The 497,807-nt window shown below is 37.6% G+C and overlaps 3 protein-coding genes, 1 long non-coding RNA gene and 4 pseudogenes across 22 annotated transcripts; 3 read left to right on the top strand and 5 right to left on the bottom strand.

The window, feature by feature from the left end:
• The first annotated feature begins 14,647 nt into the window (after positions 1–14,647).
• LOC123862324 (importin subunit alpha-1-like) lies at positions 14,648–16,751 on the top strand (annotated as a pseudogene).
• Positions 16,752–19,036: 2,285 nt separating this feature from the next.
• Positions 19,037–19,120, top strand: LOC123862803 (U4 spliceosomal RNA; annotated as a pseudogene).
• A 40,871-nt stretch (positions 19,121–59,991) lies between these two features.
• On the bottom strand, positions 59,992–200,397 carry RFX7 (regulatory factor X7). 7 transcript variants are annotated; one of them, XM_064570421.1, is made up of 10 exons: positions 199,945–200,397; positions 141,811–141,844; positions 133,013–133,091; positions 115,125–115,207; positions 113,587–113,709; positions 73,854–73,970; positions 72,477–72,561; positions 71,319–71,526; positions 68,022–68,317; positions 59,992–66,156 (listed from the first exon to the last, which is right to left on the bottom strand). In XM_064570421.1, exons 1-10 carry the CDS (start codon positions 200,063–200,065, stop codon positions 62,881–62,883), a joined length of 4,422 nt encoding a protein of 1,473 aa, XP_064426491.1. In that variant the 5' UTR covers positions 200,066–200,397; the 3' UTR covers positions 59,992–62,880. The 7 variants fall into 7 exon arrangements, with proteins under 7 accessions (XP_064426491.1, XP_045755979.1, XP_045755982.1 ...); XM_045900023.3 differs by lacking the exon at positions 133,013–133,091 and having other exon boundaries at positions 199,945–200,104; positions 200,256–200,389; XM_045900026.3 differs by lacking the exon at positions 133,013–133,091 and having other exon boundaries at positions 199,945–200,107; positions 200,256–200,386.
• On the bottom strand, positions 183,963–191,155 carry LOC135361574 (small ribosomal subunit protein uS2-like; annotated as a pseudogene).
• On the top strand, positions 200,390–429,319 carry TEX9 (testis expressed 9). 9 transcript variants are annotated; one of them, XM_064570436.1, is made up of 15 exons: positions 200,390–201,077; positions 223,952–223,986; positions 225,175–225,426; positions 227,175–227,348; positions 261,771–261,944; positions 354,013–354,076; positions 355,848–355,927; positions 361,405–361,450; positions 362,423–362,505; positions 363,987–364,165; positions 367,022–367,104; positions 367,727–367,900; positions 380,426–380,560; positions 403,671–403,805; positions 404,092–404,203. In XM_064570436.1, the coding sequence occupies exons 5-15, from the start codon at positions 261,919–261,921 to the stop codon at positions 404,167–404,169; spliced, it is 1,083 nt and encodes a 360-aa protein (XP_064426506.1). In that variant the 5' UTR covers positions 200,390–201,077; positions 223,952–223,986; positions 225,175–225,426; positions 227,175–227,348; positions 261,771–261,918; the 3' UTR covers positions 404,170–404,203. The 9 variants fall into 9 exon arrangements, with proteins under 9 accessions (XP_064426506.1, XP_064426505.1, XP_045755975.1 ...); XM_064570435.1 differs by having other exon boundaries at positions 225,175–226,394; XM_045900019.3 differs by lacking the exon at positions 225,175–225,426.
• Positions 271,534–271,784, bottom strand: LOC123861177 (small ribosomal subunit protein eS21-like; annotated as a pseudogene).
• Positions 404,503–466,137, bottom strand: MNS1 (meiosis specific nuclear structural 1). Of its 5 annotated transcripts, XM_064570432.1 has the most exons (12): positions 466,016–466,137; positions 447,098–447,298; positions 445,277–445,832; positions 444,252–444,473; positions 431,901–432,028; positions 422,429–422,531; positions 419,769–419,998; positions 418,756–418,972; positions 418,546–418,653; positions 412,522–412,779; positions 406,290–406,415; positions 404,521–405,049 (listed from the first exon to the last, which is right to left on the bottom strand). In XM_064570432.1, exons 3-12 carry the CDS (start codon positions 445,277–445,279, stop codon positions 404,957–404,959), a joined length of 1,488 nt encoding a protein of 495 aa, XP_064426502.1. In that variant the 5' UTR covers positions 445,280–445,832; positions 447,098–447,298; positions 466,016–466,137; the 3' UTR covers positions 404,521–404,956. The 5 variants fall into 5 exon arrangements, with proteins under 5 accessions (XP_064426503.1, XP_045755972.1, XP_045755971.1 ...); XM_045900016.3 differs by lacking the exons at positions 447,098–447,298; positions 466,016–466,137 and having other exon boundaries at positions 404,518–405,049; positions 445,277–445,430; XM_045900015.3 differs by lacking the exons at positions 445,277–445,832; positions 447,098–447,298; positions 466,016–466,137 and adding an exon at positions 444,879–445,261 and having other exon boundaries at positions 404,519–405,049.
• A 4,327-nt stretch (positions 466,138–470,464) lies between these two features.
• On the bottom strand, positions 470,465–482,755 carry LOC123862322 (uncharacterized). The gene is made up of 7 exons (XR_010405015.1): positions 482,300–482,755; positions 481,252–481,387; positions 476,397–476,504; positions 476,205–476,313; positions 471,739–473,779; positions 471,043–471,145; positions 470,465–470,701 (listed from the first exon to the last, which is right to left on the bottom strand). It is a non-coding gene; the product is annotated as an uncharacterized LOC123862322 (long non-coding RNA).
• Positions 482,756–497,807: the final 15,052 nt, after the last annotated feature.

Raw genomic sequence — 497,807 nt, 5'->3', positions numbered from 1 at the left:
TAGCTAACGCGGCTCCCAGGGAGAGCGGTGCAGCCCCGGGCATCGAGTCGAGCAAGCCGAGCAAGCCGTGGAGGCCCGGGAACGTCAGCCCTTCCCCTGGGAAGCAAAGCTTCGGTTTTCCCCAGCAACAAGTCCCACTCAGATCCGCTCCAGAGCTCGGCCTCTTACTAGACGCCTGGGATCAGGAGCGCTTAATCCCAGCTTCACCACGAGCTAAAGATCAGAGCCCTTTCTTGTCGGTTAGGGCTGCCGATTCCAATAGAAGCTGGACCTTGGGACCTCGTGGGGGAAAGCCCAGCCTGAGTGAGGCAGCAAATGGGGAGGCCTGAAGGGATCTCATCATTCTTGGACTCGGGATCTGAAATTCTCTCCTTGTGATTTTTAAACACTGTGCCAATTCATAAGCGATTTCCTCTCGTATGGTCTGTCTTTAAAGCCTATCCATAAAGTCCGGCCTCCAGGCTTAACCCTCCAAACCTGCTTAGCTAAACCTTGACCTGCAGCACCACAAAACGTAGCGAAGAAAAGGGGGAAAATGCAACGAACTAGGACCTCCTGTGCTGTGGAATAATCGTGCTTATTTTATAGTCATGTCTGCTGGATTTTGTAGCTCCCTAATCACAGGAAGACTTTGGTGTTGAATAACTGATCTAACAAGGGTAACATGAAAGATACTTTAGTGTTGGTTATTTCTAAGGCATACCAAAAAAAAAAAAAAAAAAGTCTCGTTTGAAAATTCTCCTTTAATCCTTCCTCACTCTTAATATCTGCTGGTGCCGCTCCTCTAACACTAAATTTTTGAGATTTTTAAGGTTCATTTTTTTCCTCCTTCCCCTCTAAACCCCCCTGGACCTCATCCATTGCCACTGGCATGGGTTCGGCTCAATCCTCGTAGAGATTCAGACTAAGAGCTCAATAGTGCAATATATGTTACTATTTAATTTTCTGTAACTGAACTTAGCTTCTTGTCTGCTCAAGTGGTAGAAAACTTAGTCCTAATCAGTTCACTGTTCTTCCTTAACCCTCGTTTTGCTGTTGATTCTACACTCTAGCAGGCGGTGGTAGTGCTAGGCCATCTCAGGGATGGAGGGCATGGCACATACCTCATCTCTCCAAGCTGGCATTAGTAGAAACATTTTCCTTCCCACTGGTCTCTAACGGTAGATATCTGTACCCATTAGAATTAAGCTTGGCTGTTAGTAATAGTAACCCAAACTAACAGAATTTAGGGATAGATGTTATTTTGTTCTCTTATATAAGAGTCCAGAGGTAGGTAGGCCAGGGTAAATAAGGCTACTTGGCTCCACAAAGGCATCAGAAATTCAGGCACTGTAAAGCAGGGTGCTTTGCCATTTATAGGTGTGATCCCTATGCTCTTAGTCCAGCGAGTGCCTCAGGCTCCAACCATTACATCCCTGCTCCAGGCAACAAGACAGGTGAAGGAATCAAGAAGGGAGTTCAGGTCTCATGCTTGTCTCTTAAGAAAGGCTTACAGAGTCTTCTACTTAAAGTCATAGAACAGAACTGAGTCACATAGCTTTATCTAAATATGGGGACGGCTGGCAAATACAGACTTTTCTGGGCAGCCTTGTTGGCGTTCTGTTACTAGGGAGGAAAGGAACGGATGGGGTGGGGGGAGACTAGCCATGCCTGTCCTAGCATCTTTGCCCTCTGGCATCCAGGGAGAAATCTGCACTCCCAATCTGTTTCTGGTCTTCAGGCCACAGAATTTTAGGCTCAAAGATGAAAACCGGTTCAGGGCCTCTGACGTCTCATCTGCTGCTGGCCCTCTGCATCATTCTGCGGCTGCTGAGACTAGGTGCCTATCTCCAGCCTGCTCTGGGTACTCAAGCTTTGCATCACTTCTCCAGTATTCCTGCCATTCCACTCTGGTGGGAATGCAGTGGGGATGACGGGCATGTCTTTAAAGCCTTCGATGTAAAACTGTACCCAGGATATAGGTCATCTCTGCTCTTGGATTCTACACATCTCGGTATTTGTCATTCTCCAATCTTGAGGGAAACACCCACGCCCTAGAAAGGTGTTCTTCTTGGAGATAGTCACTGTGTCCTGTATTATCCAATAAAACTTCGTTGTGAAGGAAATCTTCTGTATCCGCACTACCAATATGGTAGCCAGTAGCTTACTTGGTTATTGAGCACTTAAAATGTGGCTAATACAACTGAGGAATAATTTTATAGTTAACTTAAATTTAAATACTTACTTGTGGTTAGTGACTGCTGTTATTACACAGCACAGAAAATGTATCCAAAATGTGTCCAAACAGGTCCCAAATTGTAGAAATTTTTTAAAATTAAATTTTGAGTACATACAAAAAGTTAAAAAATGTATACGGTAAAAAAAAATGTATACAGTATGAAGAATAAAAATGAACACTAATGTACTCATCACCCACTGTAAGAAAAGGAACATTACCAACAACTTTTTGTATCTTTTGTGTCCTTTCCTGCCCCCACCAAGAGATAACCACCATTCTGAATTCTATGTTTACTGTTCTTGTGTTTTTTAAAGCAGCTGGGTATGTATTCCTAAATAATACATTGTTCATTTTTGTGTCTTTGATCTTTATATAAGTGGAATCATAAAGTGACTTGCATTTTCCTTCTACACTATTTGTGAGATTAATTCATGCTGAATGTTGTAGTAAATTTATTTTCACTGCTGTGTTATATGCCATTGAATGACTCTATCACATTAATTACTCTTCTGTTGTCTGACATTGGGGGAACAGGGTTTTTTGTTTTCTTTTTAATTTGTTAAAAAAAACTCTTATTATATGATTTAGCTGTTTCAAATGTTTGTAGCACATTGTTTAGATAAATGACAATTGTGTCCCTGAAATTTAATGATGGTTCAAAATTTCTGTATCACTTGGGGGCATAGAGCTCAGTCGGTACTGTGACTCTTGATCTTGGAGTCATGAGTTCAAGCCCCACACTGGGCATAGAGATTACTTAAAAAAAAAATTGGTATCAGTTGAGATAAATGAAGCATCAGATTACTAAGCTTCTCCCAAATGTTTATTACGCTCAAGGACAAAATGATCAATTTGTGTTTCTGGTGTTAAAAGACTGACCCCATTATGCTTTCTTTTTTTAATGAAATAAATTCTAAACGTTTTCTCTCACTGAAACCCGAATACAGCATAGTGCTTCTTGTTTTAACTTTCTCTTTCATGCCATTTAAAGAAGTTTGAACTTTACACTTCAGCAGTGAGAGGCAGTGCTTCCCTTTTTTACTGACAATTTTTTCTTTTGTTTCATTTTGTTTTGCTTTTACACATAATGCTGCTATAGAGTCTTGTTTATAGTCTTTTATGAAACATCTTGTTATGCAAGAACATAATGAAGTAATGATGGGGACATGTCAAAAGGACACAGAAGCCAGCTAAAGGAGGCTCCTATTGCCAAAAATGGACTAATTTGAGCAAAATAAATTATGATAGCAACAGGTTATAATCCAATGAATAAATCTGATACTGTAAACTCATACTGATGTAAATTACACTAAATGAGTAAATTCAGAGTTTGGCAAGTGACATTTTTACAGAGTTTGATGTATCTTTCCACAAAATACTTATTAATTACATAGGGGGAAAGGCTGAACAATAGCACCATAATCAAGTATTCAAAGTGACAATCTGTAATGCGGGCAGATCAAAATCTTGAATCTGCTAGGATGTGTTGACCTCAGTGCTATACCTGCCAAACTAGAATCTAATCATGATAAAGCATCAGACAAATCCAAATTAAGGGACATACTATAAAATAACTGGCCTGTAATTTTCAAAAGTGCAAAGACATAGAAGTCAAAGAAGTCTGAGGAACTATTGCAGAGATTAAAGAGACTAATTGTATTAGGGCTCTCCAGAAAAAAAGAACCAATAGGGTGTGTATGTGTGTATATATATACTTATGAGATATATGAAAGAAATTTACCATAAGGCATTGGCTCATGCAGTTGTGAAGGTTTGCAAGTCCAAAACGTGCAGTGTGGCCCAGCAGCAGAAGCTGATGGATAAAGTCCAAAGGCTGTCTGCTGGAGAATCCCTGCTTGCTTAGGGGAGAATAGTCTTTTTATTCTATTCAGGCCTTCAATTGACTGGGTGAAGCCCACTCACACTATTAAGGGCAACCTGCTTTACGCAAAGTTCACCAATTTAAATGTAAATCTTTTCCAAAAACACCCTCCAAGTTGACACATAAAAGTAACCATCACAGACGTGCAAAAAAAGGCACCTCATGATTCTGAACTCTATTGCTATAAAAGACGTTACTGAGTCATTTGCTGAAATGTGAATGTTTCTGAGGATGAGGTGGTTGTAATGCATGTTAATTACTGGGTTCTGATGACTACATTGTGGTTATGTAGATGAGAATGACCTTGTTTGTAAGATGTACACACTAAAGTATTAGGAGGTTGATGGGCAGCAAGTCAACAAAATACTCTTCAAAGGATCAAGAAAAACATTTCTTTATACCTTCAACTTTTCTGTAAGTTTGAGATTGTTTAAGATTTTAAAAAAGGAAATTATGCTGGTTAAAAATACATAAAGGAACTAGTGCTCTTTGGAGAAATGCTTGATTCTAGTACTGGGGCAAGAAAGGTACAAGATGAGCCTGGAGCAGCTTTTTGTGTCAGAAAGTAAGGAAGTGCTGAAAAAAAAAATCAAACCCACAATGATGGGGGTATGTCAGAGATCTCCCAATGGCCAAAGCTGGAACAATTTGAGCAACAAAATAAAGTAGTATTGAATTATATCCGAAGTATAAAATAAATATACACAAGTCCATATTGATATAATTAAGTGATTAAATAAATAAGGGAGAAGACACAGGTTTTGTGTAGAATTCCAAATAATTTATGCAGATTCTAAAGGAGGGAGAGCATAACCCCACTGCCACATGTGGGCTAAGCTTAGCATCTTTCTCCCAAACAGGACAATATGGAAAAGGGGAGGAAAGTTGAAAAACCTGACAAACACAAGCTCAGCCAGGTGATCAAGGTCAACATCAATAGTGATAAGTCATGTTGATAGCATGTACCCTTGATATGGTGTGATGAACATGGCACTTTACCTCAGTGAGACCAAAGACCTAGAAGCCCAGTCTAGTTGGGAGAAAAACATGACAATCCAAATGCCTGATCAGTATTCCTCAAAGCTGTCAAGGTCCATCAAAAACAAGGGAAGTCACAGCCATGAAGGGCATAAAGAGACAGGATAACCAAATGTAATAATATAATGTGGTATCGTGAGTAAGATTCTGGAACAGAAAAATGCCCTTTAGGTAAAAACTAAGAAAATCTGAATAAAGTGCAAAGTTTAGTTAATAACAATGGATCAATATTTATTTATTAATTGTAACAAACGTACCATAGTAACATAAGATGTTGATAACAGGGGAAACGAATGTAGGGTATATAAGAACTCTCTGTACTACCTTCACAAATTCTTTTTATAAACTTAAACTGTGTTTAAAAAATGACTTTATTTAAAAAATAAAGAAATGAGTAAGTAGATCTAAAAGTCTTCCAAAAGTTTTCCAATTTTTACCACTATGGTCTTGCACATATTTTGCTGTATTTATTTCAACATACTTTATATTTTTCCTTGTTATTATAAGGATAGTGTCTTTTTAAAACTATTACATATCCTAAACAGTTTATCACTGGGTATACAGAAATACAACTGCGTTTTCTATACTTATTTTGGTATTCAACAAATTTCCTGAAGTTCATCATGTCTAAAATACTTCATTTCTCTTTCATGTAGACATTTGTTAACATCTTTGAATTTTGTTTCTTCCATTCTAACCTCTTGCATTTCTTTTTCTTATCTGATGTCCTAATACTTGGATAGACATGGTGAAAACAGATATAATTGACATGACATGATACTTACTGTAGGGTTTTGGTTTTTGTTTTCCTTTTTTGGTTTTGTTTTGTTTTGTTTGCTATCTTTTCTTTGGTGAAGAAATTCACTTCTATTCCTAATTCAATAATAAGATTACTGGTCATAAATGGACACTGGATTTTATTTAACAATGTCTTCTGTACCTCTTGGGATAATCTTGTTTTCTTTAAGTTTTTTTGTGTGTTAAATTTTGGTAAGTTATGGTAATTATGGTAAATTTTAGGCATAATGATGTCGTCTTTTCAGATTTCAACTTAATCAAATGATTACTTTTCTTTTTTCCCCATTGTCTCATGAGTACCAGGAACTTGCATAGGGTCATGGCAATGGAGGAGGGTGTCTGGTTTCTTCCTCCTATATTGGAATATATAGCAGCCATTAGTTTACCTGCCATCCTCTGGTTTTTGTCCCATCTCTAAGGGCTCTTCTTGTTCACTGGCCCTCTCTTTTCCACCTCTTTTAGCATTGTGGAAACTTCCAAATGCTATTCCCCTACTGCTGTGGAGACAGAAATCTGAGGGGTCTGGATTCCAGCCCACTGTCAAATCACACCATCCAGTCATTTCTACTACAGCTACTGACTCTAGGCGATGTCAGCGGGAGAACTATCTGGGGTTTCCCATCTCATGGGGCTCCTGACAAGAAGTGGGGCACACCACATTTTCTCATAGAGCTCCTCCATTATTAGGGAATTCTAGATTTGCCTCCCACTGATAGCTCAGCAGCGAGGATATAAGCAGGCAGCAGGGTCCTTTCTCAGAGACATTCATCTATACGTTGTTGTCACCACTAACTCTCTTCAGAGTAGGAAAACCCGCGCTTCATCATCATTGCTTCTACCTAAATCGGTTCTAAGGGCATCCACTGTGGCTCTTGGTAGTCAAAATGTAGGCTTTTGAGGCTCAAAAAACTTTTTTTTCAACCTATTTTCTCTACTGGGAGATTCAAAGCTCTATTTTGAAACTTAGAAACTGAGCACTGACTCATCTCTTTTTTTCACTTCTGTAGTAACAGCCCTCCCCAAGGGCAGTAAATACAGAAGGCACTCACTGCTGCCTGGGTGTGGGGAGAGCAAGGGAGCCAGGATATTCCAGGGATAATACATAGTTATCAACAATGGAATTTCACAATAATACTGTGCCACAGTTTCCACACCCTTAGCTCTTTTGTAAGCTTCACACACGCATTTCTCACTAGCTGCATCTGCCTGAATGTCATGAAGAAACCTCAAATTTAATAGATCCCAAGCTCAACTCGTTGTTGTCCTATATTCTCATCTCTGGAAATGGCATTACTAAATCCAGTCACAAAGGCTGGAAATTTCTCAGTATCCCCAAATTCTTACCCCTCACTACTCACCCCCCACTCTGCCATCAAGTTGTTATACAGTAGAAATTCTTCTCCCCTCAACATCAGAGGGTTTTCCCCCCATCTTATTGGTATCTATGACTAATGTCAGTGTACCACCCACCATTCTCTGATTATTGGCCCAGACATGTAGGTAACCCTTTGTCTTTCTCGAGCTACCCTGTGTCTTAAGAGACAAAAGTTTGTGTGCAAGTAGTTCATTTTCAGACATGCTGTCAAGCAGTGATGTCCCAGAGTCACCTCCTGCTGGCTCCCAAGGACCAACTGTGCACATCTCTATCTAGCTGTAGATTCATGATGTCATGTTGGTAGCTTAAAATTAACCACAGGATGAGGGGACACCTCAGTCCATTAAGTGTCTGACTTTGGCTCAGGTCATGGTCCCAGGGTCCTGGGATCGAGGCCTGCATCAGGCTCCCTGCTCAGCCTGGAGTCTGTTTGTCCCTCTCCCCCATGCCCCTCCCTCTGCCCTTGCTTTCTCTTTCTCTCTCAAATAAATAAATAAATAAATAAAATCCTTAAAAATATAAAATTAACCACAGGATGAGTATTTACACCACAGAAACTGGTCAACAGTATAAATGAGGGTAATTTTTTTTTTTTTCCTGGAGAGGCCAGTTATTAAATGTTTACCAGCCTACTACTGATCATAGGGAACATGAGTGAGGGCCTGAGAAGACAATACAGGGAAGGGGATAAAACCAATGCAATGGCTTTTGAGTTGCTGAGTTTGATTAATATTGCTGAGTTGATTTGGGGCTCTCACTAAGGACCCCTGAAGAGTCAGGTAGAATGCACCTCAGAATTGTCCTCCCAAGAAAGGAGTATATATGCACTGGTTGCCATCCCCTAGCAGACAGGGTTTGCCTCATGGGCTGTTAACGCTCTTATTTCCAGATTTGCTTGTGCGTAGAATGGGTGAGTAAGTTCTTTCAGGCGGCAGTGAAATCTAAGTGCAGAAAGCACGTGATACGCTAAACAACTGAAGTGGATGCTGTCTGATGACGTCTCTACACAGCCGGTTGCTGCGGCAAGGACTGAAGCAAAGGTTAGGCAAGAGGATAGGAGGCACAGTGCAGGAGGAATCCAACACAAGGGTTAGTAGGATAAACTGCAGCTCCCACTGCAGTAACTGGTCTCCGGGCATTAATTAATATTCATCATCTTTCTCCTAAACCACCCAGTCTGGATTTCCCCCACCCTTGGCCAGCACTTCAGTAAGTCTGGGTTGTTGCCTGGTGGTGACTCAGATTTTTGTCCCCAAGGGATATGAGACATCAGATTGTATTAACCTTATTGGGATGTGGTTGCTATAATAGCCCATCATTGGACATGCAGGTACCAAGACTGGCCCCAGTGAACCCCCTGAGTTCCACATATACTCTTTCTTATCTTCCTTGTGTAGCCAAAACTAGCTCCTCACAATAATCAGTCAATCCCTCTGCCCCCTATCAATATGGTAGCTCTTTTATTTTATTATGGGTCCACTAGCATGAGAAGCTCAAAATGACTAAGTGATAATCATAATTTCAGTTATAGTTGGACCCTTAATGTATCTCCTAGAAGAAGCATTACCCTACCCCACTTCAGGAACTAGGGCTTCTAATCTTGTGAGAAGAGTCTAGCCTACTTCTACTCCTTGGGTCACAGATCTGGAGTCTAGCTATTAGAACTACAACACCGTATGTGAGCCATCTTACTGCCCATTGTCGTAATGTCCACAGGTCTCTGCTCTTTCAGACCCCTAACATTCTTATAAATATAGTTTGATGATAATATCTACTATTGTCATCCCTGTGCTACAGAAGATAGCCAGTGAGCTCAAAGTTGTCAGTAGCCCCCTCACCAGTATTGTTTTCTGGTTGCACAGGATTCAATTCTTCAATAGATAAGCCGTATCTACACTGTTAATACTGTGCACTTTGACCAAATGCAATTGTTTGTTTTTACCACCAAATATAAAAATAACACCCAATTTTAGTTATTAATCATGTTTGAGTGATAAAATGAAAAGGGGACTTAGAAAAAAATTTCAGTAACTACTACAATTATATGGTCTTTATACAATGACTTGAACTTTTACTTAAAATGAGTAGCATTTAGGATTTTAAATGATATTTGCCTGAATTATTAAAAAGATAGAAAGGTAATGATTTGAATTACAAAATGTTTCATATTAGTCCCTGGAAAATAAAAGACATTGTATTTGTCAGTTCTATTACCCTAACTGTTCTTAAATCTGAATTAGAGAATTTATCTATAAAAGTGATTTTGAGGGGTGGCTGGGTGGCTCAGTTGGTTAAGCGTCTGACTCTTGATTTCAGCTCATGACCCTTGATCTCAGGGTCATGACATAGACCTAGGCTCTGTGGTGGGTGTGGAGCCTGCTTAAGATTCTCTCTCCTCTCCCTCTGCCTCTCCCCCACTCTCTCTCTCTCTCTCTCTAAAAAAAAGACTGATTGTGAATTAAACATTTAAGAAATTGCTTTTATTTTATTTATAATATGTAGAGTAAAAGTATTACAAATGAGAATTTCTATGCTATTATTTGAAATTCTTCAAATGGGTGAATAAAAATAACATTACCTCCATAAAAGACCAAGAAGACAAGTTGGCAAGCAACTAGAAGCACAATATTTTATTTAAAAAGTGAAAATTATCCTATCAATAATGTAGTGTGTGTTTGTGTGTGTGTATGTGTACATATGTAATTTTGTCTTCTTTATTTAAATGCCACATTTCTGAGACAAAGAAGTCACTTCTAAGTTACACTGATGGCCTCAAATGTCTACACCATTGAATAAACTGTCTTCAAATTTTCTTACCAAATATAGATTAAAATCCCAGTTTTTTTTATTAAGGGATGGTAAGTGAAATGGCTTGAGGGTTTTGCAGAAAACCACTTATAAATTAAGTTAAAGGTCTTATCTACCTTCACAGACTTGTTTAGGTTTTGGTTGAAGAGACTCAAGTGCAGGTAAATAATTTGCAAGCAATTTGCTAAATAAATTTGTTGCATTTCAATTCTTCCTCCTTCTCTTGCCTCATGCTTGAGACCAAAAATAAAGTCACTTCTTCTAAGAAGATATTTTTGTTTGTTTTGTTTGTTTTTTTAATTTATTTTTATTCTTATGTTAATCTCCATACATTACATCATTAGTTTTAGATGAAGTGTTCCATGATTCATTGTTTGTGCATAACACCCAGTGCTCCATGCAGAATGTGCCCTCCTCAATACCCACCACCAGGCTAACCCATCCTCCCACCCCCCTCCCCTCTAGAACCCTGTTTGTTTTTCAGAGTCCATCGTCTCTCATGGTTCGTCTACCCCTCCGATTTCCCCCGCTTCATTAAGAAGATATTTTTGAGATTAAAACACTATAGCTGTCTAGAATACAGTGAAAGTACAAAAACAAAACAAAACAAAACAAAACTTGGATCTCTAATTGGAAATACTTATAAAATAACAGAATTTTAGAATAGGCAGGCATGTCCCTGATTGCATTTAACACCAGGTGTTAAATGATGGACACCGTTTTGAAGGACAAAAACTGTTTATTGCAGAATCAATACAAAAATAGTGACTATAAAAGTAATGGTCTTTTTTCCCCTATATGTTCCACATTGAGCTTTTTGGGTCAATCTTATGTATAGAAATATATCCCCTTTTTATGGGAAAAATTCATAGGAAATAATGAGAAATTTTAACAAATTAATATCACTAGAGGACTAGTTTAAGTGAATTATGGTATATTGATACTCTGTATTTCCATAAGTATAAATGTAAGCAAAACTATGGATTATAAGACAAAATGTTGAAGGTGAAAAAAAGCAAGTTGTGGAAAAACGTATACTGTTTACTGTCCAATTAGTTTTGCACACATCAAACATAACAGTGGTTACTTCTGGCATGGAGGGGAGGGTGCTGGGATTTGGCGATTTGGTCAACGGGGCTTTAGCCTTGTCTATATTAATTTTTTTAAAGAAGAAATTTTAATTTACTTCTTATATTATAAAGAATTAGTTAAAACATGATAAATTGAGATAGTGAATAGAAAATATTAACTATGCAGTGCCATGTTAATATAAGGTTTTAATAAGAAGTATAAAATATTTGGTATAAGGAGAAAAAGATAAAGCATTTAACCAAAATTACTCCTGATTTTTATTTGATGATAATATTGCAAGAAAATAGTTTTAGAATTACTAAAAAACAGAGGGCTTTTTAGGATAGCTTAAAATTCTTACTGAAATGAATAACCAAAATACTGCTTCATTATGGCCCTAGGACAGTGCCACTTAAAAAGAAGGAAGCAAGAGAGGACTATTTATTTATTTATTTAGACGGCAGGGCATGGGTGGGGGGCACTGGGGAGGAGAGGAAGAGAGAGAGTCCCCAGCAGGCTCCACACCCAGCCCTGAGTCCCCCCTGGGGCTCAATCTCACGGCCCTGAGATCGTAACATGAGCCGAAATCAAGAGTTGGAGGCCTAGGACTGAGGCACCCAGGCATCCCAAAAGAGGAGTATTTAAATGAAAACTATTGTAAAGTATATATCATTTGTTTTTCACTGGATCTTCCTTTGGAAAACTTCCATTACTCCCACTTCATATAATTCTGAAAGACTGCCAATCACAAGTTTCCACATTCCATACAGGGATGAGAATGTGGTCCAGGCTAGGTCAACCAAACTCTCTCCTGGGAATTTAAATTTTAGATATAGAATCTAATAAATGACAGACAACCTAATAAAATACTTAAATACTTCACAAAGTATTTAAAATACTTCAACAGGCACTTCACAATGAAGGATATCTAGGGATGCCTGGCTGGCTCAGTTGGTTAAGCAGCCAACTCTTGATTTTGGCTCAGGTCATGATCTCAGGATCCTGGGATTGAACCCACTTGAGGATTCTCTCTCCCTCTGCCCCTGCCCTGACTTGTGCTCTCTCTAAAATAAATAAATAAATCTTTTTAAAAAAAATCCATTAAAAAAAGGATATCTAAGTAAGTATTCAAAGAGCATATGAAAAGAAGGTGCACAATATCATTAGTAATCAAGGAAATGCACCCAATGAGACAACACTATTTACTCACCAGAAAGGGTAATAATTATTAAACACACAACCAAGTGTTGGCATGATGTGGAGCTATTGCAACTCTTCTCCTCTACTGGTGGGAATGTAAATTGGCTCAGCCTCTTTGGAAAGCTATTTGGCCAATATTTACTAAATCTGAATATATGCTTACTTTATCACCCAGCAGTTCCACTCTCAGAGAGTGAAAACATGTGTGAACCCGAAAACATGTGTAACCCAAAGACATGCAAAAACATTCATTTGTAGCTTTATTTACAATGTCTCCAAATTGGAAACAACCCAAATGTCCATAGGAGTATAGTATTCACTGGAGTACTGTATAATAATCAGAACAAGCTACTTACCATTATATGCAACAAGAAGGATACAGTATGCTCATAGGCATAATCTTGAGCAAAAGAAACTAGACAGTAAATGATTCCATTTAAATAAAGTCCAAAAATAGGCACAACAAATTTATGTGATAAAATCAGAATAGTGGAAAGCTTTGAGGGATAATGACTGGTGGGAGGGTATGAGGGAGATTTCTAGAACACTGATAATGTCCTGTATTTTGATCTGTGTGTTAGTTACATGTTCATTTGGTAAAGATTCATTGAGCTGTATACTTAGGATCTGTGTATTAATATATGTCATACTTCAATTTAAAAAGTATATAAAATAAAACCTCTAGCCGAGACACACACAGATGGAAGGCAGTTAGAGCCTAGTTGTCCCAAGTCTGGTTGTCCCTAGTTGTCCCTAGCTGTCCCAAGTTGTCCCTTCTAAAATTCTGTCAGTGAGTTCCCACCTCTGAGGTCTCCAGACCTCCGAAGTTGCTCTAGTTTCTCTCCTTCCAAAGAATAGGTTAAGTTCTTTTTTTTTTTTTTTTTAATTCTCTGGATCCTTATAATAAATTCCTTTCCCTCTTTTCCTTAACACACTAAGAGTTGGTTTCTTACTGAGCCCCAACTTGAATTGCCAGGAAAAATGTTGGTATTATTGTTGAGGTAAATAGTAATGTTAAAAAAAAAAGAGGCAAATTCCTTATAGGTAAATGGCCAAAAAAAAGTTCTTCTTATAAATGATAGAAGCCTAAGTGAGTGCACTGGAATGCTTGGCTACAAGCAAGAATTTTATATAACTGGCATCTGTACTATAAGGAAATGCCATCTAACTTAATCACAATAAAATCCAGACCTAACAACAGACTTAAAAGAATAATATCCACATGGGCAAGAGCAGCTAGAGCTGCGGGGTCTTTTGTCAATTACTACCCGTGAGCACACTGACCTAAATATGATTAACAGATCTTTAGTGCAGACAAGAAGGTCAGAATGTTTAAACAGGAATGTTTAAAATTGCTAATTAATAAGGCAATTCTGTTTGAAAGAGGGTGAATTCTCTTATAAGAAAGTCCCTTCTGTTCTGCTGGATACCTAGATAGGTTTGGATATGCAAAGTGAGCCTAGAGCAAAATTTGGGATTGAAAAGTTGAATTGTTCCACATGTAGAGGCAGAGGAAATTGGAATTCCTGACATACTCTTTGAATGTAGGGGGGTCGAGGAAAGAAAGAAAAGGATGACATGAACTGGGGAGAAATGGGCAGGGAAAAAAATACCTTAGTTTGCACACTTCTTTAAGAATAAGAGTGTTTAAGATTCCTTGAAATTGTTTGCAGTAATGTAAGCCCCATATCCATCCCCCCAAAATATTCAAACAAGGTTACTAATAATTTCATGTATGTGTGTGTATGTGTATTTCAAATAAAGGAGTTGTGTTTCACATAAAAGTTGGTATGATGTTTAACAGACAGCATATAGCTCAACATATGCTAGAGAGTAAGATGAGCCACAAACTGAATCATTGCTGGTGGTAGACATATGAACCTGAATAAATCTAGAATTTCTAGAAAGAAATTTAGAGGAGTGCTTTGTATTTCTACAGATCCTGGAATAATGGGTTCAAGACACTGTCAGCATAATCTCATGAGCAAGGGAACTCTAATTAACACATGGCTTACACAAGACTTTACTAAAGCTAAGAAATAACAAACACACAGTGTAACACTAAAATAGACTTTCTGGTTATGATTTGCTCACAAAGACTCCCAGTCCTCTCTGTTCAGTTGACTCCATCTTAGATAGACTGTTCAGGGGACTATACCTGGATATCTACTGTTCCAGTTAAGAGACTTTCTACTCCAAATAACAGAAAACCAACTCCAAAGCTTAAACAGTGAAGTTGGCTCACATAACCAGAAATCTAGACATATTCAGACTTCAGGAACAATATGATCAAGGCTGTTACCCTATTTTCTTGTAGTTGTCTCAGCTCCATCTGCCTCCAATTTTTAGGTTCTGTTCTGACTGACTTCTCTTAAATCACAAAACGGCTGCCAACAGGCTTCTTTGCTTGCATTCAATATAGATGAGTAAAAATGACTTTCCATCAGTATCACTCAAAGGAGGAAGTTTCCTAAAAGCTTCAATAATTCAAATTTCATTTGTCACACACCATCTTTGGGCTGATCCATGGTGGATGTTTGTTTTGAGGGCAGCTGACCTGCAGCCTGCATACCACGCACCGCCTCCTGTGGAAGCCTGAGTGGGCCATGCAGCTTTCTCCCTTTGTCTCATAACCATGTCCACCAATGAGAATGCTAATTCACTAGCTGCTCACTGTAACAGATTCAAGAACAAGGGGAAAGACAGTACAGAAATGAGGCAGCGTCGAACAGAAGTTAAGGTGGAGCTAAAGAAAGCTAAGAAGGATGACCAGATGCTGAAAAGGAAAAATGTAAGCTCATTTCCTGATGAGGCTACTTCTCCACTGCAGGAAACCGCAACAACCAGGACACTGGAAATTGGTCTGTTGATGACATTGTCAAAGGCATAAATAGCAACAATTTGGAAAGCCAGCTCCAGGCTACTCAATCTGCTAGGAAACTCCTTTCTAGGGAAAAACAGCCCCCCATAGACAACATAATCTGGGCTGGTTTGATTCCAAAATTTGTGTCCGTCTTGGGCAGAAGTGATTGTAGTCCCATTCAGTTTGAATCTGCTTGGGCCCTCACTAACATTGCTTCTGGGACATCAGAACAGACCAAGACTATGACAGATGGAAGTGCTATCCCAGCATTCATTTCTCTGTTGGTATCTTCCCATGCCCACATCAGTGAAGAAGCTGTATGGGCTCTAGGAAATAGTGCAGGTGATGGTTCAGTTTTTCGAGACTTGGTTATCAAGTATGGTACAGTTGACCTGCTGTTGGCTCTCCTTGCAGTTCCTGATATGTCATCTTTAGCATGTGGTTACTTCCGTAACTTTACTTGGACCCTTTCAAACCTTTGTTGCAACAAGAATCCTGCACCCCCATTAGATGCTGTTGAGCAGATTCTTCCAAACTTAGTTCATCTCTTGCATCATGATGATCCAGAAATATTAGTAGACACCTGCTGGGCCACTTCCTACCTTACTGATGGTCCAAATGAATGGATTGAAATGGTTGTGAAAACAGGAGTTGTGCCCCAACTTGTGAAGCTTTGACTGAATTGCCCATTGTGACTCTTGCACTAAGAGCCATGGGAAATATCATCACTGGGACAGATGAACAGACTCAGGTTGTAATAGATGCAGGAGCACTTGCTGTCTTTCCCAGCCTGCTAACAAACCCCAAAACTAATATTCAGAAGGAAGCTATGTGGACAATGTCAAACATCACAGCTTGTCACCAGGACCAGATACAGCAAGTTGTGAATCATGGATTAGTCCCATTCCTTGTTGGTGTTCGAAGGCGACTTTAAAGACACAAAAGGAAGCAGTATGGGCTGTGACCAACTATACATGTGGTGGGACAGTTGAACAGATTGTATGCCTCATTCATTGTAGCATAATAGAACCATTGACGAACCTCTTCACTTCAAAAGATACCAAAATTATTCTGGTTATTCTGGATGTCATTTCAAACATCTTTCAGGCTGCTGAGAAACTAGGTGAAACTGAGAAATTTAGTATAATGTTCGAAGAATGTGGAGGTTTGGGCAAAACTGAAGCTCTACAAAACCATGGAATGAGTCTGTATACAAAGCTTCATTAAACTTGGTTGAGAAGTATTTCTCTGTAGAGGAAGGGGAAGATAAGCATGTTGTGCCAGAAACTACCTCTGAAGGCTATACGTTCCAAGTCAGGCTGGTACTTCTGAGACCTCTAAGTTTTAGATTGTATAGCTGAGGCAGAAAGTTGTTTGTTGTGTTTGGTAGAAGTTTGTCTTATTGTTTCTCTACTAAGAACTCTTTTTTTTTAAATTAATTAATTAATTAATTTGACAGAGAGATAGAGAGCATAAGTAGGCAGAGTGTCAGGCAGAGGAGAGGGAGAAGCAGGCTCTCTGCTGAGCAGGGAGCCCGATGCGGGGCTCGATCCCAGGACCCTGGGATCATGACCTGACCGGAAGGCAGCTGCTTAACCAACTGAGCCACCCAGGCACCCCCTAAGAACTCTTTTTAAATGTGTTTTGTTATTGTAGCACTTTTTGTAATGAAACTACACTTGGCCAGTTCCAAACTGTACAACCTGTATGAAGCTTATCCTCTCAGTGGGTTTCTTATTTCTAGGTGGACTCTCCTATCTTGCAGTGTCCTGTAAATAAAGATTAAATTCCACCTTTTTCTTTAAAAAAATGTTTTTTTTTTCATTTGTTACCATTGGTACATTCCCATTTCTAAACCATTTGCTGGCCAGGGACAGGATTACCATGATTAGCTTATTTTAACCAGTCCTTACTTTGTGAGCCAAGGATGTAGTCAGTTTTCTCCAAGTCACAAAGGCCGTGTAGGATAAGGACCAGTACCAGGACAAAATTGGAAATCAATGAGAAAGGAAGCTTGGCAAATGGATCAGGGGTAGACACCAAGAATATCCACTGTCTATATTTTCTTATCTTCCTTAAATTCCTGCACTACCCTTTCCCTTGCTTTTTGTAATCCAATTGCACTGACCTTTCAGATCTTCAACATGCTTTGCCCCGTCTCATTCTAAGGTCTATTGCTCAGGCTATTCTCTCTGTCGCTCTCTCTCTCTCTCTCCTTCTCCCTCTCTTTTTTAAGATTGATATTTATTTATTTATTTATTTATTTATTTATTTATTTATTTATTTATTTATTTATTTATTTATTTGCACAGGGGGAGGGGGAGAGGGAGAGACTCCTAAGCAGACACTGCCCTGAGCACGAAGCCAATGCTGGGCTTGATCTCACAACCCTGAGATTATGACCTGAGCTGAAACCAAGAGTTGGAGGTTTAACTCACTGAGCCATCCACTCAGGTTATTCTCTTAGCCTAGAAGTCTCTTCTCTCACACCATTCTTGGTTAAATAAATCTCATCTGTCTGCATTCCACTTAAAAGTCACTCCTTTGGTAAAGCCTTCCCTCAGCCTCATACTAGCTTACGTGCTTCTTCTTCCAACTTTAACTTAGGCAAAAAGAAAATACAGTCAATTCTTGTCATTCATGGTAGTGACGTTCTGTATTCTCTAAAGTTGCCACAAACACTGAATTAGTGATTACTGAACCATTGCTCTTAGGGATAAGCCTTTAGATTCCAGGAGTTCTGATCACAACATTTTCATTAACCAACCAATATATTTTCTTGTTTTATGTGTGTTTCTGTTTAAAGACATTTTACTGGGACACCTGGGTGGCTCAGTCAGTTAGGCATTTGCCTTTGGCTCAGGTGATGATCTCAGGATCCTGGGATCGAGCCCTGCATTGGGCTTCCTGCTCAGTGGGGAGTCTGCTTCTCCCCCTCCTTCTGCCCCTCTCCCCTGCCCCCCTGCTTGTACTCTCTGCTCTCTCTCATACGCTCTCTCTCTCAAATAAATAAAATAAAAATAAAGACACTTTACTTAATGTGTATTGTTGATTCACTGACATAGAACTCACAGCCAACAGCACTATAACAGATGCCTAAAAACTACAAAAATATGTATTTTCTCCATAAAGCACATCACAGCCTTCTTGAACTTAGGGACACTACCCCAAACTTCAGCACTCCCCTTGTGGGCTATTTTAAACAGTGAAATCACCCACAAAAAGCACAAAAATGGGAAAAACATGGTACCACTGGCACAAAAACACACATATGGAACAGAATAGAGAGTCCAGAAATAAACCCACACTTTTATAGTCAATTAATCTATGACAAAGGAGGCAAGAATATCCAATGGGAAAAAGACAGTCTCTTCAACAAACGGTGTTGGGCAAACCAGACAGCTACATGCAAAAGAATGGAACTGGATGACTTTCTTACACCTTACACAAAAATAAACTCAAATGGATTAAAGACCTAACTGTGAGACCTGAAGCCATAAAATTCCTAGAAGAAAACATAGGCAGTAATTTCACTGATTGATAGAATGTGATATGATAGATCAAATGATAGAAACATTTTTCTAAATACGTCTCCTAAGGCAGAGGAAGCAAAAGCAAAATTAAACTATGGGAACTACACCAAAATAAAAAACTTTTGGACAGCGAAGGAAACCAACAAAACAAAAAGGCAACCTACTGAATGAGAGAAGATATTTGCAAATGATATCTCTGATAAGGAATTAATATCCGAAATATATAAAGAACTTACACAACTCAACACCAAGCTTTGCACAGTGGCAATATCGTAGCCAATGAGGTTTATCCAAGGCGCGATTATTGCTAATTGAAAACAACTCAACACCAAAATAAATAAATAAATAAATAAATAAATAAATAAATAAATAATCAATCCAATCAAAAACCAGGCAGAGGACCTGAATAGATATTTTTCCAAAGACGATATATGGATAGCCAACAAACACATGAAAAAATTCTCAACATCGCTTATCATCAGGGAAATGCAAATCAAAATCATAATGAGCTATCACCTTACACCTATCAGAATGGCTAAAATTTAAAAAAGTACGAGAAATAACAAATGTTGGTTATTTGTTATGGAGAAAAAGGAACCCTAGTGCACTGTTGGTGGGAATGTAAGCTGGAGTAGCCACTGTGGAAAATAGTATGAAGTTTCACAAAAAGTTAAAAATAAAATTACCATATGATCCAATAATTTCACTACTGGGTACTTACCTAAAGAAAACAAAAACACTAATTTGAAAAGATATATGCACCCCTGGGCGCCTGAGTGGCTCAGTTGTTAAGCGTCTGCCTTCTGCTCAGGTCATGATCCCAGGGTCCTGGGATCCAGTCCCACATCAGGCTCCCTGCTCGGCGAGGAGTCTGCTTCTCCCTCTGCCTCCCACTCCCCCTGCTTGTGTTCCCTCTTTCACTGTCTCTCTCTCTGTCAAATAAATAAAATTTTTAAAAATCTTAAAAAAAAAAGATGTATATATACAATGGAATACTACTCAATCATAAAAAAGAATGAGATACCACTGTTTGCAAAAACATGGATGGATCTGAGGGTCTAATGTTAAGTGAAATAAATGAATCAGAGAAGGACAAATACCATATGATTTCACTCACAGGTGGAATTTAAGAAACAAAACAAACTAACAAAAAAAGAGACAAAAAAATAGACTCTAAATACAGAAAACAAACTGGTGGTTGCCAGAGTGGGGTGGGGGGATGGGTGAAATAGATAAAGGGGATTAAGAGTATACTTATCTTGATGAGCACTGAGAAATGTATAGAATTGTTCAATCTATATTGTACACCTGAAATTAATGTAACACTATATGCTAATACTGTACGTTGAATTAAAAAACAACCAAAAAATGAAACAAACAAAAAACCCATGGTACTAAATAGATCTTGACAAGAACACTTATTTACAATTTGAGAGCTGAAATCAGAAGGCAGAGTGTGTCCCTTGTTTGACCTCAGCTGGGAACACCCATATCAGTCAACTCAATTTTTTTTTTTTTACCATTTTGCACATATACATGCGAATTATTGATTTAGGTATTACAAATAACTTTTAGCAAGTAGGCAAATTTGCAAATAAAGAATCTGTGAATAGTGATGATCAACTGTACATTGTTTGATAAACTTGGAAAGTCCAAGAAGGTAAAGAGGATGTCAGACATGATGGGATCTAAGAGTTCTGTCTTTCTTTCTCCATCCATCTCCTGCCTTTTCTTGGCTTCATTTCTGAAAAGGCTCCCTCTACCTGGTAGAGCAGCTGCTAGTAATTCCAAGTACATAATTCGCAGTTTACCCACAAACTGAAAAAAACAAACAAAACCCCTTAACTCCCACATGCTATGTATTTAATCTAAGGGATGATTCAATTGGTCCTTCTTGCACCTTTTCCCCCCGTTTGGCAGGAGACAATGTGTCAGCCTCACCTGATCCACACGGACAAGGCTCCTCACTGGAAAGGGGGCTCTGGGATCCCAAAAAGAAAATGGGCTCAGGTGGGTAAAATTAACAGGGGTTAATCATAGTTGACACATTTTTAGAATTCCCTGCAATGAAAAATGAACATTCTTTTAAAAGTATAATGTTTAAAAAGTATAATTTTAAAAATGGTAGATATTCACTTGGCACACCACTTGACATATGTTCCACATGAAGCAGGCACAGTTCCAAGCACTTACATCATTAACCCCTGAGGTAGGTCTTATTCTCATTCCATTTTATATATGAGGGAACTGAGGCACAGAGAGGTAGAGTGAAGCATTCCCAAGTCTACATGGCTAGTAGGCAGCGGAGCCAGGATTCAAACCTAGCTAGTCTTTCATCTACCACTCAATGTTATCTCTCTTATAAAAATCAGAAAAGAATACAGAGACAACTATGCATCTGGATCAAATATATCTTGATATTTTGTCACTTTTACTTAAGAGCACTCTCTCTAAAATATACAACTGGGGCACCTGGATGGCTCAGTTGGTAAGCATTGGACTCTTCATCTCAGGGTTGTGAGTTCAAGCCCCCTAGGGGCTCCCCGCTGGTGGAGCCCACTTAACAGGGGTGCCTGGGTGGCTCAGTCAGTTAAGCGTCTCCCTTCGGCTCAGATCTTGATCCCAGGGTCCTGGGATGGAGCCCCGCATCGGGGTCCCTGCTCAGCGGGAAGCCTGCTTCTCCCTCTCCCACTCCCCCTGCTTGTGTTCCCTCTCTCGCTGTCTCTCTCTCTGTCAAATAAATAAATAAAATCTTAACAAAAAAGAATATATCAATTATTGCTTCTAAATTACATATGAATATATCCTAGTTTACAAATTCTTTTGCAACTTGCTTTTTAACTTAACACTGTATTTTTTTTAAAGTATACAAGTTGATACATGAAACTCAGATTTATTCATTTTAGCTGTTGTTTATTATTTCGCTGTATGAATGAGAGTTTATCTGCTCCACTGCCAAGGGAGAGTTAGAATACTTCTGCCAATTTTTATTTATCTACTATTTTAATTTCTATAATTTCATAGTGCATCTTGTCATCTGGATGTAGTGCAAGTCCCCCTCAAAATATGTCTACTGTTTTTAGGCCTGTACTCTTCCATCAGAATTTTAGGGTTTTTTCTCAGATTACATGACAATCCTGGCTATGGGTTTGAGTTTGATTGGAGTTATATTGAATGTGTAGGTTAATTTGTGATGACTTGACATCTTAAGAGGGTTAAGTATTCCCAATTAGGGACATGGCAAAATTTTGCAGTTATTTAGGATTTCTTTAAACTTCAATAAAGATTTTAAATTGTATCAATAAAGATCTTGCACGTCTTTTTGTTGGATTTATTTAGAGCTATCTAATTTAGTTGGCTCTGTGAATGGCATCACTTTTCTTTAATAACATTTTCAAACTGTTTGTTGCTACTCTGTGGGGATGCAATGGATTTGTGTATTAAGCTTAAATCAACCTTGCTAGACTCTCATTAGTTACAATAGTGTCTTGGATTTTCTGTGTAGATAATCATATCTATGAATAATTACCTTTTGCTTTTCCCTTCCAATCTTTATACATATTTTTTTCTTGTCATCTTCTTACTACATTGGCTGGGTCTGTCAAGATAATTTTGAATAGGAGCAATGATGTTGAGCACCAGTCTTCTTAAGTCCTTTGAAATATTCTAATATTTCACCATAAAATATAGTGTTTGCTGTACCTTTTTATAGCTATGTTTTATAAAGGTAAGCAAGTTTCCTATTCTGAGTGCCTAACAAGGATTTTTTTTTACTTTCCTTAACTTACCACTTTTAAATTTAATAATTAGATTTATTTTTTTTTAAGATTTTATTTATTTATTTGACAGAGAGAGAGATAGCAAGAGCAGGAACACAAGCAGGGGGAGTGGGAGAGGGAGAAGCAGGCTTCCCGCTGAGCAGAGAGCCCGATGTGGGACTCGATCCCAGGACCCTGGGATCATGACCTGAGCCGAAGGCAGACGCTTAACGACTGAGCCACCCAGGTGCCCTAATAATTAGATTTTAAAAAATTTTATTAAATCGCCTTGAGATTTTTTTCTCTCACCCTTTGTTTATTGCCTACCAACCAGATCACAGACTATTCAGGCAGCTGATAACCATAGTAAACATATATCATTTGGAATCAGTTTGTAGAAAAACTCCTTTTCTCCTGCATCTTTAAGAGGATCATACTGTTTTTCTCCTTTAACCCACTGATTTGGTGAATGTCATTAATATGCTTTCCTTGCTGATGAATGGATAAAGAAGATGTGGTGTATATATATATTCCCAATTAGGGAATATATATATGCTCCACTGCCAAGGGAGAGTTAGAATAATTCTGCCAATTTTTATTTATCTACTATTTTAATTTCTATAATTTCTAGCTTACGTGCTTCTTCTTCCAACTTTAACTTAGGCAAAAAGAAAATACAGTCAATTCTTGTCATTCATGGTAGTGACGTTCTGTATTTCTAGCTTACGTGCTAGAAATTGTAATATATATATATATATATATATATATTTATTCCATTGTAAATATATATATTTACATTGGAATATTATGCAGCGGTCAAAAAGGAAATCTTGCCATTTGCAACGACATGGATAGAACTAGAGGGTATTATGCTAAGCGAAATAAGTCAATCAGAGAAAGACAAGTATTATATGATCTCACTGATATGAGGAATTTGAGAAACAAGACAGAGGATCATAGAGGAAGGGAGGGAAAAATGAAACAAGATGAAACCAGAGAGGGAGACAAACCATAAGAGACTCTTAATCTCAGGAAACAAACTGAGGGTTGCTGGAGTGGAGGGGGGTGTGAGGGATGGGGTGACTGGGTGACGGACCCTGGGGAGGGTATGTGTTATGGTGAGCACTTTGAATTGTGTAAGACTGATGAATCACAGATCTGTACCCTTGAAACAAATAATACATTATATGTTAATAAAGAAATATGCCTTCCTTGCATTTCTAAGACAAATTCTATTTGATCTAGAGTATATGTAGTCATCCTTAACTACTTTGTCTTTCATTATCCACATCCAATACATTAAATCCATTTGCAGACCCACCCAAATGGTGCTTCCTTCAAAATATATCCTTAATCTAACCACTTCTAATTATCTCTGCCATCGGAATTAAAGTCATCATCATTTGTTGCCTGGATTGAATCATTAATCCATTCCCTTTATCTCTGCCTCCACACTTGCCTCTCTGTAGTTGATTTTCAAATTGCAACTGTAATGATCCTTTTGAAATGTAAATCAGATTATGCCCCTCCTCTGCCCAGCACTTCAGAAGACTTCCCATCTTCTTTAGCATGAACACTACAGTCCTTTCAATGGCCCACATCTCCTGCTACTCTCCCTTGCTCCTATTTCCTCCAAATCAGTCCCATTGGCCTCCGTGCTGTTCTTTGAACATACCAGGTGCACCCCACCTCAGGGCCTTTGCACTAACTGATTCCTCTGTCTCTGCCAGGGAAATTCCCTCCCACAAATGTATACATATATCTCTATATCTACATATGTCCTAATATATACATACATACTAACATACTATGCAAATATGCTACACATCTATATTCATATATACTAACATATACATATATACTAATAGACCTCTACATTTGTACATGTCTACACATAGATGTCTACATATAGGTCTGCCTATTTTTTTTTTAAGATTTTTTTTATTTATTTGACAGAGAAAGAGAGAGCATAAGCAGGGGGGTGGGGGGCAGCAGGCAGAGGGAGAGAAAGAGGCAGGCTCCCCACTGAGCAGGGAGCCCAACGCAGGGCTCGATCTCAGAACCCAGGGATCATGACCTGAGCTGAAGGCAGATGCTTAATTGACTGAGCCACCCAGGTGCCCCTAGGTCTGCCTATATGCATATGTTTACATATATCCCCTCAGCTCTCAGATAACCCTCAGTTGCCCAGATAACACCTTCTGAGTGAGATGTTTCTGATACTATGGAAAACTGCAGTCATGCTTCTTTATTCCTATACTTCCTTCCTTACTTTTTCTCTATAGCAGTAATCGCCATCTGACATACTATGCATTTGCTTATGTGTTTATTTTGTTTCTCCCCCATTAGAATATTAGCTTCATGGTGGCAGAGATGTTTGCCTGTTTGGTTCCGTGTTATATCCCCAAGGGCTTATAACAGTGCCTGAACACACCAGTCACTCAGTAAATATTAAATGAATGGGCTATTGTTTTATTCATTGTTTGCCTCAAAATCTGCCTCCATCTCCCCCGCCATGGTTGGATTCACTTTATCTATATTTTACTTAGGATTTGGGGAGCTATGTTTCTTACAGTTCTTAATGCCTCTTCACCATATTTCCTTCAAAATAGAGTTTTAGTATTTTACTTACTTTTGTTAAATCATTAAATGTAAAGAAATGCATGACGTTATTTTAATTTGCATTATTTACTTACTAAAATTGTGAATATTTTCTTGGTGTACTCTATATTTCTTCCTGTAATGAGCTGTTAGTTAATATCCTTAAAATGAGTTAATACACGAAGAATGCTTTGATGATATTGGCATATAGTTAGTTCTGAATAAATGTTACTTGTTCTCCTTGTTATTACTGTTAAAATATTTTATTCTTATTACTATAATTATCCCTGGACCTAAAGGGGCTGGATTTAGCCCATGGATTTTTACCAAATTTCTTCTTTCTCTATTTATTTTTAATATACTTTATTTTTTTAAGAGCAGTTTTAAGTTCACAGTAAAATTGAGCAGAAGGTACAGAGATTTCCTATATACCCCCTGCCCCCACACATGCATAGCCTTCCCCATTATCAACATCCCTCACTAGAGTGGTACATTTGTTACAATTGGCAAACCTACACTGATGCATCATTATCAGGCAAAGTCCATAGTTTACATTAGAACCGTTCTTGGTGTTATACATTCGATGAGTTTGAACAAATTTACAATGATATATATCCACCACTATAGTATCATACAGAGTAGTTTTACTGCCCTAAAAATCCTCTGTGTTCTGCCTATTCATCCCTCCTTTCTCCCTAACCACTGGCAACTAGAGATTTTTTTATTGTCTCCACAGTTTTGCCTTTTCCAGAAGGTCTTATAGTTAGAATCATACAGGATGTAGCCTTTTCAAATCGGTTTCCTTTACTTAGTAATTAATACACATGTAAGTTTCCACCATGTATTTTCATGGCTTTATAGATCATTTCTTTTTAACACTGAATAATTATTCCATTGTCTGGATGTACCACAGTTTATCTATTCACCTGCTGAAGGACATCTTGGTTGCTTCCAAGTCTTGACATTTGTGAATATAGTGTACATCCATGTATACATTTTTGTGTGGACATAAGTTTTCATTTCCTTTGGGTAGGCACTGAGGAGCATGAGTGCTGGATCCAATGGTGAATATGTTTAGTTTTGTAAGAAACCACCAAACTATCTTCCAAAGTGGCTGTCCTAATTTGCACTTCCACCTGCAATGAATGAGAGTTCCTGTTCTCAGCATTTTCATCAGCATTAGCTTTTGTCAGTGTTCTGGATTTTGGTCATTCTCATTTGTGTCTCATTTTAATTTACATTTGCCTGATGACATATGATGTGGAGCATCTCTTCATGTCATGTGCTTATATGCCATTTATATATCTTCTTTGGTGAGGGTCTGTTAAGGTCTTTGCCCATATTTTAGTAATTTCTTATTGTTGAGTTTAGGAGTTATTTGTATATTTTGGATAAGTCCTTTATCACATGTGTCTTTTGTAAATATTTTCGTACTTAACGGCAATCTCTTCATCAACGTTTCAAATCCCATCCCTTCTCATCTTCAGTAGAATATTGTTTTGGCAAATCTCACCTCTCCCGCTTTAGATTTCCCTCTCTACTGGGTTTTTCCCTATCAGCATGCAAAATGCCATTAATATCTGCCAATTAAAAAAAAAACTCAACAACGAAACACTCTTGATCATACTTTGGTCTACTGAACTCTCACTTTCTCTCTACAGTAAATTTTTTTTTTGAGATTTTATTTATCTATTTGAGAGAGTGAATGAGCTAGAGAGAGAGCAGAAGGAAGGAGAGAGGCAGAGGGAGATGGAGAAGCAGACTCCCTTGCTGAACAGGGAGCCTAATGCAGGACTCAGTCCCAGGACCTTGGGATCATGACCTGAGCTGAAGGCAGATGCTTAACCGACAGCCACCCAGGCACCTCTACAGTAAATTTTTAAAAAAATTGTCTAAACTTGTCTCCTCTCACCTTCTTTTTTCCAAATCTCTTTTGTAGTAATGGATTTTTTTCAAATGGTATAGAGACTATGGAACAAAAATTAAAATAATAAAAATTTAATAGAAAGTTCAAAATATGTGGGGAAATAGTGAAGTAAGATTGACAAAATATTGATAATTGTTGAAGCTGCATAACAAGTCCCTGCAGGCTTATTATACTATTCTTTTTATTTTTATATATGTTTGAAAATTTTCCATAATAAAATATTAAAGAAGTATGCATTAAAGTTTTTCTCCCACGCTTGCCCCATCCACCTCATTTCCCCTGTCCTCTACCAATTGACCACTTTTTGGTTTCCTGTGTTTCTTCCAGTGCAGGTACAAGTGAAAAGTGAATGCATATTCGTTACCTTCTTTTGTTTCACACAAGGTTGCACGCCTCATACATGCTTCTGCAATTTGTGTAGACTTGTGTGTATGTGTACTTCTAGTATCTTCCTAAATCTGCCCCCTACCCTACCTACTACCAACCAGTTTTATTTTCTGGTCTGAGTGATACACTTACTTCACAATTAATGTGCTGGGTAGTGGAGATGAACATTTTGAGACTGGTCAAGTAATAAAAAGTACACTTTTGAAACACTCAGTGGCTCATAGTCCACACTTTCCAGCATATAAAAGATCAGGTCAGAAGTACAAGTCCCCATCTTGGAACCAGTGGTACCATCCTATTGAACTGATTGCTCTTGGTTAGCTATACTAAGAAGCCTGATCCTTAGTATACCTGCCCAGGGATTCCTTCCTTCCTTTTTTCCTCCTGGTTCTCAGAGTCTTCCTTTCCTGTACCCTCCTGGATTGTGTGAGATCTTTTTACTGGCTCAAGTCCCCTTATGGAAATGTGCCTCCTATGTTCCCAACCAGCTTGTCCAATGCTTCAGGGCAGGTTCCAGCCTGTCTGTGGCTCCCTCTTATGCTTTCCCACTGCTCAGCACTCTCGTACTCCTTCCAGACACAGTCCTGTTCTTATATTGCCCATGTGGTCTTTAAGAATTCTACTCCTCACTGCAGATTGATATTGTGGAAGAGACGTGAAGCCCCTGATACTCAGGAGCTGGCCTTATATTCAGCCAGGCCTTGGCATTCCCCTGTTGAACATAAATAATTTCACAGAACAACAATATCAGACAAAGCCACTCTGTGACCAGGATGGATCAAGACAGAAACAAGACCATGCTGTAATCATGTCTGTACACAAACAAAAACACGAACATTACCCAAATGACAAAAGTGACCAACCAGGGGCGCCTGGGTGGCTCAGATGGTTAAGCGTCTGCCTTCGGCTCAGGTCATGATCCCAGGGTCCTGGGATCGAGTCCCGCATCGGGCTCCCTGCTAGGCGGGGAGCCTGCTTCTCCCTCTGCCTCTGCCTCTCTCTCTCTCTCTGACTTTCATGAATAAATAAATAAATAAACATTTAAAAAAAAAAGTGACCAACCAAACATGTTTTGGCTAATAGGAGTGACTGCTGCTTCTTCATCAACTGTTGCTTTAGCTTTCTTCTAGTCTTACTCCTTCTAGATAAGATTCATTAAGATACCTAATTACAGGATAGGTCCTGCTTTTGGACAGCCTCCAGTCCAGAGCAAACTCCCAGTTCCTTAAACTGTCCCTAAAATCACCTAACAAGAGCCCAAATCCTATAGTAGGTCTTTTCAAACAACCATGATTACTGAGACACACAGCATGGTGTGCTGTCTCCCTCACCCATGCTGGGAGCAATAAACCCGATGGTTCTGCTTCAGGGGCATTCCTTCTAGTCTTTGGCTGGAGAGCATCAATGTCAGCAACCACGATTCAACATCAATGGTCTTCAAGATCCCTCCCAGGATCGAGCAAAAGTGGTAGGCATTTTGTGAAGACCTAAACTGCACTGTGTTCCCTACAGGTGATCTCTGGCTCCTGCCTCACCAGTAGGGGCCTACAGCAGGGCTCAGAGGTGAGCTCCAGTGAGGTGGTTTCCATGGTTGGCTATTGTGGATAACGATGCAGTGAACATGGGTGTGCATATATCTCTTTGAGATTGCGTTTTCCTTTGGATATATACCCAATATGATAAAGGTATTTTTGATTTTTTTGAGGAAACTCCATACTATTTTCCATAGTGGCTACACCAATTAACCTTCCCACCAACAGTGCACAAGGGTCCCCTTTTCTTCACAGCCTCACCAACACTTATTGTCTCTTATCTTTTTGGTAATAGCCATTTTAACAGGGGTTAGGTTATATTTCATTGTGGTTTTGATTTGCATTTCCCTAACATAATTGAGCATCTTTTCACGTCCTTGTTGACCATGTATATGTTTTCTTTGGGAAAATGTCTACTTAAGTCCCTTGCCCATTTTTAGAAATGAGATTATTTGGTTTTTTTTTCCTATTGACTTATATGAGTTCATTATATATTTTGGATATTAACACATTATCAGATAGATGGTTTGAAAATATTTTCTACAACTCTGTAGGTTGCCTTTTTATTTTGCTGATTTTTTTTTCTGTGTAGAAGCTTTTTAGTTTGATGTAGCCCCACTTATTTATTCTTGCTTTTGTTGTTTGTGCTTTTGGTGTCATATCCAAAAAGTCTTTGCCAAAAGCAACATTAAGGAGTTTGTTCTCTGTTTACTTCTAGGAACTTGACAGTTTCAGGTCTTATATAAATCTTAAATCCATTTTGAGTTATTTCTGTGAGTACTATAAAATAGGGGTCCAACTTCATTCTTCTGAATGTAGTTATCCAGTTTTCCCGGCACCATTTACTGAGGAGACTATCCTTTCCCCATTGAGTCCTCTTGGCTCCCTTGTCATCTATTAATTGATCAAACTATTTCCATTTTGAAAGACCAAAAAGGCAGTGCAGGCTGAAAATACAGAGGAAAAATATGAAAAACTGGCCCTGGGATGGCTTCTGAATGTGAAAAGGAACTTCCATCCTAATGTAGCATTCCATGGCTGACAATAGCAAAGTATGTACTTAGAGAAAATACAGTCATCTAAGCTCAAGTGAAAGAGACTGGTTTGGCTAACTAACTCATTATGGAGCTGTCCTCAGTGAATTTATGTTCCGGAGAAAGAGATAATTAAGTGGAGCATATAAATTCATAAATAATATATCCTCTTCTATTTTATAAACTGCATGTTCAGCCAAGCATTTCTAATCTAAATTCAACATTAAAAAGTGTTTGCACAGGGGTGCCTGGGTGACTTAGTTGGTTAAGCATCCCACTCTTGATTTCGGCTCAGATCGTGATCTCAGGGTTGTGAGGACGAGCCTGTATGGAGGTCCCCACTGAGTGTGGAGTCTGCTTAGGATTCTCTCCCCCTCCTTCCCCCTCTGCCCCATCCCCCTTCCCTCTTGAAACTCTCTTTAAAAAAAAGTGCACACTTGAGGTTGGAGAGTTAAACTTTGTTATTGCTCACATGTAGAACTTAAATATGAAGTGGGGGTGGGACTTACTTCTTTTCAAAAAAATTACAATACAGGGGCACCTGACTGGCTCAGTCAGTAGAGCACGCAACTCTTGATCTCTGGGGTCATGAGTTCAAGCCCTATGTTGGGCACAGAGCTTATTTTTAAAAAACTACAACTCAATGAAACTGCATATACAGTGTGTGTGGAAGGTGTGTGTGTGTGTTTACAGACCATTGATTTAAAGTTTTTATTCTTTCTTTCCTCCTTTTTTTTTGATTCATTTATCAGCTAGTTTATACAGGGCTAGTTTGCCAAAGAGCTGATTTCTATATGTTGCACAAACTATACTATTTGTACATTTAAAAAAACAATTTAAACTCCTAGATGATTCATTATTTTCTTTGTTAGTTCTTTCAATCATATACAATCTTCTAGAATGATAAAAAGATTGAGGTTCTACTCACAATTAGCTTCAGCTGTCAGGAATAATGAAACATCTTCCTTATTGCCACGAAGGGTGTGAACCAAACAGAGGACAACTATGCCGAGTTAGGCTGCCGATTTCCCTCACTTAGATGCTACGGTGCAACCCAGCTCTGAAGACGAAAACCGCATTCTGGGATGGAGAATGGCACAGATTTTCTGGCTTTTCTGAGGTCTTCCAGCAAGAGTTATTTTGCTTGAAGTTTTGCTTCCAAAACATGTAGACATCAATTCTCAAATATAAAATTCTAAGCACAGAAGTCATAAATTATAAGGGATTTTTGAGGCAATCATTCTTCATAACCATCTGTCTTTCTTTCCCTCTACTAGCATGGATAATTTGGAGTTAACTGTAGAGCTGATACTTAGGAAGTAAATCCCACATGATTTCAGGTTAAAGGTGAGGAAAAAAGGAGAAAGGGAAGTTCCTGTACTTTGATGAAACATTTTATTCCATCTGCAGAAGTAACTGTAATTCACACACATGACTCACATTGAAACGAGACTAACATAAAAAGTGCCTCACGTGCTGGCAAACAGCGTGAGATGTCAGGTGCTTTTCTCATTGAGCTGATGCAATCCTGGAATTTCCCGAATTGAAATGTAATCTAGAACCAGAGGAAGAGGCCTTGGCTGTTTGGACTTTAGCAGATTTTGTGGGGGTTGTTTTGTTTTGTTTTAAGCATTTGTCTGTTTTCTTACATGTGAAGTGATAATTGCTAACAATTACACTGTGTCAGACACTCATCTAAATGTTTTACTCTTTTCACCTTCACCACACTGTTATGAGATAGGCTTCCCATTTTACAGATGAAGGCAACTGAGATTCAAAAATCCTATATAATTGCTTTAGGTCACACAAAAGAAAATGTAGGACTCCTCTTTTCAAGACCTCTGTTTGAGCATCTTTGCCTTCAGTGCTCAGGTTGTGTTTAAGTCTTCCAGGAAGCCCCAGGAAAAACCATGCTCATCATGAGCTGTGACAAGCATGATGTTGCCACCTCAGTAAACCCAGTGCCATGGTTATCCAGTTTTAACCTCGAAATCGGAGCTTTCCTTTAAGTATATTAGAATTTTATTCTTCTAGTAAATTATTGTTTTGGGCTGCTTTTAGTACTTTAAGACTGTCTTTAGTGTTTTACCAGAAAAGGGTCACCATCTAAGACCCACCCACCTTTTTAGGATTTAAAGAGTAGGATTTACTTATTTATTATTTGGGGTTTTAAGAGTATCTTCAGAAAAAAGGAAATGATCAATTCTTAATAATCTTTTATAGCTCATTATTTTGTTCTGGGCTTAATACCAATATTTATATAAGTAAGAGGTCAGGAAAAAAAACAGACAAGGAATATGTTGGTTTGATTATTAACTTCAGGCTCCACAAAATTCAAAATCTGTATATCCCGCACTTCATATAAGAATGGAAGAAACTTATTTTCATATAGGAATGGAAGCAAACATGTAATAAGACCATATTAATGATGGATTCCATTTGGCCTTGGATATTTTGGTTCTACCTGGTAGCTACACCAATCTAAACTACATGTGCCTGCTAGCAATCTACTAGGAAGGCAAGGAGCACAGAACGAGTATAGATTGATTGCTCAAACTTATTACCTGGATCTTAGGTGTCCAGGACAGGCATCTCTAACACCCCCTAGCTAGGGATAGAATTAGATACTCAGAGTTAATTCTGGACTGAATCTCTTTTACTACCTCCTTTACTCCTGAAACAGAGTTTAGCTGTTGTTCTCACATGTTTCCAGAGTTACTAGAATGTTTCAAAGGTTAGAGTTAAGGTTCCTTGGCCTCATCTATAGTGCAAGGTCATTGTCCTTTAGGGCCTTTGGCAAGTACTACTTCAAAGTTCTTTTCTTATCTATCAAGACTTACCTCTGTTTAAAAAATGACATGTCAGGGTGCCTGGGTGGCTCAGTCGTTAAGCGTCTGCCTTCAGCTCAGGTCATGATCCCGGGGTCCTGGGATCGAGCCCCGCATCGGGCTCCCTGCTTGGCGGGAAGCCTGCTTCTCCCTCTCCCCCTACTTGTGTTCCCTCTCTTGCTGTCTCTCTCTCTGTCAAATAAATGAATAAAATCTTTAAAAAAAAAAAAAAAAGACATGTCATTTCTAACTAATGGAGGATAGACAGAACTCCTCTACTAGAACTCTTATATTAGGAGGTGCCTGGGTGGCTCAGTCGTTAAGCATCTGCCTTTGGCTCAGGTCATGATCCCAGGGTCCTGGGATCGAGTCCCACATGGGGATCCCTGCTCACCGGGGAGCCTGCTTCTCCCTCTCCCACTCCCCCTGCTTGTGTTCCCTCTCTCGCTATGTCTCTCTCTGTCAAATAAATAAATAAAATCTTTAAAAAAAAAAAAAGAACTCTTATATTAGAATACAAATTCTGATTAAATACAAATAATGATTTCTAATCACATATATACAAAGAACCCAGGACAACTAATGCTTCACTTATTGCTTATTTGAAGACAAATTCCAATCTCTGCCCATCCTGTGACATATTAAATGTTATCAGTAGACTTATAATTTTTTTTACAGATTTTATTTATTTATTTGACAGAGAGAGAGAGACAGAGCACAAGCAGGGGGAGCAGGCAGGCAGAGGGAGAGGGAGAAGCAGACTCCTTGCTGAGCAGGGAGCCTGATGCGGGGCTTGATCCCAGGACCCTGGGATCATGAACTGAGCCAAAGGCAGATGCTTAACCGACTGAGCCACCCAGGTGCCAGTAGACTTGCAATTTCAAGATAAAGTAGTATCTATAGATGGGGCTACTGATGGAGAGTGAGCCCATTTGCCCCAAAGAACCCTGGAAATGCTCAGGAATTAGAAGTTCCAAGTACCTCAGAAGGTAGAGGGTAAGGTGTGTGAGTGAGCATGTGTGCGTGTGTGTGTGTGTAAGGAACAAAAGCAGGGGGTTGCTTGAAAGTCTGTATAAGTAATAGTCAGATTCCCAGGTTATCATCCACACTCCATGTAGTCAGCCTCTCTCCCCCAATACTTACAGCAAAGGGGATGCTTTGGAGAAACTGGACCAGAGGCTGTGGACTTGAGGGTATCAGGAATATAGTAGAGTGAGTATGAGATGATATTTGAAGCAAGGTAAGTGATTTTCTGCATACTTAAAGGTAAAACCTCTTTCTCTTTCCTCTACTGGGTTTCAGAATAACAATAACCAGTTTTTATAAACACTGGCAGGAGATGGAAGCATAGACAGTCTTAGGAAAAAATGTCTATGTCTTTGGGGTTACACAAAGAAAAAGGCAGCTGGCCACTTGATTGTCCTAGAGTGAAGACTATCAACAAACAAGCACTATTCATTCATATTACTTGAAATAGATATGAAAAAAATATGTAAATATATATACATGAAATATGCGTGCATGAGTGTATCACAGTAAATAACATAAAATACGAAAGTGGATTTAACCAGAATTTTTGAAAAAACTGTATTGGAAGGTTAGATTAGGAGAGAGTGAGGGAGTATAATTCCTTTTCTACCATAATAATGGATAATTTAGATAATCTCTACAATTGATGAATAAATAGCAAAGTTTGCATATTATTTAGAAATATGAAAGTAAATTTTAGAAGAAGCATAAGAATAAGAATTAAGTAGTTATATCTAAGAAGCAGAACAAGATGAAGAGGGTAGAGGATTTTTGTTTTTGTTATATGCCTCTAATAATTATGCAGTATTTTAAAACTATGGACTAATATCATTTGAGGAATGAGATATAATGTGCAGTTAGTAGTAAATTACACTATTTCTTTTCAGTGGATAATTTTTAGAGTGGAACTTTAACTAAACACATTATAAGTAAAATAACCCTGTTTCTTTCCAGAAGTAAATAGATTGCCCTCTTTAAGGATACTTCTCATACAGGAGCTAACTCTTTAATGATATAAAGATAAAGAGATTTCCCAGTAAGGTAATTCTATGAAGACATTAGAACCCAGAGAAGGGAAATAGAAGACTATCTTTCAGTTGATGCATCTACTCTTTCTAAATTGCCTGGATATCTTTGCAGTAAGTGGTTATTATATACATACAAATTCAAATGCTTCATTACTGGAGAATGTTGTTGAGCTATAGTCTAAGGAGATAAATTTAAAACTGGAATATCACGCAAACAAAAATTTTGCAAGTCTTTGATAAATACATTATTTCCTCATTAACTGTACAGGGTGGAAAGATTCTTTAAAAAGTATTTTAAAAACACAATATCTCTTCATCAATATTAGGTTACGCCTCTGACAGAAATCAAGACCAGTCACAGATAATAAATGGAGAAGATCTAAAGGGTCAGGAGACATAGGTCAGGGCTTTATTATCTGGTTATTCAATAGAAAGGCTTAAAGATCCCTTTGAAGAAAAATGGATAGTCCTATTTAGAACCTTCTTCTCAAGGAGTAACTAAACATTATGACTGAAGTGGAGATCCAAAGAGACAGGCTGGTAAACAAAATAAGTCAAATATATTCCATTTCCTCATAAATTTACAAAAACAAATTTTAATTTAATCGATTCATGTCTTTCCCTATAAAAATGATCTCCCAGTTTAAGTAGGGATTCTCCTTACTATTAGATTATAAAGAGATCTTAAATAAATCAGAATAACCAGATGTGATGAGAAAACCTCTAAATCCAGAAATTTTGATAAAGTCTTTAAACCATGATTCTGTTTAACACCATCTTTCACCAGCTTTGCAAGATATGTTAGTAAAAAAAGGGGTTCATCAATTTTTTTTTAAAGTAGGCTCCACACCCAGCGTAGAGCCCAATACAGGGCTTGAACTCATGAACCCAAGAACAAGACCTGAGCTGAGATCAAGGGTCAGATGCTTAATCAACTGAGCCACCCAGGCACCCCTCATCAAATATTTTTTAAAGTCATGTTGTCATTCCTGAAGAAATAGAAAGGATCAAAACAAAGCAATACAATCAGCAATAATTTCAAAGTGTAACAATGTCTCAGCATGTCTGTAAGGTATACTGACATAGTATTTGGAGATTTTAATCTTGGATCTGTCTCTGAAAATCATTCTACACTTCTCCACCGGTTGGATAATGACATTCATTGTTCAATGAGGGCAGACACTACCTACAAAGAAATAATTCAGATAATTTAATTGAAGGGCTGCATGGATTTTTAAATTCTCACCTGGCAAAAGAGTCTGAAATTGCAGCATTTTGGATTTGTATGAACCAAGCCTTTGACATAGAAATGGCTTTGTTTTGAATTCAAAGAGGGCTTGCTTCCAAAGTTTGAACCGGATTGGAGGACCAGAGTTAGGCTTTATAAAAAATAACCATAGAGTAAAGAACAATACACTCTGTGACTCATGGGCAGTTCTTCAAGCCCCAGGCAGGAAAATCAAAGAAACTTCCTGGGCTGAGAGAGAGGAATCAGAGAAAGAGGGAAAGGAGAGCCAGAGAGCTAAAATGTCCAAAGGGGCTTGCTCCCAGCCCCTTTTGGGAGCAGTCAGACCTGCGGCGGGGGGACAGGGTGATGGAGCTGAGTTCAGTAATCAGAGCAGAAGGAGTCTATGCCTCAGTTCCCACTTGAGACCCTACAAAGGACACCCTTGCAAAGGGCCCATGCCACCATGGGTAGCCTCAGCAGAGTAGAAACGGTTCTATGATATGTTTGGTGGATGAAGAGAGCCTGAGTTGTCGATCCCCTGTGACTTGGACAAGATCCATGTTCCCAAGTAAAACGGAACCCAGGGGGCACAGACCAGGTGTGCTAAGTGCAGGTACACACAGGATAACGGGTGGAAGAAAGGAAAGGATGTGCTATATTTAAAATTTCTCACTTGGACTCCGAATAGTTAAAAAAGAAAAAAACCTGAATCTATTTTCAGAGAGATAAAGACATGAAGCATTAAGCAAAATCATAAAGCAAGTGGAGCTTAGGGGATACTTGGAAAGACTTGGATTTGGGAAGAGACAGGATTTTATTGCTGGGCTTGAAAGAGAGCCCATTGCTAGGGACATGGAAGCTGAGTAGACCTGGGGCGTGTTGGGGAGGCAGAGAGGAAACAAGGGGATGTCACATTGGTCTGGGAGAGTGTTAGCTAAGAGGTGCCCACAGCCTTTTCTCAGCCACAAGCCAAGGAAGATACTCCCTCTAGCAGGGAGAAGAGGACTTTGGGTTGAAGAATCAGCCCACACTTTTTGTTGTTCTCATAGAAAGACAACAGCTTGCCTTATTCCTGGGAAGTGAGGGCCACCGTATATAATCCTACTTGAGGTGGGGGTCATCCATACAGACTAGGACAAACAGGATGCCCAGGGCTGTGCAATGTACATCCTGTGCTCCTCTACTTTGGGGCCCTGTCCCAAGCCTACCTGAGGCTTGCCTCGCATTAGGGAGGTCTGTCTACGTCATTGCTCAAGCTCCCTGAGAGCTGGAGGTCAGTGAGAGAATAAAGGAAAGCCACTGATGAAGGAATGTGAGGATTTTACTTAAGACCAACATCACCAAGGTACACCTAGAGGGCCTGTAGAGAAAGATACAAGACAGACTCTACACAGAAGTCTTCTGGAACTGGGCACATCTAAATGAGTGTAAATGTCTTTGTGGGGACCGTGGATAATTCACTAAGAGAAGAAATGAATTTGGAATTGTGCATGCTACTTGGAAATTGTAAATGAATATTTGTTTTCTTTCCAAAAATGGTAGATGTTGCCTGAGGATTCTTCACTCATTAGAATGGCACTCACTACTTCAGGGAAAGGCCCTATTCAACTAAAACAAAGAAGTCCGTTGAAGGGCTGAAAGGTTGTGTGTGTGTGTGTGCGTGTGTGTGTGTGAGTGTAGAGTCCACATGTTTAAACTCAGAGCAGGCACAATTGCCTGAAAACCTGCATGTTTAATATGCTTGAAGTTTATGGTCGTAATGACTCAGATGGAAAGAAATGTAACTTTTTAAAATTGTCAATAAAAATAGAAAGAACCCCTCATTTCTACAAATGGTGGGAAACATTTCATTCTGTCCTTTTAAGGTAACTCAGACATCTCCGGATTAAAAGTTCATTTCTTTTGCAAAAATAACTGAAATGTGGCAGAGTATCTCACCCCTAAATATGCCACTTTGGCCTAAGGATTATTTTGAACTGAAGGTAATTAAAAAGCAGCTATAAAAAAGCCTCTGCCTTCCCTCCCAGTATTTGCCTGGAAGCAAGACATACATTTATAAATGTGTCCCTCCTCCTCTCACTACCAGGAAGGACAAAAGTTAATCTCTGGAGGCTTCAGACCCTATCAGCCTGGAGATGTCCCCAGAGGAATTTATATAACAAACTTTACTACCTAGCCTTTATCTACCATTAGTTTCCCCTGTATTTGCCCCCATGATTTGCCACCTCTGGAGAATAAATGTCCTTTTCCTGTCAATTCTCTGAAACTTTGTCGTTCCTTCGCTAAGATACTATACAAAATCAATTTCTAACCAAATCTTTGAGTTGCTGGGGAGGGGGTCTCCCATGAATTACGTGCATGATACACACGTCAGTAAACTGTTTTTCTCTTGTTAATCTGTCCCTTTTTATAGACGTCCTAGCCAAGAACTTAGAAGGGTAAAAGGAAAATTATTTTTCCTCCCCTGTATAACCAGTTCAGGGTTCAAACACAGTCGATTCAAAGTCAAGCTCCCTCTTTAGGCTCTTCTAAATCTTCCTGCCCTTTGTCCCCAGGGCTGTGCTCAGAGTGCAGGTGGCAGGTGACTCCCAGCCAGTGCTGTTCTGTGGGAACGAGTGTCTGGCCCACCTGCAGAGCTGTTGGCCTCTGCGCCTTGCTGGCCAAAGGTGTCATCTGCTCAGCTAAGGGGTCTTATTCTCTGCTGGGTGCACCACTGGCCACCACCTGCTTGGATCACCTGCTGTGTGGTCCTGCCAGCTCATGGTTGGAAGCCCGGGGTACCTCCTTGGCCTCCTTGCTCTTGGTGGATGCCATCCTCAACGGGAGTCCAGTCATTCGCCAGGAACACCCTCTCTGCAGCCCACATGGAGGCCTTGGCCTCTGCTTCTTGTCCAGGACACACCCAACCCCAGAAAACCCACAGAAAACCACAATCACAGCTTGTTTCTGTGTCTAAACACCCTACTCCACCATTTCTACTCTATTGCCACTCCTGTGTTGATGTGGAACATTCTTTAGGATGGCATCCTTCCAAATTTTCAGACAGAACCTAGCATATGAGCCCCCTGCTTGAGGAATCTCAAGCTTGAGGTTCTTTATCCCCACCTCGCCCCATGCACCCATACTCCCTCCCCAGCCTTTTCTCCAAGTTCCCCTTCCCAAGCCAGGAAGGATTTTTATTGCCTTTTTGTGTGACAGGAAATTGCCATGACCTCATGTCCTAAACCCTACGGTTTATATTAAAAACTCTAAACCTGGCCCTCCGTGCTTTGGATCTAGAGATTTAAAGAGAATGTTTTAGAATTTAAAAATAAAACAAAGCAGAACAAAACCTTGTTCTATCTCAAGTGGCTGGCCTTTGTAGTTGGTGTGCAGATCCGGCCTGTTTGCCCTCCAGTCATACCCTGCCCTGCCCTTATCCCTTCTCTGGTCTGGGAGCCCCAGGGCTACAGGCCCTCAGGGCGGCTGGTTCTGGCTCAGTTTAGCCCCTGGGCAACACTGGCAGGAGGTGGGGCTAGGGTAGGAAGGGAGAAGTCTGACTCTCTGCTGCTGCCGTGTCTCTAGCAGGACCTGCCTTACTCCACTGTGGACCTAGCTCCCTGCAGGAACAGTCTCCTCCTCTGTTACCAGTCTTGCTGATGTTCATGGCTGGGTGACTTCACCTCTCTTTGGTTTCTCACTTCCTCCATCTCCCGTGAATCCAATTACCTATTGGATTATACCTCCTCTGTTGTAAATCCTTAGAGGGGCTTCTGTTTTCCTGTTTAGACCTTGACTGTACACCCAGCTTTTGAGACTCTGAAATGGGTGTCAAGAGTTAAACAATGACTCTTTGCGTTGCTGCTGTAAAGTCCTGATCCTTCTTAAGGCAATGGAGGCTAAATTAGGGGGAGAGTCATGGTGAAAGTGGTACAAAAATAAAAAACACATGCACATATTTTTTAAAGATTTTACTTATTTTATTTGAGAGAGAGAGCGAGAGAGCGAGAGAGCAGCACAGGGAGAAGGAGAAGCACAGGCTTCCTGCTTAGCAGGGAGCCTGACATGAGGCTCTATCCCAGGACGCGGGGATCATGGCCTGAGCTGAAGGCAGACACTTAACTGATTGAGCCACCCTGGTGCCCCACATTCACACATTTTAAATTATCTCACCACCAAAGCATCCACAGTTATTGCATTTATTGTATTGCTACTTTGATAGACATTTTTGCTGTCCTCATATAATCATGGGGCAAAGTTCTCAGGTATTCCAATAGTCATATGATCTTTCTTGGGTCCTACACTATGACTCTTACCTCTCACAAGAGATTATACCCCTCACAACTCACTCGGCTTAATGAGGTAATGGCACATATACCCAGTTGTAACAAAATTGATTATATACACTAACCAAAAGGTGGGCGTATGAAAGTTTCAGAACACCAGTGTGTGATGACTGGTAATGACCAGTCCAACAAAGATACTAAAATCTGCAGATCCAAATGGGCAGACACAGAGATCACACAAATCAAATATCTGTGGGGCCAGACAGGAAACATAAATGAAAAAGTAGATCCTGTGTATTAAATAAGGGAGTAGTGGAAACTAGAGAGTAGTTATGTTATTGAACAGGGAAGTGGTCTCTACCCAGCTCCAGCTGATCATCCCATGTTAAAATGGGAACCTTTTGTCATGAAATTTTACAATATTTGAAGAGAAGCCAGAAATCTACATTGCATGTGAAAATCTCATGATCTGTAAAGTAATATTAAATAACTAAAAAAATTTTACATTGTGCAAATTTAAATAAACATGCCTTGCTCTAGATAGGACCTCAAGTCACCTAATTGGACATTATACTCTGGAGCAATATATATTATGCATTCAAATAATGCTGTCTCAACTCAAAAATATTTGTGGATATTTTAGAATTACCTCCATAACATGGCTTATTCTTTTGAATATTCTCATTCATGTGAAATATACATTCTTTAATGTAGGCCAAATTTTTGAAAATGGCCAAAATAATAATAATAATAATAATAACATGAATACCTTGTATAAACAGAGAAAAAGTAGGGCTAGTTTATTTTTTCTCACTTTTACTGCCCTCATACATGTTTACTTGTCACATCTTTGAGTTTTAGTAATATCTCTGGTATCTCAATGCTACCATCCCAGTTCAAGTAATGAACTCTAGTAAACCATTCCAATAACTTCCCATTTCTCTGGGCTCCCAGGCTTTCTTATATGCACCTTATTATAGAGCAGCTAACATGTACCTAGCACAACGCTAGGGACTCAAGGAAAAACTGGAAAAAATCTCCGCCCTCAAGAAATTCACATTCTAGAAATTCTAGTAGGTATGAGGGCTGTGTCTTAATCTCTTCCTCTCTGCATTTAAAATAATATAGCCCTGTATTTCAAGTTTTATCTTTGCCAAGAAAACTGTACTATTTGGTGTTCCATGAACACATTACCATGCTTTTCTGCCTCTGTGTTTATGGAGCACTCTCCACACTGGCCTGCTGAAATGCTACTTGAACTTCAAAACTCAAATTCTACCTCATCCAAAAATCTGCTAACTTTGAGTTATTTTTTCTTTTGAGTTTCTACAGAACTTCTTGTCTGTATTTTGACATTTACATTCTGCTTTGAAATACAGATTCTTGAGTTCTGTTCTCATCCCCACTAGATGACAGGGACACTTGAGCATCATCTGCATCTTATTTTTGATCATCTACAGCACGTACTTAGCATTAAGCTTTGCGCAGAGTAGGCACTGGAAATTTTTTTCTTGTATTGGTGAGAAGGTGAGTTCTCCATCTAGTGGTAAATCTGAAAAATTGCATGCAACTTTTTCTTTAGGTAACACAATTATGATTAAAATACCCCCCCCAAAAAAAACCTCATTGAAGATAAAGATTGCGGGCGCCTGGGTGGCTCAGATGGTTAAGCGTCTGCCTTCGGCTCAGGTCGTGATCCCGGGGTCCTGGGATCGAGTCCCGCATCGGGCTCTCTGCTCCTTGGGAGCCTGCTTCTCCCTCTGCCTCTCTCTCTCTGTCTCTCATGAATAAATAAATAAAAATCTTTAAAAAAAAAAAAGAAAATACAGATTGCTTAAGCTTTGATCTATATTGAGGAACACACTGTGTTACTTCTCAAGCAGACATAAAGCTCTCTTAAAGAATGTTTGATCGAAACATTCAAATCAAGGGGAGGCTGGGAGGCTCAGTTGGTTAAGCATCTGCCTTTGGCTCTGGTCCCGATCCCAGGGTCCTGGGATAGAGCCCCTCATTGGGCTCCCTGCTCGGAGGGGAGTTCTCCCTCTGCCCCTACCCCTGCTTGTGCTTTCTCTCTCTCTTTCTCAAGTAAAATCTTCAAAAATTTTCAAATCAAAACAAAAATAATTGTCCAACAAATTTTTCTAGATGATAAAAGGTGATACAAAGAATAATATAGATCCCTTTAAATGGGTAAATTTCCTTTATTAAGTCTAGATAAGTGTCACCATTGCTTTCTGACCCATTACATAAGAATCTGAATAAATTCAGATAATCTCAGACTCCTCTAGTGCAGCAAACTCTAGTGCAGTATTTGTGGGAATTTGTGAACTAAAGGATTCTCTACAAGTTCTGATTCTTAGTACAATTCTGTTAATCATTCAAGGACAGGTCCAGAAAAGTTAAGGTTACCACTCTGAAATGTAGGGTTTTGTATTGTTTTATAGATTTTATTTATTTATCTGTGATGGCGAGAGAGCACAAGCAGGGGGAGCTGCAGGCAGAGGGAGAAGCTGGCTTCCCGCTGAGCAGGGAGCCTGATGCGGAACTCGATCCCAGAACCCTGAGATCATGACCTGAGCCAAAGGCAGACGTTTAGCCAATTGAGCCACCCAGGTGCCTGAAATGTAGGTTGTTAACAGAAGTTTTTAGAGCAGGATTTCTAGTAGATCAGGACCTACCCAAAGATCGAGAGGTTTTACCTGACAGGCTTTACCCGCTTGCTGCTTTCATATGACACTTTCTCCTTATTCTCTTTTCCCCAAGTTTAACAGGATTTTAGGAGACAATAGCTCTCATCAGCAATGGTGTCCACATGGGGTGATTTGAGACCTGAGAAAATGTTTGGTAACTCATAAAACAGTTTGGAAACACTACTTTAGCATTTGGTATCTTTATTTTAAAATGGGCTTTCTAAAAACAAAGAAAAAAGAAAGTTAAGGTCATTTTGACATTAGGGCTAAAATAAAATTATGATATAATGCTTTCATGAGATTAATTTTTATATGTCATATATTTTATTTGTAGATATACATTCTAGTTCTGCCCTATTTAGCACTTATAATTACTAGGCAAAAATGTCTGAAATTTGACTACAATTTTTGTGGTATGGTGATAGATTAAAAAACGATTTTCAGCTCTTTTCATCAATAAGGTAAGAAGAGAAACTATTCAGTTCTCTGCTAGCTCCCCATCTCTTGAATCCAGTTTGCTATTTGACTTGCTTTGACCAAGGGAGGGGAGAGACACTGAAGATTGAGTTAATTACCAATGGCCAATGATTTAATCAATCATGCCTACAAAATGGAACCTTCATAAAATGCCTAAACTATGGGTTCAGGGGTGCCTGGGTGGCTCAGTCAGTTGTGGGTCTGCCTTTGAAACAGGTCATGATCTCAGGGTCCTGGGATGGAGCCCCATATTGGGCTCTCTGCTCAGTGAAGAGTCTGCTTCTCCCTCTCCCTCTGTACTCTCTCTCTCTCAAGTAAATAAATAAAATATTTTAAAAATAAATAAAATAAACTGTGAGTTAAGAGAGCCTCTAGGTTGGTGAACATGTCCATGTGCCAAGAGGGTATATACCCTAACTTCATGAGACAGAAGCTCCTGTGCTCAAGACTCTTCCAGATCTCATCCTAGGTACCTCTTCCTTTGCCTGTTACTGGTACTAAACCAGTAATAGTGTGTAAGTAAAGTATTTCTTTGGGTTTTGTGAACCATTACATAAAATGATCAAATCTGAGGAGGGGCCATAGGAACTCCCAATTTGCAGCCAACTTGGAAGGAGGTATGTATATCTTGGGGACCCACTGCTTGTGATTGACATCTGAAGGTGGGGGCAGCCTTGGGGGACTGAGCCCTTAGCCTGTGGGTCTATGCTAACTCTGGGTAAGTAGTGTCAGAAATGAATTAAACTGTGGGTCACCCAGTCGACGTCCATGGAGCACTGAAGAATTGCTTGGTGTGGAAAACCTTCACACTTGGTATCAGAAGTGGTATGACTCTAGAAACTATTTTCCTTTAGCCAGGAATCTTTCAACTCTTCATATGGGTAGCTGAACATCTTTCCATGCGGCTCTTGGAGCTCTAAGAGAGCAAAAATGAAAGCTGCACAGTCTTGTAGGACCTGACATAGTGTCCCTTCTGTTGCATTTTATTTGTTAAAACAAGTCACAAAGCCAGTCCAGATTCAAGGGGAGGGGAAATAGACTCCCATGTTTCCATGTAGGGAACAGAAAAACCATCTTTAATCTTTAATCAGCCACAGTCTATCTTATGGCCATAAATTATTTCTCTCACAGACAAAATATGTTAATCTCCTCTCCAAACCTCCCAAAGTCTCATCCAATATGGCAGCAGCTCAGTGTTCAGAATTTCACCACCTGGATTAGGTGTGGATGTAAATGAGGTGGCTTGAGTGTGGCTTTTTTCAATCTGGAAACTTGTGAACTAAAAATTCAGGTTATCTGCCCCTTTGCCCCTGAACCCCATACACAATGGTGAGAGAAGGATAACAGCAATTGACACCATTCCCAGAGGAAATTGAAGGCACATGGGAGAACAGGTCCTTAACAATTCCAAAATCCAGCCACATAACATTTTGCCAGTTCCCTTGATCCAGGGACTGTTAACTTGATTAGGGCCTGCTTCTGTTCCCAACTACTATTCTTGGCTGTTGGTTCTGTCCTCAGCTGTCTTTTTCCTTTTCCATTAGAACTGGTGCATGTTTATATCTGAGTAATTTTTCAGTCTGCGTCTTACACAGGAAAAGTTAGGGGCCCAGAAGCCTCTTTATTTGGAATCATCTTTGTTCCTTTAGTCTAAGTATGTATACTTCCTTTAAAAATGCTGTGGATTTTCTGTACATTAAATTATAATCTACTTCATTAGAAAAAGTCCCTTCTCCATTGGAGACAGGCCCTCTCTACTTTGGGCTGTGAGGTCTTAAAATAGGTCTTAAAACCACACCCTCAAGTTGGTCTTGACTAAGGTCACATTTTGCTGGTAGCATCCTCAGGTCATTTTTTGCTCTGAAAAACCTTGAGGGGCTGAAGAGGCTAAGAAAAAGAGAGAGTTTTTTTCCAACCCAGTGATCCTGTGGTTGCAAATATTTTCTCTAAATTCTGCTTGAAAACTGAACTTCTCCTTCTTTTGGTTCATGTCTCCTTCCATATTTTATCTTAGGCAGTGAAAAGAAGCAAGTTAGCCCATTTGGCATTCTACCTGGAAATATCCTTAGGCCAGATCCACAAGTTCATTAAGTACATTTCCCATCTTCCATATTACTGTAGTCATGCTCCACTCATTGTTTGATCAAAAAACACAAATCAGAGCACCTGGATGGCTCAGTTGGTTGAGTGACCGACTCTTGGTTTTGGCTCGGGTCATGATCTCAGTGTCCTGGGATCGAGCCCCGTGTCCGGCTCCACACTCAGCAAGGAGTCTGGAGTCTGCTTAAGGATTCTCTCCCTTGTTCACTATGTTGAACTTATACTGTGTACCTTGCTGTTTCCTGATACGGAAGTCTCTTCCTTGCCTCAGATTCTTTGTTTTGATTTTTCTCTACTTGGACCACTTTATCTCCTCTTCAAACCGCTGTTTCTTTTATGTTCTTCTAGTATCAGCTGAAATGTCACACCTCCCTCCACCTAGGTACTATCATATTACTTTGTTTCTTTTCTTGCCATGTGAAATGATCTTGAGTTTTCTAAAGTGTTCACTTTCTCCTCTCCCTACCAAAATATCAGATCTGGTGTGTGTGTATGTGGCGGGGGTGGGGGGGGGTCTTATCTACTTTGTTCACAACTGTATTCCTACCACTCCAAATAGGGTGAGCACATGGTAAGTACTTAATAAATTTTTCTGAGTGTATATAAACACATGGGTGGATGAATGAATGAAGCAAATATATCTTAGTGAAAAGGAATTTATAAGTAAATATTTTAGTTTTACAGAAAGTATATAAAAATTTTAAATAGCTGTTGACTACTAAAAACCAGGAGTGATCTAAAAAAGTCTTTTTTTGAGAACTGGACTTAATATCCATTATAGCTTGCTGAAATATTTAAAATAAGTGATATGTTTGGAATTTGCTTCAAAATAATCTGGAGAATATGGGGAAATGGGGTGGGGTACAGATGAAATTAGATTGATGGAGACTTGATATTTACTTAAGTTGGTTTAAGGGTACAAGAAATTTCATTATACTGTTCTCTTAGCTTATATATTTGTTTGAACTTGCCATGATAAAAGGTTTTAAAATTATACATAGATTATTAAGAGAGTCAAGACCATTAGAAAGATTGTAAAAATTTTCACAGCTATGAACTAATTTATTAATATTTCTACTTTTCCTACTTCTTTTAAAAGGAGATTTCTATCCTCATATGATAGAAGGGAGGCATTTTTAAACATCATCTAGAAATGTCATTGGCTACATGATTTGTTATTTAGATATTGCACATACCCTGTAAGAGACCTCATTTTAAGATATTCCTGGAACTTTGCATTCAGAACAGATTTCAGTAAAGCAAATAATCTCCCCATTGATTTTTTCATTCAGTTTTGAAGGAATGCTCTCTTACCTCCTGTTGATTTTCCTGTCTGCTAATTAGAGCTCAAGGCAGGAGATGGGAAGAGCAGAAGCTCATGTAAGCACTGGCATTTTGCCTTGATCTGCAGTTCAGAGCAGGTATCTGATACAACAAATTTTTCTGTTCTGTGCCTGCAATAAGAATAAGCAGGGAGAACAGGAATTTGCTCCAACAGATGCCATCCTCAAGCTGACAGTCACTTTTCCTGGGTCTGATATCAGTCCAGGGAGTTGCTCAGCTGTTGGCAGAATTCAATAAGTAAGAGACTTTAAATTATTATATACCTTCCATACAAGTCTTAATTTGGGGGAATATAAAAGAAATGTATTTTTGTCTCTGGTATCAAGGAGCCTAAAGACTTAAAGAGCTCAGGAACAAGTCCATTCTTAAAGCCTTATCTGATATTTCCCACCCAGAACTAGAAGGAAACCAATATAAAGTTGAGGACTGCCATATCCTGAGCATTCATTTAAGGAAAAAGGACCACGGGGCCAAAATCATCCAGCTACAGAGCCTACTCACAAATGAGCCATGGAATTGAAGATGTAGTTGTTTGGACAGAAGACCAGGTGGCTGGTTTCCAGACAGAGCAGGATGTTGCTCTTCTACTCCTAAAGACCCCCAGATTTATTACCAGGCAGATGCATTCAGGAAGACCATTCTGTAGGGCATCTCTGCCTCTGGATTAGAGAGAAGGAAACAAACGTGAATTTATTTTAATGGAAGTCTCTTTGCTAGGATTTGTCCTCACCCACAACTCACATACACCCTTCATACAATGCTGTCCGATTACAAAGGAGGAAAGGTCAAGACACAGAAATGGAGGGAAGAAAGCTGGGGTCAGAGGGGCATACTGGGTGATGGTGATTTTGGCACTAAGTAACAGTGGACTGTAAATGTGGCTTGCTTCATCTAGTGTCACCTTCCCAGGCAGCTGCACATTCTCAGGGAGGCCCTGAATTTGTAGCGGAAAAAGCACTGGTCCAGAGGCCAAGTGGTCAGAGTATTAATCTTGACTTACTAATTTCCAAACACTGCTTTCCCATCCGCACAAGCAGGGAAACTTCTAATTTCTCTGAAATACCAGGTTCTAAAGGTCCAGGAATCAATAAATAAGTGGCAAGATAAAAACTTGTAGACTACTGGAAAGGGGCAAATTTAGGAGGGGTATGCAGTTAGGGCCTCTGGAGAACCAGGGCTTCCTCCAGGGTGGGTAGCAGGTCTTTGAGAAGCAGGAGGAAAGAGTTCCTCACTTTTCAATTGCGTTCAAAGCCCCACACTGACCTTGGCTTTTTGGAATAAGTTAAATGAAGGTATCTACCATAGTACTCAATGAGTGTTAGTCTCCTGCTCCCTTCCTATAGGCAAAGCCCACCTTCCCTCTGTAGGACCACCTCACCAGACAAGAAAGAGAAACACTATTGATTTGCAAAGGCAAACATAGGTCTATGTCAAGACTTTTTTAAAAAGGGGCTTATTAAAAATTTTTTAAAAATGTATTTGCATAACATAATTTCACAAAGATTATAGTAGACTCCAGTCACCAAATTAAAAATAAAAAAATAAAAATATATTTTGTTATAATTCAGTTGGATTTGAGGATGTTACCACTTATAGACTCACACAATAAAATAGCTAAATCAAAGATTCATTTAATGCAGATATTTGGCCTCCTACCAGAAAGACCATAAGGCTATTGTCAAATCAGTTAAATTTCTGTTGCAAGCAGTAAGGGTGGCCATCTGCTATGGTTGGCAAAGAAAGGAACATATTTCAAAATGTAAACACATCTCAGTCTTCTTCCCTTACAGATCTCAAAGCAGGCATCTTGACTATAGACAATTTGGATCTAATATTTAGTATTCAATTAAAAGGATATCTGGGATGCCTGGGTGGTTCAGTTGGTTAAGCGTCTGCCTTCGGCTCAGGTCATGGTCCCAGAATCCTGGGATCAGGTCCTGCATCGGGCTCCCTGCTCAGCCAGAAGCCTGCTTCTCTCTCTACCCTTCCCCCCTGCTTGTGATCTCTCTCTCTCTCTCTCGGGTAAATAAATAAAATCTTCAAAAAAAAAAAAAAAAAGAAAAGTAAATAAAAGGATATCCAACGTCTTTAAGTAGGCAAGAGTTATTAGATAATAAATGTTCTACTTATTTGCTTTTATGAAGGATGACAATTTCTTAGCTTGATACTTTGTGCCTTCTTGAGAAACTCTATGCCAATTCAATTCAGCAAACAAAGATGGTACTGCTACAAGTCACTGGGCTTCATGCTTTGAGGCATACAATGAAAGGGGCCTTTAAGGAGCCGCCGATTTAGTAGGGGGATATGGATACACACCTTTGCCCATACAAGACAGAATACTACCATAGAGGCCTGCATCCAGTGCCATAGAAGTCTTCTTATTTTATAGGAAGGGGTGGCAAAGCCTTCCCCCTCAGATGGCAGTTTAGGTGGATTCTGAAGGAAAGTACGACTTTATACAGAGAAGAGACTGAGCAAGATTTAGAGGCTTAGGGATATGTACTTTACTCAGGAAACAGCAAGTGGTTCTGTTTGGCTAGATACATTTTGTTAGATGGAGCTCAAAAAGTTGTGTGGGAACAACAGTGAGCATCTATTATGTTTTTTGCCTGGCTTTGACTCCCTTCTTCTGGAAACAGCACCCTGATTTTCCTTTAGGGAAACTAGGCCTGCCTTCTTTTCAGCTCATGCAACTTGAAGGAGTTGATTATACAGTGCTGTGAATACCATCCAAGGAACTTGGACTTAAAGTTATATATTTTAAATCTCTTATTTAATAGAATGGAGAATCATAAAAATCTTTTTAAAGAAAAATGTTCATATACAGAAGTAAAAAAACAAAACAATGAGTCTCTATAAACTCATATCCAGCCTAAACAATTATCAAGATTTTATCATTCTTCTTCAATCCTCCTCTCTTTTACTGAAGTATTTCAAAGTAAATCCTGGACATACTGTGTTTTCACTTCTACATATTTTAGCATGCATCTCTTATCTTACAAACAAAATGCATAATCACACCTTATGATTCCTTGGGATCGATTAATACCCAGTCCACATTACAACTTTCCTGATTATCTTGGGGTGCCTGGGTGGCTCAGTTCGTTAAGAGTCAACTCTTGATCTCAGTTCAGGTCTTGATCTCAGGGTCGTGAGTTCAGGTCCTGCGTTGTGCTCCCTGATGATCTCAAAGTTGTCTTTTTAAGGTGGTCTGTTTGAATCATGTTCTAAACAAGGTCTACACATGGCCTGTGGTTTTTTAGAGCTCATAAGTCTATTTTAATCCATAGCAGCTCTCCTCACCCCACTTTCTTTGTCTTTATGCTCTTGACTTGTTGAGGAAACCATGTCAGTTTTCCCTTAGAATGTTCTTGATTCTGGATTGGTCTGGTTGCTTCCCTGTGGTGTTAACTTGCTTCTCTATCTCCTGTATTTCTTATAAATGGAAATTACCTGATGTTTGCTTGTCCCACATTTATTAATAGTAATCCTAAGATTGATCATTGCATTCAGGTGGTGACAGCCTGATCCTTCCACTATAAAAGTTCTTATCTAACTACCTATTGGTTTCATGCATTGATGATCTTTGCCTAAATCTTCTATTTCACTAGGGGTTGTAAAGTGGTGATTTTCTAATTTTATCACTCTTTCCACACTTACTACCTGGAATTTTTCACTATAGAAAATTTTTTTCTGGGTCATGTAGAGCTATTGGGTTATCCTAAATAGTTGATATAGGAAAGGCAAATTTCCTTATATTGTCAACTTTTAACATACTAGTTGAAAAAAATTAAACTGTAAAATATAACACAGATACGGAAAACCACATAAAATAAATTAATGCTTTAATAAATTATTGTAAGCAAACACCCTTGTAACCACCACCTGGATGAGGAAATAGAACTTCGGAAGCTACCTCAGAAACTGTTAGTGTCCACTTATTCTGATTCTTATGGTAATCATTTCCTTGCTTTTCTTTATGTTTTATCACTTAAGAGTGCATCCCTAAATACTATACTTTAGTTTCATCTGTTTTTTATTTAATATGAACTTTCATATGACTTTTTTTTTGGTGTAAAAAGGTGGTTTTATTAAAGCACGGGGACAGGACCCGTGGGCAGAAAGAGCTACTGCCTCATGACTTTTTAAAAAGGTCTCTTTAAATTTACAAGTTCTCCTTCCTTCTCCTTTTTTTTTTCCCCCGTAGAACTCATTTGTTAAGGAAACAACAGATTTGTAGAGTTTCCTGGACTCTGGATTTTACTGATTGTATCCCCATGATAACAGTGTTCATAATCAATGTACTTCCTATAAATTGGTAATTGGAAATACAAACTTGATTAGATTTCAATTTAATTTTTGGAGGCAAGACTACTTCATTGTGGGTTGTGTTCTTCTGTTCTGAGGCACAAAATGTCTGTTTGCCTTTCTTTTTATGATGTTAGTAGCCATTGATGCCTATTTTTAGATCATTTCAATTCATTAGGGATTGCAAAATGATGCTATTTCAATTTCATCACTCCTTCCTCATTTTGTTAGCTAGAATATTTCTGTATAGAGGAACTCCCCCTCATCTATTATTTGGTTATCCATTGGTACAGCTCACATAGGAAAGGCAGAATAAAAATAGTGATTGGTTGAATACTATCTTTAAAAATAGTGATTGGTTGAATACTATCTTTAAAAGGAGATCAATTAATTTTTTAGGATCATTAAAACTCATAGATTGAAACATTTAAAATAAAATATGTTACACTGCAATTATTATCGTTACTGAACAGTCATCTCATCTTTGGCCAGTGGCAGCTTCTTCAAGTTGGCTCCTCAGTCCATTTGACATGGCCTCAGTATTCTGGTATTTCCAATTCACAGCCAGGACTATATTGTTATTACTTAACATGTCAGGGACCAGAAAACAATTGAGTTAGACTATCACAGTTATTGTTTACATTGTCTTGCATTATACACACAACAGTCTCAGCAAAATCACCCATTCTACCACCACCAATATTATTTCAAAAGTTAAAAAGTTGTTTGCATATACCCCTCCATTTCCTACAATTGTATTTTAACAGCATTTTCAGACATATATTCAATACATAGTATATTCTTTCTAACCCTCATGTGGTCTTCGTTTTACAAGTAAATAGCTATTTAATGCTCACCATCAGTCCTTATGTCGATGTCTCTCTTGTCATTTGGATATCTGGTTTGTTCTCCAGTAGATTCTTCAGGAAATGTGCAAGGAAACAATATTGAATGCCCATACCTCCACAGTGTTTCCAACAGAGGATACTGTCACACTTAGATTTTTTGCAAACCTGAAAGGTGAGAAGTGGTAACAATATAGTTTTTAAAAATTTTTATTTATTAACTTGGTATAGGTTTATTCTGTATTTCTCTTTTTATGAGATGGCTGAGCTTTTTTTTTTTCATGCTTTAAGAAGCATTTTTTTTTTTTTCTGTGAGCTGTCTATTCATATCTTTTGCCCACTTTTCTATTTGGTTGTAGGTTTCCCTCTTCCCTCTTTTAGGAGCTCTTTCCTAATATTAGAGTTATTACCCCTTTTTATGTGATACGGGTTACAAATACCTCTTCCTACAATTTTTTTGTTTGACTTTACTTATGGAATTTTGGCATGTGATTCTATAATATGTTTAAAACCTTGTAGGGTTATTCCCTCAAACAGTGCTTTGTTGTTGTTGCTTTTTTTTCAGATTATTTTTGTGACTATAATTATGTTCTCATTTTAAATGTATATTCAATCGTCTAGTTCCAGAAAATAATCATTGTCATTTTTGTTGGGTTCCTGTTAAATTTAACAATTAACTTAGGGAGAATTGATATCTTTATGATATTAAGTCTTCCCATCTAAGAACATGGTCTCTCATCTCATTTTTTCTGGTCTACCTTGTGCCTTTCAGTAAAAGTGTTTTAAAAGTTTTCCTTATATAAATTTTGCATGTTTTTATTAAGTTCATGCCTGGATATTTAGCCTTTTTGGTTGCTACCGTAAAAAGGATCTTCTCTTGCTTTGTATCTTCTTAACTGGTTACATATATGAAGAGTATTCTGAATATCAAAGATTTTTAGAGTTAAATATTTCTATGGTGACACTCTTTTAAAATTACTAGAGAAGTGAAGGATGCCTGATGGACTCAGTCATTAAGCATCTGCCTTCGGCGCAGGTCATGATCCCAAGGTCCTGAGATAGAGCCCGGTGTTGGGCTCCCTGCTCGGTGGGGAGGCTTCTTCTCCCTCTCCCGCTCCCCCTGCTTGTGTTCTCTCTCTCACTGTCTCTCTGCCAAATAAATAAATAAAATCTTAAAATAATTTTTAAGAGAGAGAATTCAGTATTTTAAGTGAGAAATGATCCATGTACCAGTGCCGGATCAACAGGGAAAGGAAGACAAAGAGATATGTACCTCAAAGGTATAGGACTTGGAAACTAACTTGATGTTGAGGAGAGGTTGAAGGAAAGGGCACATGAGGTTTCAGTTGGGTGACTGCAATGATGATAACATTGTTAACAGATAATAAGAAGAGGGGATGGTTGGGAGAAGAGAGAATGAATTTCAAATTGGAAGCATGTAGATTTTGAGATTAAAAGTCAAATCTGAGAGAGGTCAAATCTGAAAATTTAGATTTAGAAGCCATCAGGTAGAGCTGTAGGAGTGTTTGAAATGACCAAGGAGAGAGAGAGTAGACTAAAAAGAGAAAAGCCAATCATAGAACATCAAAAGATTTCTATATTAAATAATAGGCAGTGAAAGCTGATCCCTGAAAGAAACCAAGAATGAAGAGTTTGGGGAGGAAGTGAATCAGAATATAAAGTTATAGAAACAAAAGAACGATGTCACTGGGTTTACCAATTACGGAATCACTAGTAATTTTCGAGACAGTCATTTCAGAACTCTTCTGAGGGTGAGGTAAGATTGTGAAAAATTAAGTGAAGAGATCATAGTGAACTAGGGGTGGACTTGTGTAGGATATTTAAATCGTGTGTATTTCAAATATGTGAAATCCAAATACAAGAGGTCTCATGATTTAGATGATCTGTGTAGATACCAGTCAAACAAATGTGCTCAGATGACAACAGGTTAGCCTAAATTTTATTAAGTTATGTCTTGTTTATGGTCATATACCTAAATACAAAGTTCAGCCCTTTTTCTGAATATACATTTTTACTTTAACTCCTGATGGATGTGGGTTTTTGGCTTCAAGTAAAACATAACACTTATGCGCTAAAAAGAAAAATAATTTTTCCCTCTCCTAGATATAGGTCTGCCCTTTTATGTAGGCATATATAACAATCATAAGAGCTGGGGCACCTGGGCGGCTCAGTTGGTTAAGCGACTGCCTTCGGCTCAGGTCATGATCCTGGAGTCCCGGGATCGAGTCCCGCATTGGGCTCCTTGCTCGGCAGGGATTCTGCTTCTCCCTCTGACCCTCCCCCCTCTCATGTGCTCTCTCTCATTCTCGCTCTCTCAAATAAATAAATAAAATCTTAAAAAAAAAAAAACAATCATAAGAGCTTATACATATGGTTTATAAAATATTGTCATATTCTACTGAACTTCATAAAAGATTCTGGGAAGTAACCAGTACAGTGATCATTATTCTTAATTAAGTACAAAAAGGGGAAAAGAATGACAGAACCAGGTCTAGATCTCAGATGTTTTTGACTCCTAGCCTATAGGCTAGGCATAGCTAAGAGGTAAGTGTAGGAAATGCTTATTCTAGGTATTTTAAGCAGAAAAAGATTTAATGCAGGGAATTATGTGCTTATACATAATCTTTAGCCTGTGCCTTAAGAAATCACTAACCGAGGGTGCCTGGGTGGCTCAGTTGGTTAAGGTCATGATCCTGGAGTCCCGGGATCGAGTCCCGCATCGGGCTCCCTGCTCGGCAGGGAGTCTGCTTCTCCCTCTGACCCTCCCCCCTCTCGTGTGCTCTCTGTCTCATTCTCTCTGTCTCAAATAAATAAATAAAATCTTAAAAAAAAAAAGAAAAAAGAAATCACTAACCGAGGGGCGCCTGGGTGGCTCAGATGGTTAAGCGTCTGCCTTCGGCTCAGGTCATGATCCCAGGGTCCTGGGATCGAGCCCCACGTCGGGCTCCTGACTCAGCAGGGAGTCTGCTTCTTCCTCTCCTTCTGCCTCTGCCTCTCCCACTGCTCATGCTCTCTCTCTCTCTCTGTATCTCTGTGTCTCAAATGAATAAATAAAATCTTTAAAAAAAAAAAAAAGAAATCACTAACCGAACATGGTAGTTGACCATCAAGGGAATGAGTTCATACCTGGAATCCCTCCAGAGACGAGGAAGGTAGACCAGGAAGCCGCTGCTGCTCCTGCTGCTACCATCACTGCCACCGCTTGACTGCATCTTGATGTTCAAAGAGCTGGTGACTTGGCAATGGAATGTGGACCCTTGGTATGTAAGAATCTCAAGAATGAATTCAAGAACACTGCTGCTGCAAAACTTTGTCACTGTGAGCTTATTTGCAAGGAAGTTACTGAAAGCAAGTAGGAAGATAGCTTCTGCTTCATTTTCATCTTCCAGATCTTTCAGGAATGCACCTGATAGATGGAATGTAATTCATATTCAGAACCTAAACTGTGAAGAAGTCAAGAAAATGTAATTTTTGGCTTCCCAGAATCTGCATATCAGGAAAAGGCTGGGACAGAAATTGAGCAAGCCAGTCCACAATATTTGCCATAGAAAACTTGTTTTCATTCAAGATATTGGCAAAAATAGGGACACCTGGGTGGCTCAGTCGTTAAGCGTCTGCCTTCGGCTCAGGTCATGATCCCGGGGTCCTGGGATCGAGTCCCGCATCGGGCTCCCTGCTCGGCGGGAAGCCTGCTTCTCCCTCTCCCACTCCCCCTGCTTGTGTTCCTGCTCTCGCTATGCCTCTCTCTGTCAAATAAATAAATAAAATATTAAAAAAAAAAAAAGATATTGGCAAAAATAATCAACAGTCCAGAACCATATGGGCCACTACTAAAAAATGCTCTCCAGATAGATATCATAACTCATATTCAAATAACTTGCCCAGGTTATAAATAGCAGAGCTGAGACTTAAAACCAGGTCTGAAACTAATGACCAGAATGTTGTAATGCCTTTTACTTTGATTCATTAATTCTCTTCAATTATTTAAGCAGTCTGTAATCTACCTAATTTTATCTTTTCTCTCTCTCTGTCTTTGGACAGATATGAAACAGTATTCAAGTGCTGTGCTAAAATCAGGGTATTCTTTATGAGCCTCTCATAACTTACCAATTCCAATGAAAAAGAGATGCAGTGTGCCATTCTGAGGGGAATCCAAGATGGTTTAATGATCCTCAAGCTAATCTAACATTTCCCACTGCTGCTGAAAACCTGTTATAATTTGGATTTGTGTTGTGACAGAACAGTCAAAGTAACTGACTTAAACCAGGAAGAAATTTCTCTCTTAGGGCTCCTGGGTGGCTTAGTCGGTTAAGCATCTACTTTTGGCTCAGGTCATGATCCCAGGGTCCTGGGACGGAGTCCTGCATGGGGCTCCCTGCTTAGCAGGGAGTCTGCTTCTCCCTCTGCCCCTCCCCCTGCTTGTGTTCTCGCTCTCTCAAATAAATAATATCTTTTTAAAAAAAAATTCTCTCAGGTAAAACACATTCAGAGGCAAGCAGTCAGGACTAGCCCGCAGTTCCCCTTACTGTCATCAGGGCCTCAGGCTCCTTCTGTATTGTTACTCCATCATCCCTATTGTGTGGCTTTACCTCAAAGACTACGGGAGCTAACTAGAGTTCTAGTCATCGCAGGTGCATTCCAGCCAGCAGGGAGGAAGGAGGGCAAGTACACTTCAAAGAAATTGCACACAAATCTTTTGATGACATCCTTTTTGGTTGAGCACTTTTAAGTGGCTCCATTTAACTACAAGGGAAGCTGGTAAATGTAGTCTTTCATGCAGATGGCTAGGTGAATGTTATTAGTGGCAAACAGCAGTCCTGCAAGCCTGTTCATTTGCGTCTTCTTTATATTGTAAAATCTCAAAATGTCTTCTTTAGCAACTGGCACAGAGACTGACATATTTTAGGCGCTTCATCATTTATTCAACAAACAGCCTAATTTTTATTTCCTGATGAAATGTTAAGTGGTTTAAAAATAAATGATTAGGTATACCTCTAAGAAAGGTACTTGCAAAGTTGTGTGTAAAACCCAATTTTGTATGTAAATCTTATTTTCTCCCTTGACTTCTAATACCTTAGGGCATGTATTTCCATGGTGGGAAGGGAAGAAAAGGAACTAAATAATTTAGGGGAAAGTTATAAAATACAGGTAAAATCCCAAAGCAACAAAAGTGAAAAGGAAGTGTAAGAGATAGAAAGATTGGAGGCTTAAGAGAAATAAAATCCCCACAAATTCAAACCTAATTCTAAATTTTACACCAGAAGAAAATTTTCAAAAAAGTCACCAAATGAAAGTTTGAACAAATATCTTAAGTATAGCATAATGGTTAAAACGAGGCTTTGGAATCAAGTTATAGACCTGGCTCTCCTGTTATCAGCTGTTATCCCTACCAGTTAATCCCCAAGCTAAAATTTTCTCACTTGAAAAATGGTATTCTTCCAGAATTATTCTGAGGTGAGGAAATGAGAATATGTGCAAAATACTTAATAGAAGGTCTATTGCAAGGAAATATTCTATATATAGTAGTAATAACATTCTCATTATACATTTTATTTGTAAAAATTTCCCTTCTCTCCAAAATTAAGTACTTCTTAGAAATAAAATCTATCTTAAAAATTGTAGTCTTGGGCGCCTGGGTGGCTCAGTTGGTTAAGCGACTGCCTTCGGCTCAGGTCATGATCCTGGAGTCCCAGGATCAAGTCCCGCACCGGGCTCCCTGCTCGGCAGGGAGTCTGCTTTTCCCTCTGACCCTCCCCCCTCTCGTGCTCTTTCTCTCTCTCAAATAAATAAATAAAATCTTAAAAAAAAAAATTGTAGTCTTTTTGTTTTTCCCTTTCTATCCTTGGATGCAGACTATAGCTCCAGGGCTGGTCATATACATATTTTTAAAAATCTCAGATTATGTAATATTGAAAAATGATCCCATCTAGTTATTTAAAAATTCATTTATAGCAATGGACATCATAATCAATCTCTGCTTCATATATTTAGCAAAATAAACATTTTGGTCTTCTATCATGGTAATAGGTGTTTAGGAAATTTGCCTTTATAATACTAATACCTGATTCTTTAACTCAGAGGGAAGACAGGATATCGGTTAAGAGTTTACACCAGTTAACAGCTATTTCTAAATGTAGTTCTTATTATGAACCTTCTTTTGTCCTGTTCTTAGCTCCTCAGAGTGTGAATTCTCACCTCTTTTCTTCTATATAGCATATTGTATTGGGACATATATATTTATGAAAAGTATATACATGTACTTTGAGAAATACGTGTAATTGGTTCCTCACAAGACTGTGAGCCCCTCAAGGGTGGGAACAAGATCTTGAGGCCTTACTATCTTTCTTAGGTTACGAACTCATTTTAGGGTCCTGGGACGGAGCCTAAAATGGGCCCTTCCTCTAGCTATAAAGGATGAATCAACAATCTAAACTGATTGGCTTTTAGGTGGACCTCTGACCTAGTTTTGTCCAAAGAGACTAAAGAGGGGCTGGAGGGTGAGGAGGGAGTGCTTAATGGGAGATTCTGGTAAGGATTTTCTCTTTTGATAAAAGGCAGGGAGCTGCCCTTACCACCTTGTTTGGGATGCATGAAGCTTGGAGCTGTGATAGGCATCCTGTGACCACGACACAACAGACACAGAAAAGCAAAGCTGAAGATGATGGAACAGAAACAGAGATTTCTTTATAACATTGAGCCGCTGAATGAAACCCTGACATTCCATCTTCAAAATTAAGCTAAATGTCCTTACGGTTTTAGCCAGTGTTAGGTTTTCTGTAATGTGCAGGCCAAAGCACCTCAGATGTTAAACAGTACCTTCCCCCCAGATTTTCTTATTGGTTCACTGTATCCACTGGTTTTTTGCCTGCTCTTGATTATTAAACAAAATTTTTGTCATTGAGAATCCTAACATGTCTATTTTAAAGTTAACATCCAGGTAGTTCATTACTTTTTATCTTAAGTGCTGATGGTCTTAGGATTAGTTTCGCTTTCTTCAAGTACTTTAGAATTTTGGTTTACAGGCTCATTTTGTGTGGGCGTCTTCCTGCTTCTTATCTCTCCCCTTCTCAATCGCTACTCCCTCGTTTCCTTCTGTAATTGCTTCCTCCACCTGTCCAGTCAGGGTTGCAGTTCTGTGGTGACAGCAGGGCTATCACAGTTCCACACAGATCTGTATACACAGGTGAGTAGACTGTTTGGCTCAGGTCCTGGTTACAATAGAAGTTATAGTCCCAGGCACTGGTTGTTGCTGCATCTTAAGTCTCAGGAGTGAGGAAACTCCCGTCTCAGGCCCTGGTGTCATTACTCTACAGGAGTTGAAATTTCTATCTGCTCATTTATGATTCCACACCTACAGCTCAGGTTCTTCTTCACCAAAATGCTTATGTTGCCTTGGGGCACAGCTGTGCTTTAGAATTTTCTCCACTTTTTCCTACTATTTTTCTATTCACAGCTTCAAAAATATACATATCCAGGTACGACACAGACTAGCACTTGAAAGCAAGCATTATGTGAATAAGCAAAAGCAAGTATTTTTTTTTGGACAAGATAAAGCTCTATGCCATGTCCCACTCATCAGTAATGCATCCTAAGAGAACAGCAGAGTTCTGACGAATAAAATGAGATCTGTGTATCCTTCTGGATTAATAGCAGAGAGCAGATTAACAGCACTATCCAGCCTTGTGCTGATTTTTATCCATTTCTATGAATTTCATGAGATCTAAGGAAGAATGGCATCAGGTCTGTTTGAAAATGGCACACTGCCTATATAAGATAGACACCACAAATCACCTTAAGACCCAGTCAGTTTAATATAAAATGTTTTTAATTGTTTTTGAAAACATTTAAAAAACAATTTTTGAGCACTTTCAATAAAAAAAGAGAACTGAAATGCTACTGCAATATTCAACTACTGTAGTTTCAGCAGGTACAACAGACAACAAAACACTGGGGAAATCTGACTTTTTGCACTAAATGAAAACATGAAACAGGGCTTGTTTTTTGTCATTTATGGTGTAGTAAAGCACATTATAGTACAAGACTATTATATGAACCTCAGATGCACTGCACACAAAAAAAAAAACTTTCCTTCTTTTCAGTTCAAAAGTCAGTGCTTATTGCAATTATATGCAAAATTATTTACTTCATGAAGTCTTATCATGATAAACAGTATGAAAAATGTTTTAAACATGAAAACAATGAAAATAATTTGAGAAAAGAACATATTCAACAATAACTAAGCAGAATTAGTAAACATAAAAAAGTAATAACTTGTGAATAACTATGCTTGCCTGGTTAACACTGAACCAGCTTTAATACAGCCAAGGGGGGAAAAAAAAGTGGTTACAGGAATACCTAGTACTGTACAAGATAAGTCAATAACACTCATGCACATTTTGTGATCATGTATTAACATGGTGAAGCAAACTAAACTTAATTCTTCCTGCTGTAATATTCTCATGTAAGAGAATAAGAAATAGAAATATCTCATTGAGATCAATGCACATTGCTACATAAGACAATTTTATCTGTCACTTTGATGACATTTTGTCTTTTCATAATGAAACACATTTAAAAAGTTTAATCTGTGGACTGTATTGGTTGCATTTATCCTAAGAGATGTGCCTACCACAGGTTCAACAAATTTAGTGCAATATATGAACCCCAGGAAGTTTGCTGGACGAATTCAACCAGATTTAAAGTGTTTGCTGCAATACTGTACAGAGGGTTAAAAATCCTCCAGTCTTTATATTTTCATAAAAAAGGATTTCCGTTATTTTTGTATTAGTAGGAAGCTAATAATGTAAACAAGGGATTAGAATGGCCTCAAAATCTCCTCTTCAGAGTATCTCGTATAGAAAGGCTCCCACCATTTGTCAAAAGAAATCGCACAGTTTCCTTTGGGTGTTGCATACTTTGGTGTGCAGTAGTGCTGTGTCTCAGGGTACAGTGAAGAAGTAACTAGCATCAAGAGAAAACATCCAACAGATCACGAAGTCAAGGTAACAGCAAACACACACAAATGCCAATGACTACGACATGCCAATATAGAAACCTCCGAGCCAAACCTAGCACCGTTTATTTGTCAAAATATGGTAATACCCTACCTTGCAAATTTATTGAACAATTAAACCTTATCAAATCAAACCCTTCATCACATTTGTTAAATATTCATTGATTGTAGTCTTCTGACTGGCTTACTAATTAGGGTAAAGGAAAGCTCAGCTAGCTAGGTTCAAGGTAGCACAGCAGTGGTTTAATGTTAGCTTTAAAAACTTAATGGCAATTTTTAAATCTATGTGAAAGTAATCCTAAATTCACTCAGATGGAGCTGTCAACTAGTGAGCAGATTTGTGTCAACAAGAAATTCATAAATAATTATTCATAAAACAAAATGGGAGCCATACAGAGAAACATTTTAAAACACATCCTGAGTGCTTCTTTTGCAACTGTGGTTATCACAATAAATAAATTAAGCATGTAATAAAATGCTCCTCTTCTTCAAGTACTATTGATATCCCCTTTGTTTTATCAGCGACATAAAGATTTGTGGCTTCAGACCTCAGGTGGTGAAATGTTTTTTGTTTGTTTTTTTATGTTATCTCCCTCCGGTTTATTTGTTTTTCAAAGGGATCCCATGATCAACTTGTATTACTATATTCAGGAGTGAAGGAGTCAGTCACTAAATTGAGGACTTAGGAATATTATAATTAAAAACTTCAAATTAAATCTTAAATAGTATTTTTATGTATGCATGTAGCCGTTGTGATGAAACTAAGGAAATGCTTTTATTTTCCTTCTAACTTCCCCTATCTCAACTACCAAATAATAAAACATAAAGTATTTTTCTAACACGCTTGTACTTATTCTATTAAATTGCAATATTTGGAGTTATTTTACTTGTGTGTGTGCGTGTGCACACATGTACATGCATGTCTCTGTGTGTGCTGGCTCCATATTAAAAATCAAATTTTAAAATAAGACTAATGCAAGGTCACAAATATAAATGGCTACTACTTTTTCCTTTAAAAAATTTTAGTGCAGCTTTTGCTTTCCTTAAATTAATATTTAATTTTCCATTATTTTCTCCTATTTAAGCCCTTCAAAATGCAGGTGCAAATGGTACTGAAGTCCCAGAAAGTCCTACAGAGATTTTTTTCATTCTACAGTAGCTCTATGCTTCAAGCCTAAATACCGATAATAACCTGAATATTATCCCTGTTTCAAGGAAGACCTTCTTGTCTACAGTTTACCTTAGCTATGATTTCATATCTAAAAGATAATGCCAACAACAACAAAAAATAACCTATACCTAAAATCAATGGTTTCCTCTACATTCTGTGCAGATCAACTGATGAATTAAAATGAACTTACACAAAATAAAGATCTAGAATGCTCTTGTAAAAGCTGGTTAGTCAATTGTTTACTAGCAAACAATGTGATTAAATGGGGGAACATTACAAAATTTAAAACCTAATACTTGCTCTTCTACAGCCTACTGTCTTCAGAAACTTGTTAAGAACTGAGGCAAGTCTAACCATTTCCTACTGAAGAAGAAACCACTTCTGCAGCAAACTCTTTTAAAATGTCACAATTAATATTAAGTGTTTCTGCTGCGGGAGGCACTTCCATTAAGACAAATACAATACATATGTCTTTAGATACAGTGTGCTACATATTATAAAACACTATTTAACCCAACATTTCAACAGTAGGATGGTCCTTGCTTTCTATCCACTCAAAACCTGATGAAGTCATAGAGCTCATGGATTCACTGCAAATTTGTTGAAATAATGGGTCATTTTTTAATTCTTCCAGTGTAGCTTCATCATCTTGTCCCTGCTGACGACCTGGATCAAACAGTAGGTTTGGGTCTAAAGTGTTCAAATCATTGATGCTGCCTGAGAGCTCAGAAGACAGCCTGATGTCACTCGAGAAATCAGACGCAGGATTAGTGAGGTCAGACGCTACCTGACCTACCAGCTGCTGGTTGGTTTGCAAGCTGTCTCCACTCAGCAGGTCTTTAACAGTGCTACTGAAATCTAATTGTTGCTCTCCGATTTCTGATTGTGCTTGATTATCTCCAGGAGAAAAGCTGATCTGATCGGTGCTATGACTTTTAGTGAGGTAAGGTGGTGTTTGGAATTCATAAACAGAAGTGCTGGAATCGATCATATTCTGTGGATTGGCACTAGGAAAAACAGTGGAAGTCTCCAAAATCTGAGTGAGATTCATCCGGGCTGTGTAATTGGAGGGCAGGTTGTTCACGCCCAAACCTCTCACTGAGTCATCATTGTCAGAATCAAGTTTACTCAACAAGACACTGGTTATTTTTTTACTGTTTGTTTGCTTCTGAAGAGCATTCGGGAAGGCTGTCTGCATCATGACCGTCAATGGAACTGACTGACTTCTTTGAGCTATGTTGTTGGCACACGCATCTGTGTGAACATTTGTGAAAACGTGAGCCTCTGGGGTTACTGGACTTCCAAAGGGGGTCACATTAGATCGGGGGATATTAGATACGGGGTACAGGGTGCTTCCACTAAGATTACGTTGGCGATGAACAGCAGGGCTCACACTCCGGCATCTGAAGTTGCTGCTGGCAGATGAATTAGTCCCTTTATTATCAAGAGGGGCAGGGACTGCAAAACCCTCCTGTTTGTTGGTGTTATTTACAGTGGCACCTTGATGCTGCACAGGAGAGACAGGAGTCAAGCGACCGAAATGAGTGTCATGATGTCTGGATTGAGACTGGTAAGACTGTCCAGGCACAGCAAAAGCATGAGGTTTCCTGAAACGGTCTTCCACTAGTTCCTGATAGCTTGGGAGAATGCCATGGCCAGAAACTGATGAATTACTAACCCCACTATACCCATTATTCATCCATTCAAGCTTGGTTTTGTCAGGGTGTGTGGCCATGGGTCTTTGCATCGGTTTCACAGGACTACTTGAGATAATGCTGGCATCATGATACGCCATACTGGAGCTTATTGGGGTAAATGCAAATGGATTCCTGCATTCAACAGGGCTGGGAGGGACACTACTGCTGCAGTTAGAATGTGGAGTACCAATGGGTGTGTGTCGGCTACTTCCTAAAGCACTATCCACAGGTGTGGTCTGGGCTAGCCTGGAGCAAGGGCTCTCCCGTGACAGACTCTGAGACCCAGCAATCATTTCTGATGTTGGAGTTGGGGTTGGGGTTGGGGTTGGGGTTGGGGTAGGAGTGGGTGTGGGTGTGTGGATCGGAGTGCCATTGCTGTGGATTGGATGATAGAAGTGGGTACCGGAGGCATGAGATGACATTGGAGCTCCTGGAGTTACTGACTGACTCTGAAGGGTCATTCCCAAACAGTTACTGTAAGAATGAGAATTGTTCATTGATATTTGCTGCTCCATAAGCACCAGCTCTTCCACAATACTATCTTGTGTAAGCTCATCGTCAAAAGGAAAGTAGCTTTCATTTGTTTGGGAAACAGAAGGCTCAAACTCTTTCAGTTCAGACTGTAGAGGTAACTGATCTGAAGACTGTGCTTGTATTTGATTCAAAGAAGATTCTTGTATCTGGCTATGCAGCTGCTGGGTATAAGTGTCCTGTGGCATTCCTTCTAATTCCCAAACAGATTTCTCTAAGTCATTGATATCAGAGTGCTCAGGAATTGTCATAACACTGATATCTTGCTGTTGTTCACAGCCGGCAGATATAAACTCAGAATCCTTACTGACCTGCTGCCATTCATTTGAATTAAAGCTGCCATCTGGTTTTGAATCACCGTCCAAAAGAAAGACATTCCCTTCAAGTTTTACTTTTATATCTGGAGATGATGATGGTGTTTGCTGTTCTGAAGCTGAATCACCGGCAATGAGAGCAGAAGAACTCAAGAGTCGATTTGCCACTATGTGCGAATTGACATTCATTGATACCTTGCTAGGAATCTGAGCACCGGCTGTTGAACTTTCTATTTTCCCTGAATGTGGAACCTTTTGGTCCTTCTCAACACTGCCTGGTTTCTGACCTTCTAGGATAACTGCAGAAAGCTGTTCCACAATTGGTTTCTTTATGGGAGGCACCTGGGACTCTTGCAATGCAGAAGACAGTCGCTTTCTTGGACTTTTAGTGCATAATTTAGGGTCTTTATTTATTGAGTCACCATTAGCTGGTGAGCTGGTGCTGGTGAAAGTTAAGTTCTGAGTGGCAACTGAGAGGGTGACAGTGCTTGGATTATTGCCTGTCGAAGCGCCTGGCAGAGTTTCAGTACAGCGGCTTTTACATTTGGTCCTCTGGTCACAGACCTTGGTTGCTTTTGCTTCAGTGACACCTTCATTTGAAGGTTTTTGCACTACTCCATCCGTATTACTTTTCTGCCCCAAAAGGGCACTAGGTGTTGTTTTGGGAGCTTTAGTCCCATCAGAATTCTCTTGGCACTGTACAGGATGCTCATCTGATGACGTTTCAGGTTCCATTTTGACTTCCACGGCAGATGCTCCCCCGGTGCTGCTGGTCCTGGATCCAGGAGACTGAAGTGAAACAACAGAACCATTCTTGATCTGTGGAATGGTCCTTGATTCTTCTGTTGTTCCTGTAGCACTGTTCACTGAGGCAGAATGTTTAAGAGGGGCACTACTGTTGCTGGGCGTGAGGGATATTGCTGTCATTTTCACCACATTTAGAGAACTCATGTGTGAAGTGGGTACAACAGCGGTTTTGATGGGGCTGCTAGTAAAGAGGACAGTAGTTGGGGAGCGAATGGTGAGTGCACTGGTGTTGGCTGGTTTGGGTAAGATCTGAGGGTAGCGGTGCCGGGCAGAACGATCCCCACCAGGACTGGCTGGAACGTTCTGAGGAGTCTTTGGTGCCTGTTTCACAGACTGCATGTGCTGAGTGACCACTTGTACGTTGAGGGGAAGAACTTTGCCGTCAGAAGAACTCATTGGACTGGGTGAAGTTACCAACTGCCTGGTCCTCTGGACCTGTTAAAAGGTAGAAAACAGAAAAGTCAGATTTAACGAGTCTAGGATATAAACAGTAATTCACGTATCTGTATAGTATTAAGGCATTTAATACATGTAATGCTAAAAAGAAAAAAAACAGTTCCTCTGTTAGACAAGAGTTTTATCTATCTATAAATATGTTAGACCAGGTTGTATACAATCAGACACATAAATATTATAAAAACTGTAACACAGTGCAATATAGTTATAAAATATAATATGTAAGAAAAACATTAAGATACTTTTCAAATTGGCAAGACTAAAAACTTCGCAATTGTGATGAATACTTGCCAAAATAATCATTTTTAAGGAGGTTATAGGAAGAGAAGATAAAATCTTGAAAAAACATGCAACTATAAAGGTATCTACCTCTGGGCCAAGAAAGTGACTCACTCATGGGGTGGGGGACTGTCATAACGTCATTGGACATTAATAATTAAACCACTGTGGATACGTTCTCAGATAAAACTACTGTCTCCCCAAGTTTGCTCTATAGTGAATAGCATATGAGCGTGGTTACCAGGTATGCCACGTATTGATGACATGATGATAATGATGATGATAAGAAAAACAAAGATAAAAGATCTCCTTAATGATATCATCAATAATAACATAAAATACCACTTTGTTTTAGCAAAATGCCCTCTCATTTTAAAAGCCCCTTCATCATAATTTCAGTTGTGTGAGATAGAAAAGGAGACTTATAACCTCGTTTGTTAATAAGGAAACAGATTCAGAACAGCTAAGGGACTTGTCCAAGGTCCTACGTAGAGCAAGCCACAGCAACAGGTCTATATTAAAGTGTTATCAAGGGGCGCCTGGGTGGCTCAGTCGTTAAGCGGCTGCCTTCGGCTCAGGTCTTGATCCCAGGGTCCTGGGATTGAGTCCCACATTGGGCTCCCTCCTCAGCGGGAAGCCTGCTTCTCCCTCTCCCACTCCCCCTGCTTGTGTTCCTGCTCTCACTCTCTCTCTCTCTCTGTCAAATAAATAAATAAAATCTTAAAAAAAAGCTGTTATCAATATGTGTTACAACTTTGCTCTGTCTGAATGTTAAAAAGAAGAAAAGTTTAAACCAAAAAAAATTCACACTTGATCATCTTGGCTTAGCTAGAGATGAAACAATTCTGAAAATGATTCATATCTTACATAAACCTCTGGTTATGTGTGCATACTCTGCATGTCTTAAATCTTTGTATTTTCACTTGTGTTCATTTTATAGCTTGCTTTGTAATCAGCATTGTATATTGTGACTAAAAAACAACTGACAGGGAGCCTGGATGGCTCAGTCAGTTAGGTGGCGGACTCTTGATTTTGGCTCAGGTCATGATCTCAGGGTCATGGGATCGAGCCTTGGGTCAGGCTTCATGCTGAGCGGGAAGTCTGCATGAGATTCTCTCTCTCTCCTCCTGCCCCTCCCCCTGCCATGCTTGTGCGCACGTGCGCACTTTCTCTCTCAAATAATTAAAACCTTTTTTTTTTTTAAAGATTTTATTTATTTATTTATTTGACAGAGAGAGAGACAGCGAAAGAGGGGACACAAGCAGGGGGAGTGGAAGAGGGAGAAACAGGCTTCCCACCAAGCAGGGAGCCCAATGCGAGGCTCGATCCCAGGACCCTGGGATCATGACCTGAGCCGAAGGCAGACGCCCAACGACTGAGCCACCCAGGCACCCCAAGTAAAATCTTTAAAAGACGACTGACTGAAGCTGAATCTATCTGTGCTCACAAAATCAATCTGTAACTGAATCTATACCTATACTTGCCTCCTTCTTGTGTGCCACTTTTAATTAAACAAATGCTCTCCCAGCATCCCAGTGAGGTCTAACACTATGTAATGCTATTACCGGAATGGGACTAGGGACAGCTGCCACAACGATACCAATAGGCTGAGGAGAAAGGATTGCAGGATTTCCATTAGAAAGATTAGTCACTCCATTGGTTGTAGCGCCTTCTGCTTTTTTGCCTGAGGATTCTCCTGGCAAAGGGGACTGTAGTTTCTGTTCTTGCTGCTTCTTCTGAATTTTCCGTTGCAATTGCTGTTTAGCATCAATAGGAGAAGGCAAAGTCTTCACTTGAGGCTGAAAAGAATTACTCTCAGCTGTAGGTATAAAAGCAGACGGCTGGGTAATTCCTTTAATTCCTGAAAATAAACAGAAAAGAAAGCTAAAATAAATACTCTGTTTTATAGAAGGCAGTCACAACTCAATTTCTTTGGCTATGTAGCCATCTACTGGACAAAGCAACCAAAACCAGCAAATTTTAATTCACAATCTCTTTATAAAGCGTTAAGTGTTAGACTTTCAGTTTAAAAACAGTTGTCAACATTGTTTGACACCTTAAAATATGGTTCAACTCAGGTGACCGTTTCAGTTAAGTCAGCAATAACAGATGAAGATTTTGAAAAGAGTAGTAGCTATGTCATAAATATGCAGAAGTTAAGATAAATAAATACCAAAGGAGCATGTTTCACATCTTATCAGATGTCAGAAATGTCCTTCCCCAATTCTCTAATTAGAAATGCATGTATTTTCATGATTTAAATATTCAGCTCACAAGGGGCATTCAATAAATATTTGCTGAAATCATTCATATTTAGAAAAAATGTGTATAGGGAAAACAAGTGTTTAATTCTACAAATTCACAAAAAGAGGTACTATTTTAACTGCTACTATACAATTATTCCAGTATGACACAGGAGTAATTAAGCAGAGCTGCTGCATAAAACTGAGGTTAAGGTATTTTGAAACAGTGTCACTGAGAAAACTTTTCAAAGCAGTAGTAAGAGCAACACTGAGAAAAAAGGAATGATAAACTAAGCAAAAAGATAAATTTTAAGTTAAGAACAACTGATGATATAGTACAATTAATTTTTTAAAAAGCTCATTTCACATTTAGGGTGCAGCATTACAATCATTAGAAAGTAAGCTGTGGCTGGTAAAAACAGTGTAGACGAAAGGGGAGGTCCCCACCATCCTTCTGGTACACCGTTTCCCTGGCCCAATTTCTGCTTTTCATCAACAAGTTGTGGAGGGGGGACAGGAGAGAAAGAAGTGACTTAAACTCTTTCCCACACACTTACTCAGTAGTCCCTCATCTTTTGACTCCCTTTTGATCACCTAAGTACCATTTTTTCTCTTCAAATCCAGCTCAAACTGTACTGCTCCCTCTTGGCCCCCAGCCTGGGCTCTGGCTTCTCAGCACCTGCACCCGAAAGCCTCTGCCAATGGCTCAAAGCTCAGCTGTCTCCCTCCTGCCAGGGTCTCTGGACAGGAATGATTTCCAAGCAGCTGACGTACAAAAGGACATTTGAAACACAACCTGTTCTTAATATGGAGACTATATTTATAAAAAACCAAATTCACCTTCAAAAGATGAAGATTAATCACCAAAGGTATTTAAAAAAATATAGCAGTGGTTGAGAACAAAATTTTAAGAATCTAAAAATGTTTTGAGTAATGATATAATTGCTAAACTACTGAATACTTTCACAAAGTGAAACATGTTTATATATGAAATTTTTAGTATTTTTGTTTAAAAAACACACCTTCCTTTACACTTATGCTTTAAAAATTCATTCATCCCATCATTCACCACTTCTTTCAGTCAGACCTTGTGAGCAATGAGGAAAATAAGATGGAGGTTTCTTTCCCATGGTACCTCCTAATTCCTCAGCTCGTTCAAGTACTAATCTAGGTGTCAGTAGGGGTAAGAGAGAACACAGAAAGCCGAAGGGCCCATATCTTTTTTTTTTTTTTTTTTTTCTGTTGTTGGCCCATATCTTTTAAAACCTCATTTTGCCAGAAGATAAGAAGACAGCATGATGTAATGCAGTTAACCTGGGCTTTTGAGACCAACAAACTGGAATTCAAATCCTGGTCCCACTGCGTATCTGGCCATGGACAAATTACTTAACCTCCCCAAGCCTGTTTTCTGATCTGTAAAATGGGAATTAATATCACCTGTCTCACAGGACTGCTGGGGGAAGAAATGAGGTAGCATATCAGGCTACCTAACTAGATAAGGCTACACAAGCGCTCTCCTGTTCATGTGTAAGTGTAAATGAGCAGCTTTAAGTCATACAGTTTACAATCTAGAAAAAGAAAATCATGACAAAATTCTGGTAAGAGATTATTTTGCTGAAGTGAGTCCTCAATTGACAGTAAGATGAAAGGATAGAACAAGAATACACCCCCCACCAAATACGTAAAGCTTCTGATAAATAAAAACTGAAAGAAAAATAACTGTTAAAATTATTAAGATTTAAAAAAAAGTGAAGTTATTTAAGAAACTACAATTCTGGCTGGGAGAAATCCATTACAGATTTAAATTATTTACATTTAATAATCAGAAGAATAATCTCTGGAAAACAAGTTTCACATTAATACATTTTCCATAGAAATTATAATTTCCTAGAGTAATAACACAACTTATTCATTCTTCCTTAGGTTATTAAAACGTATGACTGAAATGAGACATTTAAAAAACTGCAACAGAACGGGTACTTTACACAGCTACTAATTTAGGAGGGAGTTGTTTATTCCAATACTGTCAATTCCTAAAACTATCAAATGAAAAAAATCCCTATTTGAACAAAAATATTCATTTGAATGTATATTTAAAAAAAATCACTCTTGCTATTTTATAATAATGCCTCATATAGTTTGCTTTTTGTGACACGAAGTTACCTCTCACATTATCCAAAGATCATTTTGTTTATAAGTATTAGTTTCTAATAGGAAGCTAGCAAGTCATTTTAAAAATTTAATCTTATCTAATATTTGTTAATTTAGACACACATGCATATTTAAAAGTACACATACACATATTCTTTAAATTTTAAAGTAGCAATGGAAAAATTAAGATCAACTGGGAAATCATAAAAGTTTCATGTTTCAGCAGAGCAATATACTAGAGAAAAACTACAGCTTGCAGCTTTATAATGGAATGACTATAATTACTACTATTTTTGTTGGCTCAACAAACCCATCTAAACTTAGAGTTAAGTGAAGTGAGGGTAAACTCATACAAACACTAAAAAGACAGGAAAGTTCTCTGGAGAAACTCTTCTTTTGCCACCAACTCTAAAATGCAGTAACACCTCTGTCCCTTTGAGCTTTAGCTTGTTAGTGGTAATTCTGTACCTGGTGGTGCTGCTGCCATGACCGTTAGAGCTGCCATCGACTTGGTGCCTATGTAATGACTTTTTACAAGGAAGCGTGCTAACTCCAAGACCGTGTCGAATGGCTGGCTTAACACTTTCTGGGCCCATTCACACACAAGACGGCAAGCAGAAGAGAGAACTTCCTCCTCAATATTTTGAAGCTGCCCAGAAGGTTCCGTTCCTTCCAACTAAACAAAGGAAAAAGGAAAAGTTAACTTATAAAAGAAAGTTCAGAGAAATTAAACTGAAGCACACTGAAGGCGTGTATTCTTAATTAGAAGATGTAATCTAGGTCTGTCGGGTCAAAGTCGTATAAAACGCCCTACTGGCAGGCATAGAAGAGCCGTGCAAGGGGCACCTGGGTGGCTCAGTCGTTAAGCGTCTGCCTCCGGCTCAGGTCATGATCCCAGGGTCCTGGGATCGAGCCCCGCATCCGGCTCCCTGCTCCGCGGGAAGCCTGCTTCTCCCTCTCCCGCTCCCCCTGCTTGTGTTCCTGCTCTCGCTGTCTCTCTCTCTGTCAAAATAAATAAATAAAATCTTTAAAAAAAAAAAAAAAGAAGAAGAGCCGTGCAAATGCGAGGCCTATGCCTACACCACCGGCCAGGTTACAGCCACCAGGAGCACTGGGTCTGAAACACTGAAATGGTCGTTAAATATATATGAAGGCTAAGGGATCTTACGAATCTTTCTAAAACACTTTTCTGACATCAATAAAACAAACTATGCCACTAGCTGTATTTTCTCTTCTTTGTACTTGTATTAGATATATAAGTAAATCAAAAAGGGAAAAAAAAGACATCCATACTATATTACCCCACAACTTAATTTTTCCTGTTGACAATATACATATATAGTCAATATACATCATGGATATATTTAGAAACCAGTTTAGACCTATGTTCCTCTTAATTTCGTCAACGATGTTGATGTAAATGCTATCTAATTTCATCAATCATGCTGATGTAAGTCAGATACGCTAAAATTTTTCAGCCACTGTTAAATTTTTTGTCTCATTTATTTTGTAAAAGGCATAGTTCCTGGTCCCTGGTTTTATCCAAATGAGACTATGCAGTATGCATTTCAATGCTGATATTAAGGTATAATTCTACTTATTAAAAAGAAAAGGCAGAATTCTTACCCCATCTCCAGTTTTGTGAAAATCAAGATTGGGCAGTGTTGGCATATGAACAAAGGCTTTTTTCCTTAGTCCACTGTAGCAATATGTAATAAACAGTTAAGGTCTAAAGCATTCTAAATTAAATGAATTGCTTATATATAATCACCATTTGAGAAGTAACCATATTATGAAATAGGAATAAAATCAGCACGAGATAACATCTACTTTCTGAGTTCTTCAGTAAGAGAAACCTCAATATTATAAATTCAGGACACTTTCACTGTTTTGAAATTGGAACAGTCTCTGTAGAATGTTATTGTCTTAAACGAAACAAAATGATTCTCATCGCTATAAATTTTATGAATAAATGTTCCTAATAGGCTATGCCAACCACCAGTAACAAACAGGTCAGAAGGAAAAGGAATATCCAGATGGAAACCTGGCACAGCACAGGGAAACTTTAGCCCAGGGCACTGGGACAAAAACAACTCTAAAGAGTGTCACAAGGGCTTTAACCTTTTCAGTTCTTTTTCCACTGAAACACACAGGATTATCACCTGTAACATGCCAAAGACCCATCAAGACAGTTTTGCTTGTACTCAGAGAACAAGGATGGGTCATGCAACAAGTGAGCAGAGAGCACCTGGAGCTGTTTCAGAAAAGCAGTGTCCCCTTCCTTCCCCTTTCCTCTCATCTCCACAGAAGCGGGTTTCTGTGCCTTGGAAAAGGCCAAGGGCTACGTAAAGAGAAATAATATTTTTCTAATACAGAGACCCTCTATTTTACAGCCTTCTGCCAAGAGTCAGAAGGACTTTAATAAATTCTTCATTTTCATTTCCTTCTGTTTGCTACTAAGTATGTCTCCGTCACAACAGGGACCTTTCCTATGCTCTGGCTTTAATTTTAATACAGGCTTTAAATGGTTGGCTGAAAAAATACTTTAAAGAGAATATAATCATCCAGGACAAGTTCCACAGGAATTTTTCCTGAGTGGTGTATATTTTGCCAAAGAGATCCCGATGTTTCTAAATTACGGGAAGAAGATAGCTAACCTCTTTCTCCATTTTTACTGATATGATTTACAATAGCTGCACTGTGACCTATCTCAGTTAATTCTTATTGTTAAAGAAAAGGAGATTGGACCATTAAGAACACACATTACAGTGACAGAATATGGTGAAATCTATCGTAATCCTAAAACCACTATTTGTTATTTCTCTTGTAGTTTGATATATAGCCAGGAAAATAATGTTTGCAATTATTCTACTAAGAACTTTGAGTTGCTTATATTTGTTGACTTAAATTTACTTCTAAATATAGTTGCTAGTTGAACTACAACAGCAGATGTTCTAAGTGATTACTAAAGAGAGTACTAAAAACCATTCCGGTAAAGGATATTTAGATTTGCCTCTTGTGCCCAGACGACGTGCCTTCATGTTTGGAAAGACATTTTTCATGATCTTTCCAAAGTCAGCAGCACTTAATGGATGGTAACCAAGATTGTCACAATAGCTCCTGCAAAAGAAGGAGGGACCAATTTAGAGCAACAGAACTCAGAGTTACACAGGACAGTGCTATTTCAATACAATTTGACCACTTTAACAAAATTAAAAGCCACATCTTCAAGTCATTCACCACAAATTTCACTGATCATAACTCTTTGGAGACTAACTCAGGCTTAGTTAGCTTGTTTCATCCTCAAGGTATACAATACCATGCTTTCAATAGCATCCAAAAAAACTCACTGTAAGAGATACCCCAGTACAAAGTTTTCCAATTATAACCCAACCCTGCACTCTGAGATGAGTATATCCAGCTCAACCAGTAGGGCTCTACATTTCCACAGAAGTATCAAATTCAAACACTGAGATAATTTCCAACATACACATTACGTAAGTCAGACAGCAGAAACAAAACTATATAATTTAAAATAGAAACATGATATATTAGGCCTAAAAGGGACCTCAGGGATCATCTATACCAACACTCTCATTTTACTGATAAGGGAAAAAAATGAAGGCACAGAGAGAGATTCCAAAGGTCCAGTGTTCTTTCTTCACCCCCACCACTTCTATTATTGCCAGGAAAAAGTACTTTGTAAAACAGTAACTTCAAGTGGGAACAGGGAAACAAGCCAAGTCTTAACTACTACTGGAATCCAGTCATAGGTAAAGAGCCAATCCCTCCTGTACCAGTTCAGCAGCAGGCCAAGGCTACCAAGGCCTTTGAGAGGACCACTACCTGAGAAACACCAAAGAGGACATCAGAGGAATTCCATGGGAATCCAGTCATATTTCCCCACCTCACCTCTTATTTCAGCACTGACCAGAGCAGCTTCTTGATAATGTCATGCAGTGGAGAGCCAAAAAGAGATTTAAGAAGAAACAAAGGAAAACAACTGAAGACCTGTGAACAGGATATAATGGTAACTGGGACTTCAGTTCTTGTAGACTGCTGAATATACTAGCTCTTGCTAGTATGTAAAAACATTATATATACTTACATGTATATTTATATTGTATTATCTATGTAACATAAATATATATAAGTATACATTTGTATTATGCAATACATTCCTGAAGTGACCTGAATTTAAGAAGTCAAACTGGGTGAGACTTAGGAGGAGGTAGGGACCCTGGGGAGCCTTAACAGAGACACTAGGGTCAGGTTTTGGAGACAATGGTATTATTCTTGATTGTGCCCTTCCTATACCCACACCAAATTCCACGTATCTCTGGTGCAGGTGTGGGGAGAGAGGAGCTGCCCAGCAAACACATTCCCAGCAATGTTGAAGAGGGGGGAGAAAGGAAAGGAGCTAACATGCATTGAGAATTCCCCTGACAGGAAGTATTAGATTAAATATGTCATATTTAACTTGAGACTACATGTAATACTCTAGTGGTTCAGGTCAAGGTTGAAGGTACAAAGTGAAGAGGTAACTATTTTCCAGTGCTGACAATTTAAATGAATTGTATCAAATCATAACCATTTCAGTATCAAGTTAAATCAGTCATTTTTATGGTTTAAATCAGACCAGAAAGAAAATTAAATGACGTTCTTTTGCACCTCGGGGACTTGACCTGTTCCCCCTACCTGGAAAAATTACTTTTCTTATTCTTCAAGTCCCAGCTGAAACGTTATTTCAGAAGTAAGTGTCTCTAATAACTCCCCTATCTAAAGCAGTGCCCTCCTGTGACACTCTCACCATATTTATCAGTGTACTCTTTTTTCTTCTCATGACTTATAATAATTATGTAACAGCCAATTTCCTTGTTGTTTGCCTCCTCCATTAGGCTGTATGTACAACCAGGGCAGTGACCATAACTATCTCGTTCACCACTGTACTGTCAGCATTAAGAACAAGATTTAAGAGTCACATTAAATTTTAACATAATATTATGTCAGGCTTAAAACAAGAAACTTTAAAGAAACACATAAGGCAATAAGGAAAACACTGTCCACAGAGCTCCTATGATAGCAATGGCATATATATGGGCCTAAAGAACCGGACACCAAATAAAGAGAAGCAGGGCAATGAGTCTAATGAGAAAGGTAATATAGCCATCCTTTTCTCCCTCTGGGACTTAGGTTTTCATGGTTTTTCATTACATTAGTCTACCAAATTTTTTTACTTTGGCAAAAGGGATGTGTGAAAGGTTGGCAAAGTAAAGTATCCAGATGATCACTACAGAATTTGCTTGCTAAATCCTGAGTGTGACTTCAGAATGTGAAATGTTTTTTGATTCTTATTTATTCCATTAAAAGAGAGGAATTCTGGGGTGCCTGGTGGGTTCAACTGGTAGAGCATGTGACTCTTGATCTTGGGGTCATGAGATTGAGCCCCATGTTAGGTGTAAACATTACTTAATTTTTTTTTTTTTAAATAAGGAGGACATGTAAAAGAGAGGAATTCCTCTTTTGGAAGGATTTTTTTTTTTTTTTTTTTTTTACGATGACCTTATCTTCAATATACTCTTTAGTGGATAAGTATAAAAAGTACCTTGTAGACATATAAACAGCTCAAATTACTCCTCCTAAAAAAAATAGTAGGCAATGTTAAAATAAAATTGCTTATGATTCAAAATTCTATACTTTGACATCTTATATGTCAAAGAGAAAATAGAGTCCCAAATTAAAAGCAACCATACTGGAGCAGGTCCTCAATTTCTTTAATTTTATGAACTCTCAGAACTGGCAATAAGTTCAGAAGTTGTACAGTTCAACTTCTCCTAAATGATGGGTTACATCAATGTGAACACTTCCCCTGATAGAGAGGGCTCTAGATTGTAAGACGGCCTATTCAATTTTTAGTGGTTCTAATTTTCAAAGAAAAAGGATTTCATTATCAGAGCCCATTCTCCACTGGGAAGATATAGATATTCAATGATTTTGTTTTAATCTGAGGAAGTATTTTTAGGTTACCTAATCATAATTTTGAAACCACTGCTATGTAACAATCTACAGATTATTCCAGGTCACGTGGAGATCTTGGTTATTTACATCTGGTTTTCCTGGTTCATAACTTTAACTGCAGGTTGATCAAGCAATATATAGTGTCAGTTATGGTCAGAATGGCTAAAATTAACAACTCAGGAAACAACAGATGTTGGTGAGAATGTGGAGAAAGGGGAACCCCCTTATACTGTTGGTGGGAATGCAAACTGGTACAGCCACCCTGGAAAACTGTATGGAGGTTCCTCACAAAGTTAAAAATAGAAATACACATGGGCGCCTGGGTGGCTCAGATGGTTAAGCGTCTGCCTTCGGCTCAGGTCATGATCTCAGGGTCCTGGGATCGAGTCCCGCATCGGGCTCCCTGCTCCTTGGGAGCCTGCTTCTGCCTCTCTCTCTCTCTCTCTCTCTCTCTCTCTCTCTCTGTCTGTCATGAATAAATAAAATCTTAAAAAAAAAAAAAAGAAATACACTACAATTCAGCAATTGCACTACTAGGTATTTATCCAAAGGATATAAAAATAGTGATTTGAAGGGCACATGCACCCCAATGTTTATAGCAGCACTATCCATAATAGCCAAAACATGGGAAGAGCCCAAATTTCCATCAACTGATGAATGGATAAAGATGTGGTGTACACACACACACGCAATATTAGTCATCAAAAAGAATGAAATCTTGCCATTTGCAATGATGTGGATGGAACTAGAGTGTATATGCTAAGTGAAATAAGTCAGTCAGAGAAAGACAAATACCGTAAGATTTCACACATATATGGAATTTAAGAAATAAAACAGATGAACATAGGGGAAGGGAAGAAAAATAAAATAAGATAAAGACAGAGGGAGGCAAACCAAAAGACACTTTTATTTTTTTTAAGATTTTTATTTATTTATCTGACAGAGAGAGAGAGAGCAAGCACACAAGCAAGGGGGGAGCAGCAGAGGGAGAGAGAGAAGCAGGCTCCCCGCTGAGCAGGGAGCCCGATGTGGGGCTCAATCCCAGGACCCTGGGATCATGACCTGAGCCAAAGGCAGATGCTTGACCGACTGAACCACCCAGGTGCCCCAAGAGACTCTTAACTGTAGAAAACAAACTGAGGGTTGCTGGAGGGGAGGTGGGGGGGGTGCAGGGTAAATGGGTGATGGACATTAAGGAGGGCATGTGATGTAATGAGCACTGGGTGTTATATGCAACGGATGAGTCACTAAATTCTGTATCTGAAATTCATATTCCACTATATGTGAACTTGAATTTAAATAAAATCTTGAAAGAAAAAAAAGATATGGTGTCAGTTAACACTTAACTCAGTGTCAGATTATATTTACCCAAGACTTAAAAAATGGGAAGGAACAATGGTACGTTCATAGGATAACCAACATTCTAATGCCATTCTTAAAATGAGATCTTTTTTTTTTTAAATCTCATTTTTTTAATAGTACGCTTTCAAGACTTTGAAATTAAGCCTAACTTTCAACATGATCATCAACACATCACTCAAAATCTTTGGTAGCAAATCAGTCTTTAATGTTTATTCATGCCATTTACAAATTAACTATAAAAATTAAACAATTACTTAAAGTTAAAACAATATAAACAAAAGTCGTAAAAGATTAGGGGCAAAAATACAGTCTTAGGTTACCTTACCATACCTGGACATTTTTGAGTGCTCTGTATGCATTACATTATTTAATTCTCCCAATGACCTGGAGGCAGGTATTTTTTTTTTATTGTGCAGAGTTGTTTTTATACTCCTCTGAGTCTCAAAACCATTAAATAGGAGCTCCTGTTTTCTTACAGATGTAAAAAAAAAAAAAAAAAAAAATGGCCATAGCATACTTTATATGAAAACATGCACACATATTTCACTACATGTAAAATATATATGCATTATTTATAGTGCTGGAATTCAATAAATGTCGATTGATGAGGATGGTGATACAATAGTCTCTAAAATGCACTTAAGCTGTTTCACTGCAATAGCACATTACTACCTATAAAAAGTGTGATGCAAAAAGGCCACCCTATACTACCAGGTAGAAAATCAAGGAAGATAGCATTACATGTGTATAAAATGTTATAAAGTATAACTGCTTTTATTTATAAGAACATACACTAATTTTGGGTAGCAAAAATTTGAAATGGCATAGTGTCAGCCATGGATGGCTACAATTCATGGCATACTACTGTCTTCATGCATGATTTCAAGATCCATACTTTGGATACCCTTCACCCATTTCTCCCATTCCCCCAACCGTTGCCTTTTGCAACCACCAGTCAGTTCTCTGTATCTATGAACTATTTATTTTTTTTAGGTTCCACATATGAGAGATCATAGAGTGTTTGTCTTTCTCTTACTTCACTTAGCATAACGCCTGCAAGATCCATCGTACATTGTCTGAATTGGCAAGATTTCACTTGTTTCTTTGGTGAATAATATTTGTGTATGTGTGTGCACCAGAATTTCTTCATCCATTCATCCATCAATGGACACTTAGGTTGTTTCTGTATCTTGGGTATTTTAAATAGTGTGAGGAACATGGGGATGTATGTATCTTTTTGCATTAGTGTTTTCATTTTTGGACAAGTATCCAGAAGTGCATCATATGGTATTTCTATTTTTAATGTTTTGAGGAATCTCCATATTTTTTTCAATAGAGACTGCCTGCACCAATTTACATTCCCTTTTTTTCCCATTACCTCACCAACACTTGTTTCTTGTCCTTTTGATAACAGCCATTCTAACAGGTGTGAGGTGATATACCTCATTTTGGTTTTGATCTGCATTTCCCTGATGATTAATGATTGAGCAACTTTTCATGTATCTGTTGGCCATCTGTATGTCTTCTTGGGAAAAATGTCTGTTTAGATCTTCTGCTCATTTTTTTTTTTAAGATTTTATTTATTTATTTATTTGAGAGAGAGGGAATGAGAGACAGAAAGCAGGAGAGGGAGGAGGGTCAGAGGGAGAAGCAGACTCCCTGCTGAGCAGGGAGCCCGATGTGGGACTCAATCCCGGGACTCCAGGATCATGACCTGAGCCAAAGGCAGTCGCTTAACCAACTGAGCCACCCAGGTGCCCTCTTCTGCTCATTTTTAAATATCAGTTTGCTTTTTGCTACTGAGTTGTAGGAGTTCTTTATATATTTTGGATATTTTCCCCTTGTAAGATACATGATTTGCAAATATTTTCTCATATTCGGTAGGTTGCCCTTTTATTTTGTTAAGCTTCCTCTGCTGTGCAGAAGCATTTTAGTTTGACATAGTCTCGTTTATTTTTCTTTTCATTGCTTTTACTTTTGGTGTCAGATTAAAAAAAATCATTGTTGAGACTTATGTCAAGGAGCTTACTGCCTATGTTTTCTCCTAGGAGTCTCATGGTTTCAGGTCTTACGTTCAAGTCCCTACTTTTGAGTTGGTTTTCGTGTATGGTCTAAGATAGTAGTCCAGTTTCATTCTTGGGTATGTGGTTGTCCTGTTTTCCCAACACTATTTATTGAAGAGACTGTCCTTAACCCATTGTATATTCTTGGCTTCCTTTGTCATAAATTAATTGACCTATATGCATGGGTTTATTTCTGAGCTCTCTACTCTGTTCCAGTGATCCGTGTGTCTGTTTTTATGCCAATACCATACTGTTTTAATTACTAGACTTTTAACAGAGTTTGAAATCAGAGAGTGTGATGCCTTCAGCTTTGTTCTTCTTTCTCAAGACTGCTTTGGGGTCTTTTGTGGTTCCATACAAATTTTAGGACTCTTTGTTCTATTTCTGTGAAAAATGCCATTAGAAATTTCATAGGGATTTCATAGGGATTGCATCAAATATGTAGATTATTCTGGGTAGTAGAGACATTTTAACAGTATTATTTCTTCCAATCCATGAGCATGGAATATCTTTCCATTTGTTTGTGTCTTCAATTTTTTCCTTAATGTTTTGTAGTTTACAGTATACAGGTCTTTCACCTCCTTACCTAAATTTATTCCTAGGTATTTATTCTTTCTAATAGAATTATAATTAAGACTGTTTGCTTAAGTTCTGATAGTTCAATATTAGTGTATAGAAACACAACAGATTTTTGTATATTGATTTTATATCCTGCAACATTAGTGAATTCGTTTATTAGTTTAACAGCTCACTGATGGAGTCTTTAGGGTTTTTGATATAAAATATCACATCATCTGCAAACTGTTTTACTTATTTTTCAAATTGGATGCTTTTAATTTCTTTTTCTTACCTAATTGCTATGGCTAGGACTTCCAATACTATGTTGAATAAAAGTACCAAGAGTGGACATACATGTCTTGTTCCTGATCTTACACAATGATGTTAGCTGTGGGCCTGTCATATATGGCCTTTATTATGTTGAAGCATGTTCCCTCTATACCCACTTTGTTGAGGGTTTTTATCATGAATGGATGTTGAATTCTATCAAATGCTTATACTGCATTTACTGAGTCAATCATGATTTTTATGCCTCAATTTATTAATGTGGCGTATCACATGTTGATTGATTTGCAGATACTAAACCATCCGTGCATCCCTGAAATAAATTTTTGATAGGTATGTACTTACTGCCATCTTGTTAATTGTTTTCTGGCTGTTTTTGTAGTTCCTCTCTGTTCTTTTCTTCTTTCCTCACTCTCTTTGTGGTTTGATGGCTTTCTTTAGTAGTATGTTTATACTGCTTTCTCTTTATCATATGAGTATTTACTACAGGTTTTTGCTTTGTGGTTACCAGAAGGCTTACATATAACAACTTATCTCTACTAGTCTATTTTAAGTTCATAACAACATAAGTTTGATCACATTTTAAAGCTCAACATCTTTACTCTTCCTCTTCCATGTTTTACGTTATATGTTTCTATCTTCTGTATCCCTTAATTATTGTAATCATAGTTATTTTTACTTTTGTCTTCTACACTTCACACTAACTTTATGATTATTCCACTACCTTTAGTATATATTTGCCTTTCCAGTGAGATTTACTCTTTCATATGTTTTGTTGTTATTAATGTCTTTTCTTTTCCACTTAAAGAAGTCCCTTTAACATGATTTAGTGGTAATGAACTCCTTTAGGTTTTGTTTCTCCGGAAATCTCTTGATCTCTCCTTCACATCTCAATGATAACTTTGCTACGTACAGTGTTTTTGACTGGAAATGTTTTTCTTTTAGCACATTGAATATATCCTGCCACTCCCTTCTGGCCTGCAAATTTTCTGCTGACGAATTTGATGATAGTCTTACGGGGCAGGGGGGAGGAGTTCCTTTATATGTAACAAGTTGCTTTTCTTTTGCTGCTTTAAAAATTCTCTCCTTGTCTTTAAACTTTTTTTTTTTTTAAAGATTTTATTTATTTATTTGAGAGAGAGAGAACACATGAGAGGGGATAGGGTCAGAGGATGAAGCAGACTCCCTGCCGAGCATGGAGCCCGATGCGGGACTCGATCCAGGGACTCCAGGATCATGACCTGAGCCGAAGGCAGTCACTTAACCAACTGAGCCACCCAGGTGCCCTAAACATTTTAATTATAATGTATGTTGGTGTGGGTCTATGAGTTCATCTTAATTTGAAGTCCCTGGGTTTCCAGGATCTGGGTATCTGTTTCCTCCTCATGTTAGGGAGGTTTTCAGCCATTATTTCTTCAAATAAGAAATTTGCCCCTTTCTCTAGCTCTTTTCTTCTGTGACTCTTAATAATGTGAATATTAGTCTCCTGATTTGTCTAATAAGTCCCTTAAGATACCACTGTCTCATTCTTTTTTGTATTTGCTGCTCTGATTGGGTAAGTTCTATTGCCTTACCTTCAAGCTCACTGATCTTTTCTTCTGCTTCATTTAGTCTGTTGTTGAACCCCTCTAGTGTATTTTTCAGTTTGGTTATGTCAGCTCTGTGACTTCTACTTGGTACTTTCTTGTTTTCCATCTCCTTGTTAAAGTTCTCACAATGTTCATCCATTATTCCCCCAAGTTCAGTGAGCATCTTTATGATCATTACTTGAATTCTTTATCAGGTAAATTACTTATGTCTGAAAAAGTTTTTCTTTTTCTGAGGTTTTATCTTATTCTTCCATTTGGAACATATCCTCTTTTTCATTTTGCTCTACTCTGTGTCGGTTTCTATGCATTAGATAAAACAGCCACCTCCCCCCTGTCTTGATGGAGTGGTCTCATGTAGGTGAGCCTTGTTGTTCAACCCTGCCCTACCTCTTGGCTATCCCAAACTTTTGTGCTTGTCCAAGTAGTCTGTTATATTTTTAATAGCTCCCAGTAGTTAAGTAGATGCCAAGACCTATCAGTGTCCCGAAAAGGAGGATTTCAACACCTAGAATCAAGCTAATGGGAAGCCAGATCATCAGGTAGCAGCTTTTAAAAGTATGCAAACATACATAGTCCTATGAGACTACAAGTGTAGCCCCACTGGCCATCAGAGCCAGCAATCTGGAGGTGTCCTTTGGGTGACAATTGCAAAAATTAGGGCTCCTGATGAGTCTGCAACCCCTCTTCTGAAAGATACTGGTGAGCTGCAGCAAAACAGAGGGAGACTGTGGTGTCCACAGCCTCCATTCTTCGAGACCAGCTCCATAGACCACTAGATGTATGTCAAACCTGAATCTGCACCTCAGATAAAGCTCCAGGACAAGCACAGAGGCCTCCTACATAGAAAGACTGGGAAGTGTGCCCCAGTCTGCTGTCTGTGCAGTGCCTTGGAAGTGGAAGCCTTCTAAGAACTGTCTCTCCATTTGGCACAGTTCTCTGAGACCCAGGAATTTAAGACCCCTGGCCATCAGAGCCAAGTGATCAAGTGGTATCCCCTGGGTGGCAGATCCAAAAACTGAGGCACTAGACATAAAAGCCAAGGTGTCAGACATGTGTAAAAATTCCCTTTGGGAGACACTGGCACTCTGGAACACAACAGAGGGAAAGTGCAAAGATGGTGCTTGCCCTCAGATCTCTGAAAAGGATTACAGTTAACCCTCAGATGCATATTTAATTAGAAGCCTGCTCCATAGGCTGCAGCCATAATTAGCTAATAGATCTCCTCAGAAAGACCTAGCCTCTTGCAATGCCCTGGGGCTAGCAGCTGTTTAAGAATTCTTTTTCCATTGGTGACAGTCTTTTAGGACCCACGAGTGTTAGACCCCACTGGCTACCAGATCCAGATGATGTGGAGGTGTTCCCTGGCAGTAGCTGTGAAAGTCAGGGCACCAGAAAAGGGCATAAGCTCCTTTTTGGGTGACATTGATTATTCCAGTCCCCTGGGGCAGGAATGCAGCTTCCTGGCCTCCAGAGGCAGGTGATCAAGAGGTATCCCATGAACAGCAGGTGCAAAAATCTGAATATCAAATCTGTATAGAAGTTCCCATCTAGGAAATACTGGTGCTCTGGAGCACGGCAAAGAGAGGGTGCAAAGATGGTGTCTACTAGTCTTTGTCCCTATATACTATTCCAGCAGGATCTTAGATGTGTATGTTAAATTAGATGCCTGTCCCTTAGGCTGATGCTCTAATATAAGTAGGTAAGCCTCCTTTACTTTAAGCAGTCTGCTGCCTCTGAACCCAGGCTGTGTGTGGGTGAGTCCAAATGTGTGTCTTTAAAAGCTGTGTCTCAAATTCCTAGTCTTGTGGATCTTGAGACATGAGCCCCTTGGTTTTCAAATTTAGATGTTTGGGGAGTTTATCTCTCAGATTTAAGTTTTGAGTCTTAAAAACTGGGGTGCCCAATGTGGAGTTCAACCCCTTTGCTCCTCATGGAGGAGCTCTGGGTTTTGAGTTCCTTTCTAATTATGGGTTGCCAGACTGAGAGTGGGGTTTATGGGCAGACTGTGTCCTAGCCTCTCCTCCATTTCAATGTGGTTTTCTTCTCACTTGCCTAATGTGTATGTGTAATCATCCCTCAGCCAGTCTTTAGTTTTTTAAGAAGAATATTTTCCATATGTAGCTGTAGACTGAAGTGTGTCCATGGGAGGAGGTGAGTTCAGGATCTTCCTACATCACTATCATGAACTGTTCTCCTCAGGTATTTTTATTATACACATTTTAGAGATGAGGAACTTGCATAGAGAGGTGAATCTGAAAAGAATTTAGTTATCTAGCCTAACCCACTCATCTTACAGATGAGAAACTATTGCTAATTAGGGACTATAAGCAAACTGAATGCTTGGAAGGCAACCAAAATTATATCATTACATTTTTTCCCAACATTTATAAAGAGAAGAATTTTTTAAACTTCTTTTTAAAGTAATCTCTACACCTAACATGGGGCTCAAACTCACAACCCCAAGATCAAGAGTCGCATGCTCTACTGACTGAGCCAGCCAGGCGCCCCTAAAGAATTTATTAAAAATTATTAGGGTCACCTGGGTGGCTCAGTCATTAAGCGTCTGCCTTTGGCTCAGGTCATGATCCCAGGGTCCTGGGATTGAGCCCCGCATTGGGCTCCCTGCTCAGTGGGAAGCCTGCTTCTCCCTCTCCCTCTGCCTGCCACTTCCCCTGCTTGTGTGCACATGTGCTCTGTCAAATAAATAAATAAAATCTAAATAAATAAATAAATAAGTAAAAATTATTAATTTTAGGGGTGCCTGAGTGGAACAGTCAGTTAAGCACCTCTTTGTTTAGGCTTTGTGATTTTGGGGTTGTGGGATCAGCACAGAGTCTGCTTGGGGTTCTCTCTCCCTCTCCCTCTGCCCCTCCCCCTCCAAAATAAATAAAATAAATCTTTAAAAAAAGGAATTAAAAAATAAAATAAATCTTTAAATTAAAAAGGAAAAAACTGGGGCGCCTGGCTGGCTCAGTTGTTAAGCGTCTGCCTTTGGCTCACGTCATGATCCCAGGGTCCTGGGATCGAGCCCCACATCGGGCTCCCTGCCCCACGGGAAGCTGCTTCTCCCTCTCCCACTCCCCCTGCTTGTGTTTCCTCTTTCGCTGTCTGTCAAATAAATAAATAAAATCTTTAAAAAAAAAAAAAAAGGAAAAAATTATTAATTTTCTACTAAAAGCCTTTTTTCTGTACAAGATCCACAGTTATTTTGGTGAGGCTTAACACTCATGTATTACAGATGTTAACAAATAGTTATGGGAATTTAGAGAGGTCTCAAAGACATGGCAGAATTACATTCCCTTAAAAGTATTAATCAAACAATACATTTTCTAGGTAATCTGGAAGACAAATGAGGTAAAAGTAATATGGTCAAACATCTAATTAGCTTGAGTCTTTGAAAAGTGGAACAGTTGCTGAAATTCTCTAATATTTTTAAGGTACAATGAGCTCTTGAGACTCTCGAGAGAAAACTCTTTGAAAGTACATAACCTTGTGGGGCGCCTGGGTGGCTCAGTCATTAAGCATCTGCCTTTGGCTCAGGTCGTGATCCCAGGGTCCTAGGATCGAGCCCCGCATCGGGCTCCCTGCTCCACGGGAAGCCTGCTTCTCCCTCTCCCACTCCCCCTGCTTGTGTTCCCCCTCTCGCTATCTCTCTGTCAAATAAATAAATAAAATCTTAAAAAAAAAAAAGTACATAACCTTGATCATAAACAGATATGATTTTTCTTATTGTTTCATATTCTGGGGAGAATAATATTACACAGCTAAGTCTGATGCATAGTTAGAAGTCCACTTGGCTCTGGCATTTGGAGGGAACACTTACAGAACACTTGAGAAGTACACAGTGTAATGTATGTGATGGTTTGGTGTCTCAGAGGACAGCATAGATGGAAAATCACAGCGTAAGTTTGTTAGGTTAGTTATAGTGTCTTTTAGCCTAAACCTTAGAGAGAAATTTAGAGTTGTTAGTAATACTATTAAGCCAAGCTTAGACTAAGATTAAAATATCACTTTTGAAATTCAGGTAATCTTATTTTTGTGGTAAGCAACTAATACAGAAACAATATATCTGAAAGATTACTTTGTTTGAAGTCAACAAAATTAATTTTAAAAGAGTTAAATTATAATATACATGTAAGTAAATATCATGTATGGTCTTATTAACCAGATGTTTCCTTCCAACCTGCCCTTCCTTTTTCAAGGAATTATTACCCACTTTTTTTTTAACCAAATTTTTTTTATTAACATAATGTATTATTTGTTTCAGGAGTACAGGTCTGTGATTCATCAGTCTTACACAATTCACAGCGCTCACCACAGCACAAAGCCTCCCCAGTGTCCATCACCCAGCCACCCCATCCCTCCCACCACCCTCCACTCCAGCAACCCTCAGTTTGTTTCCTGAGATTAAGAGTCTCTCATGGTTTGTTGCCCCCTCCGGTTTCATCTTCATTTTTCCCTCCCTTCCCCTATGATCCTCTGTCTTGTTTCTCAAATTCCTCATATCAGTGAGATCATATGATAATTGTCTTTCTCTGATTGACTTATTTCACTTAGCATAATACAATAGTTCCATCCACATCATTGCAAATGGCAAGATTTCATTTTTTTTTTGATGGCTGCATAATATTCCATTGGGGGGTGTGTGTGTGTGTGTGTGTGTGTGTGTGTGTGTGTGTATAAATACCACATCTTCTTTATCCATTCATCTGTTAATAGACATCTAGGCTCTTTCCAGAGTTTGGCTATTGTGGACATTGCTGCTATAAACACTGGGGTGCATGTGCTCCTTCAGATCACTACATTTGTATCTTTTTATTACCCATGATTTTAATTCTTTTTTTTTTTAAGATTTATTTATTTATTTTAAAGAAAAAGAGAGAGCGCGTGCGTGCACAGTGGGAGGGGCAGAGGGAGAGGGAATCTTGAGCAGACTCCCTACTGAGTTCAGAGCCCAATCTGATCTCATGACCCAGAGATCATGACCTGAGATAAATAAACAGAGTCAGACACTCAACCAATTGAGCCACCCAGGTGCCCCAATTATTACACATGATTTTAGGGAGTAATCCCAAGAAAAAAAAGGAATTTGTGTCCGTAATTATTTAATCATTATAAAAAAGCTAATATTTGGGGTGCCTGTGTGGTTCAGTTGGTTAAGCATCTGCTTTCAGCTTGGGTCATGATCTCAGGGTCCTGGGATCAAGCCCCACATGGGTCTCCCTGCTCAGTGGGGAGTCTGCTTCTTCTTATTCCTCTGCCACGCTCCCCAGCTCATCCTTTCTCTCTCTCTCAAATAAATAAAATCTTTAAAAAAGGTTAGTATTTCTTTTATTACTGCTTAAGAAAGGCTTGATTTCTCACTATTGCCTGTAAGAGCCATTTAAACCAACTATCCTTTCGGTCAATTTGGATTGTATTGATCACACTATGTAATGCTAACTTTTTTGGTACCCTTACTTTTATTTTTGAATTGCTTCAGTTCTTTATTTTAAATTAACTTAACATAAAATGTTCAGATTATATGAATATAGATAGTAACTGCCTATAGTTTAAGAACAAACAAAAACATTGAAGCACTAGGACTTGGTTCAATGAATTCCTGATTAACCATCTCTTTTCTCTCAATTTCCATCCAAATCCAATTTTACTACACTATACTAATAGTTCTTCAATAGTTTCAAACATCTCTGAAATGTTAGTAAGAGGATAAATTCAGACAGGAACAAGGTTGTCTACATTAAAAACAAACAAACCAATAAGCGCCATTATCATTTTGTATAATCATACCATTTTGTAAATGAGGCAACTAATGAACAGAGAGGTAAAGATGATTTGCAAGGGTAGTTAATTAGTGAGTGGTTCTTTATACCACTGATGAGCCAAGCAGTTTTATATAATGGGTATTTAATATGTACTGAATGGGCAGCACTGCAAAATCTTCAAAAAGCTCCTTCTTCTTCTTTTTTTTTTAAGATTTATTTATTTGAGAAAGAGAGAGCTCGCATGCGATTGGAGGGAGGGGTAGAGGGAAAGAATCCCTGCTGAGTGCGGAGCCCCACACAGGGCTGGATCTCACAACCCTGAGATCATGACCTGAGTGGAAATCAAGAGATGGCTGCTTAACTGACTGAATAGCTCAGGTACGCTAAGGCTCTTTTTTTTTTTTTTAAAGATTTTATTTATTTATCTGGGGGTGGGGGAGAGAGTACAAGCATGAGCAGGGGGAGGAGCAGAGGGAGAAGCAGGCTCCCTCCAGGGAGCCCGATGTGAGGCTGGATCATAGAGTCCTGGGATCATGACCTGAACTAAAGGCAGATGCTTAACCGACTAAGCCACCCAGGCGCCCCCTCCAAGGCCCCTTCTTAAGAATACTCATCAGTTCCCAATTAGATTTGCTGCATAAAATCTCAAATCAATACACACATATAGATATAACATGTACAGTATGGCATTCTTCTAGAAACTATGTCAGCAGAAAATGAGATGTATTTAACAAACCTTTAATGTTTATATAGGAGAGAAAAATGGACAAAGATTTAAATACATTCTCAAAAAGAGCATAGAACCAATTGGCCAAAAACACATATAAAGGGGCGCCTGGGTGGCTCAGTCATTAAGCGTCTGCCTTGGGCTCAGGTCATGATCCCAGGGTCCTGGGATGGAGCCCCGCATCGGGCTCCCTACTCAGCAGGAAGCCTGCTTCTACCTCTCCCACGCCCCCCTGCTTGTGTTCCCTCTCTTGCTGTGTCTCTCTCTGTCAAATAAATAAATAAAAGCTTAAAAAAAAAAACATATAAAAAGGCCCTCAACTTTAGTTATCAAGGAAATGCAAATGAAAACCCAAATTGGGGGGGGGAAGCCCCCCACGTTCAGGCAATATAGAATGAACAAAGAACATATATTCATAGATGGAACAGTGAACAGCTATTAGAATGAGTCAAACCCACACAAAACAAAATGCATGAAACTTACAAAACATGTTGAGTAAGAAAGAACATAGATACCAAATTCTTGTACACTTCCATTCATATAATATTGAAAAACAAATAAAGCCAGGACAGCAGTTACTCTTGTCAGGTTTATACAAAATAAGATTTGTATCAGCTAAGGCCAAAATGTTGGATTGTAGATGAGTCTGAACAATAATAATTGCTCCCACATACTGAGGGCTTACTATATTCCAAGCACTGTGATAAACATTTTGCATGTATCATTTTAAACCTTAACGGGGTGCCTGGGTGGCTCAGTCGGTTGAGCGGCTGCCTTCGGCTCGGGTTGTGATCCCAGAGTCCTGGGATCGAGCCCCACATCGGGCTCCCTGCTCAGTGGAGAGCCTGCTTCTCCCTCTCCCTCTGCCTTCCTCTCTGCCTACTTGTGCTTTCTCTCTCTCTCTGTCAAATAAATAAATAAAATCTTAAAAAAAAAAAAAACACAACAAAAATAGTATGGTATTTTACAGAGGGATAGGAAGCAAACTGACACTAAAGGTTAAGGACTTGCCTACAACTCCAAACCCCAGCATATGTCTAAATTAGGACTCAAAACTCAGATGTGGCTAGTTTCAAAGTCTAATCTTTCTCTACTGTATAATTATGCCTTCCTCTGAAAAATAAAGGCTTTGGACTTTATTCTGTAGCAAAGGGAAATATCAAATACAATTTGGAAGAAGTCCTTTTTATAGTTTACACTTTTTATAGCCTTTTAAGAAAGTCTTTATAGAGGTTTTTGTCTTCCAGGTGAACAGGTTTTATTTCTTATGATTAAAATGGTTATTCCATTTGCTGGTTCATTTCAGTTAACTTTTCAATGAAGTGTGGTGGTTAGAACTGCACAAAACATTTCTGGTCCTTTAACATTCATGGATTTCAACTTTATAGTTTTGGTGACATCAATAAAAGTTGCACAGTAAGGACAACGGAAATCCACTTCTCCATAAAACAGTGGAAAAACTGGCAAAGCTGGTCAATATCAACTTTTCAGAGCCTTGGAAATTAACCCAAGGCTTGCAGTAAACTGGAGAGCCTTTATCCAAGAAAACAGGCTAATTTTCAGTAAGAACAGTTTTGTATCACTTTAACTTGCCCTAATCTGATTCCCTCATGATCTAGTGGTAGCCTTGAAAAGTAACAGCCCAATATTCCCCAGTCCAGCCTGGTGGTCAGAATAAACATAACACAGCTGGAGCTCTCAAAGTCACATCCCAAAGAACTGTCATTATTTGTCTCCTCTTAGATTCTGTGTAAGACCCCATCTTTGGCTATATCTGACCTGTCTCAGAACTTGCCTACTGCAAAAAGCTTTCTCCCTTGAGTGGATGGAAGGGTACAGAGGGGAAACTGTTAAAAAAAACAAACAAACTGTAGGCAGGGGTGCCTGGGTAGCTCAGTATGTTAAGCGTCTGACTCCTGATTTCAGCTCAGGTCACAATCTCAAGGTTGTGAGATCGAGCCCCGAGTTGGGCTCTGCGCTGGGCACAGAGCCCGCTTACGATTCTCTCTCTCCCTCTGCCCCTCCCCTCTCCTCTCTCTAAAAAAATAAAATAAAATAAAAATTGCAGGCAAATGTCTTAACTTTGTGGCTGTCTGAGATAGTGGATAATAGTTGGGCAGACTAACCAAAAAACTTAAAAGGAAAAACTGGTAAGTAAGATTTCCATAGAAGCTCTGGAAAGCTCCATCTTATTCCTGGGACTCTAGAAGGCAATGCACATGCAAAGGGCTGTGTGCATCTCAAGACCCTAGAAGGTCTCAAGCTCTCACCTCTGGCTAAACTTGAGGCTCCAAAAAAGCGGGAAGTGGAGGCTAAAGAAGGGCTGTCAATTGCATGACTGAGTGTTTATGGTGTACCCCAACACATATACACAGAGCCCTTTGGCAAAGACTGGGAGATTTATCACTTTAAGGTGTTTAAAGAAATCTCTGTCCAATCAATAGCTGACCACTAAGCTAACTGAGTAGAGACCTCAATGGCCAGACAAAAACATCAGAGAATTCATCACCAGCAGATTGGTTCTACAGAAAATACTAAAGGGAGTCATTCAGGCTTAAGTGAAAGGACACCAAACAGTAACTTGAATTCACATGAAGAAATAAAGAGCACCAGGTAAAGTAACTACATAGTAAATATAAAATTCAGTCTAAATGTGTTTTTTGCTTGTAACTCCTTTTTTCTCCTATCTGATCTAAAAGACAACTGCATAAAGCACCAAATACAAATCTGTGTTGACAGGTGCATAATGCATAAGATGAACAGGGGTATGGGAGAGAACAGATATATATTAGGCAAAAGATTTTGTATACTTTTGGAATTAAACTGGTATTAATCCAAACTAGCTTTTTATAAATTAAGGTGTTAACTGCAATCTCCAGGATAACCACAGAAGAAAATAATTTAATATATATATATTAAAAGAAACAAAGGAATTAAAATGGTTCAGTATAAAAAACCCATTTAATACAAAGTCAGTAATGGGGGACTTGAGGAACAAAAATAGACATAAAACATATAGAAAATAGCAAAAATGGCAAATGTGAATCCTATTTTATCCGTAATCACCTTAAATGTAAATGTATTAAACTCTTCCATTAAAAGTAGGGAGAGGCAGAATGGATTTAGAATAAAATACTATATGTCATCTACATATTACATATATATTTTAAATTCAAAGAAACAAATAGGTCAAAGTAAAAGGACAGAAAAAGATACAGCATGCCAAAAGTAACCGAAGGAGAACAAGAGTGCCTATACTAATATCTGAGAAAATGCCTTTAGAACAAAAATTGTTACTAGAGACAAAGAAAGCATTATTTCATGATGAGAGGGTCAATCTATCAAGAAGATATAACAGTCATAACCTATTACGCACCTAAGTACAGAGCTCCAAAACACATAAAACAAAAATGGTCAAAATTGAAGGGAGAAGTAGATAATTCAACAATAATAATTATAGATTTCAATACCCCACTTTCAATAATGGATAGAACTAAGAAGAAGATAAACAAGGAAAGAGAAGACAAATAACAGTATATACCAACTACCTAACAGATACTCATGGAACACTCCACCACCCAGTGATAGCAGAATATATCTTCTTCTCAAGTGCACATGAAATATTCTCCAGGACAGATCATGTATTAGGCTGTAAGATGAGTCTCAACATATTAAAAAGGAATAAAATCATACAATGTATTTTCTCCAACTATAATGGAATGGCATTAGAAAGCAATAACTAAAGGAATGGGAAATTCACAAATATGTAGAAATTATAAATGGGTCAAAGAAGAAATCACAAAAAAAATTAGAAAATACTTTGAGATGAAGAGAAATGAAAGCACAACATACCAAAACTTATAGAACAGTGAAAACAGTACTTAGAGGGAAATTTATAGCTGCATATGCATACATTTAAAAAGTTCTCAGATGAATAATCTAATCTTCCATGTTAAGAAATTAGAAAAGTAAGAGGAAGCCAAACCTAATGCAGGCATAAAGAGGGCATTATAAGGATTAGAGTGGAAATAAATGAAATGGGGACTAGAAAACCAATAGAAAAAAAATTAACAAACCCCAAAGTTGAGTCTTTAAAAAGATCAACAAGTCTAATTAACAAGCCTTTAGCTAAATTGACCAAGAGTAAGAAAAAAGAAGACTCAAAATAACTAAAATCAGGAATGAAAGAAGAATATTACTACTAATCTTATAGGTAAACTTATAGAAATAAAAGGTACTATAAGAGAATACTATGAAAAACTGTATGCCAACAGATAGGATAACCTACACAAAATAAATACCTAGAAAGACACAAATTACCAAAACGGACTCAAAAAGAAACTAAGGCACTATGACCTACAAAAAGAGACTGAATTAGTAATTTAAAAAGTACCCACAAAGAAAAGCCCAGGCCTAGATGGTCTCACACTGTTGAATTCTACCAAACAGTTAAAGATTAATACCAACCCTTCCTAAGTTCTTTCATAAAAATAGAAGATGGACTATTTCCAAAGTCATTCATTCTGTAAGGCCAACATTACACTGATTCCAAAATCAGGCAAAGACATCACAAGAAATAAAAATAAAGACCTAGATCCCTTATGAATACAGATACAAAAATCTTTAACAAAGTACTAGCAAACTGAATCTATCATCATATTTAGAAGACTATACACCATAACCAAGTGTGATTTATCCTAGGACTACAAGATGGGTTCAACATACAAAAATTAAATCAATAATGTAATACACTGTATTAATTGCATAAGGAAAAAAAATCTGATATGATCACCTCAACAGATGCAGAAAAACCATTTGACAAACCTCAACATCCAACAATGTGGTAACAGAATGTAAGTTCCTCAACTTGATAAAGATCATCTAGTGGAAAACCCACTGCTAACATCATACTTAATGGTGGAACACTGAAATCTTCCCTCTTCAAACTGGGCAGAAGAGAAGGATGTCTACTCTCACCATTTCTATTCAACACTGTATTAGAGATTCCAGCCAGGGCAATTAGGCAAGAAAATGGAATAAAAGCCAGATAAGAATGAGGTAAAGCTAACTCTATTCTCAGATGACACAATATTATATATAGAAAATCCTAAGGAATGTACTAAAAAATTATCATAGAGATAACTAGTTCAGCAAGACTGAAGGATATTAGATCAATATATAAAAATTACTCTTATTCCTATACACTAGCAACAATCAAAAATGAAATTTAAAAAGTAACTCCATTCACAATATTGTAAAAAAAAACACCTTAGGAATAAACTTAATAAAAGGTGTATACATAAGAACTATAAAACATCCTTGAAAAAAATTAAAGACTTAAGTAAATGGATATATATCCCATGTTGAAGGATTAAAAAAGTAACACTGTTAAGATGGCAATACTTCTGAATTGATGTACAGCTGCAATGCCATCTTCATGAAAATTCCAACTTCTGTCCTTTATAGACATTGACAAGCTGATGCTAAAATTCACATGGAAATTCAAAGGACCTAGAGGAGTCAAAATAATCTGTAAATAGAATGAATTTGGAAGACTCACACTTCCTAATTTCAAAACTTACTACAAAGTTCAATTAATTAAGAGTAGCATAAAGAAAGGTATATAGAACAATGGAACAGAATTCAGAGTCTAGAAGTAAGCCCATATATCTACGGTCAACTGATTTTTCACAAGGGTGCCAAGACCATTCAATGGGGAAGAAATAGTCTTTTTGACAAATGATGCTGGGACAATTGGGTATCCATGGGCAATAGAATGAATTTGGGTACCTATGTCACACTGTGTACAAAAATTAACTCAAAATGCAAAGATCCAAAAGTATGAGCTAAAACTATTAAAACTCTTAGAAGGAAACAGTACACATCTGCATGACCTCTGATTAGGCAATAGTTCTTTAGATACAATACCTAAAAGCACAAGTAACCAAAGAAAAAATAAATTGGATTTAATAAAAATTAAAAACTTGTTCATTTGAGGATACTATCAAAAAAATGAAGACAACCCACAGATGGGAGAATATTTACAAATCATAATATATCTAATAAGTATCTAGTATCCAGAATATATAGAGAAAACATAACAATAAAGAAAAACAATTAAAAATGGTAAGAGTATTTCTCAGAGCAATGATTATTTCTCCACAGAAAGAGAATGAATATTTTCTCCACAGAAAGTATAGAAATGCCCAATAAGCACACGAAAAGATACTCATCATCATCAGTCACGAGGAAAATACAAATCAAAACCATGAGCTATTACATCACATGCATTAGAATGGCTATCATAAAAAAACTATGGACAAGTGTTTGTAAGAATGTGGAGAAATGCAACCCTCATATGTTGTTGGTGGGAATGTAAAATGGTGCTGCCATTTTTCAAAAACAGTTTGGTAATTCCTCAAAAACTTAAAACATAGAGTTATCATTTGATTCAGCAATTCAACTCCTAAGTATATGCCCATGAGAAATGAAAACACATGCCCATACAAAACCCTAGAGACTTTGTAAGCAGAAAAACTTCAGAGCAGCATTATTTATAATACCAAAAAGTGGAAACAACACAAATGTTCATCAACTGATGAGTGGATAAAGAAAATGTGGTATATTCACACAATGGAATATTATCTGGTTATAAAGGCAAGAAGTACTGATATATAATATAACATAGATAAACTGTGAAAACATTTTGTTAAGTGAAAGAAGCCAGATAGGAAAGGCCATATAATGTACAGTCCCATTTATACAAAATGTCAGAACAGGCAAATTCATACAGCCATAAAGTGGTAATTTGTTGCTACGTCCTGGGAGGAAGGAAGAATGGAATGACTGCTAATGGATATGGAATTTGGGGAAGTAACGAAAATATTCTGGCATTACTGGTGACTGATGCACGACTTTGTAAATATACTAAAAACCACTGAATTGTACAATTTTAAAACACTGTATTTTATAATATGTGATTTATATCTCAAAAGATAAAATCTAAAAAGCTAAACAAAAATTTATAATTTCGTCCATCTGTGAATAATTTTCTTAATCTACGACATGCAGTAAATTGAGATTTTTTGCTGCTACATAAATCTGCATCATATGCTTTAAGATAGAAGTGGAAGTGACTCATTTGTTGGGATATGAGCTAGCCAATCACATTTGCATCTCAGTAAGGTTTCACTGTTTTCAAATCATTAAGATATAATGCAGTCTCCAAAAATGACAAAAATGTTTTTCTATGTTAAAAATAGCTCCAAACCAGAGAATAGATGGAATGTAGAACCATTAATTTTCTTAGATACGATAAAAATATTATGGTTATAAGTAATTGTCCTTATCCTTAAATGTATCATATCCACAACTTACTTTCATATGGTATAGGAAAAAAGCTTAAGTTTAGGTGAATATCTGGATATTCTTATATTATTCTTTCAACATTTCTGTTATGTTTGAAATTTTTTATAGTAGGATGTTGGAGAAACTGCCTTGAAAACAAAGCTATTCTTCAAAGTAGATGATGATAGTAATGAACAGAGTGAAGACATCTAAAAGAGTAATGATATTCCCCAAACTAGGAATTTGTTAAGGTCTTGCAGAGTCTACTTGGCAAAGTTCAGACTGCATTACCTGGCAGCAATATGGTTTGATAAGATGGTGAAATGTTAGTTTGCTAATTTTGTGTTTTCCTGATTGTATCCACTACGGTTGATCTTTTTGCCATGGCACAACACTGAGCTGCTCTTCCCAGAATATAAATGGTAGCTGAAAACTTTCTAACCTGTAATACAGCTTATTTTCTTAAATATACATTCATATTTGCCCACAGTGAATTTTCCTAATTCCAACGGCTTATGTGATTTTTTTTTTTTTTTTGCCAACCAAAATGGCTTAAGATTTTTGTTTCTATAGTTAATTCACTGTTGGCATTCTTGACTTAATAGAGCTCAGTCTAATCTGCCTCTCCTTTTCCATGGTCCATGGAGGACTACCTTGCTGTATCCACTTCTCCTTTAAACATGTATTTTTTTTAATCCTCATTTTAATTTCCCTATCACTTAGTAAAGTGATCCAGTAAAAATAAATAAATAAATAAATAAATAAATAAATAAATAAATAAATAAATAAAAAAAAATAAATCCAAGCACACTACCTTGTTAAAGGCTTTTGAAAGGTTGGAGTTCCCTTTACCCTTCAATCTAAACATAATAATATAACCTAAATATAACAGCAAATCTAAAAGAGTAAAATAAAAATGTTGAAACAGCGCCTATGTAATTTCTTAGACTATTTTTATTTTAACTGCAAAAACTTACTAGGCATATAGGAATAGTGGGGGCAGGGAAGAGAAACTCCAAGTCAGGAATAGCCCAAGTTAGAGCTACCCAGTTAAATGAGTTTGATCTTGTCAGCATCTTTCTTCCTCTTATCCACACGTATCATTACAGAGCTTAATTAGACAGGCAAAAACAACAGAGGGCATTTTTCTTAAGCTGTTAGAATTTAATTTACCATTAGCATTGCTTCTCACCAAATTTTCTTTTCATTTTTATTTTTAAAGATTTATTTATTTTAGAAAGGGGGGGAGAGAAAATACACAAGCAGGGGGAGGGGCAGAGGGAGAGCGAGAATCCTCAAGCAGACTCCTTGCTGAGTGCAGGCCTCACATACACCAGGACTCTGAGATTGTGACCTGAGCCGAAATCGAGAGTCAGCAGCTTAACTGAATGAGCCACCCCAAACGCCCCTTCTCACCAAATTTTCTGAAGTTAGGCAGCAATAAATAAAAATTCATAGATAATTTAATACATTAATTAAATTTTGAACAATGATTTTTTCAAAATTTCATTTCCAACCATCAAAACAGCTATTTGATAAAAAGAGGCCATTTAACATGCAATGAAATAAATATGAAGATTCTTGATTATTACCATTATGTTACAATTACATGGCTAATTTAGTTAACTGACTTTATAAGAGCATCTAATGTATTAGCACATTAAGTGCTTTTTTAATGCTAGTCTATCAGTCACACAATTAATAAATACCAAGGAAAACTTAAGGACATTCAAGGTTTTAAAGAGACTTAAAATACCGATGATACTGCTATTACCAATATGTATATTTATATCTTACACACACCACACACAGACACACAGACACACAGACACACACTCCAAGAGGCCAGACTAGAGTCACTAGAGAATACAGAATATCTGGCTTGAACAATCAAATTCATAGATGCAGTAAGAGCTCCAATAAAATGGTAATTAGCTACAGCATTGTATGAAGCAGGTTTCTCAACAGCAACACTACTGACATTTGGGGCTGGATAGTTCTTGGTTGTGGGGAACTGTCCCGTGCTTTGTGGGATGTTAAGCAGCACTTGGTCTCCACCCTGTAATAGACGCATGCAATAAACTCCAATTGTGACAACCAAAAATGTCTCCAGACATTGCTAAATATCCCTTGTGGGGCAAAACCACATTCAGTTGGGAACCAATACTCTGAGGAAATAGGTGTCAACCTTGGTTTCATGGTAAAACACTTGGTGAGCTTTTAAAACTCCTAATGCCCAGCTGCATCCCACAAAAATTAAATCAGAGTATCTGGAGTGAGGGGGTGGGAAACAGACTTGTTTTGAAAGCTCCCCGGGTAATTCCAATTTTTAGCTAAGGTTGAGATCAACTACATTAAAGTGACAATTTTATCTACATAATTTCTCTCTCCTTTGCAGGATATCTATGAACTCTGCAGAGTACAGGTGCATTAATAGGTATCCCCTGGTCATCTCCAGTCTGGCTACTAGATGAAGCAGCATACTCAGGGAAGAACTAAGAACTTGTTATAAACTCATTTAGTTTTAGTCAACAAATTTTAAACCAATACACCTAACTCAATTTTTATTTTTATTTATTTATTTTAGAGAGAGAGAGCAGGAGGAGGGGCAAAGGAGGAAGGAGAGGGAGAGAGAATCTTGAGCAGACTCCACGCTGAACGTGGAGCCGATGCGGGGCTCAACCTCATGACTCTGAGATCATGACCTGAGCCGAGACCAAGAGTCAGATGCTTAACTGACTGAGCCACCCAGGCACCACATCCTAACTTATTTTTTTTTTTAAGATTATTTATTTATTTATTTGGCAGAGAGAGAGAGAGAGAGAGAGAGAGAGGGAATACAAGCAGGGGGAGTGAGAGAGGGGGAAGCAGGCTTCCTGCGGAGCAGGGAGCCCGATGTGGGGCTCGATCCCAGGACCCTGGGATCATGACCTGAACCGAAGGCAGACGCTTAACGACTGAGCCACCCAGGCGCCGCCATCCTAACTCATTTTTTAACCTAGTATTTAGAAATTCAATAGTGTTTGAGGGAGGGGTACCGGAGGTAAAGTAAATTAGGAATATGTTTCTAAAGATATGCAGGGGTTTTGTTTTCTTCACTCGTTGAAGAAATAATTTCTTCCCATGAGTTGTGGGAGAAATGCATATAAACATGCAACTAATAAAGTTAACAAGATTGTTAAGCATAGGGGTGCCTGGGTGGCTCAGTAGTTAAGCGTCTGCCTTCGGCTCAGGTCATGATCCCAGGGTCCTGGGATCGAGCCCCGCATCGGGCTCCTCGCTCTGCGGGAGGCCTGCTTCTCCCTCTCCCACTCCCCCTGCTTGTGTTCCCTCTCTCACTGTGTCTCTCACTGTCAAATAAATAAATAAAATCTTTAAAAAAAAAAAAAGATTCTTAAGCATACATTTAAAATGCTTTTACTATATTATGTCATCAAATTCACTGACCTGAATTATTAAAGAACTTAATGATCTCTGCCTATAAAAGTTTTGTGAAGACAGAATACCGTGAGCTACAGAACAAATAAGAGGTGAGGAAGAGAACTTTACTGTAGGGCCCATGTCTGTTAACAGAACTGCCTCAGAGATCTAAAAGTTACTCTGCCTTAGGCTGTCAGGATATTCAATGAAACTGTTCAAATGTCTACTAGATGCTAGGTTACTATGCGGAGTTAAGATCAGTCTGCAAGACAAATCTGAAAGACAAGAAAACTTGAGATAGTTACATAATCTTATGCTGTGTTGCACTGCCAAATGCCAAAATAAATAAAGAAGGATTCTGTCTAAATGTGATGGAGAGATCACATGCATAAAAAAAAAAAAGAAAGAAAACTTAATATAAGGAGACAATAGCCCTTCCTCCCTAATTCCTCAAGGCACAGAGAAACTGCAGCCAGAAATCAATTCCTCAGGCAGATAACTTAATACTTCGGAGAAATTTTAAAGGAGTGGGTGGAAGTCAGAGACAGCAAAAGTGAGGTGGAAATCTAAAGCCAGTTGGGGTGGTTGTGGGGAGGGGAAGAGGGAATACATTGAGTGTGCAGATGTGTTAAAAGTCTACCAACAGAAGAGTCCATTTCCCCCTTTCCTATCTAGGGTCCAGGGCCCAGAACTGCTAACAGCAGCCAGTGTGTGCTCCCCAAACAGAAGTTTAGAGGAATCCTTCTGAAGAACTGAATGATCCCTGGAGGACCCAGAGACATCTAGAAATCTCTCAATATAAAGCTTGCTCACCTAAAAGTCAAGCCCAACAGCAGATAAGCTCTGGCTATACATGGAACTTAACCTGTCATTTAAAAATATGAACAGATAACAAAAAGACCACCAGACACATTGAAGAAATGTGTCCAACATTTCTCCAACATGAAGATTTAAAAAAAACCCAAACTTACAAAAAAAAAAAAAAACCCTCAGAAGAAGCAGAGATAATACAGGATAATAAATATATAAATAAAATAAATAAAAAATAAATAAAAACAAAAAATTTCACATCTCTATGCATTGGGTAACTTTTATCCAAATTAAAAATGCACAAATCCTTAGTAATTTCACATATTCAAATTTATCTCACTGATATACCATGTTTATTCCTAACAGCATTGTTAGTGTTACCAAAAGGCTAGAAACAACCTAGATGTTCATCAATTGTGGTCTAAATGCATAATAATTCATAGGACAGACTAAAATGCAGCCATTCATGATTAATAATTATAATTACATAATTATAATTATTTCGGTGTAATTCTATGTTAACATAATAATTCATGCTCTGTTATAGAAAGGTCTCAGGATATGTTGCTGGGTAAGCAAATGCAAAGCACAAAACCAGGTAGATAGTATGCCATCATTTTTGTAAAAAAATGGGAAACAAAAGTATCTAATAGTGCTTACTTGTATACTATTACAACATATTGCCTGGAATGATACAAAAGAAACTAATTGGAATTGTTGCCTATGGGGTCAGAAAATGGGTGGCTGAGAGGCAAAGGTGAGACGCAATTTCTTCCCTATACATCTTTTATACCTTTTGACTTACAATCACATGAATATAGTAATTATTCAAAAATTAAATTAAAATTGATAAAACTATAGGGGCACATGGGTGGCTCAGTCAGTTGAGCATCTGACTCTTGATTTCAGCTCAGGTCATGATCTCAGGGTCATCATACTGAGCATGGAGATGGGCTCCATGCTGGGCGTGGAGCCTGCTTAAGATTCTCTTTCTCCCTCTGCACCCCTCCCCCAAGCAGTGTGTGCACATGCATGCTCTCTCTCAAAAAAAAAAAATTGATAAAACTATAGCTTTTTATTCAACAATTTCACTTCTAAGTAGTCCATACTTCAGTGTTACTTTTATACAAGTACAAAGATATATAATTCAAGGTTGTTGAGTACAGTATTATTTTAATCATAGAAAAATGTTCGTAAATAGAGAGCTTGAAAAACACACACGTCACAGAACATTTGTATTATGAAATACATATGTGAAAGTGAAATAGCTCTCTATATATGGACAAGAAAAGCTACCTGGGACATATTGCTTAGTGATAAAAGTCAGATCTATATGTATGGTATGGTTTAATTTGAATTTTAAAAAAATAAAATTTAGGAATAATTGACATAACCTCTATACACAGAAATATAGACAGACGGGACACCTGGATGGCTCCATCGCATCAGACTCTTGGTTTCAGCTCAGGTCATGTTGTGGGATCAAGCCCCACAGGGGGCTCTGTGCTTGGCGGGAGTTTGCCTGAGGATTTTCTCCCTCTGCTCCTCCCCCCACTCACAAGCACAAGCACGCACGCTCTCTAAGTAAATAAATAAATCTTAAAAAAAAAAAAAACATGGAAAAATAAAGCTATTGGGAATATTATAATCTCAGGACGGTAGTGGGATGAAGGAGAGAGTAAAGAATGATTTTTATTTGATGCTATACTTTTAGACTCAGTTTGTTATACTGAGCATAAATTTGTATATTATTATAGAATTAATAACAAATCAATTAGAGTATCTTATAAGGTGTTAATATCCAGGACATAAAAAGAACTCCTACAACTCAATGACATTAAAAACAAACAACATAATTAAAAAATGGGCAGCAAGCTTGAATACATTTCTCCAAATATGTACAAATGGCCACTAAGCACAAAACATACTCAATACCACTAACCAATCAGGAAATACAAATCAAACCAGAATGAGATACCACCTCACACCCATCAAAATGGTCATTATCAAAAACCTACAAAATAACAAGCGCTGATGAGGACGTGAAGAATCTTGTGCGCTGCTGGTGAGGATATAAAATGGTGTAGCCATTATGAAAAACAGTATGGTGATTCTTCAAAAAATTAAAAACAGAATTACCGTATGATCCATCGATTTAATTTTTGGGCACATACCCCAAATAACTGAAAGCATATCATGAAAATATATTTGCACACCCACGTGCATAGCAGCATTGTTCACAATAGCCAAAAGGAAGCAACTTAAGTATCCATGAATGGAAGAATGGATAAACAAAATGTGGCATATACATACAATGGAATATTCTGACACATGCTATAATGAATGAACCTTGAGAATATTGATAAGCTAGTCACAGAAGGGCAAATACTGCATGGTTCCACTTATATGAGGTTGCTAAAGTAGTCAAATTCATGAGACAGAGATGGATAGCATGGTGGTTTCCTAGGGCAGAGGGAAATGAGAATGGGTACAGAGTTTCAGTTTTGCACAAAGACAAGAGTTCTGTGGATGAGTGGTGGTGTGGTAACACAATGTCAATGTACCTAACACTACTGAACTACACACTTAAAAATGGTTAAGATGGCAAATTTTATGTATTTTACCACAAATTTAAAAAAATAAAATATTGTGGTTTTATTATAAGCAAGGCTTAATGTAAGGTTTAAAAAAAGGACCTTGTCTATTTGGAAAGAGGAAACAAACATTATTATTTAAATGGCAATTTAAATTGAAAAATAGCAGAATATGACAGGATGATTAACTTTAAATAAGTATCCTAAATCAATGATTTTCAACCTTTTTCTCCCTTCCTTCCTTAATGCACCTGAATTGTAAGTCACTTACTTTTCCTATCAGCCACAGTAGCTCATTTTATTTTATTTTATTTTTTAGATTAGTACCTCCACAGTAGCTCATTTTAGATGGCAACAAGTAAAACCAGGCTAAGGCTTCTAGGTGGTAGTGTGGGGATTTAGAAGGAGCCTGGGTTTCCTGCTAATATCACAGAGCTGCTGAAAGGAAAACTGAATTCTTTCTTCTTGTTGAAACTACTGTTCATTGGATGTTCTGTTATATACAAATGAATTTAATCCTTATTGGATAAGGCTAAAAAAAAAAATCTGTTCTTACTTCCTCCCCCTCAACTCCTACTTTTTCGTTCTCCATCCCTTAATACACCTGTCTGCACTCACACCTATTTACCTTTCAGAGCACTGCAATCAGGCTTCATTCCTCAATACAATATGCAGACTGCTCTGACAATAGATCCCAGTGGCCTATTAACTGACATATGACATGGATCTTTCTCTTGTCTTCCTTTTACTTGAGCTGTCTGAGGCACTGAAGACTGTGGAGTGAACTCCTCAAAATAATCTCTTTTCTCAGATTATAACATGCTTTCTTATTTCTGTTTTAAATTCTTGTCCGTATTTGGAGGGCTCATGTTCTTCTGCCTAACCCCTAAATACCAGTTTTCTCCCTATCCTTATCACTTTCTGAGATATTGTTACTTTCTGAGATACTGTTCTATTGTTTAAATTTTCAATAACTCTCCAAGACCTACACATGGAAATAAGTCTAATTTTCTTGGCCTGGTCTCTGATATCTTCTCTTGAACTCTGACTATAAGCCAGAGCTATTTGCATTTAGTATTACACCTTCCACTTAGAATGCCCTTCTGAATCCCTAGTCTGCTTGGTAAACTTAAATTTTACGATTTTACACATGCCACCTCTTGTGTGATGCTGGCCCTCACTCCATCAGATTGATCTGGAAACTTTCTGTCCAGTTTATTTAGTGATCTGTTTCTCCTATTTCAGAGTAGGGACTATGTATCATGATGCTTGGTAAATTAATGCACTCAAATAAATTTACTTTAAAATAATTTAATTTGTTGATTGCAATAAAGCACTACTAATTTCTTCCATGATCTCTTTGTCCTTGCGAGTGGTAATGCTGAAGTCTTAATTGCCTTAGTTAAAAGAAAAGTACTAAATACCTACCAATTGCCACAAATCATGCTAGGGACAGATAAAAAAGTTAAGGTAATAAGAGTAGTGACAAACTGATAACGAAAGATTCAAAATATATAACGACTGGGCTCATAGGCATACAGTTTTTATGGGCGGGGGTAGTGGAAAAGACTCTGATTTTCAATTAGGAGACTTGGTTAGACTTGGTTTGTACTTCCAGTTATAATTACAATGTATTTAGTACAGTGAGTGCGATTTGGAAAAGTCAGTCAACCTTTCTACAACTGTGTCATAAAAGAGAACCAGTTCCTTCCGATATAATATCACCATTGTAGCTCTATTCTGCCACTCTTCTATTATTTAATTTATGCTTTTTCTACTACTAAAGAGTTGAGATGTTAAAACAGTAAATGAGGAATCTGTGAAAGTACAACTGGCCAGAAACATAGAGAATGTGAGGAAAAAGAGATGATTTAATTATCCCCTTGAGAGTCAAGTCACGGAAACAGAGAAAAAAGAAACTGGGATAAAAACTTCTATGAAATAGACCACACCAAGCAAGTGTGAAAAAAAGAATCTTATCTGAAAAGCAGTAATTTAAACACTACACAAAGTATTTAGGGTAACAATTCAGACACTGTTAGAATAAATTCCAATGGCAGAAATCTTAAACCAATTTATATCTTAAGAAATATTTAATATCCACATTTAACTGTCAAATACAAAAAGTAATGTTGAAATTGATCACTTTTATGCTTTAGTTTATTTCTAATCAGTTAAAAATATCTAAAATATAATTAAGGCATGGCAAATGCTACTCCAAAAATTTTAATTTTAAAAAGAATAGCATCTGAGAAATTCTTAATCTCAGGAAACAAACTGAGGGTTGCTGGAGTGGTGGGGGGTGGGAGGGATGGGGTGGCTGGGTGATGGACATTGGGGAGGGTATGTGCTATGGTGAGCGCTGTGAATTGTGTAAGACTGTTGAATCACAGACCTGTACCTCTGAAACAAATAATACATTATATGTTAAAAAAAGAAGATAGTAGGAAGGGAAAAATGAAGGGGGGAAATCGGAGGGGGAGATGAACCATGAGAGACTATGGACTCTGAGAAACAAACTGAGGGTTCTAGAGGGGAGGGGGTGGGGGGATGGGTTAGCCTGGTGATGGATATTAAAGAGGGCATGTACTGAACAGAGCACTGGGTGTTATATGCAAACAATGAATCATGGAACGCAATGATGTAATGTATGGTGATTAACATAACATAATAAAATTTAAAAAAAGATAATTTAAAGGATATCATATGAGACCTTCCAATTGAATAATAATAAAAAAAAGAATAGCATCTGGATAAGTTTCTAGAGGTAATACGGATTAGTGCAAAAAGAGCCCAGCCTTGAAGTAACAAAACCTGGGTTCAGATTTGCCTAGTTATTTCATTTCTTTGAGTCACCCTTAAAGGGAGGGATGGATAATATTTGCTTCTACTTATTTTATATAGATGTTATAACATTAATATATACTTAATAAATTTATAAATCATGCATATATGCTTAGGTTTAACCTAGATTTTAGACAGGTGTAAAACATTCATATATCATTTAACTTATGAAGTATTCACTATCTTAACACTTTTTTTAAAAAAGATTTTATTTATTTATTTGTCAGAGAGAGAGAGGGAGAGAGAGAGAGAGCACAAGCAGAGGGAGACACAGGCAGAAGGAGAAGCAGGCTTCCCGCTGAGCAAGGAGCCCGATGAGGGGCTCGATCCCAGGACCCTGGGATCATGACCTGAGCCGAAGGCAGAAACTTGACCTTGACTGAGCCACCCAGGTGCCCCTATCTTAACACTCTTAAAACAAGTGTTCCTAGAATCTATTTCTGCCTTCAAGGTTGTCCTAAAAGTTTCATTTACATTATTAGTTAATAGAACAGGAATCACAAACTTAGCTGGTAAGCACCAAAGTATCATACATATAAAAATAATGTCTATACACAGAATGGCTATATAAAAAAATTAATGCAATCATATTCCTTAAAATATTAAAGAGAGTTTCTTAGAGGGATTTGGAGAGAACATGTGTGTACCAGAAAACACTGCAGCCAAAGTTGTGAAGTTTACAAATCCGAAAGTTTGTGATTCTACCCAGAATGAAAGCAAAGAGATTTTGAGGACTGCCAAAACAGGCCATATATTATTTAATAAGAAATCCATTTAAGATTAATGCCTATGTTTCTTTCCCAGAAAACAGGAAAGAACAGCAGCAGCTGCAGCTGCTACTATCGCTGCTGCTAAGTGTTTCTAGCAACACCAGACTTTCTAGATTGGTTCATTCCACCAGCTTCTTCTTTGGTCAGATTTCAAGACCAGGCACAACTTTAGATTTACAACTTTAGAAACATAATGTAAAACAGCCTACACAAAATGACACAAATGGTTAAAAAAAAAAAAAAAGGGCAAATATATGTATTAGACAGATATCCAGAATGGGTCAAAAATATTCATACCAAAGGAGAATTTAACACAAGATACACTCAATATGACACAGGATCATTTTTTTTGTTGACAACAGGTAAAAACTATCACAAAGATAAAAATCATGAACCTTTTATCTTGTGTCAAACAGCCCAGAGATCTATAAAACAAAACCCATTAAAAACACTAAGAGGAACTGTGAGAAATGTCACTTTTGTAAGAGATTAACATACTACTCATCTTCAACTGATTAAACAGAAAAAAAAGGATTTCGCAGAATTTGAAGGATTTGAAAAATACAGAAAAGTGGATTTAGCACATATCAATATACAGTGAATACACAGTGTGATATAAAGAGAATGTCCAGAAGTATTTCTAAAAACTGATAATTTGTTAGACTGAAAATAGACCTCAACAAGTATAAAAATTCAGAAATTGAGCTTCATTCTCTGATCACAATATAATGAAATTACAAATTAATCAAATGCAAAACAAAAGAAAATGAAAGAACTCTCTCAAGCACATGAAAAGTTAAAAAAAAAGTTAAAAATTTTGAGTCAAAGAAGAAATTAGAGCTATAATATCACACTATTAGAACATAAGGATAATTTTAACAAATCATATCCATACCTAAGGGATACAGCCAAAACCATAATCAGAGGCAAACTCATAGATATAAATGTTCATATCTTAAATAGGAAAAGAATGAAAACAAAGAATTCCATTTACAGAGTAAGAAAAAAATCCCAAGAAAATCAGGAGAAGGAAAAGAAAGGCACCTAATAAGTAAGAAAACAGGGAAAAAAAAAAAACCACCCATCAAAAACCAAAAACCAAACACCCTGATATATCAATCTTAGCTTCATTTTTTTTCTAAAAGAAAACCAACAGAAATAAACTACAGCTAAGTATAATTTGAAAAAAAAGAGGAAAATTCAAATGTATAAAACCAGAAATATGAAAATAGATATAAGAGATATAGAAGATAACTCAATTTAGGATAGAATAATATATGTAATGCTATGCTGATACATTTGAAAATCTGAATGAATTCAAGGAAAAACAAATTACTAAATTTGACGAAGTAAAAACCTAACCAGAAAAAAACCACAAAAAAATTGTCAAAGAATTACCTCCAACAAAGGCTCCAGGCCTAGATGGTTTTATGGTTGAGTTCTTTAAAACTTTCAAGAACAAATAAGTCCCATGCTATATAAACTGTTCCAGAGCACAGAAATTTAGGGAAAGAGTTCCAATTCATTTACGAAGCTGGCCTAACCCTGATATCAAAACCTGACAAAGATAGCACAAAAAAAGAAAATTACAGACCAAAATATTCACTCACAAATATAGATGCAAAGATCCTAAATAATATACTTTTCTTGAAAACAGAGATCAACCGTACACTGAAAGATTACACATCTTGATATGAAGAGAACATTCATTCTAGAACTAAAAGAAGGGTTTATATGTTAGGTAATATCTTTATATATCACATCAATAGGTGAAAGAAAAAAGCACTTCATAATAATCTCAATAAATGCCCAAAAGCGTTTGATAAATTTCAATATCCATTTCTCATAAAATAGCAAATAAAGTCTTGTCAACTATAAATGATACATCCTTAACATCAAAAAACTATAAGAGGAAATGATGCCTATCATTGTTATTATTTAAAATCAGAAGGAAAATCTATTAAATGTAATAAAATAGAGTGAGGAAGATATACAGAATAAATTTTACTCGAGTCAAAAGTAACTGAAAAATTCAGTAAATATAAAATGTACAACATAAATAGAACAGAAGTCTATAGATATCCTATAAACGTAAACAAATCAATAGTAAAGCAATAGAAAAAATATTTTTAATATAAATAACAAAAAAAAATTACCAAGGAAAAAACTTAATAAGAAAAACAAGTGGACTTAATTGAAGGGAAAAAACTGAAACTTCACTGAAGGGCATGAGAAAGACGTAAATTAAGACACATACTTCTAGCTCTGAAATTAATTTTTCTAATAGAAGATTTCACATTTAATGCATTTTGAATCAAAATTCCTTTGAGGTTTCCTTTTTTAAAATTAGAAAAGTGATCCCAAACTTCATATGAGAAACATTAACTGGTCTGAAAATAAAACCAAGGAAATTTTTTAAAAAGAGGGATAGCATAGTAAGGGGAGTCTGGTCCTACGAGTTTTTTAAATAGTTAATAGTTAAAATATTGAAAATGGTATGGTACTGGAATAAGGACAGAAAATATCAAGGAAAAAAACTGAGTCTAAAAGGGCTTTAAGTAAAGTTAAAAGTTGTATTTCAGATTAGTGTGTTAAGAGAAAAAAAATTATTCAAAAAATGAGGCTGGGATAATTAGTAATATTCAGAAAAAAACTGAAATTAGTGCCTTATCTAATGGCATTCACCAAGACTAAAGGATTATATATGAAGAGTGAAATAAGAAATATCTTTAAAAAAATCTAGGAAAAATAGACAGGTATTCAGCTGCTAGTGGCATGGTGAAGTTATTTCTAAGCATAATAGCAGTGCTGCAAGCTGTAAAGAAAGTGGCTAAATCAGACTACTTATAAAGAGATTAAAACAATACACAGTAGTCTTAAAAAAACATTTACATTTTAATAGTTAATATCCTTAATATATAAAGGTCCATAAACCAGCAACCTCAATTTTGATAATATATACTAAATTATATCATCAAGAATGTTCGCTGCAGTGTTATTTGTCACTGTTCCCCCTTCAAGAATTGTGTAAACAGCGGGGCCAAATTTGGTTAAACAATAACAAGAACATATACAAAAAAAAGAAGGCATTAGGAAAAAATAAAAAGAAATAAACCAAAGTGGTTCTTTTTAGGTAGTTAAGATTTACTGGTACTAGTTTTTTTTTTTAATACATTAATAACTCTTTCCCAAAATTGTAATGAATACATATTACTTTTGTAATTCAAAAATAATATAAACACATTATTGATCATTTTCATAAACACAAGATTATCAGAATTCAAAAGTTTCAACAAATACAAAAGTTCAGGATCATTTGTAAATTAAACTTTTTGCATGCTGAAAGCCCCTTAAAGCTTTCTGTTCCTATTAGTATCTTAATTTAGTATGAAAATAGAGTTAAGCCAGTCAATGCTGTCTTAGATTATATCTTCATTTTTTCTCTCAAAGGGATTTTGACTTTAATGACTGTGAAAGGGATTAATTTCACAAAAAGTACATCTGAACATCATTGCAATAAATTATACAAGGGTCTAAATGCAATAGAATAGCTTAAAATAAAGGTATATTTCATATTAATAACATTTTTTCAGTGAGTATTTAAAATAGAATCAATTTAAGACTCGTCATTCTATGTTAAGTTTTTATGCAGGAAACCTCATTAAGGTACTCCAAATAGGAAGATGACTAGTCTAAAAGGCCATTAGGAAAGAGCAAAATTTCTCTAAAAATCTTTATGGAGAAGAATGTTATTTTGTGTCTAACTGAAGTCTCTTCTGTGATTTAAAACTCTTGTACTTACACTTCATTTTGCTTTCTTTAGATAACACAAAATAATTAAAAAACTTTTAACTAGCTATTTCCTGATACTTTGATCTACTTCTTGCCTGTCTATAGCCCTACATTTTTCACCTCTCAAGTTATTTGAACCCACAGGGCAAATTATGGTTTTAGGCAATGCATAATCAAATGAAAGAAAAATTTGAATTCGGAGCTCCCACATGCAATGATGATGTGGACACACAAATATACTTTCTTCTTAGCCCATGTCATGCTAATACATGTTACTGTGGGTGTCTTATCCCTGCTGTATTATTTATACGCATGTATACTAATTGTATGTATATGAAGTCATATTTTGAGCAGCTTACTTATTCAGCCTAAGTGGAAGCCATAGCTAACTTTATTTCTAACTACTTGACCAAGCTTTTCTACCCACGCAGTATGCTATCACTCAAATTTAACAAATTTGCCTTCTCACCCATTATGAAACACTCATGGAATCTGAGTTCTAGCCCTATATTGGCCCCTAACTAGTTTTGTGACAGGGGGAGAGTCACCTAACCTCCCTGGGTTTCACTGTTTTCATCTATACAATGGGGACAGGAGTGCACTAAAAGACTTAAGTCTTAAAAAACACTGAAATTTTATTATCAGTGTCAGGGATCAGAGACCCTTCTAATCACTCTTAATATTAAATTAGTGTCTACTATGCGGAAACCCTGTAGGGAATGTAACAGAAAATCAAGTATATTCTTAGTGAAACGGTTTTTGAACTAAGATACCCAGACTGAGGTATAGTACTATACTGACTATAAAGAGAGGCATAATCATTAGCACAGTTCTTTCACATTCCATGAACAGAACGGATATTTCTTTGTCACGTTATTATAAAAAATTTCCCTTACCTACTACTTCCCCTTTCAACTCTAGTCAAAGTCCCTGCCTTTTATCTGTGCTGCTCCCCACTACAACTCCAAATTAATTACTCAAAATTGAAGCTCCCACTGCCTCCACAAAATGAGGGAGTGCTTTATTTCTCTTTTGTTTAGGAAAAACCTGTAACTTTTCATAATGAAAAGAATGATGAGGGCTTATGGGAATCTCAGAAAATGATTTCATAGAAAAATATAACAATTCTTTGTCAAAGGCAGGAAACCTTTCAGAACATAAGGACTGCTTTCCTGGGTCAGAATCACACTTCCACAAAGTTAGGGTGCTGTCCCCAATGACAACACAGGAAAGGGTTCTACAGTGGAAAGAGGTCTTTTCAAAAAATATGTATCTTGACTCTTCTTATTAATTCATTATGAAAATGTCATATATTATTTTGTCCAATTTGCCTTCTGGGAAACTAGCAAGGCATCTCTGGATAACTGGTTCCTCAACATTTCCTACTTGAGACGACTTTTAGAATTTTAAAGCTGTAAGAAACCTCATACTTCTTCAACTGCCTCACTTTATAGATAATGCGTCTGACAAAAAGAATGGTTAAAACACCTGTCTAGGTTACAAATTTAATGACAGAATCTATCCTGTTGATACTCAGTCCAGAGTTTACTGATATTAACACCCTTTTAATTAATGAATATTTGCTTCTTTGTAGTTTTACAGGGTTATCTGTGTGAAAAATTAATACATACATATTTTTCATGAATGGGAGGGGCTGTGTCTTATTCATTATATCCTCAGAACTTAAGACAGGGTCTGGCACATAGCAGGTATTCAACAGATGGTTATAAATTAAGAGAATGAACTTTATAGACTTGGGTCACACACACTCTTAGCTTTAATTTTCTTAAAGAGAAAAAAATCTAAAGCTCTTCAGTTTAACTTTGTTCCCTTGATCATTTCAGACATTTTTCTCTAGACTTTCTCCAGCTCCATTATGTTCCTTAAGGTGAGGGAATCACAATTTTGAATGAAGGTAGAAGTTTTCTTTCTAGATAACCAAAATCTCAGTAAGTATAGTGTGCCTTTGCATCATTTTACACTGGTTAACAAAGCATTTATTTGACACTTTTCTTTCAAATTGTATAAGTACAACACACGAATGCTTGTTGGTTTGACATCTAAATACTCTGAAAATTTTGGTTTTATTTACTCTGTCAGAATAAATTCCGTCTTCCACATCAATTATAAAAATGTTAAATAAAACTAGACTTAGCAACTACTAAATTTTCTTTATCCAGAAAGGCCCATTAGTCTCTATATTTATGTTTCCTGTATTTAAATAAATTATCTGTACAAATGACATTATTTGAATGTCTAATATGTATAAGCCACTGAACTCCTGCATTCATGAATAAGTAATTCACAATACTCTAGAAACTTAGGTTTTTTTTTTTTTTTTGGTTGGTATAGAGAAGCATTAGAAAAGTTTTGGGCATATGAAAAAGGCCTTTAAGAAGTCTAAATAAAAAACATGTTTTAGTTTTCCCTTACACACTGATTTATTTATTGCCTTCCACTGTTCTTCTAACCCCAGACACACCCTTCCTTTCATCCTTAAGAACTCTATAGGAACCCTTTCATTCAGCAATCCTATACCATTATTTCTACCCTCAAACATCCCTCCTATCATCCAGAAGAACTCTAGAGAAAACCTTCTACTCAATAATCCTGTCCTTTACGATACATGCTAACAGAGAAGCTTAGAGATGGAAAGAACCTTAGAAATCTCTAAGTCAAAATCCCATATACTAGCGTGATATTCACCAATGATAAACAAATCACTACAGCCAACTATAGTACTTAAGCTCTTTAACACATCAGCATGCCTAATATATGCACATGATACTTACTTGTACTCATCATAGACTTCCTGTTTGGGCAATGAAGTCTCAGGATGTTCTTCTAGGGTATTTCGAATCCAGGAAAAGGCATGCATTTGCTGTGCCCGACTAGATGACACGGCATTCTGATCACTGATTGTAAAACAAAAACGTGTTTTAGCTGAACCAGACAGCAATTAATTGATAATTTTTGAGCCAGGCCTATAAGTTCCATTAAAGAATTGTGTGTAAACACACTATAAATGACCAAATCAAACTCAAGCCATATAGTAGATGCCCAGTTATCTATATGCAAATAGTCCACCTGTGGTTGTGAGCCATTTTCCATAGCTAGTGACTGACTGAAGTTATTGCCCTGTTCCATCCCTCCTGATGGGCTCTACACTGACAACATAAGGTATCTGTTTTGGTGAAAATGACCTCGAAGTGGGTATTTGTTCACTTACTTGCCTGTTCATTTGCCTAAACTTACCAAATCATCAAACTTTTAAGTTGTGGAAAAAATATTTTCTATTTGCTTATTAGCATGTTTTCAAGTAACTACCCTGAAATCTTATTAAGCACTCCATGCTCCAGAATGCAATTCACACCAGAGAGATCATGAGAGGACAAATCTCCTCCTACAGTCCTTCCTGTAACTGGCTCCCCTCCCCATGCCAATACTTCTACTAAACATCCTAAGTTTTTACTATATGGCAGCATCATTTAAATATAAACTAAACCCATAAAATGGACACCCAAGATAACATGAGGGAAGATCCTCTACTGATTCTGACATTCATCTCAGCTAACTATAACAATAATTTATTTAATTCCAAGGAAGATAGTGAGCGAGTTTCTAGGACAAAAAAATGATTAAAATGGTTATAAAATTTGGTTTGAGGGAGAAGAGGTAAAAGCAACAGATTTTTCATGCCATTTCTTTTCATACACAATTTTAAAGTAACAGAATTTTAAGTATAACTTACATGAATGAAATGAACTTTGAGAAATACTAAGAAGGGTAATGAAACTTCTAATAGAATACATGAGCTAACAACTTCTCTATTTTCTACATGATACTATTAAATATTTTTAGTAATGAAAATACAGCAATATTCCCAAACACACTTAAAGTATCTTACATTTATAATAAATTCATGTTCCATATATGCAATTTAACTTTTTCTTTTTTATATTGTCATCTATTCACCTAGCAGTAACTAAAAAAACTCCTTTAACTTCAGTGCTTACAATATGTATCTATTTTTTGCTTTTCTAATTTTTACAATCCCTCACACTGCATAAATATATTGATTTGTTTAAAAAACATAACCCAAATTGCATTTCATAGCATTTATCCAGAAGCATAAATGAATCAGTAAAAACTATAAGTAAACACTTAATCAAATATGATCAAAGATTAAAAGATCTATTGTTTTGCCATTCTGTTTTCTGATGATTTTAGGAATAGTACACAACAATAACAACCATGACACACACCCCACACACACCTTAGGGATGTCCTATTAACACTGTAATTAAGGCAAAAGCAAGAAGAGATATACCTTTTCTCTCCATTGCTGAGACCAGAAGGCAGCTGAAGGTAGAGGTAGAGTTTCTCTAGGTCTGTAAAATTCTCAACTTCTTTCTGGTTACAACAGATGAAAAGGAAAACATCATTTTTAAAACACTTGTTTATCCCTCAAAAAAATTTACTAACACCTGTGTACTGTTGGTAGGAATGTAAATTCATGCAGCCATTGTGGAATACACTATGGCGGTTTCTCAAAAAATTAAAAACAGAAATACCATATGATCTAGTAATTCCACTACTGGGTATTTACCCAAAGAAAATGAAACCATAAATTCAAAAAGATATATGCATCCCTATGGTTACTGCAGCATTATTTATAAGAGCCAAGATATGGAAGCAACCTAAGTGTCCAGTGACAGATGAATGGATAAAAAAGATGTGGTACAGATATACAATGGGATATTACACAGCTATAAAAAGGAATGAGATCTTGCTATTTGCAAGGACATCGATGGACCTAGAAGGTATTAAGCTAAGTGAAATAAGTCAGAGAAAGACAAAACCATGTGATCTCACTCATATGTGGAATCTAAAAAATAAAACAAACAAAAAGAGCAGAAACAGACCCATAAATACAGAGAACAAACTGGTGGCTGCTAGAAGGGAGGAGATGGGGGATAGGCAAAATGGGTGGGGGAGCGGAAGATACAGGCTTCCAGTTATGGAATGAATAAGTCATAGGGATGAAATGTACAGCAATAGAAAATATAGTCAATGACATTTTAATAGCAATGTATGGTGACAAATGGTAGCTACACTTGTGAGCACAGCATAATGTAGAAACTTGTTGAATCACTGTCATACACCTGAAACTAATGCAACATTGTGTGTCAACTATGTTTCAATAAAAAATAATAGTTAAAAAATACTGACTGTCTAAATTTAAACCAGATGGAATGAATCACCTGCCAAAGAAAAAATTTAGGCTTTTTTCCTCATCAGTAAAATAATAGTTGTTTGATAAATATACTTCACATAAAAAGTTACTAAAAGAAAAAAAATGGTACTTTCCTTTTAATTCTTATATTCTAGATATAAATAAAATCAATGCTTAGACAAAAATTTCTCAGTTTTAATCACATTTAAAGAAGGAAGACTGACAGGATTATAGGAAAAGTATAGACTAGAAGTAAAAAGAATATTCATTAGTTAGACTTAGCCTAACCATTTAACTGGCTATGAAGCTTTGGTTCTCTGGCAAATTTTCCTTACAACTGTAAAATGGATACGATGACTTCTATGATCCTTTTCTAATTCTCAAAAACCTAGAACACATGATTGATGATGCTATTGTCACATGGGGATAGAACTGAGGTTTAAAAATATTGAAGTACTACCAACAACCCTTTCTACACAATGCAGATGTAATTATTTGTAGAGTTGCAGCAGTGGCTGCTATTTGGAGGACCTACTCGTAAGATTCTCTATAGCTATTCTGCAACTACATCCTTTTGTCTCTAAACCCATCCTTTAAAATAATTTCTGCTACACAGAGGACTGTATATAGCTTTCTTTCCCAGCTCTGTTTGCCACAAAGTAGCTTTAAATGTGCCACAAACCCTGTTACAGTAAAAAGATCATAGTGAAATTCTGGCAGCCTAATTCAAGCAAAACTCCATTGCAATTGAAAATGTAGACAAATTATTGGCATTCCTGGTAGCAGAATTTATTCTTACATAATAAAACACAGCTTAAACACAGATCCAATTTTTAAAAAAGTTTAAAACAATATAACTTAGCCTATTCTTACTCTCACCAAAATTCATCTATAAAACAATTTAATCCTAGAATTCATACACAAAGTGATTTAATCTATCAATTACATGTAAATAACTCCCAAATCTACTTTCTTTTTTTCATTTCACTGTCTATGCGGTCTTTTTCCAATTAGTTTTCACTCTAATACCGAATAGATTTATCAGCAATATCTTGTATAACTCTCCTAAGAAAAACAAAACACACATAGACGTTTTTTTCCCCCAACAGTTACTTAACACCTTCTTTTCTCCAGTTCCCCAGTATTGTTTTAGAATATGCTTAATTTTGTTCCTCATCATACATTCCACTTTATTTAGCCCTCTTAACTCTTTACCCGTATTCCTCCAGGCTCTTTGTTTTCCTTGTCACTATATAAGTCTAGGTGTTTAGCTGTCTTTCTTTTACAGTAAAGGATAATTCATTTACTCACTTATTTATTCATTAATTTTATTTCCTGCCACAAATGATTTGCAATAATTACTAACTCACAATGAACCTACAAAGACTGGAAATACACAAACGAACAACACAATAGTCCTTGCCCTTAAGGAACTTAGAAAGATTCGTAATCACTAAAAAGTACAACACTAGTCGGTTTCCCTACCTCCAACCTTTCTCCACTTGAATGTATCTTAAATATAGTTCCTAAAATACTTTCTATTGAATATTATTAACATCACCTACCTAATCTCAGCAATGCCTAACGATATTAAATCCAAAGTAGATTATGTTACAAAAAAACCCATATAAGAAGTTAAGTTCTCAAAGCAAAGTTATCGAAACCGATTTCAAGTTGAGGGGAAACCTCAAATATTACCTAGTTAGTTGAATGAACTAAGGTGATAATTTCCTACTATTATGGTCGGATCTCTCTCTTTTTTTTTAGAGAGAGGGAGAGAGAAGGGGCAGGAGGGAGAGGGAGAGAATCTCAAGCAGGTTCCACACCCAGCACAGAGCCTGACATGGGGCTTGATCCCACAAACCTGAGATGATGACCTGAGCAGAAATCAAGAGTTGGATGCTTAACTGACTGAGCCACCGAGGTGCCCCAAAGATCTCTTCTGAAAACTTATGAGGACTTTTCTCTCATACATTTAACTCTTTGTAAGAAGATACACAAAAGGAAATCTTTAAACTAAAGTTTGATTTAGATGTCAAAAAACTTTCCAAGAAACCACTTTAAACTTAATTTTGCATGTGACCTAGTTAGTGCTTTGATCTTTCACATCCTGAACAGAAAAGCCTGTAGCAAACAATCAGATTCAGCACTCAGTTTGATATCATGTGATCCAGAGGGGGAAAAAAGGTGTAATGTAAGATAAGCAAAATCAAGTTACTTTTGGAGGCTCAAGGTAGAGTTTGGTATTACCACTGAAAATCCTCTTCCCTTCTGAAGTTTTGGCTGATAAAGAATATTCATTCACACCACGAACTAGTAGCATGGAGCTATCTAATTCCTTCTATGAGGTGCAAGTAAAGTGGTAAAGAGAACACAGAACAGAGACAGCACTCATCAATATTCCATTTGCTTACCTACATTTCTCAGTTTCCTTTGCAGCTAGTATAGGACCATGAATGGAGCACAAATGATATATTTCATTTCTCAGTTAACATAATTAAGAATCAATGCTCCATTTTCTTTCTCCCTTTGTGCACCTGAGGAGTCATGTATTTCACTGGGGAAACTATAAATACCAGTGTCTCAATGGGGGTTCTCAAGGGACTATGTGAAGCAAGGGCCTCCAATGATCTGTGCTTTACATATAATATGAATGAAAGTAAATTTGTGTGGTTATGCCACTGGTACTTCAGGCTTACTTTGTTATGGCAGCACAGTCTAGCCAACTTGATTAATACAGCAAGTTAGACTTTTCCCTCTAGCACTTCTGAGAGGACTGAAGATCCCTTTTCCATATGTAGATAAAAATGTGAGGAGGGGAAAAGGATTCCTCTCTGTTATCACAAAATCTTTTATTCAATCATTTTTAGAATAGTATTTAACTTACTGTGAAATTTCAAATTAAATTAACCACGAATATTATTTATCAAAATGGAATATGAGCTAAAAAGAAAAAAAAGGTTAGAATATACAGCCTTCATATTCTCTTCCACTTAACTTTTACTTCTAGAAAAAAACAAACCAAAAAAACCCTACTTCGGGCACCTGGATGGCTTAGTTGGATAAGTGTCCTACTTTTGATTTCAGCTCAGGTCATGATCTCAGAGTTGTGAGATCAAGCCCTGTGTGGGGCTCTGCACGGGACATGGAGTCGGCTTAAGATTTTCTCTCTCCCTCTGCACTCCCCCTGCTAAAAAACAAAACAAAACAAACGAAAAACAAATACTAAAACCCCCAAAAAACCTACTCTAATTCAACACTATTAATTTTGGACACATGATACTATAATATGCCTATATGTCCCTCTACTTTGGGCCACAGCAATTACTCAAGAATTTATATTCAATTAACTTGCATTTGCTGGAGGGTTTTTTGCATTTACTGTTCAAAAAATGATTTTCAGTGTCTAGTTATACCTTCCCCCCTCAACTAGACTGAAGATTCTAGTTTGCCCAAATTCAATCACCTTTTTATTTTTTTTAAAGATTTATTTACTTATTTGAGAGAGAGCACGCACACGCAAGCAGAAGTGGGGGGAAGAGCAGAGGGAGGGAGAGTGAGACTCCTCAAGCAAACTCCCCAGTGAGCACATGGAGCCCAATGTGGGGCTGGATCCCAGGACCCTGAGATCATGACCTGAGCTGAAATCAAGAGCCAGCCACTCAACCACTGAGTCACCCAGACGCCCCAAACTCAATCTTTTGAAACAGAATCCTGAAAGATAAGACAGAGCCAGGTGAGGATCCTTTTAATATTTTAATATCCCATTTAATTTTTTAAATTTAAAATTATGAAGCATTTCAAACAAAGTACAGGAAGCAGGTACACATGCACCACTATTCATATTTAAAAGATGCTAACTTCTGGCCATATTTGCAAATTCATTGACTTTAAACATTGTACAACAGCTGCATAGATTAAAACCAGCTTATTCATTCTTTACTGATAGACAGTTTATCATAAAGTTTCATTATTTCAAATAGTGCTACAACAAAAATCCTTTATTTTTGACTGCTGTATCTTTGTGCAAGAGTTTTTTTTACGGTAAATACTTAAAAGTAGAAATACCTGGTCATCAAGGATGCACACCTTCAACTTTACTGGGTATTTCCAAATTACTCCCTGAAACCATTATGCCAATTTATATTTCCAAAAGCAAAACTACAATTTTTCTACATCCTAGTTAAAACTTAAATGTTAGCTACTCTTATGGGTATGAAAAAATGTTACGCAGTCTTACATTTTCTGGTTGAAGATAAGACTGAATATTTTTTCATATTATTTATCATTTGAGTTTAATACAATGGCTATCAAATTTTAGCATACATCAGAATCACCTGGAGAGCCTGGTAAAGACTGCAAAACCCAACCTCCAGAGTTTCTGAATCAGTAGGATCTTGAGTGGGGGCCAGAGAATCCTGATTTCCTTTTTTCTTTTTTTTTAGATTTTATTTATTTATTTGAGAGAGAGAGAATGAGAGAGAGAGCACAAGAGGGAAGAGGGTCAGAGGGAGAAGCAGACTCCCTGCTCAGCAGGGAGCCTGATGTGGGACCCGATCCCGGGACTCCAGGATCATGACCTGAGCCGAAGGCAGTTGCTTAACCAACTGAGCCACCGAGGCGCCCGAGAATCCTGATTTCTAATACGTTCGTTCCCACTGATGCTGATACTGCTAGTCAGGGAATCTCAACTAAAGAACCACACTGTTGAAGAAACCACACATTTAAAAATGAGGGTATTTATCATGTAGTCTATATACTAATTCTCCATTGGCTATACGTGCTGCTATTACATTCTCCTAGTTGTAGCTCATCTTTTCATTTTGCTTTTGGAGTCTTTGATGCAGAGACGTTTTTAATTTCCAGGAAGTCAAATATATCCTTTTCTTTCTTTTTTTTTTTTTTAAGATTTTATTTATTTATTTGAGAGAGAGAAAGAGAGAGAGCACACGAGAGGGGGGAGGGTCAGAGGGAGAAGCAGACTCCCCGCTGAGCAGGGAGCCCAATGCGGGACTCGATCCCAGGACTCCAGGATCATGACCTGAGCCGAAGGCAGTCGCTTAACCAACTGAGCCACCCAGGTGCCCGAACCTTTTCATTTTTAATCTGCGTTTTCTGTGTCTTGTGTTGAAATCCTTCCCTATCCCAATGCATAAAGGTACCCCTTGTTTTCTTTTTAAAGTTTTGTTCTTCACATTTAGGTGTTTAATTCCCCTGGAATTTATTTTTCTATAGAGCAGGGGCTCTGATTAGAAGTTTCCCACAAGGTTAGCTAATTGTCCAATATATTGAGTAATTCACCAGTTCCCTTCTAATTTTTCATTCCACATCTATTATGGGATTCTTGTTTACTTACAGGTTAAAAAGAATGCCATTTTTACTTTTAGTATTTAAAAACACCTTTCTCTAAGGTGTAATTTAATTTAGAAAAAATCAACAACTTATCCTTGAGAGTAATATAACAAAATGTATAATTCACTGATCCTTCTTGAACTTGTGTCAGAGATTCTTCATATAAAAATATTACCCAATAATTGATTAACATAGTAATAAAGGAGCTTTGATAGAGCTTTTATAAATCTGAGTTTAACAGGCAAATTTCCTGTTGATAACTAGTATGAATATATGACCTATATTATATATTAAAAATGAATGAAACAGCTGCTACTTGAGCTTGATAGACTGACCCTTCAAATCTAATCTATCTAAAGCAGTAAGATATAGTAGTAGTGATGTGTAGAATATAGAATTAGAAGGCTTAGAGCCAAATTCCAGATTTGCACTCATTAGCTTTGTGATATTAGCAAGCTGTTCAAGCTGAGTAATCTGTAAAACAGTGATAAAATGCTCATAAAATTTTTGTGAGGATTAAAAGCAATTTATAAAATATATCTATGATAGATATTATTATATAAATATTATTCTGAAATATATAATTGCTTAAAAGATTTTGGTAGAAGAGTTTATGGTTCAAATTCTATCAACAAGTACATAATCTTTTATTTGAAAAAGCAAGATGTCTTGTAGGAAATATTTTAGCCTCATGACCTACACTAACTTGGGAGGTACACCATAAGAACAAGGCTCCTAGGTTTCATGTGTGAGCATCACGCTTGCCCCTAAGTTATTGAAGACAGTGTTCCATCAACAGTGACTTTCCACAGGGTGAATGCAGAAAAAGGTAGATACTATTTCCTCCTAAGCCATCAAGATGAAATAGAAGTTAGAAATTACTTCTGACAACTGTACTACTAGAGAGAAAGAAATCAATTTAAGCAGAATAGGTCAGAAACAAAAGCTTTCCTAGATTGGATTTGGAACGAAATGTGTAACTTTCCACCTGTCTTCTATCATAAAAAATACTTGAAACAATATTCTATATTTCAAAAACCGAGTTTTGGGGCGCCTGGGTGGCTCAGTCGTTAAGCGTCTGCCTTCGGCTCAGGTCATGATCCCGGGGTCCTGGGATCAAGCCCCACATCGGGCTCCCTGCTCAGTGGGGAGTCTGCTTCTCCCTCTCCTACTCCCCCTGCTTGTGTTCCCTCTCTCGCTGTGTCTCTGTCAAATAAATAAAATCTTTAAAAAAAACAAAAACAAAACCTGAGTTTATTTTTAGCATTTCTGCCTCTGAACTATCAATATAAATGGATGGATTGCTGAGGATCAGGGAGAATTTCAAATGTCTGATTACCAGGACTTGAAGCCCTTCAAGCAGATGATAAGGAAATATATTCCCAGTATTTACTGCCATGGAATATAGTTATAAGATAGTCTGAATGGAGAGATCTGCTCCTGTTTTTAGGGACCATCTTGAATCGGGTTTACACTATAATTTCTCAAATGTTAATAAAAAGGAATTTCTCCTGTTTGAAATCAGTTTCGCTATAGTGATGTGTTTCCTGTTATGAGACTTCCCTCTCAGGTGTTACTGAGGTTTTTGTTTTTTGTTTGTTTGTTTTGTTTTTAAATAAGGTCACAAAACCTGGAAAAGGCTGATGTTTACTAAGACCGTAACAAATTGAAGGCTCAATTGTGAAGCTTTCATGCAAATCCATGATGGTGAATTGACATCTGAGGATCATTATTTTTATTTCCAGAAAAAGCAGAAACTCTTCTATTGAGATGTATAAATACCCTTCAAAGAACTAGCTAGGTTGACAATGACTGAGTTCTGAAGGAAGATGACCAACCAGGCTATCACATCCATAATTAGTTCTTCAAACTTTACTTTTCAAACTGGTATCAGAAAAGGGTCTTTTAAAAAAAAATTTAACTTAAATTTGTATGCAGAACAGTCAGCTTAAAATCTAGAAACCTATATTCTCCAGTTTGACTGTTTCTTCCGTTAACCATGTATAGAGGGAAAATATATACACTGACAGGATAGTCATGCTTGAATTTGCGTTTGATTTTATAAACTACAGAAACAAAGCAAAAAACAAAACGTAAAAAAAATCTAATTTTTTCCTCCTCAGGTGACACTGATTCAGGAGCACAGTTACTAAAAGGCCTCTTTTTGCACCAGCATCATTGGCAGAAGGACTAAAAGGGGGAAAGTAGAACCTTATTCTATAGCCTTTTTTAATTTATGGAAACAATCAACATACCTGATATTATATTCTCTCAGGCCCCAGCAGTTGTGAAAGCTGTCCTCCCACAGGATTGAATAAGGAAGATAGAGAAAAAGGTCAAGGTATGAGGACTCTAGTTTTCAATGCTTGTTGCTTAGAATTCTAAATTTCACTTGCCTAACTTGCTATGATAGAACTATGGTGGGCGTGGGGGTGGGGTGTGATTTTCTTTTGAGCCACCTGCTATAAACAATGTAAGAGGAAGTTGTTTTTCCATTCTCTAGAAAATACAAATCAAATGGGGAGAGTAATTTTTATTGTATTTGTATTATTGTGATAATTTACTCTATTTGTAAACCTACTGAATTAGATATAAAATGAAAATGGTTTAATTCTGTTTAAAATATTCTGCTCCGAGCAATGTCCACAATAGCCAAACTGTGGAAAGAGCTGAGATGCCCTTCAACAGACAAATGGATAAAGAAGATGTGGTCCATATATAGAATGGAATATTACTCAGCCATCAGAAAGGATGACTACCCAACTTTGCATAAACATGGACAGAACTGGAGGAGATTATGCTAAGTGAAATAAGTCAAATAGAAAAAGTCAATTATCATATGGTTTCACTTATTTGTGGAACATAAGGAATAGAATGGAAGACATTAGGAGAAGGAAGAGAAAAATGAAGGGGGTGGAAATTGGAGGGGGAGACGAACCATGAGAGACTATGGACTCCAGGAAACAGAGGGTTTTGGCGGGGGGGGATGGGTTAGCCCGGTGATGGGTTTTAAAGAGGGCACATATTACATGGAGCACTGGGTGTTATACGCAAAAAATGAGTCATCAAAAACTAATGATGTTCTGTATGGTGACTAACATAACATAATAAAAAAATAAAAAAATAAAATATTCTGCTCTGGATTACAAATGTGATCTAAGTCCATTTGAAAGACATCAATTACTAAGGGACAGCTTTAAAAAAGTAAACCAAGGCTGACAAGCAAACTTCAGTGAAACCCAAACTTTCTTACTTCCTTCTAATTCTGCTGGGTGATCTAAAGAATCCATGACCATCTGAAAACAAACTAACAAACAAAAACCCCTTTGAGCTTGCCTCAACTACAATCAAGACTAGAGAAATTCTGACATCAAGAAGCCTTGAAGGGCTGCAGTGTAAGCACTGGAAAAAATCACACTCTAGGGTAGGTAAGTAAGGTATTTCTCAGTAGAGTGTGTGTAATATATTAGGAAAGTTCTGCACATAAAATTAGAACTAGATTAAGTTATGAAAGAAGAAAGCTAAAGAGATTGCCATGGACATCTAAACATCTAATTTTATCTAACAGTGGTCATTTTAAAGAACATGCTTTAAAATATACTGGGTTTTTTTTTTAAGGACTTAATAATAAAGAAGGAAGCTGCATCTCTGAAACTGAAATAATGAATAACATGGTATCAAGTATAATGCCTGCATAAGTGCCCAGAAGACTAAAGACCAAACAAAGTGCTGAGACAAGGGCATATTGTTAAAATATTCACATAGCAGGTACAAAGGTTCAAATAGGCAGAGGGTACATAAGGTGACAAATGTGAATCACTCTGAAACAGAATTCAGGGGACACCTGGGTGGCTTAGTCGGTTAAGCATCTGCCTTCGGCTCAGGTCATGATCCCAGGGTCCTGGGATCGAGTCCCTCATCGGGCTCCTTGCTCAGCGGGGAGCCTGCTCTCCCTCTGCTTGTGCTCTCTCTCTCTCTCTCTGACAAATGAATAAATAAAAAATCTTAAAAAAAAAAAAAAAGAAACAGAATTCAGGAGAGCCACCTCTAGGGAGAACACCACTACCCGTAGTTAAATTCTACAAAGAGTGACCACGATGAGATGATCATGTAATACTTCTTTGGATCACTTAGGTGAGGCAAAGCTTATTATCGACATTTCTGTATCCCTTATAAAAAGACTCCAGGATTCTACTAGTAGTTGGGGATGGGGTGGGAGCACTAACAAGGAGAAGGTTTAGGTCTTTCTAGTCACTGTGTTTTTAACTTTTTTCAACACAGGAAGAAAGGATGGCCTCTGAGAGAGACGCTATTATTATGTTCCCCCGAAAAATGGATTTCTAATTGATTCTTCAAGATTACAAAGCTACAGCCTCAGTAGAGGTGTAGGCCAGAGAGAGGAACCTTCAGTTCTGTAATTGCTTTCTCCATTCCTAGTAACCTCTCCTTCTTTTGCCCATGACTTAAAATAAAAAGATAGAAAAACCACAATACTATAAGAATTCATTTGTTTTCTACCAGACCACACTTTTGTGTATTATGCCATTCTTATGAATACCAAGATATTAATGAATATTGAGCTTCTTTCAGGTAGTGGTAAGAGATTGCCATTATTCTTTCCTATTTTTCTTTTTGACAATAAAATGAATTTGAAAGCTAGCTGACAATGGTTAGGGCATTCTTTTTTTTTTTTTTATTTGAGAGAGAGAGAATGAGAGACAGAGAGCATGAGAGGGAGGAGGGTCAGAGGGAGAAGCAGACTCCCTGCCGAGCAGGGAGCCCAATGCGGGACTCGATCCCGGGACTCCAGGATCATGACCTGAGCTGAAGGAAGTCGCTTAACCAACTGAGCCACCCAGGCGCCCCAGGTTAGGGCATTCTTAATAATTATAAAAGAGAAGAGTTACTAGAATTCATAATTTGCGCCTTACTGGCAATTTAGTCCACTTGAATCCCTAACAGGAGGGAAAAAAACAAAACAACAAAACAAAACATTATGACTGTACTGTCCTCCCATACAAAGAGGGTATGAAATAACTCAAGATTAATGCAAAAAAAAAAAAAAAAGAATAAAAGGTTCAATGTCCTCTAAATGGCCTGGCCCCAGAGATTATTTCTTTATAATACTAAAAAAACAGAACCAGCTATTTAAATCTGGCCCTTTTGTCAAGTCTTCCTCCCTGCCGTAGTAAATTCTACACAAAAATGCTCTTTCTTTTGAAAGTTACCCACTTCTTCAACCAACTGACCAAAGGAAAAAATCAGATTTTGAAACAGGTCTTTGCTTACTAACAGTAACCCTAGGGCCACATCACAAGATAAACCCTATCTTCTATTCTAACAATGAACTCCTTTCAAGCTACAATGTATTTTAATTAGATACTGCAAACAAAACTTTTAGTTTTAATCAAGACTGGATTAGTAAATTGACCTTGGTCATCATTTAGTATTCATTACAGCAAGGATCTGAGGTGAGAAAGCATGCTTTCTCCCATAAAAGAGGGAGAGTAGGAAGGAAGTCCCCCAACTGTATACACTTCATATATGTCCCCTCAATGACATATTATACTATATATCTCTGGAGGGCAGGAGAGGACAAGTGCCTCTTCTTTAAAAATTATTCCTTGAGTGAGTTCACAAAATTATGTCTGGCAGTATAGCATCTATCTTAGAAAGTCCCACTCTAACTTCGTTTAGTCCTGGTGCTCAGGAAGCAGATACGCCATTCTCTAACATTTCATGGATCCTTTAGTTTCTGTCCAATTGCTGCAGCTGTAGGCACACCAAAATAACTGGCTTCTAACCTAAGACAGTAACCATGGGACAGACTTGAAAAGTTTAAAAATTAAATGAGAACATTCATTCTTTCATCCAGCACTGTCTACCATGCTTTAGGCAGGACCTTAAATTTTAATACTAGGAGAGAGATAATCAACAAAATTTAAAAGTAAAACATACATTATATGGTTATGATAAATGCTATGAAGAAAAAGTGTTGGGAGGGGATACAATTTAAACAAGAGTGGTCAGGGAAGGTTTCACTGGGAAATAAGATAAAATGTTTCACACGATGACCAGCCAATGGGAAAGACTCTCAAAAGAGCTATCATAATTCTTTGTTCTACCCTACTTTTGCTTTTCTATTGACTAGTTGTTGTAATGGCCAGCCAGGGCAAAACCTGACAGTAAAGAGAGGCTGTTTTCTCATTATCTGTCCTCACATATACTATTATGGTTCCCTCGACCCTGTAAAGAATGACTCTCAGAATAACCTTGCCCCAAAAGAATCTAATACAGAGGTCACAAACCCAAATGCCAGGCAGGTAATACAAATGATTAAAGTAAACTATAGGGAAGAAAAATATCAATGTTGAGGAGCTAAAAGCCTGGTGGGGATTGAGAAGATTAAAGAGTATACTTCATGTTTGAAAGGGATAGCTGCTACGTAGGCCCAGCCAACTGCTGTCATGTGGAAGTAAGGACTTAAGTGTCCTGAGTTTTGAAGAGAAACCAAACATACAACTTTTTTCTGTGAACTCTCCCAATTTTAAAATATGGCAACCAATCTGAAATTTTAAAAATGTCAATGTGGGCCAAACAAAACACCTCTGTGGAACAGATCTAGCCTGTGGGTCTCTAGAGTAGTTCCTCTGGTCTACAAGGTCAAGGGCAAGCAGGGGGTGGGGGTGGGGCAGAGGGGGAGAGAGAATCCTGAAGCAGACTCCCCACTGAGCATGAAGTCCAATGTGGGTGGTTCTCAGGACCCTGAGATCACGACCTGAGCTGATATCAAGAGCCAGCCAGGGGCGCCTGGGTGGCTCAGTTGGTTAAGCGACTGCCTTCGGCTCAGGTCATGATCCTGGAGTCCCGGGATCGAGTCCCGCATCGGGCTCCCTGCTAGGCAGGGAGTCTGCTTCTCCCTCTGACCCTCCTCCCTCTCATGCTCTCTGTCTCTCATTCTCTCTGTCTCAAATAAATAAATAAAACCTTTAAAAAAAAAAAGAGCCAGCCAGTTAACCAACTGAGCCACCCTGGCACCCCTAGGCTGTTAATTTTTGTTCATTTCCCTAGGGAGGACAAACACTATTCCAATGGGAGTGGGTGATAGAGAGCAGCCTCTAAAGGATTACTGAATCAATATTCAGAACCTAGGATACACTTAACACCAGATTCAACACAAGTTCACCTCTTCAAGTTTTCTACTATATTCTTTTGCAAGAGGACCCTCCTGAGAGTTCTCCCCTGGAAGGGAAGTGCCTCACTACTCGAATAATCTAAATGATAGCATCTGTCACCTAGTTTCAGGTTTCTCTGGCCCTCCAAAAGGGATTCTGGCAAATTCCATATCACTTTCCACTTCTCCTTCCTAATGATAATCCTACAAAGTCCTCTTTTGGTCAACTTTCATGAATAACCCCTATCCCAGTAGAGGTGACTTAGGTCAGGAAGCCTATAAACTCATCTATGACAAGGAACTCCAGACCTGTTCACTTTTTGCCCAAGTGAGTTTACTTGACCTAAGTCCAGCGCATAGGATGCTCGGTAAAACAGTGCTTTATTAGGCTATGCTAAGTCACCAAAAAGGGCCAATCAATGCAGCATTTTCTTTAGACCTACAAGTCGCTGGCAATACATAAGAGTCTTCTCTTGGAATGTTGATCAGTTAGAGAGCCTGAGAAGTAAGGCCATATACTCCTCCTGAGAAGTTTAAAATATGGACACAAATGGGATTTAAAATACCCTCCCTTATTCTTGGTTGTAAGCCTTTTATCTCTCAAACTAATGAGAAGAAAGGTAAGCAAAGAATGTCTAATCTTACCTTTATATTCTTACCAGGATTGCTGTTGAATTGCCAAGTCTATGAGACATATATTTTTCTTCCTGCTTTCAACTGATTTCCTGACAAACTGTTGTTTAATATTTACATTAGCCTTTCCTAACAGGAACCAAAATATATAGTCTTCCCTGCCCCCCCCTTTAATCATTATTAGTTCTAATAATTCCAAAGCAGAACTAATCATTTAGGAGACCTGAACATTAGAACTGGTGGAAATATTGCTTCCTGGTGGTGCATATGCCTAAAACATAGTAACATAAATAGGAAGTTCTCAATATTCTGATAGTTCTGAATGATAACATATGGGAAATAACTTCTCTTTCTATTCCAGAAAATTGCCCTATAGATTTTACCAATCATTTCCTCAATAGTGTGGCCTAGAAAACCAGTTTCAAGGTAAGTTTTATGAGGGAAAAAAGTTTGGAACACACTATACTTAAGATTCAGGATACACAGCATATTAATAGCTCTTAAGACACTTTTTAATCCAAAGTTCATGAAAAATTTTTGACTTTTGGAACTTTTTGTATAACATATTAACATCCTATGGAACTATTCTTCCAAGGACCATATTTTGGGAAACATGAACTGTTATTTCCCAGCCTGCTGTGACTGACTTTAACCAAACCAGGCCTTTTCTACACCAAACACTCATGGTTATTTCCCTCACATTTTAGGATTTCCTACAGCTGTCAGGTAGTCCCATTTAACTGAACTAATAAGGCAAGGCGACTAAGCAATATGGACTGAGTAGCTTTCGAATTCTGCTGGGGTCTAGCTAATCCTCTGGTATTGGGTATATCAAGGTTAGATTTTGCCTCGACTGTAAAATTGGTTATAAAAAATATAATTGGATCAGCTTTACAAATGTATAATGACATTATAGATCTAAAAGTGTTATAACTAATGAGAAATTTAGTTTAAGATATTTTGTTATTATTAAAGTAAAAATTGACTGTTTTCACTGCAAAAGCATTAAAACATTAACAAAAAGCTTTATTCACAATTATACCACTATAAATATTTTCATTTGTCTTTCCTGATAAACAGGCAAAATGCTGGGCTTTAAAAATAGCACAGATACAATTTTATATTTTTCACTTCTATATTTCATAGTGGCACAGTTTTCACAATTGTAATTGATTTAAATAATTAGAATCATTTTAGCTATTTTGTTTTAGTGAGCATGTTTTGAGTTCTTTAAAGGGCATTCAAACAAACTGCATGCAAAAAATAAATTGCATTTAGAATCACTGACCACTAAAATTCAGTAAGATAATGAAGTCAGCTTTTAATTTCTTCATTTCAGATTTATTTTAAAGTTGGAAAATCATTTTCAGAAACATTTTCTTGATTATAATAAGAAACAGAATTTCAAAAAATTCACATATAAACTCATATTTCATATACTTTAAAAAACGATACAGTGTATCACAGTTTTTAAATGCCTGGGCTCTGGAGTCAGACTACCTAGATTAAGAGCTTAATTCTACCAATTATCAAGTTTTATAACCTTGGGTAAATTACTTAACTTGTCTGAGCCTGTTTCTTTTTCTGGAAAATGAAGATGAAAACAGATTAATCTCATAGGCAAATTAAGAAGGTTGAATGATAAAACATGTAAAGCACTTGTCTGGCATATGGTGGTAAATAATACTAAGAACAACAACGACAAATACAAAGAAACTCTCTGTGTGGGGATATTATATACATATTATACATTCTTTTTTATAATTACTGTTTGTGAGTAATCATTCAGCAAGTGTTTACTGAGTATATTTCACATACTAGGCACTGTGCTAAACACTGAGGATATAGAGACCACAAGACAGTCTTTACTTCCAAAAGCTTATTTTTGGAGAAGAAAACAAATTAATCTGGTGATTAGCATACTATGTGGTAAGAGCTTTAACAGGAACACAGAGCATTTTACAGGGTGCATGAAAGCAGAGGCCCTTAACCGAGAAGGTAAGGCAGATTGGTTGAACTTGTACGTATGTATGCATGTATATTCTTCTTTGTCTTTCTCTGGTATAGAGGCTACGAAACAAAAAGCTCCTCCATATTCTAGTTTCCCTTACAGCTAGGAGTCCCAAGTGACATTACTCTGGAGACTGAAGGTCCTGAAGTGGGTTTTCAGAATGGAAGCAAGTATCCTAAACTAAAGACAGAGCTTCTCCAGAAGAAAGCCCTTTTGCCCTTCCTCCCTTCTTCCTGCCTCACCATTTGGACAAAGGCACGTAAGTGCAGTAGCCATCAATGATGTGAGTGGACAAAAGTCAATACAGCAAAACAGAAAAGAGCCCAGGACTCCAGTGGCATTGTTGAGTTACTGCACCACTCTAGAACACCTAACACAAACTCTTATTTCTGTAAGCTACCCATAGTTCAGTTTTCTGTTATCTGCTGTTATCTGTTATCTGAATGCACTGCTCTAGATAAACAAAACTTTCTGAAAAGGTTTCTGAGCTGAGTCCAAAAAAAAGAATAGGAGTGATCCAAGTGAAAATTCTGAGAAGGGCACAGCCAGGAAATAGCATCTACAAAGGCCCGGGGGAGGAGGGAGTATGGAGTGTCGATATCGGCATCTGTTCTACAATATGCACCTTCTGGCTTCTCGGATGGCTTTAGCCGAGATTCCCAACCTTTTCCATCCTCCATTCATTATGTTTCAGGGATTCAATACTCTCCCCTCAGTGGTCCCATATGGGGAGCATTCATTCTTAAATGGTCTGTTCTGTGATGATGAACATAAAATGTGTCTTTGACTGTTTAGACTTCCAGAAACAAATTTATGGTGATTTGAGTCAATTACAACTACGTTATCAATTTACACATGTAACACCTTCAACTAAAGCTGCCATGTGTGCTTCCTATGTGCCAGGCACTGTATTTACACTAATTATCTCACTTAATATTCACAACAACTCAGTGGGTTAGGTACTATGATTATGTCCTTCTTTAGAGAAGTGAATTAGGTAAATAATGTCCAAAATCAAACAGTAATGGTAATACTGGCTGGGGCAAGGATTCAAAGTCAGGTCTATTTCATTCTATAGCCTCAGCTCTGAGCCATTCTGCTATACTGCTAATCAGTTTCCTTAGTTTCTGGCCTCTTGGTTCCACTTCACTTGCTTAAATCCTTCCTGCATCTATGCAGTAAGGTTTTCAGTTCCCCATCTGTACTCTCTGGATTAGAGTGGTGGTGGTTCAGGCTGGTTATCTCCTAACAGGAGAGAATGGAAGGAAGAAATATATGTAAGCAGAGTAGAACAAGGGAAAAGGGGAGAATGCCAGAAAAAAAAAAAAAAAAAAACCTCAACACTACATCAAAAACTAATGATGTACTATACAGTGGCTAACTGAACATAATAAAAATAAATAAGTAAATAAATAAAAAGGAAACAGACTGAGGGTTTGCTGGAGGGGAGGTGGGTGGGGGGAATGGGGTAACTGGGTGATGGGCATTAAGGAGGGCACTTGATGTAATGAGCACTGGGTGTTGTATGTAACTGATGAATCACTAAATTCTACCCCTGAAACTAATAAACACAGTATATGTTCACTAAATTGAATTTAAATAAAAAATTAAGAAAAAAGAAAGAATGAAATGTTCTTTTCCTCTCAAGAATGAAACAAGTTTCTGTTCTTACTGCCAAACTGTGAAGTAATTCCAAAAAATAAATTCAAATAATTAAGCAAGTATGGGTCTTTAAAAGGCCTAAATTGAAGGTGGCAACACTTCCTTATATTTTAAATCTCAATGTTTAATAATTGATTAGTTTATACTCACACACTTAACAAATATATATTGATCATCCTCATGTACCTTTGAATCATATTCCAATGAATAGGTTCTTATACTGAAGAGGCTAAGAACAAATAAAAAACACTTATTATAATGATCATAGATGTGACTACATAATACCAAGAAAGGTAATTAAGCACAGGTTAATATGGGACAGAAGATGTATCAAACTCAGACCTGAGAAATCAAAGATGCCACTCCAGAGGGGGTGATATCTAAGATGAATCTTAAAATATAAGCAGGTATAGCCAATATAAAGAAAAAAAAAAAACAAAAAAAGAAGAGATCATCTAGCTAGACCAGTGTTTCTCAACTTCAACACTACTGACAATTTTGGGATAATAAGACTTATGAGGTGATGCCCTGTATTTTCTAGAATGTTTAAACAGCCTTGTCTTCTACCTACTTGATGCTGATCACACACCCTGTGTGTGAAAATCAAAAATGTCTCCAGATATTGTCAAATATCCCATAGGGGGCAGAAATGCCTCTGGTTGAGAACCACTGCTCCAGACCTGCACTGTGCAAATTGGTTGCCACTGGCCACATGTGGCTATTTAACTTGAAACTAATTAAAATGGAATAAAGGTTCAGTTCCTCAGTCACATTAGCTACATTTTAAGTGTTCGACTAGCCATGTTTTAATGGACAGCGCTAGAGAGAATATATTTCTTCTCTTATTTCACAACTATTCACTATAGCTTAATGATAGCCTGTGGGTGGAATGAAGAATCATAAGATTAAACAAGAGTAAGGCCAGAGTATGAGAGGTCTCCCATACCATAAGATAGAATAATGGGGAGTCAGTGAGAGGTTTTAAGCAAGGGTGTAAAATAAACAGATGCACGTTTTATTAAAGCTGATTTAAAAAAAAAAGATTTTATTTATTCTTTTAAGAGAGAAAGAGTGAGAGCAAGAGTGTGCACGAGAGGTGGGGAGAGGCAGAGGGAGAGGGAGAAGCAGACTCCCCGCTGAGCAGGGAGCCCAACGCAGGGCTCGATCCCATGACCCAGAACTCATGACCTGAGCTGAAGGCAGACACTTACCATCTGAGCCACCCAGGAGCTCCTTTATAAAGCTGATTATATAATGGTGCTGTGGAGAATGGAATGAAAGTGGAGAGTCTAGCAGCGAAGGAATAGCTGCAGTATTTCCAACAAGTATGGTGATCTGGATTAATGCAGTAGCAGTAGGGATGGACAAAAAACGAAGCAATTAAGGAGGCAGAACTGATAGGCAGAACTGTGGTGATTGACTAGATATGAGGTAGCTGAGGAAAAGAATGAAGTCAAGAATGACTACCAGGTTTTTAAGATGAATGAGTGAGTACATCCACTAAGACAGTATGGTAGAAATAATAATCGTCCTCCAAGGTGTTCATGTCCTAATCCTCTAATCCCTGGAACCTGTAAATATGCTACCTTCCATGGCAAAAGGGACTTTGCAGATGTGATTAAGGACCTTGAGATGGAGAGATTATCCTGGATTATCCAGTAGGCCCAATGTAATCACAAGTGTCCAGATAAGAGGGAGGCTGAGGGAGCTTTGAATACAAAAAAAGAGATGTGTCAGAGTAACGCAGTGGAAGATAGACTTGAGCAGCCATTGCTGGCTTAGAAGATACAGCCATTAAAAGCCAGTAAAGGCAAGGTAACAGATGCCCCCCTACAGAGATCAGTGTTTGAGAAGGCAAAGTACCAAAAGGAAGATATGAAATATCTTTAAAATCTACACAAATCATTATGTAGACTTGGAATCTACTGCTGAATATTAAATTGTATAAGTACAGAAAAATTCCATGAGGCTGGGCAAAGAACTACCAGGGAACTATACCTGGCTGTGATGTGTTCAAATTCTTATCAGACAGAATTGAGAGAGCTCAGTGAATACCCAAGGAATGCAGTATAGTCACTAGAGAAGTCATATTTTAGTATAAAAGCTAAATTCTAAAGTAAATGACATTCTAGACTTGTCCCAGCAAAGCTTAAACACAGCAAAGGATCAAACTATCTTATAAGTAATTTAGCTGCTGGCCAAAAAAAGTTGTAATACACTTTAAAGGAAGAGAACAAAATCCAGACACTATAAACAAACAAATGAATAAATAAATACTAAATTAAAAATAACTAGATATGCAAAGAAGCAGAAAACCATGACCCGTAAATAACAATGAAAAAAATCAGTAAAGAGAACAAACTTAGAGATAATATAATTAGCAAACAAAGACTTTAAAACAAGTATTATAAATATGCCCAAAGATTTAATAAGAGAAATGGACAACAAAACAAAACAAAACACCCAAGTGGAATTTCTAGACCTGAAAAATTCAGGCTCTAAAACAGATAATTCACTCAATGGGATTTACAGCAGATTAGATACAATCAATGGAAAATATTAGGAAATGTGATAATAAAGAAGCATGACCTACCCAAAATGAAGCAAAAAGAGAAAAAAATAACAAAGCATAGCCTTAGTGACCTACTTTGAGTCCCAGGATGTCAATGAAGAAGAATATTTAAATGGCTAGGAATTTTTTTGAAAATTGGTGAAAAATATACACTCACAGGTTTGAGGAGCTCAATGAACCTTCTTGCCACAAGAAACAAAGAAAATCATACTAAGGCTATTATAACAGCACTGCTGAAAACCACTAATAAATAATCTTACAAGAAGTCAAAGGAAGGGGAAAAAAAAAGGAATATATTAGGGGAGTGGGAGAGTGGGAGAGACAGAAGCAGACTCCCCACTGAGCAGGGAGGCTGACGTAGGGCTCAATCCCCTGAGAACATGACCTGAGCCAAAAGCAGATGCTTAACCAACTGAGCCACCAGGTGCCCCCACAATAAACAAGTTTTGATAAATACTCAACTATCTGGAAATTGATCAAGATATATCTAAGTGTTCCATGGGTACAAGAATAAATCAGAATGGAAAATAGAAAAAAAATTAATTGAATGATAATGAAAACACTACATAAAAATTTATGGAATGCAGCTAAACCAGTGTGTAGAGGACAATTTATAGCATTAAAAATGTTTACCATAGGAAAGAAAAAAAAGCTTCAGGTTTCCATATTAAGGAGCTAGAAAAAGAAGAATAAATTAAAATCAAGGTAAGCAGAGGGAAAGAAATAATACTAACTAGAAGAGAAACAAAATGGAAAATTGATAAACAAGAGAGAAAAATCAATGAAGCCAAAACTTGATTCATATGAAAAGATCAATAAAATGACTAAACCTCTAGCTAAACTGATCAAGTAAAAAGAAGATACAAAGGGCCCTTATCAAGAATCAGAGATAACTGCTACAGATTCTAGAGACAATAAAGGTGAATAAGGGAATATTATGAGCAATGCACACCAATCTACTATATTCAGTAATATAGTAGAAAATGAACAAATTCCTTCAAAGACTAAAATACTAAAACTGTATCAAGAAGAAACAGAATAGCCCTGTAATAATGAAAGAAACTAAGTTTGTAACTAAAACCTTTCCCAGTTTTACTGGTAAAATCTATGAAACACTTAAAGAAATAATATTAATTTTATTTTATTTTATTTTATTTATTTTTGAAGATTTTATTTATTTATTTGAGACAGAGAGAATGAGAGACACAGAGAGCACATGAGAGGGGGGAGGGTCAGAGGGAGAAGCAGGCTCCCCGCCGAGCAGGGAGCCCGATGCGGGACTCGATCCTAGGACTCCAGGATCATGACCTGAGCCGAAGGCAGTCGCTTAACCAACTGAGCCACCCAGGCGCCCCAGAAATAATATTAATTTTAAATAAATTCCTTCAGAAAAAAGAGAAAAGCATTTCCAAACTCATTGTATGAAATCAACATTACCCAGGGGCGCCTGGGTGGCTCAGTTGGTTAAGCGACTGCCTTCGGCTCAGGTCATGATCCTGGAGTCCCGGGATCGAGTCCCGCATCGGGCTCCTTGCTTGGCAGGGAGTCTGCTTCTCCCTCTGACCCTCCCCCTCTCATGCTCTCTCATTCTCACTCTCAAATAAATAAATAAAATCTTTAAAAAAAAAAAAAAAAGAAATCAACATTACCCAGATACCAAAAAACAGAAAAAGGTTTTACAAGAAAAAAGGCACATCGAAAGCCATAATTAACATAGACAATAGTCTTTAACAAATAGCAAATCCAATGTAGCAATATATAAAAGTATCATGTAACACATAAAGTATAAAGCATCATGTAGAATTTATCACAGAAATGCAAGGATTGTTTTCACTTGGGAAAATCAATTCATCATGTTAATAGAATAAAGAAGTATCATGTGACTATTTTGATGAGTGCAAAAAAATCATTTGATAAAATACAACATGTATCTAATAAAAACCTCTTAGGAAAATAGGAACAGAAGGGAACATTCTGGGTTTTTTTTGTTTTGTTTTTTTGTTTTTTAAGATTTTATTTATTTGAGAGAGAGAATGAGATAGAGAGAGAGAGCATGAGACGGGGGAGGGTCAGAGGGAGAAGCAGACCCCCTGCTGAGCAGGGAGCCCGATGCGGGACTCGATCCCAGGACTCCAGGATCATGACCCGAGCCGAAGGCAGTCACTTAACCAACTGAGCCACCCAGGCGCCCCGACATTCTCAGTTTGAAAAGAGCATCCATGAAAAAGGTAATGTTAACATCACATTATAAAGTGAATGAATGAATGGTTTTTCTCTAAGATTGGGAACAAGGAAAGGGAATCCACTCTCACCATTTCTATTCAACATTGTCCTAGAGATCCTAGCAGTACAATAAGATGAGTAAAATAAATAAGCAGACGTTCAAAATGAAATGGAATCAAACTTTCCTTTATTTATGAACACTCTGATTCAGTATCAGGTAGAAAAATCCAAAGGACTCTACATATAAGTTTCTAGATAAAATATGTAAATTTAATATGTTTGCAGACTGCAAGGTCAATACAATATTAGCAATAAAACACCGTATAACAAATATTTTAAAATGCCATTCATGATAGCATCCAAACTGTTAAAATATTTAGGACTAATTTAAGCAAAATATATATATATAAAACCTATACACGGAAAACTACAAAACACTGTTGAGAAAAATTATATCTCCAACTAATATGGAGATATACCATGCTCATGGATTAAAAGATCTGTCATTAAGATGTCAACCAACCCCAAATTATCTATAAATCACTGTAATCCCAATAAAAAAATCCCAGTAGACTTGTGGTTTTTTGTTTTTTTTGTTTTTTTAAGAAATTGACAGATTTATTCTAAAATCTGTATGGAAATGCTAAAATTAATTTGAACCACTATATGACCTGATATCAAGACTTTCCACAGAGCTACCATAAACAAGACAGTGTGTGACATCATAAGGAGAGATAAAACAATTAATGGGAAAAAAGTGTATAGGAAAAGACACACACATTACGATTGGGAAAGGGTAGGCTTTTTAGTAAATGGTGCTGGGACAAATGGTAAAAGATAAACACTGCAGTTCACCTCAGACAAAACACAAATTTAAATCAAAACGATTAACAGACCTAATAGAAAAAGCTAAAATCATAAAATTTTTACAAGAAAACATATGATAAAATCTTTTTGAGAAGGTTGAGATATCTAGAAAAGTTGAAATGAATAGGTCAGCAAATCCTCCCATTGAAGTAACTATATAATGGTATAAAATGGCCCAAAAGACCTATTTTAGGGCTTTGGAAACTAATGGCAAATGGCATGTTAAGAAATGTTTGGTCATTAAAAACTGAACTTCGGTATTAACTGTTGAAAGTCTGTGTCGCTCTTGCCAGGGGCTCTCCTATGACCTATCCCACATGGTATGGACAGTAGTAGTGCCAGGATGAGGCTGCCTGTGTTTAAATACACAGGAGAACATGATGACAATGAATCAAATATAGAGAACCTTAATAAAGACAAAGAAACTAGAACACAGGGAAAGATAATCAGAGAAAAACCGAACAAAGCGTCAGAGACTGGAGGGATAACAATCATTTCAACATATATGTAGTGGAAGCTTTGGAAGGAGAGGGGAATCCAAGGGACAGAAAAATATTTGAAGAAATAATGGCTAAAAACTTCCCCAATCAGAATAATCTACACATGTGAGCTCAGCAAATCCCAAGTAGGATAAACACAAAGTGATCCATACCTACACATATAATAGTCAAAGTGTTGAAAGCAAGAGTGAGTGGGTGAGCAAATAAGCAAGTAAATGAATTTCAACAAATCTTGATTATCAGCTAGAGAAAAACAACTCATCATACACATGAAAACATGATAAATCAGAAACAATGAAGGCTAAGGGCAGCAGAATGACATACTCAAAGAGATGAAAGAAAAAAATCTCTTGATCAAAAGTGGTATTTCCAGCAAAACTATCCTTCAAAACTGAAGGCAAATAAAAACATTCACAGATAAAGACCAAGAGAATTCATTACAAGCAAACCTGTCTTACAAGAAATAAATACTAAAGGAAATCTTTTAGACCAAAAAGGAATTATCCTTGATTCCTTTTTGTTTCTCCCTGCACATTCAATGCATCAACAAGCAGGGCCTATTCGCTTTATACCCAAAATAAGCCTTGAATCCATCTACTTTTTTCCATCTTCCACTGCCATCACGTAAGCAAGAGCCTTGAATTTTCATTTGGACTTCTGCATACCCTAAATGGTTTTCCTGCTTACACTCACCCCCCGAGACCAGCCCATTTCCCAACAACCAAGATGTTTAAAAACAACTGGATCATACTATTTTTAAAACCTTTTAATTGGCTCTCCATACACTTAGAAGGAAATCCATATTATTTGCCATGGCTAAATAAACCTTACAAAAATTTCTCCCTACCTGAACTTCCCTCATATCATTCTCTCCTATAAGTTCCAGGACGCTGCATTCTTTGTATTCTATAAATATTCCCAACTCATTCCTGCTTCTGAATCTTTGTACTTACTCTTCCCTCTGCCTAGTACGTGTCACCAGCAAATCATCACACAAGGCTGGGTTCTTATTATTCAAGTCTCCCTTCAAATGCCATTTTCTCAAAGGGGATTTTGCTAATCATCCAACCTACCCACCATCACTTGCCTGCTTTACCTTTCAAAAATTTTATAATAGCATTTATCACTACCTAAAGTTATAATGCTCATTTATTTGACTATTCATGTAATATGTACCTTACTCAATAAATTGTAAAGTGCATGAGGATAGAAATCTTACTATCTTATTCATCAAATATACATAACTTTAGACCTTATGCTAAAATATAAACAATTCTGAACTTGAAAAATTTAAAAGCCTTTTTCTTATTTAATATTTAATAAATATCCTATCTTAAAAATTATACTAGTCTTCTGCCTCAAAAGATGAATTATCCTCCAACACTATCTCGGGTATTGAAAAGAAAGCAATATGCAGTAACTACTGAGTGATAAACAACGAGACTCTTGAGAACTCGGACATCTAGGAAATCATCTGGGGATTGGGGTCAAAGTCACCCTTCATCCCCAATTACTACCTTCCTAGGTCTTAACAGCACTCTTGAATACATTTTAACAACACACTGAATTTCTTGAAGGCAAGAGAGTATGTCCTTTTTATTCTGTATCCCTTATATCTAGCACTGGCAGACAGAAGGTGTTCAATAATTATTTTTCTGAAGTAAATGAAACAGCATGTTTCTTTGTAAAAGGAAGGTAACAAGACTGTGAGACCAATTAAAAAAAAAGAAGAAGGAAGGGTAAGTGAAAGAAAAAGGTAAAAACATCCCCACAAAATCCTTATTCTGAACTATTAGGTTAGAAAAGCACAGGACAACTGATCAATTAACACTTCTCCTATGAACTACTCTTGATTATTCACATACCTAGAAGCTAATAATATCATAACATAGCAATAATTTCATAAGCTAATAACATATTACATACTATTTCAGCACCAGACACTAAAGATCCTCCCTCCCCCACAAAGAAGTTAGCCTATAAGGAAGACCTAAACCTGAATAATAAAGTTCTGATGTCACAAACTACTAGAGAGAGGACTAACTCTAAGAACACTTTGGGGAATCTAACAGTGCAGAGTCACTAAATGATCTAGAGCCTAGGGAGTATTCCATTGGTAGAGATTTCGTGAAAGAAGTCACTACTATTCCAGTAGCCCCAGTAGCCTCATGCTTCTACCCTCACATGTTCAAGAGAAGAGCTAAGGAACTACAAATAAAATCTAAATTTAAAATATTATTGTGGTTTTAACTCCTGAAGGCCAGCAAACCAAACATGAAAAATATACCAACAAAAACTAATCCATGAAGCATTTTAAAAAGCTCTCATTTAAATACATTTTTAAGAGTTCTATTAAGTACAACATAAATTAGAACTATTATTGTGGCTTTAATTCCTAAATTGTAGCAACCTAAAAATGAAAAATATGCTATCAATAAAACTAACCCATCAAACATCTTAAATCTTTTCTTTAAACAAATTCTAACAGAGTTATTAGAACAGAAAAATAAACAACTTTATTAAATGCGTAAGTGATCTTTAGAAAATGCCAGTAAGTTTCAAAAACATGCAATAACCTCAGACTGTGATTTCATTATTGATGAGCTATAGGAAAGTATCTAGATAGCTTACAGCTAGTTCACCCCTAGGGTTGTAATTCAAATATCAAATTTTATTCTCTAAAAATGAGATATTTAAAATAAATATTTACTCAAGAATAATATATTTCATATAGTGGTAAAAGCCTTATTATACAAAAGAACTTTAAGATTAGTTATTTTACTTACCAAAATGCAGTCCACTTTAGATTGTACAGTTTTGCTAAAAGAAAAAGAAAGTTAGGTTAATAAAAATGATAAATCTATTAAATATTTGAAATAGTAAAATTCATTTTTAAGATTAGGATCATACCCTAAAACTGCATTTTTCACAAAGCAAAACAAACATCTATTTCCCATTCACTGTACTAAATTTAGTCCTAAAGCATGATCAGAATATCTGAGTTCACTGCTACAGTCAACCTATTGTTACACTGTATCATTTTAACAGATGTTTTGAATAAACAATTAAGTTTTTAAAGATACATAAAAATGCAGATATGTATTACTATACAAAGAAATAGGACACAGAGTTTATAATGAATTACAATTTTTACTGTATGCCTGCCACTCTGGAAAATGATTTGTTTAGCATTTAAAAGCCATACTGGTGTAGTATTATCTGTGGTTCTAAAGACTTGCTATAAAGTAGATTCTCTTCTCTTCTCCCTCCCTCTCTCTCACATACGTATATGTGTGCATACACACCCACACAGGCTAGGGAAAGGAATCCCTAGACATAAAAGGAATAATAAAGATTAACTGATACAGTAATGTATTGGAAGGGGAGAATACATTTAGAAATAAATAACCCAAAAAAGCCACTATATATCAATTTACTGAGTAAGTGAATTACCGAATAAGTGAACTATTGATATATAATACAAATGAAGCCAGTATAAAATAATTTAACCATCATCTGGATTTTGTTATAACACATTAAAGTATAAATGCAACGAAATCATGGTGTAAGTTCAGAGATAGTTTATGTCTTAAAAGATGCTACAAACTCAATTATCTTTCATAAAATGTTCTAGAGCCAAATAAATATTAAAAAATTCATTATTTGCCTCTATATATATCTATACAGTTAATCTATAAAGTAAAAATCAACATTTAAAACTCATTTGAATTGACTGTTAATATAATCAATAACCTCAAAACTTTTCATTTGTAATTAGATTTCAAATTTCACTTTTTAAAGAACAAAGTATAACTGGGTTAAGTTCAACTGTAAAGATCAGAATGACTAAAAAGAATAAGAAAAGCAAATGATATCTCTACTTAAGAGGAAATGAAATCCCCTTCCCACAATCCCACAGAAGACTTTTTAGAGGTTTTTAAATCTTTTGGGATCGTTTGTATAGCTTATAACTCATTAGCAGCTAAAGTGTGCTATTGTTTTCTCTTCTTAATAACTCCCACAGTTTCCCTAAGAGAGTTTTGTATTAAGAATTGCTCCTAGGGGTGCCTGGGTGGCTCAGTCGGTTAAGCGACTGCCTTCGGCTCAGGTCATGATCCTGGAGTCCCTGGATCGAGTACTGCATCGGGCTCCCTGCTCGGCAGGGAGTCTGCTTCTCCCTCTGACCCTCCCCCTCTCATGTACTCCCTCTCTCTCATTCTCTCTCTCTCAAATAAAAATAAATAAAATCTTATAAAAAAAAAAAAAAAAGAATTGCTCCTAAAAAGTAATGCATCAAGAATCCAACCACTATTCACCACCTTCTAAACTCCCACCATTTCCTGTCTAAAGTGTTACAGTAACCTAACGGGTCTCCCTTTTTCTATCCTTAGGAACCCCCTCCTCCCCAACCAACTCTGTGGGCTATTCTCAACAAAGTGGCCAGAGTGATTCTTTGTCCAAACCACATTAGTCCTTTGCTCCAGTCTTGATCATGGCCAACAAAGCCCTGCATGGCCCAGCCTTCTGCTATCTATCTTTCCAATCTCATCTCTTATTATTTATCTGTTCCCCATTCATTCAGCTCCTGCCACATTAGCCTCAGTGCTACTTCTCAAGGCAGGAGTAAGGCCTTTGTACTGGCTGCTTCTGTCAGCCTCTAAGACTCTTCTCCCATAGAACTTATCTGTTCATTTTCTTCATGACTTTGCTAGATGTTATCTTTTACAGATAGTTCTTCCCTGACTTTCCCATATAAAATATTCTGCATCACTCTATCCTTCTTAATCTGCTTCGCTTTTCATTATTGCACTTGCCATCAGTCATTTTATATATTTTTTAGAGATTTTATTTATTTAGGAGAGACAGCGAGAGAGGAGAGAATGAGTGGGGGGCGGGGCAGAGGGAGACGCATTGAGCAGGGAGCTTGATGCGGGACTTGATCCCAGGACGCTGGGATCATGACCTGAGCCAAAGGCAGACACTTAACCGACTGAGCCACACAGGCGCCCATTTTGTATTTTTATGAATTTACTTGTTTACTGGCTATCTTCCTTGACTAGAATTTAAACTCCATGAAAGCAGGTTCTGTCTGTTTTGCTCACTGCTGTTATTATCATCTGGCACATGTTAGGTGTTCAATAAAATCTGTTAAATGAATAAAATGACAAAAACACATTCAGCCCCCCATATGAAGAGAACTCTTTGGAAAAACTGGGACCACTTTAAAAAGGGTTTTTAGAGAAACTAATATGAAATTGAAAATGTGATTATTTTTTTAAACCATAGCTCTAAATATACTCCTTTTCTATCAGAAACTTGCTGTGGAATATCTGAAGATGACTATGTCTTATCACAAACAACTTGGTAAATCTAAAAAATATGTGTAAAAGACAGCCTTTGAAAGAATAAACTATAAAAGTAAAATGTAAGTGCTTCTAAGCTAGATATGAACTTTGGCAATCACTTGATCTAGCCTTTTATTTTTACTTCATACTTAACACAGGCATAATAGAAGGATATAGATTAAGTCCCCTTCGTTCTTCTGTCCAGTCTCATACCATATCTCACTACCTTCCCAAAGATAACTATCATTAATTTGATGTCTAAGCTTCCCAGTTGATATTTCAATACTTGTATTAGATGTACAAGTCTATTAAGTAACATATACTGCTGTTCCAAGAAGCTTTTAAATGTTTATATAAATGCCTTTACATTATATATATTCTGCAATTGTCTTTTTTCATTCAACATTATTTTTGAGATCTATACTTTGATGAGGTTCATTCATTTTAACTGCTGAAAAGTGTTCCACTGGGTGAATATGTCAAATTTATTCATCTATTTCTTTTTTTTTTATTATTCATCTATTTCTTTACTAAAAGCCAATTTTATACTTCCCAGTTTTTCTTACAAACAATGCTGCAATAAACTTTGTACATGTCTCCTGGTGTACACATGTGAAAATCTCTCAGTTATAAATTCAAAAGTTAATTTTCAGGGGCTCATGGATGTATCTTTTCAATTGCATAATATATTACCAAGTGCTTCTCCCAAGCAGTTTATATCCATTTACACTTCCATCAGCTATATGATAGCTTCTGTTTTCCTATTACTTTGTATAAATATTTGCCATTTATACATGATATATAATACACATATTAAACACTATCTTAATGGATATAAATTTCTTAAATTTGTTATTTTTCCCAATTGCTAACACTACTTTTCACCTGTTTACTGGCCATACAGATTTTCTCCTCTGTAAACTGCGGGTTCATATTCTTTGCCCATTTTTAAGTGGAGCTGACTATTTCTTATTAAGTTGTAGCAGTTCTTTATACACTATGGACACGAATCCTGTTACATATACTTAACTCTGTTAATTATATATTTTAATGATATCTTACTAAAGTTTAAATTTTTTATTTAGTCCAATTTATTAATTTTTTTCCTTCATGATCTGTGTTTTTTATCTTAAGACATCCTATTTAGCTAAAGTTTTTTTTTTTTTTAGGGGGGGCCAAATTATATTATTATTTTAAAATTTGATTACAACCAATTTTGTTGGCAATAAAATTAGAGGTATTATAAATTTGAATGGATAAACCAAAAACCAGAAATTAAGTTTGGTAAAAATGGGAATAGGAGTTTTCCAGTAATTACAGATTAGAAGGCAGAAATCAATTTAGAGAAACAGACAAACCCCATGTTTACAATGATTGTGCCACAGATTTAAACTTCAGTAGTTATTTAGCTAAAGTTTTAAGGACATATTTCATTCAAGTTAGCTTTTTCAAGTTTGATCTTTATTCAAATTAGAATGTATGGTATGGAGGGGCGCCTGGGTGGCTCAGTCGGTTCAGCGTCTGCCTTAGGCTCAGGTCATGATCCCAGGGTCCTGGGATGGGGCCCCGCATCGGGCTCCCTGATCAGCTGGAAGCCTGCTTCTCCCTCTCCCACTCCCCCTGTCTGTGTCCCCTCTCTCGCTTTTAAGATTAAAAAATCTTAAAAAAAAGAATGTATGGTATGGTGTGATACATATTTTCTTTCTGGTAGGCCAATTGCTCCCCATTTTATTATGCCAAGTTTTCATGTATGCTTGACTCTATTTTTGGCTTTTTTTTTCTGTTTTGTTATTAATCTATGTGTCTCTGAGCCACCACTCTAAATTTACCAGTGCTTTAAAAATTACGTCTAGTTATTTGATTACATGACCTTCCTTGACCATTTTCAGAACAGTCTTGATAATTCTTAGGCCTTAAATAATCCAGGTGAGTTTTTTGGTTTTTCCAATTTCACAAAATTATTGCTAAGATTTATACTGAGCTGTACTGATGTTATAGATTGAAGTGGGGGAGTTGATTCATAATTTATTTTTGTCTGTCTTTAAAAATGTCTTATAATTTTCTCTTTTTAAAATTATGTTTTCTAATTGGCTCTTGCTAATGTACATGCTGATATTCACAAAAACTATTAGTTTTCTATGCTGCCCTTGTATCCAGCAACCTTCCTGAACTTATTAGTTCTAATAGTATATAGATTCTCTTGTAGGTAACAATTTCACTTACAATTAATGAAAATATTTTTCTTCCTTTTCTGTCTTTATGCCTTTTTCTCCTCCTTTCTTATCTAATTACTTTGGCTAAAATCTCTAGTCTAAGGGTGAAGAATTGCAGTAATAGCAGACATCCTGTTCTGTTTTCAATTTTTATTTCAAAGTTTTAATATGATGTAATATTCCATTTAGTGGGCATTTTATAATTCCCTACAATATTCCTGAATATTCAATGTTTTTATTGACTCGATTAAAATAAAATAATGCTTTGTGCTCGCTTCGGCAGCACATATACTAAAATAAAATAATGCTTCAATATCCTGATGTCCTGCTTCAGATAATGACAAAGTAACTTCCCAAATATAACAATGACACATTGTGGACAAAATATAAAAACAGGCATCAAAATTAGAGTGACCAAAAGCAGGCAGCAACTAGAGGGAAGCATCCTTAAAAGAAGGGAACTGCACTGAGTAGGATTTGTAGTTATAAGGCTATTGTCTGAGGGCACTTATCCACCCATGCAACAATGATCACTGAAGAATAAGGCAGAAATGTGCTGTCTTACCAGCTGAGGAGGCAGAGAACAATGTCTGGGATCGCCAGAGCCACTGTAACATGAAAGATGAAATCCCAGAAAGGAAGGTGCCACAAAATTTCTTTATAAACTATGCCCAAATGTTTGGATAACCTTCCTCTGGGAAAGACTCCAAGGCCTCCAGAAAAAAGCAACAGTTGGAAAAAGTGGAAAGATCTGAGTTCAGTCTCCTTGCTGCTGCCTTTTACAGGAGTAATAATGTTGGGAGTTTGAATCCAGGGATGTTACACTCTACCAGGTCAAAAAAACCAAAAAAACCCCACAACACTCAGAGAAAAATAACTGAATCCAAAGCCTACAACAATATATCACCCACAATGCCCATTACACAAGCAAAATTTACCAGAAAGAAGAAACAGGAAAAAGATACAAGTCAAGATAAAAAAAGCAGCTTACAGAAACCAAATCCTGAATGATCCATATGTCAGAATTAGTAGACAAGGATTTCTAAGTATTATAAATACGTCCAAGTATTTAAAGGAAAATATGGTCATAAGAAATGTATACATGGCAGAGGAGAACCTCAGCTGAGAAACGGTAGTTATGAAAAAGAACGAAATGGAAATTCTAAAACTAAAAAGTACAATGTCTAAAATGAAAATTCATTGGATTACCTTAACAGGAGATCAGATACAGCAGAAAAAGGGTCACTAAACTGGAAAATAAATCAATACATCTTATTGAATCTAAAGGAGAAAGAAAAAGATGTTCAACATAATCAGAGCTTCAGAGATCTGTAGTACATCAAGTGGTCTAACTATGTACAGTTGGAGAGGAGAGACGAGACAGAAAAATATCTGATAAATGACCAAAAATGTCCCCAAATTGTGTGAAAAACACGAACTTACATATCTAAGCTCATTAAATTCCAAGCAGGATTATTACGAAGAAAACCACACATGGGCACATCACAGTCAAAGAGATGAAAACACAAAGATGAAAAGCAAATTTTGAGGGCAACTGGAGTAAAGTTAATATTATATGCACAGAAGTACTAAAGCAATTCAAGTGATAAAAGAAAATCCTTTCAACAAAGGCTGATGGAATAACTGGATATATCTATAAACAAATGAACATAACTCATCCTACAGCTAATTTTGAGTTGGATCTTAAAATTAACTATAAAAATTTAAACTATAATGCCTACAAGAAATCACAGACTATTATGACCTGAAAATATACAAAGATGTCTTGGGATGCAATAACCATTAAAGAAAAAAAATAAATTAGATTCTACACCAAAATGAAAATCAACTGCATTCATCAAAAGACATCAATTAAAATAAACAAGCCACCAAACAAAAACAATATTTGCAAAACATATACCTAACAAAAGACTTATGGCTCAGAATATGTAATAAATTCCTACAAGTCAATAGTAAAGTCAATTAATAAGTAAGCAAACAACTGGAAATAGATAGTTCACACAAAAAAAGCAATATACAAATGTCCAAGAAGCAAATGAAAAGATGTTCAACATCATTAATCATCAAGGAAATGCAAATCAAAATCATAATGATATACTATTATATACTCACTAGGACGGCTAAAATTAAAAACAGAAAACACCAAGTTTGGAGCAACTGCAACTGTCATACATTTCTGTTGGAAATATGAAAGGTAAAACCACTTTGGAAAAATTCAGTTAAATATAAACCTATCTTTTATTGTGGCAATTCTACTCCTAGGTATTTATTTAAAAGAAATGAAACTGTGTATCCACAAAACAGGCTTGAACAAAAATGTTCAAAGAATCTTTAGTCATAATAGCCCCAAACTGAAAACAATCCAAATGGAAGTCAATGTAAGAATGGATATATTCACAGTACTCAGCAATTTAAAAAAAAAACTTATGATACACAGAAACACATGGATGAATCTAGTAGATATTACAGTGAGCCAAAGACACCACCCAGAAAAGTTCACTCTATACAATTTATATGAAGTTCTAGCATAGACAAAATTAATCTATGGCAAAAGAAAAATTACAAAAAGTGTACAGCTTGGGATGAGGATTGGGGTTGACTTGGAAGGAGCACGTATGAACTCTGTAATATACTGCCCCATTTCCCCTTTTCAGGAAAGAAGAACTTTGTCCTTCAGCTGCTAGTAGTGCTTCTAGCAGAAAGACTTCTGTTGTCAGCCCACTCTGGGGATAGTCTATGCTGAAGAAGACTTCACTCCCAAAGTCCTATCTCCTTCCAGGGACAAGCCAAAGTGGCTGATCAACATGGGGGTATAAAGGCCCAGCTCTTTGTTACAACTTGGGACAACTCTGATGGGTCATTCCAGCTTCAGAACTCTCTAGCACTGCACCTTAACTTTCCCTCTGCTTTCTTACATTCTTTCCACAGATGTGACTCTCAAGAGCATTCCCTAATGGTTCTTAAAATACAATTCTTGGACTAGCATCACCTGGGACTAGTTACAAATGCAGGCATGTGGGCCCCACCCCACACCTACTGAATCAGAAAGCAGAAGTCCCAACCACCTGCAAAGAGCTTCCTAGCTTTCTGTGCCTCACTCTTAAATATACTCAGATAAGATAACAGAGCAATATATTCAGGAGATAAGAATAAAAGAAGAGATAGGAGGTACTTACTCCACTTGGCTTTCTCTCTGAGGCAATGAGTTAATGGCTGGTGAACCTTTTAGCAAATCTTGTTAACACTTTTTTTTTTTTAAGATTTTATTTATTTATTTGACAGCAAGAGACACAGTGAGAGAGGGAATATAAGCAGGGGGAGTGGGAGAGGGAGAAGAAGGCTTCCCGCTGAGCAGAGAGCCCGATGTGGGGCTCGATCCCAGGACCCTGTGATCATGACCTGAGCAGAAGGCAGACGCTTAATGACTGAGCCACCCAGGCGCCCCTGTTAACACCTTTTTGAACTCATTAAACTATAAGCCTCTAAGACTTTGATCAAAAATTAAAATTAAATATATAAAAATTAAAAAAAAATCATGAACTTATCAAACAAGAAATGGCATTATCTATGGATATATTTGGAATTAACTTATGATTACTTTTTTCAACATTACTCTGACTACTTAAGTTTAAGAAAATTTTCCAGCAGCAGGAAAATATACATAAAAATACATTCACTGGGGCGCCTGGGTGGCTCAGTCAGTTAAGCATCTGCCTTCAGCTCAGGTCATGATTCCAGGGTCCTGGGATCGAGCCTGCATCGGGCTCCCTCCTCAGTGGGGAGCCTGCTTCTCCCTCTCCCTCTGCTGCTCCCCCTGCTTGTACACTCTATCAAATAAATAAATAAAGTCTTTTAAAAAAGTACATTCACCACTCTAACAATGAACCACTGATGCACATTTGAGCATTTTAAAAAAAGATAGTATTTGACTTAATATTTCATTGTTTAAATATTTTTCATTTTTATTTTTGAATAAAACTATTTTGTTAATTTTATCTGCAAATAACTTATGTTCAAATAATGTTTAATGTGAGTATTTTCCCTTTTTTTGACATTTTCTAAATTGTTGATAATTTATTGTATTTCAAATCCACTGAACTTCTGGTCTCACAGGTTTTTAATAATTGTTAGTTTTATAAACATTTTAATTAAATAGTATCAACCTGGTATTTGGTATTAGACAAAAATAACAGTATGTCAGTATCATAATTTTGCTGTGGTATTTTAACTACTAAGGCTATGGAACATGCTAATCATTCATCTTCCACTTCTTTCAGTTCAGGCTTTGCAAATCAAGTCAGATCAACACAATGTTAAGAAATAAAAATCTTAATCCTAGACCTATGGAGTAGGGAAAAGAGGGAAACACAGCAGCAAGGAGAGTATATACTAATTTAATGAAGAGAGATACAGTTTGAGAAAGCATATTTTGTTTTCCCTAAATCGAATTACAGAGTGAAGCTGGGGAAAACTTTCTTACCTAGTGGGGTTATACAAAAGAGACAGTAATTTTAGGAAGTGTTAAAAAAAACAAACAAACAAAACCTTAGTCTAAGCCTACTTTACCTCACAGAAAACACTTCACAAAAATAACCATGTAGTATTCCCCTTTCTTCAGAGTTCAATATGATACAATAAATAAATTAGTAGTCATGGGCCAAACATACATAGAATATAATACATTGTAAGTAACAGTATACTTCAAAGAATAGAGACTGCTTGCTACAAACATTTCAGAAACTCTATTTTTCCAGTTTCCACAAATTGTTTATAAACTATGTATTACTGATAATATCATTCTAAGAGACTCCCACTCATCTCTCCAATAACAGGTTTGGCCTCCATCCAAAAGTTCAATACTATTTCTACATTTATTTAGAGTCTCCAAGTCTGAATTGAGAGTGACTCACAATTCCTATATACTTGATTCAAAATTCTTGTGTTGCAGAAATTGTGATCTGTGAATACCAGATATTAGACTTCACCCATGAAAAATCTGAAGTAGGAAAGGTACAGTGTAATATATCAACTGTAAGAAGCTCTTACATTCTATCTAGCCTTGCCAGGACAAGTCAAACTCTTAGCTTCCTCTTCCTATAAAATAATTAATTCTGTTAAAAGTATATTGACTTCAGATCCTTTTTGTGGATTATGACTTAGCTCACAGTCCATCAAAGTAAAAGATATTTTTACCTTATACTTTTCTATAATGAATATGAAGCATTTACTTTTAGTTTGCTCAAATGAGAACAAAATTTTTAAAATTTTACATTATTTTTTTGTAAAGATTTTATTTATTTATTTGACAGAGAGAGACAGCGAGAGAGGGAACACAAGCAAAGGGAGTGGGAGAGGGAGAAGCAGGCTTCCCGCTGAGCAGAGAGCCCGATGTGGGGCTTGATCCCAGGACTCTGGGATCATGAACTGAGCCGAAGGCATACACTTAACTGACTGAGCCACCCAGGCACCCCCAAAATTTTACATTTCTAAAAATAACCATAGTAGTAGTGGCTAATTCTATAAAAGTTGAAAGATAAAAAATATATATATAAAAAGCAAACTACCCTTAATCTCATCATCCAGAAATATTTATTTATATGACTTTTTTTTTTTTAAGATTTTATTTATTTTAGAGAGAAAGAATGAGCAGGGGGGAGGGGCAGAGGCAGAAGCAGACTCCTGCTGAGCAGGGAACCCAATGTGGGACTCCATCTCAGGACCCTGGGATCGTGACCTGAGCCAAAGGCAGACGCTTAACGGACTGAGCCACCCAGGCGCCCTCTTACTATGTCTTCTTAAAAATAACTGGGATCTGTTGGTGAGGATGTGGAGAAATTGGAACTGCTGTCTGCTACTAACAACAACAACAACAAAAAGAATGTAAGATGGTGTCGCTGCTGCAGAAAACAGTTTGGTGTTTCCTCAAAAAACAGAATTATCACATGACCCAGAAATTCTATTCCTAGGTATATACCCAAAGAAATGAAAATAGAAATGAAACAAAAATGTGCACATAAATATTCACAGATGCACTATCCTTAAGAATCAAAAGGTGGAAACAACCCAAATGTCCATCAATGGATGAATATACAAAATGTGGTACACATCCATATAATGGAATATCATTCAGTCACAAAAAAAAAAAGATCCATACTAAAACCTGTATGAATCTTGAAAAATTTGTTTAGAGAAGGCAGACATAAAAGATCATGTATTGTATAATTTCATGTATCTGAAACATCCAGAGTAGCTACATGCAACTAGAAAGCTGACTGGTGGTTGCCAGGAACTGAGGGGACAGGAAATTGGGGAGTGACTGCTTAAAGCATATGGGGCTTCACTGTGGGATGATGAAATATTTTGGAACTAGACAGAGGTGATGGTTACACAACATTATTAAATGTCACTCAATTGTGAACTTTAAGTGGTTAATTTTGTTATGTAAATTTTACCTTAATAAAAAACAACCTATGATCATAAAACTGAGAAAAATTCATATTGATACTACACTACCTAATCAACAAAGTACCAACTATGTTTATATTTATACCCCAAAATGCTTTTATTTTGTTTTGAATCGTTTACATTTTACAGTCTTCATTTAAGATTTTATGTATGTATGTATGTATGTATGTATGTATTTATATGGGGGGAAGGAGCAGAGGGAGAGAGAGAATCTCCAGCAGACTTCACACTGAGCTCAGAGCCCTACACAGGGATAAATCCTATGACCCTGAGTTCATGATCCAAGCTGAAATCAAGAGTCGAAGGCCCAACCGACTGGGCTTCCCAGGCACCCCCACTTTACAGTCTTTAATTAAGCACATAAAACTGTACTATTTTATTTCCCCATGAACATTTTGTGAAATTCAGATTAAAGTGTATCATTTACAAATCTTTTGTCTTTCTTCTGATCATCTATACCTCTTTGCAGTTCTTGAAAACAACATAATCATCTCACTTTTTTTATTTTAATATTTTATTTGAGAGAGAGTGTGTGTGTGTGTGAGCAAGAGGGGCAGAGTGAGGAGAGATCTCAAGCAGATTCCACGCTGAGTGCGTAGACCGACAGGGAGCTCAATCTCACATCCCTGAGATCATGACATGAGCTGAAACCAAGAGTTGGAGGCTTAACCAACTGAGCCACCCAGGCGTCCCCTTCATCCCACCTTCTTTTTTTTTAAATTAATTAATTAATTTATTTATTTATTTTTGTGGTAGTGTTCCATCTTTTAACTTTGAAATTGGCCTAAGGCTGGAATGGGCCAGTGAGATTAAGGAGAGGATTTCCACTCAACGTTTTCTATACTTATTCTGTCTTCTTCAGCTTTCTGCTCTTGTTCCTTCCAGGCCTGCTCTTCAGCAATTTTTAAAGTTTTTCTAGTTCCTCAAGAAGAGCTGCAGTATCATCATTTACTCTCCAAACTTTCCATCTTCTTCCTCTGCTAGAGGCTCATCTGCATCAAGGTTGGCAGGAGGAATCGGGTCTAACCAAGGCTTCTTTGACACTGAAGATGTTGTATGTTCTCCTGTTGGATGATTTCTTTTTTTCTTTTTTTTTTTTTTTTGCTTTTACAAATTTTTTTTATTATGTTCAACTAGCAGCCTATAGTACATCATTAGTTTTTTTTTTTTAGGATTTCTTTTTTTTTTATTCTTATGTTAATCCCCATACATTACATCATTAGTTTTAGATGAAGTGTTCCATGATTCATTGTTTGTGCACAACACCCAGTGCTCCATGCAGAATGTGCCCTCCTCAATACCCACCACCAGGCCAACCCATCCTCCCACCCCCCCCTCCCCCAGAACCCTGTTTGTTTTTCAGAGTCCATCGTCTCTGGTAAGCGCTGTGAATTGTGGATGATTTCTTTTTATCTCTTGCTGTAGCTCTCTCCCTTCCATCTCTGTCCTGAAATCGTGATTCCAAACTTCTTCTGCCTCCTGAATAGTTCATCTATATTTTATCTTTGTATGAGAAGGTCTCTACTTGAGTATTGCTTTAAGAGGTTGCTCAAATAACCTTCTCCTTTTCCTCTCCCATCTCTCACAGATTCAGAAGTTGGTCTAGCTGCTGTTGTCATCTTTTCTGGTTGGCTGAGGTCTGATATAGCAGCCTTCAAAAATCATACGGACACCATTATGCCTCTTCCCAAAATGCTTTAAAAATAGCCATTGTTCAGAGTTCTTGCCTAATCTTATGAACCTTTGGGGATCTGCTTTAAAAGTAAGTTAGCTTCGGGGCGCCTGGGTGGCTCAGTCAGTTAAGCGGCTGCCTTCAGCTCAGGTCATGATCCCGGGGTCCTGGGATCGAGCCCCGCGTCAGGCTCCCTGCTCAGTGGAGAGTCTGCTTCTCCCTCTCTCTCTGCCTACTTGTTCTCTCTATCTCTCTGTCAAATAAATAAATAAAATATTTAAAAAAAAAAAAGTAATTTAGCTTGTAGACCAACACTTCTCAATGGGACACTGGTTTTTACAGGCATCTTTCTTCACTGTACAGTTTGTCCTATGCTTTACAGAATGTTAGGGTATTACTGGATGCTGCCCACTAAATGTCAGTAGACATTCTGACAACCAAAACTGCTCCATGTATTATCATATGTCCCTAGCTGAGAGCTACTACTCGAGTGTAGAGGACAAAGTTATTCATATGCTATGTGTTGTTGACTCACATATAAGAAGTTCCTTAATATACTCAATACAATGCTCTACAAATGAGTTATTTCAAAAGTTCAAACTTTGTTAGGTATGAAAAGTGAACTTTTTGTTTTTTTGAAAAACAAAATATTTTAAGCATTTGCTAATTTTATCAAAAAACTCATTTTCTTGTTCAGAAAATTAAAACTACTTTGTTTTTTTAAGATTCATTTTAGAGAGAGAGAGAGAGAGCGCACACACTTGCACAAGCAAGTGGGGGAGAGGCAGGGGGGAGAGAATCCTGAAGCAGACATCCTGCTGAGCAGAGCCTGATGTGTCAATCCCAGGACCCTGAGATCATGACCTGAGCAGAAATCAAGAGTCAGATACTTAACCAACTGAACCACCCAGGAACTCCAAAACTAGTTTCAACTAGAAGAATTAGAGTTAACAGATAACTTTTGCCCACTATTTAATTATTGATATTATTAAGTTTTCAACTTCTTAGTGACATTATTGCATTCATTGAGTTAGTATTTTATCTATTATTTTTTGAGATTACCAAGTTATAAGTATATAGTAAAGTTATAAAGAATACTATAACACACATGTTCCTGCCAATGACTTTGAACTAATCTGAATATTTTCTATCTTTTTTCCCTTAAGGAAGAAAACTTCATGGATAACTGAAGCCCCTCTGGGCTCTTTTCCAATTTCACTTCACCATTCCTTTGTTGGTGGTGACCACTATCTAGAACTTGTTGGTTACCATTCTTATGAATGCTTATATTTTTACTACAAATATTCAGTACAGTAGTCCACCCTTACCTGTGGTTTCGCTTCCCACGGTTTCAGTTACCCAAAGTTAATCATGGTCCAGAAGCAGGTGATCTTCCTTCTGATGTATAATGTATAGTCAGAAGATCAACAGTAGCCTAGCGCTGCATCATGATGACTACATCATTCACTGCACTTCATCATGTAAGCATTTTATCACCCTCACATCACCACAAGAAGGGTGAGTACAGTCAGATATTTAGAGAGAACATATTCACCTAACCTCTGTTCTAGTATATTGTTATAATTATTCTATTTTATTAGTTTGTTGTTAATCTCTTACTGTACCTAATTTATACATTAAACTTTATCACAGGTATGCATGATTGTATGTATAAGAAAAAACATAGGTACTATCCATGGTTTCAGGCATCCACTCGGGTCCCTGTTGGATAAGGAGTGGGGGAAACTAATGTATGTCACTAAACAATATGAAGCAGTTTTGTTTACTTTATCAACATGGAGTTATGGTGCATGTATTATTCTACCTTTTCTCCCCCCCTTTTACCTACTAGGCTTTAGAAAAAGTGTATCTATTTTTATTCATTCTAGTTTATCCATTTTAACTGTTACTAGTGTTATGGATTGAATTATGTACCAATCCTCAGTACCTCACAATGTGAACTTATTTGGGGACAGGGTCTTATAGAGGCAATCAAGTTAAAATCAATCAGTCATGCGGGTAGGCTCTAATCCAATACGAAAGCTGTGCTAATGAAATGGGAAAATGCAGATACAGAGACATACAAGGAAAGAAGATGATGTGAAGAGACATACGAAGGCCATCTGCAAGCCAAGGAAAGCAACCTGGAAGATCCTTCCCTCATACCCCTCAGAAGGAATCAACCCTGATGACACCTTGATCTCGGGACTTCTGGCCTCCAGAACTGTGAGAAAATAAATTCCTATTGTTTAAGTCACCTATTCTGTGGTACTTTGTTATAGCAGCCCTAGAAAATATACATAGTATCCCATTGTCTGAACATACTACTTTTTATTTATACATTCTTCCACTGAAAGACACCTATGGTGTTTCTAGCTCTATACTGTAACACACAATGTTGCAACAAACATTTGGCAAACAGATCTTGCTATGCACATTGCAACACTTTTTCTCAGACACATACATAAACATACATACACAAACCTTGCAGGGGAATTCTGGTATGTTGATCTTCAACTTTCTAATTATTGCTAAATTGCCCTTCAAAGTATACTCTATCAGCTGTGTATGAGAATAATTTCTTTACCCTCCCCAAAATTTAGTAATGACAGACTTTTGCCAATGTAACGTGTGTGAAATTATTTCACTGTTTTAATATGCATTACTCTATTAATAGAGTTTAACATCCTTACCATGTTTATTAACCAACGAAGTCTTCTTGTATGTACTGCCTACTCATATCCTTTACCCATTTTTTTTACTTTGTTGTTTACTATTATTATTCTTATAATGAGTCCTCTTTATACTTTGATACTAATCCTCTGCCAATTATTTGAATTACAAATATTTTCTCCCCATCTGCAGCTTGTTTTTCTTTTTGCGGTGTTGTTTTACAGAAAGCTTTTATTTTAATATATTCAAATTTATTAGTATTTTCCTTCATGAAAAGTGCTTTTGGTGTCTTGTTTTTAAAAATTTTTCCTTATCATGAGGTCACAAAGAGATTTATTTTCAGGGTGCCTGGGTGGCTCAGTTAAACATCTGACTCTTGATCTTAGCTCAGGTCTTGATCTCAGGGTCGTGAGTTCAAGCCCAGTGTTGGGACTCCATGTTTGGAGCGGAGCTTACTTAAAAAAAAGAAAAGAGGGAGAGATTTATTTTCTTATAAATGTTTGCTTTTCACATTTGGTGTCTGAGTTTCCTTGGATTCTGTGTGTGATATATGTATATTTTTCATACAGATAACTAAAGGTCCAGTGATCCACCCTTTCCTTGTAGAGAAGGCTGTTGTCTTGTTTATGTGTTTCCTAAGTCTAGCACTTTTCCTGGTACACATTAGGCAATGCGTGCTCAATAAAATGATGGATGGAGGGAGGAGAAGGGAGAGAAAGAAAGGCGAGGCAGGGATAGGAGTGTGGGAACGAGTATTCAGATCATGGTTCTTGGTGCAAACTTAAGTATCAGAACCATACAAGACAAAGGGTATTAAAAACAGACTCAGGGGGTGGGCTGCAGGAAAATGGGCTTTCCAGAACTCCAGAATGCTGGAGGCAAAGATATTGATCATGCAACTGGGTAACCACTCTGCTTTCTGTCTCCCAGGATGAGACTATGGCCTTGTTGGTGCTGAATTGGTTTAAAATCCAGAAAACTATGATGTTTTATAACTATCACTTGATTATTATGTTAAGTCTTTGTAGAATTTTAATGAAAGCCTAGGTATAAAGGGCAAAGATATACCATACATTTGATACAACTCTAGGTGAACTTTTCCTAAAGGTAAGATAGCTGTATACACACAAGAAATCCCAGAGAGATCGAAAAAGCTTTAAAGATATGCTGCATTTACTACTACTCAGAGTAGTCATTTGACTTCTGTATCCTTAACTACATAATCCAGGAACATACAACAGGTATATGTCTCTTCCCAATAATCCCTAACCTTAAGGTCAAATGGAGGGGTGGGGGAGGGCACAGTGGAAATAAGGAGAAAGAAGAATGGGACCTACAATGACTTCTGCTTCAGTGACCCTCAACAGAAAAATAGCTCCCTAGCGCAAGACTATGATATCTAGCACAGCATAGCTGAGGAAATACATTCTATAAGAGTGAAAGGGGGCTTAGCCTCTTGATGAATGTACACAAAACCACCTACGAAGTATTCTTGCCAAAATATTAAACCATGTCTATGGAACCATATTTACATCTAACAACCAACACATAGGGGAGCAGAGATGAGAAATATGCTAAAAAGCAGCATGAGAATGAAATCAGCAAAACCCAGACCATGGGAAACTCCAGAGGACAAACGATAGTTTCTTCAACAGAAAAAAAAAACTACAAGAAAAAATTTAAAAGAAGACCTGTAGATTAAGAGACAATCAACCAATAGCAATATAAGAATACCGATCAAAACAAATTACAAAGGAAAAAAATGAGACATGAAAGTGAGAGAACTGTATGCTTGCAGATATTATGGAATTACTATTACTTTTCTTGGTGGCTTAATCATACAGTTGTATTTATTTGCAGATGATATGATGTCCAGGATTTTCTTCAAAATAATCAATGGAGATTTTACACACACACACACACACACATTTAGCTATGAGACTAGTTGTTGAAGCTGAACAATAAGGACATGAGGGTTCACTATATTTTCTCTTTCTGTATACAACTGAAATTTTTCAAAATAAAAAGTTTTAAAAAGGGGAGTGCTTAGCAGCTCCTTTCCAAAAGAAAAGCACATCATCAACCATGCAGGTCCTACAACTAAGAGACTAGTTTAAGACCTAAAAATCTTCTGGGGCGCCTGGGTGGCCAGTGGTTAAGCGTCTGCCTTCGGCTCAGGTCATGATCCCTGGGTCCTGGGATCAAGCCCCCGCATCGGGCTCCCTGCTCAGCCGGAAGCCTGCTTCTCCCTCTCCCACTCCCCCTGCTTGTGTTCCCTCTCTTGCTGTCTCTCTCTCTCTGTCAAATAAATAAATAAAACCTTAAAAAAAAAAGACCTAAAAATCTTCTGATGTTGATTCAAACTATGGACTTATACTCTATAAAACTACACAGAAAACTAAGAATCACAGCTTCATCCACTATATCCACTGCCTACTGAGTTATTTACAATGTTTCCTAAACAGCCATTCAGTGATACAGAGTATGTTACTAGTATTTGAAAGTTTATACGATGATTCATTTTAGTAAAGTTATTTTCCTTGTTTTGCTATTCTCCACATACAGACATCTTTTATTACTGATTGCTGGTTATCCCAAATGCCGAATTTTACTATTAAAATTTGCTGTAAAAGGACTGAAAAAATCTGTACTTTGGGGAGGCAGGGTACTGAACAAATTGCATGATTTTCTTTAGTCTCATCAATCCGTGTACTTGCCCATTTTTTTTCAATGCACAGATTTTCAGATTTATAATAAAAGTTCAAAGTAGTCAAATGAGAGTAAAGCATTTGTTCATGTAATACAACCTTTTAAAAACTAAAAGGAACCATTCAAATAAATTTATCCAATAAGAAACACCTCGGTATATGTAGCAGGAAAAAAACATGGTTTATGAAAGAAAAAATTCCAATTCTGCCACTACTAGCTATATGCCCTTTACTTAGATGAACTCTTTTTTTCTTGAAGTATAGGAAACCTCCTCTAACGTTTTTTGTGAAGATTAAACAAGATGATCTATATAAAAGTCATACTGCAGTAACACACAGGTAACAGATATTTTTTTTTTTTAAGATTTTATTTATTTATTTGAGAGAGAGCATGAGAGGGGAATGAGGGACAGAGGGAGAAGCAGGCTTCCCGCCGAGCAGGGAGCCCAATGTGGGATTCGATCCCGGGACTCCAGTATCATGATCTGAGCCGAAGGCAGTCGCTTAACCAACTGAGCCACCCAGGCGCCCCAGGTAACAGATTCTTAGTAAATATTAAATGAAAGTAAATCTAGTCTAACCCTTTCATTTACAGTAAGAAAATGGAGAATCAAAAGGTTAAATGACTTGTGCAAGGTTACACACTGATTTTTATTTGGCCACATTATCTAGTAAAAATGCTCTTATTATACCAGATAATCATGCGTCTATTCTACACTTGGATTTTAATGAAGAAGAACAATTGTGTCCCAGTCTCATCATTTTGGAACTTCCTTCTCCAAAAAACATGAAGTATTGCCAGTAAGTGAGCTGGATGAAGGTTTCTGACTAGCTCCCAAGACATACACTTTTTGCTGGGCTTCAATGCCCTCTAGTGCTGATCTGTAGAGGCAGCCTCTGGTTCCAAATACAGGCAAATTTACTTGGTCTATACACCACATAACAATGCCCATGAAAATAATGAAATGAAACATGAGGCACTGAGAGCCATCTATAAGGATGGCTCTGTTTTCCTTGGAAGAGGAAATTTTTTTTTTTAAAGATTTTATTTATTTATTTGAGAGAGAGAATGAGAGACAGAGAGCACGAGAGGGAAGAGGGCAGAGGGAGAAGCAGACCCCCTGCCGAGCAGGGAGCCTGATGTGGGACTCGATCCCGGGACTCCAGGATCATGACCTGAGCCGAAGGCAGTCGCTCAACCAACTGAGCCACCCAGGTGCCCCGGAAGAGGAAATTTTTAAGAGGTTTTACTTTCTTTTCAAAGTTTCAAAATGCTTTTTACACTTTCTGTTCTTGTTTGAATTTATATAATAAACACATAAAGCTTTAAAAAACAAACTAAAACATGAGGCAGGACAGAATCATGTGGATAACCAGTGAGAATCACTCTTCTTCCCCTACTGCATAGCTTCAAAAAAAGACTGATAGAGCCATGCAGCTTAGTATCTTCTTATGATACATTATGAGAAAGCTACGTCAGAAATAAGGCAGATCATTAAAATGAAAAACACGTGGGGATAAACTTAAGTGCCCTCATTTTCTTTGGATGTATCTTAGATGTCACCAATAGGTGACGTGTGTGTAAGTCTTTTTATTTTATTTATTATTTTTTTTAGAGAGAGCGCAAGCTTGGGGGTTTGGGGAGGGGCAGAGGGAGAGGGAGAGAGAGAATCTTAAGCAGGCTCCACACCCAGTGTGGAGCCCAATGTGGGTCTCAATCCCATAACCCTGAGATCACGACTTGAGCCAAAATCAAGAGTCAGATGCTTAACTGACTGAGCCACCCAGGCGCCCTTGTAAGACTTTTTAAACTGAAAAGCATTAAGCCAACCTATTATTATCCGATACTTATTAGATTCTTAACTGAGATCCTAAAACAAGGAAACCAAAGTGGGAATCGCTATAGAAGACCAAAGTTAAAATGAGATTTCTTCTAAGATGGCAGACTCAGGCAATGATGTTCAATACACAGATCAGAAATTATATTAATGTCTTATATAAACTGCTACAAGAATATTTCTTAAAATTGTAGTTGAAATGACTCTTGCATATACTGCCTTCACTCTTGAGACACAATTTATAACTCTTCTCCAGATTTTATTAGGGTAGCAAAGGGTTCAGTATCCCAATATCTGTTCCAAAAAATGTAACCACCATGTTCAATGTCCCTGTCCTCCATTTAACCCCAAGAATCATAGAACTTTTTGTCATCATGAAAAGGCAAAACACATGAAAACTAATTTGATAGTTGTTACTAAAATTCTCCCCCCAAAAGCACTGAAAGAACCCAAAGTGGAGAGCCTGATCTAAAAATGTTGCTCCAATATATAAAGCAGAAGGCTCTCTAAGGAGATCAAAGAAAACTCAATTTTCAAATAATGGTTTAGAGAGGAAGACACCAAGATGGATACATTTTAAAGGTAGAATAGTTATCAACGGAAATAGGCAAGATAAATTATTAATGATATAGTTAGAAAGATCTAGATTTTTCACCTTTCTCTATGTGCCTAAAGCACAATTCCATGTAGTAGGTCTGGCAGCGATCTCTTAGGATACTTCAAAGAGACTTATGAAATGAAGGATCATGAGATCTTAGGCCAAAAGTTTCCAAAACAAAAACGAATTCTTTCCTGGGCCAGAAAGCTTTATAAAAACTTAAATAAAGAGTTTCAGTCTCTGAGACCTGTCAGCTCATGGGGAATATGTCTGTCCAAAAGAAATATAATACAGGCCACATAAGTAATCTTAAATTATCTAGTAGTCACATTAAGTAGTAAAAAAAAAAAAAAAAAAAGATGAAATTAATTTTAATAAAATATTTTATTAATACATCAAAATATTACCACTTCACAATATTATCTACTTCAATATATAATCAGTATAAAAATTACTGAAATATTTTAGATCATTTTTTCATATTAAGTCTTTGCAATCCAGTATGTAATTAATACTTAACACATTTCAGTATGATTTAGCCACATTTCAAGTGCTCAACAGCCACATGTAGCTAGTGGCTACAGTATTGGGCAGTGTAGGTCTATGGCACAGTACATCTCACGGGCTATATTTAAAAGAATATAAGAAAAATTTGATGACTCCTTCAGAGGTGAGCATGCAGAGACAAAACAGGTTGTTACTCTTTAATTATAGGACTTTCTATGTATAAAAATGCTAATTTCTTAGACTGCCTTCAATCATGATACATGCAGAATAATTCCTTTCTAGATTTTATTAGAGCAGTAATCAGTATCCCAATATCTGTCCTCCAAAAAAAGAAGTGATTGATTCAATACCCAATTGCCCTTAAAACCAAGAATCACAGCCAAAGACGATAAAGCATTTATATTTTACAACCAGTAACACAACACAGGCAGAAGATAGGTGTCCAGGTGTCAAGTATAAAAGGAGTACAAAAATGTGAGAAGTCAGCCTTATAACCATCTGGAACAGAGAACTGCAAGGTGACTATACACTAATGACATATTACCAATATTCTAGAGTTGTATTTTGTGAGGACTGTTCCTCCCAATATGAATAGGTACACCCCATGGAAAAAGTGGCCAATATGCAAGTCAATTTAGGAATTGCTGAATTAAACAATATTAAACATATTCTAGGTTCCTCCATCCCCATAATACCTGCCTGTTCAAGGATCTTAATATGCCAATTAGTACTGTGTCCATTTGAGAGGGGTTTAAAAAGAGGGCTAGAGTACACAGCATCTCCCAACTAATTTGGTGAAGAAATGTTATTTTCATGGATCTTGAGGAACAAGTATCCCAAATTAGAAAATGATGATCTAGAAGCACAGGTAAGACTACTCCCACAAGCCCAAGGAGAATCAATGGTACACAGGGTATTGGTAAGGCCTAAGCTGGCTCTGAGGGTCTAGTTCCTAACAATATTCTAATGGAAGCTCTGAGAACTAAATTATCAGGAAAACCATTTTTTATTTGGTCAAGTAAAAAAGGCAATGATCTATATTATTCTATCTGTAGAGCTATTATACTCACCCCTCATTCCTTCATTCAAGTAATAATGGCCATGAGATACAAGATTAATTTAATTAAAATTCTACCCAAAAAATCTCATTTTGGTCTTATTTTCCTAAAGACCAAAAAACAAAATTTATGTAATCAAATGGGAGTGACGGTCAAAAACCCATCCAATTGGTTCTAAAGCTGCTGCTAAAACTAGACATTTGTTGTTCACAAAGTTTAAAGAAGTAACCAAGAAACCAGAATAATTAATGTATATAGAAACATCTAAAATAACCACATTGTCTAGAACCAAAGGGATCTAAAATACATATAAGGGTGCCAATTAAGACAATAAAAGCAAAAAGAGTGCTATTTCCCCTAAGGAGGGGATTTTCTCTATGACTTGTGGAAGGTGTCACAGGCAAAACAAAGAACACACTCCAAAAAATACTGTGATTTCTCCAAATCCCTAATCTGGATTACATGCTCCCCCTACAGGATCAAAGGAGAGAAAACACAAAATGAAGGGAACACTCAAGGTAGAGAGGTTTTTTGTTTTTCATTTTTTTTACAAGTCTTTATTATTAATTCTGCCCCAAATCTACAAGGTATTTAAAACATAACATACATGGCCCAGCTTTACTTTTTATTATTATTTAAGTGGTCTTTGACTCTATAATCCTATATAGAAAAGATCTGTCCAATAGCCAGGAGGAGACATTTAATTTTTGCCAAGTCTGGTGGGTATGAAATGGTTGTCATGATTTGCCTTTCTCTGAAAACTAACAAGTTTGAGCACGTTTTAGTGTTTTTTTCTTAAAGGTATCCTTTTAACGAAATGCCTGATTATAATTTTTACTCAAATTTCTGTTTGCTTCTCTGCAATCTGTAAGACTTCTTTATATATTTCAAATACTAATCTTCTTTCAGCTGTGTCGCAACTATTTTCTCTTAGTGTGTGACTTACGCTTTCACTTTCATTATGTTGACACAAGACAAACAAAACTTTAGAATTAAATATAAATGCTCAGAAATGCTAGAGAATTCTACCAAACACTTAAGAACACCAATTCTACAAATTTTTTTCCAGAAAAAAGAAGAGGGAAAACTTGCCAATTCATTCTATGAAGCTGATGTTACCATCATATTGCCAGTAATAGACACAGGAACAATGGAACACAACAGAGCACCTAGAAACAGACACATTCAAGTATGTTCAACTGACTTCTGACAAAGATACAAAAGCAACTCAATGGGGGACAGATTTTCAACAAATAGTGCTAGAGCAACTGAATGTTCAGTGGTTAAAAAATGAGATACCATGTCATCGCCATCAGGATGAATTAAAAAAACAAAGTAGCAAGTGTTGACAAGGATATGGAGAAATTGGAACTCTATGCCATAAATACTGTAGTCATAATTAGTCTTGGCATTTGAGATTGCAAGTGTTTAACTTTGTCCTTCAGGAACATCTTGCCTATTACAGCCCATTTTCTATCTATAAAAAGCTTAAGATATGATTATGTGGTTTTATGGAAAACACTGTTTTGGTTAAAATTGCATTGAATCTGTAAACTTACTTGGTAAGACATGAAAAAGTTTTTATGGTAATAGTACATTTTTCCATTTATTTAGGTCTAAATTATTTAAAAATCTTTCAATAAGGTTTTATAATTTTCTAAAATTTCAACTTAGATTAACAAGAATCTATTTATTTCTGTTACTGTATATTTTTAAATTATATATTTTTATGTAAAAATTTTATTGTATATACAAATGCAAATGACTTTTGCTAGACTATTAATAATTTCAATTTTTATGTAGACTGAATTTTCCACATAGGTTAACCTAAGATAATTTTGTTTCTTCTAATTATTCCTTTTACTCATTTTTTCCTTTTATTTCTGAATGTTCTAAGACTCTGTACAATATGGGTAAGAGTGATAATAAGCACCCATACACTGTTTCTAATTTTCAAAAGAGTGCTAAACTATACAAATAAAAGAAAGGACAAGAACCATATGATCCTCTCAAGAGATGCAGAAAAAGCATTTGAGAAAGTACAGTATCCTTTCTTGATAAAAACTCTTCACAGTGTAGGGATAGAGGGTACACACCTCCATATCATAAAAGCCATCCATGAAAAACACAAAGCGAAAATCATTCTCAATGGGGAAAAATTGAGAGCCTTTCCCCTAAAGTGGGGAACATGGCAGGGATGTCCACTATCACCACTGCTGTTCACATAGTACTAGAAGTCCTAGCCTCAGCAATCAGACAATTAAAAGAAATAAAAGGCACCCGAATCCGCAAAGAAGTCGAACTCTCACTCTTTGCAGATGACATGATACTCTATGTGGAAAACCCAAAGACTCCACCCCAGAATTGCTAGAACTCATATAGGAATTCAGGAAAGTGGCAGGATATAAAATCAATGCACAGAAATTAGTTGTATTTCTATACACCAACAATGAGACAGAAGAACATTAAGGAGTTGATCCTATTTATAATTGCACGTAATACCTTAAGATACCTAGGAATAAACCTAACCAAAGTGGAAAAGGATTTGTACTCAGAAAACTATAAAACACTCATGAAAGAAATTGAGGAAGACACAAAGAAATGGAAAAATGTTCCATACTCATGGATTAGAAGAACAAATATTGTTAAAATGTCTATGCTACCTAGAGCAATCTATACATTCAATGCAATCCCTATTAAATACCATCAACTTTTTTCACAGAACTGGAACAAATAATCCTACAATTTGTATGGAACCAGAAAAGACCCCGAATACACAAAGGAATGTTGAAAAAGAAAACGAAAGCTGGTGGCATCACAATTCTGGACTTCAGGCTCTATTACAAAGCTGTAATCGTCAAGATAGTACGGTACTGGTACAAAAACAGACACATAGATCAAGGGAACAGGATAGAGAACCCAGAAATGGACCCTCAACTCTATGGTCAACTAATCTTCAACAAAGGAGGAAAGATGTCCAATGGAAAAAAGATAGTCTCTTCAACACATGGTGTTGGGAAAACTGGACAGCCACATGCAAAAGAATGAAACTGGACCATTTTTCTTACACCGTACACAAAAATAGACTCAAAATGGTTGAAAGACCTCAATGTGAGACAGGAATCCCACCAAAATCCTTGAGAAGAACACAGGCAGCAACCTCTTCGACCTCAGCCACAGCAACTTCTTGCTAGACATGTCTCCAGAGGCAAGGGATATAAAGGCAAAAAAGAACTATTGGGACTTCATCAAGATAAAAAGCTTTTGCACAGCAGAGGAAACAGTCAACAAAACCAAAAAACAACCGACAGAATGGGAGAAGATATTTGCAAATGACATATCAGATAAAGGGCTAGTAACCAAAATCTAGAAAGAACTTATCAAACTCCACACCCAAAGAACAAATAATCCCATCAAGAAATGGGCAGAAGACATGAACAGACATTTCTCCAAAGAAGACAAATGGCCAACAGACACATGAAAAAATGTTCAACATCACTCTGCATCAGGGAAGTACAAATCAAAACCACAATGAGATACCACCTCACACCAGTCAGAATGGCTAAAATTAACAGGTCACGAAATGACAGATGTTGACGACGATGCGGAGAAAGAAGAACCCTCCTACACTGTTGGTGGGAATGCAAGCTGGTGCAGCCACTCTGGAAAACTGTATGGAGGTTCCTCAAAAAGTTGAAAATAGAGCTACCATATGACCCAGCAATTGTACTACTGGGTATTTACCCCAAAGATACAAATGTAGTGATCTGAAGGGGCATCTGCACCCCAATGTTTATAGCAGCAATGTCCACAACAGCCAAACTATGGAAAGAGCCCAGATGTCCATCAACAGATGGATACAGAAGATGTGATGTGTGTACGTACACACACACACACACAGGAATATTAGCCATCAAAAAAATGAAATCTTGCCATTTGCAACGACATGGATGGAACTAGAGGGTATTATGCTAAGTGAAACAGGTCAATCAGAAAAGGACAATTATCATATGATTTCACTCATATGTGGAATTTAAGAAACAAGGCAGCAGATCATAGGGGAAGAGACGAAAAAATGAAACAAGATGAACCCAGAGAGGGAGACAAACCATGTAAGACTCTTAATTTTAGGAAACAAAGTGAGGGTTGCTAGAGTGGAGGGGAGTGGGTGAATGGGGTAACTGGTGATGGACACGGGGGAGGGTATGTGTTGTAATGAGCACTGGGTATTATATAAGACCGATGAATCACAGACCTGTACCCCTGAAACAAATAATACATTATATGTTAACTGAATTTAAATTAAAAAGGGGGGTGTTTTAGATCTTTTTTACTAAAGATCCAGTATGTTTTCTGTGGTTTCTCTGTAGACACTGTTTATCAATTAAGGAAGTTCTATTCTGAGCTTGCTAGGAGTTTTATCACAAACAGATATTGAATGTTATTATTTTTTTTTTTAAGATTTTATTTATTTGACAGAGAGAGACACAGTGAGAGAAGGAACACAAGCAGGGGGAGTGGGAGAGGGAGAAGCAGGCTTCCCGCTGAGCAGGGAGCTTGATGTGGGGCTCAATCCCAGGACCCTGGGATCATGACCCGAGCCGAAGGCAGACACTTAACGACTGAGCCACCCAAGGGCCCCTTGAATGTTATTATTAAATTAAATTCTTTTCCTACATCAGTTCAGATAATCAAATAATTGGTCTTCCTTCATCTGTTAAAGTGATTCATTATAGGAACAGATTTTCTAAAGGACTAACTTTGCACTCTAAAACATTTAAGCTGCTAAGATGTATTCTCCTTTTTTATACATCTTTGGCTTCGATTTTCTATTTTTGTTGTGGACTTTCTGTTCCTATGTTTGAGTGGGATAGTAAAATTAAAGGCCATTTTTATATTCTATCTGGCTTAGGTGCCAAGATTATACTAGCCTCATAAAATGAGCAGGAATGTAGAGTAGTTATTGCTGTGTAATAAACTGCCCCAAAACTGTAGTGGTTCAAACCAACGAACATTTATTATCTAAAAGCTTCTGTGTGTCAGGAACTTGGGAGTGGTTTAGCCGGGTGGGTTCTAAGGGTTTCTCATTAGGTTTCAGTCAGGATGTCAGCAGGGGCTGCAGAATCCACTTCCAAGATGGCCCACTCACATGCTGCTGGGAGGAGGCCTCAGTGTCTCACCACATAAGTATCTCCGTAGGCTTGAGTGTTCTCATAAGTAACTGGTTTCTCCAAGAACAAGTAAACCAACATAAAGAGTGAGGAAGAAGCTGCAGTGCCTTTTATGAACTATTCGCTTAAGTCCCACCCTTCATTTTTTTGTTACTGCTGTTAGAATTGCATCATTAGGTCCAGCCCACCCTCAAGATGAGGGAATTAGGCTTCCACCTCTTGGAGGGAAGAGTATTAGGAGCTAAAAAAATACTTTATAAAGACAGTGGAGTATTCCCTCTTTTTCTAATTTGTAAATTTGTGTAAGATTTTCCTTGAATATTGGGGTAGATTTCACTTATAAAATTACTGGGACTTGGTATTTTATTTGCAGGTAGTTTTTAAAGAACCCATTCAACTTCCTTAGTGCTTAAAGGGCAATCAGGTTTTCTATTATTGGAAGTAATTTAAAGTTCTCTTGGCATTTATCCATTGCATTCCATTTTTATAATATACGGACATCAAGGTTGCTTACAAATTCCCTTATTTTCATCTCTGCTGCATCACAGTTATGTCTCATTTTTCATTCCTAATATTATTTACATCTACTTTTTTCCTGATCTGTCATTCCTGAGTCTTAACCATTTAACAAGGTTTTTCAAAGAAACCAACTTAGACGTTGGTGATCCTATCCTATCTTAGTTTTCTATTCTTTTTCTTTATTACTTCCTTCTATTTCCTTTGTTAACTCTTAATTTTTCATCTTAAACTGAAAGCTTATTAGCTCATTAATTTTTTTCTTTTTTCCTAGTGCAAACCAGTAAATCTACAAATTTCTCTATCAAGTGCCAATTTGTTGCATCTATAAATTCTGACAGTAAATCTTTTCATTAGCATCCAATTTCTCAGCATTTTCTAATTTTCATCATGATTTCTTTTTTGAAGGTTATTTATTTACTTATTTTTAAAGATTTTATTTTTAGTAATCTCTACACCCAACGTGGGGCTCAAACTTAGGGCCCCAAGATCATGAGTCATATGCTCTACCAATTGAGCCTGCCAGGAGCCCCTGAAGGTATTTTAAAAATTGCCAAATGCGGGCGCCTGGGTGGCTCAGATGGTTAAGCGTCTGCCTTCGGCTCAGGTCATGATCCCAGGGTCCTGGGATCGAGTCCCACATCGGGCTCCCAGCTCGGCGGGGAGCCTGCTTCTCCCTCTGACCCTCTCCCCTCTCATGCTGTTTCTCTCTCGCTCGCTCTCTAAAAAATAAATAAAATCTTAAAAAAAAAAAAAATTGCCAAATGCATGCAAATATTCTCCAACTTTTTATTATTAAAATAGTTTTTAAAGCAAAGAAAATTTAAAGAGAACTGTACACACTTAACCTAGATTCAACATTTGCCAATTTATTTTCTCTTTATATAGCATAAAGTATACACACACACATGCATATAGTATGACATGTGTATTCTGCTGTGCCAAGTAAGTTGTAGACATTAAAACATTTGATCCCTAAATAGTTTGACATGCATTTCCTATGAAAAAGCAAATTCTAAATAACCACAATTCCATTATGTCACCTAAGAAAATTAACAACAATTTCACAATATAGCACACAGTCCACATTCACATTTTCCCTAATTTTCACAAGAATGTCTAATACAGCTTTTACCTCAGAAGCAGATCATTCCAAGTTCGTGCATTTTTTTTTTAAAGATTTTATTCACTTATTTGTCAGAGAGAGAGAGCACAAGCAGGGGGAGTGGCAGACAGAGGGAGTAAGGAGCCCAACGTGGGACTCGATCCCAGGATCCAGGGATCATGACCTCAGCCAAAGGCAGATGCTCAACTGACTGAGCCACCCAGGTGTCCTGACAGGCTCATGCATTCTAAGTGGCTTTTGTCTAGAACAGTCCTTCCACCTTTTTCCCCCCTATGATATTCCCTTTTTGGAGTCCAGTACAGTTGACTTAAGAATCTCACGTACTCTGGGATTTGTGTGATTGCTTCCTCTTGATGTCATAAGTGAATGCATGGACTATTTATTCCAAAGCTAATGCTTTATCTTTTCCACTAGGCATTTTAAGTCAATGTCCATATAACTTGAGCACTAGTTGTCTGACTACACATTAAGTGAACTGCATGATATGTAAGATTTGATTTATAACTTTAACACAAATTTAATGATATGTAAAATTGTTTTTTATGGCAATGTATTCAAGCACGAATGCTAAATATCTCATGTAAAGGATAGTAATCAATATTAATATTCTTTTACTCAACCAAACCAACTTGTCATAGTTTTCTTTCATTTTTATTATTTCTCCAGTGATGAGACAGCACAAATATTTATTACATATAAGCAACAGCATAAGAGTTTAATCCTCACATTCAATTATTCACATATTAAGAGATCCAATACTCCTTGTTTCTCCTGCCTTCCTCCCTTATACAGTTATGACTGAGACTTAATCCTATCTTTCATTATACCTTCCTTTAAGAGAGGAGTCCTAAGGAATCCTTCAATGATTCACTGACTACTGACTATTCCACATCATTCATTTCTTAGGTTTTAAATCCAAAACAAAAAACACAGTGTCCCTACTACTTTGTGAAGAGCCCATTTGGAAAGCCAGAGATGGGGCAATACATTGCTAGGCTGATAACCTGAGAGACTGGAAAAAAACAGTAAGCCTGGTTTATGGATCTATAGCATCTCAGCCTCTAGAGGTGAGGATGACAAAGTAAAGTACAGTTATTCTTTAATGGAGAAGGAAGTAGAGACCCAACTTTAACAGCATGTGCAGTGAGCAATAAGAAGGTTCCAATCACCTCCATCCAAAACACAGCAAAAAAATACTAAAACAAAATACTAAATCTCTTCCAGATAATAATGCTGTTGTGTACTGAGTGCCAATACATAGTACTTCATATACACTGCTTATAAAATGAGGTACAAAGAAATACAAATTTCCAGAAGAGGACTCAAAAATTAAATATAGATGTGTTTTACTATAAGCTTATGTCCTATTTACCAATACCAGATAACAGAAAGAACTGCACAGAGAATTAATGTACATCAAAACAGTGAATAAACAAATGTAAATGAGTGAAAGAATTCAGTTCAGATAAAAAAAAATTAGTGAGCAAAATGTACCCTTTCTGAAGTTTATTATAAAAAGCTAAAACGCGGTAATTCCACAGCTACTAACTGGCAGGCCTACAATATTTGCTTTTATTTCTTCCTTTAATCAGCTCTTGCGTCTTGTATATTGAAGCTCCAATATATGGTACAAATACATATTTGGGATTTTATGTCTTTTTGATGAACTGGCTCTTTTATCATCATGAAATGTTTCCCCTTATCACTGGTAATACCCTTTGTCTTGAACACTACTTTGTCTGATACTATTAAAAGTACTCCAGCTTTTTTATGATCAGTATTTGTGTCCTATGTCTTTTTCCTTCCTTTACATTTACTCCTTATCTTTATACCTAAGTACACCTTTTGTAGATAGTTCTTGATGCAGTCTTGCATTTTTATCCAGTCTGAAAAATCTCTGATTTGTAACTTGTAGTGTTACTACAAGTCCATTTACATTTAAGGTAAATATTAATATGGCTGGATTTGCTTCATCTGGTATTTTTTAGTATTCCATTTTATTGTTTCTATTGGCTTTTTAGCCATACCACTTTGTTTAGTGATTGCTTTAGGGATTTGCAAAAGAGATCCTTAACCTGTTAACTGTCTACTTTCAGGTAATATTATATCTTTTCATCTTACAGCAATGCAATTCAATCTACCTTCTTACTATCCTGTGTTATTGTGCCATATTTTTTACTTGTACATATTATAAACCCACGATACATTAACATTTTTTCAGACGCAACTTTTTATATTGTTTTTATAAAAAATAAGAAAAAATGTCATGTATATTTACCTATATGAAGACCAATTCTGGCTCTCCTCATTCCTTTATTTAGAGCTGAGTTTCCAACTAGTCTGCTTCCTTTAGTCTGAGGAACTTACTTCAGTATTATTTGTAGTGAAGTCTAATGGTGAGAAGTTCCCTTAGCTTTTGCTCAAATAAAAATGTATTTATTGGGGTGCCTGGGTGGCTCAGTCATTAAGCGTCTGCCTTCGGCTTGCGTCATGTTCCTGGGGTCCTGGGGTCAAGCCCCGCATCGGGCTCCCTGCATCAGGTTCCCTGCTTGGCAGGAGGCCTGCTTCTCCCTCTTCCACTCCCCCTGTTTGTGTTCTTACTCTCACTGTCAAAATAAATAAATAAAATCTTTAAAAAAAATGTATTTATTTTGCCTCCATTGCTGAGAGATATTTTTGATGGATTTATAATTTCAGGTTGAAAACTTTTTTCTTTCAGCATTGAAAAAAAGATATTTCACTGTCTTCTAGTCTCTATTATTTCTAATGAAAGTAAGTGTTCATTCCTATTACTGTTCCCTTATGCATGATACAATGTGTCTTTTTCCCCCCTCTAGCTGCTTTTAAAATGTTCTCTTTATGTTTGGTTTTCAGCAATTTGACTTGATGTGTTAGTATGGTTTTCTTTGTTTATTGTGCTCGGAGTTTATGGACCTCCACAGGTCTGTGAAATTTATTGCCCAAATTTTAATCAAATTTGGAAATCTTTCAACTATCATATCTTTAAATATTTTCTTGCTACAATCCCTCTTCTCTTTCCAGGGCTCAATTTATACATATGTTCTACCATTCAATATTGGCAGGTATCTCTGAGGCTTGTTCTTTTTTTTTTTTCTGTCTGGCTTCAGTTTACTGAAGTTTTCTTCCGGCAGTTTCCCACTTGCCATTAAACATATCCTGTGAATTTTTCATTTCAGGTATTGAATTTTTCTGTTCTAGATTTTCCATCTGATTTTTATTTCCATTTTTTTTAAGATGTATTTATTTGAGAGAACGAAGAATGAAAGTGAGTTGGGGGAGGCAGAGAGAAAGAGAGAATCTCAAGCAGACTCCCCACTGAGCACAGAGCCCTGAACTGAAACCAAGAGTCGGATGCTTAACTGAGCCACCCAAGCTCTCCTAGATTTCCATTTCTGTTTAGTTTCCCTATCTGGGCATGGATCATGCCCATCTTTGCCTTTAAACACTTAAACCTATTTACCAGAAAAAATTTAAAATATCGGCCAACTTTGTCCACATCTTTGTCCTTTGACACTGTTCCTATTGTTTTTTTTCCTTGAGATGAGTTGCATTTTCCCACTTCTTCATATGTCTAGTAATTTTTTATATACCTGGAAATTGTTGGTACTATGTAGAATGTTTGGAGTTCCTTCAAAGTCTGTTCTGGCATGAAGTTAATTTATGGACAGCTCAACCTGATACTTTTGAGGGTTGGTTTTAGACTGTTAGAACGAGTCTAAAATAGCTCCTACTCTATGGATACAGTAACCTTAGTTCTAAAGTGTAAGACTTTCTGGGGTCTCAACTGATGCCCAAGGGGCTCAACTAGCTCCTTCCAATTTGGCCAAAATTCTGTGTGACCTCTAGAATCTCAAGGATTTACAGGCCCCAGTAGTTAGTTGTTCTCTGAAAAGAGACCTGCCATGCATATGTGGAGTTCAGTATTCAGCCGAAGAATCCAAGACCCTGTGGAGATTTCTGAAGCTCCTTCTCTAAACAGTTCCCTCCTTTCCAGTACCCAGCCTCACAAATTCCAGATGCTTCAGCAGCCATGCACTCCAATCACTGTTTTCTCCACTGCATTAAAGCTCTGGTCTCTGTTTGGGCTCTCCTCCTGAGCTGCAATTTGGAAAGCCAGCGTGAGCTTATCTCTTGGGTTTTCCTTCTCTCAAGGATCACTGCCCTATGCTTTGCCAACTAATGCTCAGAAAACCTCAACTGCTATATATATTTTATTCAGTTTTATGGTTGATTATGGAGAAAGGATAAGTTCAATACCCATTACTCCATTATGGCATGGCCTGGAAGTTAAGACGTATCAAAATTAATTTTTAAGTACTTTTTAAGATTATTTTAACATAGACTCATCAAAAAAAATTTGAGAAATATAAAAATGAAAAAAAACAAAAACAAAAAAACCCCAAGACCAGATCCAACAAAGAACTTCTACTAAATTCTGGTGCATTTTCTCCTACTTACATTCATATGTTTGTACATATATATATGTGTATAAGATCTTTTTAAAGTTAGGGTGAAACTAGTTTTTTATGTTGCCTTTTCCATTTAACATTGCATGGCGGGCATTTCCCTAGTCATTATACATTAACTGACATCAGAATCTTTTTATGGCTATATAATAAAATATTGATAGTAATTTAAAAATAGTGATAAGCATTCTCTTATTGTTGAACATTCAGGTCCCACCATTATAAATGAAGGCTTTGTCTTCAAATATCCACATGACTCACTCTATAATTCAGGTCTTTATTCAAATATTACCTTGGTGAGGGTTCCCAGACCAACCTACTTAAAACTGTAATCCTCTCCCTGATATACAACTAACTCCCTCTTTTCCTGCTTTACTTTTCTTCTGAGAATTTACCGTTATGTCACATAGTATATTCATTCTTAATTTATTGCTTATTATGTCTCCCTCCAATACACAGGCTTTATGAAAACAGATCTTTTTAACTAATTTGTTTACTGCTACAACCCCAGAGTTCTAAAAGAATACTTGCCTAATATTAGGTACTTAATATTAGTTGAATAAATGAATAATTATAATGAATGAATATTAAGGAAAATGAAACTATATACTATGATTTAAGTGAGGCAAAAACAAACAAAAAATTACAGGAAAATAGAAAAGAAACACGTATGTTTCATACAGATGGTGGAAATAAGTTATTTAGTTTTTTTACATTTTCTATAATGAATATCTTTTTCTTTTACGATGTAAAAAATAAAATTTTCCTTTTAAGAAGATGGTGCATTAAGATTATATATCAAATAAGATATGCATATGGGTAAAATGGACTAAAACATCTTTCTACTAGTGAATCAAATTGTGACAAATCATTATTTAAAATCAACATAAGAGGGGCGCCTGAGTGGCACAGTCGTTAAGCGTCTGCCTTCGGCTCAGGTCATGATCCCAGGGTCCTGGGATCGAGCCCCGCGTCGGGCTCCCTGCTCGGCGGGGAGCCTGCTTCTCCCTCTGCCACTCCCCCTGCTTGTGTTCCCTCTCTCGCTGTGACTCTCTCTGTCAAATAAATAAATAAAATCTTAAAAAAAAAAAAATCAACATAAGACTATAAATATTTGCTAACATATCACTGTGGGAGATACAAAGATGAATAAGACATAGCTGCTGCCCATCAGGGGCTCAACATCTACTGGGAGACACACAGTAGAAAATACGACTATGATAAATGATAAATGCTATACTGGAAGTACAAGATAAAATGGGGTGAAAAACAGTGGAGAGAACATGGTAAACTGGGGTGACCTAATTATGGTCTTAAAATCTGTCTCTGAATAAATAAAAGCATTTCTGCTAAAGGGTAAAGCCAAAGCCAAGGAAAAGAGGTGGAAGACTATACAGCAGACCTTTAAGAGAATATCAAATACTCCAAAATACTTATCAGACAATGGGTGCAAAGCAAGGATATCCTTCATGGATGGGTAGATAACCTAAATATGTGATACAGCTGGACCTAATACAAATAAAATGTAGTGGGCCACGTAGTAAAATGGAACAAATTGAAGGCATTCACATCATAGTTTTTGTAAAATTTTGTAAACAGGACTGTGGGAGAGAAACTATGTAAGAGAAAGGAGGGCAGAGAAGATAAGCTGGAAAGTCCAGCTAGAAACAAATTAGGAAGTACTTAGACTTACTCTGTAAGCAATTTTAAAAGAAGTATTTTTAAAAGCAAGTTGCTTATTTCAGAAAAATACATAAAATTTTTGAAAATCACCCATATTACCAATCCCAACATTATGGAAAGGCAAGATTTTGGTGTGTTTTTATTCCATTCTCTTTTTCTATAATTAGAGTTGTGTGTACATGTGTGTGTCTGGCTGTATGAAATTGTGTGACTATACTGTGATTTTTTTTCTCTCATATTCTATCAAAAGAATTTATTCATGTAATGACAAGCTCTCTTTAAAATTTTTTAATGGCAGCATAATCATAAAAACTTTATTCTGTTCTGATTTGTCTTTTAATTTGGACTAAAGTGTTTGTTTTTCATTTTAAGTAGTAAAAACTTTTTGTTTGTTTTGAGAGGTTTTCTACTACTTTTAGCAGAAAAAAATATTCCACTCCATCATAAGTTCATTTCTAGTTTGTTCTAGTTCTTTTTTTTAAAATCATCCCAATTGTTCTGATGACCTGCTGTTGAGGTGAGGCTCTAGATTTATTCCTTCTGTCCTTCAAACAGCTAAGCAATTGCACTAATACCATTTCTTAAATAATCCTCCTGCTGGTTTGTGATGACCCTTGTATCATATATTTGTAAAATTAAAATTAACATACATGTATTAATATTATATTAAATGTATTATATATAAATAACAAATTAATATACATATAAAATTAAAATACAACTTGATTATGATTCTAAGTTTTAAAAAAGAACATGGGGATGCCTGGTTGGCTTAGTCGGTTATGCAACTGCCTTCAGCTGATGTCATGATCTCAGGGTCCTGGGATCAAGCCCCACAACAGGCTCTCTGCTCGCAGGGAACCTGCTTCTCCCTCTGCCTGCCACTCCCCCTACTTGTACATGCACGTGCTCGCTCTCTGACAAATAAATAAAAGCTTTAAAAAAAAAAAAAAAAAGAACAGGGGCACCTGGGTGGCTCAGTCGTTGGGCGCCTGCCTTCGGCTCAGGTCGTGATCCCAGGGTCCTGGGATCGAGTCCCACATCGGGCTCCCTGCTGAGCGGGGAGCCCACTTCTCCCTCTCCCTCGCTCCCCCTGCTTGTGTTCCTGCTCTCGCTGTCTCTCTCTCTGTCAAATAAATGAATAAAATCTTTAGGAAAAAAAAAAAAAGAACATGAATGACAGTAACAAACAAGAGTTCATCATTAAAGATTACCGAATGTTCACACTTCTGTATCTGGAACTCAAGGGATGAGCTACAATCCAAAACAGCCAAAATACACAAGTCCAAAATATAAAGTTCTGTTTTGTTTTTAATCTCCCACAATCACTCCAAAGCCCATTCATTTCTTTAAGTCATCACAAAGATAAAACACATGTAATCTCAGCTATATAATCAAGTAACACAATGTAGCACTGATATCCCAAAACAATTTCCTATAAAACTGACTTCTCTGGCTGGATTTTGATTATAGTCCTTCACAGTTCACTGTCTTCATCCAGGAGAACAGTTTTCTAAGCAATATCTAAGTTGTTCATACTGCACTGTCAATGCTGGAATACACATTCCAACTTATTTAAAAAAAACAAAAACAAAAACATGATGGAGAACTTATTCTATTATTTAAATAAAGCAAGATGTAAGTTTGTACTTCTATCCAAATACGTTCAAACTTTATTCATTACATTTTACATCTCACTTCAGGAGTTAGGAATCCCAAAGTGTCCTTTTAGCTTCATTCCTCTCCGTCTTCCAACTGGTTGGAATTGTATCTGGAGACCAAAGCAAGCAAGCAATCAGCCTAGCACAATCCTTTCCTTCTGTTAAACTTGCCTGCTGACTCACACCTTCCCTACAGGACGTTATTAAATGATTTTTATGTAATCTTTTTCATAGAAAAGGCTCATTACATCTTTTCTTAAACAACCTCATTAAGCTTTCAAATAACCTGATAAGTATAGAGCTGAAAAGTTCTAAGATTTCAAATGTAAGAAAAACAGAGATAAAATTTTAACAAATTACACAGGTAAATTTTTTTCTTTTGTATTGGGTAGAGGAAGGCGGGAGACAGAGAAGAAGGTAAAAGGTGGAAAGGATAAGAACAAGAGAAAACAAGAGAAAAAAAGCGTTGGAGAAAAAATTCAGGGAGACAAAACCAGGAGATTCTGAATTATCTGCTATAAACACCTTGTACTCTATTAACCTGAGCACTGTGAGGAAATACTTCTCTTCACAATTTACTTATGTCTTGTTTTAAACTAGATGATCCACGTTGAATACAAGTTTAAAGAAGTAGATGTAACAGACTAATGCAGAGAGTCTACCTAGAGTAATGACTCGAAGGAGAGGTAAGAAAGTGGTGATTAACTATAAAGATTAAGAGGAAGTACAGGTGTAGGCATCCAGCATTAGTTATCCAGAGGGAAGTCACCTAGGGAAGGACCGAAAGCAACGAATAGCTTTAGGATCACAAACTGATGCTACATGCCTACTTCAGAGGCAGAACTGGAGAAACAAAGACAAAAAGTGACGAAAGGAACTGAGAAAACTGGGACTTAAATGGGCTAGAAGCAAAGATAGAACAAGAATGTAATAAAGAGAAAAACTATAAATACTTACAGACTTTGTTAAGACGTGCCATTTAATATAACAAAAGTAGGACCCTGATGTAATATACGCACTAGTATTCAAGGTATTCAAAGTTTTCCTTATTGTGATAACATATATATATAACATATATAATGTTAAATACATAGTTTTGCATATACTGTATGTCCCTCCAGAAATGAAGAGCATAAAAACAAAACTGCGGCCCTGAAGAAAAGTGGCACCCAACACAGGGATGGGAGTAGAAGTGGTAAGCCACCAACCAAAGAACACAAGGGAGCTTTCTTTCTGTCTGGAGGTTCTTCATATCTGTTTTTATGTAGGAGAAACTTTTTGGAGTTCTCTGGGTTTTGTTTTTTAAAAACTTCAAAAATCCCCTAGGAGCAAGAAACAGTGAATAAGAACTCTCCAAAAAAACAAAAGTGATCAGAGAGATTTTCTAAAGAACTGAGAGGGACATAAACACGTAAATATTTAGGGGCGCCTGGGTGGCTGGCTGTTAAGCATCTGCCTTCGGCTCAGGTCATGATCCCAGGGTCCTCGGATCGAGTCCAACGTTGGGCTCCCTGCTTAGCGGGGAGCCTGCTTCTCCCTCTCCCTTTGTAGCTCCCCCTCCTTGGGCTCTCTCTCTCAAATAAATAAATAAAATTTAAAAAAAAAGTAAGCATTTAGTTAATATTGAATTCTCTGGAAGTAGCCTTCAAGAAAGAAATCACATCACCCAAAATTAAGCCTTAACGATCACAGCTAAGAGCATAGGTTGTCAATATAACAGACTTTCCTCACACTTTATTTTCAACAAGAAGTCAGGCTATACTAATATGATGTCATAATTTCCAGACGTTAAAAATAAAGAAGTATGGCAGTGACACCACAAAGCTGTTTTTCTCCTCCCCTATGTCACCAATGAAAAATTATAAAGAATTTTAACAAATCTCTAGTAAGCACACTGAACACTTTTCAATAAAGAAGTATAAAATATACACCAGTAAAACCCACCACACTGGGAGAAAAGGATTTAGGGTACTTTCAGAAAAATGTTTCATACTTCAAGCTAAAAAGAACCCAACAATTTGAGGTTATACACACTAATTTAAATCCTGGTATTTCTCTTTGGTAATGCTGTCTACTGTAACAAATTACACATTCAAAAAGGTCATCTGTAAACAAAAAATTTGTAATAAAGCTATCTTTTTATACTGTTGAAAATGGTGTATAGAGATAAGATTTTTACTTGTAAAAATTATAATAAAGTTTGGGGGCGCCTGAGTGGCTTAGTCAGTTGAGCGTCTGCCTCTGGCTCAGGTCACGATCCCAGGGTCCTGGGATGGAGCCCTGCATCGCGGGGAGCCTGCTTCTCCCTCTCCCTGCCACTCCCCCTGCTTGTGCACATGTTCTCTCTGTCAAATAAATAAATAAAAATCTTTAAAAAAATACTAAAGTTTGCTATTTTTATTTATAACTTCCACTATACTTAGTAACTTATAACTTAAACACTACAGGAGGGAGTAGACAGTGTTACATGGGAGGAAGAATAGTAGGAAAAACTGCACCAGACCTGCAACTGACATCTAAAAGAAGTTTGGTAGTTACTGAGTTAGCTCATGCATTCGTGCATACATTCATTCTGCACCAGGGAAATATCTCTAAGTGAGAGATACACAATTCCTATCTTTGTGGTGCTGATATTCCAACAGAGGAGACTACAAATTTATACAATTATTTTATTAAAATTGTAATGAACAGTAACAAGAATTGGAACCTAGGGGGAGAGTGATTAAGTTTACCTAACTATGGTAAAGATTCAGGAGACTCTTAGGTCATTTATTCCAAATTCCTGGTGTTTCATTACATTCCAATAGACATATTATGAACATTTATTTAATCTCTTTGATGGCAAATCTTTCAAATTTTAGTAACAGCACCTCTGATACTGTACTTAATATGCAAGTATGTCCCTCTAATCAAAGAGCCTAATATGTTACATAATTTTTTTATTTATCACAGCTCTATTTAAAATGGTAACCGTTACATTTATGATTACAAAAGTACTCTTTAAAATCTTTTGGAAAACAGAGAAAAGTATAAAGAAAATGAAATCACTCGTAGCTAACTGCAACACCCTGGGACCACCACTTACCAATATTTAAAAGTAATACTTCATCTTTTACATGCACACACACACACACACACACCCATCCCAGTGTAAAATGTCAGCGACCCAGCACAGACTAATCTCCCTGTTTTCAGCCCTTGAGCCTATAGTCTCTTCACCACACAGCAACCCAGTGAACCTTTTAAAACATCAGTAAGGTCATGTCACTCCTCTGCTCAGAACCTTCTAATGGCTCCCACCTCACCCAGAATAAGAACCTAAGTTTTAGTGCTTACCAGACCTGCAAGGCCCTATACAAATCTGCCCCTCCTTTACTTCTGACCTCACTGCTGCACTCTGGCCACTCGGCGGCCTCTTTGCTGCAGCCTTCTCACCTTTGCATCTGCTGTTCCCTCTCTGCCTGGATAACTCCTGTCTCAAATATCATCATGGTCTCTGCACAGTACAGTAATACAGTAATAAGAATAAAGAAGTAATCATAGTTAACAGATGGTGTGTTAAAGTGAAAAAGTTCTTTGAATTTATTGTGGTTAAAAAATAACAGCCAACATTTATCAAGTTCTTAGCATGTGCCAGATTCTACACTAAGTGTTTTATATGAGTTATCTCATTTAATCTTCACCACAACATTACAAGGTAAGCACTATTACTATTTCCATTTTACTGATAAAGGAAACAACTTCTAAAAGTTATGTGACCTGGGTAGCAAACCTAGGCAACTAATTTCAGAATGCATTATTAATGACTACAGTGGACTGCCTCTTTGTGATTCTGATTATTTTTTACTTTAAAATTGTTAAATATATAAGTTTTTTTTTTTAAATAAAAGTTACTCTAAGTTTTATGCTTGGCAGAGAAATTTCCTAACCATCTTACAGAAAATTAATTTAGGAAAATACAAGTATCTCATTGGTTCAAAATATGTTACAGAAAAAAGTAACAGCTGACAAATTATGCTCTGTAACTACAAATACATAAAGTTGAAATGTGAGAAAATAATGAGTGCCATACTAAGACTCAAGTATTTGACCAGTTATGGTAAAGCTTAAGGCAATATTGAGACTTTTTTTTTTTTTTTTTAGCACTAAGCATCTAAATAGAAGGAAGCTTTTTAATATATCTAAAGTAATGAAAGACTGGCCCACAGAGGATAAAGGAAAAAGAATTGAGCACTTACAACTTCATCTTTTGAATTTCTACAAATTCATATTCTACTGTTAAATCTCAGTAACATGTAAAACAAAAACACTACTTTAACCACTCCTACTGCCTTTGAAACTTCAGAATTATGATTGGATAAGTAACCCTTCCACTTCTATCAATCCAGTCAATATAATTCACTTTTCAACTGCTTTAAAAAAATAAAATAAAAACTTTCTAAAATTAGATCATGGTAATGATTACACAACTTCAAAAATATATTAAAAACCACATGGCCATTTTCGAGGATGTGGAGAAAAAGGAACCCTCGTGCCCTGTTGTTGGAATGCAAACTGTGGAGGTTCCTCAGAAAGTTAAAATAAAACTACCCTACAATCCAGCAATCACACTAATGGGTATTTACCCAAAGGAAACAAAAACACTCATTCAAAGGCACACGTGTACCCCTGTTTACAGCAGCATTATCTACAATAGCCAAGATATGGAAGCAACCCAAGTGTCCATCAATTGATGAAGATGTAAAGAAGATGTGGAATATATACAATGGAGTATTATTCAGCCATAAAAAGGAATGAAATCTTGCCATTTACAATGACAGGGATGGAGCTAGAGTGTATTATGCTAAGTGAAATAAGTCAATCACAGACAAATAGCATATGATTCCACCTATAGGGGGAATTTAAGAAACAAAACAAAGAAGCAAAGGGAAAAAAAGAGACACAAGCCAAGAAAAGGACTCTTAATTACTGAGAACAAATTGATGGTTATCAGAGGGGAGGTGGGTGGGGGGAAGGGTGAGATAGGTGATGGAGATCAAAGAGTGCACTTGTTGTGATGAGCACTGGGTGATGTATGGAAGTGTTCAATCACTATATTTTACACCTGAAACTAATATTACACTGTATGTTAACTAGCTAGATTTAAAATAAAAACTTAAAAAAACTCCACAAAAACATGGCCATTTCCCCAAGCTCTTTATAATTTAAGTATCTCATCATTTACTTGCAACTTTTAGGTTCTCAAATTCAGTGTTACAATATATTGGTGAAGCATGTTACAAATAACTGGTTACAAAATAATAAAGTACCAAAGTGTGAAGGGTATACTTGTAGACAACATATAGTTGTCTTGGTTTTTCTCCCCCCAACCTTTACAAACCGTTTATTTTCCATCAACCTTATTTCCATTTTCTTTCTCTCTGTAGAAGAGCAGCTTAAGACCACTCAGTGGTTGTTCCACACATTCAGTGGCCTGAGAAGCAGAAGTGGCCACCCTGTTTTCAGTGGTAGCCAAGTGTTCCAGTTTTGGGTAGGGAACTGCTGAAGGGGCAGAAGAGGGCACCTGCATGCCTTTAAGACCAGTCTGTGACTTCAGGTTGAGTTGCAGTGAACTCAGGACCTGGAGCAGTCCATTTACCCTGAAATTCCTCTTGGTTACAGCCTTTTCAGCAGTGGCCTGCTCTTCCTCTTCAGTCTCTTCAGGATCGGATCCGTAGAAGTAGAGATCAGGTACAACCTTCCATGAGTGCTCACGGGAAACGGTGCCACTCATGTGCAAAACTTCTGGGGCCAGCATCCACCACATCAGACCCACTGAGTGAGCTCCCTTGTTGTTGTGCAAGGGATGGAGATGTCCATGTAGCAGCGAGGAGAGTCTGTGCCACACAGAGCAATGGGACGGTTAACATAAGACACCTCTATGAGAGGCTGGTGGTCAGCCCTGGGATCAGTAACCACCAGAAGTCTCAGCTCACAGAGGGCTGCCAGGATCTGGTTTGTGAAGGTTCCAGGAGTAAAGTGGACAGCAACACGAGTGGCTCCAGCAGCAGCAGCAAACTTCAGCACAGCTAACTGGCCAGTATTCCCAGATGATAGGACATGGACATCAGCTGGGTTTTCAATGGCAACAATGGCATGAGCTGCCTGCAGAAGCTTCTCCCAGGTTCTTTTCAGATTTATAATGTAGATGCCATCATTTTTCCTTTTGTAGATGTACTGTTCCATTTGGAAGTCAAGGTTGGTGCCACCTAAGTGGGTTCCTGCTGCAAGGAATTTGAGGACATCTTCCTCCTTCATTTGTAGGTTATCAAAGCCTCTGGACATCTTGAAAGTTTCCCTTGAAGTTATGAGGGGAAACCCAGAACAACGCTGTTTGGATCCCTCCCTGGATAGAGCAGAAAGGCAGCGGTTTTGGTTTTCTAATCTACTTTTAACAGTCTCTTTCAATTGGTGTATTTTGAACATGCACACCTGAAGTGATTACTGGTATAGTTGGATTAATATGTATTTTAACTATTTACTATTCATTGCCCTTTTTCTTTGTTTTCTATTTTTTTTTTTTTTTTGGTCTTCTCTATTTCAGCCTTCTCTGGTTTTATTTGAACATCTTATATGATTCTATTTTCTCTACTCTTTTAGCATATCAATTATACTTCCTTTTAAAATCTTTTTAGTGGTTACCATAGGGTTTGCAATATACTTTTATGACTAATCCAAGTCCATTTCAAAACAACACTATACCACTTCAGCTACTATAAGTACTTTTTAAGAGTATTTCCAATGCCTCCCTTCTGTCCCTTATAACTTCATTGTCATTAATTTCACTTATCCATAAGCTATAATCACCAAATACATTATTTTGAACAAACTATTATCTGTTAGATCAACTAAATATAAGAAAAATAAAAGATTTTATCTTCATTTATTCCTTTTCACTCCTTTCTTTATATAGATTTAACTTTCTGACCTACATCATTTTCTTTTTTTTTTTTTAAAGATTTTATTTATTTATTTGACAGAGAGAGACAGCTAGAGAGGGAACACAAGCAGGGGGAGTGGGAGAGGGAGAAGCAGGCTTCCCGCTGAGCAGGGAGCCCAATGCGGGGCTCGATATCATGACCTGAGCCAAAGGCAGATGCCTAACGACTGAGCCACCCAGGCGCCCCCATCATTTTCTCTCTCTTTGAAGAACTTTTAACATCTCTTGCAAAGCAGGTCTACTAGTTACAAATTCCCTCAATTTTTGTTTGTCTGAGAAAGTTTTTATTTCTCCTTCACTTCTGAAGGATAATTTCGCTAGATACAGAATTCTAGGTTGGTGGTTTTCTTCTTTCAACTCTAAATAACATTACTCTCTCCTTCCTTGCTTGGTTTCTGAAGAGAAGTCTGAAACAGTTCTTATCCTTGTTCCTCAGTAGGTAAGGTGGTTATTTCCCAGTGGCTTCTTTCAAGATTTTATCTTTGTCTTTAATTTTATAATATACATAGGGGTAGATCTTTTTGTTGTTATTTATCCTTCTTGGTATCTCTGAACTTCCTGAATCTGTAGTTTGGGGTCTTTAATTTTGGAAAATTCTCATCTATTATACTTCAAGTACTTCTGGTTCCTTTCTCTCTTCCCTTTCCAACATCCCAGTTATGCATATGTCACAACTTGTCTAACTGTTTCTACAGTTCTTGGATACTCTGTTCCATCTTTTTCACTTTTTTTCTCTTTGCATTTTAGTTGTGGAAGTTACTATTGATTTATTTTCATGCTCACTGATTCTTTCCTCAGTCATGGCCAGTCTACTAACGGGCCCAACAAAGGCATTCTTCATTTCTGTTAGTGTTTTTGATTTCTAGCATTTCCTTTGGATTATGTCTTAGAGCTTCCATCTCTCTGCTTACATTACTCATCCATTCTTACAGGATGTCTACTTTTTCCATTAGAGCCCTCAGCATATTAATCATAATTTTAAATCCAAAGTATGATAATTTCAAAATCTATGTCACATCTGAGTCTGGTTCTTATGCTTCATTTACGTCTTCAGATCGTGGGGTTTTTTGTCTGTAAGTGTGCCTTGTAATATTTTGTTGAAAGCCAGACATAATGTTGGGTAAAAGGAATGGAGGTAGACAGGCCTTTAGTGTGAGTTTTATGTTTATCGACTAGGAGTTAGGCTGTGTTTATTGTTTGCTGTAGCTATGGTATCTAAGGCTACATTTTTCTCTAATGTCCTTGTTTTTGTCTCCCATGTTCTCCTTGGGAACTCCTAGACACTCTTTAAATAAGGTGTGAGGCTTACATTTGTTTTAGAAGCCCTACTGACATGGTGGTAAAGTTGGAAGGAGGCATTCTATTGTCCTATGATTAGGTCTCGGTCTTTTAGTGAGCCTATGTGGGGTATTTCCCTTCCCCCAGGTCAAGTAGGCTTTGGCAGAGCCCCTGTTGGTTAGGCTCAGGTAAAATACTTTCCCTGGAAACAGACTTTATTAAAGAGAACAGAAAGCTCTGGGTAGATTTCAAAATGATTACTTTTCTCCTCCTCCCTCCTTGGCCCTACCTGCAAACTCCCCAGCCCCTGAAATCCTCCCTCACTATGCAGGCAGTAAAAGATTTTTCTCTGATCCTCACAGGGAGAACCTGGTAGGGCTTCTGGAGGTAAGACTCAAGAAAGTGAGGGGACACCCCCACCCCCAAGACTCAACCTCCTTGGTTTTCAACTCTCTCAAGCTAGCCCACCCAGAGCCTCCAGCAGTTAATTCATTAATTAAGCTTAAAGTGCTCCTACGTAGAGCGGCTTCATCTGTGGGGCTTCTACTCCTAGACTTCTGCCACCCATAAGCTTTGATTCTCTGTATCTGCCTATCTCCAATTTTCCAGGCAGCAGTCTGCCCTGAGACCTCAATTCTCTTGACGCATCTAAGAACTGTTGATTCTCAGTTTGTTCACTTTTTTTCTTGTTGGGATGACAGAAGTGAGGACTTCCAAGCTCTTTATGTGTCACACCAGAAACAATAAGTCAATATACTTTATTATCATCATAGGCACTAAGGTAAGACTATCCCTGGAATATAACTCTTACTTGTTTGCATTCTAATACGCTTTACACATAATCCTGGGGTTACCTAGGGAGAATTGAGAACCATTATTGTATTCTTCAAGTAGTTTGGGATATAGAGGTCCACAAACTGCTGCCCAAGGGCCAAATCCTGCCAGTAATGGAACAAATCCAGCCATTCATTCATTTGTATACATATATATATATAGTCTGTGGCTACTTTCTTGATAACAATGGCAGAGTAAAGTAGTTGCAACAGAGACCCTATGTCCTACAAAGCTAAAAGTACTTACCATCTGGCCCTTCAAAGTAGAAGCTCTCTGGTTCTGGGTTATACATCCCATACTTTCTTGCATACGTGATCTCTTGGTATTTTGTGTGCATGTGTGTGTGTGTGTCTGTCTTTTAATTGTTGACCAGGGCTGAGTACAATGATGACTATGCATTATCTTTAATTTTTATTTATCAATTCATCCATCAATTCATTTAATATACAATTGCTGAGATTAAAGAATTCAGTTTAGTGAAAATCTTTTGCAAAACAGTGTAAATAATGCTATAGCAATTACATTCAAATACTAGAAAATTAAAATAAAGGAGTTATTAACTCTACCTGGGGTACTCAAGGGTTCAGAATACTAAAATTTTGCCACAGAGGACTGCGGCTTACTATTGTTTAGTAGAAGATATATTCTCTAAGCAAGGGATTCTCAAACTTCAGTGTTAGAATCACCTGAAGGGCTAGCAAAACAAAGACTGCTGGATACACCCCCAGAGTTTCTATTACAGTAAATCTGAGGTGGAGCCTCAAAATTTACATTTCTAACAAGTTCCAAGGTGATACTAATATGACGCTAATATAGAGAACCATGCTCTAACAAACCAAATAGCATCATATAAATACAATTCTAAAGCTGAAAGGGTCTTTTAAAAACTAGTTGTTAAAAAAAAAAATAAAAATAAATAAAAATAAATAAAAACTAGTTGTTGTACCTCTCTGAAAGAAAGAATAGACTAAAAACAAACAAACAAACAAAAAGTCTCTATGTCAGATAAATAGAAAGGTCCAACAGACTGTCACCTATTTTATGAATCTGAAACACTTTAGGCCTTCAGAATTGCTTTCCTATTTTATTCATTCCCTTGTTACTTTCTCCATCAATCCACCTCCCTCCCTCAGTTAGTTATTTACCCTAACTCACAGGTTCCCTTTGCCGTCTTCAGGCTTTGGCCATGACTCAACAAGTTACCTTAGCCTTGGGTCTTGGCTCCTAAAATAAGTAGGTCAAACCCTCCACCAGAACCAAACTTTAAAGAAGCTATCTCCAGGTCAATGTTAAGGGGTTCTTCAAAATTCCAACTTTATCTCTTGGGAACTAGGTTGGAATGCAGATTAGCCCACAAACCCTAACTAAATACCACTGTATACTCATTCATAAAAGGTTACTAAACTATGTAGCAGTCATTTGCTCAGTATTTTTAAAACGAGGGACACAGTGTCTCTCACTTGGGACATAAATTATTTTTTATTCTACATATATAGTAAAAAAACATTTGATTAGTAGTACCAAAACTCTAAATAAGTGATTACTTAGTTTCACCTATGCAATTTTTAAAAAAAAATCAGTTGCTGTAAGTCCTCCATTCTGTAAAATGCAGCATGAGTTTAATAACTTATTTGGGGAGAAAATTACCACATCAAATATGTCAAATACAGAAACATTAATATGTAGAAAAAATCAACTGTCTCTAAGAATGCAGTAGAAACAGTATTCACTAGTACTTACTGCTAGATGAGAAACAGAAAGATGCAAAAGGTGTTGCCCCCAGCTTCAAAGAACTTATTGTTCATTAGAACAGCATAGGACAAAAATTAAAGTGATTAAGTGCTTAACTGTAAGACATCACTATACAGTTTGAGGTCAAAAAAAGGCCAATGTGGACTAGAGTAGCTAAAGAATGTTTTATAGTACAATGATTTGAGCTATGACTTCAAAAATGGTTAAAACATGATTAAGTAGGATTTGGATACAGGCGAGTAGAGATTCCAGAAAAAAATATAAAGCAGGAATAAAAGGAGGACCACAAAATATAAGGCAGACACTGAAGTGCTTGCCTGATGGGACTTCAACACTGTTGAACCAAAAGAAATCGGGTTGGACCAACTGTATGGGGCTAGATTATACAGGCCTTTGAAACCTAACAGAAATCTTTAGATAATGATATGGTGGGCGAGGTGAAATTATTATAGGTTATTTGAAGGAGACTACATGGAAAAGGATGTTTTTGAAGACTTATTTTGGCAGCAATTACAGCATAGTTCAGTAAGGGGAAAGGCCAGGGACAGACAGCAACTATGGTGCCACTGTAATAATACAGGAATGAGATGGTAAAGCACTGAACTATGGTCCTGGCAGTGGAAACATAGGGAGTAGAAGACAGGGAGAAACGTAAGTGACACTGCAAACTTGGCAACTTGTTAAAATATTGGGCACAGGGATTAAAAAAGAAAAATCCAATATGAAACCAATATTGCTAGCCTGATGGAATGAAGGAACAGGTGCTATCTACTACCCAAAGCAGTAGATTAGCTAGACATGAAAGCCAACTGAGGTAGCAAGGCACTCTGGCACAGAAGGATTACTGTGAAAATGCCAAGTGTACGTACAATGACAGTGGTCGCTACCTGTACTCTAGCAAATGAATCAGTAGATGTGATTAGAGTTGTCTGGTCAGCCCATCTATTTCTTTGGCAAAGAAGTGAACAGAGGAAAAAAAAAAAAAAAAAAGGATGGCTGAGAAATAAGTGTCTGGAAATTCAAAATTAAAGTACATCTACAGGAAAGCAACAGGAAAAATAAAATGTTCATCAGAAATAAGATCCATGAAAAAAAGGACCTTGCATCTTTGCCCATGGAATCCCCAATGCCTGGCAGAATAGCTGACAAAGGCAGCTCTCAAAAAGGAATGAATGAGAATTCCCAAACTTCAAAGGAATCATGGTAACAAGAAGAGTTGAAGACATAATGAGAGATAAAGACTGAAAAAAGGCCACTGAATTGGCAAGAAGAACAGGAAGCCAGACTGCAAAAGTCAGAAAGGACAAGAGCAGAGAGAAGATCTAGCAGAGTGGGGGTGGTGAGCTGATGGACAGATGGCAGCTAAAAGGAAGAACAGCAGGGTAGACAAAGCATTATTTTACTTGTTTGGATTTTTCTAAACTCAAAATAATACCTGCTCATTCAAGAAAATTTTGAGAATATAATAAAAAAGGGGGGGGAGCATACATTTGTTCCACCACATAAGTGCAAAACCAGTTAATGCTTTTAAAATGTGTGTTCACTTATTCCACCATATATATGAGTGGGCTTACATATCACACAACAGGATAATAAATGAGGGACTGGAGGGGAGGGAAACGGGTAAGCAAAATAGTAAAACCAGGGGTGAGATTAGCTAGCAATGGTTACCATGTTTCTTAAATCTTTTTAGTGGTCAAAAAAAAAAAAAAATAGTACTTTTCTGCTTTATTTTTTATTATCGAATAAGGATTTTTGCATTAACTGTTTATATTATTATTCTTATAAAATGAGTATTTACATTCTTCATTCACTTACCTAATGACTTTTTTTCTTAGACTATGAATGAGCTCTTTAGGTCACTGAAAGATCAACTCTGTTTTACTGCAAAAACTTTTCTCCAAGGTTGTTTGCTGCTGCTTTAAGGAAGTCATAAGCCTGTATAAAGTCACAGGAAAAGCAGCCTGTGGAAAAGAAGAGTTTGATGATGCTGACAGAAAGGGTATATATTAGAACAAATTCCCTAACTATATGGAAAGGGATGAATCCAAAGGGGAAAACAAACTTCATCCTATAATGAGAAAGTACACAGATATAGATGCTAAGACATAGGAGCCAAAATATGGGCTAAGCGAGGTATGAGGAACCCCACACCCAGTAATATTCTAATCCTCTTCCTGACGTGGCCATTATTCAGAGTCAACTCAGGGTACAGAGCCTTCTTCTAAAACTAACACAGCAGTTCCTGGTCCTCTGCCCCAGTTCTCAACATGCCCATCCTCTTCTTCCCTATTATTACTTTATATTCTTTCTTCTACCTTTGCATTTCGACGAGAGAATTGTGATTGGTGGAAATCCCACTCCCCAATCAAGCAAATTTGGACCTAAGCCATCTTCCCCTAATTATTCTCATTATTGGCAAGGCTTACTCTCATCAACAACTGTGAATCTAGTTGGGAATAAAGACCGCTAGTGGGAATAAAGACTTCCCAGTAAGCATACCATTAAGTGTATTTGGATCAATAGCCCTGCCTTTCCCTTGATTTTTGTTAAGGTCACCATCCTGAATTTTGCCAGTAAGAATATTTTATCCTACTGAACCCTCTCTCATCTAACTCTATTTTTTAATACCATCGATTATACCATACTATCACTGCATTTAACAAAATCTTACTTTTGTTAAATTCTACTGATGATGCATGCAACTACTACACAAGAGGTGAATGTTTTAAATGCAGAGTAGTGTTTATTACTTTTTAAATCTCCTATGCCTGTATATAGTAGACATTAAAATAAAGGCATATGGAATTCAGTTTTCCTTGACCACTTGATTCTATAAATTCAGGATTAGTTCTTGATCTTCTCACTTCTTTGAAACTTATATGTACAGAATTTGGCCAAATATTGCTTGTTAAGATCTCCTGCTTCGGGAAAAGGGATCATGCATGTAATAATCTGACAGTTACATTTTAGATCGCAGATTGCTTATGTACATATACAATTAATAGATCTAATAACTGCAATCAAATTAGCGAAGTGATTCACTTAAATTAACTGAAGCATCTGTTCAAATACATTTTCCCAGGCTCTCAGAAGCACCAACTTTACTTCAAGCAAGATGTCACTAAAGTGACACTCTTATCCAATTAAATTTTTAAAATTTCATACCTACTGCAAAAACAATGGCAAGTACTTGGCTACCCCACATAAATAAAATATTTTATTGTCATACTGTAAATTACTTATTATGCAGTGACTGCTTTGTTTCAGGTATATTCTGTCTCTGAATTCCTATGAGCTTCACATATTAAAAAATGAGAATGTTTCATTTAAATTCAGTACAAATTAAGTAAAATGGGCTCATCTCAGGAAGACAAGCCTAAATCACTGAAAAAAGTTAATTTACACAACTCAGATCATTGTTCTTCGAGAGTTGAGAAAAATTTCATGGAAACAGTAGCACATGGATTGAATCTTAAAAGTTAAACCCTTGTGTCAGCAGGAAAAAAAGAAAGGTTTTTAAAGTAGCAGGCAGAGAGACCAGCAAAGGCATAAGCAGAGAAACAAGATAATAAAAGCAAAGAAAATGGGTTACTGTAAACTGTAGTCACCACTTAATGCAGTAATCCCCTTGTTCTCATCTTGTAGCTACTTGGCAGTACAAGGTGATCAAAGTAGGAAAGCCACAGAAAAATTAAAAAAAATACAAGTACATAAAGAAAAACACAAACCCAAGTGCTCTCAATGCTTGGTTCGTATCTTAAAATGAGGCCTCATAAACTGCAACACCATAGCCCTAGGGAATCATACCCCCAAGATGCCAATAGTTCACTTCTATCCCCATGCCCTTGGTAGGTATCACTAATCAATCAGATTTAGCATGTAAATTCACATCAATTTGTTAATCCTGTGTTGGAATGAATGTATGCTATCTGAATCCTTACTATCTAAACTCAGACTATGAATGGGTTCAGGTAAACTTATTTTTTATTTATTTTTTTTAGATAAGGCTATTTGGAGATGGTATTTCACACCATATGGACTCTGGCCTTCCAAAATTCCAAGACATAATAGATTGGAATCTGTTATTCTGACCTCTCACTCTCTGAATTCAGAAACCAAACAGACTCAAATAGCAAGGAATATCTTTATGTTTTCAGTTTGTTCTTAGATATAAGGAATATAAAACCTCACCTCCCACATAACTTTTCATAATATATATAGGAGCTATTGTAATAGATGTCTGATAATGATATGCATAATTAACCAAACCTAGTTGTTTTCTATTTCCTCTTATAAATAGGAGATATTATAGTCCATAAACAGAAAACACTAAAAGTCTCAAGGAAAAAAAATTAAATCATGTTTTAAAGTTTCTATTCATATTGGTTAAGTGTTAACTATCTTAATCTCATAGTCAGCAATCAAGTGCATTAAGGCCTCAAAGCTTCTTGTTCCTTATTTATTACCCTGCCCAGAACAGGAAGATCCTTCCTCCTTTTGGTCATGCTGCTCATCTTAACCAGAACTCTTAGAACCTTCAATAAAGCACAAGAGAAAGCAGCTAAATACACAGAGACTGATAGAAAAAGAGGCACTGGGTAAGACTGGTCTAGTTTGGTCAGAGATATGAAATAACCATCTTACTGTCTTGTTCTTTAATAGATATAAAGAACTGTCACAATTACACATTAAAAAGTCTAACCTAGATGAAGAGGAAAAGTTGTAAGGCTCATCCCTGCACTAAATTATTCTGAAAAGAAAATACACCTTTCTTATTTACATAACCAAATTGACAATATAACATCCACTACTGCCTTAAAATATTACATTATTATAATAGGAAAAAGTTCCTATGTGAGGTGCTTATAAGTACGGAGAACCTCTTTAGAAGCAAAACAAAACAAAAAAAGCACACAATAGTCCCCCTAGTGCAATCTCTCAACTCGTAAACTCCCCAAGGATTGCTGCATAGACTTACATATTTTTGCATAATCAACAACGGCTTTTAGAACACTTTAAATGTAATACATGCTCAATAAATATTTGCAGACTGAATCTCACGTAACAGAACTCTTGCACAAGGTAACAAGAAGTGAATAACCTTCAGATAGTCCTCCTGGGCTAACACCCAAGAAAACACTGACAAATCCTAACAATTCTTCCATTGAAAATGTTCTGTTGATTGCCTTGATTAGTTAATTCTGTTAGTCTTTCACTGTGCTTATGGTATGTTTTATTATTGCTGTCAATATTAATTTAGTAACAAAGTCACAGAAAGTTAAGCTGAAGGAACTTGCAAGGTCATTTAGTATAAACTTTTCATTTTACAGACAAGGAAACGAGGGTCTACTTTTCTCACAATTAACACTTTGGCACTTGTCACCGCTTTCCCTGGTTCCCTAACTGAATAAAAGAGTTTTATTGCACTTTTTTGCTTGGGTTAATATTACAAGGTTAACATTACAAGTGAATGGGCATTCCTCAAATGCCAGTCTCTAGCATAGTACTTTGTATATAGCAGGTACTCAGGTAAGTACTTACACACTGTTCTTGCTTAGTGTTCAAATTTGAGTAAATGGCAATGCTCATTTTAATTATTTTCATTTGTACAATTTTAGTGTGCAACATTGTTTTTCTAATATAAAAAGTGATGTGACACAAGTTTTTACTCAAAGCATTCTTTTGTAACAGATAAAACACTTCTGTCTTTTCCACCACTGTGAAGCTCATTTCCCCCAATAATACCAAAAACTAATAGTGAGATAGAAACCAAATCAGTTTTGCACATAACAGTCAAGACACCTCCCAGTGGGGAGAGCAAATTGGTAAATTATTTATACACACACACATCCATTACCTAAGAGCTAAACAATAGGCCAGAAAATCCAGGGGCTTCAAATTGCTTAACTTGCCTTCCTGGTCAAGAGGGAAGACAATTTCATTAGTTTCAAATCATAGAGGAAAGCAAGGAACTGCCTTCTTTCTGGAATCACAAACATTCGGTGTTGGGATGCAACCATCACAGCTGGCCTCAATATAGACAAACAAAAGCACCCTTGGTGTGCTTGGTATGGACGACAGGCTAAACTCAGGGCAAGCAGCATGTTCAACCAACTAATCAAAAATAATGAAAGCCAGCTAATGTACTAGTCAGTTTCTCATTTTAAAGCAAAATGCAGATCAGGGACTTATGGTTAAAGTAAACTCTGAAGTTATAAGCTTTACAGTAAATGTTTCCCACTGCAGGAGAAGGAACAACAACTATTTCTCAGACAGAGCTAATAAATGCCCTGACCCAGAACCAAGGACAAAATGGAACTGCTGAGTTCTAGTATATGGGACAGAATCAGGTCTAATATGGTATCACCATGTAAACCTTCTGGATCATCATACTTTGCTCATTGTAACTAATACATAAGAAAGTAAAATTGGGTTTAAATTAGAATTTAGAAAACATCCAAATGGTCCACATATATAATTCCAGTTTATTTATAATTTTAAGTCTAAAATGTATGAGATTCAGAAGTCTGTATGACTTACAGGACTGAATAAAGACAAGGAACTCTGGCCACGGCACGCACAGCTTCCAGGGTCTGATAATGAATGAGAGGAATCCTAGCTTTCCTGTCATTTATCTGTTTCCAAAAAGTGTGTAGAACGGTGACACATCTTACAGGACTATTTAAGAAATGGCTTATACAGTCTTACTTACAAATAAAAGCTTATATATATACAAATAACAATTGATAACTAAATCTTTTAAGAATCCCTGAATTCATTTGTTGAGTAAATACAGTATTAGAACATTTTCTACAATAAAACATCAAGATTTCTTTTAATTTCTAGGTAAAGGTTTGTTGTTTATGTTACAGCCTAATGGCAAATACGTTAATCACTCCCACCCATGAAAGCATGATTTTTCTTGTAACTAATCACCAACAGACAGAAGAGAGATCAAATGTAATTTTTTCTATCCTATTTTTTTCCATAGCAATTTTATTCTATCAGGGTTTCAAGTAAAACTGCTTTAAAATGGAAAAGAAAACACTTAGTATATACATACATATATGTAAACTAAATACAAATTTTCTTTTTTCTCTTTTAAACAATGAAGACACTGTGGGAGATAAGAGGAAAGAAAAACTTGCTTTGGCATTCTTTTTTTAAGTAACCAAACAGGGGTGCAATGTAAGTTCAAGAAGTTTGCAGTGAGGTTAGTATTGGCTGTTTTATGTTGCTAGCTTTCTTTTTTTAATGAAAAGTTTATATTAAAATTCTATTGTTTAGAAAAGATAAACAACATTTTCACAGCATATTCAGTATTAAAACACATCTCTGCAAATAAATCTCCTTTCAAAGTACTAAGTGACTTGGACCTTGTCTCTGGAATGGGAATGAGGAAGGTCAAGAATAGTGCAGGCTTGTTAACTTGGATTTAGGTTGATGATATTCATAAATATATTACACAAATATTACAACACTATCAAGTTGGCAGTATCTTTATTTTCTAGAACTACCTTAAAAAATTATAAATTATATTTCCAATTCTTATGAAATATAGTTTCTGGTCTCATTAGATACCAATGATTTCAACTTTGAACACTTCATCTTTTTTTTCCAAAGTCTCATTTAATGCTTGAAATTACAATGGACATACTTTTATCAAATAGCATTTTAGTTTAATAAACAGAATAAATTAATTATCAACTGAAATAATAAGTATCTCATTGTCCAGCTAAAGACCTGCCTCACATACTATATTTATATTTGTTGAATAGGAAGACAAGTACAGACTTGTTTGTAATCTGCAAGTTTAATAATTTAGAAACTATGATCAACCTAAATGCAAAATCCTTTTGATAATTTTTAAATGCCACATTTTGGATTAACGTAATTTTAAATCCTCATTAGTAATGATACCAAAGGTTGATGCAGAAAGGGGTACAAAACTGATCTCTCAGAGCATCATCAAGTTATAAAATAAATGATAAAAAGATACTGTTCACTCACAAAATGTGAAATGAGATACCTAAAAAACTGTAATCTTATCTATTAAAAATGATTTTAATTTAGCATATACACACTAGTTCAAAGGAGGTGGTGAAAGAGCTTTCATTTTTTAGTGTGTTTATTTTATATAGTCACTTGATGAATAATATAAATCCAGTCTTGTAGAGCAGGGGATATGAGACTATATATTAATTATATCCATTAATGTTTTTTATTATCCACTAATGTCGTTTATTCCAAAGTTCTAAACACAATATGAAGAAATCATTTTTGCAAATAGGATTTCTACACTTGAAAATTAAACGCTAGTAAGTGCGCCATTACAATTTTAAAATAAAGATATAAAATTATATTTTGGGGATTAAGGTGTTTGTTGCTGTTATTTTTTCTGAGCAAGTAGCAAAAAATGAAGTGCACTCTACTTCAGGGTAAGTTTTTCCTCACATTAGAGTCAGTGCCGTTAAGCTGTAATGAATGTGTAAATATAAATTATCAATGAAAGAATAATTAAATCACATGATTTACCAAAAAGAGCACTCCACTATCATTATTGTTCAGTTGGCTATACAATTTACTCCTATATTAAAAATATAAAGTGGAGTTTCCTTTCCCCTATTGTTCTCATAATAAATTAAAATATACATTACTAATTCAACTTTTAAAATGTGCCTTTCTTAAAAGACTTAGTCCTTTAATTTGGGTGTCCCTTACCTTAAATGTAAAAACCAAGGTGTTTATTAATGCAATTCAATGATGGCTTCAGAGACACTAAGTTACATCAAGTTAAGGGCGGGGAACCCCACTGATTTCTGGAAACCTTGATGGTAAGCATAAAATTAATCATCTCTCCCTTTAAATAACAGCTTTTAAAAGGGGGTGAGGATATCCATCAAAGAATAAACGCTTCTCTCTTTCTGTGTTTCACACACACACATAGAAGACAATCTTACTTATCTGACCTATTCAAGTTGCCAAAACATGACTATTGATTATCAAAGCCAAAAAAAAAATTCTCCTTTAAAATATTTAAACATCTTAAAATTAAAACTGAAAGCAAGATACTCAACTGCCAATTACTGTGTAGTAAGAAACTATTAAAGCCTGCACTGACCTACTTCATATTAGCATCATGACAATATGGATGTATGCCAAGAAATAAAAAAAATTACTATATAACAAACCTTAATTTTGTATTTAAAAATTGCCACTGTTTTTAAATGTCTAAATACTGTACTGCGATGGCAGTTGTTTTTATGATGCATTTATTTTTAAATTGCAATGAAAGTAAGGAGTTTTGATATTTTAGTAGTCATATTCAATGATGGACATGCAAGATTTCATTTTTAAAATCAGAGCTTGTTCTACACCACATTCAATTCTATTTTAAAACTTCTATTAAAAGCAATCTCTTAGACCAAATTCCAAATATTGCTTTCCATTTTTAAAACAGCACTACATTTTACAAAATGTCAGTTAATAAAGAGTCCTACAGAAATAATGCAAGTTCATGTTCAAAGAATATTTACAATGGCTCTAACAGAAGACAGACTTAACCCAGTGTATTTAATTATTAAAAGACTGCCACCAGTCTTTCAGAGTTTAACCTAATGCTGAAATTCTCATACAAGAAAGTACAGAAATAGCAAAGGGTATCTCATCTATGATTTCTAAAAAGACACGAAATAACAAGACATTTTAAATTAAAATGTTTTTAAATTAAAAAATCACTTTACAGTGTAAACCACCACCTTAAAATACCTTATACCAAAGAAGCCCTTTCTTCAAAATCATGCAAATAAACTCCCTGGAAAGGAAATTTAATCTCAGAATAAAGAAGGCAAAAACATCCAGAAATAGCAGCTAAACCAACGGAAAGGAAGAGACACATTAGGTTTTTGTGCTGCATGTTAATATTCTTAGGCACAATGTCTGGTGAAAATTCACAATACACTTCTTCCTCCCTGTATGCTTGCAAAAAGGAGTAAACACATTTCACATTCCTCAGTCCCAAATTCATGCCACCATCATGCAATATGACTTAATTTCGACCCATATTCCTCTTGCACGTAAGTGGAAAAACACATATAACTTGTTTATCTACACTCACAATTGAGGAGGGGGTAAAGACATTTTTTGGCTATGGAGACGAGAGGCTGATGCAAAGTCCGCACACCTCCAGAGGTCCTATAAATATGCACCCGACTCTGGATACCCACATTCAATGAATGCATCAGCCTCCTCCTCCGCCCGCCGCCCCCCAACCCCCTTTGCAGCAGAAATGTGCCTGGGCTTTTTTACCCCAGCGATGGAGGATCCTCTTACCAGATGGAGTTCTTGATCTTGTGTTGCAGCGCGCTGGCCTCTGTCCCTGGCAGCCCAGGCACAAGGGCTGGCAGAGCCACCCCCGAGTTGGGGGCGCTGGGGGGAAGCTGCTGATGGGCATCAGGCTGCTGTGGCGGCTGTTGTTGTTCCTCTGCCATCGCTGCTGGAGGGGTGGGAGGGAGGGAGGGAAGATGGGGGCGCGGGGAAGGGTGAGGGAAGAGGCGGGGAGGGGAGGACGAAGGGGGAGAGGAGGACGAGGGGGGAAGGGAAGAGGAGGAGGAGGAAGGAAGCTGAATAAGCTAGGCCTTTACCCCAGGGCTCGAGTGAGTCGCTTTCGCCTGCCGCCTGGGGGACATCACCAGGGAGACCGAGCGGCTCCTCTCGGCAGGGACGCTTCACCGCGGGAGAGGCATGGCGGCGCCCCTCAGCCCCCCGCCGCCGCCGCCGCCGCCTCCTCCCGTCAGCGGCCGGGGCTGGGGGGGATGAGGAGGGGACGTCTGAAGACGAGGTGGGGGGGCAAGGCTCCCCCGAATCCAAGAACGGCTGCTCAGGGACTCCGCGGCCTGGCCTTCCTTTCTTGACCCCCGGGGCTTTCTACTCCGGGGGCCCGCACTGCTGCAGCCCCAAGCTCGGCTGCACGCCACTCCCCACGCCGCCGCCGCCGCCGCTCGCTCCCGGCCCCGCCGCCACCGCGGCCGCCGCTGCCCTGCCAGCCCGGGAGGCAGCCAGTGCGCGCAGCCGCACTGCGGCCCGGCGCAGACGGCAAAACACCTACCGCTCCGCCGGGGGGGGGGGGGGGGGCGTGGACCAGCGTGTGCGGGTTACGGGCGCGGGCGCGGGGGGCCGGGAGGGGGGCGCACGGGGGCGCAGGGCGGGCGCGGGCCAGCTCGGCCCGGAACGCGCGCCGCCGGGGCCGAGGAGGGGACTGGCCAAGCTGGTGGAGGAGAGCAGGAAAACGTGGGGGAGGTGCTGGCGAGAGAAAGAGAACTTGCGTGAGGAGGAGGAGAAACCAAGTATTTGGCGTGGAAATGGGATTTTGGGGTTTTTTTCTGGCATCTTCAAATCAGGAAAAGTGAAATTAATCAACATCCCCCCCCCCTCCCCTCGACAAATGAGGATTGCTTTCTCCCTGGGTAAGTGAAGAGAACTGAAGCAGGTAAGAGGATAAGCTGACTTTTCAGAAGCCCCCAAAGAACACCCTTTGGAATTAACCACCCTTTAGGTAATTCAGTCTTGAACGGAAATCGCAAGTCAGGAGCTGGGTTGAGTGCTTCTCAGTCGGGCATTCAAAGCCCTCCAAATCTGGCCCCACTTTAGTTATCCAATCATAGCTGCCTCCATCCCCCTGCAAGAACTCCCGGCTCCAATCAGTGAAGTCTCCATGCCATTCTCAACGCGCAGCAGATTCATTCTTCCTTCGTGCCTTTGCTCATGCTGTTCCCCTCACCTCCCCACCCCACCCCCTTTCCAGGAATGCCCTCCCTCCCTCCCTCCTCTATACCGCTCTCAAGCCAACCCAGGCTCTAAGGCACAGCTCAAGTCGCGGCTTGTCAGGGTCCCTGGCAGCCAAGGTCCCTGCCTGCCTCTGAGAGAAATGCATGCAGTGCTCTCGCAACATGGAGGCTCAGGCTCCAGCCATAAGCACCTTCTTTGGAGCCAGTTGAACCCTTGGACGCACTCTCTGCGCCCTTCTGCCCATTCATACTTAAGAGACACTTTTGGCCACTAGGAATAAGACTCTGCTAGAAACAAGCAAGTCCCCTTTAAGAGCAGAAGAATTGGCTTTTCTAGGTGGGGCTGATCAGGGCGGCCTGAACTGCCTGGCTGTAGAAGACAACAGCCAAGGCCTCTGGCACCAGATGGAACAGCTGCTCAACTCACACTGACCTTTCTCTGGGCCTGTGGGTGTTGTGAGCTCTTCAGCTTTAACTTTTCTGACAGTTTCTATCAGGTTTCTACCTATCAGGTTCTCTGGCCACTTTCCTGCTGTGCTTGGACTTTGGGCCATGGAGGCTCTGCCACCTTTTAGAGTCCTGGGTGGGGAATCTGATTGGCTTGGGCTTCCTGGCTTCTGAGTGCTCTCTGCCCTGCCTTGCCCTGGAACTCTCTTGCTTTTGCACCACTGTGCACTCAGGCCTGGCTCCCAGATTCACCCTGAACACTCGCAGATGCAGATGGTGGGGTGTGGTGAAATGGGAGGGAGGAAGGACACCTGGGTACAAAACACAGCTCCTCCATGAGGATTTCAGGCCGCTTCCATCCCTTTGCATCCTGATACCCTTTGCGCTGATTGTTTTTTTTTTTTTTTTAAGATTATTTATTTGCGAGAGAGAGAATGAGAGACAGAGAGCATGAGAGGGAGGAGGGTCAGAGGGAGAAGCAGACTCCCTGCCGAGCAGGGAGCCCGATGCGGGACTCGATCCCAGGACTCCAGGATCATGACCTGAGCCGAAGGCAGTCGCTTAACCAACTGAGCCACCCAGGCGCCCTGCACTGATTGTTTAATACAAATTATCTAAGGTACTCTTAGCCACTTTAGGAAAATATAGGTTGTTTATGAATTCATTTTGCATATGTACCTTTGTGTCCTATGGAAAGAGTATTTTTCTGTACCTAATTGATAGACATGGTGTGTACTAGACAGAAGCTTTGAAGAAGAATAAAAATAGATGTTTGTTGAGCACATTCAGCATTCCAGATCTAGCACTTTCCATACATATCATAGTTATTCCTTCCCAAACTATATATATATATATATACTGTAGGTGCTATTATTCTCCTATTATACAGATGAAACAGAAGCTTAGAGAGGTTAAATAACATTCTTAAAGCTATCCAATTAGTGAGGGAGCCAGGAATTTGATCCTGGAAGTCTAATTCCACAATCTGCAACCCATGCTGAAAATGATGTAATACTGAAAAATCTTGAATGTATATGTAAACTCTATATCCATGGGGAAGATGGAGGAAGTAAAAAAAAAAAAAAAAAAAAAAGCATTCGGGAAAGTTGCCAAGTCCCCCAGATTCTAATTTTTGACTTGGTCAAGAAAGAATGATGGCTCCACCTTGCCACACCCAGGCAGGGGGAGATCCTAGGGAGTAGGAGATTTCATTCGAGAACGATAATGTTTCTGAGACCTGCCAAAGGTCTTAGGGAAAGGAAGCTGAGAAACAAGACTTTCTTTTAAAGTATGCTACCCGGTGTCACACAGGCTGGCTTCCCGAGTGCAACTTTTGAGAGCTTTTTTATCCGTTCCATGAACAAGCCATGTTACCCTAGCTGCCACTAGAGGGCTCAGCAGAGCTGCAGCCCTGAGCTGCCCTGCGGTGGGCGTGGAAAGGGCGGTGCTGTCTAGAGGGCATTGTTGAGCCTTTGGGGCCTTCAGGGACCAACAGGCAGCTGGAGAAGACATCTGGGACTCTTGGGTTTAACCAGCAATGAAAGGGGTGGTGGGTAGTATCAGACGGAAGAGACCTAATTGCCAGAATGAGACATCTTTGCAGGGAGGAAAGGATCAGCCCCCACTGCTCCCTTAAAATCTGGGAGTAGAGTGTGTTTTATTGCAGTCTTCAGAAAGGACTACAAATAAAATAATGCCACTAGAAACCTAAAAGAAACCTGACAAAGTTACCCAAAATCTTGAGTAGGGACGCACACCAAACCCAGGCACCCTGAGTAAAAGTAACAGTGTAGGCATGTGCTTCTGAAATTGTGTTTTCCCCTGTGGTCATGAAACCCTGTACTAAGGTCTCCGAAGCACCCACAATCAATGTGGCTCATTTTCTTAGACCTTCAGTTTGACTCAGTGAGAAGAGAAAACATTAGAGTAAGCATGAATTTTTAAGATAACGCTAGATTTTGAGCTTATATTTCCCAACCCTGAGGAGTATAAATCTATACTCCCTGTGACAGTGTACTCCAGTGGAAAATTCCAAGAAACATTGATGTAGTGGGGTAGAAAGACTGGTCATCGAGTCAAAAGACCTGGGAATTCAAACCCTCTGTGTCCACCTCTATAAAAATGAAAATAGTGACCTGCTTCACAGGGTGGTTATGAGGAACAACATGTAAAGTGATATCTAAACCATGGAAGTGCAGTATGCATAGAAAGACAATCTACAAGGTGGATTGTGAGCACCTCAAAGGTAGTGACTGTGTTTTATTTATCCTGGTAGTCCTCGGATACAATTCTTTACTCCTAGGTATTGAGTAAATATTTGTTGAATGCAGGAGGTACTTAGCCTTAATTTTCTTAGCCCAATACATTATACCATCATGTTCTGTAAACCTTGTCTCTTTATGAAACTAAACTTTTTGTACTGTCCAGACTGTAGCATATACATTTATCATATATTTATCCTGCCTGATATACAATAGTATCGGCCCCCAAAATATAAATACATACATACAATATAATAACCTGGTCCCGGGATGCCTGGGTGGCTCAGTCAGTTAAGTGACTGCCTTCGGCTCAGGTCATGATCCCAGGATCCTGGGGTCGAGTCCCACATCGGGCTCCTTGCTCGGTGGGAAGCCTGCTTCTCCGTCTCCTACCCCCCCTGCTTGTGTTCCCTCTCTTGCTGTCTCTCTCTCTGTGTCAAATTAATAAATAAAATCTTAAAAAAAAAAAAAAGAACCTGGTCCCAACTTGAAATAGTTCACATTCTTTGGAGCAGAGAGACATATTAACATATATTAATTGTACAAGATGATGAGTTCTACAATAGAATTGTGTCTACCAATGTTAGGGAGACATCGTGGAGGGAGGTATTGGTGCTGTTAAGGGTAAAACAGCCGTTTAGAAAAGGCATCTTGGCTAGCATTTTAATTGGATCTCACTGGATGAATAGAAGTTCAATAGGCAGAGCACTGAGGGAGGAGGATTTTGGCATAAGCACTGGTGCGAAGCCATGAAAGAGCACATGGGATGAGTGAATAATGCATAGCCCAGTGTTAGCTCGGTGCTCAGATCCTTAATGGAGTGTATAGAGGAGGGAAAGGAAGGAGAGGGAGACAAACCCATTTTTACAAGATGTTACTCTGTGTTATTAGTTATGATTGTTCTGACAAAAGATGAGGCCTAAAATAGGTTTCATCAATAGTAAATATTGGTTAAGTGCTTCATGTATACATTTCACTTCCACAAATTAGGGTGGTTTACAAATATGGAAAAGATAACATTCGACCCTATTCTCTTAAAAACAACAAAGTATTCCCTCATCCTCTTTTCCCTTGGTCATTACTTCCACTGTCTCTTCCATTGCAAACTTTTCCTCCTAGGAGTTGAAAGTAGAATATGTAATCACCCACATGTTATTATTTATGGGAAAAAGAAAGGAAGGCTTTCCACCTCCAAAAACAGGAATTCTCCTGTTACAGCACAAATATTCCATTATGTCATTGAAACAATGGTTTGTTAAGACAAAGTAGCCAAACTATTCAAATACTGAGCAAGGTAGCAGGATGTTAACACTGTCACTACCTGGCTCTGTGACCCTATCTATGTAAGCTATTCTTTCAGGTTATCTCTAAGGATTAATGGGATAAAGTTCTCAAAATGTACTTGGCTCTTCAAGTGAGAGGTATTATGAAAATGAATGCCAGGTACTGCTTTGATTTCACATAGAAACTCTCCACTGTTGTTACCATATACATGTTTATATTGTTACCTGCAATTCTCTTTATATTAAAAAAAGGTTCAAGTTAATATCATCTGCCTGAATGTTAAAGGAAGTGTTTACTTTTGCTTGGGGCTAGAAAGGTCCTAAGTAGAAATTTGATATCTTAGAAATTCAGCCTAGCAGAAGCTGTGAACAGAAGCAGGTAAAGAAAAAGTATATTTAACTAATCCTAAAAGTGACAATGAAAAGATACTAGAGCCAGCCCTACAATGAGAAGGTCAACACCAGTGCAGTCTGAACTGGTGAAGCCTAATCAGTAATCCACCAACTCTCTCATCCCTCAATTCATTTCAAGGCACATTTAAGTACTTTTACTATTATTATGCTGGGACCTCAGAAAGACTTAAAAATACATGGTAAATAAAATATTGTTTGAATCTTCAAAAAGTTCATAATTTAAGATTAGAACTATCAGCCCACACATATTTTTAAAAGTGCAGTAAAAATACAGGGGACAAAAATCTTCAAAAAGTTCATAGTTTAAGATTAGAACTATCAGCCCGCACGTATTTTTAAAAGTGCAGTAAAGGGGCGCCTGGGTGGCTCAGTCGGTTAAGCGACTGCCTTCGGCTCAGGTCATGATCCTGGAGTCCCGGGATCGAGTCCCGCATGGGGCTCCCTGCTTGGCAGGGAGTCTGCTTCTCCCTCTGACCCTCCTCCCTCTCATGCTCTCTGTCTCTCATTCTCTCTCTCTCAAATAAATAAATAAAAAAAATCTTTAAAAAAAAAAAAAGAAAAAATAAAAGTGCAGTAAAAATACAGGGGACAAAAGTAAATAAATAAAGGTGTGTAACAGGATAACTTATTGGGCTATTAATTTGGTTTATGTTCTTATATTTTCCCCTTCCCTCCATTCCAAACAGGCTTCAAGGAAGTGTTGTGTTCCTGTCTGACAGGAGCCCTCTCTTAGACATCTGGGGGCACCACCCACATTGAAAATGAAGACTCCTGGGCCACAAAACCTTAGAATGAAGTGTCAGTGTTATCCCTGGAATTGTGCCTAGCAATCTGCCTTCCAGGTTCCTTGCTCCTTGAGGAGATTTTGCTGGAGGGGTGTTAAAGGAGTAGAACATCTGGGAAACAAAGGAATGAAGGAAGGAGGGGTTATGGGTAGATGGAATTGTAGAGAAAGAAAAAATTTCCCCAAACTCCAAAGGAGTCAAAGGTCAGGGCTCCAGTAGTGGGAATACCAGTCTTGCTTCCTAGAAGCACCGCAAGAGATATCCAAACCTCAGATGGATGCACGAGGACGCTAGTGTGGCCGAATCCCCCTGCTGCTTTTGTTTCCTGAGCCAAGCTGTTACTTGGCTTCTAGGGGCCATATATCCCTGAACAATGAGGATGTCAAAGTCCTTTCTGCCCCATATTTTAGGCTCAACATAAGTCTTTCAGGTTCTAGGGTACTCCTAAGGAGGAAAGGAGGAAAAGTCCAGTAATAACTAAGATTAGGTTTCCTTCTACTCCAGCAGAATTGAGGCTGGGTCACTTATGTCTGAGGTGAATTTAATTTGATTTAAGTAAAATAAAGAAACCTGGTATTTCTTGCACACCCAGATTTACACTTGCAAATTTATACCCACTAGTGGTGGATCCTAAATACAAAACAGTGTTAGGTGAGATCTGTAAGATTAAGAATCACAGTGAATACCCCAGCTAATAACTGCTGAGAGAAGTTAGAGAAAGAAAAGAGCAAAAGGAGCTAAAGTGGTAGGCAGCTGCATGGAGGGCTTGGGATAGAGCTGGAGTGTAAGGAAAGGGATGGAGCTTATCAGGTGGGAGAAGGAGTGGAGACAAGTCAGAAGGGAAAAGCAGTGTGAACAGAAGTAGGAAAATGAACATGGATATGCAGAGACAGGAGACTGGCCTAATTGGAGTCAACAGCTGATGGTAAACATTATATGGGGTACCAAATTCCAAGTCTGTGCTTCCATACTGGGAAGGTAGGGTTCTGTCAGGTTCTATCTCCTACAATCAGTAGGAGATCTATCTACCTACCTATCTATCTATTTATCTATCTATCTATGTCTCTATCTATATATGTAGATAGATGTATATACATATATGTGTATAACTTACTGTAGTATCTGTTATGACTGTGTATCATAACATTTTTTGTAATTATTTTATTATAATATACAATTTAAAAGACTTGGCTTACCTAATTGTGGGGGCTAAGTGCAAAATCTGTAAGTCAGGCCAGCAGGCCAGAAGCTCTTGGACAGGAATGGACACTGCAGTCCACAGTTGGGATTTCTTCTTCCTCAGGACAACCTCAGTTTTGCTGATAAGGCCTTTCACCTGGCTAGATGGAGCCCACCCAGATTATTAATGAAAATCTTCTTGACCTAACATCAATTGATTGTAGATGTTAACCACATCTACAGAATACCTTTACAGCAGGATCTAGATTAATTGACATGAGCCTAGCCAAGTTGAACATAAAACTAACCATCATACTCACTACAGTCTTTATGTTGTGTACTGTTGTCCAGTTTTATTGAGGAAAATGAGATACATCGCTGTATCAGTTTAAGGTATCCAGCATGATGGTGTGATTTGCACAGATTGTGAACTGATTACCACAATAGGTCAGCTAACATCCATTTTCTCATATAGATACAATAAAAAGAAAAGGAAAAAGGAAAAAAAATGTTCTGCTTGTGATGAGAACTCATAGCATTTGCTCTTTTAACTTTCCTTATATAGCAATGTTAGCTATGGTCATCATGTTATACATTACATCGCTAGTACTTATCTCATAACTGGAAGTTTGTGCCTTTTGACTACCTTCCCCCAGTTTCCCCTCCCCCACCCTCTGTCTCTGGTAGCAAGTCTGATCTCTTTTTCTATGAGTTTTGTTTTTTAGATCCACCCTTAAGTGAGAAAATAGAATATTTGTCTTTCTCTTTCTGACTTGTTTCAATCAGGATAATGCCTTCAAGGTTATCCAGCCATACTCTTGCAAATGGTAAGATTTCCTTGTTTTTTGATGGTTGAATATTATATATCTCATGGTATATATATTCCATGTATATCATAATATCATATATTCCAGTGGAATATATATGCATTACATATATATTTATCACAACTTCTTTATTCATTCTTCCGTCATTGGACAGTTAGGGTGTTTCCATGCCTTGGCTATTATAAATAATGCTGCTATGAACATGGAGATGCAGATAGCTTTCAAATTACTGTTTTTATTTCCTTTGTGGGGGTATATTCCCAGAAGTAGAATTTTGGATCATATGGTAGTTACATGTTACATTTTTTGAGAATCCTATATACTGTTTTTAATGGTGGCTCTACCAATTCACAATCCCACCAACAGTGCACGAGAGTTCCCCTTTCTCCACATTCATGCTAGCATTTGTTATCACTTGTCTTTTTGGGGATGGCCATTCTAACAGGTGTGAGGTGATACCTCATTGTGGTTTTAATTTACATTTCCCTAATCATTAGTGATGTTGAACATCTTTTCATATATCTGTTAATCTTTTTATATATCTTTTGGGAGAAATGTCTCTTCAGGTCCTCTACCCATTTTTAGTTGTTTTTGTTTGTTTGTTTGCTATTGAGTTGTAGGAATTTTTTTATATTTTGGATATTAAAGTCTTATCAGAGACATAGTTAGCAAATATTTTTTCCCATTATGTAGGTTGTCATTTCACTTTGTTGATGTTTTTTTGTTTTTGTTTGTTTGGTTTTTTGCTGTCCAGAAGCCTTTTAGTTTGATGTACTATCACTTGTTTATTTTTTATTTTGTTGCTTGTGCTTTAGGTGTCATATCCAAAAATCATTACAAAGACCCATGTCAAGGAGCTTTATTCCTATGTTTTCTTCCAGGAGTTTCATGGTTTCTGGTCTTACATTTAAGCTTTTAATCCATTTTGAGTTAATTTTTGTGCGTGGTTTAAGATATGTGTTCAGTTTCATTCTTTTACATGTGTGTATCTAATTATCCTAGTACCATTTATTGAAAAGACTGTCTTTTCTCCATTGAGTATTCTTGGCTCCCTTGTCAACTACTAGTTGACTGTATATGCTTGGGTTTATTACTGAGTTCTTGATTCTGTTCCATTGATCTATATGTCTGTTTTTATGCCAGTATCATACTTTTTTGATGATTATCACTTTATAAAAGAGCTTGAAATCAGAAAGTGTCATGTCAGGGACGCTTAGGTGGCACAGTCAGTTAAGCATCTGCCTTTGGCTCAGGTCATGATCCCAGGGTCCTGGGATCAAGTCCCACATCGGGCTCCTTGCTCAGCAGGGAGCCTGCTTCTCCCTCTGCCTGCCACTCCTCCTGTTTGTGCTCTCTCTCTTACTCTCTCTGATAAATAAATACATAATAAATAAATAAGTGATGTCTCCTGTTTTGTTCTTCTTTCTCAGGATTTATTGGATATTCAGAGTCTTTTGTGGTTCCATATAAATTTTAGAAGTATTTTTCCCACTTCTGCCAAAAATGCCATTGGAATTTTGATAGGGATCGCATTCAACCTATAGATGGCTTTTGTTAGTATTGGCATTTTACCAATATTACTTTTTCCAATCTTTGAATATGGGATACCTTTCCATTTAGTGTCTTCTTTGATTTCTTTCCTCAATGCCTTGTAGTTTTTGAGTAGAGATCTTTCACCTCCTTAGTTAAATTTATTTCTAAGTATATTATTTTTTTTGATGCTATTGTAAATGGGATCATTTATTTCTTTTTCAGAAAATTATTGTTAGTGTATAGAAATGTTACTGTTTTTTTGTTTTGTTTTTAAAGATTTATTTATTTGAGAGAGAGAGAGAAAGGGAGTAGCGGAGAGAGGCAGAGGGAGAGGGAGAGAGAGAATCTCAAATATACTCCCCGCTGAGCACAGAGCCTAATACGGGGCTCCATCTCAAGACCCTGAGATCATGACCTGAGCTAAAATCAAGAGTCAGATGCTTAACTGACTGAGACACCCAGGGGCCCCATTACTGATTTTTGAAGGTTAATCTTGTATCCTATAACTTTACTGAATTCATTGGTTAGATTTAACAGTTTTTAGGTTGAGTCTTTAGGTTTTTATCTATAAGAAATCATGTCATCTGCAAATAGAGATAATTTTACTTCTTTTCCAATTCTGATACCTTTTATTTCTATTTCTATTTCTTGCCTCATAGCTCTAGCTAGGACATCTAGTACTATGTTGAATATGAGTGGTGAGAGTGGGCACCCTGATTGTTCCTGGTTTTAGAGGAAAAGTTTTCATCATTTCTCCACTGAGTATGATGTTAGCTATGGGTTTGTCATATATACATCCTTCATTATGTTGAGATATGTTCCTTCTGTGCCTGAGTTTTTATCATGAATGAATGTTGAATTTTCAAATGCTTTTTTGGTATCTATTGACATGATCATATGATTCATTCTGTTAATGTGTTGTATCACATTATTCTAGAAGATGTTCCTATGTGTTTGAGAAGCATGCAAATTCTGCTGTTGTTAGACAGAATGTTCTATATATATCTGTTAGGTCCATTGGTCTATAGTGTTGTTCAAATCTGCTCTTTCCTTATTGATCTCTGTCTGTATGATCTATCCATTGTTGGGAGTGGGGTGTTAAAGGCCCCAATTATTTTATATATATAAAATATATTTATTTATATATTATATTTATATATTTATATATATTTATATATATAATATATATATATATAAATATGTACACATATATATGTATATACTGTTTTACTTCTCTTTTTTTAGCTCGGTTAGTTTTTGCTTTATGTATTTAAGTCCTCCAATGTTAGGCACATAAATATTTATAACTGTTATACCTTCTTGATGTATTGACCTTCTTTGTCTCTTTTTACCATTTTAGTTTAAACTCTATTTTGTCTGATATAAGTATAGCTACCCTGCTTTTTTTTAATTACCATTTGCTTGAAAAGTCTTTTTCCATCCCTTCTTTCTGTCTATGTGTGTCTGTAAGGCTATGGTGAGTCTCTTGTAGACAGTGTATTTTTGGATCTTGTTTTTTTAATCCATCAGCCATTCTCTATTTAAATTGTAGAATTTAGTTCATTTATGTTTAAAGTAACTGTTGATAGGTAAGGACTTACTATTGCCATTTTGTTGTTTTCTGGTTGTTTTGTAGATCTGTTGTTCCTTGTTTCTTATCCTGCTGTCTTATTATGTTTCTTTTGATGTTTTTTAGTATTAGTATGATGTTGGTGTTCTTTTGCCCCCGCTCAAAGAACTCCCATTTAGCATTTCTTATAAGAAATTTCTTATAAGAAAGGCAAGTCTGGTGGCAATGAACTCCCTCAATTTTCATTTGTTTGGGAAAGTCTTTATCCTTCCTTCATGTCTGAAGGACCACTTTGTTGGGTATAGAATCTTGGTTGACTGGGGTGTCTTTTCACTATTTTGAATATATCATCATCCTGGTCTCTCCTGGCCTGAAAAGTTTCTGTTGAAAAATCCACTCAAAGACTTATGGAATCCTCTTCTATGTAACTTCTCTTTTCCTTTACTGCTCCTAAAGTCTTTCTCTGTCTTTGATTTTGACAATTTAATTTTAATGTGTCTCAGTGTAGCCCTATTCAGGTTCAACCAATTTGGGGTTTTGGGCTTAATGGATCTGGATATCCATTTCTCTTCCCAGGTTTGGGAAGTTTTGAGCCATCATTGCTTTAAATATACTTTCTGTCCCTTTTTTCTTTTTCTTTTCCTTCTGGAATTCCCATAATGCAAATATTCTTTTTACTGTGCCCTGTAATGCCCATTGGCTATCTTCACTATCTTTCATTCTTTTTTTTTTTTTTCCCTTCCCTAACTGGGTAATTTACAGTGTTTTATTACTTCCAAATCATTGATTCTTTCTTCTACATGGTTGAGTTTACTTTTGAAACTCTTTATTGAATTCTTCAGTTCAGTTATTGTATTTTTTTAACTCTAGGATTTCTCTTTATTTTTTTGATGATGGTTGCTGTTCCCTTGTCAAACTTCTCATTTTGTTCATGCATTGTTTTCTGAATTTCATTTGTCTGTCTCTGTTTTCTTGTAGGTCACTAAACTTCCCTAAGAGAATTATTCTGAATTTTTTGTGTGACAGTTCATGGATCTCCATTTCTTTGGGGTCAGTTATGGAGCTTTATTAGTTTCCTTTGGTGGTGTCATATTTACCCGACTTTTCATAATCCTTGATTCCTTATATTGGCATCTGTGCATTTGAGTAATCTGACTCCTCTTCCAGAGTTTACAGGTTTGCTTTGGCAGAGACAGTTCTTCTTCACCAGTCAGTTCAGTTTGGGTGTCTGGGTGTGTCTGCTGGTAATATCCTTTGACAGTTGGGGTCTGCTATTATGGTCTATTTGGGGGCAAGACAACTATTCTAACTCCGAGGACAGGGATGAGGGGGTGCATCACTGGTTGAGAACTGTTAGATAGGACTACTGGCTTGATTCCCTATCCAAATAAGGCTGTAGGATGAGCTCTGCATTTGCCTGGACTTTCCAGTCAGGCTTACTAAATGGTCAGGACTGGGTGCTATATTCAGTAATAGATAGGGTTATGAATTACCTTCCTTGCTCTGTCAGGACAGGAGGATAGAACTCAGGGCTCGTACATCTGATTGTTTGGGGACCCAAATCAGGCCAGAGTGTTCACGGAATTCCCTGGTTGGGTGAGGCCACTGCTTTTGCTCTACATATAGGGAAGCCATGGGTTGTGCTTTCTGTTCTGGTGCTATATGTGTAAGGTTGTTGAATGGGCTATGCAACATTCCATGTACTCTGTTTAGGTTCCCTGCTCAGACAGGCCGAAGGCTATATTCAGTGATGAGCAGGGCTATGAATTAGATTCCCTGCCTGGGCATAGCAGGAGAAGCAGCTCTAATGCCAGTAAAGCTCTTTGTTGTCTTACCTTAAGCCACCGGCACCCCAAGTTCCCTGACTGAGCAGGGCCACTGTTTGTTATGTAAATTATCAGGTCTGCTCACCCGGTTCTCAGCACACATGCTATTGGGCCACACAGCTTCCAGTTGTTTTTGCCAGCCCTTCTGGTCAGATGATGCCAAAAGACACTCATCATAGCAGCTGATGCTGTGATTCAGATCCTTGCCTGGGCTAGAGGCGGAGGGGCTGCTCAATTTCCCAAAGTCTCTCCAGTTGGGAGGGGCTGGGAGCTCCCCTCAGCCTTGGCTATGAATTGATCCCCCTATCTGTTCACAGCACCAGACCTCTCCACGCTGGGTATTGGCTTTGCTCTGTGGATGATCAGCTGTGCTTACCTGCCCCTTGGCTTGAGTGCTGCTGGGCCACACAGTTCCAGGAGTTGTTGCCAGCCCCTCTGGTCAGATGGGGCTGGAAGGCACTCTCTACAGTGGGTGGAGTTGTGACTCACCACCTTGTCTGGGTGTGGGCAAATTGGGCTTAGCATTGAAAAAACGTCTTTTTTTTTTTTTCTTTAAATTCTTATTTATTTATTTGACACAGAGAGAGAGAGAGAGAGACAGCGAGAGAGGGAACACAAGCAGGGGGAGTGGGAGAGGGAGAAGCAGGCTCCTGGCTGAGCAGGGAGCCCAATGCGGGGCTTGATCCCAGGACCCTGGGATCATGACCTGAGCCGAAGGCAGACACTTAACGACTGAGCCACCCAGGCGCCCCGAAAAATTTCTTTTAAGGATCCAAATCAGGCAGATCTGCACCCTGCTGAGTTCCCTGGTCAGAGTGTGCCTCTGACTTGGTTCTGCAGATGAGCAGAGTCACTGACTGAGATTACTACTTGGTCACTGCATGTATGAATTTGGTCTGCCAAGATCCCTGTGCTGGTTGTTGCTGGCTGTTCTTCCCTTCTCTATCACAGTTAGATTCCCAGTGTTTATTCCCTACAGGTTGTTCTGCAGTTCCCATGAGGTGAGATCAGAGTAAGCGCTCCTGAAAAGTTACCTACAGTACTGGGGGCAGTAGTTGTCCCCCCTGGGTTCTCCCCTCTCATTGGAGGAACCAGAGGGGAGACCTCTCTGCATGGTACTCCACTGGCCTCTGGGAGGGGCATGTGGTCAGTGTGTAGGTACTTCTCTTACCTTTCTAATGAAGGCTGTCTTGGTCTCTGAGGTACAGTGGGGTGCTTCAGTCTCATCCTTTGTTCTGGGATTCTCTCAGTGGTCTACTATTCTTGTTATTCTTGGAGGGGGAGCAAAAGTCAGGAACAACCTCTCTTGCCATCTTTGTGACATCACTTCCCACCTCGTGTATTTGAGGAGAAAAAGAAGTCTTTGGACATCCTTCTTAAGGACCTCAGGAAAGATCATTTCCTGTCAAGTAGGCCAATTTAGGTACATCCACTTTCCTTGGATGTACTTATTTTCTGTGTTCTTTCTTGTAAATACTTATTCCCTGAGACTTTCTATTTTTCTTCATCCTTCCCTCTCCGACTGTTACCTGAAGTTACCCAAGGGACCATTATGGTTGATGTTAGTATGTTTTTTGTTTTTCCATTTACAGTGGCTCTAGTGTATCTGTGGCGTCATTCTCCGGAGCCAGCCTAGCTTTAGGTTGTCTTCTATGTCCTTGGCTGCCTTATAAATGGCTCTATTGTTGTAGGCTCCATCTTTGTCACTTGTAACCCTGGGCCCTGCTTGGAACAGGGCTCAGCTCCAACAGGAGGGCAACCAACCCCCTGGCTAAACAGTGACCTATGAGTTAACCAAATATGAGAGCTTTGCCCAAGGAAGAGGTTAGTAATTATTAACAAACTGGTTCCTTTCTTGAAGAATACGAATATGATAGAGGGTTAGGCAGTGGCAATAAAAACAGTAGCTAAAAGACAGACACGAGAAGGCCGACCTCAAAAACCATTAGGCCACAGCAACCGGCAGAGGCAGTTAAGTAAGCCGAAATTGTGAGTAGGCAGGCTGAAAAGTCTTCCAGAAGATAAGATAGTTGCTTAGTGATGGTAGGAGCAATAGGCCTAGGGCTTGAGAGGAACTGAGTAGATTTCCTCATCAAGCTCCAGGGTAAGAAGGCACAAATGAGGAAGAACAGATCATTGTCCAGGCCTTGGGGAAATCCAGAATAACCACCCAGAAACCTGGGAACAGACATACAAGTGACCTCACAGAAACTTAAAGACAGCTAGGGAACTAAAAGTTCTTTTAGGTTCCAAGATAGTGCTAGCAACTGATTTATCTTCTCAGACCCCCAGGAAAAGGTCCCCCCCTTACTTTGGTGTGAATCTCTCTTTCTCCAAAAGAGTTTTATACATACAGTATGGTCCTGCTCATCTGAAGGGCTTAATCATATGTCAAGAATTGCATCCTCTTGGAAGTCTTCCCTTATCCATTCCTCAGCCCACCCCAAAAGTTAGCTCTTTTCTCCGTGGTCCTATAGTACCTTGGATAGCCTTAGGTCAGAGATATGATCACATTATAGGTTAATCGTAGGTTTACTTGTCAACTGCTTGTGTCTGCCCTCCCCAACCCTGGCTCTCAGTACCGTGAACTGTATGAGGTCAGGAAGTATGTTTTCATTCTTCTCTGTATCTTCACCATAGTCCCTACCATAAAGTAGTCAAATAATATATGTTTATTGAATTGAGTTATTGAATTGGAGAGAGCTCCTTTTATTTAGGCCAAGGGGAAGAAAAAAGTAGAATGGGCCAATAAGAAAACTGATTGGCTTATCCATAATAGTGCAGGAACTGAGAACTTAATTAATCCATACTTAAAATTTACGTCTCCGTGACTCTACAAAAATTTCCAAACCAGCCAATTTTTTCTGTTCAGTCTGACATCTGGTCCTACAATTCTCCAGGGTTTTTTTGCTTGTTTGTTTTCGTTTTTGTTTTTAGAAAAGGAGACAGAGAGGAATGGGGAAGGAAAGAGAGGGAGGGAGAGAGAGTCTTAAGCAGACTCCATGCCCAGTGTGGAGCCTGATGCAGGGCTCAATCTCACAATCCTGAGATCATAACCTGAGCTAAAATCAAGAATCAGATACTTAACTGACTGAACCACTCAGGCGCCCCCAATTCTCCAGTTTTAAAGGTACTTTGGCCAGCTCTGACCTTTTAAGGAGAAGAGTTGTGTTCTCCTTTCAGCCTCCAGTTTCTCATCTGAATTCAGATACACGCTCTTGGGTGAGCCAGGCTTGAGGCTTCTTCTCTGGGAGATCTTCTGGGCTTTGGAGCTTAGAGTCTAGGATCCCCATCCCAGACCTACTGCTTTTGTAGTCCTCAGCAAGTTCCTTACCTCTCTGAGCCTCAGTTTCCTAATTGGTAAAAGTGGGGATAAGGACAGCTCCCTTGTGCAGTTATGCCTGAGGGTTTGATGGAAAATATTTGTGAAAATACCTAGCATAATGCAGTGAGTGAGCACACAGTAAGAGCCAAATGAATGTGAACTTCCCTTATTTCCCTCTTCCTGGGGAGGAACATTCACACCCTTCCAGGCTGAAATCAGGGCACAGCAAATAGTGAGATAGGCACCAGTCATGGCAAGGAAAAAATTTTTACCCAGAACAAGCAAAGAAAATTGGAAAATTCATCAAATGCTATCTCAGAAAGCTCTGGGAATGTACAGAGGTGTCTGATGGCAGACTCCAGCAAATTACAACTCCAGGACTGAAAAAGGAGAAAGAGAGGAAGGTGTTAATAATCAGGAAATCTCAGAGTATTCATAGGAATTTCAAACATATATTCATCCCTTTTAAGGTCCCAAAAGAAAGCCAAATGAGGGCGCCTGGGTGGCTCAGATGGTTAAGCGTCTGCCTTCGGCTCAGGTCATGATCCTAGGGTCCTGGGATCGAGTCCCGCATCGGGCTCTCTGCTCCTTGGGAGCCTGCTTCTCCCTCTGCCTCTCTCTCTGTCTCTCATGAATAAATAAATAAAATCTTTAAAAAAAAAAAAAAAAGAAAGAAAGCCAAATGAGACCAGCTACTCTTATCTTCAGGGACTTCAAAAACCAGATAATGTGTGTTTGGGGTGGTGGCGGGGGTCAGAGTCAATGCTTTCTAGATACTCTAGGAAGAGTTCCCTTAAATCAGCATTAAAACTGTTAAAGTTAATTTGTGAGGTATTCGGAACAGGCTACTCAGCAGTCAAGGGATTGTGTATGGTAGAGTTCCAAAACAGGATGAGCTTGATAGCCAAATTTTTCTGACTATAGATGTCACTGATTACTGCTGCCTAATATGTCAAGTTTGTTATTAGCTGGAAAAAATGGCTAAATGACTACAGCTCTTCTGCCACCAGTGTCTCCCTTCCCTATGAAAGAACACTTTTTAAATAAGTAACTTAAGACTAAATACCCCTTTCCACTATAGTTGGTGAAAGTCATTTTATCATTATGAATACCCTCAAAGATGTTGTTGAAGTAGAGCTTCAGTTTCCTTTCCATGTCAAAGATACTCTTTCTGAGTATCTTTTGAAATGTTTTGAGATAAAAATGATTAAGATCTTAAGTTACTACCCAGAGGTAAATTGTATTTAATGGTGCTTTGAAAGAGTTAATTAAAGAATCCTATATATGAAGATTAAATCAAGATGTCAGACTGAAGGAAACTTAATCTTTACCAAATCTTATGAAATGACAGAAAAGATTGAGAGACGGGAGTTGGGGAAGGGAGAGGGAAATAATTGGTAACAGGATAGGGGATAAAAAGTGTCATCAGTGTATCAGAAATTTTTAGGAGATGATGGTGTCAGACCTTGGATGAACATACTAGAGCAACTGAACCTCAAATACTCCTAAGGTTAAGACAGCTAAGGAGATGAAAGCAATTTCACGGAAGCTCCAAGCTCAGAGAGAGCAGATCCAGTGAATTGGGGGTGCTAAGGTAGTGACCAGCAGGATTGAGACACTGCATGTGGAGCAGCTAGACTGTTGATCCCCTTCCCTTTTCCTGCTTATGTTGGTCCACATATTAAAGCAGGGAGCCTGTGGGGTCATGGGAGCCAAAGAACAGAATAGGAGAATGGATCCCAGGAAGGAGAGGGAGACTCCTCACTCTGAAAATATCCTGCCCAGCAATATGTCTTTCCCTTTCCCTGTAATCACCAAAGTCAATCTACATTAAGCAGAAATAGCCTGCTAATGGGGATTCTCATTAACAAAGTACAAGAGTAATCCGCATTTGTAGAGGCACAAAACAGTAAATTCTGAAATAATACCTGAGGAAAGGGAGCTAAAAAATAAAATAAAAAGATAAGTATAGATTTATCTTATAAATGTTATCTTAGAATTTTAAGAAAAATAAAATTATTATAAGGAAAATATATGGTTACAATTTATTACAAATTTATTACAAATGTAACAGTTATCCTCAAAGAGATTGAGGATGTTATTACATCCATAAAAATGAAGCAAACAGTGATCTTAGACTTTAAAAACAGGATTTCTGAGGGGGCGCCTGGGTGGCTCAGTCGTTAAGCCTCTGCCTTTGGCTCAGGTCATGGTCCCAGGGTCCTGTGATCGAGCCCCGCTTCAGGCATCCTGCTCGGCGGGAAGCCTGCTTCTCCTTCTCCCACTCTCCCTGCTTGTGTTCCCTCTCTTGCTGTGTCTCTCTCTCTCTGTCAAATAAATGAATAAAATCTTTAAAAAAATAAAGACAGGATTTTTGAAATAAAAAGCCTTAGCAGTTATGTATCATAGAATCTCCTTGAAAGTATGACTATAGGATGAACTTTAACAAAATAAATAAGGAATCCAAGAAAGATGAATATATTCAAGAAAGAGTGGAGAGAAAAGAATTTATGTAACTTGTTGTTATCTAAATATGATATATGTTTAAAAATCAGTAACATAAAGTTAAAATCTAGATTAGATGTTGGCAAACTTTTTCTGTAAAATACCAGAGAGTAAATATTCTCTGCTTGTGGTTCATTCGGTCTCTGTTACAACTACTCAACTCTACTGCCCTAGACTGAAAGCAGCCACAGAGAATATGTAATTGAATTGTCATGATTGTGTTCCAATAAAACTTTATTTACAAAACAGGCAGCAGGACAGATTTGGCCTGCAGGCCAAACCCTATTCTAGATGATTACAACATAAAGACATCAGAGACAAGGCATGATGAAGAGATAAGAGGGAAGTTCTAAAAGCATGATAAAAAAATACGTGCACAGGTACAACCAGATGGCAGGAAAAAAGTCAAGCCATCAATAATCATATGACAGTGGATATCATTTTACATGACAAATGGAATCAATTCCTTCAATAAAGACATAGAATCTCAAATCTCAAATTGGTAAAACAACAACACATCTAGCTATAAGCTAGATGGAAGAACTACATCTAGAAAGAAGGTTGAAAATAAAAGCACATGCGAAGATATATCAGGCAAGTATTAAAAATAGGTAAGTGTGGTTCACAGTGTTAGACAAAAAAATTAATGCAAAGAGAATTTAATGAGATAAAGAACATACATATTGATGAAAGAAACAATTCCATAAGAAGCTTTATTAATAATGAACTAATGATCCTACCAATATAAAATCAAAAGTTATGCTTGTAACTTATAAAGTAAAACTTGGTAGAAATACAAGTAGGAATGAAAATGCATAGCCATTTTGAAAGACTTCCACACATATCTCAGAAATTGACAGATAAAGTAGGAAAAAAGTAAGGATAGAAAGTATTTGAATAACACAATAAAGAAGCTTGACTGAATAAGTTTAAAGGGCTTTGTACACAATAAATGGTGAATGCACAATCTCTTCAAACACACATGCAACATTAACTAGCTGATAAAATACAAAGGCAATGTTAATAAATTCCCAGATAAGAAATCATTCAGATCACATTCTTTGATCACACTGCAATAAAATTTGGAATTAATAAAGAGGTACAATTTTATAAACTTGGAAATTAAAAGTCACTCCGTCAATTCAATAAATTCAATAAAAAAGAATTTCTTTTTTTTTTAATTTTTTTTTTTTAAGATTTTATTTATTTATTTGCGAGAGAGACAATGAGAGACAGAGAGCATGAGAGGTAGGAGGGTCAGAGGGAGAAGCAGACTCCCCGCCGAGCAGGGAGCCCGATGCGGGACTTGATCCTGGGACTCCAGGATCATGACCTGAGCCGAAGGCAGTCGCTTAACCAACTGAGCCACCCAGGTGCCCCTCAATAAAAAAGAATTTAAAAGGAAGTTATCAACTGTTTAGAAATAGCAATGCCTAAGATTTATTAAACATATCTATACAACAAGCATTATGTCACATGATCTACATGAATTGTCTAATTTTATTATCACAATAATCCTGAGAGGTTGATTCCATTTCACAGATGAGGAACTGAAACACAAAGTTCTGTTAAATAACCTGCTCAAGGGCACACAGTCCATACATGACAGAGTTGGGATTGGAACCTAGATACTGTGGTCTGGAGCCAGTATATTAACCACTACCACAAGAAGGATAATAAGACCAATACATTCAAAACCTATATATATTCAGAGAAAAGATATGGCCTTGAATGCATACATTAGAAAATAAGAAAAGATTGAATAGAAGTCTTGCATACAGCTCAAGAGGCTAGTGGAAGAAAAATTAAACTATATAAGGAAAGTATTACTAAAGAAAAAAAAACAGGAATGAAATGCATAGTGAAGTAAATATGAATAAATGAAAATATGATTTTTTTGAAAAGAACCAAAAATGTGAAAAATCTAGAATATCTCAAGGTAAATATGAGAGGATTATCAACAAAAGAAATGAGGAGGAGCATAACTATGGGTATGGAATACATTCTAAAAAATCTGAGATAAATACTGAACTTAAGATAATAAATTAGAGGGTGCCTGGGTGGCTCAGTCAGTTAAGTGGCTGCCTTCGGCTCAGGTCATGATCCTGGAGTCCTGGGATCAAGCCCCTGAGCTCTCTGCTCAGCGGGGAGTCTGCTTCTCCCTCTGTCCCTCAGCCCCTTCTCATGCTCTCTCTCTCTCTCAAATAAATAAAACCTTTTTAAAAAGATAATAAATTAGAAAAATCTAGATAAAAATAATTTCTAGAAAATATAAAACCAAAATTGATCCAAGAGGAGATTCGTACCTTAAAAGAACAAATAACAAACAGCAAAAACATTGAAAAAACTCTCTTATAAAAAATCACCAAACACAGATAGTTCTATAAGTGTATAACAAATAATCCCTATGCTATATTAATTAACCAAAAGTTTGGGAAAAATAGAAAGTTTTCTAATTCATTTACACTGGGGCTGACATGGCCTGCATATTAAAACTACACAAAGAAAGCATATACTCATTTATGAACACAAATATAGAAATCCTAAGTATTAGCAAAATGAATCCAGAAATGTGTTTTTTAAATGAATACATTTATATAGAAAGGTAGAAAAATCATAACTAAGTAGAATTTATCCAAAATAGTCAAAGCTGATTCAAAATTCAGACTATATTAATGCAAATCATTATACTCAAAGAAAAAGTGATATAATTATCTTAAGAGATGCCAAAAAGCATTTGATACAATTTGACATCTATTTTTTATTAGAAAGAAAACTACTTTAGTAAACCAGAAGTAGGAAAAACTTCTCTATTTTAATGAAAGATATCTGCATACACAAGCATCATGCTAATCATAAAATATTAGAGGTTTTCCCACTAAAGTTTTTCCATACTGTTTTGAGAGTCCTTGCCATGCTATGTGATAAGAAAAAGAACAGTTGAAGGTGACAAGCCAGGAGACAATATTTTCAACATGTTTTTGAGTACATTTTATGATATGTACTAAATACCAAAATATCAATAAGAAAAATATGAACAACCTAATAGAAACATGTATGAAGGATATAAACAATCACTTCAGTAGGAAGAAATATAAATAATGAATAGAAATATAATTTTTTTTAAAGATTGTATTTATTTATTCATGAGAGACAGAGAGAGAGAGAGAAGCAGAGGGAGAAGCAGGCTCCCAAGGAGCAGGGAGCCCGATGCGGGACTCGATCCCAGGACTCTGGGATCATGACCTGAGCCGAAGGCAGACGCTTAACCGTCTGAGCCACCCAGGCGCCCGAAATATAATTTTTTTAATTGAAGTATAGTTGACACACATGTTACATTAGTTTCAGGTGTACAACATAGTGATTCAACATCTCTATACCTTATGCTGTGCTCACCACAAGTGTAGCTACCACCCGTCACCATACAATGTTATTACCATACCATTGATTATATTCCCTATTGCTGTACCTTTCATCTCCATGCCTTACTCATTTCATAACTGAAGACCTGTATCTCCCCTTCCCCTTCACCCATTTCGCCCATCCTCCCTCCCCCACCCCCTTCTGGCAACTATCAGTTCTTTGTATTTATGGTTCTGTTTTTGCTTTTTGTTTGTTTTGTTTCTTAGGTTTGACATGCAAGTAAGATCATTTGATATTTGTCTTTGACTTTAGACGTATGATTTAAAGTAACAGTGAATTGCCTTTTTTCTTTTATCCTTAAAACTGGCAGAATTTTAAAAGATTGATAATATTTATGTATACCTGAAACTAATACTACTCTGTATGTTAACTAGCTAGAATTTAAATAAAAACTTAACAAAAGGCTGATAATGTTTAGTGTTTATGAAGATGTGAGGAATCAGGTATTTTTATGTACACTTGGTCAGAATGTAATTTGTAAGGCTTTCTGAGAAAGCAATTTGGTAGAATTTACCAAAACTTTTACTCTACAATTTTTTTTACTCAGCAATTTTGTCTCTACAGTTTTAGCCAAAATAAATTAATTGTTCATAGTGTACCACAAAATACTTGTTTGTGTGCACAAAGAAAACTTAAGGATGTTTGATGCAGCATGGTTTTGAATAGTGAAAAAATAGGAATAATCTCAATTTCCACTAGTTGGAAAATTACAGAATTAATTATGTTACCTTGATACTACGAACATTGTGTACCTTTAAAAAAAATAAAGCTGGGGTGCTTAGGTAGCTCAGTCATTAAGCGTCTGCCTTCGGCTCAGGTCATGATCACAGGGTCCTGGGATCGAGCCCCGCATCGGGCTCCCTGCTCGGCAGGAAGCCTGCTTCTCCCTCTCCCACTCCCCCTGCTTGTGTTCCCTCTCTCGCTGTGTCTCTCTCTGTCAAATAAATAAATAAATAAATAAAATCTTTAAAAAAATAAAAATACAAAAATAAGTCTGATCTGCATGAGGCATCGAAAGAGCTTGAGATGTATTTTTAGGGTAAAAATAAAATTATAGAATTATTGTGAAGCATGAATGTGTATTTTTTAAATGTTACTATACATTGGCATATATTTATGCATGTAGATGCATAGAAATTGATTTGGAAGTAAGCTCACTTGATTATTTTCTTTAGGGAAGACAGCAGGAATGGGGGAGCAAGAAATGAAGGTAGGATTAACATTTTACTCTATGTCTTTCAGTGTTGTTTGAATCTTTCAGTAAAAATATATTCATGAAATTTCTGTGATTTGAAAAATTTTATTTGTGTTTTCACACACTGAAACTAAAGTGCACAAATTGTTAAGTATATAGCCCAATGGATTTTTACATATGTATTACTCATGTAACCACTATCTAGATCAAGATGTAGAATATTGGTCCCCAGAATGCTCCATTGTGCTCCTCCATTGTGTTCCTCCATAGATTATTTTGTCTGTCTGAAATTCATAGAAATAGAATTGTACAGTTTGTTCCAGTTTTGTGCCTGGGTTTTTTGTTTTGTTTTGTTTAGTATCATGTCTGTTATACTCATCCATGTTATCAGTTCTTTTTAACTGCTTGTAGTATTCTGTTCCACCACAATTTATTCATTCTACTGTTGATAGACATTTGAGTTCTTTCCAGTTTGGGGCTATTATGAAAAAAACTGCTATGATAGTCTTGTACATGCCTTTTGTGTGACATACTCATGCATTTTCTCTTAAATACTAAGCGTTGGAACTTCCGGGTGATAAGGGAGCTTTAGTAGACCCCAGTGATTCACAGTGGTTGTAACAATTTATACTCTCGTTGGTAATATATGAAAGTTCCAGTTCTAGTTGCTCCATTGCCAATGATGAGATAAAAATATAAAAGAAGCATTTCCGGGCACTTGGGTGGCTCAGTCGGTTAAGCATCTGACTCTTGATTTCAGCCCAGGTCATGATCTCAGTGTCCTGGGATCAAGCCCTGCATGGGGCTCTGTGCTCAATGGGGAGTCTGCTTGAGGATTCTCTCCCTCTCTCACCGTCCCTCCCGCTGCTCACACTCTTTAAAATAAACAAATAAATCTTTAAAGGAAATCCTCCATTTTACTTAGGTCATCACATTTATTTGTATGAAACTGTTCATAATGATCTTGCAAAGAATTTATTAAATTTATTGATATTCTTAAAAGGAAAAAGCTTTTGACTTTGTTGATTTTTCTCCATTTTACGTCAGCTTTCTAGTTTATCAATTTTTGTCTTCATTTTTATTCATTTCCTTCTATTTTCTATTCTTTTTCTATTTCTTAAGATGGTAACTTAGAAATTGATCTTTTTCTTTCTAATATATATATTTAAAGTAATTTTTATTGTAAGCATTGTGAATCAATAGGTCCAATCAGGAGAGAGAAAACACACAGAAATTTGGAAAAGTGTGTAACATAAATAATTATTAACCCTACCATTGGATTGGAGTAATGATGGGTTAGCAAAAAGTGAAGAAGATTCTACAGCTACTACCCCTGGAGCTGAGATCGCACACCCAAGAGAGAGGCCCCCTCAAGGAGCCTGAGATCCAGACCTTGCTGTGGAAGGCTGCTGTGGCTCACGGAATGGCAGAGAAGTTCTTTACGGCACCATATTGGTAAAGTGTGCTGGAAATCCACCCTCTGAAGTCCCAGGGAAACTTCACAGCCGCACTTTGCTACAAAGCTGCCCAAGGGAGGTGCAGGGAAGCTATTGGCCACTGTGAACTGCAGAAGGGGAAAGTAATATGTCCTGGAGAAGCTTGCCCAGCAAGCATACCAGAATGAGGAAGCAAAAACAGTTTCCCCCTGCAATGTATTTCCAGTGCCCTCTAATGACAAAGTTCCAGCCGGCAAGGAAAAATATTTAAAGGGCCCAAACCTGTTTACACAAAGCTGGCAGATAGGTGGAATTTGGAGCTGAGAGGCAAAAAATAATAAATAGCACACACTTTTGCCGTATCCCATGAATTTTAATGTGCTGAATTTTTATTATCTAATTGTCGTAGTGCTTTCTTGACTACTGGGTTATTTAGAAGGGCATTGCTTAATTTCCAAATATTTTCAGATTTTTTAGTTATCTATTAATTGATTTCTAGCTTCATTTCACCATGGTCCAAGAAGTCCTCTATATGATTTCAATCTTTTGAAGTTTGTTCAGACTTCTTGTATGCATAGCAGATAGTGTATTTTGGTAAATATTTCATCTCTACTGGAATGTGCTTTCTGCAGTTGCTGGGTATAGTGATATATACAAATATATATTGAATATCTATTTAATAATATAAATATATTTTTATATATATAAAAAGATCAAGTTTATTAATAATTTTGTTCAGATTTCTATATAACTTACTATTTTTGTTATCTAGTCATTCTATGGGGTCTAATACACCAGAAGTAGGATATTAAACTATGATTAGGGTTCTACTTCTCCTCTACTCTTCTATTAATGTTTATGTACACTGTTTGAAGCTATGTTAAAACAGACATAAAAATATAGGATTGTTGTGTCTTCCTGTTGAATTGCCCCTTTTATCTTTAGGAAATGCCTCCCTTTATCGGTGGTACACTTCTTGCCTTAAAGGTAACTTTGATAGTAATATAACCACACAACTTTTTTTTTAGGTTACAGTTTGCATGCGCTATCATTCCCATTCTTTTGCTTTCAATCTGTGTACTTATATTTAAAACATAACAACATATACTTGAGTTGTTTTTTTAAATCCAGTCTGAAAATCTTTGCCTTTGATTTGGGAGTGTTTAGTCCATTTGCATTTCATGTAACTACTCATATAAGTAACTTTAAGTTTACCATCTTGCTTATGTATTTTTCCTATCCTTTCTCTTTTCCTTCTTTTCTATTTTTTTTGATTATGTCATTATTTTATATTACTTCCTTTATCAGCTTTTCTCAAATTCAGGCTTATTGAGGAGTAATTTCCATATAGTAAAATTCATAATTTTTACTATATAGTCTTATGAGTTTTGACAAATGCACCAAGTTGTGAAACCACCATCACAATCAAGGTACATTGCAATTCCATCCCCCCAAATTTGCTTGTGCTTCTTTGCAGCCACCACTTTCCCTTACCCCCACACTCTGACAACCACTGGCTTCTTTTCTATCCCTCTAGTTTTGCCTTTTATAGAAGGTCATATAAGTGGAATCACATAGTATATGTTATTTTGAGTTTGGCTTCTGTTGTTTAGCATTATGCATTTCAGATTCATTTATGTTGTTGTATAAGTCATTTGTTCTTTTTTATTCCAATGTAGTATTTCATTGCATGAACATACCAGTTTGTTTATCCATTTACCAGGTGAAAGTTATTTGAGTTGTTTCTACTTTTTTTTTTTTTTTAAGATTCTATTTATCTATTTGAGAGAGAGAGAGAGAGAGGGAGAGCAGGAGCAGGAGAGCAGAAGGAGAAGAAGCAGGCTCCCCGCCGAGCAGGGAGCCCGACGTGGTGCTCAATCCCAGGACCCTGGGACCACGACCTGAGCCGAAGGCAGACGCCTAACCGTCTGAGCCACCCAGGTGCCCGAGTTTTTCTACTTTTAAGCTGTTATGAATAATGTATTGGACTTATTACCAATTTCTGGTGACTTTGAATAATGTTACTATGAACATTCATGTGCAGGTTTTTTGTGTGAACATGTTTTCCTTTTTACTTGGTAAATACCTAGGAATCAGATTACTGTGCCATGTTATAAGTATATATTTAAAGTGATAAGTAAGAAACTGAACACTCATTTCCAAAGCAGTCATACTATTTTTTGATTACCACCAATAATGTATTATTGAATGATTTCACATCTTCATTAGTCTTTGGTATTGTCAAGTTTTTTGTTTGCTATTCCAATAGATGTGTAGTAGAATTTCATTGTGGTTTTAATTCACATTTTCTTAAGGATTGCTGATGTAGAATATCTTTTTATGTGCTTTCCATGTCTGTTTTGATAAAGTATCTGCTCAAATCTTTCACTAAGTTTTTTTCCTGGGTTGATTGTTTTCTTCTTCTTGAGTTTTAAGAATTCTTTATACATTTAGGACATGAGACCTTTAGCTGATTTGTGTTTTTCAAATATTTTTCTCCCAGTTTGTCATTTATCTTTTCCTTTTATTATCATGGTCTTTGGGAGAGCTGACATTTTTAATTTTGATGGGAAAATATATCAATTTTTTCTTTTATGGTTCATGAAATATTGACTGAGAAATCTATGAGACATTTGCATGATCTAAGGACAGAAAGACTTTATCCCACATTTTATTGTAATAGTTTTATAGTTTTAGATTTTCCATATATCTATAAATCATTTGACTTAGTTTTTTGTGTATGCTCTGTGTCATGGATTGAGGTTTTGTTTTGTCTTGTTTCCTAAATGGATATCCAACTTTTCCACCCTATTTGTGGAAAAGATGATTGATTCTTTATTGAATTGCCTTTGCAGTTTTGTTGAAAACCAATTGGTTACATATGTGAGGGTCTATTTTTATACTGCTTGACTTCATTGATTTATGTGTTTATCCTTTCACCAATATTATATGATCTTGATTACTTAATTATTTACAGTAAATCTTGAAACCATGTAGGAAGAGTCCTCCAACTTTGTTCTTTACAATTATGTTTTTGTTGTACTAGCTCCTATGCCTTTCCATGTAAATCTTCTACTTTCTTAAAAGCTTAGGTCATTGATTTGAGATCTTTCTTATTTTCTTTTTTTTTTTTTAAAGATTTTATTTATTTATTCATGAGAGACAGAGAGAGAGAGAGAGAGAGAGAGAGAGGCAGAGGGAGAAGCAGGCTCCCAAGGAGCAGGGAGCCTGATGTGGGTCTCGATCCCAGGACCCTGGGATCATGACCTGAGCCGAAGGCAGACGTTTAACCATCTGAGCCACCCAGGCGCCCTCTTATTTTCTAATATAAGCATTAATGCTAAAAATTTCCCCTCTAAAGACAGCTTTATCTGCATCCCAAAGGTTTTGATATATTGTATTTTCACTTTCATTCAATTGCAAATGTTTTCTGATTTTCTTACAAGATCTTCCTCAACCCATTGGTTATTTGGAAGAGTTTTTATCAATTTCCAAATAGAAGATGTTTTCCAAAATCTTTTTTTGTACTTTTATTCTGTTATGATGAGAAAACACATTTTGTATTATTTTAAATATTTTAAGTGTTTGTTTTGTGGCCCAGAATATCAAAAAATATAATTTTTCCCCTTTTCCCAGGAAATATTCCTGTTTGAAGTCCAATTTTCTGATATTAAAATTGCCACTCCAACTTTCTTTTTTAGAAATTTTATTTATTTTTAAAAATTCAAATATAATTAACATACAGTGTTATATGAGTTTCAGGTGTACAATATAATGATTCAACAATTCTATATGCTACTCAGGGCTTCTCACAAGTGTACTCTTAATTTCCTTCACTTACTTCACCTATTCCCTCACCAACCTCTCCTCTAGCAACTTCCAGTTTGTCCTCTCTATTGAAAAGTCTGTTTTTCTTGTCCATCTCTTTTTTTCTTTGTTTGTTTTGCTTCTTAAATTCCACATATGAGTGAAATCATGTTATTTGTCCTTCTCTAATGGACTTATTTAACTTAGCATTATACCCTCTAGATCCATCCATGTTGTTACAAATGGTAAGATTTCTTTCTTTTTTATGGCTCAGTCATATTCCAGTGTGTGTGTGTGTGTGTGTGTGTGTGTGTGTGTGTGTATACATCTTCTTTATCCATTCATCTATGGATGTACCCTTGGGTTGCTTGCATGTCTTGGCTATTATAAATAATGCTGCACCTAAATAAAAAGCACAGCAAAAGAAACCATCAACAAAACAAAAAGACAATCTACAATGGGAGAAGGTATTTGCAAATGAAATATCCAATAAAGGGTTAATATCCAAAATATATAAAGAACTTATACAACTCAACACCAAAAAAACCAAATCTAATTAAAAGTGATTGGAAGACATGAATAGACATTTTCCAAAGAAGACGTACAGATGGCCGACAGACACATGAAAAGATGCTCAACATCACTCATCATTGGGGAAATGCAAATCAAAACCACAATGAGATATCACCTCACACCTGTCAGAATGACTAAAATTAAAAACATAAGAAATAACAAGTGTTGATGAGGATGTGGAGCAAAAGGAACCCTTGTGCACTGCTGGTGGCAATGCAAGCTAGTGCAGCCATTGTAGAAAACAGTCATGGACAAGTCCTTAAAAATTAAAAATAGAATTACCATGTGATCCATATTTCTTTTGATTAGGCTTTTGTTTGGGCTCCTCAAATTTCTAACCTGTTGTGCCAACCTCCACGACCACCAAAAGATAACTGGTTTTTCTTTCACCCATGTTAGCCCCTGTACTGGCACCAAGTCCAATCTTTAATCCAAACCCAAAATTAGCCAGTTCCCCCAAAGAAGAAATTGCTTGCCAGCATAAGCTTATTACAAATATTTTTCCCAATTCTGGAATATTATCCAGCCCTTTCAGCATCCACATTACTCTCATGTCTTCAAAAATGTTATTTGTCATTTATCCATTTTTCCCCTAATTGTTGCATGTGGAACATTGGACTGATGCAACCTATTAAATTCTACCCATAAGTTTGTGTATGTGTGTGTGTGTGTAAATATATATATTTAAGGGGGAAAAAATGTTGCACACGTGCTTACCAATGACAGGAATTTTAAAAAATGCCTTAACTGATATTTGCATTTGGAAATATGCTTCGGGGGGTTAATAGTTTTCTCACGTTTCACCATATTTGAAGCCACCGGCCTTCTTATTTTGTTGAGAAGAGCTAAGGGAAGAATAACACCTAAGGGCCTTTGGTCTTGAAAGTGAACTATGTGTTAAACGTGAGAATTGTCAAAGTACAAGTGTTTAAAAATTAAGACTTGTTTTTTATACAAATATTATAGTGAGCATATGTCAAGGATTTCTTAACTCATCATTGAGAGAACCATGGAGAGGTAAAGCTGGCTCATGGGAGAATTCAAAATACCTAATAGATAGTTATCCAGTGAAAGGAAAGCTGAAATGAATTTGCTAACAGATACAAACTAGTTAATGTCCTACAGGGGTAAGGGACACATAACCATCAGAGTTACCTTGATTCCAGAGAGAAATCTAAAGTTAAAGCCTAATTTTACAGAATATAGTCCCTAATCAAGAGTAAATAGTAATTCAAACAAAAGTAAAATCCCCTTATTTAGTTAAATAATCATTAGAGCCATTAGTGCTTTCAAGTGACATAAAAATGGATGTAGTCATGCTTTTGCCTTCTTTCTTTTTTTTTTTTTTTAAAGATTTTATTTATTTATTTGAGAGAGAGAATGAGATAGAGAGAGCATGAGAGGGGGGAAGGGTCAGGGGGAGAAGCGGACTCCCTGCTGAGCAGGGAGCCCGATGTGGGACTCGATCCCGGGACTCCAGGATCATGACCTGAGCCGAAGGCAGTCGCTCAACCAACTGAGCCACCCAGGTGCCCTTGCTTTATTTCTAAACATCAGAACATCTTTCTTAACAGAATTTTACGATGCGAAGCAAACTTCTCAGAAATATTAAGTTTATATATAAAAGAGCAGAAGATGTAGTATGACTATAAAGATTGAGAGATAATTTTGAGACGTTTTTTCCCCTATCATCCTTATTAACAACTTCAGCTGGCCTTGTTGGAAGTGCCTTTGGATTAGAGAAATAGAAGATATTATTGACTTTTTGTTAAACTCTCATATCGTGTAAGCCTTGAAAAATATATATGTTCTTTTTTTCAATTTTAAACATGCAATTTAAACCATTTCCACAAATGCTTAGACCTGTGTAATCTTCACTACTAACAAGACACAGTATTTCCATCACTCCAAAGAGTTACCCTGTGCCCTTTGCAAGGTAATGCGTCCCCATATCAAAGCAAACGGTGAATTCTATCACCATATGTGAATGTGCTTTTTCTGGAATTCATATAAATATGCATTATATTTTGTGTCTTTTTTCACACCACATTAGGTTTTTGAGATGGCTACATATTTCGGTAGTTTGTTCTTTTATATTGCTGAGAAGTGTTCTATTGTATGACTATACCACAGTATTTTTCTAATCTATTGATGGATACCTGGACTTTTTATAGTTTTGGCTAAAATGAATAACATTTTAACGATCATCCTTGCACAAAGCTTGATGTGGATATATGTTTCCATCTTGAATAAATGCTGGGTGGTACATTGCTGAGTTGTAGGGTAGATAGCTTTTTAAGAAATGATAAACTAGTTTTCCAAATTGTTTGTAGCATTTTATCTGCCAAACAACGAGATTATTATGAGGGTTCTGATAATATTGTCATGGGTCAGCAATGTTTTTCTATAAGGGATATCAAGTAAATATCCTAGCTTTGTGGGCCATACAGTCTCTGTTGTAATTACTCAGTTCTGCTATTGCAGTATGGAAGCATGCACAGAAAATACATACATAAATGGCCATGGCTGTGTTCTAATAGAATGTTATAAAAAAAGGCAACAAATGGATTTAACCCATGGGTCATATTTTTCCACTTTTGCTTGGCATCATCTCCAACATTTGGTGTCACTGATATTTTTCATTTTAGTTATGTGGGTAGATGTGATTTTAAAGCTTTGCATTTCCCCGATGACTAATGATGTTGAGCATGAAATTTTATGCTTACTGGACATTTATACATCTTCTTTCTGAAATGTCAGTTCAAATTTGTTTCTCATATTTATCTTTTTATTATTGGGGAGCAGACAAGTCCATTCCTAAATGTATGTTTGTGAATATTTTCTTTCACTATGGCTTCGCTGTTTATTTTCTTAATAGTAGGTCTTCCTGAGCAATGTTTTACTTTTGCGAAAGTTCAAATTATAACTTTTCTTAAAATTCTTAGTGTTTTCCCTTTTCTCTTCATGAAATTTTAGCTTACTTATTGTGAAGATATTCTCCAATGATTTGTTTCCTAGAAGTTTCATAGCTTTAGATTTTACATGTAGATCTGTAATCCAACAAGAGAACTGCTTAGAGAAGACACCCTTGACTTATCTCTGAACTTAGAGGAAAACACTGTCTCTCATTATAATATATGATATTAGCTATTTTTTAAGATGCCATTTACTGGGGGGCACCTGGGTGGCTCAGTCGGTTAAGCGTCCGCCTTTGGCTCAGGTCATGATCCCAGGGTCCCAGGATCGAGCCCTGCATCGGGCTCCCTGCTCAGCAAGGAGTCTGCTTCTCCCTTTGCCCTTCACCCTGCTCTTGCTCTCTCTCTCTTGCTCTTTCTCTCAAATAAATAAACAAAATTGTTTAAAAATGCCATTTACTAGAGGAAATTCCATCCTATTCCTATTGTTGATAGTTGGGTTTTTTAAATTTTTATTATCTTATTTCCTTTTCTTAAATTTAAATTCAATTAACATATAATATATTATTAATTTCAGAGGTAGAGCTCAGTGATTCATCAGTCTTATATAATACCCATGTTCATTACATCATGTGCCCTCCTCAATGTCCATCACTCAGTTACCCCATCCCCCCAGCTCCCTTCCCTCCAGCAACCCTCACTTTGTTTCCTAAGATTAAGAGTCTCTTATGGTTTCTCTCCTCTGATTTCATCTTCTTTTATTTTTCTCTCCCTTCCCTTATGATCCTCTGTTTTGTTTCTCAAATTCCACTTATGAGTAAAATCATATAATTGTCTTTCTCTGATTGACTTATTTTGCTTAGCATAATACCCTCTAGTTCCATCCACGTCATTGCAAATGGGAAGATTTCATTTTTTTGATGGCTGAGTAATATTCCATTGTGTGTGTGTGTCTGTGTGTGTCTGTGTGTGTGTCTGTGTATACCGCATCTTCTTTATCCATTCATCTGACAGTGGACATCTGGGCTCTTTCCATAGTTTGGCTGTTGTGGACATTGCTGCTATAAACATTGGGGTGCAGGTGCCCCTACAGATCACTACATTTATATCTTTGGGGTAGATACCCAGTAGTACAATTGCTGGGTCGTAGGGTAGCTCTATTTTCAACTTTTTGAGGAAACTCCATACTGTTTTCCAGAGTGGCTGCACCAGCTTGCATTCCCACCAACAGTGTAGGAGGGTTCCCCTTTCTCCGCATCCCTGTCAACATCTGTCATTTCATGACTTGTTAATTTTAGCCATTCTGACTGGTGTGAGGTGGTATCTCATTGTGGTTTTGATTTGTACTTCCCTGATGCAGAGTGATGTTGAACATTTTCTCATGTGTCCATTGGCCATTTATATGTCTTCTTTGGAGAAATGTCTGTTCATGTCTTCTGCCCATTTCTTGATGGGATTATTTGTTCTTTGGGTGTGGAGTTTGATAAGTTCTTTCTAGATTTTGGTTACTAGCCCTTTATCTGATATGTCATTTGCAAATATCTTCTCCCATTCTGTCGGTTGTTTTTTGGTTTTGTTGACTGTTTCCTCTGCTGTGCAAAAGCTTTTTATCTTGATGAAATCCCAATAGTTCTTTTTTGCCTTTATTTCCCTTGCCTCTGGAGACATGTCTAGCAAGAAGTTGCTGTGGCTGAGGTCGAAGAGGTTGCTGCGTGTGTTCTTCTCAAGGATTTTGGTGGGGTTCCTGTCTCACATTGAGGTCTTTCATCCATTTTGAGTCTATTTTTGTGTACGGTGTAAGAAAAATGGTCCAGTTTCATTCTTCTGCATGTGGCTGTCCAGTTTTCCCAACACCATGTGTTGAAGAGACTGTCTTTTTTCCACTGGACATCTTTCCTCCTTTGTTGAAGATTAGTTGACCATAGAGTTGAGGGTCCATTTCTGGGTTCTGTATCCTGTTCCCTTGATCTATGTGTCTGTTTTTGTACCAGTACCGTACTATCTTGATGATTACAGCTTTGTAATAGAGCCTGAAGTCCAGAATTGTGATGCCACCAGCTTTCGTTTTCTTTTTCAACATTCCTTTGGGTATTCGGGGTCTTTTCTGGTTCCATACAAATTGTAGGATTATTTGTTCCAGTTCTGTGAAAAAAGTGGATGGTATTTAATAGGGATTGCATTGAATGTATAGATTGCTCTAGGTAGCATAGACATTTTAACAATATTTGTTCTCCAATCCATGAGAATGGAACATTTTTCCATTTCTTTGTGTCTTCCTCAATTTCTTTCATGAGTGTTTTATAGTTTTCTGAGTACAAATCCTTTGCCTCTTTGGTTAGGTTTATTCCTAGGTATCTTATGGTTTTTGGTGCAACTGTAAATGGGATTGACTCCTTAATTTCTCTTTCTTCGGTCTCATTGTTAATGTATAGAAATACAAGTGATTTCTGTGCATTGATTTTATATCCTGTCACATTGCTGAATTCCTGTATGAGTTCTAGCAATTTTGGGGTAGAGTCTTTTGTGTTTTCCACATAAAGTATCATGACATCTGTAAAGAGTAAGAGTTTGACTTCTTGTTTGCAGACTCAGATGCCTTTCTTTTTGTTGTCTGATTGCTGAGGCTAGGACTTCTAGTACTATGTTGAACAACAGTGGTGAGAGGGGACACCCCTGTCATGTTCTTGACCTTAGGGGAAAAGCTCTCAGTTTTTTCCCATTGAGAATGATATTCGCTGTGGGCTTTTTGTGTACGGCTTTTATAATATTGAGTTATGCTCCCTCTATCCCTACACTCTGAAGAGTTTTAATCAAGAAAGGATGCTGTACTTCATCAAATGCTTTCTCTGCATCTATTGAGAGGATCATATGGTTCTTGTCCTTTTATTAATGTAGGGTATCACATTGATTGATTTGCAGATGTTGAACCCCCCTTGCAGCCCAGGAATAAATTCCACTTGGTCATGATGAATAATCCTTTTAATGTATTTGTTAGATTGTATTGGCTAGTTTCTTGGTGAGAATTTTTACGTCCATGTTCATCAGGGATATTGGTCTGTAATTCTCCTTTTTGGTGGGGTCTTTGTCTGGTTTTGGGATCAAGGTAATGCTGGCCTCATAGAAAGAGTTTGAAAGTTTTCCTTCTATTTCTATTTTTTGAAAGAGCTTCAGAAAAATAGGTATTAATTCTTCTTTAAATGTTTCATAGAATTCTCCTGGGATGTTATGCAGCCCTGGACTCTTGTTTGTTGGGAGATTTCTTATTACTGCTTCATTTTCCTTGCTGGTTATGGGTCAGTTCAGGTTTTCTATTTCTTCCTGTTTCAGTTTTGGTAATTCATACATATCTAGGCATGCATTCATTTCTTCCAGATTGCCCAATTTGTTGGCATATAGTTGCGCATAATATGTTCTTATAACTGTTTGTATTTCTTCAGTGTTGCAGTATTGGTTGTGATCTCTCCTCTTTCATTCATGATTTTATTAATTTGGGTCCTTTACTCTTCTTTTTGATAAGCCTGGCCAGGGGTTTATCCATCTTATTAATTCTTTCGAAGAACCAGCTCCTAGTTTCGTTGATCTGTTCTATTGTTCTTTTGGTTTCTATTTCATTGATTTCTGCTCTAATCTTTTATATTAATTCTGTTCTCCTGCTGTGTTTAGGCTTTATTTGCTGTTCTTTCTCCAGCTCCCTTAGGTGTAAGGTTAACTTGTGTATTTGAGACCTTTCTTGCTTCTTGAGAAAGGCTTGTAGTGCTATGTACTTCCCTCTTAGGACTGCCTTTGCTGTATCCCAAAGGTTTTGAACAACTGTGTTTTCATTTTCATTGGTTTCCATGAATTATTTAAATTCTTCTTTAATTTCCTGGTTGACGCATTCATTCTTTAGTAGGATGCTCTTTAGCCTCCATGTATTTGAATTCTTTCCAACTTTCCTCTTGTGATTGAGTTAATGTTTCAAAGCATTGTGGTCTGAAAATATACAGGGAATGATCCCAGTCTTTTGGTACTGGTTGAGACCTGATTTGTGACCCAGTATGTGATCTATTCTGCAGAATGTTCCATGTGCCCTTGAGAAGAATGTGTATTCTGTTGTTTTAAGAAAGAATGCTCTGAATGTATCTGTGAAGTCCATCTGGTCCACTGTGTCATTCAAAGCCCTTGTTTCCTTTTTTTTTTTTTTTAAAGATTTTATTTATTTATTTGACAGAGAGAGACACAGCGAGAGCAGGAACACAAGCAGCGGGAGTGGGAGAGGGAGAGCAGGCCTCCCGCAGAGCAGGGAGCCCGATGTGGGGCTCAATCCCAGGACCCTGGGATCATGACCTGAGCCGAAGGCAGCCGCTTAATGACTGAGCCACCCAGGCACCCCCCCCCTTGTTTCCTTGTTGATCTTCTGCTTAGATGGTCTGTCCATTGCAGTGAGTGGGGTATTAAAGTCCCTACTATTATTGTATTATTATCAACATGTTTCTTTAATTTTGTTATTAATTGGTTTATATAATTGGCTGCTCCCATGTTAGGGGCATAAGTATTTCCAGTTTTTAGATCTTGTTGGATGGACCCTTTAATTATGATATAGTGTCCTTCCTCATCTCTTATTACAGTCTTTGGTTTAAAATCTAATTTGTCTGATATAAGGATTGCTACCCCAGTTTTCTTTTGATGTACATTAGCATGACAAATGGTTTTCCACCCCCTCACTTTCAATCTGGAGGTGTCTTTGGATCTAAAATGAGTTTCTTGCAGACAGCATATCAATGGGTCTTGGTTTTTTATCCAATCTGATACCCTGTGTCTTTTGATTGGGGTATTTAGCCCATTTACATTCAGAGTAACTATTGAAAGATAGGAATTTAGTGCTACTGTATTACCAGTAAAGTGACTGTCTCTGTATATTGTCTCTGTTCCTTTCTGGTCTATGTTACTTTTGGGGTCTCTCTTTGCTTAAAGGATCTACTTTAATATTTCTTGCAGGGCTGATTTAGTGGTCACAAATTCTTTTAGCTTCTGTTTGTCCTGGAAGCTTTATATCTCTCCTTCTATTTTGAATGACATCCTTGCTGGATAAAGTATTCTTGGCTGCATATTTTTCTAATTTAGTACCCTGAATATATCATGCCTGTCCTTTCTGGCCTGCCAGGTCTCGGTGGATAGATCTGCTGCCAGTCTAATGTTTTTACCCTTGTAGGTTACAGACCTCTTGTCCTGCGCTGCTTTCCAGATTTTCTGTCTCTGAGATTTGCAAGCTTCACTATTTTATGTCTAGGTTTTTGACCTATGTTTATTGATTTTGAGAGGGGTTTTCTGTGCCTCCTGGATTTTGGTGCCTATTTCCTTCTCCAGACTAGGGAAGTTCTTCACTATAATTTGCTCCAATATTCCTTCTGCCCTCCCCCCCTTTCTGGGATCCCAATTACTCTAATATTGTTTCACTTTATAGTATCACTTATCTCTCAAATTCTCCCCTTGTGATCCAGTAGTTATTTCTTTTTCTCAGCTTCTTTATTCTCCATCATTCAGTCTTCTATGTCATTAATTCTCTCTTCTGCGTCATTTATCCTAGCAGTTAGAGCCTCCATTTTTTTATTGCATCTCATTAATAGCCTTTTTGATTTCAATTTGATTAGATTTTAGTTCTTTTATTTCTTTGGTAAGGGATTCTCTAGTGTCTTCTATGCTTTTTCTCAAGCCCAGCTAGTGTCTTTATAACCATTATTCTGAACTCCAGTTCTGACATCTTACTTAGGTACATACCGATTAGGTCCCTGGCAGTCAGTACTGCCTCTTGTTCTCTTTTTTTGAGGTGAGTTTTTCCATCTTGTCATTCTATCCAGAGAATAGATGAATGAGAAAACAAAATACTAAAGTGGCAACCATGACCCCAGAGAAATATACACTAAACAAATCAGAAAAGACCCAAAACGGAAACCAAAGTTTTTAAAAGAGAGAGAATGTAATCAGACAGGTGAACAGAACAGATCAATACACTGAATCCTGTGTGTATCTTGGTCTGTTCGTGAAAAAACTAGATCCCAAAATTGTAAAGAAAAGAAAACATATATGTACAGAAATAAAATTAAATACAACAAAAGGATAGAATGTAACTGTAAAAATGAAAATTATGAGACAAAAAAAAAAAAGAGAAAGAATATAAACAGACAGGTGAAGAGAACAGAGCACCAGTATATCCTGGTGTATTTTGGTCTGTTTTTTTGAACAGACTGCATCCCAAAATTGTAAAGAAAGAAAAACAGAAAAGTAAAATTAAATACAATAAATGTATAGAATGTAACTGTAAAAATGAAAATTAAAAAAGATTTTTAAAAAAGAGTTGATAAAATAAGAAATTAATTGAAAAAAGAAAGAGAAAAAAATTAAAACAAAGACTAAAGAGTTGTGGGGAAAAAAATCAACCCATGAATTCTGTATACTATCTTCCCCTAGTGCTGGAGTTTTGCAGTTCTCTATAATTGGTAAACTTGATCTTAGCTGGATATTCTTGCTGATCTTCTGGGGGAGGGGCCTGTTGCACTGTTGCAGGTGTCTTTGTCCTGGGTGGAATTGCACCACCCTTGCCAGGGGGCCAGGCTAATTAATCCAGAGCTCTGGATTGCTCTATGTGACTTTTGATCCTTGAAGACTTTCTGGGCAGCTTTGGAGGACGAGAATGAAAATGGTGGCCTCCCAGCCTCCAATCTCCAGCCCTGGAGCCAAAAGCTCAGGACCCCACTCCTCAGTGTGCCCTCAGAGAAGAGCAGTCAATCACTCCTGTCTCCCTGGTCTCCATCTACACTCCATGCTCACCCAGCCTGTGACCAAGCGTTTCTATCTCAGGCACGCAACCCAGCTTCAAGTCTCCAAACCTTGCAGACTCCTGCACACACTGGTTCTGCTCCTCCTGGAGGAAGGAGGTTCTTGCTGTGGTTCTGCCACTTGCTGGGTCCCTGCTCAGAGAGCGGTCACTGGACTGTGCCAGGGTTCATGGTTAATGGCAACCCCAAGCTGAGATCCCACTCCTAGGCTCCCTGATTACAGCTGGCTTTCCTGCTCCAATGCCTGGGAACTATGCCGCACCCCTGTTCTTTCTGTGACCCCGGGGATCCTGAGATCACACCGTCCCATCTAGGATTCCACCCTGCTCTGCCATCTGAGTGCCTTTCAGGCAGGGACATCCCTCATCCGAGCAGACTTCTAAAAGTTCCAATTTTGCCCTCCACTGCTATATCACTTTCTGATAGCCAGCTGACAGAGGCTCCACCCCACCCCCCACGGTTTATCTTCCAATATATTGCCTCAGATTCACTTCTCCACACCTCCTACCTTGCAGGAAGTGGTCGCTTTTCTATCTGTAGAATTCCAGAAATTCTTTTCTTAGATCTCTGTTTGAGTACACAGGTGTTCAGAATGATTTGATAGCTATTTAGCTGAATTCCTGGGACCAGACGAAACTAAGGTCTCCCACTCCTCTGCCATCTTGGAAAGTCCGAAAAATATATATATTCATATGCAGGAATAATTTTTCCAGAGAAATAGCACTCCTTCTATTTTCTGAACACCCTACCCAAGGCAAATTTTGGAAAGGCAATTATAGTTGTAATTTCTATTGCATAAGAAATAAATTACATGAGCCAAGTTATATAATGTATGTATGAATGTGGTTGCTACCAAAAAGGCAAGGTTATGCCTATTCTGGCCATTTTCAAACAGATTGGTAAGAAAACAAAACCACATCCACAAGAAAGGTACAAAATAACATAACTGAATTAAGATACCTTTAATCTCAGAGAATTGACATCCTGAAGAAGGTCATCTGAAAAGGAGCATAGTTGAATCAGTGTAGCTGGGAATGATTTCCACATCTTTCAGTCCTTGGCTGAATCATTTAAATCCTCAACCCAGGTTTTATGCCTAAGAGTGAGCGTTAATTCTAAAAACAGTGTTATTATAAAGCCAGATGAATAACTAATGCCTGGCATAGATCTGCTTAAGTAATTTCAACCTAAGATTTGTATTGGGGTATCATTAAGTGAACCAGAAGTTAAAGCGAAGTTGGCCTTTATAGTTTCAGAGGGACTTAATGAGTTCAAAAGTAGTGTAGCGATTTTTTTTCAATAATTGGTAAGAAAGTTACTGTGTGTGATAGAAACCTTGTATTGAAGAGATTGAATGACATTAAAGTTATTGGCATATTGCCATCAGCATTATAGAAGTGCTATTATTTCTGAATATAAGGGCTACTAATTCTTGATATGCCTTAAAAGACATGTGTCTCACAAAATGGAATGGGAAAAATAGAACCCTTTTAAGCCAAATGAAAAGAAAATCCCCCAAAAGTTCTTGGTTAATAGGTTGACATATAGGTTCAAACCCTCAGATAATCAAAATAACTTAAAAGCAAAATAAATCTCTGGTATCTATTTTGTAATATTTTTGCACTTTGAAAATAAGGCCTTTGACCTAGGAACTTGTAGGATTTTTTCCCTATATTTTCTTTCTTTTAATTAAAAAAAATTTTTTTTTAATTTCACTTAGTTTTTCCTTCCATGTTTTTATTTAAATTCCAGTTAGTCAACATACAGTGTAATATTAATTTCAGGTGTAGGATTTAGTGATTCATCACTTACAATGCCCAGTGCACATTAATAAAAGAAAGGATAAGAACCATATGATTCTCTCAATAGATGCAGAAAAAGCAAGTGACAAAGTACAGCATCCATTCTTGATAAAAACCCTCAAAAATGTAGGGATAGAGGGAGCACACCTCAAGATCATAAGGCCATATACAAAAAACCCACAGCTAATATCACTCCCAATGGGAACAACTGAGAGCTTTTCCTGTATGGTCAGGAACAAGACAGGCATGTCCACTCTCACCACTTATTTAACATAGTACTGGAAGTCCTAGCCTCAGCAGTCAGACAACAAAATATATAAAAGGTATCCAAGTCAGCAAGGAAGAAGTCAAACTTTCACTCTTTGCAGACAACATGATACTCTATGTAGAAAACTCAAAAGACTCCACCAAAAAATTTCTAGAACTAATACATGAATTCAGCAAAGTTGCAGGATATAAAATCAGCATACAGAAATCTGTTGCATTCTTATACACCAACAGTGAAGCAGCAGAAAGAGAAATCAAGGAATTGATCCCATTTACAATTACACAAAAAACCATGAGATACCTAGGAATAAACCTAATCAAATAGGTAAAAGATCTGTATGCTGAAAACTATAGGACACTTATGAAAGAAATTGAAAATGTCACAAGGAAATGGAAAAAGCATTCCATGCTCATAGATTGGAAGAACAAATATTGTTAAAATGTCTGTACTTACTCAAAGCAATCTATACATTTAATGCGATCCCTAGTGAAAATAATGCCAGCATTTTTCACAGAGCTAGAACAAACAATCCTAACATTTTAAAAAAATACTTATTTATTTGAGAGAGTGAGGGTGAGAGAGAGAGAGAGAGCACAGGAGCAGGGGCAGAGGGAGAGGGAGTGGGAAAAGAGACGCCCCTGCTGAGCAGGGAACCTGATGCGGGGCTCAATCCTAGGACCCTGGGATCATGACCTGAGCCGAAGGCAGACACTTAACTGACTGAGCCACCGAGGCACCCCAACAATCTTAAAATTTGTATGGAACCACAAAAGTCCCTGAATAGCCCAAGCAATCTTGGAAAAGAAAAACAAAGCTGGAGGTATCACAATTACAGACTTAAAGATATGTTACAAAGCTATAGTGATCAAGACAGTATGGTACTGGCACAAAAAGAGACACATAGATCAATGGAACAGAATAGAAAACCCAGAAATGGACCCACAGCTATATGGTCAATTAATCTTGAACAAAGAAGGAAAGAATATCCAGTGGAAAAAAGACAGTCTCTTCAACAAAAGGTGTTCAGAAAACTGGACAGCAATATGCAAAAGAATGAAACTGGACCACTCTTACACCGTACAAAAAGATAAATTCAAAATGGATGAGAGACCTAAATGTGAGACAGGCAACCATAAAAATCGTAGAGGAGAACACAGGCAGTAACCTCTTTGACATCAGCCATAGCAACTTCTTATTAGATACATCTCTTGAGGCAAGGTAAACAAAAGCAAAAATAAACTATTGGGACTTCATTAAGGTAAAAAGCTTCTGCACAGGGAAGGAAACAATCAACTAAGTTAAAAGGCAAACTTCGGAATGGGAGAAGATATTTGCAAATGACATATCTGATAAAGGGTTAGTGTCTAAAATATATTAAAAAACCTATAAAAGTCAACACCCCAAAACCAAGTAATCCATTTCAAAAATGGGCAAAAGACATGAATAGACATTTTTCCAAAGAAGACATACCAAATAGCCAACAGATACATGAAAAGATGCTCAACATCACTCATCATCAGGGAAATACAAATCAAAACTAACATGAGTTATCAACTCACACCTGTCGGAATGGCTAAAATAAACAACACAGGAAACAAGAGATGTTGTCAAGGATATGGAGAAAGGGGAACCTTCTTACACTGTTGGTGGGAATGCAAACTGGTGCAGTCACTCTGGAAAACAGTATGGAGGTTTCTCAGAAAGTTAAAAATAGAACTACCCTAGGACCCAGCAATTGCACTACTAGGTGTTTATCCAAAGGATACAAAAATACTGATTCAAAGGGATACATGCATCCTGATATTTATAGCAGCATTATCAACAATAGCCAAATTATGGAAACAGCCCAAATGTCCATCAATTGATGAATGTATAAAGAAGATGTGGCATATATACACAATGGAATAGTACTCAGCCATCAAAAGAATGAAATCTTGCCATTTGCAGCATCATGGATGGAACTAGAGGGTATTATGCAAAGTGAAATAAATCAATCAGAGAAAGACAATTATCATATGATCTCACTCATATGTGGAATTTAAGAAACAAAACAGAGAATCATAGGGGAAGGGAGGGGAAAATAAAACAAGATGGAATCAGAGAGGGAGACAAACCAGAAGAGACTCTTAATCTTAGGAAACAAACTGTAGGTTGCTGGAGGGGAGGTGGCATGGGAGTGGGGAAAATGAGTGATGGACATTAAGGAGGGCGCATGATGTAATGAACACTGAGTATTATATAAGACTGATGAATCACTGAGCTCTACCTCTGAAACTAATAATACACTTTATGTTAATTAATTGAATTTAAATTTTAAAAATCACTATGATGAATACGGAATATCACAATTTTATATGTCACTTATACCTCAGTAAAGCTGAGTTTTAAAAAAAAAATAAATTAAAAAAGAATGAAATCTTACCATTTGCAATGACATGGGTGGAGGTAGAGGGTAGTATGCTAAGCAAAATTAAGTCTGTTAGAGAAAGACAAAAACCATATGAGTTCACTCATATATGGCATTTAAGAAACATAACAGATGAACATAGAGAGAAAAAAAAGAGAGAGGCAAACCATAAAACAGACTCTTAACTATAGAGAACACACTGAGGGTTGCTGGAGGGGAGGTGGGCAGGTGGATGGGTTAAATGGGTAATGAGTATTAAGGAGCACACATGTTGCAATGAGCACTGGGCATTGTAAGTGATGAATCACTAAATCCTACACCTGAAATTAATATTACACTGTATGTTAACTGGAATTTAAATAAAAACACGGAAGAAAAATCTAAATGAAATTAAAAAAAATTTTTTTTTAATAAAAAAAAGAAAATATACGGAAAAAAATCCTTGACATTGATCTTGGCAATGATTTTTTGGATATGACACCAAAACATAGGCAACAAAATAAAAAACAAGTAGGATTACATCAAACTAAAAATCATCTGCACAGCAAAAGAAATAATCAATGAAAAGGAAAGGCAACCTACAGAATAGGAGAAAATATTTGCAAACATATATATATATCTCCAAAATATATAAGGAACCCATATAACTGGATAGTAAAAATCCAATTAATCAAATTTAAAAATGACCAAAGGACCTGAATAGACATACAAATGAACAATAGGTACATTAAAAGGTTCTCAACATCAGTAGTCAATAGGGAAATGTAAATCAAAACTACAATAAGATATACCTTTACACCTCTTAGTATGGCTAATATGAAAAAGGCAATAAGAAGTGTGGGCAAAGATATGGAAGAAAGGGAAACTTTTTGCACTGTTGGTGGGAATGTAAATTGGTACAGCCATTATGGAAAATAATATGGAGATTCCTCAAAAAATTAAAAATAGAAGTACCATAAAATTTAGCAATCTAGCTTTTGGGTGTATATCCCAAGGAAATGAAATCACTGTCTCACAGATATCTTCACTCCTATGTTCAGCAGAGCATTATTCACAATAGCCAAAACATGGAAACAACCTAAGTGTGTATCAATGAATAAATGGATAAAGAATATATGATAAATGACAAACAGATAGATATAGATGGATATATGTTTATATATTATTATTATTCAGCCATAAAAAAGTAGGAAATCCTGCCATTTGCAACAACATGGGCATTATGTTAAGTGAAATAAATCAGAGAATGACAAATGCTGTATGTTGTCACTTAGATGTGGAATCTAAAAATGTGAACTCACAGAAATAGAGTGGATTGGTGGTTACCAGGGGCTGAGAGATAGGGAGAAAGGGGAAATGTTAGTCAAACAGACTTTAAGTTATAAGATGAGTAAGTTTTGGGGATCTAATATACAGCATGATAACTACAGTTCAAAATACTGTGTTGTTATAAACACATACACACACACACACACACAATTCTGTGTTGTATTTTGGAAGTCGCTAAGAGGGTAGATCTTAAATGTTCTCACCACACACACATACACATACCAAAAGGCAACTGTGTGAAGTGATGGATGTGTTAACTAAAAAAATTTTTTTAAATGTTAATAATAGCAGAAACCAGGTGGGGAGAGAGAAGATTGAGGGGTTATATGGGAAGTCTCTGTACTTTCTACCTCAGTTTTCTGTAAACCTAAAACTGCTAAAAGAAATCTATTAACTAAAAAAATTCTCTATATAATTTCAATCATGTTAGAGTCATTGAGACTTGCTCTATAGCCCAATTTTTTTTACAGCCCAATATTTTATAATGTTTCATGTGTGCTTCATACAAAGTGTGTATTTTATAGTAATTCTTTAGATCAATTTCATTAATTTTATTCCAATCATATATATTTATATTTATTTTTGTCTGCTTATTTTATAAATTGTTGAGAGAGGTGCATTAGAAATGTCTCAGTATGTGAATTTGGAAAAAATTTGATTTAAACATTTTGAGACTATATTATTAGGATTATACAAATTTAAAATACTTATATCTTCCTGTCCAACTACACCTTTTCATTATGAAATTACCTTTAAATCTAGTAATGCTTTCTGTATTTGGGTTTATTTGTTTGATATCAATATGGCAACAGCTACACTAGCTTTTTGGGAGGAGTTTAGTATTTGCAATGGTATCTCTTTTCCCACGCTTTTATTTAAATCTTAATGTTTTAGATGTGTTTCTTGTAAACATCATATATAGTTATATTGTGTTATTTTACCCAGCTCGAATTTATGTCAATTCCTGATATATTTGGTTGTAAATCTATCATCTCATCCTGTGATTTCTACTTGTCTCACCTTTTCTGTTTCTTTTTCTCTCCTTTCTTGACTTCTTTTGAACTGCTTAATCTTTTCATATTATGCCTTTTCCAGAGTGGAAATTACACATTAGACTTCTCTTCTTTTTTTTTTTTTTTTTTTTTAGATTTATTTATTTATTTATTTGAGAGAGAGAGAATGAGAGACAGAGAGCATGAGAGGGAGGAGGGTCAGAGGGAGAAGCAGACTCCCTGCCGAGCAGGGAGCCCGATGCGAGACTCGATCCCAGGACTCCAGGATCATGACCTGAGCCGAAGGCAGTTGCTTAACCAACTGAGCCACCCAGGCGCCCTAGACTTCTCTTCTTTTAATGGTGACACTAGAATCTTTAAAATTCATACCTAACTTATCAAAATGTAATCAATACCTTTACTCTCCTCCAGCCCGATACCAGTTTCTTGGAACACATTAACTTTATTTTCCCATCTCCGTTTGTATGCTTTGAATATTAAAATTCCATGTTACAATTTTCTTTTCTCTCACAAGTTGTTGTCTCTCTTTTATTAAGTCATTGTTCATTTAGTTTTACCTATGTATGTTCTTTATTCCTTCTTTGTTTCAGACCTTCCATTTGAGATTACTTTCCTCTTGCCTGAAGTATGACCTGAAGTATGTCAATCTCAAAAATGTCTTCTCTTGATACATGGAATTCTAGGTTGACAATTAATTCTTTAATTCTTTATTACTTAATTAAGAACAGTTCAACATATTCTATTGTCTTCTGGCTTTCATTGAACTATTGAAAAATAAGTCATGAGTACAAAAGTTACTCTTTTGAAGGTGATCTTTTACATCTGGCTTCCTTAAAGACTGTCATTGGATCGTGGATCACCACATCAAAAACTAATGATGTATTGTATGGTGACTAACGTAACATAATAAAATTAAAAAAAAAAAAAAGACTGTCATTGGTGTTCTGCATTTCACCATGAAGTACCTAATCATGATATCTTTTTATTTCTTTTTCTGTATTTGAATCATGGATTGTTGTCTTTCATCAGTTCTGGAAAGTTCTTAGCCATGATCTTTTAAAAATTGCCTGCATTCATACTCTCTTTCCTTTCCTTCTGGAATTCTGATAAATGTGTATTAGACCTTGTCACTCTATCCCAATGTTTTTAATGTTCCTTTCATAGTTTTAAGTCTTTCTGTGTTACATGCTGTATTTCTTCTAACTTATTTTTTGGTTCACTTATTCTTTCTTCAATTGGCTATAATCTGCTGATAAACACATCCATTACATTTTAACTGTGGTTGTTATGTAGTTTACTTTTTCTTTCTAGAAGTTTCTAATTGGTCATTTTGGTCTGTTTTATATCTATTATTTACAGAAAATTTCAAGTTATCTTTCATTTCTTCAAACATACTACATAGAGAGGGGTTTTAAATTTACGTCTGATAATTCTTATACCTGAATACTTTGTGCATCTATTTATTCTGTTGTTTCTGCTAGTTTTTATTCATTGTATCTTGCATTTTTCTGTGCTAGGTATTTTGACTGTGTATACCTCATTTTGTTCTTGAAAATTATTGGTGGGGATTCTTTAAGACTTATAATGAAGGTACCTGTATAAATTTCCTATTGCTGCTATAATAAATAACCACAAACTTGGGGCGCCTGGATGGCTCAGTCGTTAGGTGTCTGCCTTCGGCTCAGGTCATGATCCCAGGGTCCTGGGATTGAGTCCCGCATCGGGCTCCCTGCTCAGCGGGAAGCCTGCTTCTCCCTCTCCCACTCCCCCTGCTTGTGTTCCCTCTCTCGCTGTGTCTCCCTCTGTCAAATAAATAAAATAAAAACTAAAAAAAAAAGAAATACAAACTTAATGGTGTAAGACAACACATATCATTCTCTTACAGTTCTGAAATCTAAAATCAAAGTGTTAGCAGGGCTGTATTCCTTCTGGACACCCTAGGGAAGAATCTGTTTCCTTGCCTTTTTTTTAGCTACTACAGGCTGCTTACATTCTTTGGCTCATAGCCCTTTGCCTTACTTCAACCTCTGCTTCCATTATCATATCTCTTAGTTCTGACTCTGACCCACCTGACTCCTTCTATAAGAATCCTTGTGATTACATTGGGCTCACCTGGATTATCCAGGCTAATCTTCTACCTCAAGATTCTTAATTTAATCACATCTGCAATGTCCTTTTTGCCAAGTAAACATATTCCCAGGTGCTAGGGATTAGAACATGAACACCTTTTGTTTTGAGAGAAGGGGGCATTATTCAGTCCACCACAGTACCTTCCTCAGGGAGTATTTGTGTTTCTTCTGCCAGGCTCTAATCCAGGACCATCTCAAAACAAGTTCATGGCTTGAGGTTTTCTGGACACCAGGTGATATAAATCTAGGCTATACATCTATGGGAGGATACACTGGGTCATCACAAATTCTCATGGAAGGTTTAACCCCTTCTTTTTTTTCTTTTCAGCACCAAAGTAGTGTTCTTTGTCATCCACTGGAAGTGGGAATTAGCACAGATTTATGTGTTCTTTTCTTTTTCTTTTAAGTTTTTATTTAAATTCTAGTTAACACAGTGTAATATTAGTTTCAAGTGTACAGTTTAGTAATTCAACACTTACAACACCCAGTGCTCATCACTGCAAGTGCACTCTTTAATCCCCATCACCTATTTCACCCATCCCCCCCCACCTCCCCTCTGGTAACCATCAGTTTGTTCTCTATAGTTAAGAGTCTATTTCCTGGTTTGCCTCTCTCTTTTCTACCCCTATGATCGTTTGTTTTGTAAATTCCACATATTAATGAACTCACATAGTATTTGTTTTTCTCTGACTATTTCACTTACTATAATACTCTCTAGCTCTATCCACATTGTTGCAAATAGCAAGATTTCATTTTTTTTTTATGGCTGAGTGACACTGCATTGTATGTATATATATATATCTATATCTATATATATCTATATATATATACACACACACACATATATACCACATCTTTATCCATTCATCAGTTGATGGACATTTGGGCTGTTTCCATAATTTGGCTATTGTAGATAATACTACTGTAAACATAAGGGTGCATATATCCCTTCAAATTAGTATTTTTGTATTCTTTGGGTAAATACCTAGTAATGTGATTGCTGGATTGTAGGGTAGTTCTATTTTTAACTTTTTGAGGAATCTCCATACTGTTTCCAGAGTGGCTGCACCAGTTTGCATTCCCACCAACAATGCAAAAGGGTTCTCCTTTCTCTACGTCCTCACCAACACCTGTTGTTTCTTGTGTTGTTGATTTTAGCCATTCTGATGAGTGTCCCCACCTCCCACTTGGAGTTTGACATCTGTCCCCACTATGCTACAAGTTCACCAAAACCAAATTCAAGTTTTTCAGGAGTGACAAAAACTCTCAGGCCAAAAGTGGCTTTGGTGTTGTGACTTCTCCCTCTGGGTTTCAGCTTTCCTTTGGATTTGGCCTGGCAGTTCCTTTTGATCTTGTCAGTTCTTCAGTGCTCTTAACTTTAAAATATGCATTTTATTCAGCATTTTTGGTGTTTTTAGTAAGAGCATTAGTTCAAATACTTACCTGCCATGCCACAAAATTTAAGTCCCCAAGCAAATTCTTTATAGTGAACACATACTAGTTTTGCAATTAAAAAAAGATGGGCAGAAACCTCAAGTTATTTGAAGAGGAAGATAAGTCATGATTATTATCCCCCCAAAATGAAAATAGTGATAATTATTTTCTATGACTTCAGAAGAAAATGAATTCATAATAGAGTGAAACAGTTTGACAGGTTTAATGGCAGAAGTGTGATTTAGGGGCCCCTGGGTGGCTCAGTTGTTAGGCATCTGCCTTCGGCTCAAGTCATGATCCCAGGGTCCTGGGATCAAGCTCCGCATCGGGCTCCCTGCTCAGCGGGAAGCCTGCTTCTCCCTCTCCCACTCACCCTGCTTGTGTTCCCTCTCTCTCTGTGTCTCTCTGTCAAATAAATAAAATCTCTTTAAAAAAAAAGAAGTGTGATTTAAAGTGCAAGATAATATTCCATTGTATGTACATACCACATCTTCTTTATCCATTCATCTACTGATGAATACTTAAATTTCTTCCATATCTTGGCTATTGTAAATAATGTGGAAATCAGCATAGGGTTGCATATATATTTTTGAATTAGTGTTTTTGTTTTCTTTGGGTAAATACCCAATAGCAGAATTATTGGATCATATGGTGTTTCATTTTTAATTTTTTGAGGAACCTCCATACTGTTTTCCACAAGGGCTGTACCAATTTATTTAGCCATTAAAAAAGGAAGAGATCTTGTCATTTACAACAATTTGGATGGACCTAGAAGGTATTATGCTAAGTGAAATAAGTCAGAGAAAAACAAATACCATATGATTTCCCTAAAAAACAAAGCAAGTGAATAAATAAATAAAAGGCAGAATCAGACCTATAAATACAGAGAACAAACTGACGATTGTCAGAGAGGAAAGAGGTGGGACAATGAACAAAATGGATAAAGGGGAGTGAGAGATACAGGCTTCCAGTTATGGAACGAATAAAAGGAATAAAAGGTACAGCATAGAGAATATAATCAATGGTATTGTAAAGGCTTTGTGTGGTGACAGATGGTAGCTATACTTGTGGTGAGCACAGCACAATATGTAAACTTGTTGAATCATTATGTTGTATACCTGAAACTAATGTAACATCATGTGTCAACTATATTCAAATAAAAAAAAGAAACCATGCAATTTTATTGGCTACTCAAAAATTAAAAGAAAAATTACAATTGAATATTCATATAGTATTTGGTTCCACTCTATGTAACCTGCCGAAAAAATCCAGCACTAAACATCTGTCACTCTTGAATGAACTTACTAGATTCCTAAGAAGGGGGAAGAATGTGTGTGTGTGTGTGTGTGTGTGTGTATGCAAGATAGACCAATGGATTTTGATGTAACAGAATAAAAAATATCTCATTAATTTTTGTGGCTTCACCTTTACTTAGCTCATGAGCAAATCTGTGTGGCTGGAAGCAAGTTTGAGATGTGAATCTATGGAGTTTTTCATCTCTGTATTTCCCTTCTCCTTACCTCCCATTCAAGCATGTTAACTCTGTGATTATTGCCTCCAAGGAGGTATGCAGCAGAATGGAAAGCAGAAATAACCCACAAGTCTCCTTGGCTTTTGCATTCCAGAAGTGTAAGACCTTAGAAAAACTAAAAGGGGAAGTTAGAGGAAAGGGAGAATAAAATTTCCAGGCATAAATGGCATGTCTCAGAAGAAACATCAAAGAACAAAGGTCTACCTCGGACTAAAATGATATTCTCTTGGATTGAGGGTAGTAGATGAAAAGGAGACTCATGGGGTCCAGAGCTTAGACACAGGGGTACTGCTTTCAAGTAGTGCCACCAGGTAGATAGTGGAGAGAAAGAAAGTAGATAGAGAGAAATGGCTCTAGGACCATCCAGGGAGATGGAACATAGGCAGTCTAAAAATGATCCCAGGCACTAAATTGACACAAAAGCAGCAGAGAGCTTCTGAAATTGGAGGGACCATGGAGATAGGACAGTGGACTCCTAGTGGTAACTGTGTAAGTTCTCCTTGCCCTGGCACTGTATTCGACCCTAAAATCACAGTACAACTAAAGGAGAAGAGCATACCCCAGAATGGCTGAGGACAATTTTCCTGTCAGTCCAGTGGAACAGAGTCAGAGGATAAGTCAGTATCAGAAAGTAAGTTGAAATGCAGAAAGAGAAATAACTGGTTTATCTTAGCCAAGCTTATGACTGACGTTCAAATTACTTCATCTTTATCTAGTTCTGACATTTTTCACAAGCTTCATGCAAATGCTTCCTAAAAATTTTGTGCTGGGTATTCCGCTATCACCTCAAATTTGGCATATTTGTAACTGTACCACTAATATTTCTGCTGAGGCAGAGCCAGCTGAGACAATTACCTCTATACTATCCTTCTTGTAATCAGGGGAGAAACCAAAGGATAGGGAAAAGCAATTTGAATAATTTGAGTGTCTTTATTGTTACTTCATGTCAGAATGCTTTGTATTTAGCAAGCCCTTCTTTGAATGAGGCTCTGGATATCACAATTTCATGGCCACCACTCTCCACTCTGCATTGCTCAAATCTACTTCTTAAAATATGTTCAGAGAGAAGTTCCTTTAGGATTCTGGTTGGCCTACCCTACTGGGGAAAACTTAGAAGAGGAATGTTAATGAGATGAACTACAGCTTCCGTAATTGCAGCTTCTCTAGATGTCTCTCACCCTCAGCTGGCACCTCTGGCTGTTTTTGGACATAATTCCCATGTGAGAAAGAGGCACTATTCTTCAGGATACTGTATTCATTTTAAAGCAATATCCAACAGTCCCCCAAAATGTTTGGATAGTCCCCCTTTCCCAGTATGTATGTATCTGCATAAATGGCCATAGGTCCTACTGGGGAATGATTTTACCGGTAGATTTGTTCTGCTGTTGTGCAGCTAGCTCTTTCTTCTGAGAAACTGGCATCCTCTGGACCACCCCCCCACCCCGCCCCCAAAAAAGTATTCTATTCTGAAATTTGAGTAAAAGATCATGAAGTTTTACTGGAAAAGTTACCCTCAGCCTCCTATTTAGCCATCCTTGATTTCTTCTAAGGGTACCAGTTGAGTAATACAATTAATTTTGTCCATCTGTTTTAGTCCTCAGTATGCAGTTTTCTACTAAGCATCTCCATAACTCTCTGTGGATCAGTTCTCTTTGCTACCAGTCTGAACTTGCCACTCATTACAATAATTGCATCTACCTAGCATCTAATTAAGTGCTACCATGTGGTCTCTATCTTTTTGGGGTCTTATCATCACTGTTACCCTAAGTGAGCCTGGTACTGTAACCATCTCTTTTGTCGTCAAACCTAGCATACAAAAGAGAACTAACACTGAATTTTTTACTGATTGTCTTCCTTCAGCCAGCACATCCCTATGGTCTTGCTAAATTGTGTATCCTTCAGGTCTTCACATGGAACATAATCATTTAGGGAGATATTTTGTGTTCATTTCCTTGTGCCTTTCAATTTCTTTTTCCATTTGTCACAGGAATTCTGGCATTTTGACCTCCCTTATTGTGGGCCATCATTTTTTCCATGCTGTTAGGTGTTACCCAGTTGGTGAGTTCACAGAGATCACAGAGAGTTCACAGATATTCCCTCTTTTGGGATCCTTGTTAAATCCTGTATCGCAGGGCTAATCTTTTGTTCTAATCCCCATGATCAAGTACTCAAGAATACAGCCTCAGGCATACTTCCAGCTCTTTCCAGCACATACCATCTGGGTCCTGGATCTCCTTTCTGTCCTCTTTCATGTCCCAACATGTCCCTAGCTGGGCTTTGTTATGACCCTCATCAAAATCTTTCCCCAACTACCTACCTCACAGATTCTAAGATGGGCGCATATTGTCTTGCAGGGAGTAGAAATCTGCATTTTCTTCAAGCAAGAGGAAGTGGTAGCTCTGAATAAGGAGGTCTGGGCTACTTATGCAGGCGCATAACTCAGGGAAATCTAAGAGTTCAAGATTTTCAGGGATATCAACCCAAATGTCCCCACTCCAAGAGTTAAGGTCCAATTCTTTCTCAAACAGAGTCTAGAACTTACTATAGCAGAGCTGTCTTGTTTGAAAGTTGAACTTTTTTGGAAAGTACCTATTCTGACAATTAAGTTCTGGGCCTGATCCTAAGTTTTTTCTGCCTTCTTGCTACAGAGAGCCACTTTATATGTTGCTAACGGGCCCCCTGGTTTTCCACTTGACTTTCAGTTGCCTATTAATTGCTCTCAGCCTTTTACCTTTTTCTAGAGCATCAATCCAGTTTGGCATTAGCTATGGAATTCCATTGTCCTTGTAGTTACCACTGTATCCATAGTTTTCAAATGTCTGATACATAAAACCAGCTAGAGTATAACTTTCCACTACTGTGCCATTCCATCTCACTACTAGTGGAAATTTGAACAACTGCATAGCTCCCTGCAGCCAGAGGCTGTTGTTGCTTCATTTACCATCAGTGATGGCATCCTCTTTACCAAGCAGGTAGTGAATGAACTAGCTCTAAATCCCCATCTTGCCTGTTTTCTTAGACCACTCCTGGCACCAATTCTTGCAGGTTGGATTTTCTAGGAAGTACAGTGGATTGGAGTTCAGGGTTCAGGATGCTTATTAGGAAATGCCATTGGGATCAATACTGTGGAAGAAAGGAGAAAGAAGCAGGGTTTGGCAGATGGAGAAGTTGAGCTGTGATGCAGGCCCAAATGATAGCTTTGATGGAACCCATGGAGAAGTTTGGCCCATCAGAGTTTTCCCTGTGTTGGACCCAAATGGCAGGGACTTTATACCCCCCCTGCTAATGAGTCACTCTAACCTAATGTTAGAAACAACAACTGTTGGTGAGGATGTAGACAAAAAGGAACCTCATGCACTGTTGGTGGGAATGTAAACTCAAATAGCCACTGTGGAAAACAGTGTGGATGTTCCTCAAAAATTAGAAATAGAAATACTATATGATCCAATAATTCCACTATTGGGTATTTACCCAGAAAAAATGAAAACACTAATTTGAAAAGATATATGCACCCCTATATTTATTGCAACATTATTTACAACAGCTAAGACATGGAAGTAACCTAAGTGTCCATCAATAGACAAGTGGATAAGGAAAATATGGTATATACACAATGGAATATTACACAGCCATAAAAAGGATGAGATGGTGCCATTTGAGACAACATGAATGACCTAGAGGGTATTATGCTAAGGGAAAATAGACGGAGAAAGACAAATACCATATGATTCCACTCATAATGGAATCTTAAAAAGTGAATAAACAAACAAAAATCAGAATCAGAACTATAAATACAGAGAATTAACTGATGGTTGATGGAGGGGAGGGAGTGAGGGATGGATAAAATGGGTGAAGGGGAGAGGGAGATCCAGCCCTCCAGTTAGGAATGAATAAGTCACAGGAATAAAAAGCAGAGCATAAGGAACATAGTCAATCATATTGTAATTGCAATAAAATGGGACAGAGGGTAGCTCTACTTCTGGTGAACATAGCATAATGTATAAACTTGTCAAATCACTAAGTTGATCACCTGAAACTAATGTAACATTGTGTGTCAATGATACCTTAAAAAAAAAGGAAGAAAACCTAATGTTGACCCCATAACCTCCCTGCCAAAAAGGAAGTGACTGCTACATAGTTTCTTCCTAAATAAGCTCCCTAATTAATTTTCTTATTTCAATTAATGGTGACCTCAGTATCCTAATCAACCATACTTTAAATGATAATATCATGGCTTACCCCTTCTCTGTAACATTTCCAATCAATTAGCAAGCCCTGTGTTTTTTGTTTTTTGTCCTTTTTTGTTTTTTGTGTGTGTTTTGTGTGTGGTAAAATACATGTAACATAAAATTTACCATTTTGACCATTTAAAATATACAATTCAGTGGCATTCACAATGGTATGTAGCCATTATCACTACCTAGTTCCAGAACATTTCCATCATCATGAAAAGAAACCCTGTACTCATTAAATAGTCAATCCCCATCATCTCCTTTCCCTAGTCCTTGGCAACCATTAATTTGCTTTTTATCTCTATGGATTTGCCTATTCTGGATATTTCAAATAAATGGAATCATACAATATTGGTACTTTTGTGTATGGCTTATTTTATAATGCCTACAAGGTTTATCCATGTTGTAGCATGTAGCATTTCTTCATTCCTTTTATTTGCCAAATAATATTCCATCATATGAATATACCACATTTTATTTATTCTTTCATTATTTGAGGAGTTGATTACATTTTTCGATTATTAGGAATACTGCTACTATGAACATGCATGTACAAGTTTTTGTTTGAATACCCATTTTCAGTTTTTTTGAGAATATACCTAGCGGGGAATTGCTGGGTCATATGGTAATTCTATATTTAACTGTTTTAGGAACAGCCAAACAAGCCCCATATTTTGAAATGGGTTTCCCTTATATCCATTATTTCCATTTTTGCTACCATCAATATGAGGATTTATTCTTTTATGCTTGAATTACTTCAAAATTACTGGTATTAGTCCTCCTAACAGTTCTGCTTAATGCCATCACACATCTTCCTAAAATAAAATTTTGATAATACCAATTCACTTCCTAAACCCCATCTAGAACTTCTGCTTAGAACAATATCCTAATTCTTAGGATACTAATTCTTAGTTAGGCATGTAAACCCTCCACATTCACATTCCAGATTTAAGTCTCACATCTCATGCTCCAAATCCTCCAGATAAACTAGTTCACTTGTCCTCTGAGTACATCTTGAGTTTTTCCAGTTCTTCTTGTTTTCTTGAAATCCATTTCCTCATTCCATCTCATTCATGGATAGGTTGCAACTTATCCATGATTTAATTACAAAGCCATTTCTCTTTCCAGTTTGTCCCACCTCTGAACTTCCAAAGCTTGTAGATCAAGTTGGAATTTTATTTTGTCTCTTTAATTAGAGAGTGTTGCAAACTCCTGGAACAAAGAATCTATTTTTCAGAAAATATTATGCTATTTTAAAGAGGACAAGATTGGGGGGGGGGGGGGATGATGTAAAAAGTGTAAAGACAACAACAAAATCAAATTAATGATAGTGGTTAAAATAACTTGAGTTTGGACTTTTTTGTTGAATCTAGTGAAGAGAAAGATTTCTAAAGATACATGCCAGCCCTGAGGGAAAATTCTTCTCTGATAAGGTAGATAATACAGTAATGGGAAATATAACTATGAATTTAAATCTTACTAACAAAGAGCTGAAGATAATCTGAGATTGGAATCTCTGGAGAGGAGACTATGTCCTTTCTGTCCCTCTGGCTTTGGACCTGAAAAAATGGGATTGTCGAAGTCAGAAATTTATTTTACTTTAAATACAGAAAAATGAATTATGGTACTAAGGCTAGAATATCTGTAGAGGAATATGGTTTAAAATATGAGTTTCTTACAAATATGAAATTATCACTATTCAATCATTAATTATTTCATTGGGAAAATGAGGTAACTGGCACATAAGGAAATAAAATTAGCTATATAAGGAACTTTGTGATAAACTCAGATTTTGAAATGATCTTTAAAAAACAGACGGAATGGCACATAATTAAAAGACAAACAGCATAATGTGGCATGAATCTTTAAAACTGGAAGGTTGGAATTCCAATGGATAAGAAATGCAAAAAATAAGAAATGTGCCCCCTCTACTTCTTTTTTTAATTGAAGTGTAGTTGACACACAATGTTACATTATTTTCAGGTGTATTCTACTTTCTTTTAAGATGTTTAGATTATTGGATGAAAATAATTGAAAAGGCACACTTTAGCTGTTTTAGGCAAGATAAGCAGTGTTTACTAAAGAAGGTAGGATTGTAACTCCTATTTTCCTTCCATTTTATCCAGCAAATAGCATTCAGAGGTAAAACTAACTTTAAAGTGGAAAGAGAATAGAAGCCTCTGATAAATGAGGAACTGGACTTAATGCACCTAGAGGCTTTAGATAAATTTAGAATTCTTCATTTATATAGATTGTGGTGTAGATTAGGACACTTTTCTTAAATACTTATGTGAAAGATCTTCTGGGTCAGAGATGTTGCAATCTGAGCAGAAGAGGGATATTGTTGACCTCGGCCATGACCATAGAATATGGTATGGAACTAAAGGGCCAAAATGCTCGTTTTTACTTGGGATAATTGAGAGGAGCATTTATACTCCATTGAGAAGACCTTTTGGTTTCCTTGCTTACATGAGATAATGTCCACCTTTGAAAGAGCGAAGATTCATTTTTACTGTGGTGCTTCTGGGTATGGGTGTGTTTTTCTTCTTCAGAGTTTGCTCTAACTCTACTCTTTGAGGGTTCACAGATTATTTGATTTACTGATAGGAGATCCCACATAATATCTCCTTAGAACAAAGGACCCACCTTATGGCAAAGGAGATGAGGCAACTTGCATGTGACTATGGAATCTACTTGTTCTACCACATATAGCACAACCCAGGAGCTATCAGCCTGATACTATAGTGGAATGGCTGGGGGTTTGTTTGTTTGTTTTTGAGGATAGTTAACACACAATGTTGCATTAGTTTTAGGTATACAACATAGTGATTTGACAAGTTTATACATTATGTTATATTCACTACAAGTGTAGCTACCATCTGTTGCCATACAATGCTATTACAATACCATTAACTATATTTCGATACCTTTTATCCCTGTGACTTAGTCATTCCATAACTGGAAGCTTGTATCTCCCACTCTCCTTCACCCATTTTGTCCATCACCTCATCTCTCTCCCCTCTAGCAACCATCAGTTTGTTCTCTGTATTTATAGGTCCAACTCTGCTTTTTGTTTATTAATTTTTTTTTAGATTTCACACGTGAGTGAAATAATATGGTATTTACCTTTCTCAGTCAGACTTATTTCACTAAGCATAACACCCTCTAGGTCCATTCATGTTGTCTCAAATGGCATTATCTCATCCTTTTTATGGCTGTATAATATTCTGTGTGAGATATATATCTCACATTTTCCTTATCCATTCATCTATCAGTGGACATACTTAGGTTGCTTCCATATCTTGGCTATTGTAAATAATGCTGCAGTCATGTCCACAATAGCCAAACTGTGGAAAGAGCCAAGATGTCCATCGACAGATGAATGGATAAAGATGTGGTATATATATACAATGGAATATTATGCAGCCATCAAAAGAAATGAGATCTTGCCATTTGCAACGACATGGATGGAACTGGAGGGTATTATGTTGAGCGAAATAAGTCAAACAGAGAAAGACATGTATCATATGACCTCACTGATATGAGGAATTCTTAATCTCAGGAAACAAACTGAGGGTTGCTGGAGTGGGGGGTGGGGTGGGAGGGATGGGATGACTGGGTGATAGACACTGGGGAGGGTATGTGCTCTGGTAAGTGCTGTGAATTGTGCAAGACTGTTGAATCTCAGATCTGTACCTCTGAAACAAATAATGCAATATATGTTAAGAAAAAAAAAAAAGAAGAAGAAGAAGGTAGCAGGAGGGGAAGAATGAAGGGGGGGAAATCGGAGGGGTAGACGAACCATGAGAGACGATGGACTCTGAAAAACAAAGTGAGGGTTCTAGAGGGGAGGGGGGTGGGAGGATGGGTTAGCCTGATGATGGGTATTGAGGAGGGCACATTCTGCATGGAGCACTGGGTGTTATGCACAAACAATGAATCATGGAACACTACATCTAAAACTAATGATGTAATGTATGGGGATAATATAAGAATTAAAAAATTAAAAAAAAATAATGCTGCAGTCAACATAGGGTGCCTATATCTTTTTGAATTAGTGTTTTCATTTTCTTTGGCAATTCCCAACAGTGGAATTACTGGATTATATAGTATTTGTATTTTTAATTTTTGAGGAACCTTCATACTGTTTTCTATAGTGGCTGTTTCAATTTACATTCCCACCCATATTGTATGAGGGTTCCTTTTTCTCCACATCCTCACCAACACTTGTTATTTCTTGTGTTTTAGATTTTAGCTATTGTGAAAGGTGTAAGGTGATATCTCATTGGGGGTTTGATTGCATTTCCCTGATAATTAGTAATGTTGAGAATTTTTTCCAAAATTTGGAAAAATCTCCATTCAGGTCCTCTGCCCATTTTTTAATTGGATTGTTTGGGGGGTTTTTGGTGTGGAGTTGTATGAGTTCTTTATATTTTGGATATTAACCCCTTATTGGATATTTCATTTGCAAATACCTTCTTCCATTCAGCAGATTGACTTTTTGTTTTATTGGTGTTTTTCTTTGCTGTGCAAAAGCTTTTTATTTGGATGGAGTTCTAATAGTTTATTTTTGCCTTTGTTTTCCTTGCCTTAGGGGACATATCTAGAAAAATATTACTACAACCATGTCAGAGAAATTACCACCTGTGTTCTCTTCTAGGATTTTTATGGTTTCAGTCTCACATTGAGATAGGTCTTAATCCATTTTGAGTTTATTTTTATGTATGGTGTTAGGAAGTGGTCCAGTTTCATTCTTTTGCATGTAATTGTTCAGTTTTCCCAGCACCATTTATTGAAGAGACTTTCTTTTCCCTACTGTATATTCTTATCTCCTTTGTCATAGATTAATTGATTATATAATTGTGAGTTTATTTCTGGGCTCTCTATTCTGTTCCATTGGTTTATGTGTTAATACTGTTTTGATTACTATAGCTTTGTAGCATGTCTTGAAATCTGGAATTGTGATACCTCTAGCTTTGTTGTTCATTCTCAAGATTTCTTTGGCTATTTGGCTATTTCTTTGTCTTTTGTGTTTCTATACAACTTTTAGGATTATTTGTCCTAGTTCTATGAAGAATGCTGTTGATGTTTTGATAGGGATTTCATTGAATCTGCAGATTACTTTGGATAATATGGACATTTTAATAATATTAATTCTTCCAACCTACGAGCATGGAGTATCTTTCCATTTGTTTGTGCCATTATCAGTTGGAATGGCTTTTCAAAGCTTCTGCTGATGTGGTAGCTTAGAGATGACTCTCGTGTGAGAAAGGGACATTATTCTTCAGAATGGTGTATACATCTTAAAGTGATGAATATTATATGGTGCTATGTCCCCAGTATTTAGAATACATAGGTTCAGGAACTAAGGTATAGAAACAGTAGTATCCCCACTCAACATCACTCCCCCTGACCCATTTGGAGGATTTGTCTTCTTTTCCTTGCAGCTTTGGGATCTGTGCGTTGAGAGGTCTAAATTTCCATGGTAGTGGGGTCTTTGCACTAAGCAACATAGAGTACCTCTAAACTTAAAGCTATAGCTGCATTCTGGTCACTTTACACTTCTTGTCCCTCTACAGCAGCTGGTAAGCAAAGAAAGTAATTACTACACTGGCAGGGCTAACTGACTTTCATCATTTGAAGAGGTAGAACTGTTGATACATAAAGGAACAGGAAGAAATTAAGGTGATGCACTGTTGCATCTCTTGGTATTCCCACCCTGATTCTAACTATAAATAGGCAAAAACAGCAACCACAGCTTGAGAAGGGTCTTAGTGCTAATTCCATTGGGTGTCTGGCTTATTCTACCATGCAAACCTAGACCAGTGGAAATGCTTGTCAATGGGGAGAATAATTACGAATGGAGCAGTAGAGGAGGGACATCATGAGTATCTGGCCTTGTGATTACATATAGCAGCCGGGGGCAGAAATCTGTCCCATTGATCCTCCTTTTGTAACTTTCCCCAGAAATTGTGATCAACCAGAATCCTAGAGAAACTGTGACTGGGTGTAGTGAACTCACTGTGACAGACAAGCTGATCTGAGCAGTGGAAGGTGTGGACTGTAATAAATGTTATTGATGGCCCACCCATCCTACCCCTTTTCCAGGTCAGTGCATCTATCTTCGAGCTGGTGCCAATGCGGCTGCATCCAATTTTGGAGAACAGTCTTGGGCCACTAGTTGCTGCATCATCCGGAAATGCCTGTGAAATAATACCCCACCACTTCAGTGGCCTACAGCCAATGGCTGACTGATATGAGGGTACAAAACACCTTCTCAAGGTATGTCAATGTTGAGGTACGATCAATCATGCTCAAGAGTTTCTGGTGGAATTTGGCTATGACTAGACTTCGACTGAAACTATTTCTTCTGCTTAGTATCTTCCCCTGTACTTTTGTGCTTCACTCACGTCCTGATCACTTTCTCCTAAGAACACTCCTTCAGCAAATCACTTACATAAGAATCTTGTCTCAAGCTCTGCTGCTGGGGATCCTAAGACAGTTCCTTCTCCTCTATTTCCAAAAAGAAAATTCCTGGGAAAGAATTTTGATTTGCCTGATATGTAGTCAAGAATTAACCTTACCCAGCTCCCTGCTCCACGGGAAGCCTGCTTCTCCCTCTCCCACTCCCCCTGCTTGTGTTCCCTCTCTCGCTGTGTCTCTCTCTGTCAGGTAAATGAATAAAATCTTAAAAAGAAAAAAAAAAAAAAAGAATTAACCTTACCCAAAGAGAGGTGCCTTTGCCCCCAAACTACCAGGAGGTGATTTCTAGTCCCCTGGAATGTCCTGCTGGTAGAAGTATCTTTGCCTGGGGGCTTTGACCCATGCAGTATCAGTCTAAAAATGTGATTTATTATGGGGGTTTTGGGCCACTTGGTGTCAGTTTTACCTCCAGAGAGCCTGGAGTATAAAGATATCAGCCTAACCTCCAAGTGGGGCTGGGGACTAAAGGTCAGCCACACAGGTGGTATGTGATGGGGTCCCAATAAAAACTCTAAACACCAAAGATTGGGGCAAGCTTCCTTTGCTGGCCATGCATATCTTCACATGTTGTGGCTAGAAGAAGTTAACACTCTCCGTGACTCCATGTGAGGGGACAAGAAGCTCAGACCCCTCCCGGACTCGGCTCTATGCGTCTTTTCTCTTGGCCAGTTTTAACCCCCATAATAGCCCATAACTCTGTGGATACAGCAGGTTTTAGTGCATTCTGAGTCCTAGCAAAGTATCAAAACTGAGGGTGTTTTGGGGAACCCCCCCCAAATTTGTAGTTGACATCGTAAGTGAGGGAAGTCTTGTGTGGACACTGCTCCTTCTGACTGTATGGTTGGCTAAACTCTCACACCTGGCTTGGGTCTCATCCCCACCTCTGGAGCCATCGTTAATGTCATGTATGTGGAGCACATTCCATTAGTACATTTGATTGGAGATGTGAGAGATGGGATCTGGTAGGGTGGACTGACAAAAAGAAGATATTTAATTGTCACCAGCATTTTCTAGGACCTCAAATCTGCCCTGCCTTGATGAAAGTCTGCTTCTCCATTCCAATTATTGTGAATGCTGCTGTTTTTCTTTTCTTCCCCTCCCTGCATCAGGGAGACATTCCCCTCCTATCCCTAAACTTGACCTTCATTCTCCCCTCAGATACTCAGTGTATGCTTTTATTTGACACATCTGATATTATTTTGCTTGGAAATCAGTGAAATCTTAGTATTGCAGCCTTCTTTATGTGATGCACATATTTACATACTACAACTATACTATTTTTATCCCTGGAAGTTGATTTTCTAATCAATACTAGATGTTAATTATAAATGTTCCTTTATAATGAAACAGATCTTTGTGAATAGATGTAGTATGGCATCCATAGCATCTTCTTTATAACTTTAAGAGTTTGTAGTAATTTTTGTTAAAATTTTTATTATCCTTGCTAACAATATTACCTAATTCCTTAGCTTTTCCTGTCATCAGGTATTAGTTGATATCAGTTGCTTGAGAGTAGCTGGGAGGAGGCTCCATAGTAACGTTTGAGTGTCACCCAAAGTCTTGAAGGAAATGTAAGTTGAATTTAAATACCAGCAGATTTTATTTTTTTTTAAGATTTTTTAAATTTATTTGACAAAAAGAGACACAGCAAGAGACGGAACACAAGAAGGAGGAGTGGGAGAGGGAGAAGCAGGGTTCCCGCCAAGCAGGGAGCCCAATGTGGGGCTCGATCGCAGGACCGTGGGATCATGACCTGAACCAAAGGCAGATGCTTAACAACTGAGCCACCCAGGTGCCCCGTACCAGCAGATTTTAAACATAAGTTCCATTTCACTTAGGATTAGCAAAGAAACTGGGGTAATGTATTTATCCGAAGAACAAGTGGGGGAGTAAAAAGGCAGGCACTAAGAAAACCAAGACAGAGATTGAGAAGAATAGACATTATACACATTTCCCTAATATCTGAATGAGAAAGGACCAGTTAGCATTAGAGTATCACAGTAGTAAAGCTTGTATTTTATTTTTATTTTGCTATATATGTACATGTATACTAAAGTAAGCTTAACTATATATCCAATTTTTTTTTTTTTGCTTAAGTTAACTGGCAATAAACAGTATATATTTTATTCCATAATATAAGCCTATTTCTTTTCAACTGTTTTACTGAACCAGACCCAGTTCAGCATGTTATAAGCTGAGTGGCTGGGGACAATTTATTGTACCTCTCTGACTCTTAGTTTCCCTATGTAAAATAGTGATAATAGTCTAACTACCTTGTAGGTTTTAGGTTGTTGAGAGCATTATAGAATGCTTGGCCCAACAGAGGTGCTCAGTAAATGTATCTATTACTATTAGCTTTCATAACATTTCGGGTTTAAAAAATTAACTACCAAGTATGCTGAAGCAGGAACCACTCTTGTGTCCTAACTGGATATAACAGTTAAGCAGCACCTTCTTTTGAATGTATCTAAGTACAAACCATTCCTTTTTGAGTATTCTATTCTTTCTTTATATCACAAATAATTTCTTGAGAACTGGGTTCTTACTGGTTTTTACTTTTGCTTGTCCTGTTCTTTTAAGGCATTGGTATTCTCAATCCGACATATAGCCTCACCACCTTCCTAACTCTTGCAACCATTGACTGCTTTTATCTTAGTACCTAAGAGGCAATATTTTATCAGATTCAGACCACAGCCAGGGGAGTGTGGGATTAGTCTTACTGTTTTGAACCTGGGTTTTGTGTGCCTAGGGAGAACCCTGGCTTCTCATATGCCCCCAAACCACAGCTTCTCCTCATCCCTCTGTGTTATTCCAGACCATATGACTGCATTTCTGCCTCAGTTAACTCTTCAGAATTCAAGATCCCCTTTGAAACAGGAACACTGAACCAAATCCATGTGGTTGGGATCCTAACAGCCTGTTCTTGAGGGGCTGAATCCTGTGCTCCATAAACCCAAGGCTTTGTTAGACTTCTGCTCCTGAAATCCCAAAACCACTGCCTCCCTGACTTCATTTTTTTCTACTTTCTATACCCTTACCCACTAGAATGGACCAAATTTCAATGCCAGTTGGGTCAGTGGTGAATTTGTCATTTGAACACTAGCTTGCTGCCCCATGACCCAACTCTATGACTGGCTCTGATTTTCCTCCTGTCCCATCCTGGATTCAGGCCCCAGTTCTACCTCAGGGTTAAGCTTATCCAAGGGTCAGCCCTGCTAAATGCACTCAGGTATTATCTTTTTAAAAGAATCACATAAATTGCATTCCATCTTATACCTTGCAGAACTATCTCTTCTCTACTGTATTACATGTGTGCTTCTTTTAAAATCTTTTAATTATCTAATTTTCTGACAGTCATTCTAGTTTGTTACTGAGTTTCATTTCATTTCTTTTTTTTTTTTAAAGATTTTATTTATTTATTCATGAGAGACAGAGAGAGAGGCAGAGGGAGAAGCAGGCTCCCAAGGAACAGGGAGCCTGATGCGGAACTCGATCCCAGGACACTGGGATCATGACCTGAGCTGAAGGCAGACGCTTAACCATCTGAGCCACCCAGGCGCCCTGTTACTGAGTTTCAAATTCCATTTTGTTTTAGAGCCCTAGGAAAATTGCACACATTGCTTTAATTAGTATCAATTTGGTTGTCAAATTTTCCAAGATGAAGCCATTGTGTTTCAGCATTATTTAAAGCTAGGGCATTAAAATCAGCTGGGGATTTTTCAAGAATCACTCATTATGACCCAATTTTAAAGTTATTTTAAATGTAACATTTAAAAGGGTTATTAACAAATCTGTATTCTATCTCTTTGGGATACAATATCACGAAGTTATATAAAAGGCTAATTGCTAGCCAAAGGTATCCCTTTTCACTGTGTAAAATATAATGTCAACTCAGTTGCCTATATCAGAAGAAGCAGAGGTTGAGTAATCCAAAAGTAATATATATTTGTCTTTTGGATGCTTTTGCCCTTAAATTTGACTATGGGTGAGTCCAATGTCTAGGGAATTCATGTCAAAATAATGAAGCTATATTATAAAGATCTCAAATCAGGAAGCTGATGAGCTCAATTATTCTCCCCTTTTTTCCCCCAGGTTGAAAGAAGCAAATAAAGCTGAGCTCCAGTTTTCTTTGGTAGATTAGAATATTGAACACAGATGTTAAATCACGGGTCTGGGAAGAATTCAGTAGCAGATTAGAAGATGCTGAAATAAGGACTTTTAGATCTCTATTGGGTTATGTGATTAGAGTTTAAAAAAAAAGAAATGGGGGAAACAAAAAAAGGAAGATAGATTATCTTATAGAAAAAAAAAACATTTAGAGGAAACACTGCAGAAATTCTATAAAGAGAACAGAGAATGACATCTGGCCAAGTGTTATGCTGGCCTGAAATATACCTATCAAGTTCTGCATATTGCATGCCATAGGAATTGAAGGAAATGCAGTAATAGGCTAGTGAAGTAAAAACCAGTGTTTTTGAAAATTAGGGCATTCTGGGGTGCTTGGATTGTGCAGTCAGTTAAGTGTCCAACTCTTGGTTTCAGCTTGGGTTGTGATCTAGGGGTCATGGCTTGGGATTGTGAGGTTGAGACCTACATCAGGCTCAGCGCTGAGTGCAGAGTCTGCTTGGGATTCTCTCTCCCTCTCCCTCTGCCCCCCCCTTCAAATAAATAAATCTTTAAAAGAAAGAAGGAGGGCACCTGGGTGGCTCAGTCGTTAGGCGGCTGCCTTCGACTCAGGTCATGATCCCAGTGTCCTGGGATCGAGCCCTGCATCGGGCTCCCTGCTTAGAGGGAAGCCTGCTTCTCCCTCTCCTATTCCCCCTGCTTGTGTTCCTTCTCTCGCTGTGTCTCTCTCTGTCAAATAAATAAATAAAATCTTTAAAAAAAATTTAAAAAATAAAAGAAAGAAGGAAAGGAAGGAAGGAAGAAAGAAAGAAAGAGAAAGAGAGAGAAAATGAGGACATTTCTTGTGCCGTGGTATGTAAGAAATGCATATGAACATGATATTTAAAAACATCATTTGAATCATTTTTTTTTACCGTATGCATCTTTTATCTACTACCCAACAGCCACAAACTTGAAAATTGACACCTTGAATTTGAAAATATATAGAATTTGACAGTAATAGCAAATGTTTCTTCTAATGATAAGTACCTAACACTTTACCTAGCTAGCTTAGTTTTCCACAAAATTTCTAAACTGAAAGACAGCTTGCTTTGTTTATCTTCTCCAACTAGACTGTACATGCCTTAAGGCCAATTACTGTGTCATAGTTGTTTATATCCATCACAGGCTGTAAAGAAAATACTTTATACGAAATAGGTGCATATTTTTTTAATGAAGGCATGAATACAGAGTGTGCGAATATCTCTAGTTAGGTCTGGATGCCCCAGCTAACAAGAACATAGCAATCTTATCACTTCAGCCATTTTAATGCCTCATCAAATTACCTCTGCCATGTTGATTGTGTGATCTGCAAGGCACAATTAGAGCTATTGTAATTTATTTCATTTATATTCCATCTTGTTTATAGAAAAGGCACCAAAATCGCTCTGTTCACTGTACCACCCTGGGTTTTTTTATTATTATTATTTTTAATCCTAACCATTTTCTTTTCTTTTTTTTTTTTTTAAGATTTTTTTTATTTATTCATTTGAGAAAGAGAGAGAGAGCATGAGCAAGGGGGAGGGTCAGAGGGAGAAACAGACTCCCCGCTGAGCAGGGAGCCAGATTCGAGGCTTGATTCTGGGACCCTGGGATCATGACCTGAGCCGAAGGCAGACAGACCATTTTCAATGTGCTGTGCCACGTACGTCTAGTTTTTCTTTCATAGTGTCATGTTTTGGTAAAACTTTCTTTGCCTCTGTAAGTGTATTGATCTCGCTTAACTATGTCATACTATCTTTGTTGTAAAAATATGTCACAAGGCATAGCCCTTAATATTTCTAACTGTATTTTATTTTATTTTTTAAAGATTTTATTTATTTGAGAGAGAGCACAAGCAGGGGTAGGGGCAGAGGGAGAGGGAGAAGCAGGCTCCCCACTGAGCAGGGAGCCCGATGCGGGGCTCGATCCCAGGACCCTGAGATCATGACCAAAGGCAAATGCTTAAGTGACTGAGCCACCCAGGCATGCCTCTAACTATATTTTAACAAAGGGAATTGGTTTCCTGGCATGTAGCTAGCCAGGTCTTTAAAAGATGACTCTATCTTTTTTCCATTTCTTAACAATCATATAGATGACCATTCAGAGAAGCTAATATTTAGCTATAAAAGCTAACATTCATTCATGCTTACTATCTTCCTGGCACTATGCTTGGCTCTTTAACTGCTTTTGTCTTATTTATTTTTTTATTTAAAAATTTAACTATATGCACATATAATTTTGTATACATTTGTAGGTGTGCTGATCCCATACGTGGTGGGAAGAGTGTGAGGGTAGGGGAGCTTCCCCGTCAGCTGAAGGCAAGAGAGAGGAAGTTAGGAAACCACTTAAAGAGTGTAATGTGTGTCTCCCACAGTTTGGGGGACACAGAAGGCTGGTGTCAGAATTATCCCTGAAAAATCTAAGGGATGAGAGCTTAGAGGAAGTGGTCAATGGTTGTCGTTTGGGAAGTAGCTGCCCTTTTAGAGTGTGTCACAGTGCCAACAGCTGTGATGTTTCCCAAGGACCAGATCTAGGTGGATGACGTGGGGGGAAAGTCAGCCTGGCGTGGTCTTAGTTCCCATCGGAGGGGAAGCCTCAGGAGCAGAAGGCCAAAAGTGGATACCTCGGGGTATGGAAGAAATCACAAATGACTAGCTGGACTAGAGTTTGCGATACCCAGCAGCAGTAGTGGTAATGCTGGTGGCAGGGTTTGCAAAATCACCCCAACACCTTCTAGGAGAGGAAAAACCAGGTTTACGCATCTGCCAAGCCTAACAGGAGCCCGTAGCATCCAGCATCAGTTAAGTGAGAATTTTTCTACCTGCTTTCCTCTCCTTCCTCTCTGCGGTCCAGTTTTGGTGAGCTATAAAATGGTGGGAGGAGCCTCAGAGGGGTAACGGAAGGGAAGAGAAGTGATTCATACTCTCTTCCCTGACTTCTGGCTTCTCTGACTGCAGGCTGCTCTGGGTGCTGCAGATCTGAGCCAGATGTGGGGAGGAGAAGCCTAAAATATAAATGAAGTCCATAATTAAAAAAATATATATTTTATTTATTTATTGTGAGAGAGAGAGGGAGCATGGCGGGGAGGGGCAGAGGGAGAGGGAGAGAAAGTCTTAAGCAGACTCCCCGCTGAGCACGGATCCCATCCCCAACCTGGGCTGGATCTCTCGACCCTGAGATCACGACCTGAGCTGAAACCAAGAGCTGGTGGCTTAACCAACTGCACCACCCAGGTGCCCCTGAAGTCCATAATTTTGATTATTACATGGGAATGGAATTTTTTTTTGTTATTTTTTACATTGAGACATAATTGCCATAACATTGTGCTAGTTTCCGGTATACAACATAATGATTCAATATATGTATACATTGCAAAATGATCACCACAGTAAGTCTAGTTAACATCTATCACCACCATAGTTACAAACTTTTTTTCTTGTGGTGAGATCTACTTCTGTCAACAAAAGTTTATTGCTATCAACAAGGAAAATAATCTCTAAGCAGTACCAAGTGGCTTCCGTCATTTCCCTATTTTTCGTTCAAACTCAACATCTGCCATGAAAGAAAAGTCACTTTTTGTCCTTTCCTTCTTTCCTTAATAGAAATGTACTTGGATAAGTTAGAAATCTAAATTGTATACTAGCTTTTAAATAATTTATTATCCTGTTTCTATTACATGAAATTAGGCAGAAAATGTAGATTTGTAGTTTATTTTTATTTAAAGATCATAAACCATTTTATTTTTTTGTTGTACTTCTCTATTCTTCCAAACTATCTACATGGGGCCCATATTAAATCATCAGAAAAATAAGGTACTATAATTTTTTTACCCTGCCTCTTCCTCAAGCTATATCATCTATTCTTTCTTTTGCTGCTAGACTTAGAAAAGGAGCCCACACCCATTACTTTCACTTTTTCACTGCCCACTCACTGTAATCCTTCCAATTCTAGTTCACCTCTCTAATGAAACTGCTCTTCAAAGGCCACTGTTTTCTAGTCTTAAGCTCAAAGGCTCTTTCTTAGGCTTTATCTTTATGGATCACATTTGTGACAGTGCTTAATACACAGTGCTTAGTAAACAACCAGTTCTGAATGTATTTTAGTTCTATTCCCACAAGGATTTGTTCAATGGTACTGATTAAATTAATAAATACATAGTATTCTTTATCTGCATAAAAGATTGCATCAAATGAAAACTTAAGCAGTCCAGTTGTATCTGGTTTACCTACTGCTAATACAACACAATGAATTACCAAAGTCTTTTTCAGTCATACCCAGGGTAGGGAACCAAATATTTTAGAAATTCAACTCTCCTTTGTTGTTGTTCATTGCCATGCTTAGTAATATAATTATTTATCTAAAATATAAGATAAATAAGTTCTGGGGATGTAATGTACATCTTGGTGACTATTTAACAATATGATATTGTACTTTTGAAAGTTTCCAAGAGAGCTGATCTTAAAATTTCTCATCACAAGAAAAAAGGTTGTAACTATGTGAGGTGATAGATGTTAACTAAACTTAACTGTGGTGATCATTTCACAATATATACATATATCAGATCTTTATGTTGTACACCTAAAAGGAATAGTTATATGTCAATTACACCTCAATGAAACCGGAGAAGATATCGTTTCCTGGCAGGAAAATGACTAGATCAGCTTGAGAATAAGCAGTGGGATCCCTGTCCTTGCTCTATGAGAAATTAAGCTAGCAGCCAAATGAAACTTAGAGTGGGGAATATAAGAAGCTGTTCATTGAATTAAGTTGTCTCCAGATCACAAGCCACTGGTCTCTTGTCTCAGTTTTTATTCTCTATCCTTCCCCCAAGTTTATTGTCTGGAATGGCCTCTGGTGAGAGAATCTGCATCTATTCCCTAATTTTGAATGCCCCATTCTTTACCAGCTCTTCCCCCCAACCCAACAACCTGGATCGCTGCTTCCAATTTCCTTCACTGGCAGCCCTTGGGCACTCCTACCTGATGCTGCAAGAGGAAGTAAAAGTTGTTAAACCCTGAGTAGGAAATAGCCTCAGCTCTGTTATCTGAATTTAGGCTTATGGGAATGAAACCAATCAATATTTATTAAATGCCTACTTTGTGCCAGACATTTGAAAAATAACAGCTTTATTGAGATACGTCACATGCCATAAAATTCACACTTTTCATTTCATTTTATTTTATTTATTTGGGTTTTTACTATTTCTTTATGACAAATATTCCACATCCGTGATCCTCTCCAGTCAGAAGTTCTTTGAAATGATGCTGTTGGCCTTGGCCAATAAGAGGATGGAGTTGTCTGATTCTCCCATCCTGGTAATGGCCCCACAGATATCTTAGGTTTTAAACTGGCTGTTGAACCTGTCTGTCACCTTGTCAACCTCGCCACCTTCATCTGAATGGACACGTGGTCCCGGGCGCCAATGTTGCAGTAGCTGGCTGAACATTTCTGCTGCAGGTATAGGTCCACAAACTCGCCAACATTGTTCTGCATGTGGAGAGCGCGTCAGCTGCCACCGCAAATTCACCCTTTTAAAGTGTACAATTTGGTAGGGTTTAGTATATTCCTAGAGTTGTACGATCATCACCATGATCTAATTTTAGCATATTTCATCACCCCAAAAAGAGACCTCATACTCATTAGCATACACTTACCATTCTCCCTTCCCTGGAAACCACTCCTCCATTTTCTGTTTATATGAATTTGCCTATTCTGGACATATATAGCCTTTTGTGTCTGGCTTCTTTAACTTAGCCTGATATTTCTAATGTTCATCTGTGTTGTGTGTATCAGTAATTCATTTCTTTTTATAGCATAGTAATATTCCATTGTGTGGATATATCACATTTGTATATGGATTCATTAGTTAATGGACAATTGGGTTGTTTCCATTTTTTAGCTATTATGATTACTGCTACTCTGAACATTTGTGGACAGATTTTTCTGGGGACATAAGTTTTCACTTCTCTTCAGTGTATATCTAGGAATGAAAATACTGATTGGTATAGTAACTATATTTAACTTTTGAGGAATTGCCAAACTGTTTTCTAAAGTGGTTACACCATTTTATATTTTAACAGCACGGTATGAGCCTTCCAATTTCCTCATATCCTTGCCAATAGTTGTTATTGTCCATCTTTTTTATTATAGCCTTCCTAGTGAGTGTGAAATGGTATTTTGTGGTTTTGGTTTGCCTCTGCTGATGACGAATGATGTTAAACATCAACATGTGCTTGTTGACCATTTGTTTGTCTTTGTCGGAGAAATGTCCATTCAAGGCCTTTGCCCATTCCTTAATTGTGTTGTCTTTTTGTTGTTGAGTTGTAAATGTTCTTTATATATTTTAGATACTAAGCCTTTATCAGATATGTGATTTGTAAATCACATATTTGTAAATACTTTCTCCCATTCTTTAGGTTGTGTTCCCACTTTCTTGATGGTGTTATTTGAAGCACAAAAGTTTTTCATTTTGATGTCTAGTTTATCTATTTGTTCTTTTCTTGCTTGTGCTTTTGGTATCATATCTGAGAAACCATTGCCTAATCCAAGGTCGTGAAGATTTACTTCTATGCTTTTTTCCTAATAGTTTTATAGTTTTAGTTCTTATATTTAGGTCTATGATCCATTTTGAATTAATTTTTATATATTTTGTGAGGGAGGGGTCTAACTTTATTCTTGATCATGGATATCCATTGGTCCCAGCATCATTTCTTAAAATGATGATCCTTTCCCATTGAATTATATTGGACCCTTGTTGAAAATCAATTGACCATAAATAGAGGTGTTTTGTAACTATATATTGATCTGTGTGCCTATCTTTATACCACAAATACATTGTCTTCATTTGTGTAGCTGTGTAATAAGTTCTGAAAATGGAAAGTGTGAATCCTTCAACTTTGTGCTTTTTTTCAAGATTATTTTGGCTACTTGGGATTCCTTGTATTTCCATATGAATTTTAAGATCAGTTTGTCAATTTCTGTAAAAAAAAACAAAACTAGCTGGGACTTTGATAGTGACTGTTGAATCTGTAGATCACTCTGGGGAAGAATATTGCCATCTTGATAATATTAAGTCTTCCAATTCATTAATGTGAGATGTCTCTCCATTTATTTAGATCTTATTTAATTTCTTTCAATAATGCTTTATAATTTCCATTGTACAAGTCTTGCTCTTTTGTTAAATTTATTCCTAAGTATTAAATCCCTTTTAATGCTATTGTAAATGGAATTGTTTTCTTAATTTCCATTTCAGATTGTTCATTGCTAGTATATAGAAATATAATTGATTTTTCTATATTGATCTTGTGGTCTGCAAATTTGCTGAATTCTTTTCTTAGTTCTAATAGCACATTGTGTGAATTCCTTAGCATTTTCTATGTACAAGATTGTGTACAAATATACAAGCTTTATATTTTCCAAATTTCCTTCTGCTATTGATTTCTAATTTTATTCCATTGTTGTTGGAGAACACACTTTGTATGATTCCGATCCTTTTAAATTTAAGGTTTGTTTTATGGCCTAACATAAAATCTTTCCTTGAGAATGTTTCCTGTGCACTTTAGAAGAATGTGTATTCTCCTTTTTTTTCCCTTATAGTTAACGTCAGTGTGTGTGTGTGTCTTATAGAAGAAAGATAAGGGCAGATACAAAGCTCTTGGTTCTTAGCAATAAGAATTCAGATTGCAAGCAACATATCCAAGTATTTAAATAATCACTAGTTTGTGTAAGAACAGAAAACTGCTACAGTCCAGCCAAAGTCAGTAAAAAGAAGAATTCTATACTAACTCATGAAGACAAAGGTTATAGATGTGAAGGAGGAACAGTGGTTTTATTTGGATCTGGATGTTGTATGGCATGGCACATACCAAAAATTGCTTTTCTGGAGTGAAATACATGAGATTTATTTCTAGAGTGAAATATACTGGATTTTGAACCTCCAGAAACATCGTCTAAGATGATATTAGAGGTATGAGTAAAGGGGTTAATATTCTTCAGATGCATCACAACTGTCAGAATGAAAACAACTTGCATATGATTAAATAATAATGCTTACAAGTGGCCATTGCTTCGCTAAGATTGAGGATGATATGAAAGCCTCATAATTTTGTCTGATTGGGGAACTCATTTTCTTTTTCTTTTTCTTTTTTTAAGATTTTATTTATTTATTTGGGAGAGAGAGAGTGAGAGAGCATGAGAGGGGGGAGGGTCAGAGGGAGAAGAAGACTCCCCACTGAGCAAGGAGCCCGATGCGGGACTTGATCCTGGGACTCCAGGATCATGACCTGAGCTGAAGGCAGTTGCTTAACTGACTGAGCCACCCAGGTTCCCCGGGGTACCCATTTTCAATTCTGACTGTAACCAGGAAGTGATACTTTTGACCCAGGGGAATGCTGTCTATAACATGTGTATAACTAGGGTAGGGTTGCCTGATATAATACTATAACCCTCCAACCTCACATGCTCCTCTTCCTGCCACATACCATGTTCTGGTACTCTCAGTAGGTGATGTGACCCACTTCTGAATACCAGAACCTTCTCATGTTTCAGAAAGCAGGCCAGAAGGACAGGAATTCTGCAAGAAGAACTTCTGTGCCAAGGAGAGGGGAGAGGGCAAGAAAGCCAGGACTCCTGCCACTGAGAAATGGAAATTGGCTTAGTTTTTCATTTGTTTCTGCATGGGGGGAAAGATGATATAGAAGAGCCAACTAAGACAAGCCTTGTAAGTATAAAAAGAGAGAATTCATGCTGCATGTGTGTGTGTGTGACCTTACTGCATCATACCATCATATGATGAGCACTATGGCAGGTGGTCCTAAAAGACTCCTAGAATTTGGCCAATCAGTCTTTTCATGGAATAGGGAGACTAGTGAAGCATGGCTTTCCTGAGAGGCCTTCTCCCCAGCTGCTCAATCAATGTTTTATCTTTTATATACTTTTTGCCTTAGATATTATCTTGAATGAACATAAAGTGCCTCTCCTCCCCAGGAGTTTGTTGTATAAATTTGGGAATGGTAAACATAGATGCCTTCCTAGAAATACAAAGCCATACAATCACACAGCTGGAAGAAACCTCTGATAACTTCTAATGAAAGCCAATGGTCTCATCATCAGGTCTAGAGATAAGGAGCCTCAGGCCCAGAGAAGTTACATTATTTCCACAAGGGCATCCAGATACTTAATGGTGGGAACAAGGGTGCAGTTTACTGTAGCAGATGTAGAGCTGCCTACCATTCAGTATTTTATTACAAGTAAGAACTGTATAAACCAGTCACACCCTAGCTCAGCTGGCTCATAAATACAATACCAAGAAGGAATAAACTACACTAAAAGTCAAAAGGAACAAAAGTGTCCTCAAATGGCATTGCAGAACCAGTCTATTTTCATGACATAGCTCTCTCATCTTTATCTGAATTGGTATTTAACTTGCAAAACTGTCTCTATGTTATCCTAGGAAGTGTGAAATTCCCAAGGGCTTCTGTAATGTGCAACATGCCTAGACAGAAGTAAGCTATGGGTGCCTGGGTGGCTCAGTTGGTTAAGCATCTGACTCTTGATTTCAGCTCAGCTCATTATCTCAGGGTTGTGGGGTCAAGCCCCATGTCGAGCTCTACGCTGGGTGTGGAACCTGCTTGGGATTCTCTCTCTCCCTCTGCCCTGCCCTCTTAAAAAAAAAGAAAAAGAAAAAGAAAGAAAAAAAGAAAAAAAAAGAAAGAAGCTATTTTAAGAGAGGATTTTGTTAACAATGCTGTTTATCTGTTTCTTTCTTCCAATCTGGATATTGGAATCATTATTGTAAAACCCAGGTCGGGCCACCTAGCCCAGTGAAGGCTAGTTAACTCGGGATTTTATGAAACTAGTGGTAAATGTGTTGAAAATGACTAAATAGTATGACACTGGAATGAGAACCAGCTTCCTTTTAATATATTTTAAAATACATACCAGAACTGAAAATACCATAAAGCAATGGTTAACTTTTTGGAACTTTTTGAGAAGCTGATGAAAATTATTGGCAGGTCTTCCAGAAAATGTTATATATACAAGAAATTTTAGTTATCGTTCACAGAAGCGACATAGACCCCAAAGTCTATCAATGAACCCAAGATAAGGACCTTGCCATATAATTACTTCTGATACAATCTTTCAGGGCCTCCTCCAGCCATGTTGGTTAAGGTCCAATCTGCAGAGCTTCTTGCATCTCCTTCCTGCATGACCACATTCTTTTTTTGTGATGTCACTCTCTAGTTCCAGGGGCCTTCATATTTCTCATGACTCTCTATATTTGTAAAAACTCAAACTTCCTCTTAAGAACTACCATTATGGGTATGTTGCTTCTGCTCTGAGAAGTATTACAAAATTCTGCCAATTTTACTTGTCAATACTGAGAGTGATTTTGGTTCTTTCTTTGACTCTGTACCCTTCTCTTTGTCTGTCTAATTTCTAATGGCTCCATATTCCCTCCTGATGGGGAGAAGGGGAGTTATATGTTGTGTATGTAATGCTGTATGTAATTAAGGTACTCATGTAATTTATAAGCAAAATTGGTATACTTGGAGAGGAAAAAAAGTGCTATCAATAACCCCCTGGGGCGCCTGGGTGGCTCAGTTGGTTAAGCGGCTGCCTTCAGCTCAGGTCATGATCCAGGAGTCCCGGGATCGAGTCCCGCATCGGGCTCCCTGCTCAGCGGGGAGTCTGCTTCTTCCTCTGACTCTTCCCCCTCTCATGCTCTCTATCATTATCTCTCTCAATAAATAAATAAAAATCTTTAAATAAAAAAAAAATAAAAATAAAAAAAATAAAAATAAAAATAAAATAACCCCCTGGACTCCCAGCACTGTCCTGGCAAACCAGGCCATCTGGTGCCGCTAGTCTGAAACTGAAGTGCTGCTTGGTTTTCCACTGCTCTTGCTTGGGCATAGATCTCCTTCAAGGATCTTGTGAGGAATGGCTGGAACTAGAAAGCAAAGAAGGCTCCAAGGTGAAATTAGAGCTAGAACCCAGTGTAGTCCTTCTAATATACGCAGGACAAAGATTTGTGACTTTGTGACTCATCAGTGGTTATTGAAGCTACTTTGCCATTAGCCTGCCTGATATGTTAACCCTTGGTGTTCATGCTACAGGTGCAGCAGGCACAGGAACTAACCTGTGAATTTTTGTTGTTGTTCCTATTTCTTATTTCCTATTCCTGGGAAATTCAGTTCTACTATGTAATTCATGGGCCAGAGATCTCAAGAGATGTGAATGATTAGTGGATATGACATGGTCAAACAAGAATACACCAGGGCTGCAGTAACCAGGCTCTACATTGGACATTAGCACTTAAACCATCCAAAACACACATAGGGCAAACCAGAGAGCTGACAGCAGAGCACAGAGCACTCAAGAAGCAACTACTGCTTGAGCCAGGGAGCATAGACTCGGTGCAGGACTCAGATGGAAAGAGACTGGGAGCAGGGGCGCCTGGGTGGCTCAATTGGTTAAGTGACTGCCTTCGGCTCAGGTCATAATCCCGGGGTCCTGGGATCAAGTCCCGCATAGGGTTCCCCCTGCTCTGCAGGGAGTCTGCATCTCCCTCTGCTTCTGCCGGCCACTCCCCCTGCTTGTGCTTTCTCTCTCTCTCTTTCTCTCTCTCTCTCTCTGTCAAATAAATAAATAAAATCTTTTAAAAAAAGAGAGAGGCAGGGAGCTGAAGAAAATGTTTGTAGACATCATCAGAGAGTCACCTTCAGCAATTCAGTGACAATGATTCTATGCTTAAAAGAAAGTTTGGGCATTTGTAAATTCAAGGAGAAAAATACTGTAACCAGTATTAAGAACATTACATGAAGAAGTAACTGTATGAGGGGCAAGACCAGATAGATGAAGGGAATGGCAGAATCCTGACAAAATAGGAGAGGAGGAATCTGGGCTAAGCCAGACGAGGACGGAAATGATTCTTCTAACCACCCCAGCTAAGATAGTGCCCTGAGAATCTATATCACATTTCCACAAAAACTCGTGTATAATTTATTAAGTATATCCATAGTTAAGTTAACACTCTTTCAGTCATGCTCAACCAATAATTTTGATAGCAAGTACGGATTTGAATAATGCCTGGAGATCATCAGGACTAGCTGGACCGTGAATAATGGTTAAACTCAGAATTCTCAGAGCCTAAAAACTATAGGGATAGAAAACAGCTAAGTGATTGCAGGGGTTGGGGGAGGGTGGTAGAAGAGGTTGACTACTATGCAGTCATGCATAATTTGGGGAGTGATAGAACTGCTTTATATCTTGATTGTTGGGGTGGATATGAACTCTAGGCATAGTAGGTGGATATGTAACTCTAGGCATAGCAAAATTCAAAGAAGAGTACATCACAAAGAATGAATTATACTGTATGTAGATTTTAAAATATATAAGAGATTTAAAAATAAAGGAATCCAGGACTTTGTAGGTAAAACCAGATAAACAGCCTCCCCTCCAGTACCCTCCTTGCCATTCTAAATTGTTGCTTTAACAAGTTTGTATCTTCCTGATGGATACAAAGATATATTTGTCTTTCCATATGCTGACCTGTTGTAGGCCCAATGACACAGTAGGAACAGAACATGGAATAGTTAGATGGAACATGTAACTTGAAGCATCAAAAATTCCCTTGGGCGCCTGGGTGGCTCAGTTGGTTAAGCGACTGCCTTCAGCTCAGGTCATGATCCTGGAGTCCCGGGATCGAGTCCCGCATCGGGCTCCCTGCTTGGCAGGGAGTCTGCTTCTCCCTCTGACCCTCCTCCCTCTCATGCTCTCTGTCTCTCATTCTCTCTGTCTCAAATAAATAAATAAAATCTTAAAAAAAAAAATTCCCTTACAGAGCCTCTTAGTACTGATATTTCTCGATGTTTGGACTAATGGCATGAGAGGACAGGTATGGAAGTAGAGGAAGGTGACATATGAACAAAGTCCTGAAAGACGTGTGGAAGTGAACCATGTCGAACTCTAAGGAAGGGTGCTCCAGTCAGAGGGAGCAGTAGGTGCAAAAGCAGTGGGCACATGCTTTAGGTTTGAAAATTGACAGGAACACCAGTGTGGACAGAGAGGAGTGGGGAGCATCCAGATTGTGTGAGTCTGATAGGCGTTAAAACGAAGTGGTTTTAGTTTAAGTATGGCTCGAAGCCGTTGAGACTAAGTAGGGGAATTATCTGGTCTGATGTGTATTTTTAAAAGATGACTGTGGGGGCGCCTGGGTGGCTCAGTTGGTTAAGAAACTGCCTTCGGCTCAGGTCATGATCCTGGAGTCCCGGGATCGAGTCCCGCATCGGCTCCCTGCTCGGCAGGGAGTCTGCTTCTCCCTCTGACCCTCCCCTTCTCATGCTCTCTCTCTCTCATTCTCTCTCTCAAATAAATAAATAAAATCTAAAAAAAAAAAAAAGATGACTGTGGTTGCTATATGAAGAATAGACATTTGGGGGTAAGTATGGAAGCAAAAAAGCCATTGCAACTGCATAGAAAAAGCTTAGGAATGTTTTAGTATGGAAGGAGTAGATGAGAGGGAAAGCTTTGCCCTTTTGCCTGGCCAGAACCCCATCTCTGGCTCATCATTGCAATGATACACTTGATATTATCTTAGGATTCCTTATTCTCCTGGGCCTTAAATAGACATTGTAGTACATACAGAAATGCTTCTAGACAACTTGAAAGCTAGCTGAAGTTGGACCCTAGGAATTTTTTGTGACTTCACAGCACATAATTATATGATTTTCTCTAGCATGGTTCAGAAGCTCAGGTGTATGAATGAAGAGGGGAGATGATTTAATTAATCAAGAGCCAAAGTTTTGCCAGATATGTGTAAGACATAAACAAAGGGGCCAAAATAATATTACCATAATTTACACTAAACTATTAATATCTTAGTCCAGTACATAATCCTATTACAAAAGAATACCACATGATAAAGGAGGAGGATGTGAAGAATGATAAGAGGACAGTAATAAAAATGGTAAAGAAAAATGGGATGAGGGATGATAAAGAGAGGATGGAGAGAAGGAGTACATGAAGAATGTCAGAGTACTATCTAACAAAAATAATGAATGGTGCAACTTCAGGTGTTTTAGGAGAGTAGTCCTTCCTAGTAGTCCTCACATTATATTGTTACACATCTATAATTTACCTTAGAATAGTTCATTATGGACAGTATGATTTTTAATTTTAATTTACGCCCCAGGCAAGCTAATTAACATTGAGTTGGGTATATGCACATCAATAGTGTACACAAAAAACAAATACCAAACAAACAAAGCAAACTCACATTTCACAGGTGGCATTCCTAGTATCTTGAATCAGCGCAGAGGGTTTGTTAGCGTATGCATGTTAGAGATTATTTTTCATTGGTAAAATAAGTAGAATTCAAGACATGTGGATTGGCTAGGAATACTGTACTAGCCCTTCCACAGTTACAGGGACAGGATATAAAAATCTGGTGAACCCATTAGTCTCCACCCTTTGGAATGGTACTCTATGCTTAGAATTCCCATTCGTTCTGTATATAAGCCACTTAAGGATTTTGTGGCTTGGCTTTGACTAGATTAGCTCAGTCATGTTGATTTGCCTTGAGCAAATCTTTCCTGCAAGTTACTTGCTCGAGTGCTTAAAAGGACAGAAAGCTGGGGCTTTAGAAAGCTTACACTGCAGGTTGTGTGAATATTTTTACTCCTGCTTGCTAATAAAAACATCTAAGTGTGGCAGAATTTGACCTAGAACCTAACTGCAATATAAAAACCATGATAAATTGTAGAGGAAGAGACTGATAACCCCCACCAACCTATAACCATCAGAAGCTTGCAGTAGAGCCTAAAATCAGGAATAATCATACTGGCTTAAGTCATTTTGGAAATACACCAGGTAAAACAGCTTATTTTATAAGGTCTTTGGTTCTTTGGTAGAAGAGTATGTGATCTCTCCTTCTAACAAAATGCTAATCCTGAAAGGAAACTTAAAATCATGTGGTCGGCTTCCTCATGTTACACATGGAGAAATTAAGACTCAGAAAGATTGTTACATTCTCAAGGTTAATGCTTAAAGCTAGTTAGTGGTGAAGACAGAACTATGTTTTGGGTCTTCTGACCCAGAAGTCTCATTGCCACATTAGTAGAGTCATATATTCCAAACCAAAACACATGAGGTATGTGATCTAGAAGTTTGATATGACTTATGGGGATGATGGGACAGAAGACTTGGGATTCCAAAGGTTTTAGCGAAACACCCTCATTGCTTTTAGCTATCCTACCTCTCCCTTCTTAAGTATTTTCCCACTTCTATGATTCTGTATTTTCTTTTTTTTTTTTTTTAAGATTTTATTTATTTATTTGACAGAGAGAGAGAGACAGCGAGAGAGGGAACACAAGCAGGGGGAGTGGAGGAGGGAGAAGCAGGCTTCCTGCCGAGCAGGGAGCCTGATATGGGGCTCGATCCCAGGACCCTGGGATCATGACCTGAGCCAAAGGCAGACACTTAACGACTGAGCCACCCAGGCACCCCTGATTCTGTATTTTCTAATCTCCTTTAACCATACTAGGAAGTTACTCACTAGCAAAATTGGGGGATCCAACAGTATTACACATTGGCTTTCTTCCCATGTCTGCACTCTCTCAAAATATAGGTCACGGAAGAACTATTTCCTTTTGTTTTAAGGATGCATAATGTGTTTTCCTATTTGACCAAACTGACCACTATTGATATCTCTGGTTTACATGTAAGATATTTCAAATGTTGGAAAAATATATAAAGCAAGACCATTTCATGGTCTGACTACAGCCAGTGTTAATAATGGCAACTTTTTTTTTTATTATGTTATGTTAATCACCATACATTACATCATTAGTTTTTGATGTAGTGTTCCATGATTCATTGTTTGCGTATAACACCCAGTGCTCCATGCAGTACTTGCCCTCTTTAATACCCATCACCAGGCTAACCCATCCCCCCGCCCCCTCCCCTCTAGTTTGTTTCTCAGAGTCCACAGTCTCTCATGGTTCATCTTCCCCTCCGATTTCCGCCCCCTTCATTTTTCCCTTCCTGCTATCTTCTTCTTCTTCTTCTTCTTTTTAACATATAATGTATTATTTGTTTCAGAGGTACAGATCTGTGATTCAACAGTCTTACACAATTCACAGCGCTCACCATAGCACATACCCTCCCCAATGAATAATGGCAGTTTTTAAATCAACATTTTTTGGACCCAAATTTAGTGATTTATCTAGAGCCCTAAACTTTCTCCACCTCTGTGTTTTGTGAATGTGCACTGCTCATTGGTACAGGTACCACCATGATCCCTTCACTCATGTCTGAAGGTCTAGGAATGAACATAGAGTCCCAAATAATCCAACACACCAGGAATCATTACTGAGAAACTATATATGGTTCCCTGATAGCCACATAATTTGATGAATTATATTTAAAAAATAGAGACTCTCCAAGGTAAAAGGGGTGTTAAAAATCCTTGAAGCCAGGGGCCCCTGGGTGGCTCAGTCAGTTAAGCGACTGCCTTCAGCTCAGGTCATGATCTCAGGGTCCTGGGATCGAGTCCCGTATCGGGCTCCCTGCTCAGCGGGAAGCCTGCTTCTCCCTCTGCCTGCCACTTCCCCTGCTTGTGCTCTCTCTCTCTCTCTGTCAAATAAATAAATATTAAAAAAAAAAAATCCTTGAAGCCAAATGTCCCTGTCAAGGGGTCATCCAGCCTCTGCTTATGCAATGTCACTTGTCACTGATAAAATGCTCTTTTCCCAGAGAACATTTATTCCAATTTTGGGTAACTTTAACTGCTAGAAAGTTCTTTTTGAAAGAAATCCTTCTCCTTGTGATTCCACCCACTAGCCTCTTTTTCTATGGCTTCTTTGGTGTTGTGATGAATACATGAATTTTTTCTTTTACTTATTAGCCCTTTTGATATTTCTTTTTTTTAAAAAAAAAAGTCTTTTTTTTTTTCTAAAGATTTTATTTATTTATTTGAGAGAGAGAGAATGAGGGAGCACATGAGAGGGGGGAGGGTCAGAGGGAGAAGCAGACCCCTAGCTGAGCAGGGAGCCCGACGTGGGACTCAATCCCGGGACTCCAGGATCATGACCTGAGCCGAAGGCAGTCGCCAAACCAACTGAGCCACCCAGGCGCCCAGCCCTTTTGATATTTCAAAGTAGTTTCCATGCTCCCCAATCGCAGCATTAAAACATTAGACATCTGATTTATAAAACATCTGATGTTGGGGCACCTGGGTGGCTCAGTCGGTTAAGCATCCTATCCTTAAGGTCATGATCTTAGGGTTGTGAGATGGAGCCCCAAGCCCTGGGTTGGCTCCATATTCAGCAGGGAGTCTGTTTAGGATTCTCTCCCTATCCCTCCCCGCCCCCAACTCTGCCACTCTCCCCACTCAGTTTCTCTCTCTAAAATAAATAAATACAATATTTAAAAAACAAAACAAAAAAACAAAAAAAAATCTGATGTTAAATGTTTTTTAAGCTTTTATTAACTTATTATATAAGTAATCAGTTTTAAATAGAACTATTTGAAAATTACAAATATCGCAGTTTGAGTGTGCCCAGAAACAGAAAAAGATTTGAATGCAAGCAGATTATTTGGGAAATGCAGAATATCTTAGGGTAACGGGGAAGTAATACAAGGAAGAGAATCTGTCCAAAGAAGGGTGTGTTTTAAGCCAGCTATCACAGTAGGAAACTAGAGAGAAATTTCATGGAGAACCCCCGGAAAACGCTGCAAAATAAATGCCTCAAAATTATGCTGTCTCAGGGGTGAAGTACTACCTCAGCATTTTTAGCCTGCTTACAACCAAACTGTTTTCTGCAGGTCTGGAATAAAAAGCTTGCAGGCACAGAGGAAGCCATTAGAGATTGACTGGAGTACTGCATGAGACACTGACAGCATCTGGGATAATAAGCAAAATAATGATAATTATAATTATTAATGATTAACATTTTGATGTACTTCCATTTGGAATTTTTCCTGTATGTATATTTACCTGAATATAAATTATCATAAAAATGTCACTCTATGATATTAATTTGCAGACTGCTTTGACACTTAGTAATACCATATATCACATCTTTCTATGTCAATAAGTATAAATCTACTCATGTCATCACTAATGATGATATACTGTACCATAATTTATTTAATTAATTCCCTGGTTGGACATTAAATTGGTTCCAGGTTTTTGCCACTTTTAAGGGAAATGCTTTATTTCAGTTTCATTGAACAATAAATTTATTTTTGGTCCAGTTGCCACTTGACTATATGTTTATTATGATAATGCTTATGAGATATAAACAGTGTGGGAAAGAGTGTTGTATATTCAAGTGCCAATGATTCATGCTTGCTTTGCAGTTCAGAAATATTACTTAATACAGGTCAGTTTGAATTCAAAATACTGTATGTATCTTATTATACATAAGATATCTGATTATATCACAAGATACATCCACATAGGTTACAGAGATTCAGTTTTATTATGTCATTTAATACCACTATCACAACTTAGGACCCATTGTTTTATATTTATGAATATTGATTTGGATTTTAGCTGAGTACTTCCAGCCCAGAGCCATCATGGCTTCCCAGATGCAGTTATATAGTTGAAGCACTTTCTTTTTTCCTTAGAGTACTTGTTACTTGTTAGTTTATAGCAGTACCAAATTACACATCATACCCCCATGATCTCAACTTGTTCAGTGGGTGTGATATTTTCTTAGGTGAAGATTCCTGGGAAACAGACAGAGATAAAGATTTGTATGCAGGAGGTTTAATAGGGAGTAGTCTCAGAAACACTCTAAGAAACATAACCTCACCTCATCTGGATTCTGTTTACTCTTTTTTTCCTGGAAAAATTTATAAGAAGGTTAGTGGGAAAAATTCCAAATCGTGACATTACATTTCAACCTGACCTTCATCATCTCGCTCCTCTTGAACACATTCTGTATCCCCTTGACATTCAGCTAGCCCTTCTGTTGGGCATGGAGGCTTGTGTGGTGGGGCTATCCAGACTCCCATCCTTGAGGGATCTGAGCCTCTGGTTGCCATGTCTGTTTTAGGCTATGGATGTTGCACTTGTCCTTTTGCTATCAAAATCAGTTAGGCAAGTTATCAAGAGGCATTCCAGTGGATCAGCTAAATAGTCTTCCTTTCCTGCATTGTGTAACAGTTAGTTCTACCTCATCCAAGCCAATTACCCAGCTAATATGGGGAGTCTTTTTCTTGTCCGATAGCCTCTTGGCAAAAGGAATCTGAAATGACCAGGTGGTAGCTTAAAGTTTAATGAGATTCCTATTACTCTGTCCCTTTCTGGAAGCATTTCCTTTATGCAGACTGGAAACTCTAGGCCTGCAGAGCATGTAGTTGCAGTGACAGGAAACACTTGGAATGCTACTGAGAAAAGCTACTCCTACTTCCATAACCTTGGATTCTCCTGTTTGAAAAATATCACCATAAAATGGTCATTGATTTAAGGTGTCAAGCTCATCCTGAAGGATAATCCCCTATCCTCACATGATGCTGTGCTTTCAAAGTCTGTTCCACCTATCAGGCCTGCAGGGTTTGGGGGGTACAGCATGTGATTAAAAACAACAACAACAACGTGGAATCCTATGGTCATGGGTCTGCCACCACATCTCATTTGTAAAATAGCTCACTTGGTCTGAGAAAGTGACCTCTTATATAATGGTAGTGGCCAAGGCACTTTGGGCAGAGAAATTAAACCCATACCTGAGATAGACATCAATATTTAATTTGGATGGAATGTCTCAGCAAGCCCCAGACCACTGGATCCCTAAAAACTTTACTGACATGGATAGGCTTGAATTTTCATAGGATTTGTCTCCTGTAGTCGGATGTGCATGTACCTTATCAAGGCTCATGTAGTACTTGCCCATTTCTTAGTCATTAAGTCTAGCTAACTTGATATTGCTAATGTCATAGAACAGTATAATCTGTGGGATGTCCAGATAGTCCAGGTATTTTCCACTATGTAATAACAGAGTGTAGGAGAGTTAACTTAGCTCTGGGGCAAAACTATTAATGTACTGTTGTCTTTCCAATGTGAAGGCAAACTGCTTATGCTCTTCCTGCCTGTTAGATATTGAAAACAACATTTGCCATATTAATAGCTTCATACTTCTTATCAGGGGCTGTGTTGATCTGCTAACAAAGATATCACATCCATCACAGTAGCTACAATTGAGGGTTACTACTAGTTAAGTTTGAGATATTATCCACCTTGTGGTTTAGAGGCCAGACTGGACAATTACATAGGGTTGTGATGGATACCGCCAAGCTTGTGTAATTCGTCTTTGAAGATGTTAATAATTGCTGCCATTCCCCCTTGAAGCAGTGCTGTTTTTGATTTTACAATCTTTCAAGGGTAGGAAAGGCAATTCCCAAGGTTTCCATTTGGCCTTTTCTATTATAATAGGTCTTTTTTCATAGGTCAGGAAACCAATGTGAGAGTTCTGCCAATTGCTGAGTATATCCATTCCAGTTATGTGTTTAGGTACCAGAGAAATGACCATTAGGTCATTCTATACTTACTTTTAATTTTGGAACTAATGGACTCACTGTGAGATGGAATTGGGTCAAGACTCCATTTATTACCTAATCTCCTTCCTTATTTTAACAGAAGTGTCATGATAACAATTAGGGTCATTGGGTATTCAACTCTGTGTTCATTCAGACCTTGTATCCCTCAAAAACTCCTATGTTGTCCTTTTCCTCAGTTTATAATTACCTGAGGAAAGTCTTTTTGGGGAAGGACTGGGGAAATCACTATTGCATACATTTGCTATCGTATTACGGTCTTCTTCCTCAAGGGACCTGGCCTCTCTTTTAACTGATGTGTTCTAAGTCTGACAATTGCCTCAGGTCTGGAAACTAGACAAAGGATTATATCTTCCCACTGGGGCAGGTGACCTCAATCTTTTGCTCATCCAGTGATATATATCATTGATTGTTGTATATATAAAGCAACACCCTTGTTGGATCCCTATCTGTCTTACTGCTGGACACATGTTCTGTTAATCGTCTCCATAGATCACCATGGGTCAGACTCTTCTGGCTGCCTTTCTATCCTTACTGCCCAAGAGAATTACACCTACCTTGCTTCTGACAATTAGGTACTTCCACCTGGCCTCTACTATTCCAAGATCATATCATTGCTATTAAAGAGCCTATTCTGTTACAGATTCTCTTACTGTCAGCCCCTTCTAATAGGGCTTCTCGCTACTGCCGCTGGCCACCCTCACCAATGCATTTCTTATTATCTTGGTAAATGGAATGTCCTCAGGGCCATACCAAGGAACATAATTAGCTGTTGAATTTTCCACTTCATTTAACACAGGCCACTGCTTTTTCCAAGCTTCTAAGAGCCATGCCAGCAACTTATTAGAACTGGATGTCAAGATCTTTGCCAGAGTGTTAAAGCAAATGTCATGGAAGAGTGTTCCTATATCAACAAACTTTGCCTTATTCTGCTTTATATTTTGTTCCCCTTGATTCAGCATCTTTAGGACCAACTTCCTTGCAAACAATCCTGATTCTTGCTGCTGCATGTTATTAAGGTGCTCATTGTAGCTCACCTCTCTGTTGCCTTAGCAGACCTGACAATCCCCAGTTATGCTGAGATTTGACTTTAGTTATTGGTCTGGTTGCCAGGTGGGCAGATCCTGAGAAGGGCAGGCATTGTCTTGTAAGCCACCTGCATGTTTGAAACATCTGCATATTATTCAAGCAAAGCAGCACTCATCTTCTAACAAGAATGAGTGGGACATTTCTGTAGGCTCAAAGAGTTTAGACATACCAGGGGTTCAAATTTCTGATCTGGATCCACCCAGAATCCTTAACCTAGGTCTCAGGGTCTCATTCCTTCCATCTCAGGGCCCTGACTTTGGCATAGGAAATTTTCTAGGATTGAGAATGCAATATTTTTTTGAAATTCTGCTACTCTTAAGATTAGGTCCTAAGCTAATGAGGACTTCTTTAAATGCCTAGTATGGCCTTTAGTATTCACACTTTGCTTTAAATTGATGAGTAATCATCGTTAGCCTATCATTTTTTTTCACTTTGAAGTTCTGATGTTGTTCAGCAACAGCTATGCAATTCCACAATCTTTTTAATTACTACTTCCCCCATACCTCTCAAATGCCAGAGACTGTACAAGTCAATGAATCCCCTTTCAGATCCCACCCCAATTAGCCACAATTGGAAAGCCTTGAGGATTTTACTGCTTCAGCATAATAGGAGCTATCCACACTCCACTTGCCAGCAGCAGTGAGGTCCTCACTGGCAACAGGTGGTCCAAATGCTGAATACCATCCTTATAGACTGCTTCCTAGCCCATTTCTAATACCAATGTGTCATGGGTGGTGTTTTTTAGAAGCAGAATCGAAGACAGGAATTCAGGTGCAGGTGATTAATGAAGGAGTGCTCTTCAGGAAAAACCTAGAAGAGATAGAAGGAAGCAGGATAGGGAAGGGGAAAGACTGTGCAGTGACGTGGTCTCGGGTTAAATCTGACTTTTGCCTGAACAACGGAAGTGAGCCCTCTGGAGTACAAATCATACTGAGAGTTTTCTCAATTTGAAGCCGGGGGGCAGACCTTTAGACTCCTGTATCAGTCATTTATTAGCACCCCCACCACTCCCACACATACCTGGAACATCTATTTTGTATTTTAAGCAATGACTAGCCACCTGGAAAACTTTCTTTTTAATAAGTAGGTTCAGACTCTTCCTGATGTTTCCTTTCCTCCAAGATTTCCTGATTAATTTTGTGTGCCAAAAACAAAAATCTGGAGTCTCTTAAATATTCCCATTGGCCACAATCTGATAATATGAGCAGCAAAATAACAATATTAATAATCATTTTTTTAAGAATTGAAGAAAAAGGTGAGTCTGTGAAAGGTCATGAGTGGGTAAGAATATGTAAAGGAGGAAAACAATCATAAAGTATATAAAAAGGTAATCCTAAGAACAAAAATGTTGACTTTGAAAGGAGATTTTAGGGGTACCTGGGTGGCTCAGATGGTTAAACATCCGGCTCTTGATTTCAGCTCAGGTCATGATCTCAGGGTCATGAGATGGAGCCCTAGTTGGGCTCCACGCTCAGCAGGGAATATCTTGGGATTCTCTCTCCTTCTCCCTCCCCCTCTAGTGCTCCCCCTGCTCTCTCTCTCAAATAAATAAATCTTTAAAAAAGACAATTATATTCTAAACAGGAGAGTGGAGAGGGATGTAAAGATAGCCAAGTTTCTGTACTTTACTTAAACTGGTAAATGATGATACCACTAAAGTGTGATTATATATATTTAATGTAATACTTAGAGCAACCACTAAAAAAGTGCTAAGGGGGGGCGCCTGGGTGGCTCAGTTGGTTGGGCGGCTGCCTTCGGCTCAGGTCATGATCCTGGAGTCCCAGGATCGAGTCCCGCATCGGGCTCCCTGCTCAGCAGGGGGTCTGCTTCTCCCTCTGACCCTCCTCCCTCTCATGCTCTCTGTCTCTCATTCTCTCTGTCTCAAATAAATAAATAAAATCTTTTTAAAAAAAAGTGCTAAGGAGATACACTCAAAATCACTATAGAATCATCAAAATGGAATTCCAACTAACCCATGGTAAGGGAGAAAAGTTTTTTAAAGAACCAACAGAAAACAAAAAATTAAATGGCAAAGTTAATCTTTTTTTAGATCCATTTTTTATGAGAGTAAATGAAAATAATATAAATATGTCAGTTAAAAGACAGATCTTTCAAATCAAAACCACATTGAGATACCACCTTACACCAGTTAGAATGGCAAAAATGGACAGGGAAAGAAACAACAAATGTTAGAGAGGTTGTGGAGAAAGGGGAACCCTCTTACACTGTTGGTGGGAATGCAAGTTGGTACAGCCACTTTGGAAAACAGTGTGGAGATGCCTCAGAAAATTAAAAACAGAGCTACCCTATGACCCAGCAATTGCACTACTGGGTATTTACCCCAAAGACACAGATGTAAGGAAAAGGAGGGCCATGTGCACCCCAATGTTCATAGCAGCAATGTCCACAATAGCCAAACTATGGAAAGAGCCGAGAACTTTATAGCAACTGAATGCATATATTATAAAGAAGATGTGGTCCATATATACAATGGAATATGACTCAGCCATCAGAAAGGATGAATACCCAACTTTTCCATCAACATGGATGGGACTGGAGGAGATTATGCTAAGTGAAATAAGTCAAGCAGAGAAAGTCAATTATCATATCGTTTCACTTATTTGTGGAACATAAGGAATAGCATGGAGGACATTGGGAGAAGGAAGGGGAAAATGAAGGCGGGGAATCGGAGGGGGAGACGAACCATGAGATCACCCTGAGATCAGGAAGAAGTTGAGAATGTCCACTCTCAAGGATCTTATTCAGCATAGTAATAGAAGTTCTAGACAGTTCAATAAGGCAAGAAAAGGAAATACAAAGCATGGAAACCTTAAAAGAAGAAATAAAACTGTCCCAATTTGCAGGTAAGATATTTGCCTATATAGAAAGTCCTAAGGATTCCACACACACACACAAAAAAATCTTCTAGAACTGATAAGTGAGATTATCAAGGTCTTACAATATAAGATAAAAAGACAAAGGAAATTGTATATCTGTATACTAGCAATGTACAGGTGAGCTCCAAAATAAAAATATAATATCATTTACAATCTATAAAAATATACTTAGGTATAAATTTAACCATATATGTATAGAATTTGTATGCTGCAAACTACACAAAACTGAGGAAAGACATCAAAGAAGATCTAAATAAGTATAAAGACATTATTTATGGTTTGGGAGAGTCAACATAGTAAAAATAATCAATTTTTCCCAAATTGCATACAGGTTAAACACAATTCCTATCACAATCCCAGCAATAGTTTTTGTAGATATAGGTTATATTATTCTAAAAATGTTCATGGAAAAGCAAAAGAACTAAATAGCTAAAACAATTTTTAGAAGAACAGAATGGAAGGAATCATTCTACTTGGTTTCAAGACATTATATAGCTATTACAATCCAACTGTCTGGTCTAGTGCGATAGACATATAAATCATTGAAACACAACAGAGGACCCAGAAAAAAAAAACATAAAATTATGTCCAACTGATTTTTTACAAAAGTGTAAAAGCAATTTAATGGGGGAAAGATATCTTTTTAAACAAATGGTGCTGGAGCAACTGGACATCCATAGGTTTAAAAAAAATGAACCTTGACCTAAGCTTCACATCATATACAAAAATTAATTTAAAATGGATCATGAACTTTGGGGCACCTGGTGGCCCAGTCAGTTAAGCGTCTGACTTTGGCTCAGGTCATGATCTCAGGGTCCTGGGATGGAGCCCCATGTCAAGCTCCTGCTCAGCCCCTCTCCCTCCCACTCATACTCTCTCTCTCTCTCAAGTAAATGAATAAAATCTTTTAAAGATTTTAACAGCAGAAACATGATCTAAAAGGAAAAATTAACTGGACTTCATCAAAGTTAAAAACTTTTGCTCCTGGAAAGGCCCTGTTAACACGAGCAACAGAGAGGTAGAAAATATTTGCAAACCACATATTTGATATATCTAGTGTCTGGATTATGTAATGAATTCCTAAACCTCAACAGAAAAAAAAATCAAACAGCCAATTAGAAAATAGGCAAAAGACTTGAAGAGACATTTCACCAAAGATCATACACAGATGGCAAATAAACACATGAAAAGATGTTCAACATCATTAGCCATTAGGGAAATGTAAATTAATACCATAATGAGATATCACTCTGAAGCTATTAGAATGGCTAAAATTAAACTAGTGACAACATCAAATGTTGATGACAATGTTGGAGAATCTGGATCAGTCATACATTGCTGATGGCAATGTAAGTAATACAGTCAATGAAAAACTGCCTTGACACTTTCTTAATAACCAAACATGTAACTGTCACTCAACACAACATTTATCCCAGAGGAATGAAGTTTATGTTCACATAAAAACCTAATATGAATGTTTATAGCAGCTTTTTCTGGAAATAGTCCCCAGCTAAAAACAACCTTGATATCCTTCTATCAGTGAATTGGTTAAAGAAATGGTGATACATCCATACCAGGAATACTACTCAGTATAAATAGAAACAAACTGCTGATACATACAACGACCTGGATGAATCTCCTGAGAATTATGAGTGAAAAAAAGTGCCAATCTCCAAAGTTTACATATCCTATGATTCCATTTATATAACATTCTTAGAATGACAAAATTATAGAAATAAATAAGAGATTAGTTGTTGCCAGGGGTTTAGGAGGGACTGGGGGTGCTAGGAAAGTGGGTGTATCTGTAAAAGGGTAACATGAAGGATCCTTGTGGTGATGAAAATATTCTCTATCTTGACTGTATCAATGTCAATATCCTGGTTGTGATTTTGTATTATAGTTTTGCAAGATATTGCCATTGGGAAATTGGGTAAACTGTACATGGGTCACTCTGTGTGATTTCTTACAACTGCATATGATCTAATTGTCTTAAAATAAAAGAGTTTAATTTTTAAAATGATGGAAGGATTAAGATAGTTTGGGCTGGCACCTGTTGTGTCATGGAGAGTTTGTGAGGTACTCCCACTCTTGCAAATGGTCTGTTAAAAATTACTGGGCATTAGGAGCTAGGGGAAATGGGATTCCAGTTAGTGACTTAGGGAGAAAAACAGTTGATTTTATTACCATTGAGGATTGTTCTTTCTTTCTTTCTTTCTTTCTTTTTTTTTTTTTTTTGAGAGTAGGAGGAAGGGGGAGGGGCAGGGAGAGAGAGAGAAAGAGAGAGAGGATCTCAAGCAGGTTCCATGCCCAGCTCAGAGCCCTACATGGGGCTTGATCCCACAACACCGAGATCATGACCTAAGCCGAAATCAAGAGCCAGACAACTACTCTTTTTATTTTGGGGTAATCCCAATAGTTTATTCATGCTTTTTCCCCCCTTGCCTTAGGGAATATATCTAGAAAAATGTTGCAACAGTTGATGTCAAAGAAATTACTGCCTATGTTCTCTTCTAGGATTTTTATAGTTTCAGATCTTACATTTAGGCCTTTAATCCATTTTGAGTTTATTTTTGGGTATTGTGTGAGAAAGTGCTCCAGTTTCATTCTTTCTTGTGGAACTGTCCAGTTTTCCCAGCACCATTTATTGAAGAGACTGTCTTTCCCCCATTGTATATTCTTGCTTCCTTTGTCATAGATTAATTGACCATATAATCATGGGTTTAGTTCTGGGCTGTCCATTCTTTTCCATCAACTTATGTGTCTATATTTGTGCCAGTACCACACTGTTTTGATTATTACAGCTTTGTTTTTCTTTCTCAAGATTGCTTTGGCTCTTTGGGGTCTTTTATGTTTCTGTAAAAAATTTAGGATTATTTGTTCTATTCTATGAAAAACACAATTGGTATTTTGATAGAGATTTCATTGAATCTGCAGATTATTTTGGGCAAGTATTGATACTTAACAATATTGATTCTTCCAGGGGCGCCTGGGTGGCTCAGTCATTAAGCGTCTGCCTCAGCTCAGGTCATGATCCCAGGGTCCTGGGATCGAGCCCCACATCAGTCTCCCTGCCCCGCGGGAAGCCTGCTTCTCCCTCTCCTGCTCCCCCTGCTTGTGTTCCCTCTCTCGCTGTGTCTCTCTCTGTCAAATAAATAAAATCTTAAAAAAAAACAAAAAACAAAAAACAATATTGATTCTTCCAAACCATGAACATGCAATATCTTTCCATTTGTTTGTGTTGTCTTCAATTTCTTTCATCAGTGTTTCATAGTTTTTAGAGTACAGGTCTTTCATCTCCTTGGTTAAGTTTATTCCTAGGTTTTTTTGTTGTTGTTGTTGTTGTTTGGTACAATTATAAATAGTATTTTTAAAATTTCTCTTTCTAAAAATTTTTAATTTAAATTCAATGTAGTTATCATACACTGTATTATTAGTTTCAGGGGTAGAATTTAGTGATTCATCAGTTGCATATAAGACCCAGTGCTCATTACATCAAGTGCCCTCCTTAATGCCCATCACCCAATTACCCATCTCCCCACCCACCTCCCCTCCAACAACCCTCACTTTGTTTTTTACAGTTTGCTTCCCTCTCTGTTTTCATCTTATTTTATTTTTCCTTCCCTTCCCCTATGTTCATCTGTTTTGTTTCATAAATTCCATATATGAGTGAAATTATATGGTACTTGTCTTTCTCTGACTTATTTCGCTTAGCATTATACCCTCTAGTTCCACCCACATTGCTGCAAATGGCAAAATTTCATTCTTTTTGATGTCTGAGTAATACTATATATATATATATAAATATACACCACATCTTCTTTATCCATTCATCTGTCGATGGACATCTGGGCTCTTTCCATAGTTTGGCTATTATGGACATTGCTGCTATAAACTTTGGGGTGAATGTACTGCTTTAAACCACTATGTTTATATCCTTTGGATAAATACCTAGTAGTACAATTGCTCGGTCATAAGGTAGTTCTATTTTTAACTTTTTGAGAAACCTGTTTTCTTTGAGAATACTGTTTTCCAGAGTTGCTGCACCAGTTTGCATGCCCACCAACAGTGTAAAAGGATTCCCCTTTCTCCACATCCTTGCCAACATCTGTTGTTTCCTGAGTTGTTAATTTTAGTCATTATGACTGGTGTGAGGTGGTATCTCATTGTGGTTTTGATTTGTAATTCCCTGATGTGGAGTGATGTTGAACATTTTTTTCATGTGTCTGTTAGCCATTTGTATGTCTTCTTTGGAAAATTGTCTATTCATGTCTTCTGCCTATTTCTTGGCTGGAGTTTCTGGTTTTTTGGGTGTTCAGTTTTTGATAAGTTCCTTATAGATTTGGAAGAAATGGATAAATTCCTAGAAACATATAAACTACCAAAACTGAAACAGGAAGAAATAGAAAACTTGAACCGGCCCATAACAAGCAAAGAAATTGAATCAGTAATCAAAAATCTCCCAACAACCAAGAGTCTGGGACCAGATAGCTTCCCAGGGGAATTCTACCAAACATTTAAAGAAGAATTAATACCTATTCTTCTGAAACTGTTCCACAAAATAGAGATGGAAGGAAAACTTCCAAACTCATTCTATGAGGCCAGCATTACCTTGATCCCCAAACCAGACAAAGACCCCACTAAAAAAGAGAATTACAGACCAATATCCCTGATGAACATGGATGTGAAAATTCTCACCAAGATACTAGCTAATAGGATCCAACAGTACATTAAAAGGATTATTCACCATGATCAAGTGGGATTTATTCCTGGGCTGCAGGGTGGTTCAGCATCTGCAAATCAATCAATGTGACACACCACATTAATAAAAGAAAGGACAAGAATCATATGATCTCTCAATAGATGCAGAAAAAAACATTTGAGAAAATACATACAGCATCTTTTCTTGATAAAAACTCTCTGCAGTGTAGGGATAGAGGAAACATAACTCAATATCATAAAAGCCATATACAAAAGACCCACAGCAAATATCATCCTCAACAGGGAATAAATGAAAGCTTTTCCCCTAAGGTCAAGAACACGACAGGATGTCCACTCTCACCACTGTTGTTCAACATAGTACTGGAGGCTAAATAATATGCTACTAAACAATCAGTGGGTCAATGAAGAAATCAAAGAAGAAATTTAAAAATACATAAAGACAAATGAAAATGAAAACACAATGGTACAAAATCTTTGGGACACAGTGAAAGCAGTTCTAAGAGGAAATATATAGTGATATAGACCTACCTCAAGAAATAAGAAAAAGCTCTAATATGCAATCTAACCTTACACCTAAAGAAACTAGAAAAAGAACTAACAAAACCCAATGTGAATAGGAGAAAGCAAATAATAAAGATCAGAGCAGAAATACATGACATAAATAATTTTAAAAAATAGAAAATATCAACTAAACCAAAATCTGGTTCTTTGAAAAGATAAACAAAATTGATAAACTCTTAGCCAGACTCATCAAGAAAAGAGGAAATACCCAAATAAAATAAGAAACAAAAGAGAAGTAACAACTGACACCAAAGAAACACAAAGAATTATAAGTTGACACTATGAAAAATGCTATGTTAACAAATTAGAAAACCTAGAATGTAGTAGAATTTCTTCTGATGAGTGTTTAGTCTGTGGCTATATTTACTTCCATTCTCATGCTCTTAAGCAAATGCTAATTATGTAATTTGTTTAGGGTATGTTCAACATTGCTAGATGTGTGGTGGGGGAGATCATACTTGTTAAAGAGGGATATGAATTCAGATGCTACACCTTAGATAAAATTGAAAAGAAGGAAGAAAATTTTAGAAATAAAGGATTTGACCTTATGTCTTAGCTGGATAATTCAGAGACAATTAGCTATAATTATTTCATTAGTTATTTAAGGAACTGACAAATTTGTTCTATGTTCTTCCATCCTTTAATATTTGTTTCCAGTGATGAGCTAATCACCTCTGTTCCCTTCTTCATCTATCTAATTTCCTCCTCCACGTAGAATGTGTAGCATTATGCAATTCTAAGTAGCAGAAATGAGAAAACATCTCCCTTGTTTTTTAAAGAAAACTTTTTTTTTTTTTTAATTCCTCCATTCAACCTTAAGAGTGCAAAAGGGGAATACTTTTCTATTGTAGTTTGTGGTCTCTGTGCTAGAGGTCTCTACTACAGGTTCAGTCCCTTTGCTGTGTTATTCTGAAATGAGTGTGGCAAAATTTCAGATCTGGAGTTCAGGAATGCTTTCAATGATGATCAGGTACTGTCATCATTCCTCACTCCACCTGGGCTGTGATCAAAACAGAACACCTGGTCTAGGAAAGGTATGAGGCAGCCCAGAGAGCCAACCAAAGAAGACTTCAAAGGCTTGGTATCTACAGAGAACACAAATGTTTTTCAGCAGGAAAAGAGTGATTCCAGAAAGGTGTAGCATACAAAATTTGAGTAATCAAACCTGTATAAATCCTTAAGGTATGATGATGTTAGTATGTATAGAAGCTGTTTGATTTCTATTGTCCAAAAATGTACCTGTCACTGGTAAGGGTACATACTGAGAATTTCTGACTAGAGACTAGAGATGTGGAAAAAAATTGCAGCAAAATTGGTAGTCATTTCTGCTCAACTTTTTAATCTGAAAAAAATACAGATGATCAAAGGACTTTGTGAAATGTGACACAATGGAGATGAGTATAATAAAGGAATAGAAATGGGACAATGGGGAGGATAGGGATAGAGATTTCTGAGGACCTAGAAAATAAGGATGCAAGAAATTCTTTACAGAAAATGGCACTGGAAAATCAGCCACATTCATTTGTTAATTTGTTTGTTCATTTATTTATTCTTCCAGCCAACAACTACAACAAAAATGTTTTTTGAATCCCTATTATATACCAGCCAAGAAAACCAAGGTATCTCTAGCATATCAGCTTATTCTTTTTGTCTCTTTCTGGAACTAATGTCACTTTCTCATGGGGTGTGTGTGTTTCGTCTGCTTCTTTCCATATTTCTTTTTCAGTTCTTGGGCTTGTCTTTCTCTCTTTGACATGAAGTTTCAGCCTTGGCTTCTACTGTTAAATGACCTAGTCTTTGGGATTTCTTTGTTCTCTCTCTGAGAGAGAAAATCTGACTGACTCACTTCATCCTTTGGTGCTGCCTATATTATCCGACTTTGTTAGGTTTATGCATTGACTGTTCAGTCCCTCTTTCTACCAGGTAGCCTCATCAAAATAGCTGTTGCCAAGAGGATGAGGGATATTATTCACCTAGTATTAAATAGGAGGTTTGATATCTCATTGTGATTTTGATTTGCATTACCAGAATGAAAGTGGGTGGTGGGATGGGTAAAATAGGTGAAGGGGATTAAGAGTACACTTATCTTGATGAGCACTGAGTAATATATGGAATTGTTGACTCACTATATTGTACACCTGAAATTAATATAACACTGTATGTTAACTATGCTGAAATTAAAATAAAAAAATAAAGATAATAAATAAGAGGTTTGAGCCTTAAGTGCTATGAATGAGACAGGCAACATGGATTAGTGTCCAGTACAATGTTACCAGAAAATTAGGTAGTAAATTTTTCTATATTGAGGGAGAACTCCCTCAATCTTTTTTAATGCTACAAGTGATATTTTTCTACTTTATTCACAACCTCCAATTCATACAAGATTTTACTTCCAAAATATTTTCAACTATGTTCCTCAAACCTCTGTACTTAACTTCTCTAGATCAGGTTCTCTTAAATGCTCTTTCTTCAATAGCTCTCTTGGGTCACAGAAATGGCTTGAGTTTTCTGTCTCCAGTTTTGTCCCTTCAAATTTGTTCTTTCCCCTGTAGCCTGAGTGATCTACATAAAATACAGATCCTACTATGTCAATTTCTGGCTTGAAAACTTTCCCATAACAATTAACAACAGGATCCTTCACATGACAGGCATGACCGCCAGTCTTCCAATCACACTTAACATTACAAGTAATAAGCTGCTTGTAATTCCTTAATACACCATGTTGTTTCCCATTTTCATGCCTTTATTTATGTTGTTTCCTTTGCCTGCAATGCACCTTAACTTCTTTTATAAAAAGCCATTAGACAGAGAAAAATAATAGTTTATTATTATTTACTCCATATTTACCACTTCTGATTTTCTATATTCCTTCTTGAAGATCCATCTGGTGTCATTTCACTTCGTGTGAAGAACTTCCATAGTATTTTTTGTAGTTCAGGCCTCCTGATGATAAAATTGCACAGGTCTCCTGTTGACAAGTTTGCATGGTTTTCTTTTATTTGAAAATGTCTTTGTTTCACCTCATTATTGACATATATTTTTGCTGGATAAAGGATTCTGAGCTAATGGTTGTTCCTTTCAGCACTTTAAAGTTGTTGTTCCAGGAACTTTCAGGGAAGATGGTGGAATAGGAAGATCCTAAGCTCACCTCATCCCATGGATACAACTAGATAACACCCACACCAGTGTAAATAACTCAGAAAATGAATAGAAGACTGGCGGAACAGGCTCCCCACGGCTGACTGTAGAGAAGAGGCCATGTTGAGTAGGGAAGGCAGAGATGTGATAGGGAGCTAAACGGACCCATGGGACTATCCATGGGAGACAGGGATGCAATAGATGCAGATGACCAGACCAGACCCTGATGCAAAGTACCTCAGGTATGAGGAACCCCCATGAAAACCAGAGGGGCATAATTTCATGAGTTCTTACCAGTGAGGCTTACCACCTAGAACTTTAAAAATCAGCAGACTCTGCTCTAGGAGAGCCTGGAAGACAAGGGAGTCCTTGCCCTTAAAGAGACAGCACAATAAACATGCTAGGGAGATAGAGCATAGAAGCTGCAGTTTGAAAAATTCCAGGGGTATACAGGAGAGAGATTTGTTTACTAATCTCAGAGCATACGCTGAAGGAACAGGGATCCCTGGGAAACTTCTCCAAGAGCAAGAGGGTTAGTGCACATCATTTCCTTCCCCTACCCTCAGCCTAGATACGTGGACACCTATAGGAACCAGTGTAGCACAGCACTCTCCACCAATCTTAATAATCGTGTGCCCCACCCCTGCATGCCACTGTGGATCTGCTTCTTGCAACCCAGACCACTTGGGCAGGAATTTGGGGCTGCTGCCATTCCCCTCCTGAAGTGGACCTGCATGGGCCTTGCTGGCACCCAATGCCCCACCTGCATGTCCTCCTGTGGACACACCCCCACCAGGCCTGTGGCAAATATTCTAAAGCAGGTCCAGGTCCCCTCCCACAACCAACCTGCAAAAACATTGCTAACACCGAATGCCCCACTCCCACATTCTCCTGCAGACCTGCCTTGTCCAATAAGCCCTTGGTCAGAGCCCATTGAAAGAGGAGCCAAAAGTCTGGCAGTGTGCAAGCAGCCCCAGCAGGAGACAGCAACACTCAAAAATCACTCCTACCTTGGAGACAGGAGAAGATAACCACATGCACCAGTCTGCAGCACCAGCAGTGAGCTGGGGGCAGACATCTGGTCTGACTCCAGGCCCTGCCCACCAACAAAACTTCCCAGGGGACAACAAAGGAAAAGAGTCCTGCCATTTGGGGCTACTGCATTTCAGGTAAATGCCTGGTATGACTCACCTCAAGCCCAAGGCAGTCCAGGACTGGCCCAGTAACAACACAGGGACCAAACCCTGCCCACAAGAGACAAAGAGAGTCATTGCAGATGACTGGACTGAAGGCAGAAGCAGCTCAACAACAACAGAAGGATGCACACAACACACATAGGAGACACACCTGAAGTGCCAGGTTCTGGTAAATAGGGGACCTTGCACGGCACGCTCTCCAGGACCTCTTCTTCATACTACTACTACCTCATACTACTATGTACCACTACTGTCAAGAGCAAGAGACATACATAGCTGACTTTCCTAACACATAGAAACAGACACAGAGAGACAAAATGAGGAGACAGAGGAATATGTCCCAAATGAAAGAACAGGACAAAATCACAGCAAGAGAGCTAAATGAAACAGAGATAAATAATATGCCTGAAAAAGAATTTAAAGTAATGGTCATAAAGATACTCACTGGAATTGAGAAAAGTGGAGGGACTCTGTGAGACCCTTAACAAAAAGATAGAAAACATAAAAAAGAAGCAGTGAGATGAAAAACTCAATAATTGAAATTAAAAATACACTAGAGGGAATAAATAGTAGATTAGTAAACCCAGAAGAGTGGATCAGTGACCTAAAGGACAGAGTAATGGGAAACAATCAAGCTGAGAAGGAGAGAGAAGAAAAATAATAAAAAATGGAAATAGACTTAGTGAACTTAGCTATACTAGTAAGTATAATAACATCTATATTATAGGGATCCCAGAAGGAGAGGAGAGAGAAAGAGGGGGCAGAAAATGTATTTGAAGAAATAATAGCTGAAAACTTCCCAAATCTGGAGAAGGAAACAGAAACCCAGATTAAGGAGGCCCAGAGAGCTCCCCCAAAAAATCAACCCAAGAATTCTACACCAAAACAAACAAACAAAATAAATAAATAATAAAAATAAGATAAAATGGCAAAAAGTAGTAACAGAGAGAGTTTGAAGAACAGCAAGAGAAGAGAAAACAGATACAAGGGAAACCCCATAAGGCAATCAGCTGATTTTTCAGCAGAATCTTTGCAGGCCAGAAGGCAGTGGCATGATATATTCAAAGTGGTGAAAGGAAAAAATCTGCAACCAACACTCTATCCAGCAAGGCTATCATTCAGAATAGAAGGAGAAATAGAGTTTCCCAGACAAAGTTAAAGGAATTCATGACCACTAAACCAAGCCTACGAGAAATGTTAAAGGGGACTCCGAATTGAAAGATAAGATCATAAGTAGGAGTAAGAAAGGTAGAAAGCACAAAAGCAGAAAAAATAACTGTATTTATACAAGTCAATCAAGGGATTCACAAAATAAAAGGATGTAAAGTATGACACCATATACCTAAAACATGGAAGGGAGAGGAGTGAAGAATGAGTTCAAATTTAAACAACCACCAACTATAGACTGCTGTATGCAGAAAATATTATATACAAACATAATGGTAACCACAAATCAAAAACTGGTGATATATATCCCAAAAATAAAGAGAAAGGAATGCAGGTATATCATTAAAGAAAGCCAGCAAACCATGAGAGAAAAGAGCAAGAGAAGAAAGGAATAGGGAATAACTATGAAAACCATGACAAAACAAGAAACAAAAAGGCAATAAGTATATACCAATAAATAATTACTTTGAATGTAAATGGACTAAATGCTCCAATCCAAAGACATAGGGTGACAGAATAGATAAGAAATCAAATTCCATCTATATGCTGCCTAGAGACTCATTTTGGAACTAAAGACACCTGCAGATTGAAAGTGAAGGGATGGAAAAGCATTTATCATGCAAATGGAAGTGAAAAGAAATCCAGGGTAGCAATATTTATATGCAATAAAATAGACTTTAAAACAAAGACTGTAACAGGAGACAAAGAAAGGTACTGTATAATCATAAAGGGGATAACTCAACAAGAAGATATAGCAATTGTAAATACTTATGCACCAAACAGGGGTGCACCTATATACATAAAGAAGCTTTTAACACAGAGAAGTAATTGATAGTAATACAGTAATAGTAGAGGACTTTAACACCCCACTTACATCAATGGATAGATCATCCAAACTGAATATCAAGAAGGAAATAGTGGCTTTGAATGACACATTGGACCAGATGGATCTAACAGGTATATTCAGAACATTCCATCCTAAGTCACCAGAATACACATTCTTTTCAAGGGCACATGGAACATTCTCCAGAATAGATTACATATTAGGCTACGAAACAAATCTCAACAAATTCAAAAAGAGTGAAGTCATGCATGCATCTTTTACAACCACAATGCAATGAACTAGAAATCAACTACAAGAAAAAAATCTGAAAAGAACACAAACACATGGAGGTTAAACAACATGCTACTAAGAATGAATCAAACAAGAAATGGGTCAAACAAGAAGTCAAAGAGGAAATTAAAAAAAATACACAGAGACAAATGAAAGTGAAAACACAATGATCCAAAATCTTTGGGATGCAGCAAAAGTGGTTCTAAGAGGGAAGTTTATAGCAATACAGAATACCTCAGGAAGCAAGAAAAATCTCAAATATATAAGCTAATCTTACACTTAAAAGAGCTAGAAAACAAACAAAATTGAAAATCAACAGAAGGAAGGAAATAATAAAAATTAGAGCAGAAATAACAAAATAGAAAATAAAAAACCAATGGCTCAGTTCAGTAAAACTAGGAGATGGTTTTTTGAAAAGATCAACAAAATCCATAAACCTGTAGTCAGACTCATCAAAAAAAAGGGAAAGAGGACTCAAATAAAATCAGAAAAGAAAGGGCTGAAATAAAAACTGACACCACTGAAATACAAAGGATTATAAAAGATCATTATGAAAAATTATATGCCAACAAGCTGGACAACCTAGAAGAAATGGATAAATTTCTAAAACCATATAACCTCCCAAAATGGAATCAGGAAGAAATAGAAAATTTGAGCAGACCAATTTCCAGCAATGAAATTTAATCAGGAAACAACAATAACAATAACAACAACTCCCAACAAACAGAAGTCCAGGACCAGAGGGCTTCACAGGTGAATTCTACCGAACATTTAAAGAAGAGTTAATATATATTCTTCCCAAACTGTTCTAAAAAATAAGGAAAGAGTAAGGCAAACTTCCAATTTCATTCTATGAGGCCAGCATTACTCTGATACCAAATCCAGATAAAGACATTACAAAAAAGAGAATTATATGCCAATATCACTGATGAACATACATAGAAAAATCCTCAACAAAATACTAGCAAACTGAATACAACAATACATTTAAAAATCATTCACCATAATCAAATGAGATTTATTCTGGGGGTACAAGAGTGGTTCAATATTTGCAACTCAATCAACGTGATACATCACATCAATAAGAGAAAGGATAAAAACCAAACAATCCTTTCAATAGATGCATAAAAAGCATTTGACAAAGCACAACATCCATTCATGATAAAAACCCTCAACAAAGTAGGTTTAGAGGGAACATGCCTCAATATAATAAAGGCCTTATATGAAAAACACACAGCAAAAATCATGTTTGGTGGTAAAAAACCGAGAGCTTTTCCCCTAAGGTCAGGAACAAGACAAGGATGTCCACTCTCATCACTTTTATTTAACATAGTACTGGATATTCTAGCCACAGCAATCACACAAGAAAAAGAAAAGGCATCCAAACTGGTATGGAAGAAGTAAAACTTGCAGTATTTGCAGATGACAAGATATTATATGTAGAAAACCCTAAAAACTCCACCAAAACGCTACTGGAACTGATAAATGAATTCAGTAATGTTGCAGTATACAAAATGAATATACAGAAATCTGTTGCATTTCTATACACTAATAATGAAGTAGCAGAAACAGAAATTAAGAAGACAGTCCCATTTACAATTGTGCCAAAACAATAAGGTACCCAGGAATAAACTTAACCAAAGAGGTGAAAGCACTGTACTCTGAAAACTATAAAATATTGATGAAAGAAGAGATGACACAAACAAATGGAAAAATATTCCACGCTCATGGATTGGAAGGATAAATATTGCTAAGATGTCCATAGTACCCAAAGCAATCAACAGGTTTAATGTAATTTCCATCAATATAACAACAGCATTTTTCACAGAATTAGAACATATAATCCTAAAATTTGTATGGAATCACAAAAGACCATGAATAGCCAAAGCAATCTTGAAAAAGAACAGAACTGGAGGTATCACAACCCCAGATTTCAACATGTTCTACCAAGCTGTAGTAAATCAAAACAGTATGGTACTGGCACAAACATAGACATACAAATCAATGGAACAGAATAGAGAGCCCAGAAATAACCCCTCAATTATATGGTCATTTAATCTTCAACAAAGGAGGAAAGAATATGCAATGGGAAAAAGACAGTGTCTTCAACAAATGGTGCTGGAAAAACTGGACAGCTAAATGCAAAATAAAACTGGACCACATTCTCACACCATACACAAAAATAAACTCAGAGTGGATTAAGGACCTACATGTGAGACCTGAAACCATGGAAATCCTAGAAAAGAGCACAGGCAATAATTTCTCTGACATTGGCCATAGCAACATCTTTCTAAATATGTCTCCTAAGGTAAGGGAAACAATAACAAAAATACTATTGGGACTTCATCAAAATAAGAGCTTCTGCACAGTGAAGGGAACAATCAACAAAACTAAAAGGCAGCCTACGGAATGGGAGGAGACATTTGCAAATGACATATTGGATAAAGGGTTAGTGTCCAAAATATATAAAGAATTTATAAAACTCAACACACACACAAAAAAACAATCTAATTTATAAATGGGCAGAAGACATGTGCAGATATTTCTTCAAAGAAGACATACAGATGGCCAACAGACACATGAAAAGATGTTCAACATCACTCATCATCAGGGAAATACAAATCAAAACTACAGTGAGATACCACCTCACACCTGTCAGAATGGCTACAATCGACAACATAGTAAACAACAGGTGTTGGACAGGATGTGGAAAAGGGGGAACCCTCTTGCAGTGTTGGTGGGAATGCAAACAAGTACAGGCACTCTGAAAAACACTATGGAGTTTCCTCAAAAGGAAAAAAATAGAACTATCCTGTAATCCAGCAATTGCATTACTAGGTATTTACCCAAAGAATACAAAAATGCTAATTCAAAGGGATACAACCACCCTGATGTCTACAGCAGCTTTATCTACAATATCTACAATAGCCAAATTATGGAAACAACCCAAGTGTCCATCGACCGATGAATGGATAAAGAAGATATGGTATATATATGTGTGTATATATATATAACATATATATATATACAATATTACTCAGCTATACAAAAGAATGAAATCCTGCCATTGGCAATGACATGGATGGAACTAGAGAGTTTTTTTTTTTTTTAAAGATTTATTTATTTATTTGAGAGAGCGAGAATGAGAGAGAGAGAGAGTACATGAGAGGGGGGAGGGTTAGAGGGAGAAGCAGGCTCCTCGCCGAGCAGGGAGCCCGATGCGGGACTCGATCCCGGGACTCCAGGATCATGACCTGAGCCAAAGGCAGTCGCTTAACCAACTGAGCCACCCAGGCGCCCCAAGAGAGTTTTTTTTTTTTTTAATTTAAATTCAAGTTAGTTAATATATAGTGTAGTATTAGTTTCAGGAGTAGAATTTAGTGATTCATCACTTACATGAAACCCCCAGTGCTCATTCCAACAAGTGCCCTCCTTAATGCCTATTACCCATTTAGCCCATCTCCCACCCACCTCCCCTCCAGCTCTTTTCAAGAGATTTTGTTCCTCACGCTTTAGGTGTCATGTCAAAATAATCATTACTAAGACCTATGTCAAAGAGCTTTATTCCTATGTTTTCTTCTAGGAGTTTCATGATTTCAAGTCTTAAGTCTTTAATCCACTTTGGGTTAATTTTTGTGAGTGGTTTAAAATATGGGTCCAGTTTCTTTCTTTTATATATGAATATCTAATTACTCTAGCACGATTTATTGAAAAAACGGTCTTTTCTACATCAAGTATTCTTGGCTCCCTTGTCAACTATTAGTTGACTGTATATGCTTGGATTTATCACTGGTCTCTTGATTCTGTTCCATTTGTCTATATGTCTGTTTTTATACTTGTATCATACTGTTTCAATAACCATAGCTTTATACTATAGCTATCAAATTTGAAATCAGGAAATGTGATGCCTCCTACTTTGCTCTTCTTTCTCAAGATTTATTGGGTTATTCAGGGTCTTTTTGTGGTTTCATACAAATTTTAGAAGTGTTTTTCCCACGTCTGTAAAAAATGCCATTAGAATCTTGATAGGGACTGATTTCAATTTATAGATAGATTTTGGTAGTATTTACATTTTAACAATATTACTTCTAATACTTGAACACACAATTTTTTTTTCATTTATTTGTGTCTTCTTTGATTTCTTTCATCCATGCCTAATAGTTTCCTGAGTAGAGATCTTTAATCTTCTCAATTCAATTTTTTTCTGAGTATTTTATTGTTTTTGATGATATCATAGTAAATGGAATTGATTATTTCTTTTTCAGAAAACTCTGTTAATGTATAGAATCATTAATGATTTTTGAATGTTAATCTTGTATCCTACTGAATTCACTTTACTTAACTCATTGATTAGATCTAACAGGTTTTTGGTGGAGTCTTTAGGATTTTCTAAATATAAAATCATATCATGTGCAAATAGAGATAATTTTACCTTTCCAATTCTGATGCCTTTTATTTCTTTTCTTGCCTTATTGCTCTGGCTAGGATTTATATCACTGTGTTGAATAGGAGTGGTGAGAGTGGGTTCCTGTTTGTAGAGTAAAAGCTTTCATCCTCTCACCAGTGAGTATGATGTTAGCTGTGGGCCAAGGGGTCATATATGGCCTTCATTATGTTGAGATATGTTCCTCTGTGCTGATTTGTTGAGTTTTTATACATGAACAGATATTGAATTTTGTCAAATGCTTTTTCTGTGTCTATCACGATGATCATGTGATTCTTTCTCTTTATGTGATGTATCACACTGATTGATTTGCATATGCTGAACCATCATTATATCCCAGGGATAAATTTCTCTTGATCATGTGCTGCTGAATTAGTTTGCAAGTATTTTATTGAGAAGTTTTACATCTATATTCATGCGGTATGTTGGCTTGTAGTTTTCTTTTCTAGCAGTGTCCTTTTCTGGTTTTGGTATCAAGCCAATGCTGGCTTCCTAAAATGAGTTTGGAAGTGTTCTTTTTGATTTTTTCAAGGAGTTTGAGAAGGATTGGTGTTAGTTCTTTTTTAAGTGTTTGGCAAATTCACCAGTGAAGCCATCTGATTCTCAGCTTTTCTTTGTTCTGATATTTTGATTACTGATTTAATATTTTTACTATTAATTGGTCTTTTCATTTTTTAAAATTTCTTCCTGGTTCAATCTTGGTAAGTTGTATGTTTCTTTTTTTTTTTTTAATTTTATTATGTTATGTTAGTCACCGTACAATACATCATTAGTATTTTCTTATTGTTTCTGTGTCTGGATCCACGATCCATTGTTTTCGTATAACACCCAGTGCTCTATGCAGTACGTGCCCTCCTTAATACCCATCACCGGGCTAACCAATCCCCCCTCCCCCCTCCCCTCTAAAACCCTGTTTGTTTCTCAGAGTCCATAGTCTCTCATGGTTCATCTCTCCCTCCAATTCCCTCCCCCGCTCATTTTTCCCTTCCTTCTCCTAATGTCCTCCATGCTATTCCTTATGTTCCACAAATAAGTGAAACCATATGATAATTGACTTTCTCTGCTTGACTTATTTCACTTAGCATAATCTCCTCCAGTCCCATCCATGTTGATGGAAAAGTTGGGTATTCATCCTTTCTGATGGCTGAGTAATATTCCATTGTATATATGGACCACATCTTCTTTATCCATTCATCTGTTGAAGGGCATCTCGGCTCTTTCCACAGTTTGGCTATTGCAGCCAAATTGTATGTTTCTAATAATCTTTCCATTTTTTTCTAGGTTATCTGGTTTGTTGGTATGTAGTTCTTTATAGTAACTTCTTATGATCCTTTGTATTACTGTGGTATCAGTTGTAAAGTCTCCTTTTTCATTTAAAATTTTACTAATTTGGTTCCCTTCTCTTTTCCTTGGTTAGTTTAAGCGTTTGTCAATTTTATTTATCTTTTTAAAGAACCAATTCCTAGTTTGGTTTAATGTTTCCTGTTGTTTTTCTGTTCTCTACTTCATTTATTTCTGGTTTATTCTTTATTATATTGTTTCCTCTACTAACTTTGGGCTCAGTTTGTTCTTCTTTTTCTAGTTCCTTAAGGCATAGAATTAGGTTGTTCGGGATTTTCTTTCCTTCTTAATGTAGATGTTTATTGCTATGAAATTCCCTCATGGAACTGCTTTTGCTATATCCCACAAGTTCTGGTTTGTTGTGTTTCAATTGTCCTTTGTCTCAAGAAACTTTTATTTTGCCCTTGATTTCTTCTTTCATCTATTGGTTGTTCAAGAGTGTGTTGTTTAAAATGCAGCTGGGTGGCTCAGTCAGTTAAACATCTGCCTTTGGCTCAGCTCATGATCCAAGTGTCCTGGGATTGAGCCTCATGTCAGGCTCCCTATTCAGCAGGGAATCTGCTTCTCCCTCTGCCCACCACTCCCCACCCCCTGCACTTGTGCTCTCTCTCTGTGTCTCAAATAAATAAATAAAATCTTTTTTTGAAAAGAGAGTTTTTAAATTTCCAGGTTTTTGTGAATTTTCTAGTTTTCCTCATTACTGATTTCTAGTTTCATGCCACTGTTGTCAGAGAAGATACTTGGATGATTTCAATCATCTTCAATTTGCTAAAGTTTGTTATGTGACCTAACAGATGATCTATCCTAGGAAACATTCCATCCGTGCCTGAGATGAATGTGTATTCTGCTGTACAAACTGTATGTCTCTTAGGTCCATTTGGTCTATAGTATTTTCTTATTGTTTCTGTGTCTGGATGATCTATCTATTGTTGAGAGTGGGGTGTTTAAGACCCCAACTATTTTTTTTATTAACATATAATGTATTATTTGTTTCAGGGCTCTGGTCTGTGATTCATCAATCTTACACAATTCACAGCACTCACCATAGTACATACTCTCCCCAATGTCCATCACCCAGCCACCCCATCCCTCCCATGCCCCTCCACTCCAGCAACCCTCAGTTTGTTTCCTGAGATTAAGAGTCTTTTATGGTTTGTCTCCCTCTCTGGTTTTGTCTTATTTCATTTTTCCCTCCTTTCCCCTATGATCCTCTGTCTTGTTTCTCAAATTCTTCATATCAGTGAGATCATATGATACCTGTCTTTCTCTGATTGACTTATTTTGCTTAGCATAATACCCTCTAGTTCCATCCACATCATTGCAGATGGAAGATTTCATTTTTTTGATGGCTGCATAATATTCCATTGTATATATATACCACATCTTCTTTATCCATTTATCTGTTGATGGACATCTGGGCTCTTTCCATAGTTTGGCTGTTGTGGACATTGTTGCTATAAACATTGGGGTGCATGTGCCCCTTCGGATCACTACATTTGTATCTTTGGGGTAAATACCCAGTAGTGCAATTGCTGGGTTGTAGGGTAGCTCTATTTTCAACTTTTTGAGGAACCTCCATACTGTTTTCCAGAGTGGCTACACCAGCTTACATACCCACCAACAGTGTAGGAGGGTTTCCCTTTCTCCACATCCTTGCCAACATCTGTCGTTTCCTGACTTGTTAATTTTAGCCATTCCGACTGGTGTGAGGTGGTATCTCATTGAGGTTTTGATTTGTACTTCCCTAATGCTGAGTGATGTTGAGCACTTTTTCATGTGTCTGTTGGCCATTTCCATGTCTTCTTTGCAGAAATGTCTGTTCATGTCTTCTGCCCATTTCTTGATTGGATTATTTGTTCTTTGAAGACCCCAACTATTATTGTATTACTGTTTATTTCCCTTTTTGTTCTGTTACTTTTTGCTTTATATATTTAGATATTCAAATGTTGGGCACATACATATTTACAATTGTTATGCCTTCTTGATGTATTGACCCTTTAATCATTATATAATGACCTTCTTTGTATCTTTACCATTTTAGTTTAAAGTCTGTTTTGTCTGATATAAGTATAGCTACCTCTGCCGTTTTTTATTTCATCTCTTCTTCCTCTTCTGTTCCTCTTCCTCCCCGCCCCCCCCCACCCGGTTCTCCTTCTGTTCCTCTTCCTCCTCCTCCCTCTCTTCCTCCCTCTCTTCCTCCCTCTTTTCATTCTCCTTCTTCTTCTTCTTTTTTTGGCTACCATTTATTGTCTTTTTCCATCCCTTCACTCTTAGTCTATGTGTGTTTCTAAGGCTACAATGAGCCTCTTACAGGCTGCATATTTTGGATATTGTTGTTGTTTTTTAATCCATTCAGCTGTTCTGTGTCTTTCAATTGGATAATTCAATCTGTTTATGTTTAAAGTAATTGTTGATTTCTAATGGCATTTTGTTAATTGTCTTCTGGTTATTTTATAGATTCATTGTTCTTGTTTCTTATCCTGCTGTCTTTTCATATGTTTTGATGTCATTCAGTATGGGTATGCTTTGACTTCTTTTTCATGTTCTTTTATATAATTACTATGATTTTCATTGTGGTTACTGTGAGGCTTCCATAAAATATCTTAAACTTTTAACACCCTATTGTCAACTAATACAAATTTAACTTCAATAATATTTGTAAACTGTACACTTTTACTTCTACCCCTCACATTTTAGGTTATTGTTGTTACAATTTACATATTTTTAAAAAGATTTACTTATTTATTTGAGAGAGAGAGTATGCAAGTGGGGGCGGGGCAGAGGGAGAGAATCTTCAAGCAGACTCCCCACTGAGCATGCAGCCTGATGCGGGGTTTGATCCCATAACCCATGAGATCATGACCTGAGCCAAAACCAAGAGTTGGATACTTAACCAACTGAGCCATCCAGGTGTCCCACAATTTACATTTTTTTAATATTGTGTAAATAACAACAGATTATTTATTTATTGTGGATGTTTTTACTACATTAACTTAGAAAAATTTTAAACTAGAGTTGTAAACAAATTATGTACCACTATTACCATATTGTAAAATCTAATTATGACTATATATTTATCATTACCAGTGAGAATTTTGCTACCTTTTTGTGTTTTTATAATGTTAATTAGCATTCTTTTACTTACTCAAAGAACTCCCTTTAGTATTTCTTATATGGCAGGTTTGGTGGTAATGTACATCATCAGCTTTTGTTTGTTTGGGAAAGTCTAATCCCTCCTTTGTTTCTGAAGGAAAGTTTCTCTGGGTATAGAATTCTTGGTTGACAGTTATTTTCTTTCTTTCTTTTTTTAAAGATTTGATTTATTTGTCAGAGAGACAGGGAGAGAGAGAGAGAGCACAAGCAGGGGGAACAGAAGGCAGAGGGAGAGGGAGAAGCAGGCTCCCCACTGAGCAGGGAGCCCAATGTGGGACTCAATCCCAGGACACTGAGATCATGACCTGAGCCAAAGGCAGACGCTTAGCCATCTGAGCCACGCAGGTGTCCCGACAGTTATTTTCTTTCAATATTTTGAATATGTCATCTGATTCTCTTCTGGTCTGAAAAGTTTCTATTGAGAAATGTGCCAGTAATCTTATGGGAGTTCCCTTGAATGTGACTTCTCTTTTCCTCTTCCTGCTTTTTTTTTTTTTTTTAAGATTTTATTTATTTATTTGACAGAGAGAGACATAGCGAGAGCAGGAACACAAGTGGGGCAGTGGGAGAGGGAGAAGCAGTCTTCCTGTGGAGCAGGGAGCCCAATGTGGGACTCGATCCCAGGACCCTGGGATCATGACCTGAGCCGAAGGCAGATGCTTAACAACTGAGCCACCCAGGCACCCTACTTCTCTTCCTGCTCTTAAATTTTTTTCTTTGTCTTTTACTTTTGATATTTTAATTTTAAAGTGTCTTGGTGTAGTCCTACTGGGGTTCAACCTATTTGGGATTTTTTGGGGCTTCATGGGTCTGGATGTCTCTTTCCCTAGATTTGGTAAGTTCTCAGCCATTATTGCTGTAAATATACCTTCTGTCCCTTTCTCTTTCTCTTCCTTTTCTGGAATTCCCATAATACTGTTTCTTTTCATTGTGCCTCATAATTCCTATAAGCTTTCGTTCTTTTTCTTTTTTTTTCTTTTCTTTCTTTCTTTCTTTCTTTCTTTCTTTCTTTCTTTCTTTCTTTTCTTCTTCTTCTTCTTCTTCTTCTTCTTCTTCTTCTTCTTCTTCTTCTTCTTCTTCTTCTTTCTTCTTCTTTTCTTCTTCTTCTTCTCTTTCTCCTCCTTCTCCTTCTTCTTCCTTCCTTCCTCTTTCCTTTTCTGCTCTGGATAGTTTCCAGTGTCCCATCCTCTATGTTGCTGATTCTTTCTTTGCATGGTCCAGTCTACCTTTGTACCTCTAGTGAATTCCTCAATTCATTTGTTTCATTTTTCAAATTTAGAATTTCGGTTTGTTGTTATTTTTATGTTTGATAGTTGCTATTTCTTTGTCAAACTGCCTATTTTGTTTAGGCATTGTTTTTCTAACTTTGATTAGTTGTTTGTTTTCTTGTATTTCACTAAACTTTCCTTTAGAGGATAATTCTGAATTATTTGCCTGTTAGCTGATATATTTCCATTTCTTTGGGTCAGTATTTGGAGCTTTAATAGTTTCCTTTGGTGTTTTCCCATTTATTTGATTTTTCATGATCCTTGATTCCTTATTTTGGCATCTGTGCTTTTAAAAAATGGGGCTGCTCTTCCAGATTTTACAGGTTTGCTTTGGTAGAAACAGTTCTTCACCAGTCAGCTCAGTTTGGGCTTCTGGGTATGTCTGCTGGTAATGTGTTTGGGTAGGTTGTCTAATATTACGGTATAATTTTTATGATCTAATTTTGGGTGAGGCAACTATTTGAGCTCTGAGAACAGGGATGGGGGGCTATGCCACTGGTAAGAACTGTTGGGTAAAACTGCTGTCTTGGTTCCCTGCCCAAGTGTGTCTGTAATATGGGTTCTGCAGTTATCTAAATAATCCGGTCAGGCTAAGTAGATGATTGGGGCTGTGTACTATATTAAGTAATAGGTAAGGATATGAATTAGCTTCCCCACCCTGGCATGACAGCAGGCCAGGGCCCAGGACCCAGGGCCTGTATAGCTCATTGTTTGGGGTCTAAATCAGGCCAGAGTGTGTACTTTATTTCCTGGTCAGCTACCCTGAGCCTTGGTTATGAATTAATGCCCTCTGCCTGTGCATAGCATTTGAACTCTCCATGCCTGGTACTGGCTCTGTCCTAGGGGTAATCAGCTTTTCCTACCCAATTTTGGCCTAAGTGCTATTGGGCTAGACAGTTTCCATGAATTGTCACTAGCCCTTCTGCTTAGATGGGGCTAGAAAGTACTCTGCACAGTGGGTGGGGCTGTGACTCAGTATCTTGCCTGGATGTCACCAAAGTGGGCTCTAAAGCCAGCAAAATACCTCATCTGAGGATTCAAATCAAGATCTGCACTCCACTGAGTTCCCTGGTCAGAGTACACCCCCAAATTGGTTTTGCAGGTTAACAAAAGCACTGATTGGAATTACTACTTGGCCACTGCAGGTATGAACTCAGTCTGGCAGGATCCGTGTGCTAGCTGTTGCAAGCCCCTCCCTTCTTCTCTGTCACAATCAGATTCCGTTTGGCTAGGCCCCACAAATTCTCCTGCAGTCCACGTGGAGTGGGATTAGAGTAGGGGCTCCTGCAATGTTGGGTCACTGTTTGTCTCTCCTGGGTTCTCTTTTCCCACTGGAGGAACCAGAGGGTCAGGGGAGACCTCTCTGCATGGTGCTGCACTGGCCTGGGGGAGGGGCATGTGGTCAGTGTATTGGTACTTCTCTTACTCTTCTAGTGCAGTCTGTACAATGGGGTGCTTCAGCCTCATCCCCTGTTCTAGGATTCTCTCAGTGGTGTCTTGTTCTTGAGTAGTTGTTAGTTGCTCTTTTTGTGAGGGGGGGAAGTCAGGAATAACCTGTGTCACATTTTGGTGACATCCATTGTGTTAATTTTCTTTGACTACATTAAATTTTTTTTCTTTTTCTTTTGTTTTCAGAAATTTTCTGTGATGTTTAAGAATTATTTTCTTTATATTTATACTGCCTCATGTTCACTGAGCTTCTTGAAGCTGTAAATTTACTTCTTTCATCAAATTTAGGGAATTTTTTTTTAAAAAGATTTTATTTATTTATTTGAGAGAGAGAATAAGATAGAGAGAGAGAGCATGAGGGGGGAGGGTCAGAGGGAGAAGCAGACTCCCTGCTGATAGCAGGGAGCCCGATGTGGGACTCGATCCTGGGACTCCAGGATCATGACCTGAGCCGAAGGCAGTCGTTTAACCAACTGAGCCACCCAGGCGCCCCAAATTTAGGGAATTTTTAACCATTACTTCTTTACATATTTCTTCCGTCCCATTCTTTTTTTTTTTTTTCGTGATGTCTATTTATTCCCCACATGTTTTCTTGTCACCATGGCTAGCACTCAAGTTAGGACACATCTTGCCAGACATGGGAAGGACTGTGGGTGGCTGGCAGTGCCCATCTTCCTACTAGTTACCTACCACACACACGTACTGCCTCTACCTCGCAGACGGCCCGGACCACCAGGGAACCTCACACAGTCCAGATGCCAATGCTGGTCCCATTCTAAATCTCCTCTTCCTCTGTGACTTCAATAACTTACATATCACATATATTAGAATGACTAATATTATCCTACAGGGCACTTGAATCTCTGTTTATATTTTTAATATTTTTCTCTTAATTGTTCAGTTTGAATCATTTCTAATGATTAATCTTTAAGTTCACTGATGTTCCTTTGTCATCTTTATTTTGCTATTCATTCCATCTAATGAATTTTTCAAAATTTCACTGACAGTAGTTAGGATAGCAACTTTAAATTCCTTGTTTGCTAATTCCTACATTTGGGTCATCTCAAGGTCAGTTACCATTGATGGCTTTTATTTTGAGAATAGGTCACATGTTCCTGTTTCTGCATATGTCAAGTAATTCTGGTTTGTACCTTGAACAATGTTAATACTAATGTTGTAGAGATTCTGGATATTATTATATTCCCCCCAAAGAGTTGCTTTAGAATGAAATTAAGTTGGTCAGACTCAAGCTGATAACTTTGTCTCTTGGGAAACACCTCAGATCTCACAGCCATTATTAGCTGAGCTGCTTGAAATCTTCCCATGCATGTGCAAATCATTGGTCAGCTAGAGCTTTGGGTATAATTTATACACAGAATTTTGCACTCTTCTCTGATGCTCTTTCAAGTTGTTCCAAACTGTTGTCTGGTTCTTTAGACCAGAAAGACTGTGGGTTTTCTATCAGAGTTTTAGCCACTTTGTGCTGTGTCAACCACAGCTTGCTCTTGTGCTAAAAGCTATAATAATGGAAAGCTCACTCTATACCACTCCCTATACTCAAGTATAATTTTTCTTCCGTAAATTGTCTGGTGTTGGTCACCATCCAGTTCCTACAGGTGATTTTATTTATTGTATTCAGAGTTTATTGTTATCTGCAGAAGTGTTAGTCCAGTAGATTACTCAGCCATACCAGAATTTGAACTCCTTTCTTCTCTTTTTTACCAAAAGAACATCTGTTCATCAGTTAAGAATAGTTAAGACATTAGCTCCTCACAGAAAGCCTCTCTTGCTTTCCTCTCCTTCAGGGTGAAAGTTAGTTAGCTACGTAAGAGTTGATTAGGTGTCTCTCCTCTGGGCTTTCATAGTAACTTGTGTCAAATTTGCTTATAACACTTCTATTATAATGAAGTTACTTAGGTGTATATTTCTTTTTCAACTGACTATAAGAATTTGAGCTTAGGACCCTAATTTATTTATCTTTATATTCCTGTGTGTTGTACAAGATCTGGTGCATAGGCTAACTACTTTTCAAAAAGTCTGCATTAATAAGATATATTATGCATCTTATAGCACGGTGGGATACTACATAGATAAATAGATAGAGATAGAGATGTATACATATATACAGTTGACTCTTGAACAACATGGGGACTAGGGATGTCAACTCCCCACACAGTCTAAAATCTGCATGTAACTTCTGACTCCCCCCGCCAAACTTAGCTACTAATAGCCTACTATTGACTGGATGCCTTACTAACACGAATAGTCATTAAAACATATTTTGTATGTTATATGTATTATATATTGTGTTTTACGATAAAGTAAGCTAGAGAAAAGAGAATGTTATTAAGAAAATCATAAGGAAGTGAAAATACATTTACAATACTATACTCTGTGTGTGTGTATATACATATAAAATGGCTTATTGGTACAGAATATTCTGTTTTTCTTATCAGCTGTTCTATCTATCTATCTATCTATCTATCTATCTATCTATACAGTTGGCCCTTGAACAACATGGGTTTGAACTGCATGGGTGTAGTTATACGTGGATTATTTTCAATCAATATATTGGAAAAATGTTTAGAGCTTTGTGACAAGTTGAAAACTTTCAGACAAACCACCTAGGTTTAGAAATATTGAAAAAATTAAGAAAAAGTTAGGCTTGTCATGAATGCAGCAAATATATGTAGATGCTAGTTCATTTTATCATTTACTACCATAAAATATACACAAATCTATTATAAGAAGTTAAAGGTTATCAGAACTTGTGCATACATTTACAGAGTGTACATGGCACCATTTATAGTTGACAAGCTTAAGATGTGGTATTAAATCATAACTGCATAAAATTAACTAGTACATACTGTACTACTGTAATAATTTCATAGCCACCTCCTGTTCTGCAGTGAGCTCAGGTGTTGAGAGTATTTGCTTAAAATGCCATGTGATGCTAATCATCTCTGCATGAGCAGTTCATCTCTCCAGTAAATTGCATATCACAGCAAAAAATTATCTCCTGTGGTTCTCACATATTTTTCATTGTGTTTAGTGCAATACCATAAACCTTAAATAATACCATGGGACCCAGACAATGTGCCACTAGTGGTGCTGGAAGTCCTCCTAAGAAGCAGAGAAAAGTCATGACATTATAAGAAAAATTTGAGCTCCTTGATATGTACCATAGATTGAGGTCTGCAGCTGTGGTTGCTCACGATTTCAAGATAAATTAATCCAGCGTTAAGGACATCGTAAAGAAAGAAAAGGAAATAGATGAAACCATCACTGAAGCTACACCAGCACGTGCAAAAACCTTGCAATTTTTGCAAAATACTTTTTAATCTCATATTGAAGATGTGGCATTGGCATAAGAAAGGCATACCTATGGACTCTAATATGATTCAGGAAAAAACAAAATCATTATGTGACCACTTGAAGCAAAAGGAAGGTGAAAGATTTAAATCTGGAGAATTTAATGCCATAAAAGATGGTTTGATAATTCTAGAAAGAGGCTCAATTTTAAAAATGTCAAGATAACAGGAGGAGCAACTTCTGCCAACCAAGAGGCAGAAGACAAGTTCACAAATACCATTAAGAAAATCATTGAGAAGAAAGGATATCTGCCTGAACAGATTTTTAATGCAGACAAAAGTGCCCTATCCTAGAAAAAAGTGCCACGAAAGACATTTATTAGTAAAGAAGAGAAGTGAGCACTGAGATTTATGGCAGGAAGGGATAGGATAACTCTACTATTTTGTGCAAATGCAGTCAGGTTTATGATCAGGACTACCCTCATCTATAAAGCTGTTAACCCCAAATCTTGAAGGGAAAGGATAAACACCAGCTGCCCGTCTTTTGGTTGTTTAACAAGAGGGCCTAGACAATGAGAATGCTTTTTCTTGATTGGTACATCAGTGCTTTGTCCCTGAAGTCAGGAAGTACTTTGCCAGTAAGGGACACCCTTTTAAAGTTCTTTTGATAGTAGACAATGCCCCTGGCCCCCTCAGAACCTCAAGAGTTCAACACTGAAGGCATCAAATGGTCTACTTGCCCCCAAACACAATATCTCTAATTCAGTCTCTAAATTGGGGGGTCATAAGGACATTTAAGGGTGTTACACATGGTCCTCTATAGAAAGGATTGTCAACGTCATGGAAGAGACCGATAGAATATTATGAAAGCCTCAAGGATCACACCATTGAAAATGCCATCATTTATAGAAAAGCTGTGAAAATCATCAAGCCTTAAACAATAAATCCCTGTTGTAGAAACTGTCCAGATATAGTACATGACTTCACGGGATTTGTAACAGAGCCAATCAAGGAAATTATGGAGAGTGTGGATATGGGGGGGTGAAGGTGTGGGGTTTGACGGGTTTCAAGATACAGATCTTGGAGAAATTCAAGAGCTAATAGACACCACACCAGAGGAATTAACAGAAGACAACTTGATGGAGACAAGTGCTTCCAAGCCAGAGCCAGATGATGAGGAAGATGTAGGAGAAGTGGTGTCAGAAAACAAACTGACATTAGAGAACCTGGCAGAAGGGTTCAGATTATACAAGACTGCTTTGACTTCTTCTACAACATGGACCCTTCTATGATACAGGCATTGAAACTAAAGCAAATGGTGGAAGAAGAATTGATACCATATAGAAATATTTTAGAGAAATGAAAAAAAAAGTCAGACAGAAATTACGATGTATTTCTATATATAGTCACAGTGAGTGTGTCCCCTCCCACCTCCTCCACTTCTTTCCCCTCTGCCACCCCTGAGACAGCAAGACCAACCCTTCCTCTTCCTCCTCCTCCTTAGCCCACTCACCGTGAAGATGATGAGGATGAAGACCTTTATGACGATTCACTTCCACTTACTGAATAGTAATAATCATTATGCTGTACAGTCAATAAACTTTTCTGTTCTGTATGTGTCTTCATATGAAAACCTAATAACTATAGGACAAGAACTATGTGAGATGTTTTTGTGTCACCATTATCATCGTTGCCCAAGTATTCGTCACGTAGAACATTGCATGTGAGACTGATATGGAAGTGGACAGCCCATCCTCACATAGGTAGAAGATGAGTGATAGTTAATATAAAATTAACAATGTGTTAGTTTTCTTACTGTTTTATAACTTTACTTTCAAAAATTTACATTACCATATACTATGCCTCTCTCTCATAGTTGGAGAAACTGCGTATCAGCCAATCATCACAGGTAAGTGGTTTTTTAAAAAATGTAGCAATGTTTCTAATACCCTATTATGAATGTGACTGTAATACTTGTATGCCATAAAAATTTTATAACAATTTATTCATTAGTGTATAGGTTAAGCTACCATGAAGCAGTCATACTGCTGCTTCTTCGTTATCCCTGTAAATAAATACAAATTCCTTTTTTTGATATTATCTTTTTTTAATATTCAAGTCTAGAGCTAGTAACATGTGTAACATCTACAGTGTTTAATATCAAATAAGACAATATCAATGTAGGTACTGACAGAAATGAAAAAAAGTCATTTTATAAACAGACAATGTAAACTTATGGTATTGATAACTACAATACAGTACTGTAAATGTTTTTTCCTTATGATTTAATAACATTTTCTTTTCTCTAGCTTACTTTATTGTAAGAATACATTATATAGTACATATAGCATACAAAATGTGTGTTAATTGACTGTTTATGTTATTGGTAAGACTTCCAGTCAATAGTAGGGCATTAGTAGTTAAGTTTTGGGGGAGTCAAAAGTTATACACAGATTTTCAACTTTGTGGAAGATTGGTGTCTCTAACCCCCTCATTGCTCAATGGTCAACTGTGTGTGTGTGTGTGTATAATTTATATATAAATAATTTTATATAAATGTAATTTATATATATGTAATTTCTGTGATTCTCTTCATGTTGGTAAGTGTGTAGTGTCCAGATATGCAAACCACAGAGTTCAAGAGGACATGTCCAATATAACTGTTAAGCTTAGTAAGTTTAGGAAGGTTATGGAGACAAGCAAAGAGATTGGGGTTCTTGGAAATGTTCCAGACCCAGCAGTGGGAATGACAATTAAAACTAGGAACGGAGGCAGAATCTATCCTGTTGAGCAGTCATTAATGGCAGGGGTCAGAGAAGAAGGCAGCCACATAGTGGGTCTATAGGTGTCTGGAGGGTTCTCATTCCATTCAACCCAACCAATTTAAAATTCTATTCACTTAGCCTGGAATAGCCTTAAAACTGGATGAGTCTGACCTTTAGTCTAGTGATCTGCAATGATTAAAGTTTATTTCTGCTAGGGGACACATCAATCCTGGTCCCAGAAATGTCATAACTTTTTATTCATTTCATTAAGCCTTGAACTTGTATTGGTCCTTAAAAGGTCCCTAAATACAGTGAAAATACCTGTGGAAAGGGTAATAGTTTAGAAGATAGTTAATTAACTGATGGCTAGCTGAGGCCAAGACCAGGCAAGAATGGGACACAGGAGAAATGTATGGAATTGTTGAATCATTATATTGTACACCCAAAACTAATATAACACTGTATGTTAATTATTCTTGAATAAAAAAAATTGTAAGTATAGCATGTATGGGAGTGGGTATGATGGAAGAATAGAAACTATAAAACATTTCCATAGTTTTGTGGAGGGTCACTATTTGAGAAGATCATTAGTCAGTTTTCCCTTCATAGGCTTCCAAACCCCAGACACTTAGGGTATGATGAATTTTTTTCCCTCTCTTTGATAAAAAGATGAAAATAATTTGTGGCTGTAGACTACAATTCATGAGTAAGTCTTATTGAGATTTTGTACACCTTTCTTAGAGAAATACATTCATATAATAGCAATAAACAGGACATCATCAGTGCAAACTAACTTTGAAATTTATGGCAGGTTGCAGTTTATTGTCTCCAGTAAAGGACAAAGAAAGACCTGCTGAATAATTGTCTCAAATGAGGTAATGGAGTTATGATAGCACACCATCACTGTTGAACATTTCAACCCAAAAAATAGTTATAAGAAGATTTAATTTTGAAGTAATATATTTCTGATGTGACAACAAATATGTTTACTGCTTTCCAGTAACCTGATATAAAGTGTCATATGGTAAGAATACTAAAAAGAGGAATAATAAACAAGAATAGAAGTACCATCAGCCACTGCTTTGCCAAAGGAAGAGTAAATTATTTTTAAAAGTTTATATTAATGGAAGACACATGGCAAAACTTGAAATAGAAATGCAGCAATCAACATCTGGGTATGCCTTTAATACCCAATCATTCAACACTTTCCAACTCACTCCTGTCAGATTCTTTTTAAACCCGTACATGCTACCTTCTTGGAAATGAAGTTCACTCCCCAAAGTATTGAAGTTGCTTCCTTTTCAATCTTGTTCACGTTAGAATAGCTTTAAGCTCTCTTATAGGGATACTTTCAGACCAAGAGCTTCATTATGTACTTAGAATACATCCTGTCCTACTTACCTCAAGTACTAAGGAGGATAACAATAGTGTCTAAAGTTACTTGTCAACAAAGTTACATACTAGGACTTAGAGAAAGCAAAAGGAAGTATTTTATATACCTCCACTTGGTACTTCATCTGAAAAAAAAAAAACCATTTTGAATTAAAGAAATACATGATGCCAAATAACATAGCAGTTCTCTCTTTCACCTGTAGGATATTATTAATCCAAACTTTGTGACTACATTTAAAATGATTTTATGAAACCAGAAAATTTTTTTTTAATTTTATTTATTCGTTTGAGAAAGAGTGAAAGAGAGCCTGTGCACAAGTGGGAGTGGGGTGGGGGACAGAGGGAGAGGGAGAAGCAAGTTCTCCGCTGAGCAGGGAGCCCAATGCGGGACTCCATCCCAGGACTCTTAAGGGCACTAATCCCATTCATGAGGGTTCCATTCTCAGGACTTCATGTAATCCTAGTTCCCTCCCAAAGATTTCACCTCCTAAATACCATCACATTGAGGGGTACAGTTTCAATATATAAATTCTGGAAGGACACAGTCCATGATAAATATATCAACAAATGCCACAATCTTTTCTATAATATTCCTGAGGTATGGTTTCACTTGACCTCTGTGTAAATGCTTGTAAGTGATGAAGAATTAACTACCCTACAAGATAGTCCATTTTAATCACTGTGGTTATGAGGCCTCAGAGAGGGAAGACCTAACTAAATGTACGAAACTATGAATCATAGAATATTTAAAAATAATCATATCTACTACCTATTGATTGTCATAACAACACTACAATATGGGTTTTTCCGTTTTACAAATAAAGAAATTGAGGCTCAGGGTAGGTAAGTTATTTACCAAAGGTTGCACAGCTATTAGGTGGCAGATCCAGGAAAGCTCAGATCTGTCCGAGTTTAAAGAGGATGTTCTTTGCACAATACCATATTGTCTTTCAAAATATAATTTTGTTTCTTTCAAATACTTTAAATGTCTGGATTACCAAAATAGTTTCTTAGCTAGGACCCCTGCACACAGTTTCTCTCCTCCTATTCATTTTATTCACTGCTGTTAGGTGACTTTTCCTTAAAAATTTTTTTAAAAAATTATCATACTGTTCCCAGTTCCAGAGCCTTCAGTGTTTTCTGATTATTATTTGCACCTCATTGCTCACTTATATTGCACTTACTTGCTCACCCCACCATAGACCTCCATTCTGGACACACCAGTCTCCTCTTCCCTTCACTCCACATCCACATGATTCTTTTGTTTCTCAGTGCTTGCTAAATGTTACAGGTCCCTTATGGACCAGACCAAATCTCTCCTTCCCCGGGAAGTTTGTCTTATTTCTCAGGAATCCCAGGAGTATTCCCTTCTGGAATTCCTACAGTGTCGATAACATGCTTTAGCCTTTCCTTAATCACAAATTCGATCATATTGTTGTCTTAACTTCTGAAATTTTTCAGTCTCATTTCCTCCAACATCATTTTAATCATTTTATGAACTGCTAACATACAGTTTTATATGTAATGGATTCTCCTATCCAGCCTGGTTTTCACCCCTGAAATAGCAGGGTTGTTTTTTTTTTAAAAGATTTTATTTATTTATTTGGGGCACCTGGGTGGCTCAGATGGTTAAGCGTCTGCCTTCGGCTCAGGTCATGATCCCAGGGTCCTGGGATCGAGTCCCACATCAGGCTCCCTGCTCCTTGGGAGCCTGCTTCTCCCTCTGCCTCTCTCTCTCTGTCTCTCATGAATAAATAAATAAAATCTTTAAAAAAAAAAGATTTTATTTATTTATTTGACAGAGAGAAACACAGCGAGAAAGGGAACACAAGCAGGGGGAGTGGGAGAGGGAGAAGCAGGCTTCCCGCAGAGCAGGGAGCCCAATGCGGGGCTCGATCCCAGGACCCTGGGATCAGGACCTGAGCCGAAGGCAGACGCTTAATGACTGAGCCCTCCAGGGGCCCCTGAAATAGCAGGTATTTTATCGGTACACTTTTTATATTTGGCTATACACATAACATCAGAATAGGCTTTTTTTTCCCTTAAGCTTTGTATTTTTAGCATTTCTAAGGGTTAAATTTTGATTGTGAAGTACATTAGAGAAAATAAATGATTACCCTGGTTATGAAATTAAAATACTACTCTAATAATTAAAGAATTTTTGTAGTAAAAAAACAAAACAAAACATGGGGTTGGGTCATAAAGCCTAGCTTTAATCCCAAATCTACTGTTAATGAACCACGTAACCTTGAGTGAATTTTTAAATCTCTCTGGAAATTGATTTCCTTATTACTGTAAAATGAGGGGCCTGTGCCAGATTATGTACTGCTCTAAAATTATATGATTCTGTAGTATCATTTCATCTGAACTTTAAAAATACTTTAAGTAGATTGGCATTCTGTTCTAGCTAACATTAATGATATCTTAGACACAATTTCCAAGTTGTGCTTCCTTCGTGCATACTTTAATTAAATTCCCATTAGCTTCCTCCTACCCATCCCCATAAGATTTTTATGTATCCCTATATATTTATTAACTCCATACTGTTGAATCAACTGCAAATGTTTATTCAGTTCCCACTCAAAGTGATGAACTTTATTGTATAAAGATCCAGAATTCACAACACCCTTTATTTTATTTTATTTATTTATTTATTTATTTTTTAAAGATTTTATTTATTTATTCATGAGAGACAGAGAGAGAGAGAGAGAGGCAGAGGGAGAAGCAGGCTCCCAAGGAGCAGGGAGCCCGATGTGGGACTTGATCCCAGGACCCTGGGATCATGACCTGAGCCGAAGGCAGACGCTTAACCATCTGAGCCACCCAGGTGCCCTATTTTATTTTTTTAAAGATTTTATTTATGTATTTGACAGAGAGAGAGAGACAGCGAGAGAGGGAACACAAGCAGGGGGAGTGGGAGAGGGAGAAACAGGCTTCCCGCCGAGCAGGGAGCCCGATGCAGGACCCTGGGATCATGACCTGAGCCGAAGGCAGACGCTTAACGACTGAGCCACCCAGGTGCCCCTCACAACACCCTTTAAATTCCTGTTTTCACAATGTTTCCATAGCAAAATGCTATGTTTTATACATTTTCATTACTGTGAAACAATATTTCAAAGCAGATGTGGTGGCTACATAGACTATCTAAACATTTCTAATTTTTTTCAAATATCTGCAGAATTGAATTATGGAAGACTAGTTGTGAATTTTCAAGTTCCATTCAAAGTAGAAGAAATCAAAAGCACTGTTTGTTTGAAAAGTTTATCACAAAGTACATCCTATTTAAAAGTGACACTGTGAGAGACCATGTGTGCCATCCATGACTTGACTTAAAGCTGAGTCTTTTAATCACTTAGTAGATAGCAAGTATTATTGAAAAACACCAGAAGATTGGTTTTACCAGGGCAGGACTTGAGGAGATCTCTGTCACGTGAGGGATGACAGATCAAAGTATGGTGCAGCTTTGCAACCAGATCTAATAATTATTGCACGTACATATTGAGATAAAGAAGATTTTGAATAATTACAGCTGATGCTCTGCTTTTGCTCAGGAAGGGTTATGGATTTAACACGCTCTTGCCTGACTTAATCTGACCTTAATTACACAATATTTGAAGGTAGGGAACAGCTGCTGAAAAATACATAACAAAGAGTAAGGGGTGTGAATGTGTCTTGTTGCTTGCTGCAAGTTGTCAGTCTGTTGAGGAAGAACATTCAGAAATTATATCTCCCTCCCAAAATAGATTATATAACATGTTTAGGGACCCTAATGAGAGGGAAAGAATTTTTTTTGACTATTCATTTTATGTGTTAAGCATGACTCTTACAAGAAGTTGACTGTTCAGCAGTATATTATTGTATAGCATTAGTCTGTTTCTTAAATTAAAGCTTAAATTAAAAAATATTTTTTTCTGATAATAATTTTAAAGGAAATCATTTCAACAAACAGCTTTTACTAAGGCATCTATATTTATCAGAAAATATTGAAGAGATAATACATATTTTAATAACAGTAGCTTTTTCTATAGGTGAAGAAAAAGTGAAAACTTTCCCTATTTGAGTTTATGTTACAAAGTTCTTTGACAACTGAAGCTGGAAAGCACATTTAAAGTCTTTCTACTAAACTTATAACCAAGAAGAGATAAATTAAGACTAAGCTGGTTTTTTCTCCTGACTAGACTGACCTTGTTTTCTTTTTATCCACTTAAAACTACTTTAGGGGCGCCTGGGTGGCTCAGATGGTTAAGCGTCTACCTTCGGCTCAGGTCATGATCCCGGGTTCCTGGGATCCAGTGCCGCGTCGGGCTCCCTGCTCAGCAGGGAGCCTGCTTCTCCCTCTGCCTCCCTCTGCCTCTCTCTCTCTCTCTGTCTCTCATGAATAAATAAAATCTTTAAAAAAAAAACTACTTTATACATCTTATTGTATATTTGATTTATTGTTTGCAATAAAATTTTATTGTTTGTTGAGAAGGACTCAGAATATATAAGCTTGTTTTAATGAAATTAATGTTTATGCTGTTGTTTTTCATTCTGGTTATTTACCTTAAAGAAAATCTGTTGAAAAATGAACAGTCACGTCCTAACGATGCCAAAAAAAATATTTAGCTCTGGATATTTTTTGTGCAAAAAATGAAACTAACAATTATTGCTCAATTCCTGATATCTCTATAGCACTACTGGGGAAAAACATAAAATCACATCAGCGCTCTAAATTAATAGAAGACACTTTTGAAAGATATAATCTATGACTTAAAAATCATGAATAACAGCTTCTTAAAAATTCATCTTAATAGAAAAGGAATCAAATAATTATTAGAAGAAGTTTTTGACCACGATTGAAATGGTGATTAAAATTACTTTTTTAAAATAAAATCTAATAAAAAGTGGGGAAAAAATCTAACAGAAAAAGATGATATGGTACAAATTTAAAGTGGCGTACGTGTAGAAAGCAGGATGAATCAATTCAGTTGGTCAGGCCTAAGCTTTGGGTTTTTGAATATGGACTGATTCAAGAGAAGTATACAACCATCGTTTGGCACCAGATTCCTCCAACATACTGTTGACAGTAATTGCCTTCCACTCATTCCCTTCTAACATGGTTTCTACTTCTTCCACTTTACTATAAATATCCTTCCTGAGGCCAGTAGCTTCTCTCTTGCCAAATCCAGAGGCCTTTTTTCAGTCTGCCTATTGCTCAATTTTTCCATGGCATTTTAGATGAGTAACCTCATATTTGTTTCATTTTGCTTTTAGAATTCTAAATATTATAAAAGTAATAGATGTTCTTTGTAGTGAATTAGAAAATACAGATTAAAAAAAAAAAAGATTCAATTTCCATGAACATTTTAGTGGAATCTTTTGTTGTTGTTGTTGGGTTTTGTTTTTGTTTTTGTTTTAGTGGAATCGTTCCTGGCTTTATTTTTTTAAAAAGATTTTATTTATTTATTTGACAGAGAGAGACACAGCGAGAGAGGGAACACAAGCAGGGGGAGTGGGAGAGGGAGAAGCAGGCTTCCTGCTGAGCAGGGAGCCCGATGCGGGACTCGATCCCAGGACCTCGGGATCATGACCTGAGCAGAAGGCAGGGGCTTAACAACTGGGACACCCAGGCACCCCTCTTTCCTGGCTTTAAACACATTTATATACTTGGCATATTTGTATCCTGAGTTGGGTTTGTTGGGGTCAGATATAGGAGTCATTCCTTCATTAGTAATCAGATGTCTCTGCCTTTGGCTGCACCTGCTTACAGAAGATACTGTCCATTTCTGCAACGTCCTTCAAGTATTCCTCGGTGTTCCCAGGGGGTGTGTCTCCTGTATTTACAACATGTCTTATTTTAAAGGTACTGCTACTGTTCTGTGGGGTATATACCTCCCTCCCGTCCAGCATCCTGGACTCTGCAGAACACCAACTTTGGCTCTCTAGAGCCCTTGAATTGTCAAAGGTGGGCTGAGCTCCAGAAGTAAAAAAGAAGAGGAAAAGATAAACCAGGAAAATGACTAATCAAAAAATAGCCAAGTTAGTTATACTAATATTAGATAAAATTGACCAAAAAGCATTATCGGAGATAGGTTATTACATAATAATAAAAGTTTTGTTTCACCAAGACTTAAACTTTGTTTGCTTCTCCCACATTTCAATTCCAAAATGTCCTCCTTTTTCCACATTTAATGTATCTGATGTCAGAAGGCATCTTGTAGTTAAAGTCAGACAAGCATCAGAAATAAAAAAGGTTTGCTTATAATTATCACTCACATTAAAACTTGCAGAATGGGTGTCAGAGGCATGGAAGAAAATTCTGGACAAAATAATGGAGCACTCTTAAAAAATGCTGCATAACCCACATTTGATGATATTATATGGAGATAATACTGTATGGAGAAGGATGGACATTGATGACTCTTAGTTGAAAAGTGATTCCAACAAGTCAAACCATATTGGAGGCATTTTTAGGAATATCTTAACCGATCTTTTTTTCCCCACAGTTTTATTGAGAAATAATTTACACAAAATAAAACTCACCAATTTTAATTGTGAAGTTTAGTGAGTTTTGGCATTATCTATAGCCATGTATCCACCACCACAGTAAGATTATAGAACATTTCCAACAATTAAAAATACCTTGTGGCCCATTCCAGTCAATGCCTTCCTCCCAACTCCAATTCCAGGCAACCATTGATTTGCTTTCAGTCACTATGGTTTGCCTCTTCCAGAATTTAATATTAATGGAATCATATAGTATATAGTCTTTTGTGTTTGACATGTTTTCATTTGTCTTGGTTAATTATCTAGATTGTCATGTTATGTGGTAACTATTGGTTGAAATTTATAAGTCACATTCAAATTGGTTCTTATATGGTGTGAAGTAGGAATCAAAGTTAACTTTTTTATATGGATTTATAATTATTCCAGGAATATTTTTTTTAGAACTATCATTTCTCTGTTGAGTGCCTTTGTGCTTTTATTAAAATGTGTGGGTCTACTTTTGGGCTCTCTTTCCTGTTCCATTGATCTATATGTCTACTTTTTTTTTTTTTCAGTACTACATTGTCATGATCACTGTGGTCTTAATATCAGTGATATTGTGACTCCTCCAACATTGCTGTTCTTTCTCAAAACTGTTTTGGCTAGTGTGGTTTCTTTGTCATTTCATATAAATTTTATAATCAGTTTGTTAATTTCTATAAAAATCCTGCTGGGATATTGATTGGAGAGAATTGATATTTTCCCAATATTGAGTCTCCTAATCCATCTGGAATATCTTTACATTTGGAATATCTTTACATTTATTTGATCTTCTCTGGTATCTTTCACCAGTGTTTTGCAGTTTCCAGCATATAGATTTTGCACATTTTTGATAGATTTATACTTAAGCATTTCATGTTCTTTTGGTGATATTGTAAATAGTACTGCATTTCAAAATTCAATTTTCAACTCTTCATTGTTAGTATTCAGAACTACAATTAGTTTTTGTGTATCTTACAACTTTGCTAAAATCTCTAAATAGTTCTATGGACTTTTTTGGGGTAGTTTATTTGGAGTTTTTCAAATAGATAATCATGTCATCTGTTAATAAAGACAGTTTTATTTTCCCCTTTCTGAGACTGATTGATTAATTTACCTCATTGCACAGGGTGGGAACTTCAGTTCTCCAATATGATTATGAATGAGTGGTAACAATGGAAATTCTTGTCTTATTCCTCATATTAGGGGGAAAGCATTTCGTTTTTTATCATTAAATATGAGGTTAGATATAGATTGTTTTGAGATGCTCTTTATCAAGGTGAAGAAGTTCCTTTCCACTCCCAGTTTGGTGAGAATGCAATGTTTAGTCTTCCTTTAAAAAAAAAAAAACTTCACAAATTAGGCATTATTGGTAGGAATTTTAGAGACATTATTTATTTAGACCTACATACATGTTTACCATTTTATATGCTTACTGTTCTTCTGGCATCTCAAAGTGTTCTTCTGGTATGATTTTCTATCTTCCTGAAGCACATCTTTTAGAAGTTCCTTTAGTATGTGTATGTGGGCGGTGAATCTCTTAGGTGTTATTTATCTGAAAATGTCTTGATTTCACCCTCACTCTTGCAGTGTAGTAGTAGTGAGTGCACAGTTCTAGACTGAAATTCTTTTGTATCACTTTGAAGATACAGTAAAATCCCCTCAGAATGTGATTAATGAAGATGAAAGTTTCTTTGTGTAAAAAGAAGAGTGGGCTTATTGTGGAAATTAAAGAAATGAGTCACCTGAGTCTGTCTAGCTGGTTGGCTAGAAGTTTTAGTGGTCTGACTCTACAATTAAAATCTTTGCTCATCCTTTTTTTCTTTTTAATCTTTTTTCTTAAGATTTTATTTATTTATTTATTTGAGAGAGAGAGAGCGAGCACAAGCGGGGAGAGTGGCAGGCAGAGGGAGAGGGAGAAGCAGGCTCCCTGCTGAGCAGGGAGTCCTATGCTGGGCTGGATCCCAGGACTCTGGGATCATGACCTGAGCGGAAGGCAGACACTTAACCAACTGAGCCACCCAGGTGCCCCTAAAATCTTTGCTCATCCTGATTGTAGTTCCGCACTACTTGGAGGTGGCTGTCTGATTCAAAATAAACACCAGTGGTGCCAATTCTGGACCTGTCTCACTGGCTAGAACTTCCAGGATAGTGACAGCATTTATAGTAATTTATAGTAATCTCCTATATAGCTGGGGACCATTTAGTCAGTCTGATCAAAGGAGAATGGACTAGAAGAATACTGGCAATGAAGGACTCACCCTCTGCTTCTTTGTGTCCTGACATAACATGCTTACTTTTTCTCATAGGCCTTTACATCCTCTTTCTTTATCCTTCCGCATCCCCTATCTCGTCCACTCAGAAGATAAAAGTTTATCCCACCTCGTTTGAAAATGGGGGCTAGAGATAAGGCAGCCAATCATTAATGATTAATTGGTGAGTAGTCATCCATCAATACTCAATCCAAATTCTCATTATAAAGGGGCTTACTATTCTGGGATTTCACTCATTATTTTACTGTCTTCTGGCTTCCACCATTGCCTATTAAAACATCTGCTTTCAGTTTAATTCCTTCTTTGTAGGTTGTCTTTTTTCTCTCTGGATGTTTTAAAGATGCTTTAAAAAATCTTTTGGATTTTATATATATTTTTTTATTATGTTAGTCACCATATAGTAGATCATAATACATCATTAGTTTTTGATGTAGTGTTCCATGATTCATTGTTTGTGTATAACACCCAGTGCTCCATGCAATACGTGCCCTCCTTAATACCCATCACTGGGCTAACTGATCCTCCCATCCCCTTCCCCCCAAAACCCTCAGTTTGTTTCCGGAGTCCATAGTCTCTCATGGTTTGTCTCCCCCTCCAATTTCTACCCCCCTTCATTTTTCCCTTCCTTCTCCTAATGTCCTCCATGCTATTCCTTATGTTCCACAAATAAGTGAAACCATATGATAATTGGCTTTCATTGCTTGACTTATTTCACTTAGCATAATCTCCTCCAGTTCCATCCATGTTGATGCAAAGGTTGGGTATTCATCCTTTTTGATGGCTGAGTAATATTCCATCATATATATGAACCACAGCTTCTTTATCCATTTGTCTGTTGAAGGGCATCTCAGCTCTTTCCACAGTTTGGCTATTGTGGACATTGCTGTTATGAACATTGGGGTGCATGTGGCCCTTCTTTTCACTACATCTGTATCTTTGGGGTAAATGCCCAGTAGTGCAATTGCTGAATCATAGGGTAGCTCTATTTTTAACTTTTATAATAGGTCTAAGAATAAATTTTTAACTTCATCCTCCTTGTGATATTCTATGCCTCTTGAATCTATACATGCATGTCTTTCCTAAATTCTCAAAAATTCTGAGCAATTAAATTTTGTAATATTGCTTCTCAACATTTAAAATCTGATTATATGTCAGATCTTCTCAGTCTAACTTCTATAATTGTTTAACATTTCTTTTATATTTACTATGTCTTTATTCTCTATTCATTCTGGATAGTTTTCTTAGATATTTTATAGTTAACAAATTATCTGTGTAATATGTGACATTCAACCCATCCACTGAGTGTTTTTATTTCAACAAATATTTGTTTAATGTCTAAAAGCTTCATATGATATTTTATCACATCTGCTTGATCATTCCTGATAGTCCTTCATTGATTGCTCATCACTATAACTTTATCCCTTATTTTTAAAAATATTTTCTAAATAGATATCCTATATTTCACAACTGATAAAATTTTGATATCTCACTTTCTTGGAGGTTTCTCAGGGGTTATATTATTCCTTTTGATTTCTCACTCATGGAGACTTGTTTCCTTTATGCCTCATGATTTTTGATGGTGCATTCACATTTTCTTGATCTTAATCCAGGAATCTAGGCTTAATTAGGGACATTTTCTCTGAAGAGGTTTTGTGTTTGAGTCTGCTGGGAGTCTAGGGACATTACCAATGTGGAACTATTTTAGCCTTTATCAGTTAGTTTAGTGGCTTACAGCAAGGATCTTAGGTTCAGCTCCTCCATATTACTGTTGAGCTAAGCCTTGTTTTCTGAGTACAGTTCTTTTATGTGCAGTTTCTTGGGTAGTCCATTTTATTCTTAATTGCCTATTTGCAGAATCAGTTTTGTTTATTTGAGGGGGCAGAGAGCTGGAGTGAGAGATGTCAGGAGGACACAGAAGGTTCCCTTACCTCTGCAGACTCAGCAATGCGTATATGTTTGTTTGTTTGACAGAATCTGGTTGTTGTACAGGATGAGGGTGCCCCAGATTATCTAGCTCACAATTCTGTTAAAGAAGAAGTCTCTTTTAGCTTTTTTTTTTTTTAAATACGGTTTATTTTTTAGAACGGATTTAGGTTTACAGAAAAATTGAGAATATAATACAGAGAGTTTCCATATACCCTGCACCTAGTTTACTGTATTATTAACATCTTACACCAGTATGGTACACTTGTTAGAACTAATGAACCATTCTTGACACTTTATTATGAACTAAAGTCCATAGTTTATCCAGACTTGTTGTTTTTTAACCTGATATATTTTTCTGTCCCAGGATTCTATATGGAATATCACTTTACGTTTTGTTGTCATGTCTCCACAGGCTCCTTGTGGTTGTGAGTGTTTTTCAAACTTTCCTTGTTTTGGAAGATCTTGATAGTTTTGAGAAGTACTGATCAGGTATTTTGCAGGATGTCCCTCAACTGGAAAATTTTTATTGTGGTAAAATATATATATAACACAAAATTTACCATCTTAACTATTTTTTATGTATACAATTGGGTGGCATTAAGTACATTCATAATGTTGTGCAATGGTTACTATTATCCACTTCCAGAACTTTTTCCTCATTCCAAACAGAAACTCTGTATCCATTAAAAAATAACTACCCAGTCCCTCTCTCCCCATTCCCTGTTAACTTCTAGTCCATATTCTGTCTCTGAATTTGCCTATTCTAGGTATCTCATATAAGTAGAATCATGTAATATCAGTCCTTCTGTGTCTGGTTTGTTTCACTTAACATGTTTTCAGAGTTCATCCATGTTAAAGCATGGATCCAAATTTCTCTGTGTATATATACCACATTTTGTTTTTAAGTTTTGTTTATTAGTTGCAGGAAATTTGCTGATTCTTTGGAATTTTCTCTCCAGATACTTATATCATCTTTGAATGAAGACATTTTATTTATTCATTCCCAGTGTATACCTTTTATTTGCTTTTCTTGTCTTAATACCTTTAGCTATGATATTAAATAAGAATGTGAGAGAGGATGTCCTTATTCCTGATCTTAGGGGAACTCTTCAGTTTCTCACCACTGAGTATGATGTTAGCTGTAGGTTTTTTGTAGATGTTCTTTACCAAGTTGAGGATGTTTTCCTCCAAGAATTTTTGCTGAGAAATTTTCTAGCGTAAAAGTTGTTGGATTTTCTCAAAAGCTTTTGCTGCATCAATATTTATGATCATATGATTTTTCTTCTTTATCTTTTTTATGTGCTGAATTACATCAGGTTTAGAATGTTGAATCATTATTGCATACCTGGAATAAATCCCCCACTTGGTTGTGTTGTGTAATTCTTTTTGTACATTGTTGGATTCTATTTGCTAATATTTGTTGAAGATATTTGCATCTATGTTCATGAGAGATATCCGTGCATTGTTTTCTCTTCTTATAATGTGTTAAACTGCTTTCACTATTAAGGTAATGCTGGACTAATAGAATGAATTAGAAGTGTTCCCTCTATTTCTATTTTCTAGAAGACATTGTGGAGAATTGGTACCATTTCTTCTTTAAACATTTGGTAGAATTCACCAATCAAACCATCTGTGCCTGGTGCTCTTTCTCAGAAGGTTATTGACTCAGTCCTTGACTATTCAGATTATCCGTTTCTCTTTGTGTGAATTTTGGTAGTTTGCATCTTTCAAGGAATTGGTCCATTTCATCTGATTTATCAAGTCTCTGGATATAGAGTTGTTTATAGTATTCTTTTATTATTCTTTTAATGTTCAGGAGATAATTAATGATGATCCCTTTTCCATTTCTGATCCTGGTATTGTATTGCTTATATTTTTAATTTTTCTGTGGATTATGACATTTTAAAAAAATCTTTCTGCCTGGTGAGAGACTGTCTTTCCTGGGGCTAGCCAATTTTCAGAGATAGCAAAGGGCTCAGCCAGAAGCATGCCTCTGGTATGCAAACTTACCAATCCAGAGTCATATCTCCTTTACCCGTCCTGTACACCCCGGGAGGCAGTATTCCTCTGCCTTAATTGTTCCAGGACCAGATTCCACGCAACTAGGGACAGCCCCTATGCCCCAAAGCCTGCTGAAATTATTCAAACTAGCCAATCCTAAACTGCCTTGCCTTTTCTGTAGAAACCCCCCCAAAAGTTCTAGCCTAGGTTTTCCCTTGCTTCTGTTTTCTGTCTTCTTACCACCTAAGGCTTTCCTATGTACTTTTATGTGGCATACTATGCCTCCTGTTTCTCTCCTGTATCTCTGCTTGTGGTCATACCTGACTGATCATCGCATAAAATAGCACAGAATAGGTAATTTTATGTCTTCTTTCTTTTTGTTTGGTTAGCATGGCTAGAAGTTCATTGATTTTATTAATCTTTCCAAAAAACCAGATTTTTGGTTTCTGTGATTTTGTCTATTGTTTTCCTGTTTTCAATTCCATTTTTATTTCTTTTTTTCTCTCTTTAAGCTTAAATTGCTCTTCTTTCTTTCATTGCCTAAGGTGGAACCTTACATTGTCAATTTTAGGTTTTTCTTCTTCTCTAATATATGCACTTAATGCTGAGTATTCTAAGCACTATTTTTGCTGTATCCAACAAATTTTGATAAGATATTTTCATTTAGTTCAAAATGTTTTTTTAAGTTTCTCTTGAGGCTTCTTTGACTCATGTTATTTAGAAGTGTGTGTTTTATCTCTAAATATTTTGAGATTTTCCAGCAACTTTTGTTATTGATTTCTAGTTTAATTCTATTGTGGGCTGAGAACATAGTTGGTATGATCCTGTTATAGATTGACTTGTGTCCCCTCAAAAGATATGTTGAAGTCCTAAACCACACTTCCCATGTCTGTGGGGGCTTGCCACAAGCCTGGGGTGAGTACCCCCAGGCATTCCTAGCCAATAGCATCACTATTGGTAGGCTGAGATTGACATGAGACAGTGTGCTTGGCCAATATGATGACAGTCTTTATGAGAAAACATGTGAAGACAGAGACACTTGGGGAGAACACTGTGTGATTACAGAGGCAGAGATTAAAGTGATGCACCTGCAACCCAAAGAATGCCAAAGAGTGACGGCAACCACCAGAAGCTAGGAAGAGGCAAGGAAGGATTCTCCCCCACAGGTTTCAAAAAGAACACGGCCCTGCCAACACCTTTTTGGACTTCTGTCCTCTAGAACTGTGAGACAATAAATCTCTCCTGTGTTATGCCACCCAGTTTGTGATACTTTATTACAGCAGCTCTTGGAAACTAATATAAATTCTATTAAATTTATTAATATGCATTTTATGGCCCAGAATGTGGTCTATTTTGGTGAATGTTTTATGTGACATTGAGAAGAATGTGTATTCTGTTGTTGTTGGAGTATTCTCTAAATGTCAATTAAATCAAGAAGATTGATAGTGCTATTCAGGACAATTATATCCTTACTGATTTTCTGCCTGTTGAAACTATCAATTATTGAAAGGGGTTATCATAATCTCCAAATATATTAGTGGATTTATCTTTATCTCTTTGCAGTCCTTTTAGGTTTTGCCTCATGTGTTTTAACACTAAATTGTTTGGTGCATACATATTAAGGATTGTTGTGTCTCCACGAGTGTTAACCTCTTTATCATTATGCTTTTCTTTGTTGCTGATAATTTTCCTTGTTCTGAAGTCAGCTTTGCTTGAAATTTATATAGCTACTCCAACTCTCTTTTGATTAGCATTAGTATGGTGTACATTTCTTTGTCACTTGAACTTTTCATTTTAATAATTTATTTTTTTAATGTTTTAACAACTTGATTGATGTATTTCACATACCTACCATTCACGCATATAAAGTTTACTATTCATTGGCTTTTAATATAGTCAACAAGGTTTGCAACCATCATCACAATCAATTTTAGTACATTTACATTACCCCCACAAAAAACCTTGCAATCCCTTAGCCAATCTGCCATCATCTCTCAAACTAGGCAACCAGTAATCTACTTTTTGTCTGTATGTATTTTCCTATTCTGGACATTTCATATAATATGTGGTCATGTTGGAATGGAATCATATAATACTTGGTCTTTTGTGAATTGCTTCTTTCACATTTCATGTTTTCAAGATTCATCCATATTGTAGTATGTATCAGTACTTTACTCTTTTTTGGTGCTGAATAATATTCCATTGTATGATTATACCACTTTTATTTGCCCATTAATCAGTTTATGATCATTTGGGTTACTTTTTGGATTACCTTACATATTCTGAATAATGCTGCTATATAAATATTTGTGTACTACTTTCTGTGAAGGTATGTATTTCATTTTTCTTGGGTATATACCTAGAAGTAGGTTGCTAGATCATATGGTAACTCTAAGTGCAACTGCCAGGCCATTTTCCGCAGTGGTTGCACAATTTTATATTCCCACCAACAGTGTATGAGGATTTGAATTTCTCCACATTTCCCTCAACTCTTGTTATTGTTCATCTTTCATTTTATTTATGGTATCCTTTGAAACAAAATGTTTTTGATTTGATGATGTTCAGTTTATTGATTTTTCTTTTGTGGCTTGTTTTTTGTGTTATATCTAAGAGATCATTCTTAATTCAAGGCGATGAAGATTTTCACCTATGGTTTCTTTGAAGAGCTTTATAGTTTTATCTCTTAAGATTAGGTCTTTGATTCAGTTTGAGTTAATTGTTATACCCAGTGTGAAGTAAGGGTACAATTTCATTCTTTTGCATGTGCATATCCACTCATCCCAGTACCACTTGTTGAAAAGACTATTCTTTCCCTCTCTGAATGGTCTTGGCACCCTTGCCAAACGTTGACCCTTGTGAAAATTATAAAAGGAAACTTGGCTTAGAATGGAGTCAGGAGCCCAGTAGGGGGCGCTCTCAATCTCTATTACTTGACAATTAACAAATCCAACAGGAAGAGACAGACTTGCACATGGATACACTTTATTATCCCAGTAGGAGGAAGAAGGGTGTTCCTCATACCCTGGCAACAGCCCAGCCAATAAGAGACAGTCACAACTCAGCCAATAAGAGACTGTCACAGCTCAGCCAATGGAAAGCCTGTATACTTCAAACTCCCAGTTTATTTCAATGGACTGTTGTTTGTAACAGCTTTCCCAACATCCCCATTTCCTGTATAAGAGCAGTTCTCGCGTTTGTTCTGTGGGCTTGCCTATGGTTCTGCTGCAGCTTGCTTGTTCCAGATTGCAATTCTCTGCTATTCCCAAATAAACCCATTTTTGCTGGTAAAATAACGGGCAGTTTTTTGGTTTTTTTTTTTTTTTTTTTTTTTTTAAGGCTAACACCCTAAATGTGAAGGTTTATTTCTGAACTCTCTTAATTTTATTCCAGAAGGGTTGGGAAATTTAACTACTTACTGTTTCAGCCACAATCCTACTCACGAATTCACTTCTCATAGTAAGTCTATGAGATGGGCACTATTCTTACTCCCATTTTATAGGTGAAGTAGCCAAGATAGAGTGATTTACCCAGACCATACAACTAGTAAGTGGCAGAGCCAGGACCTGAACTTAGGCTGACTGATTTGAGAGACCGAGCCTTTAATCATGCTATAAATAAAGGTGAGAAATTAGAACTTAGAATTCCACCGAAGAGTTCATTTAAAAAAAAACAAAACAGGTGGAGGTCGAAGTGGCCAGTAAGTTTGGAAAAGCACAAGAGTAGGGGCTCTCCTAGCTTGCTTCTTACTGAGTTTTAGAAACGGACCTGCCTTCCTTGGTTGAAACCTTTCCGACCCCAACTTCAGAATTTATAAATCAACGCAGTAGGTTGGCTCCTCTGGCTACTGGGGCAGTTCAGAGCGGGGGTCACCCTTTCGGCCCACACTTAGAGCTGCGGCCCGCCCCCTCCTCAGCCCTCAAGCCCCACCCCAGCCTCAGGCCGCTGTCCGCGGACAGCCCAGGAGTGCACGGAGTCTGCGCTCAGGGCGCTATGCTGTACGGGATGCGGTAACTCTCGCGGGAAGATGCGTTCGTTGCCTCGGTAACGGCGTCGTGGTCGCGAAAGATGGCGGGGCGAAGTGTCGGTCCCCGGGTTAGTTCAAACAGACTCCGGGGTGGCGACTAGCTTCTCAGCCGGCCAGAGAACGCGAAACCTCATTTAACTTCGGGTCTGAAAGTCTCTTTCTCTTTTACAGAGACGGAACGTTTCAGGCACTCCGGTCCCGCCGCGAGTTCAGCAACCTGTTGCGTCTCGACCGGACCTCCTTGCCAGGGAGGAAGAATATAAGTAAGAAATTAGGCTGTTCAGTTTTTCCTTCTTTCTTTTACCCAAATGAGGTTGCTTGCAAGTACTTTCCTGGCGATTGACTGGATCTTTGGGATCACTCACTGTTCACCATTCTCTTTTCAACATCCTGTTCGCTAGTTCTCATCTTTTCTCCGCTAACTTAGGTGTTTGAAAGGGGTGAAAATTTATCCCAAGAAAACATGTTCGTCAGCAAAATGATACTGCTAGAGGTGATCTGGATAGCAGGAATTGCCAATAGTTCAGTTTCTAGTTTAAGAAAATCCACTTAATTTGGAGCTCTTGAAGTTTGATTATGTTAATTTCTCATAGGCTTGGTTTCTAAATTGAAAGCGTGTTTCCTCTCAGTGCAGTTGGAATTCCCGTTCTCATCTACATTTGGTGGAGTTAGGATTTCCTTTACTTATCTGCTCTCAGTGTAATTACACCTATTCTGACAACACGTGCTTTCATTCTTGGACCGTTTCACTCGTCATCCCCCAGTTTTCACACAGAAGCCAGAGTAATCATTTAATTTGATCAAGTCAGTACTTTGCCTGAAACTCTGCAGTGGTTCCCCGTTGCACTTTAGAAAGTCTGTTAGATCTGGCTCCTGTGTCTTGTTTGAGCTGGTGCCTTCTCTTTTTTGCCTACCAGTCTCCAGCCTCATTGGCCTTTAAGGGTCTCAAGCTTTTCCCTTGAGGGCAATCATACACATGCCTTCCACCTGTAATGCTAAGAGTGGTCTTCCTGAATTATGTTAAGCTTCCCAATTACTCTTTTTTACTCACTTACTATTCTTTGCAGTTAGCATAATGGTTCCACATTCATTTGTTAGTGTACTTTTTGTCTGTTTACTCCACTGGTCTGTAAATTCTTTAAAGTCAGAGGCCAAGTCTTTTGTCATTGCATATATCCTTACAAAATTATATTTTAACAACTCATTTTCTTTATAATTTACCTAATTTAAAATAAAATTTGGGAAACATAGCACTGATTCAAATTGTTAAACATAGAGTTACCATATGGCCTGTACTTAAAATTAAAGCATATTTATTTATTTTTATTTTCTGACTAGTTTATTCTTTTTTTAATTCAGGTTAGTTAACATATAGTGTAGTATTGCTTTCAGAAATAGAATTTAGTGATTCATCACTTACATACAACACACAGTGCTCATCCCAACAAGTGCCCTCCTTAATGCCCATCCCCCACCTAGCCGGTCCCCTCCAGCAAACCTGGTTGTTCTCTATATTTAAGAGTCTCATATGGTTTGCCTCCCCCTCTGTTTTTATCTTATTTTATAAAATTAAAGCATATTTAAAGTTAAAATGGAACTGTACTATCTTTTGATGAACTAGGCACTTGTTAATTTGCCATAGCATGTAGGAAGGTAATCATTCTCCTCTATTTAATGAAATGGGTCTATTAATCCAGTTCAAGAGTGTACTTCAGCAACTGATCGCTTGTCCTTGCACAGGTCTGAATTAGCTGTGCTCAACCCCAAATGGTTATTTTCATTACCATATACCAGATATCACCAAATACCTGCATTGGTTAGGTTAATTCATTGACTTAAGGGTATATTTTGCACCTGGCTCTGGTATGTTGTTACGGCCCTGCTTAAAATCTTCTTAAAGACATCTACAGGAGCTATTCTATTTCAGCAGAAATCATTTTGTGATAAAGATGGCCAGTTGTTACTTGTTCTGCTATCTTTACTCCAGTGTGCAAATCTAGGCATATATGAACAGAGTAGCTCCCAGGCTCAGCCTGAAGTTGTAGATTACTTCTGTGCCATGCAGAAGAGTAAAATGTCTGGCCGTTCTTGTAGGCAAGAATATGAGTTAATAACAGAGTATTATGCCACATGTTCTTGGTATTAGTCATATATGGAATGTCTTCAATCAGCAGAACACAGCACTTCCTGGGGATCCCAATCCACAATCTTCTATAATCAGCTCCTGTCGAATATTTGGAGGAAATAATCACTATCTGAGAGGACAGACTACAGAATATGCTAATGGCCCAAGTCTGTAGGTTTTCCACGTTTCATGCCTATGTTATAAAACCAGAAAGCTAAAAAATAAGATTATGTGACCTCTGTTTTAATGGTCTTGATAGCTGGTAGGGCAAGCCCCACCCCTCCCCACACCCCATGCCCATAAATGCCAATTACATTGGATTTATAGATTAATTTGCAGAGCACTGACATCTTTATGCTGTTGAATCTTTCCTTTCATGAATATGATACATTTCCACTTACACAGGGGTGGGTGGTTTTTTTTTGGTGTCCTTTAGTATTTTATATTACTACATTAAGCTATCATGTATATAATCTGTTTCAAGGTGTCTTGTAGTTTTTGTGGCTGTAATGAATGGCTTTTTTTTTTTTCTTAAATAGGCTCCATGCCCAGCGTGGAGCCCATGCAGGGCTTAAACTCACACCCTGAGATCAAGACTTGAGCTGAGATCAAGAGTCAAACACTCAACCAGCTGAGCCACCCAGGTGCCCCAAGAATTGCATGCTCCACTGACTGAGCCAGCCAGGCGCCCCACCTTGCATTTTTTATAATGACAGTTACATCATATGCAAATTATGACAGTGTTGTCTCTTCACAGTTTCTCATGCATCTTTTTTTTTCTCAATTTAGTTAGGACCTCCATTGCAGTGTGGAATAGAAAAAGTGATGGTGTGCATCCTTATCTTGGTTATGATTTTAAGGAGCCCACTTAATTTATCACTGTATTTGAAGTTTGATGTAGAGTTTTGCTAGATTCTTTTATCAGGTTTAAGGACATTGTTTCCTTTAATTCCTATTTTGAATGAATGTTAAATCTTATCAAAACTTTTTTTTTTTTTCTTTTTTTTTTTTTTATTCTTATGTTAATCCCCATACATTACAACATTAGTTTTAAATGAAGTGTTCCATGATTCATTGTTTGTGCATAACACCCAGTGCTCCATGCAGAACGTGCCCTCCTCAATACCCACCACCAGGCTAACCCGTCCTCCCACCCCCCTCCCCTCTAGAACCCTGCCTGCCCTTCAGAGTCCATCATCTCTCATGGTTCGTCTACCCCTCCGATTTCCCCTGCTTCATTCTTCCCCTCCCGCTACCTTCTTCTTCTTCTTCTTTTTTTTTTTCTTAACATATATTGCATTATTTGTTTCAGAGGTACAGATCTGAGATTCAACAGTCTTGCACAATTCACAGCGCTTATCAGAGCACATACCCTCCCCAGTGTCTATCGCCCAGTCCCCCCATCCCTCCACCCCACCCCCCACTCCAACAACACTCAGTTTGTTTCCTGCGATTAAGAATTCCTCATATCAGTGAGATCATATGATACATGTCCTTCTCTTTTTGACTTATTTCACTCAACATAATACCCTCCAGTTCCATCCACGTCGTTGCAAATGGCAAGATCTCATTCCTTTTGATGGCTGCATAATATTCCATTGTATATATATACCACATCTTCTTTATCCATTCATCTGTTGATGGACATCTTGGCTCTTTCCACAGTTTGGCTATTGTGGACATTGCTGCTATAAACATCGGGGTGCACGTACCCCTTCGGATCCCTACTTTTGTATCTTTGGGGTAAATACCCAGTAGTGCAATTGCTGGATCATAGGGTAGCTCTATTTTCAACTTTTTGAGGAACCTCCATACAGTTTTCCAGAGTGGCTGCACCACTTTGCATTCCCACCAACAGTGTAGGAGGGTTCCCCTTTCTCCGCATCCCCGCCAACATCTGTCATTTCCTGTCTTGTTAATTTTAGCCATTCTGACTGGTGTGAGGTGGTATCTCATTGAGGTTTTGATTTGGATTTCCCTGATGCCGAGCGATATTGAGCACTTTTTCATGCGTCTGTTGGCCATTTGGATGTCTTCTTTGGAAAAATGTCTGTTCATGTCTTCTGCCCATTTCTTGATTGGATTCTTTGTTCTTTGGGTGTTGAGTTTGATGAGTTCTTTATAGATTTTGGATACTAGCCCTTTATCTGATATGTCATTTGCAAATATCTTCTCCCATTCTGTCGGTTGTCTTTTGGTTTTGTTAACTGTTTCCTTTGCTTTGCAAAAGCTTTTTATCTTGATGAAGTCCCAATAGTTCATTTTTGCCCTTGCTTCCCTTGCCTTTGGCGATGTTTCTAGGAAGAACTTGCTTCGGCTGAGGTCAAAGAGGTTGCTGCCTGTGTTCTCCTTTAGGATTTTGATGGACTCCTGTCTCACATTGAGGTCTTTCAACCATTTGGAGTCTATTTTTGTGTGTGGTGTAAGGAAATGGTCCAGTTTCATTCTTCTGCATGTGGCTATCCAATTTTCCCAACACCATTTGTTGAAGAGACTGTCTTTGTTCCATTGGACATTCTTTCCTGCTTTGTCGAAGATGAGTTGATCATAGAGTTGAGGGTCCATTTCTGGGCTCTCTATTCTGTTCCATTGATCTATGTGTCTATTTTTGTGCCAGTACCATGCTGTCTTAATGATGACAGCTTTGTAATAGAGCTTGAAGTCCGGAATTGTGATGCCACCGGCTTTGCTTTTCTTTTTCAATATTCCTCTGGCTATGCGGGGTCTTTTCTGGTTCCATACAAATTTTAGGATGATTTGTTCCATTTCTTTGAAAAAAGTGGATGGTATTTTGATGGGGATTGCATTGAATGTGTAGATTGCTCTAGGTAGCATTGACATCTTCACAATATTTGTTCTTCCAATCCATGAGCATGGAACGTTTTTCCATTTCTTTGTGTCTTCCTCAATTTCTTTCATGAGTATAGTTTTCTGAGTACAGATCCTTTGTCTCTTTGGTTAGATTTATTCCTAGGTATCTTATGGTTTTGGGTGCAATTGTAAATGGGATCGACTCCTTAATTTCTCTTTCTTCTGTCTTGTTGTTGGTGTATAGGAATGCCACTGACTTCTGTGCATTGATTTTATATCCTGCCACTTTACTGAATTCCTGTATGAGTTCTAGCATTTTTGGGGTGGAGTCTTTTGGGTTTTCCACATAAAGTATCATATCATCTGCAAAGAGTGAGAGTTTGACTTCTTCTTTGCCAATTTGGATGCCTTTGATTTCTTTTTGTTGTCTGATTGCTGTGGCTAGGACTTCCAATACTATGTTGAATAGCAGTGGTGATAGTGGACATCCCTGCCGCGTTCCTGACCTTAGGGGGAAAGCTCTCAGTTTTTCCCCATTGAGAATAATATTTGCTGTAGGTTTTTCATAGATGGCTTTTATGATATTGAGGTATGTACCCTCTATCCCTATGCTCTGAAGAGTTTTGATCAAGAAAGGATGCTGTACTTTGTCAAAAGCTTTTTCTGCATCTATTGAGAGGATCATATGATTCTTGTTCTTTCTTTTGTTAATGTACTGTATCACATTGATTGATTTGCGGATGTTGAACCAACCTTGCAGCCCAGGGATAAATCCCACTTGGTCAGGGTGAATAATCCTTTTAATGTACTGTTGGATCCTATTGGCTAGGATTTTGGTGAGAATTTTTGCATCCATGTTCATCAAGGATATTGGTCTGTAATTCTCCTTTTTGATGGGGTCTTTGTCTGGTTTTGGGATCAAGGTAATGCTGGCCTCATAAAATGAGTTTGGAAGTTTTCCTTCTGTTTCTATTTTTTGGAACAGTTTCAGAAGAATAGGTATTAATTCTTCTTGAAATGTTTGGTAGAATTCTCCTGGGAAGCCATCTGGCCCTGGGCTTTTGTTTTTTGGGAGATTTTTGATGACTGCTTCAATTTCCTTAGTGGTTATAGGTCTGTTCAGGTTTTCTATTTCATCCTGGTTCAGTTTTGGTAGTTGATACATCTCTAGGAATGCATCCATCTCTTCCAGGTTATCTAATTTGCTGGCATAGAGTTGCTCATAATATGTTCTTATAATTGTTTGTATTTCTTTGGTGTTGGTTGTGATCTCTCCTCTTTCATTCATGATTTTGTTGATTTGGGTCATTTCTCTTCTCTTTTTGATAAGTCTGGCCAGGGGTTTATCAATCTTGTTAATTCTTTCAAAGAACCAGCTCCTAGTTTCGTTGATCTGTTCTACTGTTCTTTTAGTTTCTATTTCATTGATTTCTGCTCTGATCTTTATGATTTCTCTTCTCCTGCTGGGTTTAGGCTTTACTTGCTGTTCTTTCTCCAACTCCTTTAGGTGTAGGGTTAGGTTGTGTACTTGAGACCTTTCTTGTTTCTTGAGAAAGGCTTGTATTGCTATATACTTTCCTCTTAGGACTGCCTTTGCTGCATCCCAAAGATTTTGAACAGTTGTGTTTTCATTTTCATTGGTTTCCATGTATTTTTTTAATTCTTCTTTAATTTCCTGGTTGACCCATTCATTCTTCAGTAGGATGCTCTTTAGCCTCCATGTATTTGAGTTCTTTCCAACTTTCCTCTTGTGATTGAGTTCTAGTTTCAAAGCATTGTGGTCTGAAAATAGGCAGGGAATGATCCCAATCTTTTGGTACCGGTTGAGACCTGATTTATGACCTAGGATGTGATCTATTCTGGAGAATGTTCCATGGGCACTAGAGAAGAATGTGTATTCCGTTGCTTTGGGGTGGAATGTTCTGAATATGTCTGTGAAGTCCATTTGGTCCAGTGTGTCATTTAAAGTCTTTATTTCCTTGTTGATCTTTTGCTTAGACGATCTGTCCATTTCAGTGAGGGGGATGTTAAAGTCCCCCACTATTATTGTATTGTTGTCAATGTGTTTCTTTGCTTTTGTTATTAATTGCCTTATATAATTGGCTGCTCCCATGTTAGGGGCATAGATATTTACAATTGTTAGATCTTCTTGTTGGATAGATCCTTTAAGTACGATATAGTGTCCTTCCTCATCTCTTATTACAGTCTTTGGCTTAAAATCTAATTTGTCTGATATAAGGATTGCCACCCCAGCTTTCTTTTGGTGTCCATTAGCATGGTAAATGGTTTTCCACCCCCTCACTTTCAACCTGGGGGTGTCTTTGGGTCTAAAATGAGTCTCTTGCAGACAGCATATCGATGGGTCTTGTTTTTTAATCCAGTCTGTTAGCCTGTGTCTTTTGATTGGGGCATTTAGCCCATTTACATTCAAGGTAACTATTGAAAGATAGGAATTTAGTGCCATTGTATTGCCTGTAAGGTGACTGTTACCATATATTGTCTGTGTTCCTTTCTGGTCTATGTTGCTTTTAGGGTCTCTCTTTGCTTAGAGGACCCCTTTCAAGATTTCCTGTAGGGCTGGTTTTGTGTTTGCAAATTCCTTTAGTTTTTGTTTGTCCTGGAAGCTTTTTATCTCTCCTTCAATTTTCAATGACAGCCTAGCTGGATAGAGTATTCTTGGCTGCATATTTTTCTCATTTAGTGCTCTGAATATATCCTGCCAGTCCTTTCTGGCCTGCCAGGTCTCTGTGGATAGGTCTGTTGCCAATCTAATGTTTCTACCATTGTAGGTTACATATCTCTTCTCCCGAGCTGCTTTCAGGATTTTCTCTTTGTCTCTGAGACTCGTAAGTTTTACTATTAGATGTCGGGGTGTTGACCTGTTTTTATTGATTTTGAGAGGGGTTCTCTGTGCTTCCTGGATTTTCATGCCTGTTTCTTTCCCCAAATTAGCGAAGTTCTCTGCTATAATTTGCTCCATTATACCTTCTGGCCCTCTCTCTCTTTCTTCTTCTTCTGGGATCCCAATTATTCTAATGTTGTTTCGTCTTATGGTATCGCTTATCTCTCGAATTCTGCCCTCATGATCCAGTAGTTGTTTATCTCTCTTTTTCTCAGCTTCTTTATTTTCCATCATTTCATCTTCTATATTACTGATTCTCTCTTCTGCCTCATTTATTCTAGCAGTTAGCGCCCCCATTTTTGATTGCACCTCATTAATAGCCTTTTTGATTTCTACTTGGTTGGATTTTAGCTCTTTTACTTCTCCAGAAAGAGTTTCTCTAATAACTTCCATATTTTTTTCAAGCCCAGCTAGTATCTTTAAAGTGATGATTCTGAACTCTAGATCTGACATCGTACTAATGTCCGTATTCAGTAGGTCCCTGGCAGTCGGTACTACCTCTTGTTCTTTTTGTTGAGGTGATTTTTTCCGTCTTGTCATCTTGTGCAGAGGAGAATAGATTAATGAGAGAACAAAATGCTAGCAGAGTAACCACGTCCCCAGAAAATATACTCTAAACAAATCAGAAAAGACCTGAAGCAGTGGGATAAGAAGGGGAAAGAGAGAAAAAAGAAAAAGAAAAAAAAACGAAAAAGATAAAGATAAAAACAAAAACAAACAAAACAAAACAACAACAACAAAAGAAAAATCAGAATGTGATCAAATATGATCTATATGGTATATAGATCAGTGCCACACACTAGATTTGGGGTGTATTTTGGTCTTTTAGAAGAAAGTGTCTCCCAAAATTTTAAAGAAAGAAAAACTTATATATGTACAAAAATAAGGGTTGATATGATGAAGGGATGGAAAATGACTGTAAAAATGGAAATTATAAAAAATTTTATAAAAGGAATTGATAAGAAGTTGTTTGAAAAAAGAAAGAAGAGGATTTAAAAAAAAAAGAAAAAGAAAAAAAAAAGGGAGAGGATGTGATCAGGCAGGGGAATAGAAAACACCATATACTAGAGATTTAGGGTATATTTTAATCTGTTAGAAGAAACTATCTCAAAATTTTAAAGAGAGAACAACTTATATATATATGCCAAAAATAGGGGTAACTACTATGAAAGGATAGAATATGACTCTAAAAATGAAAAATAAAAATGTTTTTTTTTAAAAAGGGATTGATAAGATGTTGGTTGAAAAAGGGAAAAAGAAAAATTCAAAAAAAACAAAAGGAAAAAAGACAGTTAAAAAAAATTAACTTTGAAAGACTAAAGAATCATGGTAAAAAAGCCATGAATTCTATGTGCAGTAGTCCCCTGGCGCTGGAGTTCTGCCGTTCTCATTGATCGGTAAACTTGGTCTTGGCTGGCTGTTCTCGCTGATCTTCTGGGGAGGGGCCTGTTGCCGTGGTTTCCAAATGTCTCTGCCGGAGGCGGAATTGCCCCGCCCTTGCCCCCTCCCGGCTAAGTAATCTGCTCGGGTTTGCTCTCCGGGGCTTTTGTTCCCTGCGAGCTTTCCGTACAGCTTTGGAGGCGGAGAGTGAAAATGGCGGCCTCCCAATCTCCGCCCGAGGAGCTGAGAACTCGGGGCCCCGCTCCTCAGTGAGCCCCCAGAGAAAAGCCGTCAGTCCCTCCCGTCTCCCCGGTCTCCGGCCGCACTCCGTGCTCACCCGGCCTGTGACCGCGCGTTTCTATCTCTGGCCCCCGACCCCGGGCGGAGTCTCCAAACCCAGCAGATCCCTGCGGTGCACTCCCGCGCGGCTCCTCCCGGGGGAGGAAGGGGAGTCTCCCCGGATCTGCCGCTTGTTGTGTCCCTGCTGGAGGAGCAGGGGCCCGACTGTGCCGCGGATCACGGTTTATGGCCACCCCGAGCTGAGAGCCCGCGCCTGGGCTCCGCCTCTGCAGCCGGCTTCCCTGCTCTATTTCCTGGGAGCTCGGCCACACTCAGGCACCCCCGGTCTTTCTGTGACCCCGAGGGTCCTGAGACCACACTGTCCCGGAGGGATCCACCCCCCGCTTAGCCACCAGAGTGACGTCCCTCAGTGGAGCAGACTTTTAAAAATTCCGATTTTGTGCTCCGCGGCTCTATCACTTGCCAGAAGCGGCCCACAGAGGCCCCTCCCCCGCCGTCTATCCTCCCGAATATCGCCTGGATTCACTTCTCCGCACCTCCTACCTTCCAGAAAGTGGTCGCTTTTCTGATGAGAGAGTTGTTGCTCTTCTTTTCTTCGATCTCCTGTTGAGTTTGTAGATGTTCAGAATGGTTTGATCCCTATCCAGCTGAATTCCTGAGAGGAGACGAAATCCAGGTCTCCTACTCCTCCGCCATCTTGCTCCGCCCCAAAACTTTTTTTCCCAAATTAATTTAGGTGATTAAATGCCCTCTCCCTCACACACACACACACACACACACACACACACACACACACACGCACATTTAATGTTAACATATTGAACTACCAAGCAGATTTTTTATTTTCCTTTAAAGACTGTTGAACTTGATTGCTATAGGTTTATGTAGGTTTTTTGCGTCTTTGAACAAAAGTGAGATTGGCCTTATACTTCTTTCTAGTTCTTTTCCTTCTGATTTTGATATCAGTATTAGCCACATGAAATAATTGAATAGTTTTCCTTTTTATTTTTTTCTGTTCTTGGAAGCTTTTTGTAATCAGGGATCTTCTACCCTTTGGTTAAAATTGTGAAATTGAGTGTGATGTATTTTTTTATGGAATTTTTTTGCCTATCAATTCAGTTTCGTTAATGATTATTCATTTATTTAGATGTACTAGTGCTTCCAGAATAAATTTTGATTATTTGATAGTTTTCTAGAAAAGTGTCCACTTCATGTATGTTTTAAAAGTTGATAGCATTGGGGCGCCTGGGTGGCTCAGTCAGTTAAGCCGCTGCCTTCGGCCTAGATCATGATCCCAGGACCCTGGGATCAAGCCCCGCATCGGGCTCCCTGCTCAGCGGGAAGCCTGCTTCTCCTTCTCCTCCCCACTCGTGCTCTCTCTCGCTATCTCTGACTCTCTCTCTCTCTCAAATAAATAAATAAAATCTAAAAAAAAAAAGGTAATAGCATAAATATGCTCTAATATGCTTATTTTTGTATTTTAATAATAGTTAATTTAATAAAATACCAGTATAGTTAGCATACAGTGTTAAATTTGTTTCAGGTATACAATATAGTGATTCAGCAATTCCATACATCACCTGGTGCTCATCACAACAATTGCACTCTTTTCATCGCCATCACCTGTTTCACCCAACTCCCACCCCCTCCCCAGTTTGTTCTCTACACACACATTTTAAGTCTTGTCTGTAACCTTATACATCTTTTCGAAGATTTCCACTATTATTTTGTCTTTTTATCAATCTTTCTGGGAGGTTTATCTATTTTATTGGTCTGTTCAGAGAACTAGATTTTGATTTTGTTGCTAATCTGTGTAGTTTTTTAAAATTTCATTGGTCTTTATTCTAGCTCTTCTAATTGTGGTGGATTTTTTTTTTACTTTTTAGTTCTAATTTAATTTATATTTAGTTTACTTTTTGTTTATTTTAATTTTGTTTTTCAGGTTTTTCTTTTTTTTCTTTTTTTTGTTTTAAAGATTTTATTTATTTATTTGATAGGGAGAGACAGCGAGAGCAGGAATATAAGCAGGGGGAGCGGGAGAGGGAGAAGCAGGTCTCCCACTGAGCAGGGAGCCCGATGTGGGACTCGATCCCAGGACCCTGGGATCATGACCTGAGCCGAAGGCAGACGCTTAACGACTGAGCCACCCAGGCGCCCGATTTTTCTTATTTTTTAATAAATACATTTAATTTCTGTAAATTTCTCTCCAACTACAGCTTATTTGTATTTCAGGAACTGTTTTGATACGTATTTCTTTTGTGGTTAGTTTTAAATATTTTATGATTTTCATAGTGGTTATTTAGGAGTTTTTTAGTTCCCAAGCATATAGGGTATTTGCTTATTTTATTTTTGTTATTTTAAATTTATTTTTAATTGCACTATGGTCAGAGAATTATGTACTACTGATTTTTAAAAATGTATTGAAACTTGTGAGCAGGACATATTCAATTTTTGTAAATGTTCACGTTCTTGATAGGAAGGATATTTACTATTTGTTGATGAATCTCTTAGCTCAAACTAATTAATTTGGCTGTCCATAACATGAGTATCCTCACCATTTTTTTCCCCTGCTAGCTCTGTTGATTTCTGTTAGAGGTATATTAAATAAACTGTAACTATAGTTTAAAAAATTCTCCTTATAATTGTGTCCATTTTTGCTTGGATGCTATATTGTTTGATTTACTTAAATCTTCTAGATGAATTCTCCTTTCATTATTATTCAGTGCCATTTTTTATTCCTTTATTTCCAAGCTTTTTATGTCATTTAGCTTTAACAGTATTCTTTTTATGTCCTGTGTAATCATTTCTGCCTTCTGATAAGTGAATTTATTTATATTATTGGGTTATTAACTTAAAGTTGTATGAACCATCTTATTTTTTGTATTTTCTTTTTTTTTTTTTACTATCCCTTTTCTTTGTTGTTTTCTGTCTTCTGTTGGATTGAAGGAATTTTTGTTGTCTTTATTTTTCTTTTTCTGGTTTGGAAAGACCTTAAAATGCTTTAACTTGGTTTTCCTGTCTGTTAAGTTAGATAATACTTTACTTCCTCTTTGTTTTGAATCCTCCTACTCTCTAGGTTATCATTAATGTTATTTTTATATTCTGTACTAAGTTAGATTTATCATCATATTTTCTAATTTTTTTCCTCATCATGATTTTTTTCTAGGTTCAGGTTCCTCCTTCCTGAAGTGTAGACCCTTCATTACTTCTGAGTCTCATCTTTTCTGAAAATTTTATTACATGACATTTATTCTTCAATGACAGTTTAGCTGCACATGGAATTCTAAATGGTCTGTTTTCTTCCTCCTCAGTCCATTAAAGATAACACTTCATTGTCCATTGGAATCTAGAGATGTTGAAAAGCCATTTTAGCTTTTTTAGAACATAATGCTGGTAGACTATTTTTCTTGGTTCTTTTAAAATAATTGCTTTGGTAACTTAAAGATCATTTTTGTCTTTGAAGTTCTGCAATTTCACTATAATGTATACAGTGTGGGCTTGTTTTCTTTCTTTCTCTCTTTTTTTTTTAAGATTTAATTTTTAAGTAATCTCTACACCCAGTGTGGGGTTTCAAACCCACAACCCCGAGATCAAGAGTCACATGCTCTACCAACTGAGCCAGCCAGGTGCCCCTGTTTTCTTAATTCTACTTGAGATTCATGTCTTTCCTCAATTTAAGAAAATTCTCAGTATTCAAATATTGACATTCCCTCCTCCTCTGGAATTTCCTTCTGCAACTTCTATTAGGTAACTACACATCTGTCTTTGTCCTATAGTCTCTCTTCAATGCATGTTAACCTCTCTTTTGTATTTTTATCTTTTTGTTTCTCTATCTCCTTTTAGGTGAATTTTCTCAAATCTGTCTTCTCATTCGTTTCCTTTTCAGTTCATAGTATTGTTCAGTGTAGCCACTGAGTGAGTTTTTAAATGCAATGACTGTTTTTCATTTATGTAATTTCTATTTGGTTCTTTTCTAAATTCAGTGTTCTTTTGTAATAAATACTTGTTCTTGCCTAATGGTTTCTATTCCTGCTTTTGGGGGAGTGGGCAAATGAAAAATGCTGGTTTAAAAATCTCTTAAAAATAGATTTTAGTTTTAGATAATCCTGTTCTTATGGTATAAATTTTGTTGTGTCTACTGATTCTCTTTCTTGGCAACTCCTTTCTTTATGCAATTTGTTACCTTTGTGAAGTCATTTTTAGTAGGGTTTGCTTTCTGAGAGAGTTCCGTATATTCTAGATAAGTAAATATCCTTGTAGGTTGATTGCACATTTACTTTTCCTAGCTTATCAGAGTTTTCACTGGTTTTGGCATAGGGTCCCTCTACCATTTGGGTTAGATGAATTTGCTGTGTTTACTCACAAGAGAATCTTTTCCGCCCATGGCTCAGTTTCATTTCCGTTCACCTACGGTTAGGGGTAGTGTTTTTGTAGTCTGTGTTTCACAGGTGTAGCCCTTCGTGACTCCCACACATGCATCAGTTTTTAGCTGTTAGACTGTTTTGGCTTCTGTTCCTGTTTACTGCTCTCACTTTGAGTTGCTGCTTTATTTTTAGTGCCAGGGTATTTCCCTTGCCTGAGCTGGAGCTTAGCAATATTTCCTTCATTACATTTTATCCAACACGTCCATCAGTTTGGAGCAGAATAGTGTTCTGAGTCATCTCAGAATACTGTATTGACCAGAAGCTTCTATTTAAGTTCTCATGATTCTTGTTAAGGAAATATGAAAAATCAAGTAATGGCATCTTAACTGCAACTTCTCATCTTTATTAGATATTTTTCTTTTGATTAATTCATCCTAAGATATACAGATATTTCTTAAAACACTAGACTGTTTTAAGAAGAGATATAATACTACCTTTTTTTTCTGGGAGTGGGGATTGTCAGTGATTTTTGTTACTTCTGAATCACATATCTAACTGAAACAACAAGATATTTTAAAAATTGCTCAACATATTCCCTTCATATAATTTCAAAAGAGCCTAGATAGTCTAGAAATGTGAGCTATGAATAAAATTTAAAAATTTTATGCTTTTGAAGATGTTTATTATAGTGTTAACCTTTAAAAGTGAAAAAAGGACTTTAACAGTAGGAACAGTTCAGTACATTATGTTAAGTGCAACTCATTACAATATTGTGTAGCCATTTAAGGCATGAATTATAAAAATTATGTAGAGCTAAACATATTCTATATTTTTATGGGAAAACATAGTATGAAATTGTGAATATAGGTGAAAATTGGAAGGAAATATGAAAAATAGAAACAGTTGGATGATGGTAGGATTATGAGCAATTTTATCTTTAAAAACAGTTTCCTTCAGTGATATTGCCATTCTTCCATTCTAAATTGGGCCAAATAGTACTCCTATTCTTTGCCAGATTCCAAATTGACTGGGGGAAAAAAAGGAGTGGCAGGTAGATGTCAAAACAAGCACCTTTGTTTCTGAAGCTGATATTGAAGTGTGTAACTGAGATATGAGCCACATTAGGCCTGCTCACTAAGCTCCAGATTTACCTCCCCAGTTGCAGCAATACCCCCAGACCAAAGCAGGCTTCTCCCTCATCCTGTCCCACTCCTGCCCCCATTTGGAGTTGATCCCAAGAAGATGAATAGTGGAACTGAATTGAACCCACCCAATTTATTCTACCCAAATAAGTCATTACACCTGAATGAGGGCCAGAGAGAGGCCAAGAGTTACTGTTTGAATTTCTACCACAAAAGATGAGGAATCATGAAGATTTGGAGGTAAGTGTTCTAATAGTAATGGTAATTTTAGAGTAAAAATGTTATGTGTATGTTTTGGTATTCTTGATGAGCTAAAGTGTAGTTATTGAAACTTAATTACTTTTATTTTTGTTAGAATCTTCAGTATATCCCAAATAATGAAATTATTTTTTGCTTTTAGGCGTTTGAATGCAGAATTAGAGGCAAAAACAGCTGATCTGGTTCGTCAAGCTGAGGAAGTAATAGTAAGTGAATGTGCAATTATTATTTCATGTGAGTGCTAGTTTTTTAACTTTCTAAAGTGCCCAAAGCATAAATTTTTAGGTCAATGAATTATCACAGATTGAATATGAATATATGAATAGATGTATATATATATGCACGAATGTTTTTGATATGCACACATTTTCTAAAAGCCACTGAAAAAGCCTTTTCTATTTAGATGTTCCAACCATCTAATTAGTAAGAACACTGATATTTAATAATCTTTCCCACTACTTTAAAATTAATGTTTGAGAGTAAATGTATAGAATTAATGCTGGTAATTCAGTAAGGATAGAAATAAAATGGGCTCAGGACAAAAGTTGAATAAAGGATAGCAATCATCACTAATAGTCAGATGATAATTTGTTTCTTAAATTCTCCAGTTGGTTGTAATTCAGATTCTTAGGGCTAGTCTAGTCAGATTTATAGTTAGAAAAAAATGTAGTGGTTATATCACTAGACAAAGTAAGCATATTTTGCTCCATTCTGGCTACCAAATTGGTTATTCCTACTTTAAGCAGCAACTTAAGCATTAGCATTCCCATTATTTATTGATAGGATATTAGGATATAGTAGTATTCCTTAGACGAATAAAGTAGCTGCTTTCAAACTTTTTTCAGTTTTTACTCTATACTTTTTTCTTTTAAATTCTCCACCCATCCTCCTTGGGGGTGGTAGTGAAAAATAGGCAATAATTTGTTTTAATGCCTTATACAGATCCATCATTATTTGTTACTTTTGGAATAAGAAACATATATATATATATAATATTTCAGGTAATATATTTAGATAATGGTTACAGATTTGCTAGTTTCATTTATAATTAAATATTTTACTAAAAATAAATTTTTATTATATCTTCTAGTTTTTGCCAGTGTCTAAAGTAGGAAAATAATTAACAAACCCAGTGTTCGAGAAGAATGAAGGATTCATTCATTATACATTCTGCTCCAAGAATCCTCTAATAAGGATGATTCCCTGCCCCCCCTCCCCCCAAAACAGTAGAGTAGAAGCCTGGGAAGGACTGGGAAAGGGGAGAGGACATTCCTGCGCCACGGGAGCTAATGGATATAACTTTTACTGCGTTGAATTTTTGTTCACTCATTTTCACTTCTTGATATATCATTGCCAAAAGCTTTTACTCTTAGTGCTTTAGTGCTTCATGGTCTTCACATTGAAGCTCTGGGGCATGGGTGGCTCAGTCGGTTAGGCATCTGATTCTTGATTTCTACTCAGGTCATGATCTCAGGGTTGTGAGTTCGAGCCCCACGTTGGGCTCTGCACTGGGCATGGAGCGTGCTTAAGATTCTTTCTCTCCCTCTGCCCCTCCTCCTCCACCACCCCCCATGCACTCTCTCTCTCAAAAAAAAAAAAAAATTGAAGCTTTGCCTGATTTGAGACAAGTTTTTCTACCCATTAAACGAATTTATGCTTTAATTTCCTGTGAGCCTAATTTCCTTTGCATGTTACACAAGTTGGAAGCCTAATGTAGTGGGGAAGCAGGAGGTAGATAAAATCAGATAAAGGCATTGATACATTTTTCCCTTAGAATTGACTTTCTTAATCCAGAATGAATGAAAGGTGGAACTACATTGTTATAGACCTTATATTCATACCATAGCATTTGAGTTCTATGCCTTGATTTCATGGAAACTGTGGACAACTCTGAAATGATTAATGATCAGAAAGGTACTTGACTATATCCTGGTTTTGTGGTTTTTCTCTGTGACTTATCTTTATTCATTTAACTAGAGAGATCAGCGAGAAGTACAATCAAGGCCGGTCTCAACACAAATTAAATCATATGAAAAGGAAGAGGATTGCAGTTTAAGGTAAGTAACTTAAATTCCCAAACACCATTTTTTTGATGATGTATGTAGATCTTTTGTTACGTAAAATCTTTTTTGCATGTAAGTATTAAAAATCTATAATTTGAAAAATAATGTAATATATAATATACTAATAAAGGGGCGCCTGGGTGGCTCAGTTGTTAAGCGGCTGCCTTCAGCTCAGGTCATGATCCCAGGGTCCTGGGATGGAGCCCCGCATCGGGCTCCCTGCTCAGTGGGAAGCCTGCTTCTCCCTCTCCCACTCTCCCTGCTTGTGTTCTCTCTCACTGTGTCTCTCTCTGTCAAATAAAAAAATAAAATCTTAAAAAATATATATATATACTAATAAAATGGAGGCTTATATGAACCAGACATGATGTAAACCCTTTACCTACTTTATGTCATTTAGTCCTTAAAGTATTATTTTGAAATAAATATTATTGTCCTCATTATAAAAATGAGGAAATAGGAGCTTAGCAAAATTCTGTAGCTTGCCCAAGGATATATAGATAATATGTGATTTCACTGAGATGCAAACCACAGTTGGTAAGATTTCTGAACCTTTTCTTACATAGTATACTATCTTTCTTTTTTTTAAATTCCATATGAAAATTAGATAAAAATAAGTTCGTAAAAATAAAATAGATCTGTTTTTCCTTGAATTTCACGTGAACTTCAGGTATGTCAAAAAAATAGAGAATCGGGACGCTTGGGTGGCTCAGTCAGTTAAGTGTCTGCCTTCAGCTCAGGTCATAATCCCAGAGTCCTGGGATCGAGTCCCACATCAGGCTCCTTGCTCGATGGGGAGCCTGGTTCTCCCTCTGTGTGCTTCTCCCTCTGCCTGCCACTCCCCACCTGCTTGTGCTCTCTCTCTCTCTGACAAGTAAATAAAATCTTTAAAAAAAAAATAGGGAATGGAGATGTATTTAGGAATAAACTTAACAGGAAACAAAGGATCTGTGTGAATAAAAGTATAAAATGGTATAGCAGAGGCAATGGTGTTCACCCAACATTCCTAGCTGCTATGAGCAGAAGTCAGATTATTCTCTTCCAAGCCAACTGATAGGAGTTGTATTTTGAACCTCCAGCTGACTCTTTCTCTGCCATGATCAGTGAAAATCCAGTTAATGAAACCTCCCAGCCTAGTCTCTGGGTGACCATGTGGAACTTATGGGAAAAAAGGGCCCTCTATCCCTCTCTACTGCTACTTTGTGTTAAGCCGCTGAAATTTTGGGGTCGATCTCCTAGCTTATCCTAACGAATACAGCAATTGGTATTGAGAATTAGGTGCCATATGACAAAAACTAGGAAAGTGTGTCTTTAGCTTCGTAGTTAGGTGGTAGCCAGCAAGGAAACTGATCCTGGAGGCTGGAAAGGTAGAGAGGTACTATTAATATAGTGGCAATGGATTTAGTAAAGCTGCCACCTTTGGTAAATTGGAAGGCAGAACAGGTGTCAAATGAACTTGTGCTCTTGGGGGGGGGAGGGGAGAGGTTGGAAAACAACATTAGTAGTATGTGCTGTTACTATTAGTTGTATTCTTTCCACACTGAATTGTCTTGGCAGTCTTGTCAAAAATCAGCTGACTGGAGGCACATGGTTTCATTTGTGGACTCTCAATTCTATTCCATTGATCTATATATCTGTTCTTATGCCAGTACCACACTGTCTTGATTACCCTTGCTTTGTAGGGTTAGCTGCTTTTATTTTTTTATTTTTTAAGATTTTATTTATTCATTTGAGATACAGAGAGAGAGAGAGAAAGAGAGAGCACGAGCAGCGGGAGAGGCAGGCAGAGAGAGGGAGAAGCAGGCTCCTTGCACAGCAGGGAGCCCGATGTGGGGCTCCATCCCAGGACCCTGGGATCATGACCTGAGCCAAAGGCAGACGCTTAACCGACTGAGCCACCCAGGCGCCAATTGAGGAAGTCTTTGAGGAACAAAGCCTATTAAAGCTCAGCTTTGAAGCAAAGATCAGACTAAAGATGTGGTCTTCATGCTATTGATAAGACTTTATAATGGATTAAGGTTCTTCAGGGCAAGGATCATTTTGAATGGCACCTAGTGAAACTTCCAATTAGATAAAATGGCTCCAGGCAAAGCTCTAACTAAAGGTATAGTCTCCCTATAGAAGCCTGACAACCTCAAAGTAAGCCATTATTAAAGTGGGGGGGTGGGGAAGAGGGTGAGGTGTTCAGTGTAAAGAAATATAGTCTTGGAAAGAACAGTGGATGTGGTAATGGCACATGGAACTGACTGGAATCAAACAGATATGAAATCCACTAGTTTTGGGAGGGAGTTGTACCAGCTAAGAAACTTTGAATGATAGACTAAAACTGTGACTGTTTAAATCTCAAAACAGCTGTAGGTCCTCCCAGTCTTCTAAGATGAAGAAGCAGGCTGTGAGAGCAGCATGGCCCTAACAGGGTAGAATGTTTAAACACCTTAGAGGACTTACAAACAAAAAGAAATGCCCATCCCCCATCTAGTCTCTCTCCCTGCCTACTTCCTCTCCAGTAACCATCAGTTTGTTCTCTAGAGTTAGGAGTCTGTTTTCTGGTTGGTTTCCCTGTCTTTTCTCCCCCCCCCCCCCCCATATTCCATTTATTTGACGTTCTGAAAAAGGTAAAACTATAGCCACAGAATCTGATTAGTGTTTGTGTGTTATGGAGGGGAGGGAATTAACTACAAAGAGTCACAATGGAAATTTTGGTGATGATGGAAATTGTCTCTATCTTAGTTGTTGTGGTGGCTACATGACCATAAAATTTGTTAAAATTTATAGAACTGTTTGGGACTCAGTCAGTTAAGCCTCTGCCTTCAGCTCAGGTCATGATCCCATGGGTCCTGGGATCGAGTCCCGTATTGGGCTCCTTGCTCAACAGGGAGCCTGCTTCTCCCTCTGCCTGCCGCTCCCCCTGCTTGTGCTCTCTTTCTCTCTGACAAATAAATAAAATCTAAAAAAAAAAAAAATTTATAGAACTGTAGAGGTGCCTGGGTGGTTCAGTCGGTTGGATGTCTGACTCTGACATGATCTCATGGCTTGTGGGATTGAGCCCCACATTGGACTTCTTGCTCAGTGGGGAGTCTGCTTGAAAGATTCTATCTTTCTGCCCCTCCCCCTACTTAAGTGCTCTCTCCCTCCCTAAAAATGAATAAAACTTTAAAAAAATTTATAGAACTGTAAATCTAAAAAGTGTATTTTAAATTTTTTTATATCATTTGATATACACACATGAAACTACATATCCTTATATGTAATGCTTTCTGATATTTTATGGGAAATGATGTTTAGCAGTTATCAAAATTCCAAAATTTGTATTACAAAGATTAGGCACAGCTTTTATTAAGTAAACTAAAAGACTGAAATGATGGTAACAACAGCTAATCCTTAGATTCTGTTGAAGCAAGTGAGAGACTGATTTCACAAGCATAAAAATAAATCTGTCGGTTTCCTTTCACTAAATTTTCCTTAAGTGCAAAGTGGTGATGACACCTCTGTTTACCTTGATCAGGTGGCTTTTTAAAAAAAATGCTACTGTTTGAACAGATGGCTTTTACCATGTGAAACATGCCCCTTGACTATTATTTGGAAATTGCTGAAGATGGGAGGTAATTCTGTAAAGAGACAGTCCATTTTGGCTTGGAACAATCATTCATGTAAATGATGGTGGTCAGGCAGTATATATTATAATAGATCTTCAACATCCAAGGTTACTCTGCCAAACAATATGGTCAGGAAACCAGAATTTAGTTTCCTAATAGTATAGCATACATATCCTTCATTCTGCTGGAAGCAAGATTTACCACACAAATCATTTCAGTTATGTTACACACAAACCTTTCATGGAGAAGTGTAACAAAAATAGTTAGAGTACTGTGTTTTAGTTCATTTTTCATGGAAATACACTAGCAAAATAATGTCACTCTGCTAAACCTGAGGGAGACCAATAACCCTTAAATGTCTTTTGGCTGATACATATGTGTATCAGGGGAGCGGAGATGGAAGATGTAGAAAATGTAAGGAAATGGCAAATATTAATTTGATATGAAGGCCATTAAAGAGGACGCTTAAGATTTGAATAAAACTTGGTAACAGTTTAATGTCGTATGTGAGAATGATTCTTTAGTCTCTATAATTTTAAGGTATTTTGAAAGCCACCTTTTTTCTTCCCAGAGCTATTTCTAGTTCTTTAAAAGGTTGTATATAATATTATCTAAGTATATTTTTGTGTTTAATATTGAAATAACTTAGTTGAGTAGGTGGCATATGACAGAAAGTAATTTTGTTTTTGTGTTCTTATGGTTATGAATTCTCAAGGGATATGATGGAGGGGTTTTTTTTGGTTTTTTGGTTTTTAATAGTAACAGTAGTAACATGGTAGATTTTCAGAAATATTAATACATGTAATGGGGATGATCTAGACAATTGATCGGGGTAGGCAAACTCATCCAATAAAATTTACAAAATTTTTGTATTTGTGGGCTTTACAGTCTTTGTCATAACTTCTCAACTTTGCTGTTGTAGTGAGAAAACAGCCATAGATAATGTGAAATGAATGGATGTGGGTGGATTCAGCCCATGGGCCATAAAGTGCAGACCCCATAAACACTCTTTGTTTTAAATAAAAACATATTTTGAAAACTGTGCATAGAAATGAGTTGTATTTTAGAGGTCAAACTTCCAGTAATAAAATGAGTTAGTTGTGGCAATGTAATTACAGCACACGGAATATAGTCAATAATATTATAACAACTTTGTATGGTAACAGATGGTAACTAGACCTGTTGTGGGGGCCATTTTGTAATATATAAAGATATTGAATCACTGTGATGTACACCTGAAACTAATAGGCTATTGTATGTCAATTACACTTCAATAAAAAAAAGAATGTGAAGTTAAAATGTTAAAAAAAAATGAGTTGTATTTTAGATGTATTTATTCATGCATTTAACAAATACTTATTCAGTGACAGTTTAAGAGCTCATATGCTAGGTACTATGCCATGTACTAGGCATAGAGCAGTGAACAAGGCAGACATGATTCCTACCCTCATGGAGTTCACAGTGTAATGGGGAAAACAGACACTGACCAAGTATTTAAATGCATTTACAAAGGATAACACTGGATGGGCTCACACTAAAAAGCCTTGTGGTGAATCATTTTGTAAAATTGATAATCCCTGTGTATTACCAATAATCACTCCTTATGATTTTCATTTGTTAAAATTTGTGCTATATTTCACTACAAAAATATTGGTATTATAGTATATCTTCTCAAAGGTGAATTATTTAACCAAAGAACTTTTGTTGTTTTTGATACTTATCAAAATAAATTAACAGGTGCATGACTAGAATCATAGCAAAGTCTACTTGATAGTTGTCTATTTTCCCTTTCAGATATAATTACTGTTCAATTTTATTGTGTCTCACTTTAGTATCATCTATTGTTAACGTGTAATGTTTATTTTTGGTCTGTAGAGGTCTGTTGTCTGAAGGGATAGTTCATCTACATTCAGAAACTAAGGTATGAAATCAAACTTTTGGGGTGCCTGGGAGGCTCAGTTGGTTAAGAGGCTGCCTTCGGCTCAGGTCATGATCCCGGGATCCTGGGATCGAGTCCCGCATCGGGCTCCCTGCTCAGCGGGGAGCCTGCTTCTCCCTCTCCCTCTGCCTGCTCTCCCCCTGCTTGTGTGCTCTCAAATAAATAAATAAAATGTTTAAAAAAAAATAAAACTTTCTATAAATATAATTACATTCTGTAGAATTTAGGTTATTTTTTAGAATTTTCTTAGAATAAAACAGAGTATGACTATAGAAATAGAATATAAGCCTTGATACTTAGAAGAAATGCCTTCATGAAATGTTGCTCATAAAATAAATTGAATCCTTTTTTGTTTCATAATTTCACTGAATAATCTGGATATATATTGGAAAAAATTCTAAGTAAAATGAATCTGTAACCTAAGCATTTTTAGTTTCCTCTCTGAAGCCCAGATTTACTAGATATACCACCCAAAAAAGAAAAGTATTTATATACAAAGGAGGTAATTTGAGAGGTTTATTCATTCATTTAAATATTTACAGTGTGTAGATCACTATTGCAGGTGCTGGGTGAATTGGGATCTACACGTTCCCCACCTACTAGGATCTAGGCCAAGGGAACGGTGTATGTGAAGGTCTGTCTGGGGAATAATCAGTGAGGAGAACTAATTTCTGTGAGCCAGAACATCCAGTTTAATGTTCCACTAGGTAGCTGATTATCCTTGAATTTTGGAGGCTCATTTTCCTTATCTTTGAATCTATTGGTGCCAGTGATATCTAGGTCTTTTCCTAGATATATACAATTCTGGGATTCTTTAAAATACAATTTGATTAATTCCATGAAAATAGCAATTCTTGTGTGTCGTAAACTAGCAATTCTGTGTATTACAAAATTGCTTTCCATGACAAATGATTAGAATCTAATTAATCAATAATTTAAATTCTTTTGATGTAGCCAAAGACCGAAAATGTTGATGCAGTAAACAAGGTTCAAAATAAACTGCGCTCTGCGAATAAAGGAAGGAAAACAAATTCAAGGTATAGAACAGTTTTAAAAGTATTACTTTCCTTTTTTAGTTTTATGATTCACAGTACCATCATTTTAATTATTAAGCTCTTTTTCTTTTTCCAGATCTTTTTATATCTTACATTGTCTATATCTTACCTACATTCAATAACTTAAAACATGTTCTACTCAGAAATGTCTTGCAGCAGTTACTAAACATTTTATGTTCTCTCAACAAAATCGCCACATTTCAAATTTTTAAGTGTTAATGAGATATTTTCTGGGAGCTAAGACTAGAACGTAGGTGTCTTTCTCTGCCTAGTTCTCTCAAACTAGTCTACTTTTTTGAGCATTTAATAGAACACTATACATTATTGTGTATCTTGACATACAGAATGATTTGGTGTGCTCAAAGTAAGACTGTAGTATCATTGTAATTGACATTCTTGTTTTTGGTGGGAAAGAATTCAAGACTGTCTTAGTGTTTTAAGCTTGACAAGGGGACCAAGAGGCTCTCTGGGATAGGAGACCTAGAAAAGGAAGGTCACACCTGCAGTGGATTGTACCAGCCAGCTTCTTTTTATTAAATGTGTGTTACTTACCCAAAATGATAATTGCATTGTAATCCTAGAAAAATCTTTTTTAATGTTTGTGTCTTTTAATTGGCTAAATAACTTTTTTGCTTTTTGAATAAAAGACAGAAAAAATAGAATGAAGGGATAACAAAGAGAAAATCTAAAAAAGAAGAAAAGAGAACATATCTGCATACATAACGTAACTGGTTATCTTATTTTCAGACTTCAAAATTACTTTTTAAAGAAAAGGTTGTTTTTCTAAGTAGAATTCTGAAGGCTTTGCTTATGTGGTAAAAGGTAAGTTAGGCTTTAAGTAAAAAGTTAAAAATAAGGCTTTTAGAACCACAAACAGTGGGTTGGGGCTGGCCCATCCTTAATGCCTTTACTAGTGACTTTTATTTCATATTTCTTCCCTTGTTAAGAAAACCAAATCTAATTTTTTGGTTGATTTTTGATTCTGGTTAGAAAGTGTTTCGTTAGGTGGAAAAAAAGAGTTGATTTTGATTGAGCTAATAACTTCACTCTAATTTTTTTCTTAAGAGGTATTATTCTTTAGTGTTTGCAGAATTATGGCTAGAAGCAATATCACTTTATACAGTTCTTCTTCAGCAGCATGTAATTTAAAAGCTGCAGTATGGATTTGACCTGGAAGGCTAAGTTCAGCACTCTTAGTTTTGACGTTTACTTGTTTGGAGGCAATGTCTAGACAAACTGGCTTCATAAGCCTTCTCTAACTCTGTAGCTGTGTGATTCATAAAAATTGAAAGTCAGTTAAGTCTTTTATAGTATCATCCTTGAAAGTATCAATTGTAGATTTCATAAATTTAAAATTAATTTTGATCTGCTTTGTTATTTGAATAAAATCATATCTCCTTTGTATATTGACATTGTATGTAATATATGAATGTGTATATATGTGTGTGTTTATTTATTTATAGTATAAAATTGAAATACTCTGATGTACAGACTGCCAATGATGTTGCTATTCCAGAGGATTTTTCAGACTTTTCTCTTGCAAAAACAATTAGCAGACTTGAAGGGCAACTGGAGGAAGAAGGTTTGCCTGATTATATAGATGATGATATTTTTTGTGGTGTTAGTAATAATATTGGAACAGGTAAGTTTTATTTTTGTCCTTATATCACATTTACTTAGAAAAAGATATTTGGGAACGATTTTTCTTGCATTTAAAAAATGTGTTGTGATATCTTGCATTTGTTTCAAAATCATCTAGTGGGACATGATGGTAAGAGGAGTGAGTGGAATTATAGATGAAATAAAATTGGTTTTGAGTCAATAATTGTTGAAAATGGGTGATGGGAAAGTGGTTTTTCATTGACATCATCTCTATATATATGTTTGACATTTTCCATTATAAAAAGTAAAAATGAAAAACATTATATGGAGGGTGCCTGGATGGCTCAGTCACTTAAGCGCCAACTCTTGATTTCAGCTCAGGTCATGATCTCAGGGTGGTGGGATTGAGCCCTGTGTCAGGCTCCCCACTCATGAGGGAGTCTGGTTGAGATTATCTCCCTCTCCCAAAGCCCCTCCCCCCTCAATAAATAAATCTTTAAAAAAAAAGACTGTATGGTATTGGTTTCATTGACCACATTTCAACCAAGCTTAAAATGCCCCATAGCTTATCATTAAAACATTAAAATAATTTGGGGGGGGCAAAGGGAGAAGGAGAGAGAGAATCTTAAGCAGGCTTCATGCCCAGTGCAGAGCCCAATGCAGGGCTCCATCTCACAACCCTGAGATCATGGCCAGAACCAAAATCAAGAGTCGGACACTAAACCAACTGAGCCACCCAGGTGCCCCACATTAAAATAATTTTTAAAACCCAATGTTTCTTTGAATTCCTTTCATCTGTTGATACTGTATTCTACTTACTGCATGTTAAAAGTATAAATGAATGGTTGATGTGGCATCAGTTAAAATGATCACATTAGTTTTCTAATGAATGTAATTTTCTTTCTTATAAACTTGTTCTCTGCATATCACTTTGAAAAATAATACTAAGTTTAGATCATCCAAAAACAGAATTTAGTTACCAGTAATGCCTTTAGAACTGTTGAATTTATGAGGAGCTACCTATGCGTTTATAAACAAAGAATAAGACAATTGAGTGTATTTGAACATGGTTAATACTGAACTATAGTTGTGACGTCAGGCAAGCCACTTAGCCTCTCTGTAATAGCAGTTTCTTCATTTCAAAATTTAGCAGTTTGTATGAGATGGTCATAAGCTGTATCTTTAAAATTCTCTTGATTCTGTGAAAACCGTAATAATTTATATGTGTAATGATTATTGTGCTGCATGCTACTTAGTCATAAATGAGCAATTCATTTATGAATTTATTACATTTACTGACTTATCTAAACTCTCTGGGGGTACTTTTCAGAAGAGAAGGTAAGTGAAGCAGGAAGTTGCCTTTATGTCTCTGTCAAGATGCCTTCAAGGACACAGTGGTCACACATTGACTGTTCTTCACCCATGGCCCTGTTAGAATATTCCTGCTTTTAGATACATAGAACCAGTACAAACAGACTACCTTAAATTGCTAGTTTCTTTTTATTGCTGAATCACCTCTCTGCCACTTTGCCTCCCTCCCTTCCCTTTCCAGACTCTTTGGCCAAGGTATCTTCCCTTCTGGCAGAGTTTTCTCTTATTCCAGATGATTGCCTGAATGGCTGTACAGGCAAGAGGAAAAGATTAAAAAAAAAAAGTAGCTTAGTAGCACATACTGCTCTGTAAGACTAAAGTCAGAGGGAGATGGGGATGGGAAGTTAATGCTATGGGCCTGCACAGGTGAGAGCATTCGGCTCCTTGGTTACACTGAGGTTAGTTGGGGGAGAGAAAGAGATGGACGAAGTCATGCTCTCCCATTCTTCCTCCTTTCTCCTTAGAGACCAACTACTGCAAACTTCACATTTTTAAATATATCATTTCCCTTCTATACTGTGCTAACCTGGAGTGTCATGAGAGGCTTGAAGGAGATTTGAGGCTAGACAGGTCTAGGTGGGTTAGAGCCAGTCATCGTTAATCAGCTCCATGGTAACACTGGGAACATTTAGTAAGAAGAGCTTTGGAATGGAAAGTATATATGGAGATGTTTGTGCTCTTTTGGGATATATCCTAATGACTCCTCAGAGACAGTTCAGGGTGTTTATTCAAGATAAGATCCATGAAGGCAAAGCTTGTCTTATCCCTACTATGCCTGGAACATTATAGAGACTTAATGTATATTTTTTGGATAAATGATCAAATGAATTATGGAGTGAGTTCTAAGTTCACTTTTCACTTTATTTACTTACATAGTTCTAGAAACATCAAAGATTTGCTGCTGATATCATTGAATAAAGAATTTTAGGTAGCAATGAAATACCAAAGGCAGATCTTAGGGACTGTGGGAGAAAACTTCAGCAGTAAGGTATTAGTGTGTTTCTTTGCTTCTAAGGCACATAGACTACATTTTAACTTCCGTGAAATCGGGATATGTGTTACAATCACTAGTATTTTACAATCACAGTGGCTGAGATTGAAGTTGAGTTTTGCTAGAGAGGTTTTATGTTTGTTTCTGCCAAACACCTGGGGACGTTACCAACCTGAAACCACTTTAAATTCTGACTGAGGTATTTTGGATCACATTGGTAAAGACAAATTCAGTCTGCAGACTTAACGTGAGTACTGGCTTGTGGTTTAGATTCTCAGGAGAGGTTTTTGTTGTTTTTCCCTTCTTTACTCAGTTCCAGGTTGAGATGTGAAGAGTTCCTTTCTGTTGGGTGGATTTGTTTTTCATTTATCTTTATAGTATGGGTATTTAGTGTCTTTAGTGTTCTCAGACAGGGATCTCCTGTTAAATTCCCCATCTTGAACATTTTTTCCTCATAGAATAATGGTCTGTCTTGCAATTGGTGGCATCTTAGATTCAGTGAAAGACAGTAAATGTAATTATTTAAATCCACAGAAGCCCAGAACAGATTTTTAAAGGCCAAACTCCGTGTTATGCAGGAGGAATTGGATAATGTTGTATATGAATGCAATAAAAAGGTAAAAACCTGTCAAAATAAATCCTCTAATATTCAAAGATATTTTAGGAGCAGTTTCAGTTATTTTTTAAAATATATTCATTGAGATGTAATTTACAGTTAAATTTTGAATTATATGTAAATACTAAATTTTATTCTATTTTGAGATGTTGAATTTTCACAGCTAAAGAATATTAAATACTTGTTAGCAGTTAGAATTTTCTGTATAAGATTTACAAATGTAAGCTCTTAAATAAAAATAAAACATCTGAGTTCCTTTTTTTTTTTTTTTTAAAGATTTTATTTATTTATTTGACAGAGAGACAAAGTGAAAGAGGGAACACAAGCAGAGGGAGTGGGAGAGGGAGAAGCAGGCTTCCTGCGGAGCAGGGAGCCCGATGCGGGGCTCGATCCCAGGACACTGGGATCATGACCTGAGCCAAAGGCAGACGCTTAACGACTGAGCCACTCAGGCGCCCCCTGACTTCCATTTTTGAAGATAAAAATGGAATGCAGTTTGTTTTTCTTTGTGAAGTGAATATAAGTATCTCAAATCATATGAAGCTCCTTTTTGTTTTCTGCTTTATGTTGTGATACCAAACCTTGTGCATTTTTTCACATAATCTATAATTTCCTAACTATAGGAAAATGAAATTCAGGATTTAAAGTCTCAGATAAAAAACTTTGAAGAAGATTGTGTGAGACAGCAGCGAACAATTAATTTGCAACAGTCTCAAACAGAAAAATATAAAACTCTTTTTGAAGAGCTAAATAAAAAATGTGATGGATTACAGCAACAGCTGTCTTCAGTAGAAAAGGTAATTTTGCTATTTTTCTGGACCTAATGTTAAAGGTACTATAAAACATTAAAGTTACATATTTGTGTGGGCACCACTTTTGCTTGTTCAGTTATTTTGTTAGTATTTACTAAAAAGTCTTCCACCATATAAGAATATTTTTTAATCGCTTTATTGAAATACAATTCACATATAATACAAATCACCCTTTTAAAGTATACAGTTCAGTGGCTTATTAATATATTCGGGGGTTGTGTAGCTGTCACCATGATCAATGTTAGAACATTTTCATTACCCCAAAGAAAGACACTCCATACCCTTTAGCCACTGTACCCCAACCCTCTTCCCCCAGTCCCCTCCAGCTCTAGGCAACTTCTAATCTATTTTCTGTTGATAGATTTGCCTATTTTGGACATTTGGACGTTCTATATATAGAATCATAAAATATGAGGTATTTTGTGACTGACATCTTTTGTTTAAGAATGTTTTTGAGGTTCATCCACGTTGTAGTACATATCAGTACTTCATTCCTTTTTATAAAGTAATATTCTGTTATATGGATAAAACACATCTGTTTATCAGTTGATGGACATTTGTGTTATTTCCACTTTTGGGCTATTTTGAATAATGCTGCTGTGAACATTAACATACAAGTTTTTGTGTAGACATATGTTTTCATTTGTCTTGGGTATATACCTAAGAGTAGAATCATTGGATCATATGGGAACCCTGTGTTTAACCTTTTGAAAAACTGTCAACTATTTTCCAAGCTAGCCGTACCATTTGTACATTTCCACCAGTAGTGTGTAAGGGTTCCATTTTCTACACATCCTCACCAACACATGTTAGATTATCTTTTTGATTATAGCCATTCTAATCATGTGAAGTGGTTATCGCGTCATTTTGATTTGCATTTCTCTGATAACTAAAGATGTTGAGCATCTTTTCATATGTTTATTGGCCATTTTTATATCTTCTTTGGAGAAATGTCTGATCAGATCCTCTGCCCATTGTTTAAATTGGAATTTTTAAATTATTGAGTAGTAAATTTTTTTATATATTTTAGAGTCAAGTCCCTTATCAGATACATGATTTCTAAATACCTCTCCTATTCTTCAGGTTTTCTCTTCGTTTTCTTTACAGTGTCCTTTGAAGCACAAAATTTTTTGATTTTGAAGCCCAGCATATCTAATTTTCCTTTGGTTGTTTGTGCTTTTGGTGTCAAATGTAATGGGCTAATACATTTTAAAGAAGCTATCCCATTAAACAAACTTATATTAATGTACCATTGAGATAATAAAAATAAAACATACTGTATGGTATTACTTTGTAAGACTTATAAAAATTATGTAAAATAAGAGATTTAGGGAGTAAGAAATTATGCCTTCATTTCTATATTTTTCTTTAGTGTGTTCATGTAAAAGCATATTTTTGACCATTTTGGTCTTGTATAATTTTTTTTTTTTTTTTTTAATTAGAGAGTGAGAGAGCGAGCGCAAGAGGGGGTAGGGTTAGAGGGAGAAGCAGACTCCCCGCCGAGCAGGGAGCCCAATGTGGGACTCGATCCCGGGACTCCGGGATCATGACCTGAGCCGAAGGCAGTCGCTTAACCAACTGAGCCACCCAGGCGCCCCATTGGTCTTGTATAATTAGCATTATCTTCTGATAATAAATTTCTTAACATTGGCTTTACTGAGATAAAATTTGTATACAGTACATCACCCTTTTTAATTATACAGTTCTGTGAGTTTTGACAAATACATAGTCATATAACTAGTGCCATAATTGAGATACAGAACAGTTCCACCATCCCTAAAAATTCCCTTGTGAATTTAGTCAAGTCATCCTCCTAATTCCAGTCTAAGGCAACCACTGATCTGGTTTCGGTTCTTATATTTTGGCCTCTTCCAGCATATCAGGTAATTAGAATCACATAGAGTTACTTAGTAGGCTTTTGAGTCTGTTTTTTTCATTTGCATAAGGCAATTGAGGTTAGTCCATGTTGTAGTCTGTTCCTTTTCATTACTGAGTAGTGTAACATTGAATGGATATACCATATTTTGATTACCTATATATCTGGAAATCAAAATTAATTATGGTATCTAATAGTGTAAGCCAGTACTATTCAATATGGTAGCTCACTATATGTGGCTAGTCCAAATTGTGACATGCTGTAAGTTTAAAATAAATACCAGATTTCGAAGCCTTAATAAATAATAAAAAAGTAATATTTTTATATTGATTACATATTAAAATATTTTGGATATATTGGGGTAAGTGAACTATAGCATTATAATTAATTTCACTTGTTTCTTTTTAAAGTAGCTGCTTTAAAATTACATATGTGGTTCACATGTTGGTCTAAAAAATATAGACAAGTGTTCTTTTTTTTTTTAATTAAATTTTATTATGTTATGTTAGTTACCATACTATGATTAGTTTTTGATGTAGTGTTCCATGATTCATTGTTTTCGAATAACACCCAGTGCTCCATGCAGTATGTGCCCTCCTTAATACCCATCACCAGGCTAGCCCATCCCCCCACCTCCCTCCCCTCTAAAACCCTCTGTTTCCCGGAGTCCATAGTCTCTCATGGCTCTTTCTCCCTCCAACTCCCCCCCCCTTCATTTTTCCCTTTCTTCTCCTAATGTCCTCCATGCTATTCCTTATGTTCCACAAATAAGTGAAACCATATGATAATTGACTTTCTCTGCTTGACTTATTTCACTTAGCATAATCTCCTCCAGTCCCATTCATGTTGATGTAAAAGTTGGGTATTCATCCTTTCTGATGGCTGAGTCATATTCCATTGTATATATGGACCACATCTTCTTTATCCATTTGTCTGTTGAAGGGCATCTTGGTTCTTTCCACAGTTTGGCTATTGTGGACATTGCTGCTATGAACATTGGGGTGCATGTGGCCCTTCTTTTCACTACATCTGTTAGACAAGTGTTCTAAGAAAAAACCTGTTGTATCTGGGAAACCAGTATTTTTATTTGTCATGATACTTTATCATTTGTCATATGCTACCAAGTTTCTGGGCATATCATCATTATCATTTCACATAATCTTTTTTTTTTTTTTAAGATTTTATTTATTTATTTGAGACAGAGAGAATGAGAGAGAGAGAGCACATGAGAGGGGGGAGGGTCAGAGGGAGAAGCAGGCTCCCTGATGAGCAGGGAGCCTGATGCGGGACTCGATCCAGGGACTCCAGGATCATGACCTGAGCCGAAGGCAGTCGCTTAACCAACTGAGCCACCCAGGTGCCCCATTTCACATAATCTTGAAACCTTACCTACATCTTTGATTCTCTTCTTGTTCCTGGCCTTTATACCATACCATCCTATGCATTCTTCAAATGTTTTGCATTCATTTTTTCTTTTCAATTTCCATTGCCCCTTCTTGGTTCAAGCTATTATTATTTCTGAATCCTCCTCACTGGTTATTTTATGTCCTTTCTCTTTTTCTCATCCATTGTATCTTGTACTCTATCAATAGATTAATGTTCTCAAAAGACTACATTGATTATAACTCTACCTTTGTATGGGCAGAAATGGAACTAACATTTTTTTTGAGTACTATGTGTCAGGCAAAACCTTTTACAGAAAGAGAAACTGAGTCTGAGAGGTTAAACAAAGTGCCCAGGGTCATACAGGTAGTGGCAGTGCAGGATTCAAACCATGTTTGTCTGACTCCAAAGTCTGTGCTCTTCCTACAGATCATGTAGACTCTCCAACCCCTCAAAATTAAATGGTCTTAAACACACAGCTATTCCAAAATCTCATTGCTGTTTAGAGTTAAATATTTGAAACCTTTGAGTCATAATGCGTGTTCTGAGCTGTTATGATACATAGACTATCTGAAGATTTTTATGACTTTCATTAGCTCGGAACTTCCCATCTTGAGTCCTTATCTACATACCAGGAAGAGAGGTGTAACAACTCTCATGGGTTATGTGGAACTCAAGATTGAATCTTTTTTTTTTTTTTGCTAATTCTGCTCACTATCTATCTCTAAAAACAAACCTCAGTGTACAGTCGATAGAAATGCAAAACAGAGCTTGAGTTTGATGGAATTGCTTCTATAAACCTATAAAAGCCAGCTATTTAAAAAATTACTATGCATATTAACTTACACTAACAGGTAGAGCCATTTCTAAAACATAAAAGCAGAAAACATTTTATTTCAGCATTGAATTTTGTTTTTCAATTAATGATCTGTTTTAAAATCAACTTTATTGAGAAATAAATACAATTAAATATACTTGTTTTAATTGTAGAATTCACTGTGCTTTGACAAAATAGTATATCCTTATAACCACCACTGCAATCAAGATAAAATTTCTATCATCTCCCCAAAATTTCCTTTGTCTCCCTTCCCTTAAAACTGCAATCTCCAACCATGGCCCAACCACTGATCTGCATTCTTTCATTACAGACTAGTTTTCCCTGTTCTAGAATTTCATATAGATGGACTTCTAAGTATGTACTTTTTATGGCTGGCTTCTTTTGGTCAGCGTAATGGTTTTGAGATTCATTAATGTTGTGTATTTTGTGTCATTCCCTTATATTGCTGAGTAGTGTTTGTTTATGGATGTACTGCATTTTGTTTATTCATCAGTCGGTAGGCATTTGAGTTATTTCCAACTTTGGACTATTAGAAATAAAGCCACTATGAATTTTCATATACAAATTTTTATATAGACACATGTTTTTATACAGGCACATCCAACATCACTCATGACGTTGGATAAATACCTAAGAATAGAATTTCTGGGTGTTACAGAAACTGATGTTTAACTTAATAAGAAACTGCCAAACTGTTCCAAAGTAATTGTACCATCCTTCCTTCCCACCAGCAATATATGAAAGTTCTAGTTAGTCTGTATCTTTATCAGCACTTGGTATTGTCAGTCTTTTGAATTTTGACCCTTTTAGTGGGGCAGAAGATTAGCATCTCATTATGGCTTAATTTGTATTTCCTTTATAACTATTGATCTTGAGCATCTTTTCATATGTGTATTGGCCACTCATATATCTTCTTTTGTCTGTTCAAACCTTTTGCCCATTTAAAAACGTATTGAGTTGAGGTAGGAGTTCTTATATAATTCTTTTGCTAGAATATATAGTGAATAGTTTCTTCCAATCTTACTTGGCTTTTTTATTTTCTTAACAGTGTTTTTCAAAAGAGTTTTAAATTTTGATGAATTCCAATATTTTATTTATTTTATTTTATTTCTAGCTTGTGCTTTTTTCATCTTACTCAAGAAATCTTTGCCCACCCCATGGGAGAAAATCTTCATGTCTTCATACAGGAGTTTTATGGTTTTAGCCTTTGTGTGTGTGTGTGTGTGTATACATACATTTATATAGTATATAAATATATCTGTAATCTGTTTCAAGTTAATTTTGTTTATATGAGAATAAAGGTCAAAGTTTATTTTTCATACAGTCAGCATTTGTTGAAAATACTATTCTTTCTCAATTTAATTACACATGGCACCTGTGTAGAAAATGAATTTTTTTTTTTAAGAAAATGAATTTTGACCATATATGTGGGTCTATTTCTAGACTTTTTATTCTGCTACATTGATCTATATGTTCATTGATCTATATTTTGATATAAGTCATCAATAAAACCATGTGGAGTGGAATTTTCTTTTTGGAAGGATTCTAATGATCAATTCAGTTTATTTAGTGGATGAGTCTATTTTGATTTTTTATTACTTTTTGAGTTAGTTTTGATAATTTATGTTTTTTAAGAAATTTTTCCATCTCATCTATCAAATTTATTGGCATAAATTTGTCCTTAATATTCCTTTATTATATTTATAATGCCTGTATTATCTGTACTAATTACACCTGTCTCACTCTTGATATTAATAATTTCTCTTTTCTCTTTTATTCTTTATCAGTCTAGCTAGATACATACCAATTTCATTGAACTTTTCTGTGAGTCAGGATTTAGCTTCATTGACTTTGCTCTTTTTGTCAGTTTTCTATCCTTTAGCATTTCCTTCATTCTTATTTGGGTTTAATTTCTTTTCAGGATTCTGAAGGTAGAAGTTTAGACCATTGCTTTTTTACTTTTCTTCTTACATAAGCATTTTAAAGCTATAAATTTTCCTCTAAGTGCTGCTTTATCTTCATTCCACAAATTTTGATGTTGTTTTTTTATTTTAAGTTCAAAGTGTTTTCTACTTTTCTTTGATTTTTCTTGACCATTTGGATTATTTAGAAGTGTACTCTTTAATTTCTAAATAATTGGGGATTTTTCATGTCTTTCTGTTAATTTCTAATTTAATTCTGTGGTGTGAGAACCTACACTTTATGATTTCATTCTTTTAAAATTTATCTTGACTAGTTTTACAGACCAGCATTTGGCCTCTTTTGGTGAATACTTAATGTAATTTGAAAAGAATATATAGTATGCTGTGTTGAATGGAGTGTTCTATAAATATTAGGGCAAATTTGTTGATAGTGTTGTTCAAGTTTTCTGTCAGTTATTGAGAGAGAGGTGCTGTAATCTCTGACTAGAATTGTGGATTTGTCTATTTCTCCTTTCATTTATATCAGTTTTGGCTTTATGTATTTTTAGTCTCTGTTTTGGATGCCTGCACATTTAGGAGTATAGTGTTTGTTTGTTGTTGTTGTTGTTGTTTTTTAAAAGATTCTATCCATTTATTTGACAGAACACAAGCAGGGGGAGCAGCAGGCAGAGGGAGAAGCAGGCTCCCCGCCGAGCAGGGAGCCCAATGTGGGGCTCGATCCCAGGACTTGGGATCATGACCTGAGCCGAAGGCAGCCACTTAACCGACTGAGCCACCCAGGCGCCCCTGGAGTATAGTGTTTTTGATTAACGCTTCTTTATAATTATGAAATACTTTTTAAAAATCTCTAGTAACATTCTTTGTTCCAAAGTCTGCTTACTTTGTCTGATATTAGTGTAGTGATTCCAGCTTTATTATACTTCATGTTTGCTTGGTATATCTTTCTTCAACTTTTTACTTTTCATCTCTCTTTATATTGAAAATGGGTTTGTTGTACCCAGTATATAGTTGGGTGTTGCTTTTTCATCCACTTCGATGGTCTCTCTCTCTTATTGGCATGTTCAGACCAATTAGATTAATGCAATTTTTGATGTTTGGATTTAAATTTATCATCTTGCTGTTCGTGTCTTATTTTTTCTAACCGTTCCTTGTTACTTTTTTCCTGTTCTGAATTGAATATTTTTTAGTGTTTTGTTTTTTTTTCTCCACTGTTGGCTATGTCTCTTATATTTTTATGTTACATTTAACTCAAAAAACATAAAACATACTTATATGCGTAAATTGCATTATATAAAACACAACATATTTACCATACCACAGTCTACCTTCAGATCATGTTATATTCTTTCACATATAAGATCCTCACAACAGTGTATTCTATTTCTTCCCCCTTTCCTTTATGCTTTTACTTTTAAATGTCCTAAATCCCACAGTGTTTCTTTAAATAGTTATATTTTAAAGAGCTTAACATATGAAAATGCCTTTTATATTTGCCATTTCTTGTATTCTTCATTCTTTCAATCTGTTTTTCTATATGCCTGCTTGAAATAACTACCCTTTCAATCTTTGTGGTGCAAGTTTGCTAGTCACGGATTCCTTGTTTTTGTTTCTTTGAAAAAAGACTGTGTTTTTCCTTACTTAATTTTTTTTTATTTTGAAAATTACAGATTCACAGGAAGCTGCAAAAATGATAGAGGTCCTGTGGATCCTTCATTCAGTATCCCTCATTAATAGCATCTAACATAATAATAGCACAGTATTAAAACCTGAAAATTGGGCGCCTGGGTGGCTCAGTTGGTTAAGCGACTGCCTTCGGCTCAGGTCATGATCCTGGAGTCCCTGGACCAAGTCCCGCATCGGGCTCCCTGCTCGGCGGGGAGTCTGCTTCTCCCTCTGCCCCTCCCCCCTCTCATGTGCTTGCTCTCTCTCATTCTCTCTCTCTCAAATAAATAAATAAAATCTTTAAAAAAAATAAATAAAACCTGAAAATTGACATTGGTATAATCCACAGTCATTATTCAGATTTCACCAGTTCTGTATGCACTTGTGTATGTTTGGACCCCCTTAAATTTTTGAAGGATATTTTCACTAGATAGAGAATTACCAATTGGGAGTTTCTGTTTTGTTTTTTTTTTAAGATTTTTAAATTTATTTATTTAATTGACAGAGAGAGAGAGAGAGACAGCGTGAGAGGGAACACAAGAAGGGGGAGTGGGAGAGGGAGAAGCAGGCTTCTGGCCGAGCAGGGAGCCCGATGCGGGGCTCGATCCCAGGACCCTGGGATCATGACCTGAGCTGAAGGCAGTCGCTTAACCAGCTGAGCCACCCAGGCGCCCCAGTTTCTATCTTCTTTTGGTACTTTGAAGATATCATCCCATTGTTCTCTGGGTTATGTCATTTCTGACAAAAAGTTCACAGTAATTCTTTTCTTTCTACCCTTGTATATTTGTATCTTTTATCTTTGCTCTTAAGACATTCTCTGTTACTGGTTTTCAGCAATTTCATAATGATGTGTTTTCTCAGTTTTGTGTGGGGAGTGTTTATTTGGCTTAAAGTTTGTTGAACTTTTTGAATCTGTGGGTTTATAGTGTTCATCAAATTTGGAAAAGTTTGGCTATTATTTCTTCCAGTATTTTTTCTGTACCCCTTCTCTCCCTCCCCCAACCTGTAACTTCAATTATACTTTTGTTAGGCCACTTGATATTATCCCACTGATAATGTATTAGTGATATTAGGTCACTGATGTTTTTAGCCTTTTTTCCCTTATATTTTTTATTTGAATAGATTCTGTTGCTGTCTTCAGTAGTTCACTGATCTTTTCTTTGCAGTGTCTAATATGCTCTTAAGCAATGAAGTGTTCATTTTGATACATTATTCATCTGTAGAAGTTCCATTTGATTTTTTTATATTCTGAATTTATGTCCTTATTATATTAACATATATAATTAAAATAGCTGTTTTGACAGTCTTGTCTGCTGTATCCATCATATTTCTCATTTATGGATTGTTTCTATTGAATTTTTCTTCTGGATATCAATCACATTTTCCTGCTTCTTGGTTTAGTTAGTGATTTTATACTGGATGCTAGACATTGTGAATATTATATTGTTGAGTAGCTGTATTTAATGTACTCTTTGAACACAAGTAGTTATTTGTCAGTTTAGTCCCTTTAAGGCCTGTTTTTAAGTTTGGCCGGGGTTGGTCTAGAGTAACCACTAGGTGTGGCCTAGTCCTCAGTATATTCAAAAGATACCCTGTGTAGATTCCTGAAGCTCCCTCCTAATGGAGTTCCTCCTTTTTTGAACCCTTCTCAGAAATTCCAGCTGCTTCAGTCTCCTCCAACTTCCATCTCTGTCTCCTCAGCTCGGCAGACCTTGGTTCTGTTTGTATTTTCTCCTCCTTATACCCACAGTGTGGATATTGCCTCCAGGCAGAATGCTGGGGTGATTGTAGGACTACTCCATTTATTTCTCTTCTCTCAGTAGTCATAATCCTACCGTTTTCCTTTATCTCTAAATAGTTATTTAATGTTTTTTTTAGTTGTCTACAGTGTGTTTTTATGTTAGGTTCTTATTATTTGATCAAGGGTGGAAGCCTTAATCTCTGCTTTGTTTTGTTTTTTGGTCAAATTAAAGTCAGTAGGTACACTCCACAAGTTTCTCTGACCATGGATTATGTCACACAAACATGCTTATTAATATTAGTAACTCACTTAAAAAAAAAAAGTCTGCTCTCTTTTTATCTTTCACTCCAGCTAAAATTGAGGTTTGTATCATTTCCTAAAGATGCTTTTGTTCTTTTTTGTTTCTATAGCAAAACTCCTCAAAAGCATTTTCTTAATTTTTTCACATCCTTATCTTGCAAAGAAAGCTTTTAAATTTTGGCCTGTATGTATCCTGCAAAGCCATGATATTAATGGTCCTTACCTTTGTTTAATAGTATATAGTTTACAAATTGCTATCACATACATATGATAGTTGTATGTAGTCATGTGTTTTTATTCTATAGATCTGCACCTCCCCCCAGTTCTTTATTCCCTTCTCTCCCAGCTTAGGTTTCATGGTGTACTACTTAATTATCCATTGTATATATTAATTTTGTGTGCCCATCATTCATGTAGAATAGTACCTGGCACATAGTAAGTGCTCAATAAATATGAACAAGTAACTAGGCATAGCTATCATTACCACCAATTTCAGATATGGAAACTGAGACTACCACAGCTCATAGGTTCTCTGACCCCAAGTTTATTGCTTTTTGTACCTTAGCCATTTATTTCTAGAACCTTATCTGATCATTTATTTGTCCTCATCTGATTATTCCTCTTCTGACTTACTGTGACAATTTGTGTTACTCTTAAAGCATTTGCTACCATTTTGTCAGTGCTGTGGCTACTAATACATAGCTCTCTCTATTCTTGCCTTCTCCCAGTTCCTTAGGAATGCTTTAAAAGTTAAGAGAGGATGGCAAATTATTTCTCATTGGATCTCATAGTAATTGAGTTTTAAAGTGAGATTTTAATTCCTTTAGGCTATCTAGATTTTTCTTTTAAAGCTAATGTAAAATTCAAGGTTTGAAATCTTTCCTAAAATTTTTCTCTAACATGTAAACTGCTTAATTTTTTTTTTTTTGGTAACAATAGATTTACTTTATTATTTTCAGCTTATAAGCTCTCTCATAAAAAATATTGGTATCTTGTCTGCACTTTGTAAAAAGTACTTGAGTGTGATTGAAAACAGAAATGTTTTCAAGTTTTTGGTAAGGTTTTCCCTTTCCTTAGTGGACTTGCTCATATAGGAATACTTTATTTCATATATTATTTTTCTAACGTTTTTTGTTTTTCACTTCTCCCAAGAAGGGGGCCATATTGATTCATGGGTAGAGGAACATAATGTGGTGTTGGATGGTTTTCATTTTTCTGTGAAGTAGGTTACAAAGTTACCAGCAGGAAAGAGAAGGGCAAAGATTTATTTTCATATCTTATAGGTGGAGGCTGAAATGAGGCAGCTAGAATTGTGGACTTTGTAGCTAAGGAGATTTCTGCCTTTTCCATGTGAACAGTGAGATAAATCAAGCTTGCTCTTACTGTAGCTACCGCCCACAAAGCTGTGAAGAAGGCTGGTGATAGCAGATGGTATTCATACACAGTTTGATTTGTTTAAAAACCCACATAAAGAGCAGCATGTGTTTTGTTGTGTGTTGTTTTGCCCTTAATTACTTAGGGTCAGGGAGATCAGTTTTCAAATAAAACATAGTGATACAGCCAGGAGAAAAAAATTTATGGAAGAAGAAAACAGAGAACTGTATTTTTAACTGCATCATTTTAATTCCATGATATTTATTGAATATCTCTTGTATATAAGGCTCTGTACTAGGTATTGTAGGGGATGCAAAGAAGAGTGATTTAAGTACAAAATGAATTCAGTTGAATAAACATGTCGTTAGTGCCTCTTCTATGCCACTGAAGTTCCGGGAATACAGAAATTCACACTGTTTCTATCCTCAATGAGCTTACATTAATTGTGGGGAAAATGAAGTAAATAGATAGTTTCAGTTCTGCACAGCACACATATGCTATATGTGTGTCAAGGTGTTGTAGGAGCTCTGAAGAAAGGGTACCTAATCCAACCTGGGAGGAGAATGAGAAAGATAATGAGGGAAGGCTTCTTGGAGGAGGTAAAACCCTCATGTACACTCCTCGTTGAGGATGGATAGGTGCGGGCTACGTAAAAATGAGCAGGGAGGAGGGATCAGGGTAGAAGGAAGAGCATGAGGTGAGCAAAGGTTCAGAGGCAAGAAACATCATAGCTGTTTGGGAGATATATCTGAAGGTAACATCTTGCAGGAGATGAGATTATAGTGCCAGGTTATGGTAGAGTTTGGAGTTTATCCTACATGTTCATGTTTCTTCTGTAGACTCTCTGCAACAGCATCTCTTAGAATATTTGCAGAAATGCAAGTCTAAACCTACCCCAAGATGTAGAACATGAATCTATAAGATCTGTTGTTTTTGCTAAGAGTTGGGACTTTCCCTGTAAGGCTAATGTAGAATGCTCTGTTTTTAACAAATATTTCTTATATGATACACTTTGTTAGGTTTATACAAACACAGTATTTATGAGCATTTGTGCCTTACATAGCTGTTTTGGGGAGGTTCCCAAAGGAAGAACTATAGTGACAAAGAGTTGCTTATAAAATAAGTATAGAGGACCTCTATACTATATAAAAAGAGATAGAAAATTCCAAACAAAAAGTAATTTGAAAGCCTAATTCATGACTACATCTTTAAGGATATATCTTTCTAATACCAATTCAGGGTAAGAATTCTCTGAGCCCTCTGTCACTCGGTGCTCGGCCCCCAAACTTTGGGTGTGTGTTTGTGTGTAAGTGTGTGTAAAATTTGGGAGAAAGCAAGGAATATGGAAATGGAAAATGTTGCAGAATAATAGAACTTATATTTATAAATGTTCCATATATCTTTTACCATATAGGAATTAGAAAATAAAAGAAGACTACAAAAACAGGCTGCCAGTAACCAAAGTGCTACAGAAGTTCGGTTGAATAGAGCTCTAGAAGAGGCAGAAAAGTATAAACTGGAGTTAAGTAAATCAAGGCAAAATAACAAGGTATGGAAAAATTGAATAGTTTTGGTAGTGGTCACCTTTGGTAACTTCTTTTTATAAGAGTCAAAAATAATTAGTTTTTAAGTTATAATTCTTGATGTCATGGTGAACATTTCTCTTTTCAGAAGTGTGTTCATTATTGATATGTATATCTTCCAGAAGTTAGGATTATATTGCCTGGGCTATTGCCATAATTGGGTGATAGCACAACTCTTTGGAGGATTCAGTCATTTTTTCATCCAACAAATCTTTATTGTGTGCCCATATTATGTGCCAGACATTTTTCTAATCTCTGGGGATGAGTGGTAGGAAAAAGCCTCTTTGGTATCTCAAGTCTGTTTCCTTCTCTGAGCCCCACTTTTCTAATATAGAATGCAAAGGGCTACTTTACAGGGCAGTGGTTCTCAAACTTGAGCATGTATCAGAATTACCTGGAAGGCTTGTTAAAACATATATTGCTGGGCCCCACCCCCAGAGTTTCAGATTTAGTAGATCTGCGGTGAGGCCTATTTTTACTAGGTTTAATAGCAGTTCCCTGGGTGATGCTGAAGCCACTGGTTCTGAGACATTTTGATAATCACTGTTAGAGTTGTAAGGATCACTCTTGTATCCCAGTATCTAACCAATGGTTGGCATAGAATTAGCACTCAATTCCTGAAATATCTGTTGAGTAAGTGCTCAAGTATTGTGTGTGAAAACCTTTTGTATACTCTATACATTTTGGCTATTAGTTTTTGGTTCTATGTCAGCCTAAAAGTGATGCTCCATTGGAATCTCTCCTTTAGAACAATATTGAATAATTTAACAGTGGCTCAGATGATGAAGTTAGGACCCACCTTCATTACATACACAGATGATACATTTTCTATTAAACTAATAACACTTAATAGGACATAGAACTAAACTGAACTTGATAAATCCTCCAACACGTTTAACAAAGGCAGATATGTTACAGAGACTACAGAGTTTTAAGATCTCTTCTGTGAGATAGTTTATGCTCTGTGATCAGATTGTGTTCATGTTCAAGAGACATCAATGATGATACGATGATGGGGATTTATGAATAGAAGTTATTAAATGAACAAGTTAGGAAGTCATCTTTATAGCTTGCCAATAATTAGCATGCTATTGGAATATTATTTCCAGTTTGGTTCACTCTGAAGGGATTTTGAAGAAAATAAAATGGAATAACCATGTATATGTCAGGATTTGCTAATTCTTGGTTGTAGATGTGATCTCTGTTTTAGCACACACATTAGAGAAGTAGAAGGAAAAACTTGTTTCCATGACAACAGTAATCCTAATCAGCCATTTTGCAAATTGACATACCAAGTCCTCATTACGTAGTTTAAAACCATCAACACTGTAAAAACAAATATGTTGAAGACAAATTTCTGATCCCAAGTCTACATTATGGATAATCAGTTTAAACATAGTGGGAGAACATTTTGTGTAACTACTTGCTATCAAGTAGACATTTTGAGATCAGAGTTCTGAGATGTAACTTTGTCAAATTTCTGAAAAAATATGAGTCTTAAGTTTTTAATTTTTCAATTATTTTGCTTCATTTTTTTTTAAAGATTTTTTATTTATTTATTTGAGAGAGAGAGAATGAAATAGAGCATGAGAAGGGGAAAGGTCAGAGGGAGAAGCAGACTCCCCGCTGAGCAGGGAGCCCGATGTGGGACTTGATCCAGGGACTCCAGGATCATGACCTGAGCCGAAGGCAGTCGCCTAACCAACTGAGCCACCCAGGCGCCCTATTTTGCTTCATTTCTAACGTTTGTCTTTGAAGGATGTTTTGGCCATATGTGGTTAAGTTTTCCCTTGTAGTCTAGTCTGTATATAAGTTTTTTGTGAGGAGGTATACTTTTTTCCATTTTAATTCTTTGTACCTTCTCATTCTGATTAGACATATAATTAGGTAGATAATTAAAATTACTCAGGTCTGTATGTTTAACAAATACTAAGTCTTCCATAAAATAGAACAAGATTGCCTCATAGTGATCAGAAAGTTAAGGATTTATTTTAAAAAATGATATATTCTCCACAGAGGTTAGGAAACATGTAATCTGGCCTTAGAGTAACTTTTGAAATGAAAAGTCAGTCAAGTTAAACTAGATGCTGAGTGCAGGGACTCTGACTGTTTCATTCACTGCTGTGTCTCAGTGTCTTGAATGTAGTAATTGCCTCTGAAACACACTGCAGGAAGGAATGTGGAAAGACAACTATGAGATGCTTTAATTGGAATGCTTCTTAAAAACAGAGCATTTGATTAGATGGTTTGCTTGTAGTCCATTTAAAATATGTCACCAAGCCCATGTTACTTCATTTAGGAACAGATAATCTCTAATTCTTCATTCATTTAGAAATATTTATGAGGACCTTCTAGGTACCTGCTAGATCTTTACTAGAGGCTGGAGGTATAAAGGTGATAAAAAAAATAAATGTGGTCTGTGTAATCATGCATTTTGTAGTGGAGAAGCTGTGTGTTATTTAGACAATTCATCAAGTAAAACTGAGGTGCAGCTGTGCTTTGAGCAAGTAACCAGGTCAAGGAATGCTTTTTAAAAAATGTAATTCTAAGCTAAGATCTGAATAATATTAACAAGTTATATGCTAGGAAGAGATTATGAACAAAAGGAATCCTATGTAAAAAATGGCTCTGTGGCAGGAAAAAAGACAAGGTCATGAAAGTCAGGGATGGAAGTGAAGGGAGTGTTATCAAATGAGCCTCAAACATAGGTAGAGGCGAAACCATCTAGATCCTTTAGGCTGTGTTAAGTATTTTGGCTTTTATCCAAAGAGTAGTACAAAGCCACTGCATGGTTATTTTGAACAAGGTTGGGGGAGACCATGCTATGATCATATGAGCACCTGGAAAGTGTTTTTGTTTGTTGTGTGGAGAATTCATTGGAGGGGGGCAAGAATGGATGCTGGTTAAGAATAGCGGTGTGAGAGATGATGAGGTAGCTTGGCCTAAACCGATAGTGGTAAAAATGGAGAGAAACCAAGTATCAAAATACACTGAAGAGAGAAAAATCACTAGGACATGGTGATGGACTGGATATGGGATTGTGGGAAAGGGAAGCTTTCAAGAGGACATTTTGATTTTTAATTTTCAGAACCAGATAGATCGTGCCATTCCCTGGAATAGGTTGGGAAAGAAGCTTGAGTTATTTTAGAACATCTTGAAGTTCATCCCATTGCTGCATGTGACAGTAGTTCACTTTTAATAATTTTCCACTTGGTATAAATATACCAAACAATACCACCTTGTTGATGGACTTAGGGTTGTTTCCAGTGATCGCTATTACAAATAAAGCTGCAATGCACATTCACATATAAGTCTTTGTGTAGACATCTCTTTTCATTTCTCTTGGGTAAATACCTAGATTTAAATTCTGAGTTTTATTATAGATGTACATTCAACTGCTGAACTGTTTTCCAAAAGGCTCTAACAATTTATATTCCCCACAGCAGCATTTGAAAGTTTTAGCTATACCATATCTTCACCAGCGTTTGATATAGTCAGGCTTTTACATTTCACTGTGCCAGTGGGTGACTAATTGTATCTTATTGTGGTTACTTTTTTTTTTTTAAGATTTTATTTATTTGAGAGAGAGAATGAGAGACAGAGAGCATGAGTGGGAGGAGGGTCAGAGGGAGAAGCAGACTCCCTGCTGAGCAGGGAGCCCAACGTGGGACTCGATCCCAGGACTCCAGGATCATGACCTGAGCTGAAGGCAGTCGCTTAACCAACTGAGCCACCCAGGCGCCCCTTATTGTGGTTACTTTACATATTCCTAATGACCAATGAATGATACTGAGCATCCTCATATGCTTATTTGCTATCTTGATATCTTTTCCCCCAGTTTTATAGAGATATAATTGACATACAGCACTGTGTAAGTTTAAGGTCTAGAGCATAATGATTTGATTTACATATATTGTGAAATTATTGCCACAGTAAGTTTATTTAATATCCATCATCTCATAGTGATACAAAAAAATCAGAAAAGCTTTTTTTCTGGTATTGAGAATTCTTAGGATCTACTCTTTTAACAACTTTCAAATATACCATACAACAGTTATGTGTAGTTATCATGTTGTATATTACATTTCTAGTTCTTTTTTATCTTATAACTGGAAGTTTGTGCCTTTTGACCACCTTCCTTCTGTTTTTCTATGCATTTTTTAAAAGACTTTTTAAAAAAATTTTTTTAAAAGACTTTTTAAAAAAATTTTTTTAAAGTATGAGTTAGATCACACAGTATTTGTCTTTCTCTGTCTGACTTACTTCACTTAGCATAATGCCCTCAAGGTCTATCCATGTTGTGAATGGCAGGATTTCTTTTTTGTGGCTGAATAATATGCCAATGATACCACAACATCTTCATCCATTCATCCATTGATGGACACTTAGGTTGTTTCCATGTCTTGGCTATTGTAAATAATGTTGCCATGAACATGGGGTTGCAGATATCTCTTTGATGTGGTATTTTCATTTCCTTTGGATATATTCACAGAAGTGGAATTACTGGATTATATGATAGTTGTATTTTAAATTTTTTGAGGAACCTCTAAACTGTTTTCCATAGTGGTTTTACCAATGTACAATCCCACTAATAGTGCACAAGTGTTCCCTTTTCTCCACATCCTCTCCATCATTTGTTATCTCTTGCTTTTTGATGATAGCCATTCAAACAAGCATGAGGTGATTTCTCATTGTGGTTTTAATGTGCATTTCCCTGATGATTAGTGATGTTGAGCACCTTTTCATGTACCTGTTAGCCATTTGTAGTCTATCATCTTCGGAAAATATCTTCAAGTCCTTTGCCCATTTTTTAATTGGATTATTTGTGGAGTTTTTTATTACTGAGTTGTATGATTTCTGGACATATTTTAAATATTAACCCCTTATCAGCTATATGGTTTGCAACTACTTCTTCCCATTCTGTAGGTTGCAATTTCATTTTGTTGATCATTTCTTTTGCTGTGCAGAAGCTTTTTAGTTTGATGTAGTTCCCCTTGTTTTTTTTTTATTTTGTTACTGGTGTTTTATATGTCATATCCAAAAACTCATAGTCAAGACCCCTGTCAAGGAGTTGTTTTCCTATATTTTTTCCTAGGAGTTTCTGGTCTTACATTTAAGTCTTTAATCCATTTCAGTTTAATTTTTGTGAGTGGTGTAAGATAGGAACCAAGTTTCATTCTTTAACATGTGAGTATCCAGTTTCCCCAGTACCATTTATTGAGAAGACTATCCTTTTCCCATTGAGTATTCTTGGCTCCCTTGTGAAATATTGACTGTATGTGCGTAGGTTAATTTCTGGGCTCTTTTTTTTTTTTTTTTGAAGATTTTATTTATTTATTTGACAGAGAGAGACACAGTGAGAGAGGGATCACAAGCAAGGGGAGTGGGAGAGGGAGAAGCAGGCTTCCTGCTGAGCAGGGAGCCCGATGCGGGGCTCGATCCCAAGACCCTAGGATCATGACCTGAGCCGAAGGCAGATGCTTAACGACTGAGCCACCCAGGCACCCCAATTTCTGGGCTCTTAATTCTGTTCCACTGGTCTGTGTGTCTGCTTTTAAGCCAGTGCCGTACTATTTTAATTACTACAGCTTTTTGATATAGCTTGAAATCAGGAAGTGTGATTCCTCCCACAGTGTTCTTTTTTCTCAGGATTGTTTTGGCTATTTGGAATCTTTTGTGGTTCTATATAAGTGTTAGGATTGTTTTGCCTACCTCTGTAGTAAGTGCTATTTGAATCTTGATAGAGAGGGATTGCATTCAATTTATAGATTGTTTTGGTAGTATGGAAATTTTAACAATAATCTTCTAATCCATGAACACACGATACCTTTCCATTCATGTGTATCTTCTTTGATTTCCTTCATCAATATCTTATAGTTTTCATTGTACATGTGTTTCGTTTATTCCTAAGTTTGTTTTTGATGATATTATAAATGAGATTTCATTTTCAGACAATTCTTTGTTAGTGTATAGAAACACTATTGATTTTTGAATGTTAATTTTGTATCCTGCAACTTTACTGAATTTATCAATTACATCTAACGGTTGCTTGGTGGAGTCTTCAGGATTTTCTTTTTTCCCCTCTTTCTTTTTTATTTTAAATTCCTGTATAGTTAACATATAGTGTTATACTAGTTACAGGTGATAGTTACAATATAGTGATTCAGTAATTCCGTACATCACCCAGGGCTCATCACAAGTGTACTCCTTAATCCCCATTGCTTATTTTACCCATCCCCCCATCTACCTCCCTTCTGGTAACCATCAATTTGTTCTCTAAAGTTAAAAGTCTGTTTCTTGGTTTGTCTCTCTCTTTTTTCCTTTGCTCATTTTTTTGGTTTTGTTTTGTTTTTTAAATTCCACATATGAGAAAATCATATAGTATTTGTCTTTCTCTGACCGACTTATTTCACTTAGTGTTATACTCTCTAGCTCCATCCATGTGATTGCAAATGGCAAGATTTTGTTTTTTTTATGGCTGAATAATACTCTATCATGTATACATGTATAACATCTCCTTTGTCCATTCATTTATCAATGGACACTTAGGTTTCTCCCATAATTTGGCTTTTATAAATAAAGCTGCTATATATAAAATCATGTCATATGCAAATAGAGACAATTTTACTTCTTCCTTTCCAGTTCTGATGGCTTTTATTTCTTTTTCCTGCCTGACTGCTCTGGCTAGGGCTTCTAGTACTTTGTTGAATAGGAGTAGTGAGAATGGGCACCCTTGTCTTGTTCTTAGTCTTAAAGGAAACTTTTATCCTTTTACCATAAGTATGATGTTAGCTGGGTCAGCTTATCATATATGGCCTATAATATGTTAAGGTACATTCCTTCTAAACCTAATTTATTAAGAGTTTTTACCATGAGTGGATGTTGAATTTTGTCAAATGCTTTTTCTGTGTTAATTAAGATGATCATATGCTTTTTTTCTTTCATTCTATTTTGATGTATCACATTGATGGATTTGTTTATGTTGAACCATCCTTACATCCCAGGGTTAAATCCCACTTGATCATGGTGAATAATCCTTTTATGTGCTGCTGAATTTGGTCTGCTACTATTATATTGAGAATTTTTGCATCTATATTCATCAGGGACATTGGTGTGTAGTTTTCTTATAGTGTCCCTTCCTGGTTTTGGTATCAGAATAATGCTGGCCTTGTAAAATAAGTCCTTTTTGATTTTTTGGAAGAGTTTGAGAAGGTTCGCACTATTCTTTAAACGTTTGGTAAAATTCACCAGTGAAGCCATCTGGACCTGAGCTTTGCTTTTGTTGGGAAATTTTTGATTACTGATTCAATCTCCTTACTAGTAATTAATCTGTTCAGATTTTCTATTTCTTCCTGATTCAGTCTTGGTAGGTGGTATGTTTATAAGAATGTCTCCCATTGCATCTAGGTCATCCAGTTTGTTCGTATATAGTTGTTCACAGTATTTTCTTATGATCGTTTGTATTTTTGACATATCAATTGTCTCCTTTGTCATTTATAATTTTGCTGATTTGGGCACCTCTCTTTTCCTTGGTTAGTCTAGCTAAAAGTTTCTCAATTTTTTTCTTTTTAAATTTTTAAAAAATTTTTGTATTAACGTATAATGTATTTGTTTCAGGGGTACCAGTCTGTGACTCATCAGTCTTACACAATTCACAGCGCTCACTATGGTACATACCCTCTCCAATGTCCATTACCCAGCCACCCCCTCCCTCCCATCCCCCTCCACTCCAGCAACCCTCAGTTTGTTTCCTGAGATGAAGAGTCTCTTATGGTTTATCTCCCTCTCTGGTTTCATCTTGTTTCATTTTTCCCTCCCTTCCCCTATGATCCTCTGTCTTGTTTCTCAAATTCCTCGTATCAGTGAGATCATATGATACTTATCTTTCTCTGACTGACTTATCTTGCTTAGCATAATACCCTCTAGTTCCATCCACGTTGTTGCAAATGGCAAGATTTCATTTTTTTTATTTCTGAGTAATAGTCCATTATATATACATATACCACATCTTCTTTATCTATTCATCTGTCGACAGACATCTAGGCTCTTTCCATAGTTTGACTATTGTGGACATTGCTGCTATAAACATTGGGGTGCATGTGCCCCTTCAGATCACTACATTTGTATCTTTGGGGTAAATACCCAGTAGTGCAATTGCTGGGTTGTAGGGTAGCTCTATTTTCAACTTTTTGAGGAAACTCCATACTGTTTTCCAGAGTGGCTGCACCAGCTTGCATTCCCACCAACAGTGTAGGAGGGTTCCCCTTTCTCCACATCCTTGCCAACATGTCATTTCCTGACTTGTTAATTTTAGCCACTCTGACTGGGGTGAGGTCGTATCTCATTGAGGTTTTGATTTGTATTTCCCTGATGCCGAGTGATGTTGAGCACTTTTTCATGTGTCTCTTGGCCATTTGGATGTCTTCTTTGTGCAAAGTCTGTTCATGTCTTCTGCCCATTTCTTGATTGGATTGTTTGTTCTTAGGGTGTTGAGTTTGATAAGTTCTTTGTAGATTTTGGATACTAGCCCTTTATCTGATATGTCATTTCCGAATATCTTCTCCCATTCTGTCGATTGTCTTTTGGTTTTGTTGACTGTTTCCTTTGCTGTGCAAAAGCTTATCTTGTTGTTTTTTTTTTTTTTAAAGATTTTATTTATTTATTTGACAGAGAGAGACACAGTGAGAGAGAGAACACAAGCAGGGGGAGTGCAAAAGAGAGAAGCAGGCTTCCCGCCAAGCAGGGAGCCCGAAGTGGGGCTCGATCCCAGGACTCTGGGATTATGACCTGAGCCAAAGGCAGAAGCTTAATGACTGAGCCACCCAGGTGCCCCCAAAAGCTTTTTATCTTGATGAAGTCCCAGTAGTTCATTTTTGCCCTTGCTTCCCTTGCTTTCGATGATGTTTCTAGGAAGAAGTTGCTGCGGCTGAGGTCGAAGAGGTTGCTGCCTGTGTTCTCCTCAAGGATTTTGATGGACTCCTGTCTCCCATTTAGGTCTTTCAACCAGTTTGAGTCTATTTTTGTGTGTGGTGTAAGGAAATGGTCCAGTTTCATTCTTCTGCGTGTGGCTGTCCAATTTTCCCAACACCATTTGTTGAAGAGACTTTTTTTTTCCATTGGACATTCTTTCCTGCTTTGTCGAAGATTAGTTGACCATAGAGTTAAGGGTCCATTTCTGGGATCTCTGTTCTGTTCCATTGACCTGTGTGTCTGTTTTTGTGCCAGTACCATACTGTCCTGATGATTACAGCTTTGTAATAGAGCTTGAAGTCCAGCATTATGATGCCACCAGCTTTGATTTTCTTTTTCAACCTTCCTCTGGCTATGCGGGGTCTTTTCTGGTTCCATACAAATTGTAGGATTATTAGTTCCATTTCTTTGAAAAAAAGTTGGTGGCATTTTGATAGGGATTGCATTAAATGTGTAGATTGCTCTAGGTAGCATAGACATTTTCACAATATTTGTTCTTCCAATCCATGAGCATGGAACGTTTTTCCATTTCTTTGTGTCTTCCTCAATTTCTTTCTTGAGTATTCTATAGTTTTCTGAGTACAGATCCTTTGCCTCTTTGGTTATATTTATTCCTAGGTATCTTATGGTTTTGGGTGCAGTTGTAAATGGGATCGATTCCTTAATTTCTCTTTCTTGTGTCTTGTTGTTGGTGTATAGATGCAACTGATTTCTGTGCATTGATTTTATATCCTGTCACATTGCTGAATTCCTATATGAGTTCTAGCAATTTTGAGGTGGAGTCTTTTGAGTTTTCCACATAAAGTATCATATCATCTACAAAGTGAGAGTTTGACGACTTCTTTGCTGATTTGGATGCCTTTTATTTCTTTTTGTTGTCTGATTGCTTAGGCTAGAACTTCTAGTACTATGTTGAATAGCAGTGGTTATAGTGGACATCCCTGCCATGTTCCTGACCTTAGGGGAAAAACTATCAGTTTTTCCCCATTTGAGTATGATATTCGTTGTGGGTTTTTCATAGATGGCTTTTATTATATTGAGGTATGTACTCTCTATCCCTACATTCTGAAGAGTTTTAATCAAGAAAGGATGCTGTACTTTGTCAAATACTTTTTCTGCATCTATTGAGAGGATCACATGGTTCTTGTTCTTTCTTTTATTAATGTATTGTATCACATTGATTGATTTGCAGATGTTGAACTAATCTTGCAGCCCAGGAATAAATCCCACTTGGTCGTGGTGAATAATCCTTTTAATGTACTGTTGGATCCATTGGCTGGTATTTTGGTGAGAATTTTTGCATCCTTGTTCATCAGAGATATTGGTCTATAGTTCTCCTTTTTGATGGGGTCTTTGTCTGGTTTGGGGATCAAGGTAATGCTGGCCTCATAAAATGAGTTTGGAACTTTTCCTTCCATTTCTATTTTTTGAAACAGCTTCAGAAGAATAGGTATTAATTCTTCTTTATATGTTTGGTAGAATTCCCCTGGGAAGCCAACTGGCCCTGGGCTCTTGTTTGTTGGGAGATTTTTGATTACTGCTTCAATTTCATTGTTGGTTATGGGTCTGTTCAGGTTTTCTATTTCCTCCTGGTTCAGTTTTGGTAGTTGATACATCTCTAGGAATACATCCATTTCTTCCAGATTATCTAATTTGCTGGCATATAGTTGCTCATAATATGTTCTTATAATTGTTTGTATTTCTTTGATGTTGGTTGTGATCTCTCCTCTTTCATGCATGATTTTATTAATTTGAGTCTTTTTTCTTTTTGATAAGTCTTGCCAGGGGTTTATCCATCTTATTAATTCTTTCAAAGAACCAGCTCCTAGTTTCGTTGATCTGTTCTACTGTCTTTTGGTTTCTATTTCATTGATTTTTGCTTTGATCATTATTATTTCTCTTCTCCTGCTGGGTTTAGGCTTTATTTGCTGTTCTTTCTCCAGCTCCTTTAGGTGTAGGGTTAGGTTGTGTATTTGAGACCTTTCTTGTTTCTTGAGAAAGGCTTGTAGTGCTATATACTTTCCTCTTAGGACTGCCTTTGCTGCATCCCAAAGATTTTGAACGTTGTGTTTTCATTCTCATTTGTTTCCATTAATTTTTAAAATTCTTCTGTAATTTCCTGGTTGACCCATTCATTCTTTAGTAGGATGCTCTTTAGCCTCCATGTATTTGAGTTCTTTCCAACTTTCCTCTTGTGATTGAGTTCAAGTTTCAAAGCATTGTGGTCTGAAAATATGTAGGGAATGATCCCTGTCTTTTGGTATTGGTTGAGACCTGACTTGTGACCCAAGATGTGATCTGTTCTGGAGAATGAAATGTTCCATGTGCACTAGAGAAGAATGTGTACTCTGTTGCTTTGGGATGGAATGCTCTGAATATATCTGTGAAGTCCATTTGGTCCAGTGTGTCATTTAAAGCCTTTATTTCCTTGTTGATCTTTTGCTTAGATGATCTGTCCATTTCAGTGAGAGGGGTGTTAAAGTCCTCTACTATTATTGTATTATTGTCAATATGTTTCTTTGATTTTGTTATTAATTGGCTTATATAATTGGCTGCTCCCATGTTAGGGGTATAGATATTTACAGTTTTTAGATCTTGTTGGATAGACCCTTTAAGTATGATATAGTGTCCTTCCTCATCTCTTATTATAGTCTTTTGTTTTGTTTTGTTTTGTTGACCTATTTTTATTGATTTTCGAGGGGGGCTTCTCTGTGCTTCGTGGATTCTGATGCCTGTTTCCTTCCCCAGATTAGGGAAGTTCTCCACTATAATTTGTTTCAATATACCTTCTGCCCCCCTCTCTCTTTCTTCTTCTTCTGGGATCCCAATTATTTTAATATTGTTTTGTTTTATGGTATCACTTATCTCTCGAATTCTCCCCTTGTGATCCAATAGTTATTTATCTCTCTTTTTCTCCCCTTCTTTATTCTTCATCATTTGGTCTTCCATATCACTAATTCTCTCTTCTGCCTCATTTATCCTAGCAGTTAGAGCCTACTTTTTTTTTAATTCTTATGTTAATCCCCATACATTACATCATTAGTTTTAGATGAAGTGTTCCATGATTCATTGTTTGTGCACAACACCCAGTGCTCCATGCAGAATGTGCCCTCCTCCATACCCACCACCAGGCTAACCCATCCTCCCACCCCCCTCCCCTCTAGAACCCTGTTTGTTTTTCAGAGTCCATCGTCTCTTATGGTTCGTCTACCCCTCCGATTTCCCCCGCTTCATTCTTCCCCTCCCGCTACCTTCTTCTTCTTCTTCTTCTTCTTTTTTTCTTAACATATATTGCATTATTTGTTTCAGAGGTACAGATCTGAGATTCAACAGTCTTGCACAATTCACAGCGCTTACCAGAGAACATACCCTCCCCAGTGTCTATCACCCAGTCACCCCATCCCTCCCACCCCACCCCCCACTCCAACAACCCTCAGTTTGATTCCTGCGATTAAGAATTCCTCATATCAGTGAGATCATATGATACATGTCTTTCTCTGTTTGACTTATTTCACTCAACATAATACCCTCCAGTTCCATCCACGTCGTTGCAAATGGCAAGATCTCATTCCTTTTGATGGCTGCATAATATTCCATTGTATATATATATACCACATCTCTTTATCCATTCATCTGTCGATGAACATCTTGGCTCTTTCCACAGTTTGGCTATTGTGGACATTGCTGCTATAAACATCGGGGTGCACGTACCCCTTCGGATCCCTACTTTTGTATCTTTGGGGTAAATACCCAGTAGTGCAATTGCTGGATCATAGGGTAGCTCTATTTTCAACTTTTTGAGGAACCTCCATACAGTTTTCCAGAGTGGCTGCACCAGCTTGCATTCCCACCAACAGTGTAGGAGGGTTCCCCTTTCTCCGCATCCCCGCCAACATCTGTCATTTCCTGACTTGTTAATTTTAGCCATTCTGACTGGTGTGAGGTGGTATCTCATTGAGGTTTTGATTTGGATTTCCCTGATGCCGAGCGATATTGAGCACTTTTTCATGTGTCTGTTGGCCATTTGGATGTCTTCTTTGGAAAAATGTCTGTTCATGTCTTCTGCCCATTTCTTGATTGGATTCTTTGTTCTTTGGGTGTTGAGTTTGATGAGTTCTTTATAGATTTTGGATACTAGCCCTTTATCTGATATGTCATTTGCAAATATCTTCTCCCATTCTGTCGGTTGTCTTTTGGTTTTGTTGACTGTTTCCTTTGCTTTGCAAAAGCTTTTTATCTTGATGAAGTCCCAATAGTTCATTTTTGCCCTTGCTTCCCTTGCCTTTGGCGATGTTTCTAGGAAGAACTTGCTTCGGCTGAGGTCAAAGAGGTTGCTGCCTGTGTTCTCCTTTAGGATTTTGATGGACTCCTGTCTCACATTGAGGTCTTTCAACCATTTGGAGTCTATTTTTGTGTGTGGTGTAAGGAAATGGTCCGGTTTCATTCTTCTGCATGTGGCTATCCAATTTTCCCAACACCATTTGTTGAAGAGACTGTCTTTTTTCCATTGGACATTCTTTCCTGCTTTGTCAAAGATGAGTTGACCATAGAGTTGAGGGTCCATTTCTGGGCTCTCTATTCTGTTCCACTGATCTATGTGTCTGTTTTTGTGCCAGTACTATGCCGTCTTGATGATGACAGCTTTGTAATAGAGCTTGAAGTCCGGAATTGTGATGCCGCCGGCTTTGCTTTTATTTTTCAATATTCCTCTGGCTATGCGGGGTCTTTTCTGGTTCCATACAAATTTTAGGATTATTTGTTCCATTTCTTTGAAAAAAGTGGATGGTATTTTGATGGGGATTGCATTGAATGTGTAGATTGCTCTAGGTAGCATTGACATCTTCACAATATTTGTTCTTCAATCCATGAGCATGGAACGTTTTTCCATTTCTTTGTGTCTTCCTCAATTTCTTTCATGAGTATTTTATAGTTTTCTGAGTACAGATCCTTTGTCTCTTTGGTTATATTTATTCCTAGGTATCTTATGGTTTTGGGTGCAATTGTAAATGGGATGGACTCTTTAATTTCTCTTTCTTCTGTCTTGTTGGTGGTGTATAGGAAAGCCACTGACTTCTGTGCATTGATTTTATATCCTGCCACTTTACTGAATTCCTGTATGAGTTCTAGCAGTTTTGGGGTGGAGTCTTTTGGGTTTTCCATATAAAGTACCATATCATCTGCAAAGAGTGAGAGTTTGACTTCTTCTTTGCCAATTTGGATGCCTTTGATTTCTTTTTGTTGTCTGATTGCTGTGGCTAGGACTTCCAATACTATGTTGAATAGCAGTGGTGATAGTGGACATCCCTGCCGCGTTCCTGACCTTAGGGGGAAAGCTCTCAGTTTTTCCCCATTGAGAATAATATTTGCTGTAGGGTTTTCATAGATGGCTTTTATGATATTGAGGTATGTACCCTCTATCCCTATACTCTGAAGAGTTTTGATCAAGAAAGGATGCTGTACTTTGTCAAAAGCTTTTTCTGCATCTATTGAGAGGATCATATGATTCTTATTCTTTCTTTTGTTAATGTATTGTATCACATTGATTGATTTGCGGATGTTGAACCAACCTTGCAGCCCAGGGATAAATCCCACTTGGTCATGGTGAATAATCCTTTTAATATACTGTTGGATCCTATTGGCTAGTATTTTGGTGAGAATTTTTGCATCCATGTTCATCAGGGATATTGGTCTGTAATTCTCCTTTTTGATGGGGTCTTTGTCTGGTTTTGGGATCAAGGTAATGCTGGCCTCATAAAATGAGTTTGGAAGTTTTCCTTCCATTTCTATTTTTTGGAACAGTTTCAGAAGAATAGGTATTAATTCTTCTTTATATGTTTGGTAGAATTCCCCTGGGAAGCCATCTAGCCCTGGGCTTTTGTTTGTTGGGAGATTTTTGATGACTGCTTCAATTTCCTTAGTGGTTATAGGTCTGTTCAGGTTTTCTATTTCATCCTGGTTCAGTTTTGGTAGTTGATACATCTCTAGGAATGCATCCATCTCTTCCAGGTTATCTAATTTGCTGGCATAGAGTTGCTCATAATATGTTCTTAAAATTGTTTGTATTTCTTTGGTGTTGGTTGTGATCTCTCCTCTTTCATTCATGATTTTGTTGATTTGGGTCATTTCTCTTCTCTTTTTGATAAGTCTGGCCAGGGGTTTATCAATCTTGTTAATTCTTTCAAAGAACCAGCTCCTAGTTTCGTTGATCTGTTCTACTGTTCTTTTGGTTTCTATTTCATTGATTTCTGCTCTGATCTTTATGATTTCTCTTCTCCTGCTGGGTTTAGGCTTTATTTGCTGTTCTTTCTCCAACTCCTTTAGGTGTAGGGTTAGGTTGTGTACTTGAGACCTTTCTTGTTTCTTGAGAAAGGCTTGTATTGCTATATACTTTCCTCTTAGGACTGCCTTTGCTGCATCCCAAAGATTTTGAACAGTTGTGTTTTCATTTTCATTGGTTTCCATGTATTTTTTTAATTCTTCTTTAATTTCCTGGTTGACCCATTCATTCTTAAGTAGGATGCTCCTTAGCCTCCATGTATTTGAGTTCTTTTCGACTTTCCTCTTTTGATTGAGTTCTAGTTTCAAAGCATTGTGGTCTGAAAATAGGCAGGGAATGATCCCAATCTTTTGGTACCGGTTGAGACCTGATTTATGACCTAGGATGTGATCTATTCTGGAGAATGTTCCATGGGCACTAGAGAAGAATGTGTATTCCGTTGCTTTGGGGTGGAATGTTCTGAATATGTCTGTGAAGTCCATTTGGTCCAGTGTGTCATTTAAAGTCTTTATTTCCTTGTTGATCTTTTGCTTAGACGATCTGTCCATTTCAGTGAGGGGGATGTTAAAGTCCCCCACTATTATTGTATTGTTGTCGATGTGTTTCTTTGCTTTTGTTATTAATTGCCTTATATAATTGGCTGCTCCCATGTTAGGGGCATAGATATTTACAATTGTTAGATCTTCTTGGTGGATAGATCCTTTAAGTATGATATAGTGTCCTTCCTCATCTCTTATTACAGTCTTTGGTTTAAAATCTACTTTGTCTGATATAAGGATTGCCCCCCCAGCTTTCTTTTGGTGTCCATTAGCATGGTAAATGGTTTTCCACCCCCTCACTTTCAATCTGGGGGTGTCTTTGGTTCTAAAATGAGTCTCTTGCAGACAGCGTATCGATGGATCTTGTTCTTTAATCCAGTCTGTTAGCCTGTGTCTTTTGATTGGGGCGTTTAGCCCATTTACATTCAGGGTAACTTGAAAGATAGGAATTTAGTGCCATTGTATTGCCTGTAAGGTGACTGTTACCATATATTGTCTGTGTTCCTTTCTGGTCTATGTTGCTTTTAGGGTCTCTCTTTGCTTAGAGGACCCCTTTCAAGATTTCCTGTAGGGCTGGTTTTGTGTTTGCAAATTCCTTTAGTTTTTGTTTGTCCTGGAAGCTTTTTATCTCTCCTTCAATTTTCAATGACAGCCTAGCTGGATAGAGTATTCTTGGCTGCATATTTTTCTCATTTAGTGCTCTGAATATATCCTGCCAGTCCTTTCTGGCCTGCCAGGTCTCTGTGGATAGGTCTGTTGCCAATCTAATGTTTCTACCATTGTAGGTTACATATCTCTTCTCCTGAGCTGCTTTCAGGATTTTCTCTTTTTCTATGAGACTCGTAAGTTTTACTATTAGATGTCGGGGAGTTGACCTATTTTTATTGATTTTGAGAGGGGTTCTCTGTGCTTCCTGGATTTTCATGCCTGTTTCTTTCCCCAAATTAGGGAAGTTCTCTGCTATAATTTGCTCCATTTATACCTTCTGGCCCTCTCTCTCTTTTTTCTTCTTCTGGGATCCCAATTATTCTAATGTTGTTTAGTCTTATGGTATCGCTTATCTCTCGAATTCTGCCCTCGTGATCCAGTAGTTGTTTATCTCTCTTTTTCTCAGCTTCTTTATTTTCCATCATTTCATCCTCTATATTACTGATTCTCTCTTCTGCCTCATTTATTCTAGCAGTTAGTGCCCCCATTTTTGATTGCACCTCATTAATAGCCTTTTTGATTTCTACTTGGTTGGATTTTAGCTCTTTTACTTCTCCAGAAAGGGTTTCTCTAATAACTTCCATATTTTTTTCAAGCCCAGCTAGTATCTTTAAAGTGATGATTCTGAACTCTAGATCTGACATCGTACTAATGTCCGTATTGAGTAGGTCCCTGGCAGTCGGTACTACCTCTTGTTCTTTTTGTTGAGGTGATTTTTTCCGTCTTGTCATTTTGTGCAGAGGAGAATAGATTAATGAGAGAACAAAATGCTCCAGAGTAAACACGTCCCCAGAAAATATACTCTAAACAAATCAGAAAAGACCTGAAGCAGTGGGATAAGAAAGGGAGAGAAAAAAGAAAAAGAAAAAAAAAAGAAGAAGAAAAAAAAAAGAAAGATAAAAACAAACAAAACAAAACAACAACAACAAAAGGAAAACCAAAATGTGATCAAATATGATCTATATGGTATATAGATTAGTGCCACACACTAGATTTGGGGTGTATTTTGGTCTTTTAGAAGAAAGTTCCTCCCAAAATTTTAAAGAAAGAAAAACTTATATATGTACAAAAATAAGGGTTGATATGATGAAGGGATGGAATATGACTGTAAAAATGGAAATTATAAAAAATGTTATAAAAGGAATTGATAAGAAGTTGTTTGAAAAAAGAAAGAAGAGGATTTAAAAAAAGAAAAAAGAAAAAGAGAAAAAAAAAGGGAGAGGATGTGATCAGGCAGGGGAATAGAAAGCACCATATACTAGAGAGTTAGGGTATATTTTAATCTGTTAGAAGAAACTATCTCAAAATTTTAAAGAGAGAACAACTTATATATATAAGCCAAAAATATGGGTAACTACTATGAAGGGATAGAATATGACTCTAAAAATGAAAAATAAAAAAAATTTTTTTTTTAAAAAGGGATTGATGTTGGTTGAAAAAGGGAAAAAGAAAAATTCAAAAAGAAATAAGACAAAAAGACAGTTAAAAAAAATTAACTTTAAAAGACTAAAGAATCATGGTAAAAAAGCCGTGAATTCTATGTGCAGTATTCCCCTAGCGCTGGAGTTCTGCCGTTCTCATTGATCAGTAAACTTGGTCTTGGCTGGCTGTTCTCGCTGATCTTCTGGGGAGGGGCCTGTTGCCGTGGTTTCCAAATGTCTCTGCCGGAGGCGGAATTGCCCCGCCCTTGCCCCCTCCCGGCTAAGTAATCTGCTCGGGTTTGCTCTCCGGGGCTTTTGTTCCCTGCGAGCTTTCCGTACAGCTTTGGAGGCAGAGAGTGAAAATGGCGGCCTCCCAATCTCCGCTCCGGAGGAGCCGAGAACTCGGGGCCCGTTCCTCAGTGAGCCCCCAGAGAAAAGCCGTCAGTCACTCCCGTCTCCCCGGTCTCCGGCCACACTCTGTGTTCACCTGGCCTGTGACCGCGCGTTTCTGTCTCTGGCACCCGACCCCGGGTGGAGTCTCCAAACCCAGCAGATCCCTGCGGTGCACTCCCGCACAGCTCCTCTCGGGGGAGGAAGGTGAGTCTCCCCGGATCTGCCGCTTGTTGGGTCCCTGCTGGAGGAGCAGGGGCCCGACTGTGCCGCGGATCACGGTCAATGGCAACCCCGAGCTGAGAGCCCGCGCCTGGGCTCCGCCTCTGCAGCCGGCTTCCCTGCTCCGTTACCTGGGAGCTCTGCCACACTCAGGCACCCCCGGTCTTTCTGTGACCCCGAGGGTCCTGAGACCACACTGTCCCGGAGGGTTCCACCCCCCGCTTAGCCACCAGAGTGACGTCCCTCAGCGGAGCAGACTTTTAAAAGTTCCGATTTTGTGCTCCGTGGTTCTATCACTTGCCAGAAGCGGCTGACGGAGGCCCCTCCCCCGCTGTCTATCCTCCCGAATATTGCCTCGGATTCACTTCTCCGCACGTCCTACCTTCCAGAAAGTGGTCGCTTTTCTGATGAGAGAGTTGTTGCTCTTCTTTTCTTCGGTCTCCTGTTGAGTTTGTAGGTGTTCAGAATGGTTTGATCCCTATCCAGCTGAATTCCTGAGAGGAGATGAAGTCCAGGTCTCCTCCTCCTCCGCCATCTTGCTCCGCCCCCTCAGAGCCTACATTTTTTATTACATCTCATTAATAGCCTTTTTTTATTTCAACTTGGTTAGATTTTAGTTTTTTTATTTCTCCAGAAAGGGATTCTCTGGTGTCCTCTCTGCTTTTTTCAAGCCCAGCTAGTATTTTTTTTTTTCCCCCAATCTCCAGCCCTGGAGCCAAAAGCTCAGGTCCCCACTCCTCAGTGAGCCCCCAGAGAAAAGCAGTCAGTCACTCCCATCTCCCTGGTCTCCAGCCGCACTCCGTGCACCCGGCCTGTGACTGAGCATTTCTACCTCTGGCACCCGACCCCATGTGGAGTCCCCAAACCCAGCAGATCCCTGCGGTGCGCTCCCGTGCTGCTCCTCCCTGGAGGAGGAAGGGGAGTCTCCCCGGATCTGCCACTGGTTTGGTCCCTGCTGGAAGAGCAGTGGCCCGACTGTGCCGTGGATCATGGTTTATGGCATCCCCGAGCTGAGAGCCCGCTCCTGGGCTCTGTCTCTGCAGCTGGCTTCCCCGCTCTGATACCTGGGAGCTCTGCCACACTCAGGCACCCCCAGTCTTTCTGTGACCCCGAGGGTCCTGAGACCACACTGTCCCAGCGAGGGTTCCACCTCCTGCTTAGCCACCTGAGTGACCTCCCTCAGTGGAGCCGACTTCTAAAAGTTCCAATTTTGTGCTCTGCTGCTCTATCACTTGCCAGTAGCTGGCTGAAGAGGCTCCCTCCCCCCACAGTCTATATTCCCGTATGTCGTCTCTGATTCACTTCTCCGCATGTCCTACCTTCCAGAAAGTGGTCGCCTTTCTATTTGTAGAGTTGCAGGTATTCTTTTCTTCGATCTCCAGTTGAGTTTGTAGGTGTTCAGAATGATCTGATAGCTATCTAGCTGAATTCCTGGGACCCGATGAAATTAAGGTCTCCTCCTCCTCTGCCATCTTGGACTCTTCTCGGTGTTAATTTTTCTTTAAATATTTGGTAGAATTCTCCAGTGAAGCCATCTGGTTTGGGGATTTCCTTGTTGAGAGGTTTTTGAGTACTCCTTAAATCCCCTAACTAGTTACATAGTTGTTTGGATTGCCTGAACTGATTTCCTATTTTTTCATCATTCAGTTTTAGTAGATTGGGAGTGTCTAGGAATTTATTTTGCCTAGGTTATCCAGTCTATTGGTGTACCATTGTTCATTCTCTTATCCTCTATTTCTGTGGTTTCAGTTGTAATGTCTACTCTCCCATTTACAATTTTATTTCTGTAAAGTCAGTTGTCATATCCCCTTTCATTTCTGTTAGTTATTTGAGTCTTTTTTTTTTTCTTAGTCTAGGTGAAGTCAATTTTGTTGATCTTTTCAAAGAACCAACTCCTGGTTTCATTAATTTTTCTCTAGTGTTATTTTCTATTTCATTTATCTCTGCTCTAATCCTTAGTATTTCCTATTTTTAACTAGCTTTGGGTTTAGTTCTCTAGTTATAAAGTTGGGTTATGATTTGAGATCTTTATTCTTTTTTAATGTAAGCATTTATAGCTATACATTTTCCACTGAGCATTGCTTTGACTACATCCCATAAGTTTTGGTATGTTGTGTTTTCATTGTCATTTATCTGAAGATATTTTCTAATTTCCCTTGTGATTTCTTTTTCGACCCATTGGTTAAGGGTATGTTGTTTAATTCCCACATATTTATGGATTTTCCAATTTTCATTCTGTTGTTGATTTCTAGTTTCATTTCAGTGGGAACAGGAAAGACCGTTTGTATGGCTTCAGTCTTTTAAAATTTATTCAGACTTGTTTTGTGGCCTAACATGATCTCTTTTGGAGAATGTTCCATGTACAAGAAAAATGTGTACTTGGGCGCACCTGGGTGGTACAGTCGGTTGAGCGCCAATTCATGGTTTTAGTTCAGGTTGTAGTCTCAGCGTGGTGAGATTGGGCCCCGCATCGGATCAGGCTCTACATTCAGCACAGAGTCTGCTTGGGTTTCTCTCTCCCTCTCTCTCTGCGCCTCCCGTGTGCTCTCTCACTCTCTAAAATAAATAAATCAATCTTTAGGGGGAAAAATGTGTATTTTGATTTTGTTGGGTGGAATGTACTATATGTCTTTTGGGTCCAGTTGGTCTGTTGGGTTGTTCAAGTACTGTTCTCATTGCTCTTCTTTCTGTTTGTTATATCCATAGGTGGGGTATTAAAGTCTACTATAATTGCAGAGTTGTTTTTTTTCTTCCACCAGTTCTGTCAGTATTTTTAGGAACTGATGTTTGGTGCATATATAATTGTTATAATTCCTTGGTGAATTGAGCATTTTATTATATAATGGCCTTTTTTGTCTCTCATAACTGTTTTGACTTAAAGTCTATTTTGTCTGATATTATAGCCACCTCTCTCCTCCTCTGGGTACCATTTGCATGCAGTATCTTTTTTCATCCTTTCAGTTTTCAGTATATGTCCTTAGATCTAAAGTGAGTCTCTTGTAGACAGTATACAGTTCAATCTTGTTTTTTAAATCCAATCTAGGGGAAGTTTATTTACATTACATTAATTTTACATTTATTTACATTTCAAGTTATTACTGATGGGAAATAACTTCCTATTATCATTTTGTATTGTTTTCTGTTTGTCTTAAAGCTCTTTTGTCTGTTTTGTCTAATTTCCTAGGAATCTCAGCCCTGCTTCTTCTCAGGGCCTTAGATGTTGTATTTTACTCCTCAATAAATAATCCCGATAATCTCTTGCCCCTAGGCATTCATGGTTCTGCAGAACCCCTCTAGGCCCCATGTGCAGCAGTTCCCACTACTGCTTCCAGCAGCCTCCAACCTGATATATAAACTGTGCCACCATTCCATCAGTGCTCTGAGTCAGGCGAGACAGTCCCTCAAGCATTCCCCAGACAAGTCAGAACATTACAAGCAAGTTCTACTCTTCTTTCTACAAATTGAAAGTCTTCCTTCCATTATGCCAGGAGGGTAAGGGTAAAGGATGAGCATAAATGCCATGAAATTTCCTATCATTTTGAATGTGGCTATTTCTTGGTTAGGTGTTTGCTTAGTTGTTACTGCTGCTTAATTGGCTTCTATACTTCTCACAACACTACACTGTATCTTCACTGTTTCCATGTATGTTTGTTGGGGGATGAGGGCCTGAACTTCCTAATCTGCCATCTTGGTGACATCACTATCAATTATCTTTTAAAGAGATTTATTTAAAAAAGGCTGATATTTATGTTATTATTTCTGGTACCTTTTTTATATGTGTATATAGATTCAGATTTCCTTCTGGTATAATTGTCCTTTTGCATAAAAGGCATCCTTTAACATTTTTTTAAGATCTTTCTGTACTTAAATTCTACTGACCTGTCAGAGTTCACTGGTCCTTTTTCTGCATTGTCCAGATTGATGCACAGTTCATTCAGATAATTTTTGCCAAGATTACAAATTCTCCCTTGTCAGGCCTGTGGCTGAATTCTCTGCTCAGCTCTTTAGACCACAGCTGTTGTCTTTCATGTGTTTCTAGGGGTCTCACCCTGCACATGGGGTATTTGGGGTATTTAGGTGTCTGCCAAGGATTTGAGGGAATTTTGAGGGCTCCATTCTTTCTATGATTTCTGCCACCCTGGCAACCCTGTTGTCTTACTCCTCAGACCAGGAAGACTGCTACTTTTTCCTCAAGGTCTGTCTCCTGTGAACCCATGAAGTAGAAAGTGCTTTCAGAAGCCATCTGAATGTGGACTTCAGCCAGTATATTTCCCTTTTTCAAGGATCATATCACCTCCAGTTTCTGCTTACTACTATTACTCATCTATACTTTCAAGTATGTTTTTGCTACCCCCAGAAGAGTTGGTCTACTGCAAACTGCCATTACTGGAATTAGAATTATTTCTAAAATGTTTAAAATCTGTGAGAAAAGTTTTATAAAATTTTGTATTTCAGTTAAAGATAGTTATTACTAATGTGACAGTATTTTTTATAATTTTTTCCAATAAAGACTGATGACTATATGGGATTTTTCTTTTTCTTTTTGCAGGATATAGCCAATGAGGAACACAAAAAAATTGAAGCATTAAAATCAGAAAACAAGAAGCTAGAAAAACAGAAAGGAGAATTAATGATAGGGCTCAAGAAACAATTAAAATTAATTGATGTTTTAAAAAGGCAGAAGGTGAGTCTATCCTTAAAAAACATAGTTAAATCATAGATGTTATTTGGGCTGCTCTACTAAAAGTTATTTGTACTTTATATATAAATCCTATTATGTATGTTATATAGATAAAATTTTGTGCCTGAGCATGTCAAAACTAAAGTGTCATCCAAGCTAGAATTCGAGTACCCATTCCAACAGAGCTTATTAATTTGACAGCAAATTTATACACACACTTTTATTGATTTCCTGTTGTTCTGTGGTCTGCTCTTAATACTAAAACAATATTGATTTGTTACAAATGCAGATGCATATTGAAGCTGCCAAGATGCTGTCTTTCACTGAAGAGGAATTTATGAAGGCAATTGAATGGGGAAATTCATAAATGATCTACTTTATAATTAAAGTATACAGACTTTGTATGTATAACTATGATCCATATACATTTTATTTAACTATAGTTTTAATGATTTATTTTTACTCTTTATAAGTAATGAAGATATTTGGTAATGAAATCAAAGCAATTCCAGTGAATTCCCTGTTCAGATTTAGGGGATACAAAATTGATATGTAATTATTATAAAAAGGTAATATTTTGTAAAATAATAGGATTTAACTTTTGATTCGATTCTTATGACCCACTTGCCCTCTAATGTAAAGTACTTTATGTTCTGGAGATTCAGCTCTAGTTCATAAAAACAGAATTTCTATCAATCAGATAAATTTATCATTTAAGTTTTTATTGAAAATAAAGCACTTTGAAATTCCTCACTCTATTCTCTTTCCTTATAGTAGAAAGAAAAAGATACTTTGGCTGGCCAAATCCCGGAAGTAAAGTTCCTAGAACACAAATACCGATGGAACTGTAGTCTGAATGGCAATGCAGAAAAAGCTCTGAGCCAGCAGGAGTAGTATGGAGAAGTTAGTCTCCTGGGTTTGGCCTCTAATGTATTTATATGGACTGTTGTGGTGTAGAACTCAGATCTTCAAATTATCATCAGTACAAGAACGAGTTTAACTAAAAGCAATTTTGTAGCTTAATTTTTTATCAAAAAAATATGAATTACAGAGACACTTTAGAAAATCTAAATAGATTATGGATTTAGTAAAACAAAAGTTACAGTGACATCTAGTGGTAAAAACAATCCAGGTTTTACCAAATCTTGATGGTGTCACTTCTCTTCACAAATTTCACTCCTTTTCTGATACACTTTCCGAAACTCTTCACCAAGCATATCGATATCATCCTCTTTTTTAAATACTCCCTACAAGAAAAATATTTTGTGGGTTACTTCAAATGCCAGAGTATTTCACCAAATGCTTGTAAGACTAATCTCCAAGATAATGAAATCTATTTAATACATTTATGAAAAATATCACTGTTCTCTAAAATTATGACTCGATATGTATACTGAATATTCTTTGATCTCCTGACTTATCTATCAGCTCCAGTATAAGAATTTGTAATAGGAATCTTGGCTCTTCTACCTTACTATTGCAGGTCACCACTGCTAGGACTGGCTGAATGAGAAAGATTTTAATAAGGTCAGGGTGAAGGGACTGGCTCTTGCCTCCTTCCAGGGCCGATCAGCAAACCTTCAATCTTGCAGGAAAGGCTCCAGGTTTGGAGTTACGCCATTTAAGCAAGCCCTTTGAAATTCTCCATGCTTTTATTTACTTTTCTCTTACAAAAGGCTGTTAAATATTTACTTACATAATTTAAAGGAGCTAAAGAATAATTTAGGTCATTTGGGGCTGTATCAGGTTTGTTAGGCTCTCCCCATCTCCACAATTATTTACTTTTAAAAATATCTAAATCCCAAACTCTCCAGAATTTATAGTCTTTTTAAAAAATTAATACATCACTTGACTATAACATCCTGTGGACAAGCAATAATTACTCATTTCCCTTTCTCCTTCCTTAGCACTGCACTGAAAACAAAGTACGCATTTGATTCTTCCAAATCAAATGACATTTCTATATCTGAAGGATGGAAATTTTATTTACATGCATCCAGATGTTTATATGGCTTATGAAACTCAATTGTTATTCCATTTAGAGTCAGAATGTATCTCACACATGAAAATGTTATCTTTTGGAAGTACTTTTAAAAACAGGTTACCTAGTACTTATTTATAACCTCCCATTAGAAAGCAGATCTGTCTGGGACTCGTTCAAGCACATGTCTGTTAGCAGTGTTACCAATTTCAAGATTTTCCTGTATGTCATCAGCTTTAGTGTACAAAGTATCACTACTGCTTTAGGGTACTTTAGTTTTAGACTTCCAAAATTTAAATTCAGGAAATCTAGCTCATACTTCTAAGAATGTGCCAAGACCAACTCTCTCATTTTAAAGACAGGTGTCACTGACTGCCTAAGATCCCACTACTGCTTTTAACAGCCAGAAGTAAGTGAAACCCAGGCCCTCTGAAATCCTAATTAGCATGTATTTTCCCCACTATTGGAGGTCAGGAAGATTATACCTTGAGTTAAATCTCACTTACTTTAGGGAGATATCCTAGTAATTTTGTAGCATGTTCTTTGAGAAGTTTTAGTCTTTCTTCTTCAATAATTGCATTAATACATCCTTGTCTTCTTTGCTGCAACTGCCATTCTTCCAGTTCACGTTGCTGGAAATGTAAATAAAATTTTATTGTCACAGAATACATTAATCTTTTAAGAAGTCATCAAAACTATTCTCGCAGTGAATTAGATAAAAGTGATGAACTATTTTTGATGCTAACTTCAGAAAATACTACATAGTATATATATCTTTTATATTTATTATATATATAACATATCTCTTTTACAGTCACTATTCCCTTGAAGTTACAAAAACAATAGTCATGGGTGCCTGGGTGGCTCAGTCGTTAAGCGTCTGCCTTTGGCTCAGGTCATGATCCCAGGGTCCTGGGATCGAGCCCCACATCGGGCTCCCTGCTCTGCGGGAAGTCTGCTTCTCCCTCTCCCACTGCCTCTGCTTGTGTTCCTGCTCTCGCTGTGTCTCTGTCAAATTTTAAAAATCTTTAAAAAAAAAAAAAAAAAAAACAGGGGTGCCTGGGTGGCTCAGTCATTAAGCGTCTGCCTTTGGCTCAGGTCATGATCCCAGGGTCCTGGGTTCGAGCCCCACATCAGGCTCCCCGCTCAGCAGGGAGCCTGCTTCTCCCTCTCCCCCTGCTTGTGTTCCCTCTCTCGCTGTGTCTCTGTCAAATAAATAAAATCTTAAAAAAAAAAAAAAAGCAATAGTCATGCCTGGGATTTCAGGGAGGCAAGTATATATTTTTAGGACAATATCTTCTTTACCAAGGAAAAAATTTTCAAAGAAAGGATTTCCTAATTAATTCACATATTTTTGTAATGTTTACCATATGCCAAGTGCTGAAGGCAGCTTACAGTGTAAAACAAAAGCTGGATAAAACAGAATAGGGATATCTAAAAGGTAAATATTTCCATATATGTTAAGATTTTTAAGAGCCTGTATGAAGCACAAGAGTAGCAGCAAGAGTTCCAACAGAAGAACCAGTGTTTCTCAGGAGAGAGTTCTGAATGCTCTTATATAACCACACCAAACTTCTGTGCCATATACTATGGAAGAGAGGACCAGCTTTAAAAAATTTTAGGGCTTAGAGGCGCCTGGGTGGCTCAGTTGGTTAAGCAACTGCCTTTGGCTCAGGTCATGATCCTGGAGTCCCAGGATCAAGTCCCACATCGGGCTCCCTGTTCTGCAGGGTGTCTGCTTCTCCCTCTGACTCTCCCCCCTTCTCATGCTCTCTCTCTCATTCTCTCTCTCAAATAAAAGCTTTAAAAAAATATTTTTTTAAAAAAGTTCTAGGGCTTAAAAGAACTCTTAAAGAGCTGTACCCAAATAATCCTATTGGAAAGGGAAGGGTGCTAAAGGCAGACCATTGAAGCAGTGAATTCCTACCTAGAATTAAAGTAGTATTAATGTTAAGCTTGTCTTTGCAATAACTATAGTTTCTTAGGGTCATTTCTTCAGACCACTCCTTGTCAAAGTCTTGCAAACTAGAAAAGAGTATGTCTATTTTTCTACAATGGGAGGCAAGCTTTTACATAACTTAATAACTCTTCATAGTTACCAGATGAAGCTAAAGAAGGATGCTAGGACACAGCCATATCCAATGCCACTTAAACCTGTAATTGCTTCTCATAAGAATATTTTGTAGACTATGATATGATCTGCATTACAGAATCAGAAGCAGCATTGATACAGCTAATTGAGAAAAGACATTCTCACCCATCTTGTTCCTGAATCAAAGAGTTGAGTGGATCTTATTTATGTTATCTCTAAGATCAAATAGGGTAATAGAATCTGCCATGGAATCGTTATACCTGAATTTTCTTTTTGAGACTACATTTCTAAGGCTACCTTACAGTCAGGTGTGGTCAAAATAGGACTTGGTTTCTGCCAATGGAATATAAGCAGAAGTATCATATGCAGATTCTGGGAATCAATCTCATATACTCACTTTGTCCCTTCTTTACCTTTCCCATCTGCCGCTTGAAACATGAAGGGTGAAGATCCAACTTAGACCATGAAGATAAAGACTTTACTCTGTAGAAGCCACAGTGAAAAGCTAGGCTGAACCTGGTTCCTGAAGACTGAAAAAGCCTCCATCCAGCCCTGAATTGCCTATCTATCTTTAGACTTTTATGTGGGAGAATAAACTCCCCCTATCTACTAAGCCACTATTAATTTGGTACTCTGTACCTATAGCCAAACCTAGTCCTAACTGATCTGTTTCTTACAAAAAGGAGATGCAAAAAAGTTCTATGATGTGAGGAAAGCTCACTTGTTAGATTTTTGTCCAATGATGTAGTCTCTAATTTGGGTAGAATACAAGATTTCTCTTCTTAGGATGTGGTAAAACACATTAAATATCCTAATAAACATTTTTATAGTACATTAGGATAAAGAGTTTAGAAAAGTCTGAAATCAGTTGTCCATTTAGGACAAAGTCTGCATAGCTGGTAGTAGGAAACTATTTCCTGGGGAGTTTCAGATTTTTGTCTGACTAACCATACGAATTTTTTAGAGCTAGACAGAATTGTAGATACTATTTTAGGAATACCTCTAAAATCTAAAAAGTAGTTACAGCCTTATAGGATTAGAAAGGAATAGATTAATATTTTCCATGATCATAAAAATCTACCCTTGCCCTTGGGACGTGACCAATCTCACGGACACTTGAAGGACACAGCTTCATACTAGGAATATTTACATCAGAGAAAATTAAGACAAATTGTTTGAAGTATCTAGGCTTTAGGTAGTTTTATCTGATTTCCATTTTCAGTTGTCTTGCTAACTTTTCTAGGAGCTTTCTAATTAGCCCTGTAAGCCGTGAGATGGGATGGTTCGTCACTGTTTCTACCTCTTTCTAGGCAATGAGTATTCAAAGCCTTCTGATCAGTTTCAAAAGCCTTCTAATTTTCATCCTCCTTGACTGCTCTGCTCATTTGACAGTGCTGATCACCCTCACTGAATCAACAAACATTATTTTCCACTTGCTAGGCAAAATGCTAGGTGTTTATAGGTTAACCCTTTTAAAGGTTAGAGTAAATCATGATTGGTTTATATCAAAGCTAAGGAATTGGGAATTAATGCCGCAATCCACTTAAGTTTAAGCAGGAGGAAGACATAATGAGTTTTTTTAAACCCATAGTAACTAGCCGCAGATGGACTGGAGAAAAGTAGATGACCATTTCAGTAGTCCGCAGGAATGATATTAAATGTCTGAACTAAGTTATGAAGAAAAGAAACTGGATTTAAGACTTATTGCTGAGGTGAAGTCAATAGAATTTGGTGGCTGACTAAAAATTACTAGAATCAGAATGGGTAAAAATCCAGGAATGATTCCAAGGTCATAGACATGGGTGACCGACTGAATATGTGGTCTTTAACCAAGAGTCAGGCTACAGAAATTGGAAAAGGTTTGTCTGGAATGTTTACTTTTGGAAACCTAAATTCTAAGGCCACCTACAAGATTTCCAACTATGTCATTTAGACATCTGGAAGTATGGCAACAGAACTATGGCATGAAGTAAGTAAGCATAGAGGAGAACCAAAGTATCCCAACACCTCATGGAGCAGGCAAAAGACAGAGCTGATCTCTTTTGGTTTTCTGTGATATACCATCCAGATTCTTTTGCTTTTCTAACCATCTCTTGGTCTTGTCATTGTTTTTTTCCTCCTCCTCCTACTCCCAAATAAGAATGTTCACCAAGACTTGATTGGCCCCCTTATTGTTTCTCATAATATATTCTTTGGAGGAATCATCTTAGCTTGAACCTCTCTCTCTGTGCTACTTAATGCCAGATATGTATTTCTAGGAAAATCTGACCTAAGTTTTGCTCCTCTGGGTCAACTGCCTTCAGGATATTTTCAATTTGCATTTCTCTTTCACACCCACCATGATTAAAACTGAAGTAATTGTATCTTTTTGTTCCACCTCAAAACATAACAGCACTTGGTATTCTTTGAGTTTCTCATATTTGAAACCTTGGAGTTATTTTGACTCCTTCCTCCACTCTACCCTACATGGTCCAAAAAAGTCATACCAGTCTCCTCTTCCTTTCAAAATATTAAACTCTTCCCTTTCTTGCTTCTTCCACTGCTCTGTGAACCTATTCCAGGTCCTCATCACCTCTTTCTTGAATTACTACCTTCTCCTCTTGCTAAAGACCATGTTATGATCACTAATTTCCTATTGTATCATATCTAAACTTCTTTGCCTATCATTCAAATTTCTCATTGTGGTAATTCCATATGTTGCCAACTTAGAAAAGCCTTCTGCTTTTATTCATCTTTTATGTATTTCCAGGTAAACCCACATGGTTCCACCATAAATGTACAGTTGACCAGTGAACAACACAGGTTTGAACTGCACAGGTCCCTGTACCCGTATTTTTTTTTTCAATAAATACAGTACTATAAATGTATTTTCTCATGATTTTCTTAAAAATGTTTTCTCTAGCTTACTGTAAGAATGCAGGATGTAATACATATATAAAATAAGTGCTAATTGAATCTTTATGTTATCAGTAAGGCTTCGGGTCCTCAGTAGGCTATTAGTTAAGTTTTGGGGGAGTCAAAAGTTAAATGTGGATTTCTGACTGGGGGAGGGGTCAGCACCCCTAAGCCCTGTGCTGTTCATGGGTCAACTGTATTGCACAACTAGTAAATTACAACTACCAAATTCTATAAATGTTTACATTGTACATTTAAGAAATGTATTCTTAGTATAATTTTATATATAATCGAGTCTTTTGGGACCTATTTTTTGCACTACCCTAGAAGCTACCAGAATTAACTTTTATTTATTTTGGTTCCGTCACCAACACTCAGCAGAATGCCTAGCAGGTCAGTATCTGTTGATTATAAGAATATCTCGAGATTTCTTCCTGTCCACCCATACAGAAAAAGGTCTTCATTACAATAGTTAATTTATTAATCCCCACTCTGCCACTTGCTGTGAAACCTTGAGCAATATATATATCATCTCTCTATGCCTCAGTTTCCACATCCTTAAAATAGCGGTAGAACAGTACCTAACTCATAGGTTGAAAGTTTAAAGTTACCACTTTGCTTGTAATGAGCTTAGAATAGCGAATGAAACATGTAAACGCTCAGTAAATGTTCATTGTTATCGCTACCACTTCTTTTAATTAAAAATATGTACCATATGCCTAGTCTGTACTCTTCATATTTAGAGCTGTTTATGTTTACAAACCACTTATATATTATCTTATTTGGTTCTCAAAGCTCAACGAACTAGTGAGGCAGATTATCTAAGTATTATTTCAGGTTTATGAATGAAACATAAAATAGAGAAATCAATGTGTCCAAAGGCACAAACCTAGTTCCCTCTCCAACTCTGAAATCTACATTGCCAACTAAGAAATCTCCCCCTGGGGCCTCAGAATCAATGCGGACAAGATGGAATTATCTCCCCCCTTGAAATCTACTTCTCTTTGTTTTCGCTAGGACCTTACCCCCTCACTGAAGCTGGAGCAACAGTATTATTTAGCAGAAGCAGCAGCCATAATCCTCTCCCCGCTCTGGACCTAACCGGCCACCAAGCGCCATTGAGTCTATCTCCCTCCTATCTCAGATGGCGCCTTCTCCATCTGCACAGCCTTCCCCCACCTATGACAGACTTACCATGGTAACGTCCCAACTGGTCTCCCAGTCTCCTGTCTTACTCCCCTCATGTCTCCCCCCAGTACCCCTCCTCAAGTCATCTTTCCAAGGGCAGAACTTACTGTGTGGCTTACCTAATTCTTCAGTGGGTACCTCTGGATAAAGTCACTTTCCCTAAAATAGCACCCAGTGCATTCGTGACCTGTGTCCTCTCTACCACACCAAGATGCCCGTACCTTTGTGATTCTTATCACATGTACTTGGCCTGTCTTTATAATGATTGCTTTTATATATTTTCTTTAACCAAGACCATAAACTCATAGATATTGTGGACTTAGTTGTATTTATGTTCTCAACACCAGCCAACCAGTGTGTAGCACATAGAAAGCATCAATAAATATATTCTAGATGCATTAATAAATGATTGGTCAAAAAATATCTACACCATATAATTAGTAAACAGATATCTAACAGCATCTGGCACATACAAGGGTCTCAGTTAAATGTTTAGTGGAGAAACAGATGAGCAGCTGATTGTTGGTTCAGTGACAATAACAAAAAAGAACACTTTTTCTTACTTTGTCCGCAAGGAACTGGTTGCGACGCTCTTCAATGAGTTTTTCCACAGCCCTCCTGTGTTCTAGTTGCTTCATTCTTTGTTTCTGAGTATTCATCAGTTCTATCCGATCATCCTCAGCAAGCTTAGCTAGCATTGCCTTTCTAAAGGTCTCCTCTTCCTCTTTTGCAGCCTGGAGTACTAATTCCTTCAGGGCCATTTGTTCTATAAAATTTTGCTTCAACTCCTTTTGCTTTCTCAATTTCTCTTCTGCTTCCTCCTAAACAACAATCCATGTAACATTAATTCAGTAACTGTTTCTTTACAGCAGATTCATAAAGAAAGGGTGGACAGAATTTGCTTGAGTGCAGTGTTACAAGATGAAATAAAACTGAAAAATTAAGCCTTTTCAAGATGACACTTTTCCCCATCCTTTTAAGACTCGTTGGGATAAAGGACATGTTACCTCTGGATTGCCTTCTTTTATTTTTAAATTTTAATTTGTATATATTTTGGAAGGAGCTGATATAAAAACTTTTTTGCACACCTGAAGTTATTAAATCTGTGGTCTGTGAAATTTGTACCCCCTAGGATCATTCTAGAATCTTGCCTGAAACTGTGGTTCAAATCACTGGTAAATATTTTTCAGAATAATAATCTAGAAATGACAATCACAAGTTTCTTGGGAAAATTCAAATTTACTTGGCGCAGTTAAAGTCTTTTCCTACAAGCTTTAATTTTCCTAACATTTCATTAATAAAAAATTTCAAACATAATTGAAAAATGTTTACATTTTTTGTGCAATGCCTTGCACACCTTTACTACTTTGCTTTATTGTCTATCCGATTAGGACTGATGTAAATTTTAATTCCTTCTCAACTGTAACCAGCCATGCCTAATTCTAACACAATTTCCAGGAGGTAAGCCGTATCCTCAGGGCATTCAAAATACTGCCTTAACAACAGCTGTAGGGGCAGGGCTTTTATAGGTAACACAAACTATAAGGGATTTACCACAGGCCAGCAGGAGGCATAGAGAACCTCCAAGAGGGCCAGGGAACCAGCTGCCATCTTGGTTACCATCTATTTTTGGTAATGGCTCAAATTCCATGATAATAACTCTACCAAAACTACACCCCATGATCCAGTCGTCTACGGTGACTGCAACCTCACTTTGCCCACTTCTATCTTCACACCTTGAGGTGGAGGGATAACTTGGGAGATAACTTAGGTCCTGTGAATAATTCTAGCTAAAAGAAGAGAAATGTGGTTTCAACTTTATAGTCTTTATAATAAAGTAAGACAAAAAGGATAGGAGTGGGTTTTAAGTGAGTCAATTTGGAATATCAGTTATAGTAACCTTTTCATTATCTTGAATATTCAACCTCTTTTTCCTCACTTAACTCTATCTAATGAGTTCAAATCCCATCTCCAGAAAGCCTTTTCTAATCACTCTAATTCCTACATATCTGTCTTTTGGACCTTTGATACCATTGAATTTTCCCAACATTTAATTTTATTTCATATGGCCATGCCTTATCTCCTCACTTAAGAATAAATTCCTACAGGGCATATTTTTTTTATTATTTTATATATCATATCTATTATTTTACTTTGGGATGCTGGCCACGGTGTTTTTATGATATTATAGTTTGTGTTCCCATGTAAGATATACAAGTCAGAAGGCCCAATGAAGGCAGATATGGTCTCAGCTTAGAATTCCTCCAGAGCTTATCATAATACCTTGCACAGAGAAAACACACATTGAACCAAATGAACTGTTGACATCTCCTGGCATCCATCTCCCATACAAATTTTAGTTTGATCCAATCAGTGGTAAAGACATCTGGCTAAAAATCAGGGAAGTGTTAGCAAAACAAAACAAAACAAAACACAGTTCATTATTTTTTTTCTACTAGAAAAATATTCCTGAACTTTTGATCTGTCTGGATCAGGATTTTATATATATATGTAATAGGGACTACATAATTTTACAACCCATATTGTGGTTTAAGAAATAGCTATTCAGGGACCCCTGGGTGGCTCAGTCATTAAGCGTCTGCCTTCGGCTCAGGTCATGATCCCGGGGTCCTGGGATCGAGCCCCACATCGGGCTCCCTGTTCAGTGGGGAGTCTGCTTCTCCCTCTGCTTCTGCTGCTCCCCCTGCTTGTGCTCTCTCTCGCTGTCTCTCCTGCTCTCTGTCAAATAAATAAACTCTTTAAAAAAAAGAAATAGCTATTCACTGAAAGTTTGAAATAATTTGTTATAAAACTAACTCTGAGCCTGTAAACTTTTAGAGGTATCTTGGTCTGGGTTCTCCTCTGAAAGCAGAGCCTTGGACAAATATTTGTGTATACATATTTATGGGAGAAGAACTCAGGAAGCAGCAGTGAGGGACAAGCAGAGAGAAATAGGGAAGGAAGAAAAGCCAAAATATGGGGGCATCACTGACCTGGTTACTATGTGGGCAGCTGTGGCTTAATCCTGCCAGGACCTTGTGAGGAATGTGTGGAGCACCTTTCAAGTCTGTCCCAAAGGCTGACAGGAAGAAGCATTCAGCCCTTAATTTCTGTCCCCTGTTGGTTGACGGATGCCCCAGAGGGTGTTAACTCCCAGCCCCCCCCACCACCACACTTGAGGAAGCTGTCAGCAGAGTCAGTGTAAGCCCCCACAAGCGTTCTCCACAGCTATCACTGAAATCAAATGTGGGGCTAAGAGGGTATGAGGCAGGCCACGAAAAGCTCTGCATATAGGATATATCCTTAGTGATCTTATTTTGCCTGCTTTTTCCACATTTTTTGAAATCACTATATTTTTAATGCAGAAGATTGTGCCATGAATATTTTTCCCATTTTAGGAGTATACAGTTGAATGACGCTTTCACTATTTGTTTAAAAAGATTTATTTATTTTAGAGTGGAGGGGGGAGGGCAGAGAGAGAGGGAGAGAGAATCTTCAGCAGACTCCACACTACGCATGAAGCCCAGTGTGGGGCTCCATCTCACGATCTCACAATCCAGAGATCCCATGAGCTGAAACCAAGAGTCGGACACTCAACTGACTGCGCCACCCAGGCACCCCACCTTTCACTATTTTCTAATCTTTTTCATTTATAGACCCTTTAGTCCTTCTCGTTTTGGTTTTGCTTTTCTCTTTTAGTATGTTTTTGCAGAGTATAAGCTTTGCCCCCCAATACTAAGTAACTGGATTAATTAATGCTAATGTGTTTTCCTGACTTTTAGAAAATTTCCACTTGTATCTTTATGATTTCCTTCCATATTCTTGCCTCATACTTGAATTTGTATTGTTATCTAAGTTACTGAATTGGCTGCCTAGGTAAGTTTTACCAGTGTTTCTTGTTTAATAATTAATTGCCTCAGAGATCAGTTTTATAAATCTGATAAGATTTTGATATGTAGTAATCTCATCCTCTTAATTACCTGCAGATTTCCTCTTCAACCAATAATTGAAAAGAGTATTTTTAGATTTTCAGTTAAAAGATGAAAATATAGTGGTGTTAAACACAATTTCCCCTTGTGTTATTCTGGTAAATTTTCTTTGGAGATTTAATAGCTTTTAAAGTTACATACTTCAATGTAATGTTTCATAGAAAATTAAATGTTTATTCTGTAAAACCTTCATTATCAATTATACCTTTCATCTGTAATATCTGGGATTCATTTGATGTTCTACTTATGGGATGATGACCTTGCCTGTCTGCTTCATTTGTTCATATATACCTGTTATGCCTTCATCCATCATTTTATTCTTAACTTTTTTGGGTAATTTGATATTAGATATATATAAATTGATTACATTAAGTTGTTTTTAAAAAGAAATGTACATATTTTACATTCTTATATGCAGTTAATCATTAAGAATATACATGCAATTGGCTTTGATATCAATACTATGGTATCTGTTTCCTCCTCACTGATAAAACAGTATTATCTAAAATCTGTTTTGATACAGCTGAAAAATATTGAAAATAATACTAATAGCTAACAATTTATTGTATATTGGCTATTCATATATTTGTTTTATGAAATGTTTGTTTAGACTTCTTGTTCATGAAAAAAAACTGGGTTCTTTATATCCTATTATTGAGTTATAAGCATTCTTTCTATATTCTGAATAAAAAGTTTTTTGTAAGATACATGTAGGGAATGGGTATTAAAGAGGGCACGTATTGAATGGAGCACTGGGTGTTATATGCAAACAATGAGTCATGGAACACTACATCAAAAACTAATGATGTACTGAGAGACAAACTGAGGGTTCTAGAGGGGAGGGGGGTGGGAGATGGGTTAGCCCGGTGATGGGTATTAAGGAGGGCACGTACTGCATGGAGCACTGGGTGTTACACACAAACAATGAATCATGGGACACTACATCAAAAACTAATGATGTAATGTATGGTGATTAACATAACATAATAAAATTTAAAAAAAAAAAATGTAGGGAATACTGTTTCCCAGACTGTGGCTTACATTTACATTTTCCTAAGTGTTAGGAAGTTATTAGTTTTGATGAAACCTAATTTCTAACTTTTTCCTTTATGGATCATGCCTTTATTAGCCTACTAAAAAATCTTCACCCTTCTCAAGGTCATAAAGTCTTTCTGCTATGTTTTCTTCTAGAAATTTTGTAGTTTCAGTTTTTTTGTCTCATTCATTTAATTTTTGTATATAATAAGACAGAATTAATAAGCTGGAGGGCAGGGGAAATCGGAAGAGGTTGGTAAAAGGGTACAAAGTTCAGCTATAAGATGAGTAAGGTCTGAGGATCTAATGTAAAACATAATGACTATAGTTAATAATACTGTATTGTATAACTGAAATTTGCTGAGAGGAGAACTTAAATGCTCTCATCAAAAAGATAAATATGTGAGGTGATAGATGTTAATTAACTAGATGGAGAGAATCATTTCCCAAGGTAGACATAAATCACCATAATGTATACTCTAAATATCTTATAATTTTATATGTCAATTATACTTCAAGAAAGCTGATATTAAAAGTCGGTGAACTTGAAAAACCAAAAGCAGATCACAGATATAAATGTAAAAGTAAAAAGGTTTTAGAAAAAAAAATTCTTCAGGATTTAGGCAAAAACTTCCTAGAATTGATGTCAAATTATAATCTATAAAAATTGAAATTGGTAAACTGGGCCTCACAGAAACTGAAAACATTTGCTTGGAGAAAGACCCTGTTAAGAAGATGAAAAGACGAGCTACAGACTAAGAGAAAATATATGTAAACCTACACACCTGACAAAAGACCTGACAAAAGAATACATAAAGAACTCTCAAAACTCTACAATAAATGAATAAGCAACCCAATTAGAAAATTGGCAAGTCATCCTGACTTGAGGTCAGGATATATTATTCAACACTATATTCTGTTGAGAAGGAATATTGAAATTCTCAACTATAATTACAGATTTGTCTCTTTCTCCTTTCAGTTTTATTTCATCCATTTTGAAGCTTTATTTAGGTTCATCCACCTTTAGGGCTGTTATATCCTCTAGATGAATTTACCCTTATTAGCATCATGATTTCCACCCTAACTTGCTTTTGATTAGTGTTTAGTATATCTCTCTCCATCCTTTTGTTTTTGAACTATATGTCTTCCTTTAAATTGTGTTTCTTATAGATAAGACAGTTGAATCACGCCTTTTATGCTGTTTGTTAACTGCTGCCTAGGTCTAGCTTTTTTTATCCAGCCTGAAAATTTTTCTTCTTAGTGGGTTTTTGTTTTGTTTTAAAAGCTTTTATTTACTTAGAGAGAGAGGGAGAGAGAGCACAAGCAGGGGAGGGGCAGAGGGAGGGAGCAGGGAGCTGGATGCGGGACTCAATCCCAGGACCCTGGGATCATGACCTGAGCCAAAGGCAGACACTTAACCGACTGAGCCACCCAGGCACCCCTAATTTTAGTATTTATACATAATGTAATTATGTTGGGTTTAGATCTACCATTTTTCTCCCGCTTCATCTCAAAATGATATTCTTCTCTATGTTAATCATTCTTTCCATTTGGAAAACTTACTTTTAGCTTCATCTTATGTATTTCAGCTTGTTCTTCCTGGTATAATTCTTGTCGCACTTGTTCCAAATCTTCACGTTGCTGTAGCATTTCTTCCAATTTCTGAGTCAGCTATTAAATTTTTAAAGAAACACACAAACATTAACAGGAAACAAATTCAATAACAATTATTTCAGAATTTCTCTAATGTTAAAGAAGTGGTTATTTTAATACCATGTTCTGAAGCTGTAGCTTTTTTTCCTCATTTTCTTGAACTTTTGCCATCCGATCTTCTTCTCTTTGTTGCTGCATGTTGGTGAATTCGATGATTTTTCTATTTTCTTCTTCCATCTCCTCACGTTTCTTCTTTCTCCAGAGAGCCTGCTCTTTCTGAAACTCTTCTATATACCTTCGAGTTACATTCATTTTTTCTAACTTTTGTTGTCTTTCCCTAAAAAGCAATAGTGAGTGTCGTTTTATAGTAACAGAAATAATATTGAAAAATGTGTCATTTCCTTCAGTTGATAATAATGTGGGCAAAACAGCTTTTCTTTTTATTTCTTTCTTTATTTAAGAGAGAGAGAGTGAGGGAGCACAAGGAGGGGGAGGGACAGAGGGAGAAGGAGAATCTCAAGCAGACTCCCCACCGAGCGTGAAGCTTGACATGGGGCTCGATCTCACAACCCTGAGATCATGACCCGAGCCAAAATCAAGAGTCGGATGCTTAACTGACAGAGCCACCCAGGCACCCCACAGCTTTTCTACTTATAGTTTATTCATTCATTAATACCACAAACATTTTGAGTATCCACTATGTGCCGCTAAATATAAATGACAGGTATGAATATTCTGAGTAAAATACTACTTATACCTCTCCTCTAAACTGTTAATGAAGTTTTATGCATCCATCTCAGAAAGGCCAACAATCTGTTTACATAAGCCTAGCAGCACTCTCCACTTTAGCTGTCTAGCAAATAAATGATCAGAATACAAGTCCTCTGACACAATATGGGAATATTTAACAAAACAAAGGTTTAATCATTCTGTTACTTAATAAGCATTTGTTATCAGGTAATTATCATGCTTACAAAGATAAACAGGAGTTGATCTCAGTTTATATGATTGTAACATTTATTGAGGACTTACTATGTACTAGGCACTGTTCAGTTGCTTTACGTCTTCAAAACAAGCTTAAGATAAATCGAATCTCAATGTTTAGGCATGTAAAGAAGCTGGGATAAACTTACAATTGATCTTCTTCATAGATTTTCCTAACAATTTCATCAATCATGAGTTTCTCTTTTAGTAACTGCTCATACGCTTCCTGCTTTTTCTTTTCTTGTTCTTCAAGTTGTTTCTCTAAGTCAAGGTAATACTGTGCTTTTACTTTATTCCGTTTGTCTTCTGCAGCACTTTCTTCCTTTATTGCTCTCTCGTGTTCTTCCATCATGGTTTTAGCTATTTCAGCATCACGTTTCTGTTATTAAAACAAAATTCATCTTTCCGTTTTCAAATGTGAGCACAGTATAATAGAATATTTCAAAACAGATGTAATGGAATATTATACAGCCTATTGCATAAAATATTTTCATCTGTCAAGATAAAAAGCTAAGGAAAGTTACTGTCACCTGAAGGGTTTGAATGATGAGTCAAACCCTAAAGAGGCTTTCCCATTCCTTCAAGTAGGTCTCAAGGAAATACAGGATAAGGATAACTGATAACTCCACATTTGAAAAACAGCAAATAAAATTAGAAGTACTTTATTAATACTATGTTTAAAAAGCAGCAGTCCTCTTTTTCTTTTATTTAAAAGTTGATACAGGCAATTCTTAGCTCCCCTGTGTATCAGCTGCCATTTACAGCAAGGACGGGACTCTTTTTCAGACAGGTCTACTATTAAACAGCTCTGAGCAACTCTTATGTTTCTCCCAGCCTAAACTTTGTTTCTTGCCTTTGAAGTCTGTCATTTCTCTTTTATCAAATGCCCTTTATAATCACTTTAACTCAAAAGAGTCATATATACCACTGTGTCTGTTTTCTGTGGCTTTTAATTCACTCATTCAAGACCATTCCCTCTGAGTTAGAGACAATCTTGCTTCTTAACTAGGTTAAACCCCTTATTTGTTTTGAGCATTTTGAAATCATTAACCAAATAAGTTGTAAATTAAATATATTGAGGCAATTTTTATTACCTTTTACCATTATGATCACAATTCAAACACTAGAATGGTTAACAGCATCAAATAGACAAGAAGAAACAGATTAAAATATGAATGCTGAATGCCCTTCCTGATCTAATTGAAGCCTTTACCACATACAATATTAATATGACTTGACCAAAACTCTTTCTCTGCTTCTATTTTCTTATCACATGCTGTACTAGGTTCTTTAAAAAAATGTGAAATGATAAAAACATTTGTATACATTGCTGTACACATAGAAATACAATATTTTCATTTCACAGATAAGGCTAAAGCTCAGAAAGACAGAGCCCAAACTGGCACCTAGATATCTCGACACCTAGTCAAGATCTAGGACTATTTGAGTTTAATTTTTATGGACCAATTTTATTTAGAAAATAGCGGCAATTCTTTAAGGAGTCAGATTAAAATGTACAATTGCTTTGAGAAACCTCAAGAATCAGGGTAAAACTGCAAGCTACTAGCCAGAGAGTACATTGTTTATGTTCTACTTTATTTTTGCAAGCTTAGAAAAGAACTACATGGCTTAGGAAATGAAGTCTCCTCATTCTCTGCTACAACCCATCTCAGCAAAGACAATCCCAGTCAGTAGCTGGCTGTGCAATGCTCCAGACTTTTCCTATACTAACACACACGCATACACAGATCGCTAGGGCCAGCATCTCATCGTATTAGATGCCTCTATCACACTGCGCTGGTTAAGTATTTTGATATTATTTCTCTAACTGTATGTGTGTGTGTGAACGTGTGTATGTTGATATCTACACATAGGTTGATGTACACATAAAGGTTTAAAAAATAAAAATGGTCTGTGATATGTATTACTCTCCAACTTGATTTTTCTGCAGCTTGCTTTTTTCTTTTTAACCTGTAATATATTCAGACCAACTTTAAAAGCCAGAACATTTACCTCTACCTCTTCCCTTTAACAGCTGTATGACATCTTTGAAAGGGATCTAGGAAAGAGGAAATTCTACCACCAAAATGCTCTACATAATAATAGAGAAACAAGAGAAAAGAACTTACAAGACCATGTAATATTGCAGTCAGACCTTTTCATCTACATCTAGCCTTTCCACGGGACCATGAGGGCTCAAGTGATGGTATAATGGTTTGAAGTGTTAACTCAATAAACCCAATTCTACATTTACTGTATACCATCACAGGTAAATGTGTCTGAAACTCCTTTGCCCAAGATTAACTCTTGCCCTGAACTTGGCAGTTAGGTCAGGAGTTAGAAAAGGGGATAAAAATAGAAACAGGAGAAAAGAGGTAGCTACTTAAAAAACAGGCAAGTTTCCTGCCTAAAATTATAAAATATTTTAATTTTTAAAACATTTAACAAGTACAAAATTTAATAACATTCTAAAATATTATTGATCACACTAACAACTTGTACTGTATTGATTTGCCAAAGAATGATCAGTAAGAGACCACAAGGAATGCTTAGACTTACTGAGTATAGCTATTCATTCTAAACAGCAACCTCATTCTCTGTGTCTCCAAAAGGCTCTAATATTAAGTTAAACAAGGCTCACTATTAAATAATCTATGAGTTCCTGTGCCTTAAGGATCTGAAAAGTATAAAAGTATTTAAGAAACCTAGCAGTGTAAATTCTTTATAGTATGTGACAATTTTCACAAAATTGGTCTATTTTTGGTTTTCTAAATGAAGCTAAAAATATAGAAAACATAAACATGATTACCATTTGTTCGTATTTAATGGCATCCTTCTCTGCAATCTGAGCTGCCCTTTCTTTATTCATGTAAGCTGCTTTTAATTTCTTCTCCAATTCTCTGAGCTCAATACTGTTTAAAAAAAAGACAGAAATTTAAAATTGAGGACCATATTTCTTACTATTTTAAAGGTCTATATCTGAAATTTAAAAGAACTTTTTTCTAAATGTAAAAGATATTTTTTTTTGGTATTTTTTTTTATTATGTTACGTTAATCACCAGACATCACATCATTAGTTTTTGATGTAGTGTTTCATGATTCATTGTTTGCGTATAACACCCAGTGCTCCATGCAGTACATGCCCTCTTTAATACCCATCACCAGGCTAACCCGTCCTCCCCACCGCCTCCCCTCTAGAACCCTGTTTGTTTCTCAGAGTCCATAGTCTCTCGTGGTTCGTCTCCCCCTCTGATTTTTCCCCCTTCACTCTTCCCTTCCTGATTTCTTTTTTTTTTTTTTTTAACATATAATGTATTGTTTCAGAGGTACAGGTCTGTGATATTATTAAGTATCTTGAAAACAATATCCTTTCCTCCCTTCACACAAAGAAAAATCAGAATGCATATGAAATGAGGCATTATAATTAATTTTCCAGACAAAACAACCCTTTTATTTCCAATAATCATCACTAAAAACCTTTTGCCAGAGTATGACTCAGAGAGAAGATGGTTTATCAATATTGGTTAAAACTTCTGTCCAGCTACCAATGCTATCGAGCTAAAAGAACTAGAGTGGAGTGGTTTAAAGCGAGTAACTTAAATTTTATACCTCGGTTTTGTGATCTGTAGAAGGGTTAGCTATGGGAATTAGTTAATGCCTATAAAAAGCTTAGAAAAGTACCTGTTACGTAGTAAACACTCTATGAATGGTAACTATTTTTTGATGATGATGATGAAGAGGAATGACCATGGGCAAGTTTGCTTCACTTTTCTGGGCTTGTTTGCTTATCCGTTAAAAATGAGGATTGCCCTCAGATAATCTCTAAACTGCTTTTGAATCTATCCCTTCCCTAGCTATAGTGGAAAACAAAATGCCATATACAACTTTTCATTTTAATGTGCCAGAATTCTGAATATGAGAATTCTGAGTTGGAAGGGTCCTTAGATGTTACTTGGATGCACAAATTAATTCTTTTTTTTAAGATTATTTATTTTAGAGAGAGAGAGTGGGGGGGGGGTAGGGAGTAGAGGGAGAGTCTGAAGCAGACTCTGCACTGAGCCTGGAGCCCAATGCAGGGCTTGAGCTCACAACCCTGACATCACGACCTGAGCTGAGTCGGATGCTTAACCAACTGCGCCACCCAGGTGCCCCGAACACATCTTAATTCTTACTAGAACAGAGGCACTCACCTAATTATAAACAACTTACAAGTACCCTATACCTCCAAAGAGACAGTCATCACGGGTAAGAGGAGAGCTATTCTTGGTGTTGCGATGTGTCCTTCTTGCCCTTCCTGTTGTAGATGTAAATGTATATGACACAAGATTGCTTTCTTTCATAAAAATAATAAATGAGGATTAAGTTTCTAAGTTAGTCTATATATTTTACTCTGACAGGCTGCGATATATTTACAAGGGTTTTTGTTAAGAGTTAGGTATTAATATTTGTAAACCAATGTATGAACCCAATCACAATATATATCACTTCTCCAAAAAAAAGTGCATCAAATTCCAAATAACTAACATGCAAATAAATGACCTTCATTTGAAGGACAAGTACACACATTTCTATTGGCTATATACCTAGGAATGAAATTTCTGAGTCACAGGTAGGCTGTATTCAAATGTAGAAGAGAAAATGCCACCTTTCCAGTGCTTTGCACAGCTTTGCACTCAGAGCGCTTACACCGCTACACATCCCAGCAGCACTCTGTGGTCTTGTCATTCTTTTTCAATTTAACCACTCTTGCGGTGTGTAATCTATCACTGGGGTTTTAATTTGTTTCCCTATTATTAAAATGAAACTGAGACCTTTTCATATGTTTGAGTCCTTTCTACATCTTCTGTGAAGTTTTTGTTCAATATTTTTTTGCCCATTTTTAGACTAAATTGTCTACTTCTTATTGTTGCATAGAAGTTCTTTATATATTCTTGATAGAAGTCTTTTGTTGCTTATATGCATTGGAAATATTTCATTCCAGTCTGTACTCACTCCCACCGTGGTTTCTTTAGATGAAAAGAAGTATTCTAATTCACCAATCTTTTTCTTCATTGTCAATGATTTCTGTGTCCTGTTTTAAGAAATGTTGCCTACTGCACACACATAAAGGTATTTTCTTATATTAGTCTCTCAAAACTTTGTTTCACCATTGACTTTTAGACTACAGTCATTCAAGAATTGATTTCTGTATGTAGTGTGAGGTGAAAATCAAGCTCATTTTTGTACATATGGCTATTGAATTGATCCAGTACCATTTTATAAAACTGTCCATTTCTGAATGTTCTGCAGCACCAGGCCAATCACAGTGCTCTGCACTGTCATGAAGTTGAGGTGTGCATCTATGCATGGATCTGTTTTTTAATATATCCCATCCTTCCTCAACTGGGGTTCCATAAGAGAATTAAGCCCCACAGAAGACTGAGAACCTATATTTTAATTTTCTCATAGCATATAGTTGGTATTGTTTTAGACTGATAGGAGGTCAGTTAACTCATTACAGATAACAGATGCCTTAGGCCATTAGGGTTTAAATTTTCTGGGTGAGAAGATCTGCTCCATTCTATTCCATTGACCCATTTATTTATTCTGTGCTAAAACCACACTATCATAATTATTGTAGCTTTATAATAATTTTTCATATCCTAGAGAATAAGTCTCCAATTTTGGTCTTCTTAAAGATCATCTTAGCCATTCTTGGTACTTTGCATTTCCATATACATTTTAGAATCAGCTTGTCAAGTGTCACAATAAACAATAATGGCTGAGATTCTGATTAGGATTATACTGAATTTATAAATCAGTTTGGAGAGTACTGACATGTTCACAATACTGAGTCTTCAATAAACATGGTATATCCTTCCAATTATTTCTGTTTTTAAAAACTATTAATAATGGTTTATTTTTGTTTTCTTTCAGTGTTGAGGTTTTATAGCTCTTTCATTAGGTATTTATTTTTTATGCTCTTGTACAAATTATTTTAAAAATTTCATTCTCTAATTGTTGCTAATTTACAGAAATACAGTTAATGCATATTGACTTCACATCCAACAACACTGCTGAACTTATAAATTTATACATAGATTCTTTTGCATTTTCTACATACACAATCATATCATCTGGGAATAATTAAAGTTTTATTTCTTTACTGCCAATCCTAACACCTTTCATTTACTTTTCTTGCATTATTGCACTGGCTAGTATGTCCAATACAAAGATTAGTACAAGGTATTATAGCAAGCATCCCTGTCTTCTTAATAAAGTGTTTAACGTTTGCCATTAAGTATGATGTTACTGTAAACTCCATTTTATTCTTAATTTCCTAATCCTTTTTTTTAATCTTAGAGTGATGTTGATTTATATCAATTGGCTTCTTCTCATATAGTTTTTCTATTATATTCTGTTAATGGGATGCATTACATTTATTGATTTTCTAGTTAAACCAACTTTGTATTCCTAGGATAAGTTAAATTTAGTCAGATGTAATATCTTTCTCACATGCCAGTGGCTTTGATACTAATTTCAAATTATAGTAGCTAAATTCAAGAGAAACAGTCTATAATTTTTTTATCCTATTCAGGTACTGATCTTATTAAAATCAACTGGGAAGTGTTCCCTCTTTTTCCACTCTGCAAACCTATGTGAGACTGGTGTTCTTATTTGAGTGTTTGGTAAAATTCACCAACCAACTAGCCATGAAGGTTTCTTTGTGAACAAGGTTAATTATAAAATTATAGGTTTCTGCTACTACTTGTGCCAGTCAGTTTGGTAAAATGTTCTATTTACGAATTTATCTAAATTTCCAAATTTATTTGTATCAAATTGTTCACAATATCCTACCATCTAGCAAATATTTGTATGATGTATAGTGATGTACTATCATCCATTCCTAAAATTGGTTATTCATGCATTCTCTCTTATACTTTATCATTCTTGTCAGGGGTTGTCAATTTTATTAGCCTTTTTAAAGGCACAAGTCTTGGCTTTGATTCTACTTTATGCTAACATTCTAATGTATTTGTTTCTGCTCTTATTGTTCTTCTACATTCTTTTCGTAATCATGCCAGATGGAAATTTGCTGTTCATTTTCTAATAATTCCAGATGGAGCCTTCATTTCTATTAGTCATTTCAGATTATAAATTACTCTTGAGTAACAGCTTTAGCTAAACCTGTAAATTTGGGTTTTTTTTAATCCTTTAACTTTTTTATTGTGGTAAAATACATAAAACAAAAATTTGTCATTTTTAACTATTTTAAGTGTACAATTCAGTGGTGTTAATTACATTCAGAATGTTCTACAACCATCTATCACTATTTCCAGAAATTTTTCATAATTCTAAACAGAAATGTACTCATTTAAGTAGTAACTCCCCATTCCTCCCTTTCCCCAATACCTGGTAACCTCTAACTACTTTTTGTCTCTATAAATTTACCTGTACTAGTTATTTCACATAAGTGGAATTATACAGTATTTATCCTCTTGTGTCTGGCTTAACATATTGTTTTCAAGGTTCAACCATATTGTAGCACGTATCAGAACTTCATTCCTTTTCATAACTGAATGATATTCCACTATACACACACACACACACACACCAAAGTTTATCTATTCATCTGTTGATGGACATTTGGATTGTTTCCACCTTTTGGCTATTATGAATAATGAATAATGCTGCATTAAACACTAGTGTACAAATACCTGATTAAGTCTCAGTTTTCAATCCTTGTGGGTATCTACCAAGGGGTGGAATTACTAAATCACATGGTAATTGTATAACTTTTTGAGAACCGCCGAACTGTTTTCCATAGTGCTTGCACCATTTTACATTCCTACCAGCAATGTCTAAGGGTTCCAATTTGTTTCCATGCTCACTAACATTTATTTTCCATTATTTTTATTATAGCTTATCCTAGCAATTTCCCTAATGACTAATGATGTTGAGTGTTTTTCTCATGTGCTAATTGCCTACTGTCTATCTTCTTTGAATAAATCTCTAATACTTTGCTTATTTTTGAATTGGGTTGTCTTTTGTTGTTAAATATATTCTGGATTTAAATTCTTATCAGAGATATAATTTGCTTTTCTGGACTGAGTGAGTTAGGAGTTAAGTGAAACAGAGATGAGCATCTTGTGTCAATCCTTCAGGTAGCTCCCAAGTAGGTTAAAACATAAATATACAATAATTTTCTAATTAAGATCTGCTCTGCTCTCTCTAGATCCAGGGATAGATACTCACAATATGGGCTACTTCAAGACTGCCTCAGAGCTGGGAAGAGATGGAGCAAGGACAAGTAAAAAAAAAAAAAAATACCACAAACTTTGGTACCATTTCTAAGTTGCTTTTTCTTCATTCAGCATTCACTTGGTTGCTATAAACCTTTGATTGTTGTAATTGTACAGGCACCAGCAAGGAACTGGTTATGTATTTAATAACGGAAGACTATCTTTTATCTCTTCTTTGGGCTAGTTTTTGCTGAACTTAAATACAAATTACATATGAGGTAATTCTTTTTGCTTTCATATACCTATGTGTTAACTATGTAATATATGTATAGTTGCTAATTATGTAATTATAAAAATTAATTATACAATTAATCATAATTTTAAGTAATTAAAATTACTAATCACACATGTAATTATTAATTGATTCATGCTATAATTTAAAAAGGACTTCTAAAAATAGGGAGTAACTGTCCCATCTCAAGTTAAAAGCAGTGATAAACTGGGGGGCCTGGGGGGCTCAGTCGTTAAGCATCTGCCTTTGGCTCGGGTCATGGTCCCAGGGTCCCGGGATCGAGCCCCACATCGGGCTCCCTGCTCAACAAGGAGCCTGCTTTTCCCTCTCGCAATCCCCCTGCTTGTGTTCCCTCTCTCGCTGTGTCTCTCTCTGTCAAATAAATAAATAAAATCTTTAAATAAAAAAGCAGTGATAAACTGTCTTTTAAATATTTTCTTGGATTAAAAAATCATGTGTTCTATAATCTTTGTAATTTCCTCCCTCAGCCTTCTTTTTAGTGCTTAAAAAAAAATTTCACAAAGTATCATTTGCATTTTAAAGCTCTCCTTTCTGTTTAAGCAAGTGTCTCATGACATCTGTGAAATACCATGCTTTCTTTAAATCGGACATTTTGGCCTGTGTCCTTAAGAAATACGAGGCTTACAGGCATCATAGCAGTTTTGTGGTTCACCTGCAGGTTGCAATTTGAGACACTGACTTTAAATGAAAAATGTTATGATTGGACTTTAGTTAGAAAAATGCCTTTTTCTCATGTGGTCTCAGAAATAGGAAAGATCAGTCTATGTGTTCTCAGTGCTGTATTTTTGCTTCAGCTTCCGGGGAAGCAATGATAAGATATGGTGCTCCCATCTTTGGGTTTCACACCTACTCTGGTGTGTTACGGTTGCATTGAAATAAAATTTTTTAAAGCAGTGCAAAAAAAAAAAAAATCATGTGTTCAAAAATCAAATAACAAAACAATCTCATGACTTTCAAACTCAGTTATTTTCAAAATAAATTTCAATGAGCTTTCCAAATTCACCCTGGTTTTTAAAAATTCATTTCTTTTAAATTTAAAGAGTTTAATCTTACTATAGATTTATTTTAATAACTTAGGATATATTTTGAGTACCACAGCAAACATTTCCTTGAATTTAGACCTGCCAATTAGCAGATGAAAACACTGATCAGAATAATGGTCCATTTCTGCATAAGTCAAAATTCTACCATGGCTTATGCAAAAAGTGAAAAACTCTTAGAAGTTTTGACACTGCTGAGAAACAGCATACCCTATTTGAATAAGTACTCAACTGAATAACTTTTGCCTTAAGTTTGAAGAAAATTTTCACGAAGTATAGAATTCTATATGGGCCATTATTTTATTATGGCCCTTTAAATCCATGGTCTTCTCATTTTCACTCCTGGCTTTCAAAATCCAGTCATACTTCTTAGTGCTGCTCCTTTGAAGGTAGTAGTCTTTTGTGGGGCTACTTTTGTGATTTTCATGGTTTTCTTTATTGTTGGCTTTCAAAAGTTTGACTAGGGTGAGTATAGATATAGTTTTCATCGTTTGTTGTGTTTTAACCTGTGGCTTTATGTCTTTTATCATGTTTGGAAATTCTTGGCCAGCGTCTTTTCAAATAATGCTTCTGCATCATCCTCTTTTATTTCTACTACCAGAACTAAAATTATACATCTGTTAGAACTTTCCATCATAGCCCTTATCTCTTTTAAGTTTTCTTTTGTATCTTTCTATCCTTTTGTCTCTCTGTGCTTTATTCTGGATATTTTCCACTAACCTGCTTGCACATAATCTCTTCATCTGTTTCTATCTAATAAAATCTAATTGAAGGGGCACCTGGGTGGCTCAGTCGTTAAGCGTCTGCCTTCTGCCTTCGGCTCAGGTCATGATCCCAGGGTCCTGGGGTCGAGCCCCGCATCGGGCTCCCTGATCCACGGGAAGCCTGCTTCTCTCTCTCCCACTCCCCCTGCTTGTGTTCCCTCTCTTGCTGTCTCTCTCTCTCTGTCAAATAAATAAATAAAATCTTAAAAAAAAAATTAAAAAAATAAAATCTAATTGAATTCTGTATTATTGAAGTAAAACATAAAGTGTACAAATCTTACGCATAAAACTTGTAAAATAATGTTGAACAGCTTGCAACATGCTTATTGGCCTCTCAGCCATCATTTTGGAATCAGCAGAACCTCCAGAAGAAGTGTAGCTACAAATGCCAAGCTCACCATTCTGGTTTCCTTCCTCTCTCAGATCTTTTATACTTTCTCCAGATATTATGTTCTCAGAGAGAGCATTTATTTGAATCACCTTGTCTAAAAACTGCTAGAAGTGGGAGTTCCTCTATTTAATTTTTAGATCAGTGAATTAGACAAATACATGATGAAATATTTATTTCGTCTCCAGATAAACATAAACCCATGAGGGATAGCTAACAATGACTGGAGAATTAATGTCCAAAAAGATAGTTTGCAACTAGAACAATAGGAAGACATTAGTGGCAATTTTAAATCTTTAAGCATTAGTAATCCCTTAAAGAATTTGATAAAAGTTGTGGACCCAGAAAAATACAATGGGTACATTTGTCAAACATATAAATATAATTTAATGAAGCTCAAAATCCCTGAAGCTCACTCATGGGTTATATAATATCCTACGGAAGTCCAGTTCAGTTAAGATAATATGTAACAATTATCAAAGTAAATTTCTAATATATTCAAACTATGTAACTATAGGATGAGCATTTAGTTAGCCCTGAGTTTTAGTCAACAGTGTGGCATGCCTGCTCCAAAAAAGCAATTCCATCTTAAGCAATATTAAGAAATATATTCTAGAACAACGTGGTTAACAGTCCCACTACTAGGAGTATTAAGCAGTACCCTAGAACATTCATCATACACAATTATGAGGGCAATATTTTAGAACAATAATTATGTAAATTACATCTACAGAAGAAAACCAGGATGGTGAAGGAGCTTGAAATCATATTATATATGGAACAAATGAAGGATATTTAACTTATAGAAGAAAACATTTAGGGGATTCATAAATGAAAGGATATTCTAAGTAAGAACTAAATGTTTTTCATCAGATAGCAGAACTGAGATAAATGCATGAAAGTTACAGGGAAATTAATTTTGAAACAACAGGGGGAAAAAGATTATTCAAAGTTAGGGCTGAATGAAAAAAGAAGTTTCTATCCCAATCACCAGAGGTATTGAGCCATAGCTGACCAGCCACTTTCCAGAAATACTGTAGGAAATTTGTCAGTGTAGAAAATTAAATTACGTATCCCCTAAGGTTTCACTGAAGAGTAGGATTCATGCGTCATATTTTTTAAGATTTTATTTTTTTATTTGAAAGAGAGAGAGCACGCGAGCACATGGGTGGGGAAGGGGCAGAGAGACTCCCTGTTGAGCCGGGAGACCAAAGTGGGGCTATATCCTAGGACCCCGAGATCATGACCTGAGCCAAAGTCAGATACTTAGATGACTGAGCCACCCAGGCGCCCCTCATGAGTCTATTTTTTAGGTCATTTTAAAAAAAGAGAAGAAATTGCTATTTATTTTCACCTTAAATACTTTACTTCTTTGAACACGACTTCTTTTCCCAAATGAATATATATAGCATTTAAAGCAATAAGTATTTCCAGACAAAATATTAACTTAAGTGCAATGATACAAAGAAAGAAATTTCACTCTCAGGTGCTAAGCATTAGATAAAAGTTTAAAGGCAAAGACAAAATAAATGAAATTTATAAAAACCAAGATACCTGTTTTCTCTTACTTGTTGCCTCATCTTTTCATCCTTTAGACTTTCATGTTTTAGTTTTGCCAATTCCATAGCCAATTTTTCTTCTTGTTCAAGCTGGAGTTCCCTCAATCTTTTGTTTTCTTCTGCCTGAATTTTTTTTTAAAAGTAACTTCAGTTATTTGTCCTCCAGAATCAGGTATTTTTCATCAAAGCTTCAGAGCAACAAACATTTGTGTTTTATTTTAAAATACAAACTACTACTTCAATAAGTACTTTTCCAAACATTTTACCCCAGAAAATTTCAAACATCAATAGTAAGAATATTAAAATATACCCTCAGCTATCCATCATTCACTTTCAATAGCTATCATACTTTTCCAATCTTCTTTCTCTACTCTTCCACTCCAATTTCATTTTTTTCTGTTCTTTTTTGCTCGACTATTTTAAAACATATCCTAGATACATTACCATATAAATAATTCAGTATTGATCTCTACCTGAAAAGAATTTTGCCTTATGTAACAACCATGCCATTACCATGTCTAAATAACAGTAATTCCTTAGTATGGTCTAATATCTTGTTCATTTTCAGGTTTTCCCAATTGTCTCAATGATACTTTTGTTTGCTTTTTCAAATGAAAATCCAAACAAGTTCCACATGTTGCATCTAGCTATTATTTCTCTTATGTCTCTTTCATTCCGTAACAGTCATCCCATATACACACTTCTTTCCTCCATTGACTTGTTGTAGAAATTAGTATATGTGGACTATACAATGTCCCAAAACATTCTGAATTTGACTGTTTCCCAGGATACCATTCAACTTGTTTCTCTTTTCTATCTCCTATAAAATGGTAGAAAGATCTAGAGGCTTAACTAAATTCTATATTTAGAATGAATAAGCAAATGAGATGTTCAACATCACTAGCCATCAGGAAATGCAAATTAAAATGATAGATCACTACAAACCTATTAGAATGGCTAAAATAAAAAATAGTGGCAAAGCGAATGTTGGTGAGAAACTGCATTTCTCACATATTGCTGGGTGGGAATGTAAAATGGTAGCACCACTCTGGAAAACAGTTCGGTAGTTTGTTATAAAGGTAACATGCAGGGGCGCCTGGGTGGCTCAGACGGTTAAGCGTCTGCCTTCAGCTCGGGTCATGGTCCCGGGGTCCTGGGATCAAGCCCCGCATCGGGGTCCCTGCTCAGCGGGAAGCCTGCTTCTCCCTCTCCCACTCCCCCTAAAGGTAACATGCAATTACCATACGACTCGATAACTGCACTCTTACGCATTTAGCCCAGAGAAATGAAAAGTTATGTTTATTTAAAAACCTATACCCAAATGTTTACAGCAGATTTATTCAAAACAGCCAATACTGGAAATAAACAGACATAATTCAACAGGTGAATAAGCAGATAAACTGTGGTGCCTCCATACCATGGATTACTACTCAGCAACACAAGGGAATGAAGTACTGACACTTAGCAATAGCCTGGATGAATTCCTAGGAATTAAGCTGAGTGAAACAATACAATCCCCAAAAGTTACAGACTGTTCGATCCCATTTATATAATGTTCTTGGAACATGTTCTTTATTTTAAAATTGAGCTTTAATTCACATAGCATAAATTCACCTTTCACAATTCACAACTCAGTGGTTTTTTAGTATATTCAGTGTTGTGCAACAATCACTATCTAGTGTCAGGACTTTTTCTGAACAGACTATATTTTGGAGCAGTTTTGGGTTCATAGCAAAACTGAGCATAATTAACAGAGTTCCCATATACCCGCTGCCCACACACGTGCACTGCCCCACCTCACTATCAATATCCCCCACCAAGTGGTACATTTGTTACAATCAACTAACCTACATTGATACAATCACCCAAAGTACATAGTTTACGTTGGGGTTACCTTAGTGATGGATAGTCTATGGGTACGAGAAATGTGTAACATGTATCCACCATTAGAGTCCTCATACAGAGTAGTTTTACTGCCCTAAAAATCCTCTGTGCTCTGCCTATTCATCCTTCCCTCCCCCAAATCCCTGACAACCTCTGATCTTTTTATGATCTCTCCAGTTTTGCCTTTTCCAGGATGGTATATAGTTGGAATCATGCAGTCTGAAGCCTTTTCAGGTTGGCTTCACTTAGTAATACACAGTTAAGGTTTCTACATGTCTTTTCATTGCTTGATAGTTCATTTCTTTTAGCACAGAATATTCTATAGTCTAGATTATTGATCGATTCATCTACTGAAGGACATCTTAGTAGCTTACAAGTTTTGGCAATTATGAATAAAGCTGCAATAAACATCCATGTGCAGGTTTTTGTGTGTAAGTAAGTTTTTAACATTACAGCATAGTTTCATCACCCCCCAGAAAAACTCCATACCTGTTAGCAGTCACTCACCATTCCACTTACCTCCTAGCCTCTGGCAACCACTAATTAACTTTCTATCTCTATGGATTGGCTATTCTAGATATTTCATTTAAATGAAATCATACAATATGTAGCCTTTTTGTGTTTGGCTTCTTTCATTTAGTGTAATGTTTTCAAGGTTCATCCATGTTGCAGCATGTAGCAGCAATTCATTCCCTTTTATAACTGTATGATATTCACTGTATAGACAGAACATATTTTGTCTATCCAGGCATCAGGTGTTGGGCACTTGTGTTGTGTTCAACCAACTTCTGGCTATCATGAATAACGTTGCTTTGAATATTCATGTACAAGTTCTTGTGTGAACATGTTTTCAGTTGTCTTGGGTATATGTTTAGAAGAACTGCTGGGTAATATAGCAATTACATTTAACTTTTTGAGGAACTGCCCAATGGTTTTCCACAGCCACCAGCAATGTACAAGGCTTCCAGGTTCTCTACTTCTTTGTCAACACTTAATGTCCTTTTTTAAAAAAATACAGCAATTTTCATAGTTCCGAAGGGGTACCTAACTGTGATTTTGATTTGCATCTCCCTAATGACTAATGATGTTGAGCATCTTTTTTTGTGCTTATTGCTCGTTTGTATGTCTTCTTTGGAGAAATGGCTATTGAAGTCATTTACCCATTAAAGAATTTTTTGTCTTTTAATGTTGAGTTGTATAGATAACATTCTTGAAATGACAAAATTATAGAAATGGAGAACATATTAGTGGTTGCCAGAGTCTGGGATGAGGTAGGTGTATCCAAGAAAGAGATGGTGATGTTTATGAAAGGACGAAAATGAGGGATCCTTGTGGTCGAGGAACTACCCTGGATCTTGACTGTGGTGTTGGATATACAAACCTCACGTGATAAACTGTACAGAACTAAACACACACATGCATGCAACACACACAAATGAGCACAAGTAAAAGGGAAACCTGAACAAGGTGGGTGGATTGTATCATTGCTGATATCTTGTTTCTGATATTATACTACAGTTTTACAAGATGTGCCATTAGGAAAAATTAGGTACAGGGTATATTAGGTCTCTCTGTATTATTTCTTACAATTGCAGATGAATCATTAGATAATTATCTAAATGATTTTTTTTTAAGATTTTATTTATTTATTTGACAGAGAGATAGCGAGAGCAGGAACACAAGCAGGGGGAGTGGGAGAGGGAGAAGCAGGCCTCCCGCCAAGCAGGGAGCCGATGCAGGGCTCGATCCCAGGACCCTGGGATCATGACCTGAGCCTAAGGTAGATGCTTAATGACTGAGCCACCCAGGCTCCCCTAAATAATACTTTCAATTAACAAAAAGCAACTGCAAGTACTAGTGATGACACAAAGCAACCGGAATTCTCATATATTACTTGAGGAAATGCAAAATAATGCAGCAACTTTGCAAAATGGTTTAAAAGTTTCTTATCAAATGAAGCAAACACCTACCATATGACCCAACCATCCTACTCCCAGATATCTATCCAAGAGAAATGAAAATTTATGTTCATATAAAAGTTTGTAATAAAATGCTTATAGCAGTTTTAGACACAGTTGCCATAAACTGGAAACTCAGATTTTTTTTCAACATGCAGATGGATAAACTGTGGTACATCCATATACTAGAATACGACAATAATAATTCATGCAACAGCATGGAATCTTACATTTGGTTTGCTAAGTGAAAGAAGTCAGAACCAAAAGGTGACATACTGCATAATTCCAATTATATGACACTATGGAAAAGGTGAACCCTTTGGGACAAAAAAGAAATCAATGCTTTCCAGGGACAGGGGAGAAGGGTGAGTGATTGACTATGAAGGGGCAGCATGAGGGGACTTTTGAGGTGCTAGAATTGTTTGAATGACACTGTGATGGTGGAAACTGAAATCTATGCATTTGTCAAAATCCACAGAAATACACACCAAAGAGAATTAATAATTTTATAATAGGCAAAATTTAAAAAGAAATCAACAAGTACATTCATACCATGCACTACTACTCAATAATAAAAAACAACTATTGGTTAAATCCAGCAACTTGGATGACTCTCCAAATCACGCTGAGTGGAAAACACCTGCTCTAAAGGTCAGACATATAATTCCACATATGTATGGAATCACACATGATTACATTTACATAACATTCTCGAAAGAACAAAATTATAGAGATGGAGAACAAATCAGGCATTGTGGTGGTCAAAAGAAGTATATGACTATGGTGGAGTAGCATGAATGAGGTCTTGGCGGTGATGGAATAGTTCTGTATCTTGAATGAGGTGGCTGTCGCACAAATCTACACATGTGCTAAAATGACACCGAGGTAGACACGCATATGTACAAATGTCATTTTCTAGGGTTTGATATCATAGTACAGTTATGCAAGATGTAACCACTGGGGGAATCTTCTGTAGAAGGGCACAGGACCTCTCCATACTATTTTTGCAATTTCCCAAGAATTTGTAATTATTTCAACATAAAAAAATGTAAAGAAATCAACTAGATGTCAGGGGAATAAGAGAATGCAGACTATGTCAAATTAACTTTATTAAAAATCAGGGGGTCCAAGATGGCAGCATAGGAAGATCCTGAACTCATCTCCTCTCATGGACACACAAAATCTACAGCTACCTATGGATCATTTCTTTAGGAATCCTAACAATACTGACTCCCATCTTTGGCCCTCCATCTTGTTGGTTGCTCAGTGACCTCTCTTGGTGTTCTGGCCCCTTGGAAATGAATATACATACAGAAATACCCACAAAGGCCAAGATAGGGAAAGGCTTGTTTTGGCCTCCCAAGAATCTGTTAGAGATAACATAGTCTTTCCTTTTCTGATGCACAGGTGGGGCCGCAAGATCTAATTAAAAGTTAGTTGTCAATTAGATGCATACAAGCCCTTTGACGTGTGTGAACCCTTTGATCTTACAGTGCCCTTCTATATGCCCTCTGCTCTATAAAATTTGTGGACTAAGGTCTGGATTTGGCAGAGAGTAACTATGTAGTTGCTGTGGATAGTCTTCCACCCAAATCCCCCTTCAGTAAGTTACCTCAAATCAAACTGTGTAAACTGGATGGAGTGGCCTACTTCATTTTCCAGTCTCAAAGTGTCTTCTCACTTTGGGGGACACTTTAGATCTCTCCTGCATCTTCTAACAATTTCCTTCTGAAAAGCATCTGAAAACTAAATGAACTACTTCTCTATTTTTTTTTTTTTAAGATTTTATTTATTTATTTGACAGAGAGAGACACAGCGAGAGAGGGAACACAAACAGGGGGAGTGGGAGAGGGAGAAGCAGGCCTCCCGCGGAGCAAGGAGCCCGATGCGGGGCTCGATCCCAGGACCCCGGGATCATGACCTGAGCTGAAGGCAGTCGCTTAACCAACTGAGCCACCCAGGCGCCCTGAACTACTTCTCTATAACAAAGGATAAAAGGACCACATGGAGAGGGGTAGAGAGACAAGAGACACAGTCTTGGCAAAAAAAAAAAATAAAAAAACCCACCCCCAATAAGCAGGGAGACAACAGAGAGGGATCTCACCAGTCTAGCACTTTTGCTAGAGGAGTGAGGGGTTGCTGCCCCACGTTAGGCACTCCAATACTTCAGAGCTGCACCAAAAAATGTCTGGCTTAGAAAACAAAGAGGGCTGACATCCAAGGAACCCAAAGTACTATAGGAAACTGAGATTCTCCTTTTAAAGACTCACTTGCAGTCTCCCTCATCCCAGGATCAAGCACAAAAGCACCAATTTGAAAAGCACCTGGTGTTTATGTGAAGGAAATTCATTTGCTGGTCTGGGGGAATCTGCTGGGTCGTGGCATTCTCCTGCCACCAGCCTGGGGCCAGTATAGGCATGGAGACAGGGCACTCTCCAACAGGACCACGGAAGCCTCAGACACATGCAGTCCAGGCATCTTCCCGCTGCCTTGCTGAAGCTGGTGAGTGCAGCTTTCGGAGTAGGTGCGTGCAGAGTACACCGGGGATGCCTCTTGTTCACCTGGCCCTGGTGGCCAAGGGGGCTGGAGTTCCTGAACTCCAAGGGACCGTAACAATCAGAAAGACAGTTCTTGGCAGGCCAACACCCTCAGGGCACTACCCAGACAGCAGAGTGAAAGACACACCCAGTCTTCCTGTGAAAAAGGCCTACTTAACCTGGAGCACTAGCCTAAGAAACAGGCTTCAGGTTTCCCACACAAGCAAAAGCTACAGAGGCACTCCCCTGGGGGATCATAAGTAGGGAGACACTATCCTTATGCATCCCCTTGGCCTCACTGCAGTTCAACAAGACCTCCCAGAAAGGAGCTTACATACAAATCTGGGGTCCTGAGTTTTCCAACTGTTGCCAAGGGGACACCACCATCTCTAGATCTGGAGGCCAGCAGGGTTTACAATTGTGGCTCCACAGGACTGTATATATTTGCATATAATAAAAGCTGCTACCTGAGGGTCTGGCTTCCATTCAGCCTGAAATTAAGTACTGAATGAGATTCCTGCCCTTGGAAGACTGACAGGTCTTGGCACACCCTCAACAACAGAGACATATCAAGAATAAATCAGGCTGTTTAGACAATCACAAAGGTTCAAGGGACAACCAAGAACTAATCAATGGTGAATGAGAAGTTTCATCACCTACACAAGGCCACGTCTTCAAGACTGGAAGAAGTAGCTGTTTTGCCTAACAAAGGTAAACAAACATAGCCAAACAATATGAGGAAACAGAGAAATATGTTCCAAATGAGAGAATAAGACAGAACATCAGAAAAATACCTTAATGATACAGAGATAAGTAATCTACTGGATAAAGAATTCAAAGTAATAGGCATAAAGATGCTCACTGAATTCAAAGAATGAACACAGTGAGAACTTTAACAAAGAGATATAAAATATAAGAAAGTACAAAACAGAAACCAGAGCCGAAGAATATAATAACTGAACTGAAAAATACACTGGGGGATTCTACAGCAGACTGGATAAAACAGAAGGATGGATTAGAGAGCTAGAAAACAAAGCCCTGAACTCACCCAGACAGAGGAGCAAAAAGAAAAAGGAATTCTAAAAAAATGAAGATAAATTAAGAGATCTATGGGACATCATTAAGCGAAACAGTATTTGCATTATAGGGTTCCCAAAGGAGATGAGAGAGGGAAGGAGCAGAAAACTTACTTGAAGAAATAATGGCTGAAAACTTACCTAACCTGGGGAAAGAAACAGACATCCAGGTCCAAAAAGCCCAGAGTTCCAAATAAAATGAACCCAAAGAGATCCACACCAAGACACATTATAATTGAAATGTCAAAAGTTAAAGAGAAAAATCTTAAAAGCAATACAAGCAATTTGTTACATACAAAAAAAAAAACACAAAAAACCCACAGGGCTATCAGCAGATTTTACAGCAAAAACTGTGCAGGCCAGAAGCGAGTGACATGACATATATAAAGTACTGAAAGGAAAGAACTTCCAACCAAGAATACTCTACCCAGCAAACACTCAGAATTGAAGGAAAGAGTTTTTCAGAAAAGCAAAAGCTAAAGGAGTTCATCACCACTAAAGTGTTTTTTCAAGAAATGTTAAAGGGACCTTTTAAGCTGAAAAGAAATGGCTCTAATTAACAAGAAAACATATGAAGTAAAAATCTCTTTGGAAAAGGTAAATTATGTAGTGAAGGTAGTGGATAAATCAACCTATAAAGCTAGTATGAAAAGACAAAAATAGTAAAATAAACTAGAACTACAATAATTAATTAAAGGATACATAAAATAAGAGGTAAAATGTGACATCAAAAACATAAAATGTGGGGGGGGGTAAAAATGGAGAGTTCTGGAATGAGTTCAAGTTTAATTTGGTATCAACCTAAAATAGACTGTTCTATACATAGGGTGTTATACATGTTATATATATATATTACCTCATGGCAACCACACAGCAAAAACTTACAGTCAATAAAAGAAAATGAGAAAGGAATCTAAACACAACACTAAAGAAAGACAACCACAAGAAAAACGATATCCATGAAAAGAAAACTGGTGTAGCTATACTCTTATCAAACACAAAAAGCTTTAAAACAAAGACTGTAATAAAAGACAAAGAAGGGCATTACATAATGATTAAGGAGTCAAACAAGAAGATATAAAGTTTATAAATATATATGTACCCAATAAGAGGAGCACCAAAATATATAAAGCAAATATGAACACACTGAAAGGGGGAAATTGACAGCAATACAATAATGGTAGGGGACTTTAACACCCTACTTACAACATCTGACAGAAATAAGAAAATCAATAAGGAAACATCAGTCTTAAACAACACCTTACACCAGGTGGACCTAATAGATACATACAGAACATTTCATCCAAAAGCAGCAGAATACACATTCTTCTCAAGTCCACATGGAACATTTTCCAGGACAGACCACATGTTAGCCCACAAAAAAAGTCTCAATAAAATCAAGATTGATATCGTATCAAGCACCTTTTCCAACCACAATGGTATAAACTAGAAATCAACACCAAGAAGAAAACCAGAAAACCAGAAGCAGACTGCCATGTTGTGGAGAGGATCACATGGCAGGGAATGTCAGCAATCTCTGAGAGATATGGGCCTCAGTCTTACAACTATGAGAACATGAATTCTGCCAACTTAAATAAGTTTAGTAGAGGACCCCAAGATTCAGATGAGAATGCATTCTAGACAACACCTGGATTTCAGCCTTGTGAGATCAAGTGGTCAATCCAGCTACATACCATGTCTAGATTTCTGACCTACAGAAACTGTGAGGTAATAAATGGATGTTTTTAGCCACTAGATTTGTGGTAATTTGTTACACAGCAACAGAAAACTAGTATTTAAAATTGTCAAGGTCATGAAAGACAGGAAAAAGTGAAAAACTCTTACAGACTGAAGGAGACTATGGAGACATGACAACTAAAGGTAGTTTGTATTCTTGGAACAGAAAACAGATGTTAATGGAAAAAAACTGATGAGATCTGAATAAATCCTATAGTTAACATATTGTACCAAGGCTAATTTCTTCATTTTGATAATTGTTCTATGATTATGTAAGATGTTAACATAAGGGGAAATCAGGTGAAGGGTATACAGGAATTCTCTATACTATTTTTTGCAACTTAATTATAAATCTAAATTTATCTCAGAAATTGTCTCTAAATATTATTTCCACTAGACGATAATAGAGCTCTTTGGTATGATGGCTGACTCCAGGTGTGAAGCAAGAAATTTACAAGATGAGCCTTGCATTAGCCAGAGAAAAAGAACAGGATAATGAATCAGCTCAAGTGATTCCCAAGATCTGAAGGGTGAGTCAGAAAGCCAGAGACCCAGGAGAGCCAGTGGCTTAGTTCCAGTCTAAGCACAAAGGCCTGAGAAACAAGAGAACCAATAGTGTAGTTCCTGTCCAAAGGCTGACAGGCTTGAGACTCAAAATGAGCTGGTATTTCAGATCAGTTGTGAAGGCAGGAAAAAAGCTGATGTCCCAAATTAGAAGGCAGTCAGGAAGGAGCAGTTTCCTTTTATTCAGCCATTTTGTTCTATTCAGGCCTTCATCACCCACATTAGAGAGGACAATCTGCTTTACTCAGTATGCCAATTTAAATGTTAACCTCATCCCCAAACACCCATGATAATGTCTGACAAACTATCTGGGCACCCCATGGCCCAGTCAAAGTCAACACACAAAATTAATCATCACTAGCCTGGAACATTTTGTTCTGACAGAAAGCAAGGAAGCTATCACAGATCAAGGGAGTCTTGTCAAAAGGACACAGAACCAATAAAGGCATCCATTGGCCAAAGATGGGGCAATCTGAGCATCAAAAAGGATAATAAATGCAATTAATTCAAGTATTAAAGACCCATGAGTCCATAAAGATTTTTTTAAAAAGGAAAAAGTCAAAAACTAAAGAAAATTTTAAAAAACAACATTGACAGACACCAACGGAAGTGACCAGAGCACCAACTCTGAAAATTAAGTATATATCTCCCTTTCCAGTAATAACTATATTTCAGGGTACTAAATAACCCTAGTTGATGCGGGAAAGTTCTTTACAAAGGAATTTCAGCTAATTAAATGTGAAAGGAATAACGAAATTAGAAAATCAGTGTCTTGCAACCCCTAACGAAAGGAAAGATTCATTTGCGAAACCACAGATGAAAGGCTGATTGGGAATTTTACAACAGAGGTACCAGAATGTACATGTTTATCAACACGAGCATCACTACAAGTGGACCAAGCAGACATCATGTGCCTGCAGATATGGTACAATATCAAGGACAGCATCACCTATGGAGTGCTTGCCAAACGTTGTACCTAAATCTAAACAGGCCTTTAGGATTAACGTCCATTTTGAGGAAATATAAAAATTAGGGAAACAAATTAAATGAACAAATGAGAAAGCAAACAGGTAAATTCAGAATACAGGATATCCTACAAAACTGGCCTAATTTGACAAGTTAAAAACATGAAGTTAAAAAAATAAAGGATGGGGGGGCGCCTGGGTGGCTCAGTCGGTTAAGCACCTATCTGACTCTTGATTTTGGCTTGGGTCATGATCTCAGGGTTATGAGATTGAGCCCCACATCAGCTCCATATTAGGCATGAGCCTGCTTAAGATTCTCTCTCACCCTCTCCCTCTGCCCCTCCCTCCAGCCTCTTTCTCCCACTTAAGAAAATTAAAAAAAAGGATGAATGAGGGAGGGACTGTTTTACATTAAGAGGTACCTAACAGACATGACAACCAAATATACTGTATGAATCTTATTTGGATCCTGATTAAAACAAACCAACTGTAAAAGCAGATTTTGACACAATCACAAAAACTTGATTATGGAATGGCATTAAATAATGCCTAGAATTTACTGTTAAATGTATTAGTTGAGACCGTGGTATTATTCTACTACTATGTAAGAAAATATCTACATTTTGTAAGATACATACTGAAGTATACAGGAAATAGGTGCTATGATATCTGGGATTTCCTTTAAAATTAAAGAAAAAATAAGAATAAAAAGAATGGGGAAAAAAATCTAATCCCTAGGATCTTCTTGCTCAGAGTTGAAAAGTCATGTCTAAGCCTTATGAATTTATAACTCAGAGGGATGGATACCACTTTTAAAAGTTGCTTTTGCCATTCCTCACAATATTCTATAAAATGTTGAACATACAGCAGGAACTAAAAAAATTTTGAAATATCAGAAAACCTTTTTCACATTTATGAGAACTCATTTCTTATTGGTTTCCCCTTTTTACTACCCTCATCCTTTAAAATATTTAGAAGTTTCCACAGAAAAATTATCTCCATATTTAGGAATTATATACATACTGTACTTGAATTCTTCAAGGCAGCATTTCAAAATCAAAACTATTAGCACATTCATACCTAATACATACAAGTTCATTTTCTACCACTGAATAATGTACATGTTTAATCTCAGTAAATTCAAAAAAGGTACACTTAAATTTTTGTCTTTTGAATTTTATGGAAAGCAACCTAATTTTACTTACATGAACAAAACTGTGGAAGTCAGTAATTACGGATTTCATATTTATGAAAACAAAACATAACAAAACCCTGAGTCTTACTGTTACAGGCACTATTAAGTGCTTTGCATGTACTAACTATTAATTATTAAAACTCCTACAAAGTGGGTACTATTATAAATGCCATTTTATAGATGAGGCAGAAAAGTAAAATCAATTTACCCAGGGTTCCAGAGCTTGCTTACATACAGCGGTACTAGGATTTAAAGTCATACAGTCTAACTCCAAAAACCCAGCTCTTTACCACTACACTGGGCTGACTTACGATGAGACATCCTTTACCTAATGTTACTATCTATCTACTCAATTCCAGTATCAGCAGCTGGATCTCATTTCCAACGAGAAAATGAAGAAAAAAATGTCAGAATGAATAGTAAAATGTACCTTTTGAATGGCCTCTTCCATATCCAACTCAAATTGTTCATTCTGTAATAATCTGAGGAATCTCTTACGCTCCACGAGGTCATCATTTTCATTCTGCACCATTTGGTCCCTGATTTGATTTTGTATCTTTCTTACTGATTGGACATGCAGTTGTTTGCAGTAATTTTTATCTACTCGTTTCTGATGCCTTTCACTGAAGCTCAAAGTTCGCCTTTTAGAAGCCTATAATGGAGAGAAAAAAAAGTATGCATACTTTGGTATTCCAAAATTTAATTTTTAAAAGTATACCGCTGCAAGCCCTAGGTACAAAAATCGGTAACAGTAATAAACAAAGGGCTTTTGGCTTCCTTCCTAAATTCAGAGAACTGTAACATAATAAAAAAGGTATCTACACATGGTAGATAAACATATTGGTATATCAATAAATTACTTTTATTATTCCCCATCTTATAGATGAGACATGAAAAGGAAAAGCAACTTTATCCAAGGTTCCTCGGCTTAAATAAATAGCAGTACTAGGATTCAAAGACCCGCAGACGAGCTCTATAGACTAGCTCTTAACCACCACACAGGGAATTCCTCCTCTCCTCATTCCCCACCCCAACCCCACCCCTGCGCCTCGCTTACCCCTAGGCCAGGAAGTGCCATTCTGAAAAAAGCTGGCCAGGTTTTCCTAATACGGATTTAATAGGTCAGTCCGCTGCTACTTAATTCATTTGCTCTCTCCTGAACTTTTTTCCCCACTTATTTTTTCAACGTTCTTAATCTTTTCCCAAATTTCCAGAAATACGGCAAACAAAATTTTCACCGGGCAGAACTAATAGAGTCAGAATTTGAAAAGGCTGGAAGCCACCGCGAGCGTGGCTTAAACAATAGCACAGGAGGCCTCCGAAAGCAAACTGAACGCGTTTCCCACTTAATTCTCAGATTAGGCACTCCAAACCCTTTTTTAGACGCAGGGAGGCTCCAAACTACAATTAAATCAGTAGATAAACAAGTGGTTTGGAGACCGCCGACGGGCTCACCATCTCGGCAGAGGAAAATCCCCGTCTCGGGATCCAGCGGCCACCACCTCCCGCTGCAAACGCAGCGGCGGGCTGAGAGCTCCGATGTTTACGCGGTTTCCTGGCAACGGCCGCTGCCCCAGCGGGCGCAGCGCCCGCCGACGCAGGGCGCGGCCTCTCCTAGTGCGCAGCAAGAGCCAATCGGCACTGAGCTTCTTGGGAGGCTGGCAGGGAGGCGGCTTCTCCTGGTCTAAGAGACTAGGCGGGAAGTTCAAATCCCGTATCCTGGCGCGAGCTCTTTGCAGCCCTTTAGGGCGCTCGCGATTTCGCTCAAGCTGCTGAATTCTGTGATTTGGGTGGGGTTGGGAGTCACGGGGAAGGTCTGCGGAAACGGTTTACACAGAAATACGCAAACTCCTGGGGCGCCTGGGTGGCTCAGTCGTTGAGGGTCTGCCTTGGCTCAGGTCATGATCGCAGTGTCTCGGGATCGAGCCCCGCATCGGGCTCCCTGCTCGGCGGGAAGCCTGCTTCTCCCTCTCCCGCTCCCCCTGCGTGTGTTCCTGCTCTCGCTGCGTCTCTGTCAAATAAATAAAATATTAAAAAAAAAAAAAAAAAGAGGGCGCCTGGGTGGCTCAGTTGGTTAAGCGACTGCCTTCGGCTCAGGTCATGATCCTGGAGTCCCGGGATCGAGTCCCGCATCGGGCTCCCTGCTCGGCAGGGAGCCTGCTTCTCCCTCTGACCCTCCTCCCCTCTCATGTGCTCTCTCTCTCTCATTCTGTCTCAAATAAATAAATAAAATCTTAAAAAAGAAAGAAAGAAAGAAGAAAGAAAGAAAGAAAGAAAGAAAGAAAGAAAGAAAGAAAGAAAGAAAGAAAGAAAGAAAGAAAGAAAAAAAGAAAAGAAAGAAGAAAGAAAGAAAAGAAAGAAAGAAAGAAAAAGAAAGAAAGAAAGAAAAAGAAAGAAAGAAAGAAAGAAAAAGAAAGAAAGAAAGAAAGAAAAAAAGAAAAGAAAGAAGAAAGAAAGAAAAGAAAGAAAGAAAGAAAAAGAAAGAAAGAAAGAAAGAAAGAAAGAAAGAAAGAAAGAAAGAAAGAAAGAAAGAAATATGCAAATTCTTGTCTAGTACATGGGGCCAAAATCACTTTCCACTCACAGAAAGTCCTGTGCCCTCAATGCTGGTTATGGTGAGTTGCAGACTGGTTTCACGTTTAGCAGTAGGAGGCACGGTCATCGTCCCCCTAGCGGGGTAACTGGGAGGCTTTTTGGGTAGTGGGTGCTTGCAGCCGCCTTCACCTCAACCCCTAACAGATGCTGTTGGTAAACTTTGTTAATAAAATGTATGGGTCACATGGATCTTCTGCTGTGGAATACATGGTCCAGGTACCAATGAGAGGGCAGATAGATGGTGGCAGGATGTGATCAGGTTTATTTTATTGGCAGGTAGATGCTAAAGTCCATTTTAAATGGGAGTATTTAAGAATAGGAATGAGTCAGAGAAATTAGTCAAATATATTGATTTTAGAGATGACCGAGAAATCCTTTAAAAACAACAACAAAATTAAAGATAGTGTGAGAACTTGACTTAGTTCATGTTATCTAATTTGAAGTCCATCATATGCAGCAATATGTCTGCTTTAAGATTAATAACCAAGAGGACTTCCAGTTTTAGCTCTAAAATGTAAAAGCTTGAAGTTATCACTTCCATCCTCACTACCAGAAGAAGCTGAACAAACTAAAAACTACTGATTTTTCTTGGAGTCATTGTAGAACTGAAGTCACAGGACACACCACAACCCTGAAATCTGGAGAGGTGAATCCAGGGAGTCACATCTGGGACCTACTTACCTAGAGCAGAAGCCTCTGAAGCCAGAAAGGAGGAATACTTGAATGGTAAATTTGATGAACTCCTGGAGACTGAGTGAGGCTAGTGTGAGTGAAGCTACTGGGGGCTGCAGTCGTGGGGGGCCCCAACACTTCCGTGGGTTTTGTTTCCAGGAACTCCAGCAAGTTCTCACCATGAAAAACCAAGAAAGATCTCTTGTGGCTCTAGTAAGGGGATAAGATTAATAATTATTGTCAAATATATCCAGAGCCTTCTCCTTAATAAAGGCCTACTTTCCAGAAGAAAAGACTTTAGCAAAGCCATATCCCACCCAGGGCAAGGACAGTTCTCTGACCACAGCCTCCTCCAGCCTTCCTGTCTCTCATAAGTAGAGAGGAGGGAGCTAAGAAACGGTTGTGAAGGTCACAGCCCAAGGACACTAAAAGAGGTTTAATGATAAAATTATAGAACACTTTTCTTCCCACGCTTTCCCACTGCACCAACAGTGCTTCCATATAACAACAGTGGAGGACAGCTGCAAGCCCTGCAGACACACACTGACAAGGAATGCTTAAGGAAATCCAAAGACAACAGGAGACAAAAACACAAATACTAGAGGAATTTAAAGCTTCTAGAATGAACAGCTACAGCAAATATTAAACACAACCCAACTCCTAGTTGTGTAATAAAAACCCTCACATTAAAGCACTATTTACCTCAATCCCTGCCACCCAAGATACCACAGTCAGTTTTCAACAAAAAACAGCAAGGCTAAAGGCAAGAAAAAACTCAGTATGAAAGGCAAAATAAGCATTAGATCTAGACTGAGCTATGACACAGATTGGAGGATTATTAAACAGTAATATAAAATAACTATGCTTAATATGCTAAAGGATCTGATGGAAAATGGGGACAACGGATGGATAATGTACACAGGGAAATGGAAACTGAAAGAATCCAAAGGAAATTCTGAAACTAAGAAATAATGTAACAAATGAAGAATGCCCTCGCTGGCTTATAGGAGACCGGACAACACTGTGGAGAGAATCAGTGAGCTTGAAGATATGTCAGGAGAAACTTCCCAAACTGAAATGCAAGGAAATTAGCAGTAAATAGATAATCCTATTGGGTTTGTGGACTTCACCTTAGAATCAAATTGTTTTCTACATTAGAAGAGAAGTGTGTGTGTGTGTGTGTGTGTGTGTGTGTGTTGGGGGGGATGGTAATTGTCAAGGTTTCTGTCTTTTGGGAGATCATATAAATCCAGTTACCACAAAAGTCAAATTGATCATACGGATACAGTGCAAAACATTTTGAAAGCATTTACTCCCGTTTGGCTAGCAATTTCGACAAGAACTCTACAAAAAACATGATTTATGTATAGCTTCTTATCAAGTAGCCTCTAATTAAAATTTTGCTAGTTGGGCTGTCAGCAGGAATTTTTGTTTTGGTTTGAACACTGATTAGTGCCTAGTATATCATAAGTGATAAATATTTGTTAAATGAAAAAATGATTGAAATTATATTACTGTTATGCACATAGGAAAAAGCTCTACCCAGAAATCACTTTGAAGAAGTATTGTTCTTCATCATTTAGAGTTTTATCAAATTTACTTATATTTTCAAAGAGCAAACTTTTGGTTTTATTAGTTTTTTTCTATATATATTTTTTTGTTTCCAATTCCACTGTTTGCTGCTCTTTTTTTTTTTTTTAAGATTTTATTTATTTATTTGAGAGAAAGAATGAGAGAGAGAGAAAGCACATGAGAGGGGGGAGGGTCAGAGGGAGAAGCAGGCTCCCTGACAAGCAGGGAGCCCAATGCGGGACTCGATCCAGGGACTCCAAGATCATGACCTGAGCCGAAGGCAGTCGCTTAACCAACTGAACCACCCAGGCGCCCCTGTTTGCTGCTCTTACCATCATTATTTTCTTCCCTGTTTGCTTTGGGTTTAATTTGCTCTTCTCTTTATAGTTTCATAATGTGGAAGCTTAAATCTTCATTTAAGACAATTCTTCTTTTCAAATATAAATGTTTAATATGAATTTCCCTCTAAGCACTGTTTTAGCTGCCTCCCACAGATTTTAATATATTGTCCTTTCTCATTCATTCAATTCAAAATATCAAAGACTTATTCTTTGACCCATGAGTTATTTAGAAGCATTTGTTAATTTTCCAACTATTTCACATTTCCAGGTGTCTTTTTGTTACTGATTTCTAGTTAATTCCATTATGGTCAAAAAACATTACTCTGTATGACTTCAAATCTTTTACGTTGTAGAGGTTTGTTTTTTTCTGCAGAATATGGTCTATCTTGGTAAATGTTTCACATGTCCTTGAAAAGACTATGCATTCAGGTACCTTGGGTGAGGTATCCTCTAAAGATCACTAAGGTCAAATTGTTTGAGAATGCTGTTCAGGGGGGCGCCTGGGTGGCTCCGTCAGTTAAACGTCTGCCTTCGGCTCAGGTCATCATTCTGGGGTCTGAGATCAAGTCCCATGTCGGGCTCCCTGCTCAGCGGGGAGCCTGCTTCTCCCTCTCCCTCTGCTGCCCCCCTACTTGTGCTCTCTCTCTCTCTCTGACAAATAAATAAATAAAATCTTTTTTTTTTAAGATTTTATTTATTTATTTGAGAGAGAGAGAATGAGAGACAGAGAGCATGAGAGGGAGAAGCAGACTCCCTCCCAAGCAGGGAGCCCGATGCGGGACTCGATCCCGGGACTCCAGGATCATGACCTGAGCCGAAGGCAGTTGCTTAACCAACTGAGCCACCCAGGCGCCCAATAAAATCTTTTTTAAAAAAAAGAGTGAGAGAGAATGCTGTTCAGGTATTCCGTGTCCTTAAAGTATTTCTATTTGCTTTATCAATTACTGAGAGAAGTGTTGAGGTCATCAAGCATCATTGTGGATTTGCTTATTTCTCTTTTCAGTTCTTTTTTTTGCTGCATCTTTTAAAGTACTAGTTAGGTATATACACCTGTAGGATTATTATATCCTGATAACATTTTGATGTTAACATTTGAAACACCCCCTCTTTTTCCCTGGTAATATTCTTAGTTCTGAAGTCTATTTGATATCAATGTAGCCACCCCAGCTTTCTTTTAACTAATGTTTACACAGCATATATTTCTCTATGCTTTTACTTTTCTATCTAATTATCTTTCTATTTATATTATCTACATCTTTACATTTAAAATGGCTTTCCTGTAGATAGCATATAGTTGGGTATTATTTTATTTGATCTGATAATCTCCATCTTTTTAAAGTATAATTAGCATGCAGTGTTATATTAGTTTCAGGTTTAGAATATAGTGACTCAACAATTCCATACATTTCTCAGGGCTCATCAAGATAAGTGTAGCCCCCCCTTTATCTAGTTCACCCATGCCCCACCCACCTCCCCTCTGGCAACCACTAGTTTGTTCTCTGTATTTAAGAGTCTGGTGTTTGGGGGGGTTTTCTCTTTGTTCATTTGTTTTGTTTCATCACTAATCATCAGGGAAATGCAAATCAAAACCACAATGAGATATCACTTTACACCTGTCAGAATGGCTAAAATAAAAAACACAAGAAATAACAAGTGCTGGTGAGGATGTGGAGAAAAAGGAAACTTGTTGGTGGACTGTTGGTCGGAATGCAATTGGTGCAGCCACTATGGAAAATGGTATGGAGCTTTCTCAATGCATGCTCTGGATGGCAGAACAGAAAAATAGAAGGAGCCTCAGTTTTTCATGACTACAGAGCTACCACTCCAGCCCTGGGCTGCATAACTCCTGACCTCATGCTGTATGAAAGAAGAATAAGTTCCTAATGTACCTAAACCTCTGTGTCCTCTTCTTCACTCAGGATTCTATTATTATTATTAGCCAAGTACAATTCCTAACAAACCACCATCTCTGTTTAATCTCATGGGTGAAAATGATTAAGAAAAACAGGAGCACCTGGGTGGCTGGGTTTAAGCGGCTGCTTTCGGCTCAGGTCATGATCCCAGGGTCCCGGGATTGAGCCCCAAATTGGGATCCTTGCTCAGCAGGGAGTCTGCATCTCCCTCTGCCCCTTCCCCTGCTTGTGCTCGCTCTATCAAATAAATAAAATCTTTAAAAAAAAAAAAAAACAAAGCTTTTTATAGCATTAATTGCCTTTTTAAATCAGTATTTGATTTTATAGATTAGAAGGTAGAATAGAAAACCTCTGATTTTATTTCTCACGTTTCCCTCTCTCTCTTCTTTAATTTCTAGAAGCTTCTAGCCAGTTCCCTTCCCATAATCCTTGTGCTCTCAGAGTCTTATCACAACTTTTAATTCTTAGTTTTGATTTCCAAAATACCCATGTAACATGTGTAATAAGCATGGCTTCTGTATTTTCAAATACTTCAAGGATAAAAATGTAGACAAGCCTGCAAGAACACAAAACCTGACATACACCACTGAAGCAGCATTCTGAGTGGAACTAGATCAGCAAACTTTGAGTATGATCAACTAGTTCCCAGTGCATCAAGTTTACTAATATGCTACCAATATTTCCATACCTTTCTGTAAGATTTTACTGGGAGAATTCTCCACAAGACTCCACTAAAGTGTAGATACATTATGATTTCTTCATTTCCCTTATCTGTCTAACACAATCCAATGGACTGCTTAGCAACGAAATGGCAGATTTTTTGGTTGCATAGATAGATTCAGGTTAACATTTACCTGAACTGCTCACAGATCAATAAATATAAATGTCTTAAAAACATTAACAGTGTACAAAGCTGATCATTAAATGTTTAGTTACGTGGTAACTAAATATAAACTCTCTCATATGCAATAGACTTCTAAATAAAACCAATATATTAGTTTTTGCAAGGAAATATTTGTAAGTTAAAGACTACTTCATTAATCAAAACACAAAGTATTTCATTCATCAATACATTGATTATCTGTTTAGCTAGGCAGCTAAATCAATCAATCCCATTTGCTTCTTAAAACATAACAATTAACATTTCAGAACACCACACACACGTAAGCAATAGTTTAAGTGCATTACTAATTGTCTAAATTTACCTAAATGTGGCTAGCACAGAGCCCTGAACATATAGGTTAATAAATATACATTGAAGGGTGGACAATATTTTTAGAATGCAGTACATTTTGAGTGTTAGAATGTTCAAAAGGATAATTCAGATGGGGAATCTATTGTGTCAGAGGAGGGAAAAGCTTTGCATTTAGTCAGCAGAAATAAACTAAGGTGAAACCACATAGGTGACCAAAAGTTATGAGGTGAGAGACAAAAGAAGAATTTTGTGGAATGGTTGGCAGGCTTGTAATCACAAGAGGTGGGGGTGGGGATGCTGAAAAACCAACAGGATTCTGAACTGGAAGAATCCAAGGTCTTGGTCTAAGAGTACTCACACTGCACTCCCTGTTGTCCTGGCAAAGGGACCCCCTACCTTAAAGTAATGGCATTCTAATAAGAACTCTGTGTGCTAATGAAGAAAACAGTGATGAAAGGTAGGGCCATACACAAACACACTAAAATATGCAAGATTCATGGGGGTTTTTTGTTGTTTTTTGTTTGTGGGGTTTTTTTGTTTTGTTTTGTTACAACAGGCATGCTGAAGGAAATTCTGGTGAGGAGTTTAAGAAAGATATATATGTGGTAAAGATGGAGATGGTGAGGAAAAGAATACACAGCACGAGTAAAAAGGTTAACTTGAGCCTTGAAAGAACTTCTGGGAACTGCAAACCTTTTTCTCCTCTCACCGTCCTTGGGTTATTGATCACATGGCTGCATATCAATATTCCCTCTCCTGCTCTACTCTTGGCAATATTGTCTGATGTACAGAAGATACAAGCTTTTCCTCTTGGTGTTCTGTGTGAATTGACCTGGAAGGAAGAAAGCAGACAGCCTGCTGCACATTTCTAGATACAACCACTTCCCCAAAAGGTTAGACTTTCTAGAGTGTGAGGGTAGATGAGGAGGACAGGTTCAGGGTAAAACAGATTTATCAGAGTAGAATTTGCTAATTCCTAATAGCAAAATGTCACGTGGCATTGGAAAGTATTTTAGAAATGTCTGCTTTTCATTGTTTTTTGCTTCTCTGAGAACTATTGGTTCTAAGGGGAATTTTAGTTATAACTTCTTGTTTCCAGTCCACACATGGGTATTGTAGAAAGATTCTACAGTAATTTATGTAATTTAGTAGGGGATCTGTCAGAATTTTGGCCCGAATGTTTATCTAAATTAAAGACAAGCTTAATAAATTGCAATAATTAGCTGATTTTACCTGAAAAATTAGCCTAAGTTTGCTCAATTAATACTTTGCTTTTTAGAACAGTTTTAGATTTACAGAAAAGTTGATAGACTACAGAGAGTTCCAATATGTCCTCTCCCCCCTGCACACTCTCGCGGTCTCTATCATTAACATCATACATAAGTGCAGTACATTTGTTACAACTGATGAACCAATATTGATACATTAACTGAAGTCCATAGTTGACATTCAGGTTCCCTCTATTTGTACAGGTCTATGGGTTTTGACAAATGCACAATGTCATGTATTCACCATTACAGTTTCATACAGAATAGTTACATTGCTCAAAAACTCCCTCCCTTCTCCCAAGCCCCTGGAAACCACTAATCTTTTCACTGTCTCTACAGCTTTTTTTTTTCTTTTCCAGAATGTCATACAGTTGAAATCAAACAGTATGTAGCCTTTTCAGACTGACTTCTTTCCCTTAATCTATGCAGTTAAGATTCCTTCATGTATTTTTGTACACTTTGTATATTTTGATAGCTCATTTATTTTTATCACTAAATAATATTCCATTGTATGGCTTTAAAAAAAACATTGTTACATTTAAAGATTATTTTTCCTGATAAATTATTATCATAAATGCTATTTTATTGTTGAGGAAGGATTTATGCCCTCCCAGCATTATTTCCCCTTGGAATATATAGCTTTTCACCCACAGGTCTAGACTAAAGGTCTAGTGTATGGAAGGGAAAGAGCTTTTCCTAATAATAAATGATGGGTTATATGACTAATATTTCCTAACAGTTATAACAGGATTGAACATAACATAGTTCCTGATCTGAAATAAGGCATGTTAATAGATATACACTATACGTTCTAACTGTACAGTAGAAATTATTTACAAAATCGTATTGCTTTATAAAACGAAGCAACTAAAACAAAGCAATTTTTCTTTCATTCAGAAAAATGCCCAAATCTAATCTAATTTGCTGCAGCTGGACACCACCTGCAGATGACTGTTTAAGTACTCTGAACATTACGCACTTATCTTTTAAATATTGATAATGCCATTTTTCATTTCCTTGACATGAAATCCCACAGGGAATAATTATGCTAATAAGCCTTAATGATTCTTGCAAATAAATGATCAAACCAAATTGCTACTGTTGATTTATATTAATGGATGCCTTTAGGATGAGATTTGCCAGTACGGTGCTGCCTCTTGAATCTCAATTCATCTTATTTAGTTGAAGAGTGTACATAGTTTGTTAAATAGATGAAGTGTTTAAAATATAATGTGTTTGTGCAGTTTTTGCACTTCATAATGTTCAAGCATTACCATCTTGCCTTGTGGCAAATCTGCATTTAATGGCTTCGTTGTATATAACTTCCTTTCTTACTTTGTCTCTCTGTGATATCCAGTTAGGAAGTGACTATTTCGGGTTGATTCAGAATAAGCCAGTTTCCATATGTTGAGTCTGATTGTTTCATTAAGACAGTAAAATCTGTTTCTGGATATTGTAGCCACCATAATCTGGGAATCACATTGACTAGGTGATGATGGGAGCAAGAGCTAAATAATTGTTTGTGGGGGAGGAAAAGGACACCGTTAAATGACTTGTCACCCCATTTAAACCTAGATCAGTGGGTCCCTTCCTTCCCTGCTCTCTCACTTTTCATCCTTGCTCTTGCATCCTCACCAATTCCATTGGAAATAGGAAATTGCTGACTTGGTGAATTCCAAAGTAACCCTGGAAAGTAACTATGGACATGTTATACATGCATTTCCAAGGTTGGGGAACAGTACACAGAAGGAATGCTTATTCATTGTGGATATGAATAAAATTTTATCTGGGTAATTTTTTTAAGAGCCACTTTTATTTAAAATACCATGTAGTTCAGGGGCACCTGGCTGACTCTGTTGGTAAGGCCTGTGACTCTTAATCTCAGGGTCCTGAGTTTGAGCCCCATATTCAGCAGAGTGATTACTTAAAAAAATGAAATAAAATACTGTGTAGTTGAAAAAAATTATAACCATCTAGATAATTGCCTCAATTGCCCATTTTTGTGCATTTTGTCACATTCTAAGCATAGGAGAAAAACAGTTCAGACACAGCAGGTATAGGAACAGAACTGAATGAGAAGTGATACAAATTAGTATTAAAATAGGGGATTGGCACATACATATCATGTGTATATAAACAGGATATGCAACAGCAAATAATAATTGCTTAGGGATTTGTCATTTGGTGCAGAGAGACTGTAATTTGGTTAGTGGTGAAGCAAAGATGACCACGTTCAATTCATTGTAAAGAACAGAGGAGTCTCTTTCTGAATTATAAAGCTCTTACTGATTTTAGAAAATATGTATGTGCATATTAATACATAAGTATATATATATAAACTACCTTTAGAAAGGTTTTTTTTTTTCCACTTCTTAACTTTGGAAAAATGACCTAGTTTGACCAAATTTGGTATATTTGTGTCATTTTTTTCTAACGGAAAATTAATTAGACCAAAAATTTTAAACCACAAAATGCATTATTTTATTCATTGTGGAATTTTCCAATTTAGCAAAAAAAAAAAAAAGGTGGGGGAGCAATGCAAATATGCAATGATAAGGAAATGATTAAATAAATAATAACAAATCAGGTATGTACCTAGAGAAATGTGTATCTGGACGGCTAGAGGAGCAGCCCCAGAAGAGGTGATTTGTAGAGAGCTTGAGCAAGCTGGTAGGAAAGGAGAATGACTGGGCACTCAGAACCTGAGCACCCACTCTAGATCCGGGAGACAAAGAGGCATACAATAAACTTCAGGAGGAATGGCAGATGAAGACGACAGCTACCTGAGAAGGGAGAGTCAGAGAACCCAAGCTGGCTGTGAGCACTTGAAACAAGGCAGAGTATTGGTGCAAGGCTATTTAGATTGTCTTAAGACCCAGCCCTGTTTGGTCCATTGCCAGAAAACAGAGAGGAATTATGGGGCTCTAGGAAGAGGGAGACAGGGAATAAGGGACAAGAAGAGGGTGGGGGGAGAGAGACAGAAAGAAAGGCTTTATCAATTAACTAATAGAGCTAACAGACAAGAATGGTCTAGAAATCTTGTAACAACCTTACCTTGAGATGACAGATGACCAAGGGTATAAGGAAATACAGTGCAAAACAACTAGAAAGCATTTTCCTTCTGCCTTGTATCTATTTAGCATCTACCATATGCCAGTAACTTCATATATAATATAATCATCAGGACAAATCAGTTCATTTTACATATGAAGAAAACAAGATTCAAAAGAAGCAACTTGCCAAATTCATGGAAGGGGTCAGTCATGGGACAGAGTTTCATATCAAGTCTGCCTCCCCAGCTCATGGTCTTTCATACAGTCCAGTATTTTTCAAATTGTGGATCACAAATAAGAAAAGAAACATAGAAAAATGGAAGGAAGGAAGGAAGGAAGGAAGGAAGGAAGGAAGGAAGGAAGGAAGGAAGGAAGGAAGGAAAGAAAATATTGAATCATGATGTAAAATGTGTTTCTTACTATGGGTCAAGGTCAAAAAATTTAAAAACTACTGAATTAAATCACATTACCTCTCTTTCCCAATCTTAGGGAGATGCTTCTAACTTCTGAATTACGGCAAATTTCTCATTTTATGGAATATTTTCCACAATGGCTAGGGCATCATTCCATACAAAATCTTTTTTTTTTTTTTCAAATAATCACTGAATCTAAGATGTTTGAAGTATTTTCCACAAACTATACCAATCCTTCCAATAATTATGGTGTAGTATATGAAAGTGATCCCCATTTATTCTTTCCTAGGATTTTGGAAATATGGGGAATTTGGGAAATATGGGGAATTCTAGGGGAAACTGATCCAAGCATAAAGGCTACATGGAGAGAGAAAGGAAACAAAGGTTTTAATCCTAACTTTGGAAGCAGTCAGTGCCAGAGAATCCAGTTTTAGATAAGCAGATACATTTATGGGGAACCCAGACTACAGATCCTTACATCTAACCTCTCTCCCTGGAGACTGTTGGTAAGCTTACTGAATTTGCTTGTTCCTTCACTTGGGATCTCTGACCATGTGTCAATGTGGGGTTCAACACACTGAGTGTTGCACACATAGGTCTCATTATACAAGACACTGCTGGGAGAATGACAGAATAACCACAAGTCAGCTCTGGCCTATAATGTTTCCTGTAAGGGAACATCAGTTGTAAAAGTAGCCGAAAGAAAGAAAGAAAGAAAGAAAGAAAGAAAGAAAGAAAGAAAGAAAGAAAGAAAGAAAGAAAGAAAGAAGGAAGGAAGGAAGGAAGGAAGGAAGGAAGGAAGGAAGGAAGGAAGGAAGGAAGGAAGGAAGGAAGGAAGGAAGGAAGGAAGGAAGAAAGAAAGAAAGAAAGAGGAAGAGTAAAAGAGTAAATAGAGTCAGAAGTGACAAGAGCATATATTCTTGTGTCCTCTGACTTTTTTTTTTTTTTAAGATTTGTTTTTTCATTTTGAGAGAGTGTGTGTGTGTGTGTGTGTGCAAGCAGGGGGTGGGGCAGAGGGAGAGAAGCAGACTCCCCACTGAGCGGCAGCCCAACTTTGGGCTTGATCTCATGACCCTGACATCATGACCTGAGCCAAAATCAAGAGTTGGATGCTTAAGCGACTGAGCCATCCAGGCGCCCCTCCCCTGACATTTTTTTATGCCTCTTTGGATCTCTAGTTATTTCTGTAGTGATATACCCATAACAATAGTTATCTGCAGTGTACTTCTCCATCACATAATTCTGTTCCTTAGGATTTTCTTTCCTTTCCTAGTAGATGTATCTAAGAAATAGCCAAATAATAACCCACAAAGGCTTAGACCTTTAGGATCTATAGTATCCGATGGCCTGAATTGAGCTAATGTTTCTTATTGAATCTATCACACCATCAACGGTAGGATGCCCAAGTATTTCATTCATCAGTAAAGGAAAAAAACAAACAAAACCCTTCAATTTAACTGTGGCACATTATCTATTTTAAGACCATCCCAACCCCAGAAAGACTAAAATAAAAAAAGAAAAAGTATATCTTAGAGTCTATGAAACATGGATTTTCCCCCTGGGAAGTAAATTTTACTACCATACATATATCCTAAGGCATGCCATCATGAAGGAGCACAGTTAAGAAATTGTAGTAGTGATAACGACAACAACCAAACAGAAACTATTTATTAAACCACCCCTCAGCAAAGCAGGATCCAAATTTTTTTCTCAAGTAATTTTTTAATCCCTCCTGGACATCAACCATGGCGATTGCTATACTCCACATCAGCTAGGGTCTTCTGTGATACAGATGCCAAGACCAAACCGGCTGGTCAAGAGGTTTATTTGGGGAAAGGTCTATAAAGGAGAAAGGGGGAGGGAGAAGTAGAGGGAGGCATGGAGAGCCTTTGGAACTGACGCTGGTCTGACACCTTTAAAGTGAGAGAGGAAAAGAGGAAGAGCCCCAAACTGCACACAACTGATGAAGTCTCTGCCCGGCCAGTGGGGAGTCTCCAGCAAAGCCTTCCCATTAGAGATGTCCCATGTGGGGCCCAAAAGTCCTGGCTCTGATCCCCTGGTCATGCTCAGGCATTGGCTGGGAGCAGCTCTGGTGGAGTATGGCCTCTGCACGAATGGGGCCGCAGACCCCAATGTGCAGCTACGGGAGGTTCTCAGACCATGGCTTTCCTTTAGCAGCTTCCCTGGAAGAGAGAGGGAGCAGAGCACCCCCATGACTGCTGCATTGACACATGGAGGGCCACTCTGCTTCCCATGGTTACAGCGGCTGTCTCGTGTCCTCTGATCTTCTCATGTGTCACCTTTGTTATCATTGACATCTGCTGCTGATGTCTTCTCTAAAAAGACTCTACGTGCCCACTTCTTCTACTTACATCTTGGAACCAGGCACACTGATCCCTAAGAGATGACATAGCCTGCATGGTACCACCAGCATTCCTGGTCACCTAACCTGCCAAACTGGGATTCCTAGTATTTCCACAAGTCCACACAGGGCTGCTCCTCTGTTTCCAGAGTGGCCCTGTTGAGTGTGCAGACTAGGACACTGCCCCTCCCCACTCCCCCTTGTCTGCATAATCATTATGGAACAAGCTCCAAATTTTAAAAACTTCGAGGCTTAGAAACCTTTGCAAGGAGACATTCATGAGATGAGTTCCCAGGTATTTTATGAAATAAAAAAAACCTGTATTCAAATAATATTTCACGATCCAATGCAAAGAAGCCCATAAAAGCTTGAAGGATGCAATTCTGAACCTATTTACAGGATGCACTGGCAAAGACAGACAGAATCTTTGACCTTGAACAAGTTATTTGACCTCTCTGATGTCTGTTTCTTCTTCTATAAAATGAAGAGGGTGGGCTAGATAATCCTTGAGGCCTCTGAAGTACTAACATTCTATGAAATAAAAGTCAACTTAGAGATTAATTGGGTTTCTGAGCCTCGAGCAATTAATTACACTGTCGCTGCCCTTTAACAGACCAATCACAGAAGAAAATTAGATTCAACTGACAGATTTTAATCTTCACCAACTCATGTTGAATTGAAGTCCAACATTATCTTTTAAGATTTGCAAAGTAATGCTTTCACAAAGGTTCACTAGCTTTCTGGGCAAGGATTTTGACCTGATAGATGTATTATAATACCCAAACCATTCTTCTCCATTTAAAAAATAGTCATTTTGCAGACTTTTTTTCTATATTCAGAACCTCAGCAGGCACTCTACCAGAATTTTATAAAATGATCAAGAGTGGTTTTGTGAAATTCTTTACCCACTTCTGAAGTACTCAAGGGCATCTGTGATCAGGGACTCTAGTTTTGCCCACACCTACTTCATCTAATTCCATTATGTTTTTCTTACTTTTGTTTTCCTGCTACATTGCCTTACTTTGGGTCAACATTGAATTATTAGTAGAAGAACATCTTGGTTAATTTTCTACCCAAAAAAAAAAAAAAAATCTGTTTTGATTTCCAGTTAATAAGGAAGTATTTTACATTATCTTCTTTTAAAAATGCCTATTCATTTCAACAATGCTGATATTTTCCTATTCTTTCCTTAAATATAGCCATTTATATCTAGCTTAGATTTTAAAAATTAAATCCCACAATTTTGGGTTATTGGACTTTGATTTCTGATGTCTAGTTTCTACTTTTGTGTCCTGTCCACTTGTACTGGTACTATCTCCAATATAAAGGTATAGAGAATAATATGAACACCCCTGTTTCCATAAGAAAACTGATCTAAGAAAAACTGTGGAAGCTATTTTTGTACACACTGTACATATTCTGGTCTCATTTCTCCCTCTTGAGATAACACTATTCTATATTTAATAGCACTTCTCATTCCCATGCTTGTCTTTATACTTTTAATATCTCTAAAAATGTGATATTATTTTGCATATTTAGTAAGACTGAGCCATACTTCCTAAATTGCTTTTCAATCCACATGTTTGTGAGATCACAGCATGCTATTACATGTACACCTACTTTGTCTTCTCCGAGCTGTGGCTTATATGTTTACTTTCTCTAAAATGACTTTTAATGCATGGAATTTTAAAATCCAATGTAGTCAATTTCATCAAATATTTCCTTTACGTCTAATGTGGGGGTTTTTGGCCTTATTTAAATACTCTTTTAGTAGTGTGAGATCGTAAAGCTTTTCGTGATCTAACTATAATTCACCTGGGATTTATCTAATCTGTATAATGTGAGATAGGTGTATAATTTTATTATCCTTTTGTCCATATGAATAATCATTGTCCCAGTACCATTATCTTTCCCTATTGATCTGTAATGCACCAAATTTAGTTTTAATTATTACATGTTTATAGTAATACTCACTACCTGGTAGAGCAAGGCTTTACCTGATTTATTTTCTTCAGATTTTTCTTGGCTACTCTTTGCCCTCTATTCTTCTATATAAATTTAGATTACTGTTGCCAAATCCCATGAGAAAAAAGTATTGGGAATTTGATTGGCATTTCATCAAATCTATGGATCAATTTGGAGATAAAACAATGTCTGCATGTACATGGTACATCTCAATAGCTTTTTTTAAATGTCCTTTAATTAAGCTTTAAATTTTTGTCTATAAATATCTTGTGCCTCTTTTCATTTATTACCAGTTAAATTCTTTGTTGCTGTCATAAATAATATCTATATCATTGAAGGTCCAATTAGGAAATGCACCCTCATATTAGGTCATTTACAAAGATGTAGGCAGGGTTTAAGCAAACCGGCAGGGATTATCCAGTACCTAGGGGACAGTAAGGTTAGAGAACCATTACTACTCCTAAACTTAAAGGGATGGGAAGAAGGCAATTTTCTAGAACACAAAGACAGAAATAGCTATGTGGGGAGAGCCCTCTGATGGGAGCTGTGACCTTTGATAGAGGGATATAGCCAACCAAGAACAATCCCACAGGGAGAGAGATGAGGTAATATAATCCCATCATCTTTTCCTCGTCCCTTGGATCTCCTGCTGGTGCTACCACTTACTGAACCTAATGAGAAGCAGGAGAACAAGGGAGCCTGATACTGCAGGTCAGTATCCCAAGGTACTGACAGTGTAGAGAAAGGTGAAGAGTGAATCTGGAGAGGCAAATAGATGTCCAACACTGTGTCTTTTTCACAATTTTCTATATAGAAATGAAAATTATCTCTGTATATTGACTTTATATCCACTAGTCTTGCTGAATTCCATTTTAAATTTTAATCACTTATCTGTACATCTTGAGTTTTCTGTTTGTAAACATCTTTTTCTTTCCTTATGCCATTTTTAAAAAGATTATTTATTTTTTGAGAGAGAGAACAAAAGCAAGAGAGAGCATGAAGAGGGGGAGGGGTAGAGGGAGAGGGAGAAGCACTGAGCCCGACATGAGGCTTGATTCCAGGACCCCGAGATCATGACCTGAGCTGAAGGCAGATGCTTAATCCACTGAGCCACCCAGGCACCCCTCTTTCCTTATACCGTTTAAAAAATTTTCTTCCCTGGGGCGCTTGGGTGGCTCAGTTGGCTAAGCGTCTGACTTCAGCTCGGGTCATGATCTTGGGGTCCTGGATGGAGCCCCTTGTTGGGCTCTGTGCTGTAGGTGTTTTATTCCCTTGTTTGTGAATTTTCATACTGAATGGAAATTTAAATATTATCAATTAATTTCTACATTCAGAGAAAAAGGGTTTTTTCCCCATTAATCAGTTTCATCACAATATTTCTTTTTTTTTTTTTAAAGATTTTATTTATTGGACAGAGAGAGACACAGTGAGAGAGGGAACACAAGCAGGAGGAGCAGCAGAGGGAGAGGGAGAAGCAGGCTCCCCGCCGAGCAGGGAGCCCGATGCGGGACTCGATCCCAGAACCCTGGGATCATGACCCGAGCCGAAGGCAGACGCTTAACCCACTGAGCCACCCGGGTGCCCCTCATCACAGTATTTCTAATAATATTCTTACTTCATTGTTTTGTAGAAGTGGGTGTGGGTGGGCCTGTAACCTGGACAGAAAACTTTCTAGCTCAATTAACCTTGGGTACACTGATTCAAAACATACTGTGTTAAAGTAGAAAATATTTTATCTTATTTTTGTTATTAAAGAAACAAAAGACGGAATTAAAATCATGAGTTTAAACAAAATGTATTTGATAATTTTATTATATAAAGTATACTAGATTAGATTTTTCTGCCGACACTCATACTTGATGGGTATTTCCTTGAATATTTATAATTTTGGATTGTGAGCTCATCTTTAAAGAAAGTTCATTTGTGGGCATACTGTGGGGCCTAGGTTACAGATCTCTCTCCCAATAGGAGGCTTAATTTTTGTTCCAGAGATGCAGCTATGTAACTAACTTAGAACCACTTTTTATTTTTTTTTAAAGATTTTATTTATTTACTTGCCAGGGAGAGAGAGAGAGAGAGAGACCACAAGCAGGGCGAGCAGAAGACAGAGGGAGAGGGAGAAGCAGACTCCCTGCTGAGCAGGGAGCCCAACATGGGACTCAATCCCAGGACCCTGGGATCATGACCTGAGCCGAAGGCAGACACTTAACCGACTGAACCACCCAGGCGTCCCTCAGAACCTCTTTTTAAATGCTTATTTCTAGGCTTGATTTGGGGAAGGGGGCTGGGGTATCTGGAACAATATATGTGAAAGAAGAAAAAATAGGAAAATATAATCATTGTGGGTAGCAGTCATTTCACATTTTAAATTACCCCAAATAGTAAGCATAATCTTGTTAGTGTACGTAAATTTTGTACAAGTATTTGTCTCTGTGCTTGGCCCTTTTAGGTTGTTTTTGCCACAAATGGATGACCTGATATTTAGAGAAGGGGTGAATTAGCTGGATATCACTGGCATAACACAGTGGTTCACAAACACCAGAAACATTTCTGGAACTTTAAGTACAGCTGCTACATGTCAAAGATGAAGTTATATCCTTACTTCACATCATATATGCCATATACAAAAATTAATCCAAGATGAAACAAAGACCTAAACCTAAGAGCTAAAACTATAAAACTCTTAGAAGAAAACATAGGAGGGAAAAATGTTCAAGACACTGGATATGACAATGATTTCTTGGAAAGGACACCAAAAGCCCAGGCTACAAAAGAAAAAAAGACAAACTGGACTGCATCAAAATAAAAATGTTCTGTGCAAAGCACAATAATCAACAGAATGAAAAGGCAACTTACAGAATGGGAGAAAATATTTGCAAATCATATATCTGATAAGGAGTTAATACCTAGAATATATGAAGAGCTCCTACAATTTAACAAAAACCAAGCATCCAATTTTAAAAATGGGCAAAGGATTTGAATGGACATGTCTCTAAGGAAGAAATACGAAAGGCCAAAAAGCACTTGAAAAAATGCTCAACATCACTAATTATTAGAGAAATGCAAATCAAAACCACAATGAGATCACCTCACACTCATTAGGATCACTACTATTTAAAAAAAAAATCCAAACCAGAAAACAAGTGTTGGCAAAAATATATAGAAATCAGAACCTTGTGCACTCTTTTTTTTTTTTAAAGGTCAAAGTTTCTCTCTTTTTTTTTTTTAAGATTTTATTTTATTTATTTGACAGAGAGAGAGAGACAGCTAGAGAGGGAACACAAGCAGGGGGAGTGGGAGAGGGAGAAGCAGGCTTCCCACGGAGCAGGGAGCCCAATGCAGGGCTCGATCCCAGGACCCTGGGATCATGACCTGAGCCGAAGGCAGACGCTTAACGACTGAGCCACCCAGGTGCCCCAACCTTGTGCACTCTTGATGATAAGGTGAAATGGTACAGCCACTGTGAAAGAGTTTGGTGCTTTCTTAAAAATTAAAAATAGAATTATCATATGATGCCCACCATACCCTTCCAAGTATATACCCAAAATAATTAAAAGCAAGGTCTTCAAGAGATATCTGTACACCCAAGTTCATAGAAGCATTATTCACAATAACCAAAAGGTAGAAGTGTCCACTGATGAATGAATGGATAAACAAAATGCGGTATATACACACAATGGATATTATTGAGTCTTATTAAAAAAAAAAGAGGAATGAAACTGACAAATGTCACAACAGGGATGAACCTTGAAGACATTATGCTAAGTGAAATAAGCCAGTCACAGAAGGACAAATACTATATGATTCCACTTATATAAGGTACCTAGAGTAACCAAAATCATAAAGACAAGGTAGAATGGTGGTTGCCAGGGGCTGGGGAGGGGGGAGGTGGGAGGAGTGGGGAGCTGTTTTCTAACAGGCACAGACTTCCAGTTGCGCAAGATAAAAAGAGTTCTGAAGGTGGATGGTGGTGACGGCTACATAACAATGTGAATATAGTTAATGCCACTGAACTGGACTTAAAAATGGTTAAGATGGTCAATTTTGTTTTGTTTATTTTATACATTTTTTAAAAAATGTGTAGATGAATGAGAAATAATGTTTAACTCCTCAAAATTTGTTAAAGCTTGACGGTTGGAAAAAACACCCATGAATTGTATCATTTATTCAGACTGAGTTTATACCTGTTACTAACTTTCTTCAAATAAGAGAAACTACGTTATTGGTAATCACATTGCCCTTGGGAGTCATTGTCTCCACTACTGACTATAAAAATCTTTTAGCATCAATTGACAAATGTGTCAAGTGGATGCATGATACCGTGTCAGAGGTAGTGGAAATTTTACTAAACACCGTGGAGATGTGTTCCCAACACTAAGGAAACAGAGTTGAGATCATTTGGACTCATGAATGCAAAGTAGAAAAAAATACACATATTTGATAGATTTTAAAGGCATTTGCCTATTAACTTTTTTTTTTTTAAATCATCCTCCTTTTACCTTCACTCAGAATATCCACCTACTATATAGCTGGTTCATAGTGAGCATTCAATATGTATTTGTTGAATAAATATGGAGCATAGTCAACTAGAAAAAACAATATTATATATAAGAAATTCCTCTCTAGTACATAAAAAAAAAATCAATAGGCATTCTAACATAGAAGTTTAAGATTTCCAAATTAAATACCTAAAATATGGAAGAGGAATGCTAGAAGCAGTCCAGAGACACATTCCTTCTGACTAATCAATAATACCTTAGTGGAGCAGAACCTCACTAAGCTGGCTTCCAGGTCAAAATTTGAAATTCTGTTGAGTTTTTTGACAAACAAGGGATTATTACTTACATAATTAATACTTTCTTGTGAGAAAAGCAGGTTGTTGAGTTTCGTGAGTCCACATCTTGTTCTGCTCAGCCAGGGAAGGTTTTTTGGTGTAGGGAAGTCCAATTCCTTGACTGATGTGTGTCTTCTGTGATTGACAGAAATAGCAATTCCTAGACTTCCATTGACAGCAACAGCCACTCCTACCTTAACATTTATTACCTTTGCCACACTAAGTTGTCTAATACAGCTCCCAGGGACATCAAACTTTAAAGAGGGAATCTATCTCATTGGTTTCAACTCTGTATGGAAACTATTATTCTTTATTGCTATTTACTTATTTGTACATATTCAGAGAATTCTCAGCTCAACCAGGGCTAGCTGTCCCTCTCTTTGTTCCAGAAATGTCCAAGTAATTCTTAACCTCATCTTATACCTGTGAACTTATTCCTAGCAAATAATAATAACACCTAATGTTGATTATTTTTTTACTATGCACCATCAACACTTCACATTATCTAATGTGATGTTTTTAACAACTCTAGGAATGGCACTATGGTCCTTGTTAATTTAGAGAGGAAGAACCTAAGGACCAGAGGAGATAATTTGGGATGCCCAAGATAAAAAAACTTAAACGATGAAGCCAGGATTTGAGAGTCACATGCCAAGCCATTGGACCATATTGCCATCCAGACGAAACATTGAACATAGCCCCCTCAGCAATAACCAAAGCTGCAAAGAAGCAGTTAACATCCCTCATCATCCACAGGTGCTGGAAGTAGTGCAGAGAGAGGGAGAGGAGCCTAAGGACCAACTGGCACCAACTCTGAGTCCCAACCACAACGTCGGAGCTCCAGACAAGTACATCAGTTCTGTTAAGAATCCATTATTTGCCTAATGTTTGCTCAGACCTATGCAGAATATACTAAGTATAACTTCCTTGCTCTTCCATGTCCACGTTTTTTTGCAGAGAGATGAATAAGGTAGGTGTAATTTAGTCCTATTTCAGAGACTAATCTTGCCAGCGTGAAAGACCACCATAGAGAGAGGATTCTTTTGTTTGTATCTGCTGGCTAGGCCTGAGCAATAAAGCCTACAATCATGGATCTTATTGTCTCACTTACACAATAAAAATCTTTTTTTTTTCCCTCATGTGGGCCATTTCAGTTTTATTTCCCACCTCTGAGGCACAGAACACATTAATTCTCAATTATGCTTACTCAGGACCCCAATCCACAGTCCTTACATAGACAAAACTGTAATGAGAAGCCTGAGTAATTAGTTCCTTTGACATCATCCAGGCTGAGGGATTTATTTTGTTTGCTTGTTTGTTTATTTATTTTAAGGAAAACTCCTGGGACTTGGATTCAGTGGTGAATGCAGGATTAATGAGAGCGGAATTTTACCTTTCTAATCAGCCAGACTGGCCACTGCAGATGGCTAAGAAATAATCCCAGGACCCTGGTGCATCCTGTGAATGCTTCACAAAATGTTAAATAAGAATGACATTGACAAACAACAATCTTATCTACATATAATTATAACATATGTTAGGAACAGAAAAGTTAAAGTATTTCAGAAGTACCGCATTAAAAAGAAAAGACTCAGTAGTAAAGCCAATTCAGTAGAGACTCTCAGTACATAATTTATCCAACTGTCTTTCAATAGATACTAAGAATAATGTTAGCAACCAAAAAGGGACATCAGCATGAAAGCACTAGGTGTAATGGATTCTGTGTGGTGTCGCCCAGACCTGTCTTCGGGTAGTGCTGTCAGCGGGCAGCACTCAGTGGTCAGGCTGGTCCAGAAATTGCCCTTGGCTACAGAGCACCCTCTCCACCCAGGATCAGCTTGCATCCACTGTCTGGTTGATGTGAGAATATGAAAGCCTAGCCTCCTCACTGCAAGGGGAGTCGACTGTAAAGGGCCATTTCAGCTCCTCTGAAGAGCTCCCCAAAGGGTGAGCTGAGGCCTTCGTTGAGACTGCACTGAGCTCAGCTTTTCCTGCTACGCAGTTCTGCCTCCTTCCCTTCCCAAAATGTTGATCCCAAGGGTACCTACTTTCTAAAGCATACTCTGCATGCTAGTCTCCATCTCTGAGTTTGCTTCTCAGAGAACACAAATTTTAACACTAGGGAAATCAAATTCTTTGTTTCTAATATGTTATTAAAATATAAGTATTATAATAAGGAAATAGGTTTTTAACCAGCATTTAATAACATATTTTTTAGGCATTTTAAAATCCCCTGGTACAGAACTACTTTCCTGTGGCTCTAGGTCGAGCTGGTTGATTCACTGTGATAGAAAGACAGATCAGATGGGAGAAGAGCATTAGAGGTAGACTACCAAATTGTCAAGTCCCCACACTCGGGAAGTAACACTGGGGATTGGGAATGGAACTGGAAGTACACAGGGGAGAGAGACATTAGGAGGTTGCTAGTCCCAACAGAATCCAACAGGAAGTTTCTTGTTAAGGCTGATAGCCATTCAGCTTTCTAAAGGACCAATTTCCTCAAATATCACTGTCAAAGGCATTACGGCATGGTGAAGAAAATTTAGTATGAAAATCATCTGCCTTCCCTTTGTTCTTAGTCCCCTCAGCTCTTGGTCTGGTCTCTCAGAAAAATCTTCCCTCCCTCATCTTTTATTAGTCAATAGACACATGCTGAGTGTATTTGAATTTTAGTAGAGAATTCTATGGAAGGTGAAAACCTTTCAATTCAATGAATCTGAATTGCCAAAGGAGGAGTTTCAGACGCCATGAGTAGAGGAAGAAAGGAAGTTTGAGTGGGTGAGGTGGGAGACAGTCTGCCCAAAGACTAAGCCAGATACTCTCCTAAAACACCTTTAATCGAGTCTTGAATTCATCATCCCTTGTGCTGAGATTATTCATCCACCTCACAGTGACAATTTGGTAGGACAATCTGCTTCACTAGCAGTTTGAATTTCAACTCTGGATTTAACAATTCACTCAGCAGATAATTATTGAGAACCTACCAAGTGCCGGAGAACCAGCAGACAAACAAACCAGCAACAAACCAGACAAGGTCCCCACTTTCTATGGGGGGAGGCAGAGAAATGAACACAAATAAATATTTCAGCTGATAAGAGAATAAAGCAAGGTTAAGATAGGGGACCATGGTGATCATTTTTGCCTTGAGGGGCTGGGTCAGTAAAAACGTTTCTGAAGAGGTAACATATGAGCACAGGCTTGAATGATCATCATCAAACCATGTGAAGATTTAGGTGAAGGCATCCCAGGCAAAAGCTGTGTTCCACAAACAGCAAAAATGGTGTGTAGCAGGAGCAGAGCAAATGAAGGGAGAAGGAGAAAGGGTAAGAGTAGCAGGAAGGGAGATCATGAAAAACTTTGGAAGCCAAACTCAAGAGTTTGAATTTTGTTTTAAATGTGATAGGAAACCACAAGGCACATTTTTATGGATGAAGAAATAGAATATGACGTATGTTCTTAAAGATCCCTCCAAGAGCTGTGTGAGGAGAAGCCTGTAAGGGAGCAAGTGTGAAATCAGGAATAGCTGGGAAGCCACAGCAGTAGAGCAGGCAATGGTTAAGAAAGGTGGCAGGAAGCGGTTGGGTCTAGAATGTGTTCTAGAAATAAAACTAGCTGGACTCGGTTGTGGATTAGATGTGGGGAGTGGCAGAAAGAAAGGAGCCAAAGATGGCTACCAAGTTGTCTTTGCCAACACAACTGGACAGAGGATACTATCAACTGAGATGGAGGATACTGGGGAGGAATAGATTGGGAAGTGAGGACAGAAGTCAAGATTTCCATTTGCACCCGTTAAATTTGAGATGTCTGTTCCCTAGTGGAGATCTCAAATAGGCAGTTATATATGTGAGTTTATAGTTCAGAGGAGAAGTTGGGGCTAGAAGTACACAGGTCAACATAGTAAGGATGGTCTTGAAACCCATTGGCCAAGGGGGACAACCAAAGACGGGAAGAGATTTAAGACTAAGCTCCGTGGAACACTAATACTTGGGACAGTGGTTTACAACACCACTGGAATCATTAAGAGAGCTTTAAATAAACATTGAACCTGGACCCACCCCTCAAAGATTCTAATTTAATTGGTATGGGGTGCCACTTGAGTATCAAGAGATTTTAAAAAGCTTCCCGTGATTCTAATGTGCGGCTGGGGCTGAGAACCATTGACTTAAAAATTGGGAAGAGGAGGTTGAGCCAGAATGACTAGAACAAACTGAGCCCTCAGCAAGATAGGAAGAAATTCAAGTCTTGGAAGTGAAGGAAAGATTCCAAGAATGGATTGGGCAGCCGTGTCAAATCCTGGTGAGAAGTTAAACAAGAGAGGGGAGACAAGGGCAAGAGGGTGGACATGATGCAAACATGATGAGGTTGTGAGGGTGAGGGCTTGCCCACGTGAGTCACAGGGACTGCATAGTGAGGAAGGAGAAGCAGCTGCTGTCTCCTGAGTTCCCTCTGCCCCAGGACCAGGACCACCCTAGTCCTGGGCTCAGAACCAGAGACTCCGGCTGCCCCTTGTCCAGCAGCTGCGATATCCAGTGCCCCTCAAGTAATACCATCGCAACTATCTACTCATAAAGCTGGTCAACATTTACTGCACAAATGCATTTAAAACATGCTGAGCACTTACATATGCTAGTCATTGTTAAGCAGTGGGGATATAAAGCCAAATAAGGTCCGCTTCTTGCTTTCACAGGATTTTCAATCTATCGAGGAGGGTCACAAATAATTACAACAGAATAGTAATCTTTTTTTTTTATTCTTATGTTAATCCCCATACATTACATCATTAGTTTTAGATGAAGTGTTCCATGATTCATTGTTTGTGCATAACACCCAGTGCTCCATGCAGAACGTGCCCTCCTCAATACCCGTCACCAGGCTAACCCATCCTCCCACCCCCCTCCCCTCTAGAACCCTGTTTGTTTTTCAGAGTCCATCATCTCTCATGGTTCATCTACCCCTCCGTTCTCCCCCGCTTCCAGAATAGTAATCTTGATTCAACATCCACATTGTCAATCTACTTTCCATTCCCATTTCCACTAACCTGGTGTAGGCCTTGAAAATGATAATGGTGTTCTAGCCGGTCTCCCTGTGTGCAGTCTCTCCCTTGCCACTCTTGCTTAAAACTTGCCACCAAATTCCTCTTCCTAAAGCACAAGTATGTTCATGTCATTTGTTGGTTGAGGAAGCATTAATTGAGCACTTACTAAGCATAAAAAGAAATACCGGCTTGTCTCCTAGAACATAGGGCCAGTTTCTGGTTCAAAAATCCCAGGTGGGTAATCTCAATTCAAAGTGACCTTAGCAGTTATCCAGTCCATGCATGAGTCCTCTGTACAAATTTACTCAGAAATCATAAGTAGATGGCTAGATAAAAGCACATTGTGTACTTCAACACCTTCAAGGATGGAGAATTCGCTTCTTAAAAAGGAGTTCAATACATGTTCAAGAAGTTAGATATTTTTCTAAGTTCTTCCTTCAGTAGGGCTTCCTGCTCACCCATTAGAGGGCAAGCTTCCTGGCTGGCATTCAAGGCCTGCTGTCAGAGGACCCTAAGGCATCCAGTCAGCTTCTGATGTTCTTCTTCAAGCTTCCTTCCCCAAATGTGCTTTCACAACACTACACATTTCACCTGTTCAAATCCTTGAAGATCAGGTTCAAGTGCTACCTTCTCCATAAAACCATCCTGAATCCCTCAGCTCACATACTACCTCCCTCACCCGAGATCCCTCAGACTTACCTTTACCTTCTTTATGGTTTCCACTTTTAGTGATGGGAGCACAGGTCGTTTTTCATGCCTCACTGACAGGTGCATGAGAGATGGGCCCATCTGGTCAGCACCTCTGACTCCTCCACAGCGCCTAGCACAGGGACTTAAAAGTTTCCGTAGACACTTGTGGAATGAATAATGCAGCTATTCTCTGGATCTCTTTCCCATTTTTCAAAAGGGGGAAACTATATTACCTTTGCTACGGAATCTAATATGCTGATTCCCCAGTTTAAAGTATTAGGCACCTATTGTGTGCCTGATATTATAGGTTTCCCATTTCAAAGACCCAACTGTATTTACAACAGCATGGGTGGATCTAGAGGGTCTAATGCTAAGTGAAATAAACCAGCAGAGAAGGACAAACACCAGATGATTTCATTCATATGTGGAATTGAAGAAACAGAGCAAACAAAGAGAAAAAGAGACAAAAAAACCATAAACTCTTAAATACAGAGAACTGCTGGTTGCCAGAAGGGAGGTGGGTGGGGGGATGGATGAAAGAGGTGAAGGGGAGTAAAGGTACACTTATCTTGGCACCTGAAACTAATTGTACACCTGAAACTAATACAATGGTAACTACAGGAATCTTTAAAAAATAAATTTAAAAAAAGAATTGTGATGGGGGCAGGGAAAACAATACATATGAAACAATTATCTTATAAACTGAATATAATAAAATGTCAGTTGTAAGCAACAGGAGATAACAGAGCTCATAGAGGGAGGAGAAGTATGTGATCAACAGTCACTCTGGAGGAGTAAAAGGAAGAGAACTAGTTGAACTGGGCTTTGAATCCTCACTTAATAGATGGTAGATCCTAGGCATTTTAGGGCTGAAACAAAGGTGGAGTCAGAGACACTAGAGGGAGCCAAGGCTTAAATCTGGAGAAAGCTTCCTGACTCCATCAGCCTCGGTTCACAGATTCTAAAGCATTTGCTTAGTAGACGGAGAATACGCTTTATCACACATTCAAATGCTTCCATTGGACAATTTTCAAAATTAAAACTATTTTGTGTCTATTTTCAATTTTTTACTGGTGTTAAACCTCTTTTGAGGAGATAAATATGAAGTACTTACTGTCTGTGCATTTCGTGTCATTTTTGCCAGTGATTATCTCCTGAATCTTAACTGTGAGCTTATCTAAGACATTTCACAACCCCTAACGGGGTCTTGAAGGTGGAAATAGAGAAGGATTCTGTGGAACCACATTCCAATGACCTCCCTGCCACCTCAGACTGGCCAGAGCTGGGTTGTCATGGGACTACTGGTTCTCAGAGCTCTGGGCTGTCACATCACCAGCACAGGGGTCTAGAGGTTGTGGTATATCCTCTCCAATACCAGGCCTCTGGGACCTATTCCGGCACTGAGGTCACCCCTCTAGCCTCCACACTCGGTCCAAATCCACAAAAAGTCCTAAGCAAGGTGTGTTTTAAAGTACTTGGAAGTCCTGGGGCAGCTGTGTGAGCTCAGCCTGGCCGCATCAGCCCTGTTAATGCTGGCCTGATGGACGGGCGGCTGAGGCCAAGGCCCCAACCACGGGCCCTTGACGAGAGGGAGGAGAAGTTAGAAGGTAGGAGAAAGTAAATTGGGCACAGCCCTGATTTGCCGCCTACCTCAAATAGGGTGACATTAAACAATATGGAATTGCACATCTACCAAAGGGTTAGAACTGGACCATATATTTTGCTGCATATAAATGTTCATTGTACTAAATTTTGGGATATAGGAACTTAAATAAGAAGTGAAAAGGATATTACAACTCTAAAGCAATAGTGAATTAGAATTGGCCACACCTAAGGGAGAAGAAGCCTGAGGGCCAAGAGAGAGGACACTCTGGGAAGCCCTGACTTGGAAGTTGTTCTCACATACCTACCCATGGTGCCGTCAGACAGAAGTCTAAGGAATCAGAAGGCATGAGGTCCTCACCAGCTGCTGGAGTGTCCAAGAAGCTCCCTTTTCATCCAGATGCCACTTTCAGAATTCCTCTTGATGTGGCTTTCACCCAAGAGCCATCTGAAGGAAGAATGAGGAGGTTGGGCAGGGGGCTGACTGGCAGAGGGGACTCAGAAGATTCCTGCCTATATGGTCTGAGTTTGCTTAGCCTCCTGCAGCTTTCCCCAGAAATAGCCTGGCTTCCCTCCATGGAAAATGCCAAGCCCTGAGGCAGAAAGAGGAGTGGGCAGCCCTCTGTTGTGTCTCCAGGGAAACCTTTTGAACCCTGTGATAACCAGGCCCAGGCCCACGGCAGGGTGCTCAATGTGCAGCACGTGGGGGCAGTGGGGAGCTGGGCCCACAGGAGTGCCTTGGTCTACTGCGCTGTGGCTGGGACAGGACAAGGTCAGAGCCTCTGCCAACTGCCAAAGGTTAAGGGGGACTGCAAGCTTCCCTGCACTTGGGGGAGCGGGGGGTGGGGAGTGAAACTGAGAAAGGAGAGGAAAGAGACAACCCTCTTCATGAGCCAGGAGCTGAGACAGTCACATCAAGAGGCACTCCCATTCTGGTGGATGAAAGTGTCCCCTTCAGCAAACCCTCAGGGGACTCAGCATGGATGGTAGCCACCACGACAGTGTTCTCAGCTGACTCCTGCAGGCTGGTTTTGAGCTGGATGTGAAGCTCGGTAAAGGCCAAAATACATCGCCACTTGTATACTCTTCCCAATTCCCACACAGCGAATCCTTCATCAGGTTTAGGGGCCACCGACTCGGCAAACCAGCCTTCAGTTCCTCAGCGGACCCATTACCTCCCTCCCATGAGATCCCTCAGGCTCATTTTGCCTTCTTAACGGATTCCACCTGTGCTAATTAGGCCACACATCCTCTTTCTCAGGCGTCACTGGCAAGTGCGTGAGAACTGAGCCCTTCTCTGTCTCCTCCACCCGGCTCAGCACGATGACTCGAAAGTTTCATGAGACGTTTGTGGCGTAAATAAAGCAGCGATTCTCCAGATCTGTTTCCTATTCTGTTAGAGGAAGGTTTCTACAAGCTCTTCTTTTCAGATCCCCAGTTTAGATTACGTGAGAGCCACCTGCTGCCTGTCTGACGCTGTGTGTCTCTCATTTCAAAGAAGACACAAATGTGATCTTGTTGTGGTCACACAACATACAAGGAGTAATTACATTATGAGACTGAATATAATAAAACGTTAAATTGTAAATCACAAGAGGAGCTCAGAGGAGGGAGAGACAGACTGGCGTAGTCCAGTGAGAACTTGGAGGGCCGACAGGAAGACTAGTTAGTTGAACCGAGCTTGGAGGAAGGTGGCTTTGCACGGGTCAGCAGCCCATGGATGTTGCGGCCCTTGCCCTTGACGTCTTGTCCGTGGAGCTCTTCACCGCTGGTTTTATCACTGAGTAAACTAGAGGCAAGACGGGAGCCAGGAGCGGCCCCTGGCAGAACAGGACACCATCTGCCTGGCCGTCCAGTCTTTGTGCTGTTCTGCAAGCCTCCCAGGCAGAAGTTGCAGTCATTGTTGAGGAGGATCTTGGATTTCTGCTACCCAGACCTTGGGAAAACTGGGGTGTGGGGTGGGTGGGAGTCCTCCTTGACTTCATCCCCCCTTCTCAGCTAAGAGGGAGTGAGCTTCCCTGTAACACTTTCCACATAGATCTTGCCCTGATCATCCAGGATGGAAGTTTCCACCTTCTTTTGGGGCTGTCCATCCGTTTACCCTTGCCACAATATGTGGGGTGTCTTTTACATGGTTCCAGCATCCAAGTATTGGGGAGTGACTGTGGTGCTCAGCTGGTGGCCGTCTGAACTCAAATGTCCTCAGCTCAGGAACTCAAGATGCCTCTACACCCCCTGACTGAGATATGAGACTGGCCTTCTCCACAGTCCGGTCTGTGTCTGGTTTATCAGGTAGGAAGGACAGTCGTGGCCCCTCCAGGCAGGCGTAGCTTGTTGCTTTATCTGTCAGCATGAATCAGGGGAGGAACAGAGTTGCCTAGAGACCAGTCTCAGGCCCCAGCGTTGCTTTTTCATCGAGATATAACAATCGCTCTGGCACAGCACAGCCTGGGAGTCCAGCACACAGGCACCCACTAATCTGAGCACATGGGCTGGCCACGTCATGGTGGCATGCTTTATGGTTTCCCAGGGAGCTCACTCCAGCGCCCACCACCACCACCACTTTCCCTCCCTGTGTGTATCTGTAGGTCTCTAATGCCTAGCAGAGAGCCTGGCACACAGAAGATGTCCTATAAATGATGCTAAATCCTGAGGGAGACACTTGGCAGATGAATGACACTAGCTAATGCAGCCTTAAAGGTATGGTATTACACAATGAAAAAAAAATCTTTGCTATCTCATTTTACAACAGTAAATCTGAAACCCCATCTTTCGGAAAACGTTGTCTCCACCATGATGCTCATGTCAATGATCCTGCTTATCAAATTCTGTTGAGCCAGTGTGGAAGGAGCAGCTCTCTGTAATCTATTTACCTTAAGGAGCTCAGTCACGTGCTCAGCTCACAGCCCGTTTATCAGGATGAAGGATGCTCTCTGGAGAGAGCAGACAGCAGGACAGGCCGAGCTCAGATGACAGTCTGCCCTGTGGAGATTGACTTTAATGAAGCACAGAATAAACAGGAAGATTAAGAGGGTGCAAAAATCAGTGACAAGTTCTGAGTTCACCTCTACGTAGGAAGTGAAATGTTCTCTGTACGGCTGAGAGCTGTCTCTGGGTTATAGATGGGGGCGTCTGTTTGGTCACTAATGATCCCGTGCTATGTAGATCAGCCTCTGGGCAAGGAAAGAAAAGTTTTCTGTTAACTTACAGACCCACTTCTGTGCAATTTAAATTTACCCACAGTGTGATGGAATTTAGAGCGAGTAGAAAGATGGAGTTATTAAAGGGTTTGAGAAATTATTTAACAGGCAAAAATGTTAGCCTGATAGACAGGGGCTAAATATTTTTAATGTTGCTTTTTGTCCCTACGGTCCCTCCAATTTGTGCCAAGAGACCACGCTAATTCAGAGGTTTAGGACTCAGAGGTGTGCTCGGTCCTGCAGGGGTGGTTCACCATATGGAAGGGCTGAGTTCTTGGAATAAAACAGAAACAAAAACTGGTCTTCCTCCTAAAACAGTGCCATCTCCATAGGCCTTAATGGATTCTGACATTGTACTCTATATTGTTGAGCTTATCATTTCATATGTGATTTTTCTTCAATAAACAAGAAGCAAAGTTTACAAAACAGCCAGAGGACACAGTCTAGAATCCACACTCATCTTTTGGAGATGAGGGTTTTATTATTTAGAGGATCCAAACGGGGATCTTTTCTTGTTTCATTGCCATTTCTTCTCTGAAAACATAGATGTTACAAAGTACTGCTTTGAGGTAGCACATTCCGTATTCTTTAATCAAACTGTGAGAACTGGTGTGTGTCACACGCATGGACTATGTTCATGGGGCAGAATGTAAGCGTGTTGATAGTATTGCAACATTTATACCAGTAGATGGCGCTCTGGGTCAAAAGGAAACTCGAACCCGCCCGTTGCCCTGCGGGAACATGTACCGTGAAGGAGACCCTGTACTAGTCAGCCAGGATGTGCCCAAGTGAAAACGTGTGACAATCCAAAAGTAACTCAAAATCATGTTTGCACGCTACTTTGGGAAAACGGACGTGTGCGAGGATACAGAGTGATCAGAATACTGGAGTCAGAGGGATTAGTTGAGAACTCCTCGATGGAAGCGCTTCCTTAAGTAGAGTGTTCAGAATGGAGCGGAAGGGGCAGAGGCAGCAAGCAGCAGAAAACCCAGGTAGACGTGGCCCGGAGCAGTCCGAGAGGTGGTATGAGAAATAGGAGACCACTTCGGTCTACCGTGAGAACGTTATGTGATGCGGGCTTAAAGTCAATAGCGAATGGGGCGCCTGGGTGGCTCAGTCGTTATGCGTCTGCCTTGGGCTCAGGTCATGGTCCCAGGGTCCTGGGATCGAGTCCCGCATCGGGCTCCCTGCTCAGCGGGAAGCCTGCTTCTCCCTCTCCCACTCCCCCTGCTTGTGTTCCTGCTCTCGCTCTCTCTCTCTGTCAAAAAAATAAATAAAATCTTAAAAAAAAAGTCAATAACGAATCTTCATACAATGGGAAGAAAGGGTGAGACACGGCTCAGCGGAGGTTGTTGAGAGCAAGAGAAACACTGAGCTTTGCAAAAATAAAACAGGCAAATGAAACATAGCCAAAGTTATGGATTGTATTTGATTTCACTTTTGATTGTTTATCACAGTAGATACAATTCAAAGCAGCCAACTGAGACAACATCTTTAACTTCTGATTTTATGTAAATTAAGAACTTGTGTTTCTATTTTACGTTATGTAATTCTGGAGACGGTAGAACTCATACTAGTCAGCTGTAAATGCTGAGTTTTCCACCTAGATGTGGTGGAAGACCCCGTGTGTCCCCAGCACTTCCCAAAAGCCACCCTTCAGACTTCAATTTTTTCTTACCTTCGTAATTTCCTAACCTTCTGGCTTGTCTCTTTCTGCAAAGTTGTGTGTATCGTTTCTGTATTTTGCCTAAGCTTAGGACAACAAGGTCAGAGTGCAAAGAGAAAAATGTATTTGTGGTTGGGATTTAGTTTGTATTTATTTTTAGAGCATTTGAGGCAATGCAGGAATCTTAATGGGCATTGTACTCATTAGTGCAAATTCATAGTTAAAGCAGTAAGGAGGTGTTTTAAATAATTCAGCAGAAACTGCACCAAATGAACAGTGAGTTAAAATCTCTTTACGATCTCAAGTATAGAAAACCATTAATGGGAAGTATGTTGCTTAATAACAGAAAGTGTTTTCCATTCACCGTATGTTACCAGGACTATAACTAAAATAGTAATTTATTATAAGGATGAGTCTTTAAAATGCTGCGCTGAGGCCCCGGGTTCTGGAGCCACAGGCTGGGTCAGCACTTTGTGATTTTAAGCAGTGATATGCCTTGGGTAAGAGAAAGAGAATGAGGTCCATTAATTCTTTTTTTAAATTTTTAAATTTTTAAATTTTTTTAAAGATTTTATTTATTTATTTGACAGAGAGAGACACAGCGAGATAGGGAACACGAGCAGGGGGAGAGGGAACACAAGCAGGGGGAGTGGGAGAGGGAGAAGCAGGCTTCCCACCGAGCAGGGAGCCCGATGTGGGGCTCCATCTCAGGACCCTGGGATCATGACCTGAGCCGAAGGCAGACGCTTAACGTCTGAGCCACCCAGGCGCCCCGAGGTCCATTAATTCTTGATGTGCTTTAAACACAGAAACACTATACTTGTTTTTTCCTAGATGGGAAAAACCATCCTTAAACAAATAGGCTAACTTCTCTGATTGGTTAGCTCTCTTCCAGATTAATAATAATGTCTCCCTCTCGATGTGAGCGAATGGATGTTCTGGACAAGCTGTCGTTGGGACAGGGCTTTGTAGTTTGCTGAAGAGAGAGGTTTCCATGGGGTCCCTGCCGCAGTCACCATTCTAACCAAGAGACCCAGTCTGCAAGAGGACTAGGTGAAGTTTAGCGTGCAGTCTGGTGGAAAGGAGCAGAGGAAATGTAGCTGTCATGCGGGAGGTCATGACCTAACCCTTGGTAGCCCGCCGCTCTCCCTAGCTCAGCGGGTCGGTCTCTGCCTGGCTGAGGTTCTCAGGGTCGCCGCCATTGCACTGCTCATGTACTGGCCTCGGGATTTGAAGATAGTCCTTGGGCCATATTCCTTGACGTGAAAATGCGTGTCCTGTTCAAGTAAGTTTGTGCAACTGGACGGAGGAGGTGTGGAGCTGAATTAAGTGGGGTGAGTAGTAAAAGACTAATCTAGAAAGATAGGAGGAAAGAGCGTTGCATTGTGGAGGGCCTTGAACACCTAGGACTTGAGGGGTTTTTTGTGTTTTTTTTTTAAGATTTTATTTATTTATTTGAGAGAGAGAGAATGAGAGACAGAGAGCATGAGAGGGAGGAGGGTCAGAGGGAGAAGCAGACTCCCTGCTGAGCAGGGAGCCCAATGCGGGACTCGATCCCGGGACTCCAGGATCATGACCTGAGCTGAAGGCAGTCGCTTAACCGACTGAGCCACCCAGGCGCCCTAGGACTTGAGTTTTTTAGGAGCACGTTTGGGGTGGAGGCCACACACACACACACACACACACACACACACTTACATTTAGTCCCAGTCGTTTATGACGTATTTTCCAAAGCAGTTGTAACTTAAATTTTTTATTTCTAACCATAAGCCATGAAAAGCATCTTATGGCCCCTAAAATATTCATGTGATTGCTGCTGTGTGTTCATGCTAGGACTGGAGGGCTTGCCTTCCACTCTACCTTAGCATAAAAGAAATCGTAGTAAAAATAATTGGCATGAAGCCATCAACTTGCTCATTTGCTCTCTTTCACTGTGAGACAATAAAGGAATTAAACGATGTCTCATTTGGCTTTACACATTTGCATACTTAAATGTTTGGATACTTCCCTGCTAAGTAAATTGAGCCTGATCAGACAAGCTAGTAGTGGTGAATACCTAGAATTTTCAAATGGATTAATTCTTTCTGACTGTGGATTACTAGTAATATTTTTAATTACTGTATTATATTAATGGCATATTGTTGAATGGATGAAGCAGGTTAACCAAGCTATATGCTACCTGTGAGGACAAAAAATTATATACATGCCATATATTTTTTTTTCTAGATACATGTGATACGGTAATACACACACAGAGATACACACACATCTAATAACCAGGATGTCACTATCTGTAAATACAAATTAAGTAATTTTAATATTTAAATGACCAAACTACAATAGCCCTGAGTCCTTTTCCTGCTTGATTATCCAGTCTTTTATTTATTTAAAAAAAAAATTTTTTTTTAAAGATTTTATTTATTTATTTATAGGACAGAGAGAGACACAGCGAGAGAAGGAACACAAGCAGGGGAAGTGGGAGAGGGAGAAGCAGGCTTCCTGCCGAGCAGGAAGCCCGATGTGGGGCTCGATCCCAGGACCCTGGGACCATGACCTGAGCCGAAAGCAGACGCTTAACGACTGAGCCACCCAGGCGCCCTGATTATCCAGTCTTTTAAAAAGTTCACTTCCCAAAATATTTCTAAGGGCCCCAGGGGAGTTCACATGCATTAAAAAATATAAGTCTCAGGCCCAATGACTCCATTAATGTGGAACCCCCATCTACATTTCTGGTAAATTTGAGATTTACTCACACAAATCAAAAACTATGAAAAAAAGTGATTCCAATAAATTTAATATTTAAATAAATAAAATAAAATAAATAAAATTACTTATTCTTGCCAACCACAGCAGAGAGCTTTCTTGTTTTGTTCAGGAAGCAGCAGTTTGAAGGTGATAGTAAAGTGTTCTCTCTTCTTTGTGTTTTTCCACTATCCAAGATGTACCAAAGCAAAGCAGTTTGGTGCCCAAGTGTGGCAATTCATGAAATGTATGTATACATGTGCACACACACACACACACATACTCTCACTTACATGTACATACACACATTACCTTTCTCTGGGTTATAGGCCATCCACTGGGCTTAAACTGGAGAAATTTTCTTTAATTTTCCTTCCACTGGGAGGAGGCATTCAGCCAAACCTCAAGCATTTTCCTCCTTCATTCTCTGCTTCTACTTGTCTCACAACTGTAAATAAAATACATGTCTCTATAAGAATAAGTTATCAGCACAATATAGTCATGTTGGATACAGAAGGAAAACAATTCTCTCCCCCATCACTCAACTCATGCCCAATCTTCCTTTACTGACACTCACCCAACTCTGGATTAGGAGATTTTAAGTCCATATGGTGAACTTTTGTTCAGATTTTTAAAAAATCAAATGTAAAGAAGATTTAAATAATAAAACTAAGAACTTGAGTCTATCTACCTATCTATCATGTACCTATGATCTTTAAGAGAGAATATACTACTTCTTTTTCAAGTCTATATGAAACATATATATACCAATAACAATGTAATAAGACACAGAGGAAGCCACAAGAAATTCTAAAGAATTAAATAAACAATATTACCTGACTGTATACAAAAAAAATCAGTATAGAAAGAAATCAGTAATAAGAAAAAAAATTTTTAAATGTACATGTCTGGAAACTAAAAGATGTACCCAAATCCTTTGGTCAAAAAGGAAACTTAGGGGTCCCTGGCTGGCTCAGTCAGAAGAGTGTGTGACTCTTGATCTTAGGGTCGTGAGTTCGAGGCCCACAGTGGGTCTACATAGAGATTACTTAAATAAATAAACTTTTAAAAAAGGAAACTTAATAAAAGAGAGAGGGGGGCAAACCATAAAACAGACTCTTAACAATAGAGAATAAACTGAGGGTTGCTGGAGGGGAGGTAGGCGGGGGATGGGCTAAATGAGTGATGGATATTGAGAAGGGCACTTGTGATGAGCACTGGGTGTTATATGTAAGTGATGATTCACTAAATTGTACTTCTGAAACTAATATTACACTATATGTTGACTAACTGGAATTTAAATAAAACTTGAAACAAACAAACAAAAAAACCTTAAAATTAAATGGTATTAAAAATATACCAGTTAATGGGGCGCCTGGGTGGCTCAGTTGGTTAAGCGACTGCCTTCGGCTCAGGTCATGATCCTGGAGTCCCAGGATCGAGTCCCGCATCGGGCTCCCTGCTTGGCGGGGAGTCTGCTTCTCCCTCTGACCCTCCTCCTTCTCATGCTGTCTCTCATACTCTCTCTCTCAAATAAATAAATAAAATCTTTAAAAAAAATATACCAGTTAAAATAACAACTTAGAATGAAATTTATAGATTTAATAAGCTTATATCTATCAGAAAACAAGAAAGACTTAACACTAATGAGTTAAGTACTTACCTCAGCAAGTTGGAAATGAACAACAGAGAAAGCCCAAAGAAATATGAAGGAAGTCATAAACACGAGAAATCAATAAAATACTGAACAATAGCAACCCTCCAAAATAGAGAAATTTTGCTAACACAAGACTTGAATTTTTTTAAGATCGATAAAATAGACAAGCTTCAGGCAAGAATGATAAAGAGGAAAAAAATGAGAGAGAAATTGCAAATAAGCAAAATTCAGAAAGAAATTAGAAATTTAAAATTACATACATGCATATATACACATACCAATGTATTTGAAAACCTAGACAAAATGAATAAATGTCTATAAAAGTATACAAATGCCAAAATTGATGCAAGATGAAATCTAAAATGTGACTAGACTAAAACCACTGCTCAAATCAGAAAAATAATAAAAGAATTCACCTTTGCATAAAAAGAATAAAAATCCTCCAACCCCAGACAATTATACAAGTAAATTATACCAAATTCTTAGAAATACATGATTCCTACCATATGCAAGCTGTTACAGAAAGTAGAAAAAGTGAGAAAGTTACTCAACTCACTTTATGAAGTCAGTATAACCTGGATTTCAATACAAAATATAGTAATAGAAGAAAATTATACCCATTTCACTGTGAAGATATAAAATCCTAAAAAAACAATAGCTACCTGAACCTAGCAGTGTTTTTTAAAAATAATATAATAAAATAAGATTTATCCTAGGAGTGAAGAATGGTTTTATAACAGAAAATCTGTCATATAAATCACCATATTGATGAACTAAAAAGGAAAAAATTATACAGCTATCTCATAGAAGCCTAAAAAGAATTTGAAACAATTCAACAACTATTTGTAATATAAAAATATAAACTCTCAGATAACTAAGAACAGAAGGGAACTTCTGGAATGTGTTAAGGCTCTGCATTGCCACCTACAGCAAACACCATACTTACAAGAGAAACTTTATTTTTTTTAAAGATTTTATTTATTTATTTGACAGAGAGAGAGACAGTGAGAGAGGGAACACAAGCAGTGGGAGAGGGAGAGGGAGAAGCAGGCCCCCCACGGAGCAGGGAGCCTGATGCAGGGGCTCAATCCCAGGACCCTGGGATCATGACCTGAGCTGAAGGCAGACGCTTAACAACTGAGCCACCCAGGCGCCCCAAAAGAGAAACTTTAAATGCAGCCATTGTGAGATTAAAAAACAAGGCAAGAAAATAGTTATCACCACTATTGTTCAGTATAATATTGGAAGTTGTGGCCAGTGTAATAACAAAGAAAAAGAATTAGAAGAAAAAGAATTAGAAGTAAAAGAATTGAAAGGGAAGAGACTTTCTTGTATAATTATTTGCTACAACATGATTACCTACATGGAAAACCTTCAGAATCAACAACCTGTCAGAACAAGAGAGCTGGTATTTTCATTGCACTAACAATTACAGAGAAAATATAATTTGCAAATGACACAACTCATACTAACAACAACAACTATATAAAGTCTAAGAATGAAATTATAAAGCATGCTTAAGACTTCTATGGAGAAAAATCTAAAGCTTTATACCCTTAAAAGGGTATTAAAAAGAATCTGAATAAATGTAGAGATTTTTTATGTTAATGGATGAAATGACTTACTTGTTTTAAAATAATAGCTCTCCCCAAATTAATTCATAAATGCAAAGGGCATTTACCCTGTTAGAAATAAGAGCTATCCTAAAGCACTGTGGTAATGCTGTAGGAATAGGCAAAGAGAACAATGAAACAAAATAGAGTCCTCCAAAATACACTCACTGACATATGGGTACTTGATAAATGAAAAAGGTGACATCTCATGTCAGTGGGAAGAAACGGATTCTTTAGTAGATAGAGCTGGGGTAAATTTCTTGATATTTGGAGAAAAACAAATGTAGATCCCTCCCTTACACCATACACAAAAGTGAATTTCAGATCAATAAGTCCTAAATATAAAAGATTAAAATTATACAGCCAAAAGAAGAAAACGTAAAAGAGTATCTTTGTCTACTTCGGGGTTGGAGTGAATTTCTTAAACAAGACCTAAAAGGTATATGTCATAAGGTAAGAAAAAAAAAAAACTTTATGGTTGTGACTTTATCAAAATTGAGTATTTCTGTTCAATGAAGAATACTATGGATAAAATTAACAAGTGACACCCTGGGAAAAGATGTTTGCAATGATTAAACAAGCCAAGGGATTTATATCTTAATACACAAGGAATACCTACAAACAAATAAGAAAAAGAAAGAAAACCCAGCAGAAAAATGAAGAATATAAATGAAAAATTCACATAAAGGGAAATCCGAAGTTATCAAATCACTGAAGAGATGTTCAACCAAATTAGCAGCCAGAGAAATAGATATTAAAATGAGATGCCACTTGATATACATAAGTTTGAAAAGTCAGAAAATACCATATTTGGTGAGAATGAAGGGACATGTATTTTCACGTATTATGGGTGGGAGTGTAAACTATATAGCTGTTCTGGAGAGCAATCTGCCAGTAATTGGTAAACCAAGGATTTATAAAGCTCATATTCATAACTCCAGTCTTGATTACATATCCTAAAGAAAATCCTACCCAGATCTGTAAGGGGACATATTCGAGGATGTTTATTGCTGCATTGTGTTTTCAAAAGAGCAGTGAACCTCGAATTGTTCAACTTTAGGGGAAAGGATCAGAAAATGTGAATAGATTCTATGGGATATTATACAGGAGTAAGAAGCTATAAATTAAATATACATAGAACCACAAGATAGATCATAAAACACAGTGTTGAATGAGAAAAAGTTACATCACAACACCCTTTCTGTGAATTCGCACATACACCTACAAAAGAGCACAGTGTAAGTTATAAGCATACATAAATATCTGAGGACATCTGCCAAATCCATCAGAGCGGATTGTCTTCTGTGGGGAGGAAGGAATGGCTGTGTGGGAATCATGGTTGAAGGGGGAAAATGAAATAAAATAAAAATAAAATATAATGAAATAAACAAGGGGCTGTGCATAGACCCATGTCAACAGCAAGAGTGTCATGAACCAGAAGTGTGATTAACTCAGCCCTTGGCACCTGAAGAGAAGGGGGTCCTATAAAGAAAGAATGGGAGAGGGCAGAGCACTGACCTGGCCTGAGACAAATCTCCATTGCTTCAAGGTGTCAGGAATTCCTCAATCTCCCCATAACTTACAAATAACACCCAAGGTCTTTAGCAATACATACAAATATTTTCACCGTCTGACTGCCTGCCTCCTTCAACCCCGTTGAACTTTTCTATCCACTTGTCCCCTAAGAAGGCACTAGACTGTTTCATTCTCCTGGGTCTTTGCACCTGTTACTGCCACTGCTTGGGTGTTTTTTTCCCCAAGTATCTAGTCGCAAACTCCTCCTCATTCAACATGGCCCCCTCTACGAACACCTTCCTTGACCTTTCTCCTCCTTCACCTACTCTTCCCCCTTATATACAGCTATCAGGGCACTCATCACATGGCATTGCAATTACTTGTCCACATATCTCTCTCCTGGATTAAATCGCAAGCTCCTTGAGGACATGACTCTGTCTTATTTTGACACCCAGGACATGCCTAGAATATACAGCCTTCCTATAACTGTTAATTGAATAAATGAGAGCATGCTCAGTCATGAGAATTTGTAGAGATTTTTAGTAAGTATCCATCTTTGTGTCCAGAGAAGCCTTATTCAAGAGGTGTTGGGAAAACATCAATGTGTCGTGTTGTGGAGACTGGAGCAGTGAGAGAGGACGGACTGTGAAGCTAAAGATATAAGGAATTCCGAGTTATGTCAATGATCCTGCTGCTGCCCCCCTCCTTTTTGCAGGATTCAGCCCTACCACTGTAAACAGCAGCAGGCCCTGGGTAAGGACCTTTGCTTCCTTGCATCTCTGACCTTTAATTTTCCCTTACTGGACCGCTGTGATTCCCATCAGCCTTTTTTCTCACTGATGTGACAAGACATATGAACTTAAGACTTAGGGCAAAACCAAGAGCACAACTAAGCCACTTGAAGAATTGTGAGGTGGATGCAAGCTGGCTTGTGCACTGGGCATGTGAAAGGTGTGGCCGCACTCACTCCTCGTCTCAGACCTCTTCCAAGACATGTGGGTTCAGGGAAAGATATTCACAGATTTTCTTAAGAACCAATCCTAATGTCAGTTCCTGCAGCAGCTTTGGGAACATATCCTTGTTGAGTTCCAGCCTAGAATTTTGATTCACTAGCTATTTTGCAGGTTTGTGGGAAAGATTAACTGGGACAATATTTACAAAGCTTCTGTCCAGTTCCTGGTGCACAGTGAGTACTTGGCAAGTTAGTCTGTCCCCAGTCACTGCCCATGAAAAAATAAATTAACTAATGGGAAAAATTATTCAAAGCCCCAAAAGTGCATTATAGATTCTGATCATATTTTTTTATATGCTTGCCACCTTCCTTCAGTCTTGCAACTTTATCTTTATCAAACTTAAACTTGATATTCTAATATGCATGTTTTGAGCTGGCTCATTGCTTAGATGAAGCAGGTATGACTCGAGGGACTCTGGTCTCTCAGCACAGCTTCCAGTCCATAATGATCTCCCCAAATGTCCTGCTTTCAAGACTGATGTTCTCTCCATTAGAATCAGTCAAGTCCCAGGCTACCCAAACCTTTGTTTTAGACTTTAAAGACAGTGGTTTGCAGAGTCAACATATTTATACCCATTATGAGGGCATCACATTAGCAATACAATCACCCAGGCCAGAGATCCAGAAGTACATCCTAATGAGGACTAAGGGTATAGCAGACAGGAAGGGGAGGTTAGAGAAGGTGTCCCTGGGCCACAGAGAGCCAGGAGAAGACATAGAGCAGTAGAGGAAATGCCCGCTGAATGGGCATAGGATGGTACCAAAGATGCACTACCCATTTCTCAAACTTACTTCCTGTCTTCCACAGTTCTTCCATTCTTATTACAAAATTCTTACCTGGGCAATCTTTGTGGGTATCATTTTTTCTTCTCTTTGGTCTATTTCTTCATTTTCATAGACAAAGTATCCCCCCAAAAGACACATTTTCACCTCTATGCATGAGTTTTCATCATGAAACTCACACTTCTCACCTCCACTATCCCCAATAAACTCTCCACGTAAAGTTAAAATGCTTGGGCCAAAGGTCAGTCATATTATATTTACATAAGCATAGGGAATATCAAGAACATCAGGAAACACTGCAGATGTCTGCAGCTACACTTTGATAGGCCCAGCAGCTGTGGCCATTTGAACTCTCTCATGGGAAGTAAGAAACTAAAATCCATAAAACAATCTTCAGGCAATAACACTGAGTTTGTCCACAGAGAATAGAAATCAGTGGAATAAGACCAATCTCATTATTTTCTGGTGTGAATTTGTTGTGGGAAATGTAACAATTTGGTGCTGACTTTCAAATAGTTCTGAACCTATTTAATATTTGACCTCACTTTAAAATTTTTTTTTAAAGATTTTATTTATTTATTTGACAGAGACACAGCAAGAGAGGGAACACAAGCAGGGGGAGTGGGAGAGGGAGAAGTAGGCTTCCCGTGGAGCAGGGAGCCTGACGCGGGGCTCGATCCCAGGACCCTGGGAACATGACCGGAGCCGAAGGCAGACGCCCAACAACTAAGCCACCCAGGCGCCTCCTCTATGTAATTCTTATCACAAATTGTACTTGATATCCAGTACCAACCAACCTACCTCTGCTTTCCTCTGCTGGAGGCTACCTGTAAGGAGTGAAGAAACAGCATAAGGCAGCAGAGACTTAGTAGGCACTGTCCCATAAAATCCAGGTGCAATTCAGTTTACTCAAAACCCTTTATAAGAACACAGAGTTTACAAAACAGAGTTGTGAGTATCCATTAATTTGACTGAATTAAAAACATTGTAGACTTCTACTGCTAATAGCTTTAGCTATCAAAGTGCATTCAGTGAGCATACTATGTATCAGGCCCCATTGTAGGCAGCTGTATTTACCTTACATATTGAGCCAAATTTTAGAAATAAAGAACATGAGACTCAGAAACAGTAAGAACTAGTCCATGATTTCATAGCAATTGCAAGGCAAGGCGGAGATGGGAATGTGGTTCTGTGGGACCCTAAAGCCTAAGCTCTTTCCTGTACTCCTCACACCCCATCTCTGTCGCAGGTGCCTCCGAGCCACCAGCATGTTTCATTTGGAACCCATCTGTTGGGTAAGGTGAGTGATCAATTCCAATTTGAATAAAGGATAAAATGACTATTTAGGAATGCTTTTCTCGTGTATCTTATGCAGCTGCTTCATTTTGCTTCTCCTTTCTCTTGCAACAGGGGTAGTATTTAGAAAAAATATTCATGTGCTTTTCTTGTTTGCTTTCTGAATCCAAGACTTTCCCCTAGTCTTGTGCTTCCAGCAGAGGCACTTACGAGCATTTACTTGTGGTGGTGGCTCCAGAAGGCACACATACGTAAAGAGAGCGGAGGAATTCACGCTCAGCTTTTGATATTCAAAATAGAATTTTGCAGAAAAAGATGTTAGTCCTCAAACAAGATTATTTTCTCAAGGTAAGAGTTTCAAAATGCCTTTGTTGGCCCTCGGACATATCAAAAAATAAGTCTAGAAGTATCAGCTCAAAGAGTTCTCTCATACTACAGGGAAGATACTCCTTCCACCAGAGCAGCTAGACCATGAAGCTTATTGTTCTATGTTAAGAGTAAGAATATGGTACAGAAAGAATAAAGGTCAGGAGAAAAAACTGATCCTTCTGACTCTAAGGGATAGAGAAAAGAAGAGAACAGACACAGTAGCCGCCAGAGTTCTTATTTTTTCTCTCTCTTCTTGGGCCAATGCTCCAAGGGAGGGTGGCTATGGAAACACCAGCTAAACTGAGGAGCAAACACAGTGCAGGGAGGGGTGCCATAGAAAGAGACTAGAGCCTTTGTTCCCATGTGCCCTGGTTCTGAGCGGGGGCCTTGAGGGCTTACCTTGGAATCAGGGAGGTGACCTCATGGCAGAGGCTTGGAGTGGACCTCTCAGACCTGGGCTCCAGAGGGAGCCAGTTGGAGTCCTTCATGGTAAGGATACAAGGGGGCAGGGTCTACATGAGTGAGAGTGAGGGGAAGCCAAGTCAGCCAAGGAACCTCTAGACTAGGAGTCAGAAAACTATTGTCCATGGGTCAAATCCAACCCAGTGGCCTATTTTATAAATAAACACCCATTTGTTTACACACTATCTATGGCTGCTTTTGACTGTGGAGTTGGACAACTGTAACAGAGACTATAGGGTCCACAAAGCCTAAAACTTTTATTACCTGGCCTTTTATTGAAAAAGTTTGCCAACCTCTGCCCTAGACCTTATGAAAGGCTGAAGGACACGCTGCAATGAGGCCAATAAGAGATGGTGCTTTGGAGCTCAGAGGAGCCAGAGGATACCGATACCAAGCTGGACTCCTTTCCTTAGTCATGAGATCACATAGCATAAGCCCTTTCTTCCATACACAAGCTATCCTGGAAAGAAGCTGGAAAAGGGAATGAATACTGAACTAAGAAATTCAGGAGGCTGAGCTTTTTACCTAGAGAGACTGAGTATTATCTAAAGGGATAACTCTATTATTTCAGTAGATTGGCCTGAATATAGTTTTTTCAACATGAAACGGTTGAGATTCATGAGGAAGTCTGAATCAGGAAATTGCATTTCCTTTGAACATCTCAAAATGTGAGTTTTACAACCCACCTACTGATTTATAGATTATGAGCCCTGATAGAAACCTTAGAGATACTTTAAACCTCTTCTCTCATAGTAAAGATAAAGAGTGTCCCAGAAAGACCATGCTCCGTAGTTATGTAGAAGATGGACTGAGATTGGAATCTAAGTCCCCTGATCCAGTGGTTCCAACTACCAAATTTTCAAAGGGATTATTAGTGCTATATCTTTCTGTCTTGGCAGGAAAGAACACAGTCAAACATCAAAGAAATGAAAGGAGTTTGATAAGGAAACTGTTTACAAAGGTGTGGTCAGGGATTAGGTACACCACAAGGGAGGGTGCAGTATGCCGGGGCTAGCAGTGGGGAACTCTTCCCGTCCAGGGGTGGAGCAAGAGAGGGGGCTACTCTGAGAGAGGGTAGCTTAGGAGACAAACACCAACGAGAGTGGAGGAACGCAGCTAACTCAAAGTAACCCAAAGGGGAAAAATACAGGGAAGTAAGTTTCCTGACTTCACTTTCTTTCTACTCTTTCCTCTTCCTGTTATTCCATTAGCTGAATCCAGAAAATTAACCTCTCAAGATAAAAAGAATGGTGGATGTACTATCTAGAGGAGAAAATAGAAAAATTGGTACCAAGATATAAAATATCATATAAAACAGTGCCTGGAAGCATCCCTGGCTTGTGGTAGGTGCTCAGATATTTTTGAATGAATAAATTGATGAATTTAATTAACTTTACTGTTGATAAAGCCATCCTTATGAACTTTTAAGTGATTCTTACCAAGTACCACATCCAGTCAACAGATCATCCATCCAAGCAGGAAAGTTCTAAAAAGAGACATCTCTTCCCCACAGCAGAATATGGACTCTCATAGCTATAAGGGTTATCAGAGGTAGGCTTTGAGTTTGTGATTATAATAGTTGCATATCTATTGCTGCATAACAAATCATCACAAACTTAGCAGCTTAGAACAACACGGATGTATTATCTTACAGTTCTTATGGATTAGGAGTCCAGGCATGGGTAAACTGAGTTCTTTGCTCAGGATCTCATTGGGCTGAAATCAAGGTGTTGGCTGAGGTTAGGGTCTCACCTGAAGACTGGGGGACTCTTCGATGCTCATTCAGGTTATTGCCAGGATTCACTTCCTTGCAGCTGTAGGACTGAGGCCCCTCTTTCTTGCAGGCTGGTGGGCAGGGGTTGCTCTCAGCCTCCAGAGGCTGCCCTCAGGTGTAGCTACATGGCTCCCTCTGTAAACCCTTTCATACATCCAATCTCTTAGGCCCACCTACATAATCTCCCTTTGGATTAAGTAAAGTCAATTCACTTATCAGTAACCTGTTATCTGACATCTCATCATATTCACAGGTACTGTCTATACTCAAGGGGAGAGGATATATAGGTTGTATGCTCCAGGGGGTGGGGGTCTTGGGGGCCATTGTAGAATACTGCCTTTCACAGTGATGAAACTTCTAGTGCTCTTCGGATTTTGTAGATTTTTTTTTTTCAAGTAAATAGTCTGTTTACATTTGTCATCCTGACTCAGAATCCTAAAACTCTAGAGTGCTTTTTATTTTGTTTTGTTTTAATTTGGGAATATTTCCAGGCCATTTGTATTTTCAGAGATGCATGTTGAGGAGGCTGGAGTATCAGCAGCTATGCTTGGATTTTAGAGCCATTTCTGATAAGGGGATTTGGTGGATCTGATGTTATTCACAAAAGAAGGGAAAGAATGGTAGATTTAAATTGTGGAAATATGATTATTTGAAACACCAAGTACCTTATAGATTCTAATTATATTTCTACAAAATTTTGCAAGTATGGTAGCTAGTGTCTACAATAATTTGTAGACAAAACCATGAAAAGTTAAGCAAACTGCAGACCATTTACAACCAAATCAAAATAGCATTAATAGACCAAATAATGTTTAACCTTAATGCTAAAGGCAAAAGTATTTTATGCTTTTATGTTTTCCAGAATATCTGTGAGATAGGAGGATTCATACAAATGGCCACATTTAAAAAGGAAGAAAAGTTCCTACCAGTAAATATTTATAGGAGTTCAACTCCCGAACTTGGCCCTCTTTGTATCTTAAAAATCAATATGGGTCTTACACAAAGTGAGATCATATTTGATTGTAGATTTTTTAGGACTGTAAGGAGGAAAGTATCATACATTATGTTCCATAAAATCTTTGACTGCATGTTCTCTTTGGATTTTGTGAGAAAAGATCAGGAATTTCAATGTCTTATTTAAGGTTTTCTGTCAGAGTCTTTGCTGTCCTACTGAGGCCCAGGGAAGGAAGCAGAGGGGGCTGTGGAATGGTTTTGGTAGTATCCCCCATGAAGCCACCATTTTGGCATGGACCCACTTTGTTACTGCAATGGTTACATTTTGAGAAAAGTCCATCCATGGATCAGTTTGAGCAGGGTATCATGATGCGAGTGAGGAAACCACACAGATTATTTTGTGGACTCTGTGCTCATCCCACTTTCCTAGTCTCCCACTACCTTACTCCCTGCCCTATGAAGCATGGGATTGGCAGCAGAGAGAAGAGAGAGGAGAGCAGGGAAAAGGGAGAGAAGCACTGTGGGAAAAGTGGCAGAAATCATTCAGAAATAGTTTTTGCCTCCTCATAAAAAGAATAAAAAGAAAGTCTTCAAATAGAGAACTAGAGTGTATTCCACCTGGTTCCACCTTTTGTCACATATTAAATTCAGTCATGTTTACCTGCTCAGTCTGAGAGTTACCACCATCATGTAATGCTGCTATTGAGCACTGGGCATGGCTAATATATTTAGGGGGGAAATACCACAAAAGTGGATGACTTTTAGGGAAGAGATTCAGGGAACTCTCCTCTTACAATTTAGGCAAACAATAGTTTTCCTGGAGGCCCCACCAGTTTACTTTCTCTTGCATCTCATTGGCAGAACTAGATCACACGGCCATCCCTAGGTACAAGAAAGTGATTTTGTTGGTGGGGGGGCGGTGGACCTGGGTGGTGCGGTGGGGTAAGCATCCGAGTCTTGGTTTCAGCTCAAGTCATGATCTCAGGGTCTTGAAATCAAGCGCCACGCTGGGACTCATCGCTCAGCAGGAGTCTGCTTCTCGTCTTCTCCCTCTGCCCCTCCCCCTTCTCACGTGCACATTCTCTTTCTCTGTCTCTAAAATAAATAAATCTTAAAAAAAAAAAAGAAAGTTAATTTTTTTTGAAACTGGTATGTATGGAAGTGTTAAATCCCTATATTGTACACCTGAAACTAATATTACACTGCTGGTTAACTAACTTGAATTTAAATAAAAACTTAAAAAAATAAAAATAAAAACTGCATGTAGATGCTGTGATGCAAATGGGGTTCTGTTAACATAAGACAGATATCAGCAAACTTTCTGTAAAGCGCCATGGTTTCATCTTTTGGGTCTGAATGTGTCTGTTGCACCTGCTCAGTTCTGTCCTGGGCGTGTGAAATCAGTCATAGGCAATACATGGTGAGACTGTGTTCCAAAAAAACTTTGTTATAAAAACAAGCAGCAAGCCGGATTTCATCTAAGGACTGCAGTTTGCCCAATCTTGACATAGGAGAAAGATATTAAGTAAGAAACGAGGGTCTCCCAACCCACCTGTCTGTTTTTAAGAATCACTCCCCAAACCCTTTTCCCACCCTGCATTCTAGGACTTGAACATGTCAAGAAAATAAGGATATCAAACATGGCATTTCACATTTGGAAGGGGTTCAGCTTCTGGGCTGTCACAAGACTTGGTTTCTAATCCTCTCCTGATATAGGTATCTGTGATTCTATGCAACGTAGAGCCTAGCTACCCTGGTACCTTAGTCATATCGTTTCTCCAAGTGCAGGAGCCCCACAGGGCCAGAGTCTAGAAGTCACAAACAAAAGTGAAGACGTGGCTGTCACAAGATGATGAATGGCTGCCCTCTGAAGTTTTGATTTGGCTCCTAAATGACGAAACTGGACCGACCAAGAAAACTTGGTTATTTTCTCTGCTGCAAGAGCGGCCACCTGGTGAATATCACATTGCAACCACCAACCCTTGGCAGAGGTTGGAACAGCAGCTATAATTATAAAGAGCAGGGAGGAGACTCTAAAAATCTCTTCCGAGTGGCAAAAATTCTGAAAATCAAGATAATTACAACACTGGCTCATCCTGATTTGCTTGGCTATTTATAGATGAGGAGAAGCTGATGCACTGAGAGCTTTTTCTTTTCTTTCTTTTTTTCCTTTTCTATTTGCATTAAATCCTGTGTGGCTCCTCTCTGAAATGTGTGCATATGCTGAGTCCATGTGAGATGCTACCACTGGCACTTGTCATAAGAATTAAATCCCTCTCAAGCTTGTTTACAGCTCAGCACTTGTCATACTGCTCCCTTGAGCTTCATGGCTGGTTGGGTTCTTTTTTTCCCCAGCTCTGCGGAAGATTTAATTTCTTTTTTGTTTATGTGTGTACTTACCCTTGCAGGTGCAGGAAAAAAAATTGCTGTGCCCAGATGTTTTGAAGCTGTAGTAGCATGCATACAACGCAGATTAAATAGAAAAATTGCATAAGATAAGGCGGGCACTTCAAGGACATTATTCTATAGGGTATTTAATAAACCTACCATGTTTTCTCGACAATAAGACTCTTGAATATAACTTTAGGAGCAGAGGAATATTTTAAGGCATCACCAGCTCAATTCATTTATAGACGACTTTACAACGAGATTTGTCATTTTTGAGTGGGACCCATTACATTTGCCACATTTTCAACTTAGGAAATACCTTCCCAGAACAGAACAGTCTGGGAACTGGGTGGGAACGTCACCTATCAAGCTGTCTCAGTTCATTACTGGATTAATTAGACCTCAGGGATCTGAGGCCAGATTTCACCTTAGTTTTAAAACACAGCAAACATAAGCCAAGCACAAACTGCTCGTTGAGCTCTGTACTAATATGCAAAAGCCCTGCCCAAGTTGCAGATGGATAATGCTTCTGTGGACCCTCAGTTTGGCTTCTCCTTTACCCAAGGCACTGGGTTACCCTGTTTTGTACATAGCAACTGTCAACTGGCGGGAAGGAGTTCAGCTCAGGAGAGGAGCTAATGCTCAAAATCCTCCAGACTCTACTTCACCAGCCTCCAACAGTTGTTTCCCATGACTGCATAGAGGTAGCTCATCACCTTTGGCAACACGTCTTTTAAAATAATCCCTCACAGCCAAAGCCTAGCTCACGATGCTTGTCAAGAAGGCCTATACAATATGCCCACCCCCGCTTTGTGACATCCTCCCCTGGGGGCCCCCGGGAGCATGTTACTGTTTTTACCTTTCCCGAGGTGTAGAGGAGTTCCCAGCTGACTTGCTTAGGACGTTGGTTTAAAAGAAAACCTCTATCTCCCTTTGCTCACGAAGCTAAAGGCCCTCCGTAGAATTAGTAAGGTCTTTAGCTAGTAGAAAAGAGTGCTGTAGACCTGTTTCCTTGTAGGGGAGAAAAGAGGTCTTACAAAAAAAAAAAGAAAAAAAGAGAAGCTCTCACATTTTAATTTAAGCGCCGGTGTTGGATCCCCATTTGGCAAAATCGTTTATAGTCCGTTTTTGGCCCAGCATTTTGCATCTGCAAGATCAGAGCTTATTAGGATCATCTCTTGCTTGTGCCTCCCAACACTGCCACCAGAGACCATAAAAGGCTTCGACCATACACGCTGCAGGGCGCATGGTTCTTTCTTAACTACCACAAGGCGGGTTTTTGCTTGCACCGAAAGACTTACATTCCCCTGGCCATACTGGTAATATGAAACACTCTCTTCATCCCAGTATCTTCTAGAACCCCCACTTGGAACATGGGGACTATATTAGAAATCAATATCTCCTGAAATGGGCTGTGTGTGAAAGACAGAATAATAGGCTGCCTGAAGCATCTGTGGTTTCATAGACGATGACTGTTTGTAGGTCATTGATCAGTTCTGGAAACAAAACCATCATATAATTTATAGTCTTGTCTATTTATGTTTTCTCTCTTTAATTTGTTCAAAGCATCCCATTAAACACCGATTATTCTTATGGCAGGAAGCCTATGGACTCATCAAGATATGGTGGGACTTTATGAATGAAATCTGTTGCGGTGGTGGCTTTGCGAGTGTAAATAATTACATCTCCAGCAGGTAATGATTATAAATATTTTAAACATAGGAAGCTTGCACACTGAAATTCCAATCAAGCATAGCCACCCACCACTGACTATGGGTGATAGAACCACAACCACAACAACCAATGAGATGAAAGTGGCTAGATATGGTCAGCTCCTCACTCTCAGGGAAGTGTGAATCCAGGTGATGACTTCAGCAGCCCAAACACATCTGCTCCCCTGCTCCCCCGAAATCTTCATAAGCACATAGACAAAAGCACATGCATGTACTTGCAGATCCAAAAATTAATTTGTGTAAAACCCTGATCACTTCTGCTAAGAGTCAGGTATATTGTGTTAAGAAGTAGCACAGGGAAGCTACTTTTTAATGTGTTTGTCAGGTTCACTGGAGCCCGAGCAAAGCCACAAGGAAGGGAGTCTCCGGCTGGCAGTCTGTTAGATCAGCAGAATCAAAGAAGCTAGAAAGAAGTCAGGAGGCAGAGGGTACTCTTGGGAAGGATGGAGGGGAAGAGAAAGGGAGACAGAGAGACATTGCATATGCACTTTTCCTGCTTCAAAACTGTCTTCGAAATGACCGGGCTAATATACAACAAGCAGAAGCCAAGCAAAGGTCAACTAGAGCCAGCCCCATTATCTCTCAACTCACAAGTTCAGAGGGGCTAAAGCTTTAATGCAATTAGTTGTTTCCTCTTTTCTTTTCTGTATAGCTGTCCCAGTCTGTCTTCCCAGCTCATCTCCTGCCACTATAATCTTTACCTAAAGCTGGTCACCTTTCTGGAACATTTCATACAGCTCTGTGCCTTCATATCTTAGTTCAGGCTATTTGCTCTCTTTGGAAATCTCTTTGCCACCCTTCTCCTTCCGAAAACTCCTGCCCATTTTTTAGAATCTAGCTCAGAGGTGTCGAATACTGTGACAGCTTTCTTGGGCAGATCAGTCAGTTCCTCCACTGTGTTTCCAGTGTACATTTTACATCTATTGCCTCCTATGGGATTGTTTGAGTACTGCCCTCCCATCAAGATTCAACTCCCAGAGAGCAGTGATGGCATTTGATTATCTGTGTGTCCTTAATGTTTAGCCCACGGTAGGCACTTAATATATGATTAATGAATGGGTGGATGGATGGATGGATGGATAGGTGGATGGATGGATGGATGGACGGATGGATGGATGGATGGACGGATGGATGGATGGATGGGGCATTGCAATTTTTAAGGGAAGAAAAAAGAGTATGAGGAATTAGCAGGTGAGAAAGTTCCAAAAGAGGTGCTAATCAAAACTCCAGCCACTTTCTCACAGAGGTTCATCTTTCACCTCCGAACCTTGGACTCTCAACACTGCCATCCTTTCATAAATTAGAGCTACAA

The sequence above is a fragment of the Mirounga angustirostris genome, unplaced genomic scaffold (genome assembly GCF_029215605.1).
Source record: "Mirounga angustirostris isolate CCGP_5_RB_7025 unplaced genomic scaffold, mMirAng1.0.hap1 SCAF_9, whole genome shotgun sequence".
In the NCBI taxonomy this organism is placed as follows: domain Eukaryota; kingdom Metazoa; phylum Chordata; class Mammalia; order Carnivora; family Phocidae; genus Mirounga; species Mirounga angustirostris.
This window is presented reverse-complemented; position numbering and strand designations above follow the sequence as displayed.

What these genes read in the sequence shown, in the direction of transcription:
- RFX7 (XM_064570421.1), bottom strand. Translation starts at nt 200,065, where the DNA reads ATGCCCATCAGCAGCTTCCCCCCAGCGCCCCCAACTCGGGGGTGGCTC. An exon ending in CTCAGCAATGGAGAGAAAAG is followed by an intron (nt 113,710 to 115,124) that starts GTATATCTCTTC and finishes TTTTACAATCAG; the next exon opens with TGATCAGAATGCCGTGTCAT. An exon ending in CTGTCCCTAGTCCCATTCCG is followed by an intron (nt 66,157 to 68,021) that starts GTAATAGCATTA and finishes ACCTTTTAACAG; the next exon opens with GTCCAGAGGACCAGGCAGTT.
- TEX9 (XM_045900017.3), top strand. Translation starts at nt 338,630, where the DNA reads ATGGCGGGGCGAAGTGTCGGTCCCCGG. An exon ending in GGAAGGAAAACAAATTCAAG is followed by an intron (nt 362,506 to 363,986) that starts GTATAGAACAGT and finishes ATTTATTTATAG; the next exon opens with TATAAAATTGAAATACTCTG. An exon ending in AGCTGTCTTCAGTAGAAAAG is followed by an intron (nt 367,901 to 380,425) that starts GTAATTTTGCTA and finishes TTTACCATATAG; the next exon opens with GAATTAGAAAATAAAAGAAG.
- MNS1 (XM_045900015.3), bottom strand. Translation starts at nt 444,899, where the DNA reads ATGGCACTTCCTGGCCTAGGG. An exon ending in CAACAAGTAAGAGAAAACAG is followed by an intron (nt 422,532 to 431,900) that starts GTATCTTGGTTT and finishes TTTTTTAAACAG; the next exon opens with TATTGAGCTCAGAGAATTGG. An exon ending in CCATTAAATACGAACAAATG is followed by an intron (nt 419,999 to 422,428) that starts GTAATCATGTTT and finishes TTTTAATAACAG; the next exon opens with AAACGTGATGCTGAAATAGC.